This window comes from Anolis sagrei, chromosome X (genome assembly GCF_037176765.1).
Source record: "Anolis sagrei isolate rAnoSag1 chromosome X, rAnoSag1.mat, whole genome shotgun sequence".
Classification (NCBI taxonomy): Eukaryota; Metazoa; Chordata; class Lepidosauria; order Squamata; family Dactyloidae; genus Anolis; species Anolis sagrei.
Window position 1 is genome coordinate 41,371,899 of NC_090034.1, and position 490,476 is coordinate 41,862,374.

At 43.3% G+C, this 490,476-nt stretch overlaps 17 protein-coding genes and 1 long non-coding RNA gene across 48 annotated transcripts in view; 9 read left to right on the forward strand and 9 right to left on the reverse strand.

Annotated features, from left to right (window-relative positions):
* Positions 1-5,233: 5,233 nt before the first annotated feature.
* Positions 5,234-29,600, forward strand: CCDC92 (coiled-coil domain containing 92). 9 transcript variants are annotated; one of them, XM_067473243.1, is made up of 5 exons: positions 5,234-5,430; positions 12,378-12,478; positions 22,784-22,933; positions 23,728-23,769; positions 24,813-29,600. In XM_067473243.1, the coding sequence occupies exons 3-5, from the start codon at positions 22,804-22,806 to the stop codon at positions 25,586-25,588; spliced, it is 948 nt and encodes a 315-aa protein (XP_067329344.1). In that variant the 5' UTR covers positions 5,234-5,430; positions 12,378-12,478; positions 22,784-22,803; the 3' UTR covers positions 25,589-29,600. The 9 variants fall into 9 exon arrangements, with proteins under 9 accessions (XP_067329344.1, XP_060641531.1, XP_060641535.1 ...); XM_060785550.2 differs by lacking the exon at positions 5,234-5,430 and adding an exon at positions 11,783-11,899; XM_060785548.2 differs by lacking the exon at positions 12,378-12,478.
* DNAH10 (dynein axonemal heavy chain 10) lies at positions 28,918-62,372 on the reverse strand. The gene is given in 29 exon segments (XM_067460726.1): positions 28,918-29,064; positions 29,617-29,762; positions 31,584-31,764; positions 32,417-32,584; positions 32,682-32,893; positions 33,994-34,195; positions 35,193-35,265; positions 37,420-37,641; positions 37,849-38,066; positions 40,264-40,400; positions 40,673-40,854; positions 41,546-41,720; positions 42,360-42,521; positions 42,818-42,853; positions 42,856-42,954; positions 42,957-43,004; positions 43,910-43,990; positions 44,169-44,372; positions 46,330-46,500; positions 46,765-46,954; positions 47,304-47,471; positions 48,696-48,789; positions 49,180-49,220; positions 49,485-49,622; positions 51,239-51,499; positions 52,557-52,709; positions 53,124-53,174; positions 53,176-53,270; positions 61,979-62,372. Coding segments are annotated over 29 exon segments (4,449 nt in total).
* Positions 62,373-68,020: 5,648 nt separating this feature from the next.
* On the reverse strand, positions 68,021-100,678 carry ATP6V0A2 (ATPase H+ transporting V0 subunit a2). Of its 3 annotated transcripts, none has more exons than XM_060785544.2 (20): positions 100,631-100,678; positions 95,464-95,542; positions 93,318-93,415; positions 92,243-92,380; positions 87,113-87,213; positions 83,166-83,292; positions 81,649-81,731; positions 81,185-81,278; positions 80,303-80,515; positions 79,010-79,160; positions 77,563-77,702; positions 76,267-76,412; positions 75,597-75,687; positions 74,014-74,132; positions 73,338-73,551; positions 72,143-72,262; positions 71,920-72,039; positions 70,732-70,849; positions 69,435-69,606; positions 68,021-69,252 (listed from the first exon to the last, which is right to left on the reverse strand). In XM_060785544.2, the coding sequence occupies exons 1-20, from the start codon at positions 100,661-100,663 to the stop codon at positions 69,153-69,155; spliced, it is 2,457 nt and encodes an 818-aa protein (XP_060641527.2). In that variant the 5' UTR covers positions 100,664-100,678; the 3' UTR covers positions 68,021-69,152. The 3 variants fall into 3 exon arrangements, with proteins under 3 accessions (XP_060641527.2, XP_067329345.1, XP_060641526.2); XM_067473244.1 differs by lacking the exon at positions 100,631-100,678 and adding an exon at positions 99,602-99,984 and having other exon boundaries at positions 71,920-72,036; XM_060785543.2 differs by lacking the exon at positions 100,631-100,678 and adding an exon at positions 99,602-99,982.
* A 2,421-nt stretch (positions 100,679-103,099) lies between these two features.
* Positions 103,100-122,923, reverse strand: TCTN2 (tectonic family member 2). Its single transcript, XM_060785545.2, has 18 exons — positions 122,768-122,923; positions 120,363-120,467; positions 119,568-119,641; positions 118,565-118,769; positions 115,649-115,749; positions 114,941-115,137; positions 114,713-114,839; positions 114,467-114,599; positions 113,817-113,882; positions 113,621-113,725; positions 113,334-113,411; positions 111,545-111,625; positions 108,472-108,583; positions 108,133-108,236; positions 106,316-106,472; positions 105,334-105,459; positions 103,628-103,716; positions 103,100-103,373 (listed from the first exon to the last, which is right to left on the reverse strand). The coding sequence occupies exons 1-18, from the start codon at positions 122,835-122,837 to the stop codon at positions 103,285-103,287; spliced, it is 2,019 nt and encodes a 672-aa protein (XP_060641528.2). The 5' UTR covers positions 122,838-122,923; the 3' UTR covers positions 103,100-103,284.
* A 7,438-nt stretch (positions 122,924-130,361) lies between these two features.
* LOC137094934 (uncharacterized) lies at positions 130,362-133,927 on the forward strand. Its single transcript, XR_010908743.1, has 3 exons — positions 130,362-131,139; positions 131,284-131,574; positions 133,266-133,927. It is a non-coding gene; the product is annotated as an uncharacterized lncRNA (long non-coding RNA).
* Positions 133,928-139,692: 5,765 nt separating this feature from the next.
* On the reverse strand, positions 139,693-156,616 carry GTF2H3 (general transcription factor IIH subunit 3). 5 transcript variants are annotated; one of them, XM_060785529.2, is made up of 14 exons: positions 156,344-156,553; positions 154,457-154,567; positions 154,197-154,276; positions 151,204-151,310; positions 149,982-150,136; positions 149,469-149,531; positions 149,156-149,185; positions 148,477-148,505; positions 148,308-148,382; positions 146,076-146,129; positions 145,415-145,483; positions 143,265-143,400; positions 143,135-143,171; positions 139,693-141,152 (listed from the first exon to the last, which is right to left on the reverse strand). In XM_060785529.2, exons 4-14 carry the CDS (start codon positions 151,278-151,280, stop codon positions 141,083-141,085), a joined length of 795 nt encoding a protein of 264 aa, XP_060641512.1. In that variant the 5' UTR covers positions 151,281-151,310; positions 154,197-154,276; positions 154,457-154,567; positions 156,344-156,553; the 3' UTR covers positions 139,693-141,082. The 5 variants fall into 5 exon arrangements, with proteins under 5 accessions (XP_060641512.1, XP_060641510.1, XP_060641514.1 ...); XM_060785527.2 differs by lacking the exon at positions 154,457-154,567 and having other exon boundaries at positions 149,469-149,528; positions 156,517-156,616; XM_060785531.2 differs by lacking the exon at positions 154,457-154,567 and having other exon boundaries at positions 156,517-156,616.
* A 42-nt stretch (positions 156,617-156,658) lies between these two features.
* Positions 156,659-165,875, forward strand: EIF2B1 (eukaryotic translation initiation factor 2B subunit alpha). Its single transcript, XM_060785532.2, has 9 exons — positions 156,659-156,767; positions 158,852-158,953; positions 159,629-159,765; positions 160,180-160,296; positions 161,006-161,122; positions 161,462-161,526; positions 162,043-162,118; positions 164,046-164,171; positions 165,561-165,875. The coding sequence occupies exons 1-9, from the start codon at positions 156,755-156,757 to the stop codon at positions 165,714-165,716; spliced, it is 909 nt and encodes a 302-aa protein (XP_060641515.2). The 5' UTR covers positions 156,659-156,754; the 3' UTR covers positions 165,717-165,875.
* A 1,565-nt stretch (positions 165,876-167,440) lies between these two features.
* DDX55 (DEAD-box helicase 55) lies at positions 167,441-184,029 on the reverse strand. Its single transcript, XM_060785526.2, has 14 exons — positions 183,849-184,029; positions 181,279-181,329; positions 181,099-181,185; positions 180,696-180,787; positions 180,546-180,608; positions 178,862-179,011; positions 177,797-177,986; positions 177,289-177,371; positions 176,162-176,293; positions 175,126-175,218; positions 173,891-174,005; positions 171,675-171,843; positions 169,246-169,538; positions 167,441-167,666 (listed from the first exon to the last, which is right to left on the reverse strand). Exons 1-14 carry the CDS (start codon positions 183,954-183,956, stop codon positions 167,499-167,501), a joined length of 1,794 nt encoding a protein of 597 aa, XP_060641509.2. The 5' UTR covers positions 183,957-184,029; the 3' UTR covers positions 167,441-167,498.
* A 2,903-nt stretch (positions 184,030-186,932) lies between these two features.
* On the reverse strand, positions 186,933-198,988 carry TMED2 (transmembrane p24 trafficking protein 2). 2 transcript variants are annotated; one of them, XM_067473246.1, is made up of 5 exons: positions 198,615-198,988; positions 193,972-194,164; positions 193,115-193,135; positions 190,250-190,357; positions 186,933-188,687 (listed from the first exon to the last, which is right to left on the reverse strand). In XM_067473246.1, the coding sequence occupies exons 1-5, from the start codon at positions 198,792-198,794 to the stop codon at positions 188,563-188,565; spliced, it is 627 nt and encodes a 208-aa protein (XP_067329347.1). In that variant the 5' UTR covers positions 198,795-198,988; the 3' UTR covers positions 186,933-188,562. The 2 variants fall into 2 exon arrangements, with proteins under 2 accessions (XP_067329347.1, XP_060641507.2); XM_060785524.2 differs by lacking the exon at positions 193,115-193,135 and having other exon boundaries at positions 198,615-198,986.
* Positions 198,989-215,754: 16,766 nt separating this feature from the next.
* On the forward strand, positions 215,755-243,942 carry RILPL1 (Rab interacting lysosomal protein like 1). Of its 4 annotated transcripts, none has more exons than XM_060785535.2 (8): positions 215,755-216,316; positions 220,948-221,110; positions 230,488-230,606; positions 231,580-231,798; positions 234,673-234,848; positions 235,538-235,630; positions 239,821-239,908; positions 242,496-242,583. In XM_060785535.2, exons 1-8 carry the CDS (start codon positions 215,996-215,998, stop codon positions 242,499-242,501), a joined length of 1,185 nt encoding a protein of 394 aa, XP_060641518.2. In that variant the 5' UTR covers positions 215,755-215,995; the 3' UTR covers positions 242,502-242,583. The 4 variants fall into 4 exon arrangements, with proteins under 4 accessions (XP_060641518.2, XP_060641516.2, XP_060641519.2 ...); XM_060785536.2 differs by having other exon boundaries at positions 215,930-216,316; positions 220,948-221,098; XM_060785533.2 differs by lacking the exon at positions 239,821-239,908 and having other exon boundaries at positions 242,496-243,942.
* A 298-nt stretch (positions 243,943-244,240) lies between these two features.
* SNRNP35 (small nuclear ribonucleoprotein U11/U12 subunit 35) lies at positions 244,241-249,086 on the reverse strand. The gene is made up of 2 exons (XM_060785541.2): positions 248,965-249,086; positions 244,241-247,484 (listed from the first exon to the last, which is right to left on the reverse strand). Exon 2 carries the CDS (start codon positions 247,479-247,481, stop codon positions 246,693-246,695), a length of 789 nt encoding a protein of 262 aa, XP_060641524.2. The 5' UTR covers positions 247,482-247,484; positions 248,965-249,086; the 3' UTR covers positions 244,241-246,692.
* Positions 249,087-249,255: 169 nt separating this feature from the next.
* On the forward strand, positions 249,256-257,207 carry RILPL2 (Rab interacting lysosomal protein like 2). The gene is made up of 4 exons (XM_060785542.2): positions 249,256-249,779; positions 252,857-253,008; positions 254,446-254,559; positions 256,555-257,207. The coding sequence occupies exons 1-4, from the start codon at positions 249,384-249,386 to the stop codon at positions 256,574-256,576; spliced, it is 684 nt and encodes a 227-aa protein (XP_060641525.2). The 5' UTR covers positions 249,256-249,383; the 3' UTR covers positions 256,577-257,207.
* A 2,497-nt stretch (positions 257,208-259,704) lies between these two features.
* Positions 259,705-299,929, reverse strand: KMT5A (lysine methyltransferase 5A). Of its 2 annotated transcripts, XM_067473247.1 has the most exons (8): positions 299,819-299,929; positions 283,965-284,173; positions 273,735-273,891; positions 267,506-267,716; positions 267,283-267,370; positions 266,008-266,067; positions 262,965-263,155; positions 259,705-260,878 (listed from the first exon to the last, which is right to left on the reverse strand). In XM_067473247.1, exons 1-8 carry the CDS (start codon positions 299,826-299,828, stop codon positions 260,668-260,670), a joined length of 1,137 nt encoding a protein of 378 aa, XP_067329348.1. In that variant the 5' UTR covers positions 299,829-299,929; the 3' UTR covers positions 259,705-260,667. The 2 variants fall into 2 exon arrangements, with proteins under 2 accessions (XP_067329348.1, XP_060641520.2); XM_060785537.2 differs by lacking the exon at positions 299,819-299,929 and having other exon boundaries at positions 283,965-284,380.
* A 2,915-nt stretch (positions 299,930-302,844) lies between these two features.
* Positions 302,845-360,924, forward strand: SBNO1 (strawberry notch homolog 1). Of its 2 annotated transcripts, XM_060785522.2 has the most exons (32): positions 302,845-303,123; positions 307,866-307,993; positions 311,789-311,893; positions 312,623-312,932; positions 313,977-314,077; positions 315,343-315,439; positions 317,855-318,015; positions 318,170-318,303; positions 318,410-318,500; positions 322,494-322,655; positions 322,906-323,041; positions 323,134-323,239; positions 324,212-324,365; positions 332,517-332,699; positions 332,843-332,940; positions 333,422-333,573; positions 341,879-342,076; positions 343,410-343,577; positions 343,691-343,860; positions 347,235-347,366; positions 347,851-347,986; positions 348,681-348,793; positions 349,434-349,505; positions 349,858-349,957; positions 350,348-350,422; positions 353,087-353,233; positions 354,351-354,445; positions 354,580-354,672; positions 355,686-355,823; positions 356,362-356,438; positions 358,146-358,339; positions 359,304-360,924. In XM_060785522.2, the coding sequence occupies exons 2-32, from the start codon at positions 307,868-307,870 to the stop codon at positions 359,444-359,446; spliced, it is 4,167 nt and encodes a 1,388-aa protein (XP_060641505.1). In that variant the 5' UTR covers positions 302,845-303,123; positions 307,866-307,867; the 3' UTR covers positions 359,447-360,924. The 2 variants fall into 2 exon arrangements, with proteins under 2 accessions (XP_060641505.1, XP_060641506.1); XM_060785523.2 differs by lacking the exon at positions 311,789-311,893 and having other exon boundaries at positions 302,847-303,123.
* A 6,631-nt stretch (positions 360,925-367,555) lies between these two features.
* On the forward strand, positions 367,556-379,608 carry CDK2AP1 (cyclin dependent kinase 2 associated protein 1). Of its 3 annotated transcripts, none has more exons than XM_060785519.2 (4): positions 367,556-367,858; positions 375,906-376,012; positions 377,332-377,461; positions 378,222-379,608. In XM_060785519.2, the coding sequence occupies exons 1-4, from the start codon at positions 367,780-367,782 to the stop codon at positions 378,287-378,289; spliced, it is 384 nt and encodes a 127-aa protein (XP_060641502.1). In that variant the 5' UTR covers positions 367,556-367,779; the 3' UTR covers positions 378,290-379,608. The 3 variants fall into 3 exon arrangements, with proteins under 3 accessions (XP_060641502.1, XP_060641503.1, XP_060641504.1); XM_060785520.2 differs by having other exon boundaries at positions 367,558-367,858; positions 377,335-377,461; XM_060785521.2 differs by lacking the exon at positions 367,556-367,858 and adding an exon at positions 373,886-374,664.
* Positions 379,609-380,288: 680 nt separating this feature from the next.
* Positions 380,289-389,781, reverse strand: MTRFR (mitochondrial translation release factor in rescue). The gene is made up of 3 exons (XM_060785518.2): positions 389,672-389,781; positions 381,102-381,412; positions 380,289-380,745 (listed from the first exon to the last, which is right to left on the reverse strand). Exons 2-3 carry the CDS (start codon positions 381,381-381,383, stop codon positions 380,533-380,535), a joined length of 495 nt encoding a protein of 164 aa, XP_060641501.1. The 5' UTR covers positions 381,384-381,412; positions 389,672-389,781; the 3' UTR covers positions 380,289-380,532.
* Positions 389,782-389,978: 197 nt separating this feature from the next.
* MPHOSPH9 (M-phase phosphoprotein 9) lies at positions 389,979-441,700 on the forward strand. 4 transcript variants are annotated; one of them, XM_060785512.2, is made up of 24 exons: positions 389,979-390,153; positions 393,062-393,194; positions 393,622-393,769; positions 394,580-394,669; positions 398,320-398,822; positions 400,354-400,477; positions 401,410-401,500; positions 402,323-402,426; positions 404,318-404,437; positions 406,588-407,003; positions 415,775-415,930; positions 416,348-416,435; positions 418,628-418,843; positions 420,087-420,134; positions 425,868-425,932; positions 426,046-426,147; positions 426,793-426,918; positions 432,433-432,623; positions 433,387-433,551; positions 435,147-435,267; positions 436,833-436,933; positions 438,723-438,985; positions 439,826-439,894; positions 440,935-441,700. In XM_060785512.2, exons 2-24 carry the CDS (start codon positions 393,091-393,093, stop codon positions 441,034-441,036), a joined length of 3,513 nt encoding a protein of 1,170 aa, XP_060641495.2. In that variant the 5' UTR covers positions 389,979-390,153; positions 393,062-393,090; the 3' UTR covers positions 441,037-441,700. The 4 variants fall into 4 exon arrangements, with proteins under 4 accessions (XP_060641495.2, XP_060641498.2, XP_060641497.2 ...); XM_060785515.2 differs by having other exon boundaries at positions 439,826-439,879; XM_060785514.2 differs by having other exon boundaries at positions 393,625-393,769.
* A 35,956-nt stretch (positions 441,701-477,656) lies between these two features.
* Positions 477,657-490,476, forward strand: part of PITPNM2 (phosphatidylinositol transfer protein membrane associated 2) — a 226,410-nt gene continuing 213,590 nt past the window's right edge. For 3 of the 6 annotated variants that reach the window (XM_060785502.2, XM_060785507.2, XM_060785506.2), the window contains exon 1: positions 477,657-477,833. The gene's annotated coding sequence lies outside the window, so the exon portion shown is untranslated. Of the gene's footprint in view, positions 477,834-483,951; positions 484,094-490,476 lie in introns of those variants that run through there. The other 3 variants (XM_060785508.2, XM_060785509.2, XM_060785504.2) reach the window with 2 other exon arrangements.

The following is a 490,476-nucleotide window of genomic DNA, read 5'->3' on the forward strand; positions in this document are numbered from 1 at the left end:
GAGTCCCATTCTGTCAAATGTTTGAAACATTGTACTCAGTAGATTAGGCATATGTACAAATAAGAAATACTTGTACCTTAGCTTAAAAGGCAAAGTCCTCTAAATGGAGAAAGAAAGAAAGAAAGAAAGAAAGAAAGAAAGTGAGAGTGAGAGAGAAAGAGAGAAAGAAAGAGAGAGAGAGAGAAAGGAAGGAAGGAAGGAAGGAAGGAAGGAAGGAAGGAAGCAAGCAAGCATGCAGGCAGGCAGGAACAGAGACAGTCAGATCCAGATTTAGGAGCTTATCACACAAGGCTTGTAGAGTATAGGCAGTCCCTGGTTATGAACAAGATAGTTTCTGTAGGTTTGTTCTTAAGTTGAATTTGTTTGTAAGATGAAAGCGGGTAATTTTTTCAAGTATAACTCCAGCCAAATATATGCATCTTTTAGTTTTGGATAGCACAGGGAAGGGTTCACACCCCTGTGGTGTCTATTTTACTGTCTGTGCCCCTGTTCAGAAGATTTCACCTCACTGTCTGCCCTATGATGATTGGATTTTGAAAAATTTGGCTTGTTGTACAAACAAGGATTAGGGCTAAAGCTGCAGTGGAGACCCCTTTTCCCCATTCCAGGAATGAATTTTCCTTCTGAGGGGTAGATTTCTCTTACTTCCGGCTGTCTCAGCCCCGTTCTTAACTAGGAGTCATTTGTAAGTCGGGTGTTTGTAACTCAGGGACTGCCTGTATCAGGCATGTAGCCGGGGGGGGGGGGGCTTGAGGGGCTTCAGCCCCTCATGGTGGTCTCATGGTGGTCTGCGAAAAGGCCTTTCTGGTGCATTATTTAAACTGTTATGTTTCTTCATATCATGATCTGATCACCATGCTCAATATATATGCATAGGGGTATTGGGGTAACGATACAAAAGGCTTGCTAGGGTAGACCCTCTTTCACTCAGACTCAGCCCCCCCCCCCCCCCCGAATCGAAATCCTGGTTACAGGCCTGGCCTGTATGTTATTAGCTACCTTGGCAGGAATAGAAATACTCCCAGTCACACAGTAGGGAACAATATTACCAAATGGGGGGCCGGGATGAAAGGGGGCAAGCCACAGGTTGGGAGGAGTAACATTTGACATTCTGCGGGAAGCTAAATGTACTTTCAGCTTACTGAAAGCAATTACTGGAAATTGTGGTGTGAGAAGAAGAGTGGCTATCCTGGTCTTCTCCAGCTCTCAGCAAGACTGTTTTGCAACACCAGAAATGTTCTCATATTATTTGATTAGAGTACTGAGAACCATACAAACCTTCAGATGTAATTGGACTGCAACTCTCATCAGCCCTGGTTAGCATAGGCAACTGTGAAGAATGCTGGGAACTACAGTCCATCAATTGAATAATGGCAGGCTGCATTTTTCCATGCCCTGCATTATGAGCAGCCGATGCATAGGAAATGCAGACCCACTTCATGAATAAAGATCACAGCTGGAAGCAGGAAGATGCAGGTTGCAAACAAAAGCCAGAAGCTGAAGTCAGCTAGTGAGATGATTGCATCTTCCAGTAAAACGTCAGATCTCTGGTTTAATGGGTTATTTCTCAGCAGTGCTAGCTATTGTTGTATTGAACCTAAGATGCTGCATGGAACCATTATAGCTAATATGTGGCTGAAAAAAGGAGTATAGGGTGGTGGAAGAGTCTAGGGCAGTGGTTCTCAACCTGTGGGTCCCCTGGTGTTTTAGAGTACAACTCACAGAAATCTCAGCCAGTTTACCAGCTGTTAGGATTTCTGGGAGTTGAAGGTCAAAATATCTGGGGACTCACAGTTTGAGAACCACTGGTCTAGGGGTAGGAAGGTGTTTGGGGGTATTTCCTTGTCTTTTGGCAAAGTTGTTTGGGTGAATATCACCCATAAATTATACCAATTTGTTTTATAAATAAATACCCATCCTGCTAGTTCAACAACTAGATGCATTCCACCTATTTTTAAGAGGAACATGCTTTTATTCAATTTTAATTTTATTTTATTGGAGAATAATCTAAGGTAACATAAACCACACTTAGTGGTCTATGAGCCAAAGAGGGAGATATAAATATCACCCTCATTAATAAACAGCGTGACCTATTCTGGAGTGGTTCTTGGCACTGCCTTCAACAGAAAACTCCGAAATAAACTTCAGGGAACTCGCTCTGAAGTTTAGTGTAACTTTTCTGCCACCTACTGAAAAAAACACAGACATGTTATGGAATCCAGATTTCTCTCTCTCTCTCTCAAAGCTAAATGCTGAAGATAATTGAACACCTGATTTTCCGAGGTACATCATTCATTGTTGTTTTTCTTTAATGCCCTTTAAGCCAAGCAGTCAACTTAATGCAACCTCAGTTGCTGCCAGGAAATGAAATGATCTTCTGGCAAAGATTCCTTTAAAGTTTAACCCTCCATTAGTTTCTCTGACCCCCAAATGGATCTTGAATAAAGAAGCAATATGCTGTGTTGGGCTTGCTATTTACAGAAAGCTGTTTTAAAATGTCTGAGTCATGGGGATGTACAGATGTGACCTAGAGCCAAAAAAGACCTCTGACACAAGGCTGACATATATACCCCTGTGCAACCCACCACCTTGGCTCCCGACACTGATCTACACAGTTTATGCATAGTTTTATATTACCCTCTGTTCTTCTAAATCAATAGATTCCTCTTGTTTTTATTTCTTATATTCTCCTGTCAGATATGCTAAGGCCAACTTCCAATTTCTTTCAAAAACTTCATGACTTTCATATTTCAGATTGCTGGAAATCTTGGCTGTCTGTGCATAATCCCACAATTTATCCTTCCACTTTTTGAGACTTAACGTTTTTTCTCCTTTCTCCGCTGGCAATTGTAATGCGTGCAGCCCAAAAACTGTACAGACAAATTTCTCTTTCCAGCTGCAATAATTTATCACTGAATAACCCTAATAGGCACATCCCTGTTTTTTTTAAAAACTTTGTTGTGGATCATTTTATTTGTTTCTTTTATTATTCTTTTCCAATAGGCCTGCACCACTTCACAAGACCACCATACATGGAAAAACATCCCTTTGTTTTACACCTCCAGCAGTGTCCTGATTGTGCTTTATCTATTTTGGCTAGAAGGGCTGGGGTTATATAACATCTGTAAAACATTTTATATAAATTATCTCCAATTGAAGTCGCCACTGTAAATCTGAAGCCTTTGTTCCACAGATTTTCCCAATTATCAAAGTTTATGTTCTCCCTAGATCTTTTGCCCGTGAAATCATGGAGGTTTTAACTCGATTGTCTTCCAGGTTATACCCTCGAATATATTTATACAGTCTGGCTATTAAACCTTTTTTCTCTTTGTCTAATATAATTTCCAGTTCTGATTTTTTTGAGGCAAATCCAATTTTTTCATCCTTTTAAAATCTTTCATATAATCGGTGATAACGAAAACAGTCTTTGATACCCAGTTCATCCTTCCCCCTCAGTGCCCATTGGTCATTAAATCTAGTAAGTAATTCCCCATAAGTTCTTACATCATCCTTAGAGGTGGGTCTCGCAATAGCTTCTATTGGTCTCAACCACCGAAGTGTTTTTGGTTCCATACCTAACTTATACCTATTCCAGATGTCTATTAGACTTCCTCTAATTATATGTTTATTATGACCGCATTTCTGTATACGAACCCACACAATCTCTTCGATCATCTGGAGAGGCCCTGCTCGCGATCCCACCTGCATCGCAAGCGCAATTGGTGGGGACGAGGGACAGGGCCTTCTCGGTGGTAGCCCCTCGACTCTGGAACTCACTCCCCAAGGACATCAGGCATGCCCCAACACTGGCAGTCTTTAGGAGGAGCTTGAAAACGTGGTTGTTCCAGTGTGCCTTCCCAGAATAAGGAAACTCCAAGCAATTTGTCCTGAATGCACTTTATTAGTGATTTAGGATCGTCTGCACGCCCCACCTATCTCCAAAATACCTATCCTATTTCACCTGGTAATGCCCAGCATTTTTTAACAATTTTAATTATTACATTTGGCCCTGCCATAGGTTCTTTTAATGCGTTGTGGTGTTATTGTTAATGTTTACTGCTTGTTTATGAGTTTATTTATTGTTGTATTGTTGTTGTTGTTTTTACTGATGTATTTCGGCTCGGCCTCTTGTAAGCTGCACTGAGTCCTTCAGGAGATGGTAGCGGAGTATAAATAAAGTTTATTATTATTATTATTATTATTATTAATTAAATGCCTTATTTAGTCTCTCTCCTTTATACCAAATGTATGCATGCCAACCAAATCTTAGCCTGTGGCCTTAGAATCATAGAATCACAGAGTTGGAAGAGACCTCATGGGTCATCCAGTCCAACCCCCTGCCAAGAAGCAGGAATATTGCATTCAAAGCACCCCTGACGGATGGCCATCTAGCCTCTGTTTAAAAACCTCCACCACACTCTGGGGCAGAGAGTTCCACTGCTGAATGGCTCTCACAGTCAGGAAGTTCTTCCTCATGTTCAGATGGAATCTCCTCTCTTCTAGCCTTCTAAATTAAGTACCGGTAAAATTGTATTCTTGAGTTATATCCAATCTCTGAGCCAGCTCATGCAAGCGGCTTCATAATAAGTTCTTAGATCTGTTAAATTTAGTCGTGTGTCTCTCCCCCCCCCCCCCCCCCCGCTCTTTGACATCAATTAATTTAAAATTCTTGTATGCAATCCTGGCTTTTTCCCCTGACCAAATGAATTTCATAATGTCCCTTTTCCATGTGTTAAAAATTTTGGTTCCTTTAATGATAGGTATGTGCTGAAATAGAAAGAGCATTAAAAAAAGAGAGAAACACTGCTCTACGGTTCCTGAGAAGTTTATAAAGGGGCTGCAGACCACATGCTCTCATCTTCTCGCCCCTTTTGACTATGTGACCCGTTGAAAGCTGTCTTGTTGTAAGAGAGCTGTCCTGGCCGGATGGCACAGAAAATTACCTCAAACATATCTGAAACTGGACTGATAAGCTTTGTACCTCTGTGTGCTGAACACATGAAGGTTGCATACCTGTCCCTCCAATTCATCTCTTTCACATCAGAAGATTGGAACAGTTGCTGGAAGTGACACTATCCCCTCACAAACTCGTCTCCAAAGCCAATGCAAACAGCGTCCCTGAGCTGCAGCGAATCAGGTGCCGTAATTCCCTCCAACACGGAAGCCCCGCCCCTTCTCTCTTCCCCCCTCCCTTCCAAATGGGCGGAGCTTCTCAAGAGTGGGCTGGGAAGAACCAGACGCTAGGAGGGGCTGCGCCAACCCCGTTGCCAGGGCAACACGGTTGCTGTTTGGCCGGCTGCACCTGAGCGCCTGCGCAGTCGCCTCTCCGCGCGACGTCAACCCAGTCCCCTGGTTTGCCCGCCTCGAGGCCGGAAGAGTAGGAGCAGCGCTCCCCGTTCCTCCCGGCATGCACCGCTCTGAACAGTGCAGGTATGAGGGGGAGCGCTGGGGCTCTTGAGGGGAGGGGAAGGGTAGGCCGCAAGAAGCCCCCCAACCCCCTCCCAGGAAGAGAAAGGACAGCCAAGGTTCACCTGAAGGCCCTCAAAGGCCCGCCTCTTGGAAGCTGAGCTGGGTCCGCCCTGGCTTGGACTCGGGTGGGAGCACCACCTCCACCTTCAGCCCACCAGTTCCAAGCCTATGGCACTCTGGGAATTGTAGTTCAAGGAGGTACTAGGGCTTTTCTGAGTCAGGGACCGTGAAAGACATTGCAAAACTACACCTCCCAGGTGTAATAATAATAATATGATGTTGTCCAAGGCTTTGATGGCAGGAATCACCGGGTTGCTGTGAGTTTTCCGGGCTGTCCGGCCAAGTTCCAGAAGCATTCTCTCCTAACGTTTCACCTGCATCTTTTGCAGGCATCCTCAGAGGTTGTGAGGTCTGCTGGAAACTAGGCAAGTGGGGTTTATATGTCTGTGGAATAATGTCCAGGGTGGGAGAAAGAACTCTTGTCTGTTTGAGACAAGTGTGAATGTTGCAATTGGCCTCCTTGATTAGTATTAATGGCCTTGCAGCTTCAAAGCCTGGCTGCTTCCTGCCTGGGGGATCATTTGTTGGGTGGTGTTAGCTGGCCCTGGTTGTTTCCTGCCTGGAACATGAAAGACACTGCAGACTAATTCAACCAGGGAAGTCAGCCACAGCAGAGGACCTGATGAACCAACCTGGACACAGAACATTATTGGAGAACACGGAAATGCTGGACTACTTTAACAACCACCATGTCAGCCTATTATTTATTATTTGTATTTCCAGCATTTCTACCCCGTCCTTCTCAGGGACTCAGGATGGTTTACATCTTATTTATTATTTATTTATTTATTTACTGCTCTTATATACCGCAATTCTCAGCCCGAGGGCGACTCATTGCGGTGTACAACATAAAAACAGGTGCAAATTACAAGACATAGTGCAAGATATCCACAATCATCATTATCAAAAACATCTTATCAAACATCAACAATACTACAAAATTTCTACTACATTCCGAGTCGTCTCATCGTCAAACCCACAATCCGATATCATTTCCGTTGTTCCATTCCTATGGTCAAATCTCCAGTCATTGCACTTCTTGATCAAATGCCTTCTTAAACAGCCAGGTCTTTAGCTTCCTGCGGAAAATCAACAGGGAGGGGGCTAGCCTGATGTCCACGGGAAGGGTGTTCCACAGCCGGTTTACATCTTGGCAACAATTTGATGCCATTACATAAAAAACAAATACAACAATATAACAACAATTTAAAACAATAGATAAAACATTAAAACAATTTAAAAGCATTTAAAAGCAGACTACACATTGAAAGCCACATGAAGCACATGGGCAATTTCAACAGAAAGGAGGAAACCAAGAACATGAACAAAATCTGGCTACCAGTACTTAAAAAACTCTAAAATCAGGACAGTAAATAAAGAACAACACTCAGAAAACGAGAATTCCAGACAGGAATCAGAGCTAGCAAACACTTCCCAATAAAGGATCCCCCAGGCAGGAAGCAGCCAGGCTTTGAAGCTGCAAGGCCATTCAGTGCTAATCAAGGTGGCCAATTGCAGCATTCACACTTACCTCAAGCAGACAAGAGTTCTTTCTCCCACCCTGGACATCATTCCAGAGATATATAAATCCCACTTGCCTAGTTTCCAACAGTCCTCACAACCTCTGAGAATGCCTGCCACAGATGCAGACGATACGTCAGGAGATAATGCTTCTGGAACATGGCCATGCAGCCCAGAAAACTCATAATATAAAAATAAAAATATTTTTTTATTTCTTACCCACCTCTCCCAGCGGCTCGAGGTGTAATTAAAGGAGTGCCAAATCACATTTGTGCTATAGTGTAGATGTCCCCAGAGCTCAACATCATTATTAGTTTTATATATATATATATATGTATATATATATTAATATTAATATTATAATACAGCTACAGTACACAAATGTTTTTAATGTTTATGTATGCATATAATTTATTCATGTCTTGTCATTGAATGTTTGCTGTATATATGCTGTGCTCCGCCCTGAGTCCCCTTTGGGTGAGAAGGGTGGAATATATATGTTTTAAATAAATAAATATTCAAACAACCCACCACCCATGTTGCAGTTACCCCTCATCCCGCCCCCAGTGCACCCACCACCTTGTAGAGTTTATGCTCATTTTATTAACCCTTTACAGTTCTAGGTCAATAGATTTCTCTTGTTCTTATTTCTTAATCTCTCCTGTCAAATATGCCATAGCCAGATTTTAGTTTCGTCCAAAAACTTCATGGCTTGCATGTTTAAATGTAGTAGACATCTTTGCCATCTGTGTGTAATCCCACAGTTTGTCCCTCCAATTTTTAAAGCTTTGTGTTTTTTCACCTCTCCAATCTTTGGCAATCATTATACACGTAGCCGCAAAACTGTACTGGCAAATTTCTTTTTCCGGCTGCTCTAGATTATCTCTGAATAACCCTCATAGGCACATCCCTGTATTTTTGAAAACTTTGTTGTGGATCATTTTATTTGTTTCCTTAATAATTATTTTCCAATAAGCCTGCTCAACATCATTATTTGAATCCTTGAATTGCAGTGCTGGAGAAAACCAACGCCCACCCAGTCCAACCCCATTCTGCCAGGCAGGAAAAGCACATGCCAAAACCCTCCTAACAGATAAACATCCAGCCTCTGTTTTAAAAAAGAGAGTGAATGGCTATCATCATCATCATCGTTGTTGTTGTTATTGTTGTTATTTCTGTCCCGCCTTTCTCACTGTAGTAACTCAAGGTGGCTGAAGATAACATGAAGTCCAATAATAAACTTTAAAAACAAGGCAATTATTTAATTATTAAATTTTGTTGTGTCACACAACAAAGTTAAAATACAGTTCAAATCCCCTCCCCTGTAGACTGGAATGCAAAGGTCTGGAATATACAGACCTGTGAAGGAAGCTTGGCGCAGCTTTGAGACCTGGAGACAAAGAGAAGATGGCCCCGTCTACACCGACCATTTAACACGGTTTCAAACCAGTATTGGAGAAAATGGTTTCTCTGTGCAGTTGATTAGACAAGAAATCCTGGAACCAGTTTGAAGCCCAGATGGGAATGACACAAACCACAGAGCACTGATGTACATTAAGGGCATTCTTTTGTGTGCTTTTGTGGGAGTTTGTTGTCTGACAGCCACAGCTTGAAGCTGCCTTTGAACTGCATTAAATTGTCAGTGTAGATGGGGCCTCAAGTCTCCTTCACCAGGTGTAGGGCATGCAGTGCCTAGTAGTAAAGTAGAAGAGTAGGTACTACTCAGAACATGGGGTGGAAATACCTCATCCACATCTTTAACCATTACATTAATAAAGTTAAAGGTTACCCCTTGACATTAAGTCTAGTCAGTCCAAATCTGGGGGGGTGATGCTCATTTCCATTTCTAAGCTGAAGAGCTGGCATTGTCCATAGATGCTCCAAGGTCATGTGGCCAGTATGACCCCATGGAGCGCCGTTTCCTTCCCGCTGGAGAAGTACCTATTGATCTACTCACATTTGCATGTTTTCGAACTACTAGGTTGGCAGAGGCTGGGGCTGACAGCGGGAGCTCACCCCGCTCCCCGGATTCGAACCAGCAACCTTTTGGTCAGCAAGTTCAGCAGCTCAGTGGTTTTAACTCGCTATACCACCTGGGCTACCTAACTAACCATTACATTATGTGACACAATTTTTGTTCCAGTGTTATAAATGTCATTTCCTAATTGATTCTATCATAAAAAACATGGAAAAAGTTATTAAACTGCAAAAACTTAGTTTTTGTGGGACATCCTACAGCACATTTTGCTCTAGCTTTTCAATGAATATCACATTGAATCTCAACCAATTCAGCCTAGTTTGTGGCAGCCACTAAAACAAAATTTCTGGAGTAGAACAACTTCTTTCAAAGTAAGCATTACACAAATAAACAGGAAATAACACTTTCAAACCAGGAACAGATTTTTTCTAATTTTGTTACATAGTGTTGTTGCTGTTGTTGTTGTTGTTGTTGTTGTTATTATTATTATTATTTATACCCTGGGTTTTTTTTTCTCCACAAAGAGGGCCCAAAGCTGCTTACATTAAAAGCATTTCAATGTGATTTAAAATCCCAAAATACACAAACATTAAAATAGAACCACCATCACCAAGAAGCAAATCATTGCATCTGCTAAAGTGAGAAAATGCCACTGACATGAATGACATTCTGAGGAAACAATTTAAGCAGGACAGTTCTCCCTCAGTGAAAGTGAGGAGACACGTTTCCATCAAATGTCACAAAACTCCAGCCCCTTTCCCTGGAAATATGGGGCATATATCAACATGGCAAAACGAGAAAGCTTCCCATAAGTGAGGAGGGATCTCATAAATCCTTTAAAACAATAAAAAAGAAACATTTGAACTGGAGAGCTTGCCATGCGTAGGAGTATGTTTGAAAGTAAATTCTCTGGCACATACATTTCAAATCCCTCAATGACAGTGCTATGCTCTGACGTTTCACACAGTTGGGAGATATGAATCAGGAACCAACTTCAGCATTGCCCTGGGCAGCCCAGTTTTTCCTAGGTATTAATAGAAAGTGGGTTGACCACCAAAATAAATTCTTGGGAAGTGTGGAAAAACCATTCACTATCAAACATGCACTTAAGGAAAACACTCAGTATGTGAAATGCCATACTTCAGGCAAAGAAGGACAATTTTCCTCAGTTCGATAGGGAGTTGATGCTATACCAAGAGGTATATGTCCATGCATTTAAACTTGCAATTGGACTGTTCAGTTGAGGGGAAATTATGGGTACTGTTGACTTCCCCAAGTCCATAATACAGCCCTAGAAAAGGAACCTGGCCTTCTGCAACCCCAAATTTGGTGTATTGTTATCCATATATGATGTTCAGTGTCGCACGCCAACCTCAAACACACTGTAGAAATGAACTGGTTTATTAAGAAGGGGAGAACTATCCCCTTGTGAACTTCAAGAGCATAGGCACCATGGTATATCCCATGACCCTGTCACACCCGTGTTCCTCCAATATTGACCTTCTCCCATCCATCCCAGGGCCAAATACATGTTTGAAAGCTTCTGGGGCCCATCTTCTGTATATGATGATCTGCGAAATGTGGCATACAGCGAGGCATAATCTTGTCTGTTTGAAGTCATTTGACATTGTCTGAGAGGATGAAATGCCTAGACTTTCTATTTTGGAAGAAAGGCAGAATCTAAATCCAATACCTAGGAAGATAAAAACCCTATGACCCTCCTCTCGGCATATGCAAGAGCATCCTTTTATATATGCAATTAGCACATCTTTGTCCTTTCTTCTCTATTCCATACATATTCCGCCATTGGTGGGAAGGGAAGGATACAGTTCCCTTTAAACTACTTTTTATAATGTCTAGCTACTAAATTGTTACTAAATGTTTTTTTTTTTAATATCATCTTTATTAAAAGTTTCCTTTTGTGACATACAGTGTAATAAATTGAAAAGAAAAGAAAAAAGAAAATAAATAAAAGAAAAAGAAAATAAATAAATAAAAGAAAAAAGGAGAAGAAAAAAAGAAAAAGAGAGATAGCGAAAAGGAAGTCAACGAAGGAGATGTATACCATCTGTCTCCGCTGCTTTTAAATTTTTGCTATCTCTCTTTTTCTTTTTTCTTTTTTCTTCTCCTTTTTTCTTGTTTTTGTTCTCTCTACTTCTCTCTTTCTAGTCACTCTTTATTTTTATTTTCTTTTTCTTTTTCTTTTATTTCTTTTAATTTTGTTCTTTTCTTTTCAATTTATTGCACTGTATGTCACAAAAGGAAACTTTTAATAAAGATTGTTACTAAACGTTATTGGGAGTTTGCTTCCATTGTAATATTGATCTCTTAATATCTTTTAACTGTATTGGATTTTAATTTGTAAGCAACTTTGAGTCCCAGATTTTGGGGAAGTTCAGAATGTAAATAAAAATGATGAGGATATGAACAGGAAGAAAATGTGGTGGAGAAGAGAAGGTCTCCTTCAAGCAAGGAACTCCGGGATGGAGTCAACACGTTTTATCCTGTAAAGGGGAAAGGAATGGAGCAAGGGGGGAAGACATCTTGAAGAGAAGAAGAGTCTCCCCTCACATCATGAAATAACAGAATAGTAGGGTGTTTACATTCCCTATACCAGCAAGATGAGCCCAAATGATGTATGTCTGCTCAGAGACTTCCCCTTTCTTCAATTTGGGGAGGTGCACATTGATTCTGGCTGTTTGGTGACTTGCTCCACTCAAGGTTATGGGCCTCCTCCTCGCTTGGAGCTGCTCCAACAGGGAAGGGCCGGCATGTGTTCTCTCTGATCAGTGAACAAAAGCAAGTGCTTCTTTTCCTACCAGTTATCTCTGCAGTAACCACATTCCAGTTGCCTCCCCTCTTCAGCATTGTGTGAGTGTTTGATGTTTGGTTCCCTTCTGGAGATCATTGTAGGGCACTTAGAAAACAGGGAAGTGCATCGGTGGCTCATCTGCTGCCCCCTTTTCTCAGAGGATCCTGTGACCCCATTGGCAAAATGGCAGGATATAGTTTCATGCCAGTGTAAAGCCCCCTTCTCCTGCATCCTGTCCTTGCCTCTATCCTTGTGTTGTATGATATCTGGGAAGCGTTTCTCTCCTTCGGCTGGTTTCCGAGGAAGGGTTGGCATTTGATCTGGTTTCCCTTTAAGCATAAAGCGAGGGCATCACTGCATTTAAGCTGAGAGTGGGGAGGGGAAGAGATCACCCTATCGCCATCGTCATCTTGAGTCGCAGCAGCAGTCACATCGCATGTGGCTGAGTAGGAAGAAGCGATGGGAGGGTTGTGGTGTGTGTGGGGAGGAGGGCTCCTGTCTCAGCGCAAGCCCAGCTGATTTCCCTGTCACTTGTAGAAATGGTCACCAACCGAGCATTCTCCCTGGAAATGGAGCTTCTCCCACCTACCTAGCTGGCTGGCTGGCTCTGCTCTGCGTGCTTCATCAGCTTAAGTAAGGTAGGGCAGACAGGCTGGTGAGTCTTTCGTATTTGCTGCTACTGGCTGGGAAAATGTGCCATTTGCCAATACAGTAGATGTTTTGAAATCAGAAGAATGTGTTTGAAAAGGTATCTTTAAAAGGCAGTACGGAGGGACTTTGACAGATCTGAATGTAGACTGTGAGGTGGTTGTCTGCATTGCAGATGCTAAGAGATGCAAGAGACTTGCTAGCTTTTAGGGATGTACAATTGAATTGTCTTCTTTAATGTTGCTCTCAGGATCTTATAGCAATGTCTTCTTTTAGGTATTTCATGTTTTGGCTATAACTAAATAGTGAATGTTTTAAGAATATGTGCATGAGAGTGTCAGTTTTAAGACTGTGTATCCTCTCATTTTCGGTAATAGAACACTTAGTGTTGATGACTGTCTTGTTCTCTTCCTGTATTGGTTTTCTGTCTTTGGAACATCACATTACTTGGTATGCTTGAATCATCTACCCACATTATTTTGACTGATTGAGGAAATAAATTGCAGTGTGTTTCCCACTCTTTACATGTTTTGGGGGCTTGGAAATGTAGACATGATTGTTGTGGACTGTTTTCAACTTTAAAAAGGCAGCCATGTCAAAGAGCGGGCTTATCTATACAGTATTAAAATGGTTAAAAATATTTACAGTCAGATTTGTCCGACCTCTGAATAATTTTCACAGCTGCTGTCCGCTTTAACAATTTTTTCTGCAAATTACACGAATATATTAAACACTACTTGTACGTAACTTGGAAACATGAGTTTGTAATACTACTTTAAGGTTTTTATTAAAGTACAGGGCATTATTATTTAACTGACCCAGTAATCCTTTATCATGTAAAACTACACAATGTTGAATTGACACTTTGTAATGGATAGGCAGACAAAGAATTTCCAGATTTCATTCTTGTTAACTGTCCAATTCTGGGCTCTGTTACTTCTGAAGACTGTTGATGGGGCGTGAAGCATTAGAATAACAGAGGGATGAAAACTGATTTCAGGATTTGCATGATCTGTCTTTCTCTTTAGAGTCCATGCTTTAAGACCTCAAACTTTCAGAAAGTTAGAAACTATTAAAGATCTTGTCGGTTAATCCCAACTATAGTAGACCCATTCAATCATCACATAGGTAGTCTAGTCAAGTCTAACATCAGAATTTAGGCCAGCGATTCTTAATAACATGAAAGGTCTGAACCTATAAGACACCACTGATAGGGCCTTTTGTGGTGGTACAGATTTTAGTTTTAAACATCATTCTGTCCATTTTTGGGGGGTAGGCACCACTTGTTTGCTTGTAGTTAGCAATATTTTGGTAAATGGTTAAGAAATAGCATTGAATGTGTGCACATAAATGTCCATCGAACCCCTGTTATTTTGCCCCTTAAGATTTGCATATAGTGTGTTTGGATTTTATTAACAAAACACAGCCTGCCACTCTTATAGTTTGTACAGTGTCTCCTTGGAATAATTCAATAATTGAATGGAGTAATGTGCATAATTCAAAGGAGAGGTAAAGATTTCTGAAGTCACATGGGGCTAAACCTGAATGTGTACTTTCCTTTTGCATACTTTTTCTCTCTCTCCTGCTTTATTGCAGTGTGTAGTTTCAAGCCATCATACTGCAGCATCACCCCTGCTATGGCTCACTCACATACCCATCTTTTGAGGACTCAGATGCATATGACTGAAATACTTCTCCCCCCCCCCCCCCCCTTGATATCATTAATCCCCAAACCCCTTCAGCTGCATCACTGTAAACAATAGAGTTGGATGATGCAGCCCACAGACTTGGGCGGGGCAAAGTTTGCCCTTTGTTTGCAGGAGAGAGGGCCCCCACCCCAAACTTGTTGATTCACCTGTATAGATCGGGATACACCAGTGAAACTTTAAACCAGTCCCCCTTCATAAGGGCTTCTTGTCTCTTTAATTGGAAAAAATACTACACGAGTTTATATTGCTAATTGATCACTATCTATATGCGAATGTGGCAGGAATTTGTGGGAAGATTTGATGGTGGTGAACTTTTATCCCATTTGTCTTTTTACTTAAGTATGGGGCAAGTTTCTAGTATTCATCATGTCAGGAGCGAACCAAGGGTACAGTTGTAATGTATTTAAAAACACAACGTTTTTAAAAAGCGACTAGAAGTTTCTACATAGTTGTATGGTTGCAGTGGTCAGTTACTAATGCTAAAGATCATATGAATGCTAAAGATGTTGCTCAGGTTCACCTGTCCTTGATGGGATGTCTGATTCTGTCTGGCTCTGCCATTGCATTTGGCGTTTGTTAAGTCCTTGTCTGCACTGTACTGGAAGTTAGTGGCAGACTGCCATAGTATGTGACCAGCAGAATGTCTGCCTGCTTTGGAAACACCGCACAGGAGGAATCATCCTGGCAAGAGGGAAGCTGTGCTGGACTTAATGAATCTTGTTTTTTAAATGAAGACTCTCAGTGCACATCTGTATTGTACTCACATGCTTCGGCCACAATGCATTGGTGCAAAATGTGAAAGGTATTTTCTGCTTGGGATAGGTAATAACTTTTAGGACATGATTGGTACCACCATCTTCCCTTGCTTCCATCCCATCCAACAATTGCATAAACATTCATTTATTTTGCCCAAATGCGCAGTCAAGTTTGGCAGTTGTGAAGCACTGCAAAAAAGTAACAATTTGTGTGTTATAGTCTGCCTCTCTTATTTCCACGGGCCGTTTTTGAAAACAGAACAGCCCAGTGTGGCCCTTATCCAGGCTTAAGTAGCCAGGAGTCGAGCCAAGACTCTTTCCTTGATTTAAGGGCTTGAGACTGCAGCCCAAGGGGATTGTATGTAAAATGCTTGAAAACCAATGGTTTGCTTATACAGCATGGGTAAGTATTGCATCGGATGCCCTATATCTTTGTCTTTCACAGACTGTTTTGAGAAAATGTTTCCCCGCCTCAATAAATACAAACAGTTCTCCTAACACATAAAATGCAGGTGGATAGCATTAGGACTGGCTCTGCTATGAGGCAGTTGCCTCACACAGTAGACTTCCATAGAATCATAGAATCCTAAAGTTGGAAGAGACCTCGTGGCCCATCCAGTCCAACCCCATTCTGCCAAAAAGCAGGAAAATCACATTCAAAGCATCCCATGACAAATGGCCATCCAGCCTCTGTTCAAAAACCTCCAAAGAAGGAGTCTCCACCACACTCCGAGGCACAGAGTTCCACTGCTGAACAGCTCTCACTGTTAGAAAGTTCTTTCTAATGTTTCACACAAAAGGAGCTAATTTTGATTGCACTTTTACTGCTAAGTTTGGAGGGAATGGTTTTGCTGGGACTTTGTGCTCCATGTGCCAAAATAACGCAGTCGGTTTAGGGTACTATGCATCTTAAATTGAGTGAGTGGGAGGAAAATTTTGCTGCTCTTCCTTAAGTGTTTCTTGAGCTGACTCTCAGCAATCAGGTTTAGCTTGTTACCTCCTTTGTTTTTCTGTCAACAATTTCCTTCTGTGAATATTTTACATTTTAAAAAAAGATGCCACACTGGAAAATAGCAAGAAGCAGCACTTTTTTCCCTAAGCTCACAGGAAAGAGACAATAATTTTAGTGCTCAGAAGGTTTGGAGCCAGACTAGATTTTTTTTTAAAAAAAAAAAAACAAATTGTAAAGCAGGGCAGGCATATTTATTCAGACTGCAGAGGAACCCCATCTTCTGAAAGTTTGTTTGGGCAGCAATAGTGAATCATGCACCATTCTAGCAAATTTCAGGACAAGAAGTCTCCCATGGAACCCCATCATAGGAAGGAAAAGGTTAAACCCCCCTTCATGGTTGTCTGCATTCTGGAATTTGCTAAACTAAGTCATGGCATCTGCCTTTCTAAAAATCTGCAAAGGTTCATTTAGAAATCACAGACAAACCAAGCTGCATGTAGTCCTTTAACAGAAGGTCTGATTTAATGCATACTTTCTTTTTCTTCTCAGTTAAAATTGCTCACAGTGAAAGCATCTCTCCCATTTACTTAAAAAAAAACCCTCACTTATGGGACGTTGCTCCAGGGATGATTTTTAAAGTGGGCTATAAATAGATACTTTGAAAAATTAAGCCATGCAGCACTAGTCTCAAGCATCAGCAGAGGGTGGGGCACTTCTGCTGCAGTTCTGAAGCCTGTGGACTAAAGCTCTCTGAGATGAAATGTCCAAAAGTGTTTGTGTATAGACCATAGGCTTCTTTATGATGCAGTGTTGGCTAGAACTCTTTTTCTAGGTGCCGATGGATATATTGCCAAACTTTCTGTGTCAGTACTCGGCTACTCAGAAGAGAATACTTAAGCTGGAAAGTGGACAGAAAATAAAAGGTAGTTTAAAAAAATAAAAATGCCATCATATCTTTCCTGGATTAGGGAGGATGAGAAGACACATATCCACACCATACAGGATGATGTGACATAATTGTGAGTTGGGCCTCTTTAGCCTACAGGGGAATTGGTTGTATTTTGAAAGATGTTCAACCTTGAGAAGGATTTAACTCTTATTTCAAAGAAAGGCCCATCTTGTACTATGCCAAGCTTACTTTTCTGATGGGTTAGATAGCATGTTTGCTTGAAATATTATTAACTGCTCTTCACTTAAATAACAGTAAAAACAACTAGCTGTTAAAATTTCACATGCAGGGCATCTTGTTTTTATTTCCCCAATAACTAGTTGTCTCAAGAACCTTTTTTTAAGAAGGTAGGATAGAAATGTAATAAATAACTATGTATTTGTTGTTAGAATCACAGAGCTGGAAGAGACCTCCCACCGAGGCCATTCAGTCCAACCCCATTCCGCCAGGCAGCAACACACAATCAAAGCATCCCAACAGATGGCCATCCAGCCTCTGCTTAAAAACCTCCAGAGACGGAGACTCCCAGGCAGCAGCACATTCCACTGCTGAACCACTCTTGCCATCAAGAAACTCTTCCTAATCATAGAATCATAGAATCAAAGAGTTGGAAGAGACCTCATGGGCCATCCAGTCCAACCCCCTGCCAAGAAGCAGGAATATTGCATTCAAATCCCCCCTGACAGATGGCCATCCAGCCTCTGTCTAAAAGCTTCCAAAGAAGGAGCCTCCACCACACATGTTTCAGTGGAATCCCTTGCCCTTCAATTTGAAACCAGTCTCTAAAACAGGAAATAGAAATGATAGCATAACAGAGCGGGCTGCGTTAGGAACCTTCTTCCAATATACACGTTGAGGATCCCTTATCTGGAATCCCAAAATCCAAAATACTGCAAAATCTGAAACTGTGCATCTGTGTGACTGAGATTGTGACATCCTTGCTTTCTAATAGTTGAATGTATACAAACTTTGTTTCATGCACAAATTTATTTTAAAAAGCCTGTATGACATTACCTTCAGAGTATGGGTATCAGGTGTATATGAAGCATAAAGGAATTGCATTTTAAACTTGAGTCCCATCGCCAAGGTATCTCATTACATATTCGGAAATGTTGGTGTTCCAAATTGTAGAAGACAAATCTAACCACCACCACCATCCCCAAACCCTTCTGGTTTCAAGCATTTCAGAGAAGGTATACTCAACCTGTACTAGTTTTCCATTTGCAGGAAGGTTTTTTAAAAAACATAGTAGCATTGGAAAAGTTACTTTGGGGAGCTTGATGCTTTCGGTCATATGAAGCTTTTTTGGGTTCTCCTGGGCTTCATTTATGTATTTATTTATAACATTTCTACCCTGCCTTTCTCCACCCTGGGGGGAACCCAAGGCAGTTTACACTTAGGCAACTATTTGATGCCTTCAAAAAATGTACAGTTAAAACAAACATTTAAATAGAATTATAAAATACATTAAAACATTTAAACATAAAAAAACAATGCCTTCACTGTTAACCACATTATCCAAAGTCATAGTCTGGGCCATTCCAATTGTCATTACACATAATTCTATATTTATCTATTACACAAGATCTTCAAAGGCTTGATCACAAAGCCACGTTTTTACTTGCTTACGGAAGGTCAGGAGGGTTGGGGCTGCATTTTGGATGCACCTTGGACAAGATGGCTGTTGCTTTAATGTCTAAGTGGTACTAAAGCAGCTGAGGTGCATATGATGTCCAAAGGTGACCCTCGACAAAGTATTTTCTTCCTGTTTGCTTTTTACATTCCTCATTGATTTCATTCTAAAAGTGTCAGTTTTCCAGAAAGCTGCTAAGAAAATAGAAAAAGCATGTTGAGTGTCATGGCTCATTCTCCTGACCCTAGCAGCATATCACGCAGGCCTGCTATTGAGCTTCCTCTTAATTGTTCTTCCTTTATGGCTCCATCGGTGACTTGTCACTGTTACTAAAAATAACTCTGCAGTGATATCAAAACCTGAAGTACTGAGCGCATGGCTGAAGAGTGTCTAGAGCAGCCTCTTTGGAAAATTAGGGCGGGTAGGGCACTCTCCCATGAAACAGTTAGGTGTCAACAGGGAGAGCAAGCACATTCTGATGTGCGCATAGTCTTTTGTAAGGAACATGAATTCCCAGATTCGCATCGTCAGTTCATTGATTCCAAAGGTGGGATGACTGGCATTTTGGGGGCATAGAAAGGGGAACTACAACTTTGTTATGGCAACTGCCATTATTCTTATGTATCCAAAGCCATGGTGCTGTTAAAGGCAATCTGGCCTCCTTTGTTCTATAGGAAATGTAACTTTCCTCTTCTTTCTCCTGATTCCCTTTCAGCATGGCTGAGGAAGGAGATAGCAGGCCTTGTATGATCTTCATCAAAATGTTGCACTGTGGAGTCCTTCCGAGTGCCAGGCAGTCACCCAGACGAGACCTTTTCCAGAATATTCCATTCACTTCCCCTCTCTTACCCATTTTATCTCTCTCTTTCCTCATCAGGGTAACTCAGCATGTCCTCCATGCCCACTTAGTCCTTATGGTTTGTGTCTCCTCTTTCATCCCATGTTAGGATGAATGGGTTTCTTTATGTCTGGTGTACTCCTGCACACCGGGGGGGGGGGGTGTCCCTCAAGCTTTCCAATACTTCCCACATACATATTGATGGTGACATGTTGAAGATTGGCATTTCTGAGAATGAATTTACTTCCAGAACATTTGATTTTTGGGAAAGGTAGATGGAGATAGGCCGTTTTTTAATCATTTTGTGTTATTCAAGCATGCTTTGCAAATCATCTGAAATGTGTGTTATTTGTAAACATTTTATCTCTGTTTTTGCCTCTTATTGTGCAAATGAACACATTTGTTGGCCTAATGGGTAAAGGTTGATTTTCAACCGTTGTTCTCTCACTTTAGTTCAGCATTTATAGGTGGGAGATACCGTAGGTCAGAGCTCTGTCTCACTCAGGCTTGTGTTCTCTCTCCCTCTAGGACATTCTAGCCTTCCAGACGTTGTTGGATTATTACTCCTATCACCCCCATCAGCAGCCAAGCTGGCTGGGGCTTATGAGAGTTTGAGACTCAACAAAACTCTTGCACAGGTTCTCTTCGGGTCTTTCCACACAGCTCTATATCCCATAATATCAAGGCAGGAAATCCCACAATATCTGCTTTGAACTGGGTTATAATGTGGGATTTTTTTGCCTTGATATTCTGGGATATAGGGCTGTGTGGAAGGACCCTTGGTTGCTTTTGATGCTAGGTACTTTCCTAGGCAAGTGCAGTGTAGAACTTCTTTTAAAATCTTGAACTTCTGAGAATGTGTGGACTCCCATCAGGTTTTCTTCTCTTCCATTCCAGTGCCAGCTTCATTTGCCTCTCTGTGTTCTTGACAACATGATAGTTAAGCTAATGGTGACAAAGGTAAAGCAATACGCTTGAGGTTGGCAGCATTGATTTGGTGTGATATACAAGTAGGATTTTGAAGAAAACACAACAGCTAGAATTCTACATGGTTGCACATAGTATATGTGTTTTACATAGAGTATTCTACTTTGGTTCTCCTGTCCCAAGGCTTACAGTTGATCTGCAATAGCCTTTCATTTTTTCCCAGTGGAAATAATTATAAAATGAATATGCATGAAACACAGTTTTTTTCCTTGAGGTTGACAGCCCTTCTCAATTTTTTTCGTAATGTGAAGATAAAAAGCATAATTGCATGGAGAAGTTTGCATGCCAATGGAAGGAGACCCCTTTTTGTCACTGCTCCGTGGGAATTCAGGAAGCACTTAATGTATTGGACAGCACAGTAAAGCTTTTACCTTTGCAGACAAGATTAGACTTGGCTGATAGAGATAATGTAGTCAAGATCTAATGGCAGTGCCAGCAAAGGAGAAGGCTTTGAGGCGGGGAAGGGAACCAATTGGACTGTTTGCAGAGGAGCCAGAAACAGTTCTGCCACATGAATTTCAGGCTGTTAGCTCACTACTTCCCCTGGCACTCCTTTTTTAAAAGTTTGAATGCACTTGACTTGAACATTTAATATGTACCTTGATGGAGGCTGTTTAATAGGTTTCAGAGTTTTGTGCCTTATGTTAGAAATGATATTGGCTCCCTTCATAGGTCCTGAAACCTGAAATGAAAAGCAAGGATTGTCCACAGGTATCAGTAAGCACGCCTTCTTGTGTATTTACCAGTCCTTGGTTGCCTGGGAGGTTTGGTAATGGGAGCAACCAGGCTCTGTGCTGGTTTGAGCTATTTGTTCAATAATAGTTGTCTTTCAGAGCTATCTGTCTGCTAACTCTCTAATTCCCTTTCTGTGCCTCAGGTAGTCCAAGTTTCTCAATCTTGCTTAAGTTCCATAGAGGAAGATGGCTTACAATGTTCAGGCAAGTCAGGAAACTAACCTGTGTGAAAGAAAAATGGGTTGGAATAAGAGTGCATACCCTAAAAGCACCAGATCCCTTCTGATCCTGGAAGCAGAGCAGGGTCAGCCCTAGACAGCATTGGTTGCAAAACCGCCAACAAATAATAGGGGCTGTAGGCCATATTTCAGAAGAACAAAGCACCAAAGCTACCTCTGAATATTCCTTGTCTGAGAAAACCCAGTGACATTCATGGAGTTGCCATCAGACCACAGTCAACCTGAAGGTGCACGCACACACTCACAAGTGTATTCCCATTGAACTTGAGAGCAGATTTCAGGGCAAGTCACAGCCAGGGGAAAAAAGCCATCTGACTTGTGCTGTCCTTCATTGGGTGGCAAATACCATATCTGTATTAGAAAGAAACTCCTTAAATTCCAGAGATGGTCAGTAAGAAAAAGTCTAACCTATTCCTATGACTAGTTAACAGTGAAGTGGTGCCTGTGCTTTACATATTTTACTGTCTCCGTTCTGTCGCCATAAACACTGTCTAGGCCAGACAAATGGAGCACTGGGTTGAGAGGTGGTGTTGCCCAGGACTATGTCAGGTGTTTGTGATATTGGAGCAGGATTGGAACAAGGCCAGTACCCTGTTGTCTGCTATACATTGTCATTCACCCCAGCCTTTGTTGGAAGCTTTATTTCAGCTAAAGCTATTCTCAAGAGTTCAGCTTCAGTTGTGTGAGCATCATAGAGCAGCCTTGGCTCAAATGGAAACCTGCCCACCAGCCTCACGAAGGGAGTCCCTAGAGTTTTGTTGGACCCGTGGCCCAAAAACTTTCCTTTCACAGAGGTGTTTTCTGTAGTGTAAGACGAGAAGCTGCTGGGAAGAGCCTTATTACCTATGGCCACAGCTTGGATGTTTTACGCTTGCTCTTTTTCTTCGGGTGGATGAGGAACAAAATATTTCCTTGGTGAAGCTTCTTTAGACCCCGCTGCACTAGGCCTCCATACTTCTCTGAGCTGCTCAGGTGTGCTCTTGGCTATCCTGGCTAGTGATGGTTTGCTTTGGGTTTTTGAAAGCGTGGCTTAGTTGAGTCTGCTTTTCCCTCTGGGCAGGATTATGACGTCTAAATGTAGCTCTCGGGGGTGACTGGCAGCTCCTACCTAGAAAGCGATGCACAAACCCTTGCAGTTTCTCAGAACTTGATTTCAGTTTCCTGGAGGGATTACCACCTGAAAGTCTGTCTGGCACTAATCCTATAAATCCGTAAACTGCAAACAAAGGTGCACTTAGTCGTTTCCTCCTCTTCCCCTTCATCTTGCCAATGACCACAGTTCCCCCAGTGCACTGGTATTTTCACAGCTGTCAATTGGACTGCAGAATTTAGAAGAGTATCTCAAACTCTGAAGTGTCGGTGGCTGAGCTTTCTGTCCCTTTGCGGACCTCTCTGTGCTTGGGGACATTTTGGTGGGGCTGTGCTTGTTTCATTCTAGGAGAACGAGATTTGACCTCAAAGTGAAATGCGACATCTCACTTTCTCCTTTCTCTCTCCAGCAGATTCACTGGATGCCAGCATGGCAGCATCGAACCTGGAGAACCAGTTGCATAGTGCTCAGAAGAACCTGCTCTTTCTCCAGCGGCAGCATGCTGACACCCTCAAGGGCCTGCATGCTGAGATTCGACGCCTGCAGCAGCACTGTACAGGTAGCAAGGCGCAAACCACATCCCTTCCATCCCCAGCAGTTTCCTCTGGAAGCGACCTCCCTTGCTTTTGTTCCTTTCCGTACTCACTCTCCAGACTATCAAGATCTTTTCCAAAGTGTTTCTCACATGCAGGTTCCATTCAGAAAGGCAAGCTTGGCCATTCTTCCAACAGGGAAGTGACAGGCCAGTCGACTTGGCAGTCCCAACAAAAATATAGGACAGCCTCCAGCCTTCTTATGATTGAGTGGATTGAATAAATGAAGTTTATTGTGATCATCACCACAGAGAAAATGCAAAATATTGCACTACCACTTAAAACAATATAAAATACAATACAGTATAAAGTACAATACAAGATAATAATATAAAATCATAATCCAGTCTTTTACATTATTCCCAAATGCTTACAGCAGCCTTATAGTAACAGCCAATTCTGCAACCGTATTAACTTTAAACTGCTTCACATGGATTATCGACCACCCTTCCCAAAGAGCAGCTCACCTTTTCCTCACTGCTCATTTAAACATGTTTCTAAAGCCTTTGGGCTGCATTTATTTTTGACTGCTGTCTCTATGGGTATCTATTTGTAACCTGGCTTGCATGCCTTTTGGACAGGCAAGGTAGAAATAAGATAAATCAATAAAAGAAAGGCCTTGGTGTGAGATCTGTCACTAAACTCCTTGAAGCAGAGGTTCATAAAAATATTATTTTCCAACCGATATAGCAGCAATTGTTTTCTACATTGTATCTGATGGTCAACTTTCTGCCATTTCCTAATTATGTGTGTTTTTCAGATCTGACATATGAGTTGACGCTCAAAAGTTCGGACTTAACAGGTGAGAGATTTCAACGCATTCCCTTTGGAGCTGGCAAGGATCCAGTGCTGAACTCCTTCTGTCATCCTCTCAGCAAGGAGGGTTATATAGTGTATAAGTGTGTGGGGAGGGTTTATAAAGACTTAAAATAGTGTATAACTACTAAAATAATGTATAAATATTAAAATAAATATAGTCTCCCTACTTTGTGGATTTTCACTTTTCGTGGGTGGTCCTGGAATGTAACACCCACAATAAGTGAGGGAACATTGTACTTGGTAGTAGGAAGGCTAAGTACCAGATCTGCCCCAGAGATCTCTTTTAAGGGAGCTTTGGTAGAAAAAAGCAGCTGAAGTGAAGGCAAAACAAGTAGAGTGGGATGAACCCCCAAGAGGTTGGTGGGAACCTAAACCTTCATAAGCAGAAAAATATAAGCCTTCAGCTACCAAGTCAGAGTGAAAGGAAAAAAAATATATTCCTTGGAAAGTGTAGGGGCATAAAATAAATAAGGACTTCGACCTCCCGAGAAGATTTATTTTCCCCAAAGAAATTGCTGTCTGTTTAACATACCTCGACCCTAGGCTTTTGCCTGGGAATCCATGGCTAATGGTGCCTCTGCCTTGCATTAGTATGTTTATAATCTGTACTGTGTTTATACTGTGATTATACTTTCCTGATTTACACATCTTTGGCCCTACCGTATATCAGACATGCTGATTTGACAGAATGTCCTGCTGTTTTATGTCTTAGTTTGATAAACTCTTCGAAGCTGGCAATTCTGACAGCTCTCTTAGACTCTGTTGAGGCCTGGTGGATTATTATGCCTTGAAACAGTCAAGGATTTGGGAGCATAGACTACATATTAGCCACTTTTCTCCCCAGTAGTTTTGTTACAATTTCACATCTGTTCCAAAATAGTAGAAGTGGCTATGTGCTATTTCTTTTACTTAAGCAAAGCAGATAACATTCCCACAATTTGAGAGTAGGCTTTGGATTCATAGCTGTAGGTCTCTGCAGTTGATTTTTACCTGCTGTAAAATGCTTTCTTTGCTGGCTTTTCCCAGAAAATGGAACCTCAAGAAGTGAAGAGCTCAAAAGAAAATGTGAAGAGCTTGAAGCCCAGCTTAAAGTGAAAGAGGCTGAAAACAATGAGTTGTTAAAAGAACTGGAGCAAAAAAATGCAATGATAATGGTGCTTGAGAACACCATCAAGGAAAGGGAGAAGAAATATTTAGAAGAGTTAAAGATGAAAAGTCATAAGTTAAACATGCTGTCGAGCGAACTGGAGCAGCGGGCGAGCACCATTGCGTACCTCACCTCGCAACTGCATGCGACAAAGAAAAAGCTCATGAGTTCAAGCGGGACTTCAGACAGCTCCCCTTCTGGAAGCCCAGTGCTGTCCAACTACAAACCGGCGCCTCCCAAAGATAAGCATTCAGATACTCCGCGACGTCGGATGAAGAAGAGCCTGTCCACTCCACTCAACCCGGAATTCGAAGAGGCCTACCGGTTAGGATCAGATAACCGCAAGCTGCTCTTACGGGAGCCTGTGGATGCGATGCCTGATCCCACGCCCTTTTTGCTGGCTAGGGAAACCACCGAGATCCACCTTATCAAAGAGAGGCCTTTAGTCATTCCGCCTATTCCCTCAGAACGCACTGCTGCGGAGCCCCAGAGCCCGGCCCGGGAAAAGCCTCACAAGGCCCATGTGGGCGTGGCGCACCGGATCCACCATGTCACACCACCCCAGGTTCAGCCCGAAGTGGAGACCCTCGCGGTAGATCAGGTGAATGGGAGCAAAGTGGTTCGGAAGCACTCAGGCACCGATAGAACTGTTTAAGCAAACTGTTCCGGGGGTGGCTCTGTTATGCACTGTGATCACATGTAGGGGTACTTGCACCTGAAGTCATTTTTCTCCCCCCTCAAACGCCCCCCCCCCCCCATGCATGCCAAATTCTCTATCACTAGATTAACCTTCTTCAACGAAACCCCAATATGACTGTGTTCATATTGCAGAGTATCTACTTAATGAAATGCTGTGGCCAAACTCAGGTGTCTGCCTGACTGCTTGCTTCCAATGCTCCTTCATTTACTCAGATGTGTACCTTCTTGTGGGCAAAGACCCAAGCAACAGGCGCTATTCTGAATCAGTAGTAATGACGGAATCAATTAGCCTCCTCATGGTAGCCTTGCAGCACTTGTGTATCGGCCATTAATGGTTCAAGATATCCCTCTATTTATCGCTTCACAGTCATGATAAATTCTTCTTTGGGGACAGGGGGTGATGTTGACCACCTGCAGTGAAGGAAGACTAGCCGAATGAGGCCGTCCACCCCTCTGCAAGAAAAAAAATCCACCTGGTTTTGATCCCCATGTTCATATTTTCTGTTATGATTTTATTTAGAACTACTAAAATCCCAACAAACTCTATTTTGTTAATCCTGGCTGGTCTTGTTTTTGTGTCCTTTGTTCAGTATTTGGGAAAGTCGCTAATAATCGCCACCAGCTATTTTCCTCCGGGACAGAAGCATGGAAAGGGGGAATATCAAGCCATGAAAGACAGACCCTGTAGATACGCAAAATCCTGCATCCCTACAGTGTAGTGTAAATAGCCATTGTCAGAGTTACGTTACATACCTCCTGCACCGAATACCAACATAGTGCAACATATGCTAACCTCCAAATATGAGCTAGTTACCTCTACCTAGAACAACTCCTAGTGCTATCAATCCAAAGAGAATATGTAACTGTTTAATCTCTTCCTCTTTTTAACAGATTTTTTAAATAGAAAAAGACATGGTATATGACATTTGGGGGTCAGGGGCGGGTAGAGGATGGAAAACTCAGATGGGTTACAAGTGAAAGATGTCTTTAAAAAATCTATAGAAGAGGCAAGATGATTCCATGATGAAAGAATAGGCAAGAAGCAAACTCTAAATGATTTTTTACCATAGTGGATGAGGAGTTAGCCATTTCAAAAATCCTCTTACGTCTTCCAAAAGTCTCCTTCAGTCATCGTTGGAAATTAATTTGAAGTTTAACCCCCCCCCTCCCCAAAAGCACTGATAACACAGCAGAAATGATCTTAATCTTTCTTGGAGGCATAAAAACCAAGTATTATTTCCCTGAAGAATGTTTACGAAAATCAGTTTTCAGGGGTAACCATGTCAGCCTGTTAAAGCAAACTCAGCTTAAAGAGTAAAACCCACAACAGCATAGAAGCTTTGTGCCATAAACATTTCACCAGATGCATAAAAAGATATTACCCTGGATTGTAAATACGTAGCATTGGTGGGGAGAGGGCAAGCAAGGTCAAATGGAACAAAATGCAGAAATTAGAGAAAGTAACAATTATATCCTTAATTGTGGTCTTTCTCAAGGCAGTTCTTGCTAACATAAACATTGCATTTTGCAGCAACAAACTTATGTAATACTTATTTTAAAATCAGCTTATTTTCAAAATAAAGGAAATAGAAATGAACTGCTCAGTTCAGCTATCTATTCTAACCTTCATTTCCATTATATTTTGTTCAAGAGTCCTTTCAAAGTGAGTTTCAGTAGTCAGGCTCCAATGTTCACCCTCTAGTTTTAATGTTGCCATTTCTGATGTCAAATCTGTGTTGATTTAGTTTTCTGTTCAGAGGCTGCCCTATTTGTACAATGTAAAAAACAGGACAGTTTTGCTGACAGATGATGGAATATACCATTGGATTATGATGGCATTTAAGATCCGATTATGACATTAGGCTCAGTCAAATTGTTTCCAGAGTAAATATGGGAACAGAATTAGCATGAGTTTGTTGTGGCCAATAGGCAGTACGTTCGCCTGGGGTTTGCAATATCAGTTGTGGACAGCCACCCAAAACTTATGGAAGTAGAATGTCAGTTTTCAGAATGGTCTGCAACTAATTGATGATGTCAGTGATTCTGTGTGAGCAAGAGATGGCAAATGTTCTGCCATTACCCCTTCCAGGTCTGTCCTGTAGGGCATCATTCATTCCTTGTTGAAAAGCTAATTGTTGAAAAAAAAATTAAGCAGGAGTGCTTTGATTGTGCTTTCCGGCATGGCAGATTGAAGTTGGGCTGGATGGCCCTTGGGGACTCTCCCAAGTCTATGATTCTATTATTCTATGTAGTGGTCAGTATGTTTGCTGATAAAAGGCATGTTGAGTCTATCTTACATGCGCAGGAGGATCCATCAGGCGAAGCCATTGTGTGGACCGAATGATGTTCAGCTTGATGGCTAATTTACGTTTTCAATACTGCTGTACAACTGCAACACCTACACATTGGCTGGGATCCTCTTTTCTTTTTTTACAGGCCTGTGTCTTTCTTGGGATGTTGCACAAGGGGATAATTGCTGCCTCTTTGTGACCCATCCAAACAGACACATTTCCGCCTCTTTCAAGCTCTGGGAGCACAACTCTCGCCATTTCCTGGCCATCCATCCCAGCTACAGTTCTATGGCTGGAGGAGAGAGCAGAGGTTACTCCCACAGATCTCTAGCAACTTGCAGAACCACAACTGGATGCTGCCTGGCCCAGGGCTTGAAAGCCTTGCTGCCATATGTCCAACTCTGCTTCTACAAACTTGAACGGACATCTTATGGGAAAGAAAGTATCTCGCCATTTCTGTAGAACAGCTTCTGCATGCATAGGACACCAACAGGATTCTGATCCATATGTATCAATTAGCTAACACTTATAGACTGGTATTGGATAAACAAGAACAACTACTGGGTGAATGACCACTGTTAAGAATGCAATTGTCACTGGCCATATCAACCCATTTCATTTCCTTCTGCACTTAGTGTTTGCTCACCCCTGCCAACCACATGCATCATGTATCTAATGACAGACCCTAGCCTATGAAAGCTTATGAAAATTATAATGTGTTGTAGTCTTTTGTATTTTCAAATATCTTTGGGGCTTAAAAAAAAACCAAATCGGATTTGTTGCCTGTGCTGTACAAAACACAGTTCTTTATTTTCAAACAAATGAAAGTATTTAAATATTTGTAAAAATCTTGAATTATGCTAGGTAAACACAAATGTTCTTCAAAATCACAACCGATAGTCTTCCAAAGGTAGAAGCAAGTGGAACTTAATGAATTCTGTGTGTGGCTTTTAATATATTTCCCCATCCACAGAATTTGCACCAAGTTCTGCTCCTAATCGGCATTCAACGAGAGGCAAACCCCTTGCAGCACCCAGTGAGAAATATGCTTTGTAGTGAAAAGATCGGCTTCGAAAACCAGGCCCACGCCCATAGCGTTCCTCCGCATGGATGTTGTGTACACTGGGGTCCGGAAAGTGTTCTGACAGGAAACAAATAAGAGGATTTACTACATACCTGCAAGCCACCATTGTCACACATAAGAATTACTTGCCTTGTCTACTACTTCAATATATTATAAAAACGAAGCTTTGTAGGTAGGCAAATTCAAAAGAGTGGGTTTTTTTTCGCTACAGAGCAGACCATAACGGGAAAAGAGGGCATGGCATTCTAAATATGTATGAAGATGAAAGTGCTTTTATAATTATGGTGAAATGAACTGTAATGGGAACCTGGGATAAATCATGCACAACAACATGCTGATAAATGTTTTCTAATGTACTGATGCACTTAGGAGTGAACGGGAAGGCTGGAACAGTCACATTCCAGTTTTTGAAAGCTATCTAGTATTTTCTGGGATGAAGGGGAACATTCAGGAAAAAGGAACTGCACCCACAACTATGTTGAAAAGAGTGTGAACTGTATGTAAACAGAAAATCTTGACTGTAAGTAGGAGAAAGGATTCCTGCATCAGGTTATTCCACGTCGCCTGGAATTAAATAAAGACCTAAGACCTGCTCTTGGCAGCTTGTACCTGTACTTTGAGACGATGAGCTTCAATGGGGATTATTTTCAGGATGGGCAAGTTGACAACCAGCACTTTGGGCTTACTTTTGATAAAGCAGCCATTTTCAAGGTCCCAGTCGGCTCCTTCCAGGTACAGGCCAGAAACAAAGCATCCTAGTGAAACCCGGAAACACAATATCTGCATAAATTCACTTGCAAAGTCAGATATCATTTTAAATATATCATGAGACTGACTACATTACTGAATAAGGCCATGGTTTATGCTAGGTAAAGGTAAACATTTTCCCTGACATTAAGTCTAGTCGTGACTGATTCTGGGGGATGGCGCTCATCTCCATTTCTAAGCTGAAGAGCCGTTGTCGGTAGATGCCTCCTAGGTCATGTGGCTGGCATGACTGCGTTGAGTACCGTTACCTTCCCACCGAAGCGGTATCTATTGATCTACTCACATTTGCATGTTTTCAAACTGCTAGATTGACAGAAGCTGGGGCTAACAGTGGGAGCTCACCCTACTTCCCAGATTTGAACCGCCATGCTTTTTGGTCAGCAAATTCAGCGGCTCAGCTCTTTAACCCACTGTGCCACCAGGGGCTCCCATGGAGAAATTACAACACATGCCTAGATCAGGCTGGTACAACCAGCTTTGTTAGTAACTGAAACTTGTAACATAAACTGTAGTCCTTACTTTCAATCCGTCAAGCAAATAACCTCTTAGAAAAATCAAATTCACTGTTCTACAAATTTTCAGTTTTTCTCAGTTACGGAAATGAAATGTGCCGTTTCTTGATAAATTTAACATGCTGAATTCAAATATAATAATTAAATGTGTTAATTGGCTCTGGTTTTTATGCAACAGCTATTTCAATTTTCTCCACAATAGGTAATTCGTTAATATTATGATAATGCGCCTAACCTTACTGCATGTATATAAACCGTGAATATTTACTAAATTGTAGTCAAATTATATTGCCAATAGTTTATACATGAGAAATATTTATTTAATTAGTCTATTGTTTATGTTTGTGCAGCAAGAAACTATATTAGTAGGCCTAATGCAGTTGAAAAGTCTGAAAGTTTAAATGTCGCTTTAATCGTGACTTTAGTTTATATCCTGTTTGATTCTCTTGACTTTTCTTTTGTATTCAAGGAAAGGATTGTCTCTTACAATGCTCCAGCAGGAGTCTGACAGCATTGACGGAGTCCATTTGCCTTGATATCTTTTTTCCATAGTGCTTTATTTACACACGTGCGAGGCATAACTACAGTAAAAAGAACAATGTAAAACGATGTTTAACGATACTGTCTCAGTCTTCAACTGACTGACCCTCGCCGTTCAAAAGTCTGGCCTTATATAGGGCTTTCTGGCTTTTGCACATGGCACTAATACTGCGTCATCAAACTTTCTAGAGTATTCTAGAATCTTCCATAGTGTAAGTCGCAACATGCATTTTTTTCAACCATACATGATGACGTGATTGCTTATATCATAAAAACTAGAGCCAATATCCATTTTTAAATGTCATTTTCATTTTCAGCACCCCAAAATAATAAAAGAACAGCTATTTTCAGGCCCGCAACTTTCTAGAATCTTCCATAGTGTAAGTCGCAACATGCATTTTTTCAACCATACGTGATCACGTGATTGCTTATATAATAAAAACTAGAGCCAATATACATTTTTAAATGTCATTTTCATTTTCAGCACCCCAAAATCATAAAAGAACAACTATTTTCAGGCCCGCAACTTTTTCTCCGTTGAACAGTGTTACTGCTAACTAACTAAAAGGGAGAGTGTGGCTTGTTCCTCCCATCATTCCAGAAGGATTATTCTTGTTTTATTCTATTGAATCCCACTCCTTGGAAGCCAGGAAGTCCTCTTTAGCGTGCACATCCTGTTTGCAACAAACCAACATTCCTTATCCAAAGGACACTTCAAATGCATTCCCACAGGACCAACGCTTCAAATGGTTATACCTTGTCCAGGGCGCTCTGTGACCTCTTCTGCAGTCCTGTATTTGGTCACTTGGGTGTACAGGGTGGAGCGGTCCAGAGGCCAGCTATTCTTCCGGCAGGTGGCCTGAACAAGTGCAGTCAGATATGACTCTGGGATGTGAAGTCCTGACAACCACATGACGCTCGGTTCACCCTCCTCAACCTGAGAACACAAAACCAATTGGCTGAATCCTTCCCAGCTTAAGTCACCATGTCCAACATTTCACATGCCTAACTCTGGTTTTGGAAATGGCCCTTAGCTCACTGTAGACATGAAATAATGCACACGTCAGCTAAAGATGACTAGAACACAGGAAGCTGCCTTTTATCAGTGCAGACTATCTGGCCATCTGCACCAGCGCTTTTTAAACTGTGGGTCCCAACTCCATATGGGGTCCCCTTAGCATAATGTTGGGGTTACAAAAAAAATGGCAGCAGTAAATGTTTTCTGAACGCCATCTAGTGGCTGCTGTAGACATTTACATGAATCTGTTAACAATGTGCTAACAGTGTTTACAGTAGGCTGCAGAAAATGCTTCAGCTGCATTCCACAAAATGTTCAGCAAATGCTGGCTTGTTATAAGGAAATTTTTGGTTTTTATACCAATTTTATATACCTATATATCTGAGGACATATAAAAAAATTCAGCCAGGAGGGGGTCACAAGTGGAAATTGTTTAAGAAGCCCTGATATAGACGAGTATTGGCTCTCAAGAGTCCCGTCTCTCACCTGGACCCTCCATATGCAAAGTATGCGCTCTACTGCTGAGCTACAGCCCTTTCCAAATTAAATTTCAATTGCATTGTATACTTACCCATGAGGTGTACTGAAGATACTTTTTCTTAAAGTCAATCATCCAGTTGCCAAGTGTTTTCAGTGTGTCAGGGGCCAGTTTTCTCCAGATGTTTGGGATGTGCCCATTGAAGAGAGCACGGGCCACTTTGTCTAGTTCATTGCTCATTCCAACTTCCCCAGCCAAAGCCTAGTAAAAAAAAAAATGCCATGGAAAATTTGTTAAATTAACAATAAAAAAGAAAGACAAGCAAGATGAGTTCTTTTCCCCCAATATCTTTGCTTACTCTCTGCAGTTCAGCCAGTGACTTTGTCATACGAATCATGAGTCTGTTAAAGCGTTCTAGTTCCTGAAGTAACACCACTGTTGTTGGTGTAATGTCCATTCCAAAGCTCTTTCTTATCTGATCGATATCAAAGATCTTGGGCATCTTGTTCTCTATGTCTTTCGCAACCTGGCCAATGTATTCATCCCGACTGATCCCAGTACTGGATTCACCTAAAATTAATGAAATTTGCAGACATTAGATTTTTGCTTGGTTTGAGGAAAAATTCATACAGATTGTATTGTGCCCAATCTCTTCTCAATCTCTCTGGTTTTCATCTTCTGTATCAAACCAGAATGAACCTTCGTGGTAAGTATCCAGTTCTTAGAACTACACTGAGTACTGCTGAGGGCTTTCATGGCTGGAATCATTGGGTTGTTGTAAGTTTTTCGGGTTGTATGGCCATGTTCCAGGAGCATTCTCTCCTGATGTTTCGCCTGCATCTAAGGCAGGCATCCTCAGAGGTTGTGAGGATGCCTGCCAGAGACCTCGCAACCTCTGAGGATGCTTGCCATAAATGTAGGCAAAATGTCAGGAGAGAATGCTTCTGGAACATGGCCATACAGGCCGAAAAACTTACAACAATCCTACACTGAGAACTTTTGGTCTGTGAGAAAACTAAATGCAATATGGAACCTGCAGACATATTTTATTACTGGGCTCTAAATAATCTGTAGTTCTCTCCATCATCAAAACATATTATAGGTACTGCTCTCTACTTCTAAACATACATTTATAAGATCACTTTATTTGATGACCTAATTCGTTTCACCCAACCTCGTTTCACAAAATCTATGCAGATGCTTCATTCCATAATATGCTTTAATTGTTTTTGTGTTCATAATCAGGCTGAGAAGTTCCAGTATTCTTATAGTCTCATGACGTGTTTTCATTACCGTACATTAATCTATAACAGTCTTTACAGATTGTATAAATCCAACAAATAGGTTTTTTGGGAAGATGCTGAGAATATTCCAGCTACAATTCTGTTTTATCATTAAATTACACTTCCCAGAATTTCAGAAAAAAACACCATAATAGAGAATCAGTTATAAAATTGGTTGAAATTTGTACTGCTTCATGTCTTTTTTTGGGAGGGTGTCTGAAAGTTTTCAGAAAATTGCAGAAAATGGAGCACAGCAATAAACATATGAAAAGCATGTGCTAACATGAGTTGGTGACCATTCAGTGATCGGAGGCATGGATTTCTTCCATAAACTTGAAGAATTTCAGTATTGATTCAGACCTCACTGAAAGTGGCAGACCGGTGTACCTGTTTGAGGATGTAGCTCCAGAAGGTGTGACCACATGTCCTGCGCTGTCTGCGTGTAGTATCCAATCTCAGCATTGGAATGGAGACCAAACACTTCTTGGGTATTAGCAAGTGGAAGGGACTCAATCTCTTCTGCAAAACGAAGAGAGAAAGGGGAAAGGGAAGGGGCAGAATAAAAACAATGTGGCAGTCCCACTCCCTTCTGTTAAGGCTGTCACAAGCAAGGAGATGCCTGGGTTAGATATTTTGGATGTGGGTGAACTAAAACCCCTAAAATCCTTTGTCAAACCCCTCCAGTGTTTTAAGATGGTCATGATGGGTATGTGTGGCAGGTTTGGTCCAGACCCATCTTCAGTGGGGTTCACAATGATCTCTGGATGTGGGTGGATTCAGACTCCTATGATCCTGAGTTCCCCCCCCCCCCAAAAAAAAACAACCCACCAGTACTTAAAGTTGGTAATGGGAGTATGTGTGCCAAGTTTGGTCCAGATCCGTCATTGGTGGGATTAACAGTGCTCTCTGGATGTCGATGGACTACAACTCCCATCATCCTGAGTCAATTACCTCCACCTCCACCCCCAACCCCCTTCAGTATTTAAAGTTGGTCGTGGGGGTGTTTGATCTAGATCCATTGTTAGTAGGATTCACATGGCTCTCTGGTTGTGGGAGCCGCTTGGAAAATACAAACATGCATAGATTGATGGGTGGACGGATGGATGAGTAGATAGATATAGATATTTTTACTTTTTTACATACATAGAAATATATCTATAGATAACCAGTAAGCCCCAATGAAAGAAGGACGATAAAGGCCTAAAGAAGACCAAGATTGTACATCATAGCCTACATGTTAACTCTACAAATCCATAGCTACAGTGCAGAAAGGTAATAAAACCCAGTGACTGAATTGTGAAGATTAGCATTTAGGCACTGGCAAGAGTGCTTTGAGGCATATCACTTGCCCCTGATGCACATTGGTACCCATGGTGCATCAGTCGCTCCACAGGCTATCATGTGCGATGTATGCCCACATATTGTAATGCAACAGCAGGAGCTGGATGAATACAGATGTTGGGAAATTACTCATCCACATGAGTCCACTTATAAAGGTCTCACTCAAAAATCCATCTGAAACCAACAAGAGTGCTAAAGGAGACCCTTCATAAACAGAGGCTGCTTTCAGTGTTAAGCATTTGTACAATTAAGCGTTGCAGCATCTTCCCATTATGAGCATAAATATCTCCATAGCTCTGAAGCCTCCTGGGATCAGTACTGGAAAAGAGCCAGAGCCAGAAACACATTCCAATCAGCCTAGCATAGGGTTGTTGTAGGTTTTTCTGGCTATATGGCCATGTTCTAGAAACATTCTGGTTGCAGAGACTGAGATGACTAAATCAAATTTTCATCAATTTCATTGAAAAACCATGAACCACAAAATGAATTGCATGTGGACCAAAAAGAAAAAAAATCCCACAACAGTAAAAGTTAAAGAACACAGTTTATAATAGGCATACAGTTTTACACCCAAGAATGCCCGAGGAATTATGGCTAACCTGGGACCCAGTAGAAATGCATATGATGTAGCAACTTTTTTGGTGAACCTAATTAAATCAAATCCTACCAATGTTTAGATAGAAAAATGCTACATTCAGTTCTATGGAAGACAATGGGATATAACTGTTACGTGTTGTCTTTCCACAACTACCCTATAAAATGACAAACAAAACAAAATTAAAACTACACAATGAAAAGAGCAATGTGAAGTCTCTCCAACACTCTTAAATGGAATGGTTAGCTGATAAATGGACAAGAGAGATCACTCCCCCTGCCCCTTTAGAAAATGGAAGAATTTAAGGCAATTTATTACTTCTGGAATGCTTGTAAAAGTTTTCTTTGTTGGCTCAGCTATCATCAGCTCCTAACTTTTGAGGGGTGAACCTAATACATTCAATAGTTTAAGCAAGGGGTCCTCAAACTTTTTAAACAGAGGGCCAGGTCACAGTCCCTCAAACTGTTGGAGGGCCGGATTATAATTTGAAAAAAGCATGAATGAATTCCTATGCACACTGCACATATCTTATCTGTAGTGCAAAAAACACTTAAAAACAATACAATAATTAAAATGAGGAACAATTTTAACAAATATAAACTTATTAGTATTTCAATGGGAAGTGTGGACCTGCTTTTGGCTGATGAGATAGGATTGTTATTGTTGTTGTGTGCTTTCAAGTTGTTTCAGAGTTAGGCTGACCCTGACCCTGAGGGCCGGGTAAATGACCTTAGAGGGCCGTATCCGGCACCCGGGCGTTAGTTTGAGGAACCCTGGTTTAAGCTAACATGTAGCTTTACCACAATTAACTATTGTTTGAGTTCCAGACATATATAATACAACATCAATAATACAGGAGGGTGGCACTGTTTTGCCAGCCAGCCAAATTTGCCCACCTGTGTAGTTAATGACCATCGCTTTGGCAAACACTGATGGTGAATATTTAGGATTGGCCAGTTTGGTGTTCAAGTAAGCTTGAAATTGCTGTCATAGTCAACCTCCTTGTCACGAAGAATGATGTAGGTTCAGCCCTGGCCAGTTTTGATGTTTTTTTCCAAGACATTATCGATCACAGTGTCAATGTATTCATCCACATCATGGAATAAGAAGGGGTTCCCATATTTTATGGCCATTTCAAGTTATTTAAGGAAATCAGGGTCATTGAAGGATGACATCTGAGAGAGAACAAGAGACATGTCTGTATAACAAAAGAGAATGTGTATTTTCTGTGAAAGGCTCCCAGGACGAAAGGTAGGCAATCATCAACTGTATAAATAAGCATATGTGACACAGGACACATAACACTGGTCAACATACATTTTGGTGAGCCCTGCTTCAGAGTAAATTTGACCTGCTGATTCCATGGCACCAGTTTCCCCCTATCAGCTCTAAATTTTGATATGCAGAACATGTAGCATCTACCTGTTGCCATCTGCTTGCCCACAGAAAACCAGGATAGCCCTATCTAAGAAACTAGAGCTGATGTTTTTATGAGATTGTTTTTATGATGTTTGGCATCCTATGATGCTTTTGTGAGGCCACCCTGAGTTCCCCCTCGGGGGTGAGAAGGGCAGGATAGAAATATAAGAAATAAATAAATATTCAAAGCAATGTTCTGAATCAGCGCCCCAAATAATCCCAGGCACAGGCCAAAAAACCAAGACACCAAGATTTTCTTCTTGTCGGGCAGAGATAGGACAGAAAACTATGAAGTCTGGCTAGAAGCTAAACTAATGAGCACCAAAAAGAATGCTTCACAAAAAGGTGCTGCAATATACTCAGTCCACCCACTGGCTTCATCTCTAAAGGCAATGAGAAGAACCTAGGATTTGCAAAGCTGTGTCGATTTGAAAATGGGAGGAAGAGTTCTGACCTACCTGCTAATCTCAACATCATCCATCAGCAGGTTTTCCAACTTGAAAGGCTGGCTGAGGGGAATTTCTGGGATCTGGATATCCGTCTGCCACACGTCCTTAATAATTTCATCACAAAATTCCCAGGTGAAGGCCCCCTCATAGCTTAGGAAGGCGGCACACAGGAGACAGTCCCCAAGCAGCTTCACTTGACGTCTCTTTAATTCCTCCAAATCATTCAGCCATCTGATTAAAAATTAACCAAAACACATTGATGCGAGTAAATCCATTTACGGTTACAATGATAACAATGAATGAAGAGAAGGCCTGGGATCCCACTGCCCCAGGAATGAGAGAGGGAACTGACAGTGAAGGTTCACTCTGGGATGGATGTGTCTCTTTAACCATCCCATTTTCACCAAAAAAACTTCAAAAACACTTGCTTCCACTGACCTGATATTTTCAGATCCCAAGCCTGAGATGAGCTTGTTAGCAGCAATAAGCCACCGTTCCATAATCTCAGCTTCCTCCTGGAGCTGCTGCTTTCCTCTTATCGCCACTTCATATTTATCTCCCAGAGCTTTCAGCTCATTCTGGATGGCCGTCAGCTCAGCTTGGATCTTCTCCAGGTCACATTTGCTTAAGAAGAAATTCTGCTCCAGTCTGGCCACCTGCAGGGAGGAAAGACAACTCAGAAGATGGGGGCTCCACACAAACTGCCTCCAGCTCATCATGACTGCCACCAGCTCACCCAAAAGTTAACCACACTCTTCCAAAAACTTTGTAGAATGTTAAACGTTCATCCAGGCAGCTGGTTGCCAAGCAGGCAACCTCCTTTCTGCCTCCCACAAACCACATAGCACACTTTCTCCCAGCAGGCAGCAGTTCCATCCCAGGAAAACAATCTATACAAATACAACTCAAAAATGGTAGCCAATGGACTAGTGCTGTTAGCCACCGGTCTGCAGAACATTTCCAAGAAAGAAACAGTTGTACTCAATGGATGTAAATATGGTTCCAAGGTTTCCCCTGACAGTTGTGTCCGACTCTGGGGGTTGGTGCTCATCTTCATTTCTAAGTCGAAGAGCTGCTGTTGTTGATAGAGGCCTCCAAGATCATGTGGCTAGCATGACTGCATGGAGTGCTGTTACCTTCCCGCCGGAGCGGTACCTATTGATCAACTCACATTTGCATGTTTTCGAACTGCTAGGTTGGCAGATGCTGGGGCTAACAGGAGAAGCTCATGCCGCTCCCCGGATTCGAACCTGTGACTTTTGGGTAAGCAAGTTCAGCAGCTCAGCAGTTTAACCCACTGTGCCACCGGGGGCTCCTAAAAATATGGTGCTAATCCCTGGCATATTGAGGAGCAAATCCTGCCAGCTCTCAACAATGAACAGCTTAAGAAGCACTGGTCTATTCTACTGAAATGGCATTATACAGCTGTCCCTTCATTTTCGTGGGTTTACAGATGCAGCACGGTTATGAAAGTGGAAAAACGATTAATATTTCAGGGGACCGGGAGAGGGGTGGTCCCAGAGAAAGAGGAGGAACACTAAGGCATGCACACTACTTTGCTTAACCTTAGGAACCCAGATCCTTTGTCTGTGTGCCACAAGTGTCTTTTTCGCCTGGACGAAGGAAAGGAGATACTGAGAAGAACACAAATATGTGGCAAACAGGAAGAAGAGGCTGCTCCTGCAACAATATTTATCTGGCAGATCTGGTTTGCTCTCCTCTTCCTATGTGCTGTGTGCTTCCCCCAGGTACTTCCTTTCTTTTTCCTGGGAGAAACAGACATTCATGGAACATAGCAAACGGAAGATGGGTAAGATCTGCAGGTTAAGTGAAGTGGCACATGGAGACAGCTTCTCCTTTTCCGCTGTGCCATGAGTGCATGTTTCACCCAGGTGAAGGAAGGGAGGTACTGGGCAAAACAAACACATGGAACGATGGGCCTCTTGTGTGAACCTTCATATGCCAGCCCAAACTTCAGGGTAGGGGTAGCATTTCAGGCTTGTGAATAATAAAACCATAAGTGTAAAACCCACTAAAGTAGAGAGACAGCCATAATAATGCCCTGAAAAATATTCTTGAATGTGTAGCCACTTGCTTCACTGGCACAGGGTAGGTATCTGCTAGTAGCTGTGGAGTGGGAAATACAGAAATGCCTAGATTGCCTAGGGACAACAGCAGTTTCTAGGGCTTTCCAGGTGTTCTGGACTTCAGCTCTAAGAATTCCTGACCACTGGACAAGCTGGCTAGGGCTTCTGGGATTTGGAGGCCCAAACACCCGGAGGGCCACAAGTTTGACACCTCTGTTCTAAGGGATAGATTAAACTAAAGGAATGAATCACAGGCTCTGGAGCCAGATATGACTACCTTGGGGTCCTAATCCCAAACCTCTGAGCTTCCCTAGATGCTCCATGACCTTTACTGCTGTTAATTTGCCTGCTTTGCATCTTTTCTCCCATTTTAAAAGATTGCTAAAATATTCTCTTTTTGGTCCTATCCTCTTGCCATTGGACTCACTCACCATCAGAATGTCCCCCTCCCCTGAACATTTCTAAAACTGAATTCAGCCTTCAGGTTAAAAGAGGCTCCCCATTGCAAATTATCATGTTCTTTTCTGCACCCTACATTCACACTCTAAGGGCCCAGAATATCAAGGCAGAAAATCCCACAATATTTGCTTTGAACTGGGTTATCTGTGTCGACACTCGGATAATGTGGGATTTTCTGCCTTGATATTCTGGGATATAGGGCTGTGTGGAAGGGCCCTAAACCAACTGCTACGCCAGTTCTGATGATGCAACTGCTACACCATGTGCATTCTGAACCTTCACCTAGTTCCACTATTCTCTCTTGTACCTTTTCTCTTCTTGGCTTGACCTCCTTTGCTACATCACAGTAACTCATAACAGCATCAACAAATTTCAGCATCCCCAAGCCAGCTCTGCTCACAACTTCCATTTCTTCAAAGGTTGTGTTTAAGTTCTTGAGAAGCCCTTCAGATTAAGAATCAGAGTAGTTAGTTGATTTATGCTCTGTTTTTTTCACAAGACAGCTCATAACATCTATGGAAGGCAATGGATACATTAGAGCCATACACCTGATCAAGTGCCTGGCACAATCTTTGCACACCTCCCTTTCTACTCATGTTTCCCTATTCCCAAAGAAGCGGAATCCCTGAACAATATGCTGCACCATTTGCAGTATCAACCTGTGGGATTCAGTTCCAAGTGCACAATGTATCCTGCCGCTATGCTGAGCAATTTACCTCGGATTGATTTCACTTGGGCCTGGGTAATACTATCAAAATCAATTTCCATCAGGGAACGCAAGAAGTTGGCCTCTGACATCATCCCTTTGGCATTCTTCCAGTGGAGCTCCTTGTAGCCTCTCATGATGAGAATGCACTTGCAGACAGTCTGCACCTGCTTAGGGGGCTTAGCAAAAGACCTCAAATTAAAATAAATAAAAGATACAAAATCAGGCCAAACAAGCATTATTGTCATCTGAATAATGTTGACACTAAAATGAAGAGACTCTGAATAGCCTTCCTTTATGTTTTCCTGATTTATTTTTGACTTGATTGAATTGCACTTCCAACATCTCTCATTGATCATATGCCAGGATGCTGCTTTCATGATATCCTGGGCAATGTTACTCACTTAATCCTTGACACAAGACTCTGAGCCCCAGAACACTGCAGATTCACAGGCCACATGCCCATGACAAATCAAGAGAAACTCTATCCAACCTCAAACCCAGGTAAGGGCAACCTGATGGACTACAACTGCCTGGATGACAGCTAACAGACTGAAACTCAGTCCAGACAAGATGGAAGTACTGTGGGTGGCAAAAGTGGTGCCCATCTTCTTCTTGGAAGGGATGTTCCCTAAAGATTCAGGTTCAAAATATGGAGTTGCTAACTGATCCATAAACAGGTACAAAAACTGATCACCAGTGAGAAGTCTTCCAGCCATTTCCAAAGCTGTACAATTTTTTTAATGGGATACAACTCTCCAAATTGCCCAGCACTGGCTGGCAGAGCCTAGGAATTATACTCAATAGATGTAATTTTGGCAACATGTAGACATTTCTATGTGAAATCATCTCTGAACGAATACACTGATGACAGCTTGAGTACCTGATCTCAGTCACATCGGACTTATCAAGCTTCTGCAATTACAGTTTTGCTGCCTCCAAAACTGGCATGGCCTCTGCCAGGGCTGTCTCAGCTTCCTTCTTCTCCATTGGAATGGCTTTGTTCTGCTCTTCTATTTCAGCCGCTTTTTCTACTGCTAGTTTTTTCTTTTCCTCAGCTGAGAAGAAACAGTGGCTTTACCGGTTTGCACATTGCTGCTATACCATCTTTATAACAACAGTGTGGCCAGATAGATAGATAGATAGATAGATAGATAGATAGATAGACTAGATACAGATACACACATAGGAGGGATATGCCAAACTGGAATGGATTCACAAGGGAAGAAATCTCCAACAGGTATATGAATGAGACAGGACAGTGCTTTTGCCCTTCAGTTCCAACATAAGCCCCCATGCAATTACCTCCCCTAAGGTGGGGTTACAGTTAATTTCATTAGGTTCTCTGAAAAGAATGATTTTTTAAAAACACAATTAAATGCATGGTCAAAATGCTATAGTTCAAACTTTTTTTATAAAGGGAAAATCATTCATGAAGTAAACTCAAAGAGAAGGCAATCTGGGGGTCCCAATCATTTTTAGAAGAAAGAGAACCTTGTGAATGCAGATTTATAAGGTGACTATTGCAGAAAGCAAAATGGATTCATCACATAAAAATGTCTAGAAGTTATCTATACGTTGCCAGGGCATAGACCTGAATGAAAGATCATTGCCAGCACTTTTGTCAGAGATCAAAGTAAACTCTGACGTATGGAACAGATGTACTGAATCCTAGTGCACTCAGAAGGGACACTTACCAATTGCAGTGTTGGTTGCAATCTCTTGGAGCAAGGCTTCACACGCCACTGTTTTCTCTGCCAGCACCACCTTTTGCTCAGCAAGCCTCAGGTTGAGTTCATCAAGCTGAATTGTTGCTTCTTTAAGCTTGTCTAAACCACCCTCTAGACGTTTGCACTGAGCTTTAGAAAAGAAGGGAAAGCTTTACAATGAAGGTAGCTGCTGTTCGTGCTTTCCTTAAGATATGGCTGCCTTGGCATCACACGCCAAACTTTGAAAACACTCTTAACGTTCATAACTGATGGCAGAGGTGTACAACCTACAACCCTCAGCTTCATTTCAAAAGCCCACTGGAATACAAAAACAACATTTGCCTCCCCTTTTGCATGGAAATCCAATTGACTACAATGGATTAACAGGAAAACCAAACAACTCTGTCTTTGCAGAATAGTGTAAAGCTAACTAAAAGCATATTTACCCAAAATGAACTAGTTTTTTTCCTGCAGCAGTTTAAAGTGTTAATGAAATCAATGAAATTCTTTGGGGTGACGTAGTTGCTCCTTCTAAGTTTCTGAAGAAATTTCTTGTTGTAGAGCCCTACTGAACCATGACACTGTGTTCAACGACTGCCTCCATGTTTTCTAGTGGGATCAAAGGATTAATCCCTGGGAAAGAATGAGAAGAAAAACACCCATCAAACCATACACATGCCTAGTGTTTTTGTCCTCATAAGAATGTATAAGGACACTAAGAATTTACATAGGAAATGTGAAACTCACCAAGGGACATTTTGCTATATGTTATGAAAATGCCAGAAAGCAAAAACAAAAAATAAAAAAGAAGAAAAAAACTTCTGGATGATGGATCATGAAGTTAGTTCAAGGAATGTTTAAAACCAAAATGGAACTTGACCCAACTTTATTCTTACTGGGCCTACTGAATGAACAGGTTAAAAGTTCAAGTTTACAATAATGCATCATATGGTTTTTGCAGCAAGAAAACTTTATGTTCAAAAAGGGAAAACACAGATCTAAGTTAAGAGAAAATTGGATTATAAAACTGCAAGAAATAGCAGACAATGACAAGTCGTTTGATAAAAGAGAAATCAACAGACACCTTTTTAATACTCAGAAACCTTTTAGGTCATATTACAAAGGTTGAAGAGTAGTGAAACATTAATGAAGTTAGAGGATAGAAAAGGAGACATAATATATAATAATAGAGCACGGTAACAACTAATTTTATTGAATATTTATTTTGGTTGAAAGGTGGCAAGGCTCCTTCTTTGGAAGCTTTTAAACAGAGGCTGGATGGCCATCTGTCGGGGGTGCTTTGAATGTGATTTTTCTGCTTCTTGGCAGAAGGTAAGGCTAAGATTCTACTTTGATTTCTCCCATAATTCCACATCGGGAGGATATTTGGAAAAGTGGTACAATGTTTGGCATACCAGGTTCTCATTTAGGATTTATAATATTGGCTTGTGGTAAAATCACTACATAGGATTAACATAAAGACTCATGTGTCTCAAAACTCACATTGTGCAACCCACAGTCTGCAATTAAACTCCTACATTAAAAAAATTTCACAACTGCGCAGAGAGCCTGAGCTGGCCAGGGCAAGAACCAATCGATTCCAGTGTTGTTGACAAAACCTACAAAGGGGACATTATATGAGAGTAAATAAAAACACACAAACATGAAGGTATAAAGTGTTGGTAATGGATAACTGATATACAACCCACTCATATACCCATTTATCGTTTTCTTGTTTCCACATTTCTGGGACAGAGAGGAGATATCAGTTTATCTACAGAACGGACTGTTTGGTACCTGGGAAATTTTGACAGCGTGTTCTCAGTGTCTCCCCAACTGGGGACATCCCAAGGACAATGTGGAGGTTGTTGACACTCTAGTTCGTGAAGTACTGCCAAACACTTTCTTTTGCTGGTGCATTGCCAGCTTTCATGGCTTCATTTGTGATCTGACTTAAAATACCATCTCTCTCATCATCTGGGAAAAGAGCTGGAACCATGCCTGTCAAATAAAGCCAGAAAGAGACAAAGTTGGAATAGTTAAGATCTCAGAATTCTACTCTGTAAAAAGTAGAAGACAGCATCCTACCCTTCCTATCCTACTAACCGGGATAGGGAGCATACTATGCCCCTATTAAAACAGCTCCATTGGCTTCCGACAAGTTTCCAGGCCCAATTCAAAGTGTAGGTTATTATCTATAAAGCCCTATATGCTTCAAGTCCAACCTATTTTCGAGACCACATCTCCTTCTATGAACCGGGATAGGCTCTGAGATCTGCTGGGGAGGCCCTTCTCTCGGTCCCACCACCATCCCAAGTACGGTTGGTGGGGACGAAAGAGAGGGACTTCTTGGTGGTTCCCTGCCCCCACCCCGCCCCCAGCTATGGAACGCCCTCTCTAGAGAGATTATGTTAGCCTCCACTCTCCAAGTTTTTCAGTCTAGTCTAAAAACATGGTTTTTTAAACAGGCCTTTGACCTTGAGTAGATTTTAATGGTTTGATTTGACGACTTAGTGATTGTTTCACTCCGGTATTTTGGATTGTTAATTGAAGACAGCCACTTTTATCCGCAGGAACTGCTGCACTTTATGAATTTTAAATTTTTTATTATGTGATGTTTTATGTGCGTTCGTTGTTGCAAACTTACATTGTCACCGTTTATATGCTTATGTACCATTTATTTTATGTGCAGCACTCAGGGGGTGCTTTTGTGAGAAGTCCCAAGTCCCTTTGGGGAGATGGTGGTGGGGTATAAATAAAGTTTACTATCATTTTTATTTAACTCCTCCTGTGCCTAAAATGGTCTAAAACTAAATCAATGGTTCTCAACCAGTGGGTCCCCAGGTGTTTTGGCCTTCAACTCCCAGAAATTCTAACAGCTGGTAAACTGGCTGGGATTTCTCGGAGTTGTAGGCCAAAATGCCTGGGGACCCACAGGTTGAGAACCACTGGTCTAAATGCTCAAGAAGGATCCCAGACATGCTCCCTAGATGGCATTTTTGAGCACAAAGGTTAATTTCTGGTGGGACTGAGTACAGCAAAAGGTGCTGCCCTCCAAGGTCTCCTGGATGTGCTAATTCAGCCTCCCATGACTGCTTTCATTTTGATTTTTATTCTTAAAGAATGAACCGATGAGGTCACATCAAGAAAAGTCTCCCAAGATACAGTGTGCAGAGCGATCTGTTGTAAGAAAAATATTATACTAGCCACTTTCGTATCCATTACCACTTGTGTGCATCTTTGAACACATCTCTAGCTCAACAGTGTCAAACTTGTGGTGCTCCAGATGTTTGCACCTCCAACTCTCAGAAGCCCCTGCCAGTTTATCCAATGGCCATGAATTCTGGGAGATGAAGTCCAAAACATCTGGAGGGCCACAAGTTTGACACCACTGAATTAGATGATTGTACATCATGACATTCTGTAAGGGCTGGGGTTTGATAAGGGCCAACATACCCAAACGGAATGTTTGATGATCAAGATGAGAGAAAGTCATTAGGGCAACAGGAAATGTATTGGTGTTCAATGGATGCAGCAGTAGCTTCGCAGCAGTGGTCTACAAACCTTTGTCTCAGATCTGCTGTAAGTTTCTAGAAACATTTGCCTTCTCTTGATTCCCCTGTAAATGTGTTCCTCTCATTGAAGAGTGTCAGATATGCATGGCATTTCCCTTAGTGAAAGGCAAATGTATCTTTGTAGAAAACTGTTTTCCAAGGAGGATGAATTCAAAGTGGAAATACAATGGGAAAAGCAGTCTTAGAACCCATATTTTCATGCCCACAGCCACGAAAATAGTGTTTGATTGCTCCTTATTTCCTCAGCTCACACAACTTGCCAACAGCATTGGTTTTTCTTCAATATAGATTTTCCTGAACCGAACAGGGGAGCCTTTCTAACACCATGGTATTTCAGATTTAACAGTGTGGGTAATTGAGGATGCACACACATCATATATTACCTGATGTCAACATGTTGTTGATGAGCTCCAAGAATCCCTCCTCTGCTACATGAGTATCAGAAAACAGGAATGTCATTATCTTATTCTCAATCCCAAGTTTGGTATACAACGACTTGAGGTCCTCCCGCAAATTGTTCTCACTATATCCTCAGCTCAGAACTATTTCAAAAATTTAAAAGATAAGTGCAAATATCGATGGGCTCTTTTCATCTGAACTTCTGATTTACAGAATGGCAACTGGGCCATCTCTCTGGGTCAGAATCCCCTTCTTATTCAGGTAAACAAACCCTAAGCCCCAGTTTCCCATAAGTCAGTGGCTGATTATATTTGCCTTCTCTTTTGAAACAGTTTTAATATTACTAAGCTGTTTCGAACAGGGAGGGCTAGTGATCTGAATTAATTCAAGAGAAAGTAAGGGTTCAATAAATGTGCAAACCTCGCATCCCGCTGTATAAGCTGCTAATCTTGCCAGCGACTGCTTTCCAGAGCCTCCAACACGGACGAGCAAAGCATGACCACGGTCCATCCTGATAATACGATGGACGCGGGTCAAATGCTCCAAGGCATCATCAAACAGGACCAGATTCATTTTAGTATTTATTTCATTGTATTCTTCAAGAATCGCCTACAAAAGAAAGTTAAGGGAGAAATGGCTTGTGGAAGCAATTTGATATCAAAAAAGGCACGTGAAAAAACAAATACAGCTAGAGTAGCAAGCCCATTTACCAAAACTGGGGTGAGAGCTAAGAAGGCAATCAGCTGGCCTTCTAAAAAAAGTCAGTTCTATCTATGACATTCATTCTGGTGGATGCAGATGAAGGACTGTGACTGAATAGCCAAAGGGCAGCATCTGCTTGAAGGAAATCTACAGACAACAATCCTGACTGTTTCTGGAGCAGACAGGATCAGGAAAAAAAGAACATCAAATCAAACCATTAAAAAAAAACCCTCTTCCCCCAGTTTAGGTTCTGTACTTTAAAAAGTGCTTTGGCTGCATCGTAGTCCTGGATGTCTTCATAAACACGAGGTTCGCCTTCATTAAGGGCCATTCAAAAATCTCCAAAAAGAATTGGCTCCCTCATGGCATGTTCTACATCATCTTTGAAATTATCCTCAATCAAAGCCTGTATATGCTCTTGGACCTGACAGTATAATTTGAAGAGACAGAATATGAACAAAGTCACATTAAATTCCTTATTTGCAGTCAATCCTGGTCTGATCTGCCACAAAAGGATTCCACGCTAAGTCAGATAATGAAAGGAACAAAGATCTGAAGAATTTATCTAATGGTTAGACAGCCCAACAAAAAAGATTTCCTTGGTGTCTTGCGTTTTAGGCCTGTTCCTGGGGGGGTCGCAAGGGGGAGTCAGAGGGATTGCTAAAGACCATCGGAAAACACAGTATTTTCTCTTGGTCATGGGGGTTCTGTGTGGGAAGTTTGGCCCAATTCTATCGTTGGTGGGGTTCAGAATGCTCTTTGATTGTAGCTGAACTATAAATCCCAGCAACTACAACTCCCAAATGTCAAGGTCTATTTTCCCCAAACTCCACCAGTGTTCACATTTGGACATATTGGGTATTGATGCCAGGTTTGGTCTGGATCCGAGTCCACAGTGCTCTCTGAATGTAGGTGAACTACAACTCCAAAACTCAAGGTCAATGCCAACCAAACCCTTCCAGCAATTTCTCTTGGTCATGGAGGTTTTGTGTGCCAAGTTTGGTTCAATTCCATCATTGGTGGAGTTCAGAATGCTCTTTGATTGTAGGTTAACTATAAATCCCAGCAACTACAACTCCCAAATGACAAAATCAATCCACCCCAACCCCACCAGTATTCAAATTTGGGCGTATCGGGTATTTGTGCCAAATTTAGTCCAATGAATGAAAATACAACCTGCATATCAGATATTTACACAAGGATTCATAACAGTGGCAACATTACAGTTCTGAAGAAGCAACTAAAATAATTTTATGTTTGGGGGTCACCACAACATGAGGAACTGTATTAAGGGGTCGCGGCATTTGGAAGATTGAGAAATACTGCTCTAAGACCAAGGGCAAAAGTACTTCCCAATTCTTTTACCAATATTTCTTTTAAGGTTGTAATCATAAAGACCATTAAGGTGGAGTAAATCCTGCTGAAAACAGTGGGACATCCTTCTGAGTAAACAAATGTAAGATTGAAGTATAAATGGAAATGTTAGCTTCTGAGCTTGGAGTCTTCTGTACGAAAAGGATTTGTCATGGACAAATGGCTATTCACACTGCAGAACAGTACAAGCAGCCACATAAGGTTTTATCCTGTTTCCTGCTCATGTTCAAAACAACACAAATTAATTAAAGGTAGAAAAAAGGCAAGGACCAACCAGCGCTTTGTCTATTTCATTAATCAGCCTGTCATGAAAAACCCGCAGGCACTCGTTCCTCCATACTCGCACCATCTGGCCCACTGTCTGGAACCTGTGTTGGAAGAAAACTGGGTCAAATTATGGAATGAGATTTAGTGGACCACTCAGCCCCACTCAGCCCCCATTTGCAATAAAAGTTGCTCCCAAATAGACAGTTCCTCCTGCTACATAATATTCAAAAAAGCACTAGACACAAGTTTCATCTTTTTTAAAGAGATATTTTTTCTGGTAATAAAGAAGGATTTGTTTATAGCCCACAAGTACTTTCCTTACACCTATTCTGTCTTTCTTAAGAGTAAGAAAAATAACAGAACTGGTGATAGGAAAATACAGGAGGGCTATGAACTGAAAAGGAAGAAATCTGAGCCAACCATCAAATTCCACCGATAGGGCAATGTGATCGCATCACAAAAGGGCCCGAAATTGGATGTAACAAACTCACCGTTCTGGGGTTGTCTGAACAAGTCCATTGTAGAACCTAAACTATGAGTCTGTTAAACGCTGACCAGCAATGAGGTTTGTATTACTTTTATTGTTTTAATTGCTTTTACGGGTTTTATGGTTGTTTTGCCGATATTATGTTAATTGTTATCATTGCTATAATTGCTGTCGTTAACTGATGTTGTGTTTTTGCTGTCATGTAATGCGGGCATCGAATTGTGCCTTGCTTGTGTAAGCCGCCCTGAGTCCCCTCCGGGGTGAGAAGAGCAGGGTATAAGCGACCGTAATAAATAAAAATGAATAAACCCTTGAGAGGTCTCGCAAGTTAAAAATATAATGGAATTTGGAAGGAGTTGGAGGTAAGTCGTGGACGATCATTTGATAAAGGGCCAACATACAAGTTGTCATCCCGTCGGCAATTGCAGACACCGATTCATGAAAAGCCTGCAAATACAAGATGGGTGTGGGGAAGAAAGCTTTTCAAAAGACAATGCTGGGAAATACTTTTTCTTGAAGCTTATTTTCCATCACCATACTGTATAAGACAGGCCTTCATTCTACCCTGGGAGCCCCCTCCCTTTGTGTCGCACAGAGATATTTATTGATGGCTGCTAACATTCTGGGGAAAAAGGAAGGAAAAAGGAAGAGGGGTCGACCAAGGGCAAGATGGATGGATGGCATCCTTGAAGTCACTGGCTTGACCTTGAAGGAGCTGGGGGTGGTGATGGCCAACAGGGAGCTCTGGCGTGGGCTGGTTCATGAGGTCACAAAGAGTCAGAAGCGACTGAATGAATCCACAACAAGAACATTCTCACTGGTGACTCTCACTGAGAATTATTTATTATTTATTTATTTACCATACTTGTATCCCGACTTTCTCAACCCCGAAGGGGACTCAAGGCAACCTTACAAAGGCAACAATTCAATGCCGCATGTACACATACATCCATGAATGAACAAAAACATTAAAACCCACCAATTAAAACATAACACTAAAATAATTAAAATCGCATAGTCCAGGTCATATTCCAGAGCCAGTCCAGTTCACCATTAAGTTAATTTATGTCTTATTGCACTTCTCCATTATTGACCAAAAGCCTGATCCCAGAGCCATGTTTTTAGTTTTTTTCTGAAGGGCAGGAGGGAGGGGGCTGATCTAATTTTACTTTGGATGGAGTTCCATAGATGAGGGGCCACCAATGAGAAGGTCCTGTCTCTCGTCCCCACCAGTCGCACACTTGCGAGGGAGGTGGGACCAAGAGCAGGGCCTCCCCCAATGATCTTAGCCTCCGAAATTGATCATAGAGGGTCATACGTTTGGACAGGTAAGCAGGGCCAGAACCGTTTAGGGCTTTATAGGCTAAAGACTGCACTCTGAATTGTGCTCGGTAGCAGACTGGCAGCCAGTGGAGCTGATGCAGCAGGGGAGTTGTATGCTCCCTATATCTTTAATGCAATTGTCTTGGAAAATGTTCTGAAACCATGCATTGGTAAAGTCCAGCCAAGGTTGCTAAAGGATACCTGATGAATTCATAAAAGTTTCAATCAACATTTATAGGAAGGGATAACTAAGTCAAAATGTAAAATGACTATGGCAGGCACATCATTTTAATACAGAACTACCAATTTACTCTTACATGACTTTAGACATCGTAAACCCTTCCTTTCCAGTGTATCTTTGGCAGAGTCCCTCTTATACTTCATCTCAACCAGCGATAAAATAAGAGCATGCAGATCCTATGAGATAATATTATTGACGTTCACAGTAGATTCCGGGATCCAGCTCAAATAGAGTTAGGAAGCTATTATCTTTCCTCGTCCACAGATTACTAATATGGCACCAAGAGATCACACATTAGACTTGGATTATGATCCTTTTATATCATTGTCCTCAGCACCAATCAAAACTGAACACCTAACCTTAAGACAGATTCCTATCAACAAATGCCAGTGCATAAGTGTAGGCCTGTGGGTGAATTTTTCACAAGCATTTAAATTCTATGTAGGTCTATCAAATCTGACACAATATTTTTATATCTACAGTAAATAACGCAGTTTACCTCTGTGTGGCCTTTTAAAATAGAAGCATAAATCAAGTGCAGAGACACCTCGGAAGGAAAAGGAACATTGAAAACACTGAAGAGGGAAATGAACCAAGGATCAACTTCATTATGTCCTCCTCCCGCTTTGCCCATGGCGGCAATAAAGCCAAGGTCACGGAGGTATTTGCAGTTCATCTCCTTTCCCCGATCATACAAGGCACCTTTCTCTAAGAGTAACTTGAGCAATGCAATGGGCTGCTGAGTCCCATATTCATCAACCTTTGGAAAAGAAGGAAATCAAAATGCTTAGGCAAGGGACAGAGGAGAGGCCAACAAGCAACCTACCCCGAAGAGTTCTGAATGATAACTATTTGGATTCCTCTTTTTAACCTAAGCTCACAATATGTAACAATTTTAAATATACTAACATCTAGAAAAGACAATATCAATAAATATGAAATCAATACAAATATTAACATTAAATATTTGGTTGAGAAATACACAAATAGAATGAACTTGACATCTAATAATTATGGTTGAAACTCAATTGTTCATCTCAATGGCAACTTGGTAAAATAAAAATTCAACTGATTTGAAGGAGCTACTCCAATTGAGACAAATAGGTGGGTTTAAGCATCAACTCTATGTGTACACAACCGCTGAGGATGCCTGCCATAGATGTGGGAGAAACATCAGGATAGAATGCTTCTGGAATATAGCCATACAGCCCAGAAAACTCACAACAACCCAGTGGTTCTGGCCATGAAAACCTTCGACAACACATCAACCCTATATGTAGTTGTCTGGAATGAGTCTCAATTTAATTAAATGGAGCTTACTTTTGAGAAGACATGGACATAACTGCAATGTTAAGCTGTTTAAAGAGAGAAACCAGAAATATGACAAATAGCTGGCAGACTACAGAATAAACTTTAACTAGCAAGCTACAGAATAAACTTATACTGCTATTACTTTATTTATGTACCATCGCTTCCCAAAAGAACTCACAGCAGCATAAAAAGATGGAAGCTGCAAGTTTAGATGGCTTTTTGATAAAGAAGACCAATGCATGTAAGATAATCCATCAGTGGGTATAGCCATTAAAGAATGAATGAAACCTCAAAGATATAAAGATGTCTATCTTTGCTAGATACTTGTGACAAGTATGACATCACTATAACACTATCGGTAAGTTATGTTGGAAAGAAGAAGGCTGGATCAGAGAATCTTGCTCTGACCCAGCATTCCCTGTCTCTTCCATGTCAGCTCCAATGTTACTCCATTTCAAAAAATACAATGTATTGCAGAATTCCTGCGTATAATTCAGCCTGTTTACCCTGGGCATATTCATATCATCCATAAATACAAGTAGATGCTTTCCCATCGGGGGACCATAGGTCTCTTTGGTCTGTTTCTCTACATTTGCTTCTAAATTCCGTTGAATATCCATTGAAGTGGTGCGGGAGGAGAAGTTAATGATCAGCAACACCTGAAAGTGGAAGATAAAATATGGTCAATGCTGAAATTAAAGCTCATACTAAGAACTGTGCATGCCTTAAATAGGATCCAAATGGGAAAACAAATCCATTGTTAAGAGACTTTGGAAACTTGGGTCCAAAGCAATGGAGCATGGAGCAAACCATCAGCCTCAAGCCTATTTCTCATATCCAAGATCCAAACTGAGCCCTTTTCCTTATTGTATCAGAAGGCTTAACTGACCTAATCTGCAGCTAGGCCAGAGGTAGCTGCACATTCCCTCCCCAACGTATGACCCTGCTGGACCATCATCTTATCATCCCAGTTGCTATAGCCAGGTATAATTACTCCAAATTATTTTGATAAGGCTTACTATTCTGATTCAATAAAATCACACCAAGGTCTAGACTGCAATGTAGAGCCTTACATTTGTGTCCGGATTGAGTTTTCTGAGAAAGTTCTGTGTTGTTGCTGTCTTTTGAGGTCCCCGATTCTCCAACCAGAACAACAGGATGCTTGATTTTTACCATTTTTTCTAGTAGCTAGGTTGTGCGGGTTGTGTCCACTGTGGGAACTAAAAAGTGGGGATGTTAATTTGGAACTTTATGAGACATTTGGATTATTGCTTGGTTATTACCTGTTGCTAAGCCTTTTTGGATTATATATCCTTTTTTCTTATGCCTGCATTTTATATGCTTTTAATGTGTTTTACAATAAACTGATTGCTTATATTCCTGGACTCTTGTGTTGTGCGGTGGTCATAGGTGTTTCCAGGCCTGGAGTGCAATAACAGCCTTGATCCGACATTCTCAGTTGCTTGATTGGATGAAGGAAATCTTGAGGAGCAGCATTTTGATTATGTAAGCAAAGTGATGGCACAAACTTATCATCACTGAATAGATGCAGGCAGAGTTGCCTTACCAATGTATGTAGTTGTACATGCATCAATTTGTTAATAACGAGGTTCTGACCTGACTGGCGTTACTTTCAGTAAGACCTCTGTATAGGATTCCAAGCTTGTATTCTTAACAATTGATATTTGAAAGACGTTATTTGGCTGTTTATCTCTGTAATTGCGTAGAGGAGTGCATTATTTTAAAAATATAATAACTTCCCTGTCTACACAAACCACTAGCTCTGTATTTTGAATTGCAAAGCCTCTTCTGGAGCACAGCATTTCATAACTGTGCATTACTCAAACGTCAAGCTATGATAGAGATAATGGTAAAAGACCAAAGGAAATCAGCATGGGAAACAGAAGAGGAGCATTCTGGGTCCAAGATGAATAATTTGATTATTGAGATGTTGTTGGACTACAATTCCCTCCATTCTTTACTGGTCATGCTGTTCGTAAATGATACAAGTTACTTTCAACAACACCTAGAGGTCCGCAAGCTCCCTGCCCTGTTTCACAATGAAGTTACAGCAAAATCGCTTCAAACAAAAACTCTGAAAAATGCCATGGCTTGAGGTTGAACTGAAACAATAGTTTTTTTAATGGGGATAATAACTAAACATATTGTATTTAGTCCTCACTCTTCCATTCTGCACATGATTCATATATTAGCATGGCCTCCTCACTTAAATTTTCAAAAGAAACAAAGCCTGTATTTCTGGCTCACTGCAAAGTCAACAGTGAAGGTGGACAGACTTACTTTACCCATAAAATCTTTTGATTCCTCTGCAACGGTGCACGTGCTGAGTCACCTTTGCTTTTCCCAACAGAGCCCGTGGAAGAATGACCAGAGGTAACACGTTTTCCCACGGCATCAGACAGAGTGACTCTGCTTTTCCGGCTTTTCTCTTTAAAAGGGGGTATAGTCAGAGTAAAAGAAATTAAAGACAAGAAAAGAATTTAGCAAGACTTAAGCAACCTTAAGCACAGGTTGTCATCAAATGGAGATAATCAACCATTCAGCTTTGTACCAATGTGGACTCAACAGTACACTAGTAGTCAGTGCTGTGCAACTTTGGCATTGTGTTCTAACCTCTGAACCTTCACTAAAATCTAGAAGACTTCATCCTTATCAAATGAAGTTTCTGAACCATCTTAAAAGACAGCCTTATGTCATGTACATTACACTGGAAGTTTAGAAGTAAGAAGTGTTTAAATAATAATCAAAGATCAGTCCATCAAGTTTATGTTAGTACAAGGTGCTTTTCGACAATGATGCCAACGATGTCTTCTCAAATAGCGTTCTTATCAGCAATTATCAGCTGTAGGACTAATTTACTATCAAGATCAATTTCCTGACACTTAGGGCACTTCCACACAGCCCTATATCCCAGAATATCAAGGCAGAAAATCCCACAATATCTGGTTTGAACTGGGTTATCTGAATCCACACTCGGATAATGAATGTGGGGTTTTCTGCCTTGATATTCTGGGATCTAGGGCTGTGTGGAAAGGCCCTGTAACTAACCCTTCAGGAAGGACTGGAATTATTACAGTTGTTTTTAAAAGTCAGTCAGTGGCTGGAGAGCTACTGAGGGAACACTGAGGCTCTGGGTGGAGATTCAGGGAATGTGTCTGTAGCCGGTGTGCTATAGAAAAGACTGGATCTCGGGGTGGAGATTCAGGGAATCAATTGGTGACCAAAGTGGTTGCAGAGAAGGACCCGGTAGTGAGAGAGCTACAGGGGGTTATTGATTCTGGGTTAAGAATCAAGGTTTGGCTGGGAGCCAATTCTGTTGAATAGGCCTTTTGGCTTATTTGTTTTGTTGGGACAGTTGTCCAGGAAAAATACTTCTGCGTATAGAAACCTCTTGAAGTCTGTGCCTGAGGTTACTCATGAAACCTTACTAATGTAACCAGTCAAGATTCGTGCCTCTTGTGAAGAAACAATCAAATCTGATATACCTTGCTTGTTCTAATAAAATTGTTACTGTTCTCCTCAAGCCTTGCCTGATACAGTTTCTCCTAAGTTGAACAGCCTGCAATAGTAAAGTCAAGCCAGGAAAGTAAACGCTACGCTATCAAATAAATAAAGCCTTCTGTAATTAACAGTCCCTTTATAAGATAGCTCCTAGGTTGATATAGATCGTTGCCTGGCTTCCCTCATAGATTAAGTGGCAGTGGGTGCTTTACCACGCGCACCTTCACAATTGGTGGCATTAAAACAGTCATCGTTACAATTGGTGGCAGCAGTTTAACAACTCCTTCACAGTGCCAAACAATATTTCAATCCTGTACCCATTACTCTGGCCCGGCCCAGTTTTATTGTGTCTTAGTGTATTGTTTATTGCTTGTTATTTACATTGCTTTAATTGTTTTTAATTTGCTTTAGGTTTTGTATTGCTGTGTTGTGTGTTGAGGCCTTGGCCTTTGTAAGCCGTATCGAGTCCTTCGGGAGATGCTACCGGGGTACAAATAAAGTTTAATAATAATAATAATAATAATAATAATGTAGTTTATAAGATGCATGACAAACCCACAATATAGCGAATAACACTATGTAGCACATTTTTGTTCCTTGGTTATAAACGTCATTTCCTAATTGGTTCTATCATAAAAACATGAAAACAAAGTTTATTAAACTGCAAAAATGTTGTTTTTGTGGGAGGGACACCCTGCAGCCCATTTTGCTACACTTTTCAGTGAATATCTTATCGAGTCTCAACCAATTCAACTGAGTTTGTGGCTGCCACAAAAACAAAGTTTCTGGAGTAGAACTACTTTCAAAGTAGGCACCGCACAACTAAACAGGAAATAACACTTTCAAATCAAGAACTTTTTTTTTCAAATTGTGTTACATAGTGTAATTAGGATTTCTGCAGAGTATCCTTCCTTTTTTCTTGTAGAGTTAACTGCAACTTTTGCTAGTGGTGTGGAAACCTCAGGTAAGTGAAAGGCATTAAGGAAAAATTAAATAACCTTTTTCAGTGCTACTAACCCCATCTTCATGGGGCTCTAATTAGGTGTATTTTATATTAACAGACCAATATAATGGGTCTCCGGATTCCAATACTGTTTCTCTCTCCTCCAAATTTAAGGCTGGTCCTCTAAGGCAGAGTGAAGTAACTTGATTTGAGGTAATTTATTTCATTTATTTTTGTTCTGTATTTATTGCATGGGAAGGGAGACGTATTTCTTGCATTTATTTCTTGTTTTGCCTTAGGTGCCACAATAATTTGGCCAGCCTTGTAATAGAGGGGGCAAGAAGAGTTGGTTATTTTTCTGCCTGAGACATCAAAATGTCTTGAGCCAATTCCCAACAGGTCTCCAACTACTAGCAAGGCTTTTCCTAATTTCTTTCCTCTTACGTACTTCCACCTGACATGGAAAGAGAAGAAATGCCATACAGCTTCTCTGAACGACTTTCTGCTTCTCTAAGAGCCTCTTCAAACAATATCTCTGTTTAACGACAAAAAGAAAATATATTATACACATATTACAATTAAAATGCACATATGGAGTTATTCCACAAAGATGGTTCTCCGTTCAAAGCATAGAAGTGGAGAATATATATGACAAATTTTCTGGAAAAAGGAAGGGAGACTATATATGACAAATTTTCAGGGAAAAGGGAGAATATATATGACATATATTCAGGAAACAAGGAAGGGAGAGTATATGACAAACATTCAGGAAAAAAAGAAAAGGATAATATAAATGACAAATATTCAGGGGGGAAAGGAAAGGAGAAGGTAAATGACAAATACTCAAGAAAAAGGGAATGAAGAATATATATGGTATGTCAAATGTTCAGGAAAAAGGGAAAGGAGAATATCCTATCCTATCTGTTCTGTCATTGATCCACTCCTTTGGACTTCACACAAATCCACCCTTGTAGTCAGAGGTGACCCCCCCCCCCTCAATAAAAGATAGTTCATAATCAGGGAATTCATAGTTTTGCCAGGAACACCAGGCTGGAATGATATAATAAAGAGTTAAGTTTTGGCCAATCTGCAGAAGGACTAACAACCACAACAAGGACCCATCTCTTGCATGCCCCCTTATCCTATTATGAACCCCTGTATATGCCCCATGTCCCCAATAATTTCATATATGTATGTATAAAACATGAGGTAAGGTGACCTTTTTATGAACTCTGGCCAGCTCTTCCTGACTCAGGTGCCACAAGCTGCCCTGGGTCTGCATTTTTTGTTGAATGGACTCCAAGCATTTCTATACATCCCGTATAGACTACTGCAACACGCTCTATGTGGGGCTGCTTTTGAAGTCTGTTCAGAAGCTTCAAATGGTCCAATGGGCAGCAGCCAGGTTGTTAACAGGAGTGGCGCTCAGGGAGCCCACAACTCCTCTGTTGCACAAGCTGCCCGTTTACTACCGGGCACAATTCAAAGTGCTGGCTTTAGCCTTTAAAGCCCTAGACTGTTCCAGCCCAGTTTACCTGTCCAAACGCATATCTCCCTATGACCCATCTAGGTGCTTAATATCGTCTGGTGAGGCCCTGTTCTTGGTCCCGCCCCCTTCGCAGATGCGATTGGCGGGAACGAGAGACAGCCTTCTCAGAGGTGGCCCCTCAGCTATGGAACACCCTCCCTAGGGATATTAGATCGGCCCACTCCCTCCTAACATTTCAAAAAAGAATCAAAACCTGGCTGTTGAACAGACATTTGCAGATGCAGTGTAACAGACAAATTGAGATCCACGGAACGATTGGACGATGCGATGGAAAAATGATTTTAGTGATGAGACACTGAGGACTTGTGTTTTATGGTTTTTATTGTTTTATTGCTTTTATATGGTTTATATTATATGTAATGTTTTTAACTGTATTTATGTTGTTTGGGGGCATTGACTGCCAACTGTAAACCGCCTCAAGTCGGCTCCGGGTTGAGAGGGGCGGTATATAAATATGGTAAATAAATAAATAAATAGCTTGATTGCCCCTTTTCTTAACCCTCAAAGGATCAGGCCACTTAAGAATTGGGTAACCTTTTGGACACTAATCATTCTTCACAAAGGATATTTCCCCTCTGCAAGGAGAAGGGGATGTCACAGCTTCCCAAACAATGACATTCCCTTCCCCAGTAAGCTGGATCAGCAGATCCCATCAAGAAACCAGTATTACCATACTTTTGGACAATGGGCTGCCTCTGAGGGGCTAGACAGAAATTTTATTTTAAAACTCTGTGTCAATAGCCAGGTAGGGCTTGAGGGCTCACAGCAATCGCATAGATCGCCTATCAATGGGCCACTCATAATCCCATCATCAAGCAACTATTTTCCTTTGCTTCTACTGTTGCCACACCTCCTTGCACACCATTGGCTGAGCTTGGGCTCTCATTGGACGAGCTGCACCAGCCCCTGGCTGCTCCTCCCAGCTCACTGACATCAGAACCAATCATAGCAAAGTCAGCTCGGGGCAGGGAGAGCGTGGGAGATTTGAATGGAAAACCTGTATATAATGTCTTGCTCTCTGTAACTGGGCATGACGGCTTCTTCAGCAGATTACTGAAGCCGTCATCCTTTTCTAGCTGGAACAGAAATATATACCTCGGTGGCTTCTGCTTCAACTTGGTGAGATTTATTATGGAATATTGGCTTCTTTTTCTCACCAGGCTAAATCCACAGTGGCTTGGAGCTCAATATCCACAGTAATTCTAAAGTGCTCAAAAACACCCTTTGCCAAAATATATTATCTTGTGCCTTTCTTTTCCATTTCTGGCCGAATAGCTGAACCATTGATTTCTCCAAGCGAGTACGAGGTCTGCCCAAGGGCCGCTTGTGGTCTTTCAATGGAAAGGAGAATATATATGTCAAATGTGTTGTCTAAGTGCCAGTTAACACCTCCTAAACAAAGGATGCCCCAGGCAGGAGGCAGTCAGGCTTTGAAGCTGCTAAGCTTTTCAATGCTAATCAAGCTGGCCAATTGCAAAATTCACACCTGCCTCAAAACAGACAAGAATTCTTTCTCCCACCCTGGACATTATTCCACAGATATATAAACCCCATTTTCCTGGTTTCCAACAGACCTCACAACTTCTGAGGATGCCTGCCATAGATGCAGGTAAAACACCAGGAAAGAATGCTCCTGGAACATAGCCAAACAGCCTGGAAAACTCACAGCAACCCTATGTGTCAGATATTCAGAAAAAAGGGAAGGGAGCGAGAGAAGAAAAAATGTGGAAGTATTTTGTAAATGCTCAGTCACCCTTTCATCTCTCCACAAGTTTATTTTACAGCAAACATTCAGGGAAGAGGAAGGGCACAAAGCCTATAACGCCCTAAATGGTTCAGACCCCGCTTACTTGAAATCATCGGGAGAGGCCCTTCTCTTGGTCCCACCACCGTCACAAGTGTGGTTGATGGTAACAAGGGGGGGGGGGGCTGCTCTGGAACACCCTTCCTAGAAAGGTGCGATCAGCTCCCTCCTTGTGGCCTTTCACTCTCAAGTTAAAACCTTTCTATGGAACCAGGCCTTTCCTGAAGATCAACAATAGGCAATGAGCAGATAGATATGGTATATTTTTGGAATGCTATTTCAGACTGGCAATATTTTAACAAAGCCTCAAGGAAACCGAGTTTTTAGGACCCTAGAACAACTCTTTTAATGGATAACCTTAATGGCCTGAGGGTCAGATAATTTTTTAATTGTATAATGGTATAATATTTTAATTTGTAAATTCGTTACATTGGGTTTATGTTGTGTGTATTTCGGAGCCCCCGGTGGCGCAGTGGGCCAAACCACTGAGCTGCTGCACTTGCTGACCGATAGGTTGCTAGTTCAAATCTGAGGAGCGGGGTGAGCTCCTGCTGTTAGCCCCAGCTTCTGCTAACCTAGCAGTTCAAAAACATGCAAATGTGAATAGATCAATAGGTACCACTCTGAGGGAAGGTAATGGCGCTCCATCCAGTCATGCCGGCCACATGACCTTGGAGGTGTCTACAGACAATGCCGGCTCTTTGGCTTAGAAATGAGCACCAACCCCCCAGAGTTGGACACAACTGGACTTAATGTTAGGGGAAAACCCTTTACATTTGCCTAGTGTGTATTTCTGTTTACTTTGCTTCTATGATGTTTTTGGTTGTATTTTCATGTTGTGATGTAATTTTGTCATCTTTAACCATTGTACACTGCTTTGAATCCCACCCATGGGAGAAAAGCGGGCTAAAACAGTTCCAGCGCAGCTTACCTGGTCCAACATATCTCTCCCTATGAACCATCTAGGAGTTGAAATCAAACCAAATCATTTATTTTGGTCATAGACCAGCACAGGAAATGAAAGTCACAGTTTCAAATGCACTTGGTATGTTTAGTACATTTAAAATATAAATATAAATACTGAAGCACAATAGGGGTTTAAGATCATCTGGGGAGGCCCTGCTCTCGGTCCCAAGTTCTTTGCAGATGCAACTGGTGGGGATGAGAGACAGGGCCTTCTCAGTGGTGGCCCCTCGGCTGTGAAACTCTCTCCCTAGGGATATTAGAACAGCCCCTTCCCGTCTGACCTTCTTCAAAAAAGTGAAAACACGGCTTTTTGAACAAGCCTTTGGGAACCTAGTACAATAGATAAACACGGGACTATGTGAAATCGAATGCAAGAACGGCTAAGACAATGTTTTTGGGCGATGAGGCTAATAGTGAAGGTTGTGGTTTTATATGTTTTTAAAGTTTTAATGCATGTATTATAATTCTGTTTAAAATGTTTATTGTAATTTTTACATTGTTTTAGTGGCACTGAATAGCTGCCTATGTTGTAAAGCTGCCTTGAGTCACCTTCAGGTTCGAGAAAAGGGGAGGTAGAAATATCATAATAAATAAATAAATAAATAGTGTCCCCAAGGTGTGGTTCTCTATTGGTAGGGAAGCAGGGTACTCTGCAAATGCTCAGAGGCACTCAGGCTGGCTCCACACTGCCCTCTCTCCCAGGATCTGATCTCTGGATATCTGCTTTGAACTGGATTTTATGAGTCTACACCAGGCATAGACAAACTTGGGCCCTCCCTCCAGGTGTTTTGGAGTTCAACTCCCACAATTCCTAACAGCCTCAGGCCCTTTTCTTTCCCCCCTCAGCTGCTGAAGCGGAGGCAAAAAGAAAAAGAAGGGGCCTGGAGCTGTTAGGAATGGTGGGAGTTGACCTCCAAAGCACCTGGAGGGAGGGCCCAAGTTTGCCCACGCCTGGTCTACACTGCCAGATAATCTGGGCGAAAGGGCAGCCTCTGTTGGCTCACCCCATCCCCTGTTGTGCAAGAGAAGCTTAGGAGGCCAAGGCTCTGCCCCAATGGCCTACAAAGAGGATGGCTTTTGGACTGAGAGGGAGCCAAACGAATGAACCACCACTGTAGGCTCCCTTGGGTGTTTTGGACTTCACCTCCCAGAATTCCCGGCTGCTGCCTGAGCTGAGGAGGCTTCTGGGAGTTGAAGTCCAAAGCCCCTTTGGGCCCTCCTGCTTGACGGGAAGGGAGAGGAGTCCGTGAGGGTGGTTGCTCGTCGAGGCGGGTCTCCTGTCGGAAGAAGAGGGCGAGGGCCTGCCCTTTCTGGCCCGCGCTGCCCACGTTGAGGAAATGCAGGAGCAGCTCGGCCTCGGCGCCGTCGTAGCGGTTGAGCAGCTCCTCGAAGGGGGCCGTCTCCTTGATGCTGAAGGCCGCCTTGAGGCGCTGGCCCACCCCCTGCACCCGCACGTCGTCCATGGCCGAGACCGCCGCCCGCTCGGAGGCACGCGCTCCCAGCCGGGCCCAAGCCAAGAGACGCTCGCCGGTCCCCATGGCAACCGAGGGGGCGGGGCTTTCGCTCCTCCTCCCCTTCCAGGCGGCACGTGACTCCCTCTAGCGGTGGGTCCGAGAATGCAGCCTAGATGCACCTCCAAATGGGGATGGCCCTCTCCACCTTACAAGGGATCCTCTGTCCAACAGTTTTCCTTTCTTAGAATCCTAGAGTTGGAAGAGATCTCGTGGGACATCCAGTCCAACCCCATCTGCCAAGAAGCAGGACATTCGCATTCAAAGCACCCCTGACAGGTGGCCCTCTAGCCTCTGTTTAAAAGCCTCCAAAGAAGGGGCCTCCACCACACTCTGGGCCAGAGAGTTCCACTGCTGAATAGCTCTCAGAGTCAGGAATTTCTTCTTAATGTTCAGGTGGAATCTCCTTTCATTCCTGTAGTTTGAAGCCATTGTTCTGTGTCCTAGTCTCCAGAGCGGCAGAAAACAAGCTTTCTCCCTCCTCCCTATGACTTCCTCTCACATATTTGTACATGGCTATCATGTCTCCTCTCAGCCTTCTCTTCTTCAGGCTAAACATGCCCAGCTCTTTCAGCCACTCCTCATAGGACTTGTTCTCCAGGCCCTTGATCATTTTAGTCGCCCTCCTCTGGACACATTCCAGCTTGTCAATATCTCTCTTCAATTGTGGTGCCCAGAATTGGACACAATATTCCATGTGTTGTCTAACCAAGGCAGAATAGAGCATGGGTAGCATTACTTCCCTGGATATAATAAGAATAATAGTAAAAGTTTATTTATACCCCGCTACCATCTCCCCAAGGGACTCAGTGCAGGTTACATGAGGCCGAGCCCACAATACATCAGTAAAAACAACACTATAATTCTATTGACACAGGCCAAAATCTCATTGGCTTTTTTTGCCGCCACATCACATTGTTGGCTCATGTTTAACTTGTTGTCCATGAGGACTCCAAGATCTTTTTCACACATACTGCTGTCGAGCCACGCTTCCCCATTCTGTATCTTTGCATTTCATTTTTTCTGCCTACGTACAGTATCTTGCATTTGTCACTGTTGAACTTCATTTTGTTAGTTTTAGCCCATCTCTCTAATATGTTAATCTGTTTTTTATTTTACTGTGATTAGAATAATATAATACTAATACTTTATCTGTAAACTGTCCTCTCTCCCCGAAAAATGGCAAACATTCAGTTGCAAAGTGAACAAAACAAATCACAACAACAAGTAAATAGTATCAATGTCAACTTAAAAATTTAAATGACAACCAAATAATTGTTAAAAACACATAAACCTCATCATACACATTTTCATCAAAAGGATCTAAATAATTAAAGTGCATTAAAAGTATAATAATGATGTTATGTAGAATAATGTGATGATGATAAACAACAGCCAAACAGCAATAAAGTGAATGTCCAGTGTCCAAGCAAGGATATATTAAGTTGTTCTAATCTCTTCCTCTCCATAAGCTAAGGTACAAAAATGGGTTTTTAAGAGTTTTTTTAAAGGGGAGGAGGGAGGGTGTCATTTTTACTTCTTTGGGGAGGGATTTCCAGAGGCAGGGGTGATCACTGAGAAGCCCCCTCTCTCGTCCCCACCAGCCACGCTTGAGACCATTTTTTTATCGCATAGGTTTGTCAATGGCTAAACTAATCCTAATCTCCATCAACATCATCAGTGATTAGGGATCAGCTGGTTTTCCCTGTAATAGGCAGTAAGAGCACCTAAAGCTTTGGAGAGCTTCTATTCAACCATTGCAAAAGCTCTTTGCTTGAGCAGTGATGGCATGGTCATCAGCATAGATGAAACTCTCTGTCCCTTCTGGCAGTGGCTGATCACATGTATAAATGTTAAACATTGGTGGAGCAAGCATGCTCCCCTGAGGCAGGCTGTTCTTCTGTTTTCACCATTCCTAATCCATCTAAAACACGGACATGTGCTTTTCATCTTAAGTACAGACAAGCATCTCGAACTCTGAGAATTACCTGGAAAGGAATCCCACTGAAGCATTGCAGCACACCTGCATACCTGGGAGTTACCCTGGCCTGGACCATTCTCTGACCTACAAGGAGTACTGTTTGACTATCAAGCAAAAAGTGGGTGCTAGAAATAATATGAAAGCTGACTGGCACAACCTGGGAATCAGAATCAGACACAGTGAAGACATCTGCCCTTGCACTTTGCTATTCTGCTGCTGAGTACGCATGCCCAGTATGGAATACATCTCACCACGTTAAAACAGTGGACATGGCTCTTAATGAGACATGCTGCATTATCAAAGGATGTCTACGCCCTACACCACTGAAGAAATTATACTGTTTAGCCGGTATTGCACCACCTGACATGTCAGCAAGTAGCAGCCAGCAATGAAAGGACCAAGGCAGTGACATCTTCGGCCCATCCTCTGTTCGGATATCAGCCAGCATGCCCACATCTTAAATCAAGAAACAGCTTCCTAAAATCTACCGAGATACTTGCAGAAACACCTCAGCAAGTAAGAGTCCAAAAGTGGCAGGCTATAACCCGGAACCTCAATATGTGGCTGATACCGAATGAGAAATACAGAAGACTGGGCGACTTGGAAGGCACTGAACAGACTGTGCTCTGGCACCACGAGATGCAGAGCCAATCCTAAGAAATGGGACTTCAAAGTGGAGTCCATGGCATGCGAGTATGGACAAGAGCAAACCACAGACCACTGACTACAATGTGGTCTGAGCCCTGCCACATGCACAACGGAGGACATTTTTACAGCGATACCAGAGGCACTCCAAGTGGCCAGCTTCTGGTCAAAGGAAATTTAATATAATGCCAAGTTTTAAACTTTCTTTGAGGTTTTTTATACATCGTAACAGTATTTCCAATTCGCTTCTGACACAATAAATAAATGAATAATCAGCAATCACTTGTGTCAGAGTCGGATGTTCTTGAAAGAGTAGGGTCTTGGCAGTGGGTGACTGTGGAGCCCTATTCTTGATCCGCATGTTCTTCCACAGTGAGGGCATCGGTTTCCAGGTCAAGGTTGGCTTGACGTGCCTGCCTCTTGGCATATTTCTCCTTTTCGCCCTCCATTCATGCCTCTTTGAATTCTGCAGCATTGCAGGTCACAGCTGACCTCCAGTTAGAGTGTTCAAGGGCCAGGGCTTCCCAGTTGTTGGTATCTATGCCACAGTTTGAATTGAATTTGGCTTTAAACCCATCTTTAAATCTCTTTTCCTGTCCAACATTCCGGGCGAGAGTAGAGTAGCTGTTTTGGGAGATGGTGATTGGGCATTCGGACAACATGGCCAGTCCAGCGGAGTTAATGGCAGAGGATCATCGCCATCGTTTCTTCCAGCACGCTGATGTTTGTCCGCCTGTCTTCCCAAGAGATTTGCAGGATTTTTCAGAGACAATACTGATGGAATTGTTCCAGGAGTTGTGTGTGATGTCTGTAGATGGTCCACATTTTGCAGGCATATAACAGGATTGGGAGGACAATGGCTTTATAAACAAATACCTTGGTCTCCCTACGGATGTTCCAGTCCTCAAACACTCTCTGCTTCATTTGGAAAAATGCTGCACTTGCAGAGGTCAGGCGGTGTTATATTTCAGTGTCAATGTCAAAAAATAGATATTATTAAATACAGGTAAAATTCCCCTAAGTTTATGTCATTTTTTGGTGATAAGTGAGTGCTGTGGCACGAAAGCTGGCCACTTTAACTGTTACCATTGGATTGTGATCTGTCAGCAAGTAGTGTATGTAAAACACATCAGTTCTTCCAGGAAAGCTTTGCAGAATTGGGTGGAAAAAAGTATGCTGGAAGCCACTGTAGAAGGGACAGTATAACACTAAATGTCTTATCATCTCTACTGAGCCATCACCACAAGGACATACGCATGCATCATAGGGGACTTGGCAGAGCTTTTTCAGGTTGTGAGCTGCTTTGGGTCTCAATCCAGATACAAAAGCAGGGTGCAAATAAATATAGGAATTATAGTAATAAAAATAGTATGGGTGGAATGTTTGTTTTTTTTTCCTTGTCTCTCTCTCTCTCAAAGGACTAAACGTGAAAGTAGGGAGACAATGAAGTGGGGATCTACATATTTCTGTCACCTGGCAACTCTGGCTGCAGGATCATTCATGGCCCTCCAGATGTTGGACTATAGTCCCTTTAGATGGGAAGAGATGTTTGAGAATGAAACCCCTTCTTTCTCTGGTGGCTTTCAAACAGAGGTTAGACAGGCATCTGTCGGGAGTGCTTGCTTGTGTATTCCCACCAGTCAGAGGGTTGGACTGATGGCCCTTGGGGTCTCTTCCAACACTAGGGCTTACACATTGTTATGGTTTTTATTCCTAGCTACTTTGAGTCTCTTTTGGCAGAGAAAAAGTGGGGTATAAACATAATAAGATTCTATTATTCTTCACCTGCGACTCCATTGCCTTGGATTGATGGGCATTGCAGTTTTACATCTGCAAGGCCACACATTCCTGCTTTAATGGTAGGACTAGAAAGCCGCTTTGGTTAACTCCATTAAATCTGGCCCCTTGACTTCAGGGGACTTGTCCCTGCAGCTCATTTGATGATATAAACCCCATCTTTCAGCCTAAACCATCCCATGTTGTTGCTAGGAATACAATCTGGGTTATATGTGCTGCTGCCCCATAGCTCACTGAAGAAAATGCGGAAGCCATACTGGAGTCAGCCCTGCGTATTAGTTGGGGTTAGGGGCACAGGACCCCTGGGAAAATGAAACATTGTGAATAAAATATTTAATTGTTCATAATATTCACCCAGTTAGTTTCTATGGCTGAGTGGGAATTCAAACTTTGGTCATAGTCCAACACTCAAACTGCGGCACTCTGCTGGCTCTCCTGTTCCAGACTGCTTTAATCCGGAATATATGTGATTAATTCACCTCTTTCCTATGTTCAATTTTATTATATTTCTCAACACTTTTAATTACTAAGGCCCTCTATTCCTCTGTAGTAGTAGTAATAATAATAATAATTTTATTTTTATACCCCGCCAACCATCTCCCCAAGGGACTCGGCTTACAAGGGACAAGCCCAAAAATTACAAACAGTGGTTCCACAAAGGTTTATCTTAGGCCCTGTATACACTGCCATAGAATCCAGTTTCTGAATCCAGATTATCTGTTTTGAATTGGATTTCGTGGCAGTGTAGACTCATATCATCCAGTTCAAAGCAGATAGAATCTGGATTCAGAAATTGGGTTCTATGGCAGTTTAGAATCAGCCTCATTCCCATAAAAGCATCCTAATGCTCATTTTTAAGCTTTGTTGTTTATTCAGTCGCTTCTGAATCTTTGTGACCTCATGGACCAGCCCATGCCAGAGCTCGCTGTTGGCCATGGCCATCCTCATCTCCTTCAAGGTCAAGCCAGTCTCTTCAAGGATTCCATCCATCCATCCATCCATCTTGCCCTTGGCCAGCCCCTCTTCGTTTTTCCTTCCTTTTCCCCAGCATCCTTATCTTCTCTAAGCTTTTCTGTCTTCTCATTATGTGGCCAAAGTACCTTCATCTTTGCCTCTAATATCCTTCCCTCCAGTTAGCAGTCGGCCTTTATTTCCTGGAGTATGGATTGGTTTGATCTTCTCACAAGTCCAAGGAACTCTCAGAATTTTCCTCCAACATTTTTAAGCTACCATCAAACAAACGCAACATACCTTCTCAAATATAGCTTTTATTGAAAACAAATAGGAAAGGGGAAAAAACAGATTCAATTTCTTGTGGCACTTACAATTTTTTTTACACTGAAATATCCCCATTTTATTTTGATTATTTTTTTAAAACCTAAAGAGCAGAAATAAAGGTCATTGAATATCAAATTGCTTGCTGCGTTACAGCTGATAGAAAGCTAGAACCTGATTTTGCAAGTTTTAACTACCAGCAGTGGCATGCTTCATCGAGAAGTAGTGTATCACTGGTATCTAAAGAGAATCTGTGGGATAATTCAGTTATTTAACTGCATTTACACAGTAAGGAGTGTATCCCCAGACTCGGGGGGGGGGGGGGGGTACCAAAACACATACTTAGCATTCAGTTACTTTGAATAGGACCATGAGGAACTCAGCTAGGATAGTTAAGACCTTATGAAATAACTTCAAGCAGTGATCCTGGAAGAAAGTGAGTGAACTTTGAGGGTAAAACTCTATCTTTCATTCCTTGCTAAGAGGCCTCTCCCACAACTATAATTTTGACCAAATGCTTTCAAGTTCTTCCCCAAATCCAGTGGTTTGCCCTTCCTTCCTCTTTCAGTTAAAATTCAGGACCTGCAACAGCCAAAATAGAACAAGCTTTTGTTCTAACTGGAGGGGAAGATTAAAAAAATATTTGCTCCATATCACATCAAGCCAGACAGATTCCTATAAACACTGAAAGACAAATAACTTCACCTTCAGGTCTGTGGCAGAGTTTCCTTCTCTTTTGACTTCTGACAAAGACAGAAATATTAGTGGCAACGACAAAGAAGACAAACAATGCAATCCTTTGTACGTTTGTGAGGTTTGCTTCCAGGTGAACATGCGGAGGGATTGTGTTGCGGGGATTCATTTGCTACATCTTTTTTAGAAGCAGCCGTCAGCTGTTCGAAATCAGTCTTTTAAGTTCACTTCTGGGTGCTCAAGATAGCGACACATATTTCAAGCCCGTTTACAAGACACCTCACATTTGCAAAGTCAAGGTAGGAGGTTATAGAGTACTTGGCTGTATTATAAGGCAATCAGTGATGCTCTTTTCTGTACAGGAATGACATCTAGGTACATGATTGTTCCCAAACAATTCCAAAAATGCAACCAAATTATGTAACATATCCATCAAAATGTAAGGCAATGTCTTGAAAGGAGAAAGGTGTGAACTTGTATCCTTCCCCTGCGTAGAATTTATTCTGAAATTCTACCCTGTGGGCAAAAAAAGAAAATATTATATATGTTTTTAAATGTTTAAACAGGTATATTTATTCTGTAAGAAAAATTACTTTCACATTGAAAAATTAGTATCAAGAACATTATATCTAATCTTTCAAACACAAAGATGTTTTTCTAGCAAGCCATCTTATTAAAATTAGAAACAAAACACGTACCAGTGAAGTCGTACAGCATGGAGAAAAGCTGAGAGGCCTTCCATGACTAAGAGAATGAATACTGTTAGAACCATAAATAAAGCTGAAACTGGTACCAGCAGTAGGATCCCATACGTTGCATCCACACGAAGACCCACTCTCATGATCATTGCCCAGAGTACTTCGGCTAACTCTAAAAATAAAATTTACAAAAACTCAGTTTAGCCAGAAAGCCCATCTCCCACTTAAAACAAAGCAACCTGTATCCTCAGGTTTATTGAGCTAGCATGGGGTACACTTACTGGATAAAAGTTTTCCCAAAAGTGTACTATAAAGAGTTCTTCAAATCATTATAATTAGCTGAGGATACAATCATTTGATTAAAACCAAGCTTCAAATGGATCAGAAGACTATAGGTGTACACTACATCATCTAGCTATGGAAAGCTTGAGGACCTGTATGCTCACCCATTGACTCTACACCTTCTCCCCTATGAGATAAGCACTGGCTTCCACTTTTGAGTGACCAATTTCCTGTGATATCTGAACTCACGGAACAGTAATTTAAGCTTCTGATCATGAAGAAAAATCCAGAACAAACCAGATTTTTGGGTGTCACAGAATCCTAGAGTTGGAAGAAGTCACAAGTCCAACCCCCTGCCAGGCAGGAAAAACGCAATCAAAGTACCCCTGACAGATGGACATCCAGTCTCTGTTGAAAAGCCTCCAAGAAAGGAGCTTCCATCAGACTCTGAGGCAGAGAGTTCCACTGTTGAAGGGCTCTCCTTACAGTCAGGAAGTTCTTCCTAGTATGCAGGTGGAATCTCCTTTCCTGTTTCTTGGGCCCATGGCTCCATTGAGTCCTAGTCTCCAGGGCAGCAGAAAACAAGCCTGCTCCCTCTTCCTCATGACACCCTTTCACATATTTATATATGGCTCTTATGTCTCCTCTCCACCTTTTTTCCTGAGGCTAAACAGACCCCCTCTCTTTAAGCCGCTCCTCAAGAGGGATTCATGGTCTCCAGACCTTTGATAATTTTACTCGCTCTCCTCTGGACGCGTCCCAGCTTGTCAATACCCCATACCATGCTTTAACTATACATCAACGCTCAACAAAGATTCATACTTTATGGCTTATTTCCAGATTTAAAAAAAACAAGTTCCATGACATCTTTGTTGAGCAAGAAAACAACTGGTTCCCTTAATTGAATGTCCATGGATCTTCACGCAGTATGTTTGTTGTTTACAACAGAATGAAAGGTTTCCTACACGTCTGCTAAAAAAAATGGAACATTTGAGATTGCATACAAAATACTTACGTGCATGGGCCAAGCTGAGGGCCCAGAGCCGCAGGTATGAAGCTGTGTTTGAGATGCATCCTAGGCAGTACTCAATGGTATGGATAACTTGATCCATGAATACATCTAAAAATTTAAACTACAAGAAAATAATTGTGCAAATATGTTGATACACACAAGCAAAGAAATCAATCTAAACATTCCCTGAAAACAGAATGTTTTACTATTTGCTTCATAAGATCTAACGGAAAAGGATCGTGTTTATGGAGTATGCATGGTGCTTTGTATAGAGCAGGATTTCTCAAGCTATGGGTCCCCAGATGTTCTGGCCTTCAATTCCCAGAAGTCCTAACAGCTTGTAAACTCGCTGGGATTTCAGGGAGTAGTAGGCCAAAACACTTGGGGAAAAACAGATTGAGAGCCACTGGCATGGAGAGCAATCAATAAAACGTCTTCGATCCCTCACCCATGGTGGTTACAATTTAAATGTTAACACAGTGGGAGATAAAAATTAGAAAGGTGGGACTGCAGAGGAAGCAAAAATGATAGAGAAATATGCATTCAGCTAAACAGTCTTTTTTCTAGGGGATGATGGAGCTAAGAAATTAATCCAAAGTCTAGGGTAAAGGTAGGTAAAGGTTTTCCCCTGACATTAAGTCCAGTCGTGTCCGACTCTGGGGGTTGGTGCTCATCTCCATTTCTAAGCCAAAGAGCAGGCGTTGATTGTAGACACCTCCAAGGTCATGTGGCCGGCATGACTGCATGGAGTACTGTTACCTTCCCGCCAGAGAAAGTGTCCCAAAATGCATGTTTTCGAACTGCTAGGTTGGCAGAAGCTGAGCCTAACAGCGGGAGCTCACACTGCTCCCTGAATTCGAACCTGCAACCTTTTGGTCAGAAAGTTCAGCAGCTAAGCAGTTTAACCCACTGCACCACCGGGGGCTCCGGTGTCTAGAGGGAGATAATATGGTTCAAAATGGGAACTGAAGAAGTAGGTTGCAACCTGTAGGTCAAAGTGGGCAACCTCCGAAGGGGAAAATGTTTTCAATAGTAATACGAAAAGCACACAATGTATATTTTAAAATCCTACCCCATCACTGAACTCTTCCTTTTACGCAACTTTAGGCTCTAGATCTGGCCACAGGTTTTGTAAGTCTGCCCTAGACCATTGCTGCAGGTGAAAAAATGCATACATGCAGGTGGACCCACCTCTTCTTTCGCCTCATCTTTGTGCCTGGTATCCAAAGTGCTACTTCCTTCTTCAACATCATGTGTTGTCAACAAAGCAATATCTTCTTCACTTTCTCTTCGCACTAACCGGTAACCCTTCTGGAAGAGAAGATCCTTTTCAGAGTACAGCAGCACTTGGGATGGAATGTTTTGCTCATCAGGCATAGACATGATGATATAGACTGTAGTTTCTCATACGTACTTTGTAAGCTCCGATTCCTTGGCCACCATTATTCAACCAGTATAAATAAAGTGGTTTTCCAAAAAGCAGCACAGGAACTGATACCACAGCAACAGCTATTAGAATTCTCTGTACAATCACCTGTTTCAAAAGGTACAAACAACAGAAACATGCTTTATAAGGCCAACTACCTGCTAGCAAGACAATAACTGAATGAACTGCATCTAAAGCAGCCTTCACATTTGTCTCACAAAGACGGAAAATGTCTCCTTGGTTATCTATATAAATAAAATGTAATGTTCGTTTGTGGGATTAACATAACTCAAAAACCACTGGACGAATTAACCCCAAATTTGGACACAATACACCTACTAACCCAAGGAGTGACCATCACTCAAAAAATTGATTTTGTCATTTGGGAGTTGTAGTTGCTAGGACTTCTCAATCTGAACTCCACCAATGATAGAATTGAACTAAACGTGGCACACAGGACTCCCATGACCAACAGGAAATACTGGAAGGGTTTGGTGGGCACTGACTTTTGAGTTTTGGAGTTGTAGTTTACCTACATCTAGAGAGCACTGCAGACTAAAATAATGATGGATCTGGACCAAATGTGGCACAAATACTCAATATGTCCAAATGACCAACAGGAAACACTGGAAGGGTTTGGTGGGCATTGATCATGAGTTTGGGAGTTGTAGTTCACTTACATCCAGAGAGCACTGTGGACTTAAACAATGATGAATCTGGACCAAACTTGGGACGAGTACTCAATATGCCCAAATGTAAGCACTGGTGGAGTTTGGGGGAAATAGACCTTGACATTTGGGAGTTGTACTTTCTGGGATTTATAATTCACCTATAATTAAAGAGCATTCTGAATCCCACGAACGATAGAATTGGGGCAAACTTCCCACACAGAACCCCTATGACCAATAGAAAATACTTAAGGCCATCCAGTCCAACTACCTTCACCACAAGCATAAAGAAATTACATATATTAGAAACCAACACTTTCCCGTTACTTTATTTTCCAGATCACCAGAGTGGGCCACAGCAACACGTGGCAGGGGACGGCTAGTTGACCATAAAGATGCATTAGAGAAGACCCATTTATTTCAACAAGAGAGATTTCAGCACTGACTGTAAGATCAGAAACAAGGAAGGTAATGATGAACTCTGTTACTGCTATTAAGTTAGAAGGATTTCCAACCTGTCCTGGGAAAAGGATGTCGTCTGACCCGTTGCCAAAAAACAGGAACATGTTGATGAACTGAATCAAAATGCTTGGAGCAGACCTGGAGTTTTCAGCACTGAAAGCCAGCCATTTATAGATTATCATAAATACAAGGTATCCAAAAGTAGACAGAATGAACAGAAGTTGAGGAATGAACACTAAATAAATATTGTATGTCTTCCTGAAATGCCTGATGAAATAACAAAAGGAGATGCGTGTTAGTTTGGTAATCAGGAGAAATCAGTTGCATACAGAAAATTTGTGGAGGTAGAAATACACAATGTGTACAGTATTCAAACAAGAACCAAGCTGATCCATTTACTATTTTGGTAAAATTGTATCAAACAGCTTCATTCCCACTATTGCTACTTCTAAGACTAACGAGAGATGGGCTCCTTGTTATTTATAGCCACATGCAGTGACTTCAGTAGGAATTAGGGATTGGTGGGATAGACAATAAGGTCATATACAAGGACTTATTATTGGCTGGGCCCAACCTTGAATGTAATTTAATTGAATAATTTAATACATTATTATTATTTCAATAAACAGGGCTAAACATATGCAGCTATGCTAAGCCAGTCCCACTTCAAAGAGAAATCAAGATCCACAAATTAACCCCTACATCTTTCCCCTTGACTCTCGTACTTACAAGTGGTTAAATCCCCCTAAGACGACACCAAATGTCATGTGAACGATTCCAATAATTATAGACATTTTCATTTTGAAGGAATTTAAGAAACTGAGACGATTGTTGGCTAGATTCCAAATCTGGAGAGGAAAAGAAAAACACAAAATGCACATTATCCCATTTCTGAGCATACTGGGTCAGCGTGCGCAATTAGGGAATCTAGTAAGATATCACCATGAAAAATCTTACTCAAATGATAAGTATTCCCAAAATCCAAAAAGCCATAAAACAAAAAACCATGAAAGTATGATTCTTGGGCCATAAATACAAAACAACTATTATGAGGGGAAGTAACCTACAATATCAATATTTTAAGAAACATAATTATTATTTAGATTTTATAATATATCTAGGTGGGCTTTTTGACAATTATATGGCTACTGAGAAAGAGCTTTTAACAGAATGGTGTGCCTTTTATCTAGATGTTTTATAGTATCATAGAATCCTAGAGTTGGAAGAGATCTCGTGGGACATCTAGTCCAACCCCATCTGCCAAGAAGCAGGTCATTCGCATTCAAAGCACCCCTGACAGATGGCCCTCTAGCCTCTGTTTAAAAGCCTCCAAAGAAGGAGCCTCCACCACACTCTGGGCCAGAGAGTTCCACTGCTGAATAGCTCTCAGAGTCAGGAATTTCTTCTTAATGTTCAAGTGGAATCTCCTTTCATTCCTGTAGTTTAAAGCCATTGTTCTGCGTCCTAGTCTCCAGGGCAGCAGAAAACAAGCTTCCTCCCTCCTCCTTATGACTTCCCCTCACATCTTGATACATGGCCATCATCATGTCTCCTCTCAGTCTTCTCTTCTGCAGGCTAAACATGTCCAGCTCTTTAAGCTGCTCCTCATAGGGCTTATTCTCTAGACCTTTGATCATTTTAGTTGCCCTCCTCTGGACACATTCCAGATTATCAACATTTCCCTTCAATTGCGGTGCCCAGAATTGGACACAGTGTGATTCCAGGTCTGACCAAGGCAGAAGAGAGGTGTAGCATGACTTCCCTGGATCTAGACACTATACTCCTATTTATGCACTATACTCCTATTTAAACTCCTTTCCCCCAGCCTGCTCTTGAAGTCTAAGGATCCATTTCATGCTCCCAGGATGATGATGATTTTATTCATTTATTCTTGTATTTATTTCATTGTGCCATCACTGTACATGGAACTTTACAAATGAAAGTACAAGAAAGAAGACCTGCCATGAGCTCTACCACTCTCCGAGTAACAAAAGAGTAATGGTGACTCATAGAACATGTCACCTAGCTCTCGAATGAATACATTCATCTATTATTTCCTAAAGAAAACAAGTTGGGAATAACCTAATCTGCTTTACAGCAAGTGAGAAAACATCTCTGTATAGCTTAGTTTTGTCTACAATGTAAACCCTACACTGACTGATATTCGTTTCCCAGGGTTTCAGGCACGAAACTTTCCCAAACCTTTTTGGAGATGATAGGAATTGAGTCATAAATTTTATATACAGAAAATGTAAAGCAGCTAGATTAACGATTAATTCCAATAAGGTCACAATCAAGGGAAAAACACTAACCGGATCTATGCCAAATGGATAAGCTCCTCTGAACACTCCAGTCACATTTGGATTTAGTGTCAAATAAGGATTATCTTCCACATCCTCATTTCTGTAGGGTTTTTTTTAAAAAAGCACATATAACAGAATTATGGCATGAATACTGATACTGCTACTAACAATAGGTTATATGCTAGTTGACATCCTATTAAAAATATTCAAAGTACACTAAATGACGTACACCAGAGTAAAATGGCATACAAGTAAATGGCATAAAGTAAACAGACTTTCCCAATAAGCTTCTCCTTTCCTCCCTCTCAATCCCAAACCATACTGATACCTGGTATTTTGTCTTCCATTGTGTCATTTATTATTTTGCACACATATAAAAGGCATTTGCAAGGAGTCTGAAACACTCAAAATTAGATCATGAGTTTGCCAGGCAATAGACTCACATCTAATATACAGTGGGCCTTTCCAATTCATGGGCTCTGGATCTCTGGATTCAACCAACACGATTTTTTAAAAAGATATTCAAATATTAAATAAAAATTTAAAATGCAGAATTAAAACAATACCAAAAGCACTATTTGAAGTTAAGGTTGCTGCACATTGTTTGGGGGGGGGGGGGGGGATAAGAGCTGCCTATGTGAACACAACAATTTGTTTTATTATCATGGAAGCTACTCACTGCCACTTCATTTGTGAAATATTCCAACTGGAGCTAAAGATGGCGAATGACTTTGAAAAACAATCATTGTAGATCAGGCCAGTATACATAGAAAACAAACCCATCAGTAAAATGATGTATCGGCCTTGGAAAAACATTTTCATGATCTGTAAAGATTCAAAAGGACAAGATCAAAGATAAGATCCTTCTTATAAAATACAAAACACATAAAATGTTGACCTATTTTCTAACAAAGATATACACTGAATTCGTTCTGCTAATCAATCAATAGACCCAAGAAGACAAGCCCCAATTATTCATGGTCATATATGGAGTACTTGCTTGAATTAGACATTAATTCTGAAGGAAAGATTTTATCCAGTACACTATATGCATATTTTGCAACAACGTTAATTTGTAAACTTTGCTGATTTCATAAATTGTATTTCATATTCATTTTTTCAATGAAAGAAAAGAAATTAAACAAGATATGTATTTTATAAGCACTGTGTGCCTTGTTTAAATGAACCTGAAGCACAGCAAAATGAAAATCAACTTTTCTTTACTATCATGCACTAGGACAGGACATTTCTGCTTTCCAAAGTCATTTTTTGTTGCAGAAGCCAGACAGAACTGGATTTACAATACAGGCATTCTTCAACACTGTCAACCGCTCAATGCCAACCACACGTTGGTTGTTAGTAGGTTGGCCTCATTGTGGCAGGATGTTGGACTTCTCGATGGTTTTAGGAAATACAAATGTACATTAAACTGCACCATTCAACACAGACTTATGGCTACCAATAAGTCTCATCAGATAACCAAGAGAGCTATAAAATCCTTTTTAGAGAAAGCAAGGGTGAATCAGTGTGTTTTGGGTCCTTCTTAAAGACCTATTGTATCAATTGAAACTGGGAGGTTCCACCTACTTCAATTTACTGCATAACAGACCTAAAAATGAAACTACTATTGGGAAAAACTGAGTGGACTTGGGCGATTGTCCATAGATTTTTTTTTCCTAAATGAAAAGCTGACAAGAACCAGTGGTAGGGCAAAAGCTCTAGAACAGTGGTGTCCAACCTTTGGTCCTCCAGGTGTTTTGGACTTTAGCTCTCAGAATTCCTGAACACTGGACAAGTTGGTCAGGGCTTCTGGGTGTTGGAGTGCCAAACACCTGGAGGACCAAAGGTTGAACACCACTGTTCTAGAAACTAGGACAATAATGTGCCACCACCTGCTATCTACCTCTCCAAGAACTAATAGGAGTTCATTCATCTTCACATGTAAGTGGGGGGGAAAAGCCAAGTTCCTTCTTACCTCATCTTGTGATCGCTGAAGTTTAGGGTGGTTTTCAAACAACACCATGAACAATGCAAACAGGAACATTAAGAAGCCATGCCCACAATCTCCAAACATAACAGCAAATAAGAAGGGGAAGGTGACAATGGTGAACACAGCTGTAAAATTAGAGGGACAAGAGTTCTGCTGTATCACAAGCATTGCTACATAGCAATCACCACGTGCAATATCAATATTCTCAATCATCTTCCTGTACTACTAGTGAGGAAAGCTGCCAAAGTGTCAAGTCAACTATGACAGCATGGAAGAGGAAGTCCTTGGGTCAAGGTTGTTTTCAGAAAGGGGGGAAACCAGTATGGGAAATGAGGACTGTGATGACACTCCTCAGAAGCTTCTTCCTGGGATTTCAAGAAACTGTTGCTAATTGAAAAAAATGTATGTGGAAGGAAGGGAGAGAACATTTACAGTGGTTTAGGTACGTGCACATGAATGTGCCACAATGCCAGTTTGTCAGGGTTCACCTGCATGCTCTCAAGAAGACAGCAAGGCAGTTGGGAAAATGAATTCAATCAAACAAATGAATAAATCAACCACTTAACTGACTGAACATTCTTTCCAACCGAAAGCAAAACCTATTCACCATCTGTACTTCAATAATGCTAAATTGAAATTAAGCTTGGGCTATGTCTATGGTAGAAATGATAGATATATTTAAAAGATTAATCTATATAGGTTTGACCAACAAAATAAATCCAGCCACATTTCTGTTTCTTTGACTTCCTCCTCAAAATCACCTTGGTCCCCAACACAAGACTGGGAGACATATGACTGCAAATGTTGGACTACAATTGAAACAACGTCTTTGTTTATTTAAGCAGAGGTAGTAAACTTGGGGGAAGTAAGGAGGTTGCAATTACCACCCAGGAGAAATTTGGAGGACCATATCCTTTAAAAATGGGGGAAAACAGCCCCAAAAGCCTCTCCAAACCCTCAGCGTTCACCACCTTTTTGTCTTCTATAGATCCTTTTATGCACAGAAGAGATCTTTTTTTGAACAGGATGTGACCCAGACGTCAACTTCTGTTATTATAATTTACGTTTGAATGAGAAGACATTTGTTTTTGCATTCTCCGCTAGCGCTAAAAAGTATTAAACAGCAGTTATTTTATCCATGCTTTGTCAAGATCGCAGAATTAGATCTTGAGGCCCGTTTTCAGGCTAGAGAGTGGGATCAAGCTAAATCGTGATGACGTGATTCATTGAAATGTATTTTTATTATGCTTATTATGTTTTAATTTTTGACTTACATTTTAACTGATGTTGTATGTTTTAAGGCACCATGGAGGTGTGATTGTAAGCCGCCTTAAGTCCCCCTCAGGGTAGAGAAAGGCGCGATATAAATATGGTAAATAAATAAATACATCCTAAGTTTCAATCTACGTTTTTCAATCTATGAATTACTCACCTGGATTTACTTCCCTGTAGCTCCCAATACCATAAGCATCAACAATGTTCTGGAATCCAGAGGTAAATTTATTGGTGCGTATCAGTGTTGGCGGTGTTTCTTTCGTTGGTATCGTGTTCATGAACGATGGGACAGAAGCTCTGCTTTCTCTCTGTGTACAGAATTAAACAATGCTGACCTCTATTACTATTTGCAATATATAAGTCAAGAAGGGATCTACAATTAAGAGTTTTCAAATTTTTCCCCATGATTCGCCTTTTTGAAAATAGAACATTATAGAGTTACATATCCGATCAACAGAACATTATAAAGTCAGATATCTGATCAACCTTAAGCAACCCTCCTTAAGGCTTGCCTTTACTGAACTGAGATTCCACGTAACTCTTACTGCAGTGTTAGATGGATGTTATAATAAAGCGCCACTGGAAAACAGACTATGTTTTTGTAGCTAATGTCAGGTGGAAGACACTGTGCATTATATGTTAAAGTGTCCTCTGTATAGTGACCCCAGGGAAAGCTTTCTGAAACCCTTGCTGACAAATGAAAATGGGAACTCTCTGGTAGAATCAGTTCAATTTTTGCTGAGTGACTCCAAGGAATGTGTATCATATAAAGTGGCCCTTGGCTTCAAAAAAGATCAGAAAGAAAAAGCTAGATAAAATCGTCATAAACTGTCATGGAGACTTAAGGGACTAATAAGACTTCTCCACAACATTTTATTTGTAATTTAGCTGACATTTATAACATTTTTATTCTTTGTGCAGGCACAATAACAACCTTTGTTTAGTGTCTGCTGTTTCTTATTTACTCTGAATGTACGTTTCTGTACATTTGTAGCTTTTTGTCATGGTCTCAGGCTGGTACAAAAACCTACTGATTGACAGACATTAGCAGTATATTTTATGGAGCCAACAATACTTTTCCTTCCTCTACAGCAATGGTTCTCAACCTGTGGTCCCCAGATGTTTTGGCCTTCAACTCCCAGAAATCCTAACAGCTGGTAAACTGGCTGGGATTTCCGAGAGTTGTAAGCCAAAACACCTGGGGACTCACAGGTTGAGAACCATTGCTCAACAGTCATTGTCTGCACACACCCCATCTATATATCCAAGGAGACCTAATGGACTATAGTCAAACTTCTTTTAAGTTTCACTAGATCGCAGACTTCAACTATAATTAGTTATTAGAACACACATATCCCCCTTATCTCTAATTATAAAGAAAGAGGAATGATTTAACCATAATTCTAAAATCCTCAAATTTATTCCCTCTGAGGTGAATTAAATCACTTACAGATCCTTCATCAAGGGCTCGGCGCATGTTTGGGAGGTCAGACACTGGGCACCAGACCTCAGCGATTAAGCATTTGTTGGTGACATCAAAGCTGCAGAGGTTCAGCACATGATAAATGGCTTTCATCTTCTTCACTTGGACATCCCAGGTGTAGATTGATTCAGAAGCCTTAGCCAGAACTTGTCGCAAATAATCTTCAGTTTTATGCAGCACCTTTGTGGATGTTATCATTTTAGATGTGTAAAGATTAAATACTATACATGCTTGCAAGTCCTTCACATCAACAAAAGGAACATGTTTACAAAAACTATCCATAGGTCCCCTTCCCTCTACCAGCATCAATAATAATGTGGGTCTTTCAGAATTTATACTGCTAGTTCTTTCTGCAATCACACCATTAAAATACACTTTTTCACATTGTAACAAATAGGTAGAGAGTACACTTTGCAGATACATTTTGGAGGTTTTTGAACTGTGGCTGGATGTCTGTTTGTTGTCCTTTCATGGTTTCTTCTAACTCTGTGCATCCCTTTCCTGAGTCCCTACTCATCCTCTCTCTTTTCCTCCTCTTCCTCTGTCTTAGCCAGACAGCCTTAGTTTTTTGGGGGCGGGGGGGGGGCATTTTTCATGCGACATATTACTGTGTCGTGACACACAGAGTTTGGAAATTTCTGCTCTAAAGACCACTCAGAAAACATAAGTACTCCCATTACAAGAATACAGAAACTGGTTATCCCAGATTTATATCTCAACACATACTGATGAAAACTGTTTGTATCTTTTTCTCTTGAGCCATGATAACTTGTGTTAACAATCTTCATGATATGAAATAGTTTTCTGTGCCTCCCTGGTTAGAAAAAAAATCAACATCACTCTACTCACAATGTGAAGATCCTGAATGCGAACCTGGAGTCCCTCCATAACTGTTCGCCGCTCTTCCGAATTGCTGGGATATGGGTAAACATGACAATGGTAGCTGGCCACCAAAAATAGAAATATATTAATATTTAAAAATCAAAGGAAGAAGAGGCAGGGTTGTAAAATGTATTTTATTAATAAAAATAAGTGTAGGGATGGCTATATCACCAGACTGAAACACAAATAAGTATTTTCTCTGTCCCATGGGTAGTAAGCACATCTGGTTGATTTAGGTCTCCAAGGCAACCCTTTAGTGGCCTCTTAGGGTAACAGCTGGCTCTTTCCCATGACCCTCTAATGGCCTCTTGGGATAAGAGCTGGATCTTTCCTGCAACCTCCACCAATGACCTTTAGGGGGTAACAGCTGGCTTTTTCTCCGACCATGCAGAAGAGTAGTATCAAATATGAACTATAAGATCAATCCTTACCAATCACATATCTTCTTAACTTTTTGGCCTATCTGCTCACCCCAATAGGATATCAAGAAAACAAACCACTTGGTAGGTTCTCCCTGAAAAGCGAAGGACAAATGGTTGTTGGTTTACAATTTCACTACATCAGTGATTTGCCAACCATTTACTATAGAACTAATAGGCAATTAAAAAAAAACTTTTAAAGGAGAAAAAGACATGCTTATTGGGAAACACCAGGCAAATTTGTTAGTCGGTTAGTGGTGCCCTGCTACTGTTACAATAAACAATTGTATGCAGTGTTTCCCAAACCCTGGTCTTCCAGGTGATTTGGACTTCAGCTCCAAGAATCCCTGATGATTAGCCAAGGTAGCAGAGCATTCTGGAACTAAAGTCCAAAACACCTGGAGGACTAGAGTTTAGAAATCACCGATTGATAGTGACATGAGAAAGGCACAACAGGCTATTGGTTCACATGCTTCTCTCTTCTATGTGGCTACAAGCAGGAGCTCTGAAGCCTTCCCTACTGATTCTGATTAACTACAGCATTTTGACTGAAGCGAATAATGTATAGCAGGCCTCTTCAACCTGCAGCCCTCCAGGTGTTTTGGACTTTGGCTCCCAGAATTCCTGGACACTGGACAAGCTGCCTAGGGCTTCTGGGAGTTGGAGGCCCAAACATCTGGAGGGATGCAAGTTGTATAGACCTGATCTATAGTCAACATGAGCAATGCTCATTGCAAGCCAGTTTGTCAGCTATGGATGAAACAAGCTGCAGCAAATGAAAACCAAAGTAAACACTTCCCAACCCCTCAATGATAAGACGGCAATACACAAGCCTCTGACTCATTCTACTAATTCCTTGTCACAATCAACCATAAAACAATAAACCCAAAGCCAGCGCGTCTGGGAAGATTCATGAATGGATGTGCCTTCAGGTTGCCTGTTGACTAATAGCGATTCCATGAATTTCATAAGTTTTTTTTTTCTCTGACAAAGAATACTTAGAAATAGTTTTGCCAGTTCCTGCCTCTGAAAAGTAGCCTACAGCTCTTGATACACATTGGCAGCCTCCCATACAACGGTCACAGTCTGTTTCTTTCTCGGCATCTAATGCCTGCCAATTGTAAGCCGTCCTGAGTCCCCCTTCGGGGGTTGAGAAGGACGGGATATAAATGCTCTAAATAAATAAATAAATAAATAAGCCATAGCCTGCTTTTAAAGATGTAACTTTTAAAGCAAACATACTTTAAATCATATTATAACTTACAAGTTGATTGCCATTTTAAATGTTGCTTTCAGATCTAAAGGTATAACCTTATTTACTTAACATATTTATATCACACCTTTCTTACCCCGGAGGGGATGCAAGACAGCCTTATGACAGGTAGTAATTTGATGCCACACACACATATACCAAATAAAAAATCACAATTCAAACCAAACAATTAATTATTAAAAACAACAATTAAAATCACACCAACCAAAACAATCACACAGAAATACATTGTTATTCATCTATCATGGTTACTCACTGTATCTGGATCCTGTAAACATTCATCCAGTTCTGAATAAGAAACGATTGTACATCCTTTGCAGACTCGCCAGAGCATTTTTTCAAAAGCATCAATTTTTGCTCGATGAACCAAGCCAGATACAAACCTATATTTTAAAAAGACAAAATGTACAACAGGACTACATTTGCAAACCAAAGGCAGAAAGGAGGCTGAGTATTCAGAGCTGTTTTAAAAAGTAATGTTTGTTACAGGCAATAGTGTGCTTCAATATCCCTCTGCTGGAACAGTGAAAATGAAACAATGAACGAATTGATCCCACCGTTAACAAGAGAAATGAGCAGAATTTTTAGCATAGATGAAATCTGTTATTTTTCACATTTAGTGAAATTTTGCTGGTTTGAAGGGTAGGGGTCCTAATGAAAAAGACTGACTAGTTGGGCTGGCATATGACGATTAACCCAATTGTGGTGAATTGCTTCTCTCTACCATCTTGAGAATGAATTATATGGCGTTTATGGAACATTAGGAAGAACTTCCTGACTGTGAGAGCTGTTCTGCAGTGGACCTCTCTGCCCTGGAGTGTGGTGGAGGCTCCTTCTTTGGAGTCTTTTAAGCAGAGGCTGGATAGCCATCTGTCAGGGATGATTTGAATACGATTTTCCTGCTTCTTGGCAGGGGGTTGGACTGGATGGCCCACAAAATCTCTTCCAACTCTAGGATTCTATTATTCTATTTAGAATTCCCTGTTCAACATGTACTTTATGCATACGAACTACACATATACAATACAATACCTAAATAAAATAGGTTTGAATTACATTACCATACATGCATCCTAGACCCCTGCCCATCCTGGCTTCTGAAGGAGGCCAGAGGGGGATTGGCCGAGTGGGTGAAGGTGGTGGTTAATGCCTCCCTTCGGGAAGGCAAAATTCCAGCCAGCTTAAAACAAGCTGTTATAAAACCACTGTTGAAAAAACCATCACTGGACCCCACTCAATTCGTCAACTATCGGCCTGTTTCCAATCTCCCCTTCTTGGGCAAAGTCCTGGAACGTGTGGTGGCCTCACAACTCCAGGCATTCTTGGTAGACACGGATTATCTGGATCCGGCACAGTCTGGCTTTAGGCCGGGACATGGTACCGAGACAGCCTTGGTCGCCTTAGTGGATGATCTGCGCCAGGAGCTCGACAGGGGGAGTGTGTCCCTGTTGGTGCTGCTGGACCTCTCAGCGGCCTTCGATACCGTCGACCACGGTATCCTTCTGGGACGCCTCGCGGGGATGGGTCTTGGAGGTACTGTCTTACAGTGGCTCCACTCATTCCTGGAAGGTCGGTCTCAGAAGGTGTTACTGGGAGACTCCTGTTCAACTCCACAACCTTTGTCTTGTGGGGTTCCTCAGGGATCAATACTGTCTCCCATGTTGTTCAACATATATATGAAGCCGCTGGGCGAGATCATCCGGAGTTTCGGGGTACGGTGTCATCTGTACGCAGATGATGTCCAACTCTGTCACTCCTTTCCACCTGTCACTAAGGAGGCTGTCGAGGTCCTGAACCGGTGCTTGGCCGCTGTGACGGTCTGGATGAGGGCGAACAAATTGAAATTGAATCCAGACAAGACAGAGGTACTCCTGGTCAGTCGCAAGGCCGAACAGGGTATAGGGTTACAGCCTGTGTTGGATGGGGTCGCACTCCCCCTGAAGACGCAGGTTCGCAGTTTGGGTATGATCCTGGACTCATCGCTGAGCCTGGAACCTCAGGTTTCAGCGGTGACCAGGGGAGCATTTGCACAGTTAAAACTCGTGCGCCAACTGCGCCCATACCTTGGGAAGTCTGACTTGGCCACGGTAGTCCACGCTCTGGTCACATCCCGTTTAGACTACTGCAACGCGCTCTACGTGGGGTTGCCTTTGAAGACGGCTCGGAAGCTTCAGCTAGTCCAACGCTCGGCAGCCATGATACTAACAGGAGCGAAGCGCAGGGAGCATACAACTCCTCTGCTGCACCAGCTCCACTGGCTGCCGATTTGCTACCGGGCTCAATTCAAAGTGCTGGCGTTGGCCTATAAAGCCCTAAACGGTTCTGGCCCAAGTTACCTATCCGAACGTATCTCTGCCTATCAGCCCGCCAGGACCCTAAGATCTTCTGGGGAGGCCCTGCTCTCTATCCCGCCTGCTTCACAGGTGCGGCTGGCGGGGACAAGAGACAGGGCCTTTTCTGTGGTGGCCCCCCGGCTGTGGAACACCCTTCCTATGGAAGTAAGATCAGCCCCCTCGCTGATGGTGTTTCGAAGAAGACTAAAAACTTAGATGTTTGAACGGGCATTCGGTTAAACAGTGCAATCAATGTGAATGACTACAGGAATTGGAAAATCGGACGACGAATTGGATCATGATTTTAGTTATGAGTTGTATCGGGTTAACTATTGTTGTGCTAATATTGTGTATTATGCTTTTGTTGATCTTAAATTGTATATTGTGGTTGATTTTATTCTTGTTGTAAACCGCGTTGAGTCGCTGGCCAGGCTGAGAAACTGCGGTATACAAGTAAAGTAATAAATAAAAGTAATAAATAAATACACACCAGAAGAGAAAAGCTAATAAAGTAGCAGGATATGAGCTTGTGTGTTCCCAAAACCATCCTACATATTTACATATATAAATTACTAGCTGTCCCCTGCCACACGTTGCTGTGGCCCAGTCTGTTGATCTGGAAAATAAAGTAATGAGAAAGTGTTGGTTTCTAAAATATGTAATTTCTTTATGCTTGTGGGTAAACAGTATTTCTTGCTGTTTCTTTGTCAGTGTTGACGTGGAGAGTGTCTGGAACATGCAACATATCATTGTCCTTCTTTAGGGGTCCCTTTTAAGTCTATGATACTATATGTGTGTGTGTATGAATTATATTTATATTTATAATTATATTTATTTCGGTTGCTTCTATAATTATATCTATCTATCTATATCTATGGCTGGATGGCTATTTGTCAGGAGGGCTTTGATTATGTTTTCTTGCCCTGGTGAAGGTCGTTGGATTGGATGGCCTTAAGTATTTTCCGTTGGTCATGGGGGTTCAGTGTGGGAAGTTTGCCCCGATTCTGTCATTCGTGGGGTTCAGAATGCTCTTTGATTGTAGGTGAACTGTGAATCCCAGTGACTACAACTCCCAAATGTCAAGGTCTATTTCCCCCAAACCCCATCTGCGTTCATATTTGGGTTTATTGAGTGCTTGTGCCAAGTTTGGTCCAGATGCATCATTGTTTGAATCCACAGTGCTCTCTAGATGTAAGTGAACTACAACTCCAAAATCCAAGGTTAATGCCCACCAAACCCTTCTAGTGTTTTCTGTTGGTCATGGGAGTCCTGTGTGGCAGGTTTGGTTCAATTCCATCGTTGGTGGAGTTCAGAATGCTCTTTGATTGTAGATGAACTATAAATCGCAGCAGCTACAACTCCCAAATGACAAAATCATAATTTTTGAGTGATGGTCACTCCTTGTGTTGTGAGACGTTTTGTTGCCAAATTTGGTGTGATTTCGTTCATTGGTTCTTTTGTTTTTAAGGAACTCATTATGCACAGAGCATTTTTATATATATAGATTATTATTATTATTACCAATATTATCATTATTATTTCTTCCCATAGGGACTCAAGGTGGGTAACAATAGCATGAAACAATGTAATAAAAATTTAAAACAAGGTATATACACATTTTTTAAAAAAAAATTAAATATTTGTGTCATGGATATAAAGTTAAATTACAGATGAAATACAGTAAATACAATAAAGATATTTAAACCTCACCCTCCCCGCCTACCCAAAATCCCACCCACACCTCCCCAGCAGCATTCAATGTTCCCATTCAAATTTAAGATGACCTGTCTAATGTTTTGAGCAGTACACCGAGTGCTGCTATCCGCCCACCTGGCAATACTATTCAATATCACAGATTCCCATTACCTACCCCAATTTGGCACCAAGTCTGTGCATACAGCTGTAATCGGCTAAGGGCTCGCTTTCTAAGGTTGGGAATTCTTCATAATTTGTGTTTAAACAGGACTCAATCTAGAAACAAAAGTTTAAAAGAAGATTTTAGAACATTCTAGTTGCACTAAGTTATGGAAGAATACAGATAACAAAGATTCCAAATATGTGACATTAGCGTTATACTTCTTCCTCCATTCAAAAGGCAGACCAAATGTAAATATGGGTTGCTTACCTGTAACCGTAGTTTCCCGAGTGGTCACCTGTGAATTAACACATATGGTATTTCCTGCTCCTGCGCAGACAATTCGGAATCTTCTAGAAAACTTATTAGACACTTTTAAATGGTAGCCCTGCCCACTCTCCCTTTGAGAGTATATATAGCTAGTGGGTGGGGCTACTGCTTCAGTTCCTCTGCTGCGAGTAGCAGCTTGAAGGACTGAGGCATGACAACAGCGGGGAGAATGGGCAGGAATGTGCAAATTCACAGGTGACCACTCAGGAAACTACGGTTACAGGTAAGCAACCCATATTTTCCCATCGTGGTCCCTGTGAATCGCACATATGGTAGACTAGCGAGCTACTAATGTGGCTGGTGGGCGTCATGCCACCGAAGAGGACTGCTCTGTCAAAGAATACACCTTTATGACAGCAGACATAAATCCTGTTGTGCATGATGAAGGTGAACAGAGTACACCAAACATCTGTCCAACAGAGGTCTTCCAGAAGAAAGTCCCACAGAAAAGCAGTGGAGGTTACCGCAGATCTAGTGGAGTGATCCTTAATCTGCCCAGGTAGAGTGCAACCAGTCAACTGATAAGCCAGACAAGCCTCCGAGATGATCCAAAAAGACAGTCATTGCGGAAATATTGGGAGGCCACTGGCACCCTCCCAGTACTTTAGAAACAGCTTAGAAGATTTCCTGAGCCCTGCTGTTGTGTGTGTATCAAAAGCCAAAGCCCTCCTGACATTCGCTGCAAGGAAGAGGGAGGGTTATGGAGAAGGTTGGCAAAACTACCTCCTGAGACATATGGGAGTATGGGGTTATCTTGGCTAGAAAGATTACTGTCATTGCGTGTCACAACCTTGTCCAAGTGAATGATAATAGGGCTCATCTGTCTAAAATGAGTGAAGATCCCTCACATGACACATCAAGGTAATGGAGCTAAGAAGCTCTTTTCTTGATAGAACATGTCCGCAGAGGCCACAGCCCAAATTGAAGCTTAGTCAAGGAGAAAGTACAAACTCCAAGCTATGGTTCATTTTTCTGAACTCCTGAAGAAATAGACCAAACAGAAGGTCTGAGAAACAGGATTGAAAATCCACTTTCCTCTTAAAGCGAGATATGGCCACAAGGTAGCACTTCAAGGAGGGAGGGGAGAGGCCCTTATCTGAAAAGGAATGCCAAAGTTTCCAAGTGAAAAAGATCAGTGTTGAAAAACAGGTCAACCTCCCCAGGGAGGAAAGGGCGGAAACCGAGTCCATGGTAGATGCAAGACCACTTAGTAGAGGCTCTTAGGGCAGGCTCTTAGGGCTGTCTCAGTGATAGTCCTCACTGGTTGTGCTAAGGATAGGAACATGTCTGACACACTGATAGGATGTATGTGCCAGGCTGTTAGCCTCAGACAATGGACATCAGGGTGGATGACTTGGCCCCCTTGGGACGTAAGGAAATTTGAGCGATTTGAGAGGTGCACCAGCTCATCCCAGAACATCTTGAGGAGGGAAGAGAAGCACGGTTGGTGAGGCCAACACGGGGCAAGAAGGATAGTCCATTTGCAGTATGGACACCACCCAATACAAAGAGGAACCAGTAGAGAAATGTAAAGAGGAAGCAAAGGGTCCCAGCAGAAGAAAGCACCCCTTAAACAGCCCCGTGCTTGGTTTAGGGGCTGACTCACACAGAAAAATTGGGGCACTGTGCGCTGCCCTTCATCATGACCAGATCTATCTCTAAGTTGCCTCATGGTTTGAATACAGACCACACCTTGTCAGGACAGACGGACCACTCGTGATGGGTGACTGGTATTCTGTCCAGGTGAACAGGTAGCATATTTTTGTCTCTAGGAAGATGCACAGCCACAAGGTGGGTCCATCTGTCAGCGCACCAGTCCCTTAGATGAAGGGTTAATGAGAAAAGCAAAAATGTGTCTCACCTTGCTTGATTATAAGAATTTCGTGGTAGTGTTGCCTGTCAAGACCTGAACTACAGCCCGACAAAAATGGTTCAAATATCTTCAAAGTATCTTTGACAGCTAACAATTTGAAGTGATTTATAATCTGGAGGCCTCCATCTGGGGCAAGGTTCCTATGGCAATGAGGAATGTGTACCCTAATTCTGAAGGGAGGAGACTGTGGTTAGAATTCTGGAGGAGTTTGGCAGTCCGAAGGGCAAACCACACAGACTTTGCTTTGATGGGATGACCATCAAAGAGGATGACACACCTGTTGTGGTCTTGAAGAAAGTATGAGGAACATTCTTGAGACAAATAAAAACATGCCTTTATGGCTGGAGTTGGAGCCATGCATGAGGCATCGCGGTCATAGGTGACCTCTCCAGACCTAGTGACTTGAGAAAATACAGCATAGAACAGATATGAGAAGGAAGTAGGGTTTTGATTTAGCTAATAGTAGCCAGCCATCAATATGCAGATATTGGCTATAGAAAACAGTATCATCTGAAGCTTGGGAGAACGGACGTATCGGTTGATGTCCCCTAGGTCCAGAATAGGACGTTAGCCACTGTTCCTCCTAGGTACTCAGGAGCAACAGGTGAAAGCAACGGAAGAACACTGAAGGATACAAGTGGCCACCTCCTTCTGCAACAAGGTCTGGACCTCCCCACACAGAGAGGGGAAGCAGGTGTCCAGCGCTAATAGCACACTGCTGGTGGACTATACAACTGTATGAGGTAACCATCTGGGACTATCCCATGCCAGACTGAGGCCAAGGCCAGCAGCGTAAAAACCAATACAGGACACCCAACAATAAGCTCCACACAGAAGATCATTAAGGGGACACTCAAAGCCCAACGTAAAGGGATACTCAAAGCTCCAAGTGAAAGAGTACAAGAGTCGAAAGCATCATCATGGACATTCCAGAGTTGATCGGGAAGACATTTGTGGGCTGCCTGATGCATTCCCTGCTTATGTTTCAGCCTCTTATCCGTTTCAAGGAAGGTAATTTTAGACCACATAAACATTTGATAGGCCCCATTTATGCCCCATAGCGGGCCAGGCCAGTAAATAAGCCTGTTGAAACATGCACCTCTGGCATGGAATAGCCCCAGATGGTTACCTCATAAAGTCAATGTTCTTGCTCTCCTTGTCCAATGGAGTTGAAACGGGTTTTTTAGATTTACGGGGTTATGTCATGCCCACCATCACTGAATTTGGTTTCGAACAAGTAAACACATCATTATTATTATGTAAGGAAAAGGTAAAGGTTTCTCCTGACATTAAGTCCAGTTGTGTCTGGGACTGATGCTCATCTCTATTTCTAAGCCAAAGAGCCAACGTTGTCCATAGACACCTCCAAGGTAATGTGGCCAGCATGACTGCATGGAGCGCTGTTACCTTCCCGCCGGAGCGGTACCTATTGATCTACTCACATTTTCATGTTTTAGAACTGCTAAATTGGCAGAAACTGAGGCTGACAGCGGGAGCTCATGCCTCTCCCCGGATTTGAACCTGTGACCCAAAAGAGGAGTCCAGAAATGACTCCTCAAGTCCGAAGAGAGAAACTTGAGCCTTGAAAACGGCCCCTCAAATGTGAGGGGGAAGGCCTCCGGAGTGGCAAGAGTGGGTGCGAGGCCCACCGAGAAGGCTTCCGGCTTGGGAGCCGCACTCCCGGTATCAGGGTTTGCAGCTCCTGACAGGGTCAGCATGGAGGGTGTCAGCTGCCCTTCCTGGGCCGGTGTCTAGGATGGAGCGTTCAGCTCATGCACATGCGTAGCCTGCGCGATTGGCAGTTCTCCAGTGCCGGTGTAGTGCTCTTCTGTGGCCAGCTCAACCTCTCCCTGAAGGGAGGACAGCTGCAAAGCAGGCTGAGCCAAGGCGCAGCGTTTCCCGTGCTTTTAATGGGACTTATGTGCCGCTGCAGGGGCTGGCTGCCAGGAGTGCTTGATACCGACAGGGCCGACACTGAGCAGATCACCAGAGCTGGTATAGAGCTTGCTTGAGGAGGGTGCCAAGGCTGGTAACGGGCCCACCAGGGGCAGCATTGAGCCTGTAGGCAGCCCCAATGGAAGCGCCAGGGCTGGTATCGGGCCATTGAGGGATGCCAGAGCCAGCCTCGAGCCCGTGGGTGGCCCCAATGTAATCGCCATTCCGGTGAAAGGCTTAGAGATTGCATGGGGCCAACACCGAAGCATTCCCTGCCTCGAAGAACAGACTGAATCCACGCTGGCCTTTGCACTCCCAGATACAACAGTCCGGGAGCATGATTGTACCCCATAGCCTTCTCCCAGGCGCGCCCATCCATCTCGGGCATCAGTCCCTCATACAAGGAACACCTCATAAAGAAGGCAATGAGTAACATACCAGAACCACGAAGCAGAAACAAGGTGTATGCCGTAGTGAAGCAAAAACAGAAAATAAACACAGACCAAAAAAGCTAGTCAAATAAAAATAAGAGAAAGATTCCCTAACTGCTGCGAGAGTGGTGGATGAAAGGAACTGAAGCAGTAACCCCACCCACTGGCTATATATACTCTCAAGGAGAGAGTGGATGGGGCTACCACTTAAAAGTGTCTAATAAGTTTTCTAGAAGATTCCGAACTGTCTGCGCAGGCACAGGAAATACCATATGTGTAATTCACAGGGACCATGATGGGAAAACAATGAAAATTATGACTCAAACGAGTTTCCTGATTTAAGTGAGTCTACAGGAAGTGTGACTAAATTTGGATCCAATTCAACAAGATTGTGTGCCCAATTTGGCACTTTGCAGGAGAACAATTAGATCCAACCAGGCCAGCATTTTTTCTAGGAATTCACCTGCTATCAAACACTTGGTGTGTGACTGGAGAACAGTCAGGGGTTCAAAGCCTACCTTCTTCCTATCTAGCTTTAAAATGTTCAAAAGTATGTTGACACAATATATGCAGTACCTCAACAGTTCTTCTGACAAAAGACTGGGTAACCCGCAACATATGGGTATACTCTGTCAACTCAAGCAGGTTTTTCCTCAGCTTTTCTTTGTTTTTGGTTACTTCTCTCAGTTCCACCTCCAGCTTCTGCAACTGCTCCTATAATGCAGAAAAACAAGACACCCCCAAGTACCAAACATTAGCTTAAAAATTGCAAAATCATCAAATTGCACTTATATCACTGGCTCAGCAATTTATATACTATTCCAAGCATATGTGTCAAGATTATGGGTCCACTCATGCTTTACTCTCAACTTTTAAAATGCTTATACGTGCCTTGAGTAACTGCGGACTGTATAAGTAGTTTTGGCATGCTAGTTGCCATGCTTTGTATCTACTATGTTTATTAATGATGATGAGGTATGCCACATTCTTCCTCAACCTGGGACTGTTTATCATGTGAGGATTTATGGCTGAAAGAGAATAAAAACTAGTGGCTTGAAGCTATCAAGCTCATTCTTGTGAGAGAAAGTGTACACAGGGGGAGGAGGAATAACTCCTGAAAAAGTTAATGATTTTATTAGTTGACAAATTGGGCACTAACGCTAGTAAAGGTTAAATTCCTTCCCTTCAATATAGTTGACAAATTAGACAATTGCACTCATAAAGGTAGAATTCTTTCATTTAAATAGTTGACAAATTAGAAAATTGTTGAAGTCTTTCCTAACAACTATATGCTGAGATCGAGTCTACATTCTGAATAAAACATTTGAGTGTTTGTTTTATGAACCAGAGTTAGCCAGGACATGATAGCATCACTGTATTTAATCCATTATCTATATATGATTGTTGTCCTATGCTAGGGTGCTGACTTTGTGGCTCCCAGGAAGTGCTGCAAGCTGCATCAAACCTCTCAAAAATTATACATTCACCACATTTTGTTTCAAAAGAGAACCACTGATTCCAGAGGTTCCAATTTCCTTTCTGACCAAAATGTTGGGGTCTGCAGAAGGCTAGAAGCCACTAAAATCCTGGTGGGCTCCATGTGCTCTACAGGCCGCATGAAACCTAACACCACATTTCTGTGGGTCTTTACCTGGATTTCCAACATCTGCTTAAGCGGAGGGGCAGCCGGAGTAACAGTGCCTTCTGGAAGAGGAATGTCTGCTCTCTTAATTTCCTGCACCAGGTATGCTGTTGTAAGCAAGGGAAGCAGGAGAAAGAGGGAATTATAACTCAAAAGATTTTTTTTTTCCCCTGAGAAATCAAAAGCTTTTTTCAACCCTCAAAAACAGTTAGCACTCAAAGTTCTGGTCCTTGAAGAACTTTAACTATATCAATTTGTCTTCTCTGCACTACAAAGGATGCTGAACTGTGTTTGTCAAGCACTGCTCAGACTTTTCAGGCCTTACTATGGCATTATATGTGTACATAATCAAAGTGGCTCAGGGCTTCCTTGTAAGGCAGAATGCAGGAAAACATCAGGAATATTGGAAAATAAACCTTTTAATGCTCATCTTCTGACTCTCACAGTTCCGTCTGAAAACAACTTTTATTTGTAGATGAACAGGTTTTGTGCTCCTCTTATATGCCAGTAGTTTTCAGATAATTGATTTTTTTCCCAATTGTATTTTGTTTTACATGTTTGGAATGCTGTCATGGATTTATGATTGTGCAGGGTGGGATATACACCTTCCTAACAACAAAAAGGTATTTACCTACAAAGATCACTCGGTCCCTTAATCAGGCAAGGGAAAGCCTTGTTTAATCCTCTACACAGAATACCCATGAAGCAGCAGTTTGCCATGGCAAGGAAGCTGAGCTATCTTGACTGTTGTCACAGATCAATTCAATTAATGTACACATCACCTTTGAGAAAGATTTGCAATGTAGCTTACCAAGCCCACAATAAAACCAAAGTACAGCCATAAAATTCAGCTGGGCCTTCATATCCATGGCTCCTGCATGGATTCAACCAATCACAACTCAAAAAAAATCAGAGGGGAAAATACATTCTAAAAGCAAAACTTGATTTTGTTGCACAACAAACACTCCAGCTGTAACCTCCCACTATTTCACAGACCTCTCTGGCACTTGTTTGTTTGCCATTTTAAATAAGGGACGCATTTTACTATACTGTATATAATTAGATTTATGCATCCAGAGGTTGGGGTTTTTTTGGCATCTATGAAGAATCCTGGAACCAGTAGATACCAAGGGCCTACTACGTATATAACAGCACTGCTAAAAATATGTTTAAAAGTAAAACCTATACTGATCTGAAAAATTAATCATAACATGTTTTCAAAACACAGCTTTCCCAGAAATGAAATTCTGCGATCAAGGAGCCATTATAAGAAAGGTCTTATCTTTTACAGTCACCAAATGAAAGCAAGGTCAGACAGCAGAGCCTGAGACAACACATCTTAAAATGGTAGGTTTGTACAGGCAAAGTTGGTTCATTAGATAACCTGGGTTTAGTCCACTTATAGTTTCCAAAGTCAAAACTATCCCATACTCTGAAGCAGAACAAAATGGTGACCAGTATAACTGGTGTAAGATAAGTGTTCTGCAACATCATCCCTGCACTTCTCCTGATATATGTGTTTTGAACCAATTGAACTTTCTCATCTAAGGGCTATCCTCCATAGAGACATCACTATAATCCAATCTGGATGGCGTAGGGGAATTCATGGAGCAAACAATTAAATAACTTGAATTTAAGGTATCTACAATATTTGCACAATACATTGTCACATAGCAGAACATTTCAAATACATATTGAGGATTATAACTATGGTGCCTATAATCCTGACTCTAAGAAACACAAAAATGCAATTAGTAACACAGAGTAATGTTTTTAGCAGAGTTGGGGAATTCAATAGCTTCTAGTTACACGGTTTGTTAATAGGCTTATCCTATTACTCAGAAAGGGATTTGACCCAAGGAAGAGAGAAGTGGGTACAGTGGGTCAAATTGCTTGATAGCTGAATTGATATGTAAAGACAGCATAAAGCTGGGCCATGTGAGCCCTTGTATATCAAGAACTGGTCCTGAACCTCAGCTTTTTCCTTTTTTGAGTGCTCTTGGAGTATTCAGACTCTTCCCACACCTGGCTCCGGAATCTCTCACTATAAGCAGAATCTCTCACTATAAGAAAGGCACATATAAAACAGCCCTGAAACAAAAACAGAGATGATTCTCTTCCTTCATAGCAAGCTCCCCATACTTCTCAAGCTTACCTAATATCCTTTCCATTTCCTCACACTTTTTCACTTCGCTCACATATTTCCTCTGGAACACACTGGTGCTTGGATTGAGCTAGAAAGATAGAAAACAAAATATACATAATTTATGGAATTCTGAATTGCCTAAAGACACCAGATCCTGTCTGATCAGACGGGTTCATATTTTAATGGAAGACTGACAACACACACCAGGTGCTATAGGTTCTATTTTAGAGGAAGGAACTGTCGCATATTCATGGTGGCTATATAGATATCTCATGTACAGATGCAATGTACTACCAATTACATAAAAAAAAACAAGTGCATGGGAGTGATAACTGCCTTAATGTACCTCTTATAGCTCTCAAGAGGAATCTGAAACATTGCCTGTCATGCCATAGATTTACTTTGATTTAGCAGTTTCTGAAAATTCTGACTTGGAAAAAGGGGTGACAGAGTTAGCCATTCTCTATTACTTATGGCATTATGTATCACCATTGCACATCAAGTATATGGTTAAAGAAAAAAGTTGAAGTCAGTTCTTTTATTCCATCTGTCAATAATATGTTAAGGTTCAATGTGTCTTGGCTGCAAGATAAAAACAAGATAATAAAAAATATATTATTATCAATAATAATAATAATTTATGCTATTCATATCAATGGAGCCTCCAACTGAAATTAGTCCAAAGGCCAAACCTCCCAAGTTAGACAAGAGATTCTCTGTACCTATTGTGCAATTTTGGGAAGATTGATCTAAAACAAGAATTGGGCAATATCTCAATACTAACAGGCATATAATCTATAAAACATGCAAATTATCTTTCTTAAATGCCTGAAGCCTAATTCCATATCCTAGTGAGAACTCAAAACAGGAAGCCCAGGAATGACTGAGGGCCCTTCCACACAGCCCTATATCCCAGAATATCAAGGCAGAAAATCCCATATTATCTGAGTGTGGATTCAGATAACCCAGTTCAAGGCAGATATTGTGGAATTTTCTGCCTTGATATTTTGGGATATAGGGCTGTGTGGAAGGACCCTGAATCATAAAACAAAGAAAGTAATATGATATTAATAAGGAGACGCTATACATTTCTCACTCAAACTACTATGGACCAGGGCATATTATGGATCCCGGTCATTCCAAAAGAAACAATGGAAGCAACTTTTTGAACAGTATCTGAAAGCACAAGAAAGAGGACAGACATAATTAAGAAACAAATGTCCTTTTGTCCTCATAATACCATTCATAACAGAAAGTCATAATCACGGTGTCAGTTAAACATCTGATTGCATAACAGAAACAGAAACTAAAAGACATTTCCCTTTCTGTTATAGGATGATAAAACTTTGCTAGAACACAGCTATATTTTCTAGGTGGTAGATGGATTTACAAGTACATGAAACCAGCACATCAATAAACTGGATCTTATACAATGTCTTACAATACAATCTGACTTCATTTCAAATTGAACTCACTTCCAGGTATATGGCCCATTGCCTAGAAAGATCGTGAAGCCTCTGGGTGCATTCAAAAAGAGGCTGGGCCACTTCCTGCTGGGAATTCGGAGACTTTAGCTGCAACTACACTAATGCAGTTTGACACCACTTTAACGGGGAAGTCCCAATCTGATGGAATCCCGTTTGACAAGGTCTTGCGCCTTCTCTGCCAATGAGTGCTGGTCTCTCACGAAACTACAGCTCCCAGGATTCCATAGCATTGAGCCACGACAGTTCAAGGGGAGTCAAATAGCATTAATTGGACAGCGTGGACATCCCCTCCGTTTGTGGACCAAAGGGGCGCATCTACACTATCAAACGAATGCAGTTTTATCCCACTTGAACTGCCTTGGCTAAATGCTGTTGAGTCTTGGGAGTTACAATTATTAGTATTGTTGCTATGTAACAAATTTTGAAAAAGAAAATTCGGTTCCTGGTTTGAAAGTGTTGTCCCTGTTTCATTGTGTGGTCCTTACTTTGAAAGTAATTTTTCTACTCCAGAAACTTAATTTTTGTGGCTGCCACAAACTAGGTTGATTTGGTTGAGACTCGATGATGAGATATTCATTGAAAAACTAGAGCAAAATGTGCTATAGCAGAATGTCCCTCCCACAAAAATAAATTTTTTTGCAGTTGAATTCATCTTTTCCAGGACACCTTTTATGACAGAACCAAATAGGAAATGACATTTAGAACCCAGGAACAAAAATTGTGTTACGTAGTGTTATTGTTATTTCTGTCCCGCTTGATCTCTCTTAAATAGCTGTTAAGAAGAAAAGACATCCAATAGAAAATTGAAAAGCTACAAAGCATACAACCATTCAACAACAAAACCTTTATTACGGTCCATGACCAGCACAAAATACCTGCTATATTGACCTGTTTTTGAACTGTGATTACAACCAATCAAATCAAAGTAGATGTTAACCTGGTGAAAAATATTCACAGCTAATTCCATGAAAACCCATGAATGCCTGATTCAACCTAGTGAAAATACTCCACTTGCAGTTTGCTGAGGCTCCTTCCATACAACCAAATAAAATCCCACATTATCTGCTTAGAACTGGGGGCCCTTCCACATAGCCCTATATCCCAGAATATCAAGGCAGAAAATCCCACATTATCTGAGTGTGGACTCAGATAACCCAGTTCAAAGCAGATACTGCCTTGATATTCTGGGATATAGGGCTGTGTGGAGGGGGCTGGGTTATATGGCAGTGTGGACTCTGATAACCCATTTCAAAGCAGACATTGTGGATTCTCTGCCTTGATATTCTGGGTTATATGGCTGTGTGGAAGGGCCCAGAGGCCCCTGCTACACTGCCCTATACCGCAGGATCGGATTCCAAATTATCTGCTTTCAACTGGCTTATATGAGGGCGCTTCCACACTGCCCCTTGAAACCAGGACTGGATCCCAGATTATGTTTATCCCAGGCTATTTGGCAGTGGAGACTCATAGGGCCCTTCCACACAACCATATAACCGAGGGCCTTTCCATACAGTCATATAACCCAGAATATCAAGGCAGAAAATCCCAAAAGATCTGCTTTGAACTGGGTTATCTGAGCCCACACTGCCATATATTCCAGTTCAAAGCAAATAATGTGGGATTTTATTCAACTGTGTGGAAGGGGGGTCAGGGCCCTTCCACACAGCCCTATATCCCAGAATATCAAGGCAGAAAATCTCACATTTGCTTTGAACTGGGTTATCTGAGTACACATTGCCATAGCCGCTCCGATTCCCCTTTGGGGAGATGGTGGTTGGGTATAAATATAGTTTATTATTATTTACTAGCTGTGCCATGTGTTGCTGTGGCCCAGTCTGTGTATTTGTGTGTGTATATATTTGTGTATGTGTGTATACGTATGTTTGCGTGTGTGTGTGTGTGTGTATGTATATATATATATATATGGTTTTGCGCATGCATTGTAATGTAATTGTTGTTTTTTGGCTTTTAAAGTCCCTTCCGTTGTGCTTTCAGTGTTTTTATGAGTGATGGTCACTGTTTGATCTGACAGGTTTATTGTGTCCAAATTTGGTGTCAATTGATCCAGTGGTTTTTGAGTTATGTTAACATTACATTTTTATTTATATAAATTATAAGATTATATTTCCCAGTTCAAAGCAGATAATGTGGGATTTTATTCAGCTATGTGGAAGGGGCCTGAGTCTCTGCCAGATAATCTGGGATAAGAAGATAATCTGGATCAGATCCTGCGATATGGGAGCAGTTTAGAATGGGCCTTACACTGCTATATAAAAGGCAGGTGATCTGCTTCGAATAGGATGATATGGCATTGTAGATTAAGATAATCCAATTGAAAGTAGATAATGTGGATTATTATCTGAGAAGGCTAGAAACCATATGTAAAAGGATCGACCAGGCTCCTATCTCCTGCAACCATGCAAATTAAAGCGGTGTCAGAGGGCAGGAGAGAAGCGCTGGAAGCGGCTTCTTGGGCCGCGACACACGTCAGCAAACACGGGAGGCTTCATGCAGATTAACGTCCCTTGAAGGGCCAGGGCTGGACGGTGTGGTGGGAGTTGTAGTTCGGGGAGGGCCCTGCGGCAGAGGAGGGGCCAGAGCTTGTCGAACGCCCACTCCCAGGACTCCCCCGACTGGCGTCAACATGGAAGGGGACTCACGTCTCGGAAGTGGGCCAGGCCGCGCTCGCCCAGGGCGCTGAGGCACTCGTAGGCCGAGCCCGCCTGGAGGAAGAGCTGCGCCAGGCACATGGGCTCGCTCCGGAACGACGAGCTCATGGCGGGGCGGCTTGGAACAGCAAAGCAGCGGCGGCGGCGGCGGCGCCCTCTTCCTTTCCTCTTCTTCAGCCGTCCCTTCCGCGCCGCCTCGCTGCGCTGCTTCTCCTCCCGCTGCCGCTGCCCCTCTGGCGGACCGCCTGGCCATGGAGCACAGCCCTGAAGGAACACCCGACCCCCTCCGCCCCAGCCGCTTCCGGTTCGCCCTGACAGACCGGCCGAGGCGCTCGCGAGTTGGGCCAAGTGGCTAGAGCGGCCTCACGCCCCACTTCCGGTTTGGAAGCCAAGCACGCCCTGCAAGCCTTTCCTCTCCCACTGCTTCCCAACAATAGACCGCCAGGTGTTTTGGACTTCAGCTCCCAGAATGCCTGGCCATTGGACAACGCTGCTGAGGCTGTTGGGAGTTGAAGTCCAAGAGCTAGAAGTTGGGAAGGTAAAGGTAAAGCTTTCCCCCGGGCATTAAGTCCAGTCGTGGGTTGTTGTAGATTTTTCGGCCTATATGGCCATGTTCTAGCATTCTATCCTGACATTTCGCCTGCATCTATGGCAGGCATCCTCAGAGGTTGTGGGATATGTTAAAAACTGGGAAAATTGGCTTTATATATCTGTGGAATATACAGGATGGGAGAAAGAATACAAAGACAATACAAAGTCCAGTCGTGTCGGACTCTGGGGGTTGGTGCTCATCTCCATTTCTAAGCTGAAGAGCGGGCATTGTCTGTAGACACCTCCAAGGTCATGTGGCCAGCATGACTGCATGGAGCGCTGTTACCTTCCCGCCAAGGCAGTAAATCTACTCACATTTGCATGTTTTCGAACTGCTCAGTTGGCAGGAGCTGGGGCTAACAGTGGGAGCTCACAACATTCCCCAGATTTGAACCTGTGATATTTTGGATAGCAAGTACAACAACTCACCGGTTTAACCCACTGCGCTACCAGGGGCTCCATAGAAGTTGGGAAACACTGCTATTGGGAGTCTTGTTGTCGAGCAATTTAGATGGCTGAGGATAGCGAGATCCAAACCATTGTGGTTGCCTGGTGAGAAAAGAAGCCAGTATTCCAGAATAAATCTCACCAAGTTGAAGAGAAAGCCACTGAGGCTTTTTATTTCATTCCAGCTGGAAAGGATGACGATTACAGTAGCCTGCCAACAAAATCGATATGCCCATTGGGCAGAGAGATACAATATTTATAGCCTTCAGATTCAAAAGTTCCCATGCCCCCCCCCCCCCCAAAGCTGGTTTTGTTATGATTGGCTGTGATGTCAGCAAGCCAGCAGGAGAGCCAATGGCAGCCTGAGCCCTGCTTTGGCTGTTCAGACAATGAGGAGGGAGGTGGGCAACAGAGAAACAAATGGAGATCTAGTTGTCAGGATTAGGGTGACCAGTGTTTGCCAAATGACCCAACGATAGCTTAAGCCCTCAAGTCAGATCAGAGTTATTGTTTTAGTCCTTTGAATCATCATTTTTCGTTTACCCCCACAGGGCTAGATCCTTTGTCTTATAGTCCTGGGATAAGGAGTTCATAGATGAAGTTTGAGGTTGGTTTCAGCCGGTTGGGATTGACACAATGGAAAGGCTGTGGTGAAATTCCTGGTTCCTTGCAGATAGGAAGACACCCTTTGTGTTGAGTAATTGTCTATGAGTAATTTAAATGTCTTCCCAGATGGTCTGGTTTCACCCTCCGAAGTCTGATCTTATATAAGAGCTATTTATTCTTATTGTCCATGCATCTGGTCGCTTATGGAGCGAGAGAATCAGCCGTCTACGAAAATGTTGCCCAGTGGACACCCGGATGTCTTGCAATCCTGCGAGGAGGCTTCTCTCATGTCCCCCAGAAATAGTTTCTGGTTGCTGGTTTTATGAAACAGTGGCTTTTTTCTTCATATTTTCATATAAACATCAAGAAATAGTTCCCTAAGATCTACAGAGACACTCGCTGGAACACCCCAGCAAACGAGAGTCCAAAAGTGGCAGGCTCAAACCCAGAACCTCAATCAATGGCTGATACCAAATGAGAGACTCCCTCCTGGGCACACAGAAAACTGGGCGACTTGGAAGGCACTGAACATACTGCGCTCTGGCACCACGAGATGCAGAGCCAATCTTAAGAAATGGGGCTACAAAGTAGAATCTACAACATGCGAGTGTGGAGAAGAGCAAACTACAGACCACCTGCTGCAATGCAATCTGAGCCCCATCACATGCACAATGGAGGATCATCTTGCGGCAACACCAGAGTCACTCCAAGTGGCCAGATACTGGTCAAAGGACATTTAATCAACTACCAAGCTTGCAAATTCTGTGTTTTGTCTGTTTGTTTTTGTTAAAAATGTAATACAAATGTCTGGTTGCTGATGACACGATAAATAAATAAATTGTCCATGCAAGTGGGCTTGGTGAAACCTCACAACCTCTGAGGATGCCTGCCATAGATGCAGGCAAAACATCGGGAGATAATGCTTCTGGAACATGGCTATACAGCCTGAAAAACTTACAGCTACCCATAAAATATTATATTATATACACAAAAGGGTGTCTGTGGATACCAGGGGAGCCCAATCACGGGAACTGGGGTATCCACAGGGGCAAAGGTTGGTTTAGGGTTAGTTGGGGTGAAGGGAGGTTACATTCCAGGGGGAAAGAAAGAAGGGAGTCCCACTCTGAGGGCTATGGGGTCCATGAGGCCAAGTAGTTACCAGGGCCAGCTGCCAAAGACAGGAAGGAGAGAAAAGGACACAATAGGCAAAAAGGATTCAAAGAATCAAATATGAGGATAACGCACTGCAATGCACATCTATTGAAGGTGTTAGTTTGTAATAAGTGGGGAAAGAAAGTATCCAGGGTGCTGGTAGTTGCTGCTGGGCTCCTCTGCTAGTTTGCATCGCCGATCAGCTAAACTTTGGGCTACTGCTCCCCACAGGTCTTCCTGCTACAGTTCCAGTATTTTATCTTTGTTAATTTGACCCGGGGGGGGGGGGGGGGGCTCAACCTCATTATTGGGAGTGGGCACAGTATTTTTCCCCCAATGTGCCAGGGAACAAGAATAAATCTCTGGCCATTTGGCACATTTGTTTCTTACTTTCCTCAAAACTTCCTAGATTGCTCTGAACCACCCTGAATGTTGCTCAGTGGCAGAGATGGAGTTAAAGGTACAGAGAAAAGGAAAGGTGAAATCAAAGTTATGAATTTTAGTATTAAGACCAAGTTATTACTTGTCAATGTTCCCATTCTGAAAAGACAAAATGAATGCAGAAACAACTTTGATTGATCTAGAAGTGACTTCAAGTGGTAAGACACATAACTGAGATAGTATTACCTTTCCTTTAAAACTTGAACTGGCTCATTTCATATTTTTTTTAAAAAAATCAGAAATACTGCTGCGTTTTTTTAAAATACATGATGTTTTATTTTAATGTTTCTCCTCTTAGAAAAAAAAATACAAACATTTTTTCTTTCTATAAAATTCTATAAAAACACCACTTATTAAAAGTATAGAAAAGGGCCGTCAAAATAGCTATCTTGACTTCTGAAAAAAGACACTCATGGCTTATTCCACACTTTGCTGATTCACCTCCAAAGAGCACTCAGCACCACCGCAATCACAATAAAAAAGATCAGCAACAGTCCTTTGGCAAGAGAGCGGGAGTATGGTTCTTCTGAAAAATAAAATATGAAACAGTTTGACTTAAAGAGTCTGAAACCGAGGGCACTGCATTCCTTATACTTTAACAGTGATCTGGGAAGTAAGCAGAAATACAAGCTGGACTACTATTCCCATCAGCAGCCAACTCAGTCAAGTGGTAAGGATTGCCAGAGCCAAGGTCCAGCATCTGAGGGCCACACTTTCCTTATCACGGCTATAAAGAAACTTTACACTGTAAAGAAACTGTAAACAACTCTGTATTCTTACCAGTGTAGTAAGATGTCAAGGGATAAAAAAGCTCCGGCCAACAAACATCATTTCTCTTGCAGTCATATTCTGTGTAGTTAATCTGAAATCTGCAAAAGTATTTAAAACAAAGTCTTAAACAAAGACACATGCGCTCTGTAGTAAGAAATAAGGGATTTGTCAGTAAAACATTACCATCTTCTAGCTTGATATGGCTTAGACTACATTTGGGGGTGCATCTGCACTGTAGAATTAATGCAGTTTGACTCCACTTTAATTACCATATCTTCATGCTACAAAATTACAGGGGGGTTGCAGTTTTACAAGTTTTTCCAATTGTGTTGGTGCCAAGCATTCAAAAATCCTCCTCTCAAAACTCTAACCTTGAGCACTGGGCCAATTTAAAAATGGAAATTCAAGTCCCATGACAGTTGCCCAGCCCTGAACTAAAGAGTTGGATCAACTGATGCCATATTGAGGAGGGTGCAAGCTTCTTATTTGCTGCTTTGGAAACTGGGGCATAAAGCCATGGATTAAAATTGCAGGAAAAAAGATTCCCCCCTAAACATGAATAAGAACTTCCTGATGATAAGAGCTGTTCGAGAGTGGCATGTGCTACCTGGAAATCTGGTGGAGTCTCCTTCTCTGGAGATTTTTAAACAGGTTGGATGGGCATCTGTCGAAAGTGCTTTTATTTTGTGTTGCTATCTGATAGGAGCGGGTTGGACTGGATGGCCCTTGGGGTCTCTTCCCACTCTTAGGATTCTATGACTAGTTCAAGTCAACAGTGAGTCATGAAATTTGCTGAGTGATCCTGGGCCAATCAAAGCTTAGGTTGATAATAAATTATTATTATTATTATTATTATTATTTGAAACACAACAAGATGAGTCCACAGCAGATACTCTGCTGGCTGTTGTATTGGATCACATGTTGGACACTTCCCAAGTGTCTAGGACTGTGTGATGCATCGGCGAATAATGCGTGCAGATCCCAGTAAGGTGGTCTTCTGCAGCTGGCAGATGGTAATTTTGTCAGCGCCGATTGTGTTTAAGTGCAGGCCAAGGTCTTTAGGCACTGCACCCAGTGTGCCGATCACCACTGGGACCACCTTGACTGGCTTGTGCCAGAGTCTTTGCAGTTCGATCTTTAAATCCTCATATTGTGTCAGCTTTTCTAGTTTCTCTTCAATCCTGCTGTCACCTGGGATTGCAACATCGACAATCCATACTTGGTTTTTTAACAAGATCGTGGGGTCAGGAGTATTGTGCTCCAAAACTCTGTCTGCCTGAATTTGGACCCTATTATTATTATTAAATTATTATTATTATTATCTAGGTTCTAGTGGGTTTTTTCGGGCTATAGAGCCATGTTCTAGAGGCATTTCTCCTGACGTTTCGCCTGCATCTATGGAAAGCATCCTCAGAGGTTGAGAAGGTCTCAACCTCTGAGGATGCTTGCCATAGATGCAGGCGAAACGTCAGGAGAAATGCCTCTAGAACATGGCTCTATAGCCCGAAAAAACCCACTAGAACCTAGTGATTCCAGCCATGAAAGCCTTCGACAATACATTATTATTATCTATTATTATTATTATTCACAGGTAATTAATTTAGTAGTAGTAGTAGTTTAAGGAGCCTTGAACCCGCTATAAAAAAGGCAAGCTACAAATGTAATTAACAAATAAATAGTTGGATTCCGGCTGTACCACATCCTAGATAAGTCACCTTGTCATTGGAACAGGAGGTTGAGCTGGAATTTGAATGAACTGGACAGCCACAGAGATAGGAAGAAAAGTGTCTCTTACTTCACAGACAAGAGGACACTGGACCTGCCATGTTATCATTGAAAAACTGAATAAAGAAAGAAATCTGTATTATGAATGGAAAACTTCAAGTGCAACAAGACAAAACAGTAAAAGTATGCTATGTTTATCATGTTGATGTTCTTATGTAAAGTGATCAGTTATTTTCAGTGGTCCTGGTAGACAACTCCACTGCTGCTTTAGCTCACCCCTCTGTGACCAGTATGAAAAAGGACAGCAATGCTATGCAAGCTGTTTAACTTGCAAACTGGAGCCCCTGGTAGCACAATGGGTTAAACACTTGTGCTGGCAGGACTGAAGACCGACAGGTCAGAGGTTCGAATCCGGGAGAGCGCGGATGAGCTCCCTCTGTCAGCTCCAGCTCCCCATGCAGGGACGAGAGAAGCCTCCCACAAGGATGGCAAAACAGCAAAACACCTGGGCGTCCCCTGGGCAATGTCCTTGCAGATGGCCAATTCTCTCACACCAGAAGCGACTGGCAGTTTCTCAAGTCGCTCCTGACACACACACACACACAAAAAACCTTGCAAACTGGATGCAGATTTTGGAATTGGATGCAGATATTGGATAGCTGCTCCGAAACCCCATGGGGAGATGGTTGGCGGGGTATAAAAATAAATTTATTATTATTCTTATAACTTTTCTGAGTGCAAACTTTGTTTCCCTCTCCCAGGACAGAGTATAACACTCCTGATCATAACAGGCCAAGCACTACAAACAAAACCAAGTTATTTTTCATCCCAGAGACATAAAAAACACATATAGTGGGAATAAAAGAGTGAAAAAGAATCTCAACTAGGGCTGAGACTTCCAGTTGCTGAAACTATGCAGACTGAGCAAAGGAAAAATAAAAGAAATCATCCCACTTTAAAAATGTTCCATACCTCATTTGTACACCAAGTATCTCTTCTTGTGCAGCTCCTTCTATTGCACCCACATCAGCAGTAATAATCTGAATATTCAAGTGGGAAGGAATATCCAGGCAGATCCCCTTTAGATTCCAAATGCTTTCATTGATACTGGGGCCAAGAGTATGTAAATCTGTGAATGGAGAAACCAAGGTTCTGAGAAACTACTAAATTACTTGTGGAAAATTTTTAACTTTCAAAACTACATGTCAAAAAGGATATTTTAAAGTGTTCTTTAAGTTGCAGGCCTACCCAATGTTTATAGGGTGTGATCCCCAATTTAATTCTGGCAGGCATAATAATAATAATAATAATAATAATAATAATAATAGCTTTACTTGTATCCCGCCACCACCTCCCCAAGGGGACTTGGGGTGGCTCACAGAAAGCACTCAGTAGTGCAACAATATACAAATACAACAAAATACAGGAAATAAAAGTTAATAACAATAAAATTAACTCAATTTTATTTAAAACAACAATAAAACCCTATTAATTTATACTATAAAACCCAACAGGCTGCGAAAATAGCAGCTTTATATAATATCAGCCCCATAAAGTGCAGAAGTGAAGGTAATAACCTGCACTTTGAATTGGGCCCGGAAACTCGTTGGCAGCCAGTGGAGCTGCTTTAATAAGGGCATGGTATGCTCCCTATAGCTAGCCCCAGTTAGTAATCTAGCTGCCGATCTCTGAACTAACTGCAGTTTCTGAGCCGTCTTCAAAGGCAGCCCTCCAGGCCACTGCCGACACCTGAGCTTCAACGCGGAGTCCAGGACCCCCAGACCTGAGCCCTCAGGGGGAGTGTAACCTTGTCAAGCACAGGTTGCCACCCTACACCCCAATTGGCCTCACAACTGACCAGGAGGACCTCTGTCTTGTCTGGATTAAGCCTCAGTTTGTTGGCCCTCATCCAGTCCATCACAGCAGCCAGGCACTGGTCCAGGATCTGGGGGGACTTCCTTAGAATGAGGTGGAAAAGATTAGTCGAGTTGTGTGTCATCTGCGTAGAGATGACACCCAACTCCAAAACTCCAGATGACCTAACCCAGAGGTTTCATGTAGATGATAAATAGCATGGGGAAAAGAATACAACCTTGCGGAACCCCACAGGTCAGGGGTCCAAGCAGGTGTCCCCCAGCATCACCATCTGGGTACGATCCTACAGGTAGGAGCGGAGCCACTCCATAGCAGTGCCCCCAAGACTCATCCCGAGAGCTGACCCAGAAGGATACCATGGTTGATGGTATTGAAAGCTACTGAGATGTCCAAGAGAACCAACAGGGACACACTCCCCTTATCTAGTTCTCTGTGGTGGTCATCCATCAAGGCAACCAAAGCTGTCTCCGTTCCATGACCAGGCCTAAAGCCAGACTGCAAGGGATCAAGATAATCGGTTTCATCCAAGTATCCCTGCAGTTGGGAAGCCACCACACAGTCCATTTTAAATCATAAATTTTAAATTTACATTCTATCACTATTGTATGTTAATCTTTGTACCGTGTATTGAATATGAATATTTTATAAAAATGCACATTAATATGCGCACTTTATGTATTTTATGGTGTTGTGTTTTAATGGTGTTGTACCCTGTCTCAAGCCATGAGGAGAGGTTCATAACAAATAACAACAACAATAGTAACTATTATTATTATTATTATTATTATTATTATTATTACTACTACTACTACTACTACTACTACTGCAAATGACTCACTTTACCCAATAATTCCAGTTGTTTAAAATATAAAAATTCTACAGTAGACTTCATGCTATTGACTACTGCTACTCACTGATAATTTCCACCCAGTCATCTGGGACACTTGCATTGGAGTTGCCTCTCTTTCCAATATAGTTAGCTTGCAGCAAAGAACTAAATTGTTCAGTAACATTCTCCCTGCAAAGAAATGTGTGTTATAAATTAATTTCTAGCACTCAGATTTGGTAAGTCAGTCTATAACATGTTATACATACTTGGCAGCTGGGAAGTCTTTAGAATTTCTGAAGTCAATGTGGGTATTTTGATAAAAGAACCGCTATTATTTATTTTGATAATATAAACATGTCAATGCTAGGATCACATTGTACTTCAAATATGCCAGACATTTTAAAAAGGGAGGAAGTTGTTTTACCTCAACTGACTGCAGTTGCCTCCAAGATCAACCTCTACAACGCATCCAGAGACTGAATTTAATCCAAATAAAATGGGTGTAAGACTTGATGATGTACACAAATTCTGCCCACCTATGTAATAAAAGAACACAATTTAAGATATTTGCTTGTGACTTTATGCAACATTATTTTTAAAACTAACTAAAATTGATGGTATAGATTTCAACACAATACAACATTTTATTACGGTCACTGACTAGCACAAAACACAGCTCCCCAGTGAGGCAGTTACTAAAAAAACAGATTAGAAAACATGATGGTCCACTCTGCAAGGCAACACCCTGTTGGAAGTGTAGTTAGAGCAACATGTTACAGTGGAAATGCTACTAGACTTGTAATGTGCCCCTCCCATCTCCTTTAGTGCCCCCCAGTGTTTTGACCCCTCCTATCAGTCCCCCCCCCCCAGTTCCATACCTGTTACATTAACCTGTGTTTTTAAACTGTGATTTTGGACACATTTCAAGCCAAGTGACTAAACAGTCATTGTGGAAATACATTTGAGGGATAATAAAATAACCCCGCATTAGGAATATTGTTTTTTAAAATAATTTCAATGGAAAAATTATGAACAGAGCTGTTTTGGAATTATCATTTTAAAAAAGGTAAAGGTTTCCCCTTGACATTAAGTCTAGTTGTGTCTGACTCTGGGGGGGGGGGGGGGGTGCTCATCTCCATTTCTAAGCCGAAGAGCCGGTGTTGTCCGTAGATGCTTCCAAGGTCATGTGGCCAGAATGACTGCATGGAACACTGTTACTTTCCCACCAAAGTGGTACCTATTGATCTACACAATTGCATGTTTTCAAACTGCTAGGTTGGCAGAAGCTGGGGCTAACAATGGGAGCTCACCCTGCTCCCCAGATTTGAATCGCTGACACGTCAGTCAGCAAGTTCAGCAGCTCAGCGGTTTAACCCACTGCGCCACTGGGGGGTCCAAAATTATCATTACACAAAAGGAAAAAGAAACCAGACTCCAGGGCTATATTTTATCCTTGAACAGAGCATCCTTGCCAGCATTTTACATCAAGCTTGTTATTAATATAACTAAACATGGGCCAAAACTAACAAAATGAAGTTCAGTAGGGATAAATGCAAGATACTCTTATCTACTTAGGCAGAAAAAATGAAATGCAAAGATACAGAATGCGGGATGCCTGGCTCGACAGCAGTAAGTGTGAAAAAAGATCTTGGAATCCTCGTGGGGAGGAAGGTGAACATGAGCCAACAATGTCATCCGGCAGCAAAAAAAGCCAATGAAATTTTGGCCTGCATAAACAGGAGTATAGTGTCTAGATCCAGGGAAGTCATGCTCCCCCTCTAGTCTGCCTTGGTCAGCCCACACCTGGAATACTGTGTCAATTCTGGGCACCACAACTGAAGGGAGATGTTGACGAGCTGGAATGTGTCCAGAGCAGGGCAACCAAAATGATCAAGGGTCTGGAGAACAAGCCCTATGAGGAGCAGTTTAAAGAGCTGGGCATGCTGGAGTCCTCATGGACAGGAAGGTAAATATGAGCCAACAACATGATGTGGCAGCTAAAAAAGCCAATGAGATTTTGGCCTGCATAAATAGGAGTCTAGCGTCTAGATCCAGAGAACTCATGCTACCCCTCTATTCTATTCTGCCTTGGTCAGACACACCTGGAATCACACTATATTCAATTCTGGAAACTGCAATTGAAGGGAGATGTTGACTCTAAGCTGGAATGTGTCCAGAGGAGGACGACTAAAATGATCAAGGGTCTGGAGAACAAGCCCTCTGAGGAGCAGCTTAAAGAGTTGAGCATGTTTAGCCTGTAGAAGAGAAGGCTGAGAGGTGATATGATGAGGGCCATGTATCAAGATGTGATAGGAAGTCATAGGGAGGAGAGAGCAGGCTTGTTTTCTACTGCCCTGGAGACCTGAAAAGTCAGGAGAGAATGCTTCTGGTACATGGTCATACAGCCTAGAAAACTCACAGCAACCCTATGTTGTTTGACTTAGTTCAATTCAACTATAAAGCTATGGTTTGTTCAAAATTATTTTTAAAAAATAACTGAGAAACCATCTATTTCTCAAAGTGAATCTGATACTACTATTGTAATATCATATATTTAAAATAACTCTTTGGCCTTTGATTTTGACTCTAAATATGGACTCAAAGTATATTGGGAAAACTTTACAGTGGACACAAAGAGCAGGGGGAAGAGTAGACAATCTTATTCAGGGCTTCTTCTAATATCAAGTGAAGAGGAATAATTTCCATAGGAAAATGTTACGATCTGGAGCGAGTCATATACTTATCTTAGGACATTTATGAATGATCTACCAGGGGTCCTGGAATCAAATCCCAGCAAACACCAAGGACCCACTATTAACAGTATCTTTATGAATTAGTCACCAATATCTTTTTACAACTCATAAATATAGCAGTTCAGTTGGTTAAAGGCTTTAATGTGGGGTAGTGGTTTTTATTATTATTATTTATTTTATTTATTTATTAACTTTATTTGTACCCCGCTAGCATCTCCCGAAGGACTCGATGCGGCTTACAAAGGCCAAGGCCTCAACGCAACACAACAATATAACAACAAAAGCAATGGTTTTTATTAGATTAGGATGCCTGGAGTTTGAATCCTTGCTCGCCATGGCAACCCACTAGCTGACCTTGGGCAAGTCAAATTATCTCGACCTCAGACAAAGGCAATAGCAAACACCATTTGAACAAATTTTGCCTAGAAGTCCTCTTTATAGATCAGTTTTAGGGTTGCAATAAGCCAGAAATGACTTGAAAACACACAACAAAAACTACACCATGGGAGGAAAAAATGTTAAGAGTAATAATTAACATATTTATTTAATTTAATATGTTAAGAGTAATAATTAACATATTTATTTAATTAACATATTTAATTAACATATTTATACTGCACTGGGGGTGGCGATGGCCAACAGGGAGCTCTGGCGTGGTCTTGTCTATAAGGTCACAAAAGTTGGAAACAACTGAACGAAAAAACAACAAAATACTACACTGTTATCACTTTCAAATTGTAATACCAGGCTTCCAAAGATTTAACGTGGCAACAGCATCGGAAGAATTCAGATTTGCAGCTCTAATCGGTTTCCCAACTTGATAACCTATACAGACAAAGAGAATTTTGGATGAGGTTTTATATTACCAAGCAATTGTGCCAAATACTAAACTTCCTTGAGTTTGTTCAGTACACACACTGTCACAAATGTGCTCCCACCCTCAGGTGTGCTTAGCAATTCACCTTCTTTCCTACCAGCCTTGAAGCAGTAGAAGATGGCAGACATTGGGGTTGTCTACAGCAGCAAAATTATTAATTAATTAATTAATTTAGGGCTTTTATATCCCGTCCTCTCTCAACCTCCGCAGAGGGACTCAGGACGGCTAACAAATCGGCACCCCATGATGCCCATACCAGAACATAAATATACAATTTAACAGCAGTATAGCAATAAAACAGTATAAAACAGTATAAAATAATATAAAAACAATCAGGCAGTCAGTAGTCGCCAGTTTGACTCATCATCCAAGGGGCAGTCAGTCAGTTCTATAAACATCGTTATGTCAGCAAGTCAACCTAATCTACAAAGGCCTGATCCCATAGCCAGGATTTAACTTGTTTCCGGAAGGTCAAGAGGGATGCAGCAGATCTAATTTCACTTGGGAGGGAGTTCCACAGCCGAGGGGCCACCACAGAAAGGGCCCTGTCCCTTGTTCCCATCAGGTGTGATTGCAACAATGGGGGCCCTAGGTGGATCATAACGAGAGATACGTTCGGACAAGTAAACTGGACCAGAACCGTTCAGGGCTTTATAGGCCAAAGCCAGCACTTTGAATTGTGCTCAGAAGCTGATAGGCAGCCAGTGGAGCTGGCTTCAATTAAAAGTATTCTTTCCTGGACACACCACATTACTCACACCTATTCCAAACAAATGGGACTTCAATTATATTGTATTGATAGCCACTCATTTTTCCTGCCCAAATTCAGATCATTACAAATCATTTGGATGGGAATGATCCTGACCTATATTCAAACCTGACACACGTGCCAAAATATTAAAGAGAAACCAGTATTATCATTATTGCTACTACTATTATTATTAACAATGCTTAATTTATAACCCGCCCTATGTCCCAGAGAGGACTCAGACCAGCTTCTAGCAAAATAAAAAAGACAGTGGCAAACATTCATAGCATGTCAAAAAACAAACTCAACAAAAATTATAAAAACAACAACTTAAATAAACATGACATAATACATCATACATATTTAAAACATAATAAGTTCTTTAAAACTCTTAAAATTCAACTCAAAATATTAGAGCTAAGATGGTATACAGCTAACCGATAAGGGTAGGTGTCCAACAAGTAGGCAGGGGTATATATAAGATGTGATAAGTCCTCCTCCTCTCCATAAGCTAAAGTGCATAGATGGGTTTTTTAAAGCTTTTTAAAGGAGAGGAGAGAAGGGGCTGCCTTTAGTTCTTTAAGGAGGGAGGGGAGTGATCACAGAGAAGGCCCCCTCTCTCATTCCCACCAGCTGCACGGGGATGGGACCAAGACGGGGATGGGACCAAGAGCAGAGCCTCTCCCACAGACCAGTGTTCGTGCAGGTCTGTATGCGAAGATACGGTTTTTCAGACAGTCAGGGCCTGAACCATTTATGGCTTTATAGGTAATTACCAGCACTTTGTATTTAGCCCTTTGTATTGTATTTATTTATACCCCACTTTACCCCTTTATCCCAGTATCCCTGACTGCTGGCAATCAATATAACAAAAAACAAGCATCTTTTAAACCAATGAGGCATTTCACCTGGATTGCCAGAAAATTCTTCTGTGCTGGTAGCATTTACACTCACAAAGTTGACTGTGAATTTCTGAGTCGGTGCCTCTAATAAAGAAAAGGACATATTATAAAAAAGGAAGGACGCCATATTACAACAACTTTTATCTCTAACATACATATTAAAGCTTCAGTTTCAAAACCAGAACACTTTCCATTCATGCTCTGGTAATAACTTGATAAGATTATGTCTCAAAAACAACATACTTGGAAAAAAGAATGTGTGACTATGCAATGACAAATAAAAATAATGGTACCTTCTGGACATATGTCCCCAAAAAGAATGTTGACTTTCATTTCTATTATTCTTTTGCCTTCCCATATGATCATGTAATCCTCTGCAAATGTCACATTTCTGCATTCTGAGCACAAAAGAAGAGTTAGTTGAATTGGGACTTAAAGACTCTTACCTTACAATGAAAAATGTAATATATAAAATTAAATAATATTTACCTTTACCAATACAGCTATCTATATTAGTGGTTTTCTTCTCGTGGGTCACCTGCAACTTGATGATGTCTGGCAAAAAAAATTGAAAAACAGCAAGGGAAGTAAAACTTTATAATCAAGCTGCAATGAAAAGAAACATTACCTGTTACTCTGATCACCCAACAGGTTGTTGTTGTTGTTGTTGTTATGTATTCCAGGCCATATAGCCTGGAAAACTCACAGAAACCCAGGTTATTGTTACTGTTTCTGACACTTACAAATATAACCAGCTGATGCACTCTTTACTAACCAATTATTGTTGCAATTATGCCATTTGGAATAATAATAATAATAATAATAATAATAACAATAATTATTATTATTTATTTATTTGTTGCTTGGGGAACAAGAAAACATTGTTTCCCAAATGGCTAATTCAGATGTTTTCCCTTGAAAATCCTGAAAAAAATGCTAAAGATATTGGCTGAATTCCTGTTGGTGACATACATACATGTAATGCTATGAATTAAATACACATATGGATTTTGGACATTGCACAGGTAGTGAGTGATCTGAGCTATGTGTTAAGAAAAAAATCACTGTCACCTGAAAATACTACAACTGTTGGAGGAAACCAAACAACTGATGGAAGGCCAAATACAAAAGCAACATACCTCCAGTACCACTGTTAATCAGTATATCAGTCAGTGAGCTATTCAATTGATTGCAAGCAGCAAAACATTCGACTTCAAAATTCTGAAGAAAAGCAACAGGGCTATTTATTGCACATTGCCCAGCTATGGACACCTACATCATACAACAGGAAAAAGCAGGAAATGAGACATTTGTGCCATTCTTTTCACTTATTTTGAACACACAGACAGGAATGTGGGTTATTTGTAAAAGCAGACAGCCATTACCTGAGGAACTGTAAAATACGTATTTGCTATGGTTAGAATTGGATCTCCTTGTTTGTAACCACTAGAAAGCCTTCCTTGGACCGTTTGAGATGGAATCTTAAATGAAGAGACTTGGTATGAAGAAGAACTGCAAACATATTTTAAAAACATATTTAGATTGCTATTAAAGTCTTAAAGGTTGTGTTTCCAGTATTTAGATTATTTTATACACTGACACACCATACTTACATAGATCCATGATAGAAATAACCAAGGAAAGGTGTATTCTTAAGAGAAGACTGCACACATAAGAAGGGAAACCAATCGGGAGCATTATTTCCTGCCTGGTCAGAGCACAGCTGATCAAAAGTAGGGCAAACATCCCCACCAAACACTCCTTTATAACATGACCCATTGAACAGTTCCTTCATCTCAGCGGTGCATTCCTGGAAAGAAAAACACACACAAAAGGATTGCACCATATAACACACTTAGGGCCCTTCCACATAGCCTTAAATCGCAGAATATTAAGGCAGAAAATCCCACATTATCTCAGTGTGGACTAAAATAACCCAGTTCAAAGCAGATATTGTGGGATTTTCTGCCTTGATATTCTGGGATATAGGGCTGTGTGGAAGGGCCCTGAGTCCACACTCAGTTAATGTGGGATTGCCTGCCTTGCTATTCTGAGATATAGGGCTGTGTGGAAGGGCCCTTAGTTCAAACGAACTATATTAGATACAGTAACAGAGACAATCTCTTTGGGAGTGACTGCAGCTCTGAGACAGAAAGTTCCAGCCTTTGTTGTATATTTTCCTTCTTAGAAATTATTCAATTAACAGTTTGCCCAGGAAAACAAACTACTGGGGGTTATCATGTCATTTTTCTAAATGTGAAGAAAAATGCACAGATCATTTTGCAGGCATAGGTTTTAGAAGCTAAACACAGAACTGGTACCTGATCACAGCAGCAAAGGACATCACAGGCTCCTGCAGTGAGATTGCAAGGACAAGAACCCAGAGGCTGAAACGCTTGATTGGGGATCACTCTTTCTTTCTCTAATGAAAAAGAGAGAGAACTAGAAATTTTGGAGACTCCTCCCTCCAACATATGGTATCTAACAGGAAAAAATCCCATCTGATGCCTTTTTGGGAGAGATAGAAATCAGGGCTAGTCGATCCTCTCTGCTAGGACTTTCCCTCAACTGTTTACACTCAAGCTTTCCATTTGATAATATACCTTTCAGAACAGGTGTTTGGTTTTTCTGTTTTCCTCCCTCTTCTTCCCTCATTTACCTTTATTGTTTTGTCTCTTAGAGTGCTTCCACACAGTCCTATATCCCAGAATATGAAAGCAGAAAATCCCACATTATCTGTGTGTGGACTCAGATAACCCAGTTCAAAGCAGATATTCTGGGATTTTCTGCCTTGATATTCTGGGCTATAGGACTGTGTGGAAGGGACCTTAGATTATAAAGGGAGGGACTGACTTATTCAGTACTGACAACGTGTAAGCTTCTCTGGTAGGCGTTCCAGAAAAGTACGGTATGTTTTTTTTAAAAAAACCAAATTAATTCTCTGATTCTCAAAATCCTCAAGGCACAATCTAATTGATCTCTTACATGAGATCCTTTGTAAGAAAATCAAGAGGAAAATACAAACAGCAGGTGGTTCAATATTGCGGGGAGACACCAAAGTCAGGGAACGTATTTAGTTCTCACGTTGATGTGTTAAAGCACACTCTTTTCCTCACTCCTAAAGAAGCAAATAGTTAGCCATATGGGTATGTTTTAAAGCACATTTTACCAGAAAACCAAAGTAAGGAGAGCAAATCTTGCCCTCCAGCCTGAACATTGTGTGGCTTGGGCTGACCAAGGACAGCATCAGAGAGAAAGTACAATGTGTATTTTTATATAAGACAACCCACAAAAACACCAGCCTACACAAATACATATATCCAAGAAAATCCCAGCAGACTTGAAGGATGCTACCATCATCACCCTTTTCAAAAAAGGAGAAAGAACAGACTGCAGAAACTATCGAGGTATCTCCCTTATAACCTGCACTGGGAAAATCCTTTCAAGACTCCTTGCAAACCAGGTTCTACCTGTCTCAGAAGACACCCTCCCAGAATTCCAGAACAGCTTCCGCCCCTCCAGAGGAACAGTGGACATGATCTGCACTGCACGGCAGCTCAAAAAAAATGCAGGGAACAAAATCACATGGCATTCATTGACCTTGCAAAGGCATCTGACACAGTGAATCACAGTGCTCTCTGGACCATTGTCCAAAACATCGGATGCCCTGATAAATTTGTAAACATCTGGCGGCTCCTCCACGATGACATGATAGCAACAGTCTTGGACAGCAATGGCTCCCAAAGCGACTCATTTAAGGTGGAATCAGGTGTTTAACAGGGATGTGTTATGGTCTCAACCTTATTTTCCATCTTCACTGCTATGATACTTCATCTTGTTGAGGAAAGCTTCCCACCGGAGTAGAAATCATCTATTGGACATACGGCAAGCTATTTAACCTCAGCAGACTGAAAGCCAAAACCAAGGTCATAACAACATCTGTTATAGAACTCCAATATGCTGATGACATAGTCTGTGCACATTCAGAAGAAGACCTACAAGCCACTCTAAACACCTTTTGCAGAAGTGTACGAGAAGCTCGGCCTCTCACTGAACATCGAGAAAACCAAAATGCTCTTCCAGCAGACACCAGCCAATCCCTCCGCAATGCCAGAAATACAGCTTAATGGTGCAATGTTAGAAAATGTTGACCATTTCCGCTACCTTGGCAGCTACCTCTACACAAAAGTCAACATTGACACTGAAATACAACACCACCTGAGCTCTGCGAGTGCAGCATTTTTCCGAATGAAGCAGAGTGATTGAGGATTGGGACATCCGTAAGGATACCAAGGTGCTTGTTTATAAAGCTACTGTCCTCCCAACCCTGTTATGCGCCTGCAAAATGTGGATTGTCTACAGACGTCACACTTAACTCCTGGAACGATTCCATTAGCGTTGCCTTCAAAAAATCCTGCAAATCTTTTGGAAAGACAAGTGGACCAGCATTGAAGCAATGCTCCTATGCCATCAACTCCACCGGAGTAGCTGCGTTGTCCAAATGCCCAAAGATCATCATCTCCCAAAACAGTTACTCTATTCCCAACTCAAAAATGAAAAACAGAATGTTGGTGGACAGGAAAAGAGATTTAAAGTTGGGGTTAAAGTCAACCTTAAAAACTCTGGCACAGACACCGAGAACTGGGGGCCCTTCCACACAGCTCTATATCCCAGAATATCAAGGCAGATAACCCAGTTCAAAGCAGATGCTGTGGGATTTCCTGCCTTGATATTCCGTGATATAGGGCTGTGTTGAAGGGCCCTGGGAAGCCCTGGCCCTTGAGCACTCTAACTAGAGGACAGCTGTGACCAGCAGTGCTGCAGAATTCAAAGAGGCACAAATGGAGGGCAAAAGGGAGAAACGTGCCAAGAGGAAGGCATGTCAAGTCAACCTTGATCAGGACAGCCTTCCACCTGGAAACTGATGTCCTCACTGCAGAACATGCGGGTCAAGAATAGGGTTCCACAGTCACCTACATATCCACCGCTAAGACTACACTTGGAAGGCCATCATACTCGGACAATGAGGGATCGCCTAAGTAAGTAAGTACACAGATACATATATAATACGTGCAAAAATCTGCTGCCTTTGTTATCTGATGCCGGGCAATGCAAGCAAACAATGAAGTTATGAAGTTATATCAAAAGACTGTGGAGAAGCACTGGATCACTATCACTGTGTTACTCATATAAATGAGCTGAAAAACATCAACATCAAGCAAGAAAAGTCGGAATACCTTCCACTTTTCCTGACACATTTTGTGAGGATGTATTAGCATATATTTCAGCTTGGATCAAGAGGCGGGCCACCACCACTGAGTCCGAACAAGCTGAAACCTGCAAAGCCTCCACCACACAAAGGGCCTCTATGCAGCAATGAGTGGCATTTGAAGTGCATAGTTGTAGGTTTCTGGTTAAGCGCACGGTCACTCTGGAAACATTCTGAAACACAGTTTTACAAAACATTAATTAGAAATCAATACAACTTGCTGGGAAAAACAGCCCTGAAAACAAATTAGTCCTGATCATTAAAATGACATATTTTTCTCCAAAAAAAAAAAAGATTTTCAATTATATTATGATATTAACTGTTAATTTATTTTCTGGCTTGACCATTCTACGTCTACGTGAGCTATGCTATGTCTCAATTTTTGCATAAATTGTGGCTGATGTCTCAACCTTTTCTCTGTAGCAAATATATGCATGCATATTATGATAATTTAATGCTGCATAGTGTACCTGCTTGTATTGTTTTTCTTACATGTTTGATTTTACTTACATGTTTGATTTTAAAAAATGAAACAATAATATGAAGGATATAGAAGAGCAATATTTTATTGGGGTCTTTCTCCCTCGTAGACTAAACATACAAAATTCTGTGTCATCTAGATACAGAATTCTTCTCATCCTCAAGCAACCACAGAAAGTATTGTATTGTATTATGAAAAAATCTATATAAAATAATAACAATAATAACAACATTGTATTACTTACCTGCCTCTCCTTACAGCTTGAGGTGTATTTTAGCATGATTAAACATAGTTAAAGTATATCAATATACATTAGTTCTCGGTATATTATATTTCACCTACATGAAGGACAAAAACTATAAAATCCTCTTAGAGCTGTCAGGAGAAAATAAATCCCAAAATTTGGAAATGTATGGCATTATGCTCAAAGAAGACATTTTAGAAGCATCTCTGTTAAGATATTTCACTGGCAGAATCAATTTTTGCGAACCTCTTGATACGTGACATTTAGAGTCCAGTCACCAGTTTTGTTCCTTCCACTACAGTCTGAAGGGGGTAACATTCCTAGAAGAGAGCAAAAATCAAACTAGGATTAACCCAAAATGTTTTGCTGCTTAGGCAAACAACCAGATGTTTTGTCTTAGATCCCTTCCAGACAGCTGAATAAAATCCCACATTATCTGCTTTGAACTGGAATATATGGCAGTGTGGACTCAGATAACCCAGTTCAAAGCAGATATTCTGGGACTTTCTGCCTTGATATTTTGGGTTATATGGCTGTGCGGAAGGGTGCTTGCATTCCACATACAGAGGTAGACTAGATTACTAGTTAAATCCTGTTTTCATACAGGTTTTTGGGCACACACACCGTTCTGTCTCTAAGAGAAAAGAACAGCCAGTAGGTTTAGGAAATACAGTTGATAGGAATGTTACTGCCCCTCCCCTGGCTGGCAACTGCCCCACTCTACTCAATGGATCAAGTTATGCATACATTGGCAGAGGGTATTGTGTACTGTTTTGCATCCTTTAGGCCCCTTCCACACAGCTGTATAAAATCCACATTGAACTTGATTATATGGCATTGTGGACTCAGATAACCCAGTTCAAAGCATATATTGTGCATTATCTGCCTTGATATTCTGTGTTATGTGGCTGTGTAGAAGGGCCCTTAGTCACTGCTATGGGTGGCAGAATACAATTTCACCAGTAAAGCTATTCAATGGTCTTAATGAATAGAAAAGTGCTCTGACCATTTCAAATGTAATCTAGAAAAGAAAAAACCTACCTGTTTCGCTCTCTGTTACAGCAATAGAGAAGACATTTGCAGGAACACCGACCAATGAGGAGGTGACAACCGTTCCAGACATGTAAATAAAAGAAGGCCGAAAGCCTAAAAACAGAAAGTAGAAATCAATAAAAGATGTATTACTTTAAGACCCATGAAGAATAAAGTTGTTTGTGAACCAGGTGACAGGAAAAAAATCTGTTTACAACATTTGGCTCCAATCTCCATCTAGACAAACACAGAAGCACGATATGTTTTTCTTCTGAGGTTGATAATTTAAAGCCGTTTCACTGTGTAGATGATTCCATAAGAAATCCTGGAACAGCATCCCGTTTCCAGTTTGAGGCCCAGATGGGGATTATAGAGCACTGAGGCGCATAAAGGGCTTTCTTTTGTTCACTTTTGTGGGAGTTTGTTGTCTGGACAGCTTCAAACTGAATTAAATGGTCAAGTGTACCTGGGCATTTGTTTTTTTAGCATGCCAACACACTGCTCATCTATGGAAGAAGGAAACTGGGGAAAAACTGTAATACTATCCTCAGCATAAATTCCTTTGTATTCAGGCAGAGCTGCTCAAACTTCATAGAATTGGAAGGGATCTTAAAGGCCATATAATGCAGGTCTGTGCAATTGTTTCTAGCCACAAGCCAGGGATCGGCAGCAGTAATACTGAAAGTTGGCTTTATTTTGGGAAATCAGCAGGGTGCACCCAACCCTTTGAAGACATTTCTAGACTTTTTGCACATGGCAAAGTCAATACCCATTTCCTGCAATGTTCGGTGTATCTCCACTGTAAAATAAATGCAGTTTGGCCTCAGATAAATTGCTCATAGACTCATCGTGTGGGAAGAGACCACATGGGCCATCTAGTCCAACCCCCTGCCATGTAGGAAAAGCACAATCAACGCACTCCTCAATACTATGGGATCCTGGAAGCTGTAGGTCCCTTCCACACAACCATGCAACCCAGAATGTCAAGGCAGATAATCATAGAATCATAGAGTTGGAAGAGACCTCATGGGCCATCCAGTCCAACCCCCCTGCCAAGAAGCAGGTATATTGCATTCAAAGCACCCCTGACAGATGGCCATCTAGCTTCTGTTTAAAAACCTCCAAAGAAGGAGCCTCCATCACACTCCAGGGCAGAGAGTTCCACTGCTGAACGGCTCTCACAGTCAGGAAGTTCTTCCTCATGTTCAGATGGAATCTCCTTTCTTGTAGTTTGAAGCCATTGTTCCACGTCCTAGTCTCCAGGGCAGCAGAAAACAAGCTTGCTCCCTTCTCTCTGTGACTTCCTCTCACATATTTATACATGGCTATCATATCTCCTCTCAGCCTTCTCTTCTTCGGGTTAAACATGCCCAGCTCCTTTAGCCGCTCCTCATAGGGCTTGTTCTCCAGACCCTTGATCATTTTAGTCGCCCTCCTCTGTACACATTCCAGCTTGTCAACAACTCTCTTCAATTGTGGTGCCCAGAATTGGACACAATATTCCAGGTGTGGTCTAACCAAGGCGGAATAGAGGGGTAGCATTACTTCACTAGATCTAGACACTATGCTCCTATTGATGCAGGCCAAAATCCCATTGGCTTTCCATAAAGTCTGTTTTGAACTGGGCTATCTGAGGGCCCTTCCACACAACAGTATGTATATCAAGCCGCAGGCATGTAGCCAGGAGGGGGGGCTTGAGGGGCTTCAGCCCCCCCCCCCCGAAATTCTCATGGTGGTCTGCGAAAAGGCCTTACTGGTGCATTATTTAAACTGTTATGTTTATTCATATCATGATCTGATCACCATACTCAATATATCCCATTTGCATGGGGGTATTGGGGTAATGATACAAAAGGTTTGCTAGGCTAGACCCTCTTTCACTCAGACTCAGCCCCCCCCCCCCCCGAAACCCCCCTGAAAGAAATTCAGCCCCCCCCCCCCTCCCGAAACGAAATCCTGGCTACGGGCCTGTCAAGCCGTATATTATCTCCAGAATATCAAGGGAGATAATCCACAAGGCCTGCTTTGAACTGGGGGCCCTTCCAGACAGGCCCTATATCCCAGGATCTGATTCCAGGTTATCTTGCAGTGCAGACTCATGTAATCCAGTTTAAAGCAGAGAACCTGGGATCAGATCCTGAGATGTAGGGCCTGTCGGTAAGAGCCCTGAGTCCACACTGCCACATAATCCAGTTCAAAGCAGGTGAGGGATTTTATACAGTTGTGTGGAAGGGGCCGCAGTTTCCCAAAGGGTGCATCTACACTGTAGAATGAATGCAGTTTGGCAGCAGTTTAACTCCCACGACTGACTGCAATAGCATCCAGCGTGTTGTAGGTTGGAGAGGCGAGGGGCCTTGTCAAACTACAACTCCCTGCACGGCTTCACACCCCAGGCGCCGTCGTTCGCTACCCACCGGGAATCCCATCCTGGGCCCGAGCCGTGGAAAGAAGCACGAGCCCCCATAAGAGCCGCCTGACAGGCATAACCAAGGAGAAACGCCACTAAAACGGGCATTTAAGCGGCCAAAGAGGCACTGCTACCGTCACCGCCATCTTGCCGCGCGCTCCCTCAGTCTCTATGGAAACGGGATGCTGAAACTAAGACCTTTGGGGGGGGGGGTGAAAGACCACTGTGACTCCCCAAGAAAAACTCCTTCGCTATAGCAATATAACCCTGGGTAAGGTTAGAAACGGCTTCTAATGGTAGATTGCGTAGAGAAAAGTGCAAACTTCGCCCTCGCTATTAATTCCCCTCCCCCCGCGATGCGAGTGGTACAGTCCACCTCAAGTCTTGTTATCCCAGGACTCCCATCATGCCTTGTGCCAAAGTGTAGCTCCATAGGACCTTACGCTGCCTGTGGCAGTATACAGCCAGTTCTACTGTCTTAGGGGAACACTAATTGGGAATTGGACTGCAAGAAGATCCACCCAGTCCATACTTCAGGACATAAAGTCCGACTGCTCATTGGAGGGAAGGATAGTAGAGACAAAGTTGAAGTACTCTGGCCACATCATGAGAAGAAAGGAAAGCTTAGAGAAGGCAATGATGCTGGGGGAAATGGAAGGAAAAAGGAAGAGGGGCCGACCAAGGGCGAGATGGATGGATGGCATCCTTGAAGTGACTGGCTTGACTCTGAAGGAGCTGGTGGAGGTGACGGCCAACAGGGAGCTCTAGCGTGGGCTGGTCCATGAGGTCACAAAGAGTCGGAAACGACTGAACGAATGAACAACAACAAATTGGGAATTACTGGAAAAGGTCAAAATTAGGTCTCCCTACTGAGAAGGGTATAGGGCCCCCTGGTAGCGCTGTGGGTTAAACCACTGAGTTGCTGCACTTGCTGACCGAAAGGTTACCGGTTCGAATCTGGTGAGCTCCCACTGTTAGCCCTAGCTTCTGCCAACCTAGCAGTTTGAAAGCATGCAAATGTGAGTAGATCAATAGGTACCGCCTTGGCGGGAAGGTGACTGCGCTCCATGCAGTCATGCTGACCTCTTTGGCATAGAAATGGAGATTAGCATCACCACCCCAGAGTTGGACTCGACTAGACTTGATGTCAGGGGAAACCTTTACCCTTTTTGCTACTGAGAAAGGGGGTGTTTTTGATTTCCATGGTATTTTCCAGCTAAGCCTCCCTTGGGTTGCTGTGAGTTTTCCAGGCTGTCTGGCCATGTTCCAAAAGCATTCTCTCCTGAGATTTCGCCCACAACCATGGCAGGCATCCTCAGAGGTTGTGAGGTCTGTTGGAAACTAGGCAAGTGAGGTTATATACATGTGGAATAATATCCAAGGTGGGAGAAAGAACTCTTGTCTGTTGGAGGCAAGTGGGAATGTTGCAATTGGCCACCTTGATTAGCATTTAATAGCCTTGTAGCTTCAAAGGGAGGTTTCTGGCTGCTTCTGGCTGTGGGAATCCTTTGTTGGGATGTGTTAGTTAGCCTTGATTGTTTCTTGTCTGGAATTCCCAGGATTTTTTAGTGTTGTTCTTTATTTACTGTCCTGATTCTCAAGTTTTTTTAAATACTGGTAGACAGATTTTGTTCATTTTCATGGTTTTCTGTTTCTGTTGAAATTGTCCACCTGCTTCTTATGGATTTCAATGGCTTCTCTGTGTAGTCTGAAATGGTGGTTGTTAGAATGATCCAGCATTTCTGTCTTCTCAAATAATATGCTGTGTCCAGGTTGGTTCATCAAGTGCTCTGCTATGGCTGACTTCTTTGGTTGAATTAGTCTGCAGTGCCTTTCATGTTCCAGGAAACAATCAGGGACAGCTAACACCTCCCAACAAAGGATTCCCCCAGGCAGGAAGCAGCTAGGCTTTGAAGCTGCACTGCTACTCAATGCTAATCAAGCTGGTCAATTGCAACATCCCCACTTGCCTCCAACAGACAAGAGTTCTTTCTCCTACCCTGGACATTCCACAGATATATAAACCTCCCTTGTCTAGCTTCCAACAGACCTCACAACCACAGAGGATGCCTGCCATAGGTTTGGGTTAAACGTCAGGAGAGAATGCTTCTGGAACATGGCCATACAGCCTGGAAAACTCACAGCAACCCAGTGATTTTGGCCATGAAAGCCTTTGACAACACATTAAGCCTCATCTTTTAACAAGCTTTTAACCGTCTCTAAGTTCAGGAGCAGAAATCCCCACCATAATCAGAAATGAATCTCATTAATGGACCTGAGAAGAAACCATGGTGATGCCACATGACATTCCAGTCCTTCCCGAAGGGTGCTTGTGACCTGCTCAAGCCTGACAGTTTGCTTCCTTCATGCAAAAATTACTAACCTACATCCCTAATGGACAGGTACGAATATATAACCAAACGCCATCCAAACACCTCAGCAGTGTCACCTTGGTAGCAACAAAATGATACATCAAATTCCACAATGAAAAGATTATACAGAGAAAGAAAAATTCTTTATGTGACTATACAATCATACTCACTGTACAGAGCGATTTTACCTCCATGGCACTTACAATTCCACTGTGGCTGCCAGTCAAAATTTAAACAATGCCTCTTGGACAGAGATGTATCCTGAATAACAAGCTATAATAAAACCGCTGCTGAAAAAACCATCACTGGACGCCACCCAATTCGTCAACTATTGGCCAGTTTCCAGTCTCCCCTTTTTGGGCAAAGTCCTGGAATGTGTTGTGGCTTCACAACTCCAAGTATTCTTGGAAGACATGGATTATCTGGATTCGGCACAGTCTGGCTTTAGGCCGGAACATGGAACTGAAACAGTCTTGGTTGCCTTAGTGGATGATCTACGCTGGGAGCTAGACAGGGGGAGTGTGTCCCTGTTAGTTCTGCTGGACCTCTCAGCGGCCTTCAATACCATCGACCACTATATCCTTCTGGGACACCTCGCGGGAATGGGCCTTGGAAGCACTGTTTTGCAGTGGCTCCAGTCCTTCCTAGAGGGTCAATCTCAGAAGGTGTTGCTGGAGGACACCTGTTCTGCCCCACAACCATTGTCTTGTGGGGTTCCACAGGGATCAGTATTGTCTCCCATGTTGTTTAACATCTACATGAAGCCGCTGGGGGAGATCATCCGGAGTTTCGGGGTACGGTGTCATCTGTACACAGATGACGTTCAACTCTATCACTCTTTCCCACCTGCTACTAAGGAGGCTGTCCAGGTCCTGAACCGGTGCTTGGCCACTGTAACGGTCTGGATGAGGGCGAACAAATTGAAATTGAATCCAGACAAGACAGAGGTACTCCTGGTCAGTCGCAAGGCCAAACAGGGAATAGGGCTACAGCCTGTGTTGGACGGGGTTACACTCCCCCTGAAGACTCAGGTTCGCCGCTTGGGTGTGATCTTGGACTCGTTGCTGAGCCTGGAACCCCAGGTTTCAGCGGTGACCAGGGGAGCATTTGCACACTTAAAACTTGTGCGCCAGCTGTGCCGTACCTTGGGAAGTCTGACTTGGCCACAGTAGTCCACGCTCTGGTTATATCCCGTATAGACTACTGCAATGCTCTCTACGTGGGATTGCCTTTGAAGACTGCTCGGAAGCTTCAAATGGTCCAGCGTTCGGCAGCCAGGATGCTAAAAGCAGTGGTACTCAGGGAGCAAACTACTCCTCTGTTGTGCCAGCTCCACTGGCTGCCAGTTTGCTATTGGGCACAATTCAAAGTGCTGGCGTTAGCCTATAAAGCCCTAAACGGTTCTGGCCCTACTTACCTCTCCGAACGCATCTCCTCCTATGAACCGACTAGGACACTAAGATCATCTGGGGAGGCCCTGCTCTCTGTCCCGCCTGCATCACAGGCACGCTTGGCGGGGACGAGAGACAGGACCTTCTCAATGGTGGCCCCTCGGCTGTGGAACGCAGATATCAGATCGGCCCCCTCCCTGCTGGCGTTTCGGAGGAAAGTGAAGACCTGGCTGTTCGAACATGCATTTGATTAAACAGTGTAATCGAACATAGGAATACGGAATAATGGATGATGAGACTGGATTCTGATTTTACTGTTGAGGCGCTAATGATTGTTATACTGATGTTTAATGATTTATGTTACAATTGTTTTTAATTGCCCTATACTTGTCTCGTGATGTTTTGTATCAATGTTGTTCACCGCTTTGAGTCGCCTGAGGGCTGAGAAAAGCGGTATATAAATAAAGTAAATAAATAAATTTTATATATATATATATATGCAAATTACAGTATTCTGCCTGGAGGCAGTGTCTGTTCTGGGTAGAAAATTCGAGATCCAAACATGGTTTTAGTTTGACAAATGGGTCATCAATTTTCACCCTGGCGATTATCAGTGTGTTGGATTGAGTTATAGTAGAGTCTCGCTGAGCCAACATAAACGGGCCGGCAGAACGTGGGATAAGTGAAAATGTTGGATAATATGGAGGGATTAAGGAAAAGCCTATGGAACATCAAATTACATTACGGTTTTACAAATTAAGAACCAAAACATCATGTTTCACAACAAATCAACAGAAAAAGCAGTTCAATACATGGTAACGTTATGTATTGTATTCACTCGAGTATAAGCCTAGTTTTTCAGCCAATTTTTTAGGCGTTGCTGTGGCCCAATCTGTGTATATATGTTTTGTGTGTGTGTGTATGTGTATATATGTGTGTTTGCATATATATATATCTATATATATAAATTTGTTAGGGGCATCCAATGAGGAAACAAAACTCAAAACCCCCCCAATGAAACTTAACAAAAATTCCCATGGTCATAACACAACCCACAAGGTACAAACATATCTACTCAAAATGAAAAACAACACAACAACACACTCACACAACGGCAAAACAACAAAACTCAAAAATCCCCCAACAAAACTTAACCAAAATCCCTGTGCCCATAACACAACCCACAAGGTACAAACATATCTACTCAAAATGAAAAACAACACAACAACACACTCACACAACGGCAAAACAACAAAACTCAAAAATCCCCCAACGAAACTTAACCAAAATCCCTGTGCCCATAACACAACCCACAAGGTACAAACATATCTACTCAAAATGAAAAACAACACAACAACACACTCACAAAACGGCAAAACAACAAAACTCAAAAATCCCCCAACGAAACTTAACCAAAATCCCCGTGCCCATAACACAACCCACAAGGTACAAACATATCTACTCAAAATGAAAAACAACACAGCAACACACTCACAAAACGGCAAAAGAACAAAACTCAAAAAAACCCCAACGAAACTTAACCAAAATCCCCGTGCCCATAACACAACCCACAAGGTACAAACATATCTACTCAAAATGAAAAACAACACAACAACACACTCACAAAACGGCAAAAGAACAAAACTCAAAAATCCCCCAACGAAACTTAACCAAAATCCCCGTGCCCATAACACAACCCACAAGGTACAAACATATCTACTCAAAATGAAAAACAACACAACAACACACTCACAAAACGGCAAAACAACTGAGCATGCGCATTGGCGCCCAGCCGCAAGTTCCATCGCGCGCGCACATGGCCTTCCGGCCAACGTTCCCTCTGCGGAAACCATGCCCACTCCAAGCCCCGCCACGCCGCTTCCCGCACACACACACCCCCTGCCGCACACACACACGCAACCCCACGCTCCATCACTCCCCCCGCCGCCGCACACACACACGCAACCCCACGCTCCATCACTCCCCCCACCGCCGCACACACACGCAACCCCACTCCCCCCGCCGCCGCACACACACACGCAACCCCAGGCTCCATCACTCCCCCCGCCGCCGCACACACACATGCAACCCCACGCTCCATCACTCCCCCGCCCCAATCTTACCTCCTTTTACTTCAGGCCACCTCCAAACCCCACCCCGCCCCTTCCCGCCCTGTCAAAATCTAGGAAAGACAGGAAGGAAGGAAAGAAGGAAGAAAGAGAAAGGGAGGTAAAGAAAAAGGGGAAAGGAAGGAAAGTTAGAGGAAGAAGAAAAGGAAAGAAAAGGAAAGATGGAAGGAAAGAAAAGAGAGACAGCAGAAGAGAAAGAAAAAGAGGGAAGGAAGGAAAGAGATAGAGAAAGAAGAGGAGAAGGAAAGATGGGAAGGAAGGAAGGAAGGAGGGAGGGAGGGAAAGAAGGAGAGAAAGAGGGAAGATTGGCCACAGCAACACGTGGCGGGTAAAGGTTGTTATTTCTATTATTGTTATTATGCTATTGTTCCTATGAGACCCTTTTAGGGGGAATGGGAGAGGTGTCAGGTCCCAGAGGCAATGCATTGCATTATTGTTATTGTTATGATGGTGGTGAAATAAAAGGAAATAAAAAGTGAAAGAAGGAAGCAAACAGGGAGGGAAGAAAGGCAAAGGAGGGAATGAAGGAAAGAGAGAAGGATGAAACCAAGTAGTGAAAGAAGGAAAGAAAGAAAGAGGGAGAGAAGGAAGAAAGGAGAGAAAGGGGGAGGAAAAGGGGGAAGGAATAGGTAGGGACCTCTCTTTCATAATAGTCCAGATATCTAACTCAACTTTGATAAGTTTTACTATAGGCCACAGCAACGCGTGGCAGGGCACAGCTTATATATATATATATATATATATATATATATATATATATATATATATGTAGTTTTGCATAAGCATCGTAATGTATTTTTTATTTTTTGGATTTCTATTCTCTTCTGTTGTATTTTTCAGTGTTTTATGACTGATGGTCACTCATTGGCCTGATAAGTGTATTGTGTTCAAATTTGGTGTCAATTCGTCCAGTGGTTTTTGAGTTATATTAATCCCACAAACTAACATTATATTTTATTTATATAGTTAACAACAACAACAATTTTTATTGATTAGCCAGTTGGCCTTATCAAAAACAGACAGTGCAAACACAGCATACAACAATATCAGTATTCTATGAATTTTGGGGGCACTTCCTTTTGTTACATGATGGTACTTCCTTTGCCTTCAACATTACATTTACATCTCCCAGATTTTAAGCTTACTTTGCAAAACTTTGGCGTATGCCTGGCTGGAAATTCATTTCGGACTGTTGCACGGAAGGTAGCACTTTGTCTAGTGGACAGTTTCGTCTTGAGGCTCTTCCAGCTGCTCTTGCTTAATGCTAGAGGTGAAAACTGGACGTCCGAGAGTGCTGCTTCTGAAGTAGAGGAGGACCCCCTACCGGTTGCGACTTTGGGGGCTAATTTCTTTAACATCAGGAGATAAAAATTTCTTTTTTCTTCATCCAGTTGCCTGCATTGTACCATATATAGTTAATGGTATAGTACAAAGTAGTGATATAGAATACCGATATTGTACTATGCTGATAATATAATATATTGTATGTATATCTATCTTGTAAGCCGCTCTGAGTCCCCTTCGGCATGAGAAGGGCAGCATATAAATGTTGTAAATAAATAAATAAATAGGCCTGAGGCTGGCCACAAAAGGGCCCAGAGAGAGAGATCTAGAGGAGCCAAATGGGATCAGACTGCTCTGATGCTGTGATTATAGAAGAACAAGTATCTAAGTCTGAGTCCTCCTGGGTTGGAGGAGGCGTGATAACAAATGTTTTAACCCTAGGAAGTTATCCTGGAATAATAGCACAAGAAAACCACAGAAGCATTTTGGGTTTGACATGTCGCTTTAAAAAATCCATTAATGCCACTGGCCATATTGTTCATATGTTACAGGCTGAAATCGAACAGATCCTCTCTGAACAGATCTTGCTAAGAAAACCCCATGATAGCCATAGGCCAGAAACAACTTGAAAGCACACAACATTACCCAAATAATGGGGGGAAATACTCAAATGTTAAAATGATCACTCCCAATAGACACAGGCAATTCAAAAAGGTTCAGAGAGATGTCTTCTCTGGCCAACATACTTAAGGAGGGGGGAAAGAGAAGATGGAAATAATCAGGGCTTTGTTCTGGAAGATGAAAGTTCACTCCTCTCACCTCCCTCAAATCCTTGGTCAATGTTTAGCAAAGCCATAGCAGGTGGGGAAGCATTCAACTGGATTCAACCAGTAGAACAGGATATCCTCCTCCCCTCCTCCCCGGCATCAACATTTCTTTTGCTCCTGTGCCAAAAGACTGCATCAAATCAAATCTGGTGCAAAGACAGCCAGTTTTCCCACTGCATTCCTGGGGATATTGCAAGGAGAGGGACATCCAACTGCGGAAAAAGTCATCGAAATGGCAGTGGGAAGCGATCCAAGGATCTGCCTGTCATTCTTATATAAGAACGACCCTTTCTATTCCTTCTGCCTTTCAGATCTGCTGACAGCACCGCAGAGGGTGAGGAATAAGTTTCTCAAGGAGCAGAGGGACCTTGCTGTGGTAAGCAGACCCCTTTCATTATCCTTTCGCCTTCCCAACAGAGTACCCAATCCAAGTTGTTTGTGTTCCAACAAACTTTGGGAGAAATATGCCTTCTGTCAATCTTTCTCTGCTTCCATCCCTGCCTTTCACTTGCATCCCAAGACTCTAGGGAAACTTGAACACCAGAAGCTGAGCAGATGCAGGCAACTGGATGAAGAAAAAAGAAATTTTTATCTCCTGATGTTAAAGAAATTATCCCCCAAAGTCGCAACCGGTAGGGGTTCCTCCTCTACTTCAGAAGCAGCACTCTCGGACGTCCAGTTTTCACCTCTAGCATTAAGCAAGAGCAGCTGGAAGAGCCTCAAGACGAAATTGTCCACCAGACAAAGTGCTACCTTCTGTGCAACAGTCCGAAATGAATTTCCAACCAGGCATACGCCAAAGTTTTGCAAAGTAAGCTTAAAATCTGGGGGACTTAAAATGTAACGTTGAAGGCAAAGGAAGTACCATCATGTAACAAAAGGAAGTGCCCCCAAAATTCATAGAATGTACCTATGAAACATTTAAGATTCAATAAAATGCTGTAGAGCACCCTCGGAGAGAAAGGCAGGGTATAACAAAGTATATAAATAATAAAAGGTAAAGCTTTCCCCTGACATTATATCGAGTCATACCTGCTCCCCATATTCGAACCACCAAGCTTTTAGTCACTAGGTTTAACAGTTCAGCAGTTTAACCTGCTGCACCGCCAGGGGGCCCACATAAATAAATAAATAAATATTGATTTAATAATAATTTATTATTATTATTATTTCTGAATTCGCTTCTGCGGTGGCACAGTAGGTTAAATCGCTGAGCTGCTGAACTTGTTGACCAAAAGGTCACAGGTTCAAATCTAGGGAGCGGCGTGGGCTCCTGCTGTTAGCCCCAGCTTCTGCCAACCTAGCAGTTCGAAAACAAATGAGAGTAGATCAGCAGGTACCACTCTGGCAGGAAGATAACAGTGCTCCATGCAGTCATGCCGGCCACATGACCTTGGAGGTGTCTATGGATAACACAGGCTCTTTGGCTTAGAAATTGAGATGAGCAACATCCCCCCAGAGTCGGACACGACTGGACCTAATGCCAGGGGAAAACCTTTACCTATTAAATATTATTATTAATCACATAAATAATAGTGTTTAAAAATCGACAAAGTTTCTACCTGGAATTGTTACTAAACAAGGACTTAGTTTTGAAAGGTTTGGAGTAACCCCACATTTTACAGACATACGTTCAATGTTTAGGGCAAAAACCATGGGGGAGAAGAGCCTTCCCTACCTTGGGATGATTGAAGATAGTCAGTGGCCATACAATGGTAGCTAACCTTTCAGGATATAAAAAGAAGATGGAGAAAGAGATTATGCTGAATGCTCCATATTGCAATAGATCCTTTCGGTTCTCCAGATATTGTTGAACTGCAGACTCCCATATTTCCTTGCCATTGATTATGTTGAGTAGTAGGGATGGAAGCTGGAGGTTAAAAAAAAAACATTGCCAAACAAGCTCACCTGTAATCTTGAAACCTGCTGGGTGACATTAGACTTACAATTTCCTCTTAGCACACCATGGTTAGTTTGAGGCTGAAAATGTCATACACAATGCAAGCTTATAAAGTCAACTCTAGGAGCTGCAATGGCACAATGGGTTAAACCCTTGTGCCGACTGAACTGCTGATCTGAAGGTTAGCGGTTTGAATCCGCAATATGGGGTGAGCTTCTGTCTGTCAGCTCCAGCTTCCCATGCGGGGACATGAGAGAAGCCTCCCACAGGATGGTAACACATCCAGGCATCTCCTGGGCAACGTCCTTGAAGATGGCCAATTCTCTGCGGTTTCTCAAATCGCTTCTGACACGATAAAAAGAAGTCAACTCCGAAATAGGCCATGTTGTGCTCAATGGATTTCCAGGTAGATATATAGGGTATATAAAGGCTTTAGCATAAGCATTGGGAATTATTGAATCATGCTACAAGCCCTAGCCAGTATGGCCATATTTTGTAGCTGATTTGGGGAGTTCTAGGCCAAAACAAGTATTTTTTTTAAGCATGTCATGTCACCCTGGGGAAAAAAAGCTGAATTGTTCCTGTTTAATTTTAACCTATAGGCACCTGGCTCTTCTTTCCCAAATGCTGTGCCAGCCGATGCATACCAACACCTCCCTGGCAAGAGGCACCTTGCAAGAAGTGGAAGTGACTTGCCATTCTTCCATCACACCATGTCATCTGTAACCCTTTGTGGAACTAACAAAGGAGATTAATGCTTGGATTGGTAAACTCACTTTTGATACCGGCTGGAAATGGATTTAACTTTATATAAAGTTTTGTTAACATGAACATTTTCACATATGCTGAAAATACTACTCCCCCCTCATTAAAGGTCATGAATGAATCGTCAGCTGGTAGTAACTGGGGAAACAATTAAATCTCAATCAGGCCTGCCCCGTCTCCACCCCCTGAACATAAGATCCCACTGCTTATTTATTTCTTTATTTACTATATTTGTATATTACCCTTCTCAGCTCTTAGGTGACTCAGGGAGGTTTACAGTGGCAGCGATTCGATGCCCCAAAACACCATAAAACATTTTAAAACATTAACACATAATATAAAACCATAACAAGAATACTAAAAGTATATATAATTTGTCTCCTAATAAAAACATTGTCCTATCTCATCGTCTAGTCATTCCAATTCCTATGTCTTTTACCTTGCATTTTCAAACGCTTACTCAAACAACCAAGTCTTGACTCTCTTCCGAAATGTTAAGAGGGAGGGGGCCTATCTAATGTCCCTAGGAAGGGCGTTCCATAGCTGAGAGGCCGCCACTGAGAAGGCCCTGTCTCTCATCCCCACCAAATGTGTTTGTGACGCAGGCGGGATCGAGAGCAAAGCCTCCCCGGATGATCTTAAAGTCTTAGCAGGTTCATAAGGGAAGATGCATTCAGACAGGTAAGTTGGGCCAGAACCGTTTAGGGCTTTATAGGCTAAAACCAGCACTTTGAATTTGTGCCCGGTAGCAGACTGGCTGCCAGTGGAGCTGGCGCAGCAGAGGAGTTGTATGCTCCCTGAGCATCGCTCCTGTTAGTAATCTTGCTGCCGTCCGTTGGACCAATTGAAGCTTCTGAACAGTTTTCAAAGGCAACCCCACGTAGAGTGCGTTGCAGTAGTCTATATGGGATGTAATCACTGTTATACTACATAAGAGTTAGGAGCCCCCAGTGGCACAATTGGTTAAACCCTTGTGCCGGCAGGACTGAAGACCGACAGGTCAGAGGTTCCAATCTGGGGAGAGCGCAGATGAGTTCCCTCTGTCAGCTCCAGCTCCCCATGCGGGGACATGAGAGAAGCCTCCCACAAGGATGGTAAAACATCAAAACATCCGGGCATCCCCTGAGCAACATCCTTGCAGATGGCCAATTCTCTCACGTCGGAAGTGAGCTGCAGTTTCTCAAGTCACTCATGACACGAAAAAGGTGTTGGGAATGTGGACTGAAGGTCCTCAGGGAGGGCATAGTATTCCCTATCATGTATGGAACTCTTCCTCAACCTGGTACCATAGAATCACAGAATCATAAGAGTTGTAAAAGATCTCTTGGGCCATCCAGTACAAACCCCTGCCAAAAAGCAGGACAACTGCATTCAAAGCCACACCTCCCCCCAACAGATGGCCATCCAGCTTCTACTTAAAAGCCTCCAAAGGAAAAGCCTCCACCACACTCCGGGACAGAAAGGAGCTCCACTGCTGAACAGCTCTTTCGCTCACAGTTTGGAAGGTCTTCCTCATGTTCAAGTGGAATATTCTTCCTGTAGTTTGAAGCCATTGTTCCACATCCTAGTTTCCAGGACAGTAGAAAACAAGCCTTCTCCCTCCTCCTCATTTATTTATTTATTTATTTATTTATTTATTTATTTATTATTTCGGACATTTGTATCCCGTCCTATCTCAACCTCCGCAGAGGGACTCAGCTAACAACCGACACACCATGGTGCCCACAACAAAAAGCATAAATATACAATTTAAATAAAAACAATATAAACAGTATCAAACATTCAAACAGTCAAACAGTCGCCAATTTAAGTCTTATGACTTTCTCTCCCTCACATCTTGATCCATGGCCCTCATCATGTCTCCTCTCAGCCTTCTCTTCTGCAAGCTAAACATGCCTAGCTCTTTAAGTCATTCCTCATAGGGCTTGTTCTCCAGAGCCTTGATGATTTGAGTCACCCTCCTCTGGACACATTCCAGCTTGTCAACATCTCCCTTCAATTGTGGTGCCCAGAATTGGACAGTGTGATTCCAGATGTGGTCTGACCAAGGCAGAATAGAAGGGTAGCATGACTTCCCTGGATCTAGACCAGGCATGGCCAAACTTTGGCCCTCCGGGTGTTTTGGACTTTAACTCCGACAATTACTAACACCTTCCTGTCCACAAGGACTCCAAGATCTTTTTCACACGTGCTGCTGTCGAGCCAGGCATCGTCCCCCATTCTGTATCTTTGTATTTCATTTTTTTCTGCCTAAGTGGAGTATCTTGCATTCATCCCTGTTGAACTTCATTTTGTTAGTTTTGGCCAATCATCTCTCTAATCTGTGAAGAATGTTTTGAATTCTGCTCCTGTCTTCTGGAGGACTGGCTCTCCCTCCCAGTTTGGTCCCATCTGCAAACTTGATGATCATGCCTTCTAACCCTTCATCTAAGTAATTAATAAAGACATTGAACAGAACTGGACCCAGGACAGAACCCTGTTTATGGCACTCAAATCGTCACTTCTTTCCAGGATGAAGAGGAAGCTTTTGGGGAGAATCACCCTTTGGGTTCATTTGCTTAACCAATTACAGATCCACCAAACCATAGTTTTGCCTAGCCCACATTTGACTAGTTTCTGTTTCCAGGTCATGAGGGACCTTGTCCAAGGAAGGCCTTCCTGAAATGCAGATATGCTCCATCCACAGCATTCCCTTCATCTACCCAGCTTGTAACTCTATCAAAAAAAGAAATCAGATTAGTCTGGTTATTTAATTATTTATTTATTATTTGTCGTGTCATCAGCAACCATACCATTGTATTACATTTCTAACAGAACAAAACAAACAAAACAGATAAAAAAACACAAATTTTGCAAACTTGGTAGTTGATTAAATGTCCTTTGACCAGTATCTGGCCACTTGGAGTGCCTCTGGTGTTGCCGCAAGAAGGTCCTCCATTGTGCATGTGGCGGGGCTCAGGTTGCATTGCAGCAGGTGGTCAGTGGTTTGCTCTTCTCCACACTCGCATGTCGTGGATTCAACTTTGTAGCCCCATTTCTTAAGATTGGCTCAGCATCTCGTGGTGCCAGAGCGCAGTCTATTCAGCGCCTTCCAAGTCGCCCAGTCTTCTGTGTGCCCAGGAGGGAGTCTCTCATCTGGTATCACCCACGGATTGAGGTGCTGGGTTTGAGCCTGCCACTTTTGGACTCTTGCTTGCTGAGGTGTTCCAGCGGGTGTCTCTGTAGATCTTAGAAAACTATTTCTTGATTTAAGTCGTTGACGTACTGGCTGATACCCAAACAAGGGATGAGCTGGAGATGTCACTGCCTTGGTCCTTTCACTATTGGCTGTTACTTCCTGGCGGATGTCAGGTGGTGCAATACCGGCTAAGCAGTGTAATTTCTCCAGTGGTGTAGGGCGCAGACACCCCGTGATAATGCGGCATGTCTCATTAAGAGCCACATCCACTGTTTTAGTGTGGTGAGATGTGTTCCACACTGGGCATGCGTACTCAGCAGCAGAGTAGCATAGCACAAGGGCAGATGTCTTCACTGTGTCTGGTTGTGATCCCCAGGTTGTGCCAGTCAGCTTTCGTATGATATTGTTTCTAGCACCCACTTTTTGCTTGATGTTCAGGCAGTGCTTCTTGTAGGTCAGAGCACGGTCCAGAGTGACTCCCAGGTATTTTGGTGCGCTGCAATGCTCCAGTGGGATTCCTTCCCAGGTTATCCTCAGAGCTCGGGATGCTTGTTTGTTCTTAAGGTGAAAGGCACATGTCTGTGTTTTAGATGGGTTGGGGATCAGCTGGTTTTCCCTGTAATAGGCAGTAAGAGCACCTAGAGCTTTGGAGCGCTTCTGTTCAACCATCTCAAAGCTCCCTGCTTGAGCAGTAATGGCACGATCATCAGCATAGATGAAACTCTCTGTCCCTTCTGGCAGTGGCTGGTCATTTGTGTAAATGTTGAACATGGATGGAGCGAGCACGCTCCCCTGAGGCAGGCCGTTCTTCTGTTTCCGCCATCTGCTTCTCTGGCCCTGGAACTCAACAAAAAAGCTCCTGTTTTGTAGCAGGTTTCCTATGAGGCAGGTGGGGTGGCAGTCCTTTGTGATATTATACATTTTTTTCAGGAGGAGGCGGTGGTTCACAGAATCATAAGCCGCTGACAGGTCTATGAAGACAGCTCCTGTGATCTGCTGCCTTTCAAAGCCATCTTCTATGTGCTGAGTCAGGTTCAGCACTTGCGATGTGCAGCTTTTGCCTTTCCTGAAGCCAGCTTGCTGTGGAATCAGACAGGGGTCTATTTTTTCCATAATTCTATGCAAAATAAGTCTCTCCAGAACTTTGTAGAGGTGGCACAACAGGGAGATTGGTCTGTAGCTTTTTGGATCATTACGGTCTTTGCCTGGCTTCAAGATGGCGATGACTCTTCCTCCAGATTTTGGGGATCTGACAGGATGCAGTGCAGTTGTTCATCAGCTCCAGCAGCCAGCGCCTTATTTTTGGACCAAAGTTCTTGATTTGTTCCATCCGTAGATCATCCAGGCCAGCTGCTTTGCCATTCTTACATTTATTGAGAGCCATGTCCAATTCAGCAGATGTAAAGGGTTTGTGAAGGTTGTATTAATCTGGTATGACTTGTCTTTGATGAATCCATGTTGACTATTAGCGATGACCACATTCCTTTTAAGTGTTTACAGACCACTTCCTTAATGACCTTTTCCAGAATCTTGCCTGGTATTGACGTGAGGCTGACTGTATGGTAATTGTTTGGGTCATCCTTTACCCTCCAGATCTTTTAATTTCCACTTCCATGATACCTTACCACCGGCCACATTAGCCGAGACTGATGGCAGTCACAGGCAAAAACATCGGGAGAATAGGTTGAGCATAGCTACAGTACTGGCTTCTAGCCTATTTCTAAACCCAACCTCTATCCCTTATTACTAGAGATGGTCAAGATAGCCCCAAAAGAGACAATTATTTTTTAAGTTGGAAGCAACACATCTAATTTTCCAAGTCAGTCGTCGTTTGTGCATCACGCATACATCCTGCTCTTGGGTTAATAATATGAGATAACGTTTAGTAATTTGAACTGTTTCTAGTTGCAACTTTTAACTTTTTTGTTGTTTTATGAAATATTGTAAAGTGTGATCCAAGTGCCCCTGTTGTGTGTGATAAGATTCTGCAATTGCTCATGCTGTCCCCTTGTTTTGTGCCCAAAGTTCCCCAGGCAACCCCACTCTGCTGTCTGTCATCATCCATTAGGAATATGGAGTACTGTAATACAGAGCCCAAAGAGAGCTCTTAACTAGGTATACTACTACTAATAGTAGTAGTAGCGCAGTGGATTAAACTGCTAGCTGCAGGAAATCTGCTGACCAGAGGGTTAGCAATTCAAAGCTGCGAGTCAGGGTGAGATCCTGCCTGTCAGCTCTAGCTTCTGACAACCTCACAGTTAAAAAGCATGTAATGCGAGTAGATCAATAGGTACAGTCTCGGCAGGGAGGTAAAAGCGTGCCCCATGCAGACATGCTGGCAACACAGAGGGAGAAGTCTCTGGACAACAGGCTCCTTGGCATGGAAAAATGGAACAAGAGTACCACCCCATGGCCAGAGTTGAGCATTGCCTCTTGACACCGGAAATGGAATGGGAAGGCCTCTACCTCTGTGTATTGTATGTTGTTGTTACTGTGAAAAAAGGTATGGAATGTTTGCCTTATATATGTGAACTGTAATCCGCTCTGAGTCCCTCTGGAGAGATAAAGCGGAATATAGATAAAGTGTCTCATGGCCTTTCGTAAGGGCCTGAAGACGTGGCTCTTCGAGCAGGCTTTCAACTGAGTGCTATGTTACTGGAAATGACAACCGGAATGAATTTACGACGAGATTGATTATGATTCCATAATATGACGCAGCGGATTTTTAGTGTAATTTAAATGTTGTGTATTAGTGATGTTAGTTTGTTGTCCTGATTGCTTTGTAAAGTGTCTTTTTTGTATTGTACACCGCCACGAGTCGCCCTAGGGCTGAGAGTGGCGGTTAATAAATGCAAGAAATAAATAAATAAATAAATAAATAAATAAAAATAATATTACTACTACTAGAGCTGAGTTTATACAAAAGGGGAGCACTGGTTTGTTGTAGGTTTTTCGGGCTGTATGGCCATGTTCTAGAAGCATCTCTTGAGGAGCATCTCTTGTAGAGGTTAAGTAAAAAATGGCCAAAATATTTAATACACTTGCAGCTGCATGAAATATTATTTCCCTCCATTGTACACACCAAATTGTTTTCTTAGGAAGACTTTATTCAGGAAAAGTTACAAAACAATTGTTAAAACAACAGCATATCTCTGGCAAACTGTAAAAGGTTCAATGCAGCATACAGGTCAGTCAATAAATTATACAGTTTACAGAGCCCTGGCTTCTCCTGGATCATCAAATAGGACACAAATCTTCAGATTTGGGATCAGGAAGATAAAAAAAAGAAAAGGCATGGATGCCATTTTTAAAGGATAGACAGAAATCGCATTCTGATAATGTGAAGAGTCAGGATTCAAGGAAGTAAAATTACATGGCAAATGCTCCCTGATGGATATTCAGCAAAGAGGGACACCAGACTCTTCATGTCTGGCCTTCTCTTGTGCTTGGCAAAACACAGAAGAACTTGGAAATGTCACATTTGGACTGCAATTCTCAGAACCTAATGCTTGTACCAGCTGAGGAAGACTGAACATTGGAAATGTTACTCGTTTGTATACAAGCAGAAAGAAAGGTTAAATCAGGAGTAGTAAAACTTGCCAGTGTTAAGCCAGCATGGAAGACTGAACTCCTCTCAATTCTCAGAACTGATTAAATTTGCATTATGTTCGACAACAGATCGTTAATTGTGCCTGGAAAGGAAGTGCATAGCTGATTCTCCCTCTTAAAATTATCAAGGAGATATTAGAAGCAGAGTATCGAGAAGTATCTTAAGCCCTTCCACTGGAATTGGTTTCGCTTGCACAATTGCGTTGGCACAGGTTTTGGCTGAGGAAGCCAACCATCGAAAGGAGCCTAAGAGCCAGCCAATCCAGATGCAGCTATCACTTTTGAGAAGGGGAAACAGGAAGAACTTAGAGTCATTGCTAACCATAATTAAAAAGCTTAGCTCAAAGCAATCTAGAGCCCAATGTTTCTGCAGTCTTGAAATTGGGCTGTTTTCTCTATTAACACAAGAGGGGCTTCTGTAGGACCAGCCCCCAGGAGCCCTTTACAAAATACTAGATTTCTACTTAAATAAATGGGGCTTTCTTTTTGGAAGGAAGACATCATGGCTTAGATTATTTGACCTGTTCCAAATAGAGAAGTTGGTCCAAGGAAGTTCTCTTAGAGAAGCTTTACACCACATTCTTGGGGCTGGAGAATCTTGTCTTCATGCCTTCAATAGCTGCAGTTGTGGGTTTAAGGCAGTTGCAGTTTAATCATGACTATATAACACAAGCTCTAAACTTGTGCTATCCCCTGTTGCTTGAGTAGACTGGTGGCACCTGCCTTTATGCCGTTGTTCTGAAATGTTTAGCACTCTTTCTGTCTGTTGGAATACAGGTCTCTTCTTTTCAGACATCCTATAAACACCCCAGCTATGATCTCAGCTGGGAAATTGCACATCGAAAGAAACAGGCATGAGCGATGCTCTTATATGGCTAATTTCAGCTTCTTTTTCTTAGCTTTCATGACAGCTGGCAGTGAAATCTTGAAAGCGGTCCTAGAATGAGAGGAAAGAATAAATTAGAACTCCGATGAACCCATCCGATTAAGGCTGGGTATTCTTTATATCTACAGTAATAAAATAAAAATTTTGCACCTTTGAAATTGTAACCAAAAATGTAAATTCTATCTTGCAGACAATCTGCACACTTTGATTATTTTATCTACTTTACAGATACAAATATTAATTTGGAATACCACAACTCTGGTTACATCTCGTATAGATTACTGCAACACGCTCTACGTAGGGTTGCCTCTGAAGACTATTTGGAAGCTTCCATTGGTCCGACGAGTGGCAGCCAGGTTGCTCACCAGAGCGGTGTACAGGGAGCATACCACTCCCCTGTTGCATCAGCTCCACTGGCTGCCAGTCTGCTACCGAGCACAATTCAAAGTGCTGGCTTTAGCCTATAAAGCCCTCAACGGTTCCAGCCCAGCTTACTTGTCCAAACAGATCTCCTCCCATGAACCATCTCAGAGTTTAAGATCATTCAGGGAGGCCCTGTTCTCGGTCCTGCCTCCTTCCCAGGTGCAATTGGTGGGGATGAGAGACAGGGCCTTCTCAGTGGTGGCCCCTCGGCTGTGGAATTCCCTCCCCAGAGATATTAGATTAGCCCCCTCCCTCCTGACCTTCCGTGAAAGAGTAAAAACATGGCCCTTTGATCAAGCCTTTGGAGAAATTGTGCAGTAAACAGAAATAGAATTATGCGCAAAGACCATGAGAATGGCCCGGATTACGATTATGGTCAGGCGGTAAATGTTTTTAATGTATTTTATAATTTCATTTAAAAAGCTCATTTAATTGTATATTGTTTTTAATGGCATCAAATAGTTGCCTATGTGTAAAGTCTTGAGTCCCCTTCGGGGTTGAGAAAGGCAGGGTAGAAATGTCACAAATAAATAAATAAATAAATAAACAAACAAACAAACTCTATGACTGCCTACTCAGAAACAAGTTCCAATGAGTACAAAGGGGATAACTCCCCGAAAACCTGCACTGAATTGTAGGCTCACAAATTCCGATGAAGCTGTTGGAGGACAACAACAGACAATCGTGCAATGAGAGTATCAATACTTGTTTCATATAGAGAAGAAATTATAGGAATCGTTTGGGGTTTAGCCAAAGGGATTGTGAAAGACTAAAAGAGGGCTAAGCTCCATGCGCCGAGTGATGGAAAAAAGCTGTTATTCTTTCAACCAAGGGCACTGAAATCATATTCACCAACACTGGAATTTCTGCTAGCCCAGGCTTCTCTGAACATGTTTAACACACTTCTAAATGTGGGAGAATGAGCCTATTCCACCACACTTATTTGAAATATTTCCCATTATGTGAGCTAATTGAGGGGGGGGGGGGTTCTATACAATTTAGTGGTTATTTTCCTTTGGGATTCTTTGATCCACATATGTTTAATTTTATGAATGTTGTCAATCCAAGACCTAATTAATTTCTTGCTAAAGTTTTTTTTTCTTGTTTCCAATTCTCTCTATATATTGTAGAAAAAAATCAGAACTATTATAGTTAAACAAGACATGTAATGGAAGAAATAATAGGAAAAGAATTAAAGTGGGATAAAGACAGATTCATGTCTCTCACTATGGAGGCAAAGGAAGATAACAAGAATCGGACAGAAATCCTAAAATATACGACAGGCACAATACAAGCCACAATAGCCCGAGGATAGAGAGACAATACAAGATGGGATTTGAAACTTGGTGGGCTTATCTATCGGAATATATAATCAATTATTTCATTAACCAAAGGAAAAGCAAGTATATAAATAGTCATACATATGGCAAAAGTCTGATAATTGTCGGGTTGTATCAACTACAATAATAATAATAATAATAATAACAACAACAACAACACACTTCTAAATCTCTTCCTTTCAAGAATGGGCACTTGCTTTTTGTGTGGTTAAAACAGATCTCAAACAGACTGCCTCACTCTGAACTTTGAAATTTCTCGCAGACACTTACTCGCAAGTGGTGCAAATCGGACTGAAGTTGCAGAATACTGGAAAATAAAAAGAACAGATGCAGTGAGATGGTCAGCCTCGGGTTGCAGGAGCCAAGCAACACCCGAGCAAGCCACACAGGGAAGCCTTACTTGACAAACACACTGAGCAGACGTAACCAACTTCAATGAGATTCCTGTGGCAGAAGCAAGCTGCCCTGTAGTCCACATGAACACGGGGTGGGAGGATGAGTTGGGATCGTTGGTCGTGATCAGGGAGAAATACCCACTGTAGTTGAAAAAAAAGGGGGGGGGGGAAGAGGCAGGGAAGAAAATTATAATCTAGGAGAAAACTGCTAGAGTAGGCCAATGATGATCTACAGTAGATTAATAAGTTGTGTCACTTAGTTGTCTTGCAGGAATATAAAAAATAACTTTTCTTTTTGTGTTTGGCTGCCAGAGTCCCTGATGTGTAGTTCCTCAGGAAGGAATTTGTTCCTGTTCATGTAGGCCATCTGATTATACCGCTCACAAAGTACACTTGCCAACTACTCCACCTATGAGAACTTATTTACATCCATCTCTTAAGAACAGAGCTTTAAAACAAAACTTTTTGGGACAACAGAGATCCCACTCTATGAACATTACAAAATAAATGGCAGAAAGAAGGGCCACTCACAAAACAAACCAGAAAGGAAATAAAGAAGGAGGTCAAGAAAAGAAAAATGGAAAAATATAAAGAATTAGAAAGGAAATTTATCTGGAAATGGTACAGGACACCAGCTCAACTAGCAAATATGGGAACAGGACTAAGCCCAATGTGTTGGCACTGTAAAGTAGAGAAAGGCTGGTATGCACATATGTGGTGGGACTGTTTAAATGAGACAACTTTTTGGGATAAGTTAATTTTTAAAATGGGGAAACTTTTCAAAATAACAATCCAAGTCAATGTGGAATTTATGTTAATGGCAATTACAGGGAATAAAAACATTGCTGCAAAGAACCAAGACTTATTTAAAGCAATGATTTTAGCAGGAAAGGCAGTAATAGCCTGGGGATGGAGAGATGTATAACCCAAGAATGTATAACCCAAGAAGGTTCACAGGAGGACAAAACAGAAGAAATTAAAGAGAAATAGGCAATTTTTATGAAATGGGTAGAAGAAGGTGAAGCCAACATAGATATTGTACAAAGATTTAAAAGGTTGTGCTCGTGGTTAAAAATAAAGATATAGATATGGAGAGAAAAGTGGTGGGAGGGGTAGGGAAGGGTATTGGGAGGAGGTGGGAGAAAAAAAAATGTAATGTGAACAAATCTGTAAAGAATGTGAATAGAAAATATAGAAATATTTTATCATAATGTAAGCCTACAATAGACATTTATTATCTTTTCAAATATTTTGTTTTCAATTAAAAAAACAACAGAGAGCAACTCTGGGAAAAGAACAAAAAGATTAGGTAACTGGATTCATCCAGGTCTGCTTTGCCCAGGGCTCTGCTGCAACTGTGAGGCACACTGCGTCTGAACTGGGAAGTTTCGTTGAACTATCACAGCTTAGGACCACTGATATATTTTACTACACTAAAACAGCAAATTCAACCCATCTTTCCCAGAAAAACACCAGCATTGAAATCCGCAAGCATGTGGACAATTTCAACAGAAAGGAGGAAACCATGAAAACGAACAAAATCTGGCTACCAGTATTAAAAAAAAACCTCTAGAATCAGGACAGTAAATAAAGAGCAACACTCGTAATACAGGGGAATTTCAGACAGGAAACAATCAGGGCCAGCTAACATCTCCCAACAAAGGATTCCCCCCAGGCGGTAAGAAGCCACACCTTGAAACTGCAAGGCCATTCAATGCTAATCAGGGTGGCCAATTGCAACATTCACCATTTGCCTCCAACAGAGAAGAGTTCTTTCTCCCACCCTGGGCATTATTCCACAGATATATAAACCCCACTTGCCTACTTTCCAACAGACCTTACAACCTCTGAGGATGCCTGCCACAGATGTGGGCGAAACGTCAGGAGAGAATGCTTCTAGAATATAGCCAAACTTACAGCAACCCAGTGATTCTGGCCATGAAAGCCTTCGACAACACCAAAATTGTAAATCACTGGGTTAAGAAATCAACCCAGAATCAAAGCGTTTCAACATTCAACCAGCTAAGAAGGCAAAGTACACTTTTCAGAGTATCATGCGATTTGAAGGGACAGCTGCCGGTTCTATAGCATCTTGCAAAGATAGAGCAGTTTCAAATATCTGCAGGTGCCGAGGTTGCTGGAAAAATGCACTCACCAACAAATATTGCAGAAGTGATGGCTTATGTGGGACTTTCAAGTAAATACCCCCAGTGATATCACAAGCCTGAAAAACATGAGTATTATTCTTTATTTGAAATCAGAACTGAGCAGATTATGCTGTTATTTCAAAGTTCCTAGGCTTCATGGCAATGCAAATGAGGTAATAACTGTGAGGTGAAATGTGTGGTTTCCCTCTGAGAGCTCAAAGCCCCCAAAGTTTGTTTCAAAGCTTTATAAGCCATTAGAAGTATTGTGCACAAATAATGCAAGTCATACATTTGTAATGTTCACATTCATAGGGCTCTTCAGATCTTGCTACAATTTCTACTGTAGCTCCAGGAGCTGAGACTGAATCTACACTGCCATATAATCCAGCTCAAAGCAGATGGTCGAGATGTAGAAACTGAATTATATGGCAGTGTATATGGAGCCTGAGCAAAATGCTACCTCCACTGCAGTGTAATAATACCACCCAATTTCATGCATAAAAAACAGTAATCAACAGTTTTTGCTTCTTACTCCACACAATAATAATAATAATTGTATTAATAATAATAATAGTAATAAAAACAACAACTTGCCCCAAGGCGGAGTACAACCGGGTGAAAACAGATAAAATACTATTGTGATGGATAAGGAACAAACAGATACTATACCTGCTGCAAGAGCCCTGAATCAGACTCCAAAACACAGGCATCAATCAAAATATTCTGAAGAAAAAAACAACAACAAGCGGGGAAATTAAATTAATGGCATGAAAGGAAAAAGGGAAATTAGAGAAACAACTATTCCATTTCAGCAGATTAAATCCATGAATTCACATTTCTTTCAGTTTTCTCAAAGAATGATGTGAGAAATACGTAATGGCCAGAAAAAGAAGGCTTGCTATTATGTAGAGCCAACTAGGAGCCCTCCAGATTGTTTTGTGTCACAAATGCCATCAGTATCTGTCAATGGTTACAGGAGCAGTCAACAATGATTAAGGACACCAGCTTGTCTACCCTTGGATTTATATAAACAAGAATATATCAGATTCCAAGAATTTCACAGAAGCCCCTATTTGCAATTGGGACCAGGATGAGGGCTAGGGCTGGGGAAAAAGATGTCCCAGTGTTGTGTTAAACCACAGTTTAGCAGTATGAGATCATCGATTTTTAACATTTACACAAATGATCAGCCTCTACCAGAAGGGCTGTGGAACACCCTTCCCGTGGACATCAGACTGGCTCCCTCCCTGATGCTATTCCGCAGGAAATTAAAGACCTGGCTGTTCAAGAAGGCGTTCGAACAAGAAGTGCAATAATTGGTAATGACGACAGGAATGGAACAATGGAAAATGATACTGGATTGTGGTTCAAACGATGAGACGACATGAATGGCTGTTTGTATTATTGATATTGCTGATGTTTTTGATAATGATGTTTTTGGTTACTACTAGATTGATATTTTAGATTGTGTCCTGAATTTTGAACCTTGTTTTTCTATGTTGTACACCGCTGTGAGTCGCCCCTGGGCTGAGAACAGCGGTATATAAGCAAAGTAAATAAAAATAAATAAATAAGGGGCAGAGAGTTTCATCTATGCTGACGATCGTGCCATCACCACACAAGCAGGTAGCTTTGAATGTGGCTCTTAATGAGACATGTTGCATCATCACAGGATGCCTACGCCCTACACCACTGGAGAAATTACACTGCTTAGCCGGTATTGCACCACCTGATATCTTCCAGGAAGTAGCAGCCTGTAATGAAAGGACCAAAGCGTGGACATTTCTGGTCCATCCTCTGTATGGATATCAGCCAGCAAGCCAACATCTTAAATCAAGAATCAGCTTCCTAAGATCCACAGAGATACTCGCAGGAACATCTCAGCAAGTGAGAGTTCAAAAGTGGCAGGTTACAACCCAGAACCTCAATCAGTGGCCAGTACTGGGTGAGAGACTCTCCCTGGGCACACAGACGATTGGGTGACTTGGAAGGTGCGGAACAGACTGCACTCCGGCACCACGAGATGCAAAGTCAATCTTAAGAAATGGAGCTACCAAGTGAAGTCTGCTACATGCAAATGTGCAGAAGAGCAAACCACAGACCACTTACTACAATGCGACCTGAGCCCAGCCACATGTGACACCAGAGGCACGCCAAGTGGCCAGCTTCTGATCAAAGGAAATTTTGTATAATGCCAAATTTTTAACTCTGTTTGTAATTTTTTATACATTATGACTCTATTCTCAATTTGCTTCTGACAGAATGAATAAATAAATAAGTATGAGAACAAGCTGCAGAGAGTCTCTAACTCAGATCTTCCCCACCATTATCATGAGTTCAGATTTTTTTTCATTTTACAGTAACTGCTGTTGGCCAAATTATTAAAAGATCACAGTGGTTAATATTAATAATAGCTAAGGAAATAGGTCAACTTCAAATGATAGTTCAAAGAGTTGGGTTGTTTCATAGATAGGATGGACCAGTTTCTGTTGGGTTAGATGACATGGTAAAATACAGTTAACTTAAATAACAAGAAATGTTATTTCTTACCCACGTCCCCATACGGCTCGAGGTGGGGCACAACATAGTTAAAAACTCATCATCATCATAAAAGAATTCAGTCAAATACATGTATTAAAACATATTTCTATAAAATACACAAAAGAAGTGGAAGCTTCCAACCTCCTTCTCACAGTCTCACCAACATTTCATGGTTTGCTGTGGAGGAGGAAAACTGATGATATGAACTCTGATGCATGAAAACTGATCTCACAGTAAACCTATTACTATAATTTTGAAAACATCCTAACACTCTTTCTTTCTGTCTTACTTTTAATCTATAAATTCCAAGCTAAGAACAAACTACAGAAATGATACAAATTGTAAAATACTTTGCATCACCTGCTTCTGGGCCGCAAAGATGACATTCATAAAGTTCATATACTGCAGTGCACTGTCTTCAGCAGCTTTTATAACCTGGGAAAAGACATTGGCATCCTTCAGTGTCTAGATTCCCCCTCAGGAGAGGCTACCGGGCTTCAAGATCTATCAAGGAAATCAGAGAACTTACCAATATCCTGGATTTAATTTCCTGGCCAGCTACATATGGAATGTAAGGGGGGCAGGGGGGAAAGAAAAAAAATGTCACTACATCCAAGCCTAGTCATATATTACTTCCAAACATTCTGTTCACAAATGGTCTATGCAGACTTCATGCTTTGTTTTCCTTAACCACTGTTACCTGGTTTGTCCCAATACAACAATTTCTCAGTAGGAAAGGATTCGCATGCAGAAAATCTTAGATTTGATTCCCAGCATATGCATTTCAGAAAAAAATCAGGGAGCAAGCAAAGCTAAAGAGCCTTCTGTCTCTGGCCCTGAAGAGCCCCTGCCAATACAGGAAACACTGGCCTAAACAGACCAAGAATCTGAGCAAGCATAACCTCGCTATCTGTATTCCCCAAATTGTAGTTAAAGAATGGACACAAATCAGAGTATCAAACCATAACCTTAACATGCTTTAGAAATGTTTGTTCTTAGGCTCCACCATGACTAGATGTTACATCTGCAGGGGGCAAGCTATGAAGCTTTCTCAAATTTCATGAGTTTCAGGTCTAAAATTTCGATGCATCTTTAGAATCTTAACTAGGATTAATACATCACGGCTAGTGTGAACCACAGCTAAGGATATATCACCTTCATGTGTTTCTATTTCTAAAAGCAACACTTTTTGAAAGCATACATCATACCTGATTCCGTTTTGCTCACTCTGTGAATATCTAAGAGGTACAACATTCAGGAAATTATTTTGAAACTGTGTTGTGTCACCTCACAAGTTTTATCAGAGCAAAATAAATGGATTTATACAGATAACATTGAGGAACAGTTTGATTTGATTTATGAAAATGAGTAACATGTGGCATAGACAGATGGAATAATATCGACAGTAATATTGCTATACCAATTTCCTGTGACCTAGAGGCTAATCAATTAATAGTACCTTCAAAACAACAGAAAACAAAAAAAAAAAAACCTTGAAAAACACTGATTTCTAAAGGATACAGCACAATGCTTTCGCAAGGGATCCGGCTAGCAATGTTTCTGCCTGTTGCCATTCCAGTCCTGCTGCGTGAAAAAAAAAGTGTCTAAAGATCACAAATGTTTATGGCATTACATTTCCCAACTTGAATACTTTGCTCTTTCCATGTTATATCAAAATTAGCTATTTACACTGAGGGACACCAGTAACTACTTGCAATGGATTACTATCATCTGTGAAAAGACCAAGCCTGGCTGTTAGCTTCGGCTCAAAGAACAGACACCTTAATGAGAAAGGAGGAAGGATATGGATGTGTGTGTGATACGGTATCCTTTTGGATTTAGGGCCACAGGGCAACACTGCCCTTAATAGTAGCTGTCCACACTAAGGAAATGAATCCTACAAAACCCATGGAAGGCTTTTTAAGAACCTCTGCCACAAAGTACATTAAAACCCTAGTTTTCTTTGGCAGGGAAGTCAATAAAAGACACACAAAACACATAACGAAAGTGAATTGACCTAGAGGTTAATCTCACCGTTGATCATCAGATTCTTTATCTCCTCCGCAATTGCTTCATTTATAGTTGTTAATAACTCATACTTTCCATCCTTGCTACCATACATATTAGTTTCTCCAGCCTCATCAAAGATATCGATAACTGCCCAACGCTTTCCAGGATACAGGAAACGGCTAAGAGAAACAAAAGAAGATTCATTTGTGTGAAGCCTTAACATAATCATTGCAATTGATCCAAAGTGCTAGGCAACAGACCATCTTTCACAGAGAAAGGGATGCTGTGTACTTTTATTGCTGTTCATACTTTGCGTACATTTTTCAATTTTTTCTGCCCTTCAGTAAAAGAGGATTTTAAACTTCCTTATGTATTATGAATAAAAAGTAGGTTGATCCTTTCCTCTTGTCTTAGAATCAGAATCCTTACAGAAAGGAAGCATAGACATCAAGTACAATTGAATTCTTAAAGTCCTTCTAATAGCTGGTTGGAATAGGAACCGTCCTGGAAAGGAGGAGCCTAACTGAACTGATCTTTCAGCAACACTTATAGTACTTATTCCACACTTATTCCACCGGCTTCACATTACACAAAAAACACTAGTGTCAGTTGGTCTAATTATAAGCTTTATTACTAATATGTTTAATATTTAAGATATACAGGTAAAGAATCACACTTACATTATGTGCCAAAAGGGGGCTTGCTTTTGCCATCTTCTGAGGCTAAGGCTGCTTCTACACAGCCATTTAATCTGGAGCAGAATGTGGATTAAAAAGATCCAGTTCACTTCAGAGTGCCTACACAGACTCCCCAGGAACTGGCTGGAAGCTGAGACAGAGTCCAGAAAGATCCCCTTATTGCGGATCAATCTGATCCAAACAGTATTTTTTTTTCTACCACCTCCAGCGACAAATGCTGATAAGAAACAGCTTCTCGGCACTTGACTGCAGCAAGGCGAGGTAGAGGAACACACAGAGACCAAGTGTTCCCACAGGAAGCTCCAAGTAAGCACCAATATCTATGAATTGTTTGTAGGATGAAGGCAAAGACTAATCTTTCCTGGCAATCTACTTCCAGAAAGGACCTGGGCAAATCTCTCCAAACAATTCAAAAGGAAAGCAAGAGCAGGAAATTGAAACAAAGCTCACATTCAAAAGCAGAGATTGTTTATCCTCCTTCCTTTCACCTCCCTTCCATCTCCCCTCTCCCTGACCCTCCCCCAGATAATCTTAAAAAGCAGGAATACCTTTCATGTATATGACTGGCTATAACAGCAAGCTTGTTGTTGCGGTTCATAAATAAGTGTGAGTTTCCCAGCACCATGCTCGCATCAAGGCATTTTGACAATGTAAGCTGTATAGAGAAAGGGGGAAGGTGGAATTCTTAGAGCAGAGAAACGTCCAAGGAAGTGCAGTAAATCCATAGGTGTGTCATAAAAGCTCTAAGGATGTTTTCCCAATTCAAAGGAAATCTAAGCCCCAGCCTAATGCACACTGCCCCAAGTTCCCTGCAGGTATATAATATCATCTGCTCATTTCAAGATAGTATTATTATTATTATTATTATTATTATTATTATTATCTACCCTCTCTCCCTGGAGGGACTTAGGGCAGCTTCCAAAAACGAAAAATAGCAAACATTCAATGTCATGTACAAACAACATATTGCCATATGCTGCATGGCAATGATGGGGCTATACCACATATACACATACTCCACTTAACCACAGCCATGTTTGTGGGTTGGACACAATGCTCTGAGGCCCTGCAAGTTAGTGATGCTTTTGCAAAGAAATGGCCTTTTCATGCTTAGCAATGGTACAGTCAGTCCTCCATACCCACAGATGCCATCATCCACAGTTTGAAAATTTCACACACATATACCCCCAAATAATCCAAAAAGCAATTCTTTCTTTTCCCATTTTAGATAAGACCTTTTTATTATACTCTCGAATATAACAGGACTTGAGCATCCGTGGAAAGTGGCAGCAAACCAGTGCCTGGCTGCAGTGATAAGCTGGATGAGGGCAAACAGGTTGAAATTGAATCCTGATAACACAGAGGTCCTCCAGGTCAGTCGCTTGGCCGAACGGGGTATAGGGTGGCAACCTGTGTTTGACGGGGTTACACTCCCCTTGAAGACACAGGTCCACAGTTTGGGGGTCCTCCTGGATTCAGTGCTGACGCTTAATGCTCAGGTGTCAGCAGTGGCTGGGAGGGCCTTTGCACAGTTAAAACTTGTGCACCAGCTGTGACTATACCTCGAGAAATCTGACTTGACCATGGTGGTCCATGCCTTAGTTACCTCAAGATTAGACTACTGTAATGCACTCTACGTTGGGCTGCCCTTGAAGACAGGTCAGAAACTACAGCTGGTGCAAAGGTCAGCGGCCATATTCTTAACTGGAGCAAGTTTCAGGGAGCTGTCAACCCTCTTGCTTAAACAGCTCCACTGGCTGTCAATAAGTTTCTGGTCCCAATTCAAGGTGCAGGTTATTACCTATAAAGCTCTAAACCAGGGGTCCTCAAACTAAGGACCGGGGGCCAGATGCGGCCCTCCAAGGTCATTTACCCGGCCATCGCTCAGGGTCAACCTAAGTCTGAAATGGCTTGAAAGCACACAACAACAACAATTCTATCTCATCAGCCAAAAGCAGGCCCACACTTCCCATCGAAATACTAATAAGTTTATATTTGTTAAAATTGTTCTTCATTTTAATTATTGTTTTGTTTTTAAGTGGGTTTTTTTTTTTGCACTACAAAGAGGGAGGGAAGGAAAGAAGGGGGGGAAAAGACAAAAGGATGGAAGGGAAGGAGAAAGAAGGAGGGGAGGAGGAAGGAAAGAGAGAAGGAAGGATTGGATGGTGTGAGAGAGGAGGGCCTGAGAAAAGATGCCAAGGGGACGCATATCTGCCCTAGCATCACCTAGAACAGGGGTCCTCTAACTAAGGCCCGAGGGCCGGATCCGGCCCTCCAAGGTCATTTGCCTGGCCCTCGCTCAGAGTCAACCTAAGTCTGAAACGACTTGAAAGCACACAACAACAACAGCAACGACAATAATCCTATCTCATCAGCCAAAAGTAGGCCCACACTTCCCATTGAAAGACTAATACGTTTGTATTTGTTAAAATTGTTCTTCATTTTAATTATTGTATTGTGTTTACGTGTTTTTGCACTACAAATAAGATCTGTGCAGTGTGCATAGGAATTCATTCATATATATTTTTCAAATTATAATCCGGCCCTCCAACAGTTTGAGGGGCTGTGACCTGGCCCTCTGTTTAAAAAGTTTGAGGACCCCTGCTCTAAACGGTTCAGGACCTGCCTATCTGTGCGACCCCCTCCTCCTTTATGAGCCCACACAATCCTTAAAATCTTCCAGGGATGCTCTTCTCTCGCTCTGGCCCCCGTCTCAGGCACGGCTGGTGGGGACGGGAGAGAGGGTATTCTCGGTGGTGGCCTCTCGTCTCTGGAACTCCCTCCCTAGGGAGATTAGGCTGGCACCCTACCTAGCCACATTCCGCAAGGAATTAAAGACGTGGATGTTTCGTCGTGCTTTCGAGTGACGACTCCAATGACATACGACCTGTATCGTGATCTGAATTATCATTCAATCTGAACTCCTATACTACATTACTAGATATATCCTTAAGTTAAGTTGAATGGATCTTGTTAAATTGCTCAGCTTCCATGTTATTTCCTATGCTATTATATGTTGCTATCCACCTTATTGAACCACTTTATCCTTTAATCCAGCTTGCATAGTGGTCTTTGCCACCCCACCTCCAAAATTAGTCTGCTGTTACTCTTGATGCTTGTTATTATTGTTACGCTGTTTTGCTGTTTTATGCTGTTTTGATTTGTTATTGCTTTGCTTTTAATTGTATTTTGCCTTGGGCTTGGCTCCATGTAAGCCGCCCCGAGTCCCTTTGGGGAGATGGAGGCCGGGTAGAAAAATAAAGTTCTTCTTCTTCAAACAGGCTCCTGGAACCAAACCCCAGTGAATACTAAGAACCTACTGGAATCCATAGACTGAACTCAGGCAATGGGTATTCAAGTGAAAGGTGGTTTCTTTGATTTCACTGAAACATATTTCCAAATAAGTACACTTAAGATTGCATAATTACTAATTACTTGAAAATGAAGCACAAGTCTAAGTAAATTTGTTCAGAATCTGAGCTGGAATCCAGTCCGGCTGATAACATATGTAAGAGATCGCAAGCGAAACAGGCCACCTTACCTTTGATCCTCTCAACGCCTGCTTTCCCCACCAGATCGGATTAGCGTCCACTACTATGACTAAGAGATTCAGCTCATCATCTAGAAAAATAAGATAAAAAGCATCACCCAACAGTGTGGTCATTTCAGCCTATTACTGTCTGTTCTATAGACAGATCACCAGTTACAATCCCCACGTCCCATTGGTTTAGCTGTCTAGAGGCAGAAGGCTCTCACTCATGCAAACACAAGTAAAAAGGAGGACCAACCAAGACTGTGTACCTGTTCATTGAGAACTGTTTCCCGCACCTTACTCATAAGGATAGGGTGGCAGCTTTAGGAGTCCCATCTGTCTTCCCCAAATGCAGAAACGAAAGTCCAGAAAAACACCATCTCAAAAGAAAGAATTTAGACATTTCTTCTAGAAAGTCTGCCCAACTGCAATTATTATTGTGAATAGTTTGCCTTTATACAGCCTGAACTTTACAGCTGGGAGGGGATTTCTGTCACTCCTCTGCGTTCCAAGTCAATGTAGCAGAAAAGACACACATCTGTGTGTGTGTGTGTGTTTGCACCACAAAGGGTCCTTCGTGGCTTGATGGATCTGGACCAAACCTGGCACACAGACTCTAAATAATTGAGGGGTTTGAACTAAACCCCCTCCACCTCTTTTGGGCCCAAAGCAGAGGGAAAGAAAAGGAACAAAGCGGATGGGCTGCTGCTAGGTGAAGTGGTCTTCTATGATACCACTGGGAAACAAAGAGGGTGAAGTGTTGTTAAGTGACATATGTATCATACTCGGCCATGAGTGATAGTCCATGGTGTATTGAGAATGGAGGAAAAAAGGAAGGGGGGAAAGAAAGAGAAGGGAGGGAAAGAAGAAAGGAAGGGAAAGGAGGTATGAGGTGAGGGAAGAAAGAAAAAGAATGGAAGAGAAGGGAAGGGAGAAGGAAGAGAGGGTGGGGAAGAAAGGAAAAGAGGTATGAAGGGAAGGAAGGGAAGAGAAAGGAAGGGAGATGGAAGAGAGGGAAGGAACGTGAAGGGGAAAAGGTATGAGGAGAGGGAAGAAAGAGAAAGAAGGGTAGAGAAAGGAAAGGAGAACTGAGGGAGAAGAGATAGGAGGAAGGAAGAGAAAGGAAAAGAAGTATGAGGAGAATGAAGGGAAGAGAAAGGGAGAAGGATGAGTGGGAAAAGAAGAAAGAAAAAGGAGGAAGGGAAGGAAGGAAGAGAAAGGAAAGGAGATATGAGGGGAAGGATGGGAAGAGAAAGAAGGGATGAGAAAAGAAGGGGGATGGAAGAGAGGGAGGGAATGTAAAGGGGAAAGGTAAGGAGAGGGAAGAAAGAGAAAGAAGGGTAGAGAAAGGAAGGGAGACGTACGAGAGCAAGGAGAAGAAAGAGAAAGGAGGAGGAAGGAAGAGGAAGGAAGGGAAGAGAAAGAAGTGATGAGAAAGGGAGAAGGAAGAAAGGGAGAAGAAGAACGAAAAAGGAAGGGGGAAGGAAGAGAAAAGGGGTATGAGGGGAAGGAAGGGAAGGGAAAGGAAAGGGGATGGAAGAGAGGGAGAAGAAAGAAAAAGGAGGGGGAAGGAAGAGAAGGGAAGTGAAGTATGAGGGGAAGGAAGGAAAGAGAAAGAAGGGATGAGAAAGGAAGGGGATGGAAGAGAGGGAGAAGAAGAAAGAGAAGAGGGGGAGGAAGGGAAGTGAAGTATGAGGAGAAGGAAGGAAAGAGAAAGAAGGGATGAGAAAGGAAGGGGATGGAAGAGAGGGAGAAGAAGAAAGAGAATGGAGGGGGAAGAAGAAAAAGGACGTATGAGGGGAAGGCAGGGAAGAAGGGAAGAAAAAGGAAGGGAGGAGGAGGAAATTGTAAAGAGGAAACGGTATGAGGGAGGAAGGAAGTAAGGAAGGAGAGGGAGGAAAAAAGAAGAGGGGGAAGATGTGTGAAGGAAAGCTAGGGAGGAAGGAAAAGAAAGAAGAAAAAAGGAAGTGTAAGGTTCCCAGTGCAAAGTCTGTCACATCATCTGCACTGCCCGAGAATGCAGTTTGAATCTGCGTGAGTCAGTGTTCACTCCTAAAATGCAGTTGCACTGCATTGAGCTGCTTGGCAGGAGTCTACGCGGCCTCTCCAGCGCAGTTCCAAACCGAAGAACAACCGCACGGATCTGTTTCCAGTACCTAAGGAACACTCTGCACGTGCTTAGGAGCAGTCGCGTCGAAGAGCCACGGCTTTGTTTGAAACCGAGGGAAGCAGGCAAACAAGAAAGGAGCCCGGATTGGAAGGCCGAAGCCACTCCGTTGGTAGAGCAGCCCGAGGGGAGGAGAGACCGCCGCATTGCCCTCAGACTCACCGCCACTCATTGCTCTCGGCAGCAGGAAGGAGCGCAGTGGTCCCCCCGTCGCAGGGGAGTGACGTCTTTGGCCGCCGCGCGGCTCCCCGCCCGGTCCCGCCCTCGCTTGATTCCGGCTTGGAGTGCCGCGCGGAAAGGCTTCCGGGGGCCAACGCGTCCCGCGACCAAGGTTCCGCCCTGGTTGCCTCGTGAGTCCCAAAAGCAGATGGAAGGAGTGGCGTGATCTGGCTCTTCCACTATGAACGAAGCAGGTGAGGGAATGGGAAGAGGGTTCAAGGCACAGGCATCCGACTTGAAATCAATCCATGGGAAAAGGATCTGGAGGCCCTTCCACACAGCCCTCTATCCCAGAATATCAAGGCAGAGAAGCCCACATTATCTGAGTGTGGACTCAGATAACCCAGTTCAAAACAGATATTGTGGGATTTTCTGCCTTGACATTCTGGGCTTTAGGGCTGTGTGGAAGGGCCCTAGGAGTCTTAGGCTGGATCTACACTGCCCTCTATCCCAGGATTTTGATCTACACTGCCAGATAATCTGGGATAAGCAGATAATCTTGAATCGGATCCTGGAATAAAAGCAATGTGGAAGAGGCCATAGGCCCCTTCTACACTACTATATAATCCATATTATCAAATAATCCATATTATCAGCTTTGAACTGGATTTTATGAGTCTACACTGCCAGATAAACGAGTTCACAGCAGATCATCTGGATTGTATATGGCAGTGTAGAAGAGGGCCTTAGTGGACCTTTGTGATGCGACAGCGAAAAAGGCTGATGTCATTGTAGGGGGCATCAATAAGATCGTGTCTAAATGTGGGGAAGTCCTAGTCCCACTCTCATTGGTCAGACCTCACCTGGAATAACCACCCTGTGTCCAGTTCTGGGCAAAACAATTCAAGAAGGAGATGAAAAAGATGGAAGGTGTCCAGAGATGGGCCACCAAAAGGATCCAGTGGTTTGGAAAGCAAGCTGAAGAAGCTGGAGTCTGTTAAGCTTGGAAAAGGGAAGGTTGAGATGTTTCAGTCTTTGAAAGGATGTCCCATTGAGGAAGAATAAGCAAGGGTTGTTTTCTGCTTCTTCGGAGACTGGGACTTCTTCTGGTCACTTCTGAAACCATTACCACTCAAGCAGGGAGCTTTGAGATGGTTGAACAGAAGTTCTCCGAAGTTCTAGGTGTTCTTACTGCCTACTACTGGGGAAACCAGCTGATTCCTCATCCATCTAAAACATCATCTTAAGAACAGACAAGCATCCCGAGCTCTGAGGATTACCTGGGAAGGAATCCCACTGGAGCATTGCAGCACACTCAAATACCTGGGAATTACCCTGGACCGTGCTCTGACCTACAACAATCACTGCCTGAATATCATATGAAAGCTGACTGGCATAACCTGGGGATCACAACTGTGATCAGTTCAAACTGCAGGAAAAAAAGAATCCACCTGAACATGGCCATACAGCCTGAAAAACCTACAACATCCTAGTGATTCTGATCATGAAAGCCTTCGACAATACAAATCCACCTGAACATTAGGAAGAACAGTAGAATGTGCTGCCTCAGAGTGTGATGAAGTCTCCTCTGGAGGCTTTTAAGCAGAGTCTGGGTGGCCATTTGCTGGGAGTGGTTTGATTGTGTCTGCCTACCTGGTAGAATGGGGTTGGACTGGATGGCCCTTGTGGTCTCTTCCAATTCTATGATTACATTAGTTTCTTACAGGCTTTTATTGTGATTTTATTTAAAAGCGCCAGCTTCATTATGAGTACAGAAAACTGGGGTAGCCTCCAGAAGTCCTCAAACTTTGACAGTCCCATAGTGTTGGCTGTGTTTGGCATGCTTTGTTTGGCTAAAGGCTTTGGACCCAGAGGTGCCCCACTCTTGCTCTATCTATGGAATGAAGAAATGCTGTCAGTCATCATTTTTGATTATGGGTGTGTTTACACTGTCGAATGAATGCAGTTTGATCCCACTTGGAACTCTCATGGCCTCAATGCTATGGGATTCTGGGAGTTGTTGTTTCACAAAGTCCTTTGGCCTTCTCTGCTGGTGCCTCTCCCAACTATAACTCTCAGGATTCCAAAGCACTGAGCCATGGCAGTTCAAGTGGAGTCAAACTGCATTCATTCAGCAGTGCAGATGCACCCTAAGTGTGTTAAAAAGAATCACTCTGTGTGTTTGTGGATGTTCTAAACCTCACAACAGACAATACCCAGCATTAAGCTATGTTGTTTTCAATTCGTAATATTTAAAGGGAATATGGAGTCTATATGGAAAGAAATCAGAGCTTAATTGACTTTCTCCTTTTTGTTTTCTTCCTCCACTTCTTTTCAGAGCTGGTCGAGGCCTTTAACACTCAGATGAGGCAGGATCCTGATGTCGCCTCAGCTGTGGCTGCTATCCATGTCTTGCTGGAGTTTTTGAAAAGAGACAAAGGCATGTAGGGGCTTTTACTTGTGTGGCCTGAGCTCTGGGTTTGAGGGCTGGAGTCCAGTAGATAACTAGGTTGGAATTTATGATTTGTGATAATTTATGATATAGCAACAAATGTTTCAGATTTAAAAGTCAAACAGTGGATTAGACATTATGACTCACTGCAGGAATTTAATCAAATTTTCATTAAACTCTCCTTGTTACTCTTAGAGATCTGCGTAGCATCTCTAACCTGCAGTAATTCAAATGTAGTACATGCTGGCTATTTAATTATCTGTATCATTGAGACAGTGAAATAACCAGCACATATACTACATTGGGCATAGCTCTTGGAAGCCACAGTTTTGCGTCTGCTTTTAGATGAAGGCTCCATCTACACTATCATTTAATGCTGTTTCAAACCGGTGTTAAAGAAAGTGGTTTCACTATGCAGATGATTGCATAGGAAACCCTGGTGTTGATTTTGAGGCCTGTATGGTGATTCTACACACTGCAGAACATTGATGCACATTGACGGCTTTCTTTTGCATGCTTTGGTGGGAATTTGTTATCTGGCTGCCAGTTTGAAGCTGCCTTTGAACTGCATTAGATGGTCAGTGTAGATGGGGCTTTGAAATTCTAGTTTATGGCAATGCAGTTACTACAAGCTCATTTCCCTCCCACTTCTGTCTCTGCCAGGTGAGACAATTCAAGGGTTGAGAGCCAATCTCAAGCGAGCCATAGAAGTGCTCTCTGGTGTTGATTCCTCGGTAGCGATCTCTTCAGGAGGGGAGCTTTTCTTGCGGTTCATCAGTCTCACCTCTTTGGAGAACCCGGTGAGTTTCACTCAATTGTTTACAAGTGAGTACAGGACTGCAGTCACTAATTAGTAGTTTTTGGGTCTGTGTCACCCAATTTTATATTAAAAGGCCCACAGGAGTTGCAGTAAAACACGCCCAGCTTTGAAACTAGTTTCCGCCTTTGTGTTTATTACATGATGGGAATAGCAACAAAGGGGAGATTTGTGAGCATGTGCCAACTCATTTCAGAAAAAAAAACTAATCAGAGCCAGATTCAACATACTTGGCTATGATGGAGAAGGGCTTTTATAGTAGAGGATGTGTCAACCCTAGCAATTTTTTAAAACCTTTAAACACGGTAAGCATGATGCTCAAGGCATGTTTGAGCTTGTTTCTTTAATTGAACCTCCGATGTCACCTCCTGCCTTCACCTCTTGCTGTTTTCTCTAGGATTATTCCAAATGTAAAGCAATCATGATTGAGAGAGGAGAACTTTTCCTCCGGCGAATCTCTGGCTCAAGGAATAAGATTGCCGTACTTTGCCATACTTTTGTCAAAGATGGTGGGGTGAGTAAGCCTAGATTTTGTAAAACACAGGAACAGACTTACTTTGGTTTTATGCATTTTACTGTTGCCCTAAACAAATGTGAAAGTTGGTACTCACCACAAATATAATATTCTCTGACTTCCATAGCTGACATAGCCATAGAATCTTTGAGATATTGGAATTGGAGGGTACCCTAGAGGTTTACAAGTCCATCCCTTGCTCAGTGTAGGATCTACAGTTATAGCATTCTGACAGATGGCCATCCAGTCTCTGTTGAAATATCCCTAGCAAAGGAGAGCCTACTAGTTCTGAAGACAACTCTGCTCCACTGTAGAACGGTATATACTGTGATAGTATTTTAACTGATATCCACCCGAAATCTGGTCCTTTTGAATTTCTAACCATTCATTCCGTTCTTCTCTTCTGGAGCTGCAGAGAATGCATCTATCCCATCTTCTGCTCTTCAAATATTTGAATATTATTTATCATGTCTCCCTTTAAACTTCCCTTTTTCTACACAGTTGAGACCTGGCTGTCTGTAATGCCACATGGTTCTTCTTTCACTAGTTCAGGAAGAGAGGACCAGTAGTCCTCCCAATAATGGGAGTTGTAGTCCAATCTCCTTTGAGGGAGGGAGGAACAGACAGCACATTCTGAGCCTTTCTAGGAAGAATTGTGTAATTTATATTACGAATCCTAAACTGAAGCATTGGTGTCCTGTTTCCTCAGAGGGTATTGACTCACGCTTATTCCAAAGTGGTCCTGAAAGTGCTGGACACAGCAGTAAAAGCCAAGAAACGTTTCAGTGTTTACGTCACCGAATCACAGCCGGACCGAGCAGGGCAAGTAGATGTCAAGGCTTTCTGCTTCTTCAGTATGCAAATAATAGTAGCTGGGTCTGCTCTTTCATTACCTGGACAGAGTTCTCCCTTTGTGAAGTAAAGCTACAGTCCTGTATACACACTGATACTTGAGAGTAAGCTCCTATGAGCACATAAGATAATGAATGAATGAACTCTACTGCAAAAGATTATCATTACTATATTATTATTATTATTATTATTATTATTATTATTATTATTTTGTCCTCTCTTGAACATCCTTTGTAATGTTACGTAGGATCGAAGTACTTTTTAAATATATATAATGGGTTTTAAGATAAAATGTTGACAATTACACAGGCAGACTATGGCTGAAGCTCTCACCAAACTGGGCATACCTGTGACAGTCATCCTAGATGCTGCTGTTGGGTAAGTGTGAGTGGGCAATATTGTCGCTTGGCAAAGCCATTTTTAAATGGGCTGGGATTGTCATAGCAGTGCAAAAATTGGAATTCAGTGGAGAGTGATTCAGGAATTGAACAAAGAAAGAAGAATAAAAAGATGGTTTATTGGACCTGATCCTCAATCCTAGAGTAAAACAAGAGGTAAGAATTGAACCTGGATCCTTCAGGTTCCATGCTGTGCCATGATTCCTTCCCCTTTAAAGGAGTGGATCTTGTTTTTGCCCACTGACCTGTCTGGGAATTGACACAAAGCAAGAATAAAGGCCTCTGAGTGTCCAAAGCCCCTGTTTAAAGACCTTTGAACAAGGAGAGTCATGCGTGGCAGCAAATGGTTAGCCAGGCATATGGAGAGATCTGTTAGTGGGATTTTCTCCCTCAAATGCCCAAGTAAGTTGATGGGCTACTGGTATTATGGACTATGACTGCAGGGAGAAATTCCTGATGTAGTATATGCATCTGATCTTCCCCTTCTTTTAAATAGGTACATAATGGAAAGAGTGGACCTGGTGATTGTTGGTGCTGAAGGAGTAGTGGAAAATGGAGGCATTATTAATAAGGTGAAGCATGTGTGCAGGATTGGGGTGTTCTCAAAACACTGGGAATTTATCTGGTGGTGTCCTTCTATCACAGTGGTTCCCAACCTGTGGTCCGTGGACCACCAGTGGGCCACAAAAACTAAAATATGGACTGTGGCCTCAGTGTTGCTACATCGTTGCAACGAGCAACTGGTCTTGCAAAACCCTCTTATAGTGCCAAGGCTTATGTTTTTTTGTGGTCAAGCAGATGGCGACTACTGGGTGGAATATATTTTGTATCAGAGAGTAGAGCTGATGTGGTCTATCCAATACAGTTTTCTGAATCAGCACCCCAAATAACCAAACCAAATCTGAAGTTGACCAAAAACTGATTCATAACCCTTTTGGTACTAATGTTGGAGAGTGGTCCCTGGTCAAAAAAAGGTTGGGAACCACTGTTCTATCGGCAGATGGTTGTTTTATTAAGGAGAAGCTTCCATCAGCAACATGGGGAGGGAGATTATTTTACTGTGTTTAAATTATTCTGTACCATCCCCACCATTGGTACCACTTCTGTGCTTTTTGGATGGGTCTGTCTACCTTGGTGGGGATGCTAGAAGATAGCAGAAAGGTGAGAATTGAGGGAAATCACTCCCCTCTCTCTGTATCAGTGGTTCTCAGCCTGTGGGTCCCCAGGTGTTTTGGCCTACAAAAGATGGCCACCCTCTAGCTAAGAATTGGGGATGTGCAAAAGTTGTTGTGTTGCAACTTCCATCATCCTTTCCATTGTTTATGTAGGACCTTTGGGAGTACAACTGTTAGGAAAAAAACTACCCTAAAATATAACAGAGCATCCAAAAACCAGCAGGATACAAAGTTGAGCACCAGCTCATTAGCGAGCACAGCGTGAAGTGCCATGTAATGTGGCTGTAAAGAATTCAGAGCTTAGGAGGCCAACATGCAGAGTCTAATCTTTAAAATCACAAAAGGTTTATTTACAATAATAAAGAACTAACTACATTTCTTCATGGTAAAGAACTGGGTCTGAGCTACTTTAACACCCATCTCTTCTAAGGTTTCAAGAGAAGCAAAAACTCAATCACTACATCTCTCCTGACACACAAGCAGAGAGAGATCTCAAAGCACACAGCACATACTCCATACTAAAGTGTAAGAAGGCAAAAGTCAGATTCCAAAAAGGTTGCAGTAGAAAAGTATCCACTGCGGGTTTGAATTCTAATACCAACAACATCTATACCACTGCTTCTTAAACTTGGGTCCCAGCCCCAAATGGGGTCCCCTTACCTCAATGTTGGTGTCAAAAATTGGCAACAGGAAAAGGTTTCTGAACACCACCCATTTAGACAAATCTTTTAGCAACTACATGCAGTGGACTCTGCAGAAAATGCTTCAGCTGTACTTCATGAAAAGTAAAATCTGCCTCTTTAGCAAATCTTGAAATGCTGCTTTGTTATCAGTGAATGTTTTAATCTTACACCTATTTTATATACCTGTATACCTGGGGTCACATAAAAATTTATTGAGTGGAGAAGGTTTAAGAAGCCCTGATCTAGATAACTGTACCTTTCATAGCCCTGCTCTATTTTCTTTCCTTTTAAAATTGAAACATCCTGAACAACACCCTTTCCATAGACTTATGACTTATTACTGTATGTTCTCAAATACATCACAATTGTACCCTTGGTTCGCCCCTGACACGATAAATAAAAATGACTTATTACAGTGATGGAATGAGATTATTTTAGTAAAGCACGAAAAGATGGTTGGTTAAGGCAGGATGTAGTCCATGTTTAGTGCTTTGGAATTCGATCACTTTCTGTGGGCAAGTGCAAAGTGAACATGATGGTGCTGGAGCTTTGTTTTTTGGGTTTTTTAAAAGAAATAAAAAGGCAGTTGCTTTCTTCATTGTCCTGACTGAAGTATTTTCCCACCCATTTGGCTTCCTCAGATTGGCACAAACCAAATGGCTGTGTGTGCCAAAGCTCAGAACAAGCCCTTCTATGTGGTTGCAGAGAGTTTCAAGTTCGTAAGACTCTTTCCTCTGAACCAGCAGGACGTCCCAGATAAATTTAAGGTAATTTAAGAGTGGAAAATTATGTCCGTTAATTGTTTATGCATTAAAGGCCTATAATGGATGGAACCCCAAAAGCAATGTAATCTTGCAGGTTGTCCACAAACACCTATCCAAAACAGCAGATGGTAACCGGAAGATGGCATATGTTATGTATCTCAATAACTAGAGTTGATGGGGGAAACGGGTGCCATTTTTGGAATTGGACGGTCAAACAAACCCAGAAATAGGGCCCACATTTGAGGCACCAAATATCTATTGGCCAGTTTATTATTATTATTATTAGTAGTAGTAGTAGTAGTAGTAGTAGTAGTAGTTGAAACACAACAAGATTAGTACACAGCAAAAAAGATCACTCTGATGGATGTTGTATCGGATCACACATTGGACACTTCTCAAATGTCTAGGACTGTGTGATGTATCGGCAAATAATGTGTGCAGATCCTAGTATTATTACTTATTTATTTCGGGCACTTCTACCCCGCCCTTCTCAACCCCTAGGGGGGACTCAGGGCGGCTTACAACCGGCACAATTCGATGCCAACAATTCAACAGATAAAATACATAACAATAACCACAAGTTAAAACATTCAATTAATACAATAACAACTAAAAGCCAATCTAGTGGTCAACGTTCACCGAGTTCTAAAATCCGTAAATCCATTCAGCATTACCATAGTCCTTTCCAAATTCTGGTCGTCATTACCTTGTCAGTCTGCCAGATTACCCAAAGGCCTGGTCCCATATCCATGTTTCAGCTTCCTTCTGAAGGAGAGGAGGGATGTTGATGACCTAATTTCCCCAGGGAGTGAGTTCCACAGGCGGGGGGCCACCACTGAGAAGGCCCTGTCCCCCATCCCCACCAGCCTCACTTGTGATAGAGGCGGGGCCGAGAGCAGGGCCTCCCCAAAAGATCTTAAACTCCGAGGTGGGACATAGGAGATACGTTCGGACAGGTACGCTGGGCCGGAGCCGTACCTTTTGCAGCTGACAGATGGTAATTTTATCAGCGCCAATTGTGTTTAAGTGCAGGTCAAGGTCTTTAGGCACTGCACCCAGTGTGCCATTCACCACTGGGACCACCTTGACTGGCTTGTGCCAGGGCCTTTGCAGTTCAATATTTAAATCCTCGTATCGTGACAGCTTTGCCAGTTGTTTCTCTTCAATCGTTGTTATTATTATTATTATTACTATATAGAGTTGCTACTCTGATCAGAATGTTGTTCAAGCCAACCCATAGACAACTTTCTTGTGGCCATTGGCATCTTTCTATTATGTAGAGCATCCTTCAGTGTTCTGGCTTCATCTTGATGCCATCCCCACAAGGGAACAACTGGCCATTCTCAGAAAATGGTAATTTGTGTCTTTTCCCCCTTTCTTTTCTTCTCTTAGTATAAAGCAGACACACTGAAGAACAGTAAGACCCTCATGATGGAACATCCCTGGATTGACTATACGTCCCCATCTCTGATCACTCTCCTCTTTACGGATCTTGGGGTCCTGACCCCCTCTGCTGTCAGTGATGAACTTATTAAATTATATTTGTGAACTGTCCACTTCCGATGTGCTGAAGCTGACGTGTTTTTGCTTGGCAGCTTGTTGGTAGTACATTCACAAAAAGGGATATGTTCTGGTCGATTGTACGAAGAGCCTACTAAACAATATGGAAACTACGTTACTGGGAATAAATTCACTGAAAAAGAACAATTGTCCGGATGTTTTTGTACAATTTGCAGATAATTTTATCCATGTGTGTAATAATTAAAACAGCACTTGTGCCACTTGGAAGGAAAGGCAGTCCATTATCCTCCCCTGGAAAAAATCATTTTCCAATCTTGTAAATCTCCAGGGAGATTTGTACAAAGCATACTTTCTCTTCCATTTCCTGGAATTTTCAGTTTAAATATAATAATCATAATCTATACACATAATACAAGTGAAAATATGTGTGTGTGTGACTGGGCTGTCCACTTACTCAAACAAGCTCCTGCCTCCACAAACAGCTATAGCTCCCACTCCTCAGGAGACATCAATGGCTCTCTCACCAATAACACTGCAGGCTATAGAGAGCGTCACGAACATGTACAAGAGCCCTGCCAATGTCCTCCACAAACAGCACACTGCCCATCACCCGAGCAAAAGCTTTCATACAGGGACAATTGCATCCGAGATTTTATGTGTTTCCTCCATCACTGACATTAATCTAAATTTGTGTGAAATTTGCATGACCCCGCCCACTGCCTCTCCCTTAACCTTTTCCTATTATTTCCTATGGCACAGAGCAAACAGGAATTGATCAACAACTGAACATACTAGAGATTTGCCATGATTTATAGGTACTGGGATGTATGGTTCACCTGCAATCTAAGAGCACTCGGAACTCCATCAACAATGGACCTGGAACTACCTTGGCACACAGAACCCCCATGACCAACAAGAAATACTGACAGTCTTTGGGTAGATTTATAGGAGTTGTAGTTCACTTACATCCAGAGCGCACTATAAACCCAAACAATGATTAATCTGGACCAAACTTGGCATGCATACCCGATATGCCCAAATCTGAATACTGGTGGGTTTTGAGGGGAATTGGCTAGAACATTTCGAAGAGGTAGGTACTGGGATTTATAGTTCACCTGCAATCAATGAGCACTCTAAACTCCACCAGAGATGGAATTAGACCAAACTTGGAACACAGAGCCCCCATAACCAGCAAAAAATACTGGAGGTATTTGGAGGAAATTCACCTTGATTTGGGGGCATTGTAGTTCACCAACATCCAGAGAGCACTGTGAACCCAAACACCGATGGATCTGGACCAAACTTGCCACACATACCCGATAGGCCGAAATTTGATTACTGGAGAGGTTTGGGGGGAACTGACCTTCCTTTCTGGGAGTTGTAGTTCACCCACAACCAGAGAACACACTAAATCCCATTGATGATACATCTAGAGCAAACTTGCCCAACATAACTGATAAGAGTTTTTCGGGTTTAACTAGGCATGATGTGAGTTGTAGTTCACTCACAACCTTATGCGTTTTGTACAATTAAAAAATTGACTTTTTCAAATAACCCGGGAAACGCCGGATACCCAAGTTAGTAGTAGTATTAGTAGTAGTAATAATAATAATAATGCCTGCCTCTCTTTCCAGCTCAAGGCCTCCCAGAACATGATCCCTTCCAGATGCATTGGACTACAATGCTTTAAATGCCCGATTTGGAGGTTGGAGGAGGCTACAGTGCTAATGCCAAGAGCACAGGAGCATCTGTTACATAGAAAAGTCTATTTTATTGCTATCCAAAGAACAAGCTCTCACAGTTTATGCTTCATCCTTCCGAGCCTGAGTCGCCCATTGTTTCTGCCTGAGCTTCCTTTGTGCTGCACAGCAGCTTCTTCTCAAACTCTTCCTCACTGATTTTGCCCTTTTTCAGCTTTTTGAGGAGCCGCGTGTCGTTCAGCAGTTCCTCCATATCAACATCTTCTACATCAGACCCCTGCAGTCAGAGAATTTTAAAAAGCAGATTTTAACACAGCGGATGCACCAATTTTAGTTTCCCCCCAAACAATTACACAGATGTGTCGTTGAAGTCTTTCATGGCCAGAATCTCTGGGTTGCTGTGAGTTTTCCAGGCTGTTTGACCATGTTCCAGAAGCATTCTCTCCTGACGTTTCACTCACATCTATGGTAGGCAACCTCAGAGGTTGTGAGGTCTATTGGAAACTAGGCAAGTGGGTTTATATATCTGTGGAATAATGTCCAGGGTGGGAGGAAGAACTCTTTATCTGTTGGAGGCAAGTGTGAATGTGGCAGTTGACCACCTTGATTAGCATTAAATGGCCTTGCAGCGTCAAAGCCTAGCTGCTACCTGCCTGGGGAAATCCTTTGTTGAGAGGTGTTAGCTGGCCCTGATTGTTTGTCTGAAATTTCCCTGTTTTTTTAGTGTTGTTCTTTATTTGCTGTTCTGATTTTAGAGTACACAGAGAACACAGACTACACAGAGACGCCATTGAAATCCACAAGCATGAGGCTACCAGTATTAAAAAAACTTCTAAAATTGGACATTCCACAGATATATAAACCCCACTTGCCTAGTTTTCAACAGACATCACAACCTCTGAGGATGTCTGCCATAGATGGGGTGAAACGTCAGGAGAGAATGCTTCTGGAACATGGCCAGACAGCCCAGGAAACTCACAGCAACCTAATTACATCGATCTCTTGCTTCTAATCTTCATTTATACGTACTCCTAAAATTGACTAACTTGGCCTCTTGACATTAAAATCCATATGCCATATGTGGATGTGCTCAAATCATAGTTTATGAACATTACAGGTTCTTCCCTCCAGAGAAGACAAGAACAAGACAGCTAACACACAGCTGCTGGGCTCAACTTCAAAGCTAAGTGGATTTCTAGGACCTTAAGATCGCCTGGGGAGGGCCTACTCTCGTTACCGCCTTCATCACAAGTATGTTTGGCAGAGACGAGAGACAGGGCCTTCTCAGTGGTGGCCCCTCAGCTGTGGAACACCCTCCCTATAGATATTAGATCGGCCACCTTCCTTTTAACATTTCAGAAAAAAGTCAAGACGTGGCTTTCTGAACAAGCGTTTGCAAATGCAGAGTAACTGACATAGAAAAATGGAATGACTAGACAATGAGACCAGACAACGTTTTTAACAAGGAGACACTATGAATTTATATTTTATTAATTTACTTAGTTTTTGTTATATGTTATGTTTTTAATTGTATTTATGACACTGTAAGCATTGAATTTTGCCCTGTTAACCACCTTGAGTCACCTACGGGCTGAGAAAGGCAGTATACAAATACAGTAAACAAATAAAATAAATAAATAAATAAATTTCTCTATGACCAATCTATTTCAGCCACTGTGAGAATAACATTGGGGGGGGGACCCCATCAACTACCCTCTGCTCCTTGGAATTATGACAGGATAAAAACAAATCAACAAATACAGTGGAGATCCTGACCTTGGAATTCTAAAACAACCCCATTAACTAAATCAAAACCTTGCTAGATCCAATATAACACTCAGACACCTATCACTCACCTCTTCTCTTTTCCGTTTGGCTGTCAATTTCTTCTTCTTCTCCTTCTTGGCTTTCTGCTTGGACCAGGCCTTGTTTTTGGCAAACCTTTTCCTCCTTCCTTGCTCCTGCCCTTCTGTCCTTCGCTGCTCCAGAAATTTCTGTCTCTGTTTCTCTCGGTTCTTGTCTTTGAACGCGATCAAATCTGTGTCCATATCCACAGGCGTGAAGTCGGAGAAACATTTGCCTTTCAGCTCTGGCATCCTCGGCATCTTTAGCAAAGCAAAGCCTCGGGCCAAGCTGGAAAAGTCCAGATCTGTGGTGGGGAGAAGAGAGGGATGGATCATGCAGCCATATAACTAAGCAGAGACCCAAGCCCCTTCCACATCTATATAAATAAAAATGCAATGTTCATTTGTCGGATTAACATAACTCAAAAACCACTGGACGAATTAACACCAAATTTGGACACAATACACCTATCAGGCCAACGAGTGACCATCACTCATAAAAACACTGAAAAACACAGCAGCAGAGATTTAAAAAACCACAAAAAAATAGGACACATGCGCAAAACCATATATACACATACACACACAGATATATATATGCAAACACACATATACACAAATATATACACACACATATACACACACACAACACATACACAGACTGGGTCACAGCAACGCGTGGCAGGGGACAGCTAGTAGTTGTATAAAATCCACATTGAACTGGATTATATGGCATTGTGGACTTGGATAATCCAGTTCAAAGTAGATATTGTGGATTATCGGTCTTGATATTCTGGGTTATATGGCTGTGTGGAAGGGCCCACAGTGGGACGGTTTAGGACAAACCATCATTTTTCACAAGAACAGACCAAAAACATACATGTTCTACCCTCCCTGCTCCTCTAATGTGGAAGCGAAGAGTTCAACAGCGATTGCTTTCATTTCTGACCAGCCGCAGTTTATTATTCCATTCAAATCCTAAACTGTAGGCAATCTTAACAACGGTTTGTTGAACAAACCAGCCTCATAAACTACAGCTTGAAGTATATGTCTGTACAAACCACAGGGAAAGTAACCACAACTTGGCCACGTCAGATGAAATTACCAGCTGCAGATAGAAACAGAAGGAAAACCTTTCTATCTTTCTAGCAGAAGGAACAGCACAATGCTCAGGGCAGCTTATTCCTGTTCCATTTATCAAAATCTTCCAATCAGGTAATTCATTTAATAAGAGTTTTTTGAACAAAAGAATGTACAGAGAATGCCACTTGTAACTGAGTACTAACCTAATGAATAAAGAGACACGTGCAAGAAAGGAAGTAGCAACCATCAGAATGAAGAGAAGGGCTTGAAACAAATATTTGAATACAGAGCAGAATTCTCTCATGTAAGGACACTTGGCACTTTGTGAATTGATGGCAATTAGTTTTATCTACAGTTGTTTTTATAATTGTATTTTGATTTTATGCTAAATGTGTTGACAGTGGCTGTTGTTATAAGTATATGTGTTTTATATTTATGTACCATTTTTACCTGTTGTATGTTATATATGCACCCTGGAATGCCTTTGTAAGCTGTCCCCAAGTCCCTTTGGGGAGATGGTGGTGGGATATAAAGAAAGTTTATATTATTATTATTATTATTATTGTTGTTGTTGTTGTTGTTGTTGTTGTTGTTGTTGTTATTGTTATTGTTATTGTTATGTCAAAAAGAAGCTCCCAATAGCTGCTGGGTCTCTGGACAGAAACCAAGAAGACCTTAACTTTACTGATGTTTTACTGAGGGGCAAGCTCTCCAGGCAACCTTCAGTCCTGAGGCAGCAAATGGGGCCAGTTTCTATTGCAATACGTTCTTGCACCGACTACATCTAACAGAGAATTTATTTATTTATTTATTTAAAACATTTATACCCCATCCTTCTCGACCTCCGTGGAGGGATGCAGAACGGCTTCCAAACAGGCAACAATTCTATGCCATACATAATATAAAGCACATAATGAATACACCCACAAAATTAAAATAATTCTAAATATGCATTAAGAACCCGCTCACCAGATTAAAATCACCAGAATTAAAATCGTCTTCCAAAGCAGTCCAAATCCGGTCCAATAAATCTTGTCTTTTCCAGTAAACAAACTATTCTGTGAATGCCTGATCCCATAACCAGGATTTAAGCTTCTTCCGGAAGGTGAGGGAGGGTGCAGATCTAACCTCATTGGGGAGGGAGTCCACAGCCTAGGAGCCACCACGGAGAAGGCCCTGTCTCTTGTCCCAACCAAACGCAACTGCAATGGTGGTGGGACCGAGAGCAGGGCCTCCCTGGATGATCTTAAGGTCCTAGACGGTTTGTAGGGGGAAATACATTCGGACAGGTAAGCTGGCCCGGAACCGTTTAGGGTTTTATAGGTGAGCACCAGCACTTAGCAGGTTATCAAAATTACCTTTTAATCGGAAGATCAGATTGCACTCATGTTTGGCATAGGCTTGAACGTAAGACACAAATGCCTTCATCCCTTTCTCATATACAGCTCTGTCTGCCAAACTCAGGGATTTCAGTTTGGGGAGGACATCCACCACATTTGTCTGTAACTTCTTTTCCTGCATGGGACACTGTTCAAAGGGATCCAATTTTCAAATCCGTTATCAGACAACATGCCACATTACATTTTCTGTATAAATAAAGCTCTAGGATATCTGCATTCCGTGACATTGTCAAAACATTTGTGCTGCTGAAACCACTTGTCACTTCTTTCGTTCTCAGGTAGATGCCGTATATATTCGAGTATAAGCTGCATTTAAGCCGAGGCACCTAATTTTACCACAAAAACAACAACAATAATAATACAGTTGGAAAGGAGCTCTAAAGGCCATCTAGTACAATCCCCTTCATTCTGCAGAGAAAGTGGAAAAGAACAGACAAAACACCCCTGAAAGATGGCTATCCAGCCTTAATATTAATAATAATAATAATAATAATGGAAGTGGAAGGGAGCTCTAAAGACCATTTAGTCCAACCGTCTTCATTCTTGCTTCATACAAGGAAAGCACAGTCAAAGCACCCCTGGCAGATGGCCATCCAGCCTTAATAATAATAATAATAATAATAATAATAATAATGTTGGAAGGGAGCGCTAAAGGCCATCTAGTCCAATCCCCTTCATTCTGTAGGGAAAGCACAATCAAAGCACCCCCAACAGATAGCCATCCAGTTTTAATATTAATATGAATAAAAATAATAATAGATTTGAAAGGAACCTTTAAAGGCTATCTAGTCCAACCCTCTTCATGCAGCAAAAGCACAATCAAAGTACGGCACCTCCTTGTTCCAGAATCAGTCAATCAGGCAGGCAGTGAGGCTGAGTGGAGCTGGCTACGGAGGCCTGCACTGTGAAGGCCAGCGTAGGTCTCCGCAGCTTCCACAGGCCTCCGCAGCCCCGGAAGTCAGGCAGGCAGGCAGTTCGCTGCAAGTGGAGGTCCTTTTCTGCTGCATTGGCTGCATTCTCTGCTTGCTGCATACACCAGCGCTTGCCTCCGCAGGAGCGAGAGAAGGACGCAGCCGATGCAGCGGAGAAGGACCTCCGCTCGCAGCGACCTGCCTGCCTGACTTCAGGAGCTGGGGAGGCCAGCGGAAGCCTGCACTGGCTGCGGAGAGCCGCGCTGGCCTCCATAGCCAGCTCTATTCAGCCTCACTTTTGGCGAAGCCACTTCCAACCGAGTTAGTGGCTGGGAAGCGCATTTGCTGCTGGCGCCGTCGCTTCCAACAAGGCTTCCTTTGGCCTTACGATGCCTCCTTCCTTCCTGGGCCCAGCTGGGGCCGACAGAGTGTATGGCCCACACCGTGCTGCTCCCAGAGGCTGAAGATGGAGGCCAGAGGCGGCCTTGTTGGAAGTAGCAGTGGCAGCAGAAACACTCGCCAGCTGGTTCACTCAGCTTAAGGTAAGGAGGCCTGAGGTGATGTTGCTGGAAGCGGGTGCACTTGCCAGGTGCTTTACTGGCCTGAGGCTGGAGATTGAGGGGCAAGGCTCGCCTGTGGGCTCCGCTGCTGTTCGTCCACCTCCTCCGGCCTACTCGATAGAGGTGAAGGCCAGCCAGCTTCGGAGCCTTGCCTCCAGGCGCTGCTGCCCAGCTTGACTCGACTATAAGCCGAGGAAGACTTTTTCAGTCCAAAAAAAGGACTGAAAAACTCAGCTTATATTCGAGTATATACGGTATATTAGCCAAAGTAATCTCCAGCACACAGGAGACAGCTTTCCTGGCCAGCTGGGCATTTAAATACCATTTTGAACATGCTTTAAAATGAAAAACAGGCCTCACAAGATGAGTGGAGAGTGAAGGGGGGCTCATGTCAGCCTCATCTATTAGACAGCAAATCAACTCATCAAGACTGTCCTACTTTTACCTTTATCCACTGTTATTAGACAAAAAGTATTTATAAGACAACACTGCCATGCCATCTTGGTGATCCCAACTTATGAATTTACTTTGGTGTTTGTTTGGTTTGTTCTATATTTATTCTGTGATGGCTCAATAACTATATACAAAAAATGGCACTCAGTAACTGTTCGATAAACAAATTCATTTTCAGGAGCCCCTTTCAAGACACAGCACGCACACACACTGCCTCTTACATTTGTTGAAAATGAAACAGTCACCTCACCTTTTGGTTAATAGCTAGAAAATTTATATAAGCTTCTTCCATTGGAAGCAGGAAGACAAGTGCGCTGCCCAAGTGGCCAATGCGTGCTGTGCGGCCACAGCGATGCACAAAAGCACTGAAAGGAAGGGGAGAGAAAGGCAACTCAGCAATGGAGAAGCTCTTGAAGATCACAAACGACTTGAAAACAAGAACAGGTACCCTAATACAGATTGAGTGTCTCTTACACCAAAATCCACAATTGTGCACCAAAATCCACAATTGTGCACCAAAATCCACAATTGTGCATGTGAGTTGTTGGGATAGTGAGGCTTTTGCTGGTTCAAAGTATGCAAGCTTTGTTTGTTTGTTGGGGCCGTGGTTAGCACAGCGGGTTAAACCACCAGCTACAGAAAATCTTGCTGACCAGAAGGTTGGCAGTTTAAGCCACAGGTCAGGGTGAGCTCCTGCCATCAGTCCTAGCAGTTCAAAAACAGCCATGTGAATATTGTGTACGTTTTATTGATTAGCCCATTGGCCGTATCAGAAAAAATTGACAAACACATACACATACAGTACAACGTAAGTTAAAATAAACAAGCTGTTAACAAGGTCTTGATCCAAATCAAATATCTGCATCACCTCTACTGTTTACCTCAATGGGCTCTAAATGTACAGTTCTCAGCTGAGCAATGTGAGTAGATAAATAGGTAATGCTTTGGCGAGGAGGTAAAAGGTGCCCATGAAGACACGCTGGCAATTCGATCAGGAAGGCATCCATGGACAACAGGCTTCTCGGTGCGGAAAAATGGAACAATGGCACTTCCCCCATGGCCGAGTCGGGCACAGTCTCCAAATGTTGGAGATGAAAAAGAGTGAAGCCTTGTCTCTGTGTATTGTCTGTGTTTGTTGTTAATTGTATAACCACACTGAATGTTTGCCACGTATGTATTCTATAATCTGCACTGAGTACCTAACAATATTAAAAGCATTGTGTATAAAATTACCTTCAGGATATCAATATAAGGAATATATGAAACACACATTAAATTCTAGATTTAGGTCCCATCTCCAAAATATCTTACTATGTACAAATCTACAAATATGGATATTCCTGATCCGAAATCGAAAACACTTCTTGCCCCAAGCATTTCAAAAAGGGATACGCAATTACTGCATTTGATAAATGGTTTATATTCTGCCCATCTTAACTGGCAATTAAAAATGGTCTCAATTCTTTAGAGAGGAAAAAGTAGTACCTTGCATTGCTTGGAGGATCGTACTGCAAAACCCAATTCACTTCTGGAATGTCGATGCCCCGGGCCATTACATCAGTGCAAACCAGAATGCCACTAGGAAAAGACAACATTTTTATGTAAAGAGAAAGAGCTACATGGGTTGCTGTGATTTTTTCGGGCTGTCTGGTCATGCTCTAAAAGCATTCTCTCCTGACATTTCGCCCACATCTATGGCAAGCATTCTCAAAGGTCGTGAGGTTTATTGGAAACTGGGCAAGTGGGTTTTATATATCTGTGGAATAATGTCCAGGGTGGAGAAAGTGTGAATGTTGCCATTGGTCAGCTTGATTAGCACTGAGTAGCCTTGCAGCTTTCAAAGCCTGGCTATTGCTGCCCGGGGGAATCCTTCATTGAGAGGTGTTAGCTGGTCCTGATTGTTTGTGTATTTCAATGGCTCTCTGTGTAGTCTGTGTTCTCTGTGCACTCTAAAATCAGGACAGCAAATAAAGAACAACACTAAAAAACAGAGGAATTTTAGACAGGAAACAATCAGGGCCAGCTAACACCTCTTAACAAAGGATTTCCCCAGACAGGAAGCAGCCAGGCTTTAAAGCTGCAAGGCCATTCAATGCTAATCAGAGTGGCCAACTGCCACATTTACACTTGCCTCCAACAGACAAGAGTTCTTCCTCCCACCCTGGACATTATTCAACAGGGATATAAACCCCACTTGCCTAGTTTCCAACAGACTTCAGAACCTCTGAGGATGCCTGCTATCGATGTCTGCAAAACGTCAGGAGAGAATCCTTCTGGAACATGCCAGACAGCCCAGAAAACCCACAGCAACCCAGTGATTCCAGCCATGAAAGCCTTCAAGAACACAAAGATCTAAGTTTCTTAACAAGTATGCAATATATGGCTGTTAAATATGAAATTCTAAGACTAACCATTCCAAATTCTTAGTAATTCACTCTATATTCTTACACCTAGATCATTACGTGGAATAAAACTACATGCACAGCATTTGGCTGAATGAGACTGCAATAAGGCCTCTCACCTTGAAAGCTTCCTGAATTCCATAAAAATCTTATTCCGTTTGTGCTTCATCTTCCCATGGATGCACATGATTTTCACATTCTTAATCAAGGATTCCAACCCTTTGCCATAATACTCTACACAGGCACAAGTACTGGTAAGGAGAGAGAAAAGGCCATGAAAAAGACAGCACCAACAATCTCAATTGTATGCGTTTAAAACTGCAAAGAAATGCAAGACTGATGTCATGGGTCTCCAAGCTTCCCACAATCATTATTACCTCCATATTTCAGACTGAGAGAGATGGGAGTTCAGCATGAGTAAGGCCACTCCAGCCTACCCTGAAAAATACTATCAGAAGGAATGAATGGATAAAAAATCTTGAAATAAATCTCCTTATATAAGCCCTCCCTCATGTCTCAAATCATGGGCTCTCCTTCCACACTGACTTCAGAGACTTGCCAAGATTCATGAGGGAAGCTGGGAGATATAATACAGGAAACACCTGGAGGGTCAAGGGTCATCTCTCCAGTGACAAAAGGTAATTTTGTGAGTCGCCGTAAGTCCCTTCCAGGAGATGGTGGTGGAGTATAAATAAAGTTTTATTATTAGTAGTAATAGTATTTGAAACACAACAAGATTAGTACACAGCAAACAAGATCGCTCTGCTGGCTGTTGTACTGGATCACACATTGGACACTTCCCAAGTGTCTAGGACTATGTGATGTATCAGCGAATAATGCATGCAGATCCCAGTAGGGTGGCCTTTTGCAGCTGACAGATGGTAATTTTGTCAGTGCTGATTGTGTTTAAGTGCAGGCCAAGGTCTTTAGGCACTGCACCCAGTGTGCCGATCACCACAGGGACCACCTTGACTGACTTGTGCCAGAGTCTTTGCAGTTTGATCTTTAAATCCCCGTATCGTGTTTATTATCATCATCATCATCATCATCATCATCATCATCATCATCATCATCAATTTTGCCTGTTAGTTCACGTGTGGGATGAATATAGATATCTGGGTGATCTGCAGTAGATCAGCAAATATCATGAGTGAAAATAAAGTAGATCCTGTAATCTTAAAGGCTGCCAAGGCTGCTCTTCAGCCAATGCAAATCAAAGACTATGGAGTGTCCCATTTGGTATTACCTGAAAAAGACAAGATGCTTTTCTGACTTGTGCTGACGAAGAAAGTGAACTAACTGGTTAAATTTCTCATCCGCTTTGCAGATCTAAATGCCAACAACAGAAACAAAACAGGCAGGAATAAATGAATGGCAGGGAAAACAGAATACTGCTGACTTTCAAGTCCCACCTCAAAACCCTTTACCAGGTGAAGGATTCATAGAATCCTACAGTTGGAAGAGACCCTGTGGGCCATCCAACCCCCTGCCAAGAAACAGGAAAATCACATTCCCTCAGTGGATTTCCACCCTCAGTGGAAAACAATCCTATGGCAACGTATCAAGTGCACCCAGTTACTTTTTGGACTGCAATTTCCAGAGCTGTAGTTCAAAAAACTTTCCCAAGCTTTGTATATAATTAAGGAGAAGTGCTGAGGCTCCACATGCATCACCCTTCAGCATCACCAAAGTGACACAGAACCCTATCATTAAAAACTATCCCATGAAAGTTGAGATCCAAGACCACTTCATACCATATAGAAATTCTGGAGTCGTGTGGGGGTCTTCTGGGTGTTGCTTGCTGCCATGTCTTTCTCCTTCACAGAGATGCGGACAGGGTTGCGGAGGCCAGCTCTCACTAAGTTTTCAACCTCTTGGGTCTGAGTTGCAGAGAAGAGTCCTGTCCGTCTCTGCTTCGGCAAAATGTCCAGAATAGTATTCAAACTGTAAGCAAAGATAATGATCATCAGTCAGAGGAGCTAGCTCTGCTAGGTCAAGAGAAAAGGCACACTGTTTCCCACAGCTGCCAATAAGAATTGTCTTCTGACTTAAACACTGATGGTTAAAGTCAATGCCAAAAATCAATGAGAGACGGCCTGCTTACAAACAGCGCTGCAATGGCAAATTCTGAGGTGTGGCACTCAATAGAAGAGCATTTAAGAAGTCCAAAAATGCAGGTAGCTGTGGTCAGTTATAGCAAGGAACCAGTTCTAGCAGATTTCATCACCACTAGGAGTAGGTTTTCAATTGCCCATCACAGATCAAACCCAAAATACTTTGTACTGCAAAAAGCCAAGTAAGGTTTTCCCCTGACATTAAATCCAGTCATGTCCGACTCTGGGGGATCGTGCTCAACTCCATTTCTAAGTCGAAGAGCTGGCATTGTCCATAGACACCTCCAAGGTCATATGGCCGGCATGACTGCATGGAGCGCTGTTACCTTCCCACCGGAGCGGTACCTATTGATCTACTCATTTTTGCATGTTTTCAAACTACTAGGTTGGCAGAAGCTGGGGCTAACAACGGGAGCTCACGCTGCTCCCTGGATTCAAACTTTCGGTCAGCAAATTCAGCAGCTCAGCAGTTTAACCCACTGTGCCACCAGGGGTTCCCTGCAACAGACACTGCACATAATATAATGTTGCTGGAAAGATATATCCCACCGCCAGTCTCAGCTACTGTAAGGACTGCAGCAAAGTTCAGAGAAAACAGAGGAGCAGGGTTCCAGAGAATTCGCAGTCTAGACTGATCAAGAAGTCTCAGCATTTTGACCCTGAAAGTCCTGGCTCCACTAGAACAGTGCTGAAAAAGGAAAATACCTTGCTTCAAAGCCCATGTCCAAGAGCCGATCTGCTTCATCCAAGACTAGAATGTCAAGAGATCTTACGGAGCTGGCCAAATCCAGCCCCTCCGATTTCCTCCTGAACATATCCTCCAAACGACCTGGAGTGGCCACGAGGATGTTTCCGCTGTTGGGGACAAAAACAAACACACAAAAGACTTTTCAGTCTGTTTTGGAGAATACTTCCTTCTTGCCAATGTTGCAAGATTGTATTAATCTTAGTTCCGGAAAGAATGCACGGTCAAAGGAGATAACACAAAGGCAAAGGAGATGCTTGTTGTTTGTGTTTTCCTTTGAAATTTCAAATACTACAAAAAAATTTGGCACACGTCTGCTCTAATCCCATCATACAGCAAAGTGTTTTTTTCTAGGCAGCCAATTCCAAATTATGCTTATTATGTCCTTATTCATGTGGAGCTGTGGAAATGCATAGGTCACAAACTAGGATCTTTAGGATTAAATGGGAGGAAGATGGATTCAAATGGAAGAAATGGCTGATGTCAGTAAGGCTCACGGAAAGAAGAAAAGTTCAGGATTCAAGACATATAGCATAGAACTACAACTCCCATCTCTTTAAAACAGTATTCCCAGGAGGGATACTGGTTTAAAGAGTGGAGAGGGAGATAGAACAGAGAACCGGTGTAAGTGTTGGTCTAAGACTCTGTAAGACTGGGTTTCTAATACTCATGGAAATGCACTAAAGATTTGCTTTCAACATACATCAGAAACAAAGGCACACAACGATGATGAACAATAAGTTGTACAAGGGGGAGGGGAAGCTATACTGGGGAAATGTCTTTTTTTTTCAGCTATAACTCCCAGCATCCACCAGCCAGCATAGCAAGTAGTCACGGTGGTTGGAGATGCTGGAAGCTATACTCCCAAAATTACCTTAAATCCAAAAATAGTTCCTAAGATCTACCGAGATACTTGCAGGAACACCTCAGCAAGCGAGAATTCAACAGTGGCAGGCTAAAACCCGGATCCTCAATCAGTGGCTGAGACCTGATAAGAAACTCCTTCCTGGGCACACAGAAGACTGGGTGACTTGAAAGGCACTCAACAGGCTGTGCTCTGGCACCACGAGGTGAAAAGCCAACCTTAAGAAATGGGGCTACAAAGCAGAGCCCATGACATGTAAGTGTGGTGAAGAGCCAGCCACAGACCGTCTGCTGCAATGCAACCTGAGCCCTGCCACATGCACAATGGAGGACCTTCTTACAGCGACACCAGAGGCACTCCAAGTGGACAGCTACTGGTCAAAGGACATTTAGTATAATGGCAAGCTTAACTTTGTTTGTGTTTTTAAATAATTGTAACTGTATTCTCAATTCGCTTCTAATACGATAAATAAAAAAATAACGTTTTTAAAGCTCTGGCTGGGTATGTATATAACTGCCTGTCTGAAATGCTAGTTTTCAGCTCTGTACATGAGCAGGGAATGCCTGCACTAAAGTCTATCTCACATTCAACTTCCTTATATATTCCCTATGGGAATACCATCATTGCCTGTTCTGTAAAAAATCCCGTATTCAAATAAAAAGGAGGACACAGGGTTCTATCAACTTAATATAACATGCACGGTATATTTAAAAAACAACATTTTCCAACAATCTGACATCAAGTTAAGTAAATACTCAGCAGCGCAGTAAGCCACTCACCCTTGTTCTTTGAATCTTTCGACATCTTCCATGGGATTCTTTCCACCAATAAAGAGGCATTTGCTGAAACAAAGCACACATAACAATTCAAAAACTCACCCAAACATGACATTACGGCCAGTCTTCTTGCAATTGGAATCCCCGACTCACCTAAACTGGGGGAAGTGTTTTGTGAAGTGGGAGATCACCTCCTCTATCTGAACAGCAAGCTCTCTTGTGGGTGTGATGATGATTGCACCAACCTACGGTGTCACAAAGAAAACGGGGGGTGAAACACTGGGTTAGGGGTCCTTCAAATGCAATTTATTCCTCTATTTTCCATTTGATTTGTGACAGCTGACAATAGAAGAGTGGCAGAGAGAAGGAAAACAAGGAAGTGTCATTAAGTAAAGGACTGCATGTAGCAACATGTCTTGCTTGTTACCTACATGTCACTTCATCCACCATCTTCTGACATAAATGAAAATAATTTTACCACATCTGTGAAAGGCCACACACCAGGTCATCCCATTCCTAGTTAACAAAGGGAAGCGAGAAAAGCATGTGATTTTACCTGCTTTTTCTTAAGCTTTTCTTCCCTTCGGAGAAGAATTTCTATTATGGGAATCACAAAAGCTAAAGTTTTGCCGCTGCCAGTCACCTAGGGGCATGGAAACACAAAACGTCAAGTATACCATCTTTAGCACTGCACACCATCAAAGTCCAAATCATAGCCAAGTGGCAACATACTCACCGCTTCAGCAGCAACGTCCTTATTTGCCATGAACAAGGGAATTGTTGCAGACTGAAAGAGATACAAAAACAGACTTTTAAAAGAAAAGATTATGGAGAATGCTAGCCCGTCATGTCTCTTTTTAAAGGACTGCTGACAGAAGAAATGTGTATCTTTATATTAAAGAGGATATTGTACAAAAGCACTTATAGTCCTGCTATTTTAGATTGGCCAAAACTACAGAAACAATTCAATTCTTTATTTATATCCTGCCACCATCTCCCTAAAGGGACTCAGGGCAGCTTACAAGGCACTCCAGTGTGCATATATAACATATAATAGGTAAAAAAAGTTTAAAAAATCACATAAAATTATAACAAGAATCCCCGCCAACACATGTAGCATAAAATCAAAATAATACAATTTTAAAACAACAGTAGATAAAACTACCTGCCATCAATTGACAAGGTGCCAAGTATCAGCTTTATATGAGCCCATTCAGCCTACTCAAGGTCAAAGGCCTGTCTGAACATCCATGTTTTCAGGTTGGAACGGAAAGATTGAAGGGTGGGGGGTAATCTAAGCTCTTTTGGGAGGATATTCCAGAGCCGGGGGGGGGGGGGCAAACACAGAGAAGGCCCTCTCTCTCGTCCCCCACCAACCGTGCTTGAGACAGCGGTGGGACTGAGAGAAGGGCCTCCCCTGTCGATCTCAGAGCCTGTGCTGGTTCGTAGAAAGAAATGCGGTCTCGAAGATAGGTTGGACTCAAAGAATATAGGGCTTTATAGGTAATAACCTGCCCCTTGAATTGAGCCCGGAAACTTGTTGGAAGCCAGTGGAGCTGCTTCAGCAGGGGTGTGCTATGTTCCCTGTAGCTAGCTCCACTTAGTAATCTGGCAGCTGTCCTTTGCACTAGCTGCAATTTCCGACCCGTCTTCAAAGGCAGTCCCACATGGAGTGTATTGCAGTAGTCCATTCTGGATGTAACTAAGGTGTTACAGCCTGTTAATATAGCCTGTAATAGCCTGTTAACGGAGTCTCTCATTTTTACACATCATACAGGTTCTGGTGAAGATTTCTGTGAAGAAAGTCTACCGGATGTTGAATTCTATTTTAGTGTTTATCTGTTGTCACTTTTAAATTGCACATTCTATAGTTTTCAGCATTGTTTGCTACGTTGAGTCTCCTTGGGGTATAAATAATAATAATAATGATGATAATGATAATAATAATCGCTCTCAATATTCTACAGCACTGAGCTTTCATTCTAAAGTGTAGATGACCTTTTGATGACATTTAGATATTTAAAGACCTAAGCACCCCAAAATGAGGGGCGAAATATACTTCCAACTAAACATAGATGAGATTACACAAGAATTACAAACCCCGGAGGCAGACATTGGCTTTTTCAGGGGCAGAACCTTTCGTTACTTGGGACCTGCTTAGGCATCTGGCAAAACCTGGGTTAGGGATTTTGTAAGGCTAAACGTTAAGAAGCAGTCATTGTTTGGTTTAGGATGTTATGGATGGTCCCATTAAAATGCCTGTGGAAGTGGTCAAACTACAATTCCCATAATCCTCTGTCAAAGGCCTCAGACCCCACTAGTATGTAAAGTTGGTCATGCTGGCTATGTGTGCCAAGTGTGGTCCAGATTTGTCGTTGGTTGGGATCACAGTGCTCTCTGGATGTGAGTGAACTACAACTCCCAAAAATCAAGCTGAACCCCCTTGAACCCCCACCAGTATTCAAAGTTGGCTCTGTGTGCCAAGTGTGGTCCAGAACCACCACTGGCTGGGGTCACTGTGCTCTCTGATTGTGGATGAACTACAACTCCCATCATCCTCCGTCACTGCCCCCGAGACCCCATCAGTATTGACAGTTGGCCATGCTGAGCCTGCGTGCCCAGTGTGGTCCAGATCCATCGTCAGTTGGGTTTATAGGGCTCAGGCATGTAGCCGGGGGGGGGGGGGGCTTGGGGGGCTTGAACCCCCCCCCCTGAAATTCTCATGGTGGTTCGCGAAAAGGCCTTACTGGTGCATTATTTAAACTGTTATGTTTATTCATATCATGATCTGATCACCCTACTCAATATATCCCATGTGCATGGGGGTATTGGGGTAACGATACAAAAGGTTTGCTAGGGTAGACCCTCTTTCACTCGGACTCAGCCCCCCCCCCCCGAATCGAAATCCTGGCGACGGGCCTGGGCTCTTGCAATGTGGGCAAACTATAAATCTCAGCAGCCAAGATCATTTCCTTCCAAACCCCACCAGTGTTTATAGTTGGTCATGCTGGCTCTGTGTGCCACGTTTGGTTTAAAACCCTTGTTGGCGGGAGTCACTGGGTTCTCGGGATATGGGGTGAACTATAACTCCCATCATCCTGGGTTAATCCCCCCACACACACACAAAACCCTCCTCCAATATGTTCTGTTGGCCATACTGGGCCAATGTACCAAGTTTGGTCCAGATCCGTTGTCGGTTGGAGTCACAGGGCTCTCTAAATGTGGGTGAACTAGAACACCTTTTCTATTGAAACAGAGAAGGCTCATAGAAAAAGCCTTCTTAGACTCTGGGCCTGCCTTTCTTACCTGCACAGGCGTCATGTGAGGAAAGCCCATCTCTCGCAAGGCCTTCCGGACGCCGGGGCTCAGCTGAACCGGCAGAGAGTCCCAAGTTCCCTCAGTAACGTTCTCCATCGCCGTCTAATCGGGCTGGGAAGCTGTCCCTGGGGCTCCACGAGCAACGCGTCCGTCTCTTTAAAGGGGCCGGCTGGGAAAGAAAGCTCGCGACACTAGAGTTCCGCACCAGCACAAACGTTCCGGGGCTCCTTGGCAGCCAACTACAAATCCAATCAGGCAGCACAGCTAGCCCTGCTGCTTCAGGGCACCTGTCATCCAAAAGATTTAGGAGAATGCTGGGTTCTTTTCTCCTGTCGTACCACGTTTCCATCTTTGAGGTTGATTTTTATAAATAATAATAAAATAATTAAAATAAAGACAATTATTATTAATTAATTAATTGTATTGATTAGCCCTTAGGCCATATCACCATACCGAACCAAATCACAAAGCTTGATACAACTTAACAAAACTCTATGTAGTAAGTTAAATAAGGCACTTATAATAATACAGTAAATAAGTGATAAAACTGAATATATACATATTTCCCTAGCCCCCGCTACCATTGACCCCAATCAGCCCCACACATGTGGATCTCGGACGTATTGCTTTGCTTAAATACGGAGATGTTTTATATGTTATTTCTGAGTATTGGCCACACATAAAATATATTGTTCCGATGTGAGATTCCCAATAAATTTGTCAGTTTGATATATCGACCAAGGTACAAGCCTCTCACCTTCTGAAACAATTTACAATCAAATCATATGTGTGCTATATCCTCAGTTTCAGGTGCTCCGCAGATACAAATTCATTCATTATAAGGGATGCCGTTAAATCTCCCATATCTGAGCATTGTATCAGGCTGATCAAATCTAGCTCGAGTAAATACCTCCCTAAAGTGTTTTGGAATTTGAATTGTTTAGGTAGTTTAAAGGTACATTTATATCAACTCAGCCATTTTAGGTTGGCAACCTTGCTGAGGGTGGCTGTATCTTTTTGTGCATCTATGTCCAAAATTCTATGTATAGCACTCTTGTTTACTTGGTCTCTTAAAGCACAGGAGACATGGAAACCGCAGTTTCTTATATAATTTGTCATTTGCATAACCCAAGAGGTCTGTAGTTGGGATTTTATCTGTTCTAATACACAATTTTGGGAATCTATCAGGCTCCATTACATTGATTTTACACCAGTAATTATACGTTCAGAGTTTAGACTGTGCATAGATTGTGTAAATTTCTAGTTCGGCTCTCACTGCAGAAGCTGAGGTCCTTCTATCTACTCCCAATATGCTTTTCAAGTGTTGAGATTGTGCTTGTTCTCTTACTGAGGTGGAACTTAAGCCCCATACTTCTGCTGCATATAAAAGCATAACCTTAGCTGTATATACTTTAATTATTGGGATTAAAGTACATGGATAATTATTATTATCTTGCTTCCCAATTATTTGTTCTGACCAGAAGCGGTTGTAAATATCGAGTCCTCATTAAAATATATATTAAAATATCTAAATGCCAATCCACACCCTCTGTCTCAAAAATGTTCTTTCAAAGGTGTTGTTCTTTTAAAACCTGCTGTTGGAAGGACAGCCAGGAGGGGGCCATTTGGATTTGCATAGGGACAGAGTTCCAGAGACAAAGGGACTACATTATCCATCATCCCAGTAGTGATATTCCATCAATGATGAGACTAGGGATGGGAGGTTTGGCCCAACAGTATCTCAAAGCCCTCTGCTGGGAAAGGCTAACAAAGCAATACACTTCCTGTAGGGAATGTTGGCCCTCTAGACAATCTTGGACTATAATCCCCACCCTTGACTATACTGGTTTGTGTTGGCGCACTAGCCTGACAGCTGCCAGGACCCGAGTTGTCCATTCATGTCATAAGAGTGTGGTGGCCCTTCAAATATCCTTGGGCCACAACTGTTGAGAATACAGTTCCATTCTTGAACCTGCAGAGCTTGAGGGAAATACACTCATATTCAGGAGCAGTTGGGTTGTCCACAGGCTTCATCCAGAATATCTGCTCTTTTGTGGACAAGGGTTTCTCAACCCTCACTTTTTGTCATCATACCCTTCTAAAATGTGGCAATCTTAGACAGAAGGGCTGGGCCAAGCCCCTTTGGGAGTTTCATGCTACAAGAGACAGTGAATCTGAAGCAGGCTGTTTCCAAATATGGTCTCAACAGTTTTTTGAACTATAATGCTCACATTCTGCCAATTAGTATGGCTGTTTGCCATGGTGGGTGGGAGAGTTGAAACTGCAGTACAAAGTAGCCAGCTCATCTAATGGCTAGTACCTCCATGAAATAGTCAAAATTGGTTTAAGGGAGGGCTTGTAAGATTGCCCTTTGAATTTCCATCTGCATGAACTAAAACGAACAGCGGATAGCATTTTGTAAGCCGCTCTGAGAGTCTTTGTAGCTAAAGAGCTTACTCTAAATAAATCATTCCCTTAGTGGAATGAGTGTGAAGTGAATTCATCCAGTGGCAAATCAATGTAGGCGCCACTTTAGTTCTTCACATAATATATCACAATAGATTGGCTCCATCTGTTAGCTACCAGAGGTGCAGCTGAAGGAAGTCTTGGTTCCAACACTCAGGTCCCTTCGAAAGTCTTCATTGGCTCCATTCACGGGTTACAAGTCTATCATCTGCCCCACAGCTCTGTGAGTTTGGACTATACTTACCTTCATCAGATATTACGTTCTTCAGTCATTAAAAGAAAGGTGGGGTATTAATTCTAAAACTAATTATGTGAAATAATCACCCAGTCTTTCAGCCTTTACACTTTGAGAAACACCTCCTTTTACTTCTTGAGGTAATAAAGCTGTCTCCCAAATTTCTAAAAATTAGTCTTACAAGTAGCTTGTCTTTTAACCAGCTTCACAGACACTGAATTAAACCAGCAAATTATCCAAGTGCAAGAAGAAATAAATAGGTTCAATGGGTTTGGGTCATATTCCATAGAACCAGTTTCCTTGCAAACAGGCTGAGAAAAACATAGAAACCACTATTTAAAATGTAAGACAAGCATCAGTCTCTCTCTCTCTTTCTTTTTTTTAAAGAATGTGTTTATTTATCGAATCCGGCAACATTTCAAGCACTTTTCAATGTACAATTGGAATTCCATTTGTCTCATACAGAGTTGGCATACAACAGCTGCACTGAGAGGGGGCTAGACAACCATTTGAAGAATTGCTGTTAGATAACTACCTGGGGCTCAAAAAATTGCTTGAACCATGAAAACTTGTAACAAATTTTAATTAAATTAAATTTGGTACAAAACTCTTTATGCATTGTGCTCCCCTTCCCAAATTGAAAAGAACCCATGCCCACCCATCCCCAAAATTACAACCAATATACATCAGTTCAATATACATGAACCACAACATAATCTTGGATCAGCACCCGCTCCCGCTCCCACAGACAGATGCGGCAATTTTAAAACCCATCATCCAAATAACAAGAAGAAAAATAGTTTGTACAAAAACTGCAGTCAATGTGTGTTTGAAGAGAGAAAAAGCACAAAATGCATTGATATTTCAACATGTTCCTAATTGAGAGCGCCAACTCCTTTCTTGACAGAGGCTCCTGTGTCTGTAACAGCAGTTCAACAAAGAAAAATTCAACAGGTATAGGTTTGCACCCCCATGTTCTAATAATGGGCAGCTACACTGGATAAGCTTCTATATTGTGTCGCTATTAAATGCACAAAAGCCTCTTGGGAAGATTCACTGGCAGTGAAAAACAGCACGTTTCATTTTTCTCTGCCACTTAAAAGGCACACAAATCTCCCTCATAGAAAAGATGGTTACAAATCCTGGTGTTCGTAGGATCATTCAACAACACAGCCATGGCTTTTAAAAATATGGGCTGCCAAGCACGATAATCACCTCCTGCCCCTCCAACTTTTAACCCTTTGGCATCAGGAATCGGCATCCTGAACATAGTACTAGGATAGCGTTAAACACAGGAGGAGGATTGGAACTGGAAGCGAAAAAAAAAGGGAAACAATATATTTGACTAAATTCCCATAACTGGCTGCCTTTCCACCGGCTTGCACACCCACATCACATGGCTACCTGATCAGTTTTGCATTTTGATCTCGAATTAATAAGAATTGTAAAGAACCACCCAGTACAATTAACATAAAAGTACTGGAGGTATTTCAGATGCTGCCTAAACAGGAACATGCTCTGTACTTTCGAGGACATACTGCCAGGGCCTGTAGTATGGCCATGATTCCTCTCCCATGTACAATTATTGAATTAAGAGATTCCTTACAGGTTTCAACAGTATTAAGAAAAAGTCACTTTTAGGGCATTGTATCACTTTTCCTAGACAAAAAAAGGATTTCCTTACTAAAAGGGGAGGGGGATAAAAGACTCAAGGAAGAAGAACTTAAGAAGACTAACAGTACAGCCTTAAATCTTGCAATTTTGGTTAAACCCACTTTGGCGTGTGAGAAACAAAAAATCTGCCGATTTGAATGAACAGCTCTCAGCACATTATTCCCCTATAGAGAATATCTATATAAAAATCACCTAAGAAGAAACTTAAAACAGGTTTTATCATTCAGAACGCAAGGGTAAAGTAAACTAAATAATCTTGGTAACCAAGTCGTTTGGTATACGGTGAATGGAGAATCTGGGATCCCTGGAGAATGGGGGAGGGGCTGATTAAACAACTCTCCGGACTTCGAAAAACCTCTTCAGGTAGTAGATCTGTCCCAGTGTCATGGCAACTAATACAAGAGCTTCAAAAAACGACCAGAGGACCACTCTGCTGTTTGTGTTGTCATTAACTGATGGGGAAAAAACAGAAAAGAACAAAGCATTTAGTTCCACATTCAGAATACCTGAGCACGATGCACAAAATAACAAACGCAACACAAAACTTTGTGGTCTCTTAAAGGCTAACAAACTTCTGCAGAGGAGGGGGCTGCAATCTATTTCAGATGCAAATGGATTGCAGTTTACAAGAATGTTTTAAAGCTGCAACAGGACGTTGACTGTAAACCTGCATGATTCTTTCATCACAGACCTTGATTATGACAAAGCATTAAAACCTGATACAAAAATACAATATAGTTTATGCCATTTGTTTCACACATCTCTCAGTCTGAAAAGGGTATTTACCTTTTTACCCTGGAAATGCTTTGCAACTCAAGGATAACTGGCTAGTATGGCACCTAAGAGACTATGAGCCACTCATCTGAAAAGCCCCCTCTTGAATCTCTTTCCCTCACTGTCACAGCCTTTGCTTCATCAACACAGGAATGACACATCTTACTTTATTGATTGCAAAAATAGCAGATATGAAATGTTTAAGTGATTTAAAACTTAATTTAATTAATATTGCAGTCTGTATTAAAATTTTAACTATCAGATTTATAGTTCTATTTTTTTAACCTGGATATAAACCACCTGGGAGCCAATGTGGTGTAACAGTTTTAGCACTGGACTGATTCTGGAGACCAGGGTTCAAATGCTGGCTCAGCCATGGATACCCACTGAGTGGCCTCAGGCAAGTCACACACTCTCAGCCCCAGAGGCAAAGGCAAACTCTCTCTGAACAAATCTTGCCAAGCAGAAAACCCTATAATAGTTCCACTTAGTGTGGCCATAAGTCAGAATTGACTTGAAGGTACACATAACCAAGCCACTTTGGATCCTATGTCAGGAGGAAGGCAATAAATAAGTACTTTATATGCTCTAGTATAAGCTGACCCAAATATAAGCTGAGGCACCTAATTTTACCACAAAATGTATTGACTCAAGAATAAGCCAAGGGTGGGAAAATGCAGCAGCTACCGGGAAAAATTCAAATTAAAAATAGATACCAATAAAATTACATTAATTGAGGCATCGGTAGGTTAAATGTTTTTGAATATTTATATAAAACTGTAATTTAAGATAAAACTGTCCAACTCTGATTAAACTAGTATTCTAACCTTCTTCAATGAAAATGTATTTACGTATCCTTCCAATAATAATAAATGTAATAAAAATAATAGAATAAAATAATGGAAATGTAATAATAACAGGAATAATAGAGTAAAATAAATGTATTAACAAACAGAGTAAAATAATAAATATAATAAAAAGAATAACAGTAAAATAATATAAATGTAACAAAAATAGTAATAAAAAGAGTAAAACAATAAATGTAATAAAAATAAATAACAGAGTAAAATAATAAATAACCTTGACTTGAGTATAAGCTGGGGGAGGGGTCAGCCTAAGAAAGGGGCTGAAAAACTTGGCTTATACTTGAGTATACTTGGTAAATACAAAGCTGATATAAAAGTATAGTATTACTTACTGTCAGAACAGGTACACACATAGGTCGAATAAAGCTACCTACTTGCTCGGTGTATCCTTTCACGAACTTCCATATACTCCTGTTCATGCTTGACAGCTGTCATGGCCACTGCTAATTCATTAATCATCTCTTCTAACCTGTTCTGGTGAGCTGCAGATGGATCACAAAGACATGATATTTAGGGGGAAAATAAAAAGAAATTCACTACAAGTTCATACAAATCTGAAGCACTCCCAGATACAAACTATGCATCTTTTTGAAGAAGAGGAAAGAGCTTAACAAAGTCAAAAATCGTTTTACATGTGTAGTTACTTCAACATATGGCTACTTTCTAGTAATACAGGGTGCAGCCGCATAACTTCCTTTTTAAAATGCGCGCCATTCAGTCGGTTCAAGACGTAGCGGAGCACTAGTGGTCTCGTTCGAGAGGCGGGAGTATAAAGTTTTGTACTGACACAGTTCAGTCACAATCATGCGTTGGAACAGTGAGGAGCGTGCTTTTGCCATTGAGGCCTACTTTTCGAGCAGATGTTCTGTGATTGCAACCCAGCGTGCCTTTCGGAATCGCTTTAATTTAGTCCCATTGGCCCCTGTCCCAGACCGGAAATCAATTGTGATGTGGCTCACTACATTCAGACAACTTGCAGGTGAGACAAGACAAAGAACTGGAGTCCCTCGGCCAATTAGATCACCTGAGAATATTGAGGCAGTGAGAGCTTCAATGTTGCGATCACCACGGCGTTCTGTGCGCAAACATGTGTCTGCCCTTGGACTTTCCGATCGTTCTGTGAGAATTCTTCATTATGATCTTCATTTCCATCCTTACAAGATGGCGATTGTGCAGGAACTTTCTGAACGTGACTTCAATTCTCAGAGGAACGTGTGTGAGGTTCTTCTCGAAGTCATTCCTGAGGATGCTATTGTTTTTTTTAGTGATGAAGCCCATTTTCATTTGTGCGGATCCGTCAACAAACAAAACATGCGCTACTGGGCTGACAACAATCCTCGAGAATTGCATCAAAGGCCTCTGCATTCACAGTGTGGTGTGCAATTTCCTCAGCTGGAATTATTGGTCCCTGGTTCTTTGAGGAAAAGTCGCAGTGACAGTGAATTCAGAATTGTGTGTAAACATGTTACAGGAATTTTTTTTCCCCACGGCTAGATGGGTTTGACTTAGGGGACATTTGATTCCAACAAGACAGTGCAACTGCACACACTTCAAGAGCATTGATGGCTGTTTTGAGGGAACACTTCCCATAGCGCCTCACCTCAATTGGGGGGATTTGGAGTGGCCGCCTGCTCTCCAGATTTGGCCCCTTGTTATTTTTTTCTATGGGGTTTTTTGAAATCCCGTGTTTATGTGAACCATCCAAGAACCCTACAAGATTTGAAGACCAACATCCAAGAAGAAATTGCCAACATAACACCTGCTATGCTGGCAAGAGTCATAACAAATGCCAGAAATCGGTTTACTCAGTGTATGGAGAATGGGGGACGTCATCTACCTAATTTGATCTTCAAAACTACGTAAAACAAAACTTTAGGTATGTGCCTACATTATAAAAAAAATCTGATTCATACAATGGGTTTTATAAAGTTTTGAAAAAAGGAAGTTATGCTGCTGCACCCTGTATATATTTCAAAACAGAGCACCTATATGGGTATTAACAAGCTCCCAGATAGCCTCACCATTTCACACCATATCCGTCCATTCCCATCCCACCTCCAGTAACTTTAATTGACTTGTTTTGAGAAACACTGGCAAAAGTTACTTTACCATCACTATGTTCTGTTACCATATAGAGGTACAAATCTCTCTAGACAGGAAGAAACAGTCATAAAGTGAAAGAAGCACCATGAGGAAATCAAGGAAGTCCTTACAACAGGGCATTCAAGACCAAGGCAGTCACACAAGTAATGCAAACAAGTGCATATTAGTACACTTTAACCATGCTGACACCTGCACATGCATTTTTACATCAACTGGTTTTCATCAGAGAAAACTCCTCAAACTGATTTGTTTTGCCAGGGTTTTATGGATTCAGCACTCAGGTTCCTGGCAACAAATGGAGAGAAAGTACAAAGGCATCACAGAGCTGGAGTAATTCATGTAGCTATTGAGTCCAGCTCTATGCTTCCTGCCAAAAATCAGAACCAAAATATCAGCAAGATGGGTGAAAGGACATAGAGACATCAAAGAGATTTTTTAGAAAACGCTTTTGCCTTCAAACCTTCAGGCCAAGGGAGGAGAACCTCTTTCAGTTGCCCAATTTCTAGCACTGCAATATCTCATATTCATTGAGCACTTAGAAATACAATTTAGCCATCCAATGAAATGGGGCTAACAAAATGACATGGGAGTGCAAACACATGGCAGACTCTGACGCATAAAGTATTTCCAAACTCTCACTCTCTGCAATTTTAGAAATTAGAGAACTGAAGGAAAATTTCATTCGGAGGAGACAGAGTTCTTGTTTAGTGGAGAAAGCCTAATTTTCCTTCTCATAGCTATGCTTCTGGACAAGGGCATAAACAAGAAAGTGGAAGAAGGAACCAGGATACTATAAAAACCAAGGTAAAGCACAACATAGCCCATTGAAGGTATCTATAAAGCAAAGGACAGGTAGGCATGCAGGAGCCAGCATTTTACCTAGTTACTAACTACACTGAGGTAGCCTAACAGGTGAGAAACAATAACAGGATTCAAATTGTGCAGGGGGTTTGATCCCAAGGAGGTTTTACCCTAAACCCTCAATGCCAAACAAGAAACAACTGTGCTTATCGACATATGCGAGCAAGAAATCTCACACGTGAGCACACACACACAACCAAATCCCAACAGCTGCCAGTAGATTATGAAACACAAGGTAAGAGACTAGCAAGCTCCTTAAAAAGCAGTGCACATACCATCCCAGGTATCTCCACCACCTAGAGAGAAGTATTAGAGATGAACACAAGTTTCAGGACAGAAGGCTAGAGATGTCACAGACAAAAGGGCCAATATTAGTTTCAGCCTACCCCCATTGTGCCACACTGGCAAACAGAGAAGTCATGTGCTTTCAAACATTTGCAGGAAAGGTTGGCATCCCCTACATGCTCAAACAGCTCCAGGAAATTAGGCAGAGCTGGAACAGTCAACTCATAAGTTCCTTTCACTGCAGAGCACAATGGGGACTCTGCTCACTAGAGCAGATGGAAAGGAGGGAAAGTGACTGGCCACAGCATGTAATAGAAACACAACAAACTCCTTCCAAATCATGCCTCACCAACTCAGAGTCATTAAAGGAAAAGGTGCTCCTCACACAGAGCAAGGAAGGTGGGGGCTGTAAGAAATAGGAAAGAGTTACAACATAATCAGTGCCAAGAACTGGCAAGTCTACTAAACCAGTGCAAGGCACATTCATCTGCTCTCCAGTCCAGGACTCCCTGAGCACAGGAAAATAAGTTTGGAAATCGTAGTAGTTAAGAGAATTGGGGAAAATCTATGAATCCAGGAGTTACTTTTTAAGCACCCAAGAAACAAACTACAGATTTTTCCAAAAAGTACATGGGAGATCTGTCCTATACACACATACACCAATCAATTTCTATTGTGAGGAAAAAGAGAGGGGACTAAGTTATGACACAACAGACATTTATATTAAAAAGAAAACAACTGGATATTAATAATGGCATCACAGTTGAAAGACACAGATGGAGAAGCCAATCGCTCTGAGTATGAGAGCTGGGTGAATCAGAACAATTTGTTTCCTGAATCTGCTCACCTTCTGTCTCCATATCTTGCCCCTTTGGTGCTTCACCAATATCTATAGTGAACATCACTATCTTGGGAGTCATGGTGGACATTCTGTTGCTGAAACAAAATTTGTACGTCCCATCCATGTGAGCAGCAAAGGTATACTTCCCATTGGACTCTCGGTCTCCTTTGTAGATGACCTTTTTATCAGGGCCCGTTATCTGGAAACAGAAGAAAAGCTGTTACTAATTACCTGCACTGAACACTAATCATCTTAGTTTACCTTACTTCTGAACATTCACAGAGGTGGGTAACAAGCTGTTGGCATAGCAGAGAAAAGAATTAAGAACCCACCCCATGCTATTTTACATCCAGACACCACACTTTTAGAGTAAGATTTTAAAAGCAGCACAGCCTAGGAGAGCACTGCCTCTCTGTATTACATTCTGCAGTGACACTGGCATAAAGAAAAGTCAGCTGGCATAGTGAAACCTGACCTGATGGAAGAACTCAAGCTTTGTGCACTTGTGCCCTGTGGCTGTTTCAAGGCCATCAACAGCAGTTAGGAAGGTCTTTTTTTCCCCCAACACAATTTAAATGGCCATATATCAGAAGTGTTTTGTTTGTGTGTGTGTGTGTGTGCACAGCGGAATGGGGTCAAACTGGACGGCTCTTGGGGTCTCTTCCAATTTTACAATATTAGCCCATTATGAAAAGGAACGTCAATGGGACCTAAGAAAGTCTTTATTCACATTTTAAGTGTGCAACCATCATAGCAAGAGACATCCAAAATATGTTTCCATTGGGTAAGCCTTCAGCTCATCTTTCCACAATTCCATCTCAAAAAAATATAAGCATCTACCATGTAATGATACAGTGCACTGTGTATAACAACCTGCCAAATGATGACATCCAGAGTATGAAAACTAACTTGTAGAGTATCATATCGATCGATCAATTGTTGCTTGTGACTTCCCCTATGAATTGCGCCACAGAGAGTCAAGGAAAAGCATGGGAAGTAACCATAAGGGGAAAAGCCTCTTACTGCCTGCATGTTTTATCACCTTTTCTATCACCTTTTACAACATCGAAACCTTTCACTGCCCTTCTTTTCACCTTTCTTCCACATTCTCCCAACTCAACATCCTCCTCCAGGATCCACACTCCCTCCTCCATATTCTTCGTTTCCATCAAGTCTTTGTGGGTGAGATGTAGTTGCCTCAGTCTGTATAGTGCTGAACTTTGACCCTGTTTTCACAGACTGCCTTTTCCTCTTATGTAGAGCCAGCCATGGGGATTGGTCAGGCCAATGGCAGATACATTTCTGGTTGCTTGAGATCTGCTATTCAAAACACGTCTAATTAATACTATCCCATACCATAAACTCTGGAGTGAATTCAGATTGATAGTGACAAGCAAAATAAAGACAAACCTAATATAACAGAGCTTTTTGCAGGAGAAACATGGGATTTTGGGCTGCATCAATAGGAGTATAGTGTCTTGGTCCAGGGAAGTCATGCTACCCCTCTATTCTGCCTTGGTTAGACCACACCTGGAATATTGTGTCCAATTCTGGGCTCCACAACTGAAGAGAGATACTGACAAGCTGAAACGTGTCCAGAGGAGGGCAACTAAAATGATCAAGGGTCTGGAGATATAAGCCCTATGAGGAGTGGCTTAAAGAGCTGGGCATGTTTAGCCTGAAGAAGAGAAGGCTGACAGGAGACATGATAGCCATGTATAAATATGCGAGGAGAAGTCATAGGGAGGAGGGAGCAAGCTTGTTTTCTGCTGCCCTGGAGACTAGGACGTGGAACAATGGCTTCAAACTACAGGAAAGGAGATTTCACCTGAACATGAGGAAGAACTTCCTAATATCCTAGGATCTGATCCTAGGTTTTCTGCTTTAAAGTTGATTATAGGAGTATGCACCGCCAGAATAATCTGGAATAAACAGAAAACCTGGGAACAGTTCCTGAGATATAGGGCCTGTCTGGGGGCCCTTCTATACAGCCATATAACCCAGAATATCAAGGCAGATAATCCACAATATCTACTTTGAACTGGGTTATCTGAGGGGCTTTCCACATAGCCCTATAACCCAGAATATCAAGGCAGAAAATCACACAATATCTGCTTTGAACTGGGTTATCTCAGTACACACTGCCATATATTCCAGTTCAAAGCAGATAATGTGGAATTTTATACATATGGGTGGAAGTTGCCTGTAAGGGCCCTTTCAAACCATTAACAGAACATTATTCAAATCTTGTTGCATAGCTAAATCCAATGAAGTCAACCTGCATTCACAAATTAAGTTTTCTGGCAGTGTCGATTATTTTATTATTTATTATTATTATTTGAGTCAATATTTACCCCACTTTTCTCCCGCACCAAGATGAGACTCAAAGTGGCTAACAATACAATATGAACATACAAAATAAAAAATTAAAACAGATTAAAACCTGATAAATTCCTTATCACAACCTGATTATCTAACGCCGTCAGAAACTAAACTCTATTTACAAATATAACGTAACTCCATTGGGAGCCAATTTCTTGTGCTCTTGGATCTAGAGAACTGAAGACCATGTACAATTTTAATTTCCATCAAAGGCCTGTTCACACCTTAAAGTTTTCACTACTTTCCTAAATAATAAGAGTGGGGGTGGCCCTGTTTTCTCTGGGGAGAGCGTTCCACAAAGCTGGGACCTTCCCAGAAAAGGTCCCCTGTCGAGGAGCTTTGAGCCGCATTTGGGATGGGGGGAAGGCGTTAGCAGTCCCTCCCAACTCTATTGATGTGGCCTTCTGTGTGCATAGTAGGAGATTCAGCCTACAATACTTTTTTTAGGTGAAGAAATCAGGATGGTGATAATGATAATAAAAAAACTGGGTTCTAAAGGATAATGGAGGCTCTACCACAGACATCGGAAGAGCTGCAAGACCAAGAACCAACCACAAGAGTAAAGACAAAGATCCACCCAGAGGAAAAGTGTTCTTGCCATACATCAAGGGAACCAATGGCCGCATAAGGAAGCCACTGAAGAAACACAACCGACAAATTATCTACAGACCCATGAAGAAAACCCAAAAGACAAGAGGAATCCCTTCACTGCTGCAGGAATCTACTGTATACCGTGCAGCTGTGGACAAGTCTACATAGGTACCACCAAACGCAGCATGCAAACACAAATCCAGGAACATGAAAGGCACGGCAGACTAATCCAACCAGAGAAAGCCATAGCAGAGCACCTGATGAACCAACCTGGACACAGCATATTATTTGAGAACACAGAAATGCTAGACCACTCCAACAACCACCATGTCAGACTACACAGAGAGGCCACTGAAATCCACAAGCATGTGCACAATTTCAACAGAAAGGAGGAAAACATGAAAATGAACAAAATCTGGCTACCAGTATTTTAAAAACTCCAGAATCAAGACAGTAAATAAAGAGGAACACGCAAAAAGCAGGAGAATTCCAGACAAGAATCGATCAGGGCCAGCTAACACATCCCAATACAGGATCCCCCAGGAAGGAAGTAGTGAGGCTTTGAAGCTGCAAGGCCATTCAATGCTAATCAAGGTGGCCAATGGCAACATTCCCACTTATCTCAAACAGAGAAGAGTTCTTTCTCCCACCTTGGACATTATTCCACAGGTATATATATAAACCCCACTTGCCTCACAACCTCTGAGGATGCCTGCTGCAGATAACTACTCTGTGGACTTTGCAAAAACGGTTTGGCTGAAAGGGGGTGGGCGTGGGAAGGGGGGGGCAGGGCCTCAGCTTTTTTTTCTTTTTCTTTTAGGAGAGGAAAGCAGGTTTGGGACCTGCCTACCTTCGTGACCGTATCTCCCTCCATGAACCAACTCGAGCCCTCTGTTCTTCTGGGGAGGCCCTTCTTTTGCCCCTGCCAATTTCACAAGCTTGCCTGGTAAGCACAAGGGAGAGAGCTTTCTCCTCTGTGGCCCCCTGACTCTGGAACTCACTACCTGGAGAAATTAGGAAAGCCCCTACCTTAGAAACCTTTAAAAAGGATCTTAAAACCTGCCTCTTCCGCTGCGCTTTTGATGAATAGGTTTACATTCTCACACTATTGCTTAGCCTCAACGTTTTGTCATTGGAGTATATGCCCCCCCCCTTTGTGAGAAAGCCTGATTCCACAACCCCCACTATAATGAGTCCTCCTCCGCAAATAATCTGTCCCTCTCTTATCTCGCCTGAGTTTTAATTAGTTTTAATCAGTCTCTCTTTTAATCATTACATGTAGCCCGCCCATTGTCATTGTGATTGTGCCTATTGTAATTTTATATTGCTATGTTTTCCTATGTTTTATGTAATTGTGTTGTTTGCGTTTTCGGTTTTATTTGATTGTAATTTTCTGTTCGGGCTTGGCCTCATGTAAGCCGCTCCGAGTCCCCATTGGGGAGATGGTGGCAGGGTATAAATAACATTCACACTAGGATTTTGGGGAGAGTTGCTAAGGATCCCATGAAAGGCAGGACTAGATGACCACATTCACTTTGAAGCAAGTGAAGTCGCGTTTAGGAAATGTTATTATTATTCTGGCTCTGGCAATAGAAAGCCCGAGCCCCGGAGGAAGTCCCTTCTGACTGAAGAGCAGGGGGCCCTCCCTCTTCATCCGCGCCTCCCAGCAGACTTGCCTCGACGTCGATGTCCAGGAAGCCTCCCTCAGCCACCTCGAAGATGAGCCCCATCTTGGTCCCCGACGGGACCCGCTCCAGGAAGCACTCCTCCGCGTGCGCGTCGATGCTGACGAAGTACCCGGCCGCCGGGCCCCAGAGCGCGGCCAGCAGCGCCACCACGGCCCGCACCGGAGACATGGCGGCGAGCGAGGGAGGGAAGCAAGCAGGAAGGAAGGCAGGCGAGCGAGCGAGAGGAGCAGGCCGCGGAGATCAAGGAAGGAAGGAAGGAAAGAAGGAAGGAAGGAGGGCGGCGGCGAAGGACGCGACGCTGCAGCTGCACACAGGGCGAGCGAATCCGCGGCCGCTGAGGAGCGCTTCCGGCTCTCGGCCCTCCCCTTCCGGGGCACGGGGCCCTCGCTCATTGGCCGCTGACGGGCCCGCTGCCACGTACAGGCCGCACAGGAGAGGCAACAGCGACGTCACGCAGGGGCGGGGCTCGGAGCGATTCGCGCTCTGATTGGTGGGCTGAGCCAACAAAGAGGGCGGGGCGAGAGTGGCCGCTTTCTGTATTTGGTGTCTCGTGCTCGCAGAATAATCGGCTTTGTCCTTTTCCTTCAGGGTGCAGCTACACAGTAGAAGAAATGCAGTTTGGCACCACTTTCCCTGCCACGGCTCAATGCTATAGAATACAGGTTGTACTTTGGCGAGGTTTCACTCCTCTTTGTCCGTGAAGGCTGTCAGCAATATTAAAAATTAAGTGGGTACTGTATTGTCGAAGGCTTTCATGGCCGGAATCACTGGGTTGTAGTTTTTTTCGGGCTATATGGCCATGGTCTAGAGGCATTCTCTCCTGACGTTTCGCCTGCATCTATGGCAAGCATCCTCACCTCACTACCGCTGAGGATGCTTGCCATAGATGCAGGCGAAACGTCAGGAGAGAATCCCTCTAGACCAGTGGTTCTCAACCTGGGGTCCCCAGATGTTTCTGGCCTTCAACTCCCAGAAATCCTAACAGCTGGTAAACTGGCTGGGATTTCTGGGAGTTGTAGGCCAAAAATATCTGGGGACCCCAGGTTGAGAACCACTGCTCTAGACCATGGCCATATAGCCCGGAAAAAAAATACAACAACTAAGTGGGTATTTTTATTACAAACTAGCCATCTCCTGCCACACTCATCCCCTGTTTGGGTATCAGCCAGCACGTCAAGGACTTAAATCCAGACATAGTTTTCTAAGATCTACAGAGACACTTGCTGGAACACCTCAGCAAGCGAGAGTCCAAAAGTGGCAGGCTCAAACCCAGAACCTCAATCAATGGCTGATACCAAATGAGAGACTCCCTCCTGGGCACACAGAGGACTGGGCGACTTGGAAGGCACTGAACAGACTGTGCTCTGGCACAACAAGATGCAGAGCCAACCTTCAGAAATGGGGCTACAAAGTGGAATCCTCGACATGCGAGTGCGGAGAGGAGCAAACCACTAACCAACTGCTGCAATGCAACCTGAGCCCTGCCACATGCACAATGGAGGACCTCCTTGCAGCAACACCAGAAGCACTCCAAGTGGCCAGATACTGGTCAAAGGACATTTAATCAACTACCAAACCCACACGTTTTGTATTTTCTCTGTTTGTTTGTTTGTTTGCTTTGTTTTGTTAGAAATGTAATATAATTGACTGGCTGCCCTGACACGAGAAGAAGAAGCCACGCATTGCTGTGGCCCACATGGGGGTTCTGTGTGGGAGGTTTGGCCCAATTCTATCATTGGTGGGGTTCAGAATGCTCTGATTGTAGGTGAACTATAAATCCCAGCAACTACAACTCCCAAATGTCAAGATTCTATTTTCCCCAAACTCCACCAGTGTTCACATTTGGGCATATTGAGTATTCGTGTAGAGTTTAGTCCAGATCCATCATTGTTTGAGTCCACAGTGATCTTTGGATGTAGGTGAACTACAACTCCAAACCAAAGGACACTGCCCACCAAACCCTTCCAGTATTTTATGTTGGTCATGGGAGAACTGTGTGCCAAGTTTGGTTCAATTCCATCGTTGATGGGGGTTCAGAATGCTCTTTGATCGCGAACTATAAATCCCAACAACTACAACTCCTAAATGACAAAATCAATTTTTTTTGAGTGAAGAACATACATTGGGTTGTTAGGTGCCTTGTATCCAAATTTGGTGTCAATTCGTCCAGTGGTTTTTGAGTTCTGTTAATCCCACAAACGAACATTATATTTTTATTTATATGGGTCAAGCACTGAAAGAGTAGGCCGAAGCCTCTTGGTGGTGGGCCAAAGCTAGGGTTGCCCTGAGGAGAGTGACTAGGCCAAAGCCTGCCAGTGTTAATTTGCCTCAGTGAGGGAACTCTTCAGTCTGTGTGAGGAGGCTTCTCTGTGAGGTAGACCTCGCAGTATGAAAAAGGCCTGATATGAGATGGCCTAGTATGAGAGAAGCCTTGTGTATAAAGTCTACTGCATGTAAAGCTACTATGTATTCGTTTATTTGTGTTACAGAAACCTTATTATTGAAAATAGTGCAACTCCACGTAGGCAGAAAAAAAATAAAATGCAAAGATACAGAATGAGGCACGCCTGGCTTGAGAGTAGTACATGTGAAAAGATCTTTGAGTCCTTGTGGACAGAAAGGTGAACGTGAGCCAACAATGTTATGTGGCGGCAAAAAAGCCTATTTATTTATTTACCATATTTATATGCCGCCTTTCTCAGCCCAAAGACGACTCAAGGCGGTTTACACAACGGCACAATTCGATACCCCCAACAACATAAATCACAATTAAAAACATCTATATAAATAAAAATGTAATGTTCGTTTGTGGGATTAACATTACTCAAAAACCACTGGATGAATTGACACAAAATTTGGACACTATACCCCTAACAGACCAATGAGTGACCATCACTCATAAACTCCTCCCAAAAAAAGCTAAATGACGATACAACGCATGTGTGAAAATGACAGCTCCCAGCATCCCCTAGACCAGGCCCTTTAGGGGAGGAGGATTCTCCAAATGCACTGTTTCCAAGCTGCAAGCTTGCTTCTCCTTGGATTTCTTTGAGATCATCCCAATCCATTCCTATTTCTTATTCCTGGACTGCAACTCCCAGCAATCCTCAAGATAGATAAAATATATAGATTAGACAGAGATAGTTAAATAGTAGGTAGATAGATCAATCAGGAGGAATGCTTGGAGTTACAGGCCAAGAATAGGTAGAGAACAAAGAAAGGAGAGAAAGAAAAAAGGAGGAGAAGGAAGGAGAGAAAGAAAGAAAAATAAAGGAAGGAAAGAAAGAGGGAAGGAAGGAGAGAGAGAAAGAAAGAAGGAAAAAGAGAGAGAAAGAGGGAAGGAAGGTTAGCCACAGCAACACGTGGCAGGTACAGCTAGTTTAGCATAAATATAAAACCACACAATCAAAAAACCCACTAAAAACATGAATCCTCAGCATCTCATTACTAAAATCATTATCCAGTTGCATTGTCCAGCTTTTCCGTAGATCTAACTTTGTCTGTTACGCTGCATCTGTAAATGCTTGCTCAAAAGGCCAGGTTTTAACTTTTTTGTGAAACGTTAGGAGGGAGGGGGCTGATCTGATATCCCTAGGAGGGGCGTTCCACAGTCGGGGGGCACCACTGAGAAGGTCCTGTCCCTCCTCCCCTCCAGCCGAATCTGTAACAAAGGTGGGACCAAGAGCAGGGCCTCCCCAGACGATCTTAGAGTCCTGGATGGTTCATAAGGAGAGATATTTTTGGACTGGTAAGCTGGGCCAGAACCATTTAGGGCTTTATAGGCTAAAGCCAGCACTTTGAATTGTGCCCAGTAGCAAACTTGCTGTTAGTGGAGCTGCCGCAACAGAGGAGTTGTGTGCTCCCTGAGCGCCGCACCTGTTAGCAACCTGACTGCTGCTCATTGGACCATTTGGAGTTTCCAAACAGTCTTCAAAGGCAACCCCACATAGAGCACGTTGCAGTAGTCTATACGAGATGTAACCAGAGCATGGACTACCGTGGCCAAGTCAGACTTCCCAAGGTACGGGCACAGCTGGCCCACAATGGGATTTTGGCCTGCATAAATAGGAGTCTAGTGTCTAGATCCAAGGAAGTCATGCTCCCCCCTATTCCGCCTTGGTTAGACCACACCTGGAGTGCTGTGTCCAATTCTGTGCACCACAGTTGAAGGGAGATGTTGACGAGCTGGAATGTGTCCAGAGGAGGATGACCAAAATTATCAAGGGTCTGGAGAACAAGCCCTATGAGGAGCAGCTTAAAGAGCTGGGCATGTTTGGCCTGAAAAAGAGAAGGCTGAGAGGAGACATGATGGCCATGGATCAAGATGTGAGGGGAAGTCATAGGGAGGAGGGAGCAAGCTTGTTTTTTGCTGCCCTGGAGACTAGGACGCAATGGAACAATGGCTTCAAACTACAGGAAAGGAGATTCCACCTGAACATGAGGAAGAGCTTCCTAACTGTGAGAGCTGTTTAGCAGTGGAACTCTCTGCCCTAGAGTGTGGTGGAGGCTTTTAAGCAGAGCCTGGATGGTCATCTGTCAGGGGTGCTTTGAATGTTATTTTCCTGCTTCTTGGCAGGGGGTTGATCTGGATGGTACATGAGGTCTCTTCCAACTAGGATTCTATATTATTTCATTACAAAGAAAGGCCTCCTTTGGAAGATATAATTTTTTTCTGTGTGTTTTTTTTTTTGTTCTTTTTATCACTTTGAGCTACTGGTGCTGGGTCACACTGCTACTGATAAGTTACTCTGCTGTGCATTTATGAGGAGGGTCTTTTGTTAAAAAGCCCACTCGCCCAACAAAGACAAAATATCTTGTAAAATTATAATGGCCCTGACCCCATTCATTGAGTAGTAGCAGTTAAAGCAGTGTCAAACTGTATTAATTCTGCAGTGTAGATGCACCCTTGGGTGTGTTCAGTGGTTTTTGTAGGACTACCCCTCCATCCCGTGACCATTTGATACTTCCTATTAGAGGATTTTCAAAAGGGAAGAGCATCTATCATAGGTTTGCTCCAGCCAAACAACCAATCCAATTATTTTAATATGCATTGACTTGAGCACAGATTCTTCCTGAGATGGAGTATAATCATGGGGCTTCAAGGGGTCAGCGTATACATGGCTGGGAAGGGCATTGGAGCAAACTGGATTGTTTTGCATTTTGATTTTATTAATTCTCCCATGACAACATGGATACCTATATAATAGGACTCTGTATAAATTTATATGGGAGATGGGTTGCAATTCCCATTGGTCCAAGACCTGTTCAGTTTGCAACACCCCAGAACTGAGTAGGTGCCAATCCCCTCAGCCCCAAATCTGCCTGGGTTGTAACTGGTAGTGACACCACTGTATTAAAACTCCCATCATTCTCTATAGTATTTGAAGTTGGAGAAGGAAGGACCTGTGGGCCAAGTTTGGGTCAGATACATCAAGCCAGGTTCCATTGCCTGAAAAGGAGGAGACAACATTTAGAACCCAGGAACATAGTGCAATAATAATGTAATATAATGATAATATAAAGACTATAGTAATAAAATACACGTGGATAATGGAACACTAACAACTTTGGAAACATTTTTTATGAATTGCACATGCCTAATTTATTTTGTGTCAAAATAATTGCATAAATAAGTATAAACTGATAAAATAAAGAGATCACAAGCAGCGAAATAATTTTAGACCAAAAACAGGCAATGGTGACCCCATTACCTGTAGCTTTAAACATAGCTTTAAACATAGCTTTAAACATTTCTTCCTGTGCATAGGGCAGCACATTGTGGGCAGACATTCAGATTCTGAGTTGTTTGTTCTGTTCCACAGGTAGTGCCATTTTGCCAGGTTGTCTTTTGATCTGCTCACTCAGCTTCTGAGTTCTGTTCAGGGACTTCCAAGTTGCCCATTCTTGGTTTGCCCCTGGAGGAAGACTCTCCAGTTGGGGTTGCCTGATTTTGCTGCCCACAGGGCTAATCTTGCTGTTGCTGGAGGAACATTAAGATGAATTGTGGTTCTCATTAAACTTTTCCTTGATGTAAATCTACTGGGAGGAGGCTGATAACCATTCCTAATACATCTAAAACACAGATGTGTGCTTTTCATCTTAAGAACAGACAAGCATCTCAAGGTCTGAGGATGAACTGGGAAGGAACCCCACTGGAGCATTGCAGCACACTAAAATAACTGGGAGTTACTCCGGACCATACTCTGACTTACAAGAAGCACTGCTTGAATATCAAGCAAAAAGTGGGTACTAGAAATAATATCATACAAAAGCTGACTGGCACAACCTGGGGATCACAATCAGACACAATGAAGACATCTGCCCCTGCGCTTTGCTACTCCTGCTGAGTAGGCATGCCCAGTGTGGAGCACATCTCACCATGCTAAAACAGTGGATGTGGCACTTAATGAGACATACCACATTATCGGAGGATGTCTATGCTCAACACTGCTGGAGAAATTAAACTGCTTAGCCAGTATTGCACCACCTGACATGCTCCAGTGAGTATTTTTTTATTTATCATGTCATCTGCAACCAGAACATTGTATTACATTTCTAACAGAACAAAACAAACAAACAGATAAAAAAATCCCACAAATTTTGCAAACTTGGTAGCTGACTAAATGTCCTTTGACCAGTATCTGGCCACTTGGAGTGCCTCTGGTGTTGCCGCAAGAAAGTCCTCCATTGTGCATGTGGCAAGGCTCAGGTTGCATTGCAGCAGGTGGTCAGTGGTTTGCTCTTCTCCACACTCGTATGTCATGGATTCAACTTTGTAGCCCCATTTCTTAAGATTGGCTCTGCATCTCATGGTGCCAGAGCGCAGTCTGTTCAGTGCCTTCCAAGTCGCCCAGTCTTCTGTGTGCCCAGGGGGGGAGTCTCTCATCTGGTATCACCCAGTGAGTAGCAACCAGTAATGAAAGAAGGCACAGACATCTCCGGCCCATCCTCTGTTTGTATATCAACCAGCACACCAATGTCTTAAATCAAGAAATGGCTTCTTAAGCTCTACAGAAATACTTGCAGGAACACCTCAGCAAGCGAGAGTCCAAAAGTGGCAGGCTAAAACCCAGAAAGTCAATCAGTGGCTGAGATTGGATGAGAAACTCCTTTGTGCCTTTGTAAGCCGCCCTGAGCCCCCTCCAGGGTGAGAAGGGCGGGGTAGAAGTAACCGAAATAAATAAAATAAATAAACTCCCTCCTGAGCACACAGAAGTCTGGGCAACCTGGAAGGCACTGAACAGGTTGCAACAGGATGCAGAGCCAACCTTAAGGAATGGGGCTACCAAGTGGAGTCCAAAACATGCAAGTGCAGAGAAGAGCAAACCACAGACCACTTACTACAATGGAGTCTGAGCCCCCCACATGCACAATGGAGAACATTGTTACAGCGACACCAGAGGCACTCCAAGTGGACAGCTTCTGGTCAAAGCACATTTAGTACAATGCCAAGTTTTAACTTTGTGGTTTTTTCTATACATCATAGCTGTATTCTTGGTAACCTTCAATTTCCTGTTGGCTTCACGGTTATGTAGGTAACCACTTAAGCCTAGCATTCCACCATGTTTCAAGTCCTGCGAGCTCAGCTTTGAGATTTGGAACTTTCCATCAAAACATCGGAAGGAGTCCGTGTCCTATTTGGTAGTGTTCCATTATCTGTGCAGAGGCCATCAGGGGGTGCTAGATAAAGAGAGTCCCATTTATAGGGGTGGAGGGTGGGTTGAAGGAGGGAAATCATCCCCCCCCCCCCAATATTCCTGTTATTCCCTCCTCCCATGTCCCTGTCATGGAAACAACTCTCGTTTATAAAACGGGAAGTTTGGAAAGGGAATAACAGGGGGAAAGGGTTTTCCTCCATCAAATCCCTCTGTCCCATAAAAGGGGACAATCCTTCTCTCTGTAGCGCCCCCTGGTGGCCTCCACCCAGATAATAGAGCAGTACCCAAGTCATTGCAAAATTAGGGGGCACCAGTGTTTCATTTCTAAAGTGTTTCTAAAGTGTCATTGGTGAAAATGTTGTTGTTATAATGAGAGTAACTAAATGTTATTACTTTTTCATTATAGTAATTGTGCAAGTGGGGAAACTTCTGGGGCACCTTTCTCCCTCGTTTTTACAGCTATTGGGACAAAGCTTACTAGAATGGTAAAACACATTGGCTGTTGTTATCCCATCAAGTTTCAGAATGTTTCACTTATCCATAGATTTTTGGGGAATTTTCAAAGGTTTTAATAATTTGGTTGTATGAATCGAAAGTTCTGTTCCATTATCCAGGCAGAGACTACCAGGGGGTGCTAGAGAGAAAAAGATTTACAGGAGTGGAGAGCAGGTTAAAGGAGGAAAACAATTTCTCCTGTTTAAAAAAAAAACTACAAGAGGTATCTCCTTAAAATTTTCTATACAAGATAACAGGGGATCATTCCCCCAACTTTCGGGGGGGGGGGGAATCATACATCTACTGATTTTAGAGGACCTTTTAAAGTTTTGCAAAAACTTTTTTAAAAGCCACAACAGCTATCTCATTGAATGTCTCTCATATTAACCAATAGAACTTCAATTTAGGGATTTCTTCCCAGCCCAGCACAGAAATTTACTTACATGCATTGAAGTATCAGCCAGTTCTCCTCTTTGCAGATTCAGTAATTTATTGGAATTCTCTCCCCTCTCCTGATTGGGGCTTTCTGATGCTGGCCAGAATTCTGGGAAAAATAGTATAGGGCAGGGCCTTTTGAATTCTTTACCATATGGCTCCTCGCCTTCCCAAACTACACTTCCCAGAAATCTGTGCTTTCTCAGTCTCTTTCCCAGCAAATTTTGCTTTCTCCCTGCTGCTTCCCTCTCCTAATGGCGAGAGGCCATTAATTTACAGAGGAAAGGCAACCTTTTTTTGCTTGGCTTGGCTTCCTTGCACTGAAAATTTTTGGAGGCTTCTGAGATTTACAAAATTAAAATGAAAAAGTATTAGGTAAGTTTCGATTCTTGAGTTTTTGGCATGGGCCATGCCTGCGCAGTGGGCCATGCCTGTGCATTGGATATCATGTTGTAAGTATGAATTTAACAAATTTGATGCGACTTATGATGACTAACAAAAAATGCACACCCCTAATTGTCATACATCCTCGGCCTTCAAAGGAGGCGTGAGGCCAGGCACAGAAAATCCAACCATATTGTTTTGCATTGTGGTCTGGCTGAATGCTGTCTCACTGTCATCCAATTTGGGTCCCCAGATGAGATTCAGCAACAACAGCCAACACTGTTTTTGTTACGTGTCATTTTTTTTCGTTGTCAAGAGCAACTTGAGAAACTGCAAGTCACTTCTGGTGTGAGAGACTTGGCCGTCGGCAAGGACGTTGCCCAGGGGATGCCCAGATGTTTTATCCTGTCAGAAGCTTCTCTCATGTCCCTGCCTGAGAAGCTGGAGCTGACAGATGGGAGCTCACCCTTCTCCCCGGATTCAAACAGCTGACCTTTTGGTCAGCAGTCCTGCTGGCATAAGGTTTTAACCCATTGTGCTACCGGGGGCTCTAGTTATGTGTCATGCACACTGGGGACAATGGGAATGGCAACCCAATGGCCCTTGTGGCTCAGAGGTTAGGGAAAGGTTAAGTTTATAATCCAGTTCATATTTCCCCCTCTTTCCTTTTGCCGGTGAACAAACCTTTTACTTATAATGTCTGTGGCAAAGACAGCTTTTAATGGGATTGTGGTTTTATTTGTTTTTCTCTTTTTTGCTATGTTATATTGCTTTAACCATGTGTTTTTTAATGTAACTGTCATTGATTTCTTTACTTTTCATAGAATCATAGAATCAAAGAGTTGGAAGAGACCTCATGGGCCATCAAGTCCAACCCCCTGCCAAGAAGCAGAAAATTGCATTCAAATCACCCCTGACAGATGGCCATCCAGCCTCTGTTTAAAAGCTTCCAAAGAAGGAGCCTCCACCACGCTCCGGGGCAGAGAGTTCCACTGCTGAACGGCTCTCACAGTCAGGAAGTTCTTCCTCATGTTCAGATGGAATCTCCTCTCTTGTAGTTTGAAGCCATTGTTTTGCGTCCTAATCTCCATGGAAGCAGAAAACAAGCTTGCTCCCTCTTCCCTGTGGCTTCCTCTCACATATTTATACATGGCTATCATATCTCCTCTCAGCCTTCTTCAGGCTAAACATGCCCAGCTCCTTAAGCCGCTCCTCGTAGGGCTTGTTCTCCAGACCCTTGATCATTTTAGTTGCCCCCCCCCCCCCCGGACACATTCCAGCTTGTCAATATCTCTCTTCAATTGTAGTGCCCAAAATTGGACACAATATTCCATATGTGGTCTAACCAAAGCAGAATAGAGGGGTAGCATTACTTCCTTAGATCTAGACACTATGCTCCTATTGATGCAGGCCAAAATCCCATTGGCTTTTTTTGCCACCACATCACGTTGTTGGCTCATGTTTAACTTGTTGTCCACAAGGATTCCAAGATCTTTTTCACACGTACTGCTCTCAAGCCAGGCCTCATCGTCCCCCATTCTGTATCTTTGCATTTCGTTTTTTTCTGCCTAAGCGGAGTAACTTGCATTTGTCACTGTTGAACTTCATTTTGTTAGTTTTGGCCATTCATCTCTCTAATCTGTCAGGATCATTTTGAATCCTGCTCCTATCCTCTGGAGTATTGGCTATCCCTCCCAATTTGGTGTCGTCTGCAAACTTGATGATCATTTTGTATGAATTGTTGTGTTTTTTTTAACTGTACCCTGTTGTTTTTTCAATATACTCATAAGCTGCATAGGATCCCCCTACAAGGAAAAAATGGGATAGATATTGACTAATGTATCAATAAACAAGAGCATAAGCTTTCATGAACTAAATAAAGCAACACAGTGTGATCTAATCTATATAAATAAAAATGTAATGTTCATTTGTGGGATTAACTAAAAAACCACTGGGTGAATTGACAGCAAATTTGGACACAATACAACTATCAGGCCAACAAGTGACCATCACTCATAAAAACACTAAAAAACACAGCAGAAGAGACTTAAAAAGCCAAAAAATAAAAAATACATTACAACACATGCGCAAAATCACATATATACACGCAAATACACATATATACACATATACACACACAAAGCACATATACACAGACTGGGCCACAGCAACGTCAGGCAGGGGATGGCTAGTAAATTAATAAAACAAGATCATAAGTTTTCATATTGCAGGAGCCATATAGATAACACAAAAAAGAAGTAGAGGAGAAGGAGGGAGGAGCAAAATAAGGAGCATAACAGCATCTTTCACAATAACTGGTTTTTATTTCAACAGAAGCTTTCATGGATATAAACCCACTTCTTCAAATGCAGGACAACATTATTTCTAGGTCTCAGGAGGATGATACATTTTTCTTTCAGTGGCACAAGACAACGTTACTTTGCAACCGCAAAGGAAACGTGATAGTCTAGAAACAGTATCTGTAAGTCCAAAGCGGAGAAATCCCACACTTTATAAAAGAACCAAAAAGTATTTTTTTAAAAGATACAAAGCAACCATCAAGCAAAAAGGAATATTCTTGCCACTGAATTGATCTGTCTCTCCAGGAAAATGGAGACATGCGATCCCCCAGGAATGGTTGAACTACAACTCCCATCCTCACCATCTCTGTTGGTTTGAGAGCCATCCAATAACAGGCCTTTCAATAAGAGCTGCATTAAGATTGGTAACTTTTGCTACCTGACCCACAGGTCAAGATGGTGCCCTTCCTATACTGTGGACCAAAGTAGGTTAAAGAAGACTCTTGCATTGGCAATAGGGCAGGATCTGTGTCACCTTCAAGGTCAGGAGACAACTTTAGGGGGTTCAAAGTAGGTCCGTGACCCACATTAGTCTCTCAGTTGGCCACTCCTCAGCATCTGCTGCCTGAGGGTGCATCTACACAGTAGAATTAATGTGGTTTGGGCACCACTTGAACTGTCTGGAGTCAATGCTATGGGATCCTGGAAGTATTATTATTATTATTATTATTATTATTATCATCTATATCCCGCTTTTATCTCTCCCAAAGGAGACTCTGAGTGGCTTACATTAAAAGTATGACCACACTATTTAAAATAAAGAACTATGTAAGCATTAAAACAGAAGTAAACATGACAGTATTAAACATTCACAGTTAAAATCCATTTTTAGAAGCTCTGTAGCTTTCTCTGCCAAAGAGTCCCAGGATTCCATGTCCCCGAGCCAAGGTCAAGCTGCATCAATTCTATGGTGTAGACCAGTGTTTCGCAACCTGGGGGTCAGGATCCCTGCGGGGGTTGCGAGGGGGTGCCAGAGGGGTCGTCAGGAAACAACATTTTCTGTTGATTATGGGAGTTCTGTGTGGAAAGTTTGGCCCAATTTGATGGTTGGTGGGGTTCAGAATGCTCTTCGATTGTAAATGAACTATAAATCCCAGCAACTACAACTCTCAAATTTTAAGTCTATTTTCCCCAACCAAACTCCGCCAGTGCTCACATTCGGGCATACTGATTATTCGGGCATATTGAGTATTCAGGAGAAAATGCTTCTAGAATATGGCCATACAGCCCAAAAAACCTACAACAACCCAGTGATTTGGGCCATGAAAGCCTTCAACAATACATATTTGTGCCAAGTTTGATCCAGATCCATCATTGTTTGAGTCAACAGTGCTCTCTGGATGTAGGTGAACTACAACTTCAGAACTCAAGGTCTATGCACACCAAACCCTTCCAGTATTTTCTGTTGTTCATGGGAGTTCTGTGTTCCAAGTCTGGTTCAATTCCTTCGTTGGTGGGAGTTTGGAAAGCTCTTTGATTGTGTTGTTGTTCATTCGTTCAGTCGTCTCCGACTCTTCGTGACCTCATGGACCAGCCTACGCCAGAGCTCCCTGACGGATGTTACCACCCCCAGCTCCCTCAAGGTCAGTCCAGTCACTTCAAGAATGCCATCCATCCATCTTGCCCTTGGTCGGCCCCTCTTCCTTTTGCCTTCCACTTTCCCCAGCATAATTGTCTTCTCTAGGCTTTCCTGTCTCCTCATGATGTGGCCAAAGTACTTCAACTTTGTCTCTAGTATCTTTCCCTCCAGTGAGCAGTCGGGCTTTATTTCCTGGAGGATGGACTGGTTGGATCTTCTCGCAGTCCAAGGCACTCTCAGAACTTTCCTCCAACACCACAGCTCAAAAGCATCGATCTTCCTTCGCTCAGCCTTCCCTAAGGTCCAGCTCTCACATCCATAGGTGACTACAGGGAATACCATGGCTTTGACTAGGCGGATCTTTGTTGCCAGTCTGATGTCTCTACTCTTCACTATTTTATCGAGACTGGACATTGCTCTCCTCCCAAGAAGTAAGCGTCTCCTGATTTCCTGGCTACAGTCTGCATCTGCAGTAATCTTTGCACCTAGAAATACAAAGTCTGTCACGGCCTCCACATTTTCTCCCTCTATTTTCCAGTTGTCAATCATTCTTGTTGCCATAATCTTGGTTTTTTTTACGTTTAGCTGCAACCCGGCTTTTGCGCTTTCTTCTTTCACCTTGATTAGAAGGCTCCTCAGCTCCTCCTTGCTTTCGGCCATCAGAGTGGTGTCATCTGCATATCTGAGGTTGTTAATGTTTCTTCCAGCAATTTTCACCCCAGCTTTGCATTCATCCAGCCCCACACATCGCATGATGTGTTCTGCATACAAGTTAAAAAGGTTGGGTGAGAGTATGCAGCCTTGCCGTACGCCTTTCCCAATCTTGAATCTTTGATTGTAGGTGAACTATAAATCCCAGCAACTACAACTCCCAAATGACAAAATCAATCCTCCCCCCAACCCCACCAGTATTCCAATTTGGGCGTATTGGGTATTTGTGCCAAATTTGGTCCAGTGAATGAAAATACATCCTGCATCTCAGATATTTCCATTACAATTCATTACAGTAGCAAAATGACAGTTATGAAGTGGCAACAAAAATAATTTTAAGGTTGGGGATCACCACAACATGAGGAACTGTATTAAGGAGTCGTGGCATTAGGAAGGTCAGGAAACACTGGTGTAGACGCACCATAAGACACAGCAAGAGATTCAAATTACAAATTGCTAAACATTTGGAAAAATGTCCTGGTGGTAAGAGCTGTACGACAGTGGGATATGCTGCCTAGGAGTCTTCTTCTCTGGAAGTTTTTTAGCTGAGGCTGGATGGCCATCTGTTGGGAGTGCTTTGATGGTGTCGTCTTTATGGAAGAATTGGGTTGAATAGGATGGCCCTGGGGGTCTCTTCCAATTCTGATTCTGTGAATTGTTCTTGCTTCACAACCAGAATCTGCGCAAAGGGTGAGCTGATACACAAACAGATCTCTGGAGGCAATATTGAAGACATGCATTAAGACACCCAGGCCCTTTGATGACATCCAGCAATGGCTTCTTCCTAATGTGATGAACACAGTGGGTTACCACTTCTGAAGTGTATGACTCAGTGGAATTTAATAAATGTGATGAAGTGGTAACTCTCCTTCTCCTGGTTTGTTTTACTTGGCTCTGGACAGACTGTGTTAGCATCTTGAGTGCTGAGCTGTTTTGATTCATGCTAACTGTGGTTCTGCAAAGATGTATTTACAAGTGATGCCCTAAAATTCAGATCCAAGGAATGCAATGATTGACTCATTTGTGAAAGCAGGATCTGTGTCTTATTGCCTGCTCTGTCATGGGTAAGTGAAATAATCCAACTTCCCCTGTCTATAGCCGAGAGCAATCCTAAGAATTTCTGAATGAACGGCTCAACAGGCAACACAAATAGGCCACTTTGTCTCTTCCAGTGACTAAAAACAACATCCCTGAGGTCACCCAGGAACACTATGATTTATTGTGCTATCCGCATGCCCGTTTCTTCATCATAGAATAAGACATTTATTTGTCTATTAATCCAAAAAAAGGGAAGCATGAATTTCAACCCAGCCCTTCGACATGGAAAGAATTAAAACAAAATGCAAAAATCAAAACCAAAGCACAACAAATCACTTCCTGGGGAAAACGCCTGAAGGATATTTAAAAATACAACAAGTATATTCATCTGAAAGTCATAGAATTGTAGAGTTGGAAGAGACCCAGTCCAACCTCCTGCCAAGAAGCTGAAAAATCGCATTTAAAGCATCCTCAACAGATGGCCATCCAGCCTCTGCTTAAAAGCCTCCAAAGAAGGCGCCTCCACCACTGCCATACAATTCACCCGCTGTTCACAGCATGGCACAACAGGATCCTACATTAAATTCCCACATAAGAGCAGTGTTTTCCTGCTCACAGAATACTTTGCTTTGTCCTGTTTCTTCAGGGTGCAGCTACACTGTAGAAGTAATGCAGTTTGACACCACTTTGCCTGCCATGGCTCAATGCTATGGAATACTCGGAGTTGTACTTTGGTGAGGCGATGAAGGCAAAAGACCTTGTAAAACTATAATGGCCATGATCCCATAACATTGAGTAGTAGCAGTTAAAGTAGTGTCAAACTGCATTAATTCTGCAGTGTAGATGCACCCTCAAATGTGTTCAGTGGTTTTTATAGGACTACCCCTCCATCCTATGACTATTTAACACTTCCTATTAGAGGATTTTCAAAAGGGAATGGCATCTATCTTAGGTTTGCTCCAGCCAAACAACCAATCCAATTATTTTAATACGCATTGACTTGAGCACAAATGCTTCCTGAGATGAATGGAGTACAATCATGGGGCTTCAGTGTGTACATTTTATGGCAGAACCGATTAGGACAGGGGTCCTCAAACTTTTTAAACAGAGGGCCAGATAACAGTCCCTCAAACTGTTGGAGGGCCATATTATAATTTGAAAAAAGCATGAATGTATCCCTATGTGCACTGCGCATATCTTATTTGTAGTGCAAAGAAACACTTAAAAACAATACAATAATTAAAATGAAGAACAATTTCAACAAATATAAACTTATTAGTATTTCAATGGGAAGTGTGGGCCTGTTTTTGGCTGTTTGTTTGTCATGTCAGGAGCGACTTGAGAAACTGCAAGTCGTTTCTGGTGTGAGAGAATTGGCCGTTTGCAAGGATGTTGCCCAGGGGACGCCAGAATGTTTTGATCTTTTACCATCCTTGTGGGAGGCTTCTCTCACAAAGCTGACAAAGGGAGCTCATCCACGCTCTCTCCGGATTCGAACCTGCGACCTGTGGGTCTTCAGTCCTGCCGTCACAGGGGTTTAACACTGCGCCACCAGGGGCTCCTTTTGCCTGCTTTTGGCTAATGAGATAGGATTATTGTTGTTGTTGTGTGCTTTCAAGTCGTTTTCAGACTTAGGTTGACCCCGAGTGAGGGCCGGGTAAATGACCTCGGAGGGCCGTATTTGGCCCCTGGGTCGTAGTTTGAGGACCCCTGGTCTAGATCCAGGGAAGTAATGCTATTCTGCTTTGGTAAGACCACACCTGGAATATTGTGTCCAATTCTGGGTTCCACAATTGAAGAGAGATATTGACAAGCTGGAATGTGTCCAGAGGAGGGCGACTCAAATGATCAAGGGTCTGGAGAACAAGCCCTATGAGGAGCGGCTTAAGAAGCTGGGCATATTTAGCCTGAAGAAGAGAAGGATGAGAGGAGATATGATAGCCATGTATAAATATGTGAGAGGAAGCCACAGGGAGGAGGGAGCAAGCTTGTTTTCTGCTTCCTTGGAGACTAGGATGCGAAACAATGGCTTCAAACTACAAGAAAGGAGATTCCATCTGAACATGAGGAAGAACTTCCTGACTGTGAGAGCCGTTCAGCAGTGGAACTCTCTGCCCCGGAGTGTGGTGGAGGCTCCTTCTTTGGAAGCTTTTAAACAGAGGCTGGATGGCCATCTGTCAGGGGTGATTTGAATGCAATATTCCTGCTTCTTGGCAGGGGGTTGGACTGGATGGCCCATGAGGTCTCTTCCAACTCTTTGATTCTATAATTCTATGATTAATTATTATAACCCATTGAGCCGGCAGGACTGAAGACGGACAGGCTGGAGGTTCGAATCTGAGGAGAGCGTGGATGAGCTCCCTCTTGTCAGCTCCAGCTGTTAGGAATGGTGGGAGTTGGATTCCAAAACACCCGGAGGGAGTGCCCAAGCTTGTCCCTGCCTGCTTCTCGAGTGCTGGGAGCGGTAGTGCTGGTGGTGGTGTGCCTTTCCTTTCTTTCCCTGCCAAAGAGGGCTGCGGCAAAGGAGCAAGGAGGGAAGGAGGCCGGATCTGGGGCGACGTGCGGCTTCCTCCGAGGCCGGAGCCGGGCCTGCCCCTCCCTCCCTCCGTCCCTCCCTCCCTCCCTGAGGAGGCGGGCTCGGGCGAAGAGGAGGCGGCGTCGTCGTCGTCGTTGTCGTCGGCGGGTCTGTCGGCGTGTGGGCGCCGCTCGATGCGGGCCTGGCCCGGGGAAGGGAGGATGGCGGGCTGGCGGGCCTCTCCGGCGTTGGCCAAGGAGGCCTCGGAGCTGACGGTGATGGACGTCTACGACATCGCCTCGGCCGTGGGCCAGGAGTTCGAGCGCCTGGGCGACCAGCACGGCGGGGAGGCGCTGGCCCGGCTCATGCCGCCGGTGGTGCGGGTGCTGGAGCTGCTGGAGGCCCTGGTCGGGCGCGAGCACGTCCCCCCGGAGCTCCAGGAGCTGCGCCTCGAGCTCGACCGACTCCGCCTCGAGCGCGCAGACCGCATCGAGAAGGAGCGCAAGCACCAGAAGGTCGGTGGTCCGCCGCCCCCGCCCCCGCCCCCGCCGCCTTGGCCACCCCGCCGCGAGGGAGGCATCCCGCCCCTCGCCCCTCAGTCTGTCCCAAGTGGAGGGAAGATGAAGCCATTCTTCGTTGAACACTCCTCCATTCCTAATTATCATTTAGTCATCATTCATAAAGTATCAATTAATTCTTAATTAGTATAGTATTCATTCATAAAGTATGAATTAAAAAGGTAGCCACTAATTATTCATTATTATTGTTTTTTGATTTATTAAGTATTAATACATAGTTAATTAAATAATAATCATTAATTAATGAATAATGATTGATTAGTCCTTAATTCATGCTTAATTCATGATTATAATGGATTTCTTTTTCCATGTCAGGAGTGACTTGAAAAACTACAAGTCGCTTCTGGTGTGAGAGCACTGGCCGTCTGCAAGGACGCTGCCCAGGGAACGCTCGGATGTTTTGATTGTTTACCTCCCTGGTGGGATGCTTCTCTCATGTTCCCGCATGGGGAGCAGGAGCTGACAGATGGGAGCTCACCCCAATCCTGGGATTCGAACCCCAAACTGCAAGTCACTTCTGGTGTGAGAGAGTTGGCTGTTTGCAAGGACGTTGCCCAGGGGACGCCCAGGTGTTTTTGATGTTTTACCATCCTTGTAGGAGGCTTCTCTCATGTCCCCGCATAGGGAGCTAGAGCTGACAGAGGGAGCTCATCTATACTCTTCCCCAGATTTGAACCTCCGACCTGTCGGTCTTCAGTCCTGCCGGCACATCAGTTTAACCCACTACATCACCGGGGGCTCAATGGGTTATAATAATTAATGATTATAACTGATTATAAAAACTAATCATTAATTAATTAATTAATTAATTAATCATTACTTAATCATTAAATTTTTATTAATTAATGTATATCCTGTTCTATCTCTCCCTACCAAGACTCTTTAAGTGGCTCACAATCCAAAACCTTACTTCTCCCAATATGCAAATATGCATCAATCAAACAGTATGATCATGATATATTATATGTTGTTCTTGGTATTGTATTTAATGTATCACCTATTATTATATATTACAATATTATTATATATTATTGTATTGAATATGAATATACATATCCTTACTGTTAATTATTACTTACTATTCTCGGTTCTTAATCATGCTAATGGCCAGCATCCCAACATGCTTCTCTATGGGTGCATCTCCACTGTGAAAAGAATGCAGTTTGACTCCACATGATTTGCCCCTGATGCAGTGCTGACAAATCCTGGGAATTGTAGTTTCACAAGGTCTCGAGCCTCCTCTGCCTGGATCCTGGGAGTTGTAGTTTGGTTGAGGCACCAGTGTACTTAAGCAGAGAAGGCTAAAGAACTTGTGAAACTACATCCTCCAGGATCCTATAGCATTGAGGCTGAGGAAAGGGCAGTGGCAACAGCCAGGGGCATCTGGCCTCTTGTGTTGCCATTGGGGCTTTCACCTCTCTTTGGAATGACCCTTGACTTATCCATGAGGCACCCCAAAATCCCTCACTCTGGCCCCAAAACCCAGCCCTCGACTTATACAAAGTCAACTTACACATGGGGATATATGGTAATTCTCTCCCGCATGGTGCTGGCTAGGTAAATAAACAGTGGCAAGAAAGGAAGGGCTCTGGGAATGGAACAGCCTCCTCCTGGGTCTCTTTGCTCCCAATTGGCCTCCCAGGGAAGACTTCTCAGAAAGGTGGCTTTCAAGGACAACAATCCCCGGAAACCTCCCATTCCGATTCTTGGGAAATTTGCCTATATGGAGGTGAACCCCTCACCCAAGGTGAACCCCTTGAAATTGAGCTGCTCCATAGTCCCAGCACTGTCATCATTACACCGCCCTGGCTCGCTGTGCTTTATTTGTCTCCTTTCAAAGTTTGAAACTTATCCCTGGGTTGGAGATCTCAAGTTCTGAGGCTTGGAAGTGTTGTCGGAATTTGGACTACAAGGGGTTTTTGGGGTTTTTTTTGCAATGCAAGATTCTCAAAGGAAAACAAGACTTATATACTGCAGGAAAGATAGAAAGGTGGAGAAGAAGGAAGAACGGAAGAGACGAGAAAGGACAAGGGAAGAGAGTTGTCTTTTTGTCCTCTGCGTATCTTTCTCCTGGCAGAGTCACACTTTGAACTGGCATCATCCTGAGATTGGGTTGCCTGTTAAAAGAGTTGCAAAAAGCTAAAGGAAACCTCTGGAGAGATCATGGGTCTTTGACTCACTTCTCTTTCTGCCCAGAATCAGTGCGTGATGTAACAATAGCTGAGTTGTCATCTTCAGGGGGGGTGAGCATTGGCTGCTCCAAAGCGAGGCAGAATAACATTGGAATTCCTGTGCTCCTAGAAACTGGAATGTGGCACTCCAGGCAGCAGAAAGGCCTGGGCAATAGTTTCAGACAGATCCTTGAGTCTTGAGACCACTTCCGTTGTCCGACAGCCAGAACAATTGTCGCAAAAATTGGCATCCTGATCTCTTTGCGTCTGATGAAAATGGGGGCGGAGGGGTGAGAGAAAGAAAGCCTTGCCTGGATAGGAAATGGGACAACTCCTTCCCTTTGTGTGTTGCTCCCAGTAGTAGGATGGGGAAGACAGGAAACGAAGGGTGTAACTGTAGGGGGATGAAGGAAGGAAGGAAAGAAAGAAAGAAAGAAAGGAGAGAGAGAGATGGATGAAAATGGCTTTCTTTTTGTGTTGTTTGCCAATGTGTTTGCTGCTGCCCAAAGTTTTTTTTTTTCATCTCGTCCTGTTCAGCAGCTTTGAAAGCAAGTGGGGGGGGGGGGGGCAGCATAAAAAGGAGGAATAGTGGAAGAGGGAAGAAATAAAACAGAATAGAACAAGAAAGGCCAGTTGCTCCCCATAGGAAAGCAACAGAACCGGACTCTGGGCAAGTCTTTCTGTCACTCTGTGATTTTTCAAAGAACGACAGACAATATTTGATTTGCCTAGTGAGGTTGCCAACTGATGTAAATGCTGTTTGCCCCTGTGCCCTTGATAGTAGCAGATATCCACAGGCTAAGGTTTTTCCTCTTATACAGAAGGAAACCCAGAGGTCTGCTGACCTCTGTATCAGAAGCTACTGTTAAAAGCGCAGGAGCAATGGCTGATGAGAAAGTTGGCAAACGTCACCAGCTACAATCCAGTTCAAGGACTGCACTAGGCCCACCCAAAGTCGCTCATTCCCTGACTTTACCCATCCCCTGGAGCCCCCAGTGGCACAGTAGGTTAAACCGCTGAGCTGCTAAACTTGTTGACCAAAAGGTCACAGGTATGAATCCGGGGAACGGTGTGAGTTTCTGCTGTCAGCCTCAGCTTCTGTCAACTTAGCAGTTCAAAAACATGCAAATGTGAGTAGATCAATAGTTACCGATCCAGCGGGAAGGTAACGGCGATCCATGCAGTCATGCCGGCCACATGACCTTGAAGGTGTCTACAGACAGCGCCGGCTCTTCAGTTTAGAAATGTAGATGACCACCAACCCCCAGAGTTGGACACGACTGGACTTAATGTCAGGGAAAACCTTTACCTTTACCTACCCATCCCCTTGTAGTAGCTGCCAACTCTTTCTTCAGCCCCTTCTACACTGCCATACAATCCAGATTATCAAAGCAGATAATCCACATTATCTGATTTGAACTGGATTATATGAGTCTACACTGCCATATAATCCAGTTCAAAGCAGATACTCTGGATTTTATGTGGCAGTGTAGAAGGGGCTTTAGTTGTCATGTCCTTCTGTAGGGTTGTTACTCAACGGCAGAGATTTCCAGGTTTTTGTTCCCCATTTCTGCCAGCATCTCTGGTTAAATTGGAGAAGACTCCCATTCAAGCCCAAGAAGACTCCCATTCAAGTTGCTGAAAGCCACTATAAATCACCTGTTGAAAAAAATCAGCATGATTTATAGTAGATCAGCAAGGAATTACAACTTCCAAATAATACTTTCAGCAGCAAATTGACACTACCTGCCTGTGGCAAATTATACCAGGGTAGGAAAGGAGAAGACTTTTGGATCTGTGAATGCCATTCATTTCAATAGTCTACTCACCCAAACGCCTAGGTGCAAATTGTTATGATTCTAAATGTGTTCCTTTGACATCAGATTCTGGTTGGTGGCTTTTGAGGTTATTGCAAATCAAATATAAGAAAATAAATCCACCACTTGAATATATTACATTTTTGGGCTACACCTCCCCTAGCAAGTATGCTGCCTGAACTTACCAAAGTAACTTCTCCAGACCCTTGAGTAGATCTGTTTGCTCAGTACTGAGCCATCTTTCTTTGTCCAAGAAACTTCCATATGTATTTATTGCTACACTGACATCCCCCTTTCTTTCATTGTGAGCCACAATTTAGGATCCCGAGATGGCTTTCCATCCATGCCCTGGCCTGAACCTGCTGTGCTTCAGCGAGGTTGGCTGCATCATGTGTCTTTCTAAGTGGAGGTCATTGATCAAACCCTGGAATGGTTATTTTGGACTACAGCCTCCGGAGATGTAGCCTGAGAGATAATGGGAGTTGTGAAGGAAAATGAATAGCGCTTCTGAGTTCTGCTTTGGCTTGTCTGGCTCTCGAGGGGCAAAGCTGAGATAACGTGTGCTCCTCTGACCCTTTAGGAACTAGAACTGGTGGAGGATGTCTGGCGAGGGGAAGCCCAAGATCTCCTGACACAAATTGCTCAGCTGCAAGAGGAGAACAAGCAACTGATGACCAACCTCTCCCACAAGGACGTGAATTTCTCTGAAGAAGAACTCCAGAAGCATGAAGGCAAGTGGTCTGGTCAGTGATGTCACAACTATGTCTTTGGCACTAATATTCTGCAGTGCATGCTGTGCAAAATGAGCAAAGTCTGTCCCAAAGAGATTGCTTACCATTTATAGCCTGGTATAGTAGAAGCTTGTTGAGATTGGAAACATTTTTTCATGACCATCACCTCTCAGAAGTACCCCCTCATCCATGACTACTGGGGGATTTTGGGCATTGTAATAATAATAATAATAATAATAATAATAATGTATTGTAAAAGGCTTTCATGGCCGGAAACACTGGGTTGTTGTGTGTTTTCTGGGCTGTATGGCCATGGTCCAGAAGCATCCTGTCCTGATGTTTTGCCTGCATCTATGGCAGGTATCCTCAGAGATTGTAAAGACTTCACAACCTCGGAGAATGCCTGCCATAGATGCAGGCAAAACGTCAGGAGAAAATGCTTCTGGAACATAGCTATACAGCCCGGAAAACTCACAGCAACCCAACAACAACAACAACAACAACACTTTAATTATATTCCGCCCTTCTCTCCATGGGGACTCAGAGTAGATTAGTGTAAACATTCGATTTCTTGTTACAATACAATGAGACACACATTTCCAAGCCGAGGAGGCTGCATTGTCACCTCCTGGTCGTGTGACTGGCACATCTGCTTGGAGCATCTTATGTCTTTCCCACCAAAGCGGTACCTATTTATCTACTCACATTTGCATGTTTTTAAACTGCTAGGTTGACAGGAGCTAGTGCTAACAGCAGGAGCACACCCTGTCTTGCGGGTTCGAAGTGCCAGTCTTCAGGTCAGCAGTTCAGCAGCACAAGGGTTTAACCCATTGTGCCACCGTGACCACAATCCAATATATAGGGTGGATGTCTCGTATGTGAAATGAACGGGGCCAGAAGTGTTGCAGATTTATTTTGCAATACCTGCATTTGTCTATGTGTCCTATCTTGGAGGTAGGACCCATGTCTAAACATGACATTCATTGCTGGTTCATATACGCCTTATGCACATCACCTGGAGATAATTGTATACAATATTTGTGCATGAAACAAAGTTTGTGCACATTGAACCACCAGATAGTAAAGGTGCCACTATCTCACCCATGCGTGAGAACAATTTTTGGAGTATTTCAGATTTGATAATTCCAGATAAGGGATGCTGAAGCGGTATAATACTTCCGAAGCCTGAGAAAGCAAAATGGCATGGCCTGGTATGAAGTCATAGCCTGCTGGGTGGCCTCTAACATTCAGTGGTGGCATTGGTGGGTCATCAGCAGACTTCTTTTTCTTGGTAGAGCACCGTCAAGAGAAGAGTTGCCAGTTTTGTCTTCCTCCAATTTCCAATGAAAATAGCTGCCTTGGTAAGCTGTGGGTGTAGCGCTTACCTTGTCAGGATTTAAGTCCCCTGGGTGGCGCGGAGGAGTAGAATGGAACATGCCCAGCAGTTACCGGTTTGCCCTTTTCTCCTGACAAAGTCTCCTTCCTTTTGTTCTCTCAGCCTTCAGCAAGGAAGACCCAATTAGTAGATGCAGTGTCTCAGGCCATTTGAAAGGAGGTTGCATGAGCTGCCTTAAGGCTCAGACTGAACCCATTTTTTCCTTCTTGTAATTTTTCCTTCATGGGAGGGTGACACTATTGGGTATAAATACAGCAATACAGTCTGAATAGTCTCCAAAGCCAAACAGTCATCACATTCATTATCAGTGCTTGTTATCCTTTGTCTTCTGCATTTCCTCCGGTTACTTCCAAGTGCTTGTCCTGTTCCTCCACTTTTCCATCACTGTCCTGCAAAATAGATCATATTTAGTGGTAGGGAGCGATTCCCAAGTCACTTGTAGAAGACTTGACTCTGGGGACCCTTCCCCACAGCTGAAAATCCCACATTATCTGCTTTGAGCTGGAATATATGGCAGTGAGGACTCAGATAACCCAGTTCAAAGCAGATATTGTAGGATCTGGGTTACATGGCTATGTGATAATTGTAAATATCTATGACAAAAAAGATGATCCCCAAAAGAAATACTCTTAAAGGTAGAATCCATTTTCCAGCACAGCATAAACATATTTTTTCCTTCTTCTCCAGTGAACAATTCTGAATCTCCATCTTCCTAAATAACCAGTATCAAAAATTCTGTACTAAATATTTCAACTATTTTTACTTAAATTGCAATGATCTTGGAATATCAGATATATTGTTTACAAAAGCAAGGAATGGCTTCCATATCTCCATAAGCAAACAGAGATATGGAACATATTGAGATATGGCCTGAGATGGCCACGGTGGTCCACGCCTTACTTACATCTAGAATGGACTACTGCAGTGCATTCTACGTGGGGCTGCCTTTGAAGACGGCTTGGAAAGTGCAGTTAGTGCAAAGATCAGCAGCCAGATTACTGACTGGGGCTAGCTATAGGGGCCATACCATGCCCCTATTAAAGCAGCTCTACTGGCTGCCAAAAAGTTTCCATCCCAATTCAAAGTGCAGGTTATTACCTATAAAGCCCTATACAGTTTGGGTCCAACCTATTTTTGAGATGACTTCTCCTTCTGTGAACTGGTGTGGGCTCTGAGATCTGCCAGGGAGGCCCTCCTCTTGGTCCCACTTCTGTCTCAAGCATGGTTGGTGGGGACAAGAGAGAGGGCCTTCTTGGTAGTGGCCCCCTGGCCCTGTAATGCACTCGCTAAAGAGATTAAGCTAGCCCTCACTCTCCCAAGTTTTTTGGTCAAATCTAAAAACATGGCTCTTTAAACAGGCCTTTCACCTTGATTCAAATTTTAATGGTTAAGCTCGGAGACTCAGCGATTTGCTTCACTCTAGCACTTTGGATTGATACTTGACTAAAGCCTATTTCATATCCACAGGCCCTGCTGTGTTTTATAGAATTTTAAATTTTATTAATACGGGTTTATGTGATGTTTTATGTAAAATTGTTGTGTAAATTTATATTATTGTTTTATATGCTTATGTATTGTGTATTTTATGTGGGCTGCACTTCGGAGTGCTGTTGTGAGCCGTCTGGGTCCCTTCGGGGAGATGGTTGCGGGATTTAAATAAAGTTTTAAAATTATTATACTGACACAAAAACACAGTATGTCACAGCAAATGAGATCTATATGCTGGATTTCATAACACAAAATCACAAGTCGAAAACTTCCCAAGCATCTAGGACTGTGTGATGTATTTTCGAATGATGCGTGCAGATCCAAGTAAGGTGGCTTTTTGCAGTTGACAGATCATGATTTTGTCAATTTTTATTGTTTTCAAATGCTGGCTGAGATCTTTTGGCACAACACCCAGTGTGCTGATCACCTCTGGGACCACCTGTACTGGTTTATACCAGAGCCATTGCAGTTCGATTTTGAGGTCCTAATAATGGCTGGGTTTTTCCTGTTGTTTTTCGTCAATTCAACTGTCACCTGGTATGGTGACATCAATAATCCAAAAGTTTTTCTTTTCCACAATCGTGAGGTCTGGTGTATTGTGTTCCAAAACTTTGTCAGTCTGAATTTGAAAGTCCCACAGTATTTTTGTGTGTTCATTTTCCACTACCTTTGCAGGTTTATGATCCCAATAGTTCTTTACTACTGGCAGCTGGTACTTATGACATAAATTCCAATTAATCATTTGGGCCACGTAGTTGTGCCTCTGTTTGTAGTCCGTTTGTCCAATTTTCTTGCAGCAGCTGTGGATATGTGGATATGATTGCTTGCACAGTCTGCATATTATTATTATTATTATTATTATTATTATTATTATTATTATTATTTCTGTCCTAGTTCCTCCTCTAAGAACTTTGCCTTAGTGGCTAACTTTTGCCAATCCTACCACAGCTCATCAGCTTTCTGATGAGTTCAAAATATACAGTGTCCTCCTAAAAAATATACAGCATTTGTCACAACCCTATACTGTACATCCACTGTGTATTTATTTGTTACATTTCTATCTCACTTGGTCACATTTTACATAGTGTTGTAAGTAAGGCGGCCAACCAGTGATTTCTATTTCGCCTTTTCTCAACCAATGTGAAGACGGTTGTTTAAAATGATAAGTCACCAGAAAATTTTTAATAGTTGGAGGATGAAAAAATGACAACACTGAAATGATTTAATAGCTCCTCTCTGGATTTAAAAGCAGAAGTAGCCAAACTTGTCCTACAAAGTCTTCAAAGCAACTCTGAGGTGAGAGTCCTACAATTAGCTTTACGACAAACGCTGAATCAGGAGGCTAGCAGAGACTGCCAAGGCTTCAGTGTGGTTCGGCCAAATGTAGTGGGTACAGAATACTGGCATAAATCTAAATGCACAAAGGGAGGTCAGAGAACAGGGGGACCTATGGCTGAGGGCCATTCCAGACAGGCCCTATAACCCAGGATCTGGTCCCAGGTTTTCTTTTTATCCCAGATTATCTGGCAATGTGGATTCATATAATCCATTTTAAAGCAGAAAACCTGGGATCAGATCCTGGGATATAGGGCCTGTCTGGAAGGATCCTGAGACACCTGCCAGACAAGGGATGGTGCCCCAAGGTCCTACTAAGTGGGGTACAAAGGAATATCTGTATCATAAATGTCAAAATCTGATATTAGAGGACAGGTTATTATTAGACTAGGCATGTATTAGTAAGTAACAGTAAAGAATATGTTCAAGTTGGCTTCAAGAATGGTCTCAAATTAAGAATAACACTATATAACATTTTTTTTGTTCCTGGGTTATAAATGTCATTTCCTAATTGGTTCTATCATAAAATATGATAAAATTTTAATAAACTGCAAAAACTTTGTTTTTGTGGGACATCATACAGCGCATTGTGCTCTAGTTTTTCAATAAATATCTCATAGTGTCTTAACCAATTCAACTTAGTTTGTGGCAGCCACAAAAAACAAAGTTTCTGGAGTAGAACAACTACTTTCAAAGTAAGTACTGCGCAGTCAAACAGGAACAACACTGTCAAACCAGGAACAGAAAAAAAATTCAAATTGAAGAGTATAGTAAGGGAGCAAACGAGTCCAACTGGAGCACTAGAGGTTTCCCACATTGTGTGCCGAAATGCAGCTTCCCAGATCTGAGCATTTCCTAGGCCTCCAGGGCTTGGATCAAGCCAGGTGGTTTCTGAGTGGGAGAAGGCATCACCTGCCCTTCCACACCTGGCTGGAGAAGCCTTCCTTCCCCCCACAAATCCACCTGAGTTAAAAGTATAGGAAGAGAGAAACACTCTTGAGCGAGCTGATGAATCCTTCCTCCCCAACACAACTGGCAGCTTCAGGTTTGGATCCTTTTTTGTCCTGTGTTTGTATATTTGTGTAGGAACACTAGAACTTCATAATGGTGTTACTTGGGGATTGTTTTTCCTTATTTTAAATCCCTGGTTGGAGACAAGAAAGAATGCTCTCCCAATGTTATTGCGTCGGTAGTATGAGTTGCAAAACCAGCAACCAAAATGGGATCAAGAGGGCTGATAAAAAATTGTATTGCCCATAGAGGATTTGAAAATGGATTTTTTTTTGGTTACAATTGAGAAAGGGGAGGATTTAAATTTTGTTTAAGTGAGTGGCATGCCATTTCCATTCCACTCTTGGAGGTGGGAAGCAAACAAGCTTTGGAATAAAATGAATGCATATACAACAAATGTAGCTGTCTTAAAGTGGAATGTGTTTGTTTAGGGTTCTAGCCAGGCATGCTCTTTCCCATCACGCTCCATGTCATTCTTCCTTCTTTACTGTTTCTTCTCTTTTCTCAAGCAGATTTTTACTTATCTGTGGCTACTAAGCATATTCAGATGTCTTCGGTTTATTCTTGGTTTATTTTTTACTGAAATGGCTTTTTTTTGCATAAGGTTTTTGCATTTCTGCCCATGTTGGGGTTCCCTAAGCCAAATGATAAATATCCTGATGCTGGCTCTACTAATAATGGTGTTTTCCAAACTCTGATCTTCTAGGTGATTTTGGAGTCCCAACTCCCAGAATCTCTGATCGTTGGCTGAGGCTTCTGGGAGTTGAAGTTAAAATCCCTCCAAGGACTGGAGTTTAGGAACCATTGATGGCGCCCCTTCTCTAATCCATTTGGATCAGACACAAGTAAATTTCCATTATCCCAGTCAGGAGTCATGTTGGTGTCACTCTATGGGAGTGGTAGTCAATCTGATTTGGTGAGTGTCACTTTGGGGAAATAAAAGAGATTTCCTCTAGTGAGTTCTAGGTAGGGATGTGAAGTTAACCTTGCACTCAACCACTGAGCAGACCTTGGTTGGCATCCTGGCCATTCCTGAATTCCAGGAAACTCAGTGTGCCATACTTATTTCTTCATTAATTAAATTCCTAGCTTGGATACCCAGCGTTACCCGGGTTATTAGAAGAAGTCATTTTTATAAGGTTGTGGGTGTACTATAATTCACATCATGCTAGGCTAACCCCCTGAAACTCCATCAATGCTTAAAGCTTGTTAAGGTGGGGGCAAGCTTTCTCTAGATGCATCATCGGTGGGGTTCAGTCTGCTCTCTGGCCGCGGAATGAATTACAACTTTCACAGTTTCGTCAAATCCCTCCAGTATGTTCAGTTGGTCATGGGGATTCTGTGTGCCAAGTTATTTATTTATTTATTTAAAACATTTATATTCTGCCCTTCTCACCCCAAAGGGGACTCAGGGCGGAGCACAGCATATACACGCCAAACATTCAATGCTGGGACACAAATTCACATACAATACATAAACATTAAAAAACATTTATCAAAATCTAATCTAATTGGCCTGGTCATCTTTCCTATTGCCGCTTTATTGCCCTGTCCCGAAAACTTGGTCCCACAGCCAAGTTTTTACCATCCTTCTAAAGGACAGGAGGGTGGGGGCCGACCTGATCTCACCAGGAAGGGAGTTCCATAGCCAGGGAGCAATCACCAAGAAGGCCCTGTTAGGTCCAGGTCCATCATCAGTGGGGTGCAGAGTGCTCTTTAATTGCAGGTGAACTATAACTCCCAGTACCTACAACTAACAAATGTAAAGGCCGGTCCTGTCCCCCCCCCCCCCCCCCCCAACCCACCAGAGTATTCAAATTTTGGCATATTGGGTTTGCATGCCAATTTTGGTGTAGATCCATTGATCAATGTATTGTCGAAGGCTTTCATGGCTGGAATCACGGGGTTGTTGTAGGTTTTTTGGGCTATATGGCCATGTTCTAGAAGCATTCTCTCCTGACGTTTCGCCTGCATCTATGGCAAGCATGCTCAGAGAATGCTTGCCATAGATGCAGGCGAAACATCAAGAGAGAATGCTTCTAGAACATGGCCATAGAGCCCAAAAAACCTACAACAACCCAGATCCATTGTTGGTTGCATGCACAGTGCTCTCTGGATGTAGGTGAACTTTCCCCCAAAGCCCTCCAATATTTTTTTGTTGGTCATGGGGGTTCTGTGTGTCATGTGAGGACCAGGGCCATCGTTGGTGGGGTCCAGAGTGCTCTTTGATTGCAGATTAACTATAAATCCCGTTACCTACAGTGGCTATAAATCAGCGTGAATTCCCCGCAAACCCCTCCAGTATTTTTCTTTGGTCATGGGGCTTCTGTGTGCCAAATGTGGTCCAGATCCATTGCCAGTGGGGGTGACAGTGCAGGGTGAACTACAGCTTCCATCATGTGGAGTCATTCCTCAAACTCATCCAATATGTGTAGTTGTTGATTAGTTCTGCTCTGTTTGTTGTGCAGACAGAGTTGAAAAGAGTAGGAAAGGGTTAAGGGAGAGGTAGTGGGCAGGATCATGCAAATTCCACACCAATGGAGACAGTAAGAAACACTGGGATGCCTATGGTGGAGGAAACTCATAAAATCTAAGATTAACTCTTCCCCGAATGAAAGCATTCCTTGGGTGGTGGGCGGTATGGTGTTTGGGGAGGACATTGGCAGGGGTTGGGCTACATGTTCACGGCGCTCGCTATAATCTGAAATGTCATTGGAGGGAGGGCTTTTGGTGGCTCCTCAGTACTGTGAGTTAAAGCTGTTTGTGGAAGTGGGAACCTGTCTGTGGAAGTGGGCACCCCAGCCACACACACACACACATACACAGTTGCACTTTTATTATGGACTAGCTGTACCCACCACACGTTGCTGTGGCCAACCTTCCATCGCTCTTTCTCTCCTTCTTTCCCTCCTTCCTTCACTCTTTCTTTCTTTCCTTCCTTCCCTTTTCTTCTTTCATTCTCCCCTTCCTTCCTTCTCTACCTCTTTCCTTCCTCCCCCCTTTTTCTTTTCCTTCCCCTTTTTCTCCTTTCCTCCTTCTCTACCTCTTTCCTTCCTTCCTTCGCTCTTTGCTTCCATGCTTCCTTCTCTCTTTCCTTCTTTCTTTCCCTCCCCTCCCCCTTTCCCTCTCTTTCTTTCTTTCTCCCTCCCCTTCCTTCCCTGCTCTTCCCTCCCCTTTTTTCTGTGTTATCATTTAGCTTTTGGGGGTTTTTAAGTCCTTTCTGCCGTTTTTTTTTGGGGGGGGGGGTTATGAGTGATGGTCACTTGTTGGTCTGTTAGGGGTATAGTGTCCAAATTTTGTGTCAATTTGTCCTGAGGTTTTTGGGTTATGCTAATCCCACAAATGAACATTACATTTTTATTTATATAGAGATAGATAGATAGATAGATAGATAGATAGATAGATAGAGGCATAAGTATAGATATAGATTGTCTTGATCCTCAAGGAGTGGTTGGTAGTTGTTGTTGTTACTACTACTACTACTACTGCTACTAATAATAATATCTTACCTCTCACCCAGAAGGGAACTCATAGGCTGGATCTACACTGCCACATTCAAAGCAGATAACCTGGAATCAGAAACTGGATTATATGGCAGTGTAGATGGAACCTTAGTTCTATGTAAAGCTTTTCTAGGATACTTCTTGGAGACTTGCCGAGTTTTCAGAGTTTTGCTAGATCAAGAGCCTTCAGACCAGAGCTTGGATATAGAACTTAGAACAATTGTAGGAGTAGTATTCATGAAGGTGTGTAAATATATTTGCTATGTATTACATTTACATTGTTTTTCCTGATAGGGTTACTGCAGCATTTAGGATTGTATGACAGACACCAATCCAGCAGGTTCAGTTTTCTCAATACCTCCAGTGGTAATGTGGGAAACCTCCAAACATTGCTTGCAATCTCTATCAAGCAAGAGATGGGATTTGCATTTCAAGGACATCTGGGGTGCTACATGTTCCCTGTCCCTACTTAGTGGAAAAGCACAGACCTGATGGATTTCTATTTGCCAGGCAGTTGTGAAATGGCAGGATTCCTGCCATAAAACTGATGGCTATTTTAGTCCAGTACTGTCAGCCATTTGGTCACATCACAGAAGAGATGAAGTAATCCATGCTTCCTTATATTGACTCCCTTCCTCTTGTCTTTTTAATAACAGGAATGTCAGAGAGGGAACGGCAAGTGATGAAAAAGCTGAAGGAGGTGGTAGACAAACAACGAGATGAAATCAGAGCAAAGGACCGAGAGCTCGGGCTGAAAAATGAGGATGTAGAAGCTGTAAGTGTTTAGGATTCGAGTTCGTCCTCCTTTGAGGGGCAAAATAGCAATTGATAAAAAGGGTATTTGAAGATTATTCCTTGCGGTGTGGATGCAGGGAATCATTTGGCAAGTAAAAAGAAAACTGACATACAGATGTCTTTTGACATTCCTTACCCAGCAGTTCGTGATCATCTGCTTTTTAAAAAACATAAAATTAGTTCTGTTTCAATAAACTCAGCATTTAATTTAACGGCATCTGAGGAGGACTCAGAGCGGCCTTACAATAGACAACAATTGCCTTATCAAACAAACAAATAATAAAAATAAACATATATATTAAAAGCATAATATTAAAAAGCAATATAAGCATTAAAACCACACAGTCCTTAATAGTAGTCAAGGCTGTTCCAGTCATGATTGCATATATTCCGTCTTCTCTTATTGCATTGCACTACTACCCAAAGGCTTGGTCCCACAGCCATGTCTTCACTTTCTTTCTAAAGGTCAGGAGGGAGGGGGCTGACCTGATTTCACTAGGGAGGGAGTTCCATAGCCACTGAGAAGGCCCTGTCTCTCATCCCTACCAACCGTGCCTGTGAAGGAGGTTGGACCAAGAGCAGGGCCCCCCCAGACAATCTTAATCTCCAAGATGGTTCATAGAGAGAGATGCGTTCAGACAGATAAGCTGGGCCAGAACCATTTAGGGCTTTATAAGCTAAAGCCAGCACTTTGAATTGTGCTTGGTAGCAGACGGGCAGCCAGTGGAGCTGACGTAACAGGGGGGTTGTATGCTTCCCATATGCCGCTCTAATGAGGAATCTGGCTGCTGCCCATTGTACCACTTGAAACTTCCAAACAGTCTTCAAAGGCAACCCCATGTATAGTGCACTGTAGTAGTCTATTCAGGATATAACGAGTGTGGACCACTGTGGCCAAGTCTGGCTTCCTAAGGTAAAATATCTGTCATTTCTTTCCTTCCATCCTCTGGCAGCTCCAGCAGCAGCAAAATAGGTTGATGAAGATCAATCATGACCTGCGCCACCGAATCACGGTTGTGGAGGCTCAAGGGAAAGCCCTCATTGAGCAGAAAGTGGAGTTGGAGGCGTACCTTCAAACCAAGGAGCAGGAGATGGGAGTGCTGCGGGCTGAGCTGGGGAAACTCCGAGAGAAACTGCAGGGGGAGCCTAACCAAAATGGAGAAGAAATCCAGGTTGGCAGAACATCATCATTATCTTATTATTATTTTGTAATTAGATTTTATTTATTTATTTATAATTTAATTATTTGTGTCTTGCTTTCTTGCTCTAAAAAAGAGACCCGAACATTGGTGCCTGTACATTTTTCTAGCCTTCCATTTGATTCTTCGGCATAATTTTGACGGTGAAACAGTGGATTTTAATGTTAAGATAAATGTTTTTAATGTTTATGTATGTGTCAAATCTATTTATATACCGGCATTGAATGTTTGCTATTTGTATGTTGTGCTCCGCCCTGAGTCCCCTTCGGGGTGAGAAGGGCGGAATATAAATGTTTTAAATAAATAAATGACAATTGACATTATGTATATATTAGTGACATTTCTATCCCATGGGCAATGAATGTAAGGCAGTGTACATAGCTGTGCTCCCTCTATTGTAACTTCATAACACGTTTGCAAGGCACGCTAGGCAGAGAAATACAGGTCTGAAATTACCGAATGAATTTCATGGTTCAATGGGACTAGAATCCAGCTCTCCCAAGTCCAGCCTAACACCCCATTGGCAATATTAATTGCATTGATATCCCATCGTCCACCCTGCAAGGACATCAAGGTGGGTTATTTGGATCTTTCTAACACTATCACCTTTCATCCTTGCAATTCCCCTGTGAGGTAGGCTTGATTGGGAATGAGGAGGGAGAAAGATCCAGAGTCACTGATTTAGTTGGCTGCAGCAGCAAAGGATGATCGGAAGCTTTCGTGTCTTGTCTAGCAGGGCTACAAGAAAAGTTGGGAATCACCTGAATTATTTAAAATTATTAGATAGGTGGGTAGATAGATGGAGCCCCTGGTGGCACAGTGGGTTCAACCCTTGTGCTGGTAGGACTGAAGACCCGACAGGTCGCAGGTTCGAATCCGGGGCGAATGTGGATGAGCTCCCTCTGTCAGCTCCAGCTCTCCATGTGGGGACATGAGAGCAGTCTCCCACAAGGATGATAAAACATCAAAACATCCTGGCATCACCTGGGCAACGTCCTTGCAGACAGCCAATTCTCTCACACCAGAAGCAACTTGTGGTTTCTCAAGTTGCTCCTGATACAAAAAAAAAGGTAGATAGATGTCTTTTTCGGGGGAGGGGGAAACAAAGACTTTATATGCAACTTTGGATCTATTTTGAGACTATATTTGACTGCAACTCAGTGAATACTCTGAAATGTGTTCCACATCCCATAGCACTCTTTTTGCCTAAGTTGATATATAAGCTGCTCAAGAGCCTTTCCAGCTATAGAGCAGGCTAGGCGTGCTATAAATAACCAATACATGTTTGCTCTGTCCGTTTCAGCTGTCAAGTAGATAGTTAAGTAGTCAACTGTTTTTAAACCTGGCCATGAATATACTATTGGAAAAAAAGGAGGGTTATATCATGCCGTTCTTAAGGATGCTGAAGGAAGGCATCCTTAAGACATCAAAACTGAGAAATGTTCCGATTTTACAGAATGCTTTGGGCTCCTCTCGCTTTTCTTGGTAAACTGGAGGTGATCTGAGTTCATTTCTTGACTACTTCGGCCCCATCTACACTGCCATATAATCCAGTTTCTGATCTCAGATGATCTGCTTTGAACAAGATTAAGTGGCAGTGTAGACTCATATCATCCTGTTCAAAGGAGATAATCTGAATTCAGAAGCTGGATTATATGGTAGTGTAGATCCAGCCTCAGCCAGTGGGGAAGAGATAATTCCTGTGAATAGTGCTTAACACAGCCTTTTCTGGGCCCAAACATTTGTCTGTCTAGATCCCCTTCTTGGTTTCTTTCTTTTGCTGTTTCGTAGCTGAGGTTTGGGCCAGTGCCTATGCCTTTCTTGCTGCAGTCACCAATGCAGTGATATTCAACAGGATTTTTTTTCTGTTTTTGGTTTTAAGATTTAAAATTCACCTTACTCTTGAAACTCAAGATAGCTTATGTTGGGTGTGTATATACACACACACACCTTTTAATGCTAATGTAATGTAGAGCCGAACCAAAGTGCCAACTCAGGCTTGCGCCGTGGTTGGCGCAATGGTGCTGCTGAATCTGTTGGCCTGAAGGTTGGCAGTTCAAAGCCACAGGTTGGGGTGAGCTCCTGCTGTTAGCCCTAGCTTCTGCCAGTCTAGTAGTTTGAAAACATGCAAATATGAGTACAGTGTTCCCTCCCTTATTGCTGGTGTTATGTTCCAGGACCACCCGCGAAAAGTGAAAATCTGCGAAGTAGGGATGCTATATATGTATATCGCGTTCCAAGGGTGAGGCAGAAGCGAGGAGAGATTTAAAGGCACTGTGCACTTTTTGTTTTGCTAACTATCTGCTATGCTTTGCAATTTCTCTTGATTGGCTGCCTCTCTCCTGGGGGGGAGGGTTAAACTTCCTTCCACACTCCATTGTTGCCAGGAGGTGGGATTAGAATGCCGCTCTGGGCAACGGCAACCATTCACCAACTGGGAGGCAAAAACTCGTGAAACAGTGAGTCTGTGAAAAGTGAACCGCAAAGTAGAAAGGGAACACTTTAGATCAATAGGTACGGCTTTGACGGGAAGGTAATAAAGGCGCCCCTGTAGCCATGCCAGCAACACAACCAGATAGGTGTCTATGGGCAACAGGCTTCTCGGCTTGGAAATGGCACTTCCCTATGGCTAGAGTGAGCACTGCTGCCCGAAGCTGGAGATGAAAGGGGAGGCCTTTACCTTTGTTATGTGTATTTGTATGTCATTGTTATTTACTGTATTAAAGGCATTGAATGTTTGCCTATCTGTGTATGTTGTAATTTGTTCTGAGTTCCCTTGGGGAGATAGAGTGGAATATAAATAAAGCATTATTATTATTATTGTTATTATTATCCTTGGTCCTCCAGGTGGAAGAACCAAATAATGACGACTATATTTTGGAATCGGAGAAGCTGGCCATGGACTTGAAAGATCCCAACCGGCCCAGGTTTACGTTGCAAGAGCTGCGGGATGTCTTGCACGAGAGAAATGAACTGAAATCAAAAGTATTTTTGCTGCAAGAGGAGCTTCTGTATTATAAGAGGTGTGCTGTTTTGTTCAACTTCTGTTTGTTGGCATTCTGGGCAGAGTTCAGCAGACACAATAAGGTGGTTCAGCACAATTCCACAATTTAAGTGGTTTGAATTTGCTGCCTAGTTTGAATAAGAGTTGTTTTTGAACTTGTTTTTCGCAGTATTGTTTTCATTTATTTCATACTTTGTTTGGGGTTCTGCACTGGGAGAAAGGCAAGATATACATGCGTAAATACGTACATACATCTGTGCTTTTTTAAGGAAAGTGAATGTGCTTACAGCTCCAAAGGCTGTCCTCTACGCCACAGTTGTCAAATATAGAAAGCAGTGCTTCTTTCATGTTTTGGGCAGAGAGAAGCCTTTTCCATCACCTATGCCTGGATTTGTCTTTTTAAAAAATCTGGAAATGTCAAGACTTGGACCTGGGAAGGAACTTCTGCTTGCAAAGCACTGAGCTGGCAAGATTTTCCAAAGAACCAAAACTCTGTTTTGTTCCGCTGTATTTCATGCCCTTGCTTTTTCACATTTCTATTTTGGAAGTTCCCACGTGTTCAGAGAATCCTCAAGCAAACTTTCAGATTCTTATCCTATCCTGGACTTACCTGTCCTATACTGATATTGCCCAGAACAGGTGAGAGAAAGTTATCTCCATGTGAGGGAATTTGGACTGAAACTTATGTGTGGCCTCTGTTTTTTAAAGCGATGAAGCCGACGAGGACACGAGATCTCCCCAGCCGACGACCATCATGAATTCCAAACCAACCATCCAGCAAGAATCTGGAATCAAACGGCTGTAAGTTATCTCTTTTTTTCCCCCTTGGGATGCCTTTGATGTTGGGGAATTTGCTGGACTTTTGCATGCCAAAGCTTTTTAAAGGAGGTGATAAATAATGGTGCTCTTCATCTTCATATGTAACAAAGCTTTCCTCTTTTTTATACTGGCTTTGATTCATTCTGCCACATTTTAAAAATACATTCCTCCCATTTTGTCATCAGCTACGAACTTCCATTTGTTGTCTCACAACACTGTTTTGTGAGGGCCAGCTAACATCTCCCAACAAAGGATTCCCTCAGGCAGGAACAGGCAGGCTTTGAAGTTGCACGGCTATTCAATGCTAATCAAGCGGGCCAATGGCAACATTCCCACTTGTCTCCAACAGACTAGAGTTCTTTCTCCCACCCTTGTCATTCCACAGATATATAAGCCCCACTTGACTAGTTTCCAAAAGATCTCACAACCTCTGAGGATGCCTGCCATAGATGTGGGCAAAACGTCAGGAGAGGATGCTTCTGGAACATGGCCAGACAGCCCAGAAAACTCACAGTAACCCAGTGATTCTGGACATGAAAGCCTTTAACAACATATCTCCTAAATAAGTTCCCAATTTCATATGTGGGTAATTGTATTGGGAAATCAAGTGATATTCCTCTCCCTCCACTCCTGTCTTGAATTCTAAAATGGCACAATTTTCATGTTCCTATAGCACTATGTTACAAAATTTGGGAAAAAAATGTGCTCCTGGTTTGAAAGTGTTATTCCTGTTTAATTGTGCAGCACTTACTTTGAAAGTAGTTGTTCTACTCCAGAAACGTTGTTTTTGTGGCTGCCACAAACTAGGTTGAATTGGTTGAGACTCGATGAGATACCTATTGAAAAACTATAGCCAAATGTGCTGCAGGATGTCCCTCCCGCAAAGACAAAGTATTGGCAGTTTAATAAACCTTACTTTACTTTATTTATTTTGTTTTTATGATAGAACCAACTAGGAAATGACATATAACCCAGGAACAAAAATTGTCTTATAGTGTAATCAAGCCTAAGATTCTGTAACTGGAACAGACATATACTATTTCCTTGTTTACCCCTCCTGTACTTTCACATTTATTGGATCTCATGTTGTGCAACATCGGCCCTAGAACCATGTGTCCAGAGCGTGCAGATCATTCCCTCCTGTTCAATAGGAAAACAGAGAAAAAATGCTAAATAGTAAGTTCTAGTGCCAGAGGGCACATGCCTTTAGATGGCTCCCAAGCTGCCCTGAGCATTTCCAAAACTGGTCCTGGAAAGAATAGGTACGGTTCTTGTACACGTTCCAAATAAAATTTATGTAAAGGTACCTTGTCTGTACACTACATTTTGACTATAGATTCCCGTGATCTTCTGTTTCCTCTGATGTGCCTGTTTCTTGAGACTGTAGTGATAGCACCAGGGGAAAACCTGCAAAATCAAGAGCATCTCAGAGCACAGGAAATCAGAAAAAGTATTCATGCTATATCTTTGTCTCGAACTCAGAAAGCGGTCCTTATTTTAGGATTTTGTTATCATAGAATCCTAGAGTCAGAAGAGACCCCAAAGACCATCCAATCCACCCCCCCCCCCCGACAGATGGCCATCCAGCCTCTGTTGAAAAGCCTCCAAGGAAGGAGCCTCCACCAGACTCCAAGGCAGTGAGTTCCACTGTTGAACAGCTCTTCTTATGTTCAGGAAGTTCTTCCTAATGTTCAGGTGGAATCTCCTTCCCTGTCATTTGAACCCATGGCTCCGAGTCAGTCAGCAACAGCAGTGATTCTCTAATGGAGGGGACAACAAGCAATTTGTCTACTGTCCGTGCCTCTCTTCACACTGTTCTCTATATGAGACTGGCATGGTACAGTGACGGCATTGCTGAATCGGAGGTGGCTTGAAAGTGGGAGGGAAATTAAGAAACATTAACGTTTGAGCAGGATTTGTTTGTTTGCTTTTTTGTTTTTAAAAAGGCCAGTGCTCCTCTGTGTCGTTTTATACAGTGAGCAGAAAGCAGCCTTTTGTTTGGAAGGCTGTCTCGCTCATTTGTTGCTGGCCTTAAAAAGGAGAGAGACAAAAGCCCGTGTGTGCGTCGTGGGATGAGTGATGCAACTGGCCGGCTGCAGAGCTGTGGAAGCCAGGGGAGAATAATAATAACTGTGTGTGCTGTTTTCCACGCTAATAATAGCAGCTCCCAGCAGTAACTTGGTCGGGAATGTCTCGGAGCTGTGTTTAGCTCAGGAGCGGGGGGGGGGGGGGGTGCTTGGGTGATCTTTGTTGTGTCCTGAATTAGCACCAGGAGATCTGTAACAAGGTGGTGCAGTGATCAGTGTGGCAGCCACAAAACCAATAGGAAGAAAAGACAATCGGTACTCTGCAAAAAAAATCTCCACAAACACCCAGAGATAAACAGTTCTCCAAGTACTTAGCCTGAGGATGATGGTCCTCCCAGTCTGGTGCCTTAGCGGTGGGTCCGTAGGTAGCTGTGGAGCCTTATTCTTGATCTGCTTGTTCTCCCGCAGTCAGGACATCAGTCTCCAGGTGGAAGGTGGTCCCAGTCAGGGTTGGCTTGATGGGCCTTCCATTTGGCACATTTCTCCCTTTCGCCCTCCATTTGTGCCTCTTCAAATTCAGTAGCACTGCTGGTCACCGCTGACCAGTTAGAGCACTCAAGGGCCAGGGCTTCCCAGTTCTACGTGTCCATGCCACAGTTTTAAGCCCATCTTTAAATATCTTTTCCTGTCCACCAACATTGCATTTCCTATTCTTGAGTTGGTAGTATAGTAACTGCTTTGGGAGACAGTGATAGGGCATTCGGACAATATGGCCAGTCCAGCGGAGTTGATGGTATAGGAGCATCACTTCAGTGCTGGTGATCTTTGCTTCTTCCAGCACACTGACGCTTGTTCACCTGTCTTCCCAAGAAGTTTGCAGGATATTTTGGAGACAACACTGATGGAATCGTTCCAGGAGTTGAGTGTGATGTCTGTAGACAGTCCACGTTTTGCAGGCATATGGGAGGGTTGGGAGGACAATAGCTTTATAAACAAGCACCTTGGTATCCCTACGGATGTCCTGATCCTCAATCACTCTGTGCTTCATTCGGAAAAATGCTGCACTTGCAGAGCTCAGGCGGTGTTGTATTTCGGTGTCAATGTTGACTTTTGTGGAGAGGTGGCTGGCCAAGTACATATGATAAAATCACTTGCTCCTTGGGACCTTGGATGGATAGTTATTTGTTATAATGACAAACGTTAGTTTTGGTGTGGGAATACATTGGATTCACACGTAAAGTGATTAATGAAATGGTTTTGTTTTGATATTTCAAATTGTTTTAAAATTGGGCTGCTGAATATGTCAATCTGGGGCGGCATTCAACTTATTCTTATATTTGTTTGTCATACAATCATGAGCTGAAAAGGATAGGTGGACACAGAGGGGAGCACTGCTCGGATAGCTGACAGCTATACATCTGTCAGTCCTATTCAAAAGCAATTCAGTGGCACAGATTCGAATTTTGTTTTTTAAAGCAGAGGAAGGAGCATTGACTTTCAAGAAGATCGACTTACTTTGGCACAGGCTTTTTAAAAAGATTTTTCCCAGAACCCTTATAATGTTTTTGTAAACTATACAGAGGGTTCTGTAAGTGCCTTTGAAAGGTGAATCACTGCTCCCGGAGGCTTCAGGGAGAGGCAGTGTGATCTCTGGAGAGCCTGGAGGTGGATCCACAAAAACAACTTGGGAGGCCAGCTGCCCACCCCAGAGCTGTGCTTTGCCCACACCTGCCCTAGAATCTGTTATGGGGTCAATGTGTTTCAGACGTGCAATTCAAGAGTACCCTTCAGAAGGAAAATTCACTCATGAAAGAGTTATGGTAGGGAAAAGGTGGCTGCCATGCTTGGTGAACTTTTCTCACCAATTCTTGTTTCCACAACAAGCCAATTTTTCAAAATCCATTTCTCGCAGGGACAGAAAGTGTGGTGACGCTTATACGGGGGGGGGGGGGGGGTAAAAAACACTTCTTAAATTCAAAGAAAGATGGTATTCTTGTGTGAAATACTCCATACTTAACTCCCATATTTTTTATTTGTTTGACTTTTCCGACTTCCTTCCTTGCCCTTCCCTATATCTGAATACCTTCCATGTCTGACTGAAGTCTCCTATCTTTTGTGTCTGTGTGTCTGTACTTTCCCAACCAGGATCTTTACAGCTATAATGCCCATGGTAGCTGCCGGACTGATCCCCGATGATCCCACATTGCAGCCAATAAGAAGACTTATGTCCCTTGTAGGAAATGTTCATTTTGCACTGGGTGACGGTGGAGTTTGGGGTCCCCAATTTTGCGCATGACACGCTGCTTTTCCTTACTTTAACCCTGGTTGTATTCTCATTGGCTGACTTGTGGGATCACAAACATTTTTTGAAAAAAGAAATAAAATGTGGCCAATCAGAATGCTCCCATGCTGCATGCTGTGCCCACTTAAATTCCAAGACGTCCATGTTCTGTTGCACTTTTGTCTTCATTTGGTACTCCTCTGAGCCACTAACTTAGGCTTTTATAAGCAAATATTTCGTCATAGAAGAATAGAGTTGGAACAGATCACATGGGCCATCCAGTCCAGCCCAATTCTGCCACGCAGGAAAAGCACAAACAAAGCATCCCTGACAGATGGCCATCCAGCCTCTGTTTAAAAGCCTCCAAAGAAGGACATTCCAGTGGACTCCAATGTAGAGAGTTCCCCTGCTGAACAGCTCTCAATTTGGTCAGTTGATTCCAGTGACATTTAGCCCATTCCTTCTGCCTTTTTTGACCTCATCTTAGTCCACAATTCCTCATCTCAGGCTCAATTGTCTATTGTGCTATATTCTACAAGTTAGCCCAATTGAAACACACTAGCTTTTGCACAGTGAACAAGAGTTAAAATGTGTATTAACATGACATAATGTTAGGACTGCTCTGCCGGTTACAGAGGGCTGTGTGTATATGTGCTTTTCAGACCAAGACGAGCCTATTGGTGGCTTCTGCTATATATAAGCATATTAATCACTGATGCAGTGTAACCCTGCTTTTTGAGTGCCTGCCTACTGACAAATTGCAAAGGTGTTTTTTTTTTTTGAAATCACATTATTTAATCTGCATCAGGTTACATTTTTCACGTACTGACAAAGCCTCAAATGTTGGCATAGCATTATATGTCAGTTCATGATTAGGTTTAAGTTGATCTCAAACGCTGAAAGAAAAGCAAGGAAGCACTAATCTGAAACAGTTAAAATGTGTATAAAACCATTCTGTCTTGGAATTAAATGCAATGTCTTAGAGCTAGGTAGATTCCACCATAGAGCATCACCTGACGCAGGTGATCACAGGGAAGGAAACAATTCCCATTCTTTCTGGATGGCACAACTTGGGGGGAGGGGATGACTAGATACCATGCCTGTACCTGTATCTGAATTCAGAGGCTCTTTTACCTGTGGTGATCTCAGAGTAGATAACTGGGTGCTTTGCTATGCCAATGTTGTTGGAAATAGCAGCCTTCTACAAGCCTCCTATGCTAGTTATTTGTTATGTATATAATTGTGATTGCTTACTATATTGTGTGTATATTTTGACATGCAGTCTTACCTTAACTCTATGTTGTTTGAGGTTGTGGGAGGGACTGCAACAGACTGTATGCAACAGACAAGAGAACTTACTGTTGAAACTCTCAACCAGTAAGAAATGTACCTGTATGCTGAATATGGGAGAGCAGATGTTTTTGGGCAACTGAAACAACACTTTTGAAGATCTGCTATATATGTTGTGCATTGGCATTTCTTTGTTCCTAACAGTTCAGAGAGATAACCAGGCATATCAGTCTAACAACTGAGAAACCTAATTTGCCTTGCATAGATGCTAGCAGATATTTACCACTAAAGAAGAGATTAATTCAAATGAGTTTTAGCTCTTCTCAGGAAGATCACACTTTACAAAAGGGTAATGATTATTCCAAATAGTGTGAATGCCAATTAATCTCCAAAAGGGTCATGCTTCCAAAAGCCTGTGGAGATTTCTGGTTTCCCAAAAGGTTGTGGTCTCTAAAAGGTCATGCCTTCCCAAAACATTTAAACTCCAAAAACCTATAAAGAAAATTACTGGGGCTATTAAATTTATGGGGTCTTAATCAAACAAGCCCATTTACTCAGTCTGTACTTCATCTGTGTGTTTTAACTATGTTGTTCCCTGCCTTGAGCCTTGAGGAGAGGCAGGTGACAAATATATCATATTATTATTATTCCCACAATCCACATTACCAGTGGGAAACAGAGGCTGAGGAAAATGCAGCTTGCACAAAGCTATTAATTGACTGGGCATTTGAATCTTAACTTCTGAGTTTGACAGAGAGTCAGTAAGAGCTTTCTGGTGGTCGGAATGATCTCTGTGCTTCTCAAAATTGCAGTTTTGGGCCAAGACAGAATTCGACTTGCGGTTTTTTTTCTGTGGTGTTCATAGCAGGTCATGTCAAAGCTGCCCTTTCTTTGATGCAGTCAGCACCAATAATTATAATAGCAGTATGAATTGCCCTTCATGGGTGCTCACCTTTAGTGTAGTAGTAGTAGAAGTTGTTGTTGTTATTATCCATAGAAATAGAAAGCAATTTCTTACAAGACAACTAGTGAGAACATAACAGCCGTAGCCTTCTCGGAGTTCACATTGCTGGTTGCCAAATAAGCGAGTCTAGCCTGAAACAGTCTGATTTTGTCTGCCCTCTTAGCATTTGGTCATGCATTTTCTTGGCGTGTTGCTCAAAACAGTCAGCTCTCCATGCTCTAAACTTCGAAGTCTTAATCTGTATGGTATCTCATCCCATTTTTCCATTTTTTTTCCTTTTGTAAGGTTTAGTTTCTTCTCCCGCGACAAGAAGCGGATGCCAGCCACGCAGAGAAATGCCTCCTTCCAGGGCTCCTTTGGCGAATGGGCTGACTCCAACAAAGATGACGTCTACACCGAACAAGGCCTGGAGGCCCTGCAACACCTGTGACTTGAGAGCTAGTGGTGGTGATGGCCCATTGAAACATGGAAGGACTTGTGTCGCAGACTGTACCCCCCCCCCCCCCCACACCCCATTCCTTTGCCTTATTCCGTTGGCTACGGGGCTTCATATGAACCGATTGGCCACAACGGAGTCCTTAATGTTTCCTTCGGGTGACTGCGCTCTGAAAACTAGATCCCAGTCTCTCTAGCAATGGCTTTGTCTCCTCTGCTGTAGTCACTTTGCTAGATTATTTGCCATGAGTTTGGACCGCTGTGTTAACATCACTTAACAAAAGTTTCCTTTAACCAAAAAGAAAAGACAGATGCCATTGCAGAAGAGTTCTCCTCCTGTCCGGTTGCTCCCCTTGGACGCTGCTTGCCCAGTTTGTTGGAGAAGGACTTTTCTGGATGATGATGATCCTCCCTTCCTTCTCCCAATGACTCTTGAGAGAGTCTTAACTCCTTAACACTTGTTTGCCAGAGGAGCCCACGCTGGAAATGGGGCGGACTGGAACGGGATCACCCCCCAGATGGGTCAGGACTGTGTTTTTTATTTTATTTTATTTTTGGTTTGTTATTTATAGTGCCTACAAACATGATTGACAAGGCAACAGTGCCTCGCATTTTTCTCTGGATTCTGTGATTATATTAACAAACACTAAACGGCTGAAATCCATGCTAACCTTTTAAAAATTAACTCTTTCCCAGCCCAGCATTTTCCCTTTTTTTACAGAGAGAGTGATCTCTTTGGCGCTTTTGGAACGCAAAGCTTTTCAGATTTTGGCCGTTATAGTTGGTTTGGATCTTCTCTGGATCCCAGCCAGCCTCTCAAGGGGTGCCCCATTGGGCCTCTATAGCCTTGGGGAAAGCCAGCTTGTTCCTGAGAGGGCTTTGGTGCATAGTTCATCTCCCTTTAGTATTTTCTCAGGGCAGTTGGCAGTATCCTCATTTGGCGTTTTTTCAGCTCCTCACTAACACTACTGTTTTCTGGAAAGGCTTCTGTACAATTTGGCAAGGGCAAAGAATGCCGCTTTACGTTGGAAGAGAGCGGGCACTGCCTGCTGGTCACCCAAAGTGTGGAAGAGCTCCTTTCTTGGACTACAACTCCCAGAGTGCTCCAGCCAGCATGGCCACTGGTTTGTCATTGGCGATACCTTTGAGAGCTGCCTGTTCCCATTGACGGGAAGAAGCACAACTTGCAACAGCGATTCCCATCGTCCTACCATTTTCCAGAGTTGGTACAACCCCTCCTCTTTGAAGTGACCCCTTTTGCTGTCTTATTTTGCCATTAAAGGAAAACTGCCCTTTCTTTTTGCAGAGTTTTCTTGGGCTTTTCTGCCTCGGGTGCCAAATTCTTGTGGCCCATTTTGGGCAGTGTGCACCTTAAGCTGGGTACAAAGGGCCACTTCCAACATGTCCTGAGTTAGCCCTACTTGATCAAGCAGACCTGCAACTGCGCTGCTGTTTTTTACTTTTTGTGCTGGCTGGAAAAAAAAAAAAACTACCATTTGTTTTCAAGGTTCTCTTGGGAGGAGAGCCTGATGTTGCAGGACAGGGCAGCCTGAACCAAAACCCTGTAAAAAAATGCAAACAGCAGGCGCAAAAAGTTGTTTGTCGGTGGCCAACTTTATTCTCTTTTGGTCAACCTCAGTATCAGGGGTTCTCCTGCTTAGGGTGTGATGCATCTTGTGTTGCTGTATCCCGTCTTGAAGGGACGGACTTCTGTTAAAAGGAATTAAACGCTAGGAGCGTTTGGCTTTGAACACTTGATGCCACTCACTTTAGATAGTCCGAAGCTGTAAGGATATGTGTTTGGATGGGTGGTAAGGCAGATTGCGATCTTTCATTAAAGAAAAAGCTTGTTTTCCCTGACCTCTTGTCATCTGCCATGCAGCCTCGACTCCAACCGCCTTTATGAGGACTAATGAAAATATCACAAAGTTGTCTAGAACAGTGGCTTTAAACCTTTCCCCTGTCAGTGTTTTTGAGATTCAACTCCTTGAAACCCTGACTGTTAGCTATGGGTTTCTGGGGGTCGGAAGTCCAAAACATCCAGCAGACTAGAGCCAAACAACTATTCTAGAACTCTTCTAGGTTTCACATTAAAATATGGGTGGGAAGACATTGTGTCAAAGCATTAAAGCGCCATTTTAATGCAGGAGGGGCAATGTGCAGCCCTCTAGACATTGGACTTCACACCCCAGTAGCTCTAGCTAGGATAGCCAATGGTGAATGTGGATGGAAGTTGCAGTTCATCAAGCTCTAGAGCGCAACAAGAGACACAGCATAAGAGATGCCATAAGTGAAATGGAATAGGAGGGACAAGTGGCTTTGGAAGAAAAGATAACCCCTGTTCACCACCTATAGTGAAAATATTGTGTGATGACCGAAGCCTATGTGGGGGTTGAACCTTTGCATTGGATAGAAGGCACATATTTTATTGGTTTGCTCAAACCAATTAGGTCTGCATTTCTGTGCTTGGCCCACAAAGAGCTCCTCCTCTTCTACAGCTGGCGTCAAAACTTAGGTAAAACCTGGTCCGCACACTAGTAAATTTTCTTTTAGGCCAGTCATTTTTGTATAGTGATTCCCTAGGCTGCTCTCATATCTAAAACCGCCTTCGTTCAACTTGGGTGTTCCCAATGTGAGCTAGAATGCCACTAGAACTCATCCTCAGGACACAGGAGGTACTGCAGAGCCCTTTCCCCCTTGAATAATCAAGAGGACTAGAAACATGCTTTTAGAAACTGGTGGCCGATTCTCAGGAACCTAAATTCCTCCTCCTAGCTGCTAAATTCTGCATTGACATTGCTGGAGCCCAAAGGCATGGATACAGGAGTGTGAATAATGAGTAGCTGTGTTTCAATCGACACTTTTTTTTGGGGGGGGGGGGCATTTTTTACATCCCAACTCAAACACAGACCTCTTTCCTCGATCACTGCGGTCCCCAAAAATCGTTTATGCTCTAGCAACAGTTCCCATAAAGTAGTTGTCGAGTAAGGTTGGCCATACTAGAAAAGGGAATGGACACCATGGTTGGGATATGCAAACAGTGAATGTGTGTCTTTATTCAAGATTCAGGGTGTTGCAAGGTAAAAAGGCAATAAACAGGGTTTAAAGGGGATGGGTGGGTGGGGAGGCGGTGTCAATTGCAGATCTTTTTAATATTCCAAATAAACTATTTCTGAATTAATGTTTGTGTGTGTGGTTTTTGCACAACCTATGGAAAAGTGTTTGGTTTGGCCAAACATTTGTCTTAATTCATCCACAGTAAAACATAAAATTCAGGATGGTCTCACATCTCAGACATCTCCCGAATCTCCTTTTTTCTATGCTGTCTCCTCTTCATGGACTGAATGATGTCAGGATCACCGTATCAGCCTGGGACTGGCTACTTTGGTTCTCTGCCATAAAGAAGGGAAGTGGGGGAAGGGAGGCTGAGTACAGTTGGGGAAGGTAGTGTAGATAAGACATGTGTTTTGTGAGGGAAATCGAAACTGCAGTTAACAGACTGTGGGCACAATGTTTGGCCACTAGGGGGCGGATGGGAGTTGGGGCTGATATATAGAGGAGGTTTGAGTGGGAAAACTTCAGAACTGTCTTTTAGGATTGTGGAAAGAAGGAATAAACCACTTGGCTCCAGCATTTGATTTGTTGTGAGCTTGATTTTAACTCCAAGATCTTCCAGAGTCTGACAAATAAGCTCTCTAGGTTTCAGCTCATTTAGGGACTTTCTCTTCTTTTACCCAACCTAGAATCATCCCTTTTCTCCTTTTTCCCTTTCTATGGAAGAAGATATTCCCTCCATTTGGATTCCACTAATATATTGTTGACATCAGAATTGGGGGGGGGGGTGACTTTATGGATGGCAGCTCTCCAAATTGCACTGCAGAGTCACTGATGATGCTGATTGGAGAGTCTTGGGAACTGCAGTCAAGAAAGATCTCTTGCAGCCAAACAGTTACTATGATGTTTTGCAACACTGGTCACATTCAGGAAAAAGCTTGACACATATACACAATGAGAGAGACAACTGTCCTTCCGCCATGTCATGTCCTATCAGTACTCCTCTTCATCCCGGGCTTTCTTCAAGCTGCGGTCTCGACTTCGGTCTTTTCTCTCTCGGTCCCTTCCCTCCCTCCCTCGGTTCCTTTCCTCCCGCCCGTGCCGTTCCCGGTCCCTCTCTCCCCAGCACTGCGCCCGGTCCCGTTCTGCTCTCCGCTGTTCTCTGTTCCTTTCATGATCACGGTCCCTTGTCTTCACGTCCCTTGTCCCGTCTCTGGACCACACTCGATCTCTTCTTTCCATCGGTCCCTCTCCATAAAAATCGCTTTTCATTGCAGGCAAATTGATGGGCTTCCGGAAAGGCCGGTCCCGGCCTCCAAACCGCAGCTGCCCCGATTCCTTTTTGCCCCCAAAGCCGCCCCCAAGCCGCCGAGGGATCCATCCTTTCAGCGTCCTCTCCAGCTCAAAGTCCACAAATACCTCCCGCTGGTCGATAACCAGCCTGTTGGTGTCTCGGTGGGCTTTGATAAGCGCCCGCTCCTCTTTGTACTCGATGAAGGCATAGCCCTTGGAAAAGCCAGTGACCAGGTCTCGCACCAGGCGGATCTTCCGGATGTCTCCGTATCGGGAAAAGACCTCCTTCAGTTTGTCCTCGGTGGTCTGCAAGTTGAGCCTGGCGACAAACAGGGTGAGATGGGGGTCTCCCGAAACACCTTTGTTGGGGACGTAGCGGGCCAGCATGGCCCTCCAAACGGCACGGTCATGGGGTTCCTCGTCGGTGCCATCGATGCTTCCTGCTTTGAGGGGATCGTACTCTTTGGCAATGGGGGCCCACTCATTCATTCTCTGGAAGGGAAAAAGACAGCACCCCAAAGCTTTAGTATCCCCTTTTTTCACAGGACTCTGCCCCAGGACATCTGGGGTGTTGCATGATTCCCACTGCTGGGAAAGTAAATCCCAGGTTCAATGTCCCGAGTTTGCAGATGATGGCAAAAAAGAGATGAGTGTTTTTCCAGAACAAGCCTAGCAGCGTTATGGGCAAATTTTGCTGCTTTTTCTATAAGAGTAGGATGCAGTTTTATTAATCTGAGGAAGCCTTCATGGCAGGGATTTAACTATAGGGGAGGGGAATGAGATCTTTGCCCCCAAATAAGAGCAGTTTCCCCTGATATTTAGTTCATTCACAAATTCTAGTATTGCACAGAGCGATATTTCAATGGCTCTCACAACCACCATGTCAGACTACACAGAAAAGCCATTGAAATACACAAGCATGTGGGCAAGCATGTGGACAATTTCAACAGAAAGGAAACCATGAAAATGAACAAAATCTGTCTACCAGTATTAAAAAAACTCTAAATTACAACAGCACAACAACAGAGAGGAAACAAACAAGGACATCTAATCACCTCTCAACAAAAGTTTGCTCCAGGCTCTGTCAGGCCATTATATGCTAATCAAGGTGGCAAGTTGAAACATTCACACCTAGCTCCAGCAGACAAGAGTCCTTTGTCCCACCCTGGTCATTCCACAGATACATAAACACTTTTTCCTAGTTCCAACAGACCTCACTACCTCTGAGGATGCTTGCCATAGATGCAGGCGAAACGTCAGGAGAGAATGCCTCCAGACCATGGCCATATAGCCTGAAAAACCTACAACAACCCAGTGATTCCGGTCATGAAAGCCTTCGACAATACATGATGATTAAATGCACAGGTACAAGATGACAGGCCTGAAGACAGGCCATGCGAAAGGGATTCTGGAGTCATAGGCTGGCTCTACACTGCCCTACATATATCCCAGGATCCAATCCCAGATTATTATCGGCTTCTCCCAGATTATCCTGCAGTGTAGACCAGACTTGGGCCAACTTGGGCCCTCCCTCCAGGTGTTTTGGACTTCAACTCCCACAATTCCTAACAGCCTCAGGCCCTTTCCTTTTCCCCCACAGCCGCTTAAGTGTTGAAGTCCAAAACACCCGGAGGGAGGGCCCAAGTTTGTCCATGCCTAGTGTAGACTCATATAATCCAGTTCAAAGCAGATAATCTGGGATCGGATCCTGGGATATAGGGCGATGAATGTAGATTCAGCCTTAGTGAGCAACAAGCTGAACATGAGCCAACAGTGTGATGCAGCAGCTCAAAAAGCCAATGCGATTCTTGGCTGCATCTACAGCAGTGTCCAGCGCAAGGGAAGCATCTCCCTCCCATTCCCCGAAGGCTAGGACCTAGATGTCCTCTCTCCCTCCCAAAAAAACTCCTTCCTAGCCTCTGCATCGGCATGTTCCCCATGGAGTCTGCAAAGGAAGAACCCCGACACTCACCCGACACTTTAGGAACGCCCTATGAAGGCATGCAGGAGGGAGAGGGAGCTGTTTCTTGTCCGCAGCCGCCGATTCGCCACAAACAGCAAGACCACTCCGCTTCCAGGATGAGACTGGAGAAGAAGGGCTCTTTTTATTTCTTCGGGGCCGAGCACATTTTTGATGGCAGCTGGGGTTGCTTTCTGGCGAATCTGCCGAAGTCCCAAAAGCAAGAGAGGGGTTTGTTTTGGAAACGTCCGCCGGGCGCCTCCTGGCGGCGGGGTGCCCAGGTCCCGTGAACGAAGGCCCGCCTCCGGTGCCATGGTTACCCAAACCCCACCTCCTCGAAGCTGGGCTGCGGCTTTCTGATTGGCTCCTTAGTTGGCCGGAGTGGAGAGGAAAGTTTGCAAGGCGGAAGTGGGGCTGAGATCGGGTTTGGCATGGAGGCGGATCGGAGGCAGGATCAGGGTCAGGATCAGGAGGAGGAGGAGGAGGAAGAAGCAGAAGAAGAAGGAGGAGGAGGCAGCCTGAGCGGGCTGGGCGCGGATCCGGAGCGGGCCTTGGCCAAGAGCGCCTTCCAGCTGACGGCCGAGGATGTCTACGACCTGGCCTATGTCTTGGGGCGGGAGCTGCACCAGCTGAGCACCGAGCCCCGCGCCCAAGTGCCCGCCCGGGTGGCCCAGCTCCAGTTCAAGGTGGTCGGCGTGCTGGAGATGCTGGAGTCGCTGGTGGAGGAGAACAACCTGGCCCTGGAGGCCCTCCGCCTCGAGAGGGACAGCCTCCGAAGGCAGCTGGAGGAGAGCCGCGCCCACCAGCAGGCCCACGACCCCAGCCAGGTGGGACAGTCCGGAAAGGACCTTGGGGAGCTGGCTGGCGGGCTGGCTGGCTGGCTGGCTGGCTGGCTGGCCATCTCTCGGGGGTGCTTTGATTGTGTCTTCCTCCCCAAAGGAAGGGGGTTGGACTAGATAGCATTGATTATTCTTTGTTTGTATTGTCGAAGGATAGAGTTCTTTCTCCCACCCTGGACATTATTCCACAGATATGTTGTTGTTGTTCATTCGTTCAGTCGTCTCCGACCCTTCATGACCTCATGGACCAGCCCACGCCAGAGCTCCCTGTCGGCCGTCACCACCCCCAGCTCCTTCAAGGTCAGTCCAGTCACTTCAAGGATGCCATCCATCCATCTTGCCCTTGGTCGGCCCCTCTTCCTTTTGCCTTCCACTTTCCCCAGCATAATTGTCTTCTCTAGGCTTTGCTGTCTCCTCATGATGTGGCCAAAGTACTTCAACTTTGTCTCTAGTATCCTTCCCTCCAATGAGCAGTTGGGCTTTATTTCCTGGAGGATGGACTGGTTGGATCTTCTCGCAGTCCAAGGCACTCTCAGAACTTTCCTCCAACACCACAGCTCAAAAGCATCTATCTTCCTTCGCTCAGCCTTCCCTAAGGTCCAGCTCTCACATCCGTAGGTTACTACAGGGAATACCATGGCTTTGACTAGGCGGATCTTCGTTGCCAGTCTGATGTCTCTACTCTTTACTATTTTATCGAGGTTAGTCATTGCTCTCCTCCCAAGAAGTAATCGCCTTCTGATTTCCTGGCCACAGTCTGCATCTGCAGTAATCTTTGCGCCTAGAAATACAAACTCTGTCACGGCCTCCACATCTTCTCCCTCTATTTCCCAGTTGTCAATCATTCTTGTTGCCATAATCTTGGTTTTTTTGATGTTTAGCTGCAACCCAGCTTTTGCGCTTTCTTCTTTCACCTTGATTAGAAGGCTCCTCAGCTCCTCCTCACTTTCGGCCATCAGAGTGGTGTCATCTGCATATCTGAGGTTGTTAATGTTTCTTCCAGCAATTTTCACCCCAGCTTTGCATTCATCAAGCCCCGCACATCGCATGATGTGTTCTGCATACAAGTTAAAAAGGTTGGGTGAGAGGATGCAGCCTTGCCGTACGCCTTTCCCAATCTTGAACCAGTCACATGGTCCACAGATATATAAACCCATTTTTCTTAGTTCCAGCAGACCTCACAACTTCTGAGGATGCCTACCATAGATGCAGGTGAAACGTCAGGAGAGAATGCTTCTAGAACATGGCCATATAGCCCGAAAAACCTACAACAAACCAGCTATTCTTTGTTTATTTATTGATTTCTTGCATATATATATTTTTTGCCCTGCTCTATCTCAATCCCGAAGGGGACTCCACATTGGCAATAATAATAATAATAACAATAATAATAAACTTTGTTGATATCCCGCCCCATCTCCTCGAAGGACTTGGGACGGTGTACAACATCAAGAAATACAACGAATGATACATGCAAAGTGAAATAAGGCAGAGAATGACAGAACAAGTCAAGAGAAAACAAAATCACACCAAAGAGACAAATTAAACAATAAGTAGGATGAAACACTAGTTAAAACACAGTGGTTCCTATCAATTAAATAAAAGCCAAAATACCCGAGTCAAAGTCCATCCATAAAACAAAGATGTTGTCCACATAAAGAGGATATTAACTAATTATTGTCACTTGCTTACTTACTTACTTAGGCAATCTCTTGTTGTCCGAGTAAGATTGTCCAAGTGTGGTGTCCTGGCAGTGGGTACGTAGGTGACTGTGGAGCCCTATTCTTGACCCGCGTGTTCTCCTGCAGTGAGGACATTGGTTTCCAGGTGAAAGGTGGTCCCGATTAGGGTTGGCTTGATGTGCCTTTCTCTTGGCACCTTTCTCCCTTTCACCCTCCACTCAAGCCTCTTCAAATTCCACAGCACTGCAAGTCACAGCTGACCCCCAGTTAGAGCACTCAAAGACCAGGGCTTCCCAGTTCTCTGTGTCTATGCTACAGTTTTTAAGGTTGGCTTTGAACCCATCTTTAAATCCATTTTCCTGTCCACCAACATGCCAATTTCCATTCTTGACTTTGGAGTAGAGTAACTGCTTTGGGAGACGGTGATCAGGCAGGCATTTGGACAACGTGGTCGGTCCAGCGGAGTTGATGGCATAGGAGCATTGCTTCAATGCTGGTTGTCTTTGCTTCTTCCAGCAGGGAGTACTTTGATTGTGTCTCCCTGCTTGTCAGAAGGGGGTCAGACTGGATAGCATTTGAGGTGGTCTCTCATCTGGCTCTAAGACCTCTTCCATACAGCTGGATAAAATCTACATTGAACTGGATTATATGGCAGTGTGGACTCAGATAATCCAGTTTAAAGCAGATATTTTGGATTATCTGCCTTGATATTCTGGGTTATATGGCTGTGTGGAAGGGCCCTAGGATTTGCCAGTTCTATGACAGAAAACACTATGTGACACGATGTTTGTTCCTGGGTTACAAATGTCATTTTGTAATTGGTTCTATCATTAAAAAACATGGAGAAAGTTTATTATTAAACTGCCAAAACTTGGTGTTTGCGGTACACCCTGCAGCACATTTTGCTCTTGTTTTTCAATCAGCATCTCATTGAATCTCAACCACATTCCACCTCATTTGTGGCAGCCACCAAAACAAAGTTTCTGGAGCAGAACAACAGGAAATAACACTTTCAAAACAGAAACAGAACCAATTTCAAGTGTTGGTACACAGTGGAATGTCTCGTTGTCCTGGTGATACCACGCTCCCTTGGGCATGGCACCATTGGGAGGGTGGCTGTGGTGGCATCATGGGTGGGCACCGGTGTCTCTTCCCAGAAAGGCTGACTCACGCCTTCCCCCAAGAGCCTCTTTTCTCTTTCGGAGAAAAGAGAAGTGCTCCTTTGCTCCTGTGTTTGGTGCTACAGAGGCTCGCTTCTGTTCAGTTGAGGGTTTGGGATGCTAGGCCTCCATGTCTTCCATCCCTATTTGAAGAGTTTTTCGGGTGCCTCTGTGCTGGAGAGCGTCTGCTCCTGATGGTCACCACTTGCTTCCACTCTTGCAGGTGAACCTTGGGCCTGACAAGATGGTCATCGACCTCACAGACACCAATCGGCCCCGCTTCACCCTTCAGGAGCTGCGGGAGGTGCTCCAGGAGCGCAACCAGCTGAAGGCCCAGCTGCTGGTGGCGCAGGAAGAGCTCCAGTGCTACAAGAGGTGAGCAGCCGGCACTTCTTGGGAATGTTCTCGGGGCAGATGGGAAGCTCTGGCTTCGCACACAAGCCCCTCGCATGCACTGGACAGATCAGGAGGTGCGTCCTGTGGCTCCAATTAAACTCTGGATGAACCAAGGATTGAGGGTTTCCACAGTGCTCTCCATTGATATTGCTTAGCAATTGGATACGAACGGCGGAATAGCCCTGCCTGTCCTTATGAAAGAGAGGCCGTGCATTCCACTCAGTGATTGTTCCGCCTCATCAAGGGATACAATTCTGGATATTGTGTCTATGCTATGGTTTTCCTTGTGGAGAGAAAAAACAGGATCTAAATAAAGATTGATGATGATGGTGATGATGATAATGCGCAGAGATGCAACAGAACATGTTGCCCCTGCCAGCGTGGCACATTCAGATTGCTGGCTGGGTTATTGATCTCAAAACTAGGCAGTGGTAGACTGTTCCTGTACATGAAGGCTCTGATTTGCTTGACCTATAAACCTCTTTTCATCCTTTTTATTATTTTTTCAATGTGCAAAAGTGCTGCCATTTCAGAGCTGTCAATGCTTTTATTTTCATCTTGTGAAAAAAGCTCTTGGTGTCCCCACAAAAGTCATGGCACGCAATGTGGCGAATGGATTACACTATGTAACTATCATTTTGTGTTGCTGGGTTATGAATGTCATTTCTTAATTGGTTCTGTAATAAAAACAATAATGAAAGTTTATTAAACTGTCAAAATTTTGTTTTTGTGGGACATTGCGCAGCCCATTTTGTGATAGCTTTTCAATGAATATTAATTTATTAATATTTATTTGTGGTATTTGTATGTCGCCCTCAGTTCTGAAGGGGACTCAGGGTGGTTCATATATCTCATCGAGTCTGAACCAATTTGACAAAACTTGTGGCAGCCACAAAAATGAGTACAGTAGAGTCTTGCTTATCCAACCTTCACTCATCCAATGTTGTTTTATCCAATGCAGTCTGCCTCCCCCTGGAATCCACAGCTGTTTCAATACATTGCAATGTTTTGGTGCTACATTCGTAAATACAGTAATTACCGCATAATGTTACTGTGTATTGAACTTTTTCCATTGATTTGTTGTAAAATATGATGTTTTGGTGCTTAATTTGTAAAATCACAATGTAATTTGATATTTAATAGGCTTTTCTTTAATCCCTCCTTGTTCAACTTTTTCACTTATCCAACGTTCTGCCAGCCTATTTATGTTGGATAAGCAAGACTCTACTGTAGTTGTTATTCTGGAGGATAACAAATACTTTCAAAGTAAGGACCACACGATTAAACACTTTCAAACCAGGATTGGATTTTTTTTTAAATGTGTCATAGTGTTATAGGATTGTTAGGGATGCAGTGCTGTGCAGAGCTTTGACTTTTTCAAGAAGTGATGTCTCTGGTCTCCTTTTACGTCCCCAGTGGCTTCATCTCACAGAAGCAGGACTGGGTTGAGCCGACACAGAAAGGCCTGGCGGTCGGCACAGCTTCTGGGCCCAGCAAAGGAAGGGAAGAGAAAGCCACCATCAGGCGCCTGTGAGTACTATGGCCGCTTCTTCTTTGGTAGGCGGTTTGAAAAAACAAGAATGGAAAAGAAAATAGAAAGGCATTCTAACCTCCAGTTGGAGAACCTTTTATGAAGACTGGCTAAACCACTGGTTCTCAACCTGTGGGTCCCCAGGTATTTTGGCCTACAGCTCCCAGAAATCCCAACCAGTTTACCAGCTGTTAGGAGTTTTGGGAGTTGAAGGCCGAAACATCTGGGGATCCACAGGTTGAGAACCACTGAGCTAAACCATCAAACCGTTTCAGATCATAGAATCATTGAGTCGGACAAGACTTCATGGGCCATCCAGTCCAACCCCCTGGCAGGAAGCAGGAAAATCGCATTCAAAGTGCTCTGAACAGATGGTCATCCAGCCTCTGTTTCAAAGCTTCCAAAGAAGGAGCCTCCACCACAATCCAAGGAAGAGAGTTCCACTGCTGAACAGCTCTCAAAGTCAGAAAGTTCTTCCTAATGTTCAGGTGGAATCTCCTTTCCTTCCTGTAGTTTGAAGCTATTGTTCCACATCACAGTCTCCAGGGCAGCAGAAAACAAGCTTGCTCCCTACTCCCTATGACTTCCCCTCACATATTTATACATGGCCCATCATGTTTAGCCTTTTCTTCTGAAGGCTAAACATGCCCAGCTCTTTAAGTCACTCCTCATAGGGCTTGTTTTTCAGACCCTTGATCATTTTAGTCACCCTCCTCTGGACACTTTCCAACTTGTCAACATCTTCCTTCAATTGTGGTGCCCAGAACACAGTGTGATTACAGGTGTGGTCTGACCAAGGCAGAATAGAGGAGTAGCATGACTTCCCTGGATCTAGACACTAGACTCCTATTCATGCAGGCCAAAATCCCATTGGCTTTTTTTTTGCAGCCACATGACTCTGTTTGCTCATGTTCACCTTCCTTTCCATGAGGACTCAAAGATCTTTTTCACATGTATTGTCATCGAGCCAGGCATCATCCCCCATTCTGTATCTTTGCATTTCATTTATTGAAATGCCATCTTAAGCCAAAATGACCTGAAGGATAATTTTCCCATTCTGATAGTTTCTGGAGCAGTGAATCGCCTTTGTAATGGACCATCACTTCTGGTTCCCTGCAATAGTAGCAATGCAGTTCAAATAAGTCAGGGTCGCTGATTGAGAAATTACCTGTTTTTAGTGTTTGATGTTCTACTCCAACTTGGGCTTGACCAAGATATGGTTGCTTTCTTTGGATGCAATTATTGGGTGGATTCCATTATTTACCAAAAGAGAATTTTTCACAAACTGGAATCTAGTGATTTCAGGTAGTGTTGGCAAGTGCTCTGCATGGATTTGAGCAATTCCCCTTCCCAGATAGAGATATAAATGATATTGATATTGTTATTATTGCAAATGTTGATGTACATGTATTTTATGTATTTTATGGCACTATTACGTGCTGTTCTGTAAGCTGCTCAGAGTCCCTTTCGGGAGATGATGGCGGAATATAAATCAAGTAGCAGCAGCAGCGGCAGTAGTAGTAGTAGTAGTTGTTATTATTATTATTATTATTATTATTATTAGTGAGGATCAAACCTGAGCTCTTCCAACCATGCCTTTTTCAGTCCGCTTTCCTGGTTCAAACCAGGATGATGGGATCTGGAAGGCCAACTCCTCGGGGAGGGTACTTGAGGAAAACTCTTTGGCACCACAAAGCATGTGCTCTACATTGCTGATTTTGGGAGTTGTGTTCCCCAAAGTAACTTTCCCAAGATCTCTTTCGCCAAATGAATTGGACATTGACTTTGAAGACAACACCTCCTACATATAACAACTATTGATGACATCGTATTAGAAGCAGTTCCCCCTTTTGCATGTTGAGCACCTCTCCTAAGATGCTTAAAAGCACTATCTGAAAACCAAGTGCTAAAGGTGAATTTCCCTGATTACCTTTGGTTTCTGTGATGGGATTTCAGCCCTGCTGAGTTGCCTTTCTGCTCTTGTGTGTCTATAGGTTCAATTTTAAAAGGCCGTGAGGAGGTTTCTCCCATTTGCTCTTCAGAGACTCAGGCTGCAGAGGAGACCAAGCAGCAATACCTGGATGCCGAGAACTGCAATTTTCAGACGTTTGTCTGGCTTGTCGTCTGCAGCCCCTGGAAGCGCCAGGATCTCGTTTAAAAGTTATATGTCAAGTTAGCAGCTTTTCTACTTTTGATCTTCTTATTGGCATAAACCAGCGCTGGGGAATTAGTAGCCTTACACATCGGTTGGACTACAAGCCCCATCATCTCTCACTCTTGCCTTAAGGGGGCTGGGAATGCCGTAGAGTCTTGAGGAACTAAAGAGGAAAATAGTGCTATTTGTGGATAGTGCAAAGTGACGGTGCTTGTGGGTTTTGGGCGGGGGGGATTGAACAAGCATATACTCACTTGGGGACCAATATTGAATAATTTTGTCATTTTTTAATGGAAGGGGTTGGGGAGCTTTTGAAACCCCAAAAGTGAGGTTTGGAGAGCTACACCGCTGCTGAAATTGAGCTCGGTAGCTTCCCAGTGTAAAGAACAGCACTACCTCTCTCTCATCTCTGCTATGTTACAAACATCCTACTGGAAATGCTTCTGTGTTTATTAAGAGGCAAAATAAATTTCTTACACTTTGTTCTTAGAATCATGTTGTTTGTAAGGACTGCAATATTCACTGGAAGTGTTCTTTCAAAGGGGGGAGTTCTTCAGTGGAGCAACAAATCCCAAAATCCCCCAAAGGGCTGGCACAGTGATAATTTCCATACTTTCCCTACGTGTCTGTGCTGTGAATGCGCACTAATGGTACTCTCTCTGCGCATGCGCAGTCTCATCCGGAATCTTCAGTTAAAATTTAAAAGAAAAAGCGGTTGGCCCCGCGTACACTCCCCAAGATAGCATAAATAGCCCGCGGCAGGCCAACCGCCTCCAGTTTCCATACTTTTCCAGTCATAGAACCCTTCAGAAGATCTCTATTTTCTGCAGAGCCATAACTCTGTCCCTGATTTGTTTAATCAAAATATCATAGAATCCTAGAGTTGGAACTGACTAAGGTCATCCGGTCCAACCTCATTTGGCCATGCAAGGAAACATAACCCAAACCCTCTGAACAGATGGCCACCCATTCTCAGTTTTAAAAAACCCAAGGAAGGTGACTCCACCACATGCCAATATATTCCAGATCATTTTAGGCTAATTTAGGCTAAGAGATGGGTGGGATATAAAATAATAATAATAATAATAATAATAATAATAATAATAATAATTCAAATGCTTCTCCCAATTTCCTATTATAACATCTAGTTGTTGAATTTTACTTTGTGTCATTTATTAATAATATCGCAGTGTCCCAAATGTCTTTCATCTCAAAAACTGTACAAAAATGGTCTGGAAACGTGGACTCAATATGAAAAACTGACGACGTCGGAATGAAGTTTGTTGTAAAATGTCAAAATGTATAACCAGTGACTACAAACCTGATAGCGACAGTGGTGGCAATCAAATAGCTAGTACAGAGACTACATAGAAAGCTTGCAAGCCAATAAGACAACCCAATCAAGTCTGGAAAAGTCTGCCAATGAGGCATGACTAAACCCTAATCCGGAACACCCAGAGGCAGGAACAACAAGCAGTTCATGTTTAATAAATATCTCATTTTATTTATTATCTTGCACACAGAAATGTTCTCTTCAAGGTTTATTTTTCTTCGAAAAATACATTACTGAGCCCTGTCCCTGTATCCCCCACCCCCACCCCCACCCGACCTTTCCCCACATTGCTGCTCAAGCGTGCACCCAGGAAGACTCTGAACCTTTGGAAAAGATCTCCAAACCTTAGGTAGAAAAGTGATCTTGAGCAGAGTTGCCCAAATTCCTTTGTAGGACTACAAGTCCCAGAATCCCACTGTCAACGTGGGGCTGAGCATCCTGGGAGTTGTCGTCCAAAGAAGGAAGATCGCCAAATCTCTGATCTTTGGAAGAAAAAAACAAATCAAGAATAGGGACCTAAGCTACTGCCCCTATTCTGGATTCCCTTCATCTGCTATGGATGAAAAGCAAGGCCTTCGATGGAACACAGTATCTTCCAAGGGTTTATACTTGGGGAAGACTTTGAGGGAAGACGACCGAGACAAAGTCCCGTTTTCTCAGGCAAGAGTCTTACTGATTCTACTCATGCTGTCAGAAACCGCATGCGCAACAAGACACGGAGGGAGCAGGTTATGAATCCTGCGCTGCGGCTCTGTCCGCCAGAGTAAATAAATAATCTTGGTTTTGCAGCAGGACTCAGCCATGCAGGCAAAGCCAAGTTTTCACCTAGAAATTTTGCTCCTAAAAAAGACCCTATGTACAAAAGCCACCTCCAAAGGCAGCCAGGGATTCTATAAAAAAGCGCCTTATTCCCAAGCCCTGTGTTTTCATGTTATTTCCCCACCCCACCCCGTTTTCCATTGGCGAGCAGGAAGAACAATCGACAAAAGCACAACTCCTCATTCAACAGTTCAGCTTCACATTTCGATACAGATCAAATGCCACTTATCGTTTTAAAAAAGATCCAGCAACTTCAATAGTAGAATTCACATCTCATATTTTGCTTTTAAAAAAAGGATGGGAGCAGAGAGGAAGGCACACACACACACACACCAAAGAAGGCTCCATCCAAGGAAGCAGTGGCCCTTTCACAAAAGAAAGCAGCCTGAGTACACACACTCAAGCTTGGGGGATTCTGGGAGATATAGTTCTCCCAAAGGAAGAATCCCAAGCTGAAATCACACCCACGGTTGTGCCGATCATCCTTCCCTCCCAATTCTGCCCCCCCTCCCCAAACCCAGCACATTTATTGCGGTCTGTACTTTGGAGGAGGACAGTCCTACGGGTCTAACTCACAAAATGGTGGAAGCACAGGTATTATAGGCTGAAGAGCCACTCAACAATCCCTTTTCCCATTATGGCCTAGAGCAGTAGTTCTCAACCTGGGGGTCCCCAGGTGTTTTGACCTACAATTCCCAGAAATCCCAGCCAGTTTACCAGCTGTTAGGATTTCTAGGAGTTGAAGGCCAAAACATCTAGAGACCCACAGGTTGAGAACCACTGGCCTAGAACTTCAGGGCAACTTTCTGTGAGTGATGGCTTTGCAAAATCAGGGCACAATTCCAGCTCACTGGTCCCAGATTCAAGACCATCAAGGGAAGAAATGCAGAAATCAGGCAATGCAGAGGCAACTTCCAGTTTTCTTCCTCTGGACAGACGGAGGCCTCAGGAAGCAGCAGTTGCCGTATCAGTGCTTTGATGCTTTGGATCTATTATATCCAAAGAGTTGGGGACATATTGCCATCAGCTTCTCTAGTTACCAACCAGATAGCTTTTGACCCAAGATAACCTTTTCCAGCTGTATTAAGGATTTGATGCACATGGAATAGCGAGCCCCAATGTCCAAATGCAAATTCTGAGGATCCTAAGGAAGACTAGAAAGGCTCAAAAAACCCTAGAGCCCAATGAAAGCCAGCTAAAAGACTGAAGGAAGGGGTAAGAAGGGAGAACAGGCATGGCTCAAGCATGGGGTTCTGACTACGCCTCCCAGAAACCCCAAGATTCTGGGCATGCAAGCCAGGGAATTCTGGGAGCTGCAGTCCAGAAAAGTAACCCCAAGCTCTGGAAGCAAGCTCCTCCCAGCTAAATATTTACAGATTGCATTGAGATGCTTAACGTCCACCCTTTCCAGGACAATTTGCATTATCATTTCCACCCTCTGCTCCTCAAAGGAGCAAAAGAGTGACACACACTCCCTTTCCCCACCCCCAGAGTGGACATGCTTCAAAAGCAGCTCTGTCTTACAAAAGTCCCAAAGGGACATAATCAGGAAGCCCTAAGAAATCCATCTCTCTCTATGCCAATGGATAGAAGGGCTGGGAGTCCAGGCCAAACTACCAAATAGCATCATTCAAGAATTTGGTTCTTGGTCTGCTCAAGGAAAACATGCAAGCCTGTAACAGGAGCTTCAAATCATCAGGAAGGCGCAGACGTTTGGAAGTGATTTACCATGAGAGTTGTAAACAAGGCTATCAAGTCCGCTTTCAAGAAAAAAAAGTCCCATCTAGAGAGGAAGAACAGCTAGTGTTTCAGCCACGGATGAGCTTCCAGAGATGCTTTGCTCCGATCTCCATAATCGTACAAGAGTTCTTCGCCCGCTTTGATGTCACGGGAGGCGACCAAGATGAGGTGCGGGACGCCATTGATGTCGTGGAGTTTTGTCTGACAGTTGCCACATTTGCTGTGATTGATCAGCCTCCCAAGACGACTGGTTTCTTTTGTGGCATCAACACTGGATGGGGCGGGGGAAAGGAGGTTGAGAAGACAAGCAAAACAAAGCATTATTTTCTCTGTCATTTACCCACATTGTTACGCATTTTCATATGGCACCAGTCATAAAATCCACAACAAACAATGACTACTTCTAGTAATGATCATTACGGAATCTCCCTGACCCAGGCATTGCTGGGTACCTAAGTTAGTACGGCACATAATAAAAAAGAAGTATCGGTCCAGCAACGTCCAGAGCAGAGTTTACAGCTGGGTGAACAACTTATCCTGCAATGCTGGTGGACTTTGGCAGTTAAGGAATGCTACTTAATAAGTGAAGAGTCCTTTAGAGCAGAGCTACCCAAACATTTCATGTTAGTGACACACTTTTCAGACCTGCATCATTTCTCGATGCATTCAGTTTTACTAGCAAATCAGAAGTTAACTGAAACAGGTACATCCCTGCCTCAAGACATTATGACAGACAAGTAACAAAATATTTATTATTATTATTATTATTATTATTATTTGTCCCCAGTGGTGCAATAGGTTAAACCCTTGTGCCGGCAGGACACCTGACCAACAGGTCAGCGGTTTGAATCCAGGGAGAGTGGGTTGAGCCCCCTCTGTCAGCTCTGGCTCCCCATGCGGGGAAATGACAGAAACCTCCCACAAGGATGGTAAAACATCAAACATCCGGGCGTCCCCTGGACAATATTCCTTGCAGACGGCCAATTCTCTCACACCAGAAGCAACTTGCCATTTCTCAAGTCACTCCTGACACGAAAAAAACCATTCATAAATTGTGATAACAAAATATATGGGGACCCAATGTATCTCATGAAGGCCATTCATTTAGATTTCTGAAAATAAATGATTTATTGCTTATTTTACATCACGCGACACACCTACGCTCTGCAGATGCCAAACCAATGTGTTGCGACACATTTCCAGTCAATTTTTTAAAAATCTGCCTCATCATGAATACTTCTGTTAAGTCAAAACATGTTGGTTTGTAAAATCAATTTGTAGAATACCGCATTAACTAATAGTGCAATAATTGCATACACAGGGTTGCTCTGAGTTGCTCTGGGCTGTCTAGCCATCTTCTAGAAGCATTCTCTCCTGACATTTCACCCACGGCAGGCACCCCAAGAGGTTGTGAGGTCTGTTGGAAATTAGGCAAGTGGGGTTTATATATATACCTGTGGAATAATGTCCAGGGTGGGAAAAAGAACTCTTGTCTGTTGGAGGCAAGTGTGAATGTTGCAATTGGCCAGCTTGATTAGGATTGAATGGCCTTGCAGCTTTGAAGCCTGGCTGCTTCCTGTCTGGGGGAATCCTTTGTTGGGAGGTGTTACCTGGCCCTGATTGTTTTTTGTCTGGAAATCCCATTTGTTGAGTGTTGCTCTTTATTTACTATCCTGATTTTAAAGATTTTTAATACTGGTAACCAGATTTTGTTCATTTTCATGGTTTCCTCCTTTCTGTTGAAATTGTTCACATGCTTGTGGATTTCAATGGCTTCTCTGTGGAATTCCCCTAGGCAGAAAGTAGCCAGGCTTTGAAGCTGCAAGGCTATTCAATGCTAATCAAGCTGGCCAATTGCAACATTCACGCTTGCCTCAAACAGACAAACGCTCTTTCTCCCACCTTGGACATTATTCCACCGATATATAAATCCCACTTGCCTAGTTTCCAACAGACCTCTGAGGATATTTGCCATAGATGTGGGTGAAACATCAGGAGAGAATGCTTTCAGAACATGGCCATACAGCCCGGAAAACTCCCAGCAACCCAGTGATTCCGGCCACGAAAAACTTCAACAACAAACTGTATACACACTTTCCATGAATTGTTCTCATTGATCTGAGGCATGGACAGGTACTCAGCTGCACTGCAAATGATGCAAACCTATTTGTATTACTTTCTTGATGCTTATGGCACAATGCAGAAGTAAACTTTTCAAAGTGCCAATGTGAAAATCCTTCAAACTTTAATCCATACAGATAAACAAAACCCAAAACAGAATTCTACCTGCAAGCTAGCAGAAGCTGCTTTACCCCAGAATCTAAAAGATTAACTTCACTGGAAGAATATAAGCTTACCAGTATGTTTTAGTAAGGTATTGAAAGTAGTACATGTAGCAGCCTGTTGTTGGGTCCTGGGCATAAGTAGCTTCTCGTTTCTTAGCGTCCGTGATCTCAATGAGATCCCCGTGATATTCAACCACAAAATCACCCCGATGAAATGGCTTTGTAGCAATCACACCTCGCCCTTTGCCATCAATGAAGTCGATCTGCGGAGAAAATAAAATGTACAGCATCCCGATGATATACTTATGCTCTCCTTTTGAGACCCTCAAAAGTAGCACACTTTGTGACACAGAGGTTTTTAAAACCATTGTTACACAATGAGATTTTAATATCCCACTAAAGCCAGAATTGTTTATTTTGGGAACGGTTGGTGAACGATGAGAATGAAGGAGGAATGCTGCAATATATGATGACTGTAGCAAGACTACTATATGCGTAAAGATGGAAGATTCCAACAATACCAACAAAAGAAATTAACTTATTTGGTAGAAATTGATAAACTATTAATTGATATGAATTGCAGGCTTTGATAATTTTAGGATCGTTTTAATAATAATGATAACAACAACAATAACAGCTACTTTATTCTTGTATCCTGCCACCATCTCCCTGAAGAGACTCGGGGCGGCTTACACAAGACACAAAGTGCCTAAAACAAGACATGGCATAAAACACAGTATAAAATACAACTGAAAAAACATATAAACATGTAACAACAACATAAAGCTCAGAATAAAACAGCACACACCTGTCGATGGTGATAACTAATGTAAACACGGCCAGGCTGTAAACAATAAGGCCAGGCAATGGGAAAAGTACAGAGCTGTAACCATGCAACGAGGGCATGGGATAAAGTGCAAGGCTGCGTAACAAATTCAGAGATCAACTAGGGCAGTGTTTCTCAACCTTCCTAATGTCATGGCCCCTTAATACAGTTCCTCATGTTGTGGTGATCCCTAACCATTAAATTATTTTAGTTGCTACTTCATAACTATAATTTTGCTACTGTTATGTAATGTCAGTATCTGATATAAAGGATGTATTTTCATTCACTGGACCAAATTAGGCACAAATACCCGATACACCCAAAGTTGAATACTAGTGGGATTGGGAGGGATTGATTTTGTCATTTGGGAGTTGTAGTTGCTGGGATTGATAGTTCACCTACCATCAAAAAGCATTCTGAACTCCACCAACGATGGAATTGAACCAAACTTGCCACACAGAACTCCCATGACCAATAGAAAATACTGGAAGGGTTTGGTGGGCATTGACCTTGCGTTTTGGAGTCGTAGTTCACCTATATGCAGAGAGCACTGTGGACTCAAACAATGATGGATCCAGACCAAACTTTGCACGAATATTAAATATGCCCAGATGTGAACCCTGGTGGAGTTTGGGGAAAATACACCTTGACATTTGGGAGTTGTAGTTGCTGGGAGTTATAGTTTATCTACAATCAAAGAGCATTCTGAACCCCACCAATGACAGAATTGGGCCAAACTTCCCACACAGAACCCTCATGACCAACAGAAAATACCGTGTTTTCTGGTGGTCTTTGGCAACCCCTCTGACACCCCCTCACGACTCCCCGGGGGTCCCGACCTCCCAGATTGAAAAATGCTGAACTAGGGACTAGGTGTTCTCAAAAGCTTGTTTGAATAGTCAGATCTTCAGGTCCCTACGGAAGGAGGACCGTGTGGGGGCCTGCCTTATCTCCCTGGGGAAGGCATTCCACAGCTGTGGGACCACCACCAAGAAGGCTCTCTCACATGTTCACACCAACCACGCTTCAGATGGTGGCAGGACTGCGAGGAAGGCCTCCCCGGCAGATCTCAGAGCCCATGCCAGTTCGTAGGGGGGAATGGAGTGATGAAGATAGACAGAATCCAAACCATTTAGGGCTTTATAGGTCATAACCTGCACTTTGATTCAGGACCGGAAACTTATCGGCAGCCAATGGAGTTGCTTTAGTAGGGGCATTGTGTGTTCCCTATAGCTAGCTCCAGTTAGTAGCCTGGCTGCCGATAGTAGAGTGCATTGCAATAATCCATTGAGATGTAATTAAGGCGTGGACCACCTTGACCAAAGAAGTGTAAGAATTGTAAAAATAATAAAAAAGATGTTATTAGTTAATTTTATAATCACAGAGAAAGAAAGTCAGATGTCATTTTCTTTTCTTTTTTTCTTTCTTTCTGCCTTTTTGTTTCCTCTTACTTTTTTTTCTTTTGTGGACGTTTTTGTACAGTTCTTTGTAATGACTGCTTCCTACTGGGAATAATGGATGCAGACATGGATAGAAGCAAAAATATACTTTTTAAATTACTCAGTGACGGCTGACAGAATAGTTTATGCAAGGAATTGGAGAGCAAAAGAAATACCCTCAACAGAACAATGGTTAATAAAAATAATGGAAATTATGAATACGGACAAATTAACCCAATTATTAGCAAAATACCAAGGAAGAGCTAAGAAAATTATGGACTGGTAACCTTTTAAAGAATATATGAGAAAAAAATGAGGACGATAATATAGTATGATGGAATAAAATGAAAATTTGTCTGACAAAGAAGAAGAGTGAAAAGGGGAAGAAATAATCAAAAAGAAGGAATTCAGGATAATAATAAATCACGATGAAAAAGATTGGAAGTTAATAAACTTTTCTCTCATTCTCCCTTTCCCCTCTGTATGTGTGTGTGTGTATATACTTTTTTCACCTTCTTCTTCCCCTGCTAAAGGAAAAGGTTTCCCCTGACATTAAATCTAGTCGTTTCTGACTCTGGAGGGTGGTGCTCATCTCCATTTCTAAGCCGAAGAGCCAGCATTGTCCGTAGACACCTACAAGTTCATGTGGCCATCATGACTGCATGGAGTGCAGTTACCTGCAGGTATCGTTCTACTCACATTTGCATGTTTTCAAACTGCTAGGCTGGCAGAAGCTGAGGCTAATAGCTAACTTTTTATTATATGTAATTAACTTACTTTATCAAATAACAATTAGTTGTAAAAATGTATTTGAAAGACCCTTAATAAAAGCATATTTAAAAAATCATACCTTCATGCCATCTTCTTTCCCACTTTCTATTAACTCGTCTATCTTTTTCTTCTCTTCAATCTACAAAGAGATAGGAAACATATCTAGGTGGTCAATAGCAGCGCTATTACCAAATTATTATTATTATTAAACTTTATTTGTACCCCGCTAGCATCTCCGGAAGGACTCGATGCGGCTTACAAAGGCCAAGGCCTCAACACACAACATAACAATACAAAACCCAAGGCAAATTAAAAACAATTAAAGCAATATAACAATAAGCAATAAACAATACACTAAGACACAATGAAACTGGTCCTGGCCAGAGTAATGGGTACAGGATGAAAAGTGCTGATGTGACAGGTGGGATATAAGGCTTATAGGGCAAGTGCAGTGTGCAGCGTGTGGCAATCTTAGTTTTAATAAAGTGCTTCTGGGACTTGGTATTGGAGATTTCCTATTCTGGGAAGGCACATCGGAACAGCCAGGTCTTCAAGTTCTTTCTAAAGACTGCCAGGGTAGGGGCCTGTCTAAGATCTTAGGGGAGGGTGTTCCAGAGTCGGGGGGCCACCACAGAAAAGGCCCTGTCTCGTGTCCCCACCAAGTGCGCCTGCAACGCAGGCGGGATCACGAGCAGGGCCTCTCCAGATGACCAAAGTGAACGCGTGGGTTCGTAGACGGAGATGCGGTAACGCAGGTAGGATGGTCCCAAACCGTTCAGGGCTTTGTAGGTAAGCACCTGCACCTTAAATTAGGCTCGGAAAATAAACGGCAGCCAGTGGAGCTCCTTGAACAGGAGGGTTGACCTCTCTCTGTAAGGGGCCCCAGTTAACATCCTGGTCGCTGCTCCTTGGACCAGTTGGAACTTCCGAGCCGTTTTCAAGGGCAGCCCCACGTAGAGCGCATTGCAGTAGTCCAATCTGGAGGTGACCAAGGCATGGACCACCCCGGTCAGATCAGCCTTCGCGAGGTACGGTCGTAGTTGGCGCACAAGTCTCAATTGTGCAAAAGCCCTCCCAGACACCGCCGACGCCTGAGCCTCAAGCGTAAGTGATGAATCTAAGAGGACTCCCAAACTGCGGACCTGTGGCTTCAGGGGGAGTGTAACCCCGTTCAGCACAGGTTGCCACCCTATACCCCGGTCATAGGAACATGAAGGAACATAAAGCTGCACTTCCCACTCAGTCTCCTGCAATGGAGTTTGCACGGTTTCTTGGTGGAAAGCCCACCCTTAAAAATATATATATTTATTCAAATGGACAGAGGTGGTAAGGTGATCAAGAGGTGCAACAGTACCTGCAACTCCTTTTTGCTCTTCCGGGAGCTTCTTCTAACAGGAAAATAGTCTGTAACCTTTCGGTTCTGTTGCGTTTTCCCTTGGACTCTGAAAAAGACGGAGAACACCATGTAGATGCGAAAGGGATTCTTATCTTATTGTGACCCAGCATTCCCCCAAATCCCAGCTGTTCCATGGCTATGCAGTCAATTGGATGTCATGGAGTTCTGCACAGGCACTTACTTTCTCCTGGGGCTAGGCTTTGCCTTGGTTCCCTTTTTCTGAGTTTGTGTTTCATTCACGGCATCAGCCGACTTGGAAGACAAAAGTGGAGGAGCTTCTTCGGTTTCTGGCTTTTGCTTGGAGGAAGACGGCTGGGATTCATGGCTGCTCTCCACTTCCGGACACTTGAATTTCACAACAGCTCGACCGGCATGACCAAGGTTTCGTCTACCTGCAAATAATAGGGGTCGGGTAGGAGAAAGAAAGGGAATCCAATGTAAAGGGTTATCCTTTTGCTCCCACCAAAACAGCAAACTCTCACTGTAAAGACCTATCTCTTCTGGCTTGCCCATCCAATCGGTTTTAATCATGAATTTGAAACTTGTGTCTTGTGTTCACTACACTGCAATCTTTGTTCTCTGTATTTTAATAGACTGTATGTACTTTGTAGAAAGACAGTTTAAACTGATGATGTGTTTTTACCTGCCTCAAGGCAGGTAAGAAGTAAAATTATTATTATTATTATTATTATTATTATTAATACTATTATTACAGGCAGTCCCCAAGCAAGAAAGGTTTTGTAGCTTTGTTCTTAAGTTGAATATGTCAGAAGAGGTACATTTTGGAAGTGGAACTTCATACACACACACACACATATATATGGGTCAAAAAGTAGTGCCTCCATCACTCTAACCTTTCATTCTTTCACAGCTACCGGACTATCTATGCATGATATGGCAGAGGTAACCTCATTCTACTGATATAGTCTTTTCTTTTTCTGATTGACTGATTAGAACCATGAATCCGAAGCTAAAAGAAAGAGTCGTCATTGAATTTCTGGCCAAAGAAGGTTGTGCACCTAAGGACATCCGTTATTGCTTGAAGAATGTCTATGATTTGGCTGCTTCTAACTTTTACCTGTTTGAACCTCTGAAAGACAACCTACATGGTTTCAGATTCAATGACCTGAATGATGTTAAAAACAATTTAACAATTTTAATGTTTTAGTGAATTATGGGTTGTGATGTTTTAAATTATTGTCTATGAATCTTTTGCTGTGAACCGGACTGAGTCCTTCTGCGGAGGTGAGAAGACTGGTATATAAAAGTTCTAAATAAATAAATAAATAAATAAATAATAAACAGTCATGGGTCACTAAGCCAAACCCTGATTTTTTTCCAAAATGGTTTTGATGCCTAGTCTAGTTGTGTTCAACTCCAGGGGTTGGTGCTCATCTCAATTTCTAAGCCGTAGAGCCGGCGTTGTCCATAGACGCCTCCTAGGTCTTGTGGCCAGCATGACTGCATGGAGCGCCGTTACCTTCCTGCCGGAGCGGGAGTATTGATCTACTCACATTTGCATGTTTTCAAACTGCTATATTGGCAGAAGCTGGGGCTAACAGTGGGAGCTCACCCCACTCCCTGGTTTTGAACTGCTGACCTTTTGGTCAGCAAGTTCAGAAGTTCAGCGGTTTAATCCTCTGCGCCTACGGGGCCTATGTGAAACTATGGTGCAAATGTGTCCAAATTTATGATGACTGTTGAACTGTAGCTTTGTGTAGAGGACAGCTCTGTAGCAACTTCTACTGTTTATAGATTCATTCATAACATTTTTATGATACAGGAGGCAAAACTTTTTGACCCACCTGTGTGTGTGTGTGTGTGTGTATGCTATACGTGGGGCTGCCTTTGAAGACTGCTCGGAAACTTCAACTAGTCCAATGGGCGGCAGCTAGACTATTGACTGGAGCGTCATACAGAGAGAATACCACCCCTCTGTTATGTCATTTCCACTGGCTGCTGATCCAATTCCGAGCACAATTCAAAGTGCTGGTTTTGACCTATAAAGCTCTATACAGCTCTGGCCCTGCTTACCTGTCCAAACATATCTCCCTCTACATCCCACCTCCAAATTTAAGACTTTCTGGGGAGGCCCTGCTCCCAGCACTTGGCGGGGACGAGGGACAGGGCCTTCTCGGTGGTGGCCCTCCGCCTGTGGAACTCGCTCCCCAGCGAAATCAGGTCAAAAAATCACTCCTCGCCTTCAAGAGGAAATTGAAAATATGGTTATGGGACCCGGCCTTTGGGTAACTGGCAGATAATTGACGATGGTAATAATGATAATGTTATGGAAAATGGACTATGGACAGGCTTCCAATTGTGCTGTGCTTGCTGAATTTGTTTCTACATAAGGCTAGACAGACAGTATTACTGCATTTTTCATTAATGTACTTTTTATTTTAAAACTAATTTTAAAATTAATTTACTGTGTTTTTATATGTAATTACTGTATGTATTATTTATATGTAATGGCATTGAATTGTGCCGGATGTAAGCCACCCTGAGCGCCCCTCCCCCCCCCCCCCGGGTTGTTGATGAGAAGGGTGGGGTACAAATGTTTGAAATAAATAAATAAAAATAATAATGTATGTATGTGTGTCTGTGAATGTGTGTCTGTGAATGTGTGTGTGTGTGTGTGTGTGTGTGTATGGTTGTTCAGGCCTGCTGTAGTCAAATATCTCTGAATCCCAGTCTATCGAAAAGCTGAATAGACATGGAGGTAAGTCCATGTCACCCACAGCCTTTGCTGCTCTGATACAAGGGACAGAACCCATGCAACCCTAACCTTTTAAAAAAACATGTTTCCCCAAAAACAAGATGGTGTCTTATATTAATGTTTGCTCCCAATGATGTGCTAGGTCTTATTTTCAGGGGAGGCCTTATTTTTCTATGAAAAAGAATTCACATTTATTGTTGAACAAATAAAATGAACATTTATGATATACTGTACAGTAGTTGTCTGGTCACACTGGTTGCCTGATACACACAGGGCCATCAAAAATAAGGGCTGTAAAGTACCTGGCTCCACACACTATCTGGAGTCTGTAAAGATCTCCCACAGCAGTTCTTGGACCACTTGTACAGCAGGGAGGGTATTGCAGCTTCCGGCCACCAGGGGGAACTAGGTCTTACTTTTGGGGGAGGCCTTATATTTAGCAATTCAGCAAAACCTCTACTACAGTGTTTCTCAACCTGGTGGTCGGGACCCCTGGGGGGGGGGTCGCAAGGGGATGTCAGAGGGGTTGCCGAAGACCATCAGAAAACACAGTATTTTCTGTTGGTCATGGGGGTTCTGTGTGGGAAGTTTGGCTCAATTCTATTGGTGGGGTTCAGAATGCTCTTTGATTGTTAAGTGAACTATAAATCCCCGGAAATACAACTCCCAAATGTTAAGGTCTATATTCCCCAAACTCCAGCAGTGTTCACATTTGGGCTTATTGAGTATCTGTGCCAAGTTTGGGCCAGATCCGTCATTGTTTGAGTTCACAGTGCTCTTTGAATGTGGTGAACTACAACTCCAAAACTCAACGTCAATGCCCATCAAACCCTTTCAGCATTTTCTGTTGATCATGGGAGTTCTGTGTGCCAAGATTGGTTCAATTCAATCGTTAGTGGAGTTCAGAATGCTCTTTGATTGTAGGTAAACTATAAATCCCAGCAACTACAACTCCCAAATGACATAAGCACCCCCTCCCTGCATCCCACCAGTATTCAAATTTGGGTGTATCGGGTATTTGTGCCAAATTTGGTCCAGTGGAGGAAAACACACCCTGCATATCAGATATTTACATTACATTTCATAACAGTAGCAAAATTACAGTTATGAAGTAGCAACGCAAATAATTTTATGGTTGAGGGTCACCACAACATGAATAACTGTATTAAGGCGTCATGGCATTAGGAAGGTTGAGAACTACTGCTCTACTAGGTCTTATTTTCAGGGGATGTCATATTTTCGGGGAAACACGGTAAATCATTTTTCTTAATTATGCAATAAATAAATAGATGAAGAAACACTCCATACACTATCAACATAAACTCATCAAACACACTAAAACACAATAGACTTCAGACTTCTCGCTTCCCATCATCTTCCTTGTCTATTCATAGTTTTTTAACCACAGATACATACATTGATTCTGACATGAAATATTTACCCAAAGAAAACAACGTAGATTTTGTGGCATTCTCATCTTATATTCCACAAAATTCGTTTTAACTTCAGACTGTTAATCAATGAAAAGTTGAGGTACCATCCAATTTCCCAGTCTCCCATACAATAGGGGGGAAAGGACATGTGTCAATATATGAAATCTACCCAATGCTGTTTGTCTAACTATTGTTCTTCTTTTCATCACTCCTAGTATTTTATAGTAAAAGTTATGAGCAGCCAATCTGTTCAAACATGCTTGAATTAATTCAGCCTGTATCTATCTGTCGACCTCTTTTTCTCGTTCTCCACTTTTGTCTTTGCTCAAGTTCTTCTATACTACTGCTACAGTCATCATGAGATTTTAGTAGCAATTACTATTGTATAAAATCTATCTCCTTATTATGGGAATAACAACCCTTTCCCTCACAGCCCTATTCCAAGCAGTAGCCTGTTCACAGGTTAGAACTTCACTGAGTAGAGCTTGGGAAAATTACATTTTTTAAAATCATAACTATGCTGTTACTTCTGCAACGAACCACTGGCATAAGCTTTCTCCCTAGCAACACTTGTTTCAGACATCTATCACATAAAGACCAGTGGAGCCCATGGTGGATAAACCCTTATGCCGTCAGGATTGCTGACTGAAAGGTCGGCGATTCAAATCTGAGGAGCGGGGTGAGCTCCTGTCTATCAGCTCCAGCTTCTCACAGGGACGTGAGAGATGCCTCCCACAGGATGGTAAAACATCCAGGCGTCTCCTGGGCAACGTCCTTGCAGACGGCCAATTCTCTAACACCAGAAGCAACTTATAGTTTCTCAAGTTGCTCCTGACACTATATATATATAGATAGATATAGATATAGACCAATGTTGCTTTTGCAGTTATTCACACTGCACTTCTACTTTCACTTACAGGCTTTGGGGAAATCACTCTGCTGGGAAATACAGGCATTTCCTGGACTTTACCATCAGACAACAGGTAAAGAGACACATCTAACAGAATGGTCTGCCATATAGGTAATTCCTTACACAGATGAGATTAGATATTGAGGCAAAGCACTCCAACTCCGTTTTCTGCCTAACAGGATAGCTTTCAATTCCTGGCACTGGCTCCTTTCCCTTTAATGGAAGAAGTACTATTCAAGAACGGGTTTACCATTTAAATGACTGAATTACATGAATTAATATGTTAATTCTGTATCTGTGTTTGGTGAAAGTTTTTATATATATTTTTGTGTTTTTATTTATGTAATTTATTGTATATCATTTATGTTATATGCATTTGACTTGGTTGTACCTGGCATCGAGCAATCAGGAGAAGCGGGTAATAAATAAAATGTATTTATTTATTATTAATTGTTTAGACCAGTGTGACTCAGGCTGGATCTACACTACCAAATAATGCAGTTTCAGAATATGGCTTAACTGCATTGAACTGCATTATGTGAGTCTACATTGCCATGTAATCCAGTTCATTGCGGTTAATTTGCATTCCGCAACCGCATTATATGGCAGTGTCGATCCAGCCACAAAGTAGTCAGCCCTGGACAGATACTGGTCAATGAGCCACTGGCTGCTGGTTCTTAGGGCCCTTCCACACAACCCTATATCTCAGAATATCAAGGCAGAAAATCCCACAATATCTGCTTTAAATTGGGTTATCGGAGTTCACACTGCCATATATTCCAATTCAAAGCCGATAACGTGGGATTTTCTGCCTTGATATTCTGGGATACAGGGCTGTGTGGAAGGCCCTTGGAAAGGTTCCAGCAAAGGAAGACATGCCATATTTACTCAAAACTAATGCTCCCCTTTTTTGGCTACATTACCTTGCCAAAATTAGGGTGGGCATTAGATTTGTGTTTTTCATCGCTAGAAGCTTTGGTGTCTGTTTTTAACAAAGGAATTCTAAACAGGCACCAACTGTAATGACTGAATTACAAAGACTGCACTTTTTGCCACTACACATTACATTAGGCAGAAAATACTTTTTATGGGTTTCAGGGTTTTGAAAACTAGGTGCGCATTAGATTGGCTGGTGCATTAGACTTTGGAAAATACGGTAATTGTTGGCAATAGGGTATAAATATGGTGCCAGTCCCAGCACACTGGAAATAATTTCTCCACCTCCCACAATAGATCATACAATATTGGTGCATGTTTACTGCCCACTATTACCAATCTAGGTCATGTTCACACACAAAAGATTGAGTGGGCAGCCGCGCTGCTAATCCACAGGCCAGTGACTCTGTCTTACCGTCTCCTTTTCTGCGAGCGTCATTCATCATTTTGCCCTGGCATTTTGCTTCATGATGCCTCGCACAGTTTTCCTCTTGAAGTGGAGGTCGAGTCACAGGAGGTTTGTTAGGGCTCATGTAGGTATAGATTTTCGATTGACAGGCAAATAAGTTCTCCTAAAGCAAGGGACACAAAAGGTTCTGATATCTGGCTGCATGAGTTCATATGTCCCAAAACCCTTTCATTCTATGCAAGGGGAATTTGGCAGAGGCATCATGTTTCATGTGGGGCTTTCCACTATGGGCGAGACTTCAAATTATATGAACAAGTGGCAAGGATGGAAGCAGGAAAATGTGGCACCACAAAGTGTACGTGTGGGTACTTAATATTTTTTGTTGAATTTTTTGCTCCAAATACAAAAATAAGGAAATGAAAAGAAAAAAGAAGAAACAACTAGGATAGAGTCATAGACCACATACATAAAGTAATATAAACAGACCAAATCCCTAAAAGCTAGACTGATTTGAACCAGAAGCAAAATGTGTGTTTACATATATGTAAATCAGTAAAACCCTCCAACCATGAAACAAAGGATGGCGGCGATTGGTGTTTACAGTCTTTAAGTGTTTTTGCTGCAGTACAAGCTGAAAGATCCAGCCAGTTAAGTTCCAAGTCACAGGAATATAATTAAATGCGCATTAGCATCAACAATTTTCTCCAATGTTAACATGCTGCAAATGTGTTTAGCCAAGATAGGGAGAGCCCATGTGCCGGAGACAAACACATTTGCTCAGATGTAGATGCTCATGCAACTGATGGAGGATGACTCTGAAGTAACGAATGAGACCGAGAAGGAAAAAAGAGCCCTGCTGGGTCAGACCAAACAGCTAGTCTAGGGATCTGAGGTCTGCAAGTGGGAAGCCCGGAATCCCCCCAACGTCAACGTGACAGCAATCACAGAACCATACAAGGGCAGAGTTGGAAAGGACTCCGCGTGCACAAGCATCTTTGATAAACAGCCATCCAACCTTTTTCTTAAAAAAGACTCCAATGAATGTTCCTCTCCCGCTGTATTATCCAGGGCCATGGAGATTAACAAACAGTCCCCATTTTGAGTAGGTAGCCATCAGGAAAGGGGATGAAACCCATGGAAGATTTGCACTGCTGTGAATCCTTGTTCTCTTTCTCAGTCCCATGCGTTTGTCTGAGAGGAAGCCCACTGAACAGAGTGGGGTTGACTCCTGAGCAAAACGCTCACAGGATTGCCGTGCATTTTCTCTGGACCGGGTGGCAGCGGAGTGAATCTGATTAAAGCTGCGGAAATTAATCAGGCAAAATGAAGACGCTCACACTGCCGTAAGCAGACCAAGTGGGACAAAGAGATCAGCAGCTTGACATTTTTAAAGGGACAAACATCATACCCAGCTTTTGGAACGTGCACCATCAAAAGCAACGGGGCAAGGAATGGTCTGAAAGAAAGGATGTTTGCAGCCACCACTGTCTGCTTGGCAGGTTCTGAAGGGGTATGGCTTGAGCGCAATGGGAAAAGCGTGGCCCTGAGGCTGGGGAGGGAAGGGGGCTGCAAAGAACCCCCTGCAGAAATCATTAGGGCTGCACCAAGCATTGAGCTACAGCATCACCTTCGCTGGAAACTGGGGGGAAAGCGGAGAGTGCCGAAGAGTGCCAAGGCTCCCAGGCGCAGCAGCGCTCCCCATCCCATAGCCTCCTACACAAAGGATGAGGAGCAGCCCCATCTTCACTGCTTTGCGGAGGCACAATGCCTAACCTCCCCTGCACTCAAACAAGGCTCATTCCTCTTTTGAAATGAAATGAGGGTGGCATCCAAAACAAGAAGGGCAAGGAATCCAGACGGTGCTTGCAGCCTTCCCAATTGGTGGTCTCTGCTTTCCTTTCACACCCTTCCCAGCTTCACAGGGTTAGTACAAAGGGCTTTTTAAAAAGTTGTTTCTGGAGGGATCTTTACAATTGACTGGTCAGCCTAGGAAGTTTATGCCCTGCACACTCTGTATGTCTGGAAAACTAGGCTCTCGCAACCATTATAGGAATGGAACCTCTTTTTTTTTTTTTTTTGGTTATACATTACGTGCAATGTATAACCAAAGGAATATCTTGAAAGAGCCAGTGAGTTTCGAGTTGTAGTGGTTTAAATGTTAGACTAGGATTCGGGATCAACCAGGATTTGAACCAACCAGGGTTCAAATCCCTGCTTCAACACAGAAATCTACTGGGTGACTCTCAGGGGAAGGCAAGAGCAAACCTCTTCTGAACCAATCTGGCCAAAAAATGAGAGGATCCCATAAGAAAGCGCTAACTCTAAGGCTTCTTACAACAACACAAAACCATCTCCTTTGCTAGTGGGGAGGGAGTTAACGCAAAGGGACCATAACAATACTTGGAATGTTAAAAGGGCTAAATCAATACTAAGATTTCCATTGTATGGTTCATGATGATAGAATTAATGGTGTAATCAAAATCCGTCAACATGGGCACAAAGAGCAACCCTCGAGGATTTTGCCAACTGGAAAAGAGGCTGCCGTTACCCACCGTGGCCTTAGGAAAGAAATGGCTTCTGTAGAATTGCCGACGAACGTTAACCTTACATTTTGTGGAAGAACTGTAGCCCAGAGAGAAAAATGCACGCCTTTTGGCTCTTTGGACTCAGGGCTGAATCCAATTCAACAAACCGAGGGAAGAGGAGGCTTTCTTTCCCAGGTGGGTGAAGCCAAAAGCAAAAGCGTGGGATCAGAAATGCCATTTTAAAACTCCTTCTGCCAATAACTCTGCTTGGGAGGGGTGTTTCAATTTTTCCAGAACGGCTGGAAGGGAAATCATGGCTGAAAAAACCTAAAGGGAACAGATCCCATCTGATCTTTGCCACCAAGCAGGGTTAATCCTGGTTAGTCCTTGAATACTGACTATGTTTCAGAGGAAGAAACTGGAAAAAACATCTCCAATGAATATTTGTTGCCAGAGAAGGAACTATGAAATGCAAAGGGTTGCTATTAAGTTAGCAGGTCACTTGAAAGGACATGGATATACACATAGATGGGAAGGGAATGTGGGCATCTACGGCTCAGCTATAGGGCCGGCCATTTCCCACTCCTGCTTTACGGAAGAAGAGCTCATCCTCGCCTCTATTTCCAGGCTGGAGTAGAGAAAGGATTAATGCTTGCAACCCTAGAGTGTCAATGCAGGTCACTGCAGCAAATACTGAGCTTAGGAGGGACAATCCGGCTTCCAATATTCCTGTGTAATTTGGGGGAGGGTGTAAACCTAACTTGCTTATGAGGGAGAAAGCCCCACTGAATATCAGTAATAATAATACACTGGTCGACACACCTTTTGGTCCCTCAAATGTGAGCCCTATTTCTGGGCACATTTGTTCTGTTGATTCCAAAAATTGACCCGTTTTTCCCCATCAGCTCTAGTTTTTGAGATACGGAACATACAGCATCTACCTGTCACTCACAGATAATCGTGATAACCCTATCTAAGAAACTAGAGCTGATAGGGTCTATCTTAATGCCATTTTCTGAATCAGGGCCCCAAAGAACCCCAGGAACAGATTGAAAAATGCCAAGGAAAAAAATGTTTGTTTTGTTTCTCCTATTGAGCTGTGTTACCCGAGAACCTAAGAAGAAAACAGAAACTTGCGGAGAACAGCTGGGCAGTGATAAGATCTGAGCCAATTGGCCAGAGTAACACCAGGGATTAATCTAATCCTAACCTGAAAGGGAAGGGCTCATTGTAATTGCTATGTGATCTGGGTGGCAACTTGACACCTCCGCTCCTGTCCGCAGCGCCTCTGCAGCACTACTGACACAGCTCCCCAGCTGTCCCTTGAGAAGAAAGAAGAAGAGGCTGGGAGAAAAGGGTCAAGAAAGGAGATGCCGCTTGGGGGTGAGGGGACTACAGCTCCCAGCATCCTCCAGTCAGGATCCCTGCTCCGGCCTATGGCCAGTGGCTGACCTTATCCCCTCATCTGTCAAATGGGAAAGGAGGCAAGCTGGCTGAATGTATGGCCAGGAGGCACAGAAGGAGCAGAAGCTGAAACTTAAAGTACTTTGCTTGCTTTTTAAAGAGCTGTATAAATGCCAAAATGCCAAAAAACACAAGAGATGCACCTATGGACCTTTGGAGCCCATCAAATGAGAGAAACATGCTTTCTAGTGATGCTTTCTAGTACACAGTTTTTGGTGCTTTTTTGTTGGTTTTTTTTTTTTTGTCCAGCTTTTCAGGTTCATTCTTGCTGCTCAGCAGGCAGAAGAGCAAAACTAGGGCTGGGATTCAAACCCCTGCTGAAAAACAAGGCAATTTCCCCTCTATTAGTCCCTCGGACCCCAATGGCTCTTCACAGCTTCCAAAGTGCTAAGTGGCAGGGGTCAAGTGTCCAGTTCTGGGCACAGCAAGTCAAGGTGGTGATGGACAAGGCGGAAGGTGTTCCAAAAAGGGCAAACAAAAGGATCTGAGGCCTATTAGGAGTGGCTGAGGGAGCTGGGGGTGCGGTGCTTGGAGAAAAGAAGGGGGCATGAGAACAATGTTTGCATATTTAAAATGCTGTCCTGAGGAAGCGGGAGCAGGCCTTGTTTACTGCTAATCTGGAGACTCAGGCCCTTTCTACACTGCCATCTAAAATCCAGATGATCTGCTTTTTTGAACTGGATTATATGGCAGTATCAACTCAGAGAATCCGGTTCAAACCAGATCATGTGGATGATTATCTGCTTGGATAATCTGGATTTTATATGGCACTAGAAGGGGCTTGAGGACTCTTCCACATTCTCCATTATCCCAGGATCTGATCCCAAATTACCTGTTTATCCCAAGTTATCTGGCAGTGGGGACTCATATATTTCAGTTTAAAGCAGATAATTAGGGATTGGACCCTAGGATAAAACTCTAAAACTCTAAAATAAGGACAGTAAATAAAGAACAACACTCAGAAAACAAGGGAATTCCAGACAGGAAACAATCAGGGTCAGTTAACACCTCCCAACAAAGGATCCCCGAGCAGGAAACAGCCAGGCTTTGAAGCTGAAAGGCTATTCAGTGCTAATCAAGCTGGCCAATGGCAACATTCCCACTTGTCTCCATCAGACAAGAGTTCTTTCTCCCATCCTGGACATCATTCCATGGGTGCGTGCATACATACATATACATATACATATACATATATATATATATCTCTCACTTGCCTAGTTTCCAACAGACCTCACAACCTCTGAGGATACTTGCCATAGATGTGGGTGAAACATAATAATAATAATAATAATAATAATACTTTATTTATATACCGCTCCATCTCCCCGAGGGGACTCAAGTAATATCACAAAACATACAGAGTAAAAACAACATAACCATAAAATTAATAAACAAAATATAAGCATGAAAATTGTCGCCATAACACACATATAGTAAAAGTAATCCTGCCTGTTCAAGGCAATTAAAAATTTAAAAGGCCAGGCCAAGATTTGTGCAAGCCCAAAAATTCTAGGAGGCCCGGAAATTAAGTGCAATGCTATGGCAGACAACAATAATATTAGGTACAGGTCTGTGGCTGTTCATTCCGGGGCCTATTAGAGGAAAGAATCTGGGTAACCGGTAGGAAGAATAAAGTCGTATTAGACAATGTGTGGGGCTAAGTTAGAACTGGTCATTTTCAAAGGCTTGTTGAAACCACCAGGTCTTGAACCTCTTATGAAAGGAGGGGAGGGATGGGGCCTGTCTTATTTCCCTTGGAAGGGCGTTCCAGAGATGGGGGGCCACCACTGAGAAGTACCTCTCTCTCATCCCCACCAACTGCACTTGAGACGGTAGTGGGACCGAGAGGAGGGCCTCCCCAGAAGATCTTAGAGCTTGCACCGGTTCATAGAAGGAGATGCGATCACGGAGATAGGTGGGGCCCGAACCGTTTAGGGCTTTATAGGTCATGACCTGCACCTTGAATTTGGCTCGGCAACTTATCGGCAGCCAATGAAGCTGTTTCAATAGGAGCTGGAGTTGTATGCTCCAGTCTATAGTTTGCTCCAGTAAGGAGCCTGGCTGCCACCCGCTGTACCAGTTCAAACTTCCAGGCCGTCTTCAAGGGCAGCCCCACATCGAGCGCATTGCAACAGTCCAGTTTGGATGTAACCAAGGCATGGACCACCCTGGCCAAGTCAGACTTCACGAGGTATGGTCGCAGCTGGCGCACAAGACTGAGTTGTGCAAAGGCCCTCCTGGCCACCGCTGACACCTGAGCATCAAGCGACGGCGTTGAGTCCAGGAGGACCCCCAAGCTACGAACCTGCGCCTTCAGGGGGAGTGCAACCCCATGGAGCACAGGTTGCCACCCAATACCACGGTCGGCCCCGCAACTGACCAGGAGGACCTCTGTCTTGTCTGGATTAAGCTTCAATCTGTTAGCCCTCATCCAGTCCATCACAGCCATCAGACACTGGTTCAGGGTCTGGGAGGCTTCCTTGGAATTCGGTGGAAATGAGTAGTAAAGTTGGGTGTCATCTGAGTACAGATGGCACCCAACTCCAAAACTCAGGATAACCTCACCCAGCGGTTTCATGTAGACATTGAAAAGCATGGGGGATAGAATGGAACCTTGCGGACCCCACAGGTCAAAGGTCATGGGTCTGAGCAGGTATCCCCCAGCTTCACCAACATCAGGAGAGAATGCTTCTGGAACATGGCCAGACAGCCTGGAAAACTCACAGCAACCCAGCGATTCTGGCCATGAAAGCCTTGGACAACACAAATCTGACAAACGGTCTCAGCCCAAATTACCTGTCCGAACGCATCTCCCCCTATAAACCATCGCGGAGATTAAGATCCTCCGGGGAGGCCCTGCTTTCTGTCCCGCCATTGTCACAGGCGCGATTGGTGGGGACGAGAGACAGGGCCTTCTCGGTGATTGCTCCCCGGCTCTGGAACTCCCTTCCTGGTGAAATCAGGATGGCCCCCTCCCTCCTGTCCTTTAGAAGGATGGTAAAAACTTGGCTGTGGGACCAAGCTTTCGGGACAGGGCAATAAAGCGGCAATAGGAAAGATGACCAGGCCAATTAGATTTGACGGGGATAACTAGGACGTTTTTAAATGGTGTATTTTAATATTTTGATAAATGTTTTTTAATGTTTATGTATTGTATGTGAATTTGTGTCCCAGCATTGAATGTTTGCTGCGTATATGCTGTGCTCCGCCCTCAGTCCCCTTTGGGGTGAGAACAGCGGAATATAAATGTTTTAAATAAATAAATAAATAAATAAATAAATAAATGGTAGTGTGGACTAAGGCCCCTTCCACACATCTGAATAAAATCCCACATTATCTGCTTTGAACTGGATTATATGAGTTCGCACAGCTAGATAATCTGGGATAAACAGAAAACCTGGGATCAGTTGCTGAAATATAGGGCCTGTCTATATCCAAAGAATATCAAGGCAGGAAATCCCACATTATCTGTGTATGGACTCAGATAACCCAGTTCAAAGCAGATATTGTGGGATTTTCTGCCTTGATATTTTGGGATATAGGGCTGGGTGGAAGGGCTCCTACATAGCCATAAGACCCAGAATTTCAAGGCAGAAACCCCCACAATATCTGCTTTGAACTGGGGCTCCTTCCACACAGCTGAATAAAACCCCACATTATCTGCTTTGAACTGGGATATATGGCAGTGTGGACTCAGATAACTTAGGGCCCTTCCATACAGCCATATAACCCAGAATATCATGACAGAAAATCTCACAATATCTACTTTGAAGTGGGTTATCTGAGTCCACCCTGCCATATATTCCAGTTCAAAGCAGATAATGTGGGACTTTATTTAGCTGGGTGGAAGGGGCCCCAGTTCAAAGCAGATCTTGTGGGATTTCCTGCCTTGATATTCTGGGTTATATGGCTGTCTGGATGGGCCCTGGGTTATCTGAGTCTACCCTGCCATATATCCCAGTTCAAAGCAGATAACGTGGGGGGTTTAATTCAGCTGTGTGGAAGGGGCCTCAGATAACCTAATCCCAAGCAGATCTTGGGCCCTTCCACACAGCCGTATGCCTCTGAATATCAAGGCAGGAAATTGGGTTGTTGTAGGTTTTTCGGGCTGCATGGCAATGTTCTAGACCAGGGTTCCTCAAATTTTTAAACAGAGGGCCAGGTCACAGCCCCTCAAACTGTTGGAGGGCCGGATTATAATTTGAAAAAAGCATGAATGAATTCCTATGAACACTGCAAATGTCTTATTTGTAATGCAAAAAACACTTAAAAACAATACAATAATTAAAATGATGAACAATTTTAACAAATATAAATTTATAGTATTTCAAAGGGAAGTGTGGGCCTAATGAGATAGGATTGTTGTTTAGACGGTTTTATACTGTTTATACTGTTTTATATTGTTATTATTACATTATTGTTAATTGTATATTTATGTTTTGATGTGGGCGCCATGGGGTGCCGCTTTGTTAGCCGTCCTCTGCGGAGGTTGAGAAAGGACGGGATATAAAAGCCCTAAATAAATAATAATAAATATTGATCTACTCACATTTGCATGTTTTCGAACTGCTAGGTTGGAAGAAGCTGGGGTTAATAGCTAACATTTGAACCTGCGACCTTTCGGTCAACAAGTTCAGCAGCTCCGTGCTATAACCACCAGGGGCTCAAAGGGGGTGAGGGAGAGGGCCTTCTCGGTAGTGGCCCCTTGACTCTGGAACTCACTGCCCAAAGACATCAAACATGCCCCAACTTTGGCAGTCTTTAGGAGGAGCCTGAAAACGTGGTTGTTCCAGTGTGCCTTCCCAAAATAAGGAAATACTCTCAGCAATAGGTCCTCTAAATGCACTTTATCATTGATTTAGGATTGTTTGCTTGCCCCATCTCTTGCCAAAAATTCTATCCCAGTATTCTACCTTGTTCATGCCCAGCATTATTTTTTTATTTTTTATTCTCACATTCGGCCCAGCCATAGTATGAATGAATGGTTTATTGTACTAGCCATAGGCCATGACATCAGTAATACACTAACTTAATAAACACTTTCCAATATAAACCTTAAAATGTAACAAGAATTAAAACTAAAACAAGTTCTTTAAAATTATGAAAGCAGACACATGACAATGACAGTGTCTGCTTTGTGTCATTCCAAACCGTTTCCATTTCTGACCCCCAGTATGGATTTTGCTGCTTTGGCTCCGATCTTTGGCCCAGCCATAGGTTTTTAAATGCTTGTTGTTACTGTTTATTTTTTGTTTGTGAGATTTATTTTGATTGTTTTGTATTGATGTTTTGTTATTGCTTTTACGATGGTTCTTCTATGGGCTCGGCCTCATGTAAGCCGCACGGAGTCCCTTGGGGAGATGGTAGCGGGGTAGAAAGAAAGTTTTATTTAATTGTATATTTTATTTAATTGTATATTTATGTTTTGATGTGGGCGCCATGGGGTGCCGCTTTGTTAGCCGTCCGGAGTCCCTCTGCGGAGGTTGAGAAAGGACGGGATATAAAAGGTGATCTGTAAATATGTAGTCCTTATGAGGGAATATTGGGGTGGCCAAAGGCTATAGCTGAAAAGTAGTCCAAACTTTGTGCATATCTTAAACAAAGGGGGTGCAGCCTTAAATTCCAAGCATCAGCGTGCCTCTTAGGACTATTTCTATACACTCCTTTTTGCACATTGTTGTCCCACTGCTAAAAGCTAGGGATATAATTTATCAGGGAACCTATATAAGGGAATGCTTTTTAAAAAATAATAAAATACAATTGGCTACGCCAAAAAAAAAAAAGAAAGTTTGATTATGATGATGATTAGAAAGGGATTACGGTGGGATTACGGTGCCTTGATATTCTGGGCTCGAGGGCTGTGCGGAAGGAAGTCCGGAAGGCCTAGAGAAAGCACCCTCCAGCTGTCTGAGCCTCCAACTCCCAGAAGCCCTAACGAACTTGTTCAATTGCCAACTGGGAGTTGAAGGCCCAAAGAGTTTGAGGACGCCTGGCCTAGAGAGGCGGCGGAGCCTCCTTCTCTGGAGGCGGGTGGCCATCTGTCGGGAGGGTTTGGCTGGTGGCCTGGCGGGGGGGGGGGGGGTGGGACTCCAGGCGGCGGCCCCCTAGGGGTGGCTTCGGGGGAGGCCGGAATGGCTGAGGAGGGGGAGAAGGGAGGCGGACGGGAGAGCGCCCCCTGCCGGCCGGCCGCCCTCCTTCCGCAGCGCTTCTCCCTCCCCCTGGCCCCAAAGAAGGGAAGCCCACTTACCCCGTTGAGCCTGGGCTTGGCGGCCCCGCGGGAGGGCTTCTCGGCGGCGTCTGCGGCGGAGGGGGCGGCTGGGCCTGAGTCCGGCCCTGCCTGGCCCGCCTGCTCCTGGGCGCTGCCTTGGGGGCCCTTGGGCATCATCATCGCCGCCGCCGCCGTCCTCCTCTTCCTCCTCCTCCTCCTCCTGCCTTCTCCTCCTCCTCCTCCGGCTCCTGCGGGGAGAGAGAGGGGGGCGTCCAGGGCGATGCTGGGGGGCGCCGGGGGGAGGGCCGGGGCCGGAGGGGCCACGGGGGCCGGGGGCCTGGGGCGCGGAGGGGCCCTGCTCGCCTTCATGGCCGCCCTCGAGCCCCTGCCCACCCACTCTGCCCCACAGCCCTCGCCGCCTCGACGACCGACGACGCCGCCATTGTGACGTCGGCCACGCGATTGCCCAACCCCTCCCGCCCAGAGGGCTTCCTCGCCCTGGCCTCTCTCACACACTCAGCCCTCTCAGTCAGTCTCCTTCCAAAACGACAACACAGGCACACCAAGTCTGGCCATCTGTCGGGAGGGCTTGGATTGTGCCTATTATTATTATTAATAATAAAACAGTTCATATTATTAATCTATATCAATAAACATGTAATCTTCGTTTGTGGGATTAACAGAACTCAAAACCACTGGACAAATTGTCATCAAATTTGGGCCCAAGACACAACAACCCAATGTATGCCCTTCACTCCAAAAAAATGATTTTGTCATTTGGGAGTTGTAGTTGCTGGGATGTATAGTTCACCTACAATCAAAGAGGATTCTGAACTCCACCAACAATGAAAATGAACCAAACTTGGAACACAGAACTCCCATGACCAACAGAAAATACTGTAAGGGTTTGGTGGGCATTGACCTTGAGTTTGGGAGTTGTAGTTCACCTACATCCAGAGAGCGCTGTGGACTCAAACAATGATGGATCTGGACCACGCTTGGCATATTTGGGCATATTACATATGCCCAAACATGAAAACAGATGGAGTCTGGGAGAAATAGACCTTGACATTTGGGAGTTGTAGTTGCTGGGATTTATAGTTCACCTACAATCAAATAGCATGCTGAACCCTACCAACAATGGAATTGAACCAAGCTTGTCACACAGTTCTCCCATCACCAACAGAAAATACTGGCTGGGTTTGGTGGGCAGTGTCCTTTGGCTTGGGAGTTGTAGTTCACCTACACCCAGAGATCACTGTGGACTCAAACAATGATGGATCTGGACCCAAATATACACAAATACTCAATATGCCCAAATGTGAACACTGGTGGAGTTTGGGGAAAATGGAATCTTGACATTTGGGAGTTGTTGCTGGGATTTATAGTTCACCTACAATCAAGAGCAGCATTTCTCAACCTGGGGGTTGGGACCCCTACGGGGGGGTCATGAGGGGGTGTCAGGGGTCACCACAGAACATCAGAAAACAGTATTTTGTAGGTGAACTATAAATCCCAGAAACTACAACTCCCAAATATCAAAGTCTGTTTTCTCCAAAATCCACCAGTGTTCACATTTGGGCGTATTGAGTATTCAAGGCAAGTTTGGTCCAGATCCATCATTGTTGGAATCCACAGTGCTCTCTGGATGTAGGTGAAGTACAACTCCAAAACTCAAGGTCAATGCCCACCAGACCAAGTTCTGTGTGCCAAGTTTGGTTCAATTCCATTGTTGGTGTAGTTCAGAATGCTCTTTGATTGTAGCTGAACTAATAATCCCAGCAACTACAACTCCCAAATGACAAAATCAATCCAACCCTACCAGTAATCAAATGTGGGCGTATCGGGTATTTCTGCCAAATTTGTCCAGTGAATGACGATACATCCCGCTTCTCAGATATTTACATTATTTATTTATTTATTTATTTACGACATTCCTATGCCGCCCTTCTCACCCTGAAGGGGACTCAGAGTGGCTTATGAGATATATATATACATACAATATATTATATTATTAGCATAGTACAATATCAGTATTAAATATTACTATATTGTAATATTATTAGTAATATTACATGTAATATAAAATATATAATTATAATATCAGTAGCAAAACCACAGTTATGAAGTAGCAACGAAGATAAGTTTATGGTTGGGGGGTCACCACAACATGAGGAACTGTATTAAGGGGTCGAGGCATCAGGAAGGTTGAGAATCACTGATCAAGAGCATTCGGAACCCCACCAACGATGGAATTGGGCCAAACTTGGCACACAGTTCTCCCATGACCAACAGAAAATACTGGAAGGGTTTGATGGGCAGTGTCCTTTGGTTTTGGAGTTGTAGTTCACCTACACCCAGAGATCACTGTGGACTCAAACAATGATGGATCTGGACCCAAATATACACGAATACTCAATATGTTCAAATGTGAACACTGGTGGAGTTTGGGGAAAATGGAATCTTGACATTTGGGAGTTGTTGCTGGGATTTATAGTTCACCTACAATCAAGAGCAGCGTTTCTCAACCTGGGGGTTGGGACCCCTAGGGGGGTCATGAGGGGGTATCAGAGGGGTCACCACAGAACATCAGAAAACACAGTATTTTGTAGGTGAACTATAAATCCCAGCAACTACAACTCCCAAATATCAAAGTCTGTTTTCTCCAAAATCCACCAGTGTTCACATTTGGGCGTGTGAACACTGGTGGAGTTTGGGGAAAATGGAATCTTGACATTTGGGAGCTGTAATTGCTGTAATTTATAGTTCACCTACAATCACAGAGCATTCTGGACCCCACCAACTATAGAATTGGGCCAAACCTCCCACACAGAACCCCCATGTGGGCCACAGCAACGCGTGGCAGGGGCCAGCTAGTTCATAATAAAAGGATTGAAAAGAGAAAATAGTGAGCAATTAAAAGGAACAACAAGTAAAATATATAAAATACTAATTAAAGACATGGGGGGGGGGGGAGAGAAAAGACTACCATTAAGAGAATTATGGGAGGAGGGAGTAGCAACAATGAGAACTGAAAAAGAATGGGAAGAGATATGGAAAGCAAGACACTTACAAAACATGTCAATTAGAATAAAAGAAAACTATTGTAAACTAATTTGGAAATGGTATTTAACACCGAGAATGTTAAACATGAATAAGAACAATAATGAAAAATGTTGGCGAGGATGCCAAGAAATTGGAACCTACATGCATATGTGGTGGGACTGCAAATATATAAAAGAGTTTTGGGAATTGGTTATAACAGAAATAGAAAATATTATGGATATAAAAATTAGGAGGAATCCAGTAGAAATATTACTTTTAATTAATAAAGAGGATGGGAAAGATAAGGGGAAAAAATAATAGACATGTTATGAACAGCAGCTAGACTATTAATTGCAAAATATTGGAAGGGGGCAATGAAAATACAGATTAATGAATGGTATAAAGAAATCTGGAAAATGGCATTGAACGATAAGCTAACATCAAACTTAAAAGTAAAGAAGGGATTATGTAAAAAAATGACTTTGAAAGTATCTGGAGAAAATTTCTAGAAAAATCATTGGAAAACAAGTATGGGAATTTACCTCCAAATGAAGAACTGATGTTTTGGTGGGACTTTTGGAAGAGAGATGGCTATGGAGAAGGGGAGCACAGGGGTGAATGTAAATAAAAGAGTGCAAAATGTATAATATATGTCTATATAACTGTATTTTCTCTTCTCAAATGAAAATAAAAATAAATAAAATAGAAAACAAAACAAAATCATATGGAAGACTTTTCCCTCTCAAGTGCTTCTAAAGGACAAACAATGGCACTGTCCCACAAACAAGTATGGTTTTACAGTGGGGAACAAAGTATTTAGTCAGATATCAATTGTAATAATAATAATAATAATAATTTTAAAAAAAACTTTATTTGTACCCCACCACCATCTCCCCGAAGGGACTCAGGCCGGCTTACATGAGGCCAAGCCCATCAAATACAACAATACATCCACAAACAAGCAAGCAAATAAAACAATACAAATAATACAATTGCAATAACACAAAAAAGATTTAAAAACATTATGGCGGGCCAGATGTAGATTAACATTTTTAAAACCCTGGGAGTGTACAGAGTAGGGTATGTCTAGGTATGGGGTTTTAACAAGTGGTATGGGGAGGTCAATCCAATGGATAGATAAAGTGCTTTAGAGGACGTATAGGAGATTGGTCAGATCAGGCATTATTTCCTTCATTCAGGGAAGGCACACTGGAACAGCCACCTTTTCAAGCTCCTCCTAAAGACTGCCAAAGTGGGGGCTTGCCTGATATCTTTAGGTAGAGAGTTCCAGAGTTGGGGGGGCAACCATAGAGAAAGCCCTCCCCTCGTCCCCACCAATCGCGCCTGCAAAGGGGGCGGGAGCGAGAGCAGGGCCTCTCCAGATGATCGAAGAGATCGCGTGGGTTCATAAACCGAAATGTACAAGTTCTCCCACTTAAAAAGATGAGAGAAGCCTGTAATTGACATCATAGGTAGACCTCAACTATGAGAGACCAACATGAGAAAACACATCTAGAAAATCACATTGTCTGTTCTTTTTAAATGAATTTGTTTGCAAACTAGCCGTCCCCTGCCATGCGTTGCTGTGGCCCAGTCTGGTGATCTGAAAATTAAAGTAATGGGGAAGTGTTGGTTTCTAATATATGTAATTTCTTGATGCTTGTGGGTAAACAGTATTTGATTACGTTTTCTTGCCCTGGTGAGGGGAGTTGGACTGGATGGCTTTAAGTATTTTCTATTGGTCATAGGGGTTCTCTGTGGGAAGTTTGCCCCAATTCTATCGTTCGTGGGGTTCAGAAGGCTCTTTGATTGTAGGTGAACTATCAATCCCAGTAACTACAATTGTCAAGAACACAGATGGAGTTGACATTTGGGAGTTGTAGTTACTGGGATTTATAGTTCACCTACAACCCAAATGTCAAGGTCTATTTCCCCAAGCTCCATCTGTGTTCCTAGTTGGGCATATGGAATATTCGTGCCAAGTTTGGTCCAAATCCATCATTGTTTCAGTCCACAGTGCTCTCTGGAGGTAGGTGAACTACAACTCCAAAACTCAAGATCAATGCCCACCAAACCCTTTCAGTATTTTCTGTTGGTCATGGGACTTCTGTGTGGGAAGATTGGTTCAATTCCATCATTGGTGGAGTTCAGAATGCTCTTTGATTGTAGGTGAAGTATACATCACAGCAACTACAACTCCCAAATGAAAAACTAATTTTTTTTTAGTGATGGTCATTCCTTGGGTTAATAGGTGTCTTGTAGCCAAATTTGGCCGCAATTCGTCCAGTGGTTTTTGAGTTATGTTAATCCCACAAATGAACATTACATTTTTATTTATATGGACTAGCCGTCCCCTGCCACGCGTTGCTGTGGCCCAGTCTGGTGATCTGGAAAATAAAGTAATTAGAAAGTGTTGGTTTCTAATATATGTAATTTCTTGATGCTTGTGCGTAAACAGTATTTCTTGCTGTTTCTTTGTCAGTGTTGATGTGGAGATTGTCTGGTTTGCCCACCCTGGAACATGCAACATATCATTGTCCTTCTTTAGGGGTCCCTTTCAAATCTATGATACTACCTCTGTGTGTGTGTGAATCATATCTCTCTCTATCTATGGCTGGATGGCTCTTTGTCAGGAGAGCTTTGATTATGTTTTCTTGCCCTGATGAAGGGAGTTGGACTGGATGGCCTTAAGTATGGGGGTTCTATGTGGGAAGTTTGCCCCAATTCTGTCATTGGTGGAATTCAGAATGCTCTTTGATTGCAGGTGAACTATAAATCCCATTAACTACAACTCCCAAATGTCAACTCCATCTGTGTTCAGCCAAACCCAAACTCCATCTGTGTTCGTATTTGGGCATATGGAATATTCGTGCCAAGTTTGGTCCAGACCCATCGTTTCAGTCCACAGTGCTCTCTGGATGTAAGTGAACTACAACTCCCAAATGACAAAATCATTTTATTTTTTTTGGAGTGAAGGGCATGCATTGGGTGTCTTGTGTCCAAATTTGGTGTAAATTTTCCCAGCGGTTTTTGAGTTCTGTGAATACCACAAAAGAACATTAAAATTTTATTTATATAGATTATTATGGTGGAAAATAAGTATTTGGTCACCTACAAACAAGCAAGATTTCTGGGTCTCAGACCTGTAACTTCTTCTTGAAGAGGCTCCTCTGTCCTCCACTCATTACCTGTAGTAATGGCACCTATTTGAACTTGTTCTCAGTATGAAAAACGCCTCTTCATGTTTGGAGGAGAAAGAATGCTGAGTTACAGCCAAAGAACATCATACCTACTGTGAAGCCTGGGGGTGGCAACATCATGCTTTGGGGCTGTTTCTCTGCAAAGGGACCAGGCCGACTGATCCGTATACGTGAAAGAATTAATGGGGGCAAGTATCGTGAGATTTAGAGTGCAAATCTTCTTCCATCAACCAGGACAACGAAAGCAGCATTTCAAGGCTCTAGAGTAGCCTAGCCAGTCTCCAGATCTCAACCCTTTGGATCTCAACCCTTTGTGTTGGCCAGTGACAGCCCCAAAATATCACTGCTCTTGAGGAGATCTGCATGGAGGAATGGGCCAACATACCAGCAACAATGTGTGCCAACCTTGTGAGGACTTACAGAAAAAGTTTGACCTCTGTCATTGCCAATAAAAGATAGATAACAAAGCATTTCCTGAAGTATGGAAATATGGAAATTTCCATACTTCAGGAAATAAAGCCCGACTGCTCATTGGAGGGAAAGATAGTAGAGACAAAGATGAAATACTTTGGCCACATCATGAGAAGAAAGGAAAGCTTAGAGAAGACAATTATGCTGGGGAAAATGGAAGGAAAAAGGAAGAGGGGCCGACCAATGGCAAGATGGATGGATGGCATCCTTGAAGTGACTAGATTGACCTTGAAGGAGCTGGGGGTGGTGATGGCCGACAGGGAGGTCTGGCGTGGGCTGGTCCAGGAGGTCACGAAGAGTCAGAAACGACTGAACGAATGAACAACAACAACAAACAAAGTATTGAGATGAACTTTTGTTATGGACCAAATACTTATTTTCCACCATAATTTGCAAATAAATTTATTAAAAATCAGATGTGATTTTCTGGATGTATTTTCTCATAGTTGAGGTCTACCTATGATGCCAATAGCTACAGGTCCCTCTCATCTTTTTAAGTGGGAGAACTTGTACAATTGATATCCCCCCCCCCCCACTGTATCATTTCTGCAGGGTCAATACTGATGCAAGGTTCACACTTGGATCTACTGATATATACTCTGTGCATTGTATTTCAAGACTGAGTAACACTTTTCAGGATGGAGTGTCTGCTGAATCCTTACTCATACTGGATGCAAATACTTGCATTGGGCAGGTACACTCCCTAGAGAGACAGGATTGAGCATAGCTACCAAGTGGGTACTCTGTACTATGTAACAAACTAAGTCTTACTATTGTATATTTTGCAATAATCAATCACTTAATTCATTAATTAATTGACCCGTCATATGACCATTTCAAAATACAACACAAGTAAAAGACAAGGCAAAAAGGAAAGGATAGCAGCTGACCTTCTATTTACAGTCAGAATCTTATTTTCCTGGTTCTCCTTTCAGGAAATGTGCTCTTTTCTTGATAGCTTTCAGAATAAAAAAGCTTACTCTGATTATGGTGGAACTTTCCTGTCCTTCCAAGAGGAATATCAGAAGATAATTTGTGTTGAGGGACCTAAAGTTGGATAATATTAGATGTAAATATCTGTATTGTACTTCAGTATATGCTGGTCAATCAATCAATAAATGTTTGATATCTTCCACAGTTTGTTCTCCCCATACGCAGAATCTCTCACTTCTTGGGGTGTTACAGTAAAGCCTGGTTTGCATCATAATACCGAGTTGTTCAAATTTAGCCCTAGTATATATTCTTCTTAAGGGTAGCGGAAGTGGAATAGTCAGATAGTGTTCTAAATTAATATTCCTTTTGTGAGAAGCTAAAAACCTTGTGGCAGAAGACCCACCTATGCTTGCTAGGTCCAGTTGAGCATAGATACCTCGATTATGTTGCATGAGCACTTGTTCTGTCTTAGGTCCTAGATCGTTCAGAAATTGTAAAGGCAGGCCGATTTTAGCCAACTCATTATTTAGAGCCAGTATCCATGATGACTTTTGGTCACGCTGGACTTGATTCTCTAGACATAGGCGTGGAAGTCTATTGGGATTCATCGGATTTATTTTTGGGATTATGCCTATTTATCGTATCAGGAGCAAACCAAGGATACAGTTGTAATATTTTTTTAAATAAAAAACCCCACAAAGTTTAAAAAACTTGGGTTCCTGTAGGTTTTTCAGGCTGTATGGCCACGTTGGCTGTATGGCCACAGATGCAAGCGAAACGTCTCCTGACATTTCGCTTGCATCTGTGGCAGGTATCCTCAGAGGTTGTGAGGTTTGTTGGAAGCTAAGAAATTTGGGTTTATATATCTGTGGAAGGTCCAGGGTGAGAGAAAGAACTCTTGTCATCAAATGCTAATCAAGGTGGCCAATTGAAACATTCACATCTACCTTCAACAGACAAGAGTTCTTTTTCCCACCCTGGACGTTCCACAGATATATAAATCTAATTTTCCTAGTTTCCAACAGACCTCACAACCTCTGAGGATGCTTGCCACAGATGCAGGCAAAACACCGGGAGAGAATGCTTCTAGAACATGCCCATACAGCCCGAAAAACCTACAACAACCCAGTGATTTTGGCCATGAAACCCTTCGACAATAAATTTTTAAAACTTGGCATTCTATTAAATGTCCTTTGAGCAGTAGCTTGCCACTTGGAGTGCCTCTGGTGTTGCTATAAGGAGGTCCTCCATTGTGCATGTGGCAGGGCTCAGGCTGCATTGTAATATTTATTTATTTATTTCGCATATTTATATCCCATCCTTCTCACCCCCAGAAGGGGACTCTGGGCTGCTTCACAACAGGCATTCATTCAATGCCAACAGCAGTAATATATGAAAAAAGCAATGGGACCAAGAGCAGGACCCCGTTGATCTTAGGCTTTGCAATGGTTCATAGCAGGAGATAACAGGTGGCCTGTGGTTTCCTCTACTCCGCACTCGCATGTCGTCGGCTCCACTTTGTGGCCCCATTTTTTAAGGTTGACTCTGCATCTCATCGTCCCAGAGCACAGTCTGTTCAGCGCCTTCCAAGTGACCCAGTCTTCTGTTTGCCCAGGGGGGAGTTTCTTATTCAGTATAAGCCATGGATTGAGGTTCCGGGTTTTAGTCTGCCACTTTTGGACTCTCGCTTGCTGAGGTGTTCCTGCAAGTATCTCTGTAGATCTTAGAAAACTATTTCTTGATTTAAGGCGTTGGCATGCTGGCTGATCTCTGAACAGGAGGTGGGCCGCTACTTCCTGGTGGATGTCAGGTGGTGTGATACTGTCTTGTAAAAAAAGTAAAGGTTTTCCCCTGACATTAATTCCAGTCGTGTCGGACTCTGGGGGTTGGTGCTCATCTCCATTTCTAAGCCGAAGAGTCAGCGTTGTCTGTAGACACCTCCAAGGTAATGTGGCTAGCATGACTGCATGGAGCACCATTACCTTGTTTTCGAACTGCTAGGTTGGCAGAAGCTGGGGCTAACAATGGGAGCTCACACCGCTCCCTGGATTTGAACCTGCAACCTTTCGATCAGCAAGTTCAGCAGCTCAGGAGTTTTAACGCAATGCACCACCGGGGGGGGGGGGGGGGGCACATGATACCGGCTAGACATCCTGTGATAATGTGGATTGTGCCTGCAGGCCAGTGACTCTTCCACAAACCAAACACCACAAGAAGTGCCACCTTCTTGGGCCAATGAGATGTATTATTATTATTATTATTATTATTATTAATAATAATATTATTATTAATAATATTATTTGTAACCTGCCCTGTACCCCCGGGGGGACTCAGGCAGAAAGTAGCAAACATTCAGTAAACAAACCAACCAAATCAAAACAACAAATAAAAAAGCATCAATATCAATTTATTATGACTAACCAAACAAGTAATTAAAAACAAATAGACCTTATACACATATACATCATAATACACAATACAGATACATAAGATCTGCTTTGGACTGGGTTGTCTGAGGGCCCTGTCCACACAACCATACAACCCAGAATATCAAGGCAGATAATCAACAATGTCTACTTTGGACTGAGTTACCTCAGGACCTTTCCACACAGTCATATATATAACCCAGAATATCAAGGCAGATAATCCACAAGATTTGCTTTGGACTGGAATATCTGAGTCCACATTGCCATGTAATCCAGTTCAATGTGGGTTTATGGGCCCTTCCACACAGCCATTTAACCTGGAATATCAAGTCGGATAATCCACAATATCGTCTTTGAACTGGGTTATCTGAGTCCATACTGCCAATTAGTCAATTTCAATGTTGATTTTATTCAGTTGTGTGGAAGGGGCCACAGGCAGCCCCCAAGTTCACAAACAAGATCGGTTCTGTAGATTTGCTCTTAAGCTGAATTTGTATGTAAGTCAGAACAGGACCATTTCAAAAGTCTTTCTCCAGCCATATATATATATATATATATATATATATATATATATATATGGGCCCCTGGTGGCACAGCAGGTTAAACTGCTGAGCTGCTGAACTTGCTCACTGAAAGGCCAGCGGTTCAGATCCGGGGAGCAGGCTGAGCTCCTGCTGTTAGCCCCAGCTTCTGCCAACCTAGCAGTTCGAAAACATGCAAATGTGAGTAGATCAATAGGTATCACTTCGGCGGGAAGGTAATGGCACTCCATGCAGTCATGCTGACACATGACCTAGGAGGTGTCTACGGAGAATGCAGGCTCTTCAGCTTAGAAACTGAGGTAAGTACCACCCCCCAGACACAACTAGACTTAATGTTAAGGGAAACGTTTATTTTATATATATATGTGTGTGTGTGTGTGTGTGTGTTTTGAATCACATCCCTGAATCAGTTTTTGGTCAATTTTAGATTCAGTTTGGGGTGCTGATTCAGAAAATTGCATTGGATAGACAACATCAGCTCTATTTTCTGATACAGAACATATGCCATGGTCAGCAATAGGGAAGGAGTGGCAGGCAGCAGAAAGCAAGCAGAAATAAAATAAATAACTAAAGAGGAAGGAGGTTTTTGGACCAGATTTTTGTCCTCATGGCCCACTGGTGGTCTGCGGCCCACAGGTTAAGAACCACTGATCTAAAGCTTTGGAGAGCTTCTGTTCAACCAGTTTAAAGCTCCCTACTTGGGCGGTGATGGCAACATAGATAAAACTCTCTGTCCCTTCTGGCAGTGGCTGAGTATTGATGTAAATGTTAAACACTTATGGAGCAAGCATGCTCCCTTGAGGCAGGCTGTTCTTCTGTTTTTGCCATCTACTTTCTCTGGCCCTGAAATTCAACAAAAAAGCTCCTGTTTTGTAGCAAGTCTCCTATGAAGCGGGTGAGGTGGTAGTCCTTTGTGATATTATAAGTTTTGCTCAGGATAAGGCGATTATTTACAGTGTCATAGGCTTCCGACAGCTCTTCTAATCTGATGCCTTTCAAAACCATCTTCTATGTGCTAAGTCAGGTTCTGATGTGCAGCTTTTGCCTTTCCTGAAACCAGTTTGCTGTGGAATCATACATGGGTGCAGAATAAATCTCTCCAGAACTTTGTAAAGATGACACAACAAGGAGATTGGTCAATAGCTTTTTGGATAATTACAGTCTTTGCTTGGTTTCAAGATGGCTATGACTCTTGCTTTCCTCCAGATTTTGGGGTCTGACAGGATGCAGTGCAGTTGTTCATCAGCTTCAGCAGCCAGTACCTTGCTTTTGGGCCAAAGTTATTAATTTGTTCCATCCGTAGATCATCCAGGCCAGCTGCATTGCCAGTTTTACATTTATCAAGAGCCATGTCCAATTTAGTAGATGTGAAAGGTTCATGAAGGTTGTTGTTCTCATTTACTGGTTGACTATTAGTTTCCTTCCTACTTTGGTGGCAAGGTTGGGTTTCCCATTATTCAAAAGTTGATACGCTATCTGATCTGCCTTTATGTTGACATGGGTATTCCTCCCACTTCCTGTTGTCTCAGCCCCGTTCTTAACCAGGAGTCCTTTGTAAGCCAAATGTTTGTAACTCAGGGACTGCCTGCTCTTTAGTTTAAAAAAAATGTTAAAAATCCATATTGAACATATGATATGACAGTGCGGACGCAGATAACCCCGTTTAAAGCAGATATTGTGGATTCACTGCCTTGATATTCTGGGCTATATGGCTGTGTGGAAGGGCTCCCAGGCCCCTTCTACACTGCCATATAAAATCCAGATTATCTGCTTTTAACTGATTATATTGTAATGCAAGGTGATGCATGCCATATGCCAGCAAATATGGAAAACACAAGAATGGCCATCAGACTGGAAAAAATCAACTTATATCCCCATACCAAAAAAGGGAAATGCGAAAGACTGCTCCAACTTCCGTACAGTGGCCCTTATTTCTCATGCCAGTAAGGTAATGCTCAAGATCCTGCAAGGAAGACTCCAGCAATACATGGAGCGAGAATTGCCAGATGTTCAAGCTGGGTTTAGAAAAGGCAGAGGAACGAGAGACCAGATTGCCAATATCCGCTGGATAATGGAGAAAGGCAGGGAGTTTCAGAAAAACATCTATTTCTGCTTCATTGACTATTCTAAAGCCTTTGACTGTATGGATCATAATAAATTGTGGCAAGTTCTTAGTGGGATGGGCATCCCAAGCCACCTTGTCTCTCTCCTGAGGAATCTGTACAAGGACCAAGTAGCAACAGTCAGAACTGACCACGGAACAACAGACTGGTTCAAGATTGGGAAAGGCGTACGGCAAGGCTGCATCCTCTCACCCAACCTTTTTAACTTGTATGCAGAACACATCATACGATGTGCGGGGCTTGATGAATGCAAAGTTGGGGTGAAAATTGCTGGAAGAAACATTAACAACCTCAGATATGCAGATGACACCACTCTGATGGCCGAAAGCGAGGAGGAGCTGAGGAGCCTTCTAATCAAGGTGAAAGAAGAAAGCGCAAAAGCTGGGTTGCAGCTAAACATAAAAAAAACCAAGATTATGGCAACAAGAATGACTGACAACTGGGAAATAGAGGGAGAAAATGTGGAGGCCGTGACAGAGTTTGTATTTCTAGGCGCAAAGATTACTGCAGATGCAGACTGTGGCCAGGAAATCAGAAGGCGCTTACTTCTTGGGAGGAGAGCAATGTCCAGTCTCGATAAAATAGTAAAGAGTAGAGACATCAGACTGGCAACAAAGATCTGCCTAGTCAAAGCCATGGTATTCCCTGTAGTCACCTACGGATGTGAGAGCTGGACCTTAGGGAAGGCTGAGCGAAGGAAGATCGATGCTTTTGAGCTGTGGTGTTGGAGGAAAGTTCTGAGAGTGCCTTGGACTGCGAGAAGATCCAACCAGTCCATCCTCCAGGAAATAAAGCCTGACTGCTCACTGGAGGGAAGGATACTAGAGACAAAGTTGAAGTACTTTGGCCACATCATGAGGAGACAGCAAAGCCTACAGAAGACAATTATGCTGGGGAAAGTGGAAGGCAAAAGGAAGAGGGGCCGACCAAGGGCAAGATGGATGGATGGCATCCTTGAAGTGACTGGACTGACCTTGAGAGAGCTGGGGGTGGTGACGGCCGACAGGGAGCTCTGGCGTGGGCTGGTCCATGAGGTCACGAAGAGTCGGAGACGACTGAACGAATGAACAACAATGGTAATGTAGACTCATATCATCTGGATTATATGGCAGTTTGGGTCCCTAGAGGTTATTTAATATTTTGAACCAATATTATTGAACCCATCCAGCCTCAGGGAGAGGAGGGTAATACAATTATTATTATTATTATTATTATTATTATTATTATTATTATTATTTGAAACACACCAAGATTAGTACACCTCAAACAAGATCACTATGCTGGTTGTTGTATTGGATCACATGTTGGACACTTCCCAAGTGTCTAGGACTATGTGATGTATTGGTGAATAAGTGTGCAGATCCCAGTAGGGTGGCCCTTTGCAGCTGACAGATGGTAATTTTGTCAGCGTCAATTATGTTTAAGTGCAGGCCAAGGTATTATATTTTGATGATCCGCCCTGCAGATTAGGGATGATAGGAATGGCAACCCAACAGTTCTTGTGACTCTGAGGTTGGGGAAAGGCTAAATAACATTTTAACATCAGACATCCCACCCACGATTATTTTATTATTATTATGATTTTTATTATTCACTTCAGGCATCCCAGCCACAAACCAAGGATCTCAATCCAAGTCCCACTCTCCTGACTCAAGAGAAGACGCCAATGCCTTCCCACAGTCTTCAGGCGCCAAAATGTTGAGTGTAAGTTACATTAGTTGAGTATCTAAACTAATGTTGATGTCCCCCCAACAGCACCCCATTGGTTGCCACTCTGTGAACTGGATTATATGGCAGTGTAGACTCATATACTCCGGTTCAATGCAGTGCAATCTGAAGTATATGAGTCTACTACACTGACCATTATGACGTTGTTGAAACTGCATTATGTGGCAGTGTAGATGTGGTCCTTTGCCTCCCCACTTGCGCTTCTAGATCTCATGCCCTTAGACTACAGCTCCAATATCTTCATCAGAAGCCCTTCAAGGTCAACATGAAGCAAAGATGGGCCTGGAGCTGAAGCATTCACTTTCTGTTTGACAAGCACAACCCTCTAAAATGCTTTGGCCACCTTTGGTCTTCTTCTGGGTTGTATAAAAAAACCCGTCATTCCTGGCCCAACTTCGTACCGAGAGAATTCTACCTTGTGTCCTGGTGATTGGTAGGGCCATCTCTCTTTTTATGAGCCTGTTTTAAAGTGTATTTTAATATTTTTTTTCTTCCATGACACAACCAATGCAATTGATTTGCATCATTTTAAATACCTATTCTATTTTAATGCATGTACATTATTTTAATTTGCATTGTGTTGCATTTATTGTCATCCGCTTTGAATCCCTATTGTCAAAAAGGTGGGATAACGATACATGTACATGGAATAAATCAGTAATTTGATGCAATATGGATGCTTGGCCTTCTGTCTCCTGAAGCAAATGAGACTGGCTTGATGCATGTTTGTAGGTGTTTGAGGGGCACCAACCACCTCTTCCCATCCAATCCAGTCCAACCCCTCACCATGCAGGAAGACACAATCAAAGTCCTCCCAACAGATGGCCATCTATGATCTCAATAGAATAGAATAACTATTTTGTCATTGTACAACAAAATGAAATGCTTTTCCCAGCACACATCACAAAACAACACACCCGTCCATCCACATTCCAATAAGGCCAGCAATCCAAGAGTGCAGATCCCAGCCTAAAGTGAAGCTCAGAAGCTTGGTTTCAGTGCTAAAATTAATGTCTTCTGGCTCATTTGCCTGCTGTTTTTAAAGAAAGCTATAAGGAAAGTTCTATGTTGGACTAATGCTGGTGGAAGGCGATAGGATGCATCTACACTATAGAATTAATGCAGTTTGACATCGCTTTAACTGTCAGGGCTCAATACTATGGAATCATGGGATTTGCAATTTGGTCAGTCACTGGCATTCTTCAGCAGAGAAGCTACAGCTTCCACAATCCCATAGCATTGAGACTAGCAATCAAAGTGTCAAACTTTTTTTATGCTGCAGTGTAGATGCACCCCACATCCCCTTAATCCTATGGCCCAGAATATGCTACAAGCCTCCCAGATCCTGGATCAGTTTAACGCCAAGAAGCAGAACCCACTTCTTCTAGCCCATAATAGTCCCTAAAACAAAGGAGGAGGAATTACCTTTAGCCATTATTTGCGAGTTGGAAAACCGAGCCGGGTTCCCACGTATCACTCAAGCCAGCGGTAGGACTTCTCTTTTTTATTTTTTGACAATCCACAGCAAGGGAGGAAAAGGACCCGCCCCCTAATGTTACCAACCGCTCCTAAAAAGATACAGCCCGAGCCCTTTCCCGTTCCCTGATTGGTCCACCGTCCACTGCCGCTCATGCTTCCCTGGCCTCTGATTGGACGAAGTTTAAAGAGCCTCACTTCGGTTTGTTTGTACTGGACTTGAAGCTCAGAGCAGCTGCCCGAGGAGCGTTTCAAACGAGCGCTCGGACGCCACTGATTGGCTGGTGAAGAGAGGAGCGGTGCTGTGATTGGAGGAGAGCGGAAGCGGCTCTTCCTCCTCAGGACTTGGGCTACGCTACGCCACGTGGAGGGAAATCGTCTCCAACCCTCCTTATGTTATAGCCCCTCTTATGTAGTCTCTTGGCAATTTATATTGCCATATAATGCAGTTTGAAACTGGATTATATGGTCAGTGTAGACTCGTATCATGCATTCTGAATATATGTCAGGGTAAATGGGGCCACACTCAGGGAAGCAGTGTCACAGATCTCAGCTCGTTATCTGGGTCCAGGGTACATCTACACTAGGGGTCCTCAACCTTTTCAAACAGAGGGCCAGGTCACAGACCCTCAAACTGTTGGAGGGCTGGATTATAATTTGAAAAAAAAAAAAAACAACCCATGAATGAATTCCTATGCACACTACACATATCTTATTTGTAGTGCAAAAAACCCACTTTAAAACAACAATAATTAAAATGAAGAACAATTTTAACAAAGATAAACTTATTAGTATTTCAATGGGAAGTGTGGGCCTGCTTTTGTCTGATGAGATAGGATTGTTGTTGTGTGCTTTCAAGTCGTTTCAGACTTTGGTTGACCCTGAGTGAGGGGCAGGTAAATGACCTTAGAGAGCCGTATGCAGTCCTTGGGCGTTAGTTTGAGGACCCCTGTTCTACACTGAAATGAGACACACACACACACACATATACATACACACACATACACATATATATATATGATCCGGCTCTCCTCATGGCTTGGCGCAGGTTACAAAACAATTGAAATACATAAGCACAGCAAAAACACTGCAATAACACACTAAAGTGTACCTCCATAAAGTTAACACACCAAAATGTATCACTACATAATAAATACTAACACAAAAAGCAGAGATCAAACAAAGGACAATTAAAATTCATGTTTAAAGACTGTCTGGGTAGGTCTGCCGGAAAAAAAAGGACTTTACATGGTTTTAAAATTCCGATCGCTCATGTAGCTGTTGGGAGTTTTTCTGGCAGGTCGTTCCACAGTTGTGGGGCAGCTGATATAGAATTAATGCTGCTTTAACTGCCATGCTGAGTTGTAGTCTGAGGGGGCACCATTGCTGTTGGGTCAAGAAGGCTAAAGACCTCGTCAAACTGCAACTCCCAAGTTGCCACAGCATTCAGCCAGGGCAGCTAAAATGGGGTAAAACAGCATTAACCCAAGGGCCCTTCCACACAGCCATATAACCCAGAATATCAAGGCAGATAATCGTGTTGATTGGCTTTGAACCAAGGCTCATTTCACACAGCCGAATAAAACCCCACATTATCTGCTTTGAATTGGAATATATGGCAGTGTGGACTCAAGATAACCTCAGGCCCTTCCACACAGCCCTATATCCCAGAATATCAAGGCAGGAAATCCAACATTCAAAGCAGATATTCTGGGATATAGGGCTGTGTGGAAGGGCCCCCAGTTCAAAGCAGACATTGTGGATTATCTGCCTTGATATTCTGGGCCTGTCTGGAAGGGTCCTGGGTTATCTCAATTCACACTGCCATATATTCCAGTTCAAAGCAGATATGGGATTTTATTCAGATGCCTGGAAGGGCCCCCAGAATATCAAGGCAGATAATCCATCAAGGAAAAAGGAAGAGGGGCCGACCAAGGGCAAGATGGATGGATGGTATCCTTGAAGTGATTGGCTTAACCTTGAAGGAGCTGGGGGTGGTGACAGCCAACAGGGAGCTCTGGTGCGGGCTGGTTCAGTGACTGAACGAATGAACAACAATCCATCACATCTGCTTCCGACTCGAGCCCCTTTGACACAGCTGAATAAAATCCCACATTATCTGCTTTGAACTGGGATATGTGGCAGTGTGGACTCAAATAACCTAGTTCAAAGCAGATCTTGTGGGATTTTCTGCCTTGATATTCTGGGTTACATGACTGTGTGGAAGGGCCCTGGGTTATCTGAGTCTATACTCAGATGTGGGATTTTCTGCCTTGATATTCTGGGATACAGGGCTGTCTGGAAGAGCCCTAAATCCACACTGCCATATGTTCAGTGGGGATTTTATACGGCTGTGTGGAAGGGTTCCCAGTGTTCGCAGAGTTGGCTCTCAACTCGGAAATCCGACAAGCGCCTGCGCAGTCCTGAGGCGGGAAGTGTTCGCTCAGGAATGCTTTGGCTACAAGAACCCTCTCTCCCGTCATGCACCGGGAGAGCATTCTCGCCACAAAGGCGCGACTTCTTTTCCTCGCGTAGTTACGCGGCGCTTCACCATTTTGGCGAGACGGGTCACGTGTCTCCTAACGGCCGTTGCCTCTGCCTCCTCCTCTCCGCCCCTCCCAACGAGAAAAAACAAACAAACACGGGCCTGGGGAGGGGGGGAGGGGGCTCGAGCCCATCATGAGGCAGCCGCCGGATTGGCTCGGAAAAGCTTCTCGGAGGCCATCCTCGACCCGCGCCTGTTTCCCCCCCTTTTCTTGCGCTCCTCCCCTTTCGCCTGCTGCTGAGGTAAAAGGCGGCGGCGGCGGCGGGACGAGGCGCCATGTGACGCGGCAAGAGCTGGGCGAAGAGCTTCGCCGCCTGACGAGGAGAAAGAGGCCGCGTTTGCGCGTGCGTAGTTCTGCGAGTCGGGAAGAGAGAGAGCGAGAGAGGTCACGTGGTGGCGGAGGGGCGGTCCGCGCGGCAGGAGCGGCCTGGCAGTCAATCAAGCGAGGCAGCTGCTGGGGTCACGTGGTGTGGCGTCGCCGCCGACGGCGCTCCCCCTCCCTCCCCCTCCCGCGCCGCCGCCCCCCTCCTCCCGCGAGAGGGGGAGGAGGGGAGGGAGGGCAAAGATGGCGGCGGCGAGTTAGAAAGCTGCAGACGGAGCGGCGGCGCAGGAGAGGCGAGCGAGGGCTAGCAGGCAGGCTGAGTCGCAGCGGCGGAGGGAAGCTGCAAGGAGGCCCGGCGCTCGGTGGGAGAGCTGACAGGCGGCCAGAGTGAGTCCCAAGTCTTCGCCTGCCTTGTTTTTGTTTTGGTTTCTCCTCCTCCTCCTCCTCCTCTTTGGGGAGGGGGAAACAGCCACCATTTTTCGGCAGCCCCCCCTTCCCATTTCCCCCGGCCCCTGGTCCTGCTCTGAGGACCCCCTTCTCACCCTGGACTCGGCTTCCAGACCCCCGGGGCCATCCAGGTCAAACCCATTTTGCCAGAGAAAGCACAACCAAAGCATTCCCGACAGATGGCCTTCCAGCTTCTGCTTCAACGCCTCCAAAGGAGGAGCCTCCACCGGACTCCCAGGCAGAGAGTTCCACTGCTGAACAGCTCTTCTCACAGCCAGGAAGTTCTTCCTCGTGTTCAGGTGGAATCTCCTTTCCTCCCATGTGGAAGCCCTTTGCGCTGAGTCGTGGTCTGCCATACGCTGGGCTCCAGATGGAGGCGAGGCGGGAGAGAAGAAAGGGGCCCAGCGCCTGCCCTTGGCTTCCTGCCCAGGCTCCTTCCACCTCTTAATCCCTCACACCTCTCCCCCCCCCCCCCGTCTCGCATGCTGTATTCCTCAGGTTTGCCCCTGGCTTTTGCTCTGGAGTGGCTCTTCTCATAGGGCCCTTCCACACAGCCATAGAATCCAGAATCTCAAGGTAGAAAATCCCACAACATCTGCTTGGAACTGGGTTATCTGAGTCAACATTGTCATATATTCCAGTTCAAAGCAGAAAATGTGGGATTTTATTCAGCTGTCTGGAAGGGCCCTCAGTGTTGGGCTCCACAAATCAGGCAACAGGAAAAGGTGTCTGAAGGCCACCAGTTTGCATAGACCAGTTAGCAACAACGTGCAGGGTTTACAGCAGGCTTCAGTTCTGCTCCACAGAAAGGACAATTACCCTCTCTAGTAAGGCTTGCCCATGCTGTTCTGCGATTGGCCCATGTTTGGTTTGTCTCCCTACATACCTGAGGTCACTTCAAAATTTCTCAGGTAGAAAGGAGTCCCAAGTGGGAAAGTTTAAGAAGCCCTGGGCTAGATGATGCTACCCTGAGTCAGACTGGGAATTGGTTAACCTGATGAAGCCAAAACATGCTTCCCAATGGCTCCTCCTTCATCCTGGAGAGAAGTGACCAGTGAGGTGCCACACAGGGCTTTCAGGGCTAGTCAATATTGAATCCTAGAGCCAGAAGAGACCTAGAGGGTCATGCAACCCCATTCTACCATGCAGGAACACACTATCAAAGCCCTCTCGACAGATGGCCATACTGCTTTTTCTTTAAAAATTTCCAGAGGAGACTCCACTAGACTTTAAGGAAGCAGCTTATTCTACTGTCAAACAGCTCTTACCGTCAGGAGATTCCTCCTAATGTTTAGGTAGAATCTCTTTCCTTGGAATTTGCCTCCATTTCTCCAATGTGTCCTAGACTTTGGTGAAAACAAGCTCACCTCCTCAATATGACACCATTTTCAATATTTAAACATAGCTCTCACATCTCTTTATGAGGCTATGGTTTTCTCAATTCTGGATGTTGTTTAGAGATGATAAGGTTGAGGTGTTTTCCTTTCAGCTGGCCAGATGAAGCTTTCCCCTTTTTAGAATTCATTGCTTAGCATCCCCTGTCTCTGAAGGAAGGAGCTATAAACAATATGGGGCCAGCCTTCTGTGTTGATCAGAGCTCTGTCAGTGCGCCTGGTGCCCATGCTTTACTTAGGTTACGGTGAAAATGCTAATAGTGGCGAAGGCAAGAAGTGGGTGAGTGGGGAAAGGAGCAAGACTTTCCAATCATCGCCTTGGCTGCACAGCTCAGGATTTTGAATATGCTTGTGAGGTGGTCTGCTGTGTTCTCTGCGCGCGCATACAGAGATTGCTCATACATCAGCTAGAGAGATCCCAGAACTTCATTGCAGTCTGCCACTGGCAGTAGGAGCCTATGTGCAAATGGAGTTTCCTTCAGTGAGCTGGTAATTGCCTTCCTTTCTTTATGTAAAATAAATTGCAAGCTTTGGCTGATTGTTCTTTGTCAAATGATGCCCCTGAGCTGTCTCATTGGGTGACTGAAAAGGATCAGCTGCCTTTTAAAATGGGGCGGGGAGCAGTTATTTCTTCCTGGTTGACTAAGCAGAAATGCTTTTTTGTTTCCAAATGTTCATAACCTTCTTTTTTCTTGTAGTACCTAAAAGGTTTGTGCAAAAACTGAACCTTTGTTTGCTTCTCCTAGGCCTTTTCAGTCTCTTGCTTGCTGCTCATAAGGGTACTTTTAAACTTGAGCATAAATGGTGTGCACAAGACAATTGTGCAGTCACGTCTAATCAAACTGGAAGTTTATGTCCTGCACATGTGGTTTTATGTGAAAGGTAAAAGCCCTTTCCACACAGCTGAATAAAATCCCACATTATCTGCTTTGAACTGGAATATATGGCTGTGTGGACTCAGATAACCCAGTTCAAAGCAGATGTGGGATTTTCTGCCTCAAGATTCTGAGTTATATGACTGTGGAGGAACCCTTTTGTCACAGTCCGGAGTTTATAGGTGAATTCTTTCAGAGATCTGGAGAACTGGACACAATTGCATGGAGGCAATCAGCTGAAAGATCGGGAAATTAATTTGTTTAACTCTGCAAATGTAAGCAAGGCTCTGTGTAAGCTCTGTGTAATAGAGGAGGCATTGTTAAGTATTTTATTGGAAAATCCATGGCTGCCATATCTCTTGTTATCAAAACATACAGGGTTGTTTTTTTTTTACTGAACACCTATGTTTTTCTTTATTTATTGTGAGGCAGAAGTGTCCTGTTTCACATAAATCTCCTTTTACAAAAGAGAGCTGGGTGATGAGCGAGGAGCTTAATCCAACTTTCAAAACAAATTTTGCTGTGAAAACAAATAAACAGGCCATAGGCTAGGCAGATAAGCAAATGTAATAAGCTTGATTGTATTTTCTAAAACAGATTGATATCTGTAAACTATGCATCCACCATGGAATATGAGGCTTTTAGCTGCAGTGGTTGTACACAAGTTCTAGTCATGTTGACCATCAGTTAAATGAAATTTAAATTCTGTTAAATATTATTAGGATAATTCTCATAGGCAATGTATTGTGTTTTGCTATGGAGTGTGCTCTGTACAATACCTAAGCTTTAAGCTACCAGTGACAACAGTGTCAGATGCATATTGAAATAACCACAACAAAAGTGCAGGTGTGAAAATATCAAATTAATATTTTGGAAATTGAATATATGTGTATAACTCTGTAACCTTAGAAGTGTGATAGAAGTTGAAATCTGCTGCTTTAGTGAGTCTGAAACAAAGTAACATTGTTAGGTGATGTATTTGTTACATTTATACTATTTTTTTGGCAGTCTGCCACATAGACTCAAAGTAACCAAACCTCTTGGTAAGGAAATATTCATGGTTACAAAACCTTGCCTAGTTGGTTCAGTCCATGGTGTTAAGTGACTTGCTGTAGTATTTCCTTAGATTCTTAAACCATCTCTGAGAAATGTTGCCCCTGGTGTGTGTGTTTGCAAGATAGCAGTGGTATCACCTTGCTTGATAAACGGCTGCAAGAAAGGTATATCATTGGGGGCATGTCCCAAGACACCTACTCCTTTTGACTTTTCTTGAGCTGGAAGCATAGCAAAGAATTGCACTGGGGAAGCTTGAGAGGCCCACAAACACTTTGGGGAAATATCTTTGGAGCATGGGTAATTGAAGCCATGGCTATTGAATCTATGGATAAGGGGGCAGTAGTGTGCTCTGAATGCAGACAGTTGCAATAAATGAAAGAGAAACTGTCTCCAACCTTGCTTAGCTGCAGTGTTTAATGTGGTCACTCTGTGGCAACCATACAGTGTTGGGCCACCAGCTATTGTCAGCAATTAACAACAACAACAACGGACCAGTGAGCTCATTCCATATCAAGTAGCCAAAAGACACCTTAAATATTGAACATGAGATTGGAGGAATTTTCTGACATTTTTGTACACTTAGCTTGGATGTGTGGTTAATCCTGAGACATGATGCTGCAAGTTACACATGAAATACATCTTTCCCCTAAAAGAGAGCAGAAGTATCTAATACATAATTCACAAGCTTGTGACTTGCTTAGGTTGCCCATCTCTAGGCTGGGGAAGCCGGGTCCTGCAGTGCTCTTCATATCTGTGGTTGTCAGATTTTAAAAACTTTTTAGTAATATGATCCAAATCCCCAAAAGCATGAGATCACATCCGATCTTGGGAGCTAACTAGAGTCAGCCCAGGTTAGTCCATGGATAGGAGACTGCCAATGCTGTAGGCTTTATTTCAGAGGAAAGAAGTGGCAAAACCATCTCTAAGGATTCTTGTGCTAAGAAAATGTGATGTTCACAGGCGACTTGCCATACATGCACATGCATCATAGTAAAAAACAAAACAGAAGTTCTACAACTCCCAATGTATGTTTGCAGTGCAACCTAAAGGCATAATAGTGAGAGCAGATAGGCAAGCAGAGGAATGACCGATGTTGATCGCCTTTAACTAACAGGATTTGCAGCTCTTCACATAATGACAGAAAAGGGATTTTCACTAGCCATATTTCATACAGTAACAACGTCTGTACAGTATTTTTGATACTTGTTATAGTAGCTGTCATCTTGTAACTATTGAAATTATATTGTCACTCATGGAAAGGAGTAACTGTAAGAAATATTGCCTAGCGTTCTTTCAGTATGATCATTTGCTTCAACTGAAATGGTCTAATTGTACCTTGCTTTTTGTTTTTCTCCAGAGATGGTGGAACCAGGACAAGACTTGTTGCTTGCTGCTTTGAGCGAGAGTGGGATCAGTCCAAATGATCTGTTTGATATTGATTCTGCAGATATGGGTCTTTCAACCCCAACTCCAACTGCTCAACAGGTGAAAAATCTATAAGCACTTAAACTGGATCATTTTATCATGACTTTGAAATTATTTTCTTTAAATACATGTTTTGTTAGATTTATTAGAAAAGGAGAAGTTTCATATTGTAGTAATCACTTGTCTAGTATGTGTACTAGCTGTGGCAATGTGACCCCTAAGCTGGATGCCCCCTTCAAAATTGGGACTGACTCTGATATAATTGTAAATATTGTCTTCATAAAATGTGAACCTACAAAACACAATGATATAATGGTTGAGACTAGAACTGAGGTGACATGCAATGAAAGGCATGCGTATCAAATATGCAGATGTTACCAAATAGGAGAGGGTAGCAAATACCCCAAAGAACAGTATCAGAATTCAAAATGACATCAACAGATGGGAAAACTCAACGAAGAGTAACAAAATTATTGTCAAGAGGAATAAATGTTAGTAGGCCATAAGCTAATTGTGAGTCAACAGGATGATGTGGCAGCCCAAAATCCAATGTGTTTCTAGGCTACATCAATAAGATTGTAATTTTAAGATGAGGGTGGTAGTAGTGCCATACTATTCTACTTTGTTGGATTTACCTTGAATACTGTATCCAGTTCTGGGCCAACAGTTGGAGAACACTGACAAGCTGGAACATATCCAGAAAAAGGTGATCAAAATGTTCAAAGCTCTAGAAACCAAACTCTGTGTAGAATGACTTAGGTAAGTTTGGAGTGGAGAAGACTGGGTAAGTTTGGAGTGGAGAAGAGAAAACTGAGAGATGACATGATAGCCATTTTTAAATATATGAAGGGAGCCAGCTGGTTTCCTGCTGCTCCACAGATTTAAACACAAACCAACAGATTTAAACACAAGAAAAGAGACCTTACCTAAGCATTAATAAGAACTTATTTAACTTCTTTGTCCCACCCTGGTCATTCCACAGATATATAAACCCACTTTTCTAGTTCCAACAGACCGCACTACCTCTGAGGATGCTTGCCATAGATGCAGGCGAAACGCCAGGAGAGAATGCCTCTAGAACATGGCCATATAGCCCGAAAAAATCTACAACAACCCACTTATTTAACTGTTTGACAGTGAAACAGATGGCCATGAGAGGATGAGGGTCCATTCTCCTTTTTTGAAGGTGTTTCAGATTGGTTGGATGGCCATTTTGCAGTTCTTTAGTGGTGTATTCTTGCATAGCAAGGGGCTAAACCAATGCCCCCTTATAAGATTCTATACTTTATAACAAATTAATTGTATTTTCAATTTAGAAACAGTACAAAATGTGAAATGTTATTCTGCTCCATCATCTAATTCATTCATAAAGATTTTGAACAACAGTGGACTCAAAACAGAATTCTGAGATACTCAACTCTTCACTTTACTCCAGAAAAATGAGCCTCCATTGATGAGCACTCTTTGGCTTTGGCTTTTCAATTGATAACAAGTTCACTTAAGAGTATCACCATCTAGCTCACAGTTCACCAGCTTGCTTCTATGAATATCATTGGAAGTGTTGTTGAAAGCTTAATGAAATCAAGATACACTACATCCATGGCATTCTCCTAATCAATCAAATCTGTAACTCTTATCAGAAATAAGATAAGATTAGTTTGGCATGACTTGATTTTTGAGAAACTCGTGCTGGCTTTTAGTAATCACAGCATTCCTTTTTAAAACATGCACAGACTGATCATTTAATGTAGACTAGGCTGACCTGCTGGCAAAGGGACGGCTTTAATGGACTTGACAGACTGCTTTAAGGACAATGACTTAAATTGGCGACTGTTTGAATGTTTTTATTCTGTTTTTATATTGTTTTTGTTTAAATTGTATGTTTATGCTTTTGGTTGTAGGCACCACGGTGTGCCGGTTGTTAGCCTCCCTGAGTCCCTCTGCGGAGGTTGAGATAGGACGGGATACAAATGTCAATAATAATAATAATAATAATAATAATAATAATAATACATAATCTGTTCTAGAACTTTTCCTGATATTGATGTCAAGATTTTTTTAAATGCTTTAAGATTCCTCTTTTTGACATATATTACAGAAAGTAGATATTTTCATTTAATGATAGAACCTCAACAGAACAAAAAAAAATGAAAATAGTCTGCATCACATAACTGCATATTATATTGATGATCAGGATTACTGCTTGGGATCTCATTTTCTCCACTCTTGAGGATGGGAATAACATTTGCTTTCCTCCAATCTGTTGAGACATCTCCTATTCTGCAATAAATCTGACAGATTATTGATAGTCACTCTGAAATTACAGTTGCAGGTTCTTTTAGTACTTTTGACTACAGTTCCTCTGACTTTGGAGATTTGCATTATTCTAGAGTAGCTGGTAATTCCTTTACTACCTCTTTATCCTGAGCTGTAGCCATTTCACTGCATGGTTTATTTTGTATTTCCCAGTTAGAGCTTTCTCTTGGGAGAAGACTTAAGACAAAGCGATATTGAACTGTTCCTTCTAAGCATTTCACCATCTTTTTTATGCAGTGGCTGTACTTGTTCTTCCTCATGCTCCTGTTCTTCCTCCTAACCATTTTTAATTTTATTTTTTTAACCTGTCTAGGTAGCCTGAGCTTTTCTTACTTTCCTCTACAACTTCTGACTATTCACTGTATTCCTCTTTGCAGATGGCTCTTTCTATTCTTATATATGTCTCTCTTAAATTTCAGCTCATGAAATTTCTTGGCTTCTTTATATACTTTATTGGAATTGTTTGGAACTACGTCTTCCGTATTTTGCATTTGAAAAGTACATAAGCATCATGAAGTTCCCTGTGACCATTTCCGATCATGGGACCTCACCTAGGAAATCTTGCCAATTTTCTCCTGGGAGGATGTAACATTTTGCATTGCGTCTTCTGCCAGTAGCAAAAATAAAATTTTCATCTGTAATTTTAATTTATTTTCCTGGGACTGTGCATAATCAACACAGGAGGCATACTTCTGAGTAAATCTGCATAGGATTGTATAGTTAGAATAATAAAGCAGCAGCTTGATCGATGATGTGTTGTAGTTAGTGGTGACAATTGGCAGTCTGCTGGTGTGGACTTTTAACTTGCTTGAATTATGTTAAAGGAGGGAGTTGAGTTGTATTCATAATAGTCTTGCAAACCTATTGGCTAGTGTCCTGCTAGTGGCATTTTCAGGCATGAGATTGCACTTGATATGCATATGCTTTTTTGAAATTACATTGACTGGTATTTTCTACCCTTTGCAATGTCCAGAGCCACCATCACCCCATCTTACTGTGTAACACTGCTCCCCCACCCAAAGCCATTATTTAGCTTAGGGAGATGGAAAATCAGCAAAGCTATGTCCTCATAGCCAGGCACAAGATTATTTAATCTACTGAGACCTCAGGAATATCCTAGCACATTGGTTCTCAACCTGTGGGTCCTCAGATGTTTTGATATCCAACTCCCAGAAATCCTAACAGTGGTAAACTGGCTGGGATTTCTGGGAGTTGTAGGCCAAAACACATATTGGATGATGTCATCATTTTGCATTTGGATGTCAGGATGTAGCCAGGTGCTTCTCAAATCACCAGCTACAGGCTGGTGGCAAGGAAGCTGTGGTGACTCAATGGTAGTTTGAGGACGGAGTATTGAAAGAGCAGGTCTACCATGGTTCTGGATGCAGAACTATTACACTTCTAGGCTATTCACGATTGTGGGCATTGTATGCATGCCTGCATGGCGTCTTCTCCAGGATTTCTCTTATGGTCAAAGGGCAAGCAATTTATACTGTTTCCAGTATTCTACCAGCATAACTTTCTTCTCTTTGTTTTTAGTCAGTACCATTTAATACATTAGAAATGGGCTTGGAGACGGAAGCATCAGTTGCTGTCAAAGCAGAGCCACAGGCTACGTCTTCACCAACTGTATTGAATATCAGGGTAGGAAACATGACTTCTTAATGAACCTGATCATTAAGCATCTAAATATTCCCAGATCTCCTCTAGACATGTCTTTGTGTTGGAGGATGACTTGTTCGGCATAGTAAGTTGTTCAGAAGGACTCTTCTCTGCATGGGCAGCTGTAAAGTGGAGTTCAGTGTTCAGTGTTCATTATGTTTGCATAGTACAGTGTTTAAGAAAACATTTTATTGAGTATTTTAGCATAATTATTCTTTTTTTAAAAAAAAATTTATGGAAGATAGTCAGTGTTCAGACAAATTAACACGGCACAGTAACAAATGTGGTGGCAATCCAGCCTGTTGTTGTATAGATTATGGTGCTTGTTATTCACAGACAAGGGGTTGCACTGGCAAAAGGATCTATTGTGTGAATATGACTCTTATTTTGTGAATGGAGGATCTTTAATTCAGAGTAAAAACATTGGAATGTCATGCGTTATATTAAAAAGATCACATGAAAACAAAAATGGCATATTAAGTGAAGGTGGTGAAAGTTATAGTCCTGCATGATCACTGGGTAGTTTCTGTCACTGGAAATATTCTGTAATATTTCTCAGACTGGGCCTTCCATTTTCCACAAAGGAAAGAACTTTTCCCAAATGTCTTGGTTACAAAAGTGAGAGCTTATTGAATTCAAAAGATACTTAACCTCTATTTGACCCAATGTAATGAGTGAAGCTCCTAATGTTTGTTCTGTTTTTCCCCATAGCAACCACCCTCAACCACAACCTTTGTCTTGAATCAAATAAACCAGCTCCCTACTTTGGGAACGACCATAGTAATGACAAAAACAACTCCCGTCACCACTACCCGGCAAACAATCACTGTAGCCAAAATTATACAAACAAGCACCACTACCCGGCCGTCAGTTACTATGCCTGTTGCCCGGAACACCCTGACAACACCACCCCCAAAGGACCAGATCCAGTTGAAAGACCTTCTCAAGAACAACAGTCTAAATGAACTGATGAAGTTGAAACCACCTCCAAACATAGCTCAACCAGTTGCAACAGCTGCAAGTAAGTGGAGTTGGGCACCAACCAATGGATTTTTTTCACCACAAAATAATCTCAGGCACCCTTTCCAAATTGCTTTGTCACTTTGGTTGTTTGATCATGGAAAATACATGATTTTAACTCTCTTGTAATGCAAAACTTAAAGTTGATGTGCTTGACAAGCCAGATTTGTTACTGTGCTTTTCTAAATAGTGGGACAGTTCAGATGAATGATAATGCTGACTTGTTCATGAGAAGCTACAGCATGCCTAATTTGGAGAGCCTTTGTCACAGGAGATTTGTCTCAGGTGCTTTAGAAAACATTCCTTTTCTTTTTTACTTGAACTGTTCCTGTGATATGTTTGCAACGCTTCAGCATTTCCCTAGGAAATATGAATGATCCTGTGTTTAGGAAGTACCACATTTCATTGCATAATAATAGTCGCAGCCCCATTTTTGAGATCTCAAAATGTTTTTTTTTTATTTCTCACATAATCACCATAGGTGTCCCCCTCAAAGACAATTTAAACAAACACGAGCTCTCCCTCCTTCCTCTTTGTCTTGATGAGAGTAAACAGGGTTTTTTTTTAGGCTCAGTGGCTGTAGAATTGTCATAAATTCCTTTAACAAACAAATTGCACACGGAGGGCTGCTAGGTGTTATGTTCATTGGATGAATTGTCACCCTGAGACCCAAAATGTTGACTTTTTTTTTCAGAAATAATAGTAGTGTCTCCAAAGGTGGTAAATGCCACCAAATCAGGTAAGATCCATTACACTGCTAAAAGGAAGTGGGGCTTCCTTTTCTTATCCCACATGTGACAAAGGTGATTCTGTGGTGAAGGGTGTCTTCTGCAGCTACTGTCTTAATCCAGCTGCTAGCAACCTCTTAAGGGTTGAACATACTGAATTTCAATATTCTTTTATAATAGCATAAAAACTCATACATTGTTATGTACTGTTTAGTTTAAAGATCAGTGTTTGATAATATCACTGTGGGGAAGCATTGACTAAACTCCAGGAATTCCTGTTTGGTAAATATTCTTAACTCTAAGTATTACCTTTGCAGCTGATTTGAGCAATGGTGCTGTAAAAAAGGAGGCCTCTACGAAAGAAGTCGCGAGAATATGGGTAAATGATCTAAAAATGAGAAGCTTTTCTCCCACAATGGTAGGTGCAATTTTGTAAGAACTGATGTTATCTTTGCTTTGAAATGTAATGTTATTTTTGGTTATATAGATCTCCTGAGAAGGAAACGTTGGGTAAAACTGTTTATGCAGTAGGCCTTTCTGGACATTGAGATCTAATGATACTTTTTCTGCTATTCAGACACAAGACAGCTGATCATTTGGTGCTTTTCTGTTACTGCACCCAGCTTTATCTGCCTACACTTCTGATTAATAATGTCACTTACTCTAAAGCCTTTGGTGACAGTGGAACTTTGATTCATGTTGTCTGTGGCCTTCTACATTTTTTTGTCCTTCAACTTCTACAGCCCCTCACCATTGGCTATCCGGGCTAAGGTTTGAGAACTTGCTTATGAAATTTAGAGTTAGGATATAAAGTTTGCAGTCAATTGAGGTACAAAAGTTTGTGTATGTACAAGATGGTGTGACTACCACTCAATGCTTGCTCCCCATATCTTCAAAGGACAAATAAACCTGATTTTTTCGTATCTCTAGAGAGCATGCCATTAATTTAATGTATATTCCTTATTTCCTTGAATGGGACTCCAGCGAGCTAGTGTGTGTGTGTGTGAAGAGCGACTTGAGAAACTGCAAGTTGCTTCTGGTGTTAGAGAATTGACCGTCTGCAAGGACATTGCCCAGGGGATGCCCGGATGTTTTGATGTTTTACCATCCTTGTGGGAGGCTTCTCTCATGTCCCTGCATGGGAAGCTGGAGCTGACAAAGGGAGCTCAACCTGCTCTCGCCGGATTCGCACTGCTGACCTATCGTTCAGTACTCCTGCTGGCACAAGGGTTTAACCCATTGCACCACCAGGGACTAGTGCCTTAAGGAAGATGTTCACCAAGGGTTTAAAACAAAAGTAGGCAACCTTGACCTCTGATCCTTCTGTAACAATAACAGCTGGTGTGAACATGGCCAGTTGGGATATTTGCAGTCTGTTTCAAAGGGTCTAGTCCTTTTTAGAATCCATAGAAGCGTATTTAGAAGCAGGATGTTCTGATAAAGTCTTTGTTCATTTTCACACTGATAATCCCCTTCCATATGTAGGAGAGACTCAGAAAGGGAAGGCGAATTTATGCAGCCCATGAATTGTATATTGGTGCTGAAGGAATGTTTCTGTCATCCCAATTTCTCTTCCATTCAACACAATATTCTTTGTATTACATATGTTCTCTTTGTTTGACTAGTTTTAAACTTTGCTGCTTCTGTTTTCAGCAGTATAACAGGTTCTTATGTTTGCTGCAGAAAGTGCCAGTAACAAAAGAGGAAGAAGAACCTGAAGAAGATGATGAAGAAGAAATGGGCCACGCAGAGACATATGCAGAGTATATGCCTATAAAATGTAGGTTTAATTAACCTTCCACTGTTTTTTCAATATGTAACATATCATCCAGAATGTGTAATATAGAAGTGATATAATTATGTTCTTTGTAAGTAGATGATGGTTATGGTTTCTTGGTGTGTCTGTCATGATGTTCTTAGTCAAAATGTACATCTTAAGTGGCTTGCACAGGTTTTGAAACAGTTCTATCTTCCGGGTACTAATGTCCCATTCCTGTCCAGTTTGCTTACTCATTCCAGGTGTGGCTATTTCTTACTTTACAATTTCCTGATTTCCTTGCTTCATGCATCTCGCATTCTGTGCACAACCATATAGTTGTGCAGCTTCCGACTTCCCTTTCATCTCTATGCATCTCAGCAGCTGAATGTTATTTCAGCTTGAGTCCGGTTGTGCCATTAAACACAGCACGACTTGTCCTCTGCTCTTCCCCAGTAGCTGCTTGAGTGCATGTGATACATGAGTGTACTCAGAAATAAATACGTGGAAACCTTCACTTGCAGCCCTCTATTCCTCTCAAGGCTTTTTAAAACACTCTTGATGACTTTAGAAATGGCTTGTGAATGGGCACAGGGAGGCTTCATGTGACAGAATGCAAGGGAACTGCCTTGTAGAATCCCAAGCCCAAAGGCATTTTTCCAGGCTGTTCAGATGCCACCCACTGTATTATTTCTCCAGGAGGAATTGATCAATTTCCAGCCAATACAAGGATTGTCTGGAATACAAATAATCATCTTTTATATATTCGATTTTGAGGAGATAAAATCAGGCATTTTGGTTGGTTTACATGTTTGCAGATCTTAGTGAGATTTTTTGTAGGTCAAGTTTCTGGATCAAATGCAAGTGGGCCAAGCTCATTGTTGAGAAATATTACACAAATGACTGTAATGACACATCACACATTGGGACCCAGTTCCAGCTCTTTCTAGGGCACATTACAATCTCATTGGGTAGTTTCCCAGTTTTTGGAAGGGCCCCCAACTTCTTTATTTGAAATAATATTGACAACAATACATTTATTACCCAGCTGTCCCCATGGCTTAAAGCATTGATGTAAGATATATAGTGGTTTGGGGCCCAGTTCCTTTTCTTTTGGTCCCACCTGGCACTGAAATGTAGTACTTTGAATTTTTCTTAAATTGAAAGAGATTGAATTTATTTATTTACTTATTTGCCTTATTTATATCCTGCCTCTCTGTACTCCGAGGGGGACTCAAGGTGGCTTACAGTTGCATCTCCATGGTGCCTTAAAACGTATATCAGTTAATACACAAGTTAAAAATTAAAACATAATAAGCATAATAAAAATACATTTCAATGAATCACGTCATCCTGAGTCGTCTAAAGGCTAATCCATAGTCAAATTGCACATATTCCATAAGAACATTCCTGCACTGCTCTATTTTTCAGACATCTGCTCCCAGAGCCAGGTTTTGACTCGCTTTCTAAACACTAGGAGGGAGGGGACTGCCCTGATATCACTAGGGAGGGAGTTCCACAATCGAGGGGCCACCACTGAGAAGGCTTTCTCTCGTTCCCACCAACTGCACTTGCGAAGAAGGTGAGACCGAGAGCAGGGCCTGCCCAGATGATCTTAATCTCCGAGATGGTTCATAGGGGGAGATACGTTCAGACAGGTAGGCTGGGCCGAAACTGTTTAGGGCTTTATAGGCTAAAGCCAGTGCTTTTAATTGTGCTCAGTTGCAGATTGGCAACCAGTGGAGCTGATGCAACAGGGGGGTGGTTTGTTCCCTGTACGCCGCTCCGGTGAGCAGCCTGTCTGCCGCCCATTGGACCAATTGTAGCTTCCGAGCAGTCTTCAAAAGCAACTTCACGTAGAGCACATTGCAGTAATCTATATGGGATGTAACCAGAGCATGGACAAACGTAGCCAAGTTAGACTTCCCAAGATACGGTCGCTGCTGGCGCATAAGTTTTTATTTTGCAAAAGCTCCCCTGGCTACCGCTGAGACCTGAGGTTCTAGGTTCAGCGATGAGTCCAAGATCACTCCCAAACTGCAAACCTGCATCTTCAGGGGGAGTGTAATCCCATACAGCACAGGCTGTAACGCTATGCCCTGTTTGGCCTTTCTTCTGACCAGGAGGACCTCTGTCTTGTCTGGATTCCATTTCAATTTGTTCTCCCTCATCCAGACCATCACAGCTGCCAAGCACCGGTTCAGGACCTGAACAGCCTCCTTAGTAGCAGGTGGGAAGGAGTTTATCATGGATTACACCAGGAGAGAACAGAACCGCATCTGTCTCTTTTTAGCAAATATTTTGACATTTTCAGTTGTGTCTGCTGTTCTTTAACATTAAGAGCAGATGTTCAAATTACAGTCACTATACTGTATCTATTGCTGATATAACCTGCAAGAGAAAGTAACCTACGATAATTGATCTCTATGTTCCATCCAGTAAAAATTGGCCTGCGTCACCCCGACCCAGTGGTAGAAACCAGCTCTCTTTCCAGTGTTACCCCTCCTGAGGTTTGGTACAAGTCATCAATTCCTGAGGAGAGTATTGACAATGGCTGGCTGTCAGCATTGCAGCTTGAAGCAATCACATATGCCGCTCAGGTATTTAAAAAATCCACACATGCTTTACATGGATGTTGGAATAGGAGGCTCTGTCATTGACTGACAAGATGCTGGTTCAGTTAAAGAAACGGTGGGACAGGAGGATGGCTTCTGTTATATTGAATTTTAATGTGATTTTATTATATTTTTGCAGCAACATGAAACATTCCTCCCCAATGGAGACAGGGCTGGATTTTTAATTGGTGATGGTGCCGGTGTCGGAAAAGGAAGAACCATAGCTGGCATAATCTATGAAAACTATCTCTTGGGTAGAAAAAGGGCAGTATGGTAAGTACTAAAGATTCAGATATGAGTATTAAAACTTGCAGTTTATCTTTCTGTATGCATTTGCTGCTATTGTCTTCATGATGGTATTGTGTTTACTCTTTCTTAGGTTTAGTGTTTCAAACGATCTGAAATATGATGCGGAAAGAGATTTGAGAGATATTGGAGCAAAAAACATTTTGGTCCATTCATTAAATAAGGTGTGGAAACTTTACTATATACAGTTGGTAGAAATAATAGTTGTGCTTGTATGAGTTTCATACTAAATGAATGATGTGTATCTTAGACATTATATTGCAGCCGATTGCTTAAAGTGGTAGTATAACAATAGTAACGGATTTATTATTTTATTTTATTTTGGACATTTGTATCCCATCCTTCTCAAACCCTGAAGGGGGACTCAGGGCGGCTCACAATTGGCAACCCTTAGAGATGCCGACACAAAAACAATAAGTAAAAACAATTTGACATTAAATAAAACAACAAGAATTATAAATACATTAAAATATTAACCATTAAGATATTATGAAACTACGAAGCCTAGATCCTCAAATTCAAAGCATAATCCAGAGTTCCAGTCCAGGTCTATTCATTGATAATTCTTGTAAGTCATTGTAATTGCTGCTCGGTCAGCTGCGCAAATGCTTGGTCGCAAAGCCAAGACTTAAGCTTTTTTCTAAAGGAGAGGAGAGAGGGAGTCATCCTAATCTTGCCGGGGAGTGTGTTCCATAGACAGGGGGCCACCACCGAGAAGGCCCTGTCTCATCCCTGCCAAGGGTGGAGGGATCAAGAGAGGGCCTCCCCTGATGATCATAAATTCCAAGGTGGATCATAGAGAAAGAAACTTTCGGACAAGTAAGCTGGGCCGGAACCGTATAGGGCTTTATAAGTCAAGACCAGCACAAAATGTTAATTTTGATCAGCATTCAGGGTTGAGGGTTTTTATTCCAGCAATTGAAACACATGGAGCTGAATCCAGTGCTACAGTTATTTTTCCCATTATTATTTCTTCCAACCCTCTAAATGCAGGACTTTAGGACACATCAAGTGCAGTTGGGCTTTTAGGGGAGGGTGGGATCTCTCTTGTTCTCTAGGGCCTCAAGAGATGTATTCTCCACAATAGTGCAGTCATGCACTTAAAGCTATTGTAACTTCAGATCTTAGTCCATAGGTCTGTGAATCCCTCCAGCAAAAACTAGGAATTGTACAATTTTGGAGTTGGAAGAGACCCAAAGGTTTATTCAGTCCATTCCCCTGCCATGCAGGAGCACAGAACAAAGCATTCTTGACAGATGGCCACCCAGCCTCTGTTTATTTATTTATTATTTATTTATTTACCTTACTTATATACCGCTGTTCTCAGCCCGAAGGCGACTCACAGCAGTTCACAGCAAATACGAACAGCAAAAATTCAGTGCTACAGTATAAAAACAGTTAACAACCTAACACATTACACAATTAATAAACAGTTACTACAATACCCATTCACTGTCATCTCATCATCAAAAACATATTCCAGATTTGTCATCCATTGTTCCATTCCAGTGTTCATTAACCAATCATTGCACTAATTATTCGAACGCCTGCTCAAACAGCCAGGTCTTCACTTTTTTGTGGAATACCATTAGAGATGGTGCTAGTCTAATGTCCGTAGGAAGGGAGTTCCACAGCTGAGGAGCCACCACCGAGAAGGCCCTATCTCTCATCCCCGCCAGCCATGCTTGAAAAGCAGGCGGGATGGAGAGCAGGGCCTCCCTGGAAGATCTCAAAGTCCTGGTGGGTTCATAGGCAGAGATGCAGTCGGATAGGTAGCTTGAGCCGGAACCGTTTAGGGCTTTAAAGGCCAAATGCCAGCACTTTGAATTCAGCCCGGTAGCAGATCGGTAGCCAGTGGAGTTGCCGCAACAGGGGGGTTGTATGCTCCCTGCGCTCCGCTCCTGTTAAAATCATGGCTGCCGAGCGTTGGACTAGTTGGAGCTTCTGAGCCGTCTTCAAAGGCAACCCCACGTAGAGAGCGTTGCAGTAGTCTAAACGGGATGTAACCAGAGCGTGGACTACCGTGGCCCAGTCAGACTTCCCAAGGTATGGGCGCAGCTGGCGCACAAGCTTTAGCTGTGCAAATGCTCCCCTGGTCACCGCCGAAACCTGGGGTTCCAGGCTCAGCGATGAGTCCAGGGTCACACCCAAGCTGCGAACCTGCGTCTTCAGGGGGAGTGCGACCCCATCCAACACAGGCTGTAACCCTATGCCCTTTTCGGCCTTGCGACTGACCAGGAGTACCTCTGTCTTGTCTGGATTCAATTTCAATTTGTTCGCCCTCATCCAGACCGTCACAGCGGCCAAGCACCGGTTCAGGACCTGGACAGCCTCCTTAGTAGCAGGTGGAAAGGAGTGACAGAGATGGACATCATCTGCGTACAGATGACACCGTACCCCAAAACTCCGGATGATCTCCCCCAGCGGCTTCATGTAGATGTTAAACAACATGGGAGACAATATTGAGCCCTGAGGAACCCCACAAGACAATGGTTGTGGGGTTGAACAGGTGTCCCCCAACAACACCTTCTGAGATCGACCCTCTAGGAATGACCGGAGCCACTGCAAAACAGTACCTCCAAGACCCATCCCTGCGAGGCGTCCCAGAAGGATACCGTGGTCGACAGTATCGAAGGCCGCTGAGAGGTCCAGCAGCACCAACAGGGACACACTCCCCCTGTTGAGCTCCCTGCGCAGATCATCCACTAAGGCGACCAAGGCTGTCTCGGTACCATGTCCCGGCCTAAAGCCAGACTGTGCCGGGTCTAGATAATCCGTGTCTACCAAGAATACCTGGAGTTATGAGGCCACCACACGTTCCAAGACTTTGCCCAAGAAGGGGAGATTGGAAACTGGCGGATAGTTGTCGAATTTAGTGGGGTCCAGTGATGGTTTTTTCAACAGCGGTTTTATTATAGCTTGCTTTAAGCTCGCTGGAATCTTGCCTTCCCGAAGGGAAGCATTAACCACCACCTTAACCCACTCAGCCAATCCCCCTCTGGCCTTTAGAAGCCAGGATGGGCAGGGGTCCAGGATGCATGTGGTTGGCCTAATTCCTCCAAGTATCTTGTCCACATCCTCGGGTTTCACCAAGTGAAATGAATCCATCAAAACTGGACAAGCAGGTGCTCGTGTTACATCCTCAGAGACTGCCATTAACATGGTATCCAGACCAGAACGGATCAAAGCGACTTTGTCTGCAAAGAACTGAGCAAAAGCTTCACAGCGAGAAGTTGAATCGTCAGGGTTCCCACCTTGAGCGGTGGGATTTAAAAGGCCCCTGACAATTCCGAACAGCTCAGCAGACGGTTCTTTGCAGACGCAATAGTGGCCGCAAAGAAGGCCTTCTTTGCGGCTTTTATTGCCGCGGCATATGCCCTTAAAAAGGATACAAACCGTGTTCGATTTGGCTCACTCGGATCCGAACGCCACACACTCTCTAGTTCCCTCTTCCTTCGCTTCATCGCTGCCAGCTCCTCGGTGAACCAGGGAGCTGGTTTAGCTCGGCTACTTGAGAGGGGACGTTCCGGAGCGATTGTGTCAATTGCCCTAGTCATCTCCCCATTCCAGAGAGCGACCAGGAATGTTTAAATACCTCCAGAGAAGGAAGGAGGCCCTCCATGTTCTGAGGCAGCATATTCCACTGTTGAACATCTTTTACCATCAGACATTTTGCCTAATATCTCAATGGAATCTTTCATCCTGCAATTTTAATCCATTGCTCCATTGTGTCCTAGCCTCAGGAGCAATGGAAAACAAGCCTGCCTCAATGTGACTTGGAAAAGTAACTTTGGACTAGATGGTTTTGGTTTATTGCCTTTCAGATTAATGACTCCCCCAAGCTCTCACACAAAAACAAGATGGCAGAGGCACAAACTCACCTGTCTCTAGGCCAATTTATAAGCTAAAGAAATTGTGCAAATATATGTGTTTCATTCTGGGTTCAGCTGATTCCAGTCTCAGACAAATTCAGAGTCTGTTATACAATTTTGTGTTGAAGGTGAATTTTGAGTAGCTGCTAGCTTATCTCACATCTAAAACTCGAGATTTTATTTCTTGCTAGTGAGAATTGAGTTGTTTGTGTTAAAGTCTGTAGTTGAAGTGAATAGCTGTGCCAGTCGTAGGATGTCTTTCACACTCTTCATCTTTTTTTTTAGTTCAAATATGGAAAGATTTCTTCTAAACATAATGGAAGTGTGAAGAAAGGTGTTATATTTGCCACATACTCATCTCTTATTGGGGAAAGTCAGTCTGGAGGAAAATATAAAACCAGGCTCAAGCAGCTTCTCCACTGGTGTGGAGATGACTTCGACGGAGTTGTATCTTTTCAGTGTTTTAACATGGTGCAACAACCAAATCATCGTTTAGCTCTTTATAAATTCTGTTGCAAAGAATGTCTGATTCTAGCTGTTCCTTTATTCAGTGTAAATTAGGCTTTTACGGCTCGCTAATTTTGAATCTCAGTTAACAAATGTGACAAAACCTTTTTTATTGTTCAGTGCCAATAATGGTACTGAATGTGGTTATTTTGGTCATTTTTCATTGTCCATTCCTTAACAATTGATTCAGATAGTATTTGATGAATGTCACAAGGCAAAGAATCTTTGCCCTGTTGGCTCTTCAAAACCAACGAAGACCGGCCTGGCTGTTCTGGAGCTGCAGAATAAACTTCCCAAGGCCAGAGTGGTTTATGCTAGTGCCACAGGTATGTACTGTCTAAGATATATACCTAATATGTATTGTATGCTTTTTTTCTTTCTTTGAATACATTTTTAAAAACTAAGTTTTCACTTTTAGGTGCATCTGAGCCACGCAATATGGCATATATGAATCGACTTGGTATATGGGGTGAAGGAACTCCATTTAGGGAGTTCAGTGACTTTATTCAGGCTGTTGAAAGAAGGTATGTTCTTGAATCTGGATATCAGCAGCTGTTATAAACTCTGGAAAGAGGCATTGCTCAGTAGCAGAACATGTGTTTTATATGTGGAAGGTCACAATAAAAGACACATGGGTATTATCTCAGTGTCTCTGAAGATGTTTACTGTTAAACATTCTTCATTTGCATGTTGTGTATGCTTTCTTAAAGGATATTTTTTGTTGAGGGAAAATCTTGGGTCTGAATAGCACAAACTCTGAAAATGGAGAATTGTCGGTTACTACAATGCCCAAAAGGAACGTTTAGAATTGGAGGCCATTTAAGTGGAGATTGGTGTCTGATACAGTATTCATATTTCATGGAGGTTTAAACCACTTAAGGGAGGGTCTTGCCTTTATTGGCATTGGCCAGTTGGGACAATCCAAAGGGCCTTGTTTAAATCAGCATTGTCTGAGGTTTTTGATTCTACTACAATAGTAAGACAATCATAATCGTGATTTGAGATTTAATTTGAACTTTTCTCATTGGTCAGTTGTAGAGCAGAGCCATATACCCATCGAGGTCTGTCTGCTGTCAGTAAATAAATCTAGCCCTTTCAAACAACAAGATACCAGAACACCGTTAGATTTAATGGAAAGAGATACCCAGTTGAGCTGAAAATTCTAGAAAATACAAGCAAAGCGAACCCCATGCCTGCAGACCTTCAGATTCAAAGATCTAAGTTACTTAAATAAGGGAAGGGAATCTGCTTTCTGGTTCCACATTCTATAGTCAAATCAAAACCGGAGCATGGGCAAAATCCACTATTTTCAGACGACTCCTTATATTACATACAGGCTCGTGTCCTTGGTTTCAAAATGTCTAGCAATTTTACTTTACTGTTCATATCCCCAGCCTTGTGTGTAGTGCCATCCTTTCCCAGTGTGCCCAGTAGCTATGTATTTGGGAAAAAAATCATGTTTAAAATTGTCTTCATTTTATCTGTTTCGTCTTCAGAGGCGTAGGTGCCATGGAAATTGTTGCTATGGATATGAAGCTACGAGGAATGTACATAGCAAGGCAGCTGAGCTTTTCAGGTGTGACCTTCAAAATTGATGAAGTTCAGCTTTCTCACCATTATGTTAAGATGTATAATAAGTCTGTGAAAATGGTAAGTCTGTTTAAACACATGACATATCTCATGATAACCCAGGCATTGAATTCTTGGAGATGCTTGAAGTTGAAAAATGTCATAAGTAAAACTTGTATATTGAAATGGATCCCTGCTCCCATCCTGACAAAATTCCACTTAATCCAGTGGAGTTTACGCTAGCTGTTAACTGATTTATTGGATTGCTTCAAAATGAGGTGTAAGGCCAACTACGTTTCCTGGATTGCAGCCAAAGGGTGAAATCTGATAGCCCACTTCTAATTTAGAGAAAAAAATGTGACCATATCAAATTGGTTTTACTGCTGTTATTTCTGGATATTTTGAGGATATTTTTGGAAACAGGTTCCAAATTTTAAAATACTGCATTGAAATTCCTTGTGCACATATATATATTAACAAATGCAGCTATATGATTACTGTTACATGTCTGTTTAATACATGGTACTATCACATCCCCATGAGAACATGATTATGCTTTAACGCAGCGCTTTTCAACCTGGGGGTCAGGACTCCGGGGGGTGGGGTCACTAGGGGAGTTCAGAGAGGTTGCCAAAGACCATCAAGAAACATAGTATTTTCTGTTGGTTATGCGGGTTCTGTGTGGGAAGTTTGGCCCAATTCTGTTATTGGTGGGTGTCAGAATGCTCTTTGATTGTAGGTGAACTATAAATCCCAGCAACTCCAACTCCAAAATGGCAAGGTCTGTTTTCCCCCAAATCCACCAGTGTTCATATTTGGGCGTATTGAGTATTTGTGCCAAGATGGGTCCAGATCCATCACTGTTTGAGTCCACATTGTTCTCTGGATGTAGGTTAACTACAACTCCAAAATTTCAAGGTCAATGCCCACCAAACCCTTCCAGTATTTTCTGTTATTATTATTATTATTATTATTATTAACTTTATTTATACCCCGCAAAATCTCCCGAAGGACTCGATGCGGCTTACAAAGGCCAAGGCCGCCGACAACAACAAAATACAAATATCACAGTAAAACTCATAAACAAATAATAAACGTCAAGCAAAACGATAAAACACTAAAAACAATGACATCATGACGCATTTAAAACTTAAGGCCGGGCCAAATGTAATGGACGGAATTTAAAAGTGCTGAACTTAACAGGAGGTATGTAGAGGTTTTTGGAGGTAGGTGCAATGTGCAGACAATCCTAAAACTAACAAAGTGCATTTGGGACATGATGCCAGGAGTTTCCTAATCTGGAAAGGCACACTGGAACAGCCAGGTCTTCAGGCTCTTCCTAAAGATTGCCAACGTTGGGGCTTGTCTGATGTCCTTGGGGAGAGAGTTCCAGAGTCGGGGGGCCACCACAGAGAAGGCCCTGTCCCTCGTCCCCACCAAACGCGCTTGCGACGCAGGTGGGATCGTGAGCAGGGCCTCTCCAGATGACCGAAATGAACGCGTGGGTTCGTATATGGAGATGTGGTCACGCAGGTAGGCGGGTCCCAAACCGTTTAGGGCTTTGTAGGTGAGCACCTGCACCTTGAATTGGGACTGGAAAATGAACGGTAGCCAATGGAGCTCCTTAAACAGGAGGGTTGACCTCTCTCTGTAAGGACTGCCAGTTAACAGCCTGGCTGCCAACCGTTGGACCAATTGGAATTTCTGAGCCGTTTTCAAGGGCAGCCCCACGTAGAGCGCATTATAGTAGTCCAATCTAGAGGTGACCAAGGCATGGACCACCCCGGCCAGATCAGCCTTTAGGAGGTACGGTGGCAGTTGGCGCACGAGTCTCAATTGTGCAAAAGCCCTCCTGGCTACCGCCGACGCCTGAGTCTCAAGCGTAAGTGATGAGTCCAGGAGGACACCCAAACTGCGGACCTGTGACTTCAGGGGGAGTGTAACCCCGTCCAGCAAAGGTTGCCATCCTATACCCCGATCCGGTTTATGATCAACCAGGAGGACTTCTGTCTTGTCAGGATTAATCTTCAGCTTGTTCATCCTCATCCAGATAGCCACAGCGGCCAGACACTCGTCCAGCACCCGAGGGGCCTCCTTGGAGTTTGGTGGAAAGGAGTAGTAGAGTTGTGTGTCATCTGCATAGAGATGGCACCTAACTCCAAAACCCCGGATGACCTCTCCCAGCGGTTTCATGTAGATGTTAAAAAGCATGGGAGACAGAATGGAGCCTTGCGGGATCCCACAGGTCAAAGGCCAGGGGTCCGAGCAGGCGTCTCCCAGCTTCACCAACTGGGACCTACCCTCCCGGAAGGATCGGAGCCACGACAAAACCGTGCCCCCGAGACCCATCCCAGAGAGTCGTCCCAGAAGGATACCATGATTGATGGTATCGAAAGCCGCTGAGATGTCCAAGAGAACCAGCAGAGTCACACTCCCCCTGTCCAGCTCTCTGCAGAGGTCATCCACCAAGGCGACCGTCTCGGTGCTCCAATGATGCATTAATGATCAACACAAACCAATCCGTCAACCCATCCCTGGCCGATTTAATTAGCCAAGACGGACAAGGATCTAAAGCCGACGTGGTCGCCCTCACAGCACCAAGGACCTCCTCCACGATCTCAGGATGAACAAGCCTAAAAGAATCCCACAAAGTTGGACAAGCAGATGCCTCAGTCACCTCACCTGGCACTGTGATGGAATTGGAGTCCAGCTCAAGGCGTATCGGAGCAACTTTGCCTGCAAAATGGTGTGCGAACTCGCAACACCGAGTTGCTGGGTCGTCGAAGGTCTCCACCACCACGGGTGGGTGAAGGAGTTCCCTGACAACCCGAAACAGCTCCGATGATGTATTTGCTGTAGACGCTATACGGGCAGTCATGAAAGACTCCTTGGCTACCCGTATAGCCGCGGTATACGCCCTAAGAGAGGCTGTAGCCCGTGCTTGGTCAGACACGTCTCGAGATTTCCTTCATGTGCGCTCTAGCCCCCTTCTCGTGTGTTTCATCACAACCAACTCCTCGGTGAACCAGGGAGATGGTGTGCCTTGACGCAACAAGATGGGGCGTTTGGGAGCGATCATATCTATCGCCCTGGTCATCTCCCTGTTATAATGATCGACCAAGGCATCGACAGGATCACCAGGCTCGATGGCAGGAAGAACCCCAAGATTCCTCAGGAATCCCTCTGGATCCATCAGTCTCCTGGGGTGGACCATCTTCATTTGTCCTCCACCCCTGCAGAGGTTAGAGGTCGCAGACAGTCTAAAACTGATCAGATAGTGGTCAGACCATGACAAAGGAAGGATGTTTTGTTCTTCCACTCTGACCCTTACACTGTCTGCCACAAAAACTAGGTCGAGTGTATGTCCAGCCTGGTGGGTGAGTCCAGATATGATTTGTGAGAGCCCCATGGTCGTCATGGCAGCCATGAAGTCCTGAGCCACACCAGTCAAAGAGGTCTCAGCATGGATGTTGAAATCTCCCAGCACAACCAGGTGCTGGGAGATCAAGACCGAATTGGAGACCATATCTGCTAGCTCAGGCAGGGAAACTGCCGAGTCGCGGGGTGGGCGGTATACCAGCAGAAACCCCAGGCATAACTGGGTGAGATTTACCCCACCCAACTCGTCCAATCAGGTCTCAGTAATGCAAGCCAGATCCGCCCCCTCATCCAGGAACAAGTCCTGGATGGCAGCGGTCTTACCATTGACGGATCTGGCATTTACCAACAGAACCTTGAGGCCAGGGGGTCCGTCATGGAGTCTACCACATCCTACCTTCTCCAGGGTCGCAAGAACTCTGTTGCGCTTCTCCCTGGGCCATTGGTTACCAGCAAATCTCCTCCCCCACACGACCTGGATGGTGCCCCCCTCCTCTGTAACCCCCCCCCCCCCGGCGTGGCTAGGATCTACAGCTAGTCAGCTCTCTGAGGGAGTGGGGCTGGGGTATAACTTCCCTTGGATGTTCTGTAAGGATGTTTCCAATTATAGAGTGGAGAGGGAATTGTCAAGGGAACTAAGTGGGCTGAAAAGGTGGTCATGGGAGTTCTGTGTGCCAAGTTTGGTTCAATCCATCATTGGTGGAGTTCAGAATGCTCTTTGATTGTAAATGAACTATAAATTTCAGCAACTACAACTTCCAAAGACAAAATCAACCCCCAACCCCACCGGTATTCAAATTTGGGCGTATCGGGTATTTCTGCCAAATTTGGTCCAGTGAATGAAAATACATCCTGCATATGAGATATTAATATTATGATTCATAACAGTAGCAAAATGACAGTTGGGAAGTAGCAACAAAAATAATTTTATGGTTGGAGGTCACCACAATGAGAGGAACTGTATTAAGGGGTCGCAAGATTTGGAAGGATGAGAACCACTGCTTTAAAGCAATGCTTATGCCTGATCGACATTTACCATTTAACGTACTTCAAGCTATCTCCAAAACACACTGGCTAGATTTTGCACACTGCAAACATGCACTGCAGCATGCTTTAAGCCCAGGAATCCAACTCAAGTTGGGGAAAGTTTGAAATGAAACCCTTAATATGCTCTGTAATGTAAACAACATCATACACGGTTCAGGTCCAGCCTATCTTCATGACCACATTTCTCCCATGAAATAGTGCGGGCTCTAAGATCTGCCGGGAAGGCCTTCCTTTCAGTCCCGCCTCCATCTCAAATGCAATTTGCGCTGCCGAGTGAGGGGGCCTTCTTGGTGGTGGCCCCCTGACTCTGGGTCACCCTCCCAAGGGAACTTAGGCAAGCCCCTAAACTACACCATTTTCGGAGTTAAAAACTTTGCTTTTTCAGCAGGCCTTTAATAGTGTTTAAACATTAACCAGAACTGATGGCCAATCACTTAGCACTTCATATCTATATTCTGTGTGCAATCACCTCGTCTGCTATATTGATTACATAGACCTTTTAACTGACTCTATTTTAATAGAAGTTGTTTTACCCAATTTATATGCCTAGTTTATGTTATGTATTATTGTTTTCATATGCTGATGTATTTTATTTTATATATTATGTATTCTATGTATGGCACCTTTGTGTGTTATTTTGTAAGCCGCCCCAAGTCCCTATGGGAGATGGTGGTGGGGTACAAATAAAGTATTATTATTATTATTATTACTTATTATACACTGAAATTGGCTGCACAGAATGTGAATTGGCATGTGGACCCCCAAAACGCTCCACTGGGGGCTTTGGATGTGGCAACAGAATCTCTGTCTTGTGGCAGGTGCATCCATTTGTGAGTTGAAGGGGACCCACTCTTCCTCCCCCACCAATTTCTGGACACTTGTCCATCCTTGATGTTTTCAAGTTGAAATTCGGCACTTTATATGTTTTTTATCTGTTTTATTTTTATGTGTTTTACTTGCTTGTGTATTTTAATTGTTTTTATAGTTTGATGGGGTACATTCTCTTGGACATCTCAGCAGCTTTCGATACCATTGATCATGGTATCCTTCTGGGACGACTCTCTGGGATAGGCCTTGGAGGCACGGCTCTGTCGTGGCTCCGGTCCTTCTTGGAGGGTCGTTCCCAGATGGTGAAGCTGGGAGACACCTGCTCGGACCCCTGGCCTTTGACCTGTGGGGTCCTGCAAGGTTCTATTCTGTCCCCCATGCTTTTTAACATCTACATGAAACCGCTGGGAGAGGTCATCTGGAGTTTTGGAGTTGGGTGCCATCTCTATGCAGATGACACGCAACTCTACTACTCTTTTCCACCTAACTCCAAGGAAGCCCCTCAGGTGCTGGACGAGTGCCTGACCACTGTGGCTGTCTGGATGAGGAGGAACAAGCTGAGGATCAATCCCGACAAGACAGAGGTCCTCCTGGTCGATCGTATGCTGGATCGGGGTATAGGGTGGCAACCTGTGCTGGATGGGGTTGCACTCCCCCTGAAGTCACAGGTCCGCAGTCTGGGTGTCCTCCTGGATTCATCAATTATGCTTGAAGCTCAGGTGTCAGTGGTGTCCGGGAGGGCATTTGCACAATTGAGACTCATGCGCCAGCTGCGACCGTACCTTGTGAAGTCGGATCTGGCCAGGGTGGTCCATAACTTAGTCACCTCCAGATTGGATTACTGTAATGCACTCTACGTGGGGCTGCCCATGAAAACGACCTGGAAATTTCAATTGGTACAATGGACAGCAGCCAGGTTACTAACTGGTGCTTCTTACAGAGAGCGGTCAACCCTCCTGTTTAAGGAGCTCCACTGGCTGCCGTTCATTTTCCGGTCCCAATTCAGGGTGCAGGTTCTTACTTACAAAGCCCGGAACGGTTTGGGACCCGCCTACCTGCGTGACCGCATTTCTGTGTACGAACCCACAAGATCTCTTTGATCATCTGGAGAGGCCCTGCTCACGCTCCCACTTCCTTCGCAGGCACGATTGGTGGGGACGAGGGAAAGGGCCTTCTTGGTGGTGGCCCCCCGACTCTGGAACTCACTTCCCAAGGACATCAGACACGCCCCAACTCTGGCAGTCTTTAGGAGGAGCCTAAAAACATGGTTGTTCCAGTGTGCCTTCCCAGAATAAGGAAAATTCTCAGTAATATGCCCTCAAAATGCACTTTACCACTGATTTAGGACTGACTACATTCCCTCATCTCTCTCTGAAAAACCCTATCCCAGTTATATCCTACCTTGTTCATGCCCAGCATTATTTTTAAATTTTTTAATTATTACATTTGGCCCTGCCATAGATTTTTAAATGCTTGGGTGTTACTGTTATTGTTTATTGTTTATTTTTTGTTTATGTGATTTATATTAATTGTTTTGTATTGATTGTTTTTGTTATTGCCTTTTTTTTTACTGATGAACTGTGGGCTTGACCTCATGTAAGCTGCACAGAGTCCCTTGGGGAGATGGTAGCGGGGTATAAATAAAGTATTATTATTATTATTTTGTCTATATGCGGCATTGAATTTTTGCCGGAGTTTGTAAGCCACCTTGAGTCGCCTGTGGGGTGAGAAAGGCGGGTTATAGATGAAGTAAATAAATAATAAATAAACAAATTTGAAATACTGACAAAAATTAGTAGTTTGAACAAAATAGTAGAATTTAGCCCATGGACTGACAGTTCCCTTTCTCTGAAATAAAGACAAAGATTTACATCCTCATACTAGTGCTTAGTTTTAACGGTTTCTGTTATTGGAGTGCATTCCCTCCTATAGGAAAACTTTGCTTCACAGCCTCCACTAAAACGAGCTCTCCTCCGCAAATAATCTGTCCTTGTTTATTTCGTGTTTATCTCACCTGACTTTTTAATCTGTTTCTACCCAGCTTTCTTTTATCCATTACATGTAGCTCGCCCATGTTATTGTGATTGCGTTTATTGTAATTCTATATTGCTATGTTGTCTTTTGTTTTATGTGATTGTGTTATTATTGTTTATTATTTGTGGTTTCGGTTTTGTTTTATTTCATGTAATTGTTGTTATGGGCTTGGTCTCATGTAAGCCGCACCGAGTCCCCATCGGGGAGATGGAGCGGGGTACAAATAAAGTTTATTATTTATTATTATTATTATCTGAAGTCAGGAAGTTACAAAACTAGACAAATTAGATTATTCGTGGGTTTCATATTCTTGGAGACTTTGCTGTGTTGATAGTATTGTGTTGTATAAGTTTGTATTGCTTAAGGAGCTAATGAAACGTGATGAGAAACTATCTCCAATTTGTTTGCTTAGAGCAAGGGCTTCAAATGCATTGTCATGGAAGGCTACATCAGCCTTATGGCCGTTGAATCAGTTGATGGAGGATTTGTGGTTACAGAAGGTTAACTAGAATATTGTTTTACATAGTGGTTGGTGCTCTGTAGTTTTAACCCAGTTTGGGTCACCAGGTGTTATTTAACAACAACACCCATCACTTTTGATTATCTGTCATGCACACTGGGGATGATGGGAATTGCAACCCCATCTCCCTTTTGGCTCTGAGGTTGGGGAAAGGCTAAAGGATATTCTCAAGTCAGACATCCTATCCACAAGTCTTGTATATAAATTCACACACACACCCCCACAATCATGATGAAGCAGAACAAACTAACACAACACCCATCAGCTCTAGTCATGATGTCTAATGATGAGAAATACAGGAGTTGTAATCCAGCATCTGAAAGGCCACATAGGAAGAGATTTGGCCTTGGGTTTGACACCGATGGCTTAGGTATTTATGCTCTACCTGCAAAGTGGTTTACAATTACAACTGTGTTCCTCTTTAGTGGGTAAGTGCCAGAGAGAAATTCCAGCAAGCGGCTGACCTCATTGATGCAGAACAACGGATGAAGAAGTCAATGTGGGGCCAGTTCTGGTCTGCACACCAGAGATTTTTCAAGTACCTCTGCATTGCATCCAAAGTGAAGAGAGTGGTGCAGCTGGCCCGCGAAGAAATAAAAAATGGCAAAGTAAGTTTTAGGCAAACCTTGACTAAGCTGCTTTCAGATTGTTGACTTGTTCCCTTAGAAACTTGGGAGTTGGGGTTTGGGTAAAACTCTGTATCTGGAAGCACTTAAATCTCAGGAGTGTGTGCTCTCTTTTCTCCTTCCAGTGTGTGGTCATTGGGTTGCAGTCCACTGGGGAAGCAAGAACCTTAGAAGCCTTGGAAGAAGGTGGCGGCGAACTGAATGACTTTGTTTCTACAGCAAAGTAAGACCTTTATCAGTTATGAAAGTCTTGTGAGAGATTACTTTTAAAATGTTCTTAAAGTTCAAAGCATAAACAACAATACATAATCTCCCCATATTACTTAGTTTTCAATGTGGGACAAAAGAAGGCAACTCAAGGATGGAGGAGGAATTGGATGAGTGAATGAACTGTTTGTTGTTCAGGTCATTTCCAACTTATGGCTACTTTAAGGCAAGCACATTGCAGGGTTTTCTTGGAGATACTGAGGGATCGTAACTTGGCCAGGATCACCCAGTGAGTTTCCATGGCTGAGTGGGTATTCAAACCTTTGTCTTCCAGAATCTTCGGACCAACACTCAAACTATTACACCATGTTGAAATGCAAAGCTAAATATTACATAAATAACGGGGTTGAAAATTCCTGAGAGAAAGAGGTCTTATGGGTGTTTCTTTAATGAAAGAAAGATAACTTAAGCATTCTTTTTTTTTCCTAATTCTGCAGGGGAGTCTTCCAGTCTCTCATTGAAAAACATTTCCCAGCACCTGACAGAAAGAAGCTTTTTAGCTTGTTGGGAATAGACTTGTCTGTTCACAGTAGTAACAATTCTCCCAGGGACAGTCCTTGCAAGGAAGACAAAGTAAAGAAACGCAAAGGTAAGACAGTGTTGTTCCCTTTATCACAGTGACTCCCTGTAAACCCTTTTAATTTATTAATTTATTTTCCATGTCAGGAGCGACTTGAGAAACTGCAAGTTGCTTCTGGTGTGAGAGAATTGGCCATCTGCAGGGACATTGCCCAGGGGATGCCCAGATACTATCATGTTTTACCTCATTGTGGGAGGCTTCTCTCATGCCCCCACTTGGAGAGCTGGAGCCAACAGAGGAAGCTCATCCACGCTCTCCCCAGATTTGAACCTCTGACCTGTTAGCCTTCAGTCCTACTGGCACAAGAGTTTAACCCATTGTGTCACTGGGGGCTCTGCTTATTTATTTACTTATTTATCTCATACATTTATATCTCGTCCTTGTCACCCACAAAGGGTGGCCTCACAACTGGCAACCATTAGATGCCCAAACAAAGACAATTATTTATATTTAAAACAAATAGTTAATATATATATATAAAAACCATCCAATTAAAATTACGCAAGGTCAAGTCATAACCCAGGTTTGTCCATTGTCAGTCAAATAAATCATTCTCATTGTTATCACTGTGTCTGCTGCTCGAATGCTTGGTCCCAGAACCATGTTTTAAGTTTTTCCTAGAGGATTGGAGGGAGGGTCCCAATCTGATTTAATTAGGTAGGGCGTTCCACAGCCGGGGAGCCACCACTGAGAAGGCCTGTCTCTCGTCCTCATCAACCGCACTTGTGAGGGTGGTGGGATCAAGAGCAGGGCCTCTGCTGATGCTCTTAACCTCCTAGGTGGGTCATAGTGGGAGATATGTTCAGACAAGTAAACAGGGCCAGAACTGTTCAGGGCTTTATAGGCTAATGCCAGCACTTTGAATTGTGCTCAGTAGCAAATTGGCAGCCAATGGAGCTGACGTATTCTCCCTGTATGCAGCTCCGGTAAGCAATCTGTCTGCTGCCCGTTGGAGTACTTGAAGCTTCAGAACAGTCTTCAAAGGCAGCCCCACGTAGAGCGCGTTGCAGTAATCTAATTGGGATGTAACAAGAACATGGACCACCGTGGCCAAGTCAGACTTCCCAAGGTACAGGTGCAGCTGGCGCACAAGTTTTAATTGTGCCAAAGCTCCCCTAGACCCCTCCCCCCACCTGGGGTTCCAGGCTCAACAATGAATCTAGGATCACTACCAAGCTGAGAAACTGCGCCTTCAGAGGGAGTGTAACCCCATACAGCACAGGTTGTAACCCTATGCCCTGTTTGGCTTTTTGACTGACCAGGAGGACCTCTGTCTTGTCTGGATTCAATTTCAATTTCTTCACCCTCATCCAGTTTGACACAGCTACCAAGCACCGATTCAGAACCTGAACAGCCTACTTAGTAACAGGTGGAAAGGAGTGACAGATTTGAACATCATCTGCATACAGATGACATTGTATTCCCAAACTCTGAATTGTCTCCCCCAACCACTTCATGTAGATGTTAAACAACATGGGGGATAGTACTGAGCCCTGTGCGACCCCACAGTACAATGGATGTGGGGCCAAGCAGGTGTCTCCCAACAAAACCTTTTGGGAACAACCCCGCAGAAAGGACCGGAGCCACTGCAGAACAGTACCTCCAAGCCCCATACCCGCAAGGCATCCCAGAAGGATACCGTTATCAATGGTATTGAAGGCCGCTGAAAGGTCCAGGAGAACCAACAGGGACACACTCCTCCTGTCCAGTTCCTACTAAGGTGACCAAGACTGTTTCAGTGCCATGTCCCAGCCTAAATCTAGACTGTGCCAGATCTAGATAATCAGTGTCTTCCAAGAATCCCTGGAGTTGCGAGGTCACCACACATTCCATGACTTTGCTGAAATAGGGGAGATTGGAAACCGGATGAAAGTTGACTAAGTGGGATCCAGTGATGGTTTCTTCAACAGCGGTTTTATAACAGCTTCTTTTAAGCTGACTGGAATCTTGCCTTCCTGTAAGGATGCATTAACCACCACCTTGACCCACTCTGCCAAACCTCCTCTGGCTTCCTTTATCAGCCAGGACGGCCGGGGTCTAGGATGCATGTGGTTGCTCTTGCCTCTCCAAGGATCTTGTCGAGCTGCACCAATTGAAATGAATCCATTAAAACTGGACAAGCAGGTGTTTGTGTTACATCCTCAAAGACCGGTGTTAAAATGGTGTCGGAATGGGTCAGAGCAATTTTGTTCGTGAAGAACCAAGCAAATGCATACAATACATGCAATATGTTTTCATGTGAAATTTTCTGATACTTAGTCGTCTACAATCTACATGGTAAATCTGAGTATCCAGGATGGCAGTCCCTCCAGTTTAAGGGTGGTGCTGTTAAACGCCAGGTTTGTAAATGAAAAAACCACCACCATTCAAGATTTAATTCTTGATGGGCAAGCAGACCTGGTGTGTATAATGGAGACCTGGCTGGATGAGGCTGGGGGGGGGGGGGGGTAAACCCAATCCTGCAGTCAACCATGTTTGAGTGTGTCCACCTGAGGATTGGAGGTTGGGACAGAATAGGGATTCTGTTAGTGTACCAACCACCCCGCTGCACTACAGTCTCCCTACCTGAGCTAGCTGAGTTGGTCTCGAACCTGGCACTGGAGTCTCAACGGCTTATAGTGCTGGGGGACTTCAATATCCATGCAGATTCCACCCTATCAGGAGCGGCTCAGGACTTCATGTCTTCCATGGCAACCATTGTGCTGGACACACATTAGATCTGGTTTTCTGCCAGGGATAGGAGGAAGGCGGCCAGGTAGAGGAGTTAACCATCTTTCCATTGCCATGGACAGACCACTTCCTGATTTAGGGTCACTGCACCCTTTAACCTCTGCAGGGGTGGAGGGCCCATTAAGGTGGTCCGCCCCAGGAGGCTTATGGATCTGAATGGATTCCTGATGGTTCTTGGGGATTTCTCTGTCTCCTTGGTGGTGATTCTGTCGATGCTCTGGTTACTCTCTGGAAGAGGGAAATGACTTGGGCAATAGACACGATCGCTCCAGAATGTCCCCTCTCGAGTAGCCGAGCTAAACAATCTTCTTGGTTCAACGAGGAGCTGGCAGCAATGAAGCAAATGAAGAGGAGACTAGAGCGCGTGTGGCAGAAAAAGCCTAATGAGTCAAATCGAACATGGCTAAATGCCTATCTAAAGGCATACGCCGCAGTAATAGAGGCTACAAGGAAATCTTTCTATGCAGCCAATACTGCGTCTGCAAAGAACCATCCGGCAGAGCTGTTCAAAGTAGTCAGGACTGTTAAATCCCGTCACCCAAGACAAGATCCCTGACAACTCGACAGCCCGCTGTGAAGCATTTGTTCGGTTCTTCTCAGCCAAAGTCGCTTTGATCCGCTCTGGCTTTGACCCCATATCAACGGCAGTCTCTGAGGGTGTAATACGAGCACCTGCTTGTCCAGTTTTAATGGATTCATTTCAATCTGTTCAGCTCGAGGATGTGGACAAAATTCTTGGAGAGGCGAGAGTGACCACATTCATCCTAGACCCCTGCCCATCCTGGCTGATAAAGGAAGCCAGAGGGATTTAGCAGGGTGAGTGAACGTGGTGGTCAGTGCCTCCTTACAAGAGGGCAAATTTCTAGCAAGCCTAAAAGAGGCTGTTATAAAACCGCTGTTGAAAAAACCATGATTGGACCCCACCCAATTGAACAACTTTCAGCCAGTTTCTAATCTCCCCTTATTGGGCAAAGTTGGAACGTGTGGTGGCCTCACAGCTCCAAGGATTCTTGGTAGACACTGATTATCTAGATCCGGCATAATCTGGCTTTAGGCCGGGACATGGTACCGAAACAACCTTGGTAGCCTTAGTAGATGATCTTCACCAGGAACTAGACAGGGGGAGTGTGTCCCTGTTGGTTCTGCTAGACCTCTCAGCGGCCTTTGATACCGTCGATCACGGTATCCTTTTGGGACGCCTCAGGGACATGGGACTTGAGGGTCCTGCTCTGCAGTGGCTCCGATCCTTCCTTGAGGGACGGTTCCAGAAGGTGTTGCTGGGGGATATCTGCTCATCCTCACAACCATTGACTTGTGGGGTCCCGCAGAGGGCAGTACTGTCCCCCATGTTGTTTAACATTTACATGAAGCTACTGGGAGAGTTCATCCGGAGTTTTGGGGTCAGATGGCATCTGTATGCTGATAATGTTCAGCTCTATCACTCTTTCCCATCTGTCACTAAGGAGACTGTGCAGGTCCTGAACCGGTGCTTGGTCGCTGTGTCGGTCTGGATGAGGGCGAACAGATTGAAACTAAATCCAGACAAGACAGATGTACTCCTGGTCAGTCTAAAGGCCAAACAGGGGATAGGGTTACAGCCTGTGTCAGCCCCCTGAGGACACAGGTTCGCAGTTTGGGAGTGATCCTGGACTCATTGTTGAGCCTGGAACCCCAGGTCTCGGCGGTAGCCAGGAGAGCTTTTGCACAATTAAAACTTGTGTGCCAGCTGCGCCCTTTCCATGAGAAGTCTGACTTGGCCACAGTGGTCCATGCTCTTGTTACATCCCGAATAGACTACTGCAACGGACTCTACATGGGACTGCCTTTGAAGACTGCCTGGAAGCTTCAACTAGTCCAACGGTCGGTAGCCAGATTGCTCACTGGAGCAACGTCCAGGAAACATACAACTCCTTTGTTACGCCAACTCCACTGGCTGCTGATCAGCTTCTGAGCACAATTCAAAGTGCTGGTTTTAACCTTTAAAGCCTCAACGGTTCTGGCCCAGACTACCTGTCCAAACGTTTCTCTTGCCACGAACCATAAGATCTTCAGGAGAGGCCCTGCTCTCGATCTCACCACTATTGCAAACGTGGTTGATGGGGACGAGAGACAGGGCCTTCTCATCAGTGGCCAGCCACCTATGGAACACCCTTCCTAGAGATATCAGATTGGCCACCTCCCTCTTGTCTTTTAGAAGGAAAATCAAGATCTGGTTATGGGACCACCAAGTGAGCAGCAAGTGGAAAAAGATCACACAACTTATGGCAATGAATTGACCCGGACTAGTTTTTGGATTTCGATTTAATGGATGTGTCTTAATTAATTGTTTTAATTGTTGTTTTAATATTTTTAATATTTTGATTGTACCGTGGTTGTTTTTATGATGCTAGCATCGTATGATGCTTTCGTTAGGACGCCCTGAGTCCCCCTTCGAGCGGAGAAGGGTGGGGTATAAATATAGGAAATAAATAAATAAATAATTTGGTAATAAACAGGACTGAGGGATGTCCCATCTGCCATAGCCAACATAACCCTTTAAAGCCTAACAACTCTGGAGTGACAATTTGTACCCATCACTTTCATAGACCATATATGTATGTGTGTGTGTGTATTTATATTTATATTACATACTAGCTTGGGTACCCGGCATTGCTCAGGTTATTTGAGTCAATTTTTAATTGTACAAAATGCATAAGGTGGGTAAACTACAACTCCCATCCTGCTAGGTTAACCCTGAAAAACTCAATCAGTACTTAAAGTTTGTTATGTTGGGCAAGTTTGCTCTAGATGCATCATCGGTGGGGTTCAGTGTTCTCTCTGGCTGTAGGGTAAACTACAACTTCCACTATGGTGAGTCAGTCTCCTCAAACACCTAGACTAGATTCAGTTGGTCATGGGGGTTCTGTGTGCCAAGGTCCATCATTGTTGCAGGTCAGTTTCTCTGGTAGTGGGTGAACAAAAACTCCCAGAAAGGAAGGTCAGTTCCCTCCAAACCCTTCCAGTAATCGAATTTCAACGTATCAGGTATGTGTGCCAAGTTTGATCCAGATCCATCAGTGTTTGGGTTTACAGTGCTCTCTGGATGTAGGTGAACTACAACTCCCCCAAATCAAGGTGAATTGTCCTTGATTTGAAAGACCTCCAATATTTTTTGCTGGTCATGGGGACTCTTGTGTGCTAAGTTTGATCCAATTCCATCTTTGGTGGAGTTCAGAATGGTCTTTCATTGCAGGTGAACTATAAATCCCAGTACCTACAACTCCAAAATGTCCAGGCCAATTCCCCTCAAAACCCACCAGTGTTCAAATGTGGACATATCGGGTATTCATGCCAAGTTTGGTCCAAATCCCTCATTGTTGGGTTCATAGTACACTCTGGTTGTAGGTAAACTACAAATCCTATAAATCCCTCCAAAAACCTCCAGTATTTTTTGTTGGTCATGAGGGTTCTGTGTTCCAAGTTAGTTCCAGGTCCATCATTGGTGGAATTGAGAGTGCTCTTAGATTGCAGGTGAACTATACATCCAGTACCTACAATTCCTATAAATCATGGTGAATACTCCCCAAACTTCCCTAGTATGTTGAGTTTCTGATGAATTCCTCTGTTTGCTGTACGCCATAGAAAAGAATAGTAAAGGGTTAAGGGAGAGGCAATGGGTGGGGACATGCAAATTCCACACCAATGGAGAAAGAAACACTGGGATGTCTGTGGTGGAGGAAACACGTAAAATCTAGGATGAAATTGTCCCTATATAAAATACATCATTTGAGTGGTGGACAGTATTGAGTTTGTGGAGGACATTGGCAGGGCTCTTGTGCGTGTTTATGGTGCTCTCTATAACTTGCAATGTTAATGGAGAGAGGAGGGCCTCCTGAGAAATGGGAGCTATCACTATTTGTGGAAGTGGGAGCCTGTCTCTGTAAGTGGGCACCCTTGCCACTTACACACATACATATTTTCACTTTTATTATTTATATAAATAAAAATGTAATGTTCGTTTGTGGGATTAACAGAACTCAGAAACCACTGGACCAATTGACACCAAATTTGGACACAAGACACTTAACAGCCCAATGTATGTCCTTCACTCAAAAAAACCAATGAAAACATAAAGCAGAAAGGACTTCTAAACTGCATGTTCACAAAGGAGAAACTGCATGCCCACAAAGAGACCCATGGCCACACCCTCTCCTCCTCGCGGGGAAACAGACGTCTGTTAAAGCCTTAGGAGCCAGGCGTGCGTGCACGGCCCCCCACACACACACACAGAGACTGTTCCCTTCTTCACCAACTCTTTCTTGCCTCCCTCCCTTCACTGCAGGAAGGAGGAAAGAAAGAGGCAGAAACAAGTTTTATTTTTGAATTCTTCCATTCCTCTGCATCCTGCTTCCTTCTTCCTCCTCCAACTCTTTCTTTCCTCTCTCTTCTTCTCTCTCATTTCTGTAGATCCTTCTGCTTTCTTTTTCCTTTCTGTTTGACCTGCTCAGCTGTCTCCGGCAACACGAGCACACACTTAACTCTCTCTCTCTCTCCTATTAACATCCAGACAAGGAGGTAGCTGCCTCTGCCACACTTCACTCCACTCCTTCTCTCCCTCACTCCCTTCCCTTCTTTCCTCCCTCCCTTTCCTTTTCTTCCTTCCTTCCCCTTCCTTTCCTTCCCCTCTCCTTCCTTCCAGTCTCTCCCTCCTTCCTTCCCTTCTTTCTCCTTCCTTTCCTTCTTTCCCTCCTTCCCTTCCTTCCTGTCCCTTCTTCCTTCTTCCTTTCCTTCCTTTCCTCCCTCCCTCCTTTCCTTTCCTCCCTTCTTCCTCCCTTCTCCTTCCTTTCCTTCCTTTTTCCTTCCTTCTTGTCCCTCCTTCTTTCCATTCCTTCCTTCGTTCCCTCCTCCCCTCCCTCCCATCCTTTTTCCTCCCTTCCTTCTTCCTTTCCTTCTTTCTATGTAAGATATAAATACAATATTTTATATATTGTTATACAGATTACTAGAATTTGTTACTATTATATATTACTATATAATACAACTTAAATAGACTTACAGAATAGAGTTGGAAGGGACAGTCAAGTAACGAGAGAAGGAGGGAAAGAGGGAAGGAATGAAGGAGGGAAAGGGGGATGGAAAGAAGGAAGGAAAAAAAGAAAGAAAGAAAGGCAGAGAAGCAAGGAAGGAGAGAAGGAAATAAAAAAGTGAAAGGAAAAAGACAAGGAAGGAAGGATGTAACCAAAGAGCAAAGAAAGGGAGGAAAGAAACAGGTAGAGATGGAAGAAAGAAGAAGATAAATAGGAAGGGAAAGAAAAAGAGGAAAGGAAGGAGAGAAAGAGGGAGGGAAGGTTGGCCACAGCAACGCGTGGCAGGTACAGCTAGTGTGTATAAATAAGATATATAATTTCAGTCAATGACCAGCATTAAAACAAATAGTAAAAGGTAAGTAAAACATAATTAGTCATTAAAGTATATATTTAAAAGCATAGGTAAAAAACAATATTAAGCATGAAAGTTAATAAAATAATAATGGTATAGACAGTAAGTGTGGGATAAACTTTACATCCTGATAATACCTGCTTTTATTCCCTTTTACATGAAAAAGGTGAAGAAATATCCCGGGAAACCAAAAAAGCCCGTAAAACTGGTGGATTAGCTGGCAGCAGTTCGGATGAGAGCTATAGTGAGTCAGATGCATCTGACAACGAAGAAAGTGATAACGAGAGCTCCCACTTTTTAAGTTCCGGAGACGACGATGACTTCAACCCATTTAGGGATGAATCTAGTGAAGATGATGAAGATGGTAAGCCATGATGTGTCTCTTATTTACAACTAATTTCATTAAAATAATACCGTGTGTTGCGGTAATACTACCTGAACTAGAGCAAGAGTTAGCAAAGTGTGGCCTTCAGCCTGCATAGGGTCTGGCTCCCAAATTCATCCTAGGGTTTGTGTTTCCAGCACATTTCCACTCTCAATCCACTTTAGACCCAGGAGATGCCATGTTGAAATGAGTAGTGAACAGGAAGCTACTGTTGCTCAGTTCTGGGATTCTAGAAGTAGCCTGTCCTGGCCCAAAAATAGCAAGGGACACCCCCAAACTAAGGTGAAAATACTCCCCATGCTCCCTCGAGCAGTGTTTCTCAATCTTCCTAATGCCGCGACCCCTTAATACAGTTTCTCATGTTGTGGTGACCCCCAACCATAAAATTATTTTCGTTGCTGCTTCACAATTGTAGTTTTGCTACTGTTATGGATCGTAATGTAAATATCTGATATGCAGGATGTATTTTCATTCATGGACCAAATTTGGCAGAAATACCCGATATTCCCACAGTGGGGTTGAGCGGGGGGATTGATTTTGTCATTTGAGAGTTGTAGTTCCTGGGATGTGTAGTTAACCTACAATCAAAAAGCATTCTGAACTCCACCAATGATGGAACTGAACCAAACTTAGCACACAGAACTCCTATGACCAACAGAAAATACTGGAAGGGTTTGGTGGACATTGACCTTGCGTTTGAGAGTTGTAGTTCACCTAAATCCTGAGAGCACTGTGGACTCAAACAATGATGGATCTGGCCCAAACTTGGTACAAATACTCAATATGCCCAAATGTGAACACTGGTGGCGTTTGAGGAAAATAGACCTTGCCATTTGGGAGTTGCAGTTGCTGGGATTTATAGTTCACCTACAATCAGAGCATTCTGAACCTCACCAACGAGAGAATTGGGTCAAACTTACCACACATAATCCCCATGACCAACAGAAAATCCTGTGTTTTCTGATGGTCTTTGGCAACCCCTTTGGCACCCCCTCACAACCCCCCCCCCAAGGGTCCCGATCCCTAGATTGAGAAACACTACTCTAGAGGGGTATCTGCGAGAAAAATTGGGTGTTTTTCCCTCCCAAGATAAGATGAAAGGTTATGGCCCTCCAGGTTTTGGGACTTCTCATGACCTCCAAGTTCTCTTGGTGGGCTAATGCGGCCTCTTAGTCTTTCAGAGTCGCCCAATTCTAGAGATCTTAGAAACTTAGCATTGTCTGAAGCCATTCAACAACTAGTTCCAGTATGTGGTTTCATATGTTTGCAGAGCACTCTTTTGCCTTTGCTCCTTTTTTTCCTTCATCTTCAGACCCTTGGCTAATCAGAAAAGAGCATAAGAAGAATAAAGAAAAGAAAAAGAAGAAAAGCATAGACCCAGATTCTATTCAGAGTGCCTTATTAGCATCTGGTCTGGGATCCAAACGGCCCAGTTCTCTCTCTTCGACAGTTGTAACACCTACTACTACTACTATATCTGGTATGTTTAATGTGAAACTTCTGGGTAGTATTTTGAAGGTGGGATAATCCCAGTACTGCAAGCAACGCTCCATGTATTTACACTGCTCCCCTCCCTCTTTTTATAATCTGCAGCTAATACTAATACCCATACCAGCTATGTAACAAGTCAGGATGCTGTTGAAAGAGCCCAGCAGATGAAAAAAGAATTGCTGGATAGACTGGAAAAACTGTCTGAAGATCTTCCACCGAATACACTGGATGAGCTTATCGATGAACTGGGTGGTCCTGAGAATGTGGCAGAGGTAGGTGCTGGGATTTGAATGGGCTGAGAGGGAGATCTGCCTATTATTTGGGGATGAGAAGGGGATAACAGTTGAAATTAAAGCAGGACAGCCAGGATGTGTATATAAGGATAGCTTTGAAATTTTCTTTAATTACTTCATGTTCTCATAAATCTTTGTCTTCATTGATCTGAGCACTTTAGAAATTTGGAAATTTACAATTTAGTGTGGAATTTATGACCCAGCTTGCCCTCAGATCATATCTCCCTTGACTAGAGGCACTAGTCTTTGCCAAATCTTAAAGTTATATGCTGCTTTGGCCTTAACAGCTCTTCTAAATAAACTTGTTACTTCTGGGTGTCTTTTACCAATAAATTTAACATCCCCGTGTAATATTTATAATCCCTGTGATTTTTCTTAGCTTATCTGTCTTTCAACCAAGTTGCCTTAGGAGAGTATGTGAGGCTAAACAATACTATATTAAATGCAAAGGCATCAAGTATTGATGTGTAGATACTTTTATGAATCCATTTCTGTATTTTTCTGTCTTAAAAAGGGATTGTGCTTTTATATAGTGCCAGCTATACTCATGGTACTAAACAAATATATAGGTCCCCGCCCTAGAGATGTACAGCAAGGCATTCAAGAGGAGGACAAATGCAGGTTTATTTTAGTTCACAAAAAATAAACCTGCAAAAAATAAACCTACTTCTTTAACTGAATATTTGGTACCAGGCAATTTGAGGATTTTGAGGAAAAGAGAAACCTGTGGTAGCCTGTCAGTTTTTATTCTAATTCAGGCTGTTGGGCAAAGCTTGGGAGAAATGAGCAAGTTAGTCAATTGGATCAGTTTATTCTTGGGCTGCCATTGAAGAAGACATATCTTGGAAATATTTAATACTAGCTTGGGGACCCGGCCGCGCCAGGGTTATTTGAAAAAGGCATTGTTTGTTTTGGGATGTTAGGTAATATCATTTTGGTAATTTGTAGCTTAATTTTTAGAAAAAAAGTATTTCCTGTTGTTTTTTATGAACGCTCCCATTAGAAAATGCATAAGGATGTGGGTGTACTGCAATTCCCAAAATCGTAGGCCAATCACCCCAAGCCCCACCAGTATTCAGAGTTGGCCATGTTGGATCTGTGTGCCAGGTTTGATCCAGATCTGAAGTTGGCTGCTTTCAGTCCTCGCTGGATAAGGGTGAACTACAACTCCCAGATCCAAGGACAATCACCCCCAAACCCTGCCTGTATGCACAGTTGGCCATGTTGGATCTGTGTGCCAAGTTTGGTCCAGATCCATTGTCTGCTGGGTTCAGTGCTCTCTGGATAAGGGTGAACTACAATTCCCAGATCCACGGCCAATCACCCCCAAACCAAGCCTGTATGCACAGTTGGCCATATTGGATCTGTGTTCCAAGTTTGGTCCAGATCTGACATCAGCTGGGTTCAGTGCTTTCTGGATACAACTCCCAAAATCAAGGTCCACTCCCCCAAACTTCTGCAGTATGTTCAGTTGGTCATGGGGCTTCTCTGTGCCAAGTGTGATCCTGGTCCATTGCCGGTGGGGGTCTCAGTATCGCTGGATGCAGGTGAACTACAACTCCTGAAATCAAGGTCCATTCCCACAAACTCTTTCAGTATGCTCAGGTTGTCATGGGGCTTCTCTGTGCAAAGTTTGGTCCCAGTCCATTGTCAGTGGGGGTCACAGTTTCTCTGGATGCAAATGAATTATAACTTCAAGGTCAATTTTCCCCAAATGTCTCCAGTATGTCCAGTTGGTCATGGAGAGTCTGTGTGCCAAATGTGGTCCAGGTCAGTCACTAGTGGGGATCGCAGTGGGCTGTGGGAGGCGAATCGGATTCCATAGTCCGTCCTCCCCCAGTCAGCACCGGGACGTATAGTAAGTCTGGGGGGGGGGGGGAGTCTGTGTGCCAAGTTTTGTGGAGGTCCATCATTCATGGGGGCCGCAGTGATCTCTGGAAGTGAGTGATGGTACTGCAAATCCCACCATTCGTGGCAAGTATGGTGCAGATCCATCATTGGTTGGGTTCACAAATCTTATAAATCATGGTGAATTCTTCCCAAACCTTGTGTTCAGTTGCTGATCAATTCTTGTTTGCTGTGTGCCATAGGAAAGGGTAGGAAAGAGTTCATGGAGAGGCAGTGGGTGGGGGGTGGGGTCATACAAATTCCACACCCATGGAGAGAGAAAGGAACCCTGGGATTGTGCATTCTGGAGGAAAAACAGAACATCTAGGAAGAAATTGTCCTCAAATGGAAACCTTAACTTGTATGGTGGGCCGTATGGTATTTGAGGAGGACATTGGCAGGAGTTGGGAGACATCTTCATGGTGCCCACTATAACCTGAAATGTTCTTGGAGGGGAGTGCTTTTGGTGGCTCCTCAGCACTGTGGATTAAAGCTTTTTGTGGCGGCAGGAGCCTGTCTGTGTAAGTCAGTGGTTCTCAACCTGTGGGTCCCCAGGTGTTTTGGCCTACAACTCCCAGAAATCCCAGCCAGTTTACCAGCTGTTAGGATTTCTGGGAGTTGGAGGCCAAAACATCTAGGGACCCACAGGTTGAGAACCACTGGTGTAAGTGGACACCTCCGCCACATACACACATACACATTTTCACTTTTATTATGTGTGTAGTAGGCTTGTTTGATCCAAAAAAATAAATAGTAGAGGGTGCTGGTGGTTCGGATCTAAAGTCAATTCCGATTTTCACAGAAAAAAAATTCAAAACTTTTCAAAACTTCTGAGACTTCCGACTCCTTCATTAATGGTTTCAAAGTGTTATTTCCTGTTTTATTGGGTGGTCTTTACTTTGAAAACAGTTGTTTTACTCCAGAAAGGAGCGGGGGAGCAAAGGGAGCAAAGATTAGATTAGGAGATTTCTAGTTTCCAAAATAACAATGTGTAACCCCAGGCAGAGAAAGGAGGGCTGCAAACTTTTATGGTCTGGTTCCCCAAGGAAAGTAGTTGTTCCCAACCCTGTTGTTCTCTTGCTACGCGGTGGCGTGGCACCTTTCCCACCCAAGCAGCCTGCCCTAGTCCTTTTCCCTTCACATCCCCGGCTCGAGCCTTGCCGAAACCCTGCCCCTCCCCACATGGTTTCCCCTCATTGGCTGGAGGCAAGCATCCCAGCATGCAAGCTACTGCTTGCCTCCAAATGCTGGGTTTTTCCAAATCACTTCCTGAGTCGTGGCGACAGTGGCTTTGAAATGGCAAGGATACTTCCAGGTTCCCAAATCGCTTCAAAATCACTTCAAAAAGGAATTAGATCCGAATTCAATCCGAATTACGAAGATTCAGGCTGGACCTAACCATGCCTAGTGTGTAGATGTGTCTCAGAATATTATAAAGCATGCTAAAATGTCTTTCTTTTCCACAGATGACCGGTCGCAAAGGAAGAGTTGTGAGTAATGATGATGGCAGCATCTCATATGAATCAAGGTCTGAGCTTGACGTTCCAGTTGAAATCTTAAATATTACCGAGAAACAGAGATTCATGGATGGTGATAAGGTAACATTTTGTTGGTCTTTACAGTTAAAATGCATGCAAAGCCTTGGGTTGTATTGGCAACCCTCCTCAGCAACATTTCAGTTCAGTGTAGTAGTTTAAAATGTCTTCAGAAAGTCAAGTGGCTATGCAGGACTAATGCAGTGTCATAAAGAGCTCCTGCTTAGAACATTGCAGCATGCTCGTCTGTCCAGAAGTCTTCTATGGCAAGTATATTCTGTGGTGCATTGGTAAGAAAAGGGAGAACAAAACCTTCTCCGTGTCCTGTGTTGTAGTTACTTTTTCCTCATTTTGACTAATGGAACTGGTTGCATCTACATTTTATGATATGTCGGGGCAAAAACTTCTTATAGAAGTTTGTCACTGAATTGCTTTTGTAAAACAAAGGTCACATTTTCTTGCTTTTCTGCAACCACATAAAAGCTGAGATCTCTTGCTAAATAACACCTCTTTCTGTTTTTTTTTTTCTTTTCCCTCTGTCTTAAAGAATATTGCCATTATCTCTGAAGCAGCCAGCTCAGGCATATCATTGCAGGCAGACCGAAGAGCCAAAAACCAGAGGCGAAGGGTGCATATGACCCTTGAATTACCATGGAGTGCAGATAGGGCAATACAGCAGTTTGGTGAGTAGTTTGGTGTAAAAAAGGTGCTTCTCGGGTAAATACATTTGAGTTGAAGGACTTGCAGTTTTAATAAATTAATCCTAGAGTCCTCATGCTCCAGTGCGATGTGTGTTAACTTCCATAATGAACAATGTTAGGTGAACAGGAGTTCAATCTCTGCTAGGTTTTGCATAGCATCAAAAGTTAATTAAGGTAGCAGCCATCCAAAAATTTGTGAAATTCTTTATGGATCTGGCCAAGCACATATGCTATATGAGTCTGCTTTAACACTGAACCCCTGTTCTTTCCCCTTTCTCAACCTATGGAAGATGTTCTTTTTGTTTTCTATTTTTTCTCAGTTCTGGGCTCCACTGAGTTTTTTCTTCTTCTCTCTTATGGTGTAGTAGAGTTCCACGATGGTCACATGCATTCTGCAGACCATTGTAAATGGCTATAGTTTGAATTGTGGTGGATGTCTGCCAAAACAATAGTTAAACTAAAACTTATTTCACATATCTTTTGTCTTTGGGAACACCCTATTCCATCTGGATCCACTCATTAGACAAAATATAAATGATATCCTTTACAGTTTATGGAATCCTGTTTCCTCTTTTTTGCCCCAGATCGTCTCACCTCTTTAAGATGGCTTGACATAACCTGAATGTATGTGGGGCCACTTGAATGCACAAAATCTGTTTCTCTTCTTAATGCACAGGGCGAACGCACCGGTCCAACCAAGTGACTGCACCGGAGTATGTCTTCCTAATTTCCGAACTGGCAGGAGAGCAAAGATTTGCCTCAATTGTTGCCAAACGACTGGAGAGCTTGGTGAGGAGAATGTTGACTAGACTTCAAGAAATACAGGATTGAAGTCTGATACAAGGGCTGGAGGACTGGTTTTTCAGTTGTACCATTAAGCTGAATTAAGCAGCTAATGTTGGAATATACTGAGAAGGGGTGTTGGCAGCATCTCAGCTGCTTCTCTCTCTGGCTTGCCCTGTGCCTTGAAATTGTTAGAAATGTGTGTGGAGCAGAGTTGTAGCATATTTGGTGGTTATGGGCAAAGGGTTCGGCTTAATAGTCTTAGGGTATACATTGTTAAACAGATAACTGGGATGCTGTTGAGTCTTTGTGCTCTCCCAGTTCTTAATTATTTTCAAGATCTAGAAAAAGCTACTTTCAACAATGAACTTGACTACTATGTTTTAGAAACGCATTATGTTCTCAATGTTGATAGTATCCCATTAATTACTATACTATAAAGACAAAACTTTTTCTGTTCTAATATTGGCTGGTTTGTTCTGTAGCTCAGAAGGCTGGTCTGGTCATTACATAATTTTGCATAACTTATGCTAATTAAACTATGCATTTTGTTGCATTTTTTAAAGCAAAGGATTGCAGCGTAGAGTTTACTTTTTCTCAAAAGGACAAATCTTCACACAGTTATAAAGCAGTTGTCTTTCAACAGGGCGCTCTCACTCATGGTGACAGAAGAGCAACAGAAACAAGAGATCTGAGCAGGTTCAACTTTGACAATAAGGTAAGAATCTTGGTTCTTATGTATGAAATCTTGCTCTACTCTGATTCGTCTTTTGGGGAGATTTATAGCTACTGTAATTCTGCGCTTTTTATTTATTTTTATGTAAAGATCAATATCATAAATTGGTGAGATTGTAAATCGGAGATGAAATCGCCCTGACCTTTTTAGAGGAAAAACAAAGAAATGTATAAGGCTTTGTCTACTCTGATCTTAAATCCCATGCTAAAATAAATTAGAATTGCAGATACTAATGACTTTTTTCATTTCCTTGAACAACCTACCTTCAAAAATGTCTAGTTAAAGAAACTTGTTGGTATTTATGATGGTCACGTTAGCTTTTCTCTTTCCCTAGTACGGTCGAAATGCACTGGAAATAGTCATGAAGTCCATTGTAAACTTAGATTCAGCGTTGGTGTCTCCTCCAGCTGACTATCCAGGAGAGTTCTTTAAAGGTATACACATTCATTTTTAATATATAGCAATCACACATGCAAGTGAAAAGAAACCATTTTGTAGAAAAAAATTGAAATGGAATTGTGCATTTTAATAGTGACTCAACAAGTCAGCTAAATTTAACAGATTCTGTCCTGACTGGATGATTTTTTTTTGTTTCAATTAATTCAGAGGATCACAAACACCCTGGATAATGCCATTCTATCTACAGGCCCATGTGGTCTTTGTATGGTAGATCTTGTCACTTGTTTATGCTGCTGTGCTTATTTTGGAACTTAATATCTTCACTATCATTACCATTTGATATTTTAGTCACAATTTATAAACCTGATGCTTTAGAAAGGATCCCATCTCAGACTCAGTAAGTAACCCCCTCCTTCTCTTCCTAGATGTCCGACAAGGTTTAATAGGCGTGGGACTAATAAATATAGAAGACCGATCAGGAATTCTAACTCTCGACAAAGGTATTTTGTTCTTTGGTGTCTGTGAGTGGAAAGCATTGAGCCTCAAAATCAATAATGAAAACATTCAGGTTTGAATTAAACAACAATGGGAAAGAATCTGAAGCTTGTGATATGCTTTTAAAGCTATTGAATAAAAGGTTTGCAAATGATGACCTAATACAAAAGGATCTGTGGGATGGAGAACAAAGCTTGAGATAGTTTTTGTTATGACAGGAATGGATGTGCCCCTGTTGTGGGATCTTGAGTTGCTTAAGCTGCACTGAACCGGGTGGTGGAATGCAAATGCAAACAATCTCAACAGAAGAGTTTGATCAGGGAACAAATATTGTTGTGAAAGTAACTCATATAGAAAGGTGGGCCACTGGAGGTTGTTCCCTGTCCTTCCATATGTGTTTCAATAATGTAGCTTGTACCAGTTTACCAGGGATCTTGAAATACGATGCTGTCAAGGTGATGCATGCCATATGACAGCAAATATGGAAAGTACAAGAATGGCTATCAGACTGGAAAAAAAATCAACTTATATCCCCATACCAAAAAAGGGAAACGCTAAAGAATGCTCAAACTTTCATACAGTGGCACTTAATTCACTTGTCAATAAGGTAATGCCCAAGATCCTGCAAGGAAGACTCCAGCAATACATGGAGAGAAAGTTGCAAGATGAACAACCTGGGTTTAGAAAAGGCAGAGGAACGAGAGATCAAACATCTATTTCTGTTTTATTGACTATTCTAAAGCCTTTGACTGTGTGGATCATAATAAATTGTGGCAAGTCCTTGGTAGTTTGGGGATACCAAATCACCTTGTCTGTCTCCTGAGGAATCTGTATAACAACCAAGTATCAACAGTAAGAACTGACCATGGAACAACAGAATGGTTCAAGAATGGGAAAGGTGTATGACATTGCTGTATACTCTCACCCAACCTATTCAACTTATATGCAGAACACATCATGCGACATGCAGGGCTTGACGAATCCCAAGGCTGGAGTTAAAATTACTGGAAGAAACATTCACAACCTTAGATATGCAGATGATACCACTTTGACGGCTGAAAGCGACGAGCTGAGGAGCCTTCTAACCAAGGTGAAAGAAGAAAGGGCAAAAGCTGGGTTGCAGTTAAACATAAAAAAAAAACAAAATGATGGCAACCAGAGGCATTGATAACTGGCAAAGAGAGGGAGAAAACATGGAGGCAGTGGCAGACTTTGTATTTCTAGGCACAAGGATTACTGCAGATGCAGACTGCAGCCAGGAAATGAGAAGACGTTTACTTCTTTGGAGGAGAGCAATGACCAATCTTGATAAAATAGTAAAGAGTAGAGACATCACACTGGCAACAACGATTCACATAGTCAAAGCAATGGTATTCCCCGTAGCCACCTATGGATGTGAGAGCTGGACCATAAGGAAGGCTGAGCGAAGGAAGATAGATGCTTTTGAACTGTGGTGCTGGAGGAAAATCCTGAGAGTGCCTTGGACCACGAGAAGATCCAACCAGTCCATACTTCAGGAAATAAAGCCCGACTGCTCATTGGAGGGAAGGATATTAGAGGCAAAGATGAAGTACTTTGGCCACAAAATGAGAAGACAGGAAAGCTTGGAGAAGACAATGATGCTGGGGAAAATGGATGGAAAAAGGAAGAGGGGCCAACCAAGGGCAAGATGGATGGATGATATCCTTGAAGTGACTGGTTTGATTCTGAAGGAGCTGGGGGAAGTGACTGCCGACGGGGAGCTCTGGCGTGGGCTGGTCCATGAGGTCACTAAGAGTTGGAAGCGACTGAATGAATAAACAACAACAAAACCAATGTAATGAGCCATGGACAGCATAGGAGCTTCTAAATTTGTGTTTCTTACAAAGAACTGGGCAACTTACTTACAAATATGTTCTGTGTTCATGAAGGACAGAGCTATTGTCACAGCTTGGACAGAATCCCAACGTTTCATGATCAGGGTGTTTCAAAAGACACAGGGTGTTTCACACAGATGGACCTGATTTGAAATTGCTGTATCTCTGCAGCCAGGAAAGTATTACTGCTATAGGCTTCTCCCAGAGTGCAAACAGCCCCCAGTCTTGGACATTCGCAAGACTCTGACCCTGCAAAATAAGGCTTAATGAGATATTTGCCAAGGTCTTTTTTAGATTTGAGAGCACTATTTCTTTACAATTTCCGAAAGGCCATGTCAATAAAACTCCTTACCCTTTGAAAGGGTGGGGCAAAGAGTTTTAAAGGATTGTCACTAAACTATAGGCCTTTTCCAGAGTGCAAACAGCCACTGGGCCTCTGTCATTTGCAAGATGGCGACCCTGCAACATAAGGCCTAATGAGATATTCTCAATTCGCTGATTTTTTCAATTGATTCTGGCTAATAATTGTTAATAAAACCTAGTAACTCATTAAACTGTTTGTAATTTTTTGTGTAATTGTAACCTGTTGCCATCATGAAATACCTTGCTTTGAAACTGGGTCCTTCATTTTGAAATGCCATCATTATGCCTAGCCTTTGATAGCTTTTATCTTCCACACATTTGTCTATGGTAAATGGTTAGGGTTTTAGGCTGCTTATCTTTGATTCGGTCTATTTTTAAAAATAGGACTTTTGAATTTATTTATTTCTGTATTTATTACAATGTTCTTGTATTTTTTTTATTTTTTTTTAGATTACAATAATATAGGGAAATTCTTAAATCGAATTCTGGGTATGGAAGTGCATCAACAGAATGCGTTGTTCCAGTACTTTTCAGACACGCTAAATGCAGTAATCCAGAACGCCAAAAAGAATGGAAGATACGATATGGGCATTTTAGGTAAGCTTGATATGCAGAGCCCCTGTGGAAGTCAAGGCATTCCATTGCCAATAGTGGCAGCAGATTAAAGCAACAGCCACATGACAACATACAACTGTATGCTGCTCTCTTTGCCAGGAACAAAACAACACCTTGCATTGGTAGCTAGTTGCTGCCCAAATGATGCTGTGCAAGCCTTGAGCAGCTAAGGCTCTTAACCCCCACTTTCTTGATAGCTGCTGCTTTGACTGTTCTGTTCTTCTACCATTTGTATTCTTGCTCCTTGGAAGGAGAGTAATGTGGAAGGTGGACTTTTTCTTCCTCATACTCTATAATCTGAGCCACATCAGTCATTGCATAGATGCATCCTTGATTGATTGATTGATTGATCGATTGGTTGATTGTATCAGGAGTGAACCAAGGGTACAGTTGTAATGTGTTTAAAAAATACAAAGTTTAAAAACTTGGCATTATATTAACTGTCCTTTGACCAGTAGCTGGCCACTTGGAATGCCTCTGGTGTTGCTATAAGAAGTTCCTCCATTGTGCATGTGGCAGGGCTCAGGCTGCATTGTGGTTTGCTCTTCTCCACACTCTCATGTTCTGGACTCCACTTTGTGGCCCCATTTCTTAAGGTTGGCTCTGCATCTCGTGGTGCCAGAGCGCAGTCTGTTCAGTGCCTTCCAAGTTGCCCAGTCTTCTGTGTGCCCAGGGGGAGTCTCTCATTTGATATCAGCCATGGATTAAGGTTCCAGGTTTTAGCCTGCTACTTGTGGACTCTTGCTTGCTGAGGTGTTCCTATGAGTATATTAGAAAACTATTTCTTGACTTAAGACGTTGGCATGCTGACTGATATCTGAACACGGAATGGGCTGGAAATGTCACTGCCTTGGCTCTTTCATTATTGGCTGCTACTTCCTGGCAGATGTCAGGTGGTGCAATACCTGCTAAACAGTGTAATTTCTCCAGTGGTGTAGGACACAGACATCCTGCGATAATGTGGCATGTCTCATTAAGAGCCACATCCATTGTTTTAGAGTGGTGAGAGATGTATTCCTCACTGGGCATGCGTACTTGATCATTCTGTATGAATTTCACTGGTACAACACCATAAGCCTTGTGTCTCTTTTTCTTAAAGATCTGGGCTCAGGAGATGAGAAAGTGAGGAAGGCAGATGCAAAAAAATTTCTGACACCAGGATATTCTACCTCAGGACATGTCGAATTGTACACTGTAAGTTCTGTGGTTCCTTTTGCTTCATGTTAGATTTGGCATGGCTGTTTCATACTCTTCCTAACTCTAAGATAATCAAACATTTGATGCCAAGGAATGTGACTAAATAGGCTTTATGCTTCAATGTCTTCCAGATAAGTGTGGAGAGAGGGATGTCTTGGGAAGAAGCAACTAAGATTTGGGCCGAGCAGACTGGACCAGAAGATGGCTTTTATTTATCTCTACAGGTAAGACTGTGTTCTCTGCAAACATCAAATTGAACTCATTTTCAAAACTGAATTGTGACTACTCAAAAGCATGTTAGTGTAATTGGTGATTTAGTAATGTTAAGTACAATGCAAGGCAGTCCAGTGTCATCATTAACTCTGCATTTTAACTCTGTTTCTTGAATTTTAACAGTTTCTTGTCTCTTTATTTTAATTAAGTAACCTCCCTCAAGACACAAGGAGAGGCGGGTCATAAATGTATTACTATTATTATGAAATAATAATAATAATAATAATAATAATAATTATTATTATTATATTATTATTATTATTGAGAGCCCCCAGTAGCGAAGCTGCTGAACTTGCTGACCGAAAGGTCAGCGGTTCACATCTGGGGAGTGGAATGAGCTCTTGTTGTTAGCCACAGCTTCTGCCAACCTAGCAGTTCGAAAACATGCAAATGTGAGTAGATCAATAGGTACCGTTCTGATGGGAAGGTAATGGTGCTCCATGCAGTCATGACCTTGGAGAGTTCTAAGAACAACGCCAGCTCTTTGGCTTAGAAATGGAGATGAGCACCACCCCCCAGAGTCGGACACGACTAGACTTAATGTCAAGGGGAAACCTTTACCTTTACTTATTGTTGTTGTTGTTGTTACTTGGCAAGTGGGTGTCTAGGACGGAAAGCTGGCTTGCTTAAATCCACTTTGTGAGTTTGAGAGCCAAGAAATTCGGGATTTCTTGGCTTATTCTCCCATCAAGTAGACGTTGCAACTGAGGTTTAGTAAACTCTTTAACTAGTGTCACTTATGGGTTTGGCATTAAATGATCGGAAGTCCACAGGGCTTGGGTACGTCATCTTCAAAAACAGATCATAGCAGCTCAGCAAAGCCTTCATGTAGGAAAATAATTCCACAAATTCATCATTCTTCTGCAGAACATTTGGAGAACAGTAAATGTTTTAGCATGGTAAGCAACCAAAATGTTGACACTTTCTGAACTATATTTTCAATCCTCCCCCGCCCCCTTTCCAGATCCGAAACAATAAGAAGACTGCAATTCTGATGAAAGAAGTGAATCCCAAAAAAAAACTTTTTCTGGTTTATCGACCAAATACCGGGAAACAGCTGAAACTGGAAACCTATGCAGAAATAAAGAAAAAATATAAAAAGGTTACTTGATGTATTGAGAAATCTCTTTTGACTACTCTCTCTCTCTATATATAAGTTGTCAAAATATTTTAAGTTTAAGAGAAGAAACAAAATACTCCTGATAAGGATGAGTTGCATTAAAAGTGTCAGTATCGGATGTTAACTGATTTAATGTGATGCCTATTTCTATGCACTGTAGTTCCTTTTGTCTCCCTTCCTCCCTTGCTGGGCCCCATGCTTTCCTCCCTTTCACATATTGACTTGACTATCCCTTTATTAATTCTCCCACATTATTATGAGCCTTCCTGAGCAATGTCACATGCGTACCTAGATAGGAAAAGTTCAAATGTAGCGAATTGCATGCTTGCAAGCCATAGTTTTCCTACTGAAATGACAATTCAGATTATGGGAACAAAACTACATCATACATTTGGCTAGAACAGCACACATCTGAACTTCCTCTAGATTCGGCTCCCTCATACCTTCAATATCATGATTTGATTTTGCATCTGAATTGATAATGACAATGATACATCTGTAACCATTGTATCATTTTCAGGTATCTTCCGACGATGCTCTGCCTCATTGGCTAGAGCAGTACACGTCATCAGCAGACACTTGCACACATGCTTACTGGTAAGTTCTTGAAGTATTGAAAGAGGGAATCGTGCAAATGGAACAGATGTTGATTTCTTAAAGCTTCATCTGGGAACATATTAGAAGGAAGCTTCAACAAAAAAAATGGGGGTACAATTGCTTTCGCTCTGTAATGTAGAATACTTTGCATGAGTGTTAGTCTTATCATGGTTTTGGAATAACTGTGTATGCGACTGATCATAGACTTCCATTGCAGTATATTTAGTTTAGCCTGAAGATAGATTGTATGAGAAATGATTGGGTTGAGTTGCAAGAAATCCAAAGAAAAGTCCGTATAAATTGATTTGAGTTTCCCCACTTTGCTAAATTAAAATCTTAAATCTAATTCCATTTATTGTTGAAGGTTTCATGGCCAGAATCACTGGGTTGTTGAGGGTTTTTGGGGCTGTATGGCCATGTTCTAGAAGCATTCTCTCCTGACATTTCGCCTGCATCTATGGCAGTCATCCTCAGAGCTTGTAAGGTCTGTTGGAAACTAGGAAAATTGGGTTTATATATCTGTGGAAAGTCCAGAAAGGTGTGCCTTGTTAATCACCTCTCAACAAAGAATTTACCCAAGCAGTAACAAAGCATACCTAAAAACATTCACACCTAGCTCCAACAGACAAGAATTCTTTCTCCCACCCTGGACCTTCCACAGATATATAAACCCAATTTTCCTAGTTTCCAACAGACCTCACAACCTCTGAGGATGCCTGCCATAGATGCAGGCAAAATGTCAGGAGAGAATGCTTCTAGGGCCGGAGGTTTAGCACAGCTGGTAAATCATCAGCAATTATAAGATCTATCAACCAAAAGGTTGATAGATCTTGTATTTGAAGCCCCGGGTTGGCGTGAGCTGCCAACTGTCAGCCTACCTAATTGTTTACCTAAGCAATTCGAAAACAGCTTTAGCTGTGATTAGAGAAATTAGGTACCGCTAAATAGCAGGGGAGGTATTTTGCGACGTCATAAAGAAAGAAGATCAGAAAATGTTGGGCGACCAAAAGGAAGGAGGAAGTCCTGACTGCTCTTCGTCATAAAGGAAAGAGGAACAGTGCCCCCTGGACTCGAGCTCAACCTTCCATGGCACCTCCTTCTGTTCTGTCTGTCTGTGTATTGTCTATACAAAGCAGCATTGAATGCCTGCCATGTATGTGTACTGTGATCCACCCTGAGTCCCCTTCGGGGTGAGAAGGACGGAATATAAATAAAGTAGTGTTGTTATTATTATTATTATTATTATTATTATTATTATTATCATGGCCATACAGCCCGGAAAACCCTCAACAACCTACTCATTCCATTTGTTTATCCCAACTAGAATAAACTTCATTAAATGGAAACTTGGAAATTCAGTATTGTTGGGACTAGCATCTAGTTGGGACTAGCAATTGGACATCGGCCTTGCAATTTGGCCAAATATGTAATATAGGTTGTTATATATTTGGCCAAATTGAAAGTTTCAAAGATCAGAACTGTTGCTCAAGTGTGCATAAACCTTCCTTTGTTAATAAGTGAAGTAAACAGGGCAAGGAGGGCTTTTCTCTTTCTACTTCATATATCTGAGAAGATCATTGAGAATCCAACATCGTCATTTTCTTTATACAAGACCATCTACCTTGTATTTTACTCTTATAGAGAATACGATGCCTGGTTTCTGCTTTAAGACCAATGAATGTCTGAATTCAATTTCCCCTTTTTCAGGAGAGGCAACTGTAAAAAAGCAGGCTTGGGCCTGGTTTGTGAGGTGGGTTTGCGCTGTCGGACGTACTATGTCCTCTGCGGCTCAGTCCTGAGCGTCTGGACGAAAGTGGAAGGAGTTCTAGCCTCAGTGAGCGGTACCAATGTTAAAATGCAAATTGTTCGGCTAAGAACAGAGGATGGACAGAGAATTGTAGGTGAGCCATACATCTTGGGGTCCCTGTGACCAGGATACCTCCATCCATTTAACACAAATCTAATGGGTTTCGGTCTGTCTTGAACAAGATGCCTACCTTTTCCCTATACTCTCATTTCCCCCCTACAGTTCTGTATCTCTGTCTGCAACCTTTTTTTCTTCTTTTGTACTATGGAAATATGGAAATACAAGCAATCCTTGAGTTACAAACATCTGACTTAAATCTCATTCCTAGTTTCAAATGAGGGTGAGACAACAGGAACGGAGAGAAATCTACCCCTTAGAAGGGAAATCCACTCCTGGAAGAGTTATTATCATAGGGGAAAGGAGCCTCCTCTGAAGCTTTCTCGCCAATCCTTGTTTCCACAGCAAACCATTTTTTTTCAAACTCCAATTAATCACAGGGACAAAGTGAGGTGAAATCTTCTGAAGAGGGGCACAGACAGCAAAACAAACACATTCCCTGTCATAATCGGGTGTTGAAAATTTTGACTTGTTGTGGAAACAAGGATAGGTGAGAAAACTTCGGTGGAGACCCCTTTTCCTAATGATAAGTCTTTCAGGAGTGGATTTCCCTTCCAAGGGGTACATTTCTCTCATTTCCTGATATCTCAGCCCTGTTCTTAACTATGAGTCATTTGAAAATCAGAAGTTTGTAACTTGGGGGCTGCCTGTATATATTTGGCTAGAGTTACACTTAAAGAATGTCCCTGTTCCTGGCTTACGTGCAAATTTCAGCTTAAGAACAAACCTACAGAACCACTCTTGTTCCTCACTTGGAGACTGCCTGTAGTAGTAAGCTCCCATGTTTCTTTTCTAACTGATCGTCCAGATCCATACAGTCGGTTATGTCCAGCCCTGATCAGTTGTTACCCAGCAGTCCAGTTCAGTGGGGCCAAGCAAGAGTGTTACTTTAATGTGACTGATGCCTGTATAACAAGGCCCAATCCTCTCTTCTGTTCTAGGGCTAATCATTCCTGCAAATTGTGTGTCCCCCCTTGTCAACCTTCTATCAACTTCGGACCAGTCTCAGCAGCTTGCTGTGCAACAGCAGCAGATCTGGCAACAGCACCACCCACAGAGCATTACCAACTTCAACAACGCATGAGAAAGAGTCTTTGGCATTTGGCTGGGAAAACATGTATCATGGCATATTTTTTTAAAATATCAGGGACAGATTCCAAAGAAAAAACTTTCAGTTCCATCATGCTTATTAGAACTGTGCAGAAGTCAAGAGGCACCGGAAGGCTCGTCTGACTGAAAGCCAAACCTTGCTTTACAGTGGTCCATGTGTCCTTTTTCGTTTTGCTTCCTTTGTGCTCTTCCTAGTGCTTCCTTTGACAGAGTTTTATTTTTGTCCTACTTGAGCAACACATCATTGCTTCATTTGGGTTGGAAGAGGCTTGAAAAGGCCCAACCAAGCTGTCCATTCACCTTGTCATTGCAGTGCTCAGGGTTAAATGCAGCACGTCGGTGCCATTGCTGCAGGAGAGGTCCTCAGATGCATGTATTTTCAGTTCCTATATAAAAGCAACACACATATATGTGTATATATATATGTATATATATAATATTGGTGGCAACAGAGGTCTCAAGCTATACAAAAAGAGTACATTTATTTTAAAAAAGCAGCATGAAGAGTAGGTGTTTGCAAACCATGCATTCAGGGTTGTGACCATCTCTTGGTTTGGCTGTGCATGGCTCCTCCGGATCAGGCATGAGCAAGAGGAAACCCACACAAGATGTCGGCTGGGAGAAAGAGAGAGAGAGGCACAATCTCAATGCAGCGTTGACGATTCCATTTTTCTTTTGGTTTAAAAATGGAGTCTGTACCGTGATTGCATATTATTATTATTATTATTATTATTATTATTATTATTATTGAGGCTATCTCCTCTAGTTTACGTGATTGAAATCCACAAGATCTTCTTCCGTGCGCGTGAAATAAAAATCAACATTTTAAAGCTTCCTTTTTTAAAAAAAAAATCACAATGTATTAATGGTGGTCTTAATGTGTGCTGCAAGAAGGGCTTTTTTAAAAAGCCTGGTTCTTTTCGTTCTTCCTTTTTTAATACTTCCAGTTCCACATGCTTCCTTCCTAGTGAGGTTTCGGGAATCGCAAGTGCTAATTTACTTCCATTTCACATGCCATCCCTTTGAAACCTGTTATATATTTTGTTACGGAATACTTTACTTGACCTGTAAATGAGATAATGAGGGAGGGGGGCAATGGCACGCAAGGGGGGGGTCTGATGTCTGTGCTAGATTGATTTTTTTAAATTTCTGTTGCCCCGTAACTTGAATCCTTTTATGTTGTAAGACATTGTAGAGTTTCTCCTGGAGCTGTTTAAAATTGTAAATGTACAAAATGTGAATAGTCACTTATCTAAAAATATGGGTAAGTTTTGTTTTGCCTATAATAGTAGATGTTTATAAGAAAGTGAAGGACAATGTTTGTCATTTTTCTTGCTTGCACAGGTTGCACTATTGAAAATTTGAGATTGTATAAACCTGTCCACAGAACTGCAAGATCCCAAAATCTTGTAGGTGTCAAATTAAAAAAAAAACTATTGTTCTAACAAGAAATTAATCTTGTTTTTCATCAGTTGATCACTGCGCTTCAAACGTTTTTGTGTTTTTTAAGTTATAGGATGACATGCCACTGTTTATGTCCTGCCCCAGTTCCATAGCTACAAGGCTCCTGCAACTATAGTGCAGAGGTTTCCAAACTGTTTTTTGGTCTTGGAACTCTTCAGGAGACATATATTTTCCACAGAATCTTAACTCTATTCCTGATTTGTTTAGCCACAATATCATAGAATTATAGAAAGGGAGCCACTGGTGGCACAGTGGGTTAGACCGCTGAGCTGCTGAACTTGCTGATCAAAAGGTCGCAGGTTTGAATTCGAGGAGCAGTGTGAGCTCCCGCTGTTAGCCCCAGCTTCTGCAAACCTAGCAGTTTGAAAACATGCAAATGTGAGTAGATCAATAAGCACCGCTCCGGCGGGAAGGTAACAACGCTCCAGGCAGTCATGCTGGCCACATGACCTTGGTGATGGCTACGGACAACACTGGCTCTTCGGCTTAAAAATGGAGATGAGCACCAAACCCCAGAGTCGGACACTACTGGACAATGTCAGGGGAAAACCTTTACCTATAGAAAGGGACCCCCAAAGGCCAGACAAGAAGACACAATCTGAACCCTCCTGACAGATGGTCGTTCAACCTCTGCTTCAAAACGTCAAGAGAAGGAGACTGCCACAGTCCAATATATTCTGGCTCATTTTACACTCATTCAAATACTTTCACCAATTTCCTTTTAACTTCTAGTTTTTGAGTAAATTTTATTCTTGAAAAATCTTCCCAAGTTCCCAATTGTCTTTTATCTCAAAAAGCTGCACAAAAAAGAAAAGTAAACAAGAAACGTGGAACCAACATGAAAAATCCACTACATATTAATCACTCTTACGATGAGGTGATAGTAACTACATACCTGAGTAGAAATAGTTGTGGCACAAAATAGCTATAATTGAGACTTGAAATCAAATGGTTGGCCTTGCGTGGTTTTATAGAAATGTGACTTTTAAGATTTTTGTATGTGTGAAAACGTTCACAATGCTTTTGTGCAATCCTATTGTCAATGAAGGAGCGGTCCTTTGCATTGTTAGATGCTTTCCAAGAAGACTGTCTCAGAAGACTTGTTGACAGAATGCGGATTGATTCTGCTTGACGGGCCATGGCTCAATGTTATGGAATCCTGGGAGCTTTTCTTTGTGACTGCTCTCCTTGCTTTCCTCTAATGCCCTGCCACTGCTTTCTTGCCACAAGGTTGACCAGTCTGAGGGAGGACACTGGTCCCTACCTCCATTTCAAAGAATGAGATGAAGAAGAGGGAGAAAGCTTCCTTTCTGCTGCCCTGGAAACTAGGACTCAAAGGAGCCATGGGCTCAAGAACTTCCTGACCATAAGAAGGTCTGTTCAGCAGTGGAACTCTTCTGCCTCAGAGTCCAGAGGAGGCTTTTAAGCAGAGGTTGGATGGCCATCTGTCAGGAGGGTTTTGATGGTGCTTTTCCTGCCTGGCAGAAGGGGCTTGGGCTGGAGGGCCCTCTTTGGGGTCTCTTCCAACTCTAGGATTTTATGCATGGAACCATAGGTTCAAATGATAAGGAAGGAGATTCCACCTGAATCTTTGGAATAAATTCCTAACCCTAAAAAAAGCTGTTCAACAGTGGAACTCTGTCATAGTCCAGAGGTGGCTTTTAAGCAGAAGCTGGATGGTCATCTGTCAGGAAGGTTTTCATGGTACTTTTCCTGCCTTACGCCAGAAGGGGCTGGACTGGATGGCCCATGTGGTCTCTTCTAAGGCCCCTTCCACACAGCTGCATAAAATTCCACATTGAACTGGAATATATGGCAATGTGGACACAGATAACCCAGTTCAAAGCAGATCTTGGGGATTAGCTTGATATTAAGGGTTATATGGCTGTGTGGGCCTATAAATCCACATTGAACAGGATGATACTTAGTGTGGACTTCCACACAGCTGAATAAAATCGCACATTATTTGCTTTGAACTGGAATATATGACAGTGGACTCTGATAACCTAGTTCAAATGAGATATTGTGGGATTTTCTGTCTCGATATTCTGGGATAGAAGGCTGTGTGGAAGGGGCCTCAGATAACCCAGTTCAAAGCAGTTACTATTGCTACTTGGTCCTTATACAGATTCCTCAGGAGAGAGTCAAGGTGACTTGGTATGCCCATACCACCAAGAACTTGCCACAGTTTATGATCCACACAGACAAAGGCTTTAGAATAGTCGTTAAAATAGAAATAGGTGTTTTTCTGAAACTCCCTGCCTTTCTCCATTATCCAGCGGATATTGGCAATTTGGTCTCTTGTTCCTCTGCCTTTTCTAAACCCAGTTTGTACATCTGGCAACTCTCTCTCCATGTATTGCTGGAGTCTTCCTTGCAGGATCTTGAGCATTACCTTACTGGCATGAGAAATAAGGACCACTGTACGAAAGTTTTGAGCAGTCTTTAGCATTTCCCTTTTTTGCTATGGGGATATAAGTTTATTTTTTCCAGTCTGATGGCCATTCTTGTGTTTTCCATATTTGCTGGCATATGGCATGCATCACCTTGACAGCATCATCTTTCAAGATTTTAAACAGTTCAGCTGGGATCCTGTCATCTCCTGCTGCCTTTTTGTTAGCAATGCTTCTTAAGGCCCATTCAACCTCACTCTTCAGGATGTCTGGTTCCAATTAACTCACCACACTGTCAAAACTATCCTCTATATTATTATCCTTCCTAAACAGATCTTTTGTATAGTCTCGCCATCTTCTCTTGATCTCTTCAGCTTCTGGTAGGTCCCTGCCATCTTTGTTTCTTATCATGCTAATTTTTGCCTGAAATTTACCTCCAATGTTTCTAATTTTCTGGAAGAGGTCTCTCATTCTTCCTATTCTGTTGTCTTCTTCCACTTCCATGCATTGCTTGTTTAAAAATGGTTCCTTCTCTCTTCTGGCTAACCTCTGGATTTGTGCATTACCTGGGCATATCTCTCCCTATCACTGATACCTTTTGCTTTCTTTCTTTCTTGGGCTACTTCCAGTGTCTCAGCAGACAACCATCTTGCCTTCTTGGTTTTCTTTTTATTTGGGACATACTTTGTTGCCGCCTCCTGAACAATGTTGCAAACTTCTGTCCATAGTTCTTCTGGGACTCTATTTATTAAATCTAGTCCCTTCAATCTATTCTTCGGCTCCATTGCATATTCGCTAGGAATGCTAGTGAAACCTGGGATCAGAAAATACTTTTCTAAGATCTACAGAGGTAACGGCGCTCCATGCAGTCATGCCAGCCACATGACCTTGGAGGTGTCTACAGACAACGCCGACTCTTCGGCTTAGAAATTGAGATGAGCACCAACCCTGAGTCGGACACAACTGGACTTATTGTCAGGGGAAAATTTTACCTTTACGTACAGAGATACTCTAAGGATCACCTCAGCAAGCGAGAGTCCAAAAGTGGCAGGCTAAAACCCTGAAACTGAAGCCATAGCTGATAAGGAATGAGAGACTCCCTCCTGTGCACACAAAAGACTGAGTGACTTGGAAGGTGCTGAACAGACTGCGCTCTGGGCCCACGAGATGCAGAGCCAGCCTTAAGAAATGGGGCCACAAAGTGGAGTTCATGACATGCGAGTACAGGGAAGAGCAAACCACAGATCACCTATTACAATGAAGTCTGAGCTCTGCCACATGCACAATGGAGGACGTTCTTATTGCAACAACAGAGGCACTCAAAGGGCCCTTCCACACAGCCCTATATCCCAGAATATCAAAGCAGAAAATCCCACATTACCTGAGTGTGGATTCTGATAATCCAGTTCAAAGCAGATATTGTGGGATTTTCTGCCTTGATATTCTGGGATATAGGGCTGTGTGGAAGGGCCCTGAGTCCACACTGCCATATATTCCGGTTTAAAGCAGATAATGTGGGATTTTATTCAGCTGTGTGCAAAGGGCCTAGGTTACTTACTTAGGCGATCCCTCGTTGTCTGAGTAGGATTGTCTTCCAAGATCGGTGTACTGGCGGTGGGTCCTTAGGTGACTGTAGAGCCCTATTTTTGATCCACATCTTCTCCCGGAGTGAGGGCATTGGTTTCCAGGTGGAAGGCGGTCCCGGTTGGGGTTGGCTTGATGCGCCTTCCTCGGCACATTTCTCTCTTTCACCCTCCATTCGTGCCTCTTCAAATTCTACAGCACTGCTGGTCACAGCTGACCTCCAACTGGAGCACTCAAGGGCCAGGGCTTCCCAGTTCTCAGTGTCTATGCCAGAGTTTTTACGGCTGGCTTTGAGTCCATCTTTAAATCTTTAAATTTAAGGCCTAGGTTATAGGGCTGTGTGGACAGGGCCCGAAGTCATAATAATAATAATAATAATAATTTATTTGACCAGTCATATGGCCATTTCAAAATAGAACATGAGTAAAAAACAAGGCAAAAAGGTGAGGACAGCAGCTGACCTTCTATTTATAGTCAAAATCTTATTTTCCTGGTTCTCCTTTCAGGAAATGTGCTCTTTTCTTGATAACTTTCAGAATAAAAAGGCTTCCTCTGATTATGGTGGAACTTTCCTGTCCTTGCAAGAGGAATGTCAGAAGATCATTTGTGTTGAGGGACCTAAAGTTGGATAATATTGGATGTAAATATCTGTATTGTAGTTCAGTATATGCTGGACAGTCAGTCAATAAATGTTTGTTATCTTCCACAGTTTCTTCTCCCCATACACAGAATCTCTCACTTCTTGGGGTGTTACAGTAAAGCCCGGTTTGCATCATAATACCGAGTTGTTCAAACCTAGCCCTACTATATATTCTTCTTAAGGGTAGCGGAAGTGGAATAGTCAGATAGTGTTCCAAATGAATATTCCTTTTGTGAGAAGCTAAAAACCTTGTGGCTGAAGACCTACCTATGCTCTCTAGGTCCAGCTCTGCATCGACATCCCTAATGCGCCGCTTGAGCACTTGCCCTGCCCCCGGACCCAGAACACATTTTCCATTGTTTTACATAAAAAAGAGTGAAAGTACTCCAAAATAAGAAAGAGTTAAGAGGAAGAGAGAGAAAAGAAAGAAGAGAAGAAGAAAAAACCTCCACATCCACAACATCCACAATAACCACAAAAAGAAAATGAAGCACGTGGGAAATGAGTATACTTCCAGTTCCCCCCAAGCTGAAGATCATACCATTTACTAATGATCTAATTGTTTTATTTTATTTTACTTCTTGTCTCCGTTTTCTTATTAATGCTTCCTTTGAGACTCTTTTCTAATTCACCAATATATATCTCTTTGTTTTCTTTTTTGATGTAGTCCAAAAAATTTGTCCAGTCCGTTTTTTTATAAACCCCCTCATCTAATGCTATTCTTTGAGTAAGTCTATCCATGAGCCCCCGGTGGCGCAGTGGGTTAAAGCACTGATCTGCTGAGCTTGTTGATCGAAAGGTCGCAGGTTCGATTCTGGGGAGCAGCGTGAGCTTCCGCTGTCAGCCCTAGCTTCTGCCAACCTAGCAGTTCGAAAACATGCAAATGTGAGTAGATCAATAGGTACCGCTCCGGCGGGAAGGTAACGGCGCTCCATGCAGTCATGCCGGCCACATGACCTTGGAGGTGTCTACGGCAATGCTGGCTCTTCGGCTTAGAAATGGAGATGAGCACCACACCCCAGAGTCAGACATGACTGGACTTAATGTCAGGGGAATGCCTTTACCTTTACCTATCCATGTTCAGTTTATCAAGGACTTTCAAGTTCCATTGTTCTATAGCCAACTCATTATTCAGAGCCACCATCCACAATGACTTCTGGTCACACTGGACTTGATCCTCTAGACCAGGGGTCCTCAAAGTAAGGCCCGAGGGCCGGATATGGTCCTCCAAGGTCATTTACCCGGCCCTCACTCAGGGTTAACCTAAGTCTTAAATTACTTGAAAGCACACAACAACAACAACAATCCTATCTCATCAGCCAAAAGGTCCACACTTCCCACTGAAACACTATTAAGTTTATATTTGTTTACATTGTTCTTCATTTTAATTATTGCATTGTTTTAAAGTGTTTTTTGCACTACAAATAAGATATGTGCAGTGTGCATAGGAATTCATTCATGGTTTTTTTCAAATTAAAATCCGGCCCTTCAACAGTTTGAGGGACTATGACCTGGCCCCCTGTTTAAAAAGTTTGAGGACCCCTGCTGTAGACATAGGCGAGGAAGTCTACTGGGATCCATAGAGTTTACTTTTGACCAGGAATTAAACTGTCTCATTAAGATTTGAGCTTTTACTGGGGGCATTCCTAGCTCCGCCCTTACTGCCACCATCAGCGTTGTTCTGAAAGGCCCAGGACAGGGCCCGAAGTCTAACGAAAAGGTATTCATTCTGCAAGCGTTGTGCTCCAAACCGTTTGGAACTCCATCTCCCACAATCCCTGCCGGCGGGCCGAGTTGAGTGGAGCTTCTGGGAGTTGGAGTCCACGAAGAAGCCGGAAGACCAAAGGGAAAAGGTCTTGGACGGACGACACTTCAGGGCTCCAGCCGAAACTTCTTGTTCAAACTCGGGAAAGAATGCGAAGGGGGCGGGGCCTGGCTTCCTGTCGGGAGGGAGCCAATGGCGAGTGGCGGGGCGCGGAGGGGACCCTTGTTGCTCCTCCCCCTCCGCTCTGGGTCGCTCTCTGTCTCTGTCTCTGTGTCTCTCTCTCCAGGCCTGGCTCGCCTCGCGGGGCTGGATGTGACGCGGCCATCTTGGCGGCGGGCGCTCGGCTCGCTCGCTGGCCAGCCTGAGCCAGGCTCGCTGAGGGAAGCAGGCGGGCGCGGCCGGGTCCGGAGGGCGGGGAAGGCGTCTCGGGGCCCCCGGGGCCGCCCCCCCCGCCGCCGCCCATGTCGCTGCTCCTCCTCGGCATGTCTTACAAGCCCAACTTGAACGCGCACCTCGGGCCTGGGGCTCCCCTCAGCCAAGGTAAGGCGCGCCAGGCCAGGCAGGCCCAACCTCCTCGCGCGCTCTTTTTCACCTCGCGCGCTCTCTCCGTCATCCCCGCCATTGTGCACCTCTTTTTTTCTTTCGAGGCGGCGGAGGGCTTGAGCAGGCCTGAGCCCCCTCCCCACAACCTCGCCGGCGCTCTCTCATATGCTGGGAGCAGAGCCCCGCTTTCCAGAGCACCGAGGAGAAGAAGGGCAACTCCAGTGAAAGGCAGGACTTGGGAAAGTTCTCTTGGAGGATCCCGCCGCCCCGAAGGCCCCAAGCTCTCTAGCATGTCATCCCCGAAGTGTGTTGGCCTGCCACCCCCAAAGGCTGTTCACCTGGAAGACCATCGCTCAGTCGGTTCCCAAACCTGGTTTCCCCCCTAGCTGCTTTGGACTTCACTGTCCAGAAGCCCCAGCCTGCTGCTCCAACTGGGCGCCAAAGCTCCAAATGTTTAGGAAACCCAAGTTTGGTCTGCTGGGGGTTTTGGGCCTCAAAATCAGGCATGGGCAAACTTGGGCCCTCCAGATGTTTTGGACTCCCAACTCCCACCATTCCTGACAGCCTCAGGCCCTCTCCTTTTCCCCCTCAGCCGCTTAAGCGGCTGGGGGGGAAAAGGAAAGGGCCTGAGGCTGTTAGGAATGGTGGGAGTTGGAGTCCAAAATACCTGAAGGGGAGCCCAAGTTTGCCCATGCTTGCTCTGAATGATGGACAACACCAGCCTTCATGGCGCCTGGGAGCCCAGTGCTGGGTGTCCCATTGTTCTGAGTCAGAGAAAGTTTTTGAACTCTCCGAATCCTTCAACCGGCCTGGCTGGAGATGATGAAGTTCCGACCACCCCAAAGAGACCTTTCCCACATTCTGCGTACCATCCCACCGAAACTTGCCATAGGGATGCTCTATGGGCTGGTCCTCGTTCCTGGAAAACTGTCAATGAGAACAGTATCTGAGACAGTTCTCAGAGGGGGTTGCCAGGAGGGAGGAAATAGCTCTGGTCAATGAGAACAATCTATGAGACAGTGCCTGGCATGGTGTGTGAAGGGGGTTGCTGTTCCTGCCCACCCAAAAGTCAGAGAGGCATGGTTGTATCTGATACTGGGCAATGGATCCACTTGGTCAAGGCTAGTCCACAGCCCGCAGCTGGACTCAGTGGCATTGGTGAGTGTTGCATCTTCCTGCCCGGTGTTGCATCCTGTTGTCTGACAGCAGCAGCTCTCAGGCAGAAGGCATTTCTCACTAGCTCCAGCTCACCTGATAAACAGAGGTTGACTCTCCATCTGTCAGGGCTGTTTATGGAGGTCTTTTTCAATTCTGATTCTCTGAGCTCAAAACCCTTTATCCGGATGGGGCAGGGGTTGAACTGCGGGTGATTTCCCCAGACACCTCCTTCCCTCAGTGTGGCAGTTCCAGAGGAATTGTGTCCTGTGGGTGTGACACAGCCTCCTCCCCTGTCCTTTTCACAATGATCTGCAGAAACACAATGACTTTTCAGTGGCGGCCATTCACATAGTCAGCAGCATTGAGCCAAACTCTTGTTGACATAAACTTAATGATCCTAACCTAATGTAGCAATGGTGTATCCTCAAAGCTTTCTCACTAGGGCTTGAAATATTTAGCGTTTGGGACTACCATTTCTAGAATGAAGACTGAGGATTCTGGGAGTTATAGTCCAAAAGGTCACATTTCAAACAGTTCCTCATTATTTGGGAAGTTTGGGGCAGAGTGTTTTTAGTTGTGTTCTCCTTACAAATTAATTTTTAGGTGCAAAAGCGGTTCTTTCTGTCTTCTCTTTCATATATGTCTATCAGTTCTGCTTTTTCCCCATTGCTTTACATTCTGGTGTGATTTTGATTTCATTTCCTAGATTCCTTGCACCTCTATGCTTTGCTTTCATTTTATTATTACTTGCTCTTTTAAAGCCTCAATCCAAGTTTCTTTAAACTTTGTAAAGTGTGGTAATAACTGAGAATGTGAGTATGTGGAGGGGGGGATTCCTGTGGGTAAAGTCAGAGTCACCCTCGAAATGAATCTTATGTCTAAAGAAAGCATGGAAGATTTCCTTAGTGTTGCCATAAGTTGTATGTTTCAAGGTCCAGAATAACCCCTGCCACCTTAGCCTCACCACCTGCAGCCTTGGGTCCTTTGCACTTGACCACCTCAGGCCTCTGTCCCTGTTGTGTACAAGGGTGCGAAAGAGGTAACAGAGGCAGAAAAATGTGGAGGAATCACCTATTGCTGGCCCTGATCCTGTCCCTGGCTGGCTTCAGCACCTCCCACTGCTGGCACTCCCAACCCCAGGGATATATAGCCCTGGCAGGCCAAGGCTTGCCAACTTCTGACCTAGAGTCTGTTTTACAGATCACTGGTTAAATTGGTGGCTAGGACTAAAAGGAGGATTTTGTGACCTGTCGTCCTCTAGTTGTTGCTGGATGGCTATACCTGCTCCCTGTGGCCATTGGATAAGCTGGCTGAGGCTGGTGGGGGTTTGAATCCAGCTACATCTGGAAGACCACAGTTATCTTGGCTCCTGACTATGGCTGTGAATTTCGGTTACAGAATCCTGTTTCTTACTCCAATCCACCGCCTGTTCTTTTTTCCTGCACAAACCCCACTGACTATGAACAAAGGTGGCTCAAGTTCCCATTGCCCTGTAAATCATGAATGGGGGACATGCAATCCCGCTTGGACCTCACGCAGGTTGGAGAAACTACACTTTTAGATGATGACCCTTAGACTTCCAGAGCTCTTACAGCCCTTCTCTGTACCAGGTTCCCGGGGTTTGTAATCCAAAAAAGCCACTTTTCCAAAGTCTTCAGGGTCCAAGTATGGGGCTTGTGGAGGAGACCTTTCTCAACAGATCATGCCCTAATGTTCCAGTTCTTCTACTGAATTGGTTTGCACATAAAGTTACTTTTGCGCTTTTTCTTGTTTTGCTTTGCCACAGATTAGCAAAGTTTCTATTTAGATATCTGATATTTACCCTGACTTTAGACTATTCCAGTTATCTCAAGATGAGAAAATCTTATTTCCTTTTTGTTGCAAATGAAAAACTGAGAGAGAGGAAGTGTGTGTGTGAGAGAGATCTTCAGGCCAGGAAAAATAAGGGACAGAAGCAACAGGATTTGGGTTTCAATGGAAGCCTGTCTCTTCCGCAGCCATAGTTGCAGACCTTGTGTTGGAATGCTGATCCCCCTCCCTTTTAGTGCTTTTTTTGTGCTGTGTTTTGGATGTAAGAATAATTGCGACATTTTGGACGCACTTGGAGCGGGAGAGCCATCTGCCACCCTGGAGAGATGACTGAGGCAATTGGATCAGTCACGCTCCAAATCTGTTATGCAGTTCAACAATACCTGAGAATATTTCTTTGTATAGCTATACATATATGTTCGCTTCAAGAAGATCTTTTCACAGTATTTCTTAGGGATGCTCAGTTTATCCCAGTTGGAAATGTGCTGCTTCTTGTTCACCATCTTTTTTTGTACAGAAACTCTTTAGGTTCAACGGAGGGAGGAGGGCAGTTGAGAGTGTGTGCTCATCAGTTTCCAAAATGGTTTCTCTGTCTGCTTTGTGCACCAGTCCTTCTTCTTGCTAGCACTAAATGCCAGTACCCTGGCTCAAGGCCAAGAGAGTCAGACAAAGGAGCCCTGGCAATTGAATATATCGGATTCACAGTGATAGGACTGCAAATGCTCTCTCCCTCCCACCTCCCTTTTTCAGAAGCCGGGTTTGGTCAGCCAGGGTTGAAGGCTGCTTTCTCATGCCTTCACATTAAATGCTCTTTACACTTACTCCCTCTTTCACTCACACACACCAAATTCAAAGTGGTCACTCTGTCTTTGAAGTCAGATTTCACACCCTTTCACTTTGGTTTTTTTTCACTTTGAAAGAAAGGTTCACTAGTTGGAAAGAAAGAAAGAAAGAAAGAAAGAAAGACATTATCTGCCTGTCTTCTTCAGCCGAGAAAATCTGCAGAACTGTTGCCTGCTGTTCTTGCTGAATTTCTGCCTGTTTGTAAATATTAAAGTTGAAGGAGTTCTGCTAAGAAAAGAAAGGAAAACAAAGGAGAGATGGCAACCCCATTCCCCAACCTAGTGTCTCCCAGGTTTGTTGGCCTACAACTCCCCCACCATCCCTTACTGACCATGCTTAGCTTGTAGATGATGGGAATTGTGCTCCAATACATCTGGAACTGCCTTACACATTTACTGAGCTACAGGCGACAACAATAACAACAACAAAGGGTTTTTAAAGGGTTTATTGTCATGTTGCAGTTAATTACCCACTTAACTTTTTATTATCCACAGCAATTAGGGAGGAAAGTGAGAGAAAGCTCTGCATGACAAGAAATCGCAACCATTACAATACTGATGTGCATGACCTCTCTGAAGAATGTTCCTGATTTGGTTTAAATACATGTTCTGCTTTCACTACCTTATCCAATTGTCTACCCTCACTCTTGTAAAATTCCTCATGGATAACTAGGGTCAGGTTGCATAAAAATCAAGCAAAGATTTTATATGGTACTAGCCGTTCCCTGCACACATTGCTGTGGCCCAGTCTGGTGATCTGGAAAATAAAGTAATGAGAAAGTGTTGGTTTCTAATATATATAATTTCTTTATGCTTGTGGGGAAACAGTATTTCTTGTTTCTTTGTCAGTGTCGATGTAGAGATTGTTTGGTTTGCCTACTCTGGAATATGTAACATATAATTGTCCTTCTTTAGGGGTCCCTTTAAAATCTATGATACTATATCTGTGTGTGTGTTTGAATCATATATATCTCTCTCTATCTATGGCTGGATGGCTCTTTGTCAGGAGGGCTTTGATTATGTTTTCTTGCCCTGGTGAAGGGAGTTGGACTGGATGGCCTTAAGTATTTTCTGTTGGTCATGGGGGTGCTGTGTGGGAAGTTTGGCCCAATTCTGACGTTGGTGGAGTTCAGAATGCTCTTTGATTGTAGGTGAACTATAAATCCCAGTAACTACAACTCCCAAATGTTAAGGTCTATTTTCCCCCAAACTCCACCTGTGTTCATATTTGGGCATATGGAATATTTGTGCCAAGTTTGGGCCAGATCCATCACTGTTTGAGTCCACGTTGTTCTCTGGATGTAGGTGAACTACAACTCCCACACTCAAGGTCAATGCCCACCAAACCCTTCTAGTGTTTTCTGTTGGTTATAGGAGTCCTGTGTGCCACATTTGGTTCAATTCCATCATTGGTGGAGTTCAGAATGCTCTTTGATTGTAAGTGAACTATAAATCCCAGCAACTACAACTCCCAAATGACAAAATCAATTTTTTTCAGTGATGGTCACTCATTGGGTTGTTAGGCATATTCTGTCCAAATTTGGTGTCAATTCGTCCAGTGGTTTTTGAGGTATGTTAATCCCACAAACGAAATTACATTTTTATTTATATAGATGGAAATCAAACAGTGGGGGAAAGGGAATTTTTGTGCATTCATAGGAGTATCACTAATTTAAAATGTTGGCAACTCCATTATTATTTTATTTCTATTTGTTTGGCTTGTTCTGCCCTTTGCAGGATGAGCCAGATTCATCTTGGGGGAGATGGCCCACAGTGGAACAACCCCAAAGGCAATTTTCCTGTTCTTTTGGTCAATGATCCCCTTGAGAAAGTGGACAACCTATGGCCCTCCAAATGCTGTTGGAGTGCTGCTTGTGTCAGCATTCTCCACTGGTGGCTGGCTAGGGCTGATGGGAGCTGCAGTCTGACATCTCACTGCTGTCACGATGCCTGCCCTGATTTATAGTAACAATGAAACCGCCTGATGCCGAATCCAACCTTTGTTCCATCAACTACAAGACTGTTCCAATGGTGGGTGACTTAGGAAGTTCTGGGGCCATTTCCACCACTAGTGCCCTCTGTGAGTTGAACTAGACCTTTCCATGGAAACTGGGATCGGCGTCATCTCTGGATTAAAGAAAAATCTGTTTTGGGTTGTTTTTTTTGTGAGTTTTTTTGTAGGTTTTTTTTTTTTTTTTTGCTAGGATGAGTGGAGGGAGTCTTAAACCTTGTTTTAAGGGAGAGTTGCACTCAGTGTTGGCTTCTGCTGGCACAATTCCAAGGTTCTTTTGCCATCAGTCAGTCAATCAGTCTTTGCACATGGGCTGAGTTTGGAGTTTTCAGAGAGCCTGGGGCTGCCCATGTGGGTGGTGAGTGGCATGCCTGGTCTACTGCAATGGTGTGCACTTTTCAGAGGGTCTCAGGGATACATCTCCCTTTTCACTGGTTTCTTGATTCTTCCCCCCACCCCCAAAGGATGATGGGGATCTTCTGCATGCCTAAGCATGTGTTCTAATCCTGAGCCAGGGCTCATCTACTGAAAGAAAGCAACATCATTGATAGAAGGGTTTGGCTGCCATCCACAAAGCACCTTTGGCCCCTGTGTTCCCTTTTTGACTCCCTGGCTTCCTCCACAGCTTGGAGGAGGAGACGTGTCTGGGTGGCTCGGCCTTCCTTCTAGCAGCAGGGCTGGACTTGGTGGCCTCTGGCTGAAGGAGCTCTTTCAGCATTTGTGCCATTTTGAAGGGAGATTGGATACATTTTTAATTTCTTTCCACCCACCCTCACTCTCCAGCTGGGCTTAGCTGGCACAGTTGCGAACGTGGCCATCTGCATTGTGCGACGGGGGGTGGGTGAGGGGTAGGCTGGCTGGCTCCGTAGCCAAGTCCAAACCCTTTCTTTTGTTCTCGGGCCTTCTGCAGTGGTGCTGATAAGGCACTTGGGTGATTGCGGCAATGTCTTACTACCTTTTTGAGGCGGACAGCAAAGGAACAGGTAAATACAGGCCAGGTTCTCCCTTGGCTGGTGGTGGTGGTGGGGGGGCAGTGTGTGGTTGGGGTGGGCTGAGAGAAACAGCCTTTAACCTCAGTAGTGGCCCCTAGTGAAAGCTTGGGTGTGTTGCGAGGGATACCTGCCTGGGAGAAGGTACAGGGGGATGGCAACTTGACTTGGAGACCATTCACATGGTTCCCACTATGGCTCTTGGTTTGCTAGCCCTGCTCTGTGGTTCCTTGCTGCCTAGTCCCCACATAAGCCTACTGTTTGAGCTTTTCATAGGACACCACGTTTCAAAGGGGAAGGCCTGCACTCAGTGCTAGAGCATAAGCTTTGCTGGCCAGATGACCCATGTCCTATCTCTGGCAGCATTTCCTTGAAGGAATTAGTGCTTAAAACCCCAAGGAACCAAAATTAATCGAGTGTTGGCAGTAGTGAGCGAAAGGGTCTGATTTGGTATAAAGTTGTCTCCTGCCTTCATAGAATTACCCTGTGTGTACATAGCTCTGCATAAGAATTGAGGTGAACTCTCTCCTGATCACCAGATGGGCAATATGGCCAGCAAGGGATTCTCATTTTCTATGAAAAGGAGCAGGAAAACACTTGCCCTGGTAGGGGAGGACTCCCACGATGCTAAATCAGGTGATAGGCCAAAAATATCTTCTTGAAAACATTTTAAAACTACACAGAATCCTACCCTGACAATTCCCCTGCACTGGAAAAATGCAATGAGAATTTTTGGACAAATGTCCTCTTCCATGTCCTTAAGCATAGTCATTTTCCTAGCGTATCCTCCAGCTTTTTGTTGGCGTTTCCCTTATAGATTTTAGGTGCACTGTTCTCTTTTAGCTTCAATCTGTAATATGTGAATAACAGTATCTCTTGACTTTCTGGGATCTATCAGAATGTCCAAGCTAAATCTAAGCCCAGCTGGAGGGTGAAGTAGGTGGAAGGAAATTAAAAACATGGCAAGCTTTGAGCACTTAGGAAATGTGACCTTATTGTTTTTCTGGAATCAGCTTAATAAATGCCAGGTTATTATAAGATGGCTTTTCCCTTGTTTGTGTTTGTGTCTACCTATGTAATTTTAATCTCTGTATTATTAACATAGCTTCTAATGGTTGTTAATGGAATGAGGAAGAGAAATGTTGATTTTGCTCCAAAATGTATATTAAGAGGTATTGATGTAGCTGTCATGGGAGAATTAATCACCCTTGTTCTTCTACTTCATTTCTCTGAAGCTGGGAGTGTACACTCTCCTTCCACAAGCATGGCAGGCTCTGGGCAATACAGGCAGCTTATAAATGACTACGGACCACCGTCTCTAGGCTACACACAAGGAGTGCAGGTAAGACCTCTAGTCTCATTTTAACGTTCCTTCTGGGCTGCTGCCATATGGGTTTGATGTCAGCCGATGAGCTGGCTCTCATTCAGTTCTTGCCACACGTATCCCTGCCAGGAGGGAGCAATGAATCCAGAATGGATCGTCATGTTCTTTAGGAGGTGCAGTTAACAAGTTTGCCATGTATTCAACACCCATTTGCTGATTTAATCTCATGGAGTCCTTTAAAAAAAACTGGAAGTCACTTGATGGTCAGTTCCACCCTACCTTAAAACAGCTTGGGGGCTGAAAATGGGTTGAAATGATTAATTCTGGTAACAAATGAGACTTTGGCATGTGGGAGTTAGCTTCATGTATTTTCGCCTCTCCTGTTTTCATCATTGCATCACCATCATCATCATCTGAGTGTGCTTGTTCCATCCATAAACTTGATCCTTCAAAATAAATTGTGGTGAGAAGACAGAGAAAGAAGAGACACAACAGAAAGCATAGGAAGAATTTAATCATAGTATTGTTTGCCATTATGACATATTATGACATAGTGTATTGATATAAATAGGCATACTGTGTGTATAGATATAGACTTAGTTGTTGTACGGGAATAGGATTCGAACCCTCTTTTGGAGGACCTCTGGGTACTAAATTACAACTCTCAGCATGTTGTCATGGGCTGATGGGTACACATGGCTGGGATCCTATTGGTGTGCTTTGTCAGAAACTAGACGAACACAGGCAGTGGTGGCAGGGAAGAAAATTCTGAAGGCCTTAGAGAAAGAAGCTACTTGGAGTTGGCAAACTTTGCCTACCCTCTATATCACCACCACTCCTGGACCCTGGGAAAAGAGCAACTGTTGGTTCAGTGCACCACGTTTCCAGTGGCAGCAGTCAAAGATATGTGGAAGGCCTACGTTTGGGAAGTTTGAGCTAGAAACCAGGATGGAAATAACTAAATTTTAGATGCCATTACTTTGAAGTAAGGTTGAGTAGGGTTTACTTCCTGGTTTACAACACAGCCCAAACTAATAATCAATCACAGTCTGGTTAAAGTGCACACTTCAGGCTGATCTAGAGGTTTCAAACAGTACTTTTTGGATTATCACAGTGTGGGATTTGTAGGCCGAAAAAGTATTTTTTTCAAGTTCCAGTAAATCCTACACAGACTTAATTGTGGGTAACCTTCAATGAACACAGTGGGATTTCATTTCCAAATAAACATGAGTAGAATTGCACTATTTGTGATAATTTGGGATTGCAATTTCTGCATTCATGTGAATTATTTTTGGTCTAATTCAGATCTTTCTTTCTTTTGCTTTTTTTTCGGGAAGCAGGGCACTGGTAGCAGTCAAGTACCACAGAGCAAGTATGCAGAACTTTTGGCTATCATAGAAGAATTAGGAAAAGAAATTAGGCCTACTTATGCTGGGAGTAAAAGTGCCATGGAAAGACTAAAACGAGGTAAACGTGCTAATGGTTTAAGTGGGATCCAAATCATTTGGGTTTTTTTTTTTTTAAATTGAGTAAAATAGGATTGTGAAGAAATTGTTTTAAAACACACAAATTGACTGGTGAAGGGTTTTTAACAAGATTAATACATCCACTTTGGTGCACAGCTCCCACTCTTAAGAAATACTCTAAAAGGCCATTTAGTCCCACCAAAAACCAAGATGGTCTACTTCTAGCCTGCACATTAGCCAAACTGTATGTAGGAATTGAGTAGAATGATGAATAATATTTTTGACAGTACTTACGAATGGTAAAGAACTATCAGAACAGTATAACAGAATGTTATATACACAGAAGAGATAAGATTCTATCGCATTTCTGCTGTTGGAAATTTCTATTTACAAGGTGTTTTTCCATTCCCTGTAAAGAACTTGTTTTACTATAAACCCACTCCTGTGATACACCCTAAAACACATTTTGGGGTTGGTGGGGAATGTCTGAAGATAACACTCTTCCTTATACATATCTTGAGAGTCACTAAAGGTTTTGAAAGTGAGGGGTCAAGGAGTTAAACATACAAACCGAGGCCTTCTGAAAATGAACAGCAGTTGAACCTTTGCATGAAGGCAACAGAGGATTACTTCCAACCAGCTTGTGCCTCATATGTTTGGTTATTTCCTATGAAGTTATGACCTCATCTTCTGAACAGATAGGTACAGTTATTTTCAAAGACTATTTGAGTAGGTGATATATTTATTTGTTTATTTTGCAGGCATCATTCACGCAAGAGGACTAGTCAGAGAGTGTTTGGCAGAAACTGAGAGGAATGCAAGATCCTAGCCCTTTCCCAGCTGCAGGATTTTCCATCTCTTTTCTTCAAAAAGAAAGAGACATCCATTCATTTGGAAATTAGAGAAACTGTCAGACAAACTCCTTAACTGGATTGTTCTACTCCACTTGCCCAATTTTCAAGAATGTGGCCAGGGATTGAAATCATTATATGGGATGCATCCAATAGCTTTGGGTACCCACTAGAGAATTGGGGTCCCCCCTCCTCTTTTGAACAAATATATCCCCGTGTCCTGGTACCTTGTTTCAAAAGCTGTTAATCACCATGGTGAAACAGTCAAAAAAAGCTAATGGAAATCCTCTGACCCTCATTTTTTAGTTTTGGAAACTGGACAGTCAATTGTAGGAGAGTGTGCAACATTGAAATCCAGACACTCCCTGCATTCAGTTTGAAGACTGAAAAAAAAAAGGTCCTGCATGTTGTATCCACCCCGAACCCTCCGTTTTTCTCTTAAACCCTGGGATTATTACTTTTTGGAACATAACTCCCAGAATCCTTGTCAGTGGTCATGCTTGCTGTGGGATTCTGGCAGATGTAGTCCAGAAAAAAACATTTCCAAGCTCAGCTTTCTCATGTTCTCTTTCTTCAACTGTTTCCATAAGCCAGTGTTTTTTCAGGTTGCATTCCTGGGGATTGGAGGCCTCCTCAGCAGCTTTCCAGGGTCTCCTTCCTCACAAGACCTTTGGTCCTACAGGTATTTTGGACCTCAATTCTCTGTGCCCAAAGAGCTCAAAACCTCTGGAGGGTCAAAGGCTAGACCATTCTTCAAAGGCACATTGTCCATTCACATGGGCAGTCAGTAACAACAGGGTTGGCACATATGCCCCCAAAATACATCCCAGAATCTTCCAAAATACAAGTTTTCCATGACAAACACGGGCTTCCCACAACAGGAAATGCATAAAGGTTCTTTCAAAGTACAAATGTTTGATTGAAAATGACTACTTGAATTTCTGTACCCATTTTGTTTTTGGCTTTGCCTCACAGCTAAACTATTCTTAGGAGTTAAACCTGGTGAATACAGAGGCTACCATTTATTTTTCTTAGCCAATAACATCCTAATTCCTGGAATTTGTTGTACACGGCATAAATTTCATTCAAAAACAATTCCTCCTCCCAATTTCCTTTTGCATGACTATTATGTGTTTCAGAGTCCACGGATACAGGACAAAATTCTACAAAATCATCCGATTCAAAACTGGCACAGGGCCCCAAAGAACTGTATGCCTGATTCCCAGATTTCAACAGTAACTTTGCAACTTTGTATGTATTTATTACTTGATGTAATAAAGCTTATTTTCAGTAACAATTCGTATTGCCAGTCAACTGAAAACACAGAAGTTCCTAAGACCCTAAACCAGTACAGAATTTCAGTCTTCTAGAATCCTTTTTTTGGAGGGGCTCATGGAAAACCAGAGGGGGGGGGTTCTGGGAACCCCCAGAAGAGTGGGTTTGGCGCTAGGGTCTGAGCTTTTCTGCTGCTTCTATAGAAGAAGTTTTGGTTACTTTTCCTATTCCTGAAACTCCACCAAGAGCTGAGCTTGTAGAGTACAATCCTTGGCAGGAGCAGTGACCTCCTGTATGTATTGTGGAATATTTTCTGGAAAGTGCTCAAGACTCTGTACCACTTACCAGAAGCTTGAGACTGTAGTGCTTTTCAAGTGAAATTCAAGAACCAATCGCATTTCAACTAGCTCCATAAAACCTCCATGTTCAACTTCCTGTTTAAATGAGGTCCACATTTGCTCTCCATATCTGTTTGTCCTGCCTCTAAACCAGTGACTATGGGAGAATTTGCTTTAAAAATCTTTGCTTAGCTATCCACTCTGCCATGTCAGGACAAAGCAGGATATTATTATTATTCCCCCATTCCTCTTGAATGAGACTCAAAACAGTATCATAAATTGCCCTGGTCTTGCTTTAAACCAAATGGCATTCATAATAGTGGGCTCCACAAATCTATACTATTCAACAGCGAGACAAGATAAGTTTGCTCAAAATAAATTTATTGAATAGTCCATCAAAATATTGTGGGTTAGAGGAGCATTTTGCAGCTCTTCCCCACAGAAGATTACAACTCTGACAGGAGAAAGAGTTACAACACCTCAGTGCTACCATCATTTTTAAATGTTTTGTCTGTAACATCTTGTGATTCCAAATGGGTGCTTTCAAAATCACAACAAACAAAGGGCCAGAAAGAAAACCCCAGATATACCCTTCAGCATTCAAATCCTTATTTTTTATCCAACTCCTGCATTTCTTTCAATTTCCTTTTCCTTTCAAGGTTTTCTTTTGCTTGCTTCCTCTTCTCTTGCTTCCTCTTTTCTGATTCCTTCTTCTCCATAAGGACATCACTGCTTTCACCTTTATAGAAAACATCAACTTTCTCCTGGAGGATCGTTCTGGCTTTCTTACGGTTCTCCTCTACTGATCTAGTCTGATGGCACTAGAAAAAAAATTAAAATCAAATTAATTTAGAAAACTGTACTCTGCTGTTTGATGATGGTCAGAAAGGTAGGATGGTACCAACATAACCAGTGCATACAAGAAATTGAGTTACAAACAGACCATGAGTACTTATATGGAATGCCATTGAGATATTGCACGGATCCCTAGGGCAGCTATGAAAGAATCCTGCCAAAACAAGCATCACTGGACTGGAGAGTCAAGCCACTGCCAGTCAGAGCTGACAATGCTGGGCAAGATAGCTCTGGTCTGATTCATTATAAGGGGGAGTCTTATGTTCCCAAGACTGCTGAGCTTTGCACAAAAGCACATGTCAAATCAAGCAACATGAATCACCTTGACTACAATCCCTGAGGGAAGATGCTTCAGGACCACACAATTGCTGGTTTTATTCGTTGCCTGGCCTCCGGGTCCAGAACCACGGACAAACTGCTCTTCCAAATCAGCTTCATTTAGAGGAAGGAGGTTGTTGGAGCTCTTTTTGCTCACAGCGAGGACCAAAGATCCAGGCCACTGAGGCAATAAAAAAGGTTTTCCCTCCCAGAGTCTTGGTCCTTGAGAGAAACCAGCCAGTCTGGTCAGCGTGTTTTTCAAGAGCAAGAAGCCTGAAGGAGGCATAAAAGAAAAACCTCCAGAGCCGCAGACTACTGCAGAAGAGAAAGAAGAGAGAGCAGAAAGGCCTAGATTAATAGCAGTCAGGAAATCTTGACCAAACAACAGTCCATAAACATTATATGCACAAAACCAAATTTTCCCCAAATAAAATAAAGTTTCAGGAGTTCTTTTTCATAGAATCAGTGGTGTTTTCTATGATTCCATGTACTTTACAGTACTATATGGCCCTGTGGTGTGGCTATAGAGGTGCATGGGACTCTTCTCTCTCCCACTTCTCCAACAATTCCAGTGTGGTGTGAAATGTCAGCTGCTCCTTTTCATTATTCCTGCTGACTTAGCATTCGAGAGTTAAGTCCCTGGGTGGACTTAGTGTCAAAAGAAATGATATGTCTGGTGATCTGACCTCACCTATTGTCAAAACCCATCAGTGTCACCAAAGAATAACATCATGTCATGCGACATGAGCTGAGCTGCTAGATGGTTCCTTGGGTTCTATTCCCTTAGAGCAGTGGTTCTCAACCTGTGGGTCCCGAGGCGTTTTGGCTTATAATTCCCAGAAATTCCAACCAGTTTACCAGCTGTTAGGATTTCTGGGAGTTGAAGGCCAAAACATCTGGGCCCCACAGGTTGAGAACCACTGCCTTTCCCAACCCCAGAACCATAGCTGGAAATTACTTTTTAGAAGAAAAGAATATGTTGATGCCGTATATATCTGAAGTGTGGGTAAGATAATGCTCTGGTGGTTGTACCAGCATAAAATCACAAACCATGGTGTAGTATTGATATTGAATGTTATGCCATGAACACAACAATACAAATCAGCTGATACATACCTAAATTACACATAATTACTGGCTTTTGTCTCAGATTGATCCTGAACTCTGCTTACAGAATCTTTCCAAAGTGGAAAAGAGCAAGGAGACATTGAAGCATTCCATGAATTGAATGAAACAATCACTTGGTGGCAGTAGAAACCACTGTCTCCTGGAAAAACTTGAAAGTGCTGAAGATTTCACCACTACTACTGTTTCATTTGGGGAAATACATTCCTTAGTAATGAACTGTGGGTATTTTGTTAACATGATTTCAAATATATACCTTTGGGACTCATACATCAAATGCCCATATGGCAAAAAATTACAAATTTATTTATTTATTTATTTATTTATTTATTTACTTTGCTTATATACCGCTGTATCTCAAGCCCGAAGGCGACTCACAGCGGTTCACAAACAGTAAAAACAGTAGAAACAGCAGTGGTTCCATGCAACATATAACAATTGACTTAACACATTATCCATAAATTACCAATAAGCAATTACAATGCACAATTATTACGAAAAACAACCGTACCCAATCTTCTCATCATCCAAGTGTAGTCCAGGTTCGTCGTCCATTGTTCCATTCCTATGTTCCATTACCAGATTGCACTAAATTACTCAAACGCCTGCACAAACATCCAGGTCTTCACCTTTTTGCGGAATACCATTAGAGATGGTGCTAGTCTAATGTCCGTAGGAAGGGCGTTCCACAGCTGAGGAGCCACCACCGAGAAGGCCCTATCTCTCGTCCCCACCAGCCGAGCTTGAGAAGCAGGCGGGATCGAGAGCAGGGTCTCCCCGGAAGATCTCAAAGTCCTGGTGGGTTCATAGGCAGAGATGCGGTCAGATAGGTAGCTTGGGCCAGAACCGTTTAGGGCTTTAAAGGCCAACGCCAGCACTTTGAATTCAGCCCGGTAGCAGATCGGTAGCCAGTGGAGTTGGCGCAACAGGGGGGTTGTATGCTCCCTGCGCTCCGCTCCTGTTAAAATCATGGCTGCCGAGCGTTTGACTAGTTGGAGCTTCCGAGCTGTCTTCAAAGGCAACCCCACGTAGAGAGCGTTGCAGTAGTCTAAACGGGATGTAACCAGAGCGTGGACTACCGTGGCCAAGTCAGACTTCCCAAGATACGGGCGCAGCTGGCGCACAAGCTTTAGCTGTGCAAATGCTCCCCTGGTTACCGCCGAAACCTGGGGTTCCAGGCTCAGCGATGAGTCCAGGGTCACACCCAAGCTGCGAACCTGCGTCTTCAGGGGGAGTGCGGCCCCATCCAACACAGGCTGTAACCCTATGCCCTGTTCGGCCTTGCGACTGACCAGGAGGACCTCTGTCTTGTCTGGATTCAATTTCAATTTGTTCGCCCTCATCCAGACCGTCACAGCGGCCAAGCACCGGTTCAGGACCTGGACAGCCTCCTTAGTAGCAGGTGGAAAGGAGTGACAGAGTTGGACATCATCCGCGTACAGATGACACCGTACCCCGAAACTCCGGATGATCTCCCCCAGCGGCTTCATGTAGATGTTAAACAACATGGGAGACAATATTGAGCCCTGAGGAACCCCACAAGACAATGGTTGTGGGGTTGAACAGGTGTCCCCCAACAACACCTTCTGAGATCGACCCTCCAGGAATGACTGGAGCCACTGCAAAACAGTACCTCCAAGACCCATCCCCGCGAGGCGTCCCAGAAGGATACCGTGGTCGACGGTATCGAAGGCCTCTGAGAGGTCCAGCAGCACCAACAGGGACACACTCCCCCTGTCGAGCTCCCGGCGCAGATCATCCACTAAGACGACCAAGGCTGTCTCGGTACCATGTCCCGGCCTAAAGCCAGACTGTGCCGGGTCTAGATAATCCGTGTCTACCAAGAATACCTGGAGTTGTGAGGCCACCACACGTTCCAAGACTTTGCCCAAGAAGGGGATATTGGAAACTGGCCAATAGTTGTCGAATTTAGTGGGGTCCAGTGATGGTTTCTTCAACAGCGGTTTTATTATAGCTTGTTTTAAGCTCGCTGGAATCTTGCCTTCCCGAAGGGAAGCATTAACCACCACCTTAACCCACTCAGCCAATCCCCCTCTGGCCTCCTTTAGAAGCCAGGATGGGCAGGGGTTCAGGATGCATGTGGTTGGCCTCATTCCTCCAAGTATCTTGTCCACATCCTCGGGTTTCACCAATTGAAATGAATCCATCAAAACTGGACAAGCAGGTGCTCGTGTTACATCCTCAGAGACTGCCATTAACATGGTATCCAGACCAGAACGGATCAAAGCGACTTTGTCTGCAAAGAACTGAGCAAAAGCTTCACAGCGAGAAGTCGAATCGTCAGGGTTCCCACCTTGAGTGGTGGGATTTAAAAGGCCTCTGACAATTCGGAACAGCTCAGCCGGATGGTTCCTTGCAGACGCAATAGTGGCCGCAAAGAAGGCCTTCTTTACGGCTTTTATTGCCACGGCATATGCCCTTAAAAAGGACACAAACCGTGTTCAATTTGGCTCATTCGGATCCGAACGCCACACACTCTCTAGTTCCCTCTTCCTTCGCTTCATCGCTGCCAGCTCCTCGGTGAACCAGGGAGCTGGTTTAGCTCGGCTACTTGAGAGGGGACGTTCTGGAGCGATCGTGTCAATTGCCCTAGTCATCTCCCCATTCCAGAGAGTGACCAGGGCCTCGACAGGATCACCTACCGAGGCGGCGGGAAACTCCCCAAGAGCCATCAGGAATCCATCCGGATCCATAAGTCTCCTGGGGCGGACCAACTTAATGGGTCCTCCACCTCTGCAGAGGTTAGGGGGCGCAGTGAGCCTAAATCTGACCAGGAAGTGGTCGGTCCATGGCAACGGAGAGATGGTCAGCTCCTCGACCCCACTACCTTCCTCCCATCCCTGGCAGAAAACCAAGTCCAATGTATGTCCTGCACTATGAGTGGGACCAGATACTTGCTGGGACAGCCCCATGGTTGCCATGGCAGACATGAAGTCCTGAGCCGCTCCTGAAAGGGCCGCCTCGGCATGGACATTGAAGTCCCCCAGCACAAGGAGCCGCTGGGATTCCAATGCCAGGCCTGAGACCACCCCCGCTAGCTCAGGTAAGGAGACTGTAGTGCAGCGAGGTGGGCGGTACACTAACAGAATCCCTATTCTGTCCCGGTCACCCAACCTCAAGTGGACACATTCAAAATTTGTTGACTGCGGGATGGGGCCCCTGGTCAGAGGGATGGAATCTCTATAGACCACTGCGACCCCGCCTCCCCGCCCTCCGGATCTCGGCTGGTGCTGCACGGAAAAACCTGGTGGGTAAAGCTGGGTCAAATTCACGCCTCCCGCTTCGTCCAACCAGGTCTCCGTAATGCACGCCAGATCTGCCCGCTCATCCAGGATTAAGTCTTGGATGAAAGTTGTTTTTCCATTGACAGATCTGGCGTTCAACAGCACCACCTTCAATCCAGAGGGACCGTCATCCTGGTTACACCAGTTTACTATATCAGGAGACCGGTTTGGAATTACTAATGTTGTTACACGATCCCTAGGCCGAATTAATGGTCTCCTTTTCCCGCATCTCCTCTTCCCCACCACCATTTCTATGGGGGCCCCTCGGCTGGCGCAACACCCCCCCCCCCTCCATGCCGCATTCCATATCCAGAATCTCAATATGTATTTCATTGTTGGCAATTTGCTTTGTTGGGATCTCAACTTGCCATGGTCTTCTGTTCCCTTTATCTCCCCCAACCCCTGTTCTATCATTTCCCAAGATCTCCAGCTCGCTTTGTCCCTTGCCCCTTTCACAATTAACTAACAATAAGAATAGTAAATTCTAAGACAAGATGGAAGTGTCTTCTGTTCCCTTATGTCTTTGCTCTGGCTAGAGCAGCCCTTGGAGCCAGAAGGGGGGAAGGGCCTCTCAAGTGATGATATAGGCAGAAGACAAGATGGAAGTCTCTTCTATGCCCTTCTGTCTTTGCTCTGGCTAGAGCAGCCCTTGGAGCCAGAAGGGGGGAGGGGCCTCTCAAGTGATGATATAGGCAGAAGACAAGATGGAGTCTCTTCTGTGCCCTTCTGTCTTTGCTCTGGCTAGAGCAGCCCTTGGAGCCAGAAGGGGGCGAGGCCTCTAAGTGATGATATAGGCAGAAGACAAGATGGAGTCTCTTCTGTGCCCTTCTGTCTTTGCTCTGGCTAGGGCAGCCCTTGGAGCCAGAAGGGGGCCAGGCCTCTAAGTGATGATATAGGCAGAAGACAAGATGGAGTCTCTTCTGTGCCCTTCTGTCTTTGCTCTGGCTAGGGCAGCCCTTGGAGCCAGAAGGGGGCCAGGCCTCTAAGTGATGATATAGGCAGAAGACAAGATGGAGTCTCTTCTGTGCCCTTCTGTCTTTGCTCTGGCTAGAGCAGCCCTTGGAGCCAGAAGGGGGCGAGGCCTCGTAAGTGATGATATAGGCAGAAGACAAGATGGAGTCTCTTCTGTGCCCTTCTGTCTTTGCTCTGGCTAGAGCAGCCCTTGGAGCCAGAAGGGGGCGAGGCCTCGTAAGTGATGATATAGGCAGAAGACAAGATGGAAGTCTCTTCTGTGCCCTTCTCAAATGAATTGGGCAAGCAATTGAAACCTTCCCTAGACTGCCAGGCTACCACTTGGAGCTCTACATTATGCCTTTATGTTTTTGGACAATGCTACGGAGTGCCGAATCAGCTGCCTTGTACAAGCATTCACTCCACTGTATTGTCCCATTCCTCCAGTATCTGTTGTAACAAATACACTTCCATGGGTTTTGCTATACACAGCAAGAAATTAAGAGGAAAAATGAAAACTCCATTGCTGTTTTATGTCCCAACGCATTTGGAAGGTTTAATACTCAGCACAAACCTCTTCCCATTATGATCCAAACCATAAAACAAAATAGGTCAGTCATTCCAAATACTTTTAAATGAAGCTTAATGTTGCCAAGGACACAAAAAGTGGCTGGATAAAAATCTGGAAACTTTTGAAGTCCAACTTTTTTATTTTAAAAAGGTCACAATAAGCCATCATGAACAAGTACTATAATAATGATATCTGAGAATTCTGAGCTTTAAAAAATTAAATCTTTCTGTCTTGGGACCTCAGAGCTACAATGGCAGTATACGTATGAGGGTAAGAGCTTGGAGATTGTTTTTAAAAGCAACTTTGAGTCCATTTTCATAGAATCCTAGAGTTGGAAGAGACTGTAAGGGCTATTCAGACCAACTTCATTCTGCAAGGCAGGAAGACACAAGCAAAGCACTCCTGACAGATGGCCACCCAACTGGCCATTTTGCATAAATTTTTCATCAAACTCAGGATATTTATTCTGCTCACTTCTATCCCTGAGGTGCTGATTCCAAATCACTTCCAGTTCCTGGTGAACAGCAACACCATTTCATTTCCACTGCACAGTGAAAGACAACTTGCCTATGTGATCAAGTATGGTATGGTGGGCAAAAACAAGTTTCTTTGAGTGTTCACCAACTGTCATAAAGTACTATGCAGATGATAAACAAGGAACAACATTTGCCCCGTCAAGATAGAGAATTTGGGGCAATCTTGTTCTTCACTCTTTGTCACTCAACCTTCCCTCCCTCTCTCTGCAGTGAAGTCACAATCCAATGCTTGCCACCCCAGTTGCCAGGGAACTAACAGAGGCAGGGGGGAAAAGAAAGTGGCTGCAGCACGATTGCCACTGCAGGGCCGGCTAGGAAGACTGCTGCAGCATTACCACTGGAGGCCCACTTCAGCAGAATTGGGCAGCGGCTCATCATGGTAAGAACAGCGGAGATTGCACTCATATCTCTGCAGAGTTGACTCAAAGAGAGGATGCCATCAGCAAGCGTAAAGAGGTTATCAGGGAGAGAAACGTTTTCCTGGCATGACTCTGTTGTCTTAAATGCTTTCAGTCTCCTCAGCTAAAATGAGTGCATCTTCCTCTGCTGATGCTAATTTGTGGCTCGGGCCTGATACTTCAGTATCGAGGCCCCATCTACACTGACCACTGAATGCAGTTCAACGCTAGCTTCAAATGGTGGTGGCCAGACAACAGACCTCCATGAAAGCATGTGAAGGAAAGCCCTTAATGCGCATCAGTGGTCTGCAGTTTGGGTCATCACTGTTTCCAGGATTTCCTATGGAAACAACAGCAGAACGAAACAACTTTCTCCCATCCTGGATTGAGACTATGGCCTGAGACAGTTTCCCAGATCGAAGGAGGCCTTGCCTTCTAGTCAGAAATGCAGACTGCCAGGCCAGTCTGCAAAGTTTTCTGCTTGGCTTGGCAGATCCTGATTGGAAAAAAAAAACATTACCAAGGGACAGTTTTTCTTCCTCTTCCTCCCCATTCACTTAGGGAGCTGATATACCTGTCCCTGAACTGAGATAAAAGATCCTGAATTAAGCACATGTATCAGCAAGAATTGTGGAAATTATGGTTTTTAAAAGTCTTTCCTGCCTAAAATTTTATTTATTTATTTATTTACTTACTTACTTACTTTGCTTCTATACCGCTGTTCTCAGCCCGAAGGCGACTCACAGCGGTTCACAAGACACAGAACACAGCAGAATTCAACACCTATATAAACAGTTAATAGCCTAATCTAATGCACAATTGATACACAAAAGAGCTGCTGCCTCCCCAAACTACAACTCCCAGGGTTCCCTAGCATTGAGCCATGGCATTTGAAGTGAAGGGAAACCCTTCACTTTGCACACAGGAAAAGGGGGAGATGGGAGATCCCCTCTGGAACTATAGTTGCACCTACACTGCAATGTAGGCACGTTGATACAGCTTTAATTGCTATGGCTCAATGCTATGGAGTCATGGGAGTTGCTGTTTGGGCAGAGAAAGTGCTTGTAAAACTACAACTCCCCTGCATTCATAGCATTGAGGCATGCCAGTTCCTGTGGGATCAAACTGCATGCATTCGATAGTGCGAGTCTTTTTAGTGACGTCTCTATTTGCTTTCCTCCAATGCCCCGTCTTTTTACCTTCACAACAATCCTGCGAGGGAGACCAGTAGGAGAGACAATGCTTGGCTCAAGGTCACCCATGGAGTTTCATGGCATCAGTCATCGAATCGCAGAGCTGGAAGAGACCTCATGGGCCATCCAGTCCAACCTCCTGCCAAGAAGCAGGAATATTGCATAGCAAATAAGTACCCCTGACAGATGGCCTCCCAAGGAAGGAGCCTCCACCACACTCCGGGGCAGAGAGTTCCACTGCTGAACGGCTCTCTTTACAGTGAGGAAGTTCTTCCTAATGTTCAGATGGAATCTCTTTTCTTGTAGTTTGAAGCCATTGTTTCACTTCCTAGTCTCCAGGGCTGCAGAAAACAAGCTTGCTCCCTCCTCCCTAAGACTTCCTCTCACGTATTTATACATGGCTATCATGTCTCCTCTCAGTCCCATCCCAAGAGCCCCCACTGCCTTTCCTGAAAAAGAGAAGGGGCGGCCACGAAGTCTCTCTCTCTCTCTTACCTCCTTACTCAACGGGACGCGACGGGTCTCAGGGTAGACTAGGCCTCGCGAGCAAGCCTTCCACGCATGCGCATCTGTGTTGAAAAAAAAAGTAAGCGGAAAAGCGCGTTGTAGGAAAATAAACTTAATCCCCGCCCACGCCCGCCAAGAACCAATCGCCGAGCAGAGAGCCACGCCACGACGTCATTTTCCTTTGGCACTGCTTTGGCAAGTCGAACGGCGCGAGCCCATCGCAACCAATAGCAGAACCGCTCCTCCTTTTTCCTCGTCCCGGCAGCCAATCGCGGCACCGAGTGGGGCCCCGAGGCAGCCAATCCCCACTCAAGCGCCGAGGCTCAGCGAGCCTTTCGCGTCTGCCTCGAAGCGCTTCGAATCTCAACCGCCAATCCTGAGGCGGGAGAGGAGCTTGTTGACAGTCTGCGGCTGGCCCCAAAGGCGGAAGGCGGCTCTCTCCGCCGGAAGGCCCCAGGGCCGCCATGCAGGTAAGGCGGAGGACGGACCTGGGAAGCAGCGCGGTTTGGCGCTGGGTCGGCGAAGAGAAGGGCCCTCTGCGCCCTCAGTTCCACTCAGGGGCACGCCCCCAAAGAGCGGAGTGACAGCCCTTTGAGCCAATCGGGGCTCAATTTGGCGGCCAACGTCTTGAAAGGGGCCAATCAGGGTGAAGCGTGAGGAAAGGGGCAATGAGGAAAACCCTGAGAGGAAGATAGGCTTGTTATTGCTGCGTTTGGGGCTTCAGACTCGGGCCAATTTTTTTTCTGGGTTGAATGAGAACCAGACCCCACAACCTCCTTCTGGTGGACCTGATGGAGGGCAATGGCAAGAGTCAAAGGGTCCATTTGTGGTGTTTCATGCATTTCAAATAGAGGTTGACTTATTTTTAAATCGTGTTTGGTTTTATTCTTTTTTGAGTGTTCATCGTCTTTGGGTTTGATATTGTCCAGTGCTTAGCACTGCTTACTGCTTTGAGGCGCCCTTAAGAGAGAAAAAGTGGCATATAAATCATAATAATGATAATAATAGTGAGACGGAACATTTGTGGTGTTTTGTATGTTTTAAATGGGTTTTAGGGGATTTAATTTGTGTTTAAAAAGGACTAGGTTTCATTCTGTTTTAGTGTTAATAGTGTTTAGGTTTTGTATTGTTTTTAGCACTGTTCGCAGCTTTCAGAGAGAAAAGGGGGTATATTAATAATAATAATAATAATAATGAAATGGTGTAGTGAAATGGTTCAGCCATTAGGTACTGAACCATTAGGGAGTTAAAAAGGAAAATCGGCTTTGAGGATTGGATCTTGTGCTTCACTGAGGGAATCCATGTTCTGGGAATTGCTGTTATCTGTATTTCCAGTCAGCATTACTGCAGTGTTTATCTTCATACCAGACATAAGTAACTGTGGACCTTTTGTCAGTTTTGAACCTCAGCATCCATCCTCCTCCATGACTTTTTTGTCAGTTTTGAACTATGGAAATTGTCAGCCCAAAACACTTGGGAGACGGTTGCTTTGTGGTTGGATTCTATCTACATGCTTTGGCTTTTTGCAGCGTTGTGGACCTTTGCTCCTAGAAGCCCTAAGCAACCTCCTGCCCTAAACAACCATAAGGGCTTCTGGGAATTTTCAAAATTCATTTCCAGGAGTGAATTTCCTTTCCTGGGGATAGAATTTATCTCACTTCCTATTGTCCTATCCCTGTCCTTAACTATGAGTCGCATGTAAGTTGGATGCCTACAAGTTGGAGACTGCCTGTCATATCTTAGTTGCATCGTAGTGCTTTCTCTCCCTACCTCCTTAAAAGTAATATTTTATGCATCTGAGTTTTCTTCCAAATGTTCCTAAATCGACGTGTTGTCGAAAGCTTTCATGGCCGGAATGACAGGGTTTCTGTGAGTTTTCCGGGCTGTATGGCCATGTTCCCAAACGTCAGGAGAAAATGCTTCTGGAACATGGCCATACAGTCTGGAAAATTCACAGAAACCCAGTTCCCAAATCCCTTCCAGTTTCTTTCTCTCTGTTGCGGCTTATAATAGCTAAAGATGAATAATCTATCATCTCACCATAACTCCCATTATTCTAGACTATCCAATAAATTATTTGACAATTTGTTATCTCTTGCATGAAAGTGGACCATGTCATCATTACTGCTGTTTTGTTTGCTGTTGTGTTATTTTATGAAAGTAGAAAATCAAATATGATTTTCTGTAATCCATGTAATAAAACAGTCTTCGGATGTCTTGCTGTTGATAACTTGTTGTTACTGGGTAAATACAGTGTTACTATTTGATAGGTGTTTTGATTTTTTAAGCTTTATATTTTGTGGTATTGCGTGTATCTAGTCAGATTTTTGAGGAGGGGCTGAGTATTTTTGAAAGGAAGTGTTATATTAAGAGTGTTAGGAGAGCAAGGTTGTCATACAAATAATTCATGCACAAGAAATTGTGGAAAGGAAGAAGTAGGTCAGGCATAATATAGTGAAAGATTGCTACCTCCTGACTTTTCAGTATGGATTCTTAATAGCTGAGAATTCCTCTTTGGCCCCATCTACACTGACCATTTAATGCATTTCAAAGCTGACTTTAAACAGTGGCAGCCAGGCAACAAACCCCCACAAAAGCATGCAAAGCCTTTAATGCACATCAGATCTCTGTGTAATCACTCGCTGGGCCTCAAACTGGTTCCAGGATTTTTTTAATGTAATCATATGTGCAGTGAAACCACTTTCTTCAATACCAACTTGAGAAACTGAACTAAATGCAGTGTAGATGCACCATTTGTTGAGAATGTGGAGTTCTTGTTGGATCCAGTCACATTGGTATAATGAACACAGTAGAAGGGCATGTAGCTGGGATGTTGCTTGTGTGCATGAATCTGAATTTTCAGAATGTATACATTGTTCCTGAAAATGTTGGCTATTCAAGATGATTTGGTAGAGCTCAATGTGTCCTTTGAGATGTTGTTGGATTTTAACTCCCATACATCATAGCCAGTTCTGAAGACTGATGGCATAAAATCCAACTCCTGAAGGGCCACATGCTTCCTGTGCCTGATCTACTGTGTCGTAAGGCAGTGCTGCTGAATTCCTTGATAAGAATTTCATTGTGTTTTTGCTCTGTTTTCATCTAAGCGGCGAGCCCCCTTTGGCTGCCATGCTGGGAGGAAGGCAGGATGCAAATTAAATAAGTTCATATTTCTGGTGAGTGGATTTTCTAAAATGTGAAGCAGTAATCCACCATGGATCAAGGGGTGCTTAATTTTTACATCACATGTATTGCAGGATGCATTTTACAGCTTAGAACATACTCTTCTGAAATTTTAGGTTTTGAAAATACTGTAACATAGATTCTATGTCTTTAACAGTGACATCCCATCTTGTATTATTATTTTTTGTTTAAAAGGATAACCACAGAATTTTCAAGAATGAGATATGGAAAACATCAGCTTGGTAAAAATCGAGCAAGAGGCCTCTTCTGTGAACACCAATACCAAAAATGCACACAAGAGTGTTGGTTATCACTTAGTTAATACCAGGTAAATGTGATGGTTTCTACAGAATATTTATTTAAAGAATTTCTTAGTGCCATTCAGGGCTTCAACAGATCTGACTTTTTAAATAAAATAAAGTTTCTTATCATTGATGTTTTTAATGATGTCTATGAAGGCAAGAGTGATTGTTTATTTTATTTTTCTTAGTCTTCATAAGCTAATCCTATCAAAAAGAAATCAGTAATGATACGCAATGCCATAAGTTCATAAGGCATTTCTACTAGATTTAACAACATTTTTTTTAGAACTGGAAATTCTTCAGCTGTGTTGACAAGTATTTTTTTCCTGTGGTTTGTTCCATCTTGTCTTCTAATCAAAGTGGGTTTTGTACTGCATTACAAAGATTGTTTTGTTCTGTCTTTGACATAGAATTCAATATTTGAGCAAGAATTCATGTACTTTTCTTCCCTAGAAGCAGTCCATTGTCCAGCCCAAATGCTGTTGCTGGCCTTTCAGGGAAAACAGGCCCTTCTGTAATACCTTCTGAGGCTGGTCTGTTGACTTCCTTTATGCAAGACACTCAAAACTGTGGAGACTTGGAAATACTGAAGAACTGTGAAGTATGCAACAGTTTGGGCTTTAAAACTGTTTTATCAATAATGGCAAAAGCTTTGGATTTACATAATCTGATAAAACCAGTCTGTTCTCAAAATGTATATGAGTCTTGACACTTTTGCTGTGATGTTCTGTGTGGGACAAATGTGATTTGCCATGGACGTGATCTGTAGTGTCATATTGGTGCTACATCATGGTGCCTCTACAGACTGGCTCACCAGCCCATCATATCAGGCTTCCGGGTTATGCAATGTATGAATGTGTAGCCAAGAGCACCATGATAACTTTAGAGTAGTAGATATGGAGTAGACCAGGCATGGGCAAACTCTGGCCCTCCAGTTGTTTTACACTTCAACTCCCAGAAATCCTAGCCAGCTTACTGGCTGTTAGGAATTATGGGAGTTAAAATCCAAAACACTTGGAGGGCAGAAGTTTGCCTATGCCTGGAATAGACTGGATATCTCATACATTAGCATGTAGTAAGCCAATGATGTTGGAAAATCCATATTCAGCTTAAGGCTGACTGTGGCTCCACCATACACTTAATATGTTGAGTCAGTAAAGGAATTGGGCTTCTTTTTAACTTATGGGTGTTGAAGTATTTTTTTTTATCATGAAGACATAAGTGTCCAAATATTGCAGTAAGTGTTTTATTCACTTTAAAAATTGTTTTGTATAGAGGCACTTTTTGTCTCAAAGCACACTTGTATAAAATGTGGCTTGAGATCCTCATTGTATGACTTAAGCTGTTCCCTCTGAACTGATAAAACTAATTAAAACTGACAGGGTAATGTTATTTTGTCTCTCTTTAATAGACCAGGTGGTTACGATTGTTCAGACTGGTGGAGAAGCAATGCCAAGAACAGATGCTTGCCCAGCAAAAAGTGTTCCATCATCAAATCCATGTAAGTACTTTAGTTGAATGGCCTCAGTAAACTAAAGCAGTGGTTGTTGAATGTGTGAGATGGGTATCTCTAGGAAGGCATGGGCTGCTGCTAGGGGTGGGAATGTTCCTTCCAGGACACCAGTTCATTTGTTGAAAATAGCTCTGTATATCAAAGCTTTCATATCATACAGTCTTAAATTCAGACAACTGAATAATTACAGTGCAAAAATATGTTTTTGTTGTTGTTGTGATACTATTTTCTAAGGACATGAATGAGGCAGGTTGGCTGGGTGGAGTCTGGATTTTTAGAAAGCATGTCACTTTCCTGGATTCCCAGAATATGTTTGTACCTGTTGTGAATCAATGTTCTGCCCCTCTGTTGATTTTGATGTTCTTCCCCAAGTTAAGAAAACAAGGAGAATTGTATTGGGTGCTTTATGATTCTCTTGTGCTTAATTGTACATGGAGCATTCGCTGGCTGGCGTATGCGCTGGGAAACTCCCATGACCATCGGAAATCACTGCTCAATCTATTATGATTTGGTGTTTTGCGTATGAACATTAGTCCTGACTATTGTGTGATTGTGTGCTCTGTTTCTGTGTACGTGCTATAGGAGAAATGCACAACTGTGTTCATTATAAGCTGTAACAATACCTTTCATTCCCAGAATGCTTAATAGCATCAGTCAATCACTTTATTTGTACCCCCCTTTTCCCTAAGACTGAGAATCAAGGCAGATTATTTAAGAAATTGAAATAAAATTACACATAGCTACAAATAAGCAAGCATTAAGTTTAAAATAATATTAAACTGTCTATAAAAATGAACAATTTCAAACATTAAATGAATCCAGTGATCGGTTTCCCCAACACTTGCTGGAATAAAAAGATCACCACTTACCTGTCAAAGGACAGCAAGAGGAAGCTTTCCTCTTCTCCCTGAGAGAGGGGCTCTGGAGTGGCTGCAGTGAAGGTTGTCTCTTGTGTTCTTGTGAATATTACTGTGAGGTTGGTGGAACTGAGGGAAGCACTTACCTAAAGATCTTAAAGCTTGAGCAGGCCCATTGTGGGTGGGGGTGGGGGCGGTGGATGTAGTTCTTCAGGTCACTCTGTCCCGGGTCATATAGGGTTTTATTGGTCAGAACCACCTCTTTGCAGTAGAAAATTTCTCATCTCTGAATCTTGTAGGTTCGCTCAGATTTCAAATAGTTGTGTAGGTTTTACTTGAGAGAAAGAGTTCAGCTGAAACTACTCATAGAAGATCTGTCCCCAAATTAGCACACTCCGTATTTGGGTTGAACTATATGGAATTTATACAGTTCAGCATTGTGCAGCTGCTACTGTAGTCATGGCTGAAAAACTATTTTGGTTTTGTCAGTGTGGGGTCTGCATTAGAAATAAGGCATCTAAAATTCATACACGTAGGCCGCAAACACCTTTGCTCTCTAGATTACCAGATACTTAGAATGTTTCCAATTTTGATTGTAACAAGTGAACACTTATTTGCCATTGATAAGTTGGTATCCTGTTCAATATTATGACACTTTAAGCCAGGCTTAAAGTGTCACTGCAGATCAGACACTAAAAAATGACAACTGCTGCATTCTCCTGATTGTGGAACACATGGAGGCATGCAGCTGCATCTGGATCCTGAAGGGTCTCTTCAGCTCCTTGTCTAAGTGCATCCCATAACAGAGAATTCCACAGTCATTTCCCTATACCCAGAAGTTCGGGCCCTTGTAAACCTTTCAGATGGGCTACTACTTGTCTTAAGAGGTAGATTTTTATGGGGTAGCATTGGCAGAAGCAGCTGTCATGATGAAGCTGCATCATCGTAGCTACATCTGTTAATGCAGGATCTCAGCCTTAGTTACCTTTCCTTAGAAATTATAATTTCATGAATATTTTATTGTGAAATCAAAGTCTTAAGTCTCATTCTATATGTGAAAGTGGATTGATACATTTGAAATGTATATATTTGGTAAATTTTAATATTTACAACCTTTTGGTTACTGTTTCTCACTTCCCTTTCCTGATGGCCCTCTCCATTAATAGTAAGCAACAGTTCCTGAAACTGAAACAAATAACAGAGGTATTGTTCTTTTTTGTTCTTTCCCTTTCCTGTTTCCTCCTTCCTTCCTTTCTGTTTCTCACCTTTTGTCATTCATGCTCTTCTTTCTTTATGTGTAGACATCTATGATCAATATGGTGTTGCTGTGGAGGGGTCTGATTGTTACTAAGCGATGCTTGCCAGGGTTGTTTGTTTTTAGAACTAATTCTATGTACCGTTTGAAATTTGGCAATTGCTTTACAAATCTACTGAAGTTCATGTGCATCATCCTGAAAAGTACTATTCATGATCAGTATTTCTTGGGATCAGAGGGTGCTTCTATATTTTCAGCTTTTGCAAAATTTAAATATTTGTATAATTTGTGGCAATATACTGCTAACTAAGTAATCATGATTTCTTCCATATATTGATCAGGCTGAAAATTGAATGTTTTTTATTTATTCTTCACTGATTTCTATAAATCTGGGTATGTGACTTTTTAAAATTATAGTGCTTAGTCAAGAAAATTTAGACTATAATACTTCATATTTAAGTAGATCCTGTGAATACCAAAATTACTTCGCATGGTTCTTAAACATAGGCAGTTATGCTTTTGCCAAAGGCTTCTGTTTTCCAAGTTTCACAAAACTCCTTAGGTTAAAACCTGCAACCTTATTATTAAATAAGCCTTGTTGAACTTGGTAGGTCTTAATTTCAATTTAGCATGTTTAGAATCACATTATATAAATATCAAGTGATCACTGATTATGAGTTTATTTAGGATCCAATCAGAGGTATGTGGTTTCTTTTTATAGGTTTCCAAAATGTTTCTTTCTTGCAGCTGCTAAGCCTCAACTCCAGAGGGAAAAAGTTAGAATATAGGATAGGAATCTAAAATCTATGTATTTGTGAGTTCAGTACATTTGGAGCAAGTGGCCAGAGTACACTGGGAATGGCTAGTGGTTTTATATCCTTCCAGGTTTTGCCCACAAACTTTCTTGAAATGCCATATTGAAAAAGTTGGACATCATGCCTTTAACAATATTCCTATATTATTAGGATCTGATCACACTAGAGAATGAATCCACTTTAAGTCCAGCTGCTGCCCCCTGCAGAATTCTGGGGCTTGTAGTTTAGGGAGGAGCCTTTAACAGCCTCATTAAATTACAAACCCCAGAATTCCGCAGGAGGCAGAAACCAGATTTAAAGTGGATTCATTCTCTAGTGTGATGAAGTAGTTAGATCAATTTTGGAAGTACATAATAATTCCTTCTGAACATGGGAGCTTTCCAGACTATAATCCTCAAGTTTCTTTGTTTCACTTATGTATGTCTGGGATGGTGGTAGGTTGTCACTTTTTTTGTATCTACAAGACTGCATTAGACTCCTAATATAGTCTTAACCAAGCAACACTGAATGTGCACATGCATGTGTCTCAATAGTGAAAGTGGAACAGCTCTTTGGATTTTCATTTGTGTCTCATAACACATTTCCGCATGTTATGTCTGTACATTGAAAGATTGTATGGGAGCTACAGTGAAAATAACCAAAGTTGATTCTGTTTGTACAAGATCTGAGATTTCCCTTTTTTCAAAAGATGCTTTACACTTCTCTTTGCAGCGCATACAGAATGAAATCAGACACTTGGTGAAATTGCAAAGCCAGAATGTGTGTTCGTGCACCAATCAAAACTCTCCAGTCAAACTTAGGAACAGTTTCTCCTCATTAGAAAGTCAGATGGGGTTGCAGTCCAAAACATTTGAAGAAAATGAGCTCCTTGCCAGCCAGCTCAAATCTAGCAGCTCTGAGAGTCAGCCAGAAGCTTCGGCCGAACATCAGGAGTGCCTTGCAAATAGTGTTTCCACGAGCAGCGGGTATGGCACCTGTTCTGCTGCGGAACTGAGCCCTAACAAATATAAAGACGTTCAGATGGGCATGGAAAATACAGAGGAGATTACCAAAGGCCAAGGCAGTGCATCAGCAGCACAGGAGGATTTAGTTACAACTACTATTCCTAATAAAAGAGAGAGCACACAAACAACTATAGTAAAGAATGACGATACAGGTTTTCCTGCTGAACTTGTGTCTAATATTAATGAAGGTCAGTGTGGAAAAACAAACGGGTAAGTGGCAGACCTTGGGTCATTAGACTTCTCTTTAGAATTAGTAAGTTTTGAATATGTCCAGTTCTCTGCACCTGTACGCTGTTACTAACATGCTGTCTTATTCGTAAAGGTAGCTGGGTTTCTTATATGCACCTGTCATTTGACATGCATTGGATTCTCTTAGATTTTAACCTGAAATGCTGTTACTCATGCAAGGTGATACTAACAAATCGAAACACCTTGTTTGTCTCCTGAAAAATCCTCAGACTTGTGTCTTATTAGACCGGCAGAAACATTGTTAATTTCTGTGCATGTCAAAAACCTGATAGTGTGTGTTTTCTCATTGTTACGCTACACTGAACATCTGTAGAAAATATGGTGTTCCCAGAAATGTATTTCCAAATGAAGCAACTAGCAGTGAGAGTGTTCTGTAGCAGCTGGACTGTTTTCCAGGGTTTCAGGCAGATTTCCCCCCAGTCCTATCTCAAGATGCCAGTAATTAAATCTAGGACTTCCTGCATAGAAAACATAATAAGTTGTGCCCATTCCCCAACGAGTTGTGTCCCCTGCTCATTGTTAAAATATGTTGGACTGCTACTGCTTAGCATTGTCCAAAGATTCCTTCAATCCTACAAGTCATCTCAAGGCTGGAAAAAAAGATCCACTGTTTCTTTTGGTCTTGGTTGGAGAATTAAAGACATAATGCTGTGTTTCTTAAGCTCTCCGGTGTGGTAGGCTGGCAGGGTTTTCCTCCAGTGGGCTAACACCCCCTCCCCCCAATGCCATTTTAAAAGACCATGCATGAGAAATATGTTTTGGCCTCCAGGAAACACTGGAGGCATGGTACATTCTACCTGCATGGGCTTACCCAGGGGGGCTAATCTTGTAGTCCTGTGAAGTCATAATACTATTTATATAGGCATTTGTTTGTTGCCCATTCTCAGCTTGCCCTTTTGATAGATTTTCAGTCTCTCTGCAATTACTAGTGCTCTACTGTTGTGGCATCTAAGAATGTATCCTCCCTCACATAACTATGAGATGTATTGTTTTGAGACTAACACAAACTGATTAATTTTATCTTAAGTTTGATGAAGCATTTTTGGTCTTGATCTGGAAATCTGGAGGCAGTTGCTTCACAGTGATCTGTCTGTGGCTCCTCCTTGCTTTCTTTTGATTATTATAGTATATCAACATACTGCAATTTCCCTTTCAAACTTCATTCAGTTTGCTTGTGTTCTGGAGAAGACTACTAAGTGAGGAACTCAAGTCCAAGTCCCAACCAACCCCACATATAATTTGGGGATGAGGAAACAAATCTTAGTATTTTGGAAACAAAGTGTTTTGGTCTTAAACATCTACTGCAAGTTTCAATGTGGAAAATAAATTTGGTGTCCAAATTTCCTCCCTTGGCCCTCTAACAGTGCACACAGGCAAAGGGAGTTCAATCTAGAATCTTTGAGATTATAACAAGAAGCAGATATGTAAATATGACTTCAATACTGTAAAGACATTGTTTTCTCTCTCTTTGTTTTCTTTTCCCTTCCTGCAGTAAACCATTAACATCATGGGCTCAAAAAATGAAACAGAATCAGCTAAAAAGGACAAATATGGAAGAAGATGATGTGCATTCTGTGCAAGGAAAAGAGCAAATGCAGACATTAATGCATGAAAATGTAAATTCCATTCCTCAGATATTCCTTTTGCAAATAAAGTTCAGTATTCTAATTCAACAGACTACTTAATTTGTACTTAATTTGTTCAACAGTTGCATGTCTATTTACTGAGCAGTTCAACCCATTGAACTCAGTGGTAATTGTATATGATTAAAGATTCATAGACTGTGCTGCCTGGCTCCCTGAGGCCCAAAGGGCCTTTGCTGAGCTGTGCCTGGGTTGGTTATGCTCAGCAGTGCCTTCAGCTTCCCCCACACCTCATGTGGACAGCAGAGAGAGTCTCTTCCTCACCCTTTGTTGTAGACAGGGTTTGAAATCCTCTCTATTGTCAATGCTAGACTGCCACATGGCCTGATGTTCTGCTAATCAAAATTTGCATGCTTTGGAAACTCCTTGAATGCATGGAATTGTTTGCATGGTGCTGTAGATTCTGTGCCTGGTCAGGAACTGTTTGAGTACTTTTGTATATGACTTAAACAATGCAGCCTTACACAGTTAGGGCTTTCTCTACCCAATTATAGCGCTATAATTCTGCTTTGACTGCCATGGAAACATTCTATGAAAGCATGGTTTTTGTAGTTTAAGGAGGAACAATAGTTCTGTGGTTGAGCATTTTAAATACCTTTCCCTTTACTACAATCTCTGAGATTCCATAAGGTGGGACCATGGCAATTGCAGTGGAATCCTAGTGCTGTAATGGCATATTGCAAAAGGGCTGTTAATGGGGAATTAGCACCACGGAATTCAATGGGACTTCATTCTGGATAGACATATGTAGCATTATGTTATTACTGGATCTTGATAACTTTGCGTTACCAGCCATAACTAGAGACATTTTCAATATTGCTATTTTGCATGCTATAAAACTGACAATGTTTTAATGTATTCATTGGTCTATAAATCTTTGGTTCCCCCCTTCTGTGGTATTATAGACTAATCATCTTGCTGCTGTTCCACCGTCTTATACTTTTTACCTCAGTCAACCAGATGGAAGCCAAAATTCTTTAGTGTCTGATACTTCAGGTATAGTCAACTGTTAATATTTTACTTTTGTTGTTATTTACTGTTTGTATTACCACATTGAAGTCTTATGTAAAAGTTCAGCATGATTTTTTGTGTGTGTCAGGAGGGACTTGAGAAACTACAAGTTGCTTCTAGTGTGAGAGAATTGGCCATCTGCAAAGACGTTGCCCAGGGGACGCCCGAATGTTTTGATACTTTACTATCCTTGTGGGAGGCTTCTCTCATGTCCCCGCATGGGGAGCAGGAGCTGACAGAGAGAGCTCATCTGCACTCTCCCCATATTCGAACCTGTGACCTGTCAGTCTTCAGTCCTGCCGGCACAAGAGTTTAACCCACTGTGCCACCAGGGGCTCCTTAGCATGATTATTGTTGTGTACTATTTTGTTTTCACATGGCACAGTATATTGTAGTTGCTTGGATGGTTTTAAATGTTAGGAGGAACAATCCAGAAAAAAAATATACCTGCAGTGAAAATTAAACAGTGAGAGGTGCAAAGGATGAATACACTTTGTGTATTACTGTACCTGTTAGAAGAGGGAGTACAAGAAGAAGAGATTTTGAAGGATGCTAACATATGGCTAAGTACAAATATTCTTACTACTTTCTGGAGGCTAGTTTCTCCAGAGTTCTCTGCAATGTCAAATAGCTTTTCTTTAACATTATTTCATGTCAAACCTTGTTACTACAGAAGCTTGGAAGTGCAAAATTTCAGACAAGAGTTTTCATAAGATTATGATTGTGCATGCATAATGGGGAAAATGTGTTGGGCTTCATAGCTCTTTTCAAATACAGAAATCAACTTTGAAACATTTTATTCTTTAGGATTTACTTACTGGAAACTAGATGAGAAGGAGATGTATCACAGTTTGCCTGAAAACTTCAGGAATGAATTTAGTATGTTGCCAACACAGGTGTCCTCTGAGCAGGTATCTTTTCTCTCCATTTGCATTGATGGATTGATAGATGCTCAAAAATTTCTGTTCTGTCACTCTTGACAATTGGGCTCGAATTACACTATTTGACACTGGTGGAAAAGAAAGTTCAAAAGGCTAAGTAAGGATAGATGGCTTTTGTTAAACATTGATCGTAAAGAGAGGAAAGCAGCCAGTGTTTGCTGTATTTAATCCCAAAAAGTAAAAAACAAAACAAAAAACAAGGGAAGATTGTTTCAAATAATAGCATTGTGACTTATAACAGACTTTTTGAAAGCAAAAAGAAAAAAGAGAGCTTTGTCACCTGTGATTTACCATATTATTATGTTTACGTAGCTGGTCCTAAATTGGTTGCAGTGCTTGAAATGAGAAGAAAATTATTACTTTGATTTTCTTTTCTTTGGCAATCGTGTTTTGGAACAATAGTTTTCACTTGAGAATTACAGGAACACAGTAGTTCATTTCCCTAGTCATATATGGAAAACATTCTTTCCTCATGGATATATAAATACATATGTGACAGCTAATAATGTACCACAAATTTTGCTCCAGTGTATTTATTGTCAACTAGACCTGATGTAAATTAGTAAACAGTGCACATTTCAGCTGCTTTTAAGGGCCAGGTTCGATAAGGCAAACAATTCACAATTGTGTGAGTGGCTTTTATAAAGCAAATAGCAGGGCCCTGGGCCCTGATCTGTATTTGGGAGCACAGCAGTGGGTGAGGAGAAATTGTTAAAGCCCCATTCTGTGGGCCTCCACCAGCTGTTTTTAAAGTCATTCATGCATTTAGTGTAGTCTCACCTAATTTAAGAATTATTGTTTTGCTCCTTCTAAAAGTATCACTTGTTTTGAAGGCGAAACATGCAGAGACCTCTCTCAGACTGAGGGCTACTAAGCTACAGGCACACCTGCTTATATTGAATTGCAGCTTTTGCTGAGCCATGGTATCAATTTAATCGTTTCAGTGTTTGACTCACATTTTTGTAATTAAAAATACCTAGTTAATTTTTAATATTTCTGACAATAACAACAACTGGATCCATGCAGATGTGCAGATATTCTATTGGGCACATGCTGCTCCATGTTCACAGCTAGAACTACTGTATAATTGGAAGTACAATGACAAACCACACTGAACACATACTTTGTAGAACTCATTTGGAGATTTTGGTGGACACTAAAGTTCATTTTTCCCTCAGATATATGTTCTCTTTGGTAACTTTGTGTTATGTGTATACAGTGGTACCTTGAGTGACTGAGCTCTTAGCTCAAATTTCTCTTATCTCAAAGTAAATTTTCCTGTTGTAATTCTATTACTCGTAATTTGTTCCAGCGTGTTTTTAAATAAGAAAATGTACTTTATAAATAACAACTAATGTGCAAATGCACATTCACATGGAACAATAAAAAAGAAAGATCAACTTTAAAATGGTAGAAGCACAACATTGTGGCAAGGAAGCACAAACCACAAAGTGAAAAGGCAGAAGCATGCTTTTCTACGTACTGCTCTCATTCCAGCCTCCCTGTCTCTTCATGAAGCCAAACATACCAGTAATAAAAACACATACAAAACCAACTAACCCAAAGTTCCTCAAAGAGGACAGCAATCTCCCAAAGCAGACAAGAGCATGAAGCACGGAGGCTGCTCCCTTGAATCCCTAAAGCCCTGTACTCGTGCTAGTGCTACCTTTGGCGCTAGCACTTAACTAAAAACGCTTTGACACTAGCTCTTAACTAAAAATGCTGTTCTTATGACAAACAAAATGTGGGTGAGCAATGGCTCTTAACTCAAAACACTCTTAAGTTGGGATTATCTTAAGTTGGGGGTCCACTGTATGTGTTTTTGCTTGTAACAAAAGTAATCATAATTGCTTTTATTTAGTCTTCTGCTGATGAAATGAAGCCATCATCCTTAAAGGATATTTATCATAAGAAACAAAGGGAAGGCAAACAGCTTGTAGATTGGAACTTCTCCCCGCTGCAATCAACACATCCCCCCGAGGTAATGATTGATATGTTTCTTTTTAAACCTCTTATGTATTATGTTGGAAGCCTTCAGTGTTTCCTCATATTACTGGTCTTAATGCCTCAGACTCCGAAACACAGTGAGGTTCTCTTATGACACAAGCCCAAGGAGTGTGCCTTTCGGAAGAGCAGAATATATTGTACGCTCTGAAAGTTTTCACTGTACCTGAGCCTGAGCCCCCACCCCCTGTTCTTTGATAAAATCAGGAGGATAAGACAATTTTTTTTACATACCTCAATGATCTGTTAGCACAACTGTCCAACATGATTTATTTGACAAAAAACTAGTGGTTCCTCTTTGCTGTAGAAACTCCAGAACCAAGTATAATTCAGTGATCTAAGTTATGACTAGAGGTCTATGTGCGGCCTTCTGATCTCAAGTGGTACCAAGCCCAAGCTTTATCCCAAAGCTTTATCTGTTTCCGAGAAACCTCTGTATTGCTAAACCTAACCCCTCAAGCCCACCAAAATCCATGAAATGTAAAGCCCATCTGCTCCTTGGGATAGCCTGGTTAGAACCCTAAAATGACTTAGTCTGCAGTAATTTTTTTCATTGGTTTTTGGGGAACAGTGAGGGTAGAGAAAGCTTTGAATGTGACTGGATGGCCCACGAGGTCTCTTCCAACTCTTATGATTCTATGATTCTGTCCTTTTCTGCGCGGTGGACCAGTTTATTTATAGCATTTATATTCCGCCCTTCTCACCCGAAGGGGACTCAGGGTGGATCACAGAACACATACATGGCAAACATTAAATGCCGGTAGACATACAGGACAGACAGAAACAGGTATGTGTCGGCATTTTTTCAACTTCAGCGTCCTGGAGGTTATGCTTGATTCCGGCCAAAGGAGGTGGTGTCGCTCCATCCTCTATGATGACGAGCCTTTTGATCAAAGACTTTCCTCCTTGTTCTTTGATCGCTGGCTTTTTATGGTGCCATACCGCTTAAGCGGTGCCTAATTTCTCTACTCACAGCTCACACCTGTTTTCAAACTGCGTAGGTGGACAGTAAGCTAGGCTGAAAGTCAGGTGTTCACCTCGACCCGAGCTCGAACTGCCAACGTTTTGGTTGGGAAAGATCTATTGCTGATGGTGATTAACAGACATGACTTTCCTGACTGTAAGAGCTGTTCAACAGTGGAACTTTCTGCCTTAGAGTGTGGTGAAAGCTCCTTCCTTGAAGAACGATAACAGAGGCTGGATGGCCATCTGTCAGGGGTGTTTTGATTGTGCTTTTCCTGCATGGCAGGGGGTTGGACTAGTTGGCCCATGTGGTCTCTTCCAATGCTATAATTGTACCTTTTCTCTTCCTTTTTGGGCTCCCAACTGAATAACAAAAACGGAACAGCGGAAATATTGAAAGGGGAAAGCATGGCCAACGATTAGATCTTAGGATGCCTCCCCTGGATCTGAGAACTATTCAAAGACCCTGCACAGAGTAGATGAAAATGTTGGGTGAGTGGGCTTAATAACCCTCCCCATAAACCTGTAGCAGAGTAACTTAGCAGCAGCACCTTGACCCAGCACCAGTAGCCCAAAGTGATAAAAAGAACAAAAACACACAGACCAATGTTATCTCCTTCTATAGGAGGCTTTTCTTTGTAGTAAAATAATATGGTTGCACTATTGAGCTTCAGAAGGAGGCTTGGTCCTTCATAATCCACCCATGTCCCCTTAGGGCTGCTCTTTATCATCGTCCTTTCCTCTCTTCATTTGCTGACCCATTGACCATGTTGAGTATCCCTTATCCAAATGTTTGGGACCAGAGGTGCTTCATGTTCTAGATTTTTTCAGATTTTGGAATACGTGCTTATGCATAATAGGTGTCTTGGAGATGAGACCTAAGTCTATACACTTGTATTTCATATGCACCTTGCACACATAGCCTGAAGCTAGTTTTATATACACAATTTTTAGTAATTTTGTAGATGAAACAATGTTTCTATATATTGAGCCATCAGAAAGCATCAGCCACCGATGGAAAATGAGTATGGAGTATTTTGGAATTCTGGATAAGGGATGTTCAACCTATATTACCTAACACCATGTGGTTTCCATGTTGTCTGTCTTTGTAGCAAGACAAAATGTTCTTTCCCAGGGAGTGTGTCTCTGTTTGTTGTATTACAGATCCTGACCCTTGACCCCACACTGCATATGAAACCAGGCCAGCAGAACCCAGGACTTCCTTTGCACAGCTGCTATGGGATGGCAGAGAGAGTCTCTTTATCACCAGACTCCATGGCAGACCCTGCATTTTTTATGTCTTCAGACACAGATTCCTTTTCTCACATGAGCACAGTAACGTCGCCTCAGTCTCTCGAGTCTCCAAAATGCGCTTCCAGTACAGTCGCTTTGGACCTCGAGACCTGGAATCGGTGCACTTTCCAGAACGAAATCAGTAAGGCAGGAGTAAACATGGAGGATGAAGACAACTTAACATTAACACCGTCTTCAGCTGCACAGTCCCAAATTCCATCTGACAACAGTTTGCCAGAATTTAGTGTCTCTCTAACATGTGCAGAAGATCCCGTGATGCTTTCCAGGTGAGTAAGAATGTGGCCTTTTCAATAAGCATCTCAATATTCAGTACTCAGAAACTTCTGCTTAATTCGTTTCCTGAAGACTTTCTTGAATCACATAATTTAAACGCTTTTGAATTATTAGAGTTTATTGGGTTTTTTTTAATTCCCTTAAGGCCATGAATATAATATGTGATAAAGAAGACCTGGAAAACATTCCGACGGCCTAATAAGTTGGTTTTCATTTGTAGGGCTGGATTTATTTTGTGAAAAGGATAACTGGTTTCAGATTGTTTGAAAGGGAAGCAGGATGGCCATCTGTCAGGAGTACTTTGATTGTATATATCTGCATGGCATGGTGTTGGCCCCTATGGTCTCTTCCAACTCAATGGTTCTATGCAATTTGCCATTGGCCCTATGAGGTGATCGCAAACGAAGCACTGAAATAAATGTGGCGGTAAGTCTGTCAGCTTTAACCAGAGGTCTGCACCAATACCCCAGCACCCACTGCAGTCCATGACAGCTTCAGAATATGCGAGGCTCATAGAGTAGGCACTGTCATTATATGTGTAGTATATGTTTAGTAGTAGGGGACAGTGATAGTCATAGTTATGTTGTATTTGTTGTAGTTGATTTCTTATTAAGAAAAAGCATTTGTATGGTTTTGTTTTTGTGGGTGTTTTATAATTGGGTTGCTTGTAGCTTTGTTGGTCTGTTTTTGTTGAATAAAATTACATTAAAAACAGAAAAGAAATGTGAAAAATGTGAAAAAACTGATTTGTCATGGGAATCAGAGCTGTTAGGCTCAAATACAGGGTGCGGCGGCATAACTTCCTTTTTTAAAATAAGTGCCATTCAGTCGGTTGAAGACGTAGCAGAGCGCTAGTGGTCTCGTTCGAGAGGCGGGAGTATAAAGTTTTGTCCTGACACAGTTCAGTCGCCATCATGCGTTGGAACAGTGAGGAGCGTGCTTTTACCGTTGAAGCCTACTTTTCGAGCGGATGTTCTGTGATCGCAAGTTTCGGAATCGCTTTAATTTAGCCCCATTGGCCCCTGTCCCGGACCGGAAATCAATTGTGACGTGGGTCACTACATTCAGCCGAACTGCAAGTGCGACAAGACTAAGAACTGGCGTCCCTCGGCCCATTAGATCACCTGAGAACATTGAGGCAGTGAGAGCTTCAATGTTGCGATCACCATGGCATTCTGCGCGCAAACATGCATCTGCCCTTGGACTTTCTGATCGTTCTGTGAGGAGAATTCTTCATGATGGATCTTCATTTCCATCCTTACAAGATGGCGATTGTGCAGGAACTTTCTGAATGTGACTTCAATTCTTGGAGGAATGCGTGTGAGGTTCTTCTCGAAGTCATTCCTGAGAACGCTATTTTTTTAAAATTTTCATTTGTGTGGATCCATCAACAAACAAAACATGCGCTACTGGGTTGACAGCAATCCTCAGGAATTGCTTCAAAGGCCTTTGCATTAACCTAAAATCATAGTGTGGTGTGCAATTTCCTCAGTTGGAATGATTGGTCCCTGGCTCTTTGAGGAAAATGAAGTTGCAGTGACAGTGAATTTGGAATGGTATGTAAACATGTTACAGGATTTTTTTCCCCACGGCTAGATGGGTTGGACCTAGGGAACATTTGGTTCCAACAAGACGATGCAACTGCATACACTTCAAGAGCATCGATGGCTGTTTTGAAGGAACACTTCACAAAGCGCCTCATCTCAATTAGGGGGGATTTGGAGTGGCCTGCCCGCTCTCCAGATTTGGCCTCTTGTGATTTTTTTCTATGGGTTTTTTTTTTAAAATCCCGTGTTTATGTGAACCGTCCAAGGACCCTACAAGATTTGAAGACCAACATCCAGGAAGAAATTGCCAACATAACATCTGCTATGCTGGCAAGAGTCATGACAAACGGCAGAAATCGGTTTACTCAGTGTATGGAGAATGGGGGACGTCACCTACCTCATTTGTTCTTCAAAACTACGTAAAACAAAACTTTAGGTATGCGCCTACATTATATAAAAAATTCTGATTCATACAATGGGTTTTATTAAGTTTTGAAAAAAGGAAGTTATGCTGCTGCACCCTGTATAACCCTCACTTGGGGTGATTCCACAAAAATATAGCAGAGTGCCAGAAGCACAGTTCATAACCAGCAGAAGCTTACGTGCAGTGAACAAGGATTAGTCTCCATTCAGCAGGATGGCATAGGATTGCAGAAGCCACAACTTCATAGGTTCCAAAATATATGTTTATTGAAGTCAAAAGAAATCTATTCTAGATAGAAAAGGTTCTTGGAGCTAACTAGTTTACTAAGCCATCTTCTAAGAAAGGTAAAAGAGAATAAAGAAAAGAAAATATCCATGCAGCTACATCTTGCCTGGAGAAAGGCAAGATGCATCCTTACTCAAAGGAAACAAAGGAGGAGAGAGGCCAAAAATGGAGAATGACCACATGGCCAAAACAGGGCAATAAAGCCAGGGCAATTAAAATACCTTTAAAGAGGAAGTTCTCTCATCCTTCACAGATATCACATTGCTAAATATTCAAAGGAGAAGGAGATAGTGGCAAGAAGGAAGAGTGAGATAAAATCCCTTCTAAGATAGGCATGCATAGGAATTTGGGGAAGGAATCCCTCACTCTAATTCTATCTAGGCTAACTACTCATTGAGGGCTGGAGACTTGTGCAGTCAGGGGTGGAACCCAACATTTTGTTTTTGGCATGTTTTTAATCCAAAATCATCATTCCTGGAGGCTCCTGAGGCACAGAAATAATTTGTAAGATATTGGGGGGCGGGAGACGCGCGGCCAGTGGGCCACACTTTGCCTACTCCTAACTCAGATCTCTCCCAATTGGGAGTGGCAAAAAGGGGTTCATCTATTTTTGAATCATAAAAAGAGTACCAAATTAAAAGGAGCTGGGCCATCCATCTCTACCATATTTACTCCAAACATCAGATGCTCCTCTTCTGCCTTCTTTTAAATAACTAATCAACCAAGCCTATTTCCCCTATATGTGTTTGATCCTCAAAAGAACCTGGCTTTCTGCTCCAAGGGTCAAAACTCATGTTAAATTTATTTATTTAAAACATTTATATTCCGCTCTTCTCACCCCGAAGAGGACTCAGGGCAGAGCATAGCATATATAGGGCAAACATTCAATCTGGGACGAGAATTCATTATATGCATACATAAACATTTAAAACATTTGTCTCATTAAAATACACTGTTTAAAACCATCTTGATCATCTGCATCTAATCTAATTTACCTGGTAAGGTTTCCTAATGCTGCTTTATTGCACTGTCCCAAAAGCTTGGTCCCACAGCCAAGTTTTTACCATCCTTCTGAAGGACAGGAGGGAGGGGGCCGATCCGATCTCACCAGAAAGGGAGTTCCATAGTCAGGGGGCAATCACTAAAAAGGCCCTCTCTCTCGTCCTCGCCAATCGCGCCTGTGACAATGGCTTGAAGGAGAGCAGGGCCTCCTCGGAGGATCTTAATCTCCGCAGTAGTTCATAGGGGGAGATGCATTGGGACAGGTAAATTGGGCCGGGGCTGTTTATAGGCCAAAGCCAGCACTTTGAATTGTGCCCGGTAGCAACCTGGCAGCCAGTGGAGCTGGCCTAACATGGGAGTTGTATGCTCACTGTATGCTACCCCAGTTATTAACCTGGCTGCCTCTCGTTGGACTATTTGAAGCTTCCGAGCAGTCTTCAAAGGCAACCCCATGTAGAGTGTGTTTCAGTAGTCTATCCTGGACGTAACAAGAGCGTGGACCACTGTGGCAAAGTCTGGCTTCCCAAAGTTTGGGCGCAGCAGGTGCACAAGTTTTAATTGTGCGAAAGCTCCCCTGGCCACCGCCATAACCTGGGATTCAAGGCTCAGCAATGAGTCCAGGAGAACTCCCAAGCTGTGAACCTGTGCCTTCAAGGGGAGTGTAACCCCGCCCAGCACAGGCTGTAACCCTATACCCTGTTCGGCCTTGCGACTGACCAGGAGGACCTCTGTCTTGTCTGGATTCAACTTTAATTTGCTCACCCTCATTCAGACCGTTACAGCAGCCAGGTACCAGTTCAGGACTTGGACAGCCTCCTTAGCATCTGGTGAAAACGAGTGATAGAGTTGAGCGTCATTTGCTTACAGATGGCATCGGACTCCAAAACTCTGGATGATCTCACCCAACGGTTTCATGTAGATGTTAAACACAATGGGGGACAATACTGAGCCCTGCGGCACCCCACAGGACAATGGGTATGGGTCCGAGCAGGAGTCCCCCAGCAACACTTTCTGGGTACGGCCTCCAAGAAGGACTGGAGCCACTGCAGAACAGTACCTCCAAGACCCATCCCTGCAAGGCAACCCAGAAGGATACCGTGGCCTACAGTATCGAAGGCCACTGAGAGGTCCAGGAGAACCAACAGGGGCACACTCCTCCTGTCGAGCTCTCTGCAGAGATCATCCGCTAAGGCGACCATGGCTGTCTCGGTTCCATGACCTGGTCTGATACCAGACTGCAACGGATCCAGATAGTCAGTCTTGTCCAAGAACCCCCGGAGCTACGAGGTAACCACACATTCCAAGACTTTGCCCAAAAAGGGGAGATTGGAAACTGGCAGAAAGTTCTTCAAATCAGTGGGGTCCAGTAATGGCTTTTTCAACAGCGGTTTTATCACAGCTTGTTTTAAGCTGGCTGGTATTTTGCCTTCTCGAAGGGAGACATTAATCACCACCTTTACCCACTCGGCCAAACCCCCTCTGGCTTCCTTTATCGGCCAGGATGGGCAGGGATCCAGGATGCATGTGGTCACCCTCGCCTCTCCAAGAATCTTGTCAACGTCCTCAGGTTGCACAAATTGAAATGAATCCATTAAAACTGGACAAGCAGGTGCTCTCGCTACATCTTCAGAGACTGCAGTAACTGTGGCGTCTAGGTCGGAGCGAATCAGAGTGATTTTATCTGAGAAGAACCGAACAAATGCCTCGCAGTGAACTGTTGAAGGGACAAGGACCCCATCACAGGTGGCAGGGTTCAACAAATCTTTGACCATTCGAAACAGCTCAGCTGGATAATTCCTCGCAGACTCAATGTTCGCCGCAATGTGAAATTTACTTGCAGCCTTCAATGCCGCAGAGTACGCCCTTGCATATGTGCATGCCCGTGTTCAGTCTGACTCGCTGCAAGATTTCCGCCACACACCCCCTAGACGACTCCTTCGTTCGCTTCATCGTTGCCAGCTCCTCATTGAACCCAGGGGCCGGTTTAGCTCTGCTACTCAAGAGGGGTCGCTCTGGAGCGATTGTGTCTATTGCCCTGGTCATCTCCCTGTTACCGAGAGCGACCAGGGCATCAACAAATCACCTACGTCAGTGGTGGGAATTTCCCCAAGAGCCGTCAGGAATCCTTCTGGATCCATAAGCCTCCTGGGGCGGACCATCTTAATGGGCCCTCCACTTCTGCAGAGGTTAGCGAGTGCAGTGAGTCTAAACTTGACCAGTAGTGGTCGGTCCATGGCAGTGGGACTAAAAAGAGTTCCTCCACGCCACCACCTTCCTCCCATCCCTGACAGAACACCAAGTCCAATGTATGTCCAGCATTGTGAATAGGGCCAGAAACCCCACGGTTGCCATGGTTATCATGAAGTCCTGAGCCACTCCCAACAGGGAGGTCTCTGCATGAACATTGAAGTCCGCCAGCACTATAAGCTGTTTGGACTCCAAACAGGCCCGAGATCACCCTGGCTAGCTCAGGTAGGGATGTTGTAGTGTTGTGAGGTGGTCAGTACACTACAAGTATCGCGATTCTGTCCCGGTCTCCTACCCTCAGGTGGACGCATTCAAATGAGGATGTCTGTGGGATGGGGCATCTGGTCAAGAAGATGGAATCCCTATACACCACTGCAACCTTGCCTCCCTGCCCTCCGGATCTTGGTTGATGCTGCACAGAGTAGCCTGGTGGATAGAGGTGGGTAAGATTGACCCCCCTGTCTCATCCAACCAGGTTGTGCATGTCAGGTCTGCACTCCCATCCAGAATCAAGTTCGGGATGATTACAGTTTTCTCATTCACAGACCTGGCACTCAACAGCACCATCCTTAACCCGGAAGGACCGCCATCCTAGTTACCCAAATTCACCATGCCAGGAGACCATTTTGGAAGTCGTTTTGGAACTACCAATTCTCTCTCACATTCTCTAGGCTGAATTAACACATTTGATCTCCTTTTCCTGCATCTCCCTCTCCCCAATATGGTTTCTATAGAGCCCCCCTCGCCACTGGAACTCCCTTCATCCTCTGTCTGATCTCTCTTCCTGTCCTTAGGCTGTGGTTGGACTGAGGGACAGAGGCACAAAGGCTGTTGGGCTGGGGAATAGGAAATGGGGGGGGGGGCTCATGGATTGAAGGGTAAAGGGTAGAGGGCTGTTAGTCTGGGGGATAAGGAGAGGGTGAAGGGCGATTGGGCTGTTGGGTAGGGGAAAGAAAGCTATTGGCCTGGGGGATAGGAGGAGGAGGACTGTTGGACTGAGTGAGATGGGGGAGGGAGCTATTTAGTTGGGGTTTGAGGAGTAGGGGGCTATAGGGTTGGGGGGTAAGGTGTAGGGAGATATTAGACTGGAAGGAAGAGGACAAGGGGGTATTTAAGTGGGGAAAAGGGGCCAGTAGGCTGTGGGGTAGGGGGTGAGGGGCTTAACAGGCTGGGGGTCAGAGGGCAGGAGGCTTTTCATATAGGAATTGGGGAATCGGGGGCTATTGGGCTGAGGAATAGGGGATAGAGGTCTATTGGACTGAGAAGAAAAGAGGACGGGACTATTGGGCTGGTGGATAGGAAATATGGGATCTTACGGTTGGGGGTAGGGGGGGGGTAGGGGATAGAAGTTCTTGCTGAGCTAGTCAGTATTGTATTGCTTGGCTCCCATCAAGTTCTTCTGATGATTCTCTTAAGTATAATAGGACAGAATTGTGAATGTCATGGGAGAAGAGCTCTAATTATTGTTCCCTTGGGTACAGGAGCTGTGGGGCTGTTTGCTCATATCTACCTAGCGGGGCCACTGAGTTAAGTTGGAGGAAGTTGGGCTCTGCTGGCAGTTGTGAGGCATTTTCCTTAGGGCTTGAGTGGTGGGGGAAATGTTCCTTGTTACCTAGTCTCTGGGGGGTAGTGGGTACCATTTTTTGGACTGCGTCCTTATTTAGAGTCTGAGGGCAACTTCTAAGATTCTCTCTGGCCTATTTAAAGTTTGATTTTCCTGCGGAATTGCCAGAGACCTACTCAAAAGTGGATGCACAGTAAGATTTTTAAACACTTCCTTAACCTTAATTCCTCATCCTTGCAGGGAGGGCCTAAGTGCATATAGCTCTTAGGGTGTATTGGCATCTTCAAAAAGTTGTTAATAAATGAAGGAAGTTGATGTTGCACCCTCTGCGAAGCCATTTAATGGCTGTGATCTTAAGTTCCTTAGAGTTCTTCCTAAGAATCTGTCTTAGGGACACCTTGAAAGCTTTAGATAAACACCATCTCCCCCTAAATCCAAAGGAATGTCACAAAAAGCCAGCATCTCCAAAATGAAACCAAGATATGCTTTTACTTGAAGCAAAAGAAAGTCAGAAATACAAAAACTGAAGTATTTATTAGCAAGTCTTATACGCTGCCCAATGTCATGAACTGAACTATTGTTTCAGTTGCATTTTGTCAGTGTTATTTTTTTTTTCAAAAACATAGTATGTCACAGCAAACGAGATAAATATGCTGGATTTTGTATCACAAAATCACAAGTCAAACACTTCCCAAGCATCTAGGACTTTGTGATGTATTTTCGAATGATGCATGCAGTTATTATTATTATTATTATTATTATTATTATTATTATTATTATTATTAGAAACACAACAAGATGAGGCCACAGCAGGCAAGATCACTCTGCTGGCTGTTGTATGTCGGACACTTTCCAAGTGTCTAGGACTGTGTGATGTGTTGGCAAATAATGCATGCATATTCCAGTAAGGTGGCCTTCTGCAGCTGGCATATGGTAATTTTGTCAGCGCCGATTGTGTTTATGTGCAGGCCAAAGTCTTTAGGCACTGCACCCAGTGTGCCGACCACCTTTACTGGCTTGTGCCAGAGCCTTTGCAGTTAGATCTTTACATCCTCATATCGTGTCACCTTTTCCAGTTGTTTCTCTTCAACCCTGCTGTCACCTGGGATTGCAACATCGATGATCCATACTTGGTTTTTTAACACGATTGTGAGGTTAGGAGTATTGTGCTCCAAACACTGTCTGCCTGAATTCGGAAGTCCCAGAGTAGTGTGACGTGTTCATTTTCAGTAACTTTTTCAGGCTTGTGATCCCACCAGTTCTTTGTCGCAGGCAGATGGTATTTGTGGCACAAGTTCCAATGAATCATCTGAGCAACGGTGTTATGTCTCTGCTTGTAGTCTGTCTGAAACAAAATGTTTCAATAATAATAATAATTATTATTATTATTATTATTTACTTCCCCGCTCTATCTCCCCAAAGTGGACTCAAAGCAGTAGATGATTCATTGAATCCTGTACCATTGGTACTAATTCAGAAAGTTACTTTATCACACCCAGGGGCTTGCATGGGATTTTAACTTCTTGGCTTTGAACAGTTCAATACATCTTCTCCCATGATGCATCAAATGGCATTTTCAACCTTCCTCTGTTTCAATAAATCTTAATAGTGTCAGAATGGTTATTTTCTGCTTTGAAACTATTTCTGTCTAGTAAGATGATGTAATAGTATGGCTTTTTTCATGTTAAAAAATAGGATTAGGCAGAATTTGAGGGAAAAACATGCTCGACATATTGCTGATCTACGAGCGTATTATGATGCAGAAATTCAAAGCTTAAAGCAGCAGCTGGAAATAAGCCATAAACCACCTTCTGAAGACTTGAAGACAATCAATCAAAATCTTGCTGACAGGTAATAGCTGAGTTGGGGAAAATATGCATATTTTCATTTTTGATTAGGTATGGCACATACTGATAAACATAGAGCATCACTGTTTAAATTTTGAGATGTCAGTTAATGAGGGAGGAAGGGGGGCACTCTTGGCTTTCAAGTAAAGAGTTATTCTAGCATAAATTTCCATCTTTCAAAGTATTTGACATGTTTCTCTTTGGGCTTGGTGTGGGGAGAACGTCCATGGTTGTGCTGGGGGTTCACATACATGCGTCTTTCTACTTTTGAGGACAAAAGTACTGTAGCTTTGGAAAAGCACACTTGCAGTGTCTGGGTTCGAATAGGCTTCCAGTGCAGTTTCGGCCATCATCTGATTTTTAACATTCGAAGTATTTTTCCAGTTTAAAGCTTTTTAAAATGTCATCTTTTAAAATGTAGATGTGACCAGCTAGAGGCAGCACTGAATGAGTCTAACAATCGCATGCAAGCCCTGGAGTGTAGAAATAGTACCCTGGAAATGGAAGTGGTAAGTGTGTGTTATGGCTGAGTTCATATATAAGTTAATTTCTTATATTAAACAAAAAAGTGTGACGTGACAAGCCCTGTCTTGTTTCTCAATTTCTTGAACTGTTTGTTTATGCCACAGTCTGAATCCTGATATGCCACACGTCCGCATTTACAGAAAGGCTCGGTTTCTTCAACCGCCTCCCCTATAGCTTCCTCTTCATAATGAAGGCTCTTTCTTTCAGTACAAGAAATACACTATAATGAGTCCAGGAAAAAAATCCCATCTCTATTAAATGAAGGTGGAGTGGATGTGAGATACAGTTGGGAGCCTCCCAGCACCAACCGCTGCTGTGAGATCAGAGTGAAAAGAGGGGCAATGAAGGCAGTTCCATCTTGCCTCCAGTGTCATCAGTTGGGAGCCCCCCCCCCCCCCCACCTTGAGCACCAACCGCTGGTCTGAGATCAGACGAAGAGAGGGGCCATGGAGGCAGTTCCATCTTACCTCGAGTGTCATCAGTTGGGAGCTCCCTCCCAGCACCAACTGCTGCTCTAAGATCAGAGTGAAGAGAGGGGCCATGGAGGCATTTCCATCTTGTCTCCTGCACTGTGCTTATAATATAATATAATATAATGTAATGTAATGTAATGTAATGTAATGTAATGTAATGTAATGTAATGTAATATATTGTATATACATATAATATTGATAATATTATAATGTAATACAATATAGTACTAATCATAATATATTATAATTATATATTTTATATTAAATGTAATATTACTAATAATATTACAGTATAATGTTACAGTACAATGTAATATTAATATTGTGCTATGGTAGTAATATAATATATTGTATTTACTTTTTACATGTAAGCTGCTCTGAGTCCCCTTCGAGGTGAGAAGGGCGGCATATAAATGTTGTAAATAAATAAATAAATACTGTCTCTATGTTCTGCAGTGCGACTCTTGTGATCTGCTTCCAGTGGAAGTTGGCCATAGAGTTGCACTGAAGAACCTAGAGAGAATATTTTAATCAAATCCGTGAATATCCGAATCTAGTCAAACCCACAAAGGTGGAGGGTTCAATGTAGCTTTACTTACAAAAGATTCTTGTAAATAAAGAAACTAGAAAACATGATACAGCAGTGAAAAGATACATGAGGCAGTAGGGAAGGAGAATTGGTGTGGAATGTGAGGACTTATGTGATACACAGACTCACATTCTCCCCAGTGTCCTGTTACATTACCTAACAATGAACAATGCCTTCAAACTACAAGAAAGGAGATTCCATCTGAACATTAGGAAGAACTTCCTGACTGTGAGAGCCGTTCAGCAGTGAAACTCTCTGCCCCGGAGTGTGGTGGAGGCTCCTTCTTTGGACGCTTTTAAACAGGCTGGATGGCCATCTATCAGGGGTGCTTTGAATGCAATATTCCTGCTTCTTGGCAGGGGGTTGGACTGGATGGCTCATGAGGTCTCTTCCAACTCTATGATTCTATGTGTAAATCTAGGGGGGAAACCTGGAAAGGGCTCTGTGGAGCTCTCTGAAAGTTCTGTGGCCATGCATGAATGGAAAAATCCATAGCATTTGTCCATAGCTTGTTAAGCAGCTCTTGTTTATTCATTCATAGTTGCTTCTGACTCTTTGTGACCTCGTGGACCAGCCTACATCAGAGCTCCCTGCAGCCGTCGCCACCCCCAGCTCCTTCAAGGTCAAGCCAGTCACTTCAAGGATACCATCCATCCACCTTGCCCTTGGTCGGCCCCTCTTCCTTTTTCCTTCCATTCTCCCCAGTATCATTGTCTTCTCTCCAAGCTTTCGTGTCTTCTCATTATGTGACCAAAGTACTTCATCTTTGCTCTAAAATCCGTCCCTCCAGTGAGCAGCCAGGCATTATTTTGTGCACTGGTTTGATCTTCTTGCAGTTCAAGGCACTCTCAGAATTTTCCTCCAACACCACAGTTCAAAAGCGTCTATCTTCCTTCACCCAGCCTTCCTCATGGTCCAGCTCTCGCATCCATAGGTTGCTACAGGGAATACCATTGCTTTAACTATGCAGCTACTTTCATCAAAAATAAAAATGGAAAACTATTTTGCCTTGATTCCGGTACTTCATAATGTTATAGTGGTTATTGCTGATTTTGCAATGTCGGCCTCCCTTAAATACCCACCTTCTATGACCCTGACCCTGTTCGTGTTTCAGACAGACTGGAGGGAACGCTTCTGTGCTGTCAGCAATACAGCGAAGGCCTTGCAAGAACGTGTTGAAGAAATGCGAACGAGCAGCAAAGAAAAAGATAACACCATCAGCCGTCTCAAGAGGAGGCTTAAGGATCTTGAAGAAGCCTTTGAAAAGGCCTACAAGCTGTCTGATAATAAAGACGCCAGGTTAAAAGAAGAGAACAAAATGTTTCAAAACGTAAGTTGGAAAATGCAGGGTCATGTTATTTTGGGGTTAAATGGGATGATAGACATTTTGAGTAAGTTCAGTTAGATGCGCAAATTGTGAGGTTAAATGCTGCAGAGCATCCTGTTTGAGGTAATTTGAGACTGAGGTGAATTCTTAGTTGGAAGGGGGGATCGCTACAAATCGTATTTTGTAATGACAAGCCTTTCCCAGTGTTGAGAGTGGCTACTCCATTGTGGAATAACTTCATACTGATATTACAGCTCTCTCTGCTCAAACAGAAACATCTTTGTAATAGATCTCTCTCTTTCTTGCTCTCCTTGTGAGAGCCATTGGACTTCAAAAGATGTATTATTCTTCTTTGTTTAGCTCCAGATGGTTACATGTTGGTTTTCATCACCTGGGAAAACATCTTCATCTCTGCCTACTCAATTTCATTTTGTTTTTTGTCTCCAACAGCTCAATGGATGTGCTTCTTAACTAACACTCTGTGTTCAGGGTTTTTTCTAAACTAATCCTAGATTTTTCTTGGGTTCTTAAAAAAATCAGCTATTGATAGCTAACATTTATAATAGAAAAACTCAGTTTATAAAGTTTAGTTGTTTCTCTGCCTGTCCTTGCTATGTTGAAATTTGAAATGTAACATTTGATTGATTCATCATAGCAAGGCAGGGCTTTTAATCCAAAAACATTGTTGCTGACAGCCCAATAGTTTAACTTTCTTTTTACTATAACCTTTATGATTGGAACTAAATCAATAATTAACACAAAACGCATATGTGGTAAAATTAAAGCTAGCACTGTAGTGGTTTGTACAGGGCAATAACAATCCACAGTTGGGGGAGGTCCGTGGTTTGTTAAATTATTTCTACTTATTAAGGAACGTGCATGCATATTCTGCTGCACCCCAATAATGCCTGATTCTCTGAAAACATGGATTGCTTCTATGCCTGAGTGTGGCTGGTTAGTTGTGCTCTTGGTGAATTATGTTATAGCACAGAGTGGCACATAAGGCCTACAAGCCTCATGTGATCTTTGAGAGCACCAAAACCCCAAATGCTGAAAAATATTGGCCCAAAATGTTTTTGTTTGTTTGTTTGTGTAAATACTTGTATCTTGTCCTCTATCGTGGGATTTTGGGGCATACAATTAAACCGATATATGTATCTTTTGACTCAAGATAAAAACAGTACATAAGATAAACTGTTCATGATTTTTGTGTATAAAGAATTGATGGTAGTATGATTTTTTATAGCTTTTAGGAGAATATGACTCCCTTGGGAAAGAACATGAAAGAGTAAAGGTGAGAATAAACTTTTGTATTTATCAAAATGATCCCAAGTGGAATTGATTGTTTGTTGTTGTTGTTGTTGTTGTTGTTGTTGTTGTTGTTATTATATATTTAATTGAGAGATCCAAAAATTGAAGAGAAGCTTCAAGTTCATGAAGGATTTGTTACAGGGGTGCAGTCAAGTGTTGAAAGCAACCCATGTGAGGTGAGGAAAAATGTTTGAGTTTGATACCACTCAGTAAATATTTATTTCTTCTTTGTGTTGTCTGTGAAATGCGCACATGTGGTTCTTTCCCTGTGCATGCGCAGCATTTCGGAACAATCTAGGTCTTAATAAGTTTTTTAGACGACGCCCCGCCCATCCTCCCAATGGTATGGGAGGGGCTAGGCCTTAGTTTCTTTTTCCGCACCAGCAGCAGTACAGGAATTTTGCTCTCCTTCTTCGCTTCTCGGATTATATTGTTTTCGACTACTGGACTCCCTGACGACGTTACTCTCTCCAACCCTGACCTACGGACTGGCAAACAAACAGATAAGAGAAATATGTCCTCCCTTTTCTTCAAGAAATGCTTGGCGTGTGGGGCTAACCTCCCTGAAGCCAATAAGCATTTAAAATGTTTACTTTGCCTGGGAGAATCTCACAACCCCCAGACTTGTGAGATTTGCAGAGCCTTTACCACTAGGGCTCAAAAGAGTAGAGACTCCCGCCTTAAAGCACGGCTCTATGAGCAGTCTTTAGCCCCTGAAGAACCACGTCCCACCGCAGCTGATTCAACTCTTACAGTCTGGGTGTGATCAGCCTTCCTTCCTGGAAATTGAAGAACTGCCCCAGCTCTTCCCATTTGAGCTTCTCACGGGCCAGCTCGGTACCGAGCAGGAGGAGCCTCCCCTGGACTCTCCTCCCTCCCTCCTTCCAGCTCAACCCCCTCCTTCTCGACCCCTCCCTCCCCGGAACCGCAACAATCTCTACAGCCTGAAAGCCGCTCCTACCGCTCTAGGTGGTCTCCGTGGTAGAGGAGAAATTCTCCTTCACCCTCCCGGTCCTGATCCAGATCCAGGAGCCCCTCCCGCTTTTCCTCAAGGCACTCAAGCCACCCCACCGATCCACGTTATCACTATCCTTATGACTATCCTTTTCCTATGTATCCTTCTCCCTTTCCTTTTTACCCGGGATTTTTTTCCACTTGGAGAACTGTATCGTTCCCAGCCCCCTCCTGAACCTTTACCTTTTCGTCATTCTTCCCATCCTTCTTAGTCTGTGGCTGCTCCCCTTCCTCCCCCTGTCTCTTCTTCCCCCCCAAACTCCAACACCACCTCCTCCTCAACCTACCCTTCCCTCCCAGGAACCCCACCCTGAAGAGACTACAATTGACCTGGATTCTTCTGACATACCAGCCCCAATTCCCACCCCTTCAGACCCTGACCCCGACCTTCAGTCTGAAGATTTAAAAAAAAATTCAGCACTCCTCATCAGAGCCTTGAATATCACTCCTGCCCAATCGACTGACATGGTCCAAGATCCTTAATTCTCCTCTGCTGAACAACAACCTCATCCCTCTACAGACCTCCCCACAATACCTTACCTTCTCAAACTATTGAAGACTTCTGTTATAGCCCCAGGGCTGGTTCCAGCCACCCCCAAGTGGCAGAAAATTTATACTGTATTGACTTGTCCTCTGCCTCTTGGCTGGCCAAACTGCCAAAGGCAAACTCTATTGTTACAGACGCTCTACTTAAGCCAATACAAAGAAACCAATCATCCCCTTCTGACAAAGAAGGAAGAAAGCTTGATCCCATGGCAAAGAAATTTTATTCCTCAGCATGTCTCTTTGACTGCATCGCTCATTATGGTGTTTACATGAGCGTTTATCAAACTTCCCTGTGTAATAAGTTGGGCCCTTACCTTGACCTGTTACCACCAACCGACCAGGCATTCAGACAGGAAGCACTTTTTCTATCCAATCTTCAAAAAGACCTTGCTAAAAACACAACAGACTCTTCGGGAAAACGTATCGCAGGAGTGGCTGCTCTAAGGCGACATGCCTGGCTCAGGTCTTCCATACTCTCCCCTTCTCAGAGATCCCTGATCGAGGACTTGCCTGTGAATGAAGTGGGCCTCTTTAATCCAGAGACTGACTCACAACTTGAACACTTTCACAAAATGAAACAGACTGTTACCAGATATGGCCAACAACCATATCAACCCTACAATGCCAGAGATGGGGACCATACTACCAATACCCCCAGCCCTTTCGGGGACACTACAACTCTTCTTCCTACAGAGGAAAACAAAGGCCCCAGTTCCCCGCCCCACCGCCTAGACGACCACCACCTCCATTCAAGGGTTCCAAACCACCGGACAACAAAAAAATGACGCTTCTAGCGCCGTCCCACCTCAACATCATTTATCTCTACAATCCCCTCCTCAATCATTCCTAGACAGGCTCCACCCATTTCTCCCCCATTGGCAGTCCATAACTTCTGACGCTTGGGTCCTTGAGATCATAGATAAGGGATACGCTATAGAATTTGATTCTCCCCCCCCCCCCCCCCGGGACGATCCTCCCAACTCAATCATCACCCGCTTTATGGGAAGAGATTCACTCTCTTCTCCTCAAAGGAGCCGTATCCCCCACCCCACCTCAACAACTCCATGCCTGCTTTTTCTCCCGATATTTTCTTGTTGACAAGTGAGATGGCGGCTCCCCCCCCCCCATTCTAGACCTCCGCAATGTCAACTCTTTTATGAAACCACGTAAGTTTCAAATGATTACTCTCCCTACCAGCCTTCCCTTCATTGGGAAAGGAGCTTGGTTAGCTACCATTGTTCTATGCGACACATATTTCCATATTGGCATTAGAGAATGCCATCAAAAATACCTTACCTTCACCATTGATGATGTGTCCTTTTCTTTCAATGTCCTTCCCTTTGGCTTGTCCGCAGCCCCCAGGGTATTCACCAAATGCATGGCGGTGGTCGCCTCGCACTTTTGCCAACAGGACGTCATCGTCTTCCCTTACCTGGACAACTGGTTATTTTCGTCTAGCTTCCGTGCCCAACTGTCCTCTGACATCCCCTATATTTTATCTCTTTTACAGAATCTCGGCCTTGTGGTCAACTATGAGAAGTCCCACCTGGAACCTACCCAGCATATCCAGTTCATAAAAGCCATCCTAGACTCCACCTCACAAATGGCTTATCTTTTGGAAGACCGGTTCTCCAACCTCAGAGACACTATTATCAATCTCCAATCAAGAGGCCGCTGCTCCGCTTGGTCTATCCAATCCCTCCTTGGCCATATGTCTTCCACTACAAACGTCACTGCGTTTGCACGACTCCGCCTCTGCCCCCTCCAATCCCAGTATTCAGTCCCACACACGACTAACAAACCATGACCCTCCATCCCCCCCATCAGTATTCCACTCCCTGTCATGGTGGACAAAGAGATCCAATGTGTGCTCATGACTCCCCTTCACACACACCCCCGCCCATCACTCTCACTGACAATAGACGTCTCCTCCTTCGGATGGGGCGCTCACCTTCAGGGTCTCACGATCAGCAGCCGCTGGTCTCTACAGGAACAACATCATCATATCAATGCCTTAAAGCTCATAACAGTTGAGAAAGCCCTCCGGGCCTTTTCCACTCTAGTCTCCAACCACACAATCCAAATCTTGACAGACAACATGACTGTCAAATACTACCTGAACAAACAAGGGGGAGTCATTCTCCCACTCTCCTCACCATCCCCATTCGAATATGGGAATGGTGCATCCATCACAAAACCTTTCTCATAGCAATCCATCTCCCCGGAGACGAGAACATATTGGCAGACTCCCTGAGCAGGATGCCAGTGAGCAATCACAAATGGCGGCTCAATCCCAGACACTTCCAATCTTTAATTCACCGTTGGGGCGTGCCCAAAGTCGACATCTTTGCGAGCCCAAGGAACACTCACTGCCCTCTATACTGCGCAAGACTACGGCCTCGCATATTCCCAGGCTGCTTAGGAGATGCCTTCCTTTTTCAATGGTCTTGCGGTCTCCTCTGTGCCTTCCCTCCACTTCCCCTGCTCACCAGGGTCGTGGCGAAACTCCTCTCCGATGAATCGAACTGCATTCTAGTTGCCCCCTGGTGGCCACGCCAACCCTGGTTCACTCCCCTTCTCCAAGCCTCCCAAGGGGACTTCCTACGCCTCCCGCCCGACCCATACCTCCTCACCCTCGAGGACGGCCTGATCCAACACCCAGACTTCCCCTGCCTTCACCTGACAGCATGGAGGATCAGGCCACATCCCACCTCTCTGAGTTGGTCCGACTCATAATCTAGGCAGCCCAAAAGACATCCACTAAAAAAGCCTATACTTATAAGTGGAATATGTTTCAAAAATTCCTACAACCACTAGGCCATCAAGCCCACTTGGCACCTATCCCTGTTGTCCTGGATTTCCTAGTCCAGCTCTCAACAAAAGGATTTGCCCTCTATCAAGTGCTATCTTGCAGCACTGTACTGGTACAAGAGGAAATCGGGCCTCCAATCCCTTTTTCAAGAACCTCTTATCCGCCTATTCCTTAAAGGATACAAAAATATCCACCCACCTCCTTGCCCCCCCCCCCCCTTGAAGTTTAGAACTTGTCCTTTCCCAACTTTCCAAACCTCCCTTCGAACCCATGTCAACTAGCGACATCTCTCATCTCTCTTGGAAAATGGCTTTCCTAGTCGCTATCACCTCAGCACAGAGAGCCAGCGAGCTCACGGACCTCCGCTCCGATGCTCCCTTTATCCGTTTCCATGAGGACAAAGTTGTCCTGCGCACAGATGTCACCTTCCTCCCTAAGGTTGTCTCCCACTTCCACATGTGTCAAAATAATTTCATAAAGCGAGTTGTTTTTGAACCATTGCCAGCTTTCTTTCCCAAATCTTCCTCTCCCCTTGAAATTGCCCTTCATTCCCTCAATGTCAAGCGGACCCTCTCCTTTTATATACATAGAATGGCCTCATATAGGAAGTCCCCCAGACTTTTCCTGAAATACAGGAGAAACGCCCTGGGTTCTCCAGTTTAAACTCAGCGGATGTCATCATGGATAGTCTCCACGATCCATCTGGCTTATCAGTTGGCCAGCAAAGATCCACCCACTGGAATCAAAGCTCATTCCACTAGATCGGTCTCCGCATCACAGGCCTTCTTACGAGGCATCTCTGTTGAAGACATCTGCAAAGCAGCAACTTGGTCGACCCTATCCACGTTCACTGCACACTACAAGCTTTACGTTTTAGCCAAGAAAAATGCTTCCTTCGGCAAAGCTGTATTATTTTCCTGCGTGGCATGACCCACCTCCAGGTATGTAGCTTGCTAAATCAACCACATGTGCGCATTTCACAGACAGCACGAAAAAGAAACCTAGGTTGCTTACCTCTTCTTCGAGTGTTCTGTCTGTGAAATTTGCACAAACCCGCCCATCCTCCCCTTTAATGTCATGCCTGGTACTTCGCTGCTGTCTGCGGCGAGGAACTAAGGCTTAGTCCCGCCCACGGACTTATATATCATTGGGAGGATAGGTGGGGTGTCGTCTAAAAAACTTATTAAGAGCTAGAATGTTCCGAAATGCTGCGCATGCACAGGGGAAAACCACATGTGCAAATTTCACAGACAGAACACTCGAAGAAACACGTTTACAGGTAAGCAATTTGGCTTCAACTTACATTGTATGTAAGAGTAATATGTACTTTTTTCTTTCTCATAGGATACTTTAAATATCACTGAGAACAAGCTGCTGGATGCACACACTCAGATATCTGATCTGAAAAGGTAAATGTACCATTCCCTGGGAGTTCCGCAAGAGGATTGGTGGGTGAAACTTTTGCTTCGGTCCTTTGTTTTTAAATAATCTTGTAAAATGTCATCCTTGCCTCCTGCTTTAGAACAGTCTCAAAACTTGAAGCCCAAATAAAGCAGTTGGAGCATGAAAATGTGCTTAAGTTCCGCCATCTTGCAGACAGCCACTTTAGAACATCTTATACAAAGTAAGCACATCGTAAATATCACCTTATGAGGAAGTGAACAATTCATGTTTCCTGACACTATAATGATTGCAAGAAGGATGGAATAGTATATACTAGTTGTGTGGTTTGATGAAGAATAATCTCTGTAGTGCAGACAAGCCGTTTGTCTTGGTATTTAAGAGATAAATACATTTCCAGATATGGCAAGGTTTTCATTGTAGTTATTGTAATTAACAACATTGGTAATGTAGAGTTAGGTCTCTTTACAGTCCTATTTGTTCTCAACATAAAATGCTGCTTACCTGCCTGGGATGTGAAGCCAACCAAGGATAAACTGTCCCAAGTTTGTTAGAATCTTATAGAATTGAAACCATAGAAAATACTAGCATTTTTTGTAGAATCAGCTGAAATGGTGACATCTCAAAATTTCTGGAATCCAGATTTTCATAGCAGTAGTATGGGAGAAGTTTTCTTAAGTTGGCATGTCTACAGATATTTACAAAATCTTTATATTTACAAAATAATTTCATAAAGTGAGTTGTTTTTGAACCATGTATTTTTGTATTTCTTACTAACTTTGGCTAGTAGAATATTGTTCTCCCTGTTCCTATTCCAAGAACAACAGCCTGAATTGTTTGTGAGTTCTCACACTTTCTTTTCTACCAGCAAATTGGCAGGCTCTGATGTGAGCAGAAGGAAATGGTTGATACCAGGATCAGAGTATTCCATCTTCACAGGGCAGCCCTTAGAAGACCAAGACAATCGGCTTGAAGAAACAGGCACAAATTGCCGGTAAGGTGCTGAGCTTTGCAGTTCAGCAAGATCTGGACGGCCACATATTTCCCACTGCTACTCAAGGTCCTCCAACTGGCATCATGTGCAAAATATTTTGGAAAATGGCATTCATAACCTTTTGGAGATCATAACTTTTTAGATATGCACGACCTTTCAGAGAAGACCCAAAAACCCTTTAGAGTAGAATCTTCCTTTCCAGTATACAACCAGATATAACCAGGCAATGGGTTTCACTTGTTAGACTGAATAACCTGTTATCTCTGATCTGTTAGGAAAGCAGAGATTTTGCCAGTGCATAAAAACAGCACTGCTTCAGAAGTGTTTCTCAATGCCCCAAAATATATACTCGCTCATAAAACAACTTGTTTTATATCATACACTCAAGAGACTAAAATGAAGTAGACTTTGATAAAAATAACATATTTGGTTTACTCGCAACCTTCATGTGTTCAGTATAACACAGGTACATGGCTTATCAGTTCAGTTTCAAGTATGTTTGAGATCATTCTCTGTGCCATCCAGCCAGGACATCTCTTACAGCAAAAACAGCAAGCAAGTGTGTGATCTCCGGTCTGAAGTAGTCTGTAGTCTGCTAGTATTTCTGTCTGAAGTAGTCATGTGGTCTGCAGCCTCTTTTATAACTTCTCAGGAAGCATAGAGTAAAGGAAGCTGCATACCAGAACATACATACAGGAAACAGGAAACAACAGGATCATAGATAAACATTACTAGAGAAAGCTTAATGAAGGTTGTCATTACCAACAAAATATAGGATGTTTTTTTCTTTGCAGAATCTATGAATCACTCAAATGTGCTTGTGCCAGAACCTTTTGTGGAACATCCTAGAAATGAGTGATTTCTGGCAGGACACCCCTCAATCCAACTCAGCATTAATTCATGCCTAACTTCACCTCATCCAAGTTCCCTTTCACCTGCTACAGGGATATGCTCTTTCCTTTTTTCGAGTGGAATAATTTACCTTATCTCTTTCATTTGTATAGTTTTTTTCTTTGCTATATCTTCTTGGGCTGTTCCTTCCTATCTTTTGTTAGATGCCTCTAAGACTTTGTTTAAATTGAGTTCATTTTAAGGGAGAAAACAAATCCTCATAAAATAGATCATCTGAGTGACTTTACTGTTTTAGAGAGGGCCATAAATTCCATCTTGCAACATTTACCAAAACTTTCCAAAGCAGACTTAAGAATAGGCAATTCAGAGTGAGATTGGCTGCTTAGGAGGAGGCTCCAGCTCAGCTAACTTGGTCACCAAGAATCCAGTTCTGAATCCAGCCCTGCTGCCTTTGAAGAAAAAGATAACAAAAAAGATGACTTCTAAAGCTTCTTCCTTTCTTGCATTGGCCTCAATAACTTTGTCCTTACTGAGTTTAGGTTCTATATCAGATGCTCTGAGTGTTCAAGATTCAGCATTACTCTCATAACTGCCTTTACCTTCAGACAGTCCCCAAGTTATAAACAAGATAGGTTCTGAAAATTTGTTCCTAAATTGAATTTGTTTGTAAGTCAGAACAGGTACATTTTTCAGTGGAACTCCAACCATTGTCTGGATCTGTAGCTTTCTGGTGAAGAAATTACCTCACAAACAAAATTGGAAGGCTTTAATTCAAAAGCATACATTAGGGAACACAACAAAATTCCAACTGACAGTTTATTTCCCTCACGCCTCACCTTGGCCCCTCCCCTGCATTGCTCCTGTTTTCCATGCCTATGCTCTCCCAGATTTCAAATATGCAGAGGACAGGTCTAAGGCATGACCTAATTTTGTGTGAAGCCAGGAACCAGGAAATAAGGTCATGATAACCATAGATAGATAGATCCGCTTTGGATAGCTTAGGGTAAAGTCACCACCCCAGTGGTGTTTCTTTTGTTGTCTGTGCCTCTGTTCACAAGATTTCACTTCAACTTTCTGCCCCTGTGATAGTTGGATTTTGAAAAAAATTGCTTGTTGTGGAAGCAAGGATTGGGGATAAACCCTCAGTTGAGATGCCTTCTCCTCACGATAACTCTTTCAGAAGTGGATTTCCCTTTCGAGGGGTAGATTTCTCTCACTTTCTGTTGTCTCACCCCCATTCCTAACTATGAGTTGTCTGTAAGTCGGATGTTTGTAACTCAGGGACTGCCTGCACTTCAAAACAACCTGACATTTTGTCAGTCAGTTTTGGGGAGCTCTACAAGTAATCATTCAAAAGAGAATTCACTCTCTGCAAATGCCAATATTTCCCTAAAGAAAAAGAAAAACAAGAAATCTCAGCATTTCTTGAACAGGAAGAGCCTTGTATCTTTGGCCTCACTAGCTATAGCTTCAGTATTGAGTACTGTCAATAACTGATGCCCCAATATCCTTCTTTTCATTTCAATAGCTTTCTCAGTGCTGAAATCTCTGGCTGCTCAGAGTGTGATGCAGGTACTGGTGTTGGTTCACTTTCTTAAGTCCTCCACACTTAAGAACCAAGTCTTTGTGCTTAGATTCCTATTCAGAATTAGAGAACTGAGAAACTTCTTACAGATGTTACTCTCCATGTGCTCTTGCTCTGTGTTGGAGTCTTATACCTATCCTCTGGTTGCTGTTGCCATCTGACAGATGGGAGAGCCTCATCTAAATGTAAGGCCATATTGACAACAAACAGAACCTTTTACTTGGAAGCCATATGATCCTGAGTGTCTTTGTTTTGTTTGGGCATTTCTAGTAGCCTCGGGTTTCCCTACTGATTGCCATATTGCATGCTTTGGAGTTTCTACTGCATTTGAAACCCATGGATAAGTGCATTTAGCAGCAATATCATCCAGACTAGCTCCAAATAAGGGTTCATTAGTTAAGCACTTTTGGAAAGGATTGTGACACTTACACCCACCCACCCCTCCCTTGTCACTAAGGTTTCCCACATGCTCTCTCTTAGTGATACTCTCCCAGTTGATGAAAGCATCTTTCAAGCTATTGGCGACAGTTGATCTTCATTTGATGTCTTTGAAGACAGTTTTCCTAGTCCCAATTAAATCTGTTAAATGAGCAGGTGAGCTTGCTGCTGTTCGAGTCAGGTAATGCTTTACTCAGTTCAGAGTAGTATCTAGTTTTCATATGCAACCCGACTTTGCTTTACTAGCCTTTATGCAAAATCCTTCAACTCAGTTGGAAAGCACCCTGCTTTTGTTTGATGTTAAGTAAACATTGGCCTTTTATGTTTCTCATCAAACTCAACAGCTCTTCATAGCTTATCCTTGTCTCGAGAAAGGATGCCCTATCTCTTTACGGAAGCTCTTAAAATGAGTGGAAATTGCCTTTTTCAAGACTCATTCCACTTGAGCAGTAGTGACTTCTGCTGCTTTCATCTACCAGAATGGCTTTCATCTACCATTGACCTTCATTTCCCATTCCAGATTGGATATGAGAGAGCAAGGGCTGATGTGCCTTTGAGTCATGCTGTCCTTTCATCAATTCCAGCTTAATGTGGACCATTCCTCTTTGCTGAGGAATGGTCCCTTCTGGGAGATGGTGATGGGATACAAATAAAGTATCCCAGAGTCCCTTCTGGGAGATGGTGATGGGATACAAATAAAGTAGTAGTAGTAGTAGTAGTTGTTGTTGTTATTATTATTCAATCAGCTCTTTGTGTGATTCACAAAGATCATGGAGAACAGATTGCTGACTTCAAACAGTGATTCTTCAAGTGGTCATCTGTAAATTAATGCAACCTTCACTACAACCCTCTTTTCCATGTCTGTTTACCACATAGTGTTGTTGTTGTTGTTGTTGTTGTATTACTATTATTGTTATTATACTGCCACTATATAATTATTATATTATTACTTCAAGGATGGTATCCTTGAACATGAGGAAGAACTTCCTGACTGCGAGAGCCGTTCAGCAGTGGAACTCTCTGCCCCGGAGTGTGGTGGAGGCTCCTTCTTTGGAAGCTTTTAAACAGAGGCTGGATGGCCATCTGTCGGGGGTGATTTGAATGCAATATTCCTGCTTCTTGGCAGGGGGTTGGACTGAATGGCCCATGAGGTCTCTTCCAACTCTTTGATTCTATGATTCTATGATTCTAAGTGACTGGCTTGACTTTGAAGGAACTGGGGGTAGCCACGGTCAACAGGGAGCTCTGGCGTGGGTTGGTCCATGAGGTCATGAAAGCGACTGAACGAATAAACAACAACAACAGTAATAAAACTTTATTTGCGCTATCTCCCAAGGGAACTTAGGGCGGTTTCCAGCAAAGGATGGCAAGCGTTCAATGCTATAAAACAATACAAAATAAACAAATATCCCCAAGATTAAACATCTATAACAATTACAATAATTACTTCATAATTTTAAATAATTAAATAAAATATGTGCATCTAATTAAGCCAATGAAGTAGCAACAAATTAGTTTTAAAACATTTCTATATAATTCTTTCACTACCTGTAAACCAGGTTAATGGTAGACCGAGTGCTGAGAATAGCCTGAAGCACACCTAGCCATCTGTGTTGAAGAGACCTCCTGCCAAAAATGGCTCAGCTCCAGAAAGTTATTCGGGTATAAACCCATTCATGTGAAGAACTATAGTAACAAGCAACCTGAGCAGATTTGCACCTAGTACAGTGGTTCCCCAGCCTTTGGTCCTCCAGGTGTTTTGGACTTCAGCTCCCACAATTCCTAACAGCTGGTAAGATGGCTGGGAGTTGAAGTCCAAAATACCTCAAGGACCAAAGGTTGAGGGAACCACTTTAATTCTGACCTAGTAGAATTAAAGAGCAGGGTGTTTTTGCAAACTTAGCCCAGTATTTTGTTTTTAGAACAAGAACTGAGTTGATACTCCATTCCTTCCTAATTTCCGTAGTTTATTTTACACAGAGGGGACATTTTTGTTGCTGCAGTTTTTAGACAATTGGGAGGCAAATCCTTGCAGCTCTAATGCAAATAACCCACAGATTTGAACCGCGAGGAGAGGTGGGTATTATCATTATCACCATCATCATCATCATTCACTAGTATACCCCAGTCTACTTCCCTCTTGTAGAGATTGAAAGCCTTGTTGTCCCAGTCCTTATGGGCCTTATATTGGAGAAACTACCCTTCTGGACTTCTTTGAAGTCTCGTGGGAAGCTTCTTGCATTTTTTTTGTCCTTTGTGTACAGAGTAGTTTAATTTATCTTCATTTCTGTCAAAATCAATGGGACTTACATTCAGCCAGTTTAATGTGGATCTGAACCCAATCATGTAAAATGGTACTTTGGATTTGCATTGTCGAAGGCTCTCATGGCTGGAATCAGTGGGTTGCTGTAAGTTTTTCAGGCCGTATTAATGCCTGCATCTATGGCAGGCATCCTCAGAGGTTGTGAGGACCACTCATCAGAAGAGAATGCTTCTGGAACATGTGCATACAGCTTGAAAAACTTATAGCAACTCGGTACTTTGGATTCCTTTCCATCTTGAGTGCATCTCTTGTCACTACTTCATCAGTATGATCATAACAAGTAATGAATCTGCATGATCCTGTTGTGTGTTTCCAGGCATCACTCGCCTCCGGAGAAGGACTCATCTTCAGATCCTTCACTCATAAATGAAATGGCAAAGAAAGAAGCCAGAGTCCCAGAAACGCCCATCATAAAAGCATTTAAGGAACTTGAAGAAAGGAAAGCATTGAAAAACTGGAGCACTCAGACAGGGAAGGAGGAGGAAGAGGAGGAGGCTGCTCCTACAAGTAAGACCCTTTGGTTTGTCTTTGTTTCATGAGTCACCCCGTTGGGTTTCACAGATATTTCTCCTGCATCTGAATTAAAATGGGCTCATGTTTAGATGAAAGAACCATGTGAGAATCAGCTCTATGCTATGCAAACTAGACGTTCAGCTATTGGCAAATTTTCTTTTTCTACTGTGTGGAATAACTGCTGTACTACTTTCAAGGGGTTCGTTGCTTTATACTAAAGTTTATGAAGTGCGATATTATGCTTTAAAACCAAAGCTTAAAACAATATTTGTTGCATCTTACTTCATTTCACTTTTCTCCCCCACTGATCCAACACTAATTCTAATGCATTCACCATAAAATAAGGTGTTATCCCTTATCAGAATTGCTGCCTCCAATCCTTTGCTGAGATCCATGTTCATTTATCGCCTTACCGATGTATTTTCTCCTTTGTGATTTTATATCCCTTTTCTTTGTTTGTTTGTTTATATTTGTTATTTGAACGAGTTTTGTAAGCAGGTCATGCTACTTTAATCTCATGGTCAATCACTCATTCTTTTGACCTGCTCTCAATGTTTGAGATAGATCAAGTGAAAAAGCAAGCACGGATATCTTTTCCTGATTTCAGTTTTATGTATCTTGAATCTTTTCCTGTTTTTTAAAAAGTGTCTTCAACTTTGATACTTACTCAAGATTTTTTTTTTTTTTGCAAGGAAAAAGTGGGGAGAAACTCCCACAAGGACATCTTCTCATCTTGTTGTGCTGTTGTTTATTTCAGAACCAACCCCTCGACGTCCAACTGTTGGCTTTGACGAAGTAGCCCTTAATTCAAACCAGTCTCCAGAGAAAGGCAGAGACCAGCTCAGAAGCAAGAGATACAGCTCGCCAAGTGGCCAGAGGTCCTCTTCTCTGCCACCTTCGAACAGGAAATCAAATACTCCGAGTAAGAATGGCCAGGTTTATAAGATCAGGAATATGTGTGAGCTGTTGATAACATTTTTTAAAAAATTGTCTTGCATATCTTGTGCATTCATGGTGCCCATCCCATTGTAAACTAGACTTTTTCCTGCTACACTTTCCTTTTTTTAAAAAAAGGTTTTGTCATTTTTGTCTTTTGGGGTCTGGTGATTGAACTCTCTTCAACTTTTAATACAGACAAAGTAACACAGAGAAATTGAAAAAGTGGGAGACTTACCCATTCAACCAGTTGTCAACCTAACCCAAAGAGGTTGCCTCACCAAGCTGCAACAACCATGATTCCATAGCATTAAGTCATGGCAGTTAAAGTGGTGTCAAATTGTGTTAATTCCACACTGTAGATGCACCCCTTATGCCTGAAGTTATCATCTCCCTAACTCAGCATGTGTGACTTAGGGAGATAATGACTTCAGGCATAAGGAGGATGCATCTACACTGTTATCATCTCCCTAACTCAGCACGTGTGACAGGAGCCCCCGGTGGTGCAATGTGTTAAACCCTCGTGCCAGCAGGACTGAAGACTGCAGGTCAGAGGTTTGAATCCAGGGAGAGCGCAGACTGTCAACTCCAGCTCCCCATGCGGGGACATGAGAGAAGCCTCCCACAAGGATGGTAAAACATCAAAACATCCGGGCATTCCCTGGGCAACGTCCTTGCAGACGGCCAATTCTCTCACACCAGACGGCCAATTCTCTCACACCGACTTGCAGTTTCTCAAGTCACTCCTGACACGAAAAAAAGCTTGTGTGACCTGCAAAATAGTGTATATGCTAGTGATTCTCAAGCCATGGGTCCCCAGGTGTTCTGGCCTACAACTCCCAGAAATCCCAGCCAGTTTACCAGCTGTTAGGATTTTTGGGACTTGAAGGCCAAAACATCTGGCGATACACGGGTTGAAAACCACTGGTATACCCAGCATTGTCTGGGTGCTTTCATCCTTTCTTTGTCTTTCATTCCTTCCCTCCCCTCATACCTTTTCCTTTCCTTTCTTTTTTCCTTCTCCTTTCCTCCCACTCCCTCCCTGCCTTCTTTTTTTCCTTTTTTCCCCTTCTTTTCCTCCCTCCCTCCCCATCTCTTTCTCCCTTCTCCAGCTCTGAGAGGGCCTGCTCCACAATGTCTGCAGAGCTCTCTTTGTGGCTCCTTCCTCCCTCCCCTCATACACAGGTCACCTTTCTTTCCCAGTGACACAAAGGGCCCCTTTACCTACCAACAGCCTTTGTGGTACAAACAGACAGACAGATGAATAGACAGATGTTGATTTTTATTAATGGTGATGGGAGGACCACTTTACATCTCAGAACCAGAAGGGGAGCTGTGGGTGCCAGCAATCCATTTTCCACAGCCTCAGTGTAGCCCTCTCCCACAAACTGAAGGCCTTTACCTCTTCTGGAGCCAGTTTGGATTCAGTTGGTAATCCTTACTGTATGCCTCCAGCAAATCTTATGGGGAAATCCTTGAATAAAATCCCATCCTTGTGAAGGACTTCTTGAGTGTTGCACTAAAAAAGGTTCTGGTGCCTGCACTGAGACCGAAGTCCTGATAAGCGATTTCTCTTGGCAGCGAGGAGAGAAATAATGCTGACGCCGATTGCGGTGACCTACAGCCCCAAACGCTCTCCGAAAGAAAACTTGTCTCCAGGATTTAGCCACTTGCTCAGCAAAAATGAGAACATGATGACGAGGTAAGATTGTTTCGGTGGCTCACTTGAGAGCAGGGGTGAAGGTGGAAGGTGAAGTTGGTGTGGTAAACTCAATATGGCAGAGATAGCAGTGTCAAACTACATTGGTACTTCAGGGAATTACAAGAGCAGCAGAACGCTGCTTGTTTCTGCATCTGCAGAGTGAACAGGTTGCCACATTGGATACGCTGAGGGTGATAATGGATCATGGAGTAACAAGCCGTGTGGGGATTCAGTTTGTGCATCTGCCCCACCAGATGATGCTGATGATAAATAATTTGTTACCTCTCCTCACGGCACAAGGCAGGGCATAATACATTGGCATAAAATACATTCAATAAAATGCATATATCAGAACACATTTCTGTAAAATACTCATATTAGAATACACGAAATAAATATTAAGGTACAACAGTTATAGAATATAAATTTAAAATGCATCGTTTTGCACAGTGCAACTCTCATATCCGTGAGGAATATGTCCCCTGTTGTTTTCAACCGGACAAATGATGGAGATCAGCTTGTACAGAAGGCCTTAGGTGAATAAGTGAAACTGAGCAAGTGAAATCATGTCTTTTCAGCTGAAATGGGAGCCATACTGTTGTTCCTTGTATGGCATTACCTTTTTCCCCTTTCCAGTCCCACACCTAGAACTTCCATATATTATTTCATAATCTAAACCAGTCTTTCTTAACCTGGGGGTTGGGACCGCTGGGGGGGGGGGGGGGATGAGGGGGTCTTGGAGGGGTCACCAAAGACCATCAGAAAACACAGTATTTTTCTGTTGGTTATGGAAGTTCTGTGTGAGAAGTTTGGCTCAATTCTATCATTTGTGAGGTTCACAACGCTCTTTGATTCTAGGTAAACTATAAATCCCAGCAACCACAACTCCCAAATGCCAAGGTCTATTTTCCCCAAACTCCACCAGTGTTGACATTTGGGCATATTAAGTATTTGTGCCAAGTTTGGTCCAGATCCATCATTGTTTGAGTCCACAGTGCTTTCAGGGTATAGGTGAACTACAACTCCAAAACTCAAGGTCAGTGCCCACCAAACCTTTCCAGTATTTTCCGTTGGTCATGGGATTTCTGTGTGTCAAGTTCGGTTCAGTTCCATCGTTGGTTGAGTTCAGAATCCTCTTTGATTGTAGCTCAACTATAAATCCCAACAACTGCAACTCCTAAATGACAACATCAATCTCCCCCCCCCTCCCCCCAATCAGTTATGAAGTAGCAACAAGTATCATTTTATGTTTAGGGGGTCACCGCAACATGAGGAAGTGTATTAAGGAGTCATGGCATTAGGAAGGTTGAGAAACACTGATCTAAACTGTGTCCCATATAAATCCCACTAAATGATATTTGGTTTATCTGGCATGTAGAGTTAGATTTCCAAGAAAAATAGTTGTCTTTTGTCAAGTTCAGTTTGTCTTGTTGCTATTTTTAATTTGACAGGATATGGGCTTCCCTTTAGGCCCTTCCTGAAGGGTAAACCTTGCTAGTGTTCAGTGAAGAAGGAAGAATTTTGTTCTACATGTTCTGCTATCTTTCTTCCCTCTCAAATACCAGGTTTGATGTTTTACTTGACGATTTGGAAATGCCCGCGCCTGCCTCACAGTACAGCAACCCACGAAAACGGCTGCAGTTTCGCTCAATAGGAGATTCAGAAGGTAAATGGTTGCTGCGGGTATGACTGTTTGTTTTTATCCCCTGCAAGTCATTTGGGTCAGTTTGCAAGGACAGGATGCAGGTGTGCCACCATTCACGCCTGGCCCTCCTTCCCTCAGTGTTTGCCATTTCACTCTCATATTTCATTCTCATAGGAACTCTTTGCCGCTACGACCAGCAGAGGGGGCACTTTTACTGATTTTCTTGCTTCGAATGGTAATTAGTAACAAGAAAGGACTTTGGTAATTAGCTGCTCTTTGTTGAGGAGGCATCCATTAAAGGGGGAAATCCCTCTGACCCAACACCAAGAGAAAGGCCCAGTTTAGCACCAAATCTACCCTTCTGCACAGCTACCAACTCTATTTGATAGTGACTGCAATCGTTCTTAGGGATCCATGTTTATTTGTTTGGTTTTTGCAACACCTTTCTCCCCTATGGGATGCATAGTGGCTTATAGTGTGTTTTAAAACTTAATGGTTAATGCAATCGCTGATCCAAACATTTTAAAAGCATTAAACAACAATTTCAAAATATTAATGTAGAACCGTTAAAATACACTAGAACCTCATTATGAATATGCAAATACTCTAAATTTTGAAATCGAAGACACTTATAGTCCCAAAGCACTTCAGAATTTTTGAGAAAGGACAATGAATTTGTAGTTCTTGTTCTCTGTATGTGTGTATGTGTGTGTATGCACTATTACTTAGTTACTTCGGCGATCTCTCATAGCTCGAGGATGATTGTCTTCCAGAGGTGGTGTCTTCGCAGTGGGTCCATAGGTGGCTGTGGAGCCCTATTCCTGATCCGCATGTTCTCCCACAGTAAGGACACTGGTTTCCAGGTGAAAGGCGGTCCCAGTTGGTTTGGCATGCCTTCCTCTTGACACGTTTCTCCCTTTCGCCCTCCATTCGTGCCTCTTTGAATTCTGCAGCACTGCTGGTCACAGCTGACCTCCAGTTAGAGCACTCAAGGGCCAAGGCTTCCCAGTTCTTGGTGCCTATGCCACAGTTTTTGAGGTTGGTTTTAAGCCTATTTTTCAATCTCTTTTCCTGTCCATCAACATTCCGTTTTCCATTCTTGAGTTCAGAGCAGAGTAACTGCTTTGGGAGACAGTGATCAGGCATTCAGACAACATGACCAGTCCAGCGGAGTTGATGATGGAGGAGCATCGCTTCAATGCTGGTGGTCTTTGCTTCTTCCAGCATGCTGGCATTTGTCTGCCAGTCTTCCTAAGAGATTTGCAGGATTTTTCGGAGGCAGGACTGATGGAATCATTCCAGGAGCTGCGTATGACGTCTGTAGACAGTCCACATTTCGCAGGCGTATGGCAAGTTTGAGAGGACAATGGCTTTATAAACAAGCACCTTGGTCTCCCTACGGATGTCCTGGTCCTCAATCACTCTGTGCTTCATTTGGAAGAATGCTGCACTCGCAGAGCTCAGGTGGTGTTGTATTTCATCGGCAATGTTGACTTTTGTGGAGAGGTTGCTTCCAAGGTAGCGGAAATGGTCAATATTTTCTAATGTCACACCATAAACTGTATTTCTGGCATTGGAGAGGGATTGGCTGGTGCCTGCTGGAAGAGCACTTTAGTTTTCTCAATGTTCAATGCCAGGCCGAGCTTCTCATATCCTTCTGCAAAGGTGTTTAGAGTGGCTTGTAGGTCTTCTTCTGAATGCACACAAATGACATTGTATACACACACACACACACACACACATATATATATATATACCTCATCATGGTTCTGTAGAGAGCTTGTTATGAGATTTCTTCATTTTTATTTAGGGGGAACAGAATTGCAGTCCACCAGCCCAGGCAAAGGCAGCCATGTGAAGCCTTCCTCTTGCACAGACCCGTTGCATAGAGGAGCAAGGAAAGGGCGGAAACCTCTTGTTTGGGAAGAAGAGCACTCTGCACATGCCAGCGAGCCATGCCTGTCCTTAGCAGCACCAGCACCTTATGAGGCAGATTTCAAATATGTGTCGAGGATTAAGACTTTGACTGAGACAGAGCGACTCTTTGATGAACTCACGCAGGAAAAGCAACAGGTAGAGACTGATAGTATTGTCTCTTTTCATGTTGTTACAAGTTGGTGTGTGCGGAAAATGCATGTCCCTGTTTGGAAGGTACTATACTAGTATTTGCTGTGAGCGATTATGAAAATGCTGTCTTTTTGGCATAATTCAAAATTGCAGAAAGAAAATACTGTAATTATGTTGCCCATGGCTTATGTGCTAGCCCTAGGAAAGATGATGATGATAAATAATTTATGAATTGCCTGCCTCTCCTTATGGCTTGATGCGGGGCACAAGATAGTTAAAATACATTCCATAAAAGCACATATTTAAACATACACATTTGAAAATATATGACACAAAAATGAAATCACAATAAATGTCGAATGTGATTTTAAAATTCCTCGTCAAAACGGACTGGGTTGGCCTGCCAAAAAGACAGGTTTTCAGTTGTGTTTTCAATTCAGACAGTTCATTCAGTAGCATGCGATATTTGGTCCTGTGTGGGTTATACCATATTTGAAATACATCCATACTAAAGTACAGGTCATTTGCTTCAATGAAGCAAATTAAGTCTAATTATGCATTTTGGATGCTGAAAACTGAGGGTAAACCCAGGCTGTAGGCGTGATGCTGCTTTGACCTAAACAGAAGCACTTCTTTGAAGATGGAGCGACAGCCCGCAACACACAGCAGACCCATCTATTGCACCTTCTTCAAAACAGGAAATCATCTCCAAGTGTGGGTAGACCTGCGAAGACAATCCATGGTGGTACTGTCTTAAGATCTGTTGAACAGGAGCATGGTCCCTCGCTTTCTTTCAGAGAATCTCTCTCTTAGTGCTTTTATTCTGATCTGCTTTTGTCCTCCTAGATCGAGGCCCAGTTGAGTCGAATACCATGTGCTGGAGGGAGAATGACTCTACAGGCAAGACTCAATCAGGTTTAAACTCTTAATGATTTTGATGCATCTGGGAGGGGTGTGTGCATGTGTTGGATTATTGGCCTTACCGCCAAACCTTAATAATAGCAAAACAAACTGCAGTTTCTCATCTTAAGCCTAGCTTAAATATACGTGCTCCTTGTTTGGCAGTTTAGAAGCTGACCTGCATGTGTGAGTGAGCCACTAGAGAAAAAGCACATTTATATAATATAACATGCAGTGCTTCTCAATTCATACTTTACTCTCAACTGAGGCCCCTTCCACACAGCTGAATAAAATCCCACATTTTCTGCTTTGAACTGAAATATATGTCAGTGTGGACTCAGATAACCCAGTTCAAAGCAGATCTTGTGGGATTTTCTGCCTTTGATATTCTGGGTTATATGCTGTCTTTTCTTTATATGCTGTGTGGAAGGGTGCTAGGACTACGAACAATGTGTTGAAATTACAGGAAAGGCGATTCCTCTTGGACATTAGCAAGAACTTCCTGACCATGCGAGCTGTTCAACAATGGAACTCTCTGTGTCAGAGTGTGGTGGAAGCTCCTTCCTTGGAGACTTTTAAACAGAGGCTGGATGGCTATCTGCCAGGGGTTCTTTGATTATGCTTTTCCTGCAATGCAAGGGGTTGGACTGGGGCCCCTTCCACACAGCTGAATAAAACCCCACATTTCTGCTTTGAACTGGAATATATGTCAGTGTGGACTCAGATAACTCAGTTCAAAGCAAATATTATGGGATTTTCTGCCTTGATATTCTGGGTTATATGGCTGTGCAGAAGGGCCCTGGGTTGGGGATGCGCATGTCCACAATTCTTTGTCTTTCTGTAAGAAGTAACATCGAGAGAAATTTAGAGGTTGGAGGGATTCTCACATTCCTCTCCATGTACTAATACGCCACAATAGTTATACTTTTATTCCCATTGGAAAACTGGCATTGGTTGTGAAACGTAGAGACTTGGTATGGACCTTGCATTTCAGAAGGTTGTCTTTTCTTGGTCTTGACTATGTCTCCTTCTTTGGGTCTTAATGGTTTCTGCAGGAGGCCTTGGAAGACCGCTTGGAAAGAATCAATCGGGAATTGGGCTCCATCCGTATGATTCTGAAGAAATTCCACGTTTTACGTACCTCTGCAAATATCTGAGATGTCTCTATTTCTATTTAGATAGCCTTTGGTTTGCACTATAGAAGTCTAATAATTATGCACTCTGGAAATGCAAATGGTTTTGTATTTTTGTAAACCACCCCCCCCCCCCCCCGCCATAGCCAATTTTGGAATCATGTCGTCCTTTACACACAATATTTTGTACTGAGCCACATATATTTTAAAAAGCTATTTTTCTTACACCCAAAGGAATCAACCTCTCAATTCTGTATTTTACTACTTTTGAAGAAGTGTTAATAGTTGTTTTTTAAACTGTGAACATTCATTATTTCTCAGAATAGAAGAAACCAAGAGGCAGCTTGTTTTCAAAAGATGATCATGTTGAAATTGGATTTGTGATGCGCTACTCCCTATTTTTTATAGCATTAGTGGCCTGTCTGGTACACCGAAGTGTAGTCCATACGAAACACAACACACATCTTCTTCTTGGGAAAGGAGCCCCAAGCAATCCATACACTGCTTGTAGTTTAGAGATTGCATCTTGCGCCATCAAATAAATGCACAAAGAGCAGGTCTGTTCAAAATGTTTGTGTCAATGCATACCAAGGAGTTGGAGAGAAAACACTGTTTCTCTTTTTTTTTTAAGTGTTTTTATTTTGCATGTTTGTTGTAGAAATGTTAATTAAAACTTAATTGTCTACAATGGGATAGTATTGGTTATTTTTAAATTCATTGGGAACATTGTGGTGGGAGGGGGCTAACTTCAATTTCAACCGCTATGAGAGAAAAAGTAGATTATTATTATTTAATATTATTATTATTATTTCTGGCTCTTTTATGTGATCCCAAATCATGACATCTTTGGCATGTATTTGAACTCAGCACCTTTTAGTTTTCTGACACATTCACCAAATATGAGAAAACTTCTCTTCTTATTTTCCACATATTCAAGCGTCTGGGTCGTCAGGAGATAGGCAGTCAAAGGTAATAAGTCAGTTCGAGTCAGGTAGGTATCAGAAAAACAGAAGGAGAGTCAGACAGTCGGAGTAGAAAAACCATTAAAGATAGTAATAAGACACTAGAGAGGTTCCTACAAGCTGCTGATAGCAGTGGAAAAAGAGGAACTAAGGCATTTGTTCTCAACCTTCCTAATGCCGCAACCTCTTATTACAGTTCCTCGTGTTGTGGTGACCCCCAACCATAAAATTATTTTTGTTGCTACTGCATAACTGTAATGTTGCTACTGTTATGAATCCTCATGTCAATATCTGATATGCAGGATGTATTTTCATTCACTGGACCAAATTTGGCACAAATACCCGATACACCCACATTTGACTGCTGGTGGGGTTGTGTGTGGGGGTGGGGGTGGGGGGAGGAGTTGATTTTGTCATTGGGAGTTGTAGTTGCTGAAATTTAGAGTTAACCAACAATCAAAGAGCATTCTGAACTCCACTAACGATGGAAATGAACCAAACTTGGCACACAGACCTCCCACGACCAACAGAAAATACTGGAAGGGTTTGGTGGGCATTCACCTTGAGTTTTGGAGTTATAGTTCACCTACATCCAGGGAGTACTGTGGACTCAAACAATGATAGATTTGTACCAAACTTGGCATGAGTGCTCTATGTGCCCAAATATGAACACAAATGGAGTTTGGGGAAAATAGACCTTGACATTTGGGAGTTGTAGTTGCTGGGATTTATAGTTCACCTACCATCAAAGAGCATTCTGAACCCCACCAACGAGAGAATTGGGCCAAATTTCCCACACAGAACCCCCATGACCAACGGAAAATATTGTGTCTTCTGATGGTCTTTGGCGACCCCTCTGTCACAACCCCTCCCCCCAGGAGTCCTGCTCACCAGGTTGAGAAACGTTGAACTGAGGCATAGTTGCTGCCCTCCGGCATTTATAGTACATGGGGAGTTTCCATTTGAAAAATCTACAAAGATACGAATGGCTGCGTATGTGCAAAAGATAACTCATATGTGGCTCTTTCACAGACTCCACCAAGAAGAAACATCTCTTCTTGTTTTCCACACATTCAACACATATCAGCAATATCCTTGCACATCATAGACAATTTCTCAGAAATCATATATGAACAATACATTATTTAGTAAAAATTTAAGATCATGACATAAACTTTAAACCTTTTGCCCACATATGCTTCTATTATTCTTTCTGTATGTTATAACCCCCCAAAATTGCCATGCATTATTTATGCTGTTCTGATTTCAACAAACGCTTATACATTTCAATTTGGAATACACTTTATTACAGTCAATGACCAGCTCGAGAGAAGAGGAACACAGTCCTGCACAAACACATCATATCTAAAGGTCAAAAGATTTAAAACTTCAAAATAAGTGCATCATTGCCAGGATATCAAGACAGTTAAGAATCTTAAGCTCTCTCTCTCTCTCTCTCTCTCTCTCTATATATATATATATATATAGAGAGAGAGAGAGAGAGAGAGAGAGAGAGAGAGAGACTGGTAATCACAGACAACGAAATTGGATTATGATTTTAATTTAAGAGATGCATTGGTCTGTATTGGTGGCCCAATACTGTGTATTGTATATATATGTGTTTTATATTTTTAATTGGAATATTGTTGTTTTTAAATGTTGTAAACCGCAATGAGTCGCCGTTTTAGGCTGAGATATTAGCGGTATACAAGTGTACTAAATATATATATATATATATATATATATATATATATATATATATATATATATCTCAAACCCCAACACAATTTATGAAAGTAAAAGGAAAGGGAGTCTGAAGAGAGGGAATTGGGGTGCTCATGTGGCACAGGAAAGGGAAGTCCAGCCAAACGGACGAGGTGCAGCATCCATACTATAAAAGACTTTGTTGTTTATTTATTCAGTCGCTTCCGACTCTTCGTGACCTCATGGACCAGCCCACACCAGAGCTCCCTGTCGGCTGTCGCCACCCCCAGCTCCTTTAAGGTCAAGCCAGTCACTTCAAGAATACCATCCATCCAACTTGCCCTTGGTCGGCTCCTCTTCCTTTTTCCTTCCATTTTCCCGAGCATCATTGTCTTCTCTAAGCTTTCCTGTCTTCTCATTATGTGGCCAAAGTACTTCATCTTTGCCTCTAATATCCTTCCCTCCCGTGAGAAGCCGGACATTATTTCCTGGTGTATGGACTAGTTTGATCTTCTTGCGCTCCAAGGCACTCTCAGAATCTTTCTCCAGCACCACAGTCCAAAAGTGTCTATCTTCCTTCGCTCAGCCTTCCTTATGGTCCAGCTCTCGCATCCATAGGTAGCTACGGGAAATACCATTGCTTTCAGTATGCGGATCTTCATTGCCAGTGTGATCTCTCTACTCTTAACTATAATCCCAATTTTCTGCTAGTATGAAATCCTGACTTGTGCTAGCTTGTGCTATTAGTCATCAACTGCTGGATTTTAATCGCTGCTGTGCAGAACTTGGAGACATTATAAGTTATAGCCAAGTAAGTGCCTGAAAGCAGCAGGGAGATATAAAATTGTCAAAGCATCCTGGATCTTTGTAGAGCCATGGCGTTATGAAATGGGATGAAATCTCTCTATAGAACAGGCACTGAAGAAACACATGTTCCATTGTCTCTATGTGTCTTGAGTCACAGGAGTACAGTCTCCCAGTGTATGGGGTCTTCCAGTAACAACCTTCCAATATGGCAGATGGGGTGGCATGGCAACGTGCCAGAATGAAGGCCCTCCTATGGCTGGAAACCTCCAGCATTGTTAGATATTTCATAGGGGAAGTTCAAAACCTACTGACGCCATCGATAATAAAGGATTGGCTAAGACTGATTGGCGCTCAATGTCATTTATTTGTCGTTTAACCAGAGATTTGGCTTTGTCGTAGTCCATACAGGTTAGCAGTCCTGGAGAGAAGCCCAAGGATGAAATTTTGACAGCTATTGCTTTTTCCCATCTGGACTGAAAGTCATCCAACACAGTAAGTGGCGCAAGGCCAAGAGGAGAGAGGGTCAGGTTAAGGCAGTGGTTCGTTCCCAACCTGTGGGTCCTCAGGTGTTTTGGCCTACAATTCCTAGAAATCCCAGCCAATTTACCAGTCGTTAGGATTTCTGGGAGTTGAAGGCCAAAACTTCTGGGGACCCACAGGTTGAGAACCACTATTCTAAGCTAATAGTTCATATAAACACCCACACCTCAGGAAGCCCGTCTCCAGGCGTAGGGTGGTGTTGGAGAAACACCTTGGTACCTTGAGGGCCGATCTTAAGAATTTGGATTGTACACTTTGCCCTGAGTGAGAAGAATGGGATATAAATGCTCAAAATCAATAAATACACTCTCTAATGGGGTAAAGTCAGAAAAGGGGCCTAACTGGACACCGTGTAAGAGTTGTGCAACTGGCTTGGCATCAAATATGAGTGCCATGGGGATGTAGTGTCCCCCTCTTGACCTGAGATATTTTAGTATAGCAGATGAGCTCCTTTGTGCATTCTCAGCCACGTGGTCTCCATGGGCTTTTCTGCTTCTGGAGGAATGGAGGACTATCCTCAGATATTTGAAGCATGAGACCTGCTCAATTTTATTTCCATCTATATTCCAGAGGTGAAGCTTGGGTCTTTTGGCAAACACTATGGTTTTAGTTTTTGTGTAGTTGAGTTGCAGCTGGTTCACATTGCAATATTGTGCCAGAGTTCTCAATGCTATTCTAAGTCCAATAGGTGTTCCTGAGAGTAGAGCAGCATTGTCAGCAAAAAGTAGGGTGGAGATATGTCTACCCACAAGTTTTGGTGGGTGGAAGTCCATGTTAAGCAAGTGGTCCACCATGGAGTTGATGGTTAAACAATAACTTGATTAAACAATACCTTGGTTAAACAATACCTTGCTTTACACCTTTCTCTGTTCTAACAGAATTGGTGAGGTAGCCTTGAGGTTTGTGTCTTATTTTGGGAGACATCCCTTCATGAAGCTGATAGATTAGATGAAGTAGCCATCTATCAATTGAGGTGGCTTCGAATTTTTCCCATAGCTTTGTCCTTGAGATGGAGTCAAAGGCTGCCTCAAAGTCTATCAAGGATTATACATTTAAGCAATAAGATGTTCATCATCCATACATACCATATTTACTCAAATCTAATGCTTGCCTTTTGGCCGCTGCGCATTACATTCAGCAGCAAATACTTTTTTTTGGTTTCAGGGTTTTGGGGGCGCATTAGATTTGATGACGTGTTAGACTCAAGCAAATACAGGTAATTGCTTTCCAAGCTGATTCATCTTGTTCAAAACCACATTCCTTTTTGTCTATTTGAACCTTCTCAAATAAAACCTTTGAAAAGTACATCATGCTGATCGCAACTGGTTGTCTCTCGAGTTGTATACTCTCAACTGTACATCACACATTTAGTATTAGCTGATATGTGGACATAAGTATTGTATCATAATGTATGGTGTGTCTTTAGCAACTTGCCTTCTCATCTTACAGAATTCCTTCTCATAAAATAGTCAATGCTCTCTCCACTGAAAGACAAAGGCCTTTTCTTAACTTAAGCAGGCCTTTGGCTTCTGTACTCATGTGACAGAGGGGTTGTGTAACTGGGTGCATTACACTATGGGTCCTTCCACACAGCCCTATATCCCAGAATATCAAGGCAGAAAATCCCACAATATCTGCTTTGAACTGGGTTATCAGAGTCCACACTCAGGTAATGTGGGATTTTCTGCCTTGATATTCTGGGATATAGGACTGTGTGGAAGGGCCCTATGTAACACAATTATTGTTCCTGGTTTATAAATGTCATTTTCTAATTGCTTCTATCATCAAAACATGAAAAAGTGTTATTAAACTACAAAAACTTTGTTTTTGGGGGATATCCTGAAACACATTTTGCTCAATGAATATCTCACCGAGTCTCAACCAATTCAGCCTAGTTTGTGGCAGCCAGAAAAACAAAGTTTCTGGAGTAGAACAGCTACTTTCCAAGTAAGCACCACACTGTTAAACAGGTATAGCACTTTCAAACCAGGAACAGAATTTTCTTTTTCAAATTTTGTTACATAGTGTTATGCTTTTGATGTTGAATGTGAATTTAGGGGGGGGGGGGGGCTGCCAAGGCAGAGGCCAGCAAGACCCAAAAAGAGGATCTGGAACACCTGGCAAGACAATAAGCATCAGTAAAGATTTTCCTTATTTCCCAATAAATTTAACCAAAGGCCAACGAGGTTTATTTCTATTCCAGCTGGAAAGGATGACGATCGCAGTAATCTGCCAACAAATCAACATATCCCTGAGCAGGGGTTTATGGAATATATAGCTTTCAGTTTCAAAAGTTCCCATGCCCACTCACCCTGAGCCGGCTTCGTTGTGATTGGCTGTGATGTCAGCAAACTGGCAGGAGATCCAATGAGAGCCTGGGCCCTGCTTTGGCCGCTCAGCCAATGAGGTGGAAGGAGGTGGGCAACAGAGAAACAATTTAAAAAATGTCATGATGATGGGTTATGAATGACCCTTTCTGCACCTGTATTGATAAGGGAACAAAGCAATGGCTTAAGCCTTCCAGCCTCAGTCTGGATTATTGTCCTAAGGTTTGAAATAACATTTTAGCCCCGAAAACATCTAGCCCCGAAAAGCCAGTTCCATTGTCTTATAGTCCTGCAATATTTACTTGTTGATGAGAGTTGAGATTTTCTTTCAGAGATGGGGAAATGACACAGTGGGGGAGGCAGTGACAGATCCCCTGCTCCTCTTGGTTGGGGAAGTGTCCTTTGTGTTGAATGATTCCACATGTCCATGGGCCCCTTTGCCCCAGGTGGTCTAGTCAAAAGACACTCTCTGAAGTCCAGGGAGAAGGGGCTATTTGCTTATTGACCATGCTGATGGGTACTTTGCCAAGTCTTTTGTTTAGGGATTATTGGCTCAGGAAACTCAGAAGTGCCTGGAGCCATGAGTCGCTGGTATAGTTTATGAAAAGGTAACCTTGCTTCATATTTTATATAGACATACATATCAAATAGATTTGAGCTGTACTATTCTTGATTTGTTGAAATCCACCTGGATCCCACCTGAAGAAAGGTAGGATAACAGAGTATCAAGGCAGGAAATCCCACATTATCTGGGTGTGGACTCAGATAACTCAGTTCAAAGCAGATCTTATGGGATTTTCTGCCTTGATATTCTGGGATAAAGGGTTGTGTGAAAGGGTCCTTCGGTTGCCTACTAATGCTACTAGCCTCTCACTCATGGGAAAGTATGAATGCAGCAGGGAAGTCATACAGTATGTTACTCAAATCTGGTTAAAGAAGGAAACATTGCTAGGGGTGTATTGTCGAAGGCTTTCATGGCCGGAATCATTGGGTTGTTGTAAGTTTTGTATGGCCATGTTCCAGAAGCATTCTCTCCTGACATTTCACCTGTATCTATGGCAGGCATCCTCAGAGGTTGTGAAGTCTGTTGGAAACTAGGAAAATGGGGTTTATATATCTGTGGAATGTCCAGAGTGGGAGAAAGAACTCTTGTCTGATTGAGGTAGAAAGGAAGAAACCATGAAAATGAACAAAATCTGTCTACCAGTATTTAAAAACCACTAAAATCATAACAGTAAATAAAGAACATCATTCAAAAACAGGGGAACTCCAGACAGGAAACAATCAGCTTTCAACAAAGAATTTCCCCAGGCAGTAAGAAACCAGACCTTAAAAACTGCTAGGCCATTAAATGGTAATCAAGGGGTCAATTGAAACGTTCACACCTAGTTCCAACAGACAAGAGTTCTTTCTACCACCCTGGACCCTCCACAGATATATAAACCCCATTTTCCTAGTTTCCAACAGACCTCACAACCTTTGAGGATGCCTGCAATAGATGTTGATGAAACGTCAGGAGAGAATACTTCTGGAACATGGCCATACACACCGAAAAACTTACAACAATCCATTGCTAGGGATATTTAGCACAAGTTATGCTCCAATAGCTGTGTTCGTATTTTGGGGCAGACTACATACTAGATTGTGCAGTGGAGAGATAAGGACCAAGGACAGGCTTGTTCCTATCTCCAGAAGACTCTCTGTTTTCATCCGTTAAAAATATATACATTCTTTGTAAAGTGGAATTTGTTTATTTCTCTCCCTGGAGAATTCATGCAAACCAGCCTCTATGGTTTTAATTTGTTTTAGAAAATTAACATTTCTCTCCTTTTCAGCACCACTGCTAATCCGTTATATTTTATTCATAGCTCTTGCTACAATTCCTGAATGGTAGCGTACTTTTCTCTCTCTCAAAATGGACTGTGGAGAAAGCTCAGAATTCAGTGTCCATTCTGGCTGGGTGACACTCAGCGCTACAGCCCCCCAACAGTAGGTTTCCCAAATCCTGGGGTTGATTCTTCCCATAAAGCATTTGGGAAAGAATGGGAAACATGATCCTACTTTGTCTGGCCAACTTTGGGGTAAATGCCTGTCTCTCCTGGTTGCTTAGCAAGTGCTTTGTGTCATGCCGTTTCCCCTTTTTCTGCTTCTTGGAGCCCTCCTTGTGCTCAAGGCTTTCCCCCAATGTTGTTGGGGCCTGCAAAGTTTTAGGTTTCTTGGTACCATGTTGTTCCGTCTTCCAGGAGCTTGATTTGCATTGCCCCTTAGTTGCATGAAATAGCATCCTTTTGCATTTCCCCCAGAGTTGCTACAGTCTCAGCAGCAACCTGAAAGTTAACCATTAACAGGGGTTTAAAGCCAGCCTGCAAAGCCTTTTGCTGTTATTGGTTTAATAAAGTCTTTTGGCCTAGAGACCACCCTTTTTCCTGGGGATGAGATCTCCATTTTGGAAAAGCTCTCCTGCCTTCTTCAGTTTAGAAAAAGCCTCAGATGTGCTTGTGGTCAAGCTAGGCAGCTCAGACAGGCCACCGTGAGTACTTACCCTCTTGCCTTTGAAACTGGTGCTGAGCTCAGATAGGGGAAGACCTGCTCTTTCTGTAGATAGCAGCTCAGCGCTGGGACAGAGAATATCTCAGGATTTCTCTGCCATTGGGAGAGGCTCTATTACTTCATCACCAAACTAACCTTGATCTTAGATAGGGAAAGACCTGTTCTTTCTAAAAATAGCAGCTCAGGGTTAGGGTGAAGAATCCCAGGATTTTTCTACCGTTGGGGGGAAGTCAACTCAGCAGCAGAAGAAAGAAGGAAGGAACATCTATATACTGGAAAAATTGCCTCCAGAACATGGCCATATAGCCCGGAAAAACCTGCACCAGTGATTCTGGCCATGAAAGCCTTCGACAATACATTGAACATCTATATAATTTCACAAGTTGACTGTTTGTGTTTGTAACTTCAACAAGCTGTGCCAAGTCTGTCAAGGACTTTGAGAAATAAATGTTCTGTTTGATGTTCAAATCTGGAGTGGCCTCAGTTGCTGAGAATCCTAAGCTTCTAAGTAAGGCAACCGCAGTTCACCCGGATAAAGAGAAAAGCACACATGAAAAGGCCCTAAGCTGCTGGTAGCAGCGGAAAAAAGAAACAGAGGCGAAAGCTCCGCCCTCTAGTATATAACCATATTTACTTGAGTCTAATGCACCATCGAATCTAATGCACACCTCCATTTTCAAAACCCTGAAACCAAAATAATAATAACAATAATAATAATAAGTATTTGCTGGTGAATGTAATGCGTAGTGACAAAAAGTGTAATTTGGCCATAAAAGGTGTGCATTACAGTGTTTGCATGCTTATGATTCCTTCTTTAAAAACAAAAGTGTTAGAACACCAATGCTTTCAGCAGTAAGAAAGAAAACCTTGGGGTGCCTCTATCCTGTAGAATGAATTCATTTTAACTGCCCTGGATGAATGTTATGCAATGCTGGGAACTGTAGTTTTACAAGGCCTTGAGCCTTCTCTGCCAAAGAAGGCTGATGACTCATCAACCTACATATCCCAGGATGGCATAGCATGGAGCCACGGCCATTAAATTAGAGATGATGTCCCTCAAATAGGAGCTCCAGGTGCAGCTCCTGAAGTAGCTTCTCCTTTTGCTTTGGCTCAGCACTAAAATTCCCATAATATGCGCATGTAATGCACATCCTAATTTTGGCAAAGTAATTTAGACAAAAAAGGTGAGCATTAGATTTGAGTAAATATGGTAATTGCTGTCTGGGAAACTGAGCAGACCTATTACTGATATCGAGCTAGAATTTCGAGGCTCCTGCCCAGGAGAGAGGAGCTCTTAGACCCACCAAAGAGAGTCCGAAACCCTTGGCGAGCGAAAGAGGAGAAAGGCCCAGAATTTTCCCTGATTTTTCCCAAATAAATCTCACCAAGGTTGAAGAAAGGCCATCGAGGTTTATTTAGTGATCCAGCTGAAAAGGATGCAGAGCTGCAATCATACGCCAGCAGAGCATAAAGAAATACATTTGATACAGCCATATTTATAGTAAATTCAAAGTTGCAGAGTTCAAACTTCCCGCCCCGGCCTCCCTGCTGCTCTCCACTGTGATTGGACAATGGGCAAACAGCTGGGAGGCGGCCCTCCCGCCCTCAGCGCCCCTGGACCAATCAGGAAGCTCCAGCAGTCCGCAGGGTCCAATGGGGAGGCTCCTGCCATCTAGCAGCAATAGCAAATCAGGAAAGAGGGAGACGGGATGATAGAACACAAAGGAATCTTATGAATGAATTCTAAAAAAAATGCCATGTGGCCTGCGAGACAAAGAGGGAGTCTCAAGCAAGCCTGATCTATTGTGCTTTGATTGGAATGAATCAACATGTGTAAAGGAAAGTCCGGATTTTACCAACCAGCAAATATGAAGACAATGAGGGTGAAACTGGGGTGATTGTTTCTTGGTGGGGAGATAGTTAAATCAACCAGTGCGAAGGTGGGAGCTTTTCGAGGGTCCCTTGACCTCCAGGTAGAAAAATGATTAGGGGTCTGCCAGGGGGCAAACAGCATTGTTGGGCAATCCTCCAAGAACAAAGCCGACTGTCAGTTTATTTTTCATGCAAAGGAAATTGTGGATTGGGGTCTTTGGAATGTCTGGAGCTCTGCAGCTTCCTGGGGGGGGGGGGGATTTCTTCATAAGGAAAGGAAAGGGGAAAAGGTCAAGGGAAGGCCACTAGTACAAAGGAAAATATGAGAATATATACATTTGATGTAGCAGGAACCATGTGCCTATAATTCATAACAGGAAAAGTCCATATAAAAGTATGTTTTTGAAAGGGAAACAAAAGGGTTATGGGGAATGATTTAAAGCATGAAATTCATGAGAAAAGGTCCAAAAGATTTCACTGAGCCAGTCAAGGAAGTCCTGCAGCGTTGAGGTTGAGACTTGTCCTTGGCCCTTTGCAGAACTATAAGTTATTATCTCTTATTTTGGGGGGGGGGGGGCATGCTCAGCTTCATTGCCAAAATGTTTCACTTTAATAGCTTTTAGAAGGTTCCTATCTGCTTTATGGATGTGTGGAAGACCCTTATGGGCTAATTTTGCAGACCTCTTAAAGAAACACAGTTACAGGTAAGCAGTTACAGGTAAGGCTCTTGGTTTGGCTAAAAGCTTGGGTAATTTACAGCAGTAGTGGCTTATGAAGATGCAACAAAAGTGAATGCAATCGGAATAGAGCCAAGAGATGGCTTCTAAAACAATACTTACTTATTTAGACGATCCCTTGTAGCCCGAGGATGATGGTCCTCCAAGTCTGGTGTCTTGGCGGTGGGTTCATAGGTGGCTGTGGAGCCCTATTCTTGATCCGCATGTTCTTCCACAGTGAGGACATCAGTTTCCAGGTGGAAGGCGGCCCTGGTCAGAGTTGGCTTGATGTGCCTTCCTCTTGGCAAGTTTCTCCCTTTTGCCCTCTATTCGTGCCTCTTTGAATTCTGCAGCACTGCTGATCACAGCTTACCTCCAGTTAGAGCACCCAAGGGCCAGTTATTGGTGTCTATGCCACAGTTTTTAAGGTTGGCTTTAAACCCATCTTTAAATCTCTTTTCCTGTCCACCAACATTACGTTTCCCATTCTTGAAATGGGAGTATAGTAACTGCTTTGAAGACAGTGATTGGGCATTCGGACAACATGGCCAGTCCAGCAGAGTTGATGGCATAGGAGCATTGCTTCAATGCTGGTGGTCTTTGCTTCTTTCAGCACGCTGACATTTTTCCGCCTGTCTTCCCAAGAGATTTGCAGGATTTTTTCGGAGGCAACGCTGATGGAATCATTCTAGGAGTTGAGTGTGACGTCTGCAGACAGTCCATGTTTCGCACGTGTATAGCAGATGTGGTTTTTAATCGTCTTCGACGACCCCCACAACAGTCCAAAGTCCATGCTAACCTGCCATCCGCCACTCACTGTGTTGGTGGATGCAGTGATGCAATGCCCAGAAGGGGATGCCCTTCTGACAGCCATAAACATTCAGGACTCTCAAGACAGACTCCTCCCTACAAGGGTGGGGAACACATCTCGACACCTCAACTGTCCAGGGACTGTGATCCAGAGAAGAGTGCTGCCATCACATCAACTATTTGGAAATACTTGTAGAGAAAAAGGCCCTATTAAAACAGCATCAGCTGTGTCTACATGGGGCAGCAGGTAGGTTTTCCTCAAGTTCAATTACCTAACCTGAGGAGGAAGAGATATTGTAGACTTCATGTAGCTGATTCCCTCTATATATATAATATGTGCATTTTTATGGTCCCTTTAAATATGTTGTACCCTGTTTCAAGTCATCGCAAGCTGTGAGGAAAGGAGGGCAACATATTATTATTATTAATGCTAATACTAGTAATAATAACAACATTGATTGCCTGTAACTCTCTGTTATGTTCTCTTTCGCTTCATGACCATCTGCTCCCTTTCTTTGGATGTATATTTATAAATGCTAAATTGCACATGTTAAGTTACAATAATGCTAGAAATGAGGGGGAAGAATTCTAATTGGAGTGCACTGCTCTCATTTCTCTCTCTCTCTCTCTCTCTCTCTCTCACACACACACACACACACACACACATCCCTGTGCATCAACAATACTGGGTTGGATAGGCCTTTGCTCCAGAATGGCTGTTTACCTGTGTAGATTGAGGGATGGGGAAAGAGAAGTTGGTCTTTGCTGTATTGTCAAAGGCTTTAAAAACTCTAAAATCATAACAGCAAATAAAGAACAATATTCAGAAACAGGGGAATTCCAGTCAAGAAGCAACCAGGGCCAGCTAATCACCTCCCAACAAAGGATTCCCCCAGGCTTTGTTGTCGAGCAATTTAGAATGGTCGTGGATAGTGAGATCCAAGCCACTGTGGGTTTAGCCTGGTGAGAAAAGAGAAGCTAATATTCCAGAATAAATCTCATCAAGTTGAAGCAGAAGCCACCGAGGTATTTATTTCTGTTCCAGCTAGAAAAGGGTGAGGGCTGCAGTAATCTGCTGAGGAGCCGCCATGCCCAGTTACAGAGAGCAAGACATTCAAATCTCCTGCGCCCTGTAGCCAGGGACTGGTGCGGCTCATCCAATGAGAGCCCGAGCCCCGCTCCGGCTGCTCAGCCAATGGTGTGCAAGAAGGTGCAGCAACAGTAGAAACAATGGAAAATAGTTGCTTGACAGTGGCATTATGAGTGGCCCATACCGGACCCTATTGAAAAGTGACCTAGGTGATTGCTATAAGTCCTCAAACCCGACCTGGCTGTTGACACAGAGGTTTGAAACAACATTTCTGTCTGGCTTCTCAGACCCAGCCCATTGTCGAAAAGAATGGATCTGTAGATCCATTCTTCTGGGAAGGGAACATAATTGTTGGAGAAAACTGCAACATCCCCTTCTCCTCATTGGTGGGGAAATGTCCTTTGTGAAGAGTGATCAGAGTGTGCAAAAGGTTGCCCATTTCTTATGTGGCCTGATCCTCCAAGGCTTAAGAAAAAGGGCCATCATGCTATTGTCTATATTGTGAAATGCTTGAGAGTCCATTCAGGGGCGGCTGAAGCAATAGGCAAGATACGCATTTGCGTATAGCGTGAATCTCTGAGGGGCGCTCTTGAGGCGCTCCTGCCTCTGCCTCTGTCTCCACGGGGTTTCCTCTCCAAAGCAGCAGCAGTGCCGCTGCCACATTGGGCCCAATGCCCTCCCTGCCCAACTTCCTCCTCCTCCTCTTCCAAGGCCAGCCTCACGCAAGTGACACAAGCCCTTTCTCTTCAGAGCGATATCTCGGTCTCTCTCTAGCAAGGAGCATCCTCACGCCTGCCTCCTTTGTGGTGCAACCGGGGAGAGGAGTTCTCCTCCTCCTCCACCGCACAGGCACACCGTGCCATCCCACCCCCCAAGCAGGAAAGTGTGAGGGAGGGAGGAAGGAAAGCTCCTGGTCCTCCTCTTCCTCCTGCCCACAAAAGGGCCGTCCAATAGCAGGGCAGGTGGTGCACAGGCAAGAGCAAGTGAGCCAGGGTGTGGCACACTCGCTCACTCTCTGCTTTACGCCCCCTCCCCTCTCCTCTGCTGGCCCTGGGGAACCCTGGGAAAGGGAGTCCTGCTCCGAGACCCTCCCACAACCCCCCCTCCCCACCCTGCAGCACACAGCGTGAGGGAGGAAATCCCAGGAAATATAATAATGCCGCCCATTGGTTGCTAACACCTTCAGGATGGCATAGGACAAGGTGGCTTGGAAATAATAATACAAATGAATCCATTGGTCTCCAACACCTTGAGGATGGCAAATGACAAGGTTGCTTTGAAAAACAACACCTTCTACCTTTTATTTTTCAGTGATTGGTTTGGGGGGGGGGGGGGAAGACTATTTGCTTACACTTGAAAATTACCTAGGGCAGGCCCTGAGTCCATTCAACAAAATGCAGACCCAGGCAGAGGCGGCCCTAGGTAATTTTCAACAGTAAGCAAACAGTATTTTGCCCCCCCCCCCCCCAATCTGATATATATTTTCTGTTCATCATGAGAGTTCTGTGTGCCATATTTGGTTCAATTCCATCATTGGTGGAGTTCACAATGCTCTTTGATCGTAGGTGAACTATACATCCCAGTAACTACAACTCGCATATGTCAAGGTCTATTTTCCCTCAAGAGTGCCTCAAGAGCGCCCCTGGGCAAAATCAACTATACTGCAAATGCTTACTTTGCGTAATGGATTGAGCCGCCCCTGGACCCAAGGCAACTTGTGGCACCTGAATCAGGAAGAGCTGGCCAGAGTCCATAAAAAGATTGCCTTGCTTCATGTTTTATACATACATATATGAAATTAATGGGGACATGGAGCATCACAAAAGGGGTTCATAAAAGGATAAGGGGCCATGCAGGGTTGGGAAGAGATGGGTCCTTGTAGTTGTTAGTCCTTCTGCAGATTGGCCAAAACTTAACTCTTATTATATCATTCCAGCCTGGTGTCCTTGGCAAAACTATGAATTCCCTGATTATGAACTATCTTTTATTTTAATTTGGGGACGTGGGGTGTCACCTCTGACTACAGCAGTAAGAAGCCAGATCCTGAAACTGCTAGGCCATTAAATGCTAACCAAGGTGGCCAATTGAAACTTTCACACCTACCTCAAACAGACAAGAGTTCTTTCTCCCACCCCGGACATTCCACAGATATATAAACCTTATTTTCCTAGTTTCCAGCAGACCTCACAACCTCTGGGGATGTCTGCCATGGATGCAGGCAAAACGTCAAGAGAGAATGCTTTTGGAACATGGCCAGACAGCCCAGAAAACGAACAACAACTTTGGTCTTTGTTCTTTGTCTTGGGGAACATCCCATGTTATTGGAAATTATCAAGCACCCAGACACAAATTGTACAGTTGCCCAACAACCCAAGCGAATGTGATGCTCCTGTATGAAGTCCAGTTTGGTTGCTGTCTTCATCTATAGCTGACTCATCATATAATGGATTGTCCTGCCACGGTCTCAATTATACGGCTTTCAAAGCCTCTCTCTCCAAGGAGCTGCTCTCTCGGATTGGATTGGATTGCATTTGTTTCAGAGCCAAGTGCCACCTCTTTGTTTTTTTCTTAAAGCCTCATTCTCAGTTCTACAGCCAAGCTGTTCTTCCTTGGACAATTTATGTGCCTGCCGAATTCCAATTTCAGCTCTACTATTGCTTCTCCCTTGCCCTTTATTTCTGCCCTAAACTTATCTACGGGGAATGGTCATCATTCTTTGCTGTTTTATTCAGATCTGCGAGTTGGGAGAAATGGAGGTGTGGTGCATCGCTATGCTATAGCCTGACTTGTATCAATACTGGTAGCACATGTCATTGAAAAATAATTACCAGGTTCTCTGGCAGACCTGTTCTTTGGCACCAAAGCCCATACTGCATTTCCCATGAATGGGATTGGAACCATGTTTGTGATGATCATGGGTCTTTGTTTACAGAAAAGAGTCCTCTGTATGAAAGCCACCAATTCCAAGTTTAGGCTAAATATGAGAAACCATAAGGGAGGACAGTGGCGCAGTGGGTTAAATCACTAAGCTGCTGAACTTGCTGATCAAAAGGTCACAGGTTCAAATTTGGGGAGTGGAATGAGCTCCCGCTGTTAGCCCCAGTTTCTGCCAACCTAGCAGTTCTAAAACATGCAAATGTGAGTAGATCAATAGGTGCCGCTCCGGCTGGAAGGTAACGGCGCTCCATGCAGTCATGCAGGCCACATGACCTTGGAGGTGTCTATGGACAACGCTTGCTCTTCGGCTTAGAAATGGTGATGAGCACCAACCCCCAGAGTCAGACATGACTCGACTAAATGTCAAGGGAAAACCTTACCCAAGGGAGGATAGGAGCCTTTGAGTTGCCCATCAGGACCTGAATAACCAACTGAGAAGACACATAACACCTGGTTGCAGTCTCCACTATTACAAGAAAATTGATAGTTTTTGCAGGAAGAAGCCATTCCGGAATAGTTTAAGTATGATTGCCACCAAGGCACTGCAAGGGTCGGGATTAATAATGACTGTTTGTCCTATCCAGTCTGCATCTTCTCCAGTAGTGTTAGACATGCTCACCTGGGCTCTTTCCGTCTTCATCTCATTTCATTCGGCTCTTCCTCTTATAATTGATTTTTTTTTAATCATCTCCTTTACAAGTTTGATTTTGTTTACTTGATTTCCTCCTTTCTGCCTCTTCCAATGTCTTTATGGTTCCCATGGAAAAAGTTTGGGCAAGGCTGCCAAGTCTTAAAACAGGGAGTATTTATATCTCTGCCAAACCGAACCATATCCATACAGAAATATGTTCCAAGATACCCAAACTGTGGATAATAGCGAACATGTATTTTTACTATTGCTGTTTATTCGTTCAGTTGCTTCCGACTCTTTGTGACCTCATGGACCAGCCCACGCCAGAGCTCCCTGTCAGCCATTGCCACCCCCAGCTCCTTCAAGGTTAAAGCCAGTCACTTCAAGGATACCATCCATCCATCTTGCCCTTGATCACCCCCTCTTCCTTTTTCCTTCCATTTTCACTAACATCATTATCTTCTCCAAGCTTTCCTGTTTTCTCATTATGTGGCCAAAATACTTAATCTTTGCCTCTAATATCCTTCCCTCCAGCTGCATCCACTTTCTCTGCAATGGTGTCTTTTTGCCAGCAAAGGTACTCCATTTCGATCAACTTTTGATAAACTGGCAAAGGTTGACTGTAAGCAAGAAGCCTTTCTTGCGTACAGAAATCAAGACCAAAATCTTTGCCCTCTAGCACCTTCCATTGTGGAAACTGAAAAGTAATAACTATTCGATGCTCCAATTTACAACCTTACGGTCTACAGCCCTAGCTTCAAAGAAATGGGATTCTCCTTTGAAGCACCCAGATGTGAAATACTGACGTGCCTTTTGGCAAAGTCTATCAGTCCTCTTGCTTTGAGTATCAGATCGTCTTTCATGATCGGGGTTCAAGTCAGTGCACCTCGGCTCTGGAGGAAGCACAGTCTCTGTGATCCTGGTCGTGATAAATGGGCTTTTGACTCTTCATAGGGGGTCTTGTCACATTGTACATTGCTCTATTGCATTTGTCATGGATACAGCCCTTGAATCACTCACTGTCAGGTTGTGGCTTATTGTTGCAGTGAGAGCAAACACAACAATGCAGCTGAAATGTTAGAACGCTGGCATGCATCCGAAGGATAATTTGTCAATGGTCGCTCAAGGCTTTAAGATACTGAACACGCTCAAGAGTATCCTTTCAATTACAGTAGAGTCTCGCTTATCCAACATTATTTATTTATTTATTTATTTATCTACGACATTTATATGCCGCCTTTTTCACACCGAAGGGGACTCAGAGCAGCTTACAAGATATATATACATACAATATATTATATTATTAGCATAGTACAATATCAGTATTAAATACTACTATATTGTATTATACCATAATTGTCAGGACCCAGGCAGAGCAACAAGGCAAAACAGCAGCTTAAGGGTTAACAAAGGGTGTTTAATGGCAAATTAACAAGTCAAAGGGCTCTTCTCAGCAGAGAAGAGCCTGCAGCTTGCAGGAATGTAAACAAACAGTAACCCAGGCAGTCTGGGCAGCAAAAAGGAAAACAGAAGTAAAGCAGGCAAAACCGTTCGTGGTTAGAATGGAACACAGTCAGTTCAAAAATCACAACACAAAAAGCAGTATGAGGAGCGGTCTGAAGTCCACGCTGGAGACAGGCAGGAATGTAGAATGGTCAAGACGGTCCAGAGGTCAGGGCAGGAGACAAGACTCACGGTTCCAAGCCAGGCAAAGTAGTCAGCACGATCACGGAAACACGATTCTGGATGCAAGGACTCAAGGCAAGAGTTAACAGCAGGATACACGGGTACACGACGCTTTGAACTCTGCAACATGATGGACCCAAGGCTACTCCTTAAATCCCATCAGAATCACTAGATTCGCTTCCAGGTGCATCCAGTTCCACAGGTGAACTGCGTTCCCTCCATTGTTGCCAATCTGCACTTCGGGCTGCATCCTGAGAAGCAGTATCCGAAACCCATGAGTCTGTGAACCCTTGGAACTCCCCACTGGAGGTTGGAGCATTAATCACATCCTGAACCTCCTGGACCCTAGTCCAGTCCAGCTCTTCCTCATCACTTTCAGACCCGTAGCTATCTGCTATGTCTTTAAGACGCTTGGAAATGGATTCCTCATCGCTATCAGAACTGCGTGCTACTCGCTTTACACCACGGTAATCCTCCATCTCCATCTCCTCATGAGTAAACCCCTGAAAGTCTTCCTCATCACTAGATTCTAGGAACATTTCCCTAATGGGCTTCAGCTGCTGCTGAGCGTCCTCCTCCTCCAAGCCTCGTTTCCTCCTACTAGCACTAGTAGATACAGAAGGCACACGCTGAGTTACAACAATAATATTGTAATATTATTAGTAATATTACATGTAATATAAATATATAACTATAATATATTATTATTAGTGTTATATTGCATTATATTATAATATTATATGTATATACAATATATTATATTACATTATATTATATTATAGCAAAGGAGACAAGGTGGAACTGTCTTCTGCCCCCCCCCCCCTCACTCTGGCCAAGAGCGGCAGTTGGTGCTGAGGGGAGGGGACCCCAGTTGATGACAAAACTTCATTTTGTTAATTTTGGCCCATCTCTCTAATCTGTCAAGATCGTTTTGAATCCTGCTCCTGTCCTCTGGAGTATTGGCTATCCCTCCCAATTTGGTGTCATCATCAAGTTTGCAGACGACACCAAATTGGGAGGGATAGCCAATACTCCAGAGGACAGGAGCAGGATTCAAAAGGTTCTTGACAGATTAGAGAGATGGGCCAAAATTAACAAAATGAAGTTCAACAGTGACAAATGCAAGATACTCCACTTTGGCAGGAAAAATGAAATGCAAAGATACAGAATGGGGGATGCCTGGCTCGAGAGCAGTACGTGCGAAAAAGATCTTGGAGTCCTCGTGGACAACAAGTTAAACATGAGCCAACAATGTGATGTGGCGGCAAAAAAAGCCAATGGGATTTTGGCCTGCATCAATAGGAGCATAGTGTCTAGATCTAGGGAAGTCATGCTACCCCTCTATTCTGCTTTGGTTAGACCACACCTGGAATATTGTGTCCAATTCTGGGCACCACAATTCAAGAGAGATATTGACAAGCTGGAATGTGTCCAGAGGAGAGCGACTAAAATGATAAAAGGTCTGGAGAACAAGCCCTATGAGGAGCGGCTAAAGGAGCTGGGCATGTTTAGCCTGAAGAAGAGAAGGCTGAGAGGGGATATGATAGCCATGTATAAATATGTGAGAGGAAGCCACAGAGAGGAGGGAGCAAGCTTGTTTTCTGCTTCCCTGGAGACTAGGACGCGGAACAATGGCTTCCATCTGAACATGAGGAAGAACTTCCTGACTGTGAGAGCCGTTCAGCAGTGGAACTCTCTGCCCCGGAGTGTGGTGGAGGCTCCTTCTTTGGAAGCTTTTAAACAGAGGCTGGATGGCCATCTGTCAGGGGTGATTTGAATGCAATATTCCTGCTTCTTGGCAGGGGGTTGGACTGGATGGCCCATGAGGTCTCTTCCAACTCTTTGATTCTATGATTCTATGATTCTATGACATATGCAGGATACTAGATGGAACTGTCCCCTGGCCCACTCTCTCTTCACCCTGGCCCAGAGTGGCAGTTGGTGCTGGGGGGAGGGGTCCCAAGCTGATGACCTATGCAGGATACTAGATGGAACTGTCCCCTGCCCCCCCCCCCTTCACTCCGGCACAGAGCAGCAGTTGGTACTGTGGGGAGGGATCCCCAGATGATGATATATGCAGGATACAAGATGGAACCGTTCCCTGGCCTCCCCTCTCTTCACTCTGGCCCAGAGTGGCAGCTGGTGCTATGGGGAGGGATCACCAGATGATGACATATGCAGGATACTAGATGGAACTGTCCCCGGCCCCCCCTTCACTCTGGCACAGAGTGGCAGTTGGTGCTAGGGGGAGGGGTCCCCAGCTGATGACCTATGCAGGATACTAGATGGAACTGTCCCATTGGCCCCCTCTCTCTTCACTCTGGCACAGAGTGACAGTTGGTGCTAGGGGGAGGGGTCCTCAGCTGATGACATATGCAGGATACTAGATGGAACTGTCCCCTGGCCCCCTATCTCTTCACTCTGGTCCAGAGTGGCAGTTGGTGCTAGGGGGAGGGGTCCCCAGCTGATGACCTATGCAGGATACTAGATGGAACTGTCCCCTGGCCCCCCCTCTTCACTCTGGCACAGAGCGGCAGTTGGTACTGAGGGGAGGGATCCCCAGCTGATGACATATGCAGGATACTAGATGGAACTGTCCCCTGGCCCCATCTCTCTTCACTCTGGCCCAGAGTGGCAGTTGGTGCTAGGGGGAGGGGTCCCCAGCTGATGACATATGCAGGATACTAGATGGAACTGTCCCCTGGCCCCCTCTCTCTTCACTCTGGCACAGAGTTGCAGTTGGTGCTAGGGGGAGGGGTCCTCAGCTGATGACATATGCAGGATACTAGATGGAACTGTCCCCTGGCCCCCTATCTCTTCACCCTGGCCCAGAGTGGCAGTTGGTGCTGGGGGGAGGGGTCCCCAGCTGATGACCTATGCAGGATACAAGATGGAACTGTCCTCTGGCCCCCTCTTTCTTCACTCTGGCACAGAGTGGCAGTTGGTACTGAGGGGAGGGGTCCCCAGCTGATGACATATGCAGGATACAAGATGCAACTGTTTCCTGGCCTCCCCTCTCTTCACTCTGGCCCAGAGTGGCAGTTGGTGCTAGGCGGAGGGATCACTAGATGATGACATATGCAGGATACAAGATAGAACTGTCCGCTGGCCCCCTCTTTCTTCACTCTGGCCCGGAGCGGCTGTTGGTGCTGGGGGGAGGGGTCCCCAGCTGATGACCTATGCAGGATATTAGATGGAACTGTCCCCTGGCTCTCTCTCTCTTCTCTCTGGCCCAGAGCGGCAGTTGGTGCTGGGGGGAGGGGTCCCCAGCTGATGACCTATGCAGGATACAAGATGGAACTGTCCCCTGGCCCTCTCTCTCTTCACTCTGGCCCGGAGCAGCAGTTGGTCCTGGGGGGAGGGGTCCCCAGCTGATGACATATGCAGGATACAAGATGGAACTGTCCCCTAGCCCCCTCTCTCTTCACTCTGGCCCGGAGTGGCAGTTGGTGCTGGGGGGAGGGGTCCCCAGCTGATGACATATGCAGGATACTAGATGGAACTGTCCCCTGGCCCTCTCTCTCTTCACTCTGGCCCGGAGCGGCAGTTGATGCTGGGGGGAGGGGTCCCCAGCTGATGACCTATGCAGGATACTAGATGGAACTGTCCCCTGGCCCTCTCTCTCTTCACTTTGGCCCGGAGCAGCAGTTGGTGCTGGGGGGAGGGGTCCCCAGCTGATGACCTATGCAGGATACAAGATGGAACTGTCCCCTGGCCCCCTCTTTCTTCACTCTGGCCCGGAGCGGCTGTTGGTGCTGGGGGGAGGGGTCCACAGCTGATGACATATGCAGGATACTAGATGGAACTGTCCCCTGGCCCCCTCTTTCTTCACTCTGGCCCGGAGCGGCTGTTGGTGCTGGGGGGAGGGGTCCCCAGCTGATGACCTATGCAGGATACAAGATGGAACTGTCCCCTGGCCCCCTCTTTCTTCACTCTGGCCCGGAGCGGCTGTTGGTGCTGGGGGGAGGGGTCCCCAGCTGATGACCTATGCAGGATACAAGATGGAACTGTCCCCTGGCCCCCTCTTTCTTCACTCTGGCCCGGAGCGGCTGTTGGTGCTGGGGGGAGGGGTCCCCAGCTGATGACCTATGCAGGATACAAGATGGAACTGTCCCCTGGCCCCCTCTTTCTTCACTCTCGCCCGGAGCGGCTGTTGGTGCTGGGGGGAGGGGTCCCCAGCTGATGACATATGCAGGATACTAGATGGAACTGTCCCCTGGCCCCCTCTCTCTTCACTCTGGCCCGGAGCGGCAGTTGGTGCTGGGGGGAGGGGTCCCCAGCTGATGACCTATGCAGGATACAAGATGGAACTGTCCCCTGGCCCCCTCTTTCTTCACTCTGGCCCGGAGCGGCTGTTGGTGCTGGGGGGAGGGGTCCCCAGCTGATGACCTATGCAGGATACAAGATGGAACTGTCCCCTGGCCCCCTCTTTCTTCACTCTCGCCCGGAGTGGCAGTTGGTGCTGGGGGGAGGGGTCCCCAGCTGATGACATATGCAGGATACTAGATGGAACTGTCCCCTGGCCCCCTCTCTCTTCACTCTGGCCCGGAGCGGCAGTTGGTGCTGGGGGGAGGGGTCCCCAGCTGATGACATATGCAGGATACTAGATGGAACTGTCCCCTGGCCCCCTCTCTCTTCACTCTGGCCCGGAGTGGCAGTTGGTGCTGGGGGGAGGGGTCCCCAGCTGATGACATATGCAGGATACTAGATGGAACTGTCCCCTGGCCCCCTCTCTCTTCACTCTGGCCCGGAGCGGCAGTTGGTGCTGGGGGGAGGGGTCCCCAGCTGATGACATATGCAGGATACTAGATGGAACTGTCCCCTGGCCCCCTCTTTCTTCACTCTGGCCCGGAGCGGCTGTTGGTGCTGGGGGGAGGGGTCCCCAGCTGATGACCTATGCAGGATACAAGATGGAACTGTCCCCTGGCCCCCTCTTTCTTCACTCTGGCCCGGAGCGGCTGTTGGTGCTGGGGGGAGGGGTCCCCAGCTGATGACCTATGCAGGATACAAGATGGAACTGTCCCCTGGCCCCCTCTTTCTTCACTCTGGCCCGGAGCGGCTGTTGGTGCTGGGGGGAGGGGTCCCCAGCTGATGACCTATGCAGGATACAAGATGGAACTGTCCCCTGGCCCCCTCTTTCTTCACTCTCGCCCGGAGCGGCTGTTGGTGCTGGGGGGAGGGGTCCCCAGCTGATGACATATGCAGGATACTAGATGGAACTGTCCCCTGGCCCCCTCTCTCTTCACTCTGGCCCGGAGCGGCAGTTGGTGCTGGGGGGAGGGGTCCCCAGCTGATGACCTATGCAGGATACAAGATGGAACTGTCCCCTGGCCCCCTCTTTCTTCACTCTGGCCCGGAGCGGCTGTTGGTGCTGGGGGGAGGGGTCCCCAGCTGATGACCTATGCAGGATACAAGATGGAACTGTCCCCTGGCCCCCTCTTTCTTCACTCTCGCCCGGAGTGGCAGTTGGTGCTGGGGGGAGGGGTCCCCAGCTGATGACATATGCAGGATACTAGATGGAACTGTCCCCTGGCCCCCTCTCTCTTCACTCTGGCCCGGAGTGGCAGTTGGTGCTGGGGGGAGGGGTCCCCAGCTGATGACATATGCAGGATACTAGATGGAACTGTCCCCTGGCCCCCTCTCTCTTCACTCTGGCCCGGAGCGGCTGTTGGTGCTGGGGGGAGGGGTCCCCAGCTGATGACCTATGCAGGATACAAGATGGAACTGTCCCCTGGCCCCCTCTTTCTTCACTCTGGCCCGGAGCGGCTGTTGGTGCTGGGGGGAGGGGTCCCCAGCTGATGACCTATGCAGGATACAAGATGGAACTGTCCCCTGGCCCCCTCTTTCTTCACTCTGGCCCGGAGTGGCAGTTGGTGCTGGGGGGAGGGGTCCCCAGCTGATGACATATGCAGGATACTAGATGGAACTGTCCCCTGGCCCCCTCTCTCTTCACTCTGGCCCGGAGTGGCAGTTGGTGCTGGGGGGAGGGGTCCCCAGCTGATGACATATGCAGGATACTAGATGGAACTGTCCTCTGGCCCCCTTTTTCTTCATAAATGGATCGGCAGAATGTTGGATAAGCAAAAATGTTGAATAATAAGGAGGGGTTAAGGAAAAGCCTATTAAATGTCAAATTACATTATGATTTTACAAATTAATCACCAAAACATCATGTTTTACAACAAATCGACAAATGAAGCAGTTTAACACATGGTAATGTTATGTAGGAATTATAGTATTTACAAATTTAGCACCAAAACATTGCGATGTATCTGTGGATTCAGGTGGGAGGCAGATAATACAGAACATTGGATGAGCAAAGGTTGGATAAATGAGACTCTACTGTACTATTATTCACATATGCAGAATAGTAAAATAGTTTCTAGAGCAGGGATAGGCAACCTTTATTCCTCCTAACTCTGCTGAACTACTTCTTTTCCTGTCTGCTGTAATGGCTGAAACTGGTGGGAAACACAATCCAACAATATCTACAGAAGTGTTTCCCAACCTTTTTTTCACCAGGGACCACTTGGACCAGGGACCACTTTCCAACATTAGTACCAAAAGGTTTTTGGTCAACTTTACATTTGGTTTGGTTCTTTGGGGTGCTCACTCAGAAAATTGTGCTTGATAGACCATATCAGCTCTAGTTTCTGATACAGAACATATGCTACCCAGTAGTCGCCATCTGCTCACCCCCCCCCCCAAAAACCATGTTTATTTATTTATTTATTTATTTATTTACAGTATTTCTATCCTGCCTTTCTCAGCTCAAAGGTGACTCAAAACGGCTTACAAAATTGGCAACAATTCAATGCCACAACAGTCATAAATACCATTAAAAACATTTAACATAACACAATTAAAATCCATATAAAAACAATTAAAACTATAATCCCAATGTCCTCCAGTTAAACTCATTTTCCATTAGCATTGTTTTAAGCCGTTCCATGTTCACTCTTTCATAGTACCGTGTCTATCTATTACGCTGCAGTTCCAAAAGCTTGTTCGAAGAAACAGGTTTTTACTTTTTTCTGGAAAGTCAGGAGGGAGGGGGCTGATCCAATATCCCTAGGAAGGGAGTTCCACAGCCGAAGGGCCACCACTGAAAAGGCCTGGTCTCTCATCCTCGCCAAATGTGCTTGCAAAGGAGAGATTGAGAGCAAGGCCTCCCCAGACAATCTAAGTTCCTAGATGGTTCATAAGGAGAGATACGTTTGGACAGGTAAGTTGGGACTAAACCATTTAGGGCTTTATAGGCTAAAGCCAGCACTTTGAATTGTGCCCTGTAGCAAACTGGCAGCCTGTGGAGCTGGCACAACAGAGGCAGCCTGCGGAGCTGACACAACAGAGGAGCAGTGCTCCCTGAGCGCTGCTCCCGTTAGCAACCTATTTTTTTTTGGCTTTTTAAGTCCCTTCTGCTGTGTTTTTCAGTGTTTTTATGAGTGACGGTCACTCGTTGACCTGAGAGGTGTCTTGTGTCCAAATTTGGTGTCAATTCATCCAGTGGTTTTTGAGTTATGTTAATCCCACAAACAAACATTACATTTTTATTTATATAGATACTAGCCGTCCCCTGCCACGCACTGCTGTGGCCCAGTCTGTGTGTGTTTTGTGTGTGTATATATATGTGGTTTTGCACATGCATTGTAATGTTTTTGCTTTTGAAGTCTCTTCTGTGGTGTTTTTCAGTGTTTTTATGAGTGATGGTCACTTGTTGGCCTGATACCTGTATTGTGTCCAAATTTGATGTCAATTCGTCCAGTGGTTTTTGAGTTATGTTAATCCCACAAATGAACATTACATTTTTATTTAGTTGCAATGAAAAGCCTTTGCAACTATACAGCAATCTCACAAGAGTTTTGCAAACTCAATCAAGCAAATAAAAGGACTTGCTGGGAGGGAGCTGAAAGCAAAGCCTCCCTTCTCTGTCTTTAAAAAAAAAAGAGTGGGAGAAGACAGGAAAGAAAAGGAACCGTTAATCCGCTTCTCGCCAACAAAGGATTTGATGTCACCTTCAGACTGCCCTCTTGCCGTTTTTTCTCTAATTTGCCACATTATCCCTCAATATAAGCCAGTTTGATGTGTTAATTAATTGGACCGAGCTTCTGGAAGCCTTTTGTGTAGCTCCTTGTATTCAATTTGCGCTCACCAATGTGTTTCCAGGCTCTCAGGATGCTTGGATGATGGCACTTATTATATTCCTGACCCCTGTGCTTTCCTCTTCTTTTGTGCGAGAACGGAAGTGTCTGAATTAACTCAGCAAAGTAATTACAAGGCCTTGATAAACCTTTCCACGTGACTCCTAAAGTCTCCTGGTTGGCGTTTAAATGTGAGATTTGCCTTATGTGACCAGCACAAAGGCAAATCCAGCATTATGGGTAATGTGGCTTCCCCAGACAACAATTGTCTGTAAAGAGAGCTTTTAGCGTCTCTGGGACAAATCAAAACTTTGGGATGTCGCTCTAGGATAACAAGTCAGTATCTGTCACCAGAAGTGAAAGTTACACTTCTCATCATGATAAGGAATATATTTTAAGCACCTGTTGAAATTGTGCTCTTGGTGTTATGTGATTTCTGCGTCTGTAGGAACCGCAGGTTCGGAGGCCTGGTATGCCAAGCTTCCAGAAGGCCAGATGAGAAACAGATGGGTTGAAGGCAAAATCATAGGCTTGAGTCTCAATGGCCAAAGAGAATGTCAGTGGAGAAAGCACTCCAAAGACCTGGAATACCACAGCTGTGAATAAAGAACATATTTATTGCATTTTATTGCAGTGGGGCAAGCAATAGTGGGCTGAAATGGGTCTTGATATCTCCGCTCCAGTTTATGCAATGGGTGCCAATCCAGAGAAACAAAAGGGTGATTTAGGATGTTGGCCATCTCAATGGGAGCCCCAGGGAGGAGTCCAGTCTGGTGACACAGATGAGGAAGTATTCCCAGGAATAACTCAGATCCAGGCATGTAGCCGGGGGGGGGGGGGGGGGGGCGCTTGGGGGGCTTCAGCCCCCCCCCCCCGAAATTTTCATGGTGGTTCGCGAAAAGGCCTTATTGGTGCATTATTTAAACTGTTATGTTTATTCATATCATGATCTGATCACCATACTCAATATATCCCATATGCATGGGGGTATTGGGGTAATGATACAAAAGGTTTGCTAGGCTAGACCCTCTTTCACTCAGACTCAGCCCCCCCCCCAAAACTCAGCCCCCCCATGAAACCCCCCTGAAAAAAAATTCAGCCCCCCCGAAACGAAATCCTGGCTACGGGCCTGCTCAGATCACATCAAGGGAAAAGGGGAAAGACCCCAACATTATTGTACAAACCCATTGTGTGTCCTGTGAATCTTCCTGGGGCATTGTGAGAGGATTATGGTAATTGGGGGATTACATCCTGACGTTCAAGTTGCTGTGGAGCAATATTCCATAGCAATTTATTAAAAGGTTACTATAGGAGAAATGGAAAAGGCAATGCGGGCTCACTATATGTTCCAATGGAGCCATTTCTCTTAATTAATAATTCTGTGAATTTTCAATAATGTTGAAGTGTTGTGACGGGAGTGATATTGGGGGTCACTAGCACATCAAATCACAGTTGGAGCATCAGCTCAATTATGAAGTCTATTGATATATTTTTAGAAGAATGGGAACCAATTTCATCAGTGGAAGCCAAGAAGTTTCCCAACACACATGAGAGGAATTCTCAGTGGGAAGGAGTTTTGGTTCACAGAAACACAATGAAAATCCCATCAAGCAGGCTTCTTGTCTCAAGGCATGAGATTAAGCAAAGCCGTTTTACAGATCTGGAGTTTTAGTAACATTTTAAAGGTCACTTTCATTTGATATAGTTAATTAAATTTCATAAGGGTGGATTTTATAAGCAATGGGAGATATAGCTGGCTGAACTTTCCCGGAGTTGTGGAGGAGTGATCTTTCGCCATTGCGAAAATGGTTTAAAAGAAAAATAAAATAAATCCATTTAAAAAAATTAATCTCTGTCTGTTAGTGTTTAATAATGAGAGGGTTCCGTTTCTCAATAAAACAAATGTATGTTTATTTCCTGGAACTTGACCCTTCATGCATCCAATTCAATAGCATCCAGTCCACATCAGCTTCTGCCAGAGCAAAGCAATGATCTGGTGTTTTTTTGTGTAAATCAGCTACGTCATGCTACACTGGTTTGAGCATCATCGTCATCATTGCCATCATCTTATTATTATTAACCTAGATTTGAAGGAAATTTTGGAGAGGGCTAATAACATGACTAATCTAAGTGCATTTAAATTAAAAGGAAACAAAGTGGGCGAGATATTCGAATAGCAATCTAAAGATGATGCTATTAAAATGTACAAGAGTTCAAACACTAACTAAAATGGAGAAATGATTAATCTAGGGGATGCATGACTAATGCAATAATTTGAAGACTTTTAAAATCTGTTTGAAGGATTTTTCACTGTGAATCCATACTATTGATGTTCCATCTGTTGGAATGTTTGCATATTATTGGTGGATTTTAAATTGTGTCGAAAGGCTTTGGAGGGGAGTCGCTTTGCGGAGAGAAAAAGCAGGGCATCAATCAACCTCAGAATCAACATAATCAACATCATAATCCAAAGTCATCGATCGGTTTTAAATATTTTGTTTTCTATTGAGCGTGAAACTGAAACGCAACAAGGCAAAACACGATGTATATGGAATAGTTATTTATTTTATTTTATTTTATCGTATTAGGAGCGAACCAAGAGTACAGTTGTATTATGTAAAAAAACAACCCCCCCCCCCCCCCCGAAAGTTTGAAAATTTGACCACCTCTTACAACACAGCCTGAGCCCTGCCACATGCACAATGGAGGACCTTCTTATAGCAACACCGGAGGAACTCCAAGTGGCCAGCTACTAGTCAAAGGACATTTAATAGAATGTTGTTTGTGTTTTTAAATACATTACAACTGTACCCTCAGTTCACTTCTGACACGATAAATAAATAAAATACTGTCTGATTTTGATTAAAAGCCATCCACCGCCTTGTGTCTTTTTGCCCATTTGCCAAATGATTCAACTGTGCTTGTCCAAGATATACATATTTAGTCACTTCCTCAATTTCATCTCCATTTAGAATGATAAGACCCTGGACACACAGCTCATTCTTCATCCATTTCGTTTTCTTTTTTGCCAAAAATCTGGAAGATGTCATCATCTGTAAACAGGAGATGAGAAAGTTGTCTGCTGCCAATTGAAATCTCGCCTTTACATTTAATTTTTCGGAAAAGGCTTTTCAAAGTTGCCCCAAACCGCTTTGGCGATATTGTGCCCTCTTGATACACTTCTGTTGATGCCTGTTGTGCACCCTGTATCAATGCTTCTTATGATATTCACATACATATGCTGGATTTACACCAACTTGGTGCAGAGCGTTAAGCATAGCATTGATCTCAATGAAGTTGGAGGCCTTTTGGTAATCCACGAAAACAAGACAAACCAGAACTTGATATTCTCTGCTTTTTTCCAGTAGCTGTTTGACTGCCTGGATAAGAGCGAGGGTGGTGTAATTGTGTCTGAAGCCTGCTTGTTATCTTGTGATGCCAGAGCGCAGTCTGTTCAGCGCCTTCCAAATCGCCCAGTTTCTCATTCGGCTTGAGGTTCTGGGTTTTAGCCTGCCACTTTTGGACTCACTTGCTGAGGTGTTTCTGTGAGTATCTCTGTAGATCTTAGACAATTAGTTCTTGATTTAAGGCACTGGCGTGCTGGCTGATATCTGAACCAAGGATGGGCCGGAGATGTCACTGCCTTGGTCCTTATGTTACTGTTTGCTACTTCTTGGCGGATGTCAGGTGGTGCGATACCGGCTAAACAGTATAATTTCTCCAGAGGTGTGGAGCATTCACATAGTTTCAGCTTTCGTATGATATTGTTTCTAGTGCCCACTTTTTATTTGATAGTCAAGCAGTGCTTCTTGTAGTTTGGAGCATGGTCCAGGGTAACTCCCAGATATTTGGGTGTGCTGCAATTCAGGGGGCTAGTATCATAGGAGTTGGAAGAGACCTCGTGGGCCATCCAGTCCAACCCCATTCTGCTTAGAAGCAGGAAAATCACATTCAAAGCACCCTTGACAGATAGCCATCCAGCATCTGTTTAAAAGAAGGAGCCTCCACCACATCCTGGGGCAGGGAGTTCCGCTGCTGAACAGCTCTCACAGTCAGGAAGTTCTTCCTAAGGTTCAGGTGGAATCTCCTTTCATGTAGTTTGAAGCTATTGTTCTATTGCATCCTAGTCTCCAAGGCAGCAGAAAACAAGCCTGTTCCCTCCTCCCTACGACTTCCTCTCACATCTTGATACATGGCCCTAATCACATCTTCTCTCAGCCTTCTTTTCTGTAGGCTAAGCATGCCCATCTCTTTAAGCCACTCCTCATAGGGCTTGTTCTCCTGACCCTTGCTCATTTGGATTGCCCTCCCCTGGACAAATTCCAGCTTAGAGTCAACATCTCCCTTCAATTGTGGTGCCCAGAATTGGACACAGTGTGATTCTAGGTGAGGTCTGACCAAGGCAGAATGGGGGGGGGGGGGGCATGACTTCCCTGGATCTAGGCACTAGACTCCTATTTATGCAGGTCAAAATCCCATTGGCTTTTTAAACTGCCGTATCACATAGTTGGTTCATGTTCACCATCCTGTCCACGAGGACTCCAAGATCTTTTTCAAATGTCCTGCTGATGAGCCAGCCATCGTCCCCCATTCTGTATTTTTGCATTTCATTTTTTCTGCCTAAGTGGAGTATCTTGCATTTATCTCTGTTTATTTATTTATCGCGTCAGGAGTGAACCAAGCAGTAGTGAGGTTGAACCCGGAACTCCCCGCCTTCAAGCTGATCTGACCTGCAGCAGGGAGTTCCTCCGTTCTCCATTGCCCCGCTTGGGCCAACCTGCATGAACGTGGCCACAGCAGCAGCTACAACTCAGAAGTCTTCTCATTACTTCGCTCCCCCCCCCTTCCTAACATTGTAACTAATCCCCCCAATAAAAGTATCAATTAATTGTAACCTTTTCCCTCTCCATAGTATTACTTTGTGTCTTTTCATTGCCTCAAACCTCTCATTCCATGAACCTTTCTTCTCCTGGGCTGCAGATGACTGCCGGCCCTCCCGGGCTGCGATTTTCGTGTCCCGGGGAGGCTGAAACTGCATTCCCTTCAACCGCCAATACGGAAACCCCCTCCGGCCCCCGTATCCATGAGTCAACTGATCGCTTCAAAAATAGTGTCATTCTTCTCCTGGGAGAATTCTAAGACTAATGGCTATCTTGGTTTCGCTCCACTGACCCCTCCACCCCGGGAATAACCTTTTTTGTCTCTGAAACCTCAATCTGGAGCCCAGTTGTTTTTCCAAAGACACTGCCTCGTCGCTACCATTTTGTGGATGTCCAGGGAGCCTGCTGATCTTGGAAAACTGTCCCCAAGATGTCAGCAGGCCGCCTTGGTCCTTGGTGAGGAGGGATCTGTAGTTCTCTCCATGGATCTTGATCTCCAACGTTGGCAGTCGGTTCATAAGAACTCTGTGGACTCTGGGACACCTTTCCCACTTGCCTTTCCTGGATTTTATAACTTTGATCAACTTTCCCCAACTTTCAAGGAGTTTTGAAAACTTTCTGGAACTTCTTTCCCCAAACCCTATGGACTCCCTTTCATGATTACGGGATGATATGATTTCATGATTATGAACTCCTTCTTTGGACTCTGGCGGGTGGGATGGGTGTATATGAAATTCCTTTTTGCTTCATTATTCCTTATGTATCTCCCCTGAACCTTATGTATGCGTCTGTATATGAAATATGGGAAGCCACCCTTTCGTGATCCCAGCAAGACACCAACCTTGAGAAGTTCATTTCCTGAGGCAAATCCCTATTGACTTAAGGTTTCCAACAAAGACTGATTGCATGACAATAACCAGGCTCTACTTGGGTTTCGGAGCAGGACCGCCCGAGAAGGAGCCCCATGGTGAACTGGTTATCTACCAACAAAGAGACATCCTGCCTTCAGGGAAGGTCAGGATGTCCCAGCCTTCCTTCTCATTGTCATTTCACCTTGGACTGAAACTTCCCTAGATAACATCAAGTAATCCAATATCTGAGTCAAGGAAATACCAGGGCTTGGCGATCGTGCCAGCCATATCTGCATACCTCAACCTTTCAAAACAATACCCGACCTGCTTGAGGAATCTTTTGGGTTAATTGCCGGCCATCAGGACACACATTGAGTCATCTTAATCCACTCATCTGGACTCTCAGGTCATTGTTTTTCCCCCGGACCGCCTCCTCCAGTTCCATTGGACAAGAATTTCAAGCGCCGTGGGCCTTCTGATTGACTGAGGTGTGGCTAAGCCACTTGGAGTGCTTCTGGTGTTGCTATAAGGAGGTCCTTATAGCAACATGTGTCAGGGCTTAGGCTGCATTGTAATGGGTGGTCTGTGGTTTGCTCTTCTCCACACTCACATGTCGTGGACTCCACTTTGTGGCTCCATTTCTTAAGGTTGGCTCTTCATCTTGTGGTGCCAGAGCACAGTCTGTTCAGTGCCTTCCAAGTCGCTCAGTCTTCTGTGTGCCCAGGGGGAGTCTCTCCTTTGGTATTAGCCATTGATTGAGGTTCTGGGGTTTTTTTTTAAAAAATAATTTTTATTGCATTTATATTAATTTAATTACAAAAAAAATCTCTATAATTCATATAATTACTGTTTTTTCCTTTCCCCGTTGTGCTACCCATTGTGCTCCCCATCTCCGGAGTTCTTCTTTTCTTTAGGCTCCCACCAGAACCTAATTTCTTCTGGTGGGGGTTGGTTCCTATCTTCTTTCCTTAATGTTTCCTCAATAAATATTTTCTATATATTTTCAAAATCATTATCCTTCCTTAGGCCTTTTTTTAACTTTTAGATTGCATGTTAATTTATCATTTTTTGCTAATTTCCAAATTTCCTTGTACCATTCTTCTATCTTAATTTCCACATCTCCTTTCCAATATTTTGCTATTAGTAGCCTTGCAGCCGTTAACATCGTTATCAAATTCTTTTCATTTTTCTTCCAGTCATCTGTATTATAAATAGATAACAGTATAGTCACCGGATTTATATTTTTTTTTCTTCAAAATACTTTCTATTTCTACTATAACTTTTCCCCAGAACCTCTGTACATATTTGCATTGCCACCACATGTGGATATACATACCCTTTTCTTGGCAACCCCTCCAACATTTTTCTGAACAACCCTTATCCATATTGTGTATTTTTGTCAGGGTCATGTATCATTTCCATACCATCCTGTAGTAGTTTTCTTTTATTCTAATTGATAAATTCTTCAGGTGTCTTGCTCTCCATAATTTTTCCCAATTCCTTTCTCCTATTTTTATTCTCAATGATTCCTCCCATAGTTCCCCTGTTTGTATCCTTTTTCTTCCCCCTTTAATCTCTATTAATATTTTGTATATTATACTTGTTATCCCTTTGGTTCTGGGTTTTAGCCTGCCACTTTTGGACTCTTGCTTGCTGAGGCGTTCAAGCGAGTGTCTGTTGTCCCATTGGAACGTCATTGCTTGGGCCATCATGTCTCTCATCAGTGAAGATCATTTTGAATTCTGCTCCTGTCTTCTGGGATATTGGCTCTCCCTCCCAATTTGGCATGATGTAAGTTGTAGTTCACCCACAACCGTATGCATGTTGTAAAATGACCAAAGGCGGTTTTGGAAATCACCCGGGCACTGCTGGGTCCCCAAACTAGTATTATTTATCGTGTTAGGAGTGAACCAAAACAGTTGTATTGCATTAAAAACAAAGAAATAAACAAACAAGTTCGCAGACTTGATATTCTATTAAATGTCCTTTGACTAGTATCTGGCCACTTGGAGTGCCTCTGGTGTTGCTATACGAAGATCCTCCACTGTGCATGTGGCAGGGCTCAGGTTGTATTGCAGTAGGTGGTCTGTGGTTTGCTCTTCTCCACACTCGCATATTGCGGATTCCACTTTGTAGCCCCATTTCTTAAGGTTGGCTCTGCATCTCGTGGTGCCAGAGCTCAGTCTGTTCAGCGCCTTCCAAGTCACCCAGTCTTCTGTGTGCCCAGGGGGGAGTCTCTCATTTGGTATCAGCCATGGGTTGAGGTTCTGGGTTTGAGCCTGCTACTTTTGGACTCTTGCTTGCTGAGGTGTTCCAGCGAGTGTCTGTGTAGGTCTTAGAAAACTATTTCTTGATTTAAGTTGTTGATGTGCTGGCTGATATCCAAACAGGGGATGGGCCGGAGATGTCACTGCCTTGGTCCTTTCACTATTGGTTGCTACTTCCCGGCGGATGTCAGGTGGTGCAATACCGGCTAAACAGTGTAATTTCTCCAGTGGTGTAGGGTGCAGACCCCCTGTGATAATGTGACATGTCTCATTAAGAGTCACATCCACTGTTTTAGCGTGGTAAGATGTGTTCCACACTGGGCATGCGTACTCAGCAGCAGAGTAGCATAGCACAAGGGCAGATGTCTTCACTGTGGCTGGTTGTGATTCCCAGGTTGTGCCAGTCAGCTTTCGTATGATATTGTTTCTAGCACCCACTTTTTGCTTGATATTCAGGCAGTGCTTCTTGTAGGTCAGAGCATGGTCCAGAGTGACTCCCAGGTATTTGGGTGCGCTGCAATGCTCCAGTGGGATTCCTTCCCAGGTAATCCTCAGAGCTTGGGATGCTTGTCTGTTCTTAAGGTGAAAAGCACATGTCTGTGTTTTAGATGGGTTAGGGATCAGCTGGTTTTCCCTGTAATAGGCAGTAAGAGCGCCTAGAGCTTCTGTTCAACCATCTCAAAGCTCCCTGGTTGAGCGGTAATGGCATGATCATCAGCATAGATGAAACTCTCTGTCCCTTCTGGCAATGGCTGGTCATTTGTGTAAATGCTGAACATGGATGGAGCAAGCATGCTCCCTTGAGGCAGGCCATTCTTCTGTTTCCGCCATCTGCTTCTCTGGCCCTGGAACTTAACAAAAAAGCTCCTGTTTTGTATCAGATTTCCTATGAGGCGGGTGAGGTGGTAGTCCTTTGTGATGTTATACACTTTTCTCAGGAGGAGGAGGTGGTTTACAGTATCATAAGCCGCTGACAGGTCTATGAAGACAGCTCCTGTGATCTGCTGCCTTTTAAAGCCATCTTCTATGTGCTGAGTCAGGTTCAGCACTTGCAATGTGCAGCTTTTGCCTTTCCTGAAGCCAGCTTGCTGTGGGATCAGACATGGGTCTATTTTTTCCATAATTCTATGCAGAATAAGTCTCTCCAGAACTTTGTAAAGATGGCATAACAAGGAAATTGGTCTATGGCAGGAGTCCTCAAACCTTTTAAACAGAGGGCCAGGTCACAGTTCCTCAAACTGTTGGAGGGCCGGATTATAATTTGAAGAAAAAAACTGAATTCCTATGCACACTGTACATACCTTATTTGTAGTGCAAAACCCACTTAAAATACAATCATGAAAATGAAGAACAATTTTAACAAAAATAAACTCATTAGTATTTCAGTGGGAAGTGTGAGCCTGCTTTTGGATGATGAAATAGGATTGTTGTTGTTGTGTGCTTTCAAGACTTAGGTTGACCCTGAGCGAGGGCCAGGTAAATGACCTTGGAGGGCCGTATCTAGCCCTCAAACCTTAGTTTGAAGACCTTTGGTCTATGGCTTTTTGGATCATTACGGTCTTTGCCTGGCTTCAAGATGGCGATGACTCTTGCTTTCCTCCAGATTTTGGGGATCTGGCAGGATGCAGTGTTGTTCATCGGCTCCAGCAGCCAGTGCCTTGCTTTTGGACCAAAGTTCTTAATTTGTTCCATCCGTAGAAGCGTCCCAAGCTAGGATATGCTGGTGGTGAGACTTGCTTTGCTTGCCTTGGCTGCTTTTCCTTGGCCGGCCTGCAGGGGGCGCGCGGGGCTCACTCCCTGGTGGTGCGGGAATGCGCGCCAAGGAGCCGCCAATACAAGCGCGCGGAGGAGGGGGAGGAGGAGGAGGAGGAGGAGGAGGAAGGCGCGGAGCAACCCGGCCCGGCTTCCCCTGGGCGGAGGGCCCTCCTGCCCTTGGCTGCGCCTTCATGGCGGCCAGGGGAGCCCCGCCGGGAGTGGGCCGCCCTCAGAGGCGGCGGAGCTGGGCTCCAGGAACGCGCTGAGGGGAGCCAGGGCGGGCGAGAAGGCGGAGGTGAGTCCCCCGTCCCCCTCCCTCCCTGCCTCCCGCCCTCCTTCCCACCTCCAGCCCCGCTTCCGGACCAAGCCGGGCGCCCCCTCCCGACCTCTGCAGAACTTCTTCGCCGCCAAGCAGGCAGGCAGGCAGGCAAGGAGTGGGATGGCAGAGCTCTCCTCTTCCACAACTGGAAGGGTCCCCTCACCTCCAGGGGCATCCAGTACACAGGCAGGGAAAGCACCATCAAAGCACCCCCAGCAGAGGGCCATCCAGCCGCTGATCGGATAATAGAATCCAAAGCCTCCCTCCACTCCCTCTCTATGCATTCTATATGTCACCAGAGTTGGACATTCTTCCCCAGACTCTGAATAGTAGAGTCCTAGACATGGAAGAGACTCCCAGGGCCATCTAGTCCAACTCCTTTCACACAGGCAGGGAAAGCACCATCGAAGCACCCCCACAGAGGGCCATCCAATCTCTGATAGAATAATAAAATCCCAGAACCCCAGGGGGATCCCCTTTCTCACAGGCAGGGAAAACACCATCGAAGCGCTCCCGACAGAGGGCCACCTAGATTCTGCTTCAAAGTCTCCCTCCACCCCACTCTCTAAGCAGTCTACATTTCCCCAGAGTTGGCCATCCAACTTCTGAATAATAGAATCCCAAACATGGAAGAGGCCCCCAGAGCCCTCGCTTCCAGCCCCTTTCTCACAGGCAGGGAAAGCACCATCAAAGCACCCCCGACAGAGGCCCATTCAGACTCTGAGAGAATAATAGAATCCAAGACATAGGAGAGATCCCCAAGGCTATGTAGTCCAACTCCTTTCTCACAGGCAGGGAAAGCACCATTAAAACACCCCCGACAGAGAGCCATCTAGATTCTGCTTCAAAGCCGCCCTCCACCCCCATCTCTAAGGAGTCTACATTTCCCCAGAGTTGGAAATTCTTCCCCAGAGGGCCATCCAACTTCTGAATAATAGAATCCCAAACATGGAAGAGGCCACCAGAGCCCTCTAGTCCAACCCCTTTCTCACAGGCAGGGAAAGCACCATTAAAACACCCCCGACAGAGGGCCATTCAGACTGAGAGAATAATAGAATCCTAGATGTGGAAAGACCCCAGGGCCATCTAGTCCAACCCCTTTCTCACAGGCAGGGAAAGCACCATTAAAACACCCCCGACAGAACGCCATCTAGATTCTGCTTCAAAGCCACCCTCCACCCCCGTCTCTAAGGAGTCTACATTTCCCCAGAGTTGGAAATTCTTCCCCAGAGGGCCATCCAATTTCTGAATAATAGAATCCCAAACATGGAAGAGACCCCCAGAGCCCTCCAACCCCTTTCTCACAGGCAAGGAAAGCACCACCAAAGCATCCCCGACAGAGGGCCATTCAGCCTCTGAGAGAATAATAGAGTCCTAGACATGGGAGAGATCCCCAAGGCTATGTAGTCCAACTCCTTTCTCATAGGCAGGGAAAGCACCATCAAAGCACCCTCAACAGAGGGCCATCCAGTCTCTGATGGAATGTATTTATTTATTTATTTATCGTAACAGGAGCAAACCAAGGGTACAGTTGCAATGTATTTAAAAAACACAACGTTTGCAAACTTGGCATTCTATTAAATCTCTTTTGACCAGAAGCTGGCCACTTGGAGTGCTTCTAGTGTTGCTATAAGGAGGTCCTCCAAAAGTGCATGTGGCAGGGCTTCGGCTGCATTGTAATGGGTGGTCTGTGGTTTGCTCTTCTCCACACTCACATGTCGTGGACTCCACTTTGTGGCCCCATTTCTTAAGGTTGGTTCTGCCTCTTGTGGTGCCAGAGCGCAGTCTGTTCAACGTGTTCCAAGTTGCCCAGTCTTCTGTGTGCCCAGGAGGGAGTTTCTCATTTGGTATCAGCCATGGCTTGAGGTTCTGGGTTTTAGCCTGCCACTTTTGGACTCTTGCATGCTGAGGTGTTCTTTTCGAGTATCTCTGTAGATCTCAGAAAACTATTTCTTGATTTAAAGTGTTGGCGTGCTGAGTGATATCTTAATAGAGGAAGGGCCGGAGATGTCACTATCTTGGTCCTTTCATTACTAGCTTCTACTTCCTGGCGGATGTCAGGTGGTACAATACTGGTTAAATATCATTAAGAGACACATCCACTGTTTTAACATGGTTATATGTGTTCCACACTGGGCATGCAGAGTAGCAAAGCGCAAGGGCAGATGTCTTCACTGTATCTGGTTGTGATCCCCAGGTTGTGCCAGTCAATTTTCGTATGATATTGTGTCTAGCGCCCACTTTTTGCTTGATGTAGTGCTTCTTGTAGGTCAGATCACAGTCCAGAGTAACTCCCAGGTATTTGGGTGTGCTGCAATGCTCCAGTGGGATTCCTTCCCACATACAATAATAGAATCCTAGGTGTGGAAGAGAACCCCATGGTCATCTAGTCCAACTCCTTTCTCACAGGCAGAGAAAACACCATCAAAGCACCCCCGACAGGACCATCTAGATTCTGCTTCAAAGCCTCCCTCCACCCCTTCTCTAAGCATTCTATATTTCAGTAGAGTTGGAAATTCTCCCCAGAGGGCCATCCAGACCCTGAATAATAGAATCCTAGACATGGAAGAGACCCTCGGGGTCATCTAGTCCAACCCCCTTCTGACAGGCAGGGAAAGCACCATCAAAGCACCCCCAACAGGGGACCATCCACCTTCTGAATAATAGAATCCTAGAGGTGGGAGAGACCCCCAAGGGCATTTCCTTTCTCACAGGCAGGGAAAACACTATCAAAGCATCTCCAACAGAGGGCCATCCAGACTCTGATTAAAAGCCTCCCTCCACCCTCTCTCTAAGCATTCTATATTTCACCAGAGTTTGAAATTATTCCCTCCAGGGCTCCCCAATCCAACCCTCTTCTGCCAAGCAGGGAAAGCACCATCAAAGCACCCCTGACAGTGGACCATCTAGATTCTGAATAATAGAATGTAGATGCAGAAGAGAGTCCCAGGGCCCCTTTTTCACAGGTAGGGAAAGCACCATCAAAGCACCCTGGACAGAGGGTCATCTAGATTCTTTTTAAAAGCCCCCAGAGAAGGAGACTCTAAAGAAGGAGCCCCATGTTGGAATCCACCATCAAAGCACCTCAACAGAGGGTGCTTTGATGCACCCACCTAGCCTCTGAGAGTATCATAGAATCCTTATGTTGGAAGTTATTTTCCAATCCAACCCCCATCTGACAGGCAGGAAAATCACCATTAAGTCATTCCTGACAGATGGCCGCCCAGCCTCCGAGTCATTCCATCTTAGAGTTGGAAGAGACCCCTCTCCCCAGGGTCATCCAGTCTAACTCCTTTTTGGCAGGCAGGGAGGCACCATCAAAGCACTCCTGACAGATGGCCATCCGGCCTCTGCTTAAAAGCTTCCAGAGAAGGAAGGAGACTCCACCACCTTTTGAAGCATCCTTTATTACACAAGAATTTGAGAAGATCCCCTCAGGGCCCTCCAGTCCAACCCTTCTGTCATGAAGCAAAAGCACAATCAAAGTAGCCCCAACAGATGGCCATCCAGTCTCTGATAGAATCATAGAATCATAATGTTGAAAGTGTCTATGTGGGCCTTCCAGCCCAACCCCTTCTGCCAGGCAGGAAGGCACCATCAAAGCACCCCCGACAGATCACCATTCAGTTTTTTAAAAACTTCGAAGGAAGGAGGTTGTGTACGATGACAAACCTCTTTGTGCCAGGGTTGATGTTCTGCCTGGCAGCCTGTCTCCATCAGAGCTTCTGGAGTGGCCCTGCTTGGATCCTGTGCTTTCCAAGGGTGTGTCTACATCAGGCATGGGCAAACTTTTGGCAATCTGAGTGGGCCGGGAGGGAGGGGTTCTTCCCAAGTTCCCTCCCTGCCCTTTCTGCCCTTCCTCTTCTCTTTTATAACCCAAAAGAGAAGAGGAAGGTCTGGATGAGATGGTAGAAGGGAGAATCCTAGTTCAGTGCTTTAAGAGACCCCCAAGGGCCATCCAGTCCAACCCCCTGCCATGTAGGAAGGCACAATCAAAGCACTCCCAACAGACAGCCTCTGCAGAAAAGCCTCCAGAGAAGGAGACTCCACCACACCCCCAGCCAGCCTATGCCACTCTCTAACAGCTCTTCCTCTCAGGAAGTTCTTCCTAATCTTTTCAGTTGCATCTCTTTCCCTGCCATTTGAACCCATTGCTCCCGTCTTGTGCCCTGGTCTCTAGAGCAGCAGAAACTCAGTTTTCCTTCTCAATTGGACACCCTTTTAAATCTTGAAACATGGTTCTCATGTTCCCCTTCAGTTTTCTCTTCTCTCAGCTAAACATCCCCCAGGAGGAAAGGAAAAAGAAAAGGAAGGAAGGGAGGAAGAGAAGGATGGAAGGGAATGGAGGGAGGAATGGTGGAAAGAGAGATGGAAGAAAAGGCAAAAGGGAAAGAAGGAGTAAAAGAGAGGAAAGAGGGAAAGAAGGACAAAGGGTGGAAGGGAAGGAAGGGGGGAGGGAGGAAAAAAGAGGGAGAGAAGGGGGAAGGAAAGAGATAAGAAAGGAAGGATAGGATGGTGAAAGAGAGGAGGGCATAAGAAAGGAGCCCAAGGGGCCGAATTCGGGCCCCCGGCCTGGGTTTGCCCATACCTGTAGAATGGATGCAGTTTGATTCCATGTGAGGTGCTGAGACTGAGGCAGTGGCATATCTGTAGTGTGCCAGCTTCCAGGATTCCATAGCATTGAGCCACGGCAGAGAGTGGTCTCAAACTGCATTCATGCTCCAGTGTAGACACTCCCGTAGTGGTCATAAGGCTGCCTTACTGCCTTGAGTAGCTGCTGGGATTGGTTGGCCCTGCTTCATGGGCATGGTTGAGCCTTTGTACTAAAGCATGTACTCAAGTCCCTCCACCCCTAGCCCTGCAGTGGATTGGTTTCATTGTACCTGTCAGGAAAGGTTGTCTCTGAATGCTTGACAGACAAGATGAGTTAAAATCTCAGCCCAGTTGGTTAAAAAGTCTTGTGTAGTCTCTTTATCTCTGATGGGACTCATAGACCTCTTCTACATTGCCATATAATCCAGATTATTTATTTATCGTGTCAGGAGCGAACCAAAGAGTTGTATTATATTTTTTAAAAAAACACCCAACAAAGTTTGCAAACTTGGCATTCCATTAAATGCCCTTTGACCAGTAGCTGGCCACTTGGAGTGCCTCTGGTGTTGCTATAAGAAGGTCCTCCATTGTGCATGTGGCAGGGCTCAAGTTGCATTGTAGTAGGTGGCCTGTGGTGTGCTCTTCTCCACACTCGCATGTTGTGGATTCCATTTCTTAAGGTTGGCTCTTTATCTCGTGGTTCCAGAGCGCAGTCTGTTCAGCGCCTTCCATAATGAAAGCAGAGAATCCCCCTTATCTGCTTTGAACTGGATTATATGAGTCTACACTGCCATATAATCCAATTCAAAGCAGATACTAGTCATCTGGATATGGTGTGGCAGTGTAGATGGGGCCATAGTCTCCCCAGATTGGCACACTACTAGGGAGGTTGTGGGTGTGGATTTTATAATATTTTAACCTTACAAACACAGTATTCTTGTTTTGTTTCGATGTTTGTATTTGTTTTGTTTTAAATTGATTAAAAGTGTGTGGTTGTTAGCAGCCTTGAGTTCCCTTGGGGTTTAAATAATTCTAAATACTAATAATAATTTGAAAGATGCCAGGTTTTGGGGGAATGCTTCCTACTAGGTCAAACCATCAAGCCACCTCTCTAAGAGTGCCAAAGTTGACACTCTGCCTGGCAGCCAGCCTCATCAGAGGACTTTCCATCACTTCCTCCTTGATCCCATTTTAAAACTAATTCCAGCAGGAGTTAGAACTTGGGACCTTCTCTTTGCAAAACCACTGAGTTTAGCATCCCTTTCTCTCGGATTGGAAGGCAGGGAAAACTTTCTCCAGTGGTCGTGCTTGGCTGAGGGGGCGGGGAGGGGGGGAATTAAAATTCAAAGTGTCCAAGGTCAGGAGGAAAGTGATGCTTGTCCAATCGTATTAACCAGATGGATTTGCTTCTGGTGTTTGGCTGATCCATGGTCAGGTGACGCCTATCGGAGGGTGGGCTCCAGGTTTGAGAGGCTATTTTACCTCCCTGGCATGTGTGTTCCTTGCCTCTCTTCACAGAGACTCACAAGGGGCTCTGTGACTAGAGGTGAAGAGAGGGGAGGGACTCGAGGGACGGAGGGCTCTCCGTCAGGGCTGGCTCTTCGCTTGAGCCAGGTGAAGTAGCAGCAGAGGCATCACGAAAGGTAAGTACATTGCTGGTCATTTATTCTTGTCACATAGGCAGGGACTCAGCAGAGACTTCCAACTAACTATTCAGTAAGGGATCTTGTGTCAAGCAGCAGCGCTGAGCAGCAGGGATCTAGCGTTCCCATATCCATAATGTAAACCAGGTCTCTGTTCACTTGAGAGTGGGATGGGCAAGCCGAGATGCCATGAGCGAATATGTTGCAAAACGAAATGTAGGGTGACTGAAGGCATGGCGTTGCTGCCATCATGCTTTGAGCCTCTCGGACTTTCATCACAGGACAGTCACCCAGCCAAAGGAGTTCCAGGACTGCGTGTTCGGAGGCTCTCTTGATGCCCCGTTCACTTCTCTTGTTGCTCGGGTCAGCCCCCCAGCGTGCCTTCCTAGTGTTTTCAGCCTGACTCAGAAGTGGCTGTGGAATCCCCATGCAGGTCTCCAATTGGAGTAAAGAGGCATGCCAGCAGTGTGCGTGAAATCCGGGATTGCTTTGGCTGCATCAATCAAGATGAGCTTCAGCCCTGGAGTTAGTTTTGTAAATAGTGCTCCCATGCTTTCCCGGGAGGTGCTTTGATTCATATTTGGACTTTATGCAACATATATCATGTCTGTGCAGATGTGAATGTCTTGTCAAGTGCATTTGTACTGTGTTTCTTTGTATTTCAAACACTGCCTTATCATCATTGTATTTGTGTGTGTCCCTCTGCTTTCCATAGTCCAGTCCTATGTGTGTCTGCTTGGGAGTGAGATCCAATTGTTTCATTGGGACTTATCCAGGTAAAGGTGCTCATTCAGGTCCCCCTTTTCTCTGGCAAGAAAAGGGAGGCTGACTGTGGCTAGATCTATACTGCCATATAATCCAGATTTTCCAATCTGATGATCCTGTTATCTGCTTTGAACTGGATTATATGAGTCTACACTGCCATATAATCAAGTTCAAAGTAGACACTCTGGATTTTATGTGGCAGTGTAGATAGATCTTCAGTTAGGAAGCATGCTGAGATTTCTCAGATCCAGGAGGTGTGTCAGTGGGGAAGACCGCACAGATAGTTGCAAAGGAAGGCTTGGGGTCTGACTTGTGGGAAGCCAGAGTAATGGCCAGACAACCCACAGTTCCCCATAGATTGGATCCCTCCAAAGCAGCACCACTTTTGTATCTGCTCCCCATATATTTTTCCCCCTTGGGAGCATGTAAACAAACTGCCCTATTTGAGGCAAGTGCTTTGTGTCCCAATGGAAAGAAGTATCAATAATAATAATAATAATAATAATAATAATAATAATAAGTGATAGTGTGCGCATGGGGAAAACAGGCAATTCCCCTATGTATCCCCTAGTGCAGGCATGGGAAAACTTTCTAACTTCGGGGATGCATGGCAGGAAAGAAGCAGGGTGGGCGTGCCGGGAGAGAGAGAGTTCTCCCGAAGCCCCTGCCAGCCCTTTCCTCCCCTTCCTCTTCTCTATCAGAGGCAGAAAGTGAAGGAAAGACAGGAAACTTTTGGATCCCAAAAGGGTTAGCCTTGGTCAGGATGGGATGGTGGACGAGAGAGAAGAAGGGTCTCCATGAGACCCTGTATTGCCTACTCCTGACCTAGAATCCTAGTTCAGTGCTTTAAGAGACCCTCAAGGGCCATCCAGTCCAACCCCCTGCCATGTAGGAAGGCACAATCAAAGCACTCCCAACAGACAGACAGCCTCTGCAGAAAAGCCTCCAGAGAAGGAGACTCCACCACACCCCCAGGCAGCCTATGCCACTCTCCAACAGGAGGAAAGAAGGAGAGAAAGAAGGGAGGTAAGAGAAGGGAAAGGAAGGGAAGGAAGGAAGGAAGAATGGAAGGAAGGAAGGATGGAAGGAAAGAAGGAAGGAAGGGTAGGTAGAAGGGAATGTGGCGAGAGAGGGGAGGGAGAAGGAAGGAAAGACAAAAAGGAAGGAAGGAAGTAGAAAGAGGGAGAGAGGGAAAGAAGGGAGGTAAGAGGAAAGAAGGGAAGGATGGATGGAAGGAAGAAGGAAGGAATGATGGATGGAAGGAAGGAATTGTAGGTAAAAGGGAATGTTGGGAGGGAAGGGAGGAAGAGAGGAGAGAGAGAAGGAAGGAAAGACAAAAAGAAAGGAAGGAAGGAAGTAGAAAAAGGGACAGAGGGAAAGAAGGAAGGTGAGTAGAAAGGAGGAAAGAAGGAGAGAAATAAGGGAGGTAAGAGAAGGGATGAATGGATGGAAGGAAGGAAGGAAGAAAGTAGAAAGAGGGAGAGAGGGAAAGAAGGAGGGTGAATAGGAAGGAGGAAAGAAGGAGAGAAAGAAGGGAGGTAAGAGAAGAGAAGGGATGAATGGAAGGAAGGAAGGAAGTAGAAAGAGGGAGAGAGGGAAAGAAGAAAGGTGAGTAGGAAGGAGAAAAGAAGGAGAGAACAAAGGAAGAGAAGGGAAGGATGGAAGGAAGGAAGGAAGGAAGAAAGAAAGAAAGGGTAGGTAGAAGGGAATGTGGGGAGGGAAGGGAGGGAGAGAGGAAAGAGAGAAGGAAGGAAAAACAAAAAGAAAGGAAGAAAGAAAGAAAGAAAGAAAGTAGAAAGAGGGAGAGAGTGATGGAAAGAGGGATGGTAGGAAGGAGTAAGGGATATATTTTTCCCTTGGGGAGTATGCAAACAGCTTGCCCTATCTGAGGCAAGTGCTTTGTGTCCCAATGGAAAGAAGTATCAATAATAATAATAATAATAATAATAATAGTAATAATAATAATAAGTGATAGTGTGTGCATGGGGAAAACAGGCTATTCCCACTTTTATGTATCCCTTAGTGCAGGCATGGGCAAACTTTCTAACTTGGGGGCTGCATGGCGGGAAGGAGCAGGGTGGGCGTGCCGGGAGAGAGAGAGTTCTCCCGAAGCCCCCTGCCAGCCCTTTCCTCCCCTTCCTCTTCTCTTTCGGAGGCAGAAAGTGATGGAAAGACAGGAAACGTTTGGTTCCCAAAAGGGTTAGCCTTGGTCAGGATGGGATGGTGGATGGGAGAGGAGAAGGGTCTCCATGAGACCCTGTATTGCCTACTCCTGACCTGGAATCCTAGTTCAGTGCTTTAAGAGACCCTCAAGGGCCATCCAGTCCAACCCCCTGCCATGTAGGAAGGCAAAATCAAAGCACTCCCAACAGACAGACAGCCTCTGCAGAAAAGCCTCCAGAGAAGGAGACTCCACCACACCCCCAGGCACCCTATGCCACTCTCCAACAGGAGGAAAGGAGAGAAAGAAGGAGGGTAAGAGAAGGGAAGGGAAAGGAAGGGAAGGAAGGAAGGGTAGGTAGAAGGGAATGTCGGGAGAGAGGGGATGGAGAGAGGAGAGAGAGAAGGAAGGAAAGACAAAAAGGAAGGAAGGAAGAAAGTATAAAGAAGGAGAGAGGGAAAGAAGGAGGGTGAGTAGGAAGGAGGAAGGAAGGAGAGAAAGAAGGGAGGTAAGAGAAGAGAAGGGAAGGAAGGATGGATGGACGGAGAAAGGAAGGAAGGAAGGATAGGTAGAAGGGAATGTGGGGGGAGAAGGGAGGGAGAGAAGAAAGAGAGAAGGAAGGAAATACAAAAAGGAAGGAAGGAAGGAAGCAGAAAGGAAGGAAGTAGAGGGGGAAAGAAGGAGGATGAGTAGGAAGGAGGAAAGAAGGAGAGAAAGAAGGGAGGAAGAGAAGAGAAGAGAAGGGATGAATGGATGGATGGAAGGAAGGAAGAAAGAAAGTAGAAAGAGGGAGAGAGGGAAAGAAGGAGGGTGAGTAGGAAGGAGGAAAGAAGGAGAAAAAGAAGGGAGGTAAGAGAAGAGAGGGAAAGGAAGGATGGAAGGAAGGAAAAAAGGAAGGAAGGAAGGAAGGAAGGAAGGAAGGAAGGATAGGTAGAAGGGAATGTGGGGGGAGAAGGGAGAGAGAGAGGAGAGAGAGAATGAAGGAAAGACAAAAAGGAAGGAAGGAAGTAGAAAGAAAGAGAGGGAAAGAAGGAGGACGAGTAGGAAGGAGGAAAGAAGGAGAGAAAGAAGGGAGGTAAGAGAAGAGATGAGAAGGGATGAATGGATGGAAGGAAGGAAGTAGAAAGAGGGAGAGAGGGAAAGAAGGAGGGTGAGTAGGAAGGAGGAAAGAAGGAGAGAAAGAAGGGAGGTATAAGAAGAGAAAAGAAGGAAGGATGGATGGAAGTAAAGAAGGAAGGAAGGAAGCAAAGGTAGAAGGGAATGTGAGGCGAGAAGGGAGGGAGAGAGGAGAGAAAGAAGGAAGGAAAGACAAAAAGGAAGGAAGGAAGGAAGTAGAAAGAGAGAGATAGGGAAAGAAGGAGGATGAGTAGGAAGGAGGAAAGAAGGAGAGAAAGAAGGGAGGTAAGAGAAGAGATGAGAAGGGATGAATGGATGGAAGGAAGGAAGGAAGTAGAAAGAGGGAGAGAGGGAAAGAAGGAGGGTGAGTAGGAAGGAGGAAAGAAGGAGAGAAAGAAGGGAGGTATAAGAAGAGAAGAGAAGGAAGGATGGATGAAAGTAAAGAAGGAAGGAAGGAAGCAAAGGTAGAAGGGAATGTGAGGCGAGAAGGGAGGGAGAGAGGAGAGAAAGAAGGAAGGAAAGACAAAAAGGAAGGAAGGAAGGAAGTAGAAAGAGAGAGAAAGGGAAGAAGGAGGATGAGTAGGAAGGAGGAAAGAAGGAGAGAAAGAAGGGAGGTAAGAGGAGAGAAGTGATGAATGGAAGGAAGGAAGGAAGTAGAAAGAGGGACAGAGGGAAAGAAGGAAGGTGAGTAGAAAGGAGGAGAGAAGGAGAGAAATAAGGGAGGTAAGAGAAGAGACGGGAAGGAAGGATGGAAGGAAGGAAAAAGGAAGGAAGGAAGGAAGGAAGGAAGGATAGGTAGAAGGGAATGTGAGGAGAGAAGGGAAGGAGAGAGGAGAGAGAGAAGGAAGGAAAGACAAAAAAGAAGGAAGGAAGGAAGGAAGTAGAAAGAGAGAGATAGGGAAAGAAGGAGGATGAGTAGGAAGGAGGAAAGAAGGAGAGAAAGAAGGCAGGTAAGAGAAGAGAAGGGATGAATGGATAGAAAGAAGGAAGGAAGGGAGGAAGTAGAAAGAGGGAGAGAGGGAAAGAAGGAGAGAAAGAACGGAGGTAAGAGAAGAGACGGGAAGGAAGGATGGAAGAAAGGAAAAAAGGAAGGAAGGAAGGATAGGTAGAAGGGAATGTGAGGGGAGAAGGGAAGGAGAGAGGAAAGAGAGAAGGAAGGAAAAACAAAAAGAAAGGAAGAAAGAAAGAAAGAAAGTAGAAAGAGGGAGAGAGTGATGGAAAGAGGGATGGTAGGAAGGAGTAAGGAATATATTTTTCCCTTTGGGAGTATGCAAACAGCTTGCCCTATCTGAGGCAAGTGCTTTGTGTCCCAATTGAAAGAAGTATCAGTAATAATAATAATAATAATAATAGTAATAATAGTAATAGTAATAATAGTAATAATAGTAATAATAATAATAAGTGATAGTGTGTGCATGGGGAAAACAGGCTATTCCCACTTTTATGTATCCCCTAGTGCAGGCATGGGCAAACTTTCTAACTTGGGGGCTGCATGGCGGGAAAGAGCAGTGTGGGCGTGCCGGGAGAGAGAGAGTCCTCCCGAAGCCCCCTGCCAGCCCTTTCCTCCCCTTCCTCTTCTCTTTCGGAGGCAGAAAGTGATGGAAAGACAGGAAACGTTTGGTTCCCAAAAGGGTTAGCCTTGGTCAGGATGGGATGGTGGATGGGAGAGGAGAAGGGTCTCCATGAGACCCTGTATTGCCTACTCCTGACCTAGAATCCTAGTTCAGTGCTTTAAGAGACCCTCAAGGGCCATCCAGTCCAACCCCCTGCCATGTAGGAAGGCACAATCAAAGCACTCCCAACAGACAGACAGCCTCTGCAGAAAAGCCTCCAGAGAAGGAGACTCCACCACACCCCCAGGCAGCCTATGCCACTCTCCAACAGGAGGAAAGAAGGAGAGAAAGAAGGGAGGTAAGGGAAGGGAAGGGAAAGGAAGGGCAGGAAGGAAGGAAGGAAGGGTAGGTAGAAGGGAATGTCGGGAGAGAGGGGAGGGAGAGAGGAGAGAGTGAAGGAAGGAAAGACAAAAAGGAAGGAAGGAAGAAAGTAGAAAGAGGGAGAGAGGGGAAGAAGGAGGGTGAGTAGGAAGGAGGAAGGAAGGAGGGAAAGAAGGGAGGTAAGAGAAGAGAAGAGAAGGAAGGATGGAAGGAAGGAAAATAGGAAGGAAGGAAGGATAAGTAGAAGGGAATGTGGGGAGAGAAGGGAGGGAGAGAGGAGAGAGAGAAGGAAGGGAAGACAAAGGAAGGAAGGAAGTAGAAAGAGAGAGAGAGGGAAAGAAGGAGGATGAGTAGGAAGGAGGAAAGAAGGAGAGAAAGAATGGAGGTAAGAGAAGTGAAGGGATGAA

What these genes read in the sequence shown, in the direction of transcription:
- CCDC92 (XM_067473243.1), top strand. Translation starts at nt 22,804, where the DNA reads ATGGCAGCATCGAACCTGGAGAACCAGTTGCATAGTGCTCAGAAGAAC. An exon ending in CCTGCAGCAGCACTGTACAG is followed by an intron (nt 22,934 to 23,727) that starts GTAGCAAGGCGC and finishes TGTGTTTTTCAG; the next exon opens with ATCTGACATATGAGTTGACG. An exon ending in CAAAAGTTCGGACTTAACAG is followed by an intron (nt 23,770 to 24,812) that starts GTGAGAGATTTC and finishes GGCTTTTCCCAG; the next exon opens with AAAATGGAACCTCAAGAAGT.
- ATP6V0A2 (XM_060785543.2), bottom strand. Translation starts at nt 99,718, where the DNA reads ATGAGCTCGTCGTTCCGGAGCGAGCCCATGTGCCTGGCGCAGCTCTTC. An exon ending in ATTTCACAAATGAAGTGGCA is followed by an intron (nt 75,688 to 76,266) that starts GTGAGTAGCTTC and finishes AAAACCCTACAG; the next exon opens with AAATGAGGATGTGGAAGATA. An exon ending in AAGATGAGGCGAAAGAAGAG is followed by an intron (nt 70,850 to 71,919) that starts GTGGGTCCACCT and finishes ATTTTCTTGTAG; the next exon opens with TTTAAATTTTTAGATGTATT.
- TCTN2 (XM_060785545.2), bottom strand. Translation starts at nt 122,837, where the DNA reads ATGCCTGTCAGGCGGCTCTTATGGGGGCTCGTGCTTCTTTCCACGGCT. An exon ending in AGAATTTTCTGGCAATCCAG is followed by an intron (nt 111,626 to 113,333) that starts GTGAAATGCCTC and finishes TTGTCTGTATAG; the next exon opens with GTTATCAAGTTGGGAAACCG. An exon ending in ATACTTGGTGTACAAATGAG is followed by an intron (nt 105,460 to 106,315) that starts GTATGGAACATT and finishes TTCTTTATTCAG; the next exon opens with TTTTTCAATGATAACATGGC.
- GTF2H3 (XM_060785531.2), bottom strand. An exon ending in AGGCGTTGAGAGGATCAAAG is followed by an intron (nt 151,311 to 154,196) that starts GTAAGGTGGCCT and finishes TTCTCTATACAG; the next exon opens with CTTACATTGTCAAAATGCCT. An exon ending in AAAGAATCTGATGATCAACG is followed by an intron (nt 149,532 to 149,981) that starts GTGAGATTAACC and finishes TTTTTCACGCAG; the next exon opens with CAGGACTGGAATGGCAACAG.
- EIF2B1 (XM_060785532.2), top strand. An exon ending in ATCCTAGATGCTGCTGTTGG is followed by an intron (nt 161,527 to 162,042) that starts GTAAGTGTGAGT and finishes TCTTTTAAATAG; the next exon opens with GTACATAATGGAAAGAGTGG. An exon ending in ACGTCCCAGATAAATTTAAG is followed by an intron (nt 164,172 to 165,560) that starts GTAATTTAAGAG and finishes TTCTTCTCTTAG; the next exon opens with TATAAAGCAGACACACTGAA.
- DDX55 (XM_060785526.2), bottom strand. Translation starts at nt 183,956, where the DNA reads ATGGAGAACGTTACTGAGGGAACTTGGGACTCTCTGCCGGTTCAGCTG. An exon ending in GAAAGATTCAAAGAACAAGG is followed by an intron (nt 179,012 to 180,545) that starts GTGAGTGGCTTA and finishes TGTCCCCAACAG; the next exon opens with CGGAAACATCCTCGTGGCCA. An exon ending in GATCCTCCAAGCAATGCAAG is followed by an intron (nt 174,006 to 175,125) that starts GTACTACTTTTT and finishes CCTTCCTTTCAG; the next exon opens with TGCTTTTGTGCATCGCTGTG.
- TMED2 (XM_067473246.1), bottom strand. Translation starts at nt 198,794, where the DNA reads ATGTCTCCGGTGCGGGCCGTGGTGGCGCTGCTGGCCGCGCTCTGGGGC. An exon ending in TCCTGGACATCGACGTCGAG is followed by an intron (nt 194,165 to 198,614) that starts GCAAGTCTGCTG and finishes TTCTGTTTCCAG; the next exon opens with ATAACGGGCCCTGATAAAAA. An exon ending in GCAAGATATGGAGACAGAAG is followed by an intron (nt 193,136 to 193,971) that starts GTGAGCAGATTC and finishes ACTTCTCTCTAG; the next exon opens with GTGGTGGAGATACCTGGGAT.
- RILPL1 (XM_060785533.2), top strand. Translation starts at nt 215,996, where the DNA reads ATGCGGGCCTGGCCCGGGGAAGGGAGGATGGCGGGCTGGCGGGCCTCT. An exon ending in GCATGAAGGCAAGTGGTCTG is followed by an intron (nt 221,111 to 230,487) that starts GTCAGTGATGTC and finishes TTTTAATAACAG; the next exon opens with GAATGTCAGAGAGGGAACGG. An exon ending in GAATCTGGAATCAAACGGCT is followed by an intron (nt 235,631 to 242,495) that starts GTAAGTTATCTC and finishes TCCTTTTGTAAG; the next exon opens with GTTTAGTTTCTTCTCCCGCG.
- SNRNP35 (XM_060785541.2), bottom strand. Translation starts at nt 247,481, where the DNA reads ATGAATGAGTGGGCCCCCATTGCCAAAGAGTACGATCCCCTCAAAGCA.
- RILPL2 (XM_060785542.2), top strand. Translation starts at nt 249,384, where the DNA reads ATGGAGGCGGATCGGAGGCAGGATCAGGGTCAGGATCAGGAGGAGGAG. An exon ending in GAGCTCCAGTGCTACAAGAG is followed by an intron (nt 253,009 to 254,445) that starts GTGAGCAGCCGG and finishes TTACGTCCCCAG; the next exon opens with TGGCTTCATCTCACAGAAGC. An exon ending in AAAGCCACCATCAGGCGCCT is followed by an intron (nt 254,560 to 256,554) that starts GTGAGTACTATG and finishes GTGTGTCTATAG; the next exon opens with GTTCAATTTTAAAAGGCCGT.
- KMT5A (XM_060785537.2), bottom strand. Translation starts at nt 284,294, where the DNA reads ATGAAGGCGAGCAGGGCCCCTCCGCGCCCCAGGCCCCCGGCCCCCGTG. An exon ending in CCAAGCCCAGGCTCAACGGG is followed by an intron (nt 273,892 to 283,964) that starts GTAAGTGGGCTT and finishes CCCTTGCTTTAG; the next exon opens with GAGAACTTATTTGCCTGTCA. An exon ending in TACCTTACTAAAACATACTG is followed by an intron (nt 260,879 to 262,964) that starts GTAAGCTTATAT and finishes CGCCCCATCCAG; the next exon opens with TGTTGATGCCACAAAAGAAA.
- SBNO1 (XM_060785522.2), top strand. Translation starts at nt 307,868, where the DNA reads ATGGTGGAACCAGGACAAGACTTGTTGCTTGCTGCTTTGAGCGAGAGT. An exon ending in TGGTCCATTCATTAAATAAG is followed by an intron (nt 318,501 to 322,493) that starts GTGTGGAAACTT and finishes CTTTTTTTTTAG; the next exon opens with TTCAAATATGGAAAGATTTC. An exon ending in AAGAAATAAAAAATGGCAAA is followed by an intron (nt 332,700 to 332,842) that starts GTAAGTTTTAGG and finishes TTCTCCTTCCAG; the next exon opens with TGTGTGGTCATTGGGTTGCA.
- CDK2AP1 (XM_060785519.2), top strand. Translation starts at nt 367,780, where the DNA reads ATGTCGCTGCTCCTCCTCGGCATGTCTTACAAGCCCAACTTGAACGCG. An exon ending in GCTACACACAAGGAGTGCAG is followed by an intron (nt 376,013 to 377,331) that starts GTAAGACCTCTA and finishes TTTTTCGGGAAG; the next exon opens with CAGGGCACTGGTAGCAGTCA. An exon ending in CATGGAAAGACTAAAACGAG is followed by an intron (nt 377,462 to 378,221) that starts GTAAACGTGCTA and finishes TTTATTTTGCAG; the next exon opens with GCATCATTCACGCAAGAGGA.
- MTRFR (XM_060785518.2), bottom strand. Translation starts at nt 381,383, where the DNA reads ATGCCTCCTTCAGGCTTCTTGCTCTTGAAAAACACGCTGACCAGACTG. An exon ending in CCTCAGGGATTGTAGTCAAG is followed by an intron (nt 380,746 to 381,101) that starts GTGATTCATGTT and finishes TTTTTTTTCTAG; the next exon opens with TGCCATCAGACTAGATCAGT.
- MPHOSPH9 (XM_060785512.2), top strand. Translation starts at nt 393,091, where the DNA reads ATGGAAAACATCAGCTTGGTAAAAATCGAGCAAGAGGCCTCTTCTGTG. An exon ending in TATCACTTAGTTAATACCAG is followed by an intron (nt 393,195 to 393,621) that starts GTAAATGTGATG and finishes TTTCTTCCCTAG; the next exon opens with AAGCAGTCCATTGTCCAGCC. An exon ending in CACAGGTGTCCTCTGAGCAG is followed by an intron (nt 402,427 to 404,317) that starts GTATCTTTTCTC and finishes GCTTTTATTTAG; the next exon opens with TCTTCTGCTGATGAAATGAA.